A 576,716-nucleotide genomic window follows, 5' to 3' on the forward strand; every position below is an offset into this window, starting at 1 on the left:
AAATGATATTCAGGGCATATGTTAATCAAATGAAGCCTTACAGTATTAATGACAAATAGGATTTTTTTAAAAGTTAGTCAGGATGAAGAAAGGTGTTGCATCATGCTAAAAAATAATCCACAAGGTACAATAAGCATAATCTTTTATGCACTTAACATAAAACCCTGAACTACATAAAGTAAAAGCTCAAAGAATCAGAAAGTATCTAAAACACAGCGAGGAAGGTTTTTTAACACATCTGTATTAGAAAGGGCCAGGTCAAGTAAGCGATGATTAGATAATCTACAGAAGATTTGTTCAACATGATAAAAAAATTCTTTTTAATTTAAAAAACACAGATACAGAGGTCTGCTTGCAATAAAAATAGATAGCATGTATCCTTTAAAGAGGATCCCTGGCAGTCCAGTGGTAAAGAAACTGCCTGCAATGCAGGACACCTGGGTTCAGTCCCTGGGTCGGGCAGATCCTCTGAATGAGAGCATGGCAACCCACTCCAGCACTCTTGCCTGGAGAATTCCATGCACAGAGGAGCCTGGTGGGCTATAGTCCATGGGGTCGCAGAGAGTCAGACACGATTGAAGTGGCTACGCAGCAGCAGCAGCATCCTTTAAGGAACACATGAAGTTAAAAATAAATAAAAATTTAAAAAAAGGACACATGAACAATTAAGAAAAGGATCACATATAAAAACGTGATTTTCAAAAGCTTCTATTATTCAGTTCAGTTCAGTTGCTCAGTCGTATCCAACTCTTTGTGACCCCATGAACACCCCAGGGAGCACGCCAGGCCGCCCTGTCCATCACCAACTCCCGAAGTCCAACCAAGCCCATGTCCATTGAATCGGTGATGCCATCCAACCATCTTATCCTCTGTCGTCCCCTTCTCCTCCTGCCCTCAATCTTTCCCATCAGGTCTTTTCAAATGAGTCAGCTCTTTGCATCAGGTGGCCAAAGTATTGGAGTTTCAGCTTCAACATCAGTCCTTTCAATGAATATTCAGGACTGATTTCCTTTAGGATGGACTGGTTGGATCTCCTTGCAGTCCGAGGGACTCTCAAGAGTCGTTTCCAACACCGCAGTTCAAAAGCATCAGTTCTTCGGCTCTCAGCTTTCTTTATAGTCCAACTCTCACATCCATACGTGGCTACTGGAAAAACCATAGCCTTGACTAGACGAAACTTTGTTGACAAGGTAATGTCTCTGCTTTTGAATATGCTGTCTAGTTTGGTCATAACTTTCCTTCCAAGGAGTGTCTTTTAATTTCATGGCTGTAATCACCATCTGCAGTGATTTTGGAGCCCAGAAAAATAAAGTCAGCCACTGTTTCCTCATCTATGCTTCTATTATTAAAAGTAACTAAATGAAAAATCAGTTGAAAACTTTAACGTACTCGGGCATTAAAGCAGACACTCCTAAAGAACGCATGGGTTAAAGATAATACCACGATGGAAGTGACAGGATAGTTAGAATTAGATATAAATAATAGAACCACACATTGTGATACTTGGAAGTGAATCTATAGCCTTACAGTCACATTAAGAAAATAAAGACAGGACTTCCCTGGTGGTGCAGTGGATGGGAATCTCCTTGCTAATGCAGGAGGCTCGGGTTCGATCCCCGGTCTAGGAAGATTCCGCGTGTCTCGGAGCGACTGTGCCCGTGGGACGCAACTACTGAAGCCAGCAAGTTGAAACGACAGACTGCGAGCTGCAGCTACCAAAGTCCGTGCAAGAGGAGCCGCCGCAGTGAGAAGCCCGCGCAGCCCCGCGGAGACTAGAGAGAGCCAAAGCGGCCCGAGCAAACACAGGCGCGAGTAAGCACAGCGGTGCCAGAAATAAACACGCGCGCGAGTAAACGCAGCGCTGCGCAGCGGACAGGGTCAGCCGCTCGGTCGGGCCCGACTCTCTGCGACCCCATGGGCTGTAGCCCACCAGGCTCCTCTGTCCGTGAGATTCTCCAGGCAAGAGTGCTGGAGTGGGTTGATATGCCCTTTTCCAGGGGATTTTCCTGACCCAGGGATCAGACCCAGGTCTCCCATATTGCAAGCGGATTCTTTACCACGTGAGCCACTGAGGTAGCAGTGTGTACATGTCGATACATAAAATTTAAAAAAGGAATAAAGTTTTTTTAAAAAAGATGTAAAAAGAAATGAATTTTTAAATGTTGAGATTCTTAAAGGACAGCAGAGGAAACCAAAAAGAACGTCATAAACTCTGGAGAAAAATTAATAGAATAGAAAAAGAAACAGTAGAGAAGCTTTTTTAGAGATCTAAAGTAAACAAGACCCAGTGAAGAGTTCTTGAATCTGCCTGGTATATACATGGGGTATACATTATTCTGCGCTTTTCTATATGATTGAAAAAATAAATGAAAGTACAGGGGATGAGGTGGTTGGAATTCGCCTAGATCGCAATGTGCCAAGGTTAGCTTCCTCCAAATGCTCAGGGGCAGAGTCTGATTTTGGCCATCTTTAACCCGACTTGCCTGGGCTTTAGCTTTTCAGCAAAGACATCAAGGTTGCTATTCTTGCTACAGAAAAGGTGGCAGAAGAATTTCCTAAACGACTGCTCCTGAAGTAGAGCTGAGACAGTTTATTTGCTGAAGACTAATGTACACTGGAGTAGCTGTCATAAGCGTCTACGGGATCGCCTTCACACGCCTTATCTCTGCGTGAAAACATACACTGGGGAATTAAAGGAACATATGTTACAGCTCACAGCATTCTGGAGTGGAAAGGGAGCTCCAGTCCATTCTGTCTCCCACATCAGGGAGCTCTTTTTTAACATCATGGAGCAGTGTGTTCTGTGGAACAAGACCGAAATGGCTCACCTCCTATCGAACAGAAATCCCTGGGACTCTCACCCACTGCTCCTAGTTTTGCAAGCAACACATCAAAAGTTTGCCCACTTCCTCATGACAGCCCTCCAAATGTAGGAAAAGAACAGTCTAGTGCCTCTTCAGAATTCTCTCCTCTTTGTAACACATCCCCAGTGCCTTCAGAAAGGGAAGCACCCAGCGATTCTTGACTATCTATTCATATGCCAAGTGCTTTAGATAGAAGGCGGGATAATCTTCAGATTCCCTGTGATCATTCACATTGCAGACAGGGAAACTGAGGCTCAGGGAATTAAAGTAACTCAGCGTGAAACCCTAAGATTAATAAGTCAGCGAAGCTAGGCAAATTTGCCTAAGCCCACGGGACGCTTCTCCATGCTATCTGTGAGATGTGTGGTCCTCAGGGGACCCTGCAGCCCACCCTGCCTTCCACTCAAACATGCATCCTGGGATGTGCTACTGAGGACACGGTGTCATGACTTGTAATAGAGCCTTTAGGATATTTTAGCTTATCTGTGCTTCTCACCTACCCTTTGTATGTGCCAGGAAGGCATTCGAGCTCACGTACTACAGATCAGGAAGCAGAGGCTCAGTACAATGGATGGCACCCCAGAATCCAGCCTTTCAGTGAAGGAACTGGGATGCCAAGCCGGACCTTCACGTATGGTATCAGTCTTTCCCATCGCACCAAGATGCCTGTCCGCAACCCAGAATCTCTCCAGCATTAAAGATGCCTGTCCGCGACCCAGAAGTTCTCCAGCATTAAGAGCTGATCCAGGGACGTCCCTGGAGGTCCACTGGTTGAGAATCTGCCTTCTAGTGCAGAGGGCACAGGTTCAGTCCCTAGTGCGAAGAGATTCCATGCGCTGCAGGGCAACTAAGCCCGTGTGCCTTGACTACTGAGCCTGCCTGGCTAGAGCCCACGCTCTGCAACAGGAGCAGCCACTGCAGTGAGCAGCTGTGCACCCCAACTGGAGAAAGCCCGAGTGCGGCCGTGAAGACCCAGCCCAGCCAAAATAAATAAAATTAAAACAAAAAAAAGAACCGGTCCACCCAAGTTAGCCTGGACTTGTCTAGTCATTGTCACCACACGGCCTTGAACAGCCACAGGCACGATCGCCTTGCGGAGCTTCTGCTACGGAGTAGTCCCCTGCACCCACCCCAATCTCTTGTGCTTTCCAGAAACTGCTGGGACATCACAGCTTCTCTGTGCAGTTGAGTTTAGGTTGATCCTTGGTAAACTCCTCTTTCCTCCGTTGCACTGGACTCCATCCCGAACTCCAGCCCGCGAGAGTATTGTGGAGTCTCAGGGTGTCATCAAGGTGGCAGCGGCGGCGTGGTGAGAACTGGGTGACAGGCACCCGTGACAAGCCTCTGTTTGCTCTCACAGTGGGTTTGCTGAGGACACTGGGGAAAGCATGCCACTGAGAACTGAGCCTGAGGGCATGGGTTCCAGAGGCTCGGGGTCCTTGGGACGCATGATCGAATAGGAGGAAACCATGGTGGGCTCCGACGCTGCCACTGCATGGTGACTGGGATAAAGTGGGTGTGTGCTGTGGGGGGGAAGGGGCGCCCCCGGAGAAAGATGCTCTCTAGAGAGTGGGGGGAAGTCTATGGGTTTGGGGGGAACGAGACACATGTGGAGACATCCCCCCACATCCTCCCGATATAAAATCTTTCTCCTAATTTATTACAGACTGTGCTCAAGGTAACAGTGAAGATTATTCAACTCTAGTGCTTTGCCCCACTGATGCCTCATTGGTGGAATTTAAGTTGCTCAGAAAAATCCCATCACAGCTGCCTGCCTTTGGAGCTTGTTTGGACTGAAGTAGATACACAGAGTCAGACATGACTGAAGCGACTTAGCAGCCTCAGCAGCAGACTCCCTTCCCCACCCCCACAGCTGGTCTTTCTCTAACTGCTTAGCATTCTCTCCTTTCCCCATCATCGCACTCTCCCAGACAGATGGTGTTTATAGACAGGAGAGGGATGGAAGTTCTTCGGCTGCAAAGCTGGAATTGACAACCAGAAACTGACCTTCTGAAGATGCCAACCAGAAGAGGGTCCTCGCGGATGCAGCCACCACAATAGCTCAGAGCAGGGACTTCCCTGGCGGTCCAGCAGCTGAGACTCCACGCTCCCAATGCAAGGGGCCTGGGTTCGATCCCTGGTCCCAGAACCAGATCCCACATGCCATAGCTAAAGATTCTGCATGCCACAACCAAGACCCAGCACAGTCAAAGAAAGAAAGAAAGAAAGAATTTTTAAAAATAAAATCGCTCAGAGCAGAGACCGATGAGCCTGGTGTAGGCTGTGTCCCAGGGACAAGATGACAACCTTTTATGTTTGTAAGCCAGTTAAGTGGGATAAATATATATATTTCCTGCTGGCTTTCCCCTACTTCTCTTTGGATTTCAGGGCTGTGTGTGTTAAAGTGGCTTTTTTTTTTAAAAATTTAAATGTATTTATGTATTTATTTCTGGCTGCGTTGGGGCTTTGCGTAAGCTTTCTCTAGTTCCGGCGAGCAGGGGCTGCCCTTCAGGGCCGTGCGCAGGCTCCTCACTGCGGTGACTTCTTGCAGAGCACAGACTCCAGGCTTCAGGGGCTCTTGAGCACAGGCTCAGCAGGGGTGGCACAGCGGCTTAGCTGCTCAGAGGCATGTGGAATCCTCCCAGACTAGGGATCTAACCCACGTCTCCTGCCCCCACTGACAGGCGGATTCCCACCCACGGAGCCGCCCGCGAAGTCCGTGTGAAAGCTCTGTGTTCACGTAGCCCACAGCGGAGACGCGCCTCCCCTGAGCTGGTGGGCAGTCTCCTCGCTGGGAGGTGTTTGTCACGCTTCTGTCCTCTGCTGTTCACGTGGTGCTGTGGGGACCCAGGAAATGTCCTCAACTCTTTTTAGTCCTTGAGGAGGCTGTGCTGTCAGGGCGGCCGGCCCTCTGAGAACTGGGCAATGCGAGATGTCAGATGGGAGGCAGGGACGGGGTGCAGGCATGCTCAGTCGTGTCCGACTCTGTGTGACACCATGGACTGTAGCCCGCCAGGCTCCTCTGTCTATGGGATTCTCCCGGCAACCATACTGGAGTGGGGTGCCATTCCCTTCTCCAGGGGATCTTCCTGACCCTGGGATCGAACCCAGGTCTCTTGCGCCTCCTGCAATGCAGGCAGAGTTTTTACTGCTGAGCCATTAGGGAAGCCCGGGAAGGGGTGAGGCAGGCAGTGTGTTTGTGCTGATGGGCTGGGAACGAGAGAAGTGATCATTACTTGTAGAAATGCATGCGCACGCATGTACAAGTATACTTGACGCCCAGGACTCTTGAAAGTAAAGTGAAAGTCGCTCAGTTGTGTCTGTTTCTTTGCAACCCCATGTACTATACAGTCCATGGAATTCTCCAGGCCAGAATGCTGGAGTGGGTAGCCTTTCCCTTCTCCGGGGGATCTTCCCAACCCAGGGATCGAACCCAGGTCTTCTGCATCACAGGCGGATTCTTTACCAACTGAGCTATGGGGGCAGCCTCAAAGAAAGCCAAGGAGACCCAGGAATCTTGGGTGCAGATAAAAGGGATGTTTGGGTTTAAGATGAGTGAGGGGCCTGATTCCCAAACCAGCTGCTAGGAGCGTTGGAATGGAGGGCCCATGGTGGGTAGGGAGTGTGGGCTGGCGTGGGGTCTCAGGGGCTGGGAGAGACGATGGGAAAGGACACAGGTCCCCTGTAACCCTGGGGGTCTTCTAGTGGTTCAGGGGCCTGTGGGTAACATGCTATGGCAACACATGGGATCTCGAGGAAGCCTCCAAATCTTAGCCAATTACAATTTCAGGGTCCTCTCTGTTCCCCGCTCTCCTTCCCTCCAAAAAGATAATTTCTCTTTCAGTCAATGCCTAAAGTGTCTATAGCAGAAAAATGCTTTTATACCACAATTTGAGATAAGGCTTAAAACGCAGCATGGCCCACTAAGGGCGATGGCCCCCCCATGGAAGTTCAAGTGTAGGCTCTGGATTCCATGAGGCCTGGGGTCCAGCCCAGCTCTGCCATTTGCATCTCCGGTGATTTCCATTACTCTCTGAGCGTCGTCTTCTTAAAGTTGAAGACTACAACTTATACCAGCCTTTCAGGGTCTTTGTAGGGATTAAAGGAGCCGATGCATTTTTTTGTGCAGTCACATTTGCCAAGCATCAACAGATAGCAGCTTTATGAGTCCACTCATACAAATGAGTGTAAAAGATTCATTCAACACTTAAGTGGCAGGATTTTTATTCGTGTAAGAAAACAATCAAAGAGAGCTCAGAGGAAACTGAGGGGCTTAAAGACGGAGAAGGAGCAAGGGTGTGGGGGGAGAAAGGAAAGCAGCCAAGTCTGGGGGTCTTGCCAGTCCAGTGGTTAAGCCTTTGCCTTTCAAAGTGAGGGGTGAGGATACGATCCCTGGTTGGGGAAGCTAAGCTCTCTCATGCCTCCTGCTAAAAACCTGAAACATAAAACAGAAGTAGTATTGTAACAAATTCAATCAAGATGTAAAAAAACCCACAGCCAGGGTTGGCAAATGGACCCACAAGGTTGCATGGACTCAGGTTCAGGATGGTGACGAAGTTCAATACAGTCTGATCCTGCAGCCAATTACTGAAGCAGGTGACTCGTGGGTATTTGCCGTGGGTATTTGTCTTGGGTAAAGGAAGCTCATTTCCAGGCCAAATACTAATTAAATAGATTCCAGGTTGAGACTGGTCTCTGCCTGAAGAGACACACTGTCTGAACGGGGGATGGGGCACCAGCAAACAAGGAGAGGACAGTGACAGGTTCAGCTGGGAGGTGCTGGGGGCCACCGGCGACTTGCAGCTGGGGGCCCAGGGCCGGGGCAGGGAGGGACCCCTGCAGGAGTGGCACTTGAAGGGCAAGGTCTGCAGTACGAGGGCAAGCGGGGATGGCATTCCCGCCAGTAGGGCAGCAAGAGTAACACAGGACCCTCACTCTGGGGAGACCTGTTCCTTGGAAGTGAAGCGCTCGGGTCTGCCGGGGGAATGAGCCAGTCCCAGCCAAGCCCACACCTCGAGAAGGCTGTCGTGGGGCCAAGTTCAGAGTCAGGCTCCCAGGAAGCGGCGAGAGACCCGTTGATTTCCTGAGGACTTTGGAAGGAATCAAGGTCATGCGAGGGCAGGAAGGTCAAGGCAGTGTGTCCAGGCGGAGGCAGCCGCCTCAGAAAACACAGGGGCGGGGGGCCGGGCAGGACGAGCTCAGGCCGGGTCTTGTCAGGTCAATGCTCGCACTGAGTTCAGAAGGGTGAAGCTGGGGACGTGCCGGGTGGATAGGAGTGTTCCTGCTTGGCCATCCCTTACTTACAGAGCTAACAAATTCTACTGCCAATAAAAATATAACTTCACCTAGTTTTCCATAAAGATTACAGACTTTTGAGAAATCAGATAATAAATCCACATAGGGAAGGAAAAAAAAAACCAGCTGAGCTGGTGTGCTGCCTGGCTCCAGTTCCCAGCTGTTTCCCTTCACTGCATTAAGCACGCGAAGACCGTTCTGCCCTTCAGCGTTTGACCCTGGTGTGTTCAGATCTTATCAGCCCTGTCCTTTGGAAGTCACCACAGCCACCAGACTGAGAGCTGAATGATGACAAATTCATGGCAGTCCCCATTTTTCGTTTTTGTCTTTTACATACATGCTACTTTAATGGCTTGGAGAAGGAAATGGCAACCCACTCCAGGATTCTTGCCTGGAGAATTCCATGGACAGAGGAAACTGGTGGGCTGCAGTCCATAGAGTTGCAAAGAGTCAGACACAACTGAGTGATAAACACATACTTTAATGGCAAAGCAACCAGATTTAAAGCTATTAACATTTTCCTGTCCCCAAGCTCATTCTTGGATAATTTTGCTTGAGACTGGGTGGGGGGAAAAAATCCAAATGGTAGAGTATCTTCAAATTAGGAGGATATTCCTTGGTATTTATATTCTTAAAGTAAATTAAAATTGGTTTATCTGGCTTCTTTAGAATACATAGGAAAGTTAAGAGGTCATAGACTTTGGCCTCCAATTAAAAAATATTCTTGTGGCCAATTCTGCTGTTAGTTCAGCCTGCTTGCTTGGATATTTAAGCCTCAGATAAAGAATAAACCTCAGCACCAATGGACATTTAGAGTCTGAGTTGAGATGAAATTTATGCCTGTATTTAGAAATTATGGTAGATGATTGGGACCCTCTCTAGGCAGGCTTAAACCAGGTTTATAAACCACCGCCTCCTCCATTCAGAAGGATTAACAGTTAACTTTAATTCAAAGTCAATACAGCACTCCAGAGAGTCTTCCCAGGCACAGTGGGGCCGGCACACTAATTAACTGAAAGCAACACAGTGTTTCACCTGCAGAGTCTGTGGTGAAAGGCCAAATATTTCCAGCAAAAGCGAAATGAGTGAGGTATCGTTGGGTCTCAGCGACCCAGCACTATCTTGAAGGTGTCCTCCGGGAAATTTGAAAATGACACCGTATTTAAACACAGCAATTCCATTCTTAGGGCTAGACCTTAGAGATGCAAACTCATACAAAGATCATGCACAAGGATGTTTAACCCAACGTCATTTGCAATAACAAGAAGCGGGCAATGACTAAGCTAGCCAACGGGGACCGGTTAAATCAATGACCCTACCTTTACATAAAGGGACACTATTTCTTCAGAAGAAGGTAGATTTCTGTGTAGCAACAGGAAAACATTCTTGGTGTATTGTTTAGGGAATAAAGCAAGCTTCAGGCTAGAATGTGATTCCAATGGCAAAAAAAGAAAAGAATCAGCGCATGCGATTGTGGGGACTTTCCTGGTGGTCCAGTGGTTAAGAATTCACCTTGCAAAGCAGGGGACGTGGGTTCTATCCCTGGTCAGGGAATGAAATCCTGCGTGACTCGTGGTGTGACCAAAAACAAAAAACCACACGTTTTGGGTAAGAGTACACGCCCTGCAGGCAGACTGCCCGGCTCTAACACTTGCTCTACTGCTCACCACCTGGCCAGTGTGAGCATGTGGAGGAGGCCTTGGTTTCCTCATCTGTAAAATGGGAACAGTAAGAGTACCAGCCTCGTAGGTACATGATGGGCTTTCGGACAAAATATCAGACAAGCTCTTAATAACAATCCATGCTAGGGATCTAGACTTGGGGGAGAGGGAAATCTTTTTTTTTCGTACCTTGCATGCGTGCTAGGTTGCTTCAGTCATGTCTGACCCTTCACAACCCCATGAACCATAGCCTGCCAGGCTCCTCTGTCCATGGGATTCTCCAGGCAAGAGTACTGGAGAATCCCAAGGGTATTGCCGTGCCCTCCTCCAGGGGATCTTCCCGACCCAGGGATAGAACCCGCGTCTCTTATGTCTCCTGCTTTGGCAGGCGGGTTCTTTATCACTAGCGCCACCTGGGAAGCCCTATTCACTTCCAAACTATTTTATTTTTTTGCAAAAATGTTTGAATAGACTTAAAAAGTAATGTTCTCCCTGAACTAGAAATCATCTATCAACAGAAGAAGACTTTTGTCACACCCTTGGTTGACTAAGGATTAGTGAAAGGTGAAGACATTTATCATTTCAATCAGGACCGCAAGACGCCTGGAGACTCTCCTCCTAGGAGAGAAAGGCCTTGGTTAACAAGACTCAAAAGGCCCCTGAGAACCACAAAAATCTCCCAGAAATGACTCTGTCCAGCTCCCCAACTCAGTAACTTAACCAAACCCAAGCACAGGTGAAACGGAATCGGAATTCTTGCTCATGGAGCCAAAGAATGAACTCCACAAACACGCAAACACTCACAGTAGCAAGAGAATAGGATTTATTTTAGAGAGAAGCACAAAGCTCTCAGCACAGACACTGAGAGGGGTAGACTGTCCGCCAAAGGCAGGACTTACAGTGGTCTACATCCTCACCAGCACTGGTCGGCACATTTCGGTTGGCTCTTGTCCTTAAAATGTATCATTTCTAACCAATCAGTTTAAAGACCACAATGTTTAATTTAACATCTTCATGGCTTCTCTTGGTCCTCAGATTAAGTCGCTACCCTTTTTCATGCCCCCTGGCCGTTCTGCAATGGACCAGAGGTATGGGCTAAAGATTAATGGTCACCAGTTGTTTTCCCCTCAGGCGTTTGGAACAGAAGTTAATTACTGCCCTTTCCAGGATCTGAGTGCTGATAACTGATCAGACCAAGGACACATTCCAGGAACTTGGGACAAAGGGTATGGCTTTAGGTTAATGGAGCGAGATGTTTATGGAAAACAAGATTGAGGTTCCGGAATCTTACACTGACTGCCTGGCAATTTCAACCACAGTGAAAGATCCCGCATGCTGCAACTTAAGACTCAATGCAACCAAGTAAATAAATAAAGACATTTTTTAGAAAACCCGTTGTTTTAATTGCTAGCCACCTTTGTTTCTCTTTGGAGAAGGAAATGGCAACCCACTCCAGTATTCTTGCCTGGAAAATCCCATGGACAGAGGAGCCTGGGGGACTACAGTCCACGGGGCTGTGAAGAGTCTGAGCAGCTTCGCTTTTGTTTTGTTTCTCTTTGACACTCCTGGTGAGGAATGACTTCGCCCAAGGGAAAGCCATGGCCACGGGCAAGGGAGGCCTCCTGTGGTGTCCACCCTTGTGTTTCTCTCTACTGCTCAGTAAATGCCGGGGGGAGAACTGGGTAGCCGTGGTTCACTGCGCAAAAGCCAGCCAAAATGTGAGTGAGGCTTTCCCCTCCGTGTGAACAGCACAGTAAGTCCTTAACTGAGTGCTTTGCAAAGTGCCGAGAAACGTGCTAAATTCTCAGTTACAGCATCTCATTAAATCCTCACAGCAACTGTACAAGTGTCATTATTTCCTTAAAACCTAAGCCTCAGAAAGATTAAGAAACTTGCTCAAGGTCACATAGCTCATCAGTAGCAAACCCAGGTGTCAAATCCCAATGTCTATCTCCATTAAGATTTTGCATGACCTAGATAAAAAGCTTGAGTAGCTCTGCAGACAAAGTACTGCTTAGATTCGTGTTTAGGCTGGACAGTTTCTTCTCCATGGAAAACAGTTAAGTCTTAGTGCATGTAATAAAAAAAGTAGCCTTACTCAAACAATAGCAACAATACACATCGCCTTAGTCAAACACTTAGACCATTTTCCTCAAAACTTGATTTAAAAAAAAAGAATGTATATATGTATAAGTGAATCACTTCAATGTACAGCAGAAATTAACATAACATTGTAAATCAACTATGAAAGTGTAAAGTCAAAGTGTTAGTCGCTCAATCATGTCCAATTCTTGGAGACCCCATAGACTGTAGCCCTCCAGGCTCCTCTGTCCGTGGAATTCTCCAGGCAAGAATACTGGAGTGGAAAAAAATATTGGAGTGGGTAGACATTTCCTTCTCCAGGGGATCTTCTTGAACCAGGGATCGAATCTGGGTCTCCTGCAATACAGGCGGATTCTTTACCATCTGAGCCACCAAAAAGCTGAGTTTTCAGCCACTGATATCCGAGTGGTCATGGTACATATCTCAGAACTATGCCCTTTTTTCTTCATTTTCTTTCTTAATGGTCTTTGAAATGTTTTCTCTAAAGTATTTTCTCACTCACCAGCTGGAAAATCAGTTCCCATTGCGTAGGGATTTCATTTGTTTTGTTAACATCTGTACTAGATAAGTGCTTGGCCCATGGTTGGCACCCAATAAATACTTACTGAAGGAAGGAAAGTTATGACCAACCTAAGATAGTATATTGAAAAGCAGAGATATTACTTTGCCAACAAAGGTCCATCTAGTCAAGGCTATGGTTTTTCCAGTGGTCATGTATGGATGTGAGAGTTGGACTGTGAAGAAGGCTGAGCGCCAAAGAATTGATGCTTTTGAACTGTGGTGTTGGAGAAGACTCTTGAGAGTCCCTTGGACTGAAAGGAGATCCAACCAGTCCATTCTAAAGGAGATCAGTCCTGGCTGTTCTTTGGAAGGACTGATGCTAAAGCTGAAACTCCAAGACTTTGGCCACCTCATGTGAAGAGTTGACTCATTGGAAAAGACCCTGATGCTGGGAGGGATTGGGGGCAGGAGGAGAAGGGGACGACAGAGGATGAGATGGCTGGACGGCATCACCGACTCGATGGCCATGAGTCTGAGTGAACTCTGGGAGTTGGTGACGGACAGGGAGGCCTGGAGTGCTACGATACATGGGGTCGTAAAGAGGCGGACACGACTGAGAGACTGAGCTGAACTGAACTGAGCTGAAGGAAGGAAGAAAGGAGAACAGGAAGAAGGGAGGGAGGGAGAGAATTGAAGCAGATTTAGAAATGTACTATTTCTAAGGACTTTCCTGGTGGTCCATTGGCTAAGACCTTGTGCTCCTGATACCGGGGGCCTGGGTTTGATTTCTGGCTAGGGAAAGAGATCCCACAGGCAGCATCTGAGTTCTCATGCTGCAACTAAAGATCCAACACAGTCAAATAAGTAAGTATCAGTTCAGTTCAGTTCAGTCGCTCAGTCGTGTCTGACTCTTTGCGACCCCATCAATCGCAGCACGCCAGGCCTCCCTGTCCATCACCAACCCCCGGAGTTCACTCAGACTCACGCCCATCAAGTCAGTGATGCCATCCAGCCATCTCATCCTCTGTCGTCCCCTTCTCCTCCTGCCCCCAATCCCTCCCAGCATCAGAGTCTTTTCCAATGAGTCAACTCTTCGCATGAGGTAGCCAAAGTACTGGAGCTTCAGCTTTAGCATCATTCCTTCCAAAGAAATCCCAGGGCTGATCTCCTTCAGAATGGACTGGTTGGATCTCCTTGCAGTCCAAGGGACTCTCAACAGTCTTCTCCAACACCACGGTTCAAATGCACCAATTCTTTGGCGCTCAGCCTTCTTCACAGTCCAACTCTCACATCCATACATGACCACAGGAAAAACCATAGACTTAACTAGACAGACCTTTATTGGAAAAGTAGTGTCTCTGCTTTTGAATATGCTGTCTAGGTTGGTCATAACTTTTTTTCCAAGGAGTAAGCGTCTTTTAATTTCATGGCTGCAATCACCATCTGCAGTGATTTTGGATCCCAAAAATATACAGTCTGACACTGTTTCCACTGTTTCCCCATCTATTTCCCATGAAGTGATGGGACCGGATGCCATGATCTTTGTTTTCTGAATGTTGAGCTTTAAGCCAACTTTTTCACTCTCCTCTTTCACTTTCATCAAGAGGCTTTTTAGTTCCTCTTCACTTTCTGCCATAAGGGTGGTGTCATCTGCATATCTGAGGTTATTGATATTTCTCCCGGCAATCTTGATTCCAGCTTGTGTTTCTTTCAGTCCAGCGTTTCTCATGATGGACTCTGCACAGAAGTTAAATAAGCAGAGTGACAGTATACAGCCTTGACACACTCCTTTTCCTATTTGGAACCAGTCTGTTGTTCCATGTCCAGTTCTAACTGTTGCTTCCTGACCTGCATACAGATTTCTCAAGAGGCAAGTCAGGTGGTCTGGTATTCCTATCTCTTTCAGAATTTTCCACAGTTTATTGTGATCCACACAGTCAAAGGCTTTGGCATAGTTAATAAAGCAGAAGTAGATGTTTTTGTGGAACTCTCTTGCTTTGTCCATGATCCAGCGGATGTTGGCAATTTGATCTCTGGTTCCTCTGCCTTTTCAAAAACCAGCTTAAACATCTGGAAGTTCACGGTTCACGTATTGCTGAAGCCTGGCTTGGGGAATTCTGAGCATTACTTTACTAGCATGTGAGATGAGTGCAATTGTGTGGTAGTTTGAGCATTCTTTGGTATTGCCTTTCTTTGGGATTGGAATGAAAACTGACCTTTTCCAGTCCTGTGGCCACTGCTGAGTTTTCCAAATTTGCTGGCATATTGAGTGCAGCACTTTCACAGCATCATCTTCCAGGATTTGAAAATGCTCAAATGGAATTCCATCACCGCCACTAGCTTTGCTCGTAGTGATGCTTTCTAAGGCCAACTTGACTTCACATTCCAGGATGTCTGGCTCTAGGTGAGTGATCACACCATCCTGATTATCCAGGTCATGAAGATCTTTTTTGTACAGTTCTTCTGTGTATTCTTGCCACCTCTTCTTAATATCTTTTGCTTCTGTTAGGTCCATACCATTTCTGTCCTTTATCGAGCCCATCTTTGCATGAAATGTTCCCTTGGTATCTCTAATTTTCTTGAAGAGATCTCTAGTCTTCCCCATTCTGTTGTTTTCCTCTATTTCTTTGCATTGATCGCTGAAGAAGGCTTTCTTATCTCTTGTTGCTATTCTTTGGAACTCTGCATTCAGATGCTTATATCTTTCCTTTTCTCCTTTGCTTTTTACCTCTCTTCTTTTTACAGCTATTTGTAAGGCCTCCCCAGACAGCCATTTTGGTTTTTTGCATTTGTTTTCCATGGGGATGGTCTTGATCCCTGTCTCCTGTACAATGTCACGAACCTCATTCCATAGTTCATCAGGCACTCTATCTATCAGATCTAGGCCCTTAAATCTATTTGTCACTTCCACTGTATAATCATAAGGGATTTGATTTAGGTCATACCTGAATGGTCTAGCGGTTTTCCCTACTTTCTTCAATTTCAGTCTGAATTTAGTAATAAGGAGTTCATGATCTGAGCCACAGTCAGCTCCTGGTCTTGTTTTTGTTGACTGTATAGAGCTTCTCCATCTTTGGCTGCAAAGAATATAATCAATCTGATTTCAGTGTTGACCATCTGGTGATGTCCATGTGTAGAGTCTTCTCTTGTGTTGTTGGCAGAGGGTGTTTGCTATGACCAGTGCATTCTCTTGGCAAAACTCTATTAGTCTTTGCCCTGCTTCATTCTGCATACCAAGGCCAAATTTGCCTGTTACTCCAGGTGTTTCTTGACTTCCTACTTTTGCATTCCAGTCCCCTCTAATGAAAAGGACATCTTTTTTGGGTGTTAGTTCTAAAAGGTCTTGTAGGTCTTCATAGAACCGTTCAACTTCAGCTTCTTCAGGGTTACTGGTTGGGGCATAGACTTGGATTACTGTGATATTGAATGGTTTGCCTTGGAGATGGACAGAGATCATTCTGTCGTTTTTGAGATTGCATCCAAATACTGCATTTCGGACTCTTTTGTTGACCATGATGGCTACTCCATTTCTTCTGAGGGATTCCTGCCTGCAGTAGTAGATATAATGGTCATCTAAGTTAAATTCACCCATTCCAGTCCATTTTAGTTAGCTGATTCCTAGAATGTCGATGTTCACTCTTGCCATCTCTTGTTTGACCACTTCCAATTTGCCTTGATTCATGGACCTGACATTCCAGGTTCCAATGCAGTATTGCTCTTTACAGCATCAGACCTTGCTTCTGTCACCAGTCACATCCACAGCTGGGTATTGTTTTTGCTTTGGCTCTATCTCTTCATTCTTTCTGGCATTATTTCTCCACTGATCTCCAGTAGCATATTGGGCACCTACTGAGCTGGGGAGTCCCTCTTTCAGTATCCTAGTATTTTGCCTTTTCATACTGTTCATGGGGTTCCCAAGGCAAGAATACTGAAGTGGCTTGCTGTTCCCTTCTCCAGTGGACATGAACTATCTCTAATTCAATCCCCACTCCCACCCAACGTAATGCTGCCATCCAGAGAGCTAAGTGACCAGCCATGGGGGGGCCGGTGTCTTTACTCTTCAACTAGATTAACTCCTCCATTTTTCTGAGTGATGGTGATGGGGGAGGAGAGGGACAGGTTTGAGAAAAGCCTACATGTCATTAGGTTTCTCAGTCTCAGCACTACTGACGTTTAGGGCCAGAACCCCCGTGTGTGGGGACTGTTCAGCACCGGGCAGAATGATCAGCCACATTCCTGGTTCCTACCCCCTTGAAGTCAGTGCCTCTGCCCTCATCTGTCACCTCTGAGTTGTGACAACTGAAAACGTTTCTAGGCATTGCCAAGTGTCCTGGGACAAAGGGGTTGGGGATGGGGGTTGGCAGCAAACTGGCCAAGGTTGAGAACCACCGGATTAAAAGATAGTGCAGTTACAAGCTACTAACTTGGTAAAGAGTAGGTAAGCTCCAGTGTTTAAACACAAGCGGGAGATGCGCCAGGCTTTCAGGAGTCCTCAAAGTCATCGCGCCTGCTGTGGAGAGAAGCAGAGTCCTGGGGTCTGGGAAGGCTCCAAACGCCAAGGAAGATGCATCAGAATGACGACTCGGGAAATGAATATTCTCGGGGTCTGCTTTCCCTTCCAGGTAAGGCTTCAAGAAATTTAATAAGAAAATTGATCTGTCTGCGCATGGTGGACAAGAATCTAATGAGCACCGAGCCAGGCAGATTCAAAAGCCTCAAATTATTCCCCCTAATACCAGCACGGCCATTTCTGAACACAATTATGGACTTGAAACGCCCCTGGGGAATTCAGCGGAAATCATTTCAACATTTATTTGATATGAAATCTCTGACCCAAGAAATTCATAGAGCAATTAAAGAAGTGGGCTCTGGGAGATTTGACGGTAACATAGTTTGGGGTTCTGTTGACAAATGGTCAGTGCAAGTAACAATTAGTGGCATCTTAAATTAGATCTGAATGTGAATAAGAATCAAGGATCCCATAGGGTTCAGTACAGGACACTGTATTATCCAGTAGACAGTGCTCATTAACAACCGGGAGGGGAAAGGCAATTCGACGTAGATTAAATTTGTAGATAATACAAACTGAGTGACAAGTGAGAAATGAGAAGACAAATTAAAGTCAGAATCGCCAGAGCTGTTGGAGGATCCTGGTCAGAACTGGATAAGATGGAATTTAATGAGAACAGGGAAGCTATTACCCCGTCAGGTTCGATTACACTCGACGACCCACGGAATCAGGTAATACACACGAAGGAGGGGTCAGGATGGTGGTGGATAAACCAAAGGGAGACTTCGTATTCCTTCAACACACCTCCAAAGGTTGGCTCAATAACTTAGCATATCACGTCTGAGGGAGATTTTGCAGCGGAGGAAGTGGGACATGGCAGGCATGAACCAGCTGCCCCTGCAATCCTAAGTCAGGGGTATAGGGTTCACCTACAGCGAAACGGGATTCTGGCGGCACTCATACTCCAGTAAAGTGCAGGGTGATTCAGTGATTTACAAGCTATCGTTCTATCAGCACCATCATTCTCATCACCTATTGAGTTCCTATAGACAGTTAAAAGGACTTTATTTCATTAAAAAAATTTAGAACAAAGGTTGCTGAACATTACTCTGTCACTTAAACACATATATGTATATTGAACAGAAAACACCTAACAAAATACACAAGGGCAAGATAAAGATCAGCGTGATGGAAAGGGCTTCTTTCCCCTGATAACAGAATGATATAAAATTTTAAAACACTTTTTATTGGAGTATAGTTGATTTACGTTGCTGGGTTAATTTCGGATGTACAGTAAAGTGAATCGGCTACATACACATGTAACGACTCTTTTTAAGATTCCTTCCCCATATAGACCATTACAGAATCCTGAGTTGAGTTCCCCGAGCTGTATGGCAGGTCCTTATTTTGTCCATTTTTTAATATAGTAGTGTGTAGGTGTTAATCCCAACCTCCCAGTTTATCCCTCCCCCCTCCCCTTATTCCCAGCAACCTATGTTTTCTACTTGCTCTCACTCTGTTTCTGTTTGGTAGACAAGCTCCTTTGTAGAATAAACTGTTTTTTAGATTCCACATATAAACTACATCATATGATCGCTGTCCTCCTCTGACGTCACTCAGTCTGACAATCTCCAGGTCCATCCTTGTTGCTGTGAATGGCATTATTTCATTTTTTATGGCTGAGAAAGACTTCCTCAGCGATCAATGCAAAGAAATAGAGGAAAACAACAGAATGGGAAAGACTAGAGATCTCTTCAAGAAAATTAGAGATACCAAGGGAACATTTCATGCAAAGATGGGCTCGATAAAGGACAGAAATGGTATGGACCTAACAGAAGCAGAAGATATTAAGAAGAGGTGGCAAGAATACACGGAAGAACTGTGCAAAAAAAGATCTTCACGACCAAGATAATCACAATGGTGTGATCACTCACCTAGAGCCAGACATCCTGGAATGTGAAGTCAAGTGGGCCTTAGAAAGCATCACTACGAACAAAGCTAGTGGAGGTAATGGAATTCCATTTGAGCATTTTCAAATCCTGGAAGATGATGCTGTGAAAGTGCTGCACTCAATATGCCAGCAAATTTGGAAAACTCAGCAGTGGCCACAGGACTGGAAAAGGTCAGTTTTCATTCCAATCCCAAAGAAAGGCAATGCCAAAGAATGCTCAAACTACCACACAATTGCACTCATCTCACATGCTAGTAAAGTAATGCTCAGAATTCCCCAAGCCAGGCTTCAGCAATACATGAACCATGAACTTCCAGATGTTTAAGCTGGTTTTTGAAAAAGCAGAGAAACCAGAGATCAAATTGCCAACATCTGCTGGATGATGGAAAAAGCAAGAGAGTTCCACAAAAACATCTATTTCTGCTTTATTAACTATGCCAAAGCCTTTGACTGTGTGGATCACAATAAACTGTGGAAAATTCTGAAAGAGCTAGGAATACCAGACCACCTGACTTGCCTCTTGAGAAACCTATATGCAGGTAAGGAAGCAACAGTTAGAACTGGACATGGAACAACAGACTGGTTCCAAATAGAAAAAGGAGTACGTCAAGGCTGTATATTGTCACTCTGCTTATTTAACTTCTATGCAGAGTACATCATGAGAAACACTGGGCTGGAAGAAGCACAGGCTGGAATCAAGATTGCCTGGAGAAATATCAATCACCTCAGATACGCAGATGACACCACCCTTATGGCAGAAAGTGAAGAGGAGCTAAAAAGCCTCTTGATGAAAGTGAAAGAGGAGAGGGAAAAAGTTGGCTTAAAGCTCAACATTCAGAAAACTAAGATCATGGCATCTGGTCCCATCACTTCATGGGAAATAGATGGGGAAACAGTGGAAACGGTGTCAGACTTTATATTTTTGGGGCTCCAAAATCACTGCAGATGGTGATTGCAGCCATGCAATTGAGACGACCCAGAGGGATGGTAAGGGGAAGGAGGAGGGAGGGGGGTTCAGGATGGGGGACACGTGTATACCTGTGGCGGATTCATGTTGATGTATGGCAAAACCAATACAATATTGTAAATTAATTAACCTCCAATTAGATAAATTTATATTAAAAAAATAAAAGATGCTTACTCCTTGGAAGGAAAGTTATGACCAAACTAGACAGCATATTCAAAAGCAGAGACATTACTTTGCCAACAAAGGTCTGTCTAGTCAAGGCTATGGTTTTTCCAGTGGTCATGTATGGATGTGAGAGTTGGAATATAAAGAAAGCTGAGCACTGAAGAATTGATGCTTTTGAACTGTGGTGTTGGAGAAGACTGTTGAGAGTCCCTTGGACTGCAAGGAGATCCAACCAGTACATTGTAAAGGAGATCCATCCTGGGTGTTCATTGGAGGGACTGATGCTAAAGCTGAAACTCCAGTACTTTGGCCACCTCATGGAAAGAGTTGACTTATTGGAAAAGACTCTGATGCTGGGAGGGGTTGGGGGCAGTAGGAGAAGGGGACGACAGAGGATGAGATGGCTGGATGGCATCACCGACTCGACGGACATGAGCCTGAGTGAACTCTGGGAGTTGGTGATGGACAAGGAGGCCTGGCGTGCTATGATTCATGGGGTCACAAAGAGTCGGACACGACTGAGCGACTGAACTGAACTGAACTGAATATTCCATTATATACGTACCACATCTTCTTTATCCAGTCCTCTGCTGAGGGACACTTAGATTGCTTCCATGTCTTGGCTATTGTAAATAGTTCTGCAATGAACACTGAGGTGTATATATCTTCCAACTATGATTTTCTCTGGATATATGCCTAGGAGCATGCTTCAAGTTTTTTTCCCCTAGCTTAAAAAAATATCCTTACAATTTCTACGTTTCATAAGTGAGGAAACTGAGGCACAGATAGGTTTTTGCCCAAAGCCAGGCAGAAAGTAGCAGAGAAAGGATTATCAACCCATATTCCTTGGGGAACAACCTGCAGCAGGGAGAGGTTGTGAGAAGCCCTAAAGACTCCTGGCAAATCTGAAAAAAGTGGTGAACACTATTTGCAGACAAATTCTGTTTGTTGGCTCTAGTTAGAGAAATATGAAACATGACATTTGCTGTCAATATGTTCCCATCTCCTTTTCCAGAACCTCCTATATTGGTTAGGGGTTTATCTGGCTGTAAGAAAAGCCTTATTCACAGCGGCTTAAAACAAATGTGGTTTAAACAGGAGTTGACTGGTCACATGTAACAAAGGCAGACACTAATGATAATTTCCCATCTCTGCAATGTCAGGGCTGACATCTCTGTGTATTTCTTGCCTTTCTTTCACGGTTGCAAGATGGTGCCAGAGCTGGGTGGAGTGTGCGTTCAAGGCAGGAAGGAGGTGGGAAGGCGGCACCATCCACGTTTGCTCCTTTGCCCTGATGGCAGAAGCTCTCCCAGAAGCCATCACAAGCTGACTCTCACTAAGGTCCCTGGGCTGAAAGGGGTCACATGGGCATGCTGGCTGGGGAGAGACCGGGAAGATAAGAAACTGGATTGTTAGGACTGAATTGGAGCAGCCACTGGAAGCAACTATGTATCTATAATTGACACTATTCATCTCAGATTGGGGCTTGAATCCACAGGCCAGGACTCAAACCCGGAGAAACCCGTGGTCTTGCAGCTGAGATCACACGCCTGGTTTCAGGACCTACGGAAGCTCAGGTTCCTAATGTCTCATTGCAGAAAGAACTGCGTGACAGACTAAGTGATAGGTCAGCAGAGGATTTATCTAGAGAGAAACACTCTCCACAGACAGAGTCTGGAGCATCTCAGAAAGCAAGAGTAGCCTTGGGAGAGTCACACTCCACAGACAGTGTGGGCTGTTACAGAGGGCGAATGCAGCCTCGAAACGGAGTGTGGTTCGCCTTCATGGGCTGGGTAATTTCATAGACTAATGAACAGGACTATTCCAACTATTTTGAGAAAAGTTCCCATTTTCTAGGGATTGGGCCACCACCCACAGTTTGATCTTTGGTGGTCAGCCTTGGCACTGCCATGGGGCCTCTGGGTGTATCACTTAGCTTGCCGATGTGTTACAGTGAGTGTGTGCTGAGGATCGCGGTCTAGTGGCGTTGACTCGCCTGCCATCTTTGACCCGTTTGAGTCTCCTTGGTTTATGCCGCGCCCTTGATCTGCATCATTCGAAGGCTGTGTCCTGCCTGCTTCCTCCTGGTCCACGATGACGTCCTTCTCTCCTGCTTTCCGTCCACTCAAGCGGCCTGATTCCAGCAGCGCCTTGATCTGAGCAGATGACAACGTGTCTACACTTCTTTGAACCTTAAGAGAATCAACACTAATTTAAACTTGAATCCGATTTCCAATTTTGGTAGAAACGATTGTTTAATTTATCCAATTAAAACTGCTTTGTGTGTTGACGGAAAATAGTTCACTCCAGTGTGTATCTGTTAATTTGTCATCAAAAGAGCACTTTGCCTAACAGAAAGAACTGACAAGTGTGCAAAATGTTTACAATCTTCTGTGAAATTGCAGTTCATCATTGGTGTGTATCTGTCAGTTACTGTTACAAACATTACCTGTACTTTTTACTGTTAAATATCGTAGCAGAGCTACGATAAGTGGTTTAAGCAACTTCCAGACTGTTTGTTTGAGCTGATGCTGCCGTCATCGCCATTGTCCGTGGGCACTCATGCCGGCGTGAGGCTGCTCTCCCGTCTCCCCCGTGTCCCCACGGGGCTGTGCTGGGAGGCCCCCGGTGTGTTCTTGACCCACCAGACCCCCTCATTTCCACGGTAATGTAATATGCCTGTCTGAATACCTGGGTGCCTTATGCTAGGCGCCATCCAAAGGAGTAAAAGAGAGATAGACAGATGTATGTTGATTTGATAACTCAAATCAGATTAAGCTAATGGAATTTCAGAGATTTGCCTGAATAATGTTTTCCTTATGAACTTGCTACTAAACTCGGTTGCAGTTCGATCTGGCTAGACTTGAGAGGCTCCAGCCCAGAAAAGTCAATGGGAGAGGGGGACGGTGACTGGGAGATACCACACGGCGCATGGGTGCAGTCGGCTCTTCACCTGGAGTCTGCAGAGCGGTCTCACGTTCGTGGTCGCTTGTGTGCTGTCCTTACAAATATCCCAGGGGAGAGGCAAGCCGAGGTGCGCAGCCTCTGAGGGTAGGTCCCCGGAAGGAAGAACCAGAGCTGCTCCAGCTCGGAACGGCCCCAGCCTCTGCACCATCGCCGAAGGCGCTGGGCCTCCTTCCACCCTCGCGCCCAGCGCCCTGCTCTCTGAAGGGTCGGGGCAGCGTCTGAAGCCTCCCAGCCTTCCAGGCACATCTGACCTGCAGCCGGCAGCTGCTTGTGCTGTAGCTTTCATTTCCCCAGAAGGCCAAGTGACATAGGCATGTACCTGTGGAAATTTCTGGAAAACAGTGCCCCTTGCTCACCAGATCCTCTGATCAGTGCTCAGCACCTGTGTCTCTCCCTTTCTCAGGCTTAAAGGGAACACAAAAGGATACATGTACCCTTACATTCACAGCAGCACTGCCTACAGTGGACAAAACATGGAAGCAACCTCAAGGTCCACTTACGGATGAATAGATAAAGAAGATATACTATATACGTGTGTGTATATATATATGTGTATATACACACACATATATAGCGGAATACATACACATATATATATATAGCGGAATACATACATATATACATATATAGCGGAATACATACACATATATATATATAGCGGAATACATACATATATACATATATAGCGGAATACATACATATATATATATATAGCAGAATACATACATATATAGTGGAATACATACATGTATATATAGTGGAATACATACATATATAGCGGAATACATACATATATATATATAGTGGAATACATACATATATAGCGGAATACATACATATATATATATATAGTGGAATACATACATATATATATATATAGCGGAATACATACATATATAGTGGAATACATACATGTATATATATAGCGGAATACATACATATATAGTGGAATACATACATATATACATATATAGTGGAATACATACATATATAGCGGAATACATACATATATATATATATAGTGGAATACATACATATATAGCGGAATACATACATATATATATATATAGTGGAATACATACATATATAGTGGAATACATACATATATATATATATAGTGGAATACATACATATATAGTGGAATACATACATATATATATATATAGTGGAATACATACATATATAGTGGAATACATACATATATATATATAGTGGAATACATACATATATAGTGGAATACATACATATATATATATATAGTGGAATACATACATATGTAGTGGAATACATACATATATATATATATAGTGGAATACATACATATGTAGTGGAATACATACATATATATATATAGTGGAATACATACATATATAGTGGAATACATACATATATATATATAGTGGAATACATACATATATAGTGGAATACATACATATATATATATATAGTGGAATACATACATATATAGTGGAATACATACATATATATATATATAGTGGAATACATACATATATAGTGGAATACATACATATATATATATAGTGGAATACATACATATATAGTGGAATACATACATATATATATATATAGTGGAATACATACATATATAGTGGAATACATACATATATATATAGTGGAATACATACATATATAGTGGAATACATACATATATATATATATATAGTGGAATATTACTCCACCATAAAAGGAATTAATGCCATTTGTAGCAACTTGGATGGACCTAGAGATTATCATTCAAAGTGAAGTAAGGCGGACAGAGAGAGACAAATATATGATACCACATATATCTACAAATGAAATCTACAAAGAGAAAAAATGATACAGATGAACTTACTTACAAAACAGAAATAGACTCACAGACATAGAAAGCAAACATGTTTACCAAAGGGGAAAGGTGGGGATGGGGAGAGAGATAAATTTGGAATTTGGGACTAACAGATACACGTGACTATATACAGAATAGACAGCAACAAAGGCCTACTGTATACACAGGGAGCTATATTCAGTGTGTGTCTATCTGTTCAATATCTGTATCTATATACGTATATAACCGAATCACTTTGCTGTACACCCGAAACACTGTAAATCAACTATGCTTCAATGAAAAGTGAAACAACACAAATTAAAAAAATAAAAGGGACCCTGGAGGATGTTCAGATCAGTGAGGATGGGAGAGGAGGCGCAGTCCTGGCCTCTGAGGAGGCGCTGCCAATACTGAAGACACCAGTGAAGAGAAGGACGGGGCGGGCCCGATGGAGTCTGCCAACACGAGGACAGGGCAACAGAAGAGGCCCCCTCGGCCCACAGGGGCGGCAGGCTGGAGAAACGCGTGTGGGTTCACGCTAAGGATGAGTTTCCCGGCATCAGCCGTCTCCAGGGAGGAGGAGGGAGTTCTCCAGCACTGGAGATGTTCAGGTGCAAGGAGCACCAGGTGAGGCGGGCGCTAAGGAGGAGAAGCTGGGTTAGGGCAGACCCTCAGCTGGAACATTGCAACGTCTGCGGATCTTTTGGTTGTCACCCTGAGACACGTCACCAGCATCTAGTGAGTAGAGGCCAGGGGTGCTGCCAACTACCCCACAGGGCCCAGAACAGCTCCCCACAACAGAGAATCATTCACCCCAAATCCGAACAGCACTGAGGTTGAGAAACCCTGGAGTAGATAAGCTAGAAGGCTGGAGTCTAGGGTAACTGACCCTGCAATCTGTCCAGGAGCTCAGAAGACCACAGAAGGTAATCAGTGAAATGCCAGAAAGAACCGGAATTAAAGGAAGAGTTCAACGTCAGATGTTCAAGTAGACATCAGAAATATACTTGCAGTTTCAGACATTGTGGGCTACATTTTGGGACTCTGGCCATCCCAGCTATAGCCCAACCCAGGAGCCTGTTATCCTCCAAAAAAGCAAATTTATATGTCCCCAGCACCTCTGCCTTCTTCCACGTACAAGTTTGCAGGCCAGGTGCACAGATCTAGAGGTGGGGTGGGCAATAGCTGAAAATAAGTGGACAGAGGAGACTGCCCACAGTTTCACCAGAGGCCTGTAAAAATGATCCCTGATATCTCCTCTAAAATTATTTTAATATACATTTACACCTCCTGGGTGATGAAATTTATTGACCCACAAAAAACTATAACCTCAAAGAAACTCATCTTTGCCAGATCTATCGCACTCACAGCTTAAGAATCAGATGGCTCTGAGTTGACTCTTGACTTTGCCAATTACCATCGGATCATTGGCCAAATGTTTTGCTGGAAGATTCACTTCTTTTTTTCAACAATTTTATTATTTATTATTGGCTGTGCTGGGTCTTCCTTGCTGCTCGGGCTTTGTCTCTCTCTTGATTAGCGGGGGTCCACGCTCCAGCTAGGGTAAGCCTCCCCTTCGTGGAGCGCAGGCTCCAGGGAACAGGGGCCCCAGCAGTTACAGCATGTGGGCTCACCAGCTGTGGCTCCCGGGCTCCAGAGCGCAGCCATCCCACCGCATGTGGGATCCTCCCAGACCAGGGACCGACCCGTGTCTCCTGCACTGGCAGATGGACCTCACCACTGAGCCACCAGGCAAGCCCTTACTCTCACTTTAGGTTTAAGGTATTCATTAACAAAAGAAAGCATTCTTTACACACAAATGAGCAATTTCAACTTTTAACAGAAGATTATTTAACTTAATTTCAATATACGGTCATTAGGAAAAAAAGAAATGGAGACAGTAGAGGGAAGTAATTATATATATACACATCACCAAACGGGGCCGGCCTGCGTCCAGACTTGAACAGCCCTGCAAAGTCCCTCCTAAACAGCAATCTGGAGTCCCAACTGGGAAAGGGTCCTGGGTGGTGCATCCACCCCACAGGTGAGATTTCAAACAGCAGTTTGGGGGGCTGCTGCTTATGATCCCAGTCCTCAGACTGATTTCATCATCAGTTTGCGTGCAAAATCGCAGCTCTGGTTTTACTTTAACTTTACAATGCTGTTTAACCCCAAGATGTCTTAGACCCTGGAGGGCTGGCCAGAACTCCAGGGACTCACGAATTCCAAGACCCACTCCCTTTCTTATCTAAAGTGCCACCTGCTTTGCTGTGCTTGCAGGCAGGTACAGAATCCGGACGGTGTCCAGGCAGGTTGGAAGTGGGTCAGAGGTCTGCTCTCCTGCTTCTGAAGCCTGAACAAGATTTCCTCCATTTTAATTTCACTAAGAGCAAGTTATTTAACCCTACTGTGCGTCAGTTTCCTTGTCTATAGTGTGTTAGTCACTCAGTCGTGTCTGACTCTTTGTGACCCCATGGACTGTTAACCATGTCCCTGGGATTCTCTAGGCAAGAATACTGCTGGAATGGGTTGCCATTTCCTTCTCCAGGGGATCTTCCTGATCCATGGATCGAACCCAGGTCTCCCGAATTGCAGGCAGACTCTCCACCGAGTGAGCCACCAAGGGGGCCATTCGTCTCTAAAACAAGACAAATGGCATCCGTGTCACAGGACAGCTGTGCAGACTCCACACACACCCATGCACAACACCTGGGACACGCGAGATGCTCCCTGAGTGGCAGCTATCATTTATAGGGTCACCTCCTGTGGGGATCAACATAGCACATGGCATTGGGTTAGGCAATGAGCGAGGAAATTATGCCGTCTTGACACTCACATCTAAGATAAAAATTAGCTTGTCTTAATTATAGTTCTCCATTATTATTAATTAAACCAGTGAAGTAGCTGCCAGTTAATAGATACACATGACCTCACTTGATCCTCCTAACACCCTAGGGAGGGAGATGTTGCCAAATCAATGGAGAAACCGGGATGCAGATGCCAAGTCACTGGCCTGGGTCACACAGTAGGTCCTCAGTGGCAGAGGCAGAATCGGAACACATGTGTGTACAGGACACCAGTGCCTCCCTGCCAGCGCCTCCACCAACTGCTTTCGCAGGCTGCTTCCTCGGCTTCGGACCGGACCTGGGGCTTGTGAGGCATCCTACTGCAGCCAGACCTGCCCTCAGAGCCTTCCTAGACACCGAGGTATAAATGACCAGTGACAGCAAAACTAGCCCCTAAACCTTGAACAGAGACCCCCCCACCCTGAACCTAGACTCTCCTTAGGACAAAGTTAGAGATGCATGAGCTATCTTCCATATTTCAAAAAGCCATTCATTTACCTCGATGCAGCTGCAAAGATGAACTAAGAGGCAATGTTTCACTGATGTAAGCTAGAACGACATCGACTCTCTAAGGTAACACTGGTGACTTCAGCCTGATTAGAGACTGTGATGGACAGACAGTTCCTATGTCTTTGATGAGTGAAAATGAGACAGAAGCAATATGGCTTTTTTCACAGTAAAAACACACACACACACAAACATCAAAACCTGAACTCATGGAAGAGAATAATAATAATAATAAATGCCCTTAATGTAGTCTGGGGGTCACCGAGCTAAACAGAAACAGCAGAAGTCAGGAACTGTCAGGCAGAAGCCGGTGCCTGAGCATCCGGGGAGGAGGGCCACTGTGTGTGAGACGTCAGGGTGCCTGCCCCCACCTTCTGTTTAGGGAACACTCTCCTGAGCAGAGCCCTGGGGAGTGAGCACTGCCATGTCTCTCACCGTGTGTCCTGACCCCGATAACAGCGCGTCGGACAAGGTGTGTGTGCTTAGCCGCTCAGTCGTGTCCGACTCTGTGTAGCCCGCCAGACTCCTCAGTCCGTGGGATTCTCCAGGCAAGAACACGGGGTGGGTTGCCACGCCCTCCTGCAGGGACTGACCTGACCTGGGGTTGAACTGCATCTCCTATGTCTCCTGATTGCAGGGGGATTCTTTACCTGCCCAGCCATCGAGGAAGCCCCGGACATTGTAGACGCCCTCACCTTTAAGCTGTTAGGCGATCTAGAATCCATGTACTGTAGCTGGGTCAAAATAATGAGCTGGGTCCATCAAGTTTCTCTCTTGGAAATCAGGAGTTGGGAAACAGAGATGGAGGCAGTTTCCAGTAGAGTTGGAAGACGGGAGGCCAGGAACCCAGCCCACCCGCATACACGCAAAACAAATGCCACTGAGATATGATGGCTGTTGGGTGCATCGATCTTTTGTGGAAGCAGCTAAAGGGTTAAGATCCATTTAGAAAGATTAGATGAAATGTTCCCAAACGGGGAATTCAATGAAGGAGTACCCTAATTTGTGCCACAGTGATAAGAGGGTGCAATGCCCCACTGAGCCAAAGCAAGTGACGTATATAAGCCAGAGACTGGGTGCAGAAAGCCTGTAGACCAGGGGTCTAGAGCAAAAGCTGAAATGAACAGAGGAGCCCAGGTGCCTCTTGGCCTGTAACAGACCTAAGAAAGAGTGGCCTGCCTGAATTAGCTCTTTCTGTAGAACTGTTCCCACATTTTATTATATTTACAGTTGCTTTCCCTTGGTCTCATAGTGGAAAAAACTTTATTAAAAGATTCTAAAATAATCTTGATTAAACTAAGGGGAAAGGATACTTTTCTATCACTTAATCTGGAGAGAGAAAGGTTTAATGCCCCTCTGAAGGCACCGGTTGCAGAAGGCATTTAGATGCGAGCATTTCTCAGGTTAGCTGTTCATTCATCAAACAGCTGCTGTGTGCCACTGGGTCCAGGCGCTTTGCAGGCCCACAGGGGAATGAGACCCTGTCCCTGTGTTCAGGCGAGCTCCCCGCCAAGTGGGAGGCAGTGAGCCTACAAATGGTCACCTGATGGTGGAACATTTGCTGCCTAATAAGCAGAGCCTGGGAACCCAGAGGGATGGAGTCGAAGCCGATGTGGGCTTTCCCCCGTAATTTTCACTTGGGGGCATTCCCTCAGGATCCTATTACTCTGTTGCCTGGCTAATAATAGTGCTCTTGAAATTAGTGCTTGTTTTAACCTTCTAGCCAGACACATGCATGGAAATACTCTTCCAAGCTCAAGAACACTCAGTCATGGGACATGCACATGTCACCATCTGAGGCTGGCTCAGGTGCACTGGGCCACGAGATAGAGAAGAATATGGTTTCAACTTGATTGGTATCAACAGCCAGTATTGACACGGAACACCAGCAGGGACCCACCAGCGAGTGATTCACCAGCACTTGGTGAGGAACAGGCACGCAGGAGCGCGGCAACACACCCCCAGCTCTGGCAGCCGAATCGTGGGCAACAGCATCCGCCCCGCTTCCAGTCGCTGCGGCACGGCTATGGCGCCCACCCGCTTTGTATCCATGGCATTGAGAATCTCGGGAGTTGAGCCGGTGGCCCTTCCTCATCTCCGAGAACAGAAGGAGCAGAGCAAAGATGCCCAGCCCTAGAGGAGTGTGTAAACAGCAGCTGAGGGACAGTTTGCGCCGTCTGGTAGGAGCAGCCTAGGAAACCAGCATAAAAGCTTCTTCCATTAGGCGGACGCTGATGAAGGGAACAAGGAGCGTAGTAAAACTGTTGCTAGTTCCATCACATTACACGTCTTTCCCGCTCCAGCTTCCATTGCACCTCACGGGCAGGGACGGAAAACCCAGGTGGGGTGAGGGTATTTGCTGGAGGCGGTGAACCGGCGGGGGTTAGGGGCGCTCTGCAGGAGGCAGGCAAAGCTCTGGAGTTTCGCGGGCTAGGACGCGAGGAGGGAGGTGGTCCCCAGAGCGGAAAGGTCTGAGAATCAGAAGTGCTTTGCAATTCGGGCTCCAATCCCCTCCGGCAAAGCCCGGCCTAAAAACATCCATCCTCCGTGTTCATCCCTCTCTACAACCCGCGCTCCGCCGCGCCCCTCGCCCCTGGGGTCAGGCGGCCGCGTCCTTGCTCCCCCTTGCTGGATCCGAAGGCAGCTAGCCAGGAGGCGCCCTGGCCGAGCTGCGAAAGGAGGGCTTCACTACATTGTGCTGGAGCGACGGCGTCGAGGGTGGAAAGAAGTCCAGTGTGGGGTGGCGGGCGGGTCTACGCGGGAAAGAGAGAGGCGCGCGGGGTACACCCGGCCTTTTCACCCCTGGGCGGGAAGATGGATGGTTTTCGGAGGCCGTGGTCCCAGCGCCCCGGCTCTCGCCACAGGGAGACGTCAGAGCGCTCCGGGCCGCGGCGGAGGAGCCCCCCCCCACGCTCCACGCCCCCCTACCCCGCCCGCCCGGGCTTGCATATAAAGCCCCGGCGCGGCGGCGGCCGGAGCAGAGGCGGGCGGCGGCGGCGGCGGCGCTTCTCCGAGCTCCGGGTCCTGGGCTTGCCTCCGCGGGGAGAACGCGCTCTCCGCCCAGCCTAGCCGCGGCGCTCCGGACGCCTCCCACCGGTACCATGCGCGGCCGCGAGGTCTCGCTCGTCCTGCTGGCACTGGTCCTCTGCCCGGCGCCCCGGGGATCGGCCGCCCCGGTGACGGCTGGCAGAGCAGGCGCGCTGGCCAAGATGTACACGCGCGGCAACCACTGGGCGGTCGGTGAGTGTCCCGCGCGCTCGAGTCCCGGCGGGGCCAGCCCGCCGCCGGCGCGCGTCTCCGCATCTCCCGGCGTTCCTGCGGCTCGGCCTTGGGGGGCTGGGTTTGCTCCGACCTCTCCACGCAAACGCCCACCCTGCCCTTCAGCATCCAGGGAGGCCGTCGGGCCTTGCCGCTGTCTTCCCTCCTCCCCAGGACACCCACTCAGCACGCAGCGCTCCCAAATGCCAGCGATAACCCTCCGTGGGCATCTCCCTGCAGCACCCTTTATCCACTTAATCACAACCCTGTCTGGCACGGTTCTCTCCCCGAACAACTTCGGGGATCCGGGTCCCCAGGGCGTCCCGGAGCCCTGGTCCGGCCCGGCGGCTGCGCCTTTGCGCCTCACAAAGCCACAGGTGTGGGCCCGGGGCGCGGCGCCCACCCCGCCTTTCAGATCCTTTCAGCGCTTGAATCCCACCTCGCTTTGGGGCCCGCCTGAATTTCCTCAGTCTTTTTTTTTTGCCTTGAAGCGATTTTCTTTTCTCTGCCCTTTTCCCTCTTTCCATCTAGCAGGCTCCGCGCTCGGGGAATCGCCCGGTCTCCACGCGGACCCCGCGCCTCTGTCCCCAGAGTCCTGATTTCCCCCGCCTCTCTCGCCCTCTAACCTGGCTCCTTCCCCCTGCCGCTCCGCCTGTAAGTCCCGCTCTCCTGGCTTGGAGGTGCGCTGGTCCCTGCCCGGCGCCGCGGCGGGTTGGACGCCCGGCCGCGGAGCGCGCGCTCGCTGCCTTCCCGGGCCGCCCGGAGCGACCCCGCCGCTTCGACATCACCCCGGAGCCCTCTGCCGTGCGGAGCAGAGGCTCTGGCAAATAATGCAAAGCGTTCGGTTTCCTCCACCCCACAGCCAGCTACAATAACCCAGCCTTTCCCCGGAAGCCAGTCGATCCCTAGAGAGATGTCAGGCGGCGTGTGTGTTTCACGATTCCCTTAGTCATCTACTTAGGAGAGGTGGGAGGGTGTGTTGGAAAGATACCTGCTAATTCAACTCTCAGAGGCGTTACATGATCTCTGTGTGAAGACCGGGATGCGTTTATGGGGTGGGGGTGAGGTTAGAACTTCGGGCGCTCAGATCCCGTGCCTTGTCGGGGTTTCCCGCAGAGAAGCGGAGAGCTCTGGGTTGCAATAGCGCAGTTTTCATGACTACTTAAGGAATTATTTGCCAAGTCCTCAACCCCAGACAGGAAAGTATTTGTCATCTTTGAGGGACAGGGAAGCTTAGGAGCCGGGGTACAGAAAGGAAAGATTGGGATGAGTGAAAAGCCCTGCACACCCAGAGAGGACACTTGGAAGGTATTAAGAAGCCAAACCTAGAATTGATACTGAAACAGCTGGGTGTGTCTGGGGGGTTCTGAAGAGCTCTGGTTCCACAGGCCCTTTACGTCCTGAGACCTTACTGGGCTACGGTTTCATGATCAAAGGACAAACAGGGAGGGGGGAAGAGCTTCTTGGCTTTGAGTAGATGGTCATGCGTCCACCATCAGCCCCTCCTCCAGGTTGGGCAGGTGAGTTCTGCGGTCCCTATATGGTCAATCTAGGTCTACAAACTGTTGCTTTTCCTGTGTCCAGAGAGCATGTCCTAGGGACCATGAACTTACTGAGCTCACTGGCAGGATGTGGGTCTCATCCCACCATTGCTTTGTTGTTTGGGGACATGTCTCATTCTTCTGTTGCATGGTTTTGCTGTAAGCAAGCCTGCTTGGTTTTGTCATTAAGCAAACCTGCTCTCTTGAGTAATCGTGAACTTACAGGGGTCTCCCATATTTTTCCTACTTACAATCCTCTAGTGGGGTTAGCTACTTAATTACCTATTTTGTCCCTTTACTATGTCCCTATCAATACGTAAAAAGGGCTCCTGGGAGTTTAGATCAAGTGGCCGTTGCCTAGTCTGGCCAGCAGCCAATGGGCTGAGAAGGTGGAAACCTCCAGATTTCTAGCCTCTTTTTGCTCATAAAAGAGAGCTAGCAGGAAAGAGAGAGTTAAGTTGTTTCTTTTTAAAGATTAATTTTGGGGACTTCCCTAGGGGTCCAGTGGTGACAATTCCGTGCTCTCAAATTAGGGATCCTGGGTTTGATCCTTGGTCAGGGAGCTAGATCCCACATGTAGTAACTAAGACCCGGTACAGCCAAATAAATATAAATAAATAAATAAAAAATAACAGTGTCCTTCTAATTTATATTGGAGTATAGTTGCTTTACAAAGCTGTCTCAGTTTCTGCTGTACAACAAAGTGAGTCAGCGGTACATGTGCACTTACCCCCTTCCTTTTGGGTTTCCTTCTCATTCCCGTCACCACAGTGCCCTAAGTGCTTCACAGCATGTTCTCACTAGTTATCTATTTGGTACACAATGTCAACAGTGTTTACGTGTCCATCCCCACTCTCAGCTCCTCCCACCCTCTCTTTCCCTCTTGGTATCCATATATTTGTTCCCAGCTCCAAAGTGTGCCGACCACTGGCACCCCAAATTGTCTTATTCTCTTATGTGCTCGCAAACACACTCATTTTCCTTTTTCAGAGTTGTGCAGAGTTGATGAAGGAAAAGAGGGAGGTGATGCAGGGAATCACATTTGAGTTGAAAGTGACTCAACTTTTTCTGCAGTGCGAAGGAGTTTGCTTTGGGAGGATGTGCCTTCTATCAGCCTGTGAGCATTCACAAGCATGAACACCACGCTAGGCTTTCAACTGAGCTTTCCGCTCTAAGTGAATGCCTGTCCTCCTCAATCACTGAAGATATGCAGTTTGGTTTTAATTAAAGCAAACGAAAGCCACATATCGCTGGCCATGAAGAAGCTGTCAGCACAAATTTGCAGGTTTGTCGAATGATTTGCTTCTTCCAGCTGAGAGGAACGTGATGTGGCCGCAGAAAAGAAGTTAGCAGACTGAAAACTTAGCCAGTTCTTACCTGGCTTGATGTTCATGGAAATGTTCTGTGTGTGATGCAAATGCAGGTCAGCACTAATGCTGGGGCCTCCCCCCTGTGTGCCCTTGAAATGTTTCTGGTCGTGGTTCTGACTCTGGTGTGAAGCGTGCCGTGGAAGGTTCCATTCCGAATGCCAGTGCTCAGCCGCAGAACGGTTTACATAACCGCTGTACCAGCCACTGTAACGCAAGGCTGAAGTATCACCTCCCCCCAAAAGAAAGAAAGAAAGAAAGAAAAACCAGCTCTTACACTCAACACTTTCTGTCTTAATAGATATTGCCTGAAGTTAGGATAATCTTCAAGTTTGCAGTTTAAGAAAATTCTTTTCTCTTGCAAACCTGCCATTTTAGTGATATTTTTAAGTGATAAAAAAGGACAAAACCCACCCCCGCCCTAGCGAGGGTTAATTTTTTCTAGTGCCTGTCTTTTGTCTGTGCTGAGATCTCCATTAATGTGATATGGACACATAACAAATGATGATGGGAGAAGAGATGGAAGTGGGCATATCATCCATGTTGTCATGGAGACAATTATTTGGTTGATGGTCACTAGCTAAGTAGTGCATTAGGACCCAGGGGATGTGTGCTTCCCTGGGATGTTATAGGTGGTACACTTTCCTTAGAAAAGGAAAAAGGTCTGTGGTCTAGGGAAGGGAGTCTGAACACCCACCCACCAAAATGGCAAATACTGAAATTCAGTACAGGGTCCCCATAGCTGTGTGTAGCTATGTGCTAGGCTCCGTCATGTCTGACTCTTTGCAACCCCATGAACTGTAGCCTGCCAGGCGCCTCTGTCCAGGGGATTTCCCAGCCAAGAATATTGAAGTGGGTTGCCATTTCCTCCTCCCCTGGCCCAGGGATCGAACCTGAATTTCCTGTGTCTCCTGCATCAGCAGGCGGATTCTTTACCACTGAGCCACCCGGGAAGCCCCCAAAGTCCCAACAGTCTATGTTAAATCATCCGCAGAATGGAGGCCTACGTTAGCCTTCCATTGTAGAAAAGTCACAAAATTACTCAAGCATGACAAAAATGAAGTCCTTTTTGTAAAAAACATCTCCATCGTCCCTCCGCTTCAGTGCCAAGAAGGCCTTTCTCATTTCCAGCATCCTAACTAGATGACAGGCAATGACCAAGAGCAAGAGCGACTGAGGTCATTATTGGGAGCATCAGATTCTAATCCTGCTTTCCCATTATCATGATTCAATTTCCTCCATAGTAATAAAGCCAAGTGACTTGCTACTTCCTGGGAAGTTGTGCAACATAATCATTTTGATGGCTAAAGGCAAGGTTACTTAGTGCATGTCTGGACACCAAGTTCACCAAGCAGATAAGTAGGGAGCCAGCCTTTCAAGAGTCCAGTCCTTCAGTTGGGACAGTGTTCTCAATCGAGTGTTAAAATTGTGTGAAGTGTCAGGCCCTAAGCGACTTGGCAAAGCTCACACTGCAATGCGGGAAAACCTCATTTTCAGGCTTCCCAATGTGCACAGAATCAATTTTTCTGAGTCACATAATGAGTCATGACATAGTGATATATGATCGCCATTCCTTTTGATGATATTAGAAAGCCTTTCGTAAACCTTATCCTTATTTCCAAGCCCCAGAATGATTTCTAACTGCCTTATATTCTTAGGAAGTTCAAAGACACTTGAAAAGCAGTATAATACCGTAGAGTCTGGACTGCGAGCTGATTTGAATCCCAGAATCTTTACTTGCATGTGTGCAACCTTTGGCAAGTCTCATTTTCATCAAATTGATTGGGGTGTGGGTCAAATGAAACAGTCCGCATTTAAACATCCTGTGGACTGTAAGTCACACACACAAGCAATAAAGTCACGGTCTGGGCTTCTCTCTTGGTAGACAGAGCTGTTAGGAAGGAGCCTTGTTCCGTTTCAAGTGGTCTCGGGGTCTATCAATCCCCTTTTCACGGTCTTTGCCTTACGTACTTCTAATGCCAGTCAACCCTAAAGCCACAAAGAGCTCTTTCCTTGTGAACTTTAAATCAAATGCGCCATAGTTTTATTAATGTGAGAAAGTAAAAGTGTTCTAAAACTCAATTACGCAGACTTCCCTGGTGACTCAGTGGTAAAGAATCCACCTGCAATGCCGGAGACTCGAGTTTGATCCCTAGGTCAGAAAGGTACCCTGGAGAAGGAAATGGCAACCCAGTATCCTTGCCTGGGAAATCCTGTGGACAGAGGAGCCTGGCGGGCTATAGTCCATGGGTCGAAGAAGAGTTGGACACAGCTTAGCAATTAAACAACAACAAAATCCAATTACAGAGAAATGAGGAAAATCAACCAGAGAAAGTAAATAAGATAACGTGCGTATATTTAAGCCATGTTAGGAATGCAGTCGTTAAGTTTCATCGCCTTCTGACCCTATGGCTATCCCCATTTGAGTACATGAGTTTTTATGTTTTTAGTGGTTTGGCCTCCTGCATAGCAACTTTTATTTTTTTATGGCAAATGCTCGTCTCTGGAGCTACTGATAGACTTCTGTGACCATTTTAACCTCCAAGAGAAAAATCCTGCATCTCAGTGGCTGAAACGCATTGGCCAGAACTTGTCTTCAACTTATTTTTCATTACAAACGGTAATTTCTAGGCGCAATTTTAGCTTCAGTCTCAGCTAAAATTCTAAGAAAGTCTAAATGAAAAATTCATTTGGTACAGATAAGAGGGAAGTAACACCTTTTCAATCACACAGAGAAGAGCATGGAGACTTTTCAGGAGAAATTCAGAATTGACTGGGGAAGATGTTCAGATGCCATCCTTTAGCTGGGAATAGAATTCTATGCACACAAAGCTGAAGAATTTTAGATGTAGAAGCTTCCTTCCATGTCATGTGACCCAACACGTTCATTTTATGGTTGATAAAATTGAAGGCTGGGGGTGCAAAATGACTTGAGAGAGGTCACCTGGCTAGTGAGCTTCTGAGCCGTGGTTCTGAATTCTGTCCATTCATTAGGGATTTTGATCTGGGAGCAAAATCTGTCAGTTGTTTACAGACTAACTCCTCCTACTAATGAAGTGCAATTTATATCGCATTTAGGAGGAGGAAGCGCAAACACAGTTGGTGCCTTTTTTGATTTCTCGCTCATTCATTCCCCTGGGTTAAATTAGTGGCACGCTGTTGTTGTTTTTTTTACCCAGAGTATATGTTTATCTTATTTTTTATGAATGTGGCATTGAACATCCTTTTTTAAAACTGGGGTGTAATTGACATCCAGTGTTTTGTAAGTTACAGATGTACAAGGTAGTGATTCATAATTAAGGTTATACTTCATTTCTAGTTATTATAAAATATTGGCTGTGTATGGTTTCTGCTTTCGCTGCTGCTGCTGCTGCTAGGTCACTTCAGTCGTGTCCAACTCTGTGCGACCCCATAGACGGCAGCCCACCAGGCTCCCCTGTCCCTGGGATTCTCTAGGCAAGAACGCTGGAGTGGGGTGCCATTTCCTTCTCCATTCTGCTTTTGAACAGGACACTTAATGGGAAAAAAGAGTGTGGCAGAGTCCCCACAACTTCATGAGGAGGAGAGCCTGAAGGAACAGCTGAGGGAGTACGTTCAGTGGGAAGAAGCGACAAGGAACTTGCTAAGCCTCCTACAAGCAAAGGTGGCCCAAGGCCACCAGCCGCCTCGATGGGAGCCCCTGAGCATTCACCAGCCTGCCTGGGATTCCGAGGACGTCGGCAACTTCAAAGACGCAGGTTCGAGACTCAAGGGTACAGAGAACATACCAGGGAGGTGGAGGTCGGGAGAGGTGGGCTGGGGCGGGGGTGGAAGGTGCACGGGGAAGTTGGAAGGAGGGGAACTTTTTTTGCAGGGAAGAACAGAGCTGCTTTTCATGGCGGCTCATGCAGGGGGACGCTGTACACATTCAGAGGGCGCGTGGCCAGTCCCCACGCTAGCTTTTCTTTTCGACGTCATCAATTATCTTTCCTCCTAAGACACTGAACTCCAGTTTAGGAGTTTTGTTAGCCATTGTGCGTTGGTAGAGTTTTTAAATCTACCACATCCTTTCCCAATATTTTGATCGTGAGGCCATAGATTATTTGAATTGATCCCGTGGAACTATAGATATGTTGGTTCATGTGTATATATTTTAAAGATTCATTTATTTGGCTCTGCTGGTGCTGAGCCGCAGCACCCAGGACCTTCGATCTTCATTTCAGACCTCTTTAGTTGCAGTTTGCAGGGTCTCTAGGTGTGGCACGTGAATTTTTAGCCTCAGCATGTGGGATCTAGTTCCCTGACCAGGGATTGAACCCTCGTCCCATGCATTTGAAGACGGATTCTTAACCCCTGGGCCACTAAGGAAGTCCCAATATATGTTTATTCTTTGATGAACACTAGTGGAAGAGCCTTTTACAAGAGAGCATTCTTGTTTGCTACTTCTGATGCAAGTAGCATCAGAATTTGTTCCAAATTTACCTAGTTTGGGTCTCATCTGAATATTTTAAAACTTGGTGAAAATATAAAATTTGGTCAACTAATCCATTCTGTATGTGATTTTACAGAGGACAGGGGAAAATGTTTAAAATGGGCACTGTTAGATGCAAAGACAGTAAATAAGATGAAAGAGAAAATAAAATTTATAGGAAGAAAGCAGGGCAACTGAAAATGAGATGTCTTGTTAACTTTTAAGAAGTTTCCCTGAAATTTATGACAAAGGGCAAAAGTAATCATTGAAATCCTCCCAATAATAATAGCCAAACTAACACAACATTGTAAATAAACTCTACTCCAATAAAAAAGTAATTAAAACGAATAATAACCACTAGTGTTAGTAAGTATTTTCCGTAATCCAAGAGCTTACCTCTCCCCATGTCCTCGAGTGGATGCTCACAGCAGTCTTAGGAGGGAGACTCAGGAAGGTTGTCTTCCTCTCTCCATTTTAAAGGTGAGGAAACTCGGAGGCTGGTCATGCAGCCTTTCATGGGAAAAGCCAGTGGGATCTGCCGTGGACAGTCCGCCGCCGTTCGAGGGGGAAAATGGTCCCTGCTGATCCTAGAGATGAAGGGTGTGGGAGGCAGCGGCAGCCTTCCCTCTTGCTGCCTCTGGTGAAAATAACATTGTGCTTCCCTCGCAGACTGTGGGGAGCTCTCACGCGGTTACCTCTGGCTGATGGCCCCTTAACAGAGGCTCCAGGCTGGCGTGGCCAGGCCTTGGCTGGTCTCTCACGGCCTTTCTGTGTCAGTCTACCGTGGGCTCTCTGTGCTGAATGCAAACAAAAAAAAGGTTATCTGTTGCATTAAGCACCTAGAGAGAAAGTCTCTTCTAGCCTTTGTTCAGAAAGAAAATCTGGATTACATCAACCGATACAGAAATAAGTACCAACTTTGTGCAGAGCCCCAAGGGACTGATTCTCTGGTCCACACCGGTATTATATAAGCTCCCATGTCTGCTAATGAACCACGTGGCTCTGAGGGTTCTGGGATTTGTGATTGACTTCTTGGGCCTTGGCTGACCTGGGCTATTCTTGGTCAAGTGCTTTGCTGGACTTCCCGTGGGTGGATATCCAATAGCAGGGCCTTCTCCTTGGTCAGAAGACTAACCATGATCACCACCATGCTGTTGCTGCTGCTGCTGCTAAGTCGCTTCAGTTGTGTCCGACTCTGTGTGACCCCATAGACAGCAGCCCACCAGGCTCCCCCGTCCCTGGGATTCTCCAGGCAAGAACACTGGAGTGGGTTGCCATTTCCTTCTCCAATGCATGAAATTGGAAAGTGAAAGTGAAGTCACTCAGCCATGTCCAACTCTTAGCGACCTCATGGACTGCAGCCTACCAGGCTCCTTTGCCCATGGGATTTTCCAGGCAAGAGTACTGGAGTGGGGTGCCATTGCCTTCTCCGATCACCAGCATAAAACCCTCTAAAATAGCAAACATGGAAATGGACTTACCCTCACAGAGCATTCATAGAATACCACCTCTCTACACCCCGGCTGCCCAGGTGTCTTAGTGGTAAATAAACAGCCTGCAAATGCAGGAGACCCAGGAGACTCAGGTTCGATCCCTGGGTTGGGAAGACCCCCTGGAGAAGGAAATGGCAACCCGCTCCAGTATTCTTGCCTGGGAAATCCCATGGATGGAGGAGCCTGGCAGGCAGCAGTCCATGGGGTCGCACACAGTCAGACATGACCAAGCACACGTGCACACACACCACATCCGGCCGTGTTATTAATCCACAGTGCCTCACGGTGACTCAAGCAACGGCATCCACTTGGGCTGCTTTACTCCCCCAAACCCCGCTCCGCACAACTCTGGAATGTTTGGGAAAGTGCAACTCCTCCCTTGAGGATCAAAGTTCTTCTGCCATCTTCAGAAGGACATTCTGCAGACTTCAAAAGCAATTGCAAAAGATTAGCTCCAAAAAAGGCTTTGGGCGGCAGTACTATAGGATGGATTGGGTGGGCAGTTACAGAGAGTGGCTGTTTTAAGGGGACGATATTTATCAGTATGCAGTGTGAGCTGAGGAAGTCTTCTTTTTCTAATCAGGCCCTGCTTTCCATTACGTCTCTTTACACTCTGTTCCTCTTTTTACAGTTTCAGAAAGCCCATCTCATTTAATTCCACCTCAGACTGAATAGCTATTGTACACACTGGTCCCATTCTTTTGGACTTATTTCCCAGCAGCATGAAAGACAAATTCAACAGTTAGTCTTTGCAGAGACCAAAACAGTTATCACTTCTCTTACTTTAGAAACTCCACCTCAGTGAAAGTATGTTGATATGAAAATTGAAAACATCCTACAACTATCTTACACAGAGGAAGTACCAAGAGAATCTATTAGAAATCCTTATATCTCTCAGTGTTAGAAAGAAGTTTAATAATTCAGCCAAGCATTATCAGAATTAACAGCAGGACTTTTCTTAAAATTAAAAACTATCCCCATGTTCCCCTCTCCCATTTTAGTAATAAAGCATCAAGTCCCGTTGCCAAACCTCCCAGACCTGGAGTTACAACTGAGCATCTTCCTATGTTTCATGACAAAGATATTTACTTGATTCAGGAAAAGATTTGTATTAATGCACACTGAACCTAGACTAGTATATCATGACCAACAGGATCCAGAACTTTATTAGCAATGATGGCCAATAGTTTCTCAAGGTTAAACCTTTATCTTTTAACTCCACCCTTCTCACAAAAGGTAATGGAGTTTTCCCCCTGTGGTTTCCATAACATGAGACAGTGGTCAGCTCAGCTACAGAGTCTAATCCATAATCCTGGAGGTGGCTGTGGCTTGTCCTGAGTTTCAGCGAAGGTTGAAGCTGGTTTTAGCGGTTCTTCTTGTAATCTGGACCCAGCTCTTTTTATTTTTTCTCCTTCTTCTTCTTTTTCAGCCTCGCATTTTTCTCTTATTTGGTCGACATGGGGAAAGGGACCTGGAGAATGCATTGCAAGGGGTGTTATGGAAAGAAAGTAAATGTTCAAATTTGCCGTCACTTTAATTTTTTTTCCTTTTTAAGTTAGTACTATTTTAATTTCGTTTGGCCTCACCATGAAGTATGCAGGATCTTAGTTCCTGGACCAGGGATGGAACTTGCACCCCCTGCATTGCAAATGCGGAGTCCTAACCCCTGAACCACCAGGGAATTTCCTGCCCTCACCTTTAAGGGACTGCTCTGACTGTTCCGTCAGATCAGCAAAGGGAATAACTTTATTTATTAATATGTGAAATGCTCTAACGGTAGTTCCAAATATCATAAAAACAACATACAACTGAGAATACTAAAAAGCTTCTGATCACCCTGACCGTTGACATGAAGGAGCAGAGTAAAGCCGGCCCCCACCTCAAATACGGTTCCTTCCTACCCCTAACCATGGACCCTCTCCTGCCTCCAGGCCCCTGATTTTCTGAGGTTACACGATTTGTCTTTTTATTGTCACTTTACTTTCATTCTCTTGAGCCAAGCTCTCAGATTCAATATTCTGAGCCAACTCAGGGGACTTCCATGTGGCTTGACCTCGTCTGACCCCTTGTGTGAGCGGTGGCTCATATCACAAATGTATGGCAGCATCTTCAGGCAGGCTGGCAACCCTTAATAGTGCAACCTGGCCTCCTGGAGAAAAGCAAAGCTAATTGGCCTGTGTGGGAATTGAACCTGAGGCCCTGGCTTCATTATCACCTGGTCAAAACAGTCGAGCCACTGAGCAGGTTATCACTGACCTGAGAATCTCAGTAATTCCTTTATTAGGAACAAATGGCTGGTCTGGATGTTGGGGAACCTGAATTGCCGGAGAATCTTGGAAGGTATAATAAGCTCTCAACTGGATGAAAAGTGGATAAAGAGTGCTGTATGGAAACAAAACAAGTGGTCTAAAATCAAAGCTACTCATCCTTCCGTCTTAGTTAATTGTAACAGAAGCCACAACAAGCCAACCACAAGCAGTGTAGAATTGGCAGAAACCCACATTAGCTCCTGTTCCCAAGTTGCCCACACGACTGCCATTTACAGTTATGGGTTTATAATGTGTAATTGTGTAATTCATGAGCTAGCCTTGACTTGTGGAATGAGGCTTTGCCAGAGAAGCAAAGTAGCAATTAAGATTCCACCTTCCCTAGCAATTCCCCCACCCAGCTGCTACTTTAGTAGCAAATTCCTGGAAATAACACACTTACATTTCCAATGTCAGTCTAACTGTACCTGTAAATGCTCTTATCTGTGAAGCAGAAACAGAGTGACGAAAAGGTCGGACTCGTGGTTGCCGAGGGTGGAGGGGGGACGGATGAATCGGGAGGCTGGGATTAGCAGGGGCGAACTGTTCCGCACAGAGCAGGTGAGGCACAGGCTCCGCTGCGCAGCACAGGGAACTGCATCCAACATCCTGAGACAAACTGTAACGGAAAAGAGCAGGAAAGCAGAATGCATGTGTGTGTGCAATTGCTGGAGTGCAGAAATTAACACGTTATAAATCAACTACCTTTCAATAAGGTACATTTTTAAGAAAAGTTTTTTTAAAACTCTGTGAATATACAGAAAACTTTGTGAAAATATATGTGACTACATTTGTGTAGTCACATCAGGACGTAAAGTAAGCTAATATACCAAAAAGACCTGAAAATAAAGCGGCTCCCCAAAAAGAGGAAGTTAATTTCCCTCTAGGGGGACAGCTGTGGTCCTAAGTATTAACGTGCTCAGAGTCCCCTGGAGGTCTTGTGAGAGCACAGATCACTGGGTCCCATTCCCAGTACTTCCAGTTCAGTAGGCCTGGAGAAGGAAATGGCAACCCACTCCAGTGTTCTTGCCTGGAGAATCCCAGGGACGGGGGAGCCTGGAGGGCTGCCGTCTGTGGGGTCGCACAGAGTCGGACACGTCTGAAGCGACTTAGCAGCAGCAGCAGCAGGTCTGGGGCAGACCCACGAACCTGCCTTTCTACCAAGCTCCCAAGTGATGGTGTGTTGGGAACGGATTTACTTTGTAGTATTAGACTTCAGCATCGCTAACTACACCTGCTTAACTCTTCCTAATATTTTTTAACGTGGACTCTTCACTGCAGGTTCTCAGCATGAAGGAGGGAACCCCCAGCTGTACTGACAATGACAATAGCCGCCTCCCTCAAAGAAGCAAAACAAAACCCTTAAGGAACTGCGTTCTACGGGCATCCATTCTACTGGATCATCAACAGATTTCCTTTGTGCAAAATACTTAACTATTCTTGTACCTTTCAACTTTGACTAAAGTCATGATTTTCAAGCAGCATCTTCCGGTTTGAACTTGTTTGCTGTGAAAAATTGTCCATAAAGAGTCTTCTAATTAATGTTCTTTACATCTAGGCTATCTATTAGATTCCAGTCCCCAACCTGTTACCAGTCACAATAAAAGCTTAAACATATTGTCCAAAGGGCAGGTAGTTCTCTTATTTTAGTTCCAGATAAGAGGGAGTGATTAGCACTGAGATTAACAAACAGCTTGGGACTTCCCTGTGGTTAAGACTCCACCCTCCCATGCAGAGAGTTCAGGTTCAATCCCTGGTTGGGGAACTAAGACCCCACTTGCTGCAGGGCACAAACACACGCACGTGCCCCAGAAAACAACAGCAAAAAAGAAACAAGCAGCTTGATAATAAACTGGTATGCTTACAGATGAAGGTGGGCTGAATTTTTAGCTTTTCCTTCTGAAAGCCAATTTATTGATGAATATATATATATATACTGAATCCTTTATAGATGCCATTATTAGAAGCACAGACGTGCTTTATCGTTACCAGTGGATGGGCTAGGTTGAGCATAGAGGCTGGCCTTTTTTATCATGTAATAATTCCCATTTTTGCAGCCCTTACCATGACCAGGTATTTGGTCGATGTTACTGATATTCTCCTCCTAAAAGTTTCGTAAGCTGAGATTACTCTTCTCACTTAGCCAAGGAAACAGGGAGTCAGGTCAGCTGACTTGCCCAAGGTCACACAGTCAAGGGAACGGGGATTCAAACTTCTACAGTCATCGGATATTCTGTAGCATTTCACAGTGTTTCTATTACCTCATTTTGAGGCCCTCTGCCAGGATATTTAAGCCTAGCAAGTAGCACCATTTCTTCAATATTCCACCGCCCGTCTGGGAGAGGTAGTCCCCGCAGCCAGATTTACTCAGCTCCACGGCAGAGGAAGAAGACAGGCTCCCCAAGAGCCCCTTGATTCTCAGAGAACACGGCCTGGCAGTTCACAACGCCCCGTTCCATTTTCATCATGGCATTCACACATTAACAGATTTTAAAGCCTCTTGCCATATGTTTAGATTTCTTTCATTTGGGGAAATCACATTTGAAACGGTGAAGAGATTTATCTTACTTGGCTTTGATTATCAAAGAATCACGTAAGATGCGCCGTGTTGTGACCCTTTTAAAACTGCATTGGCTCCCAGCTTATCCAGAGCCAGGGGACCTCCTCCTCTTCTTTGGATCTCCTAGGCCCCTTTCCTCAAGAACTCAGTCCTGGGCTGAGCCCACTAAAGCCTGTCAGGCAGCTGGTGATAAGGGGAAGCACTGTCACCAGCATTTACCCTCCAGGGGGCCTCCCTGGTGGCTCAGCTCGTAAAGAATCCGCCTACAGTGCAGGAAACCTGGGTTCAGTCCCTGGTTGGGAAGATCCCCTGGAGGAGAGCACGGCAACCCACTCCAGTTTTCTTGCCTGGAGAATCCCATGGACAGAGGAGCCTGGCGCACTACAGTCCATAGGGTTGCAAAGTCGGACACGACTGAAGTGATTTAGCATGCACACACACAGGACACTCATAAGGATGGGAACAACCTTTCCAGACCCAGGGGACATTTCTCTAGGGGTGACATTTCAGGTCGGAGGAGGAAGGCAATGCTTCTGGAATAAGCCCATCTAGATGTCTCTTGTTTGGTTGTTTCATGAGAGCAGATATGATCCTTTGTTTCGGTTGCAATTATTTTTTCCTCCCATGTCCTGACCTAGACACAGGAATTGCTCACTCAAATCTCCTGACACTTGCAAGCTCCCCTGTATCAAGCCTTGGTTCATCCATCAGTGACTAGATAAAGACGATGTGGTACATAAATACAATGGAATATTACCTAACATAGAAAGAATGAAACAATGCCTCTTGGAGCAACATGGACGGCCCTAGAGATGGTCATATTAAGTGAAGTAAGAAAGAGAAAGCCACACGTCGCTTACATATGAAATCTGTAAGGATGATACAAATGAACTTGCTTATAAAACAGAAACAGGTTCACAGGCATAGAAAACAAAGTGATGGCTACCACAGGGGAAAGGTGGGGGAGAGATAAATTAGAAGCTTGGGATTAACATATATACACTATCATACGTCTGAGCCACTAGGGAAGCCCTTACGTAAAATAGAGAATCAACAAGGACCCACAGCACAGGGAAGCCGAGTCAATACTCTGTGATGGCCTACATGGAAAAAGAATCTGAAAAAGAACAGATAGATGTGCACGTGTAACTGAATCCCTTCGCTGTACACCTGAAACCAAGCAACACTGTAAATCAACTATAGTCCAACAACAACAACCACAAATTAAAACGGAAAGATCAGAATCCCTTCAGTGAAAAGATAATACCTTTCCCTGCACAGAGAGCTTTCTTGGACCCTTGTTTTCCAAGTGGACTCCTATCACCTATCTGTGAGCGCCTACTGGGCCTGGGAAATCTCAGCTGCAGGGAACAGCATGCACCTTGAGTTGCTTAAGGAGGAAAGGAAAGCTCTATGAGCAGACAGTGAGTGGGGAAGCCTGGAGATCACGGCTGAGCTTGCACGTCCAGGGCTCAAAGCCACGTCTCCGACAGGTCGATGGGACAGTTCCCCTGCGGCCTTCGACAGAACCACGGAGTCGGCGCTGTCTGCCACTCCCTGTGGCTTGCTTCTGAATCCAGGGTTTCGATGTCTGTGTCTGATTGGCAGAACCTAGATCACATGCCTGAGACTGGCATCGAGGGAAGCTGGGAAATGCAGTTACGAAGGTTCTGCTTCGGGAATATGGGACAAACGTTGTGGGACCTAAACATGGGTCCTTGCCACCTGCCTCTGCAAGGATGCGGTTCACCGGCCACTGTAGCTGTTGACCTTCAACACACCCTGACAGGAGTGAAGGGAGATCAGGAGGGAGGCACTCTGGGCTCTGGGAAGTCTGGCAGGACAGGCCTTAAGGTAGTTATTGACAGATATTTCCAGGAGACGATTTATGAGCTCGGTTTCTTGCTCATACCTAGAAAAGCATTAAAATCATTAACGGACGCATCTGCTCCTCGTGACCAGCGCCCATCTTCTTGTGACCAGCAGCCACCTTCTGCCAAAATGTGTGCTCCATTGTCCTTAACTCCCTTCCCCAAAACCACAAATACTCCAGGCTTCCTCCTACCCCTTCGGAGCAGCTCCTAGAGCTGTCTGAGTGCTGTTCTCCAGGCTAGAGTCCCCATTTTGCCCCAAATGAAGCTTAACTCACAACTCTCACGTTACCCTTCTTCCCCCCTCCTCCCCCCCGCCCCCGCCACAGTCAATAGACCCTATCAGAGAAGGCAGTGTGTTCAAAAGCTGTGGTCAGGCTTCCCTGGCGGTCCAGGGGGCAGGACTCTGCACTTCCCCTGCAGGGGGCACAGATTCAGGCCCTGGTTGCTAAGTTCCACATGCCACGGGGTGCAGTCCAAGGCGGGGGGAGAAAAGGAAAATACATAAATAATAAGAAATGAAAGATATGGTCAGCCCCAGGTTACAGATGTCCCCTGCCCCTTGTGGTTCTCAAAAAAGAATTTCCTCTTTGATTTCTGCCCGTTCCTATTTTAGAGAACAATTCAGCCCCAGCCTGGGACTCTGGGGGAAGGAAGAGGCTTCCGATTGTTCCCAGCACCACACAAGCTGGGTGTCTGTATGCCCACAGCGAGGAGAGAGGGTGGCTTTTAAAGGTGACAGTATTTAGGCCTCCTTGCAGCAAAGCGGGATAATTAAGAGGAAGAATCCAAAAGGGAAGGAAGTAATAATTGCCTTCAAATTTGTTCTCTTAAAAACCACAGTCATTTTTTTTCTATGTGCCATGGGGCAGGTTGCTGTGGGTAATTCAGCAGTCTTTGCTTACGATCAGAGGCTCAGCAACTCGCTAAGCAGGCACGTCAAGCCGTGCAGTACAATTTCTAGCCCCACAACACCCACCTTTCCATTCCTCTTGGGGTATTTGGTCACCACAGGGCATTCTAAACTAGCTTGGATGCGTAGGGAGTAATCTAAGCAAAAAGTGGGGTTTACATAATTCATTTCCTCAACCACAGGCTGCCTTAATCAGAGATTATGAGATAACCCTTCAAGGGAAACCCACAATGAAAAACTATTGCTATTCCCAAAGCAGAAAGACCATGTGTATAACGCTACAATGGATGTGAGAACACAGGCATCTCTTGGAGGTGTGGATTTCATTTCCTCCGGGTTCCCACAAGTGGGATTGCTGGCAGTCCTAACCATAGCCCTGCTTCTCTTTGCCCTGTGATCAGACTCATTGAACTAAGTAGTGAATAATGAATGAATGGGTCCACGTGACTCTAGATGGAAGAGAGACTGTGTCATAGACCTGCAGGGATGATCGCTGTGCCCATTAGGATACCTTTGGCTGTTAGTAACGGAAAACCCTCAACTCAAATTGGCATAAAAGATCCGATTTATTGTCTCATATACTAGAACTCCAGAGGGAGGTAGGATTCAAGGCTGTTGAGTTCAGTTTAATTCAGTGACTCAGCGATACCCTCAAGGAGAAGGGTCTCTCTGTCTTCCCACTCTGACACCAGGATTCAGATTTATCCTTGAGCTGACTACTGCCGTGGTCACAAGACGGCTGCTGGAGTTCCAGCTGTCACATCCAGACAAGACAACATTCAAAAGGAGAGGGGCCACCTCTTTTTTGGCTTCACCTTATTAACAGTGATAAGTCCTTTCCCAGAGGTCTCGAAATCCCTCGCACCTCAATGACCAGGTGGGTCACATGCTTGGCCTAATCCTACCACTAATGAACAGAACCAGACCACTGCAACTGACCTCACTGATTAGGATTTACCCATGAGTCATGTGGGAGGAGGGGCAGGAACCTAAGCAAAGTCAAGACTCCCTCAGTAAGGACGTGGGGGGAACTTCCAGCGGTGTTGGTGACGGGCATGAACTTCATTTCTTTTGACCTCACACAACTGTGGTTCCAGCCGGAGAGCAAGTTCAAAAATGAGGCACTGCTGGGTGTTATTCCGTGCTCGGATGCCCACAGAGTCCTTCTGATGGGCTCAGGGCCACGAATCCCTTAGAGCAACAGTCCCTTTCTCTTGTTGCAACACTAGGCTGTGATCGTAGCTGACAGGACGCTCCTCACTCCTGACCCAGCTTTTCTGGTCCTTACTCCTCCTTGCTTTGCAAGACGAGTGCCATCAACATAACAGCTCCCCTGACACGCAGAAAAGGAAAGGAAATCGACAGCTTCAACTGGTACTCCCCACGGCCTGGCAGTTTCCCAAGATGCCTCAGCTAGGGACGGCCTCAATGGAGAGGCTGGGGATTGAACTTGATTTTGGAACAAACAAAACCAAACAAATAAAAATGTGTAGACCAGAGAGATCTTCCCTGCTTCCCCACCCACCACCCCCACCCCCACTAAACTCCTGGGGATGGAAGGAGAAAAAAACGTGAATAATGTGAAAACAATTTATTAATAACTTAGCAGTCAGGAACTGGCTGCCTGCTGGTTTGGATGTTTGCCTGGGGAGTGTCTTAAAAATGAAAATTAGGGATTTCCCTGGTGGTTCAGTGGCTAAGACTCCACACTCGCAATGCAGGGGGCCCAGGTTCAATCCCTGGTCAGGGAGCTAATCCCACATCCTGAACCTAAAGGTCCCACACGCTGCAAAGAAGACTGAATATCTCAGTTGCCACAACCAGGACCCAGTGCAGCTAAATAAATGAATAAAAGAAAATAAGACAAAATGATGACAGTCGTTCACAGACATTTCAACATCAAGGGATTTCACCTACAAATCCAGATGGCAAGCCCTTTGCAAAATCAGAGGATCTGCCACTGGGCAGAAGACAGCCCGGAAGACAGCCAGTGGCTGCCGTGGCCCGTGGCGGGGAGGGGCTCACGTTGTCCACTGTGCCACAGTCCCCGCCGCGCCCTAGCGCACCCAGCCCGTTTCATTTGTTTCCATTGTCGGCCCGCCCGCCCATAGTGAGCTCTGAGAGGACGCACCACCCGTCAGTTTGATAAGTGACACGCAGCATGCTATCGGCATTTCAGAGTTCCCCGGTGAAAAAGCACCTCCTGGGGGCTCAGGCAGTCTGCCTGCAATGCAAGAGACCCGGGTTCGATCCCCGGTTCAGAACCCCCCTGGGGAAGGGCATGGCAACCCACCCCAGTATTCTAGCCTGGAGAATCCCATGGACAGAGGAGCCTGTTGGGCTACAGTTCACGGGGTCACAAAGAGTCGGATACGACTGAGCGACTAACACAATGCTACACTTCAGTGAAAAAGCAACCTGTCTAGGGAAAGGGAATTATTTGTCCCTAATGCGTTATCCACGCAGCCCAGGCCAAGAAGCCCTCCAAGGCAAAGAGGTCGCCGAGGGAAGCAGGCTGTCTTTGCCCCCTTCTCCTGCCCGACCCTCTCCTTTTCGGATGAGACCCCTCCTTCTCATCCCCACTCGGCCCCGAGAAGAAGCTGTCCCTGGACGAGCCTTCGTCTGCCTCTCCACCTCCTGGACACACCCCTGACTGCATAGGTCCCGTCCCTGGTTCTATTTCTGCCCCTCCCAGCACCAACCTTCCTGTATCACTTCCAGTATCATCACCAGGGTCACTGCGGCACCTTCTTCACCACTGGTGACACTTCTTCACTTTCCCATGAACTGCTTCCCTCTGGCCTTCCCACACTCGCGGGGAGGTTACGTCTTCGACATTTCCTCTCCCGGGGGGAGCAGATACCAACTTAGCATGTATAGAAGTCAGATTTGGAGCTACTTGCCTGGCGTTCCAGTGGTTAAGACGCCATGCTTCCAGCGCAAGGGGTGTGGGTTCAATCCCTGGTCTGAGAACTAAGATCCCATATGCCGTGCAGCATGGCCAAGACAATATAATAAATAAATAAAGAAGTCAAACTTGGAAGTTCCAAATAGGTTATAGATGATTTCATGCCAATTATATGCAGGTTAGTACAGGTCTTCTGCCCTGCAGGTGGATTTTTTACCAACTGAGCTGCAAGGGAAGCCCAAGAGCTAGCTCAAGGGCACCCAGTTTGTAAACTGGAAAAAAATAAACAAACAGAACAAAACCCATCCTTCAAAGTCTAAGGCAAGTTCTAGTTTTTATATCACATCTGCCTCCTGCAAATGCTCCAGAGTCAAAACGCTAATTCCCCTCCTGGGACAGTTACCGTCTGTTTCTCTAGGAAGGAAGTGAATAAATGGAACAAGTCTTAATCTGCTTTCCCTTCTCTGAACCTTAAGTATCATCAGCATCTCAGCCATTAGTGGGTGGCCGAAAAGGTCACTGAGCTTCAGAGTATTTCCTGACCAGTTGTCTTACACACCTAAATGCTACTGTTAATTCTTTGGGCTGGTCATTGTACCCTGGAAATTGACTCTTAGAATGTAAATATTTCTAGGTAGGTGAAAGTCATTAATACCTCGGCATTAAATACCAGGTATTAGAAACTAACTTGAGAGGAAATCCTATAGCATATAATGTCTAGTGGTAGCACTAAGCTTATTATCTATTTGTTGTGATTTGAAAGGACACCAGGAAGAAGATGGCTTGTAGCAAATGTTTTTTACTCCACAGGCATCTGAAGTTCTACCCTTAGGATAATTTTTAATTAAATTTGAATTAAGGATTGCTCTACTTCAGTATTGACAGCAATGTTGTGCTACAATCATCAAACTTACTAGGAGACTGAAACTTAGTTATCTCAACCACCAAAAAGAGAGGAGATTCTGTACTGTGGCAGAGGTGCTAAATTTCACTCACACTGCAATATGTAAACTGACACATTGTACATCTTCAGTGTGCTCGATGGTATATGCCAAATACATTCAACTCAAAGAATTTCCCTGCTTCAGGGCTCATTTCATGAAATCATGCAAATATTTCCTCATGACAGTGGTTAGAGGTTAAGGCATTCATGCTTTGAATAAATTGATTTACAACTGATTTCTTTCTAGTCTGAATGATGGAGGGGCATGAGAAACATGGAAGCATAACCTTTCTTGGCCTCCCAGAGGCTTTAACGACAGAAGATTTCCCTGGGTTGGGTTGACCTGCCTGGGAGGGAGTCTGAGTAGAAAAGCCAGGGTTTTCCATCACAAGGAGAGTGTGAAGCCCACGGACTTCGGAGGACCCAAAAAGGAAGGCCGCTGTTGGTTGAGGAAACGCCCTTCTCATTGCAGATGGCTCTGAGAAGGAAGGGTTCTACTGGAAAACTGTTGGTGCCCAACCAGAAGGTATGCAGATGACACCACCCTAATGGCAGAAAATGAAGAGGAACTAAAGAGCCTCTTGATGAAGGTGAAAGAGTGGAAAAGCTCACTGAAAACTCAACATTCAAAAAACTAAGATCACAGCATCTGGTCCCACCACTTCATGGCAAATGCATGAGATAAAATGGAAACAGTGACAGACTTTTTTTTTTTTGGCTCCCAAATTACTGCAGATGGTGACTGCAACCATGAAATTAACAGATTGCTCCTTGGAAGAAAAGCTATGACAAACCTAGACAGCGTATTAAAAAGCAGAGATATCACTTTTCCAAAAAGGTCCGTCTACTCAAGGCTATGGTTTTTCCAGTAGTCATGTACGGATGTGAGAGTTGGACTATAAGGAAAGCTGAGCGCTGAAGAATTGATGCTTTTGATTGTGGTGTTGGAGAAGACTCTTGAGAGTCCCTTGGACAGCAAGGAGATCCAACCAGTCCATTCTAAAAGAGATAAGTCCCGAATATTCATTGAAAGGACTGATGCTGGAGCTGAAACTCCAATACTTTGGCCACCTGATGTGAAGAACTGACTCACTGGAAAAGACCCTCATGCTGGGAAAGATTGAAGGCTGGAGAAGGGGACGACAGAGGATGAGATGGTTGGATGGCATCACAGACTCAATGGACATGAGTTTGAGTAAGCTCCGGGAGTTGGTGAAGGACAGGGAGGCCTGGCGTGCTGCAGTCCATGGGGTCGCAGAGTTAGAGGCGACTTGGCCGCCAATCAGAAGGCGAAGTTCTCAGCATGACCACCGGGTGTCGCCATCAGCCAAATTACTGACGCACTCTCTTCGCTGAGTCCGAACGTTGGAGCCGGGAAGATTTTCCAGTTCCTCTGGTATAATATTTTAAATTGTTTTGTTTCACTTCACTTCATTTCCTTTTAATTTTTGTTTTTAGGCCGTGGCTGTGAAAGCCGGGAATCTCAGTCAGAAGGCCACCAGGGAACTCCTTGTTCTAATAACCCTTTTATTTTACAGCGTTTTGGAAACGTGGTTTCCTGTTCAAGCTGTCAAGGTCAGGTGTTAGAGCTTCTGCTGCTGCTAAGTCACTTCAGTCGTGTCCGACTCTGTGCGACCCCAGAGACGGCAGCCCACCAGGCTCTCCCGTCCCTGGGATTCTCCAGGCAAGAACACTGGAGTGGGTTGGCACTTCCTTCTCCAATGCATGGAAGTGAAAAGTGAAAGTGCAGTCGCTCAGTCGTGTCGGACTCTTCGCGACGCCATGGACTGCAGCCCACCAGGCTCCTCCATCCGTGGGATTTTCCAGGCAAGAGGACTGGAGCGGGCTGCCGTCGCCTTCTCGGAGGTGTTAGAGCAGAGGGTCTCTATTACCCAGGAAGCCCATGGGGGAAGGAAACAGGTGAGTGCAACACGCAGGGGGAGCCTTGACGGCAGAAAAAGAAGTCGAGATGTGAAACTGCAGAGACTACCAGGGTGAAACTACCCTGCCCGAAGCCATATATCAAGTCTGTGGCTAAAAAAGAAAAGGCGGTGGCTGAACTGGGGTTCCTGAGACCTCCTGAGAAGGAATCCAGTCATCTCTCTGACAGTAATCTGAAGGAATACTCCTCACTCCACATGGAACAAAAGACAGAAAAGATAGAAGGAGCTGCTGTTAGAGTCTGAGGACAAAGTCTTGCCTAAGCAAGGTTTTGGGGGCAAGTGTCAGGCAGTCCCATTTACTGCAGGCTTGTTTGCTCTGAAAAAGAGCCTGGAGTTGCCAAGGGGAAGGAGTGAGATTTCAGAAACACAACAGGAGAGACCGATCCTAGGAAATAAGAGGACAGAGGGCAGGGGAGGCCGAGGAGAGACGCCTGGAGGAGAGGAGCCATGAACTAGGGACAGAGGGCTGCACAGAGCGGAGCAGAGGCGACTGAGACAGAGGACACTCGGTGAAAGAGCAGGACTGGGTCCACCCTGCAGCCTCCCTGGAGCCTGAGGTCGCGCTCCTGTCACACTTGCCCCTCCCCAGCCTCACCTCCCTGACTTACCACTGCAGAGAAATTTTTTCCAGCCAGGTGCTGACGTCACAGGGTGAATTTCAGCCATGGTTCTCTTTCCCAGCAGAGCTGGCATTTTAGGATGGCCTCTCCTTTTGAAGAAAAGGTGTGGTCCACGGGCTTCCTGAGGTGGTCCAGTGGTTAAGACTCCGCTTCCACTGAGGGGGCATGGGTTCGACCCCTGGTCGGGGAACTAGGATCACGCATGCAACATGGTATAGCCCCCCAAAAAGGTATTGTCTGCTTTGAGCAACAGTATAGAGGGGGGGTTGGGGAGAGTGAGAAGCTGGCAGGGTCAGTTGTTCATAGCAGAGGGTCTCTACCTCCCAGGAGTGAGACACGTGGGTGGAGCCTTGAAGGCAGAAGAAGTGGATGGCTGTATTGATCGCAATGCCTGGATCAGTGTACCTGAAATGGATGGAAGCTGCAAGAGCTTGATGGGAAGACTTTTATGAAAAAAAAAAGAAAAAAGCTTTTTTGAGATATAATTCACATACCATACAATTCACCCATTTAAAGTGCCCCATCCAACAGTTTTTAGTATGTTCAAAGATATATTCAATCATTTGTCACCACGGCTGAGTTTAGAACATTTTCATCTTCTCAGAAAGAAATCCGCCAGCCTTAATCACTCACCGTGTTCCCATCCTCCCTGCCCCCAACACAGACCAACCATGATTCCGTTTTCTGTCTCTATGGATCTCCCTATTCCGAATTTCCTCTGAATATCCATTCACATGGTATGCGGTCCTTTGAGTCTGGGTCTCTCACTTAACGTGTTCAAGGTCCACCCACGCTGGAGTATGTGTCGGTGCCCCATTCTTTCCATGGCTGAGTAATATTTCACTTTATGTACTCACATGTACCACATTGTGCGTTAATTCACTCTGTGATGGGCATTCACTTTCTAGCTGTTATGAAAAATGCACGTTATAAATATTCATGCACAGGTTTCTGTGTGGATATGCTTTCCTTTGTCTTGGCCAGAATTGATGGTTCCTATGGCAACTTTATATTTAATCATCTGAAGGGCCAGATGGTTTTCCAAAGTGACTGCACCATTTTACATTTCCCCCGGCCATGTATGCTGGGTTCTGATCTCTCTGCTTTGTCACCGACATTTCTTGCTGCTGACTTCCTGATGACAGTCACCCTAAGGTATGGGAAGTGGGATCTCATGCTCTACTTTTCACTCCCCTGATGATTCGTTATATGAAGTATTTTTTCTCTACTGTTTCCCATTTGAATCTTTACTGGTTCCTTCCTTTTGCTCACTTCACGTTTAGTTTGATCTTTTTTTCCGTGTGCCAAGATGGAAGGTTAGCTTATTGATCTGCGGTCTTCTTTTTCAATAGAGACAGCATCTACAGCTGTAAAATCTCCCCTAAGCACTGCCTTCGTTGGATCCCATAAGCTGTGATATGCTGCATTTTCACTCATCTGAAAGTATTTTCTGTGGGGGAAGATATTCCAGGTAGAGGGGAGAACTTGGATAAAGGCATAGAGGTAGGAAAGCTTGGGTCAAGTTTGCTGGACAGTTTGGCAACAGTAGAGGGTGTGTGCAGAAGAGTTTGAGTGACGGAGGAAGGTAAGTTGGAACCATCTTTAATGAAGGACCAAATCGTTCATACAGGATGGATTTCAGAGCCTCAGTTGCCATTTCTAGGACTGTTATTTCACTTTCTTCCTAGATGTGGAGTGAGTGTCTTTCTGAACGTGCAAAAAACAGGTGGGGAAAAGTTTAGAAGGAGGGACAGGCAGGGGTCAACACAAACAGAAAAGCAGTCAGTGTCGGAGCAGCCCTTCGCTGACCACCCAGTCCTGGAGAAGTGACCGCTCGGGGTCTGGCCGCCACAGCGACCGCTTCCCAGACAGCGGGAACCACTGACAACGCTTCCCGATAGCCGCACCCTGCCCCCGTAGGAAGCAAAACTGGATGTCCTTGCTTCAGCACTGGCTAAGTGTTAAGTTTTTAAAAATAATAACAGTCTGGTTGCTCATCCTTTGCCGTTTGAAACTCTTTCTTCAGCTTCCATGTCATGACACTTCCCTGAGTCTCCTTCCCCCACGCCCTGCCTCCTCCAACACTGCCCACAAAGCCGGGAGCCTCTCAAGGCGCTGACGCCAACCTCCTCTACTCACGCCACAGTCCCCCGGTCTCTGCAGCCTCATCTCATGTCTGCCCAGGGCTTCGACGATCATTTGTACGGTGATCTTGAGCTCAAATAGCAGCCAGCTCTTTGCTTTAAGCTCCGAGCCAGTACCAAGAGTTGCCCACCCAGTCTCTCCACTCCAACTCATTTGATGGAGACTAAACTCAGTCTCCTCATTCAACTCCAGGCCTGGCCTCCTTGCTACCAAAAGAGGCTCTCACGCTGTTTTCCCTTGATCACCGCAATAGCCTTCTAACTGGTCTTCTAGAACTCTCTCTTGCCTCCTTTCCAGTTCTTCATACTGCAGACAGGACAATTTACTTGAAATGATCTTGTCACCTATATGTCTGCCTATAGCAGACATTAGTTACTTTTTGGCCGTCCGGAGCAGCTGAACACACTTCCTGTGTTGGAAAACTCCCCTGCTTATGAATCTTGGTTGGACACAGACCCTGCCTCCTAAGACTGTTTTTAGTTGTAGAGACTTTCACTTCTCTTGTCCTTTGGCCTCTGCCCAACCAGCCTTGTTCCGTGAGCCTCACACTGGCTCTGGTCTCTCCTCCTCTGCACACACCCTGCCCTCCCCTCCCCTCTTGCCTGGCTGACTTGTTTTCCCTTCAGAGCTCTGGCTGAGTGTCTTTTCTTCAGAAAAATCTTCTGTGACTTTGTGGTCTGGGGCAGATTCTCTGCTGTAAGCCCTTAAGGGATGGGGAGCTTTCTCTGGGAATCACGTATCCTTGTGCTAGTTACTGGGCATCAGTTTGGGTGCCCCCGTCAGGTCGGGCACTGAATGTGCAGGCAAAAGTCAGCTGCCCTTTAAGGACCCCTCGGTCTCCCTGGGGGCCACAGACAGCACCACGGGATGAGTGCTGGCACAGCGCTCAAGGCCACACCAGCAAGGTGCCCTGGGGGCAGAGGAAAGAGGAACCGACAGCTGCAGGATCGCAGGCCAGCTGCACGGAGGCAGTGGCACCTGAGCCAGGTCCTGACAGAGTTGGGCAGGAAGGGGAGGGTGGGAAGTCCTTCCAGGCAGAAGGAATGTGCATACCCAGGGCCACAAAGTGAAAAAGCACGTGGCAGACCAGTGAAATGCAGAGCACGCCGGTGCCACTTGAGCAGAGGATGAGGAGGGAAGGGGAGTGAGGAGGAAGACTGGAGACAAGCCTGGAAAGGTGGGTTGGGTCAGACTCAGAGGCTCATCAGGTGCTCCCAAGAGCCACGAGGAACTGTTTAAGTACCTAATTCTGACCACAGTGTGAAGGACAGATCGAAAGGATTGAGGGACAGGGGGATAATACGGAAGATGTATCTTTGTCTTTATTACACTTGGACTGCAGGGAGCTCAGACCAGTTCATCCTAAAGGAAATCAATCCTGAACATTCATTGGAAGGACTTCATTGGAAGCTCCAATACTTTGGCCACCTGATGTGAAGAGCCGACTCACTGAAAAAGACCCTAATGTTGGGAAAGATTGAAGGTGGGAGGAGAAGGGGATGACAGAGGATGAGATGGTTGGATGGCATCACCAAGACTCAATGGACATGAGTTTGCGCAAGCTCTGGGGGATGGTGGAGGACAGGGAGGCCTGGCGTGCTGTCGTCCATAGCGTCGCAAAGAGTCAGACACGACTGAGGGACTGGCCAACAAAAAACAAACCTTTACAGCTCCAGAATTTAGCAAAAGGAGAGCCCAATAAAGATAATAAACAAATCAATGAAGAAATAACCCAGGAAGTGTCACGGGTAGGTGAATCAATGAGTAAATAATCATAAAGCGGGGCCATAGGTGGTAGGTGCCGAGAGAGGCACTGCACACCTCGGGAGGCCGTGCACCCTGGTGAGAGTCGAAGCCCTGAGCTAGAGAACTTGCGGAGGGAGACAGGGCTAGGAGAATTTAGGAGACATTCTGAAGTGAAATCCATGGGGTTGAGTAGTTAACCGCATACCGGCATCGAAGGAAAGGAATGAATGAATGAAGCTTAGGTTGGCTTCCCTTGTGACTCAGCTGGTAAAGAATCCGCCTGCAATGCGGGAGACCTGGGTTCAGTCCCTGGGTTGGGAAGATCCCCTGGAGAAGGGAAAGGCCACCCACTCCAGTATTCTGGCCTGGAGAATTCCAGGGACCGTATAGTCCTTGGGGTTGCAAAGAGCTGGACACAACTGAGCAGCTTTCACTTTTGCTAAAAAGGAGAGCGCCGGTGGCAGTCCAGAGCTGGCATGGTGTGCCAGCGGTCCCTTCCATCCTGTTAGTCAACATCCTCGCCACGTGCCTTCCTGACATGGTCCACGATGGGGGATCCAGCATCACAAGGGGGCCTGTCCAAGGTCACATGACCAGGCAATGTCACAGCCACGACTGGACCAGAGAGCTCAGACTTCCAGGTCAAGGGGAGACGCTGCACCCGCCCTTAAGAAGATGACCCACCAGACCAAAGGGACCATATGTCCCTAGAGACACATACAGCCACCTGAAAACAAGCATGCCAAGGGGAAGTCATGGCAGGCCTTCCTTGCCAGATGTCAGCCAGGAGAATCCCCCGCCAGACCCTTTCGTCTATATGGATGATTCTGGCACGAACTTCCAGGGTGACGCACAGATAGCAGCTGGTGCCATCAGTTAGCAATGTTGTGATACTTTCAGGTGAACAGCGAAGGGACTCAGCCAGATATATACATGAATCCATAGCAGTGTGTACGTGACGTTCCCGAAGCCCCCAACTAGTCCTTCCTCTGCCGGTAACCATGGGTTCGTTTTCTATGTTAGCGAGTCACTTTCTGTATTGTGGTAAGTTCATTTGTATCATTTCTTTTTAGATTCCACATATAAGGAATGTCATGATATTTCTCCTTAAAAAAAAAAAGGAAGATGGCCCTCCGAAGATAAGGGAGCCCAGCCCTCTCTGAGTCTTCCAGGGCTGTGAGAGACTGCGGCCAAGGACCTGGACGATTTAATCCAGTTTTTACCAAGTGTTTACAGTGAGCAATTAAGGCACAGTTAAGGAATTAATCACTAATGAGTCATTAACTCTGCCCACTATTGTAGAGTTAATGAGCTGAGGCCAGATTATTAGAGCCGGTTCCCAATTAAGGGGACGACTGGCCTCTTGAACAGTTGGGGGAGCCGGCCTGCGGCTGCCCGGCCTCCCCTTTCCCGGGCAGGTCAGAACGCAGGCCGAGCCCCCAGGGCTTGCGCTGGCTGGGCAGAGGAAAGGCCAGTTTTCCATTAATATCGCTGGTAAGTCACTTCAGTCGTGTCCGACTCTGTGCGACCCCATAGACGGCAGCCCACCAGGCTCCCCCGTCCCTGGGATTCTCCAGGCAAGAACACTGGAGTGGGTTGCCATTTCCTTCTCCAGTGCATGAAAGTGAAAAGTGAAAGTGAAGTCACTCAGTCGTATCTGACTCAGCAACCCCATGGACTGCAGCCTACCAGGCTCCTCTGTCCATAGGATTTTCCAGGCAAGAGTACTGGAGTGGGGTGCCATTGCCTTCTCTGTCCATTAATATTACCTTCCTCGAAAGTCTTCTTTTTTTTTGATGGCCTCCTAGAGGCTTCAGTTCCACTAGTAGTAATGGTCTGTGGGCCGAAAGGAGCATGTGGACCTGAGACAGAACTGCACGCGGCCAGGCTGGGGCTGGGGGTTCGAAACACTACATCTCACGCTAAACAACAGGGGGAGCAACCGAGGCCTGAGATCCAGTCGGTCCACCAGCTGCGCGAGGGGCGAGGGAGGAGCCTGGGGGTACACGGAGGGCTCTCTGCAAAAGCTTTCAAGTAACTGATGAACTCAGTGAGAAAGCTGGTGTAAAGCTCAACATTCAGAGAACTAAGATTATGGCATCCGGTCCCATCACTTAATGGGAAATAGATAGGGAAACAGTAGCAGACTTTACTTTTTGGGGCTCCAAAATCACTGCAGATGGTGACTGCAGCCATAAAATTAAAAGATGCTTGCTCCTTGGAAGAAAAGTTATGACCACCTAGACAGCATATTAAAAAGCAGAGATGTTACTTTGCTGACAAAGGCTCGTCTAGTCAAAGCTATGGTTTTTCCAGTAGTCATGTATGGATGTGAGAGTTGGAGTATAAGGAAAGCTGAGCACCGAAGAATTGATGCCTTTGAACTGTGGTGTTGGAGAAGACTCTTGAGAGTCCCTTGGACTGCAAGGAGATCCAACCAGTCCATTCTAAAGGAAATCAGTCCCGAATATTCATTGGAAGGACTGATGTTGAAGCTGAAACTCCAATACTTTGACCACCTGATGTGAAGAGCTGACTCACTGGAAAAGACCCTGATGCCGGGAAAGATTGAAGGCAGGAGGAGAAGGGGGACAGCACATGAGGTGGCTGGATGGCATCACCGACTTGATGGACATAAGTCTGAGTAAACTCTAGGAGTTGGTGATGGACAGGGAGGCCTGGTGCGCTGCAGTCCATGGGGTCACAAAGAGTCAGACACGACTGAGAGACTGAACTGAGCTGAAGTGATGAACTTGGCCGACAGAAACAAGCATGAGGTCTTCCCCGCAGTCCCTTGCGGGGGCAGGGATCATCTCCCTTCCTGTAACATTTCCCATCTCCCCAGAAATTAACTATACGTTTAAAGTAAGTGAATAAGGACTTCCCTGGTGGCTCAGCTGGTAAAGAATCCGCCTGCAATGCAAGAGACCCTGATTCCATCTCTGGGTTGGAAGATCCCCTGGAGGAGGGCATGACAGCCCACTCCACTATTCTTGCCTAGGAAATCCCATGGACAAAGTCTGAGCCTGGCGGGCTACAGTCCATGGGGTTTCAAACGACTTAGCAATTGAGCTGAGCAATCACATATAAGGTGGCACTAGTTGGTAAAGAAACCGTCTACCCATGCAGGAAACTTAAGAGACCTGGGTTCAGTCCCTGGGTTGTGAAGATTCCCCGGAGGAGAGGAAGGCAACCCACTCCAGTATTCTTGCCAGGAGAATCCCATGGACAGAGGACCCTGACGGGGTACAGTCCATGGGGTCGCAGAGAGTCGGACACGACTGAGCGACTGACACTTCACAGTAAGTGGATACAGCGGGGCCGCCCGAGTCCAGGGGCTGAACTCTGGCAGAAGCCAGCACCACCCCAAGGGCTCTCTCTCCCAGTCCTCCCACCGCATCTCACCTACACCTTCCCCTCCCCCTCCCGGCAGCAGGGATGAGAGCTCCGGCCAGCGGGAGACAGGACCGGGTTTCGAGAGCCGGAAGCCCACGGCGGTAGAACAGCTGGGACGGGCCTCGGGCCACAGCGCAGGCGAGGGCCGAGCGAGGAAGACCCCGCGCGGCTGCGGCCGCCTCTGGACGCCGGGGCTCCTGAGACTGGCGACCCGCAGAGGCGGAGCCCTCGGTGCCCCGCGTCCCCAAGGGAGAGAAAAATAGCCACCAGAGGTACGGAGCCATCCCGCCGGGCGCGGAGGCGCCACGCTCACCGGCGGGAAGAGACTCCTCCAAAAGGGAGAGAGGCGGAAACGGAAGTGCCCCAGCGCGGCAGGCGTGGCTGACGGGGGCCAGCAGGGCGGCAGACTCCGCGCGGGCCGGGCTCTGGGAATTAGCCGCGGTACAAGCGGAGCGCAAAGAACCTGCGGCCACCGCTTCCCGGGACGCGCCGGGCCCCGCCGGGCCCCGCCCTGCCCGCGGAGCCGTCCAATCAGAGGCGCCCCGCCCCCCTGCGGCCAGCAGCTCTTCCAATGAGAGGCGCGCTTCCCCGCCCCACCCCCGCATCCCGCCCAATCAGAGGTGCCCTTCCCCGCCCCGCCCCCGCGGCCCTGCAGCCCAGCCCTGGGCGGCTCGCGTCGGTGCTCCAGGGAGCCGAGGGCCGCGGTCCCGACTGTTCCACCCTCTCTCCCCGGCTCGGCTGCGGGTCAGATCCTCCTTCCTTCGAGGGAGTCCCCCAGGCCGCCCCTAGACTGCCTTGGTCCGAGCTGGCCTGCACCAAGGTTTGTTTATAGCCTCACACCGCCTTTTCTCCCCGATCCCCGCGAAACCAGTGCCAACAGGTTCCTGTCCCGCTGCGGTGCACACATGTAGCATCGTCTGGACCAAACACGCAGCCGCATCGTGGAAGAGTCAAGGGCCACTTCCCAAGGGATGCAGGTTTACTGGGGGCGGGGGGACTTTCCCCAGAGTCCTAGAAAGGCGGGTGCCCCCCCCCGCCCACACACACACACCAATCACAGCCGGGAGAGTCTAGTTTCGGAAGCTGGGGCTCTTCCTTGGCCGCCGCCTCCGCAAACTGCTTTTCGTAGCTGTGAGCTTGCGCGGCGGCCCCGGGTATTTCTCGGTCGTCTAGGGTTTTAACACTCTTTACCGCAAGCCATTCTCACGTCCAGCCTGAGTAAAGTACCGCCTGTCCGCCTCACCTGCACCCCTCCTCCTGGAGCTGGGAGCTTGACTCACTGAGGGCCCTTAAAGCCGCCCTGCCAGGCAGCCCGTAGAACTGCGTAGAGAGGGTCCTCGGCTCGTCCACATCTCCCCCCCGGAAGCCCAGGAAGGCACTCACAGCTAGCATCCATTCCTCGGCATCTCATTCCCAGCGTGGCCTAATTAGCTGTTCGTGGGAACTGGAATTAAGGAGTCCTTATTCAGCAAATATTTCCTGAACATGCGATATGATCGTGAATTGATAGAGGACTTCTAGTTATTCCAGCTCCAAGGCCTACGAGCAGAGTTGATTGGTGCAACCTCTCCAATACCTCAGTCTCCTCATTCATAAAATGGGGCTAGTTAAATCTTCCTGGCAAAGTCCTTGTGAGGCTTCACTGAGATGAAAACCACTTAGAAGAGAGCAGGCGCACAGTAAGCTTTCAATGGTGATTAGCTATTAGGATTTTGATCATCCTCCAGGGACTTGTTCCTGAATCCAGGTATGGTTCAGTCTGTTGGTGCCTAAAGAGATGGTTTAGAATATTCATTCTCAGAGTAAAAGAAGAGAGGAAAATGGTGGAAAGCTGCATCTGCAGAAAGGGAAAAAAAAAAAAAAAGAATAGGAAGGAAAATGGCAGAGAGGAGACAGAATGAGCAATGAAAATGACCTAAGGAAATCAAAGTAGATGCTAATGGTGAGAAAGGAAAGGTCAGAGGTGTCCAGGACTAAGGTGAAATGGTGGAATAAGTGTGGTACTCACCTGAAGCTTCAGGTACCACCGAAGTTCTCAGAATAAATTATTCCTAGTAAAATGAGGGCATTGAAGGATGAAAGAGAAGATAGGCCAAAGTGAAATTTACTTATTTATCCTGAGTTTACCTATTTTTTTTTTTCCCTGCCAAGAGCTGATATCACTTGGGCCACTCCATTCATTTCTCTTGTCAGAGAAAAGCATTAAATGTATTACTCCCTACCTTCCTGGAAAGGGGCTTCCCAGGTATCTCAGTGGTAAAGAATCCATCAGCCAATGCAGGAGACGCAGGTTTGATGCCCCAGGATTTGATCCTCCAGAGTCAGGAAGATCCTCTGGAGGAGGAAATGGCAACCCACTCCATTATACTTGCCTGGGAAATCCCATTGACAGAGGTGTTGGGGGTCTATAGGCCCTGGGGTCACAAAAGAGTCGGACATGACCTAAATAGCAACAACGGCTTAGGGAAAACAACCCACTCAATAAATTCTTACTAACCAGCTTACTATGTGTTAGGCTCCAGAGGAGGGCCTAGGGGTACACAGCCCTGGTTATGCCCAGACTCTAAGGACCCACAGGGCAAGGACTGGGTCCTGTGATGACGCTCTCTCCATTTCCAGCCCCGACAGTCCTCCTTTCCCCGGGTAGGTTTCAGGAACCCAAGGGCCGCACAGGGATACTCTGGATCAGAGGGGTGGGATCACAACGTGTATTGCCTTCTGCCAGGTCGCCAAGAGTTTACACCATGCGGTAAACTACCCATCTTTGCCATTTCCCAGGGAGGCCCGGCTCGTCGCAGGAGGAAAGGGGGCTGGGGTGGTTCACTAACGTCCTAACGACCCTCAGACAGTACTCTGCGAGAACCCCTCGAGATGCTGACGCCCGTAGAGACTTCTGAATTTCTCCCCCAGCCCTAGCGACGGCGCCAAAGAACTGCAATCCTGTCCATGACGCACCCGCGAGGAGTGCGCCCCGGGTCGCGGCGCACAGCGCTCCAGGACATCCTTCCGGAGTGCGGCTGCCAGCCCCACGCGCGCCACGCCGAACCGCTGGGCTGGGAGGAGCGGAGCGGTTCTGGGAGGCGACACTGAGACCCGGAGCTGACGAACATCGGCCTGCTCCAGCCTCCGGAGCACTAATGTCATCAACCATGGGTAGCAGGGGAGCTGGTGACCTGGACAAGGATCTTAGAGGCGTCTGGGGCCGTTGCGGGCTGGCAAAAGGGAGGCGGGGCCGCCAGGAGCTTCGAGAAGTTCAGCTCTTACCCTGGGAAGATGGTATGGGTGGATGCTTCCTATTGGAGTCAGTCCTTCCAAGTAGCGGCTGCAGCCGGGCTGTTAGGGTATCGAGGGGCTGGGAACGCGCAGGCAGCTGAGCCTTTGGCTCCAAGCACCCAGAACCCCGCACACTCGTAGGCGCCCGTCGCCGCAGGAGAGGGGAGCTCGGGTCTAGGGCGCCGCGGGGTCGTGGACGCGGGAGAGTCCGAGTAAGGATGTGCGGCCCGAGGCGGGGGGGGGCGGGGGGCGGCCCGGCTCCTCCGCAGCCAACTGCTTTTCCGGCAACACCCGATCCATCACCCGAGCGCCCCCAGAACCCGCATTCATACACACAGCTTCCTCCGTGACCCCGCAGTCCTGAGAGCGCTGAACCAGTCAAACCAAAACAGGTCAATCTTTAATTCTCCGCCCCACCTCAATTCTTTGAAGCTACTTATTACAAACAGTCCCTCACACTTTCTCCGTCTCCCCTTCCTCCCAGTCGTCCTTGTTCCGGGTTGCCACGCCGCCCTGGAGGGGCCGAGGTCAGAGGCTTCGAGTTCCTTGAACCTGGAGGCTCCGGGGCCCGCCGGGTGGGGGCAACGATGCCACCTGTCTCCGTCCAGCAGCGAGGCCAGGGGTCCGTGGGGACGTAGGGGTGGCCAGAGGGCCTCGACTGGCCTGGGAGTCAGCCCTCCGGGGCGAGCCAGGCGCAGATGCCCGACCTGGACCCGGCTGTTGCGGTGGCGCTGGGCAGGAGGGGCCGAGCCCGGGAGACCCAGGGAGAAGGGGTGCAGGCGCCTGCGGCTCAGGGTCGGCTCCCGGGACGGCGTCTGGCCCGATCGGGTCCCCGGGGCCCCTAGAGGGCCTGCCACGGCTTCCCGATGGCCTGGATGTGCTCCTTGGCCTTCAGGCGCAGCGCTGCGATGCTGCTGTTGCGCGGGTCCGCCTCGTCCAGCGGGAACTTGTCCCCGAAGCCGGGCCCGCACGGGTAGGCGGGCGGCGGCGGCGGCGGCGGCCCGAGGGGCTGCAGGCCGGGGCCGAGCGGCGGGGAGTTCAGGAAGGGCGGCGGCGGCGGCGTGTAGCTGGCGGGCAGGCTCTGCGCCGGCGGCCCGAAGCCCGGCAGGCTCTGCAGCGCCGTGGCGCCCCCGGCCGGCAGCGGCGGCCCGAGCCACGACTCGAGCGGCAGGGCGCCCCCCGCCGGCCCGCCGCCGCCGCCCCCGGGGCCCGCCCCGAGGGGCGCCAGGGCCGCGGCGGGCGGGGAGCGGCTGAAGGAGAGCAGGGGCGAGTCCTGGAGCTTCATGGACGACACCTCCAGCTTCTCCTGCCGCCGCCACTTGGCGCGTCGGTTCTGGAACCACACCTGCGGAAGGCAGCAGGGCGCTGTCGGGGTGCGGAGGGCGCAGGACTCCCCGTTCCCGAGGAAAACCTGGGCTCCCTGGCTCCCCCTGCGCCTCTCATCCCCCGACCCCTGCTGCACACCCGCGGTGCCCTTCTGTTCTGTCCCGTCTGCCCAAGGCTACCCTCTTCCCTCCTGCGCTCTGACTCTGTCCCACCCCGGTCCTCCGTGGTGGTTCCACCCTGTCCTTGTTTCACCTCACCCTTAGCTGTGGTTGTTTCCAACTCCTGGCATCAAACAGGCGGAGGAGAAAATGAAGTTAACCCTGGAACCGGACCGTGGGAAACCCGATCTCACTAAATTTCTGAGACTGCTGGCTGGCGCCCCATCCTGACATTTCGCTTTAGACCCGGCTCACAGTGGCCTATCTACTTCTGCCTCCGTTATAAACATAGATATAAACGAAGGCTCGAAGTACTCTAACTGACAACACTGGCTGTTAAAATGGACCTGTCTCCACATTAGTGGTTACAGTAACTGACAGGACAAACTAGGTTGATTTTATTATCCCGGGCATATTTAAATATGCATGTTGCCGCTCTCCTAAGATTTTCATTTTTATTTAATTGATATCTGACTCATATTTCTGATATTTCTTAAAAATGGCTTTCGAGGATTACAATAGTTCAAGTTTAATAGTCTACTTTTATTGTATGGAGTTAGTTTTGACATGACCCTAAGATGAATTCAATGAGTTCAAGTTTCGCTTTTTGTTTTAGAGAGTCCATGCCAAGAGTGAAGTCTCTCTTCTTTAAAGAGTGAAGTCTCTTAATGCTGAAACTTCCATTGCTAATTTGATAAAAAGCACAGGAGAGGGCATAATCAAGGCTTCACTACCAAGTTACCACCGGGGAAACAGAACACAGAGAATTGGTCTAGTTTAGTGCAGAATCTAGAAGGAGCTTTGGCCAAACTGGTGGCTTCAGCATTGAATTTATGAAGGAAAATGTGGGAAAGGTTGACACCTCCAAAGGGAGACAGCAGTTCTGAGTTAATAATAGGGAGAGGGACTCCCTAGGAAAACTGAGAAAAAAAAAAACAAACACCCAACACCCGAGCAGAGCAGGGCAACTGTCTGCAAGGCTGGGATTTGGTGGGTGGGAGAGAAAGAACAGAAAATGCAGATTCCCTGGGCCCCTTTCTATAAATGATTCATCTGTGTATCCCAGACCCTAATTTCCCCAGAAACATTAGATATATGAACACTGGCACATCCCACTGCCCCCCACCAAATCCCACTCCATCCCATGAAATATCAGCTATAGGCTTTAGGTCCCGTATCCAGAGTTCCAGGGCTAAGTCTGCTCTTCTCCTGCTTTACTGCTCTCTCAACACAGTGGGGACCCTGTGATCCCCCCCATCTGGTGACATCATAGCCGTGTGTTAAGCACACACCATATGCCGGGGCCACTGTGCTGGCCCTGTGATAGAGAAGTCAGACACTGTTCTCAAGAAGGACACATCTTAGACAAGAAGCAAACATCCCTGAACAAGTCAAGAGGGAAGGAACAAGAAAAGGAGAAGGAAGGTGGCACAGTGGTGTGGAGATAGCCCTTGAATGGGCTGGGCCTGTATCCCAGAGGGGCACTGGAGGGCTTTGCCCTTTCCTTTTCCTTCATTTTTCACTTGTTTTCTTCCCTTCTCCTTACCCCACCCTCCCTCCCTGTAAAGCAGGTGCTGAAATGTCCACCCCTTCAGTGAAACCCTTGCAGCTCCTCTGCCCAAAATTAGGAGAAATTGAACTGTCCTTGCTAGTTAGTGCTAAGTCACATTAGGGAACTATGTTTTAAAACCATGACATTAACTCATTAGTTTAACCCCTTTAACTAAGTAGAAAAGACAAAAAGCAAGAGTCTGTCCGCTTTTACTTTTTAAGACAAGGCTAAAAGCCCCAAAGTCTGACTGAGTTTCCTCCCTTCCTGGAAATCCAACTCATTACACACACACAGAAGTCCCATCTAAACCCCACGGCCTTACAGATGCCGCGAAATTTGTTCCCAATGTCTCCCCTTCAGGCCTCTCCCAATTTGGAAATCCTCCCAGATTTTTCACAGATGACTAGCAAATATTTAAGGCTTTCAAATATTTTAATGATCAGGGATTAAAGATAATTCAGCCTTAATTAAAGCGAAAACCCCTTTAAATAAAAAAGAAAAGGGCCTCTGCAGCAGCGGGAAGTTTGGCTGGAGGTGCACCAGAGAAGCAAAAGTCAGTTTCTTAAGCAAATCCTCCGAAAGTTTCAACTGTGAGGCGCCAGGCTCCCATAAGAAGACAGGGTTTTCGTTTGCAAGGAGGTGCACACGGTTATCAAACAGGGTGGCATTTGGGGCCTCAATCCGGTTACACTGGAGCCGCTGTCTACACTCTCTCTCCACTCCGAGTTTCCCGACCACCCCCCTCCCAGAGCCCCCTCCCCAGTCCAGGATGCTGTCGCCTCTCCATCTCGTCAGCCATTCCCAACTCCTTTAGTTTAGAAGCAGGGCACCCCAAAGGGGAGATGCTACTACGAACTGGAACAGATCGTCCAAGGGCCGGTGCGCGGGGCGCATGGAAAATCAGTGACGCTCCCAAAGGGCTCTGGGCGAGCCAAGTCGAGGAAGGCCCACGGGGAAAGTGCCGCCATAAGCGCGAGGCCGCCCGAGGAGTCTAGGGAGCACCGGCGAAGCCTGAGCCACCCGCTCTCCTCGGGCCCATCTGCGCTCTTTACCTGGACTCGGACCTCGGGTAAGTTGACTTTGCCTGCCAGCTCCTCGCGGCTGTACACGTCGGGGTAGTGCGACTTCTCGAACGCGCGCTCCAGCTCGTGCAGCTGGTACGTGGTGAAGGTCGTGCGGTTCCGTCGATGCTTCTTTTTGGGCTGCTCCTCCTCCGACAGCTTCGAGTCGCCGGGGGCGGACGGTCCTCCAGGAAGCCCAGGGCTCGGTCGAGGCTCCCCGGTCTCCTTGGGGCAGTAGGGGCGGGGGGCTGGGACGACGAGACCCCCGACGGTCAGAGACACTTGCTCGGCGTACACGGGGGCCGCCCTGCCTACCCACGTGGGCTCCGAGCTGGCCCAAGGAGGTGGGGGGTGAGGGCTGCGAGGGGTCCCTAAGCTTTCCCAGAGCACAGGTGGGAAGCCCTTGCTATGCACACAACCCCCGCCCCCCCCCCCCCAACCCAGCTCCGCGCCCAGATGCTTTAACAACAGTAAAGGCAGGGGCACTCTCCTCTTCTCGCAGAGTTCCTGAGTCTGGGAGCCCTAAGAGGGTCTCGGAGCAGCCCGGGTGTGCACTCACCTTCGTACTCCGGGGTTGGCGCCGGGGCGGGCGGCGGAGACGGTTCGGCGCCTCCGGCAGGCGCCTTGGGGCCGGAGGGCCGCGCGCCCGGCCTCCTATCCCGCTCCTTGGTGCCCCGGGCTGCCCGCTCCTCCGGGAAGGAGCCGAGGACCCCGTCGTCCTTGGTAAATCCCAGGATGGCTTCGATGCTGTGCAGCCGCGAGGTGCTCCCGCTGGGGCTGCGGAGCAGGTGCCCGGCGAGCGAGAAGCTGCCGTCGGCCATGGCTGGGGCGCAGCCCGGCAGGTGCATGGGGGGCGCCGGGGCCGGGAGGACGCGGCCCGCGCTCTCGGCTTCGCAGCCGGCCCAGAAGACCGAAAGCAGAGGCTCGAAGTCGGCTCCCCCGGGGGCGGCCGTCCAGCCCGAGGGGGACCAAACTGCGGCCAAGAGCCGCGAGCGCCGCCAGCCCCGCCTGCGCGCACTAGAGGCGGGCGAGCGCCGGGTCCGTGGGCCCCTGGGTCCCGGCTGAAGTTGGAGCTCCGCCCGCGGGTGGCCGAGACTCGGGGTGCTAAGGCTGGGAGCGCGCCCGCCCCGGCTCCTCCCCTCGCCCGCACCGTCGTCTGCCCTGGCCCCTCCCCGCAGCAGGGCGGGTCCTTCCCCGGGGTCCTTCGCCTTCCTCAGGGTCCTTGCCCACCCAGCCGGGCGGGGCGCGCGCTCGGAACCTTCCCCCTCCCCTCTCTCCATCCACCGTCCATAAGCTGGAGGCCCGTGGTGGCCTGTTAGACGGGCCTGGGCGCCTGGCTCCGAGGGCCCGCTTCGCTCAGGCCTGCCTCCGTGGGGCCGACGCCCTCCGTCCCACCTCGCCTGGGAGCTCTGCTCCGTTTCAGCCCCCTCCCCTACCCCAGACCCGCCTGCTGCCCCCCAGGCTCCGGTCCTCCGCTGGGCTGAGCGCCTGCGGCGACCCTTGAAAACAGCCGGAGAAGGCGATCCGGCCCTACGGCGTCGGAAGTCTGTCCACGCTCCTTAACAGTTTGAATTGTCTCCTCTCTCTCCCTATGTATGTCCCCCTGCCTGCGCTCCTTTCTCCGTAGTTTGAAGCCTCAGGTTTCAGGTTGATTGTGTTTGACTTAACCGCTTCTCCCTGTCCCCTCGGATCGCGCTCCCGCAGCTCCCTGAGGACGGCGCTCGCTCCAGGGGCGGTGGGGCCATCCGCGTCGCCAGGCCCGGCGACCTCCCGGGCCCACCGCCCAGCCCGAGGCTCGAGGGTACCGAGTCCGACGCGCGGCCGGCCTCAAGCCGGTGGGAGACCCGCTGGGCGTTTGTCCTGAGGGACCCTTCCCCACTGAACAATGTTCCAGGCCGAGATGACCCAACCTCAGGCTGAGGACGGAAGGACCTTCCCCCCGGGGCAAGGTCTCGCCTCTCTGCGGGCTCCGGGCGCCATCGGCCTGCATTTCTTTCCCCTTCGGGGACTCCACGAGGCTGCCATGGCCCGGAGTGGCTTCCATAGGCCAAATGGAAAGATGATTTGCACGGGTGAACACCTCCCCCCCCCCCGCCCCCACCCCCACCCCCCCCCGCCCCCACCCCCACCCCCACCCCCCACCTTCTCCCAGTGCTGTGAACAGCGCGGCTCACACCTGATGCTAGTTCCGGGGAAGCACCCCCGACCTTCACTGAAATGCTGCCAGGAAGTGTGAACCAAAATGCTTTCCAAATAAAAGCCTACGGACCTAGAGAGTTTCCTTTTGTTTCCTAGTTGTGTTGACTATGTAAGTTTAAGGTGCGCGGCATAACGACTTGACACACATACAAATGCATACACACGGAAATGATGACTGGTTTAGTTAACACCCACCATCTCATACAGACAGAAACCTCAGATTTAAAAATTCCTTGCCTTCTGATCTCTAGGTAGGCGCGTCTCCTCTGCCCCCACGGTGAGTGACTTGCATGACTGACTTCATCTTGCATTAAGATGGGCACTTACTCTGTCCCTACTGAGGGTGGGACACTGATGTGGGGCTCGTTGACATCACACAGGAAAGGAGAGGCTGGGGCCCAGGGGTTTATCCAGTGTGAGAGCAAGACAAAGGAAGTGCTGTGGTTCAATCGCTAAGTGTATCCCACTCTTTGCCACCCCATGGACTGCAGCATGCCAGGCTTCCCTGTTCCTCACTATCTCCTGGAGTTTTCTCAAATTCATGTCCATTGAGTTGGTGATGCTATCTAAGCATCTCATCCTCTGCCAACAACAAGAGAAAAACTCATATCTTAGGATCCTCCACCTTTAAATTAATGTTAGAAGGACATTTAAAAGGGCACAGGACAATGTTAAGGGTCTTTAAATGGAAATGGTTAATTCTCCACAAGGGGCACATGGGAGGGGTTCAGTCCACTGATCTCTCTGTTTTTAATAAAACTATAAAAAGGTAAATTAAAATAGCAAACACATGAGTTTGCCCTAGGTAAACCTGAGCTACTGATTCATGTGAGAAACTTTTTTTAAAAAAAGCTACATTAATGAAGATCAATACCCACTTCACAGTTTTGCATATCACTTTGTGGCTGGCAGCACATTCTTCATACCATCCTAGCCTCACAACCCTGTGAGGTGAGCCGGAAAAATATATTTATCCCCATTTTACAGAAGAGAAGACTGAGGCTGTAAGTGATACAGCCCTTAAGTGGAGCGGACAGGACCAGAACTCAGACTCTCTGACTCCTTATCCAGTGCTGTCTGGCTGTCCCTCATTGGTAATCCTTACGGCAGAGTGTGATATTTTTGAACAGATTCAAGACGCATCTTAGTCTGCAGTCTGTCTTTAATCCTCCCTGGACCCTGAATCCTGTGTACAAGACGCTGAGGCAGAGGTAGCTTAGTTCCTCGGAGAGATCCAGTTGAGACAGTGGCCTTTGGGCGCCAGGGTCCAGGGCGAAGGACAGACTCTCGGGAGGGCCCCGCCCCAGGGCAGGAGAAGCCTGCGGCCAGCCCCCTTCAGCTCTCCTAGGCTGTCAGAAGCGCTCTCCCTGAAAACGGGCTGGTGACACCTGACGAGGTCCCCCACCTGGTTACAAAGAGGGAGAGCTGATGACCCCTTAGTGACCTGAGGGTAGCTGCAGGGATAATCGGTTGCTATCTGTTGTTTCCCCTCTGAGTATGCTTTTTATGTCAACTCCCCCAATATTACAATGATCTCTGTAACCACCACTCAACAAAGATTGACAGCCTTTTCTTAAGCTCCTGCCCACATGCTAAGGGGCTTACGGCCTTGTTTTCCAAAGTTAATTCCCTCTGGAACTGCCCTGCACTCCCCAATAGGTGCAGGTGAGGTTAGCTTCTATTTACAGTTCATTTCAGAGTTTATTTCAGAGAAAAGCAGAAAGGACTTCAACAGCCACTGGCAAGGGACCACGCAGGAGACAGGGCAAGGCAGGACAAGGGGAGGCTGGGACTTCTTTTGTGTGTGGCATAAAGAGCTAGTCAGGACCATTGCGGGCACAGTGCAGGGTCCTCCAAGCAATCAGCCGGGGGCCATTGTTAGGGGCTAATCTACATGTGTATTTCCCAAGAACTCGATTAGGGAAGATGAATGGACTCGGCCATGTCCCTAATTCTTTTGGCCCAAAGCTGCATTTTTCCAGCAGTTATGCCTGCTCGTAATCAGCCCAGCTTCAGCAAAAGTAAGGAGCCTGGCTTCTGAACTCCACTTCTGTTTAATTCATTAATTCATTAGGTAGATGAAAGGAAACCGCCTTCCCCACCCCGTGTGGATTGAATTTTATGCTGCTGAGTCCCTTCAGACTTGGTGTGGTTTGGGGAAACCTTTCCGGAAGTAAGGAGAAAGAGGGTGGTTAGGACTTAGCGGGTGTCTGAGGGTCGGAGGCTGGGCTTGATGTGGGGTAGGTGATGTAGAACGGCAATCGGAGCTGGGAGGTTTTGAGGAGAAAGGGGCTAGGGACTGGCGAGCCTGAAGAAAACGAAGTCCAAACAAACAACGGCAGTTGCGGTTGCTCTTCACCTTTGATGTGTAAGGGGGTCTCCTTTCTGGGTGGACCGCTTTGCCCACAACACTCCTGAGGAGATGGGCATTTACGGAGTGACTTTTCTGTGCCCTGGGTGGCTCGGGCATACTCACTAAGTGAGCTCATGGCGTTGGAATCTCACCTGGAAGAGATGTTTCAGGTTCAGGCGGATAAAGTGCCTGTTGGAGGGCCTATGCGTTGTCACTCCGTAAAGTGTATAAAACCAGTGCGATGTCTTCATGGCGACTTGCCCCGTAGTAGATGCCTTTTAATTCGGGAATAAGTCCATCTGTCTCATGCCACACCGTCTCCTCCTGCAAGCTGATACATGTTCATCTGGGCAAAGCAACCTAACTTTAGTTATAGCCAAAGCAAAATTCAACGCGTATAATCACTGAACACACATGCACACACTGAAGTTCAACGAATTCAGTCATCAGAAGTTAAAATTTATGTATATACGACACATTATTTATTGAACACTAACTGTATGCCAGTGAACACTCTTCTGAGTCCTTTACGTGGATTACCTAATTACGATAACCCTGTTTATCAGTTCTCACGATAACCCTGTGAAGTGGACACTACTATTATCTCCACTTTCCAGACAAGGAACCTGAGACACAGCGAGGACACATCACTCGCCAGGTTTACAGCTGGTTTCAGGTGGAGCTAGGACTTGAACCCTGCTGCTTTTTCAGGAATATCCATCTAATCACTTCATGTACCACCTCCCAGTATGGTGTGTGTACACATACGTGCGTGCTAAGTCGCTTCAGGCATGTCTGACTCTTTGCAACCCCATGGACTGTAGCCCGCCAGGCTCCTCTGTCCATGGGATTCTCCACACAAGAATGCTGGAGTGTATTCTTTCAATGCCCTCCTCCAGAGGATCTTCCCGACCCAGGGATTGAACCCACATCTCTTACATTTCCTGTATTGGCAGGCAGGTTCTTTACTGCCTGGCAGGCTACAGTCCATAGGGTCACAAAGAATCAGACATGACTGAAGTAACTTAGCATGCACACACGCATTCTCCTCTATACTGTCTATTACGGTATATCATCAGTACAATATACAAGCTGCTGACGGTCATTGCCCAAAAAATCAAATGGAAAACTCACTCGTTAACACTGACATACTGAGCCCAGAGATAACATATACTATCTCTCACTATCAGATCTTCCCAACTGATGAAACTTTTCCCTACTCAAAGCATCACAGAAGGTATATCAGGAAAATGTTCTTGGAGTTCCTATCACAAATTCCATTTTTTTATAAGTAGACAGTCCCTCTGTCACTTCCTCAAAATTGGCATGAATGACCAACACACTTCCGAAATTCCAGTTTATTAGTCAATATGACCACCTAAATCTTCTCTACTGGTTTCAGGCTACATTGAAATACGTGTTTGGAATTCCCTGGTGGTCCGTTAGTTAGGACTGTGGGTTTCCACTTCAGGGGACATGGGTTCAACCCCAGGTTGGGGAACTGAGATCCCACAAGGTAAGCAGTGCAGCAGGAAAAAGAAGTGTTGATATAAGTGTATTGCAGTGAATAAAAATCCTATAACATAATCGTGGCTAAAATACATAAGTCAATGAAGAGATGGGCCTCACAGGCATCTCTGGCTGAACTGAGCGCCCTGTTAGAAGAGCAGATGAAAACGGACATCTCATCTACTAACAAAAATGAAACATAGCCCCGTTGGGGACAGCTGTGTTTTCCGGCAGAGGGCTCCATTTGAAAGACTTCCTTTGATGTAGGAACAGGGACCACAGCTTTCTGCAGACCATCCAGTAATTAGCAAGAAGCCTGTCCTCTTTGGCACTCCCCTTGGTTTCCAATTACATCATTTTGGGAACAACAATACTTAAAACTAACCTCCGGTTTAGTTTTCTGTTATTTCAGAGGACCACGAGCTTCCCAGATGGCTCAGTGGTAAAGAATGTGCCTACCATGTGGGAAATCTGGGTTTGATCCCTGGGTGGGGAAGATCCCCTGGAGGAGGGCATTGCAACCCACTCCAGTGTTCTTGCCTGGAGAATCCCATGGATGGAGGAGCCTGGTGGGCTACCATGAGGTCACAAAGAGTTGGATACGACTTAGTGACTGAGCACAGGCTTAGGAATTAGAAGAGGAAGCTTGGTGACAAAGCTTGGCATCTGCTCTTTTGCTTCTAGCTGCCGTTTTTCGCTAGTGAGTGTGGAAACATGGATCCAGGTCACCCTAATGAGACAGAGCATCTGCGTGGAGCTGGGCTGGAGGCTAGGCTCCAGACTCCCAGACTCCACCAGGCTGCTGTGGCTTTGCCATTGCCCCTCAGCTCGCAGGACCCGTCACTGGGTGCCCCATGCTTGTGCACAGACCTGGTCCGTGCTTGAATCCCAGAGGAATATGTTTGTTGTGCACACACAATGAAGCTGCTCCTCAGGATACTCCCCAGACACTTGTCGACAGTTACCTTGGCCCTGAGCTTGCTTTTGCAGCTGATGCAAATCCAGGCAGCCTTTGTGGAGGAGAAAAGTGCCCTTGGCAACAGCTTTGCAGGGCCTTTGGGCAAACAGTTGATATCCAGACCCATTGCTGCGTGAGAACCAGCTCTTCCTGGCTTGTGCACCGAAGGTTAGCACCTTTCGCCAGCTCTGAGTTCCTATCAGTAGCTTGAAATCAGCCATAGTGGGAGTATTTTTACAACCCAAATTAGCAAACACTGCAAAATCAGAGCATTCTTACTCTCAACATCCTTTAATGTTTTAAAAATATTGACTAGTGTATCAATGCTCCTACTTCATTCAAGAGTGAAGAAATCAGAAAGTGTCATTACTTCCAAAAAGTAAAATATGACCTCTTGGGCAAGAGATGTTCATCTTTTTTGCCAAAAGAGTGGGCCATTTACATCATTATCTCATAATAGGTAAATAAAGGGAAACTTGGATTTCTGCCAAAGAAATGTGCTTTTTTTTTTTCGAATCGTTAGAAGCAAAGCAAAGCTATATTCAGATAATTCCTCTTTACTTGTTTTCTAATTAAACTAATTGAATTCAGAGTGTCTAGGGGGAGCACAAGAGACATTTATCTCAAGGGGATGATGGTCTTGAAGCCCATCAATCCTCTTAGGGTGCTAAGAAGGCAAATCTGAGGATGCCCGCTTTGCAGCGGCCTTGACCCAACTGCCACCCAGAGTTTGGCCGTCTCCAGGCTTCTTCTCTTCAGCATGGCTGTTTACTTTATTTCTGGCTGTGCTGTGCCTTTGTTGCTGTGCCCAGGCTTTCGACTGTCTTGGCGAGCAGGGGCTGCTCTCCAGTTCCCGGGGTCAGGCGTCTCGCGGCAGCAGTGGCTTCTCTTGTTGCCGAGCAGGGGCTCTGCCGGCTCCGTAGTTGTGGCACACGGGCTTTGTTGCCCTCAGATGCGTAGAATCTTCCCAGTCCAGGGATCGAACCCACGCCCCCAACGTCGGCAGGCCGATTCTTAACCACTGGACCCCCGAGAAAGTCCTCCCCTCCCGTTTTTGAAAGGGCAGTGATCAGGGAGCCAGTCCTCATTTCATCTTCCTGGCACCCCGTAAGGGCAGGATTGTTATAAGCCTGTTTGTCTCTCCCCCAGTTTCCGGATGGCCTCCTGGAGTACTTCCAGCCACTGTCCCATCAGCTCCCACTTGCTCACTGAGCTCCAGCCTCATGGGCCTTTGCTCTTGAAAACGCCCAAGCCCCTTGCTGCCTCAGGGCCTTTGCACTGACTGTGCTCACTGCCTGCAATGCCCTCTCACATCTTTCCGTGATCCTTCTTCCTCATTTTTATTGGTTTCACAGCACCTTCCAGTCTCCAAAACTGCCTTCCTCTTATTGATTTCTTTGTTACCTATCTCCCCTCATTAGAACCTACGCTGCATGAGAAAGGGGACCTTGTTTTCAGATCCCTAGCATTTAGAACATGTGTGACACACAGTGGTGGCTGATTCAATGAGTAACTGTGAGGAAGACGAGGACACAGATTTAGTAAATTGTCTCACTTCACACAGCTATTAATGAGCATGGGTATACTTTTTTTTTCCCCTGCATTCTTTTACTCAGTCCTTTGGAGCTTTTCTAAAATATTAATTATTTCCCAGACGTTCGGAAACGTCAAACTGTTTCGCTTGTCCTTCCCAAATAGTCCACAGATATCATTTGATCGCTTTCAAAAGTCAGTTCAGTCCACTCCAGTCTTGTTAGCATCAGCGCTGGCTGGGGTTGCCTGCTCCGCCTTTGATGTGAATGTTCATCAAACCAGGAGCCGGGGCTCCAGCAACGCCACTGCCGTCTGCGGGAGCCCGCCCTTCACCACCGTTCTCTCTTGGCGGGGTGCACCGTCTTAGGGAATGCTGTTCTTTTCTCCAGAGGGGCTCCTCTGTCTCTAGGCAGACTGTTAGCTTTTACAGTTGACTGCAACTTTATGGACATTTGTTTGCCAATTTTTATTGTACTTTCTCCTTTGACCCCTTAAGCCCTAAAAATGCTGATCTTATGTCCTGACCAATCTAATTAGCCCCTTTTAACTGCAAGATGCTTTCAATGGGGTTTTCAAGATGCTCCCCAGAAGTCATCTTTATTCAACTGTCAGGAGCTTGCCGCATTAACTAAAGGGTAGATGTGTTGTAAGCTAAAGAAATGAGAGTTAAAGAAACACAACTTGGAAATCTTTTAAGATCTCTAAAATGACCTAAGAAAACAAGCAAGCATCACTGTGCTTTCTTATATTATCCTTCTATAGCTCAAGGGCTTAGACACCATCTAAGAATGATGTCTTCAGTTTGTAGATGGAATTTCAACAGTATAGAGTTTTCCAAGGGCAGTGGCACTGGGTAAGGTGCCACCCAAGTGCCAAACTTGGGTCCATGTGGATTTGTTATACTTGCATTTCTACTTTTGATTAGATTTGTAATTTTTCCATAATAAGAGTTTTTTAGGAGGCAAAAAATTTTCACAATTTCTGAATCTGAGTTTAATTTATATGACATCTTAACAATTAGTGAACTGAAATGGACAGGAATGGGCGAATTCCATTCAGATGACCATTATATCTACTACTGTGGGCAAGAATCCCTTCAAGAAATGGAGTAACCCTCACAGTCAACAAAAGAGTCTGAAATGCAGTACTTGGGTGCAATCTCAAAAACAACAGAATGATCTTGGTTTGTTTCCAAGGCAAACCATTCAACATCACAGTAATCCAGATCTGTGCCCCAGCCACTAACACTGAAGAAGCTGAAGTTGAATGGTCTGTGAAGGCCTACAAGACCTTCTAGAACTAACACCCCCAAAAAGATGTCCTTTTCACCATAGGGGACTGGAATGCAAAAGTAGGAAATCAAGAGATACCTAGAGTAACAGGCAAGTTTGGCCTTCACTACAAAATGAATCAGGGTAAAGGCTAACAGGATTTTACCAAGAGAACACATTGGTCGTAGCAAACACCCTCTTCTGACAACACAAGAGAAAACTCTACACATGGACATCACCAGATGGTCAATATTGACATCAGATTGACTGTATTTCATGTCTTGGCTATTGTAAATAGTGCTGCTATGAGCATTAGAATGCATTAATGTTTCTATTTTAATTGCATTAAGAGATGTGAAATTCTTGTTTCATCTTTTGTGGGAGGGATATTTACATATTGTTCAATGCTCTGAACTCTTAAATGAGAGTCCTACACATGAACACAAGAGTATGAAACAAATATCTGTTCTCTGTTTGAAGGCTTAGGCAGAGAAGAAAGTGAAAGATTAAAGTGTATGGAGAAAAATGTGTTTCACTTGGTTTTTCAGCCTTCCTTCCTGTCATTCTTTTTTCACTAGAGCTGCCAAAAGGAGAGAAGTTTGCACATTCTGCTCCAACATTTAATTATAAAATATATATTTGGATAAATTTAAAATATATAATAAAGTTGAAGTATTATAAACACCCGAGAAGACTCTTAAGGGTCCCTTGGACTGCAAGGAGATCCAACCAGTCCATTCTGAAGGAGATCAACCCTGGGATTTCTTTGGAAGGAATGATGCTAAAGCTGAAGCTCCAGTACTTTGGCCACCTCATGCGAAGAGTTGACTCATTGGAAAAGACTCTGATGCTGGGAGGGATTGGGGGCAGGAGGAGAAGGGGATGACAGAGGATGAGATGGCTGGATGGCATCACAGACTCGATGGACGTGAGTCTGAGTGAACTCCGGGAGCTGGTGATGGACAGGGAGGCCTGGCGTGCTGCGATTCATGGGGTTGCAGAGTCAGACACAACTGAGCGACTGAACTGAACTGAACTGAACCCACCACCTAGATTTTAAAATTAATACTTTGCTATATTGTTCTACTATATCTCTCCATCTACCCATCTCTTACCTATCAATCCATCTCTTGGTTTTGTTTGTTCCTTTTTGTATTTCTTAAAGTAAGCTGCACGTTTCAGTGCATTTTATCCCCCAAATACACAATTGCGAGTATATTGTTGGCTAGAGTTCAACAGTTTTTTAAGGATTCTCTTTTTCTTTTTCCGTAAAACATACATATGGTGAAATGTATACATCTAATGTACTATTTAATGAATTTGGCAAAGATGTATACCTTAATATGCTTTTTTGTAGCAAACCCCTATCAAGATAGGGTGCATTAAAATCACCCCAGAAAATTCCTGCCTGCCCCTTCCCGGTCAGTGCTCACCACCATTCCCATAGAGGCAAACACTTTTCTGGTATTTTTCCCCGTTGACTAGTTCACCTGTTCCAGAACTGGTCACAAAAGGAGTTGCATTAGCACGTCCTTTGCACAAGACGTCTTTCATTCATCTTCAGGCTTTTGCGATGGATCCATGTTGTTTTCTGTACCAGAGGGTCATTCATTTTTGCTGCTGAGCTGTGGGAATATTCCGTGGCTGTTTACCCACGCGCCCTTTAATGGGCCCTTGACTGTTTCTACTTCCTGGCTCTCATGGATAAAGCTGCTGCCAACATTCGTGGGCACATCTTTTTTGAGGACATGTACTTTCAAATCCTGAGAGCGGAACGCTAGGTCAGCGGCAGTTTAGCTTAGTGTGTTATTTTTATACGAAACTTCCAGAACGTTTCCCAGAGCGTTTCCCAGAAGTTGCTGTGTTAGTCAGTAGTCCCTGCAATAATATATGAACAGTCCAATTCCAACACATTCCGACCAGCACTTGTCAGTTTTTAAAATTTTAAACAGCTTACTGGTAAAATGTCATTTTGTTGAAAAAAGGGGAAAAAAAGGAGAAAGAGGGAATTCCCTGGCAGCCCGTGGTTAGGACTCTGCACATCATGGCAGGGGGTATGGGTTTGACCCCTGGTTGGGAAACTAAGACCCGACGAGCCATTCAGTGTGGCCAAAGAGAAAGAAAAAGAAAGAAAGTCATTTTGTGGTTGTTGGTTGTTTTTAATTTTCATTTTCCTGACTGTTGCAGTGAGCACCTTTTCACGTGCTCAACCATTGGTGTATCTTCCTTGCTCAATTATTTTGTCTTTCTTTTCTTGTTTTTTTAATTTTAATTGTTTAGTTGCAAGAGCTTAAATATATATTTCTACAAATTATATAATTTATACCCGACAAAAGACTGGAACCTAAGCTATGTATGTAATCTATATAAAATGCATTAAACTATATATTCATATGTAATTAGATCTGAAAAAGAAAGAAATATATTTCTGCCGGATTCCAGTCTTTCATCAGGTGCACATTTTGAAAATATTTCTCCCAGTCTCTCACTTAAATAAAGCTTGCTTATAAAGCTAGCTTGTTTATGATATATTATCCATTTTCTATATTGCCGAATTTGATTTGTTACTAGTTGCTGAGGATAATTTTTTATCTCTATTCAACAGGGAAATTGGTCTGCTTATTATGTTTTGATCAGAATTTAGAGTCAGGGTTGGAAGAAGCCCCTCCTCTCATTATTTTCTTTCTTCTCTGATGTCTCAACAGGGAAAGAATCTGCCTGCAACACAGGAGACACAGGAGACTTGGGTCTCATCCCTGGGTTGGGAAGATCCCCTGCAGAAGGGAATGGCAACTCACTCCAGTATTCTAGCCTCGAGAGTCCCATGGACAGAGGAGCCTGGCTGTATGTAGTCCATGCGACCGCAAGGAGTCAGACATGAGTGAGGATGAGCTTGGTCAGGGACCCACCTGCTAAATTTAGGGCCGAGGTTTAGACCCAAGTAGCTCGGCTCCCAGTTCAAGCCCTCCACTCCTGTTTCCTGAAAGGGTCTCTGTAAGCTGACATTGTTTCTTCCTTGAATATTTGGCGGAATTTACCAGTGAAGTTATGTGGGCCTGGGTTTTTCTTTGTGGATAGATTTCTGAGAATTATGTCTATTTCTTAAATAAACATGGAGTCATTCTATTTACCATGTGTCAGTATTAGTGAGGTGTGTTGTGTCAAAGACTTGTCAAGTTCACAGAGTTGTCAAATTTATTGGCACAAAATTCTCCATAATATTCCCTTATTAAACTTTTGTTTTGTTTTCTGCCTATTAAACTTCCTGAGAGCTCAGTTGGTAGAGAATCCACCTGCAGTGCAGGAGACCCCAGTTTGATTCCTAGGTCGGAATGATCTGCTGGAGAAGGAATAGACAACCCACTCCAGTACTCTTGGGTTCCCTTGTGGCTCAGCTGGTAAAGAATCTGCCTGCAATGCGCGAGGCCTGGGTTCAATCCCTGGGATGGGAAGATCCCCTGGAGAAGGGAAAAGCTACCTGCTCCAGTATTCTGGCCTGGAGAATTCCATGGACTGTATAGTCCATGGGGTCGCAAAGAGTCGGACACGACTGAGTGGCTTTCACTTTCAAGGGTTTCCCAAGTGGCGCTAGTGGTAAAGAACCCGGCTGCAAGGGATGCAGAGACTTGGGTTTGATCCCTGGGTTGGGAAGATCCCTTGGAGAAAGGCATGGCAACCCACTCCAGTATTCTTGTCTGGAGAATCCCATGGACAGTGGAGTCTGGTGGGCTACAGTCCATAGGGCCGCAGAGTCAGACACGACTGAAGCGACTTAGCACGCACTGGAACTCTTTATTAGTATTTGGAGGATCTATACCGTATCCCTTCTTTCATTTCTCGTGTTAATATTTGTGTTCACTTTTTTCCCCCTTAAGCAGTCTTTCTAGCATTTGTCAACTTTGTTGATCCTTAAAAAAACCCAAACTTCTGAGTTTATTTTTTTCCATTTTTTGTTTTTTATGTCACTGATTTGTGCTCAAATTTATTTCCTCCTTTCTACTTATTTGGTGAGTTATGTTTTTTAAAGGGTATTTTTGTTTGTTTTTTGGTTTGTTTAGCTGTTAGTGAACTTAGCTGGATACAAACTACAAACTGTTTCTCTTGGATGGGCAGCGACAGAATTCTTAGTTCAGTTAAGAAACAGTTAACAGGGCTGCTTGCAGTCAGCCTAACGTGTGCATAGGTCAGGGATTAGCCAGTATCTACATAGATTTCCTGGTGGCTCTGATGGTAAAGAATCTGCCTGCAGTGCAGGAGACCTGGGTTCGATCCCTAGGTCAGGAAGATCCCCTGCAAAACGGAATGGCAACCCACTCCAGTGTTATTGCCTGGAGAAGTCCATGGACAGAGGAGCCTGATGGGCTACAGTCCATGGGGTCAAAAGAGTCAGACACAACTGAGCAACTGACACTGATTAACTACACAGATTTCAGGACTGCCCTCTTAGGTCTGTCTCCCTTCCGGGAATCGCTGTTTTATCCCAGACTCTGCTGGTTCTTGGAGCCCATACGACTGCAGCCAATACGACTGCAGCCAGTACGACTGCACATTTCCTGAGTTCTAACTATCTTGGTTTGAGTGGGGCGAGCCGGCAGTAGTAACCTATAAACAAACAACTCACGAGTGCTTTTTTTTCCCTCTGAGTGTAGATCTGATTCCCCTCCAGTGCAGACCTGCTTTGGGCTGTTCTCTGGTGCCTTCAGGCTGTTTCTCTCTGTATTTTGTCCAGAGCTTGCAGTTCTTTTCAGAAGGAGGTTTAATTCCGTAGGAAATTATCCTGCTATCAGAAGCTGTGATCACTTTTAGACTCACTCCTCTCCCTGTCTCTGATGGTTCCGTTTGTAAGCGGTGATCTAGCAGGTAGACAAAGAGCGAAGACGAAGTGCTTATACACCTCACAACCTGGATTAGTTGGCCTCCGAATGGCTGAGCTCCCTGGGTCAATATTCCTTCATTACACTGGAAGGGTGCATATCTAAGTGAGGACTAAATGAACTCCTGGCAAATTGGAAAGTCCATTTAATTTGTTTTCTTGGACTCCACTCTACCACACCTCTCCCCAAATTCACTACAGTTCCTTCTGCCTGGCTAGGAATGCCCCCTGGACCCCTGAATTTTCTCTCCATGGGCAGCCCTCTGTGTTCTTGATCCCTTTCCTTTCTAGTACCTACAAAAACTCAGTCCCCTGTCCACCCAGGGGCCTGCTGTCCCTCTGCTCAGCTGGAGTTAGTAAAGAAACCCAGGTCTGCGACAGTGACCGTGGGCCAATCTGCCCTGTTTCACAAGATAAATCTGCATGGGATATCGACCGCCCTTGAAAGTGCTGCATGAAGCAGAGAATGTAAAGTCACCCAGCCCCTCCCTTTTCACTCTTGGGAAAATGAACTCCCAGAGACAATCAATGACTGGGTCAAGGTCACGTACTAGCAGAATTGGTGCTAGGATCCTAATTCCTGACTATCAGCTAGCTCAAACATCAAGGGAGGCCAGGTGTGGAGAGCGATAGCACCAGAGCCTTCTGCAAGGCCGGCTTCACCTGGGGACAGTGACGGTCAGAGCAGGATTGCCCGGTGGGATAATGGTGTCGATACTGTGCGGTGAGAATTGAGGAAAGAACTGAAGACATCTTCACTGGGAATGAGAATGCTGGGAAGAACTGGGAACGGGGGCATCATCAGGGGCTTGAGTGGGACCTGAGGTTCAGCTGCAGACTGTTATAAAAGAGAGCTGGGGCCAAGGGGTTGGAGGTGCCGCCGATATCAGCTTAAGACGAGGAAGGCTTTTTTATCAATTAAAGGTGTCCACAAACCCACAGTTGGAAGGGGTGGTGGCTGAATTCTCCTGCAGCAGCCAAAGGTGAATTTTGTACCACTGGGCTTCCCTGATAGCATAGTAGGTAAAGAATCTGCCTGCAATGCAGGAGACCCCAGTTCGATTCCTGGGTCAGGAAGATCCGCTGGAGAAGGGATAGGCTACACACTCCAGTATTCCTGGGCTTCCCCTGTGGCTCAGCTGGCGAAGAATCCACCTGCTAATGCAGGAGACCCTGGTTCGATTCCTGGGTTGGGAAGATCTCCTGGAGAAGGAAAAGGCTTCTGGCCTGGAGAATTCCATGGATTGTATAGTCCATGGGGTCGCAAAAAGTCGGACACGAGTGAGTCACTTTCACTACCTCAGGGAGCTTTCAGCTAAGGCTCCACTGGGCTATTGTAAAAGAGATCCCTTTACCATATGGGAGTCTGGAATAGATTCCTTTTGGCCCTTTATAGTTGTTGGAGTCTGTGTTTTCTGTCTGTCCCATGGTATAGACACTTCTTCCTTCTAGAAGGAAAATGCCTTCTGAGTGTCCTAATCCATGCCCTTCCCTGCCCACCCCAACCCCCGTCACACACGCACGTGACATGGTACTGATGGGGTGGTATTGTCTGGTGTGCTGCGGTGTGGTGTGATATGCCATGGTGTGGGGCTGGATGGAGAGTTGTCAAATGAGAGGAATCAGACGACCATGGCCAGAGTCCTCTACCATTACACAGCTCCAAATGGTACTGGAGGAGTTTGGGTTGTCAAGATGAACTGCCAATTTAGCACCTTTCTGAGCAGCCCTGGCTGCATCTTTGACAAGAAAGCAAGTCGTGTACATCATCCTGAAACTGGTCTGTGGAATAATTAGGAAGGCATGCTATTTTATGTCAGAACAAACTAGATGAAACAGGGTCCCATGCATCTCCCATTCATCTCATCCACTCCAATTATATGGCAGAGTCAGGCATTGGACTAAAAGGAAATTTTTTTGTGTGTGGCCGTGCTATGCAACATGTGGAATCGTTTTCTAAAATGGTATTTACATTTTATTTTAAAAATATTTATTTGGCTGTGCAGGATCTTACCTGTGGCACCTAGGATCTCTGCTGCAGGATTTGGGATCTAGTTCCTGGACCAGGGATCAAACTTGTGCCCCCTGCAGTGGAAGCTTGAAGTCTTAACCATTGGACGATCAGGGAAAGTCCCTGAAAATAAGTCTTATCCTTTATTTGTGGTTTTAAAAATTGTGAATATTTCAAAGTTTCTGGTATAAACAAATCAAAACTCACATGCTAGTTCTGATAAAAGACAAGCATGGTTTTAAAATATGTTCATGGTGCCTGGTGTTCATGGATGCTACAATCTGAATTTGTGTCCCTCCAGCCAAAATTCATATACTGAGTCCTAAACCCCAAGGAAGTGGTATTAAGATGTAGGACTTCATGCTTAGGTCATGAGGTTGGAGCCCTAGTGTATGAGATTTTGTGGTTCAGTTGCTCAGTCGTGTTCAACCCTTTGCGACCCCATGGACTGCAGCACACCAGGCCTCCCTGTCCATCACCAACTCCCGGAGTTTACTCAAACTCACGTCCATTGAGTCGGTGATGCCATCCAACCATCTCATCCTCTGTTATCCCCTTCTCCTGCCTTCAATCTTTCCCAGCATCAGGGTCTTTTCTAATGGGTCAGCTCTTCCCATCAGGTGGCCAAAGTATTGGAGCTTCAGCTTCCACATCAGTCCTTCCAATGAATATTCAGGGCACTGAATATATTAGTGTATTCTCGGTGTATGAGATTAGTGCTCTTATAAGAGAGACCCCACTCTTTGAGCTCCCTTGCCCCTTCCACTGTGTGAGGATAAAATGAGGATGCTATAAGCCACCCAGACGCTATTGGTGTTTTACTACAACAGCCTGAATGGACTAAATGGACTTGAAGGCTAATTACTCTCAAACATCGTATCAGTATTCTCCCAGGAACTTACCAGAGGGGCTACACTTTGCCAAGGACCATGGGTTCTTGACCCCTACTAATTCATTTTATTATCTCGTTTTCTTAACATGAAACTTTTTCTTATATATCACATTCAGGAACTCTGCACAGAGAACAGGTTAGCCCCTAGCTTTCGGGTCTTAGTTCCCTTTTCCTCTGATAGAGCAATTCTTCTTGATAAAACTGGTCTTTGGGAATTATTTTTTTCTGTACCATTCATTGAAAAACCAGTATTTGGGGGTTCACTGCCAGCCCAGTGGTTAGGATTTCCTGCTTTCGCTGCTGTGGGCTGGGGTTCCATCCCTGGTCGGGGAAGATGCTGCAAGACGTATGGCATGGCCAAAAAAAAAAAACACACACACACACACACAAAACTAGAATTTTGTTCTGAGTTTGGTTTGGTTAAACAGTTCTAAGTGCTTCAGAGGTAAATGTTCTAAATCTTCTGGGTCATTTCCTTTGAAAGAGAGCAAATGTTAGGCAAAAAAAAAAAAAAAATCCATGTATACAATCGTTCCTGGATGTCTGCCAGGGATTCTAGGACCGCCCCCCACCCCCCCACCCCCCACCTACATAGCATTCAAGGATGCTTAGGTCCCTCATATAACCCGGCATAGGACAGTCATCCCTCCCTATCCCTGGGTCCCGGGCCTGTGGATATGAAGGTTGACTGTAGCCTGGAGGACTGTGGCAGAGAAGGAAAGCATAGTTTGTTGGAAGCTAGTGTGAGGGAGTGGGGTGAGTATCTGAGGGACAGGAAAGAGAAAGCAGGGAAGGTGGGGAGAGGGGCCAGAGGGGAGAAGAGGATGAGAGAGACACGCACACGGGCGGGTTTAACGTCTCCGTGCTGTTTGCCCACCCTCACGGTCCCCGCGGTGTTACCAAGGTCAGCCAGGAGGAGCTGACGCCGAATACTGGACCAGGGCTAGCCATTCCAGTTGCTCCCCACGGCCCCCCACCCCGCCTCTAAGCCGCCCCTCTCCCCAACCTCCCACCTCCACCCAAATCCATTCTTCCCACCCTCCTGGAAGGGTGATCTGCGGTGCAAACACCGGCCAGGTCTCGTCCCCCATCCCTGCCCCTCGGCTTCGTGCGAGCATTGATGAGAAGCATCAGCGACGACAGCCTGGAGACAGGTGGTGCGATCTCTGACGGCCCTTGAGCCTGCAGTCTGGGCTCCGGGGGGCACCCTGGCCCTCCACGTCTTTCTCTGAAGAGACCCAGAGGCCTGCTAACAGCTGGGCAGAGTCGAGGCCTTGTCCTGTCTGCAGAAAGTCGGAGATGAGATGCCGTTTGCTTTGGTATCTTCCTGGCCGTCCTGCAGACCTTTAAGCAGACGTATGTTCTGCCTCATTCACAGCTGAAAAGCTCAGGCTTCATCACGTTTACAACTAAAAGGACAGTGTGGTTCCTGCTGCCAGGGGCGCTACCAGGAGCGTTTGGAGCAACCGAGGTGCCCTCTACGTGTTGGTTGCGAGTTTCCTCACGGTTTTCTTAACCGTTCACTACGTTAACACCGACGCTGCTGGAAGCGCCGCGCAGGGGAGCGGCCGCTTCTGCCTGGCCGGGCCTCCCCCGCGCCCGCCCGCCTCACATCACAGCGCACTTCTGCTCCGCCGTCTGCTTGATTTCCGAGAAGGTGGCCTGGGCTTTCTCTTTGATGGCGTCCAAGTCCATGTTCTGAAGGTTCTGTAGGTGCCCAAGGATAGAGTCCTTGTCTTCTTCCTCTTCTTGATCTTCATCTACCATTTTCCGGAGGTCTTCGGGCAAATCCACATCGTCTCCAGCCATCTGGATTTGGTTCTCATCCATCTCACTCTGTGCGGAAAAACAAACACGGAGATAGAGGAAAAACCCTTCTAAAACCAACCAACCAACCGACCCTGACCGCAGCAGGGAGCTCCAGGTCTGCTGACAAGGGATGCGGGGAACAACGCACTCGGCCGTCTGGCAGCAGAACCTGGGTCTGGTACCAGCTGCGGAGGCCGGACATCCCAGCTGAGATGCCCCATCGTCCCAGCTGAGATGCCCCATCTCTCTGCACTTGGCTCTCAGAAGCTTCTAGCACTGTGATTCCCAAAGTATGAGGAGCTCCCTTGGAGGTCCAGGGGTTAAGATTGGCCTGCCGATGCAGGGGACTCTGGTCTGGGAAGAGCCCCCGAGTGTGTCATGACTACCCAGCCCTTGCTCTAGAACCCACGCTCACAACGAGACACGGCACCGCAGTGAGAAGCCTTCACACCACAAGGAAGAGGAGCCCCACTCGCCACAACTAGAGAAAACCCACACACAGATGGGGAGGCCCAGCACAGCCAAAATTAGCTAATTAATTAAAAACATGAAACAGTAATTAAAAACATCATTTGGGAATGTGTTAGAAGCACAAATTCTCAAATTACCCCGGACCTACGGGATCAGAAACTTCAGGCTGGGGTCCAGCAATCTGCATCTTCAGACTCCCTGCCTGTCCTGCTGATACTCGAAAAGCTTGAGCAACTCTGCCTCAGGGCTGGTCTGCACGCTTTGTTTTCCATCAGCCCCAGACTATGACTCAGTGGCCCAAGCTGAGCCCACTCTGGGGTGTCGGGGGGTTATTGGGGTCACAGGGCCGGACCAGGCTTTCTCCATCCAGCCATCACTCTTTAGGGGCAACTTCCGGTTAACCATTACCCCTTCCCTCCCTTCTACCAGTACAGAAGCGGCTCAGACTCAGCTTTACATCCTCGACCCCTAGAAACAAGTCTGGCGCACACCACCTGCTTTTTGAGTGAATCGTTCACACTAGCACTCCATCTCAGCACCCCGCGACTAGCCTTGTTCGCTGCTGCTGCTGCTACTGCCTTAACATTTTTTCCTACGGTCCTAGGCGTGGCTGTTCTGCAGCCTCTTAGTTCCTGCTGCCTGGTCTCCGAGTATGTCTTTACCCTTAGACTGCAGAGCCCTTTGTTTTGTAACAAAGAAGAATCTACGGAACATGTTTCTCTGTGAAAGGCAAGGATCCTTTCTTACATGGCTGCTCTCAGATATAATTCTCTGAGATCAGGTTGTAACATGGGGCAAACTGGGCTTTGGGGAACACATAAGGTCAAACAGGGGCTTCCTCGGTGGCTCAGAGGATAAAGAATCCACCTGCCAATGCAGGAGACCCAGGTTTGATCGCCGGGTCAGGAAGATGCCCTGGAGAAGGAAATGGCAACCCTCTCCAGTATTCTTGTCTGGAGAATCCCATGGACAGAGGAGCCTGGTGGGCTACAGTCCATGGGGTCACAAAGAGACGGACACGACTGAAGCAACTGACACAGAGACACACACATGGTCGTGGAGCTTGGAGGCTCACCTTTCAACACGGAACTTCTAGATTACCTGCCCCGCCCTCCCCAGAGTTCCCTCTCCATGTTTACTTCTGTGCTTTCTCCCCCCTCCTTCGAATGCAGACTTCTGATGCCAAGGGGAAGGAGGCCTTTGTGGGGCGCATCCCTCGCCCTGACTCTCCCTGGACAGCCTGGGAGGACGGCTCTCAGTGTCGCCTTCCCAGGTGACAGAAGCTCCCAAGCACTCGGCCAGGCCTTGGCCCCTCAAGGTGCTTAACAGATCAGTTAGTTCCTCGTCAAACTAGTGTGGGGATTAATTAGTTAGTTAATCCCCAAGGGCTCCCAGCCAAGCCTCTGTTTCTATTTATTTCGTATTCACCTGCCCTCGAGGGTGCCTCCCTTATGGATGGTCCTTTGGGCATTTTTGCAGGAAGGTGGGGAAAAACAGGGGGCAGCCTGAATTCTCAGCTCACCTAAATGCCATGCCGGGCCTCTGCCCACTTGAAATAAAATGTATAGAATCTGTAAAGGCATTCCTGGGAATTCCAGCATCCACACCCCTCCAGGTGGTAAGAAGGTCTCTGCGCTTGTCACCAGGTTGGAACCTGGACAGGCTGGGGGAACAGGCAGCTGGAGGGGCCAGGGGGCCAGCCAGCCCATGGTGCCCTGAGCGGCCCGATGCCCTCAGAAGGGAGCTCCCCAGTCCCTGTTCTCCAGGCTGCTCAGAGTGAAGCTTCTGCAGCTGCAGACCTACTCGGGTTTATTTTCACCTCCTTCCCCGGGCCCTTGTGGCTCAGCTGGTAAAGAATCCGCCTGCAATGAGGGAGGCCTGGGTTCCATCCCTGGGTTGGGACGATCCCCTGGAGAAGGGAAAGGCTACCTACTCCAGTCTTCTGGGCTGGAGAATTCGGAAAGAGTCGGACACGACTGAGTGACTTTCACCTTCGCTTCCCCTGACCCAGGGAAGGAAGAGCTGTGAGGGCCCACTGTGCCCCCCGACTCACAGAGGGGATCTGGGTCGCCACAACGTCTATCCTAGCAGTTCTCAAAGGGGGCTCCGAAGGCCTGCCGCAGAGGCATCCCCGGAACCTTGTTAGAGACGAGGGTTCTTGGCCCTCTCCCTGACCTGCTGTTTCAGAAGCCGTGGGGCTGGGCTGAGCCGTCTGTGGTTTAGCCAGCCCTCCTGGTGATTCTGCTGCTTGTCAAAGTTTAAGAAGCCCCACCCCACCTCTCTTGAAGACAGGGGGCTGTAACTCATTGGTCTCTAAGTCTCAGAACCCAACGAGTGTCTGGCATGTCGTCACAGACAAGACTCCAGGAGCCTGTTGTCAGGGACGACGCTTGAAAGTGCAGGCCCTCTTGACTGGAAACAAGTTCTCATTTCATAGCTCCTGGCGTGTTTACCTTCCCACTCCCATGGGGGCTGCCTAGAGGTCAAGGGTTGGCTTGAAGATCAGACACCTGAGCGTGAAGGTTACCTCCACCATGTACAGGCTGTGTGACCTTGGGCACCTAACACCTCCTCTCTGAACTCATTTCCTTATTTATAAATTGGGTTTATGTTATTTGCCTCCTTGTCAGCACAGATGGTAAAGAATCTGCCTGCAGTGCAGGAGACCAGGGTTCGATCCCTGGGTCGGGAAAATGCCCTGGAGAAGAGAATGGCAACCTAGCTCCACTATTCTTGCCTGGAGAATCCCATGATGGGGGAGCCAGGCGGGCTACAATCCACTGGGTCGAAAAGAGCCTCTCACGACCGGGTGATGAACCTACATAACTTTCATAATTCTATAGAAGGTTAATTAAATGATGACTGAATAATTTGGAATGTATTAAGCAATTAAAGACGGCTATTCCTAAGTGTAATGACCCTCAGAGGTAAAGCCGGGGACGGGGGAGCGGAATTGCCCTGAAAGGCCTTGGCCCTGCACGCGGTGCTCATGCCATCAGAAGGAGGCCTCACTCTCCCGTCCCCTCACCTCTGGCCTGGGAGTGCCCCTACCTACCTTCACTCCAGAGCCTCAGCTTTCCTAGCAAACTGGGCCTGTTCATTTCCCTTTCAGCACTAGACACAATTCTGGGAGAAAATGACCCAGAGCGCCCAGCTCCCCTCACCCCTTGTCAGGCCCAACCTAATGCACATCGGGGACAGAGGGTGAAGACTGACCGAGGTGCCTGGCTCGTGACCTGCACCTCTGTCTGCCCCCAACCTCTGCTCCCACACGTCCACGGGAGCCTTGTGTATATGGTTCCCAGCCTGGGGCTTCCCAGATACTGGTAAAGAGCCCGCTTACCGATGCGAGAGACCTAAGAGACACGTTTCCATCCTTGGGTCGGGAAGATCCCCCCTAGAGGAGGAAGTGGCAACCCACTCTAGTATTCTTGCTGGGAAATCCCATGGACACAGGAGCCTGGTGGGCTACAGTCCATGGGGTCTCAAAGAGTCAGACATGACTTAGCAACTAAACCACCACCACCACCACCACTGGTATTCTTGCTTGGAAAAGTCCATGGACAGAGGAGCCTGGAGGGTTACACTGGGGCTGCAATCCATGGAGTCGCAAAGAGTCGGACCCAACTGAGAGACTGGGCGTGTACTCAGGCACATGGGACTCATACACGACCTTGGGGTTGCCTCCCCTTGCACAGCACACTGCCCTGCTGAGAGGGACTCCTCTGCAATCCAAGCAATGGGTGTCTTGTCCTGATTTTGCTGCTTCAGGTTGGGAACGCCAGGAATATTTTGACAGAATGCATGCATCGAGGAAAGGCGTCCATGCTTCACCACACGCCATGAGCCCAAGTGCAGGAACAGCTGACAAGAACCAGCCCCAGGGAAGGAGCGGAAGTCTGATGCTGAGAACCCCTGACAGGTGAATGAGCGAACAAATGAATGAGAAGGCGCCAAGTGAGAAAGCATATACAGAGGAACGCGCAGGCTACCTTCATTCCTCAGGGTCCTGTTTCAGAAGTCTTCTCATTTCTAGAAATCTCATCAATATGGGATATTGTTTAATGCAGTTAAGAACTAATTATTTTTAGGCTGGCTGACCAGAATCAGTCGTAATCTCTCGCCTTTTAACCAGATTTATAATCTTAATTGCCAGGGCTGAATGCCCCATTATTTAAATAGCACCGCCTCCTGCCCTTGTTACTCCTCTGACTGGTTCTGACCTTTCACTGAAAGGTAAGCATGATCCTGGATTCAGACTGCCTTTTTCCCCATCTTGGTGAATTGGTCCTCATCTGGTATCAAAATGGAAATACGGTGATCAACTATTTCACATGGTTATATCGCCAGAAAGTTGAGTGTTCCCACTTAGAGTCCAGCCAGTAAGCTTGATATGCAGACACACACCAGATATAGATATGAGTGTGAGCAAACTCCAGGAGATGGTGAAGGACAGGGAAGCCTGGTGTGCTGCAGTCTACGGGGTCACGAAGAGTCGGACACGGCTGAGCAATCCAACAACAACATCGACAACAAGATCTGATTTTGGACTTTGCAGGTGGCGCAGTGGTAAAGACTCTACCTGCCAAGCAACAGGCACAGCTTTGACCCCTGGGCCGAGAAGATCCCTGGAGGAGGAAATGGCAACACACTCCAGTATTCTTGCCTGGGAAAATCCCACGGACAGAGGAGCCTGGTGGGCTACAGCCCATGGGGTCGCAAAAGAGTTGGACATGGCTGAGCATGCACGCAGGCACAATCTGTGGCAGGGACCCAGGCAACAGAATTTTGAAAAAGCTTTCCTGGGACTTCCCTGGCAGTCCAGTGGTTAAGAGCTCACCTACCAATGCACGGAGTGCCAGTTCGACCCCTGGTTGGGGAATTAAGATTCTCCATGCCTCACTACGAAAACAGAAAACAGAAACAATATTGTAACAAATTCAATAAAGACTTTAAAAGATGGTCCAACTAAAAAAAAATGTGTGTGTTTTTAAAATTTTTTAAAAATTAGAAGCTTCCTGGGTGATTCTAACTCGTGAGAGGTGTTGAGACCCTGTCAGGGCTTGCTAGCGTCAGCTTCTGCTACACCACGGGCAGAGGCTGTGACCCTGAAAAGAGCCGCCAGTTTCCGACGCAGACTGAGCGAGTGCACACAGGGGCTTCGCGAGGTGCAAGACTGCCCCCACTGTCTGCATCTCACACCGCTCTCCTGCATGTGGACTTTCCAGGGGGACTTGAGCCGTTCCTAGAGGTCACTTGTCCAAGCCTCTCCTCTACAGATGCGGAAACCAAGGTCCTGGGAGGTGAAGAGGCTTGCGCGATGTCCTTCTGCTTGTTAGGGAAGGAGAGCTCAGCCCTGCTGCTGGGTCTGGTAGGAAAACCCGGCTGGTGAGTCAGATTGCCTTGGGGTGTTGCCATTTACCGGCTGTGTGACCTCGGGAATCCCGGCACCCTCTCTGAGCTGCTGTTTTTATACAGGCAGGGGAAATGAGGTCTCCCTCCCTTCCAGGGTGGCCGTGAGGGTCATGTGAGAAGATGGCATATCCCAGCCTGACGGCTGTTTCCCTCCTTCCCAGGTCCCCAGGGACCTTCAGCTCTTCCCAGGGCAGGAGCAGAAGCAGCAAACTGAACCGGGGCTGCAGGGGAGGAGCGGGAAGGGACGGCCCCTAGCGGGCCCCGCAGGGCCTCCGAGCTGCCGCCAGAAAGAGCTGCTGGAAGCGGGCGTGTTAGTGCCTGGGACCCTGCAGGGCAACCCCAAGAGCGCCTGGTCTGAAGAAGGCAGGCAGAGAGAGGGTCACAGAATCGTCTCTGCCTTTAAGAGGGGCTTTACATCTCAGCTCTAATGGCGCTCTCAGTGTAGAATGTTGAAAGAAGCCCTCCTGCTAGGTTTTCTTGTCTTCATCTTTGTTCAGAGCGAGCGATGCCCTTAATACTGCAGACAAACACCAGGTGTAACTAAAGCGCCGGCTCAGCGGGGGCCCGACATGATTTTTCAATGACTAACCTAGACTGACAATTCTGTTAATAGGATTAGCGCTCGTTGTGGAGCTGTTTTCTCTTATTAATTTGGCTTGACTTACATATACATTTTGAATTGGCTAGGAAAGGGGGGGGGGCGCCTTTGTTTTTAGGAAAGAAAAAACCTCATGGCTTTATTTATAAGTATGACTTCCTTTGCTTGAGAAAATATGACATCCTAATTATGAGCTAAAGTAATCTTTGTATTTGATAAGGAATCATAATGTCGAATCCAGACTTGTTCTTTTCATGAAAACTGACTGTAATTGAACTCTTGTGGCAGATGGATTCCTTCTGCTGATTTTGATACTTCGTTCTTTGGGTGTGCTTTTGTTTTCCTTTTTTCCCGACTAACATTGAACATTCAGCAAGAATTTTTTGTGTGGGGGTGTTTATGTGTGTGTCTATGTATATCTTGTATATCTGTGTGATAGGTGCGTGTGTGTGTGCATGTGTGTGCAGCAGGTACGTATGCATGTGTGTGTATGTGTGTCTCTGTGTGTAGTATATGCATGTGTATGTGTGTCTCTGTGTGTGCAGTAGGTGTGTATGTGTGTGTGTATGTGTGTCTCTCTGTGTGTAGTATGTGCACGTGTGTAGTATGTGCATGCGTGTATGTGTGTGCATGCGTGTCTCTGTGTGTATGTGCATGTGTGTGTGTGTGCATGTGTGTGTCTATGTGCAGCCTCTCCATGTCAGACACCATGCAAGGCCCCGATGAGAAAGACAGAAACCTCAGCCGCTTTGTTAAGAAGCACACAGTCCAGCAGCTGAGACGGTTCAGAGCGGAACGATGGCATGGAAGACATGCACTCAGGCGCTATGGGCGCACAGGGGAGTGGGAGAGGGGGGAGGTCATGGAAGGTTCTGGAAGAAGCAGCTCAAGAGCAACGTCTTCCAGGAAGGAAAGGGGTCACTGGGAGCAGGGTGTAGGGGACGTGAGGTGGGAGGAGGAGCTAGTCCAGGTGAGGGGCCCCAAGAGGTGAGGCTGGGCAGCTGGGAGCCACCTCAAGATGTGCAGGCCAGGAGGCTGGAGTCTACTCTAGAAAGTCATGGTAAGCCTTTTTTTTAAAAAAAAAAAGGGGGGGAAGAACAGAATCTGTTTGCATCTTGGAAACCTCACTCTGCAATTTTGAGGGAAGCAAGACACAATCAAAAAACTACTTAAGAGATATTGTAAATGGCAACCCACTCTAGTGTTCCTGCCTAGAGAATCCCATGGACAGAGGAACCTGGTGGGCTACAGTCCATGGGGTCGCAAAGAGTTGGACACAACTGAAGAGACTTAATGCACACATAAGAGGTACTGTAGTCAAGTTGCTGAGAAGTACTGAGCCCTGCACTTGGGGAGGAGTTGAGAATGACTAGGAGGTGGAATGCGGAGAAGGCAATGGCACCCCACTCCAGTACTCTTGCCTGGAAAATCCCATGGAAGGAGGAGCCCGGTGGGCTGCAGTCCATGGGGTCACACAGAGTCAGACATGACCGAAGCGACTTAGCAGCAGCAGCAGCAGCAGCAGGAGGTGGAATGACTGTCGCCTGCTGATTGCTCTGTGCGGGGCTGGAGGAGGAGGGACCAGGCAAGAGTGAGCCTGGGGGTGGCGTGGGTTGGGGGCCCCGGTGGAGGTGGAGCCTCCAGGAGCAGCGCTGGGAGGGGCCAGTGTCTTTCTGGGTCTGAGCTGGAGGTGCCCGAGGAGAAGTGGACACGATGGTGACCTTTAGGGCGAAGGTGTAGGAAGGAGGTAGAGGCTGGAGGGTCAGCAGCACACATCTAGGTAGCAGCTGAAGGCCACGGGAGATGCCGCCTTTCGGGGAGAGCGTGACAGTGTGAAGGACAAAGAGAAGACGGAGGGAGCACCCGGGGATATTCAGAAACCTGGGGGCAGAGCGGGGAGGTAACCCTGGAAAGAGAGGAGAGACAGGTTACGGAGAAGAATGAGGAGGGTGGCGCTGAGAGGCTGAGAGAGAGAGGGCTTCAGGGAGGAAGCGCTGAGCGAGACGGGGCGTGGAAGGCTTTGCTCGGGGAAGGACCATTCCAGGAAGAGGGCCCAGAGGAAACAGCAGGACCATCTACTGCAGCGAGACCGACCTTCCAGAGCATCTTCAGGAGGAAGGCTTCGGCAGAGCAGCGGGAGCCGCTCATTTAGGAAGATGCCCAGAAAGCCACGTTCACTCAAAGCGCTGTTTGCTTTAGTTGGAGAGACTTGACCTCCTTTACAATGGAGAGGCCAGTGGGGAGAAAGCACTGAAGACCCAGGACAGGATGCTGGGTAGAACGGGGCCAAAGTCTAACATGAGGTCGTGGGTCACTTCAGGCCGCTGAAGTCCCCTAACGACCTGGCATTTGCAAAGCAGAGGAAACTGCCGTAGGCGTGGACATGAACGTCCTGTGATGACCTGGAGTGGGGGGATGAGTGGGGGGGTGGGGTGGGGAGGCTTCCAAGGGTGGGGACACGGCAAATATACTCTTCTACATACATGTCCGGTTACTGCGATTTGAGGACCGCACTCATTTGACTCCCGCGATGACTGCGAAAGACAGGGGTCATCAGAAGACGAGGTACAACCAACGAGGCCGTGCTGACGGCGAGCAGAAAACCCGGAGGGGAGGCGTGTGTGGTTTGGCGGGTGTCAGGGCTCCACCGCTCCGCTCAGAGACCGAACTTCCCTTCCCCCGGTCGGCCGTCGACTAGAACTCTTTTTCGCAGCAAACACCGGCCAAATGATTTCTTTAGAAAATACAGTTCTAATTCCAGAATGTGACGGAGTTATCCTCATCAGACCCGACAGCTCCTGGGAAGACATTTCCCTCAAATCTGCTCTCGTTGGGCCTGGGCAAGGGTTTGGGCCCAGGACTGCCTTCTGCTGGTTATGTAACCTCCGGGAGTGACCCCGGGGAACCGTGAATGAGGCCCCCAGGGTTCCCCCCTCGTTATCGGGGAGAACCCGGTGAGCCCATCCAACCCCCTGCGGGCTGTTAATACTGTTAGTCCGGCTGTTTACCCAACATGGATTTTATGAGACTGCCCGGGACTGAGGATTCTGCAAACCCCGAGGGGAAGGAAGGTTGTGCTCAGGAGCCGGGTAAGGCCCTGGTGAGCCGCGCTCTCTGCCCAGCACTGTTTAGATGTGTTAGGCCGCTGTGTTCCGGTCTCAAGTTCTCATTAGTGCAGTAATCAGGATGGCAAGCCCTGTGAAGGGCTGTGGGCAACGACTCGAGAACCTGTTGTTCTGTCCCGCGCTGGCGCAGGCCTCCCTTAGCTGGTCTGGGCTGCTGTGAGGGCCCAGTCCTGACACGCCGGCCCCTCATCCCTTCCGCTCCAGTTCACCATACACAGCACCACGGCCTTGGCCTTTCCCCACTGCAGTGACGCCCACGGGCACTGCCTGGCTTTCCAGGGCTCCTTGTGGGGACGTTTAGGAGAGGAAAACCCACCACCTATATTCCCGTGGTGGTTCTCAGAAGGTTCTTTCTAAAGGGTCCACTATGCAGATCCTTCTGGATAATCAAAGGAAGCCCTGTGAGCTAACCGATGGATGGCTCCATACCAGCCTGCAGCCCCGTCAAGACTTTCAAGGCCTGGGAAGTGACTCCCCCATGGCCATCGTTTCCTCAAAGTCGTCTCCTCTCGCAGCTGAAAGTTCCAATTCCTTCAATGCTTCCTCGATGACAGCCAGGCGTTTCAAGATTTCTCGGGCAGCATCCCGGTGGCTGCGGAGACAGCGGCTCGGCTCCCTGCCATGGCCACCCACAGCCCTCGAGGGTGCGGCCGCTTCCTGCCTCCCTGCTGCTGCCCCAGCAGGGCCCAGCGGCCTCCCCACGCCTGCCAGCACAGCGGCCGCTGCAGAGCGACATGCGCTGTAAGATCCTTAATGTCAACAGAGTGCGCTGCAAAAAACAAGTCCCCCTCTGGAAGTCGCTCCTGGCCACCCGCACTGACCCTCCTAGAGCGCGCAGTCCCCGGGGAAGAACTGAGACCCTCTGAGGGGCGGTTCTGCTGGGGAGGCCTGGGGGCATCGCCCCGCGGCTGCGGCTGGGGACCCAGGGAGGCCGGAAGGAGCTGGGTTCCTGCCCCCGCGTGGGCGGCAGGAGCCTGTGACGGCCTCTCAAGGCGGCGGGGGCGCGGCGGGGGGCGCGGCGGGGGGCGCGGCGGGGGGCGCGGCGGGGGGCGCGGCGGGGGCGCGGCGGGGGCGCGGCGGGATGCCCTCCAAGCCCAAGGCCTGCGCCGAGGCAGGGGTGTCGCTCGCGGCTAGGGTGACCTGAACTGAACGGAATGAGACCTGGCCGATCTTTGATGGCGTTCTCCCTATCATTACTGTTTCTAAAATGTATTTATTTTGTTTGTTTATTTGGGGCTGTGTTAGGTCTTCGATGCTTTGCATGGACGTTCTCTGGCTGCGGCAAGCAGGAGCGACTCTTTGCTGCTGCGGGCGGGCTTCTCCTTGCTGTGCCTTCTCTTGTTGAGCCGACAGCGTGTGGGATCTCCCCCGACCAGGGATCGAACCTGGGTCCTGTGCGCCGGCAGGCAGATTCTTAGCCACTGCCCCACCAGGGAAGTCCTAATTACCATTTTTAAGAACAGAGCACCTGGGGTTAGATGGAATTTTCAGGTGCTGACAAAAAAAGCAGGCCGTTGTATTATTGGGGTTTTTCACGCCTTAGGCAAATTCTTGAAGCATCAGGTTAGAATCCATTTTGACACCATCCAGCCATGGGCTTCCCTAGTAGCTCGGAAGGAAAGCATCTGCCTGCAATGCAGGAGACCCAGGTTCCATCCCTGGGTCGGGAAGATCCCCTGGAGAAGGAAATGGCAACGCACTCCAGTGTTCTTGCCTGGAGAATCATGGACACAGGAGCCTGGCAGGCTATAGTCGGACATGACTGAGCGACTAACACACACACACACGAAGCCGTGACACACGGGCGCCCTTAGGGAGACCCCCCTCCCCCCGCCGAAAGCTCCAGGGTGCAGGATGACGTGGGGAGCGCTCTCAGGCGACGCTACCGCTGTTTACTCAGGTTGTACCTGAGTTGTGTCTGCGCTCACGGTCTTCCGTCAAGCCATCAGCTGACAGAGCAGAGGGGAAAGCGATGGGCCCCGGTCTCTGGAGGACAGATTCTGAGATGTTTCGCTAAAATAGGAGCAGGGCATGTTTTCCTGGAAGGGGCAGGGAAGTTTCAAACCCTGTGGAATTACAAACAGCTCTAAAACGTTCAGAATGCCTCAAATGTGAAGCGTGGAAAGAGCAGAGACCTTGGGGCCAGGCGGAGCTGTGTTCAAATCCCTTTGTGGGTAGGATGCTCTTTTTCAGGGCTGAGAGGCCCGAGGCCCGATCCTGGTTCTGTCACTGCACAGCTGTGGGGTTTTGCAAAGCCCCTGAGCCCCCACCCCGCCCCCATCTTGGCTGCAGGCTTCTCATGTCTGAAGTGAGGCCATGGCTTGGATTCTTAGACAAGCTCGAAGGTCTCTTTAGCGGTCTATGGAAAAGTCGGCGGGGGTCTCATATGTGTTGTGCATTTGAAGCAGCTATAGAAAAATGGGTTCATGGGCATTAGTAACCCATGCAACTAAGTTACTGGGCTCCGCTGTTCATAGTGTATCGACTGCTTGCGGTCCTGCCTCCTCTCGGTGGCTTTGGGGAGCAGTAGTTAGATGTGGTGCTAGTGTTAATGAACCTGTTTGCCAGTGGAGAAGACATAAGCTTCGTGGGTTCAATCCCTGGGTCAGGAAGATCCTCTGGAGGAGGACATGGCAACCCACTCCAGTACTCTTGCCTGGAGAATCTCACGGATGGAGGAGCCTGGAGGGCTACAGTCCACGGGGTGGCAAAGAGCTGGACCCAACTCAGGCAGGGAGCGTATGGTGAATAGCATCACTGTCACTCCAGGGTGGATGTGAATCTATATATTGCATGGCTCTAATTCTCCCCTCTTTCCGTAGATTCTGTTGGAAAGGCTCTTGTGCCAAAGAAACAAGCTAAGCTTAGAGATCTGGAAATTATTTATGTTTTTCTCTGAAGAGCATTAAACCCATTTTGCAAAGGAGGTTGTCCACCCCTGAGGATCTGGGTGAGCAAGACCACCAGCTCACCATTAAAAAAACAATCAAAGGGCAGATATTTTCAGTTTAAGTGAAAGAAAGTGAAGTTGCTCAGTCATGACTCTTTGTGACCCCACGGACTGTAGCCCTCCAGGCTCCTCCATCCATGGGATCAAAATTGGGTCTCCTGCACTGCAGGCAGGCTCTTTACTGTCTGAGCCCCCAGGAAGCCCTACTGTTTTCGGTTTAGAGACCTGCAGCTCTTGCGTTGTTGACTCACTTCAGGATGCCCCCTTGTTATTATCAAGAAATAAGACTTCTGTGCGTAGAGCTGATAACAGCAGTAAGAACAATCATCCACGGAGCTCTTTCCACTAGTCAGGCACTTGATTTATCTTATGATTTCAGACGACGACCTCGGGAAGTCCGTGTCGCTGCCCCCATGTCACAGGTGAGGAAAAGGAGGCTGAGCTGTATTAAGAAGCCATCTGACATTGCTGATGTCAGAGCCAGGATTCGAACCCAGTTCTCCTCACATTCTCACCCAACCACAGCACAGTTGCAAAAATAGATCCTCAATAACAACAAATATATATGTATGTATCCTTAAAATACCCCATCTTTCTGGAAGACACACAACCAGCTGATGGTGTGTATGTGTGTGTCTGTGTGTGTGTCCCTTAGCAGGAGGGTAGTCACTGTCTTTCTGCCTCCATTTCCTCTAAGAGCACACCTTATAAGACTGTGGTGAGGACTGAGTGAATTTATCTATGCAAAGAACTTAGGAGCAGTGCCTGGCACTTAGAAAGAGCTCAGTAACTGTCGGCTGTGATGACGGTTTTTCTAATTGAGCACATGCAGATATTCTATAGTCCCTAAATACATTTACATAAACAGGTATTACTCCATTTTGTTGAGAGGAAATGGAAGTTCATAGAGGTTAAGTGCCTGGAATCTAGTTTTTATGAACTAATTCAATGCTCTTCTCACTATATCAAATACCTCAATTACGATTCAGTGAAAGTCACTCAGTCGTGTCCGACTCTATGTGACCCCATGGACTATACAGTCCATGGAATTCTCCAGGCCAGAATACTGGAGTGGGCAGCCTTTCCCTTCTTCAGGGGATCTTCCCAACCCAGGGATTTAACCCAGGTCTCCCACATTGCAGGCGGATGCTTTACCAGCTGAGCCACCAGGGAAGCCCCAGTTATGATTAAGACATTTAAATATATTTATGTACATATTTATATGTTTATGTTACACATACATACACACAGACTTCTGAGTGTGACCCTTGCTGATAATCCAACACTCTGCATTTCTTATTATGTAAAAAATGACTGCATGTTTATTGTGTTAAGAGTCTCACCTTTGGGAGTCTGTACTTTTCTCTGAGGTGAACTCTGAGGCATGCTCTCTCTGCCTTTTTTTGTGTAAACGCAGCATCTCTTTCCATCCTGAAAGTGAAAGAACGCAATAAAGGATCAGAGGACATGAGACCACTGGCTACTCCAGCCCTGCTCAGAGGAGCCAGACACTGGGCCTCACCCTCTGAGTTCCCACTGATCAAGGCTGAGTACAGACCTGAATTCCCAGACATGTCGGTGCTGCGAACCTCTCTCTGACCTCTCTCTGATGCAGCTCAGGAGAGGCAGGGGACCATCCCTGGTGCAGAGCTGACCTCACCGTGCTCCTCTCACCCCACCTGGGAGCTCAGGCTTCAGAGTCACCGGGAGCACTTCCCAACGGGCAGCTTCCCAGCCCGTCCGCATCATGGAGAGAAGCTACGTTTTCAAAATCATTTTGTTTCTTATTTTATTATATTTTTTAGGGGCTAACACATTTAGTGCTTCTGAAAGGCTAGGTATATAAGCTAATAACAGAGGATGTTGAGAATTACTTTGGGGATGTAAGTTTTATTTATTTCTAGAATTTAAAACATTGAAATATAGTTGCTGTGCAATACTATATGTCACAGATATACAATATAGCAATTTATGACTTTTATTTTATTTTAAAAAGTTTTCTTGAGCTGTGTCACTCAGCACAGGAAATCTTAGTTCCCCAACCAGGGCTTGAACCTGGGCCCCTTGCAGGGGAAGTTCAGAGTCCTAAGTGCTGGACTGCCAGGGAATTCTTCCTCCCTCTTTTTTCCCCACAATTTTTAAAGGTTATTTTCCATTTATAATGATCATAATTAACATATTGGCTGTGTTCCCTATTTTGTACAATGTATCCTTCTAGCTTATTTTATACATAATAATTTGTACTTGGCACATAAGTTTTAAATTCTACAGAACACTTATTTTTATGGAACAAAAATCTTTGGAGCAAACCCTTAGCATCTCCTTCCATTTCCTTTCCTGACGTCCTTTAAGAAACCCTTACGTGGACTTTCCACATATCTATTTAAGGCCAGGTTCGGTCTCCACCCATGCTGCTTTGATTCTGCAAGATTCTCAAGGTGAAAGACGTAACTTTGTGCTTTAAAGGATGTTCTTCTCCAGATCTCTGTAGAGCTGTGTTTCTGCAAAACAGTTATACTCAGTGACTGATAGAATTTGAGATTCAGTCGTTATTCAATTCATTTAATTCCATCAATAAATGGGGATCAGAATTCTGAGCTACAATAATGTGGAATTAAAAAAAAAAGCACTTGAAATCCTTGACAGCTGAACAGGGACATGGAAAATATAAATGACAGGGGATCCAACTGTGAAAAGTTCTCTCTGTGACCCTGCCAAAGAGACGTGCTCTGGAAATGGCACCTCAGTCCAGGGAGAGACATCCGCTGCTCCTTTCCACTGTCAGCATCTATAAACCACGCTGTGCAGACTTCTTCCAGCGTCTCTCAGAACCACCCCTTCCATTCTGACCATAGCAGCCTTATGAACGTCCATCACTCCATGCGGTATCGCATGCGGTGATTCTTATCTTCATACCATATCTTATGCACTGATTTTAAAATAGGTTTCTAGTCCCTAATTAGCCTGCATGCATGCATTGGAGAAGGACATGGCAACCCACTCCAGTATTCTTGCCTGGAGAATCCCAGGGACAGAGGAGCCTGGTGGGCTGCCGTCTATGGGGTCGCACAGAGTTGGACACAACTGAAGCGACTTGGCAGCAGCAGTTCCTAATTATCAAAAACAGCTGGAAGTAGTGGTATGCTGGCTAATGTATCACAACCAGCTTTCTGGGGAAAGAAGCTCTGAGGCACCCGCCAGTTGCCATGGTGTCAATACTTCCACTGAGGCGGACTTCAAACTACTAATATCAACTTGATGTCGCCGATAATGGGGAGAAACTGGGGGAGGTGCGTGCGATTGACTTTGGTTGGTCGCTGCCGGATGCCGTGGGTCGGCTCGGCGCATCGCTGGCTGGAAGATCCGTTTTCCTCACGGCTGTTTAAATCTGGCTCCTCTCAGCTGCGGCGGTCTTCTTTACTGCGTACCATGGAAACGGCAAATATGCTCTGTCCACGTCTCTCTACCACTTGGGCCACTTGATTAGAGGCCGCACTGGCCATGTAAACGATCTCCCTGCTTCCATCATGGCCCTACCATTGAGAAGTGACGTTTTTAACAAACGGCCTGAGCGATTCTTACGCAAGCTAAACAGAGCTGCGGCATCCAGGACAGGGGGCTGTTTGGAGGCAGACAGGATTTGGGGATATAATATAAAGCTATATCCCTTCGTTGTCAACCTGCTAAGCCCCAGTTTAGGTACAGCTGTCCCTTCCCTGGGAGAAGGGATCACTCACACAAGATTGGGTGTGGATTTTCAGAACGCTTTGCCTAATTGTACTTGTGATTTGCTGTTGGAAGTGGGCTCCCTTGTTCTTGATGATCCAGAGAGAAGTAGACAGCTTTGAGGATGTCGGTGAAGCTCACTTGAATCACTTCCTCTCCTAGCTGCCCAAGGAAGCACATTATTAGAGGCTGCTTTTAGATAAAGGCTTCCCTGGTGGTAAAGAATACACCTGCCATTGCAAGAGACATGGGTTTGATCCCTGGGTTGAGAAGATCCCCTGGAGCAGGGAATGGCAACCTACCCCTGTACTCTTGCCTGGAGAATCCCACGGACAGAGGAGCCTGGTGGGCTGCAGTCCATGGGGTCACGAAGACTCAGATGGGACTGAGCAACTCAGTGACAACAGGAACCTGTATACATGTGGCCCTGTCCTCTAGCTGTACAGGACTGGACCAAGCTGGGTAAGTGGAATTTCTTCTCTGAGAATTTGGGTTTGGGACGGAGCAAGTCAGAGACTCGCAGTGTGGTTGAATCTGTTAACAGTGAGCTCAGAGGACATTGGCTGCCCATCCTCACCGGTGGTTCGGGTAGTAGAGGAGCAGAGGGCTGACTGCCCCGAAGGACAAAGTGGCTGCACGGAGGCGGACGGGCGGCCAGGGATCGAATGAGCGCCCATGACTCCCAGTGACGCTCTGGTCCTGGTTCAGCTCACGAAGCCTGGGGGCGTGTCTGCAACGGGTCTGGTGAAGCATCTTTGCAAGAAGCATGTTAGTTGCTCAGTCATTTCTGACTCTTTGTGATCCTGTGGTCTGTCCATGGGATTTTCCAGGCAAGAGCACTGGAGTGGGTTGCCATTCCCTTCTCCAGGGGATCTTCCCGACCCAGGGATTCAACCTGAGTCTCCTGCATTGCAGGTGGATTCTTTGCCACTGAACTACATGCTATGATATGCTAAGTCGCTCAGTCGTGTCCACCTCTTTGCGACCCCGTGGACTGTAGCCCACCAGGTTCCTCTGTCCATGGGATTCTCCAGGCAAGAATGCTAGAGTGGGTAGCCATGTCCTCCTCCCTGAACTACATAATTTGCCTTAAAATAAATATGCTGTTTTCAGGTGGCTCTGTTGGTTTCTATTTCTTAACTCCAAGTTCTGGAATCATTACACAGAAGCCTGGCTGAAGGAAGGGTTGGCTCTGAAGATGTCACATTAAACTGCTCCTCAATGGGGCCTGGCTTTGGACACTCTCTGAACTCATTTCCCTCTGCGAAAGGTCAGGCTTGGAGGAGGTATAAGAGAACCCTGGGCTCAGTCTTCTCATTTAGGGAAAGAGAGCTTGCTGAAGAGCTCAGAGACCCGGGGGCATGGGCAGAAGCTGATCTCCCCCAACATCAATACTTTACTATAAAAAGATTCAAGTGTACAGAAAAGTTGAAGCAGTTTTACAGTTGACACGCATATACTCACCATTTATATTCTACTACTGGCATCTGCCTATATGTTTTAGAAAATGTCACTTACCTAGCCCTGTCTCTCCGTTTCTCTCTCCATTCATTTATCCATCATATTTTCTGATGCATTTCAAAGTTGTTGACATCAGTACTCTCTTCCCCCAAACACTTCAATGTGCATACCATAACTCCAACTACGTATCTGTTTATTTGTTGTTGTTGTTCAGTAGCTAAGTCGTGTCCAACTCTTTGCAACCCCAGGGACCGTGGCATGCCAGGCTGTCCTTCACCATCTCCTGAAGTTTGCTCAGACTCATGTCCCTTGAGTTGGTGATGCCATCCAACCATCTCATCCTCTGTCATCCCCTTCTCCTTCTGCCCTCAGTCTCCCAGAATCAGGATCTTTTCCAGTGAGTCGGCTCTTCACGTCAGGGGGCCAAAGTACTGGGGCTCCTTTTCTTTTGAATTAAAATGTTGCATGCTATTAAATGCACAGACCTTAAATGGACTGTGATGGTTAACTTCATGTGTCAGCTCAACTGGGACACAGGGTGTCCGGATTAAACGTCATTTCTGAGTGTGTCTGGGAGCTGTTTCTAGATGAGATGAGCATTGGAGTCTGTGGGCGGTGGACGGAGTGAAACAGAAGGCCCTCCTCGGTGTGTGTGTGGGGGGTGGAGGGTCCTTGTGGAATCCACGGAGGCTTTGAATCAACAAAAAGGCTCCCTGCCTGCCTGCCTGCCTGCTGAGCTGAGACAGCAATCTCCTCTTGCTCCAAGAACCCTCCAGTTCTGAGAACCACACCACCGACTTCCCTGGGTTGCAGATGGCGGATGGTGGGACTTCCCGGCTTCCACAGCCACGTGAACATTGGCTCCTTGCGATAAATCTCACATTATCTGTGTGTACGTGCATGCATTTTTTCTCTTCTCTTGCTTCTGTTTTTACTGTGTAAACCAAACCTCTGCTGCTGCTACTGCTGCTGCTAAGTTGCTTCAGTCATGTCCGACTCTGTGTGACACCATAGACGGCAGCCCACCAGGCTCCCCCGTCCCTAGGATTCTCCAGGCAAGAACACGGGAGTGGGTTGCCATTTCCTTCTCCAATGCATGAAAGTGAAAATGAAAGTGGTCGCTCAGTCGTGTCCGACTCTTCGTGACCCAATGGACTGCAGCCCACCAGGCTCTGCCACCCATGGGATTTTCCAGGCAAGAGTACTGGAGTGGGGTGCCATTGCCTTCTCTCTATTGAGGTGTAAAAAACATTACTATCACCTGAGAAAATGCCCTCATCCTGCTCTCGATCGACGCCTGCTCCCAGTCCTAGAGGCCACCACTGTCTTCTTGCCACCATAGGTTGGGTTTGTCTGTTCTAGAACTTCATATACATGTAACCACACGCTATGCCTTCTTTTGTGTATTTCTCCTTTCACTCAGCATAAAAAAACTCTGGGGATTTATCCAGCCTGTTTTACTTATCAGGGGTTTGTTCCTTTTCATTACTGAGTGTATTCTACTGTATGAATAGATCTCATTTGTTTATTTAGTCTATTGATGAACACTTGGATTATTTCCTAGTTTGGGCTCTTGTGAACAAAGCTACTAGGAACTTTTTTGTATGAGTCTTTTTGTGGATGGATATATTTCTCTAGTTGCAGTGCATGTTTTTAACTTTGATAATGTCTAATTCCTAATTTCAAAATTTTATGCTCACTGATTTCAGGGTCATGTTTAAGAAATTTTGCCTACTTCCAAGATGCAAAGATATTCAGGTTTTTTCTCTAGATGCTTTATAATTTTAGTTTTTTTGCTTAAGTCTGTGATGCACATCAAAGTTAAAGTTACAAGTGATGCCCTGTCAGTTGCTGAATCATAACTAAGGGGACATTTTCATATAATGGAGAGAAGTGGAGGAATAAACAGGTTGTTTTATTTAGGACTTTCCAAATATTCTATTTAGGTATAGACCTCTTTCAGTACTAATGTTACCAACATGGCGGGAGGTGGGGAGGGGGTGGAATCTGAACACGGAAATAAAGTAAAGATGAATGTGCCATGGAGTGCATTGCTGAGTAGTATTTGATGTATCATTAGTGAAGTCAATCCCACAGCTTTCCTAAAATGATGAGGACAGGTTTAGGAGGCTTTTATTTGCTAATATTCACCCTAATTATTATATATATTATGACCTGTGTTGCTGTCTCTAGATGTAACTTGTGTGAACCATTTTTGATGCCTACTGATTTTTTCATTGTGATAGTTGCTCCAATTTATACCTTTCAAAATTTTTTCTATTGAAGTACAATTGATTTACAATGTGTTAGTTTTGGGTGCACAGCAAAATGATTCTGCTTTATATATACGTGTGTGTGTGTGATCAGTTGTGTCTGACCCTTTTGTGACCCCATGAATGATAGCCCACCAGGCTCCTCTGTCCATGGAATTTTCCAGGCAAGAATACTGGAGTGGGTTGCCTTTTCCTCCTCTAGGGGATCTTTCCAAGCCAGGGATCGAACCCAACTCTCTTGGGTTTCCTCCACTGGCAGATGGATTCTTTACCACTGTGCCATCTGGGGAGCCCTTTGTGTATCTATATATATTCTTTTTCAGAGTCTTTCCCCTTATAGGTTGTTACAAAACACGGAGCATAGCTCCCTGATGTCTGCCTCTTTGTATTGTGTTCTAGGCGACGAAGCTCTTGGAAACTCAAGCAGTGGACCGGAAGTCTGCCTCTCGCCGTGCAAGCAGGTTAGCCTCACTGCCCTGTTACTACTGCTTTAATTGGGTGATCAAACAAATGTCTAACACACACATACACACACACAGAGCTGAGTAGTTGGTGTATAACTGACTGATGATACCATTTGACTATTTTGGTTTCTGATCTGTCCAGATATAAAATTAAGTGAAACTATGACATTAGTTAGCCAAACAGATGTCATATCTGCGACCAGATTTATTACTGGGACACATTAAGTGCTATTTTAATATCAGATGTGTAGTCTATATTTCTGGCCATTTTCTTTTTATTGGCCCCCTTGAGCTGAGCACATCTGATGCTATTTTTTTGCTGCTCCTTTTTCTCACACGCCATGGGCAACTCTGGCCAGGATCTGGGGAACACGGCCTTCTTTGCAGATTAGTTTAGCACCCACATTATTTTTGCAGTTGCATTAAAAAAAAAACACAGACCTTAAATTTACTGCAAATCCAAGCACAATACATTCTAGGTAGTTTTATAAGCCACAATTGCTTTCAGGAAAAAATACAATAGACAAGGTTCCCACTAAATGGAAGATTTAAGCTTCCTTAGTTTCCTCCAGGTCATCAACCCTTTCTCCTTTAATCATTTTAGCAATAAGACCTAGGCAATTATCATGTAATTATTAGCAAAACAGCCACGGTGGCCAAAAAAAAAACCACAAAACTTTTGTAACATATGGTGAACTTTTAACGTCAAGACTGATGCTTCAATACTCAGTTTGATTTGATTATTAAAACTCTTAAATTCCACTTTAAACTTTAGAAGATTAAATGTAGACTACACTTATTTAAAGATCAGTCTTCAGTAGTTAAAAATTGGTAATATTCACATTCCATAATACCCAACTGAAATGTTACTATTTGTTTTATTACATTTTATATAGCCAGAACAATGTCCTGATTTTTTGGAGGTATATAGGCAAAGGATCCAGGGGTAAAGTATCAGGTTGTCTGTAATTTACTTTAAAATGGTTCTCTGTACCTATTTATCTATCAATCAATCATCTATCCTCCAACTATCTAATCATCGGTAAGCAAACGTGACAAAACGTCAACTGTCAGCTTTTTGCCAGACATATACGGCCATCCATTACCCTGTTCTACTCGTCTGCATCTTTTAAAGTTTTCATAATAGGCAGTCCACGTATCTATTCAGAATCTTTCGAGAAGCCAAGTCTTATGACATAATCGTCATGTTGTATTTTCCAGGCTTTTTTTTTTCCTGCACAAGTAAGTTCAAGAATATTGTACTCTGTGCTCTTTTAGGCCCCTTCCAGGTGCAAAGTCTCAATTCCTACAGTTTGAAAGCTTTCTACACTCACCTAACAGGGTGAATTTCCAAATGACTGTAAAAATATTCAGGTGCCCCATTTTACATTTGAACAACTGAGGTCAGTTAAAATGTGCCTGGATCGGAAAGTTTTAGCGGCTTTTAAGGATGACATGTAGATTTGTTTATAGCGTTTTCATTTCCATTCACACAAGTAAGACAGAGTGGCTGCTGATGCTAGGGCTGGTTCACTTTTTAGCAGAACAGACTTCCCTGAGTTTAGAGGCGGCGGCACAGGAATGGCCCCTGAAGGGCGGAGGGGGAGAGTGGGGCGCAGGACAGCATGGCCACGGGGAGCTGCCTTCTGCTCCAACAGGGAGCCCGAGCTGCGCGTACTCACTTTTCCTCGATGATCTGCTTCTGGTACTCCTCATACTCCTCTCGGCTCATCCCTTGAGCGGCTGCGGGGTCAGATGCTCCTCCTTCTTCTTTTTTTTCTTCAGACCCGCCACCGAGTCCTAAATTCTTCACCTGGTTACTTATCATAGTTTTCATAAGGAAAGCCATTGTGTCTGCCCCCAGAGAAAGAAAGCCAAACACTCCGAGAAAACTCAAAAGAAAACAAGCAAATCACAAAATCCCCAAGTATTTTCAGTGATAGCAACACGTTGAAAAGCAAAGGACTCCGAGCAGCCTCATCTATTCAAGGGCATAATGATAGCAAGAAGTGGTTCGTGGGCTCTAAGCTGGATTAAAGAGGTGAACTCCTTAGCAGAGAGGCAGATGGCTCTGATTACCGAGCCACGCAATCAGATGCAACCAACTACTTTCTGAATTATTACACTAAGCTAATTTCAGAGGGGGAAAAAGGAATCCTTCACATTATCCATCCCTCTCCCATTTCTAAGGTTTAAATTATAAGCGCAGCAGGGCTTCATCAAGGGTTGTTACGACTAAATGAATCGGAGGTGACTGATTATATGACTGTGGTGGCAGTTCCAAATTCCAGCCCATGAGGACAACATCCTGTTGAGAACTGAGTCCAGTGAGATGCAAAACCTAAAGCGCTTTATTTAGCAAAAATAATCCTTTGATCCATCATTTTATCTCACTGGACTCTCAGGACTATGTAAGGATTTGTTTTGGTTTGCTTGAATCCTATGCTGTTTCAGCGGTTATTGGGTCCTGGACATAAATACCCAACCAGGGCAAGTGCGAAGGGCAAGTCAGAGGGTCCTTCACTTGCATCTGGAAGATTAGCCTAGCTTGTTCTTGCACTGAGAGGTTACACTTCTGCATGGAAACGTGCTGGACACTTGCAAAGCTCTGACCCAGAAGGTAAGAGCATGGGTGAGTCAGGTCATCGGTGGGTATTGGGTATTTCCTTCTTCCCTGGTAGCTCACATGGTAAAGAATCTGCCTGCACTGCAGGACACCCAGGTTCCTTCTCTGGGTCAGGAAGATCACCTGGAGAAGGGAGTGACTACCCACTCCAGTATTCTTGCCTGAATCCCATGGGCAGAGGAAGCCGGTGGGCTGCAGTCCATGGGGTTGCAGAGTTGGATACCACTGAGTGACTATCACTTCCACACTTTTCCTCTTACATGCAGTCACTTGCTGGGTGCCCTGTTTAAACTCGCTGGTGTACTCGGAGAAAACTTTCGATAGTGTTTGGTAATAGCAGATTCTCAACGGCTGTGGTTTCCTCCAGGTCAAGGGAGGAATTTGAGCATGGCTAAGACTTTAATCTACCTTAGCATCTTTCTAATTAAAGCACTCCAAGAGCCGGTGGGGAGGAGGGGAGAGATACAGCCTATTTGTAAGCTATGCTTATTTTTCTATCCATAGGCATGAGCCCTTTAAGGAAATAGATGACTCTCCCTCAGACTGTACAAAACCATATACACCGGATCTTTGCCTAAAATGCTTGTTTTATGTATTTTAAGATCTGTTTTTCACTTTACTAACCTAAAATGTTGCTAAAATGGTCTCAGGTTTTTTTTGTTTTTGTCTCAGTTTTAAAAATTAACAAACATTAAGGGTGAAATAAGAAACTTTTCTTGGTGTTCTTCAATTTAGAATGGACTTTCATACTTAATTCCACTTGCACTTTTAAGATGTGTTGCCTGGGACTTAATACATTCAAGCCATAACCCCTAAATTATTATTTATAATAAACTGCTTTTCATCTCCATTGAGGAGACTTACTCGTAAGGTATTACAAAACTTTATATAAAGGAAAAGCCATAGTCTGTGTTTCTGTCTGTTGTCTCTCCTTACAGGCGTTTTATGTTAAAAGATACTTTTTTATTTCTGAAAGAAAAAGACACTCTCTAAAAGCAAAATAATAAAGATAAAAATCTGTAAGTTATTCTGTTAAATTATTAGATTTATTATAAAATGATTACAACTGCATTTTACTAGGAATTAGGAAATCTGAACAGTGAGGGTCTCAGTTCTGAACTCCAAAGCCAGTCTGTGAAGCCACTTCACCCTGAGCAGTCCTCTGTGTGTGTGTGTGATGGGGGGTAGGGGGTGGGGGGAGTTGCTGGGCATCACAGAAACTCCTGGGTGAGGACCACACCAGGGTGACAAGTGAACACTGCCTGGGACTGTTTATGAAATCAGACCTTTCACTGTCTTCCCATAAGTTAATTCCATTGAAAAGAGCACCATGTCTTTAAAACTTTTTATTCAGTTTATTCCAATGGCCTTTCCACTTGGCCATCCAGTGGAATCTTCCAGAAAGGGAAAATAAACACCCCAGGTGAAAAGGGAAAACTAGCTGTTAACCTTCCAAAGCCTCCTCATTGTTCTTGAATAAAATCCTAAATCTTTACAGTGGCCATGTCCCCAGTGCCCCAACAGTGTCAGCTCCCACCACCCCTCCCTAAGCAGGCTCAGTGACCGAGATTTTGGTTTCCTCTGATTTCTTTCAAAGCTACGTAATTTCATTTCTTTTTAATTAATTTTTTTAAATTGAAGGATAACTGCTTTACAAATTGTGTTGGTTTCTGCCAAACATCAACATGAATCAGTCATACTCAAACCCATCTAGTTTCTTTACCTTTACACTGAAAGTGAAAGCTGCTCAGACATCCGACTGTTTGCGACCCCGTGGACTCCCCATGGGCTTCTCCAGGCCAGAATACTGGAGTGGGTAACCTTTTCCTTCTCCAGGGGATATTCCCAACCCAGGGATCAAACCCAGGTCTCCCACATTGCAGGTGGATTCTCCACCAGCTGAGCTACCAGGAAGCCCTTTTCTGTGTGCTCACAGTAGGAGAAGGGCCCATTACCTTAGTTTCCATTTTCTGAAACCACTTATAAAAGACCACCTTTTACAAGCTGCCAACCCTGAGAGAGTACTATGAGGAAAACGAAGGCCATCTTTAGGAAGTGGCAAAGTCAAGATTTTAAGCCCAGATTTGTCTGACACTAAAGCTCTACTTTCTTTTTTCATAGCACACAGACTCTCAGAATTGGAATTACTTGGTTAAATGTTACTTACCAAAAAAAAGAAAAGATTTAAAAAAAACCTCCCATTAGTAATGACTAAAAGTTCTAGCTTAGCCACACTTTTACCAATGTTTGGTTACTGAAGATGAAAATATCAAATGTATTGTTTTAATTATTTTGTATTTTTCATTACCAGCAAGAATAAGCATTTATCCATAGCAGTTTTAAATTCTCTTTCTATGCCTGCGTGTACTGACTCTGCAGGTGGTGGGCCACCTAGGGCAGAACGCAAAGCACAGGACGCATGAGACACCATCACAGATCAGGGCCTTCTTGGGAAATAACCTACTTGGGCAATAACTTATTATCTGAGACCAATGAAGGAAAAAGTAAGTTTACTAAAATATTTCATAACATACTTGGGCAATAACTTATTATCTGAGACCAATGAAGGAAAAAGTAAGTTTACTAAAATATTTCATAACATACTTGGGAAATAACTTATTATCTGAGACCAATGAAGGAAAAGGTAAATTTACTAAAATATTTCTTTATTTGAATAGGTCAATGTCATCTTTTGAATTCCAGCTAGCATCAAATTAACAATCAGGAAAAAAAAAACACTCGACAAAATGTCACCTAATTGAAATTAACAATGGATAGAAAACCCTTTTAAACTTTAAAAGCATATATTAAACAGGCAACATACAGATCTAAAAAGTTGCAAGTGGTGATTTTACATTAGATCTTATAAATAAAAAAATCCCCAGTATAATCATTTGTTCACTATCTCCCTGCAATGAGCACATGGACAGGAAAAAGATAATCACATCTTAATATTCACAACTGTCATTTACGTTCTTTACAAAGACTGTGTCTCTGCAATGCAGCGGGTCAGGCAATCCCTTATTCAAGTAATTTTTGTTTTCCCCAAGTTATCAAAAAGTACAACTGTCTGAGATAAAATGTCACAAAAACCACAATCAGGAAAAGCAAACGCTTTAGCAGGCAGACTCGAAGATGGGGGTTTCCATGGCTTGACCATGATCTGAAGGTGATTTTCTAAGAGCCATCAACCAAAGTACTGAGAGCCCCAGGCAGCAACCTGGGTTTAGTTTGTAGTTGCTGATAAACCAAGAGTTTCGGTGAAAAGAACGTTGAGTAATACGTTCTAAGTATAAAGAATCAGTCACATTTGCTAATGTTGCTGACAATGAAAATGTTATGCTAGCTCTCAGCTCAGCTATAAAACTACACAAACCTGTGTTTCTTTCACCACCCCTCCCCTCAGTGGTTCTTAAACAGTAGTGCGCTCAGAGTCACCTGCCGAAAATGATTCTCTGCAGCTCCCACCGCTGAGTTTCGATGCAGGTGGTTGGGAATGGTGCTCTGGCATCTGCGTTCTTCACAAGCGCTCCAGGACTCAGAGGGCTCACAGTGTTTCTCACTCTGAGAAACACTGATGTCTCTTTACTACATGACAGAATACCATGCCCTCACAGTAAAGGTTCAGGCCGGATAAAACATTCAAACACTCAGAACACAAAAGGTACATTAAATAAGAGTATTAACCATTATACAATTGCATTTCTTTCTTAAAGTGGCAGAAGCACAAAGATTTACAGTAAAATTGTAAAATCAACTTTGTTTTAATCCAAGGCACCTGTAAAATACTTGCTGGTGTGAGAGAAGTTAAAATTCAATTCTATAAAACAGTACAGAAATCAGAGAATCCTGGCAGTGATTGATTTTCCCACATAGCAAACACTTAAAATGAACTACTTGAAGTCAGTGATTTTGAGGAAAACAAACCAAATTTCCAACAATAACAACTTGTATGAACCGTCTTACTGAGTGATTTTTTTTTAGCAAATTAAATTAGTAAGAAAGAAAGTAAGAAAGATTCACGCGTATGCTCTTTTGTCCTAGCTGTCTTCACTTGCATTAGAAATGACTGGAACAATTCCTCTTGAATTTTAGCCTGGAAAATGTACACTGCATAGATCTAATATTCCTTAAAGTTCAGGCACACGTGGCTCTGGATTTTTATAATACTGGATATTCTGCAGCTTTTCATCTCAAGAGGATTTCCAAGTCTCACAGTCTACAACTGAAACATTCTTCTGAAAGTATTAATTTTTTTTTCATGGAATAAGAGTAAATTCTGTCATGACGATGTCTCTGAAATATGAATTTCAACATGTTAACACTACAAGAAAAAAAAAAGCTGTGGAGCAGTTCTATGTTGAAGTGGTCGTAAGGGTGTGAGTGATCGATAAAATATTCTTGTTCAGCGTCTGGGATAAATGCTTCATAAAAAGCAATGCTAGCGCTGTCTGCATATGCAGTACTGGTGAGCTACTGCTCTAATGCAGACTTCTTCAGAGTCTCTGTATGGGTTTTAGGCAGTCAGTCCAATCAGCAAATAACTCAGAGCAAATTTCTGAAAGCTGTGAAGAATTAAACAGTACTATTTACAAACCAGCACTATTTTCAGTTCTATGGCAAATGAAAGGCATCATTTTAGCTAGCTAGACAAGGGAAAGTAAGAGAGTATTTTGAAGTCTACATCAGCTGTGAAAACTAAATTAAATGTCATTTACAGACATCTTCTATAATACCTAGACTATGTACAGACTACAGCAACTCCCAGCCTGACATTTCAAGGTTACGCTTACTAACACGTGCTTCACAATACCCCTAGTTCTGGCATTAAAACAAAGAAATCAGAAGTAATAACACTATTCTTCAGATTTTGCTTTCAGAAACTTTAACACTGCTTCTGGTCCTGCCTTCTGGATTTCGACTAATACGCAGCATCACAAACGCCAAGCTGCGTGGAGTGATGTCAACCTGAAAGCAGTGGTCGGTGCTGTGCCCTTAAAATGTCCTCAGAACGTGCCATCTGAGGTGAATTCAGAGATACAGACGCAGAGTGAGCTTCGTAATTCTGAGCCGACTCGACTGGAGCACAGACACTCAAGAATATGAGCAACCGTGAAATGAACACCTCTCCAGGCAAAAGACCCATAAAGACCATTATCAGAGGAATGTTCTCACCTAAATGGTTTTCAGGCAAAGAGCAGCTCTTAATTCTCCCCCCAAATTTCCTTTAAAAGTGAAATATATCACTGATGATCAGAAGGGGAAAAAAATGCTTTAATAAACATTCTGAATCCTATTACCCAGATCCTAACACTCAGACAAAATATTTCTTGATTTCAAAGGGAGCTGTATTAGATTTAAGGATTGCAGCACTGAGTCTTGGAGCAGGAAATTCTGACCTCTTAAAAAAAAGACTTTGGTTACAAAATAAACAGGATGGGTAGCTCTCAGACCTCATACTTTGGGGGCAGGAGGGCAAGGGCATTTATGCTAAAGACAGAAGCCTCCAACACTGGAGGCTTACGGGTTACTTTCATATATGCGGGCCCCCCTTTCTGTTTTTTAACCCTCTGAGTTATCAATATTCTGTGCAGTGGCTGTATTCTACTGGCCAGAAATTCACTGAAATGTAAATAGATTTATGTACTATGCACAAATTTACATGTGGTTGTCTTTAAGGTTTATTCTTAAGTCAATGTTTAAACAGTTATTTTATACAAAATAATTTAGACTAAAAAGCAATTTAAATACTTAAATTCCCTCAAAAAGACATTTTGTACATACATACATGATGTACACATGAAAATGGAGGTCAAAAGAATTTTTTGGCAGCTGCTTCTTGCTGAGTCCTAAGGAAAAAGAGAAAAAGCAACCACCTGTGAAGTTCTGTACACTTTACAGTGGAATGAAACAGGACGGCTTAAAATTAAAAATGCCTTTTCAAGTATGAAATACACGAAGATACACATGTCCTCCACATGCAGGCCCACGCGAACCGAAATATTCTGGACACAACGTCCGCTTCGTACGATCCTAATTTTATAGCTAGTCAGAGTTCCATTACAGATAATAGATACCTTTATTGAGTATTTCAAATTAAACAAATACAGAAAAATGTTGGATCAAATTTCAGACTTACCTATACATGATATAACCGATAAACAACACCGTCTGTACCACGACGAATATAACAAAGTGCACTGTAGATAAACATGATGGAAACGGTGGTAGTTCTGGGCATTTCGGCCTTTCATTTGATGGCTATGAGCAAAAAAAAATTCTGTTATAATCAGTCAAACCAGTATTTCGGAAAGGGAAATAAATGTGAAATCTTTATAAAACTCTTGGTATAAACTCAAATACTTTCATTTATTCACCCCATAAACATCTTCTTCATTTTCACAACCAAACTTTCTGAAAGAGCAGGTGATGGGGGAGGCCTCCCCTCTCTTGCCCCCGGTCACTGACCTCCCAGCGTCCGGCTCCTCCCCCATCACAGTGACAGTGAGGTCCCCGTCCCTGGGGGTCACGGAGCCCACCCCGGGACACCCCCGTCATCCCGGCTGCAGTGACTACCCACGGCAGCCCCGCCGCTGTCAGGTGGCTTCTGGTTCAGACAATTGAGCACAGCTGCCCTACACTCAACTGCCCACAGAGAACCATCCTTTCTCAGCGCTCATCCACCCCGACCTCCTAACGTTCAACATCACTGATCAGTTTTTTGGGAAAACTTTTCCCATTTACACGAGTATTCCTTCTATTATAAGCAAGTATCAAAAATTAAAATCCGGGGAAAGATTTCATCAAGGTATCCAGACAAAACAACTTCTAAGATTGGTTGTTCTCAATACGTTCACATCTGAAGGACAAGTGTTACCCACAGCATTAACCTGGCCATTGCAACAAAAGCTGAAGCTGGGGGGAAATAATCTCAGACACAACTTAGGGAGTAGATGACAATGCTTTGGGTGAAGGGAAAACGGTCAGTGAGAAGACTGCTGAACCATGTTTAAAAACTGGAAGGGAAGAGGCAGATGCTGTGAGCACTTGTGGATTTCACAAGGGTTTTCAAATCCAGTCAATAAGAAAAAACGTAAAAGTTCCCGAGGCCCGTTTCCTAATATTGTCTCTTACTCGTGTTAAACTTCGAAAATATGCTGCTGCTGCTGAGTCACTCAGTCGTGTCCAACTCTGTGTGACCCCACAGACGGCAGCCCACCAGGCTTCCCCGTCCCTGGGATTCTCCAGGCAAGAACACTGGAGTGTGTTCTTGCCATTTCCTTCTCCAATGCACGAAAGTGAAAAGTGAAAGTGAAGTCGCTCAGTCGTGTCCGACCCTCAGCGACCCCATGGACTGCAGCCTTCCAGGCTCCTCCATCCATGGGATTTTCCAGGCAAGAGTACTGGAGTGGGCTGCCATTGCCTTCTCCCTATCTTTAATATTTACTGCCTCTCTCCAAAAACATAAGTGGCACTTACGGTAAAAAAAAAAAAAAAGGAAAAACCCTAAAAAAGCAAAGAAAACAAAATAAAACAAAACTGAAAAAAATGAACCAAGTGAAACAAGAAAGTAGCTGGAAAAAGGAAAACTCTTGCCTAAAGAAAGCTGCTGTACGTCAGCCAGTTTCAGATCTGCGCTTCCTAAACAGCCTGGAGAGAAACACAAAATACTCAGTGTCTGTCTGTCTCACCAGCGGGCGTGTCAAGAAACATCTACCATTTTCAAAGCTGTTCAAGGGTATCGTTACTGAAAACCAGAGGCATGTTTTCTAAAAGAGAACCTGTAGAAAGAAAAAAGTCTGAGGTTGTGATGACCCCAGTAACTGGAAATGCAAATTTATCTTTTAAAGAGTTCTATTCAGTAGGCGATGGACGCGTGATGTGGAACACGCAGACATCTGGGTCATGATGGAGTCATTCTACCCCGAATATTAAAAGTGAGCGCTGCATCAGTTTAGAAGTTAAAATATTGTGAGTAGCATGTGTGTCTGTCCTTCCTAAAAGCAGACCGCGATAACTAATTGCAGACGAGCAGAAAGGAGAGCCGACCATGCTCCGCTGCGCTAAGCTGTCGATGTCCCGCCTCACGATGTGCAGGTGCTCCTTGATGTCGTTGAAGTGCTGGGTGGTCTCGTACACGCCCGCCGCCGGCCCAGGGTGCGCCACGCCACTGACCAGTCTGACAGTTTCACTCATGGAGTTCCTGAGACAGAAAGTCCCTTTAGACAGCAGAATCACTAGAAGGATGTCACAGATGTCAAAGGGGTAGATACATTTCTATGCTCAATGCAACAGGACATTAAAAAACAAACAAGTATTTAAAAAGATTGTCTTCAAAATTGGAACATAACTTCTAAAAACTACATTATTATGCCTTCATCTTTTACTAAAGGCTGTCTAAGCACAGAGAATATGAAATAATTTGTGTTAAAACCAATACTATAAATGGAAGTGAAGAGGAACTAAAAGAGCCTCTTGATGAGGGTGAAAGGGGAAAGTGAAAAAGCTCAACATTTAAAAAACGAGACAATGGCATCTGGTCCCACCACTTCATAGAAAGTGAAGGGGGAAAAGCAGAAACAATGACAGACCTTATTTTCTTGGGCTCCTAAATCACTGCAGATGGTGACTGCAAGCATGAAATTAAAAGACGCTTGCTCCTTGGAAGGAAAGCTATGACCAACCTAGGCAGTGTATTAAAAAGGAGAGACATTGCTTTGCCAACAAAGGTGAGCATAGTCAAAGCTACGATTTTTCCAACAGTCATGCACAAATGTTAAGAGTTGGACCAAAAAGAAGGCTGAGCACTGAAGAATTTGAACTGTGGTACTGGAGAAGACTTGAGAGTTTCTTGGACAGAAAGAAGATCAAACTCGTCAATCCTAAAGGAAATCAACCCTGAATAATCACTGGAAGGACTGATGCTGAAGCTGAAGCTCCAATACTTTGGCCACCTGATGTGAAGAGCTGACTCACTGGAAAAGACCCTGATGCTGGGAAAGATTGAAGGCGGGAGGAGAAGGGGACGACAGAGGATGAAATGGTTGGATGGCATCATTGATTCAATGGACATGAGTTTGAGCAAACTGTACATGAGTTTGAAATACTGTAAGACTAGAGGCAAAAGGAGCTTTATATAAACCCATCAGTAAATGTGTTTCTTACAGGGATATGGTTCAATAATTTGAAATCACTTTATATATACTTTGTGCACACACGAAAACTGAACCAATAAGTAAATACATTGTAGACAGTCAGAACCAGATTACTCCTTGTTGGAGAGAGAATGCTCAAGCAAGGAAAGGAGGAAGGCTAAAATCAACCCTGCAGTGTTTGGTTCAGACCAACCAAAATCCAAAGTATCTGGATAATCTCGTGGTTTCTTAATACAAAAGGGAGTGTAAGGGATACAAATATACTCAAAGTATTTTTCCCCAAATATGTATTTATTAACCACCAAGGGAAACTGGGAAGAAATTATAATATCCAAATGATCACAGCCAACATCACCAGTAGTAAGACATATCAACATCATGAACGTGAGGCACGGCTGGATTCTTGTTAAAAGTGCAGAACTTCCATCCGATCATGAGGAAGTGTCAGACAAACCCAAACTGAGGAACCAAACGGACCAATGAACTGAACAATGCTCCTGAAAACTGCCACGGCCATAAAAGACAAGGAGAGACGGACTGTTTCAGGCTGCAGGGGTCAAGAGAGAAATAACTAAATGCAATGTGCAGCCTGGACAGGATCTTCGAACGAAAAAGGCATCGGTAGAAAACTGGTGAAATCTGAGTAGGCGCCTTAGTTCAGTTAGTAGTACGGAACCAATGTCAACCTCTTTGTTCTGACCATTGTACTGCGGCTACACAACATGGTAACATCAGGAAGTTAAGTGATGGATACACGGGCTCTATATGATGGATGGATGTCCTTTATTTTCCACAATGTCTAAAATTAGATCAAAACATTTAAAAAAATGCTATACTGATCTGGTTTCTATTTCTAAAATAATTTATTCATTTAGCATCGTACATGTTTTAATCATGAGTTCAAAAAACTTGAAGATTTTTCAAAACTACCAAACAGTACAACTGAAAGAAATACACATTTGCAGTTGGCTTTAATCTCTCAGTGTTAAATGCTATCACCCTCTGCTTAACCTCATTCAGCTGAATTTTCCAGTCCCGAAGAGCTCGCCTTAACACTCTAGTTTGCCAAGGGTTGTACTACAGGTTGCGACAGTTCTCTAACGTGTTAGCTTACGACACGTGGCATGCTGGCTGTTTTTCCGCTTCAGGCATTGAGTGCTGTTAATCATCTGCTAAGTGAATCCTTTTAAAAACCCTATCACTCAGTGTTACCAGCACACAGTCTCTCTCACAGTTCAATACAGAATGAAAAAGAGGCACTCATACGTGACACACTTCCTTCAGAATGGCTTCATTCCGGCACAAAGAAGTCCCTGCCTCCGGTGCGCTTGTCTCACAGCCCTGACACTGCGCTTGCCTATTCCTCTAGTTATTTTCCACAGCGCTGTTATGCATTTACCTGTATTCTTTTTATATTTTGTTGTTTAGTTGCTAAATCCTGTCCGCCTCTTTTGTGACCCCCAAGGACTGTAGCCCGCTAGGCTCCTCCGCCTGTGGGATTCTCCAGGCAAGAACACTGGAGTGGGCTGCCATGCCCTCCTCCAGGGGATCTTCCCGACCCAGGGATCGAACCTGTGTCTCCTGCACTGGCAGGCAGATTCTTTACCACTGAGCCACCTGGGACGTGCTTCTGTATTTTACAAATGCTGTCAAACAACGGTGACTCACATTGTTTTCCCCCCTTAAAAACGCTAAAGCTTTCTCTTCTAGCTGGGAACAATAAAAAAACTTGGACTTGTTTGCTAAATATGAAAAGTCCCTATCCTACATTCCCCTATTTAGAAATAACCCAGAACATGATTCTTACCCATGGAGGAATCTCACAGCAGTGACATGCCTACATGTCTAGAGGAGCCATGAGCTTAGGATAAAGGTGTCACGTAGCACCCAGACGGGACTTTTGTGTACTTACTTCATTTCGTTTACTTGTCTCAAAATCTCATGCTGAGTGTTCACAACAGTATCCAGTTCTTGTTGAAAGGTCTGGAGGAAAAACAAAAGATGACCAGCCAGCCCGAGAGTCCCCACTCCGTAGAGCACATGCCTAACACCCAGACATCGCCCCTGCTTCCTTCCCTGCCGCTCTGCCACCCCACCTTCCCTGACTGAGGCACACCCACGGGCCTCGCAAGCTCACCTGCCCCTGCTGTCCTGGGGCTCCGGCTCCTCTCTTGGAGAGCTCCTCTGTCAGGGAGGAGACATATCTTCTCTGCTCATCGAGAATCATATCTAACTGTCGGTTCAGCTGCTTGATTTCAAGGTGAATACGATTCTGTCCTTCAAAGACCTGTCTCAGCTCACGGTCTCCCACGCTCTCAAATATCTCATCCGCTGAAAAGGTGACCACAGATCAAAAGGCATTATTAGACTCACCCACACATAAGTGGTTTTCAAATTACTGTAAGTGACCAAAGTACCACCCGCCACTAAACGAAGAACGTCACCAACACAGTGTTACGATCCTTCTTCCAGTTACAAACGTGCGTGCAACAGATTCGACCGTGATTCAATTACTAATCGTTTTCGTCATCTCTGACGGCTGAGTATTTATCACTTAGGTCTGAATTTTTTCATCTAAAAATTATTTTCTCTTTTAAATAGACCGTGTGATTCTATTTACAGAACGAATCTATTTTCAGGCTGGCAGAACGAATCTAATTCTTTAATAGGAATCAGCATAGTGGCTGTCTCTGTGGGAAGGGGCTGACTTGATCTGGGGCAATAAAAATATTCTACACATTCATCTGAGTGACAGTTAAAATTTGTCAAAATTTATCAAACTATTCTCTTAAAATCTGTGCATTTTACTCACATAAAAGACTAAGAAACAGAGCTGAAAGCAGGTTTAATTTTCCTCTTATTTATGACCACACTGAATTCAGAGAACTTCATTCAAACACTTACTACAGTACGCTTCAGGATATACTTACAAATCATATGTGATGTTTAAAACAAACCCAAGGAAAAAATAAAATTTATTTTTCATTTTCTCTTCATTAAATCTGAGTAACACTGTCAATCATTTAGATTAACACACCACTTAGTTCAAAAGCTGGCCCCAGGCTTCATCAAGTGTGCGTGCTTGGTCACTAAGCCATGTTCGACTCTTTCTGACCCCGTGAACTGCAGCCCACCAAGCTCCTTTGTCGATAGGATTTACCAGGCAAGAATACTGGAGTGGGTTGCCATTTCCTGCTCCAGGGGATCTGCCCCACCCAGGGATCACACTCCTGCACTGTGGGCAGATTCTTTACCGCTGAGCCCCCAGGGAAGCCCTTATTACATACAGCCTTGATCATCTCTGCTGATGGGGACCTGAGATCATAAAAGTTAGCAGATCATAGAGTCATTCTACTTGGCCTTATCTTGTTCGTGCCATGGGCCCAGGTAAGTGCTCAGTCACACTAGCTTAGACTAATATTTCAAAATTTTCAACCTTTAATGTCCCAGAATTCTGTCTGAGTAATAAGAGGAGATAATCACTTCATTACTCTGCCAAGTCTCGACAGTTTTCAAGTACTAGGTTTGTTATCAAATAAGGTAAGTGTGTGCCACTAGAAAGGAAAGAACCCAACCCTGGGCAATTCCATTCAACAAGCATGAATGAGTCTCAACTACAACGCCAGCGCGGCTGCCGCCTGCCCGCTTCTCTAAGCGACACTCTTCCGGGTAAAAGCACCGACCTCCAGCCCTTCAGAGACTGAAGACTGGTTTAAACATCATTTCCAGGAAGCACTTGGAGTGTGACAGATAAGTGAGCAAAGGTAAGACGAGCGACACACTGGGGACTCAGAAGGGCCGCGACCGTCGCTGCAGCGGAGGACGGCCCGGCTCCGACTTACTCGGGTGCCCTTGAAGGTCGGGGTGGTCCTTCTGGAATTCCTCTTTTTTTTTGTCCAGCTCTTGTTGAAAGTGCTCAAATTCCTCCTGGTACTTTTCTTTCTCTTTTTCAGAAATGTCTTTATCGACTGTAGGCTTGTTTGGAGTTTAAGAATAGATCATTAAAAAAAAAAAAATTAAAAAGTAAGAAAGTAATAAGCCTCGATATATGTTCCTTTTTTCATATTAACTATTCCACCACTAGCTGAAAGGTCAATTTACTCTTGCTATTAATATTATGACAAAAAAATAATACTAGCCACTACCATTTACTGAATGCTTGCCAGAAGTGCGCTGCCTTTAATGCTTACAACGTCAATGTGGCCAACCCAAGCGTCTCAGTTTTACTAGTGAAGGAACGGTGCGTATGGACGTTAAACAACTTATACAGGTCGTAACAGCAATCATTAGGAGACAAGATCTGAACCTGACTTAATCTTCTCAAGTTTTCAGCTATGAGGCAACACCAGTAAATTACAAATAAGCTTTCTGAGAAAAATAAGTATACTCACTGGCTCTTTCCCAGGCTCAGTCAATTGGAAAGTCAGAAAAGAAAGAACATCATGGTCGTCTACAAATTAAAGAAAAAAAAAAACTGAAAAAGTTCCATAGTTGATCATTTTTACGGTTGTGAATTTATAGCCATCTGACTTTAGAATAGCGAAAATTAGCTCTAATTTCATAAAGGCAATGGTGCTCTGTGAACTTTGCGACAAAAGTTCATCTGAAAGATTTATATTAGAACTAAGCAAGAATTTACTTTCTTAAATCCTAAACTAGAACATTTCGCTGTGTTTAATGTGTTATGGATGTTTAATAACTGATAGAGGGAAGACCAAACAAACGAAGTGTCAAAACAAGCGCAAACTCCTCCTCCCGGCACCGAGGTCCTCCTTTATTTTTCCACAAATCTCCTTCATGGACTGTGTCCCAGTCACATGAGACAGAAGCCTGTCCTTCAGGTATTTCCTGCTCCCATCTGTTTCTGAACCTTTCTTACACACTCACCACCCCTAGCCTTACTTTCCTGCTTTAAACACGACACCGCTCTGTCCTGGCTTACTGGGAGTCCCGATTTACCCATGTTGTCCTGGTGTTACTAACAGCATCTCCTTTCACTACCAAAGCTATCTATTATCTCAATTAGATAGTACAACTACTCTTCCGTACCTCTTTTGTGTTTGTTTCCTTCGTACAGCAGATACTAGCAATTTTATTTCACCTGAAATCGTCCATTTCTAGCTGGCTGAGCTGAAAACAGCCAAGAGATCAAACTTCTTAACGTGGAACTACCATACTCATCCTGGCTAGTATCACACCCACAAACGAGACATGAACCTCAACTGCGGGAATCTCTGCTTTCTGCTACTTTTACGGCGATCTAGATACACAGCCAAGGTACAGAGACCACTGAAGCACCACAGCGCGGGTCGGGCGACACGAGAAGTCACGCAGCGATAACAGAGCACTGGACCCAAGGGACAGACATCCAGACCAACTCCTGCCTGGTCTGATTTACTGGCCACGTGATCTTTAGAAAGCCCTTTAATCCAAGATTTGGCAAAGCCACCTAAAAATAGAGTAAATATGATCTATCCTCTCTGTCCCCCTCCCGGTGCTGTTGAAATGAAAAATTCACATACTTGGAAATAATAAGACTGTTATACAGTACAAACACAAGATGCTATTAACATCTAACAATAAGTTCATTTATCACCACATATGAAAAAGATATGGTAAGCACATCTTCAGAGTTCAGTCCCCAGTAATATTTCCTCAGGCTACCAAATTGATTTAAATGTGCTGTGACAACTCTCAGAGTCCTAAAACACTCGGCGATCTATCTTTTAAACACGTCTCCTTCACTATAAAATACCGCACCCAGACTGGTACTCTGATGGACATCATCGTGTGCAGCCCCCAGCCAACTGCAAGCCTACAGAATGAGCAGCCCCAAGAGAACAAAGGCCTGGCCCGACCGATCATGGGAAGGTTGTAACTTGTCTCAAAAGGTTAAAAGTAAACAAAGCTACCCATTTCCAAACTACAGGATTCCTAGTAAGAATCAGTTCACAACCTCTGAATGTTAGAAGACGGCGAGGTTTTACCTGCAAGACCTCCAGTGGCAGCAGATATTCCGAAATGCCCCTGGGCGGGGATTATCATATTTTCCACTTTGGCGCAAAATTCATAATCATTTTTATCTGGTGTGAAGCCGTTATTGATCATTACCTAGAAAGACACACTGCAGGTTAGAGCTTTTTACAAAGACCTTGCAAAATGAATTTCACGCAGTCGGTTTAGGACGATTTGATCTTTGTACCTGGTCTAATAACTGTCAAAGGGCCACCAGCTTCAAATCGTAATGTTGCACACCTTACACTTATACAGTGTTGCATGTAAATTACATTTCAATAAAATTGGAAGAAAAAATAAGCACTAGAGGATAAAAAAAACACTTAAAGAGTTTCAGAGAGACAGGTCCTTAGGGAGAGAAATCTTGAACGAGCAGAAGGAGCATGCCCCTGCCAGGTAGAGGACGGGGGCGTATCACAGCAAGCAACAGCAGACAAGGGCTGGGACCGCCGAGCCACAGCCGGCGTCCCGCCAAGGCTCTCTAAAATGGTTCCTTCAGAACGCGGGCTCTACAGACATTCACAGACGCTAGGTGGAAAGAGCACCCACGGTCCAGTAAGCCTAAAGAATGAGTGGCTTAACAGAGGCTTCTTTATTCCAGGACTTCCTAGAATCTTGACTCTGAATACAATCTGTGCTTGTATGCACAGTCCTACCAACCTTATCTGACTATGGAACTCTGTTGTGGGTACATGTTGCAGGATTATTATTGTTTCGGGAACTGCTGGCAGGGCTGACGGCCTCTCTGTGTGGGGCTGTACAGAGCGCCTCCCTGGGATCTGTGAATTCAAGTGTTGGGTCTGTACTTGCCTTGGCTGGTGTCTGGGCTCCACTACGTTGAGGGTACGCATGACCTAGTGATGTCCCCAGTGAAACTGTACAGTATGTACAATGTATAACAACTCCAGTGGAATGCCAAGTCTAACTTAGTCATAACAGACTGGACACTTGCCTCTATTCTGAGGTCTCCAAATCAGTTTGGAATTTAAGACTGAGCCAGTAAAGTTTCCCAAATGACTGTCTTTTTCTGAATTTACACAAAGGAGTACAAGGCTAGCTCATGATTCAGGGAAAAGAAAAATATAAGCAAGATATCCTTTCCTTATAAGTATTACGTGACCAGATGGATACTGACGGCATCTTTAAAAAAGCAAAGCTCGCAAGGTAGTAGTGACCTTAGTTATCCTAACTGCCTGCTGGGTATGAGTGAGCGAGTGAAGTCGCTCAGTCGTGTCCCACTCTTTTCGACCCCATCAACTCTAGCCTACCAGGCTCCCCCATCCATGGAATTTTCTAGCCAAGAGTACTGGAGTGGGTTGCCATTTCCTTCTCCAGGGGATGTTACCAACCCGGGGATCGAACCTGGGTCTCCCACATTGCAGGCAGATGCTTTACCGTCTGAGCCACCAGGGAATCTCCCGCCTGCTGGGTATTGTCCACCTAAATATTACCTCAAACTCAATTCGTCTACATGGCTCAGACAGTAAAGAATCTGCCTGCAATGCAGGAGACCTGGGGTTTGATCCCCGGGTCGGGAAGATCCCCTGGAGAAGGGAATGGCTACCCACTCCAGTACTCTTGCCCGGAGAATTCCAAGGACAGAGGAACCTGGCAGGCTACAGTCCATGGTGTTGCAAAGAGTCGGACACGACTGAACAAATGACTGACTAACACGTTCACTTTCCTCTTTCATGTTCACTGCAGCATTCTTTACCACAGACTAGATACACAAGCAACCGAAACACTCAACAGACGCATGGGTAAGGGTGTGGTACATATGAATCATGTGAGAATGCTGCTCAGCCACAGAACGAAGTCTTGCCATCTCCAACACCACGGACAGACCTAGAGGGTGCGATGCTAGGTAAACCAGACAAAGACAAGGAGTCTATGATTTCACAGAACAAAACAGAAACAGAATTACAGATACAGAGAACAAACAGGTGGTTGCCAGAGGGGCGGGAACTGGGGGAGGAGAGAAACAGGGCAGGAGATTAAGAGGAAGAACCTCTAGTTGCCAAACAGTCACAGGTGTGAGACACAGAGAGGGGAGACAGCCAGGGTCACGAGGCCCCTGCGTACGGCACCAGGCAACCAGCCCTCCCTCGGCCATCATCGTGAAATGTACAGAAATGGCGAACCATTGCGCTGTATACCAGGAGCTGACACAGTGTTTGTTATAGGTCAATTTTACTCGAAAAACAAACTCACTCATAGTGTTAGACTGATGGAAACCAGAGGCAGGGGGATGGGGCTGGAGAACTGGATGAAGACAGTAAAAAAAAGGATAAACTCCCAGTTACAAGATAAATAAGCACTAAGGATGCGCCGTACAACACGAAAGCACAGTGAGCCCGGCCAGGTGTCACACATCAAAGTGGCTGGAGGAGTGAATACTACCGAGCCTTAGTGTCAAAAACTCTTTTTTGACACTACTATTTTACTGTTTTTAAACACGTGTAGTTTTATCTCAGTTTGGAACTCATGCACGAAATAGGATCTAATACAAAAATTTTAACCTAACAAAAAAATGAACACTCTCAGGCTGAATCTTTTCAAGGAAGACATTTTTTCCTATTGTCTTTCATTTTCTATCTACATGAGATGATGGATGTTCATTGAACTTATTGCACTCATCACTTTGTGGTGTGTGTGAGTCAAATCATGCCGCACACGCCAAACTTCCACGGTGCTGTGTGTCAATCCCATCTCAACGAAACTGGGAGGAAAAAAAGGGAGAAACCGCATGTGAAGGACCAAGTCACACAGATGCGGCCCTCTAAGAGTCAGTCTCAACCTTCCTGCTTCTTGTTTCTCTCACAAACACTGTTAGAAGACCACCGCTGCCTCGGTCATCGTCCTGAACTGGAACCTGCTCACTCCACACTCCGGCTCCTCACAGAATACACTGCACCAGGCGGCTGAGGCTCACTGATGCCAAGCTTCCTGCCTCACCTTCCACAGCTCCTCTCTCCCCCAGCCAGACCAACTACTGGCCTTTCTCCAATCTTCCAACAGTTCTGATGCCCGTTTCCTCGGCCTGGAATCTGCATCCGCATCTGGGAGGCTTCTCCTCCTCCTTCAAGGCACAGCTCCACTCTGAGAAACTGCTGCTGACCTTCACCTCCCTCCTGGCAGGGTTTCAGGAATTCTGACCTCTGGGTCCCAAATGGTATCTGTGTTGTAGTGTTTATCACGCAGCATGGTGTTACATACGGTCGCCTCCATTAGACGCGCTCTTTGGAGACGATGGCCTGTCTCACTCCTGTTCGCACGGCGCACAGCAGCACGCCTAGAACATTCACGACTAAATGCACACCTACTGTCGAGTCTGACAGCACACCACGCGTGACCACACGCGACACGTGAACCGCGCTCTGAAGCCACGTCTGTTCTCACAGAGCAACGCGGATGAGGATGTGAACAGCACCCATTTAAAATGCACTGAGTTTCCATCAGAACGAGGAGCATACTGGAGTATGAAGTACAGAAGAAACACACTAGAGTGCTGTTCACTGGACTGTCTCTAAGAGCATGCTGCTGCTGCTGCTAAGTGACTTCAGTCGTGTCCGACTCTGTGCGACCCCATAGATGGCAGCCCACCAGGCTCCCCTGTCCCTGGGATTCTCCAGGCAAGAACACTGGAGTGGGTTGCCATTTCCTTCTCCAATGCATGAAAGTGAAAAGTGAAAGTGAAGTCACTCAGTCGTGTCCAACCCTCAGCGACCCCATGGACTGCAGCCTTCCAGGCTCCTCCGTCCATGGGATTTTCCAGGCAAGAGTACCGGAGTGGGGTTCCATTGCCCTCTACTTACCGTCAATGTTTTCTGGTAATACGTAATCTTTGCCCGGACAGGATAGGGTTTATTACGAAAGTCCCTCTGGCAACTTGATAAAGCTTGATTAGCACCATCACTATAGCGTGAGGGAAGGAAGACAAGAAATTTAGGAAAGTTTCTTGGTATTTTAAAAACTCACTATTTAAAACAATTAATTTCCAGAAAGATCAAAACCCATATCAAGTTATGACAAAGTTTGGGATATCTGAAACTATCTGTGCAGAAGACACCAAGCGGACACGTGAGTTTCCCTGTGACTCGGGTCAGGAGTCTGGACGAGGAGCCCATGTTAGCGTGGCTGCCGGCAAAGGGACAGTGGTCCTCTTCCTCTGCAGAGTCAGAGTCACATACGGAGCTTTAAAAAAACGCAGACTCTTCAACTCTGCCCTCAATCAGCTGAAGCAGAATCACCAGGGAGAGGCCTTGGACCTCTAGTTTAAATTGCTCAACAGGTGGTCATGATGAATTACCAGAGGTAAACATCACTAAGGCAGGAAAGTAATTTTTCTTGCATTTTATAGATTGGCTGAAAGGTAATTCCCCCACAACCATGTGAAAATTAAAAATGTACATGCCCAATTCACACACATCATAAATACACTAAACTCTCAGAAGCTTTGTAACCCACTGAAAATTCTTTCAATTCAGCAATACCAGGACTGAACAAGGAGGCATAATTTGCTTAGTCATTAGGTTGGTTAGGGCTCCAAACTTTATTTTTTAAAGATCCCTTTGAATAAAGATGAAAAAACATGGCTATTGCATCACTGAGAGCCAGGAATGTTTCATAAATCTTTGCAGGTATTCTACAGTTTCAGGTTAACAACAACACATCTTTATGTTTGAAATCGAGGTGGTCCACAGAAGGAAATTTACAACAAAACCAAAGTAAAAGACGACCTTCCCATTAAGTTACAAAACACACCTCAAGAAAAATAACCTTTTTCATTTAGAAAATGTTCAGATTTGAAACAAAATATTTTATAAGGTTTCCTAAAAGATACTAAAAAACGGAATACTGTAAAAAAAAATACACTTACTTTTGATGGTCATAATGGATTTGTCCATTGTTGCCTATAATCACTATTGCAGGATTATTTTTCTGAAAATAAGGAGAATAGATTTGTTTTAAAGCCTTAAATCAAAGACGTATCGACTGTTCTGGGTGTGCTGTAAGCTCTCTGACACCTCTAAAATCCTAGGATGCCGTGAGCACGGAACTAGTGTGGGATTTAAGGGAACTTAGTAACAGGAGAATTAACTCGGCCCCAGCACCGGAGGAGTTCATTGTTAAAGCTCTCCTTTAAATGGCTGATAATGACCTCTGATAATCAACAAACCAGCAGCAGAAACAATGATCACAGTCTTAGGGCTGCTAAAGCGCACGTTTATGTTTCCAGTTCATAAGTACATTTTGTCCTTAACTGTTTTAGAGAAATCAGGCTGATCAGAGAGACAGTGATTACCATGTATAAAAAGGTATCAGTAAGCGAGCTAACAGTTGCAATGCACACGTTTTCATGAAAAACACTAACAGTCTGAAACACTAGTGGTCTCACTGCCTACATCTAAACTACTCAAGCTGATCCTCAAAACTATTAAGCATAAATAGGGGCCTGGGGAGGTGGGTCCTGAAAAGTTCTCAGACTTAAGGTTCCATTGTTACCTCAAGCTGGAATAAGAAAAATCATGAACTACCATCTTTCCATTTATAAATTCCCAGCTACATAAAGACTCATCATCATCTTGCTTAAAATATAGTTTAGGGAGTCCTCTACTACAAAGCTGACCAAAGTGTCAAATAAATTATATTGCTCACAGACTAACTTTGTTAGCAAATACATGTAAAGCGGGTAACTGTCCTGAAAAAAACCATACCTTTCCATCATTGTCAAAAGAATCAAAAAATATTCCAACACCATTCCACATATCAGCTGATCCAAACACAGGCCCCTCCAAGCCTTGATTCTCCGTATACCAAACTGCCTGTAAATACATAACAGGGAACCTTTAGAGACTAGCGGTATATGCAACTATGTAAATTTTCCAAGGTAAAGAAATGACCATACCAGGCCATCAGCTCCAATGCGACCTCTTCCCGTCACTCGAAACGTCACCTCAAGCTCCCAGTTCTCAAAGGCCGCTTTTGTCTTTGTCCACACTGATCCTCTTTGGCTTTTTAAAGATGGTGCTATTCGGATTTGATCCGAACTTGGAATAGCATCTAGAAGAGCAATCAGGGAAGAAAAGCTTTAAGTTATAATTAGATAAAACTCAATGAATCATCAACAAACTTGTTATATATACCTAAAGAGATCTAACTTTAATTCAGTTGCCTGTATAGTAATTTTGTTAGGGAAAAATTCCATGCTAACAACTTCAACTTTTAAATTTTAGGGGTTTTTAATACGCCTCTATCTTTGAAAAGTGTGATTATCTCTGCAAAAAACAAACAAAACTTAAAGCTGCAACTAACCACTAAAAATTCAAGGGGTAGGAAGGAAGAAATTATAGCTAAAAGGCAAATCAACTATTTGACTCTTACGATAATCTTTTTCAAATAACTCAGAAATGTGTACATTTTCTTTTTTAAAACTTTGGTGTATTGTTTACCAGTGTACAAATGTTAGCAAGCTCAAACAGTGTGAAAAGAACATACCACCAGGAATCAAGAGACCTATTCCTGGTCTCACCTCAGCTGTGTGCCTTTGAGCAAATAATTCCCTTACTCTCTCGGGCTCACCATACATTCACTGTAAAATGAAGGGGCTGGGCTCAATCATTTATACACACCCCAAAAGTTACATGCAAAATTCTGAGCATGTATATTTTGTTCTGCAGAGAGGATCAACCAAATTTCCAGTCAACAGACAGTTCTTGAGCATCAGCAGATTCTCAGAGAGAACAGAGACCCCCAACATGATGGTCTGTACCTCTATCCACTTACTAGCTGTTTGCTCACAGGCAAGTTACTCCATTTCTCTAGCAACTTCTTGGCATGTAAATGCTTATACAAGTGCATATAAATATTTCAATAATGTTAGCTATTCCTATTATTGGACTGTGCTCATTCAGTTGTGTCTCTTGGCGACCCCACGGACTATAGCCCACCAGGCTCCTCTGTCCATGGAATTTTCCAGTCAAGAATACTGGAGTAGGTTGCCATGTTCTACTCCGGGGGATCTTCTCCATTCAGGGATCAATCACATGTCTTTTGCATCTCCTGCACTGGCAGGTGGATTCTTGACCAATGCGTCACCTTATTGGACTAGGTAATTATTAAAGCACCTATCAGTCTAACTCTGGACAACTGGAGTACACCTTCTCGGATATTAACCAGTTCTGACATTCTAACATCCACGCTGGGACATAACCGTACTGTCTCTTTACAGGTAGGAAAGCTGACAGGAAAGACAAGCTGAGACCCTTTAGAAAGTTTAGCCACCATCTGCCACCATCACCTGCAGAACATAAAGGTCTGGACAGTTCTCTCGGAAGCAGCACCGGACAGAGAACCAGAAGAGCCGGATCTGAGTCCTACCCTACCGACACTAGCTATGTAACCTATGCCAAGAATTTTTACACTTCTGAACATTAGGTTTTTCACCTATGAAACAGCCAGCACCTGCCTGACCTACTAGGGATCTAATCAGAGCAAGAAGGTGAAAGAGCTCTGGGAGCTCTAAAGGTTGATGACCTGCTGTTATCATTTTTGCCCTTATGGACTCGAGGATATGTACTGACGGTACAAAAGGACATTCGAGTTAAGAAAAAGAAACACCAGAGATTTGGTCTTAATTTGGGGATGATGTAAGGGGGATTTGTTAAGATAAAACAAATTAAATCTTAACTTTCTCTATTGAAAAAATGTTTCAAATAATGGATCTCAGGGCAAAATCAAAAGGGAAAAATGACCAATGGAGTTAAGGAAAACCGTCAGCTGGTAAAAATTACAGTGATGATGAAAGCAAGAGATACCACAGCGGTGATCCTCAGGGTCAACAGAAAAGCCACCGCTAAAGTTCTGAACTCCTCATTTCAGATTCAGTCTAGCCATACAATTTTCACTCGCCCAGATACGCCGTGTGACATTTCTGTAGCAGAAAAGCTTAGCTGGTTATAGGTTCTGAAAAGAAAGTCAATGTAACTAATTTAAGCAGTTGATTAGCATTCCTAACTGGCTGATGTATGTGGTCTGAGTGCAAGAAAAAGCCAGAAGAACAAGACAATGGAGAAATGCAGAAGTGAAAAACGTCAACACGTTTATCACCACTACTGAAAAACTCAGCATCATTTCAAGAAGAAGAACAAAAATCCGCCACACTTGTGTTTGGGACGCCTGTGCCAGCTCTGTGTTACTAAGACCAAGGCTACCTCAATAAGAAATGCCCAGCAATAGGCTTTTGAGGAGCGGGGATAGAGTAAACGTCTGCGGAGTAACAGAATAATTGCACTCTCCTCCATGTACTTAATGACTTGGTCATTAAGCCTAATTGAAATTTCTACCTTTTAATTACACATTAATTTCGAGGAAATAGCTCTTCCTAAAAGTGTGCTTTGTAAAGCAGCAATTACTTTCTAGAAATGAAACATCTTGTTTCAAGCCCTGGACAATCTAACAGAATGTGTACAAACCTTACATGAATGACTGCTCACTGACACTCAAAGATGGAATTCAAAGCACCAGTGCTTCTCACCCCACAGAAACGCATTTGCCACTTGTTTCAAAGGTTGCATCTGATGGTCGCTGAGCAGTTTACAGACGCAACTGCCACGTTTTAGGCAGCCGTGACACATCAGCACTCCTACAGATAGGTTTTCCCTCACGTATGTAAGCAGGGAGCAAGGCTCTCTTAGCACTGACGGGGCTTAACAGTGCCACATACACAAAATGAATAAAACATTCAGCACAGGTTATTTCAATCACACATTCAAAAAAAAAAGTAAAAATGAAACAGCTGTACACGGTGCTAGTTTTTAGACTCAAGTTCTCAATCAATACCTCGCATCCCCTCTTCTATTAAATGAAGCAACAAGCCTAGCTATAAATGACATCTGTGTTAATACGAAGACCACCGGACGTCCCCGAGAAAGGCAAATGTAAGAGAAGCATGTCCTCTGACACGAAGACTTCGAGATCGCTCTAAAGCCAACACGGGCCATCCCTGCAGCCGTCAGGGGACACCGGACACTCAAGTGGAGCATCAACCGCGGCCGACCCGGAGGGGAGCAGGGGAGGGCCGAGGGGCGGCGGGGGCGCAGGTCCAGGCTGGGGCCGATCAGGGCGGGGGGACAGGGGCGCGGGACGTCTCCCCGGAGCCGCGGCGCTGGGGTGAAACGCGACGCCTCGAAGCGAGCTCAAGTGAGCGCAGGAAGAAACGGAAGAGCCCGAGAGCGAACACAGCGGGCGGAGGGCATCGGAAGGGAGCGCGGGGGCAGGTGGGGAGGGGTGGGCAGGGATGGGAAGGGGCGGGGGACGGGGTGCGGACGAGGGCCCGCGGATCCCGGCTGACCCACGCGCGCGGGGCGCGGAGGGAGCGGAGGGGCCGCGGCCGCCCGCCGCCCTCCCGGCTCACTGCCCGCCGCGCTTACTGCCCGCGTGGGCCCAGAAGGGCACGCTCCCGTCGCTCTGCACCAGGTGCGGCCCCTTGAAGCTGTACTTGTACTCGAAGCGGCGGTGCGGCGGGGCGGACGGGTTGTCCGTGGCGCCCGCCGCCCCGGGGCCGCCTCCCGCGCCGTCGCCGCCCGCGGAACGGCAGACACACAGCAGCAGAGCGCAGAGCAGCGGCCGCACCGCGGCCCGGGGACCCCGCCGCCTGGACCCCGCCATCTTGGACTCTGGGAGACGGCGGCCCGCGCGGGCGGGCGGGGCGGGCGCCGCGGACGGCCAACAGGGCGCTCGCTGATTGGCGGAGCCCCGGGGGCAAGGGTGAGCCCCGCCCCGCCTCCGCGATCCGGGAGGCCGCCGGGCGCCGAGCATCGGTGGGCGGGGCCGCGGGGCGGGGGCGGGGCCACGGGGGGGGGGTGCAGGACCACAGGGAGGGGGCGGGCCCACAGGGAGGGGCGGAGCCGCGGGGAGGGGACAGGACCAGAGGTAAGGTGCAGGTTCGCGGGATGGGGTGGGGCCACGGGGAGGGGGCGGGACCACACCGAAGGGGCGGGACCACGGAAAGGGGCGGGGCCGGGCGGCGAGGTTCGCGCACACGCTTCTGGTCTTCTAGGGCGGGAAAGGGACTCCAGCAGTTTCTTACAGCGTGCCGTGCAGGGTTGGAGGTGCAGACTCGAGGCCTACCTGTGAGTCGCTGCCTTCTGCCGTTTAACATATCTTAGAATTCTGGAGCCCTGACACCTGTGGAACCCACCGCATCAATCCTCCCCTGGCCATACTAACAGCGTTAGTTAGGAGAAAGGCCTTCCTTTTGATGTGATACCAATTGTACAGTTCCTGGTGTTCAGCACGTGAACTTCGCAGAAACAAGTCTTTCCGGCAGCAAGGCATAATCGCGAGTATTACTGGTCCTAACCAACTGAGCTCCACCAGCCCGTGTTAGAGCATTTCAAACCGGCAACCAGCAATCCACGGGCCTGGAGAGACCTAGGATCTTTTGGTTGGTGTTGATTCAGGCTTCAATTTATCACTCATCCTTTACCTTTCTCAAAATCTAATTCCAACAGCTTTCCAAACTTTGAAACCGTAGCAATAATGCATTCAAATAAAACCGAGTGTATGATAGGAGGGATTACGAGCTGCGAAGGGAGGGAGCCATATAAACTGGACATTTGAGATAGTATTGGTCTTTATGAGTCAACAAATAAGTTCTGCATTTTAAAGGGGAACCTTGGGGCTTCCCTGGCGGCTCAGTGGTAACGAATCTGCGAGCAAATGCAGGACACACAGGTTCGATCCCTGCTCTGTGAAGACTGCACATGCTGCAGAAAAACCTAGCCCCTACTTCGGAACTACTGCGCCTGAGCCGGTGCCCGGCGGTCCAGGAGGAAGAGCAGCTGCGATCCAAGCCAGTGCACCACCAGAGAGGCGCCCCTGCTCACCGCAACTAGAGAGAAGCCCCTGCAGCGAGGAAGACCCAGCGCAGTCAAACATAAATACGTAAAAAATAAAGGGGAACCTTCTTTTTCTTATCTCGAAAAAATATTGTCAAAATACTGACGATCATCCAGAGTTTTGTTTTTCATAAATGTGTCTTAATGAATTTTTAAAAAATCTGTGAACAAGCAGTATGATTTTTTTTGTTTTTCTCCATCTAAACAACAGACATTTATTTCTCAGTTGTGGAGGCTGGAAATTCCAAGGTCAAGGTGTGGCTGAGTCTGGTCTGAGAGCACCTGCTTTCTGGTTCATGGAAGGTGAGAATAAGCTGCTGCTGCTGCTAAGTCACTTCAGTTGTGTCTGACTCTGTGTGACCCCATAGATGGCAGCCCACCAGGCTCCCCTGTCCCTGGGATTCTCCAGGCAAGAACACTGGAGTGGGTTTCCATTTTCTTCTCCAATGCATGAAAGTGAAAAGTGAAAGTGAAAGTGCAGTCGTGCCCGACCCTCAGCGACCCCATGGACTGCAGGCTACCAGGCTCCTCCGTGCATGGGATTTTCAGGCAAGAGTACTGGAGTGGGGTGCCATCGCCTTCTCCAGCATTGAGAGCTGCTGTGTATCAGAGACCATTCTGGGGGTAAGCATAGCTGTAGCTGTGTGCAGTGCTCAGTGGTGTCTGACTCTTCATGACCCCATGGACTGAAGCCCACCAGGCTCCTCTCTCCCTAGGATTTTCCAGGCAAGAATATTGGAGTGGGTTGCCGTTTTCTCCTTCAGGGATCTTCCCAACCCAGGGTTCAAACCCGTGTCTCCTATGTCTCCGGCACTGGCAGGCAGATTCTTTACCGTCTGAGCCACCTGGGAATTAACCCAATGTTTTCATTTACTCTGCTCTACCTGTTCCATGCCTAAAAACAGTTCTCTTTTTCAACTTCAATGACTATGTTCCCTGAAATAACATATTGGACATCTTAAAAGCTCTTCTCCTAATTTTCATCAATTATGAATCAGTGATGACAAAGGCTTTGGAGTCAACCAGCTGGGGATGACCACTGGCCTTCCCAGTGCATGGTCTTGGGCAAGATGGTTAGCCTCTCTGAAGCTTGGTTTCCTCATCTAGATAGGGAGATTAATAATAGTACCTCTGCCATTTTCGATTTTATATTTTAGAAAGAATTTAGTACCTTGAACCCGTAAGCTCTCAGTAAACATGACCTATTCTGGTAACACCTTTTCCCTCCTCCACTAACAGCAAAGAGAAGCCTAACTCAGCCCCATCAAATCAGTCTCATCACGGTTGCATTCATCAGGACACACTGTGCATCTCTTCTTCCCAGCTCTTATTTTCTCCTTAAGGTAAGAAAATGCACCCAAGTGCAGTCAGATTTGAACAGTGAACACTGAAGAACTGGTGACTTCATAGTATCATAAACTGCCTGACGTCTTTTAGGTACGTAGCAAGACAGTGTATGAATAGCCTCTGGATCATGCCACAGATTTGAAAAGAGCAGAGCCAATATGACTAATTTGGTTTATTTTAATTGCATTACAAATGCTATAGTAGTTAGTGCTAAAGAATTCGCCAATTCTTGATATAATCAAAATTGCAATTTAATTTCTTCATAGTTACCTTCACGCTAACGAATAAAATATAGGTAAGAACTGTTCCGGATGCAGTTTAGGTTAGGACAGTTAAGGGAGAATGATGCTGTGTTTGGCACAGGATATGTTGACATCAGTTGTCTGTGTATTACTATGTCAAGTTTGGTTCAGGTATCCATAACCTATCAAATATTATTTGTCTTAAGCAGTCAATATATGTGAAGATACTTTTCTTGGTCCTGTGACATTTGAATAAACTAACTGACCCCTTTCCAACTTCTAAAATATACTTTTAAATCTGGAATTTTACCCAAATGTGAGATTTTTAAAAATGTACATAACATCTTGGTAAGTATAAAATTAGGCCTGGCACCTGAAAGAAGATTTGTTGTTCACCATAAACCCGAAGTGTTTAACTCTTCTTTTTGTTTAAATTAACCTTTCTTCTTATATGACCCTTTATACTTCTGCTGAGACAAAACATTACCCTTCATTCCTTGACAAATTCCAGGTACCGTTAAGGGCGGTGGGGGGAAGGGGAAGAAAAAATAGGCAGGAGAACAGAAAGCAGAAGAAGAAAGAAATGGAGAGGGGAGGAAAATGTTCTTATCTGAACTGTGACATTCTGCACCACTTTTTTTCAAAATTTATTTGTTGTAGTTAGATTATACTTCAGTAAAATTAAATTTCTTTTTGCTATACAATAGGTTTTTGTTGGTTATGCATTTTAAATATAGCAGTGTGTACATGACCTTCCCAAAGTTGTTAACTATCCCTCCCCTCACCCCTCCCGGCAATCATGAGTTCATTTTCCAAGTCTGCGAGTCTCTTTATTCTGCACCATATTTGACCACAAAATAAATATTTGTAGATATTGATTTCCCAGTGCAGAATGACAAAGGCCAATCAAAGAAGGGTTAAGCAAAACATTTAAACTGGGAGTCAAAGTTCCATGCAAAGAAAGGGGGCTTGCACATAGATAGGGGATAACCGTGCCCCCCACTGTGTGTTAGAGAAGAACTGAGCCAGAGCTTTTAGGAGTTCTTTTTCTCCATGCTCTAGAGGTAAAGTCTTCTGCAGCCATTTGGAATGCTGGAGTGTATTCAACATGGAAACTGAAGGGAATCTCAGTGACATGTGAGGCATTAATAAAAATTTGTCAGCTATTGGCTAGCTCAATAGATAATGGATTCTCTATGTAATTCTTTAAACGTGTGGCACTTATGGCAAGATGACGCTGGAAAGAGAATACTTTCTCAACACTAAATCTCCAGCAATGCAAATCTCCCACCAGACCAAAAACTGCTTTAAGCAGTTGAGGTCAGAATGGGGAGCTTTTCCTCTCCCCTCTCCAAAACAGCAAGCATATAGTAAAACCGTATTCTTTCAAACTCTGCACTTTATACAAAATTAAATTGCAGGTGGATTAAAAATCTACCTGTGAGGGCTTCCCCGGTGGTCCAGTGGTTAAGAATCCGGCTGCTAATCCAGGGGACACAGGTTCGATCCCTGGTCCAGGAAGATCCCACAAGCCTTGGGGCCGTAAACTCACGCACCACAAGTACTGAGCTAGAGCTCCAGACCCGAGAGCCGCCACGACTGAGCCACGTGCCCAGAGGCAGCGCTCTGCAACAAGAGAAGCCTCCAGGATGAGAAGCCCTCGGACCACACCTGGAGAGCAGCCCCGGCTCGCTACAGCCAGAGAAAGCCTGCAGCAGCGAAGACCCAGCACAGTCAAAAATAAAGAAATCTTACAAAAAATCTGTGTGTGAAAAAGTAAAATCTTTTATTAGAAAATATATGTGAATATACTTACGACTTCAGTGTACAAAAATGCTTCTTTCAAACAAATACGAAAGCTTAACTCATAAAGAAGACTGATAAACTCACACACAAAAAATCTTTTATTCAACAAAAGATACGCTAAACAAAGTGGGGAAAAATATCACATACAGGAAGAATATAATTTCTATGCATAAATCTGGCAAAAGATCAATATCCAGAAAGGAAAAAGAGCTCCTTGAAATGAATAAAAAAGCATACAATGCAATTTAAAAAAAAAAACAAAGATTACAATAGACCATTTCCTCAAGAGGAAATCTGAAATGCCAAGACATAAATGTTAAGATGTTATTCCCAACTAATGTGAATTAAGTCAGAAAAGTTGAAATTAAAACAATGGGATATCATTTCCTAGTCATCAGACTAGTAAAAATTTACAAGTATGATAATATCAAATATTGGCTAGTATATAGAGAAATGGGAACTCTCAAATATTCCTCTCACAAAAGGCACATACTCTTTTTTTTGTCTGAGCCACGTGGCATGTGGGATCTTAGTTCCCTGACCAGGGAATCAAACCCGTGCCCTCTGCATCAGAAGGGCAGTGTCTTAACCACTGGACAGTCAGGGAGATCCCCAAAGGCACTGTTCTTGCTAGCAAACAGTCAGGGGTACAAGCTATGCTCTATGAGACACTTCAATCACTTTAGAATTCCATATGATAATCCTCATTCTTGCTTAAGCTAGCTGGAAAGGATTTCACTTGGTTGCAGCAAAAATGGTGTTAAGACTACGGTTACTTGCTAGTTCTTTGCTTGCATTAGTGGATTGACTATTGGTGGGACCTCATAATGACTTTGAATCCATTGTATTTGATAAGAGTAATGAAGATGCTATCGTCTGCTTGCTTCTTTTATGTGGTCATTCATTCACGCATGCTTGCACTGATTCATATCCATTCATCAAACATAACTGAGTGTTCCGCTACAGTGGAGGCAAAGTAGGGGGAATGCAGCTTCCTGGGATATTTCAGGTTAATCTCTAAAAAATTATTATGACATTTTCATAAATGGTATGTTTCCAGCTGCAGGAACAAAAAAAATTCAGTGTGAAGTAGCTGAAACAGTAGGGAAGCCTGTCACTGGGCAGAGCTGTAGTTAGAGGTAGGAAGTAGGGCTGGCTGCAGGAAGGCACAGGAAGACTCTGTTCTGCATCGCAAATGTCCCTGGTTTTACCTGGGGTTGACTTTCCTGTCCTCAGGCTTCTCTCGAAGTTCTAAGATGGCAGAAACTTCCTCATGTTCCATGAAAGGTAGAAAATCTCTCTTCCAACCTCGGAATAACACTTCTGCCCTTCATCTGATGAGGTCCAGTTACGTGTCCATCTCTGGACCATTAGTGGTAGCCAGGGAAAAACCATGCACTGACTCACTTATGGCAAAGAACATGGGATCACCAGGTTTGGTTAAGAACATGCGGGTGCACTAAGTCACTTCAGTCGTGCCCAACTCTTTGCGACCCCATGGTCTGTAGCCCGCCAGGCTCCTCTGTCCATGGAATTCTCCAGGCAAGAATATTGAAGGGGGTTGCCATTTCCTTCTCCAGGGGATCTTCCCGACCCAGGGATCAAACCCTCTTACGTCTCCTGTGTTGACTGGCGGGTTCTTTACCACTAGCACCACCTGGGAAACCCCCCTGGTTAAGAACAGTGGTTCTCAAACTTCAGTGGGGTTCAGAATCACCTGGGGAGCCTCACCCCAACATTTCTAGTTAACATAGTAGGTTGAGGTTGCTGCTGATGCTGCTAAGTCGCTTCAGTCATGTCCAACTCTGTGCAACCCCACAGACTCCGCTGTCCCTGGGATTCTCCAGGCAAGAACACTGGAGTGGGTTGCCATTTCCTTCTCCAATGCATGAAAGTGAAAAGTGAAAGTGAAGTCACTCAGTCATGTCCGACTCTTTGCGATCCTATGGACTGCAGCCCACCAGGCTCCTCTGTCCAAGGGATTTTCCAGGCAAGAGTACTGGAGTGGGGTGCCATCGCCTTCTCCAGGTTGAGGTTAGGATGCAAGAATTTGCATTGCTAACAAGTTCTAGGTGATGCTAATGCTGTTTGTCTACACATTGAGAATCACTGGCTTAGACAAATCATGATCTGTCCTAGGAGAAAAGATGGGGCTGGCCCCCCAGTCACATGAGCTGTGTGTATGTGAATATCTAGCCAAAGTGGGGGTGGGGGTAGAAAGTGGGGGTAGCTCAGTTCAGAAGGAAGAAGGTTGACATGAAAGATCAGAAGGCAACCAACAGTGTCTCCTACACATGTTTAAGCAAGAACATGATACTGTCTTATAGATTTTATTGATTATTAAAGAGGCAGAGGGGTCCCATCATTTCATAGGAAATAGATGGGGAAACAGTGGAAACAGTGTTAGGCTTTATTTTGGGGGGCTCCAAAATCACTGCAGATGGTGATTGCAGCCATGAAATTAAAAGACGCTTACTCCTTGGAAGAAAAGTTATGACCAACCTGGATAGCATATTCAAAAGCAGAAATATTACTTTGCCGACTAAGGTCCGTCTAGTCAAGGCTATGGTTTTTCCAGTAGTCATGTATGGATGTGAGAGTTGTGCTGTGAAGAATGCTGAGCACCAAAGAATTGATGCATTTGAACTGTGGTGTTGGAGAAGACTCTTGAGAGTCCCTTGGACTGCAAGGAGATCCAACCAGTCCATCCTAAAGGAGATCAGCCCTGGGTGTTCTCTGGAAGGAATGATGCTGAAGCTGAAACTCCAGTACTTTGGCCACCTCATGGGAAGAGTTGACTCATTGGAAAAGACTCTGATGCTGGGAGGGATTGGGGGCAGGAGGAGAAGGGGACAACAGAGGATGAGATGGCTGGATGGCATCACTGACTCGATGGACGTGAGTCTGAGTGAACTCCGGGAGTTGGTGATGGACAGGGAGGCCTGGCGTGCTGCGGTTCATGGGGTCGCAAAGAGTTGGACACGACTGAGCGACTGAGCTGAACTGAACTGAGCTGAAGGAGGCAGAGTGTAAGAGTGATCTAAGTTAGGAGGACGTGAAAATATAATGACAAGAACAAAGAGTTTTCAGTTCAAGATTAGACTGTAGTTGAAATAATCAGGTTTTGATCAACAGTGATACAAGATGTTAGGTTTCTAAGGAAGGTCGTCATGGAGCTGGATCAAGTCTTTATATACAACAGTTGCTCTCCTTTCTGGGTCCCCTCTCCCCTTGGCTTATGGAATTATTCTTTTCTCCCAGCAGATAGTGGATAACTGCTAGAGCAGGACTACAAAGAGATTTGTTTGAATTCTTCTCAGGATACTTTTAATGGGGGTACCTTTTTATAGGTGAGGATGTGATAATGGAATGCTTAATCCCCTGTTTTTTTTTTTAATTGGTTGTATCTGCACCTGTTACCCAAAGTGTGTAAAAAATATAAAAAGGTATTTTCCCAAAGTGTGCTTAAATATCACTAGTGTTAGGAGATGCTATTAGGTATAATGAGAATAAGAATTCTATTCAATATAAGCAAATCAGTTTAGGAGACTTGAATTTTTTAAAGTGCAAAAATCTCATAAAAGCTCTCTACTGGTGAAGCCCAATTAATTTTGATTTAAATAAACATTTCCAAAGGTGATTTGATTATAGAATCCTTTTTACACAGCACTTAGTAATATACTGCCAGAGAAGGCAATGGTACCCCGCTCCAGTACTCTTGCCTGGAATATCCCATGGATGGAGGAGCCTGGTAGGCTACAGTCCATGGGGTCGCTAAGAGTCAGACACGACTGAGCGACTTCACTTTCACTTTTCACTTTCATGCGTTGGAGAAGGAAATGGCAACCCACTCCAGTGTTCTTGCCTGGAGAATCCCAGGGATGGGGCAGCCTGGTGGGCTGCTGTCTCTGGGGTTGCACAGAGTCGAACACGACTGAAGTGACTTAGCAGCAGCAGCAGCAATAATATACTGCAGGCTTTCTGTCATCTGGAACAGACCTCAAGGAATGTTGAACAAGACTTACTTTTAAACAATGACTATTTTGAAGTATAATTGATTTACAATAGTGTGTTAATTTCTGCTGTGCAGCAAAGTGCTTCCGTTATGTGCTTATGTGCGTGCATGCTCGGCTGTGTCCGACTCTCTGCGAACCCATGGACTGAAATCCACCAGGCTCCTCTGTCCATGAAATCCTCCAGGCAAGAAGACTGGAGTGGGTCGCCATTTCCTCCTCCAAGGGATCTTCATGACCCAGGGATCAAACCCTGACCTAGGAATCGAACCCTGGTCTCCTGCATTGGCAGGAGGATTCCTTACCACCACGCCACCAATTCGGTTATATGTATATACACACATACACATATATGTATGTTCTTTTTAAAGTTCTTTTCTATTATGGTCTATCACAGGATATTTTATCTTATTTTTTTAAATTTTTTAATTGAAGGATAATTGCTTTACAGAATTTTGTGGTTTTCTGTCATATATCAACAAGAATCTTATCACAGGACATTGAATATAGTTCTCTGTGCTCTACAGGAAGACTTTGTTTATCCATTCTCTATATATTAGTTTGCATCTGCTAATCCCAAACTCCCAATTCATCCATATGCCACCCTCTTCTCCCTTGGCAACCACAAGTCTTGAGCAAAACTACTTAAAAACACTGTCAGAAAAAAAAAAAACCCAAAACAAAAAACTCAGTTTCCATGGGTAACCGCTCCAAGCTTCACCAGACCTCTCTAAAAGCAAATCATTTTGATGGCTATCTGAAGGGTACCATAGTCAGAGTCAATTTCCTTGTTTTTCAGACTTACCGTGATTAAGCTATAGGCAGATGTAATAAAGTGATTTTCATATGACCTTTATAATAATTCTTATTCTGATTACTACAGTTGAACAAAATGAGGGTGATATACACAATAGATGCTTAAATATGTTTAAAGGTGGTACACAGCTGAGGGATATAACCATGGGTACACAGAGCTTTATATGTAATCAGTCAAGCATTCTGGTTGAGTCGGGTTTTAGCAGTTTGCAGACACTCCTTCAGGAATCTGAATGAGTTACTTGGGGTGCCAAATCATCAATGAGGTTTATTTCTAACTCAATTCAGTTGAATTTCCTAAACACGTTTTGGATGGATGCCTGTGAGGTTCCAGACTACAGTATTTTGAGTTTGATACTTTAATGTTGAGGATTACTAATACTATTTAAGATTTTAAGACAGTTTTTTAATCTTCTGGAATGACACTCAATAATATTAACCAACTTCCCTTTTTCATTTTATTAGTTCAATTTACTGGAAGTATATTTATATCTCATGATGTATCTAATTTGTACAACACATAGGTCCAGTGTCTTGATGGAAGGACTGCCAAAAATGTGGATATCCTTAACTTGCCAGAGACAATGAGAAATAAAGCCTAAGGAATACTTTAATCATGTAACGGCATGAAAATATTTGTTTAATGAAGAAACAAAAACATAAATGTTTCAGACCTGAAAAAAATTTCGTTACAGCCTGAATGAATAAAAACCTAGCAATGCTAAATGTACGTTTTCATGACAAATCTCACTTAATACCTGTATTTGCTCATATTTTACTTGGGGAAAAGCCATGTGAAGGGGCATCTCATTAGGTACATCCTAAGAGTTCCTCCTTCCCCCTAATCCCCCTTTGAGGCCTGTCTAATGTTAGAGAAGATACTCTAGGGCCCCAATTTCCCCCCGCTAAAATGTTTACTTTCTTTTTTTAAAAAAATAGTTTCTTCCATTCCCTTGTTTGTCCATAATTGGTCCATGAAGCCTTGACCTTGTGTAAATGCATAGAGCAAAAACCTGCAATTATGATTAAAAAAAAAAGAACTTAAATTGAAAGCAGTTGGTTACGAAAGACAAATGGGTTCAGGCTCCAGGACCAGAATGAATCTGCTCAATATTGACATAGTGAATTGTCCCAAGGAGATTAAACCCCAGCTCTAAAAGCAGGCAGGGCAGCAGTGAGTGACAGGGCTTTATGGGGGGCAGCGCCTCCCCGGGGGAGAGTTCATCTTCTTCCTCAAAGAGACGCCTTCAGGGATCATGTCACTTGAATTCCCTGTGAATTCAGTGTCATCTTAGCTTGACCAGCTCTGGAAGAACGTATTAACCCCCGCTTGTGATTTTCAGAAAACCATTCTAATTTAGCAAGTAATTAAGGGTCACATTCAGGATAAAGAGCTAGATAATCTTGGATTACCCACAGGAAGCTTTGTCTCCAAGGCAACCCCCAATGGAGGGGCTGTTAATTCGAAGGCCAGTCGGTTAATGAACTGGGAATGGTGACTGGCTCTTAGACCCATCGCTCGAACCAGGGAAATGAAAATAACAATTATATTGCTATTGAATGATTCAGTGACGGAAAATAAACACTTCAAAGGCCAGCCCAGGCAAAGCATTTCGAGAAAGGATGTAATTGTCACCATCTTGCTGGAGCGAGCCCACGGATCTAAAATTAGCTTGTCTTGAATTTGAGCTGTGCCCATCTCTGTTTATGAATTTTAGCCTTGCCTCCAGCGGGACCCTTGGGTTTCAGTCCCTCTATGACCTAATTACCCCACAGCCTTGTTTTTCCAGAGGGGCAGCCTCAGTAACCAGACCAGGCTGGAAGAGTGGCCCCAGAGACCTTTGGGAGAAGAGACAAAAATGGCATTGTGCATCGGCCTTTGCTATCTCATGCTGGGCTAAAAAAATAAGATGAGGCTGTGCAGATAAGCACCCGAAGAGGATTTTCAGGCCAGGTTGGGAAAGGTGGACGCGGAACATGCAGCCGACCTAATGAGAGAGGCTGGGGTACGATGAGAAAGACAGGCAAAGGCTGCCCCACTCAGAAAGCTCGGAGGGCGCGGCGGAAAATGCAAGCACCTTCGCTGCTGCCTTAAGGGTTTCTCTCTCTTTTTTTCCCCAATGGCCAAGTTTAGGTCTCACACTCTCTCTGAAACTTTCTACAACTCTTGAGCCCTTATTTAATCCCTGTTCTGAAAGCTCACTGAGCCGAGCTTCACACTCAGCTCTATACTCTCTTTCAGGGCTTGTGAACTGTCTCACCAGCCCTGGGCCTCTTGGTTTGTAAGTCATGGCATTGGGTTGGCCAAAACATATGTTCGAGGTTTCCCCGTAACGTGTGGTGGAAAAACCCGAACGAATGTTTCGGCCATCCAGTGAATATATTCAATATTCTAAAAACCTTTATTGAGACTCTAGTGTGAGGTAGGCACTGTGCTAGAGGCCAGTGGTACAGAGATGAGTAAAATTTGGTTTCTGGCAGCAGGCACTCACAGAGGAGTGGAGGAGGCAGGTAAGTGAGCAGAAATGGGTCCCAGACTCCCAGAGAGATGTTGGCGCAGCTGGACACACATCTGGTGCCTCAGCCTTGGATGGTCAGTCACAAGAAGGAGAGCGAGAAACGCGGAAGGGGATTTGTCACCGAGGCCAGCGGTGTGGGCGGTAACCCCCCCGGATGAAAGGATTTGGGGACACATTGGAAGGGCAAGCTTTGCATTCACACTCACCAAGTCAAGAAAGAGATGAGAAGCCAAAAGCAGTGAACTTCTGGGCTAAGGCAGAAGAGGGTAAGGAGCAAGAAAGAGATTTTGGCAAAGATTTACTCCAACTTCCTTACTGGGAAAATAAGACCCGCATGGGCTGGAAGAAGCACAAGCTGGAATCAAGATCGCAGGGAGAAATATCGATAAGCTCAGATATGCAGATGAGACCACCCTTGTGGCAGAAAGTGAAGAGGAGCTAAAAAGCCTCTTGATGAAAGTGAAAGAGGAGAGTGAAAAAGTTGGCTTAAAGCTCAACATTCAGAAAACGAAGATCATGGCATCTGGTCCCATTACTTCATGGGAAATAGATGGGGAAACAGTGGAAACAGCGTCAGACTTTATTTTGGGGGGCTCCAAAATCACTGCAGATGGTGATTGCAGCCATGAAATTAAAAGATGCTTACTCCTTGAAAGAAAAGTTATGACCAACCTGGATAGCATATAGACATTACTTTGCCAACAAAGGTCCGTCTAGTCAAGGCTATGGTTTTTCCAGTGGTCATGTATGGATGTGAGAGTTGGACTGTGAAGAAAACTGAGTGCCAAAGAATTGATGCTTTTGAACTGTGGTGTTGGAGAAGACTCTTGAGAGTCCCTTGGACTGCAAGGAGATCCAACCAGTCCATCCTAAAGGAGATCAGCCCTGGGTGTTCTTTGGAAGGAATGATGCTAAAGCTGAAACTCCAGTACTTTGGCCACCTCACGCAAAGAGTTGACTCACTGGAAAAGACTCTGATGCTGGGGGGGATTGGGGGCAGGAGGAGAAGGGGACGACCGAGGATGAGATGGACGTGAGTCTGGGTGAACTCCGGGAGATGGTGATGGACAGGGAGGCCTGGCGTGCTGCGATTCATGGGGTCGCAAAGAGTCGGACACGACTGAGCGGCTGAACTGAACTGAACTGAGCTGATGTGTTTTGGGAGAGCTACATCGTTTGAAGCTAATCCTTCCATCAGGGCGGATCTGAGTGTGTGAGAAAGGAAAGGGAACCCATGCTGATCAGGTGTAGGTGACAGGAAATGGAGAGCGAGAATTCACTTTAAATGTGACACTAAATTGAAAGAGGACAGATTTCCTAATCATTGGGAGCTAGTCTTTGGATTCCATGTGCTAAGTTGCTTCAGTCACATCTGACTCCTTGGCGACCCCAGGGACTGTGGACCCCCAGGCTCCTCTGTCCATGGGATTTCTCAGGCAAGAATACTGGAGTGGGTTGCCACGCCCTACTCCAGGGAATTTTCCTGACCTAGGGATCAAACCCACGTCTCTTATGTCTCCTGCCTAGGCAGGTGGATTCTTTACCACTAGCGCCACCTGGGAATCCCTAGGATTCCCTGAAACAGATGTAAAAGCTGATGGGATTTATGAAGACTGGATGGTTTATTTAGGAAATTGTTTTAATAATGAAAGAATGAAGGACCAAGTTTGACAAAAAAAAAAAAAGAGAAAAACAAAAGGAAACCTATGAATATTCCCACGTGTATGGCTGGGTCCATTTGGTGTCTGGCTGAAGCTATCACAACACTGTTAATCAGCGGTTCAGTTCAGTTCAGTCGCTCAGTCGTGTCCGACTCTTTGCGACCCCATGAATCGCAGCACGCCAGGCCTCTCTGTCCATCACCAACTCCCGGAGTTCACTCAGACTCACGTCCATCCAGCCATCTCATCCTCTGTTGTCCCCTTCTCCTCCTGCCCCCAATCCCTCCCAGCATCAGAGTCTTTACCAATGAGTCAATTCTTCCCATGAGGTGGCCAAGGTACTGGAGTTTCAGCTTTAGCATCAGTCCTTCCAAAGAACACCCAGGGCTGATCTCCTTTAGGATGGACTGGTTGGATCTCCTTGCAGTCCAAGGGACTCTCAAGAGTCTTCTCCAACACCACAGTTCAAACGCATCAATTCTTCGGTGCTCAGCTTTCTTCACAGTGCAACTCTCACATCCATACACGACCAATGGAAAAACCATAGCCTTGACTAGACGGACCTTTGTTGGCAAAGTAATGTCTCTGCTTTTGAATATGCTATCCAGGTTGGTCATAACTTTCCTTCCAAGGAGTAAGCGTCTTTTAATTTCATGGCTACAGTCACCATCTGCAGTGATTTTGGAGCCCCCAAAACTGAAGTCTCTCACTGTTTCCTTTGCTTCCCCATCTATTTGCCATGAAGTGATGGGACTGGGTGCCATGATCTTCATTTTCTGAATGTTGGGCTTTAAGCCAACTTTTTCACTCTTCTCTTTCACTTTCATCAAGAGGCTTTTGAGTTCCTCTTCACTTTCTGCCATAAGGGTGGTGTCATCTGCATATCTGAGCTTATCAATATTTCTCCCGGCAATCTTGATTCCAGCTTGTGCTTCTTCCAGCCCAGTGCTTCTCATGATGTACTCTGAAAATAAATAAGCAGGGTGACACTATACAGCCTTGATGTACTCCTTTTCCTATTTGGAACCAGTCTGTTGTTCCAAGAAGAGAAGCGAAAAGCAAAGGAGAAAAGGAAAGATAGTAAGCTTCTGAATGCAGAGTTCCAAGAATAGCAAGGAGAGATAAGAAAGCCTTCCTTAGCTATCAATGTAAAGAAATAGAGGAAAACAACAGAATGGGAAAACTAGAGATTTCTTCAAGAAAATTAGAGGTACCAAGGGAATATTTCATGCAAAGATGGCCTCGATAAAGGACAGAAATGGTATGGACCTAACAGAAGCAGATGATATTAAAAAGAGGTGTACAGAAGAACTGTACAAAACAGAGCTTCGTGACCAAGATTATCATGATGGTGTGATCACTCACCTAGAGCCAGACATCCTGAAATGTGAAGTCAAGTGGGCCTTAGAAAGCATCACTACGAACAAAGCTAGTGGAGGTGATGGAATTCCAGTGGAGCTGTTTCAAATCCTGGAAGATGATGCTGTGAAAGTGCTTCACTCAGTATGCCAGCAAATGTGGAAAACTCAGCAGTGGCCACAGGACTGGAAAAGGTCAGTTTTCATTCCAATCCCAAAGAAAGGCAATGCCAAAGAATGCTCAAACTACTGCACAATTGCACTCATCTCACACGCTAGTAAAGTAATGCTCAAAATTCTCCATGCCAGGCTTCAGCAATACATGAACCATGAACTTCCAGATGTTCAGGCTGGTTTTAGAAAAGGCAGAGGAACCAGAGATCAAATTGCCAACATCCACTGGATCATGGAAAAAGCAAGAGAGTTCCAAAAAAACATCTATTTCTGCTTTATTGACTATGCCAAAGCCTTTGACTGTGTGGATCACAATAAACTGGAAAATTCTGAAAGAGATGGGAATACCAGACCACCTGACCTGCCTCTTGAGAAACCTATACACAGGTTAGGAAGCAACAGTTAGAACTGGACATGGAACAACAGACTGGTTAATCAGTTGTACTCCAATATAAAATAAAAGCTTTAGAAAGGGAATCTATGGGAATATCCCGGCAGTCCAAAGGTGGGGACTTGGTGCTTTCACTGCTGGGGCCCAGGCTCCATCCCTGGTCCAGGGGCTAAGACCCTGCAAGCCACGCGGTGTGTCCCCCACCTCAAAAAAGGAAACTATCTGAGAGAAAAACTCAGAGTGCTCTGCGGGAGGCGAAACTTGAGTAAGGTCGCCAAGAGACAAGCAGGGCCCCAGAGAAGTGTCAAAGAAACTTGGAGTCTTCAAGCCCAAAGCCATGAAGAGAAAACAAGATGTCAGCTCCACCGAGGGAAACGGAAAACACTTCATCACACAGTGAAGGCACTCGAGTGCGGAAAACGTGCCTCTTTATGCGAGCAGCCCAGGAAGCTCAGACTGGAAAGAGATGACTCAGCGGAGATGTTTGCACAGCCGAGCGTGTTTATAAAGGGAAGTGGAACGGGCAGAGGTAAGGGGGCATCTTGTTTTCCTTTCTCTGAGTATTTAAACAGACACAAAAGTACTGGGATGGGAAGGGAAGCAGACTTGAGAGCCGAGACCATGAACAGGCCAGGTGGGAGGTACAGTGGGCCTTCCGCATCCATGCGTTCCGCATCCTCCCATTCAACCAACTGCAGATCAAAGATGTTTGGGGAAAAAAATTCCAGAACATTCCAAGAAAGCAAAATATGATTTGCTGCTTGCTGGCAACTATCTACATAGCATTTGCATTGTATTAGATATTATAAGTAATCCAGAGATAATTTAAAGTATATAGGAGGGTGTGCATGCCGTTTGATACAAATGAGTTGGACATCCTTGGAGTTTGGTGTCTGTGGGTGTCCTGGAATCAATCCCCCTCAGATTCCTAGGGGTCGCTCTAGAGAAAAATTGAAGCTATTTGTTTGTTTAAATAATATGCAAGTCTGTAGCAAGATGCTCTATGCCTGTAATTGCTGTAATAATTTGTATTACCTGCTCTAAGTTAAATTTCCAACGTGCATAAGAAAAGAAAGAAAGAGAAGTCACTCAGTCGTGTCTGACTCTTTGCGACCCCATGGACTGTAGCCTATCAGGCTCCTCCATCCCTGGGATTTTCCAGGCAAGAGTACTGGAGTGGGTTGCCATTTCCTTCTCCAGGGGATCTTCCTGACCCAGGGATCAAACCCAGGTCTCCCGCCCTGCAGGCAGACGCTTTAGGCAGTCTGGGCCACCAGGGAAGCCAACGTGCATAGCCACATCTTAAAAACAGAGAGCCGTGCAAGAAAGGCCTAAAACGGTAACCAACCCATTCGTTCACGCAGTAAACATTTACTGTGCAGCTGTCTGCGTGAGCACAGCTCTAAGCATTAGGAGAGAGCAGTGAGGCAGACGGAGGAGACCCTGATCTTTCCGAGTTTTGCACACTAGTCCGGGGAGAGAGACAGTAAACCGATCAACAGTTTTTTAAAAAAGAAGATTTCACATCTTGATGCTGATAAATACTGCAAAACAAGCGACAACAAAAAACCAGAAGTGAGTTTGAGACGGTGACTGCGCGGCTGGTGGGCCAGGCGACCCGACGCTTTAGGCAGCGGCACTGTGAGGGCCTGTCTATGGGAGAGGCATCTGATCTGAGCCCCGAGGGACAGAGAGGCAACCCAGTGAGGACCGGGGAGGGGGCGTGTCCCAGGGAACAGAAAGCAAAAGTCCTGGGGGCGAGAAAGGAAGCCCAGAAAGACTGGGGCATGGTCCGAAGCTAGAGGGCGGTGGGGAGAGAGCTGGAAGGACTGGGGGGGCTTTCTGAACATGGGGAGTCCTTTGAACTTCATCCTGTTAATCATAGCAGGGAGGCCTGGTGTGCTGCAGTCCATGCGGTCACAAAGAGTCAGACATGACTAAGTGACTGAACTGAACTGATAATCACAGATGGGTGACTGGGGTTTCCAGCTGATGTCTACTGTACCTTTCTCTGTATTCTTTCCCCATAAACGAATCTCATGGACCAGAAGGCCCAGAGTTGTCTGGGAGTTTGTTAGAAATACAGGATCTCAGATCCCACCCCAGACCGACAGAATCAGAGTCTTATTTTATCGAGACCCAAGCGATGCATATGTATGTGAAACTTTGAGAAGCACTGCTGCAATCGTATTTGTGTTTTTTAAAGACTCTAACGGAAAGCCTACTGAGACGGTTATAATTTTCTTAAAAAAAAGGAAAGTGTCGGTAAGAATGTGGAGAAATTGGAACCCTTAGATATTGCTGGTGGGAGTGCAAAATGGTGCACCCACATTGGAAAACATTTTGACTATTCCTCGCTAACTTAAACATAAGTTACTGTATGACCCAGGAATTCCACTCCTGGTAAATCCCCCAAAGAGCTGAGAGTGGGAATTTGAAGAAAACTTGTACGTGAATCTTCACAGCAGCACTAGTCACAGGAGCCAAAAAGGGATACAACCCAAGTGTCCATTAACTGATGATGGATAAGCAGGACGTGGTCTATCCATACAACGGACTGTTAGCCGGCCATAACAGGAGCAAAGCGCGGATATGTGCTACAGCATGAATGCCCCGTGAAAACCTGCTAAGGGAAAGAAGTCAGACACTGTAGGTCAGCACTGGGTGATTCCATTGAGATGAAATTTCCAAAGTCGGCAGATCCATAGAGACAGAAGGCAGATGGGTGGTTGCCAGAGGGTGGGGGGGGGGGGGGTGGTGGTGGTGGAGGGGGTGGGGGGTGGGGGGGTGAGGGGGTGGGAGGGTGAATAGGGAGTAACTGGTTTGTGGGGACAGAGCTTCTTTTAGGGGTGATGAAAATGTCCAGGAACTGATAGTGGTGATGGCTGTGCTGGGATGAGTGCAAAACTGCTTCAGTCGTGCCTGACTCTCTGTGACCTCATGGCCTGTAGCCCGCCAGGCTCCTCTGTCCATGGGATTCTCCAGGCAAGAACACCGGAGTGGGTGCCTCCAGGGGATCTTCCTGACCCGGGGATGGAAAGCGCATCTCTTACGTCTCCTGTGTTGGCTGGCGGGCTCTTTACCACGCGTGCCACCTGGAAAAGCCTGGTGATGGCTGGACATCATTCTCAATGTACTGAATGTTGCTAACAGTGACTTTTATGTAATGTGTATTGTACCACAGTCTAAAAAAAGACTAAAATCCAGAGTGGATAACATAACACACCAAATGGTATTGCCTCAAGGGATGCTTCTGTGTTTAGCGGGTGGTCGCTAGTTGTATTTTAATTTTGTAATATTTTGTTAATGACCTGGATACTAACACTTTAAAATGCACGAACATCTCTGAGAAAATACCCAGCTAATAGACCTGTTGAAAGCTAAACGTAACATGAACTTGGCTAAATCAGGTCGGAGTCAAGTAGAATGCAGTGCAGTGAGAGCCAGCAGGGTAACTCGACTGTCACTAAAGGCAGGAGGGTGAGGAATGGTGCAAGAGGTGAATATTGAGGGGTCAGAGAGCACAGCCAGAGGGAGCTCCCTGGACAACACACCAATTTCAGTAACTGGACTCGGGCATCTGGGAACTGAAGATCTCAGAGTAACCACTGGGCTCCCTTGCCGTTCGGGTCAGCATCTCTGGGACACGTGCTCAGACTGTGCTTCCAACTCTGGGGTTTGCACCTGAACCTCCTTATCTACCTGAAAGCACTTGATTGTCATACATTCTCTCCCCTGAAGGAAAGCTAATCTCTTCTTGGAGAACAGAAGGCGCCACACCCAGACAAAAGTCACCACAAAACTATCACGCTCTGGTTCTGCTGCCTGCTTGCGTGCGGCTCTCCGCAGCCCCGTGGACTGCAGCGCGCCGGGCGTCCCTGTCCTTCACCATCTCCCAGAGTTTGCCCGAGCTCATGTCCGTTGAGTCCGTGATGCCATCCAACCAAAACTATCATTTTTCCTACCTGTTCTCCCAAGGGCCCATTTGTCTTTCTAAAGAGCCGTTTGCTTTTCTTACCTTCCCTTTCTCCCTCTCCCTCTTTCCTGTTTCTAAGCAGTCATTGGTTTTCCCTGAAGTTCCCTCCCACCCCTTACTAAAATGGGTATAAGCCCCATGGGTTTCCCTCCTAGCTCAGTCAGTAAAGAATCCACCTGCAATGCAGGAGACCTGGGTTCAATTCCTGGATCAGGAAGATCCCCTGGAGAAGGAAATGGAAACCCACTCCAGTCTTCTTGCCTGGAGAATCCCATGGACAGAGGAGCCTGGCGGGCTACAGTCCATGGAGTTAAAAAAGAGTTGAACACGGCTTGGTGACTAAACAACAGCAACAGTTCTTACAAGAGCAGGAGGAATGCTTGGTTCTTTCATTTTTTTTCAAACGAGTTTCAAACTAAATAGTTCCCAGGGGTCCTCGAAAAATGACCTATATCTTTGTGTTATTAGCTGTCACTATTTTTCTGTTTGTTCTCGATTTGAGCTCATGGCTTTTAACACAGTTGAAGCATTTCATTTTATCTTTAGCGCATTTGATGTGTTTTCATCACTTCAATTACTACCCTTAATCATGCTCTAATCACTCCAGTGGGAGCCTCTTCAAGTCGCCTCCTGAGTCCTATTGATCCAATCCCGGTAATTTTTGATAGTTTTTCTTTTTTTTTTTAATTAAAAACAATTAAACAACAACAACAATTCTGGGGCTGCACCGTGCAACATGCAGGATTCGAGTTCCTTGACCAGGGATCGAACTGTGCCCTCTGTGGTGGAAGCTCAGAGCCTTAGCCACTGGACCCCCAGGGGAGTCCCAGTTTTCTCACATTCTGATAAGACTTTTCCAATCATTGGGTCTTAATTAGCATTTCTTTGATTAGTAGTAATGGACAGGAACTTTTCATGTACTTCACTGGGTATATTTTAAGTTTGCAGTGGACCAGTGGATGGGCCAGCCAAGTGGTGGGGGTGTTCTTAAGAGCACACTGAATTGTAAACCAGGAGGCCTGTTCTCTCATTTTGCCACTGGCATGACCCGTAAGAAATTCACTTACCTTCTAGGGTCATTTCTTCCTTATCAAATTGGGGTGGTGGTGGTGCCTCTACAGTCTTTAAATTTTCTCCTCAATCTAAAATGCTGAGATCTTAATTCCTGGCTCTCACGTGCCCCAGAATTCACATAATGATGTTGATCCAATAAAATAAAGTCAGTAATTATGTAATGAAGTTCAGTTTGATTTCTGTGTCTGGGCAAGTTATTTTACCAAATTCGTTTGTCAAACAAACAAAAACACAAGGGTTAGATCAATGTTCTGATTTCTTAAAGTATCGTGAAAAAATATGGTCCCAGAGTTGGTAGAGGCTGCATTGAATGACCCTCTGCTCTCTCTTTCAGAAGCTGCAGCCAACTGGCAAATAGCTCGTCCCGCCTCCTGCTGCAGCATCTGGCGCGGCTCCTGATTTGCTGCGCCCGCCCCCCGCCCCCCCCGCCCCCCCCCCGCCCCCCCACCCAGCAGCCTGCAGGCTCCGGCTGCTCGTTAACTCATTAGAAGCTGCTCTGATGGCCGCTCTGGGGGAGGCTCTGCTGTCTGCAGCTCAGGGTTTCTTTCCCAGGCACCTGCCCCAGTGTCACCTGGAGACCCTGGTGAACAACTTGTCCTCAACACCCACCTACTTGCGCGTCACACGCAGTGCTTTCTCTTCCACCGTGTTTATCACAGCACCGGGAATCAAAGCATTCCTTTTGCAAAACTTTGTGTAATGCCGGCCTCCTGCACTGGACAGCAAGCTCCGTAGGGGCCCACGCTGGGTCAGACTTTGCTTCCCTTCCTATCCTCAGCTCTCAGCTCGGGGTAGGGCGCTTTGCAATCATCTCGGCATTTGCTGGATGCCAAATGCGTGGGTGATCAAATAAATCTTCTTTTTGTTTTAAAATCCTGGAATTCCCTTCCATGTTATTGTGGAAACAAAATCTGGGTACCTCAAAGGAATAAAAATTCAAGATAATATCTGATTAATGAGAACAAACACTAAATACTATTGGAATTTTAATAGTGGCAGAATTCTCTTCAGTTGGAGTAGTATTGTCCAGATTAAATAGTAACACTAGTTGGTCATTACTTAAAAAAAAAAAAAGACTGACATAGAGTGAATGCTCTTTTTATAAAAAGTATTCTCGGTGGATATAACTCTCAAATGTACTTGTTCAGAAAGAATTATACTGTAACTGTTTTTACCTGGTGATCTTTGATGTAAACTCAGAAAAGACTTCTGTCTGAAAGGCAGCAAATGTTCCAAATATTCTAAAGAAATACACACTTCACAAACCCAGACATTGATGTATATGGAACTCAGTTTCATGGAGACCCACCCAGACCCACAAATGTACAAACCGTCCATGGAAAATGAGAAAAGAATTTCCCCCCAAATTGGGGCTGATATGTGGGTCTTAGTGGTTGTTTAGTCACTAGGTTGTGTCTGACTCTTTTGCGACCCCACAGATTGTACCCCGCCAGGCTCCTCTGTCCATGGGATTCTCCAGGCAAGCATACTGGAGTGCGTAGCCGTTTCCTTCTCCAGGGGGTCTTCCTGACCCAGGGATCGAACGCGGGTCTCCTGCATTGGCAGATGGATTCTTTACCACTGAGCCACCAGGGCAGCGATATATAGGTCCAGGTGTCAGCATAGGCGTGTAAATACAAAGGAGGAGCTTCAGAGAAAGAGGCCGGCCGGCTTCTGGGCCCGTGGGCCGCATATTATCACGGGAAGAAAGAAGCGCTGATCTCAGAAGCACCGAGGTCTTAAGTCTGGAATTTAGTGCCACTCACGGCAACCTGGGAGACTGTGAGCACATCACGTCTTCACCCGCAGAACGGTGGTACGGGCGGATCTTTTGGTGCTGTGACCCTCAGATTCTCATGAGGGATGCCAGCAGACTGCCCTCTCAGCCCATGGATGGCACAGCTGACGTTTGTTTGAAGTATCCCCTCACCCCGAAACCAGACACGTCCTTAGCTTTCAAACCAAATGCGACATGCATCTCCTTCCTTGCACAGAGTTTCTGCCGTTGGAGACTTTGCTTGCCAGGTTTTCCTCTCACCCTCAGTCCTCTTGTGTCAGCTTAAATGTCTGACTCCTGACTGCAATGCCAGCCACTGTTTCAAGCCCGTGACATGTATCAGCTCATTTCCCAAAGATGCAGCGCAGCCCCACAAGGTTCTGCACGTGTGCTTACGGGTCGACTCGAGGTGCGTCAGCTTCGGGCTCTAAGTGTGGCTGGATGTTACATGAAGGCAGTGTGTTTTGAAACAAGAATACTTGGGAATGGAAGACATACTGCCCTAAAGTCAGTTACAATGCGTCAGGAAGTCACCCTTCGAGGTGTCTGACACCAGTGTGAGACTATATATAAAGTGCTCAATCCCTTGGCCTACTTTATGAGTCTTCCAAGGGATGGGGGAAGGGAGAGCTGAGTGGGAGCCTGTGAAAGCCACGCGCTGGATGTTTACCTCTGAGCCTCCACGGCCTCCTTCCTTTCCACGGGGTCCTGTGAGAACAGGAGCTGGCAAGCCAGGTGCGGGACCTCAAGAAGGGGTTTCTGGAAGAACACATGCTTCCTTGGCATCATCACATTTCACTGTGCCTGCGACGTGATTTAACCGAGATGAAGCGTCCTCTCTGCATTCAGAAGAAAGGACGAGTCTCAAACAAAGGGCTCAGGAACAGCTTGTGTTTTGAGAGGAGGGACCCAGGCCAGTGTGATGCAGGCCCGTCTCCCTGCAAGTCTCTCTCTACAGTTTCGAAAGGGAGTCAGAGCTGGAACATAAAGGGTTTAGCCTGAATTCAGGCTCATGATGATAATTGAAGACCAGGAAGAGCCATCCTACCCAGCTTATTCCTCTGCTACTAACCCGGGAAGACGCTTTGGAAAGAATTTTTACAGAAAGTATCTCTGTTGTCCCCGTTTCTTTCCCATCAAAACTGTGCCTTTCACCCTCCCAGATCCACACAGACGACAGCTTGAGTTTTTGTCAAGCTACACTTTATAAGTTTTCTTTCTTTTTTTTTGGTCTCATTAACTCCACTCCCCCAGTCTCCCCAGATTTTCCAATGATTAAAGTAGTGGGCTTTTAAAAAAGGCCTCCAATTAGCACCTCATCAGGTCCAATTAGAGGAGACAAAAGCCGTGTAAAGATAACTCAATGAGAGGGGCCTGCAGAGCTGCATGTAATCACTTAAGACAAGCATCAAGCGTTCTCTTTGCTAACTCTGCCGGGCCTATTCGCCTTTCTTTCTTCCCTTTGGATGCATTTAAGACTGTTTCGCTGGGAAGACAGGCCTCCCAGGAGTCTCATAATTCCTCATTCAGAGGCTACCTGTTTACAACTCACAGAGCCCAAGGACCTAAACAATCCTATATTGTCTGCCTGCTGCTCCCTCAAACCTCGCCATCCCTAATGGCCAGCTCTCTGTGGCCTGGCCGTCAGTTACAGGCTGGCTTTATACTCGCCAAGGGTGCGCCTTGTGCTGTCTCCTAATTATACGGGAGGGCAACAATGTATTTTTTTTTTCAATGAGAGTTCTTTGGAGCAGTTAATTTAGTGCCTGTACTAAATGCCCCCAAACATTAATTAGGGTGGAAGGAACCCTAATTTCCTCTGCAGCTTTCAGCTTTCCCCTCTACTTACTTCCCTTGTATTCACATAGGCCTGGATGAGTCTCCATAATGAAATTACCTCATTAATGCCTTTATTCTTCACAGTAACTCATTCAAAACCGACCATTTAGCTTTAATTTAATGCTGTCAAAAGGAAAAAGGTGCATTCATGGCTCTGATTAGCAAAAAATTCCCCCCCTAAGGGGCGGACAGATTTAAATTATGAAGATGGTAAGTAGTAAGTTATAATTGGGCACAAGCAGTACTTCAGGGAAGCTTAAATGCTTTCAAAGCCGGGCCCGGCCGGTCTGCAGACTATTAACTGTGTCCAGTGCCTTGTTCGGGCTATTTGAATTGATGGCAACTTAACTATAAAAAAGAAAATGGGGTTTAATTTTTGTTTAATACACAGTGGGGTTGTATTTACCCACACAGCAATAGCTTTTCGATGAGCTCAGCCTTTGTTCGCCTGATAATTTATTATCCGTGCTTTCTAACATGAGTTTTGAAGGCGCCGGGCATGTCCCTGTTTCTGGGCGAAAAATAAACGCTTAGGTGCACAGACTGAGCAAGCAGCTTGTTGACCTAACGCCTTGGCTGGGGCTGCAGCAGATCCGTGAGCTCTGATGATATGTTTCATAATCACTTTAAAAGTTATAGTGCTTTGGGGATTTGACCTTAAAAAAAAAACTCCTTCCTTGATGTTTTCTTCGTTGATGCAACGATCCTGTGAAGTAAGATTTAAATATTAGCTGCCTGCTGAAAAAGCAGAGGTTTGGGGAGTCTGAGGGATTTACTCAAAAATCATGGCTAGTGAGGAATGTAGGAGCAGAAGCTACTATACTGCAAGCTTGGGGTAACACGAGATACTTGCATTTTGAGCACAGAACTGCTTTTCTGTAATGTCCAGAGCATCACAGATGTTTCCATTGGCTCCATCTCAGTTTGCATATAAAGAAGATTGTTTAGCTAACCAGGCAATACTATCTTGGCTTGAAACTAATATATTTATGTTATAGCTATCATATAAACACATGGCTCCTTGGATGTCAGTGAATCATGAATGGATGGAGAGGGTCTTTCTGGTTGCAAAGTGGTGTTCAATCGTTAAGCACAAGCCCAGAGAGAGATGGGAGCTGGGGGCCTCAAGCAATCAGCCAATTCAGTCACTCAGTCGTGTCTGACTTTTTGCGACCCCATGGACTGCAGCATGCCAGGCCTCCCTGGCCCTCACCAATTCCCAGAGTTTACTCAAACTCATGTCCATTGAGTCTGTGATGCCATCCAACCACCCCATCCTCTGTTGTCCCCTTCTCCTCCTACCCTCAATCTTTCCCAGCATTAGGGTCTTTTCAAATGAGTCTGCTCTTCATCAGGTAGCCAAAGTCTTGGAGTTTCAGCTTCGACATCAGTCCTTCCAGTGAATATTCAGGACTGATCTCCTTTAGGATGGACTGGCTGGATCTCCTTGCAGTCCAAGGGACTCTCAAGAGTCTTCTCCAACACCACAGTTCAAAAGCATCAATTCTTCGGCACTAAGCTTTCTTTATAGTCCAACTCTCACATCCATACATGACTACTGGAAAAACCACAGCCTTGACTAGACAGACCTTTGTTGGTAAAGCAATGTCTCTGCTTTTTAATATGCTCTCTGCTGCTGCTGCTGCTAAGTCGCTTCAGCCGGGTCCAACTCTGTGTGACCCCATAGACGGCAGCCCACCAGGCTCCACCGTCCTTGAGATTCTCCAGGCAAGAACACTGGAGTGGGTTGCCATTTTCCTTTTCCACTGCATGAAAGTGAAAAGTGAAAGTGAAGTCGCTCAGTTGTGTCCGACTCTTCGTGACGCCTCTTTGTGACCCCAGCCTACCAGGCTCCTCCGTCCGTGGAATATTCCAGGCAAGAGTAGTGGAGTGGGTTGCCATTGCCATCTCCGAATATGCTATCCAGGTTGGTCATAACTTTTCTTCAAGGAGCAAGCGTCTTTTAATTTCATGGCTGCAATCACCTTCTGCAGTGATTTTGGAGCCCCAAAAAACTGAAGTCTCTCACTGTTTCTATTGTTTCCCCATCTATTTGCCATGAAGTGATGCGACCAGATACCATGATCTTAGTTTTCTGAATGTTGAACTTTAACCCAACTTTTTCACTCTTCTCTTTCACTTTCATCAAGAGGCTCTTAAGTTCTTCACTTTCTGCCATAAGGGTGGTATCATCTGCGTATCTAAGGTAATTGATATTTCTCCAGGAAATCTTGATTCCAGCTTGTGCTTCCTTCAGCCTGGCATTTCTCATGATGTACTCTGCATAGAAGTTAAATAAGCAGAGTGACAATATACAGCCTTGACGGACTCCTTTCCTGATTTGGAACCAGTCTGTTGTTCCATGTCCAGTTCTAACTGTTGCTTCCTGACATGCATGCAGATTTCTCAGGAGGCAGGTTAGGTGGTCTGGTATTCCCATCTCTTTTAGAATTTTCCACAGTTTATTGTGATCCACACAGTCAAAGGCTTTGGCATAGTCAATAAAGCAGAAACAGATGTTTTTCTGAAACTCTCTTGCTTTATCCATGATCCAGCAGATGTTCGCAATTTGATCTCTGGTTCCTCTGCCTTTTCTAAAACCAGCTTGAAATCAGGGAGTTCACAGTTCACATCCTATTGAAGCCTGGCTTGGAGAATTTTGAAAATTGCTTTGCTAGTGTGTGAGATGAGAGCAGATGTGCGGTAGTTTGAGCATTCTTTGGCATTGCCTTTCTTAGGGATTGGAATGAAAACTGACCTTTTCCAGTCCTGTGGCCACTGCTGAGTTTTCCAAATTTGCTGGCATATTGAGTGAAGCACTTTCACAGCATCATCTTTTAAGATTTGAAATAGCTCAACTGGAATTCCATCACCTCCACTAGCTTTGTTCATAGTGATGCTTTCTAAGGCCTACTTGACTTCACATTCCAGGATGTCTGGCTCTAGATGAGTGATCACACCATCGTGATTATCTGGGTCATGAAGCTCTTTTTTATACAGTTCTTCTGTGTATTCTTGCCACCTCTTCTTAATATCTTCTGCTTCTGTCAGGTCCATACCATTTCTGTCCTTTATTGAGCCCATCTTTGCATGAAATGTTCTTTTGGCATCTCTAATTTTCTTGAAGAGATCTCTAGTCTTTCCCATTCTATTGTTTTCCTCTATTTCTTTGCACTGATCACTGAGGAAGGCTTTCTTATCTCTCCTTGCTATTCTTTGGAACCCTGCATTCAGATGTTTATATGTTTCCTTTTCTCCTTTGCCTTTCACTTCTCTTCTTTTCATAGCTATTTGTCAGGCCTCCTAAGACAACCATTCTGTCTTTTTGCATTTCTTTTTCTTGGGGATGGTCTTGATCACTGCCTCCTATACAATGTCAAGAACCTCCGTCCATATTTCTTCAGGCACTCTGTTTATCAGATTGAATCCCTTGAATCTATTTCTCACTTCCACTGTATAACCATTAGGGATTTGATTTAGGTCATACCTGAATGGTCTAGTGATTTTCCCTACTGTCTTCAATTGAAGTCTGAATTTGGCAATAAGGAGTTCATGATCTGAGCCACAGTCAGCTCCCAGTCTTGTTTTTGCTGACTGTATAGAGCTTCTCCATCTTTGGCTGCAAAGAATATAATCAATTTGATTTTTGGTGTTGACCATCTGGTGATGTCCATGTGTAGAGTCTTCTCTTGTGTTGTTGGGAGAGAGTGTTTGCTATGACCAGTGCATTCTCTTGGCAAAATGCTGTTAGCCTTTGCCCTGCTTCATTCTGTATTCCAAGGCCAAATTTACCTGTTACTCCAGGTGTTTCTTGACTTCCTTACTTTTGCATTCCAGTCCCCTATAATGAAAAAGACATCTTTTTTGGGTGTTAGTTCTAGAAGGTCTGGGCTTCCCTGGTGGCTCAGAGGGTAAAGCGTCTGCCTACAATGCGGGAGACCTGGGTTTGATTCCTGGGTTGGGAAGATCCCCTGGAGAAGGAAATGGCAACCCACTCCAGTACTCTTGCCTGGAAAATCCCATGGACTGAGAAGCCTGATAGGCTACAGTCCATGGAGTTGCAAAGAGTCGGACACGGCTGAACAACTTCACTTCACTTCACTCTAGAAGGTCTTGTAGGTATTCACAGAACCATTCAACTTCAGCTTCTTCAGCATTACTGGTCGGGGCATAGACTTGGATCACTGTGACACTAAATGGTTTGCCTTGGAAATGAACAGAGATCATTCTGTGTGTTTTGAGATCGCATCCAGGTATTGCATTTCGGACTGTTTCGTTGACTGTGATGGCTACTCCATTTCTTCTAAGGAATTCTTGCCCACAGTATTAGATATAATGGTCATCTGAGTTAAATTCACCCACTCCAGTCCATTTTAGTTCACTGATTCCTAAAATGTTGATGTTCACTCTTGCCGTCCCCTGTTTGATCACTTCCAATTTGCCTTGATTCGTGGACCTGACATTCCAGGTTCCTATGCAATCTTGTTCTTTACAGCATCGGACTTCACTTCCATCACCAGTCACATCCACAACTGGGTGTTGTTTTTGCTTTTGCTCAAGCAAGACTATATATCTTATTCTTTCAAAACCTCAAATTATCCTCAAAACCTCAAATTTGATGGTGACACAACTATCAAAACAATATAGAGTGTCAATGGAAAGAGTGTGGGACTTGGCGTTTGCTTAAAAACTCCCACCTCTTCCATGAACAGGCTACTTCTATTTTTCTCAATCTGAGTTAACTCATTTGTTCAATGATGATAATGAAACTCATTTGTGGAGATAAGGGAACCCATGAAAGAGTAAACATTAATATACATGGCTTGCAAGTTTCAGAGAGTAACTGTTCACGTGGAAAATCTTTTTCTCTACCCTCCTAGATTCTGTGCTTGAGGCCTGCAAATAAAAGTGACGAATGCTGGATCAACAAGAGACAAGACAGATTTCTGTTCACAGGAAAAAGTGACTGGAGGAGGAACCTGGCCTTATGGTTGGTGGTAGTTTAGTCACTAAGTCGTGTCTGACTGTTGTGACACCGTGGACTGTAGCCCGCCAGGCTCCTCTGTCCATGGGATTCTCCAGGCAAGAAGACTGGAGTGGGTTGCCATTTCCTTCTCCAGGGGATCTTCCTGATCCAGGAATTGAACCCAGGTCTCCTGCATTGCAGGTGGATTCTTTAGTGACTGAGCTAGGAGGGAAACCCATGGGGCTCATATCCATTTTAGTAAGGGGTGGGAGGGAACTTCAGGGAAAACCAATGACTGCTTAGAATCAGGAAAGAGGGAGAGGGAGAAAGGGAAGGTAAGAAAAGCAAACGGCTCTTTAGAAAGACAAATGGGCCCTTGGGAGAATAGATAGGAAAAATGATAGTTTTGGTTGGATGGCATCGCGGGCTCAATGGACATGAGCTTGGGCAAACTCTGGGAGATGGTGAAGGACAGGGACGCCCGGCGCGCTGCAGTCCACGGGGCTGCGGAAAGCCACACGCAAGTAGGCAGCAGAACCATAGCGTGATAGTTTTGTGGTGATTTTTGTCTGGGTGTGGTGCCTTCTGTTCTCCAAGAAGAGATTAGCTTTCCTTCAGGGGAGAGAATGTATGACAATCAAGTGCTTTTAGGTAGATAAGGAGCTTCAGAAAGTTGAATGCTTTCAGTTCAAAATAATTTTTATGCCATAGTGGTTTATTCTGGACTCTTTAATAAGGAAAAGATGGTGGATTGATAATAACTGTTTACTGAACCAAGCTAAATGCCTTCCATACCTTGGAATAGCTCCAAGATGCATCAATGCATATATTTTTGCATTAATTCATATACTTAATATTTATGTTTTATAAGATATTTTAAGTGACAACTATTTTAAAACTTCTTGGTGGCTCAGACAGTAAAGAGGCAATGCAGGAGACCAGGGTTCAATCCCCGGGTTGGGAAGATCCCCTGGAACAGGAAGCGGCAACCCATTCCAGTATTCTTGCTGAAGAATTCCATGGACAGAGTAGCCTGGCCGGCGGCAGTCCATGGGGTTGCAGAGAGTTGGACACAACTGAGTGACTAACACTTTTCACTTTACTTTCATTTTAAAACCATCAAATATTAAGCATGCCATTTTAACACTTTGCACTTTTCTGAACTTTTCAGATTATACAGTTTGGGGACAACAAACATCAAATGCAAGTTGTTCTGATCTTGCAGAAAATAAATACCAAGGATGGGGAAAAATTTTATTTTCTACATCAAGTCTATGAAACCCTCTCAGAATAATTTGCACATAGTTAACCCCTTCTTTGCTGTCATAGCCAAGCATATTATTTGTAAAAAAAAAATTCTTTTCATCAGCAAAGTGAAATAAATATTTCTGGAATTAATATAATATTTGTTGTTTTAGTGGAATAATCCATCATAGCAATGTGAGAACCAATATTTTTCTGGCCTTCAGTTATAATTCACTGGGCTTGATCATTGTTGAAACAGCCTCTGTGTGTTCTTAATTAATACCCCATTTTCCTTATTTTGGCCATGCCATATGGCTTGAAGGATCTTAGTTTCCTGACCTGGGATTAAACCCAGGCCCTTAGCAGTGAGAGCATGGAGTCCTAACCACTGGTCAACCAGGGAATTCCTAAGACCCTATTGTCTTGATTCGCAAATATGAAGCACTCAGGTTTTGGAATAGCTAGGAAACAAACACCAGATCTTTTAGGCTAACTTCTCAGGGCAAGTTTCGTCCATGTTAACTGCTGAGTTTTTTTTTTTCTTTCACTTAAATTAGCCGAGTTGTGTATATAAAATAGACCACTAATAACCTACTGTGTAGCACAGGGGACTCTACTCAATACCCTGTAAGGGCCTATACGGGAAAACAATCTAAAGAAAGAGTGGACATATGTGTATGTAAGCTGGCTCACTTTGCTGTACACCTGGAACTGACATGACATTGTGGGCCAACTACATCCAATAAAAGTTAAGGGAAAAGTATCAGCAGGGTGGCTGGCTGTCCTCCTTCTCCTCTTTTATACAAGGGGGTATCGTGATCAGTATAATAGGAGCAGAAGTCAGGCAGCACCTCTATTCAGAATCAAAGAGCTGTGTTGTTGTTTAGTCGCTAAGTTGTGTCCAACTCTTGCGACTCCATAGACTATAGCCCACCAGGTTCCTCTGTCCATGGAATTTTCCAGGCAAGAATATTGGAATGAGTTGCCATTTCCTCCTCCAGGGGATCTTCCCAACCCAGGGATCGAAGGTGTGTCTCCTGCATCGGCAGGCAGATTCTTTACCACCGAGCCACCCAAAGAGCTATGTAGGAGGTGCTTACACGTTTTTGTAAATTCTTTAGACAGATTTAAATTACCGGTGGTGTGAGCTGTACCTCAGAGCCATGAATTCAAGCAAGACTTTTAAAAACATAGGTTAGACATCTCCAGTGCCTCCGGTTCTGAAATCCATGTCACCGTGTTGTCCCTTTAACCACAATCTGCTTGCTTACTGCTTGTTTATGTCTGTGAACAACCCCCTCTAACAGACTGTAAGCTCCCAGAGGGGAAGAGTCATTCCATTCACATTTTGTTTGGGGCTGTAACGACCTCAATTTGTATTGTGCCCCAAGTTCTCTCACGCCTACCTTTTCTACACTGTTTGTACGTCTAACTCCTCCATGAAGGGCAGGTGTAAACACACAGGTGCCTTTTTATTACTACATCCTGCTCTGCAGGTAGTCAGTTCAGTTGCTCAGTCGTGTCCCACTCTTTGTGACCCCACGGACTGCAGCACGCCAGGCCGCCCTGTCCATCACCAACTACCGAAACTTACTCAAACTCATGTCCATTGAGTTGGTGATGCCATCCAACCATCTCATCCTCTGTCGTCCCCTTCTCCTCCCGCCTTCAATCTTTCCCAGCATCAGGGTCTTTTTCAATGAGTCAGTTCTTTGCATCAGGTGGCCAAAGTATTGGAGTTTTGGCTTCAACATCAGTCCTTCCAATGAATAGTCAGGACTGATTTCCTTTAGGATGGACTGGTTGGATCTCCTTGCAGTCCAAGGGACTCTCAAGAGTCTTCTCCAACACCACAGTTCAGAAGCATCTGTTCTTTCTGCTCTGCGGCGCTGGCCAATTTTATGTCCATTTCAAAGCCACTCTTGTTTTTATTATTATTAGTGGAGTTGAATTTCCTTACAACATTGTGTTGGTTTCTGCTGTACCGCAGCCTGAATCAGCTGTAAGTATGCACACATTGCCTCTCTTTTGAGCCCCCCTCCCTGCCCCACACCTTGAGGTCATCACAGCGCACCCGGCTGAGCTCCCTGTGTTACACAGCAGCTCCCCACTAGACGCCTATTTTGCACATGGTCGTGTGTATAAGTCAATGCTACTCAAAGCCATTCTTGTTTTTGGCCATGTTTCCCTGGACCTGTGCTGACTTTCTCCCTTGGGTCAGGGCTGGGGCTGCTAACTCCATGATTTTATTGCACATGAAGTGTTTCCACAACATAACGCAGCACTGGGCATGGTTTAGACCAGTACGTGAGTGCATGAATTATGGTTTAGCATATTAGAGTTGTACGTTGTACAGTCCTGCAACATTTGATTTTCATAAAAGGCCAGTTTGTATAATGGAGAACAATGCCACAGTTGTAAGACCGTAGAGACTGAGAGGAATTGAGGGCAAGTGGTATATACGGCTTTATTGCATTTCTTCTATTCTCATCTAAATGCTGGAAATAAAAATGCTAGCCACCAGGGAAAATACTGTACTTATTTTACAGAGGATAATTTTTCAGGGAGTAAACAAAACTGTGAGCCTTCAGGGGTAGGCATCCATTTCCTCTGATTGAAACGGGCTTGTTTGCTTCATACTAGACCAAGAGTCTGTTTTGAAGAACACGGAGACAGCTTGTAATTATGCCCTGGAAAGCACACCGTCTCCTCCTCTGCACCGCGGCTGTCCTGGAAGGAGCAGTGACCACAGAGCCCTGCTCCGCTCCCCGCCCTGCCCGCCTTGTTGCATCTGGTCAGTTCTAACAAACATTCTTAATGGCCGGGCTATATCGGCATTACCTAGTCAAGTAGCCCATTCAGTTTGCTCAAAAGGGCACAGGCATAATCAAGCATTTGCTGAATACACAATTCACACTGAATAGGGCAAATATTTGGATTCAAGTATAGGTCAGCAGCAACCAATTGAAATATTGATAAAGGAGGCCTGTGGGAACTAAATGTACATAAAAGAGAGAAGAAAAGGAAAGAGAAAAAGGAGGTCCTTAAGGGGTGAGCCAGGGCAACAGGACCACAGGGGTGATTTCTCTCTGCAATTTGGTGGGTGTCTTGGCTCAGGGGGTTAGCAAAGCCAGCACCGACAGCCCGTTATTCTAGTTTCAGAAAGCGGTGTGTTCAAACTGTTTTGTTTGGTCCTAAAGTGGAATTCATAATTTTCTACGAAAGTACTATGAAGCTTTCTAATAGGAACCCCACTCTCGCTGCCCGAGTCCACAGAACTTTATTAAGAGAATTAGACTGGAGTCGCCTTGTGGGTTTTTTTTATATTGTCCTATTCAGCCATCAGATCGCACTTGGGTAGGTTTTCTTGACTTGAAAACCGTCCAGAGCACTGAGGCGCCCCTGGTCACCTCCTTGGCTCCAACCCTCGACGTCCACTCACCCGTGACGCTCGGCAATCCAGACCTCTGCGGCCCAAAGTAAATGTTTGCCACACTCACGGCCCACGTATAATGCCTTGCTTTATGGGTGGTTTAATTCTCAAACGTCCCCTCTGCATGTGGGCATTAATATGCCCCAGTGCCACACTCAGCCATACCCCCTTCCCCCTAAAAGGGTCAGAAGCCCCAGTCTCCAACTTCTCCAGAGTACTCAGCTTTCTTCGCATCTTCCTCCAGACTCCTCTGAAGTCCAGCCCGACACTCCCCAAGCTCGTCCTTGAAAACCTCCAGGGAGCGGTGATTAGGCACAGAGCCCTCTGCCATTCCCACTGGTTGGCTCACCTGCCCGTGAAACTGCAGGGGCCAGCGGGAAGATGGGGCAACAGCGTGTGCCCCCGGCACTCACAGCTTGACTGAACTGGGGCGGTGGAGAGACTCTGACGTCCAGGGTCCCCCTGCCTCCAGCCTGTACCCCTGCAGACGGCCCTGAGAAGAAGGGGGCGCCCTCCTGCAGGGACGAGAGGCTGCCTGGATCACACCCGCCTGCGGTGGCGGGAGAGGCGGAGCTTGGTGTGGCTGCGCTTTCCCACACCACCTGGGGGCGTGTTCAGGGCGATTACGGTACGCCGGCCATTCTGCGTGAAGCAGTGAGCCACGTGGAAGGGGTTGGGGGAGGCTGGGACAGATTCGATTTTAAAGCCAATGCTTCCTTCATTCAGCAGAGAGCTGGAATCGATATAGCTGGTAGCTGAATATTCCCTAGCCATGTCTTGGCCAGAGAATGATAGTAGAGAAACTCTTGGATGGATCTCTGTCTTTGGAGTCTAGAAGTTTATGCTTATATATACATATGTGCAGTGCTTAGTTGCTCAGTTGTGTCCAGCTCATTGCGACCCCATGGACTGCAGACCGCCAGGCTCCTCTGTCCATGGGATTCTCCAAGCAAGAAGACTGCAGTGGATTGCCATGCCCTCCTCAGCGGATCTTCCCAACCCAGGGATCAAACCCAGGTCTCCTGCATTGCAGGCGGATTCTTTACCATCTTTACTGGGGAAGCCTATATGTGTGTGTGCATATATATATATATATATATATGTATACACACACACACACACGCTGCTGCTGCTGCTAAGTCGCTTCAGTCGTGTCCGACTCTGTGTGACCCCATAGACGGCAGCCCACCAGGCTCCCCCGTCCCTGGGATTCTCCAGGCAAGAACACTGGAGTGGGTTGCCATTGTCTTCTCCACACACACACACACACACACACACACACACACACACAACTTTGGAAAATATAGATGTGAAATCAGTGTAGGCCATCTGTGATTTTGGCATAAACCAGAGCCTATTTTTGGAATGAAAAGACCTAACCTGACCCTAAATGGACCTTCACATCCTCTCTCCATCCCAGGAACATCTCTTTCCCGTTATCACCCCACATGTAAACATCCGTGGCAAGTGCGGTTGTACCGTATGGAACGAATGCAGAAGCCTTTCCCGGTCAGGAGCACTTGGTTGGTTCATTGAGAAAGTCCATCAAATCACAGACTCTTAAAAAAGCGAACGTTTTCATTTAGCTCAAAGCAGAGGCGCATATATTCACATTAATCTTACGATGTAAGCCTGTTGTCTTTTCTTTGCCAAGGCTCCATTGATTAGAGCTTTTCGTCACTTGTGTTGTATAAGTCACATCCTTAATGCATGGATGATAATGGCGAGCTTTGGTTTCTTTAAAATGCAGAGACATTGTGAACATAATAAAAGCATAGAATTATACTAAATATTAATAAATTTTCCCTAAACTTTCCTAGCAATCTTATCCATATCTGATTTGATTAAAAATGTCTTAGCAACTTCTTGCTTCTACCAGGTCTATTGAAGTTTTCACGTTTGTTGTCTTTTTCGCATATTCATTTGTTTGTAGGACGCTCCCTGGTGATGGAGTCCCATTAGGGTTTGGCACGCTCCTTTGTTCGTAGATTTAGTCAATATTTAATCAGCTGCATGGTTACACCAGCAGGTACTTGGGATCACCCTTGCTACCCCACCCGACCGCTCTCAGCTGGTCCCGGCTCCTGCCCCACTCCCCCTCACAGCCTTTTCTCTAATGGAAGCTGGGCCATTGAATTCCATCTTTGCACCTGCTTCTCAGCAGACCCCCAGCTGATGCAGTGCACACTGCATTTATTGTGGGAAAAAGAAATGACTGTAGTAGAGAAATGCGTAATAACTGAAAGAAAAAAAAAATCAATGACACCTTCAGGACATCTCTTTAAATTGAATCTACATTAAACACAGTCTACATGGGCACTTCCAGTGGTGAGAACTATTCCGAAAGAGACGCCTGAAACCTGCAGTGTTCTTCATTGTGACAAAGGTTCACTTCTCTAGTGGGCACTGTTTGTTAAGCCAGGAAACTAGGCTTGTGTGTTTACTAAATGCATTTCTATTCGTATAGACACATAACCTCACCATGGGAAATCAGAAAAGAGAGGAACGAAAAAAATCTTGTCTACTAACTACACCACCGTTGCTTTGGTGAAGAGTTAGCTCATGAATTTTAGAAAAGTTTTACAAGGATCGGAGCACATAGGATCGTTAATTAACAGTCTAGACACCAGACTGTTCAGTTAACTAGAACCCAAGCCAGGAGCTTCTTGAGTCCCAGATGGTCAGATAACGGCAGAGGCTAGTGCAGGGCGTGGCCAGCCCTGCTCTGTGGGGGTCACCTGTGGGCCAGGTGGTGCTAGTGGTAAAGAACCCGATGCCAGTGCAGGAGACGTAAGGGACTTGGGTGTGATCCCTGGGTCGGGAAGTTCCCCGACAAGAGGGCATGGCTCTCCGCTCCAGTATTCTTGCCTGGAGAATCCCACGGACAGAGGAGCCTGGCGGACTACAGTCCATGGGGTTGCAAAGACTGAACATTACTGAAGCCACTTAGCATACGCTGCGGGCCTGGTTTCCAGTCCTGTCCTCAGTAGCCTGGAAAGGGGGGTGGGGCGGAAGGTGGCCCAGGGGAATGAAGCGGGCGGCCTTTTTTGCCTGCATTTCTTGGCTGATTGCACGGGGCTGCAGGGCTGTTCCACCCAGGTCTAAGATCATAGCTTCGTCATCTCACAGGAATTTAGCCCAGAGCCACCCACGACAGGTCTATACGCTGTGCTACAGTTGAATCCGGAACTGGTGTGCAAAAGTCATGCATCTTGCAGTTTGGACAGGTGTTAAGTAATTACTCGGAGAACCTCCTGCTTCCTAGGAGTTCTGGAAGGCAGCTAAGGGCATTTCATGCTTTGGGGCACTCCTGGGCTTCCCTGGTGGCTCACTTGGTAAGAAACCACTTGCAATGCAGGAGATTCTGGTCCGATCCCTGGGTTGGGAAGATCCCCTGGAGAAGGGAACGGCTACCAACTCCAGTATTCTGGCCTGGAGAGTTCCATGGACTCTATAGTCTATGGGGTCACAAAGAGTCGGACATCACTGAGTGACTTTCACTTTTTGGGCTTCATAGTGGCAATACTGCCTCCTAGAGGTTGTTTAGGAACTTGTGAGTGGTGTGTGTGTGTGTGTGTGTGTGTGTGTGTTTGTGAGAGAGCGTGAGAGGGATTGTTGTCACAACTAATGAAGGGACGGGAACCTAACCCTGTTTTACATATGAACACAATTGGCTCTTATGACTTTACAATTCTGCGTAAATTCAGGAAAGATTCTACTTACATCTGGCTGGAATTTTACTGAGAGTTACTAACCAGCACAGCACAGTTCATGGTGTTTGGGTCACTGGCGCTTATTCTGTGGCTGTCGTATTTGGGTAAGTGTGTGTGTACAGGCACAAACATCGAACTACTTCCCTCTGTCTTCTAGCTGTGACTGTATCATTTACACATTTGATACATGTTAATTTATTTGAATGACTTTGCTTATATTTATTCTTCATGGAAGAGCTGATTCATTGGAAAAGACCCTGATGCTGGGAAAGATTGAGGGCAGGAGGAGAAGGGGATGACAGAGGATGAGATGGTTGGATGCCATCACCAACTCAATGGAACTCTGGGAGATGGTGAAGGACAGGGAAGCCTGGCGTGTGCAGTCCAGGGGGTCACAAAGAGTCAAGCACCACTGAGAGACGTTAGGACATTAGAGTGATTAAAATATTATCTGTGTAGGTAAGTTGTATCTGAACATCTGATTTTGTTTTGGGGGGATTTATACACTATTTGTTAGCAAAAGGAGACTTTAGGTCTGATCGAGTTGAGAAATGATGTTCAAACTGAACTTGCAGCCCCCGGCAATTCAGTTGTGGGGGAGTCACTTGGAACCGGCTTGTTCTCGGGCTCTCCCTACTGTGGGCTCTGCCCTGGCACCCTCTGGAGACTGCTCTGGGGCTGGCCCTCCACAGGTATAACACAGAGCCCCCACCGCAACCCACCGTTCTTTGTGTTGGTCCGGGGCTCACCCAGCCTCTTGAAGCAGGATACACCAGGTGATGCTTGTTGGATGCTGGAAAGGTAGTTTATGGATTCAAGCTCATACAGTTCTGAGGTCCGGCATTAGGGAAGGTGGTTCTATTTGGGAAGCTGCCTCTGAAGATCATATTCCAGTCTTGAATCCCACCTAGGATAGCAACGTCTCTTCACCCAAGCAGGTGGAAAAATGGAGAGCGAACATATTCTCCTTGATTCCAAAAGCAAAAAAGAAAAATCCATTAAGTTGAGGTCATTGGCAAAGTTTTCCTTACAGACAGAATGTTACTTGATAAGAAGTTGTCCCCTGAATAAGCACCTTTGAAGCATGCTCAAGAGCCTTCGGAAAAGCAATGGATACTTGGTTTAGGGACTTCCCTGGTGGTCCAGTGGTTAAGACTTTGCCTTCCAGTGCAGGGGATACGGGTTCGATTCCTGGTGCAGGGCTAGCATCCCACATGCCTAGTGGCCAAAAGACCAAAACATTAAGAAAAACCAGAAGCAATGTTGTAACAAATTCAATAAGGACATTAAAAATGGCCCACATCAAAAAATCTTAAAAAAAAAAAAGACACAAACAACGACTCTGTGGGGCCTCCAGGGGGCTTGGTGCTTAAGGGAAACGGCCTGTATCTCCAGCCTGCTTGTCGCTGCCCCCTGCCAGCGCCGCTGCCCCATCTGGCAAACGTTCAAGCAGGAATGTAGGTTTGTCCCCCGGAAAGCAGCACAGAGGCAGCAGCTCGGTGGGAAGTGACTGAGGCCAGCTGCCCAGAGGCTCCCTGTTCGGTTCAATTGCTCCATCTGCCGAGTCAACTAGGAAATGCAAAAAGCGCTCCAGGGAAGGGGGAGAAAGGAAGGAAGGGAAACACAGCTGGACGTGCTAACAGTGACGGTCCATACTGAGCTTTTCATCACATGTGTGAGACAGAGAACCCACACACGGAAGACACTGTCATACCCATTTTGCAGGTGAGGAAACTGTGACTCGGGGAGTTTGAATTCTTGGCTTAAAATCACACAGCTGTGGAGTGGTGCGCTTGACTTTTTGAGGTCTTCTACTGGCTAAAGTGGGGGGAGCAAATGTTGTTGGACCGGATGTGTGGTATTTTCTCCAGAGGCTTCTTTGCCTGAGATATCTTTGCTGCAAGCACTTTTGCCTCAGACAGTTTTGATGTGCAAGGAATTGACTGTAAGGCAATTTTGCCCTGAAAGATGGAGTAACTAGTTGACAGTTTGTTTTCAACTGATTGAAATGCATTAGCTTTTCTTCCAGTTATCGACGTTAAAAAAGAAAATCTACAGTATTGATGCCTGACAGATGATGATGGTTTGCTCCAAGAGTTGCTTTCTTATTTTGACACACTCTACATTGAAGGTGTAAGAGGCAGGGGGCCTTGAAGACACAGAGCTGAACCCACGTGTCCCACAGAACTTTGGAACATCTCTCAAGGGGCATGAGACAACGTGCCAAGAACAATCAACGATGTACAGGCTTTCCCAACGTAGGATAAAGCTCAGCTACCAACACCCATCCTAGTGTTTCAGAAGTACTTTATGGATGGATAGATTCACAGTTTACACAATTTTTTCCCTGTTGACGGATATTTGGTTTGCTTTCAGTTTTGTTTTTTTTTTTTTTTTTCTGTTATAAACAATGCTGCTCTGAAAATCCTTGTACACACCTCTTAGTGCACTCGTGTAGGGTCTTGAGGGTAGAAACTAGGACATCAGATTGCCAGGCGGTAGGGGGTGTATAGTAGACGTATTAATAGAGCCAAACTGCCCTTCCAAAATGGGTATACTTACCAGCAACATCTGCCTTTCCCATTATCTTTGCCAACTCTTGTTATAATCATTTTTAAACTTTGGCACGCTTTTGGGTGAGATTATCTCAGTTTTTAAAAACATTTGCATTTCTCGGGTTTTTAGTGAATCTGAGTGTCTCATGTTTATCAATCATCCTGCCCTGAATTGCCCATTATGACTTTTTTTCTATAAAAGCGTTTGTCTTCTTTTTTGTTGTTGTATAGAATCTTTTCATTTAAATAAAAGTATTACGTTTTGATGTTGTCAAATTTAAATTTTCTCCTTTATGCTTTAAAATTTTTTAGGGGTTGATTAAAAAGTTTTCACATATAGTAAGTGCATTTGTATAGGTTCTTATGTACATTAAAAAAAAATCCTATGAGGTTTTTGTATTTATATTTAATCTAATTGGATTTAACTTGTGCTTGTGATGTCTGTCTAGTCAAGGCTATGGTTTTTCCAGTGGTCATGTATGGATGTGAGAGCTGGACTGTGAAGAAAGCTGAGTGCTGAAGAATTGATGCTTTTGAACTGTGGTGCTGGAGAAGACTCTTGGGAGTCCCTTGGACTGCAAGGAGATCCAACCAGTCCATCCCAAAGGACATCAGTCCCGCGTGTTCATTGGAAGGACTGGTGCTGAGGCTGAAACTCCAATACTTTGGCCACCTCATGCGAAGAGCTGACTCATTGGAAAAGACCCTAATGCTGGGAGGGATCAGGGGCAGGAGGAAAAGGGGACAACAGAGGATGAGATGGCTGGATGGCGTCACTGACTCGATGCACATGAGTTTGGGTGAACTCCGGGAATTGGTGATGGACAGGAGGCCTGGCGTGCTGTGATTCTTGGGGTCACAAGGAGTCAGACATGACTGAGTGACGGAACTGAACTGAACTGAACTGAACTGTGATGTTGAAGGCCCAGGCTTAGTTTTCCAAATGGAAAGCTTACATTCTAACATGTATTGATGATCTGTTCAATGATTCGAAGTGCCAATTTTATTATGTAATAAATTTTGATATATATACGTTAAGTCCATCTCTGATACTTAGTTTATCCTTGATTTATTTTTCTATTTATTCACTTATTAATATAAAAATACTTGCCCTTTTAATTATGCTGGCTTTATAATATGTTTTAGTATGTTATTGGGCAAATCTTTCTCTTTTGTTTGGTTTTCAAAATTGGCATGGCTCATTTTGCGCTTTTACTTTTCTTTTAAAATTTTGGGATGAGCTTGTCAAATAAACTCCTGTTGGGATGTTGTTTTGGACTGTTCTGAATGTCTATATTAATTTTGGGGAAATAGAAAACCTTACAATCCTGGGTCCTTCTATCCAAGAGCATGGTATTTACCACCATTTGTCGAGTTTGTTTTTAAACATTTGTTAGCAAAAGTTTATAGTTTCTATGAAAAGATCACATACCTTTCTTGTTAGGTTTATTTCTGGATCCTTTACAGTGTTTGTTGCCACGGAGAACCGAACCTTTTAAAAATGATGTTCTAATTGTTTCTGGCTGGCACACAGCAAAGCCACTGATATCTGTATTTTGATCTTGTATCTGCTCACTTCACTGAAACCCCTAGTTAGTCTTGTTTGTTATGAACTCTTAAAAAATAGATTATATATTCTGCAAATAATGAGAGTTTTCTCTAGTCTTTCCTGTATCTCTGTCTTCGGATCTCCTGGTTTTCTTCAGTTTTACTGTGGTGTATATGTGGGTGGGTTTTCCATTAATTGCATTTTTTTTTTTTTTGACTTCCTGAATCTGAGAAATGCTGTCTTCAATAATTCAGGAAAACTTCTCAGCTGTTTTCTCTCTGGCTGTTGCCTTGTCATTTTCTTTCTAATACTTCCCTCTAGAATTCTGATCAGCTGCATTTCAGTCATGTTGCCCCATACGTCTTTTCCTTCACATTTTTCATTGTTTTTCTCTTTGTCTGTAGTCTGCATAATTTCTTCAGATCTCCCTTCTAGCTAATCAGTTCTCCTATATCTCACCTTTGGTTTAGAGCATCCATTTTATTTTTTAAAATAATGGTTATATTTTTCAATTATAGAACTTTTGTGGTTCTTCCCCAAACTTCCCTGATCAAATTTGATAATCTCATGTTCCTCTTCATGATTTCAATGCCTTTCTCCTAAAATCACACTCTGCATCTAAAGTTTCCACGTCTGTGTTCTCTGTGGCTCTCTTTCAGCACTTCACTCTTTCCATCAGCCCTCACTCTTGTCCCCTTATGTGTGTTTAATGATTTTTGACCAGGGTTTCATATTTCTTGGAAAGTTACCCGTGGGATTTTTCTTTGAGAACGGAGTTAAGAGGATGTTGAGTCTGGAGGGATCTCTGTTTGCCTGGGAACACCGTCCACCTGGGCTCTGTTTTGGCTACAACCAGTGGCGTGCAGGATCTGAGCTCCCCACCCGGGGATGGAACCCATACACCCTGTGTTGAGAACGCAGAGTCCTAACCACTGGGAGTCTGCACCTGGGGCCATTTAAAACGAAATTTCCATCTCAGAGTATTTCTCGTCACGGTGGCAGTCTGAAGTCAGGCTTGTGGTGCCTGCATTGTTCCTCTGTGGGTGTTTTCTCCCCCTTCATTTACCCTCTGAGCGAGTCACACCGTGTCCAGGCTTTGGGTGGGGGCCCCTTATCCAGTCACCCTCCCCACCCCCATTCCCTGGGATTGGCCTGCTCCAGCTGCTAGAACTAATACCACGGACCTGGAGTGGGTGGCCTTTCCCTCCTCCAGGGGGTCTTCCCAACCCAGGGATCGAACCCGGGTCTCCCGCATTGCAGGCGGATTCTTTACCAGCTGAGCCACCAGGGAAGCCCAGCACCACAGACTGGCTGGCTTAAACGGCAGCAGTTTGGTCTCTCGTAACTTTGGAGGCCAGAGGACTGAAATGAAGGCCCCCCAGGACTGACTCTTTCCAAAGGCTGCGATGGAGAAACTTCTCCACCCCCCTCCCCGAACTCCTGGGGACTTGCTGGCAGTCTTCGGCCTCCTCGGCTTGTTGGCGCGTCAGCCTGGCCTCTGCCTTCATTCATCCTACGGTGCTCTCCCTGTGGGCCTGTCTGTGTCCAGGTGCCATTCTCCTTTATCATGACACCAGTCACATCGGAGTAGGGCTCACCCAGGGGAGCCCATTTTAAAACTTAATGACACAACATTGTAGATTAATTATACTATAATAAAAAATAAATGATAAATATTCATTAAAAAAGAACAGAAATCTTCTCAGCATTAGCATTAAACACTTTATAAAATAAAAATAAAAAACAAACCAAAAAAAAACCTAATTACATCTGCAGTGACCCTATGTCTGAAAAGGTCACATTCTGGTATAGCAGGGGTTAGGACTGCAGTGCATGAGTTTTGAGGGGGACACAAAACGATAACCCCCCTCTTTTGCTCCAGACTTTCCTTCCAGTGCACATGTGCCTGGCCCATGAAAACGGACTTTCCAGGTGACTGGGGACTAGCAGATACCCTGGGTAAATGCCAACCCAAATCCCCACTTGCCTCTCTGGATTTGTCATTGTTGACTTCCAAATAATTCTCATAGTTTCCCACCAGGTCATGGCATTTAAAAACATGTTTTGTTTTGTTTTTTAACATTTTTATCCATCATCTTAAGGTTCACAAAAGGAGTATTTTGTCACAATATCTACTCCAAAATATTCCTGGGAGTAGGAATTCCTTTTGGTGTAAAATGAATTCAGAAGTTCTACATGACTTCCTCTTGGAAAGAAGTAAAATTTTCAAATGATTGGCTTAATGTAATCAACATTTTTGAATACATCTCCCAATAACTCCTCATCCTAAAATAGCACAAGATAGGAAAGACATGAAAACTAAACAAAATATAATTCTGGCAGGAATTCTATGTTTAGAAAAAAGAAAATATTTAGCGTGGGGTCTCTTCTGCCTGAACTGGTAGAATGCTGATATAAATTTGGAACTATTCAAGTTAGTTTTCTTTGCTCTGACACATTTTTTTGAAAGTTTGAAGTCATCCTTCACTAACTAAGTCATCCTTCATTTATCCCATTAGCAAACTTCACTGCTCCAGAATAAAGACCGTGCACCCACACTTCAGATCTGACTATAACCAGAAACTTTTAAGTAGTTTGGCACTTATAAAGTCTTGTTACATGTGCTAATTTTCCAAGTGTGTATATTCTAGAGAAGATTTGTGCTTGTTCCCGCCAGCACATAGTTTCGCAGTAACTCTGTTCTTTTTTAAAAAAATTGATTTCATTCCCACCCACCTCTTTCTCAATCGCATAGCTAAACCTTAGCTTCTTTCTACAAACCTTCCCTCCCAAGGTTAAGGCCTCGCCTTCACCAGGATTGCCTTGGTCCCTGGGGACATATCTCTGCACAGATTCCTTGAAAGGACCCCTTTCCTCCCACTCTCATCGCTTGTAAAAATGGGATGCATTCTGAAGGATTTTTTTTCGCTTGCCATTCAGCCCTCTCTTTTTCAGTTCTGCGTTGGTGAAGGGTACTTTGACACATGTTCATTATTTTTGCCTGGTTACACTTCCTTTGGTTAAAAAGAAGACCAATATGGAAATAAGACACCTATGCATTATTTCTATTCCTAGTCGACAGGACGGATTCTGAAAACATGGCTCATAGAACGTGTTAGAAATGCAAATTTTTTAGCCCTTCCCCAGACATACTGAATCACGAGCTCTGGGTGTGGGGTCAGTCTGCTGGTCTGGTTTAACAAGCCGTCCGGGTGACTCTGATCCCCACTCCAGTCTAACAGCCACAGGGCTACCATCGTCCTCTACCTGTTTTCTCCTCCTGGGTGGGTGTGCAGCCCCTCTCTGGGTGCTGACAAGTGTTGGAGCCTCTTACTTACACGGGGAGGGGAAGGCAGGTTCCCTAAGAGCAAGTGGGCAAACACATAAGTTGTGGCATCTAACCACTTCCCTTCTAAGATTACAGCCCATTTTTCTTAAAGACTTTTTCCTTTCTTTTTCTTTTTTCTATTTGACTGCACCACGCGGCATGTAATATTTTCATTCCCTGACCAGGGATCAAACCTGCGACTGCTGCATTGGAAGCTCCAAGTTGTAACCGCTGGACCATCAGGGAAGTCCCTCAGATTGGAACCTTGGAATAGGAAGAAAAGCAAGAATGAGAGCAAGCAGCCATTCAAAGCTGCCCAGTGCCACAGCCAGAGAAAGTCAGATAACTCCTGCCCTTTCAGAATCCATCTCACCTATCCTGGGGTGAGGTGCTGGAGGACTGTTGTCCATCCCTGACCCGAGCACAGTTTTGGAGGGTCTTCTAATTGGGTGTTTTCGCTAATGTTCACTGGCAGAGAATTTGTCTGTTCAGGGTTTTTAACTGTATCAGCCTGTTTGACCCGATTATTAAAAAAAAAACAAAAACTAACAAATGTCAGTAATTCCAGTGGTTCCAGGAGATGGCAGTTAATTTTTCCCTTGCATATGAGCCCAGAGTTGGGGTGCCAAGGTTTAGCCTAACGGCTCCATGATCACCAGGGACCCTGGCTCCATTTTCTTTCTACTTTACCCTCCTTTGTAGTACAATCTATGAACGAATGTGGGGGTTCACCATAAAGAAGGCTGAGCACCGAAGAACTGATGCTTTTGAACTGTGGTGTGGGAGAAGACTCTTGAGAGTCCCTTGGACTGCAAGGAGATGCAACCAGTCTATCCTAAAGGACGTCAGTCCTGACTATTCACTGGAAGGACTGATGCTGAAGCTCCAATACTTTGGCCAACTCATTGGAAAAGACTATGATGCAAGGAGGGATTGAGGACAGGAGGAGAAGAGGGTGACAGAGAATGGATGGTTGGATGGCATCACTGAATCAACGGACATGAGTTTGAGCAGACTCTGGCATGTAGTGAAGGGCAGGAAGCTTGGTGGGCTGCAGCCCATGGGATTGCAAAGAGCTGGACATGATTTAGCAATCGAAGAACAACAATAGTCCAATTCATGGTGAAAGAATGGCTGCTTAACTTCTCAACATTACAGCTAAATCCCAGCCAGCGAGAAAGAGGACAAGAGAATGTATTCTTCCTTTAAGGACACATTCTGGAAGTTAAACAGAAAACTTTGCTCACATTCTCTGACTGGTAGCTTGTCACACGACATCTCTAGTTGCCAGGGAGGCTGGGAAATGTAGTCTTGATTTTGTATGATCACAAGTCCCAGCTAAAAACCAGTTTTATTACTAAGGGAGAAGGTTAAGGACAGTTAGCGGTCTCTGCCTTACAGGTCTAATTTTAAGGGCTGTGGGTCACACCTACATCACTCCTGGCTTCCCGAATCTATCCCAGAGTCTCTTACCTGAGTTTTTTTGGCCAGTTCTGCCAACAGACCTACCCCTCTGTCTTTCTCACTGCTAATTAGATTCACCAACTGCAAGAAATCACATGGGTCTTTTCAGGTGGTGAAGTTGGGGTGCCAACATTATACCACGCAACTCACTTTGGAGGCTTCTCTGAGGCTGCAAGAGTCATTTTCTGATTCTCTGGGAGAGAGCATACTGTCACGGTCCTGTCAACATGGAAGCGAAGCAGCCTTTGCTGGGTCACAGATGTGGTCATGAATTTGGCATGGGTTCCAGCCACCACCAAGGGCATTCTAGGAAATCAGTCCTGAGCTGCTCTAAAGCTCCCACCTTTGGGCTTTTAAGTCCCCAAACAACTCTTGCTGTTGAGGCCTTGTGGATGTCCACATGCATTAGCAGCATCACTCCGTTCCCAAGCCTGTCCATCATTAAACACCATGAAGGTATATTCTAACCACTGTTAAAGCAGCTGCCCTGGACCATTGGGCTTCCTGGTGGCTCAGACAGTAAAGAGTCCACCTGCAATGTGGGAGACCTGGGTTCGATCCCTGGGTTGGGAAGATCCCCTGGGGAGGGCCTGGCACCCCACTCCAGTATTCTTGCCTGGAGAATCCTCATGGACAGAGGAGCCTGGTGGGCTGCAGTCCATGGGGTGGCCAAGAGTCAAACACGATTGAGCCACTAAGTACAGCACAGCACAGAGCTAGACCATTACGTCTCATACATATCACATATATCAGAAATCTCTCAAAATTTTTGATGGCAGTTAGCTCATATTAGAGGTTCTAGACACTGCTTAACTGTTGTTCAGTTGCTAAGTCCTGTCTAACTCTTTGAGACCTCATGGACTGCAGCCTGCCAGGCTTCCCTGTCCTTCACCATCTCCTAGAGTTTGCCCAAACTCATGTCCATTGGTCAGTGATGCCATCCAACCATTTCATTCTCTGTCGTCCCCTTCTCCTCCTGCCGTCAATCTTTCCCAGCATCAGGGTCTTTTCCAATGAGTCAGCTCTTCACATCAGGTGGTCAAAGTATTGGAGCTTCAGCTTCAACATCAGCCCTTCCAGTGAATATTCAGGACTGACTTTCTTTAGGATGGACTGGTTGGATCTCCTTGCAGTCCAAGGGACTCTCAAGAGTCTTCTCCAGCACCACAGTTTGAAAGCATCAGTTCTTTGTTGCTCAGCCTTCTTTAGGTCCAACTCCCCCTGGTGGCTCAGAACAGTAAAGAATCTGTACGTGACGACTGGAAAAGCAGGGATTATATACGCGTCCACCTCTGTGGTAACAGTGGGGTCTACCATACTCCAGCTACATCAAGTGGGTTCTCCAGAAGAAAGTCAGACATTAGTACCAGAAAGAGGAAGAGTGGCTGGGTTCTCATCAATAGCAGAGATGTTTCCACATGACAGGTGCTGTATTTATTTATTTTACAGAAACTCTAAGTTTCTATTTCATTTAGAATTAGAATTTGCTAAGTTGGCCAACGGGACTTGGGAAAAAAGAAAAATCCTTAGCCTCTTTCCCCATGAGACTCACAATCCTGCTCTACCCTTGTCTCTCGTTCGTTTGAGACCAAAGGGAGTAGAGAGAAGCTGAGACAGACCTGTGGGGCCTGGAGGTGTGGAAAGAGGCCTGGAGCAAATTCCCTGTAAAGACTCCTAGCTTGCTGGGGCTTGAAATTCTTTTCACTGGGGACTGAACCTAGTCCTGGCCTTTTTGCCTCTGGCCACGGGAATGAAATGGGTCAGGAAATGCTTGTGACAAATCCCCCAATAAACAGATGAGTCCACTGGAAGTTTTTAGAGGGAAAACCTTGCCCAGTAGTGTCTGCCTCTTCCACAGACCCTGAACCCATTATGCAAGGAAGAAAAAAGAAAAACAGAATAAACCCACAGAGATGGGGTTTCATTTCACCCAGAGCGTATGCCTCTGACTTCTCCAGGACAGACGCGACTCTGTAAAGTGAGGACCTTCTAGAAACGAGGCTCGGAGCGTCCCCTCAAACGACCTGCCTCCCAGGTGGCCACTGGACTGTGATCTCCACCTTAAGCCAGACAATGCGTCCATTCGTCGTTGTTATTCAGCCGCTCAGACACGTCTGACTCTGCGACCCCATGGACTGCAGCACACCAGGCTCCCTGTCCTCCACTCTACTTCCATTGGATAACCAGAAAATGATATTTTTAAGCCACTAAATCTTCATGCGGTTTTGAAAGACTTTTCATTATAGACAGTTTTAGTTTTAAACATACAAAAGTAGAGGGACTGTTACAATGAACACCAATGTACCCACCACTCAGCTTTCTCAATCGTCAACTCATGGACAGTCTTTTTTTTTTTTTTTAATATGTATTTATTTGTGCACTGGGTCTTAATAGCTACATGTGAGATCTTTAGTTAAAGCATGTGGGATCTAGTTCCCTGACCAGTGATTGAACCTGGGCCCCTCGCATTGGGAGGGCAGAGTTTTAGTCATTGGACCACGAGAGAAATCCCTGGACAATCTTCTTTAATCTATATTTTTTCTACCCCATGAGATTATTTACAGACATATAATAGACATTATAATATTTTAAAGTATTTTTTTAAAAAAGATTTAAAAAATCATGAAACACATATTAAATATTTTAACAGGGTTACTGACTGACCTCCACAAATTCACAAGTTAGAATTAGATAAACCTGGCCAGAAAATAATTGTTTTCCTTCCCATCCCATCATCGCCCTTCCCCCAGAGTCAGTCAATCTCAATAAGAATAATTACAGAGAGATGTGTGCGGACATCCTCACTGTCAACAGTGTAATCCCAACTATGGGCCTGAGATCCAAGAATCACGAATCTTTGCAGGCCAGTCCACACCAGCGTGAGTTTCTCCCGCCTGTGTTGAAATCAAATTACCTCAACGTTGGGTTTGCCATGCATATCTTCCATTTTTTGCTCCCCTTTGCATTCAAAATAGATCCCCGCCGTGTCTGGATTTCCTCACATGCTTCCCCCAGCAATGTGAGCTGTGAAATACCAGGATGGTTACAGCAAAGACTTCTGTCTTCTGCAAACAGAGCCCAGAGTTCTGATGGATGGTGCTGATGGCACTGGGATGCTGTATCTCATGAAGATGAAGGAACATGTCTATTTTTTTCAGATCCGCAGTTTCTTAGGCACTTGCTTTGGATGGTGGTTGAACCCATGCAGACTTAAAAAGCAGATGATTCCTGTGCATAACTATGATATCGGAACAGATCCCCAAGGAAGTAACTATAAAGTGAACTTGAAAGTACTAATTAAAAAATGCATCACATCTGTAACTGGTTTACTGAAAAGTCTAAGTTTATTACGGATACAAAATGTTTTTAAAACTTCTGCTTAATCTCCCCTGCCCCTTTTTTGGTTGTGGCTCTTTCCACAAAATCATGACCAAATTCGAACTCTCTAGTCACCTTTGGGATCTAAGATCAAAGTCTGTTCAGTTAAAACACTTTAAACTTGGGGTAAAGGACAGGGGGAAGGCATAATCAGTATTTGGACAGACGTTTAAACACTGCTGTATTTACAATGGATAATGAGCAAGGACCCAGCATAGAGCACAGGGAACTCTGCTCACTGTTACACGGCAGCCTGGATGGGAGGGGAGTTTGGGGGAGAATGGACACGTGTTTATGTACGGCTGAGTCCGTTTGGTGTGCACCTGAAATTATCACAACATTGTTAGCTATTCTCCAAAATAAAATAAAAAGTTAAAAAAAAATCAAGTCAACAACGTTTATTCCCGTAAGGTGATCTGATGACATAATTACAGGATTATGACCAATTTAAAAAAATCCCTTTAAACTTGAACTTGACCTCAATCTTGGCTCTTCCCTGCTCCCCACTGGCAGCAGAGGCCAGGGCTGTGGGCCTGTCCATTTGGAAGGGAGCAGGGGTCTATTCTGAGATGCCTCCACCCCATTCTTTGCTAATTCATGCTCCTGGAGGGTGGGAGCCAGGCAGGACGTGTGAGGTGGGCGCTGGTCACTGTTGGGGTCAGAGTGGGGAGGGGCTATGGGCTGGGCTCCCTCTGGTCTTCTCGCCTCCTCGCTCTTTCACATGTAAGCCGGGATCCCTTGCACACAGCCTGGGGAGGGGGGCACCCCTATCTTCTTCCCAGGGATGAGAAACCAGGTGCCTTCAGGCTCCGAGGGAGAGGCTACTGGTGCCAGGCCTCTGACTTCATCAAAGCAGGTGAGTCCGCCTGTGCGTAAGTGTTACTACATCTTCTCTCTTCAGGGCACCATGCCCAAGCACCTCTCTCTTTTTCCCCTTGGTGGTTGGAGGTATAGAAGAGAGAAGTGTGAGCTGTGACCATCCTGGTATTTCACAGCTGATGTTGTCTGGGGGAGACATGCTCAGGTCGCTTCAGCTGTGTCCGACTCTTTGCAACCCCATGGACTCTAGCCCGCCAGGCTCCTCTGCCCATGGGATTCTCCAGGGAAGAACACTGGCATGGGTTCCCATGCCCTCTTCCCGGGGATCTTCCCCACCCAGGGATTGAACCCATGTCTCCTGTGGCTCCTGCCTTGCAGGTGAATTCTTTACCACTGAGCCCCTGGGGAAGCCCCGATGTCTGGGGGATGCCTGTGAGGAAATCCAGAGATTTCTTCTGAATGCCAGGGGGAAGGAAGTGAAAATTGGAAGACATGTGTGGCAAACTCAGCGCTGAGGTCATTTGGTTTCGGAGCGGGAGGGAGAGACACACACAGGTGCGGATTTGCCTGCAACAATGCGCAGATCTCGGGCCTGTAACTGAGATAATGAAGAAGAAAAGCAAACCCCGTTCCTAGCCTCCAAGAGCATCTTCTCAGGGATACCTGCGCCGGGCTTTGCTTGAGTAGCAGGAGCCGCACAGGCTGGTGAGCTCAGCAGCTCAGCACTCGGCCAGCTGGAGAGCAAGCTGCCCTCGAACCTTCCCAGAGGCACCGCATTGCTTTGGGTCCTCCTCTCAGAGCGGCATCTCACTTGATGTTAGGGACGGGAAACGCCCAGCCCCGACCCCCGGGGGTAGGGACTAACCGTCTTCTTTCCCAGCAGGTCTCCATCTCCCTCTGCCAGCCCTCCTGTCCTGAGTGAGGGCTGGCGGGGAGCACCATCCTGCATAGGAGCTGCAAGTCCTGTGGGGAAGGTGGGTGCTCCTGTTTGAAGGTGCTCACTTTACATTGTGGGCGTTCCTAGTGCATTTTGACCTCAGCTCCGGCTTAAGGCACAATTTTGCTTCAATAGGAAAATTCTACGTCCTGAGCAGGCTTTTGCAGCTTGCTAAGCCCAAGTGTAGACACGCACTTAGTGCAGAAGAGGCAGCGGAAAGAGATGCAGGCTTTGTGACAGGCTCTGTCCTGCTGGCCAGTGTTGTCTGAGGGTGTTGCCTAGAATGAAGCATCTGTAAAATGAAAGATCCCTGGGAAAATTTTTGCACAAAAGTTTAAAAGGTGATGGGGCTTCAGTATGTGTCCTCATAGGCCTGTGATTCCATTCACAAGCCCATGACGACGGGGGCCAGAGCTGGCCTTGATATTTATCACACATCCAGCACTCACTCGGCGCGTGTCCCAGAGAGGTCAGCCAATGCACCCTTTGCTGAATAGTTGAGTGAATGGAAGTAACTGGGGGCCACTCGTGATTGTATCCTTAGCAACTGGCTGCTCCCTGCAAACATTTTCTGAACTGTTAATGTGTGTGCATCAAACTCTTCTAGGTTCCCCAGAAGTGATGAAGATGTTAATGCCTGTACTCAAGCAGTTTATAATGAAGGGTAGGAGGCAGATTGGGACAACTACCATCACCGGTTCCAGCTTCCATATGGGAGAAAGAAAGGAGGCGGTCTCTGAAGGCAGCAAGAGTGGGTGGTGGAGAAGCCCCTGGCACAACTCTGACCCAGACACAGCCCTGATCTGAACTGTTGCCAGTGAGGCTGAACTCATCCCTTCACGTTCCCCTAGTATGACATGGGCAGGGGCGGTGGCACCCAGCTAGCAATGGGAGCGTCTCAGAAGCCTCCCAGTTCACAATGATGGTGTTGGGAGAATATTCACTGAACTAGAGGAGAGGTGCTTTTGAGATGACAGAGCCCATGGGTCGCTGTCTTGGATTCTCTTATAATCTACCTTCGTTTCCTGAAACTAGCCCTGCCGGAGTTTAGCTTTGAAATTAGTTCTGTTTTTCCCTCCTGATTATAGATCACAAACTCCCTCCAAATTGCTTTCTCTTTGGGTCTCAATTACTTTGTCTACAAAGGTCTGTCTAGTTAAGACTATGGTTTTTCCAGTGGTCATGTATGGATGTGAAAGTTGGACTATAAAGAAAGCTGAGTGCAGAAGAATTGATGCTTTTGAACTGTGGTGTTGGAGAAGACTCTTGGGAGTCCCTTGGACTGCAAGGAGGTCAGTCCATTCTAAAGCAGATCCGTCCTGGGTGTTCATTGGAAGGACTGATGTTGAAACTGAAACTCCAATACTTTGGCCACCTGATGTGAAGAGCTGACTCATTTGAAAAGACCCTGATGCTGGGAAAGATTGACGGCAGGAGGAGAAGGGGACGATAGAGGATGAGATGGTTGGATGGCATCACCAACTCGATGGACATGGGTTTAGGTGGAGTCCGGGAGTTGGTGATGGACAGGGAGGCCTGGCCTGCTGTGGTTCATGGGGTCGCAAAGAGTCGGACACAACTGAGTGACTGAAGTGAACTGAATTGAACTTGGGTCTCAATATAGAGTCAGATGACTAAGTTTTCCATGTACCTGCTGGCTAGTGGATGAACCAGCTTTTGAGAGCAGTAACTGGAGCGGGTGGCCCCTAAGAGGGGAAGTTAGTGGTGAGGATTTCAGACCTGGGCAGACTCACGGCGAGGGGTGGGGGTGGGGGTGGGGAGGCCTGGTATTTTGGGATGTTGGTTGCAGATTCCCTACCCTTCAGAGGGCAGTCCTTCACTCCTCTGAGGCCCATCCATGCACCCAGGATCCCTACCAGCACCCCCTAGCCCCGAGGGACCCCAAGGCAACTCTCCTGTGAGAACAGATCCCTGGTCTCACTGGGGACCTCAGGAATCAAGCGAAAGGCGGGAGAGACTGACCTGCCCAAGGAACGGATGCCCATGTGGGTGCTGGAGGGGCACGCGGCCGTAGCCTTGCAGTCCTATCTGACCACGGACAGGCCGCCGAGTGGAACTTCAAGTCCAGTAATCAGGCCCCCAGAGAAAGACTCGGGGTGAGGGGTGCCAGACTGGCTCTGAGAGGGCGCTGCCCTGCGCCAGCCGTGGATTTGACTGTCGGTGGACGGATGCCCCGTGAGCTGCGGGGAGCCAGTCCCCGGGGCTGCTTTCACTTATTTGGAACACCCAGGCCACATCCTGTCGGTCTAAAGGCTCTCAGTCCATGCCGTGTGAATATTTATACGCTCAGTGTGTCAAGCTGGCTGGTGGCAAGGACCGCAGCAGCCAACAGCGCGAAGAATGAGCCTGGAATGAAACGCGTACTTGGCGGCTGCCTTTGGAAGGCGCCTCCGAGGGATCTCGGAAATGTTTTCCAGCTGTTACTTCCTTTCTGAACGATCTGAGCCTAATTCAATTTGTGGCACCTTTCTCCTCTCCAGATTTTTTTTCCAAAGGCAAATCCCGCGGATGTGGCTCTCTACAATCTGTATGGAAGGTCTTGGCTGAGATTTTTAACTGAATTGTAAATGAATGATCCCGTTGGTACAGAAGAGAAGTATTCTGCATGACACGCGCTTTCAATCACATGGCATGATGGCAGACTAGTGAGACGCCATGCTTTATCTCTAGGATTCTGGGGGAGGAAGGTCAACGGCCATCTCCGAGCCAACCCAGGGCTGATCCAGGATATTACTGTGTTTGTGGGGGGAGGGGGGAGGCAAAACAGAAAGCGCCCCAAACGCCCATGGGCTACAGCTAAAGAAAAAAAAGAAAAGACCCAACAAAACTTGACTTTGGAAACAGTTCCACTCTCACATATCATAAAAACTGTTTATACAACAGAACAGGACTCCATAGATACAACTTTCCTTCTGGCTTAATCATTTCTCCACCCAGCTTCCACTCCCAGTGTGGCTGGCAGGTCAGAGACAGAAGGGGATAAGAAGCCACAGAAGAGAGACTGGAGAAATTAGAATTCAAAACACAAGCTGTCATCCCGCCAGAGACCCGCCAGAGATGGCCAAGAATCCCGAGCCCCTGACTTGCCCGGGGTGGGGATGCTGGTGAAGACAGCGCACGGTGGGCGGCAGGAGGTGGCGCCAGCTGAGCCCATCGGCTGCCGGGACCTCCTCTCTGTCCCATCTCTGGGAGCCAGGCCTCCCCAATATTAGCAACCTGCACAAAGCTGGCGTTCGCCATCCTCCCAAGTCCCCAGCGGGGTCTCCATTCTCCCTCTAGACACTTCTTTCCCTTTTCGCTAGCTTTCAACTTGATTCCTCATCGAGTGCTAATGGTGAGATGTTTTATTTGAAGGTGTCTTCGGATGTGGCATTTCCCAAGGAAACCATATTTTCTTGAGCAAGAAGTAGGCACAAGGGATTGTGTAATTGGGATATAATAGCCATACGTTCATCCCTGACTCCTCTCAGAGTCCTAAATTAATCGCATCCTCTCCTGATCCTATCTGAAGCTCAGAGTAACACTCCTGCATGACAGATGGGTCCCTCCTACTCAGTGTGGTCACAGAGCAGCAGTGGTGACGTCACCTGGAGCTTGTTAGAATGCAAGTCTAAGGCCGCACCCTCCCCACAGCTGCGGAATCAGAATCCTCACCTGTAAAGCCCCGTCCCTGCTCTGTGACTCTGATTCAGGGACATGATAAAGTTTGAGAAGTAGGTGGCCTAAGCAAGTGCTTTTCAGACTATGGGCTGCCCCTCCTTCTAAGTCATAAAAGCAAGTTAGTGTTTGTGAGGATTTTTGTTTTTTAAATGTAATCATGCAGAGAACACATGACTGCATCATTACATAGTAAGGGTAAATCTTATGAAATCTCAGTTATTACAAGTGTTGGGTTAGTGTGTAGAATGTGTGTGTTTTTCCACTGAGTCAATGTCAGAAACGTTTGAAAGCTGCTGATCTTAATGATCTGGTTGGCTGTTTACTCAAAGCTTTATCCTTTCCTTAAGTTCACCCATCCGACACACACCCGAAGCTCAGGAAATCAACCCCTTACAGAGACGGTGAGTGAAAGCATGCTTTCTTCTGCTCCGTTTCTCCATGAGGCTTCCTAAGAAATGGCTTTGTATGGTGGTCAGTGACTAATAATCATCTGATATGTTCCTATTAGAAAAGAAAAAAAGCCTTCCCTGAAGAATAACATGTTTCCTTCTGTTAGAGAATGTGTTGCTTAACCTATTGTATTTCTCGGAGTCCTGATTCCCAGTTATCTTTGGGCCACACCCAATACCATGTAATGGTAAGAGTTCTGTATGTCTTTCATTTCCTTGAGAATATATGCTGATAGTCTGTGTACATTTGCTAGTCACCTTGTATCAGAAGGTCAGAACAGTTGTCAATTCCGTATACATTAAGAAATTACACTGTGGAAGCAAGGGGGTGATCTTGGCCTTCTGTATCACGGAGGCCCATCCTCTGCAGTCATGTTTGATTCCGATGTGTGGGAAGAATGTGGGCTGATTGGCTGAGCTGTCTGTATCCTATAGGATGAATATGATGGTAAATTAACATGCTTTGAAATATACCTGTTACAAATGTTTTAGCTGTGTGACCTTGGGCAAGCTATTTTAACTTTCAGTGTATGACTACATTAAAGATGATAAAAGTACCTGCCTTATAGGGTTTGGGGAAGACTAAATGTGTAATTCTATCAAATTCACTATAAAACATTGATCAGAATCCTGCTATGTCCTGGGCATGAGAGCAGATGCTGGGAATACAGCGGAGAAAAACAGAAAGTTCCTTCCCCCAAAGTCTCTAGTCTAATGAGGAAGCAGACGTCAGACAAGCAGCAAGTTCTCACGGAGGAAAACAGTCAGGAAACAAGGACCTTCCTTTGACAGTTCCCAGCAGGTTTCCCTGCTTCCGCCTTTGCCCCTTCAAGACCTTCCTCTGGGCCAAAAGGAAATGTGCAGTCCTAACAGAGGTCCCTGAGGCTCTCCGTGGGCCCCAGCTGCCTCCCCGGGCATCTCCTACGGGTTTACTCTGTCTCGGCCACACTGAGCCTGCGCCTCTGTTTGAGCATGCTGAGCGGGTCCTCCTCAAGGTGCATCTCCGCGGGTTGTTCCCGGCCAGCATCGCCGTGGCTCACTTCTCCATGAAAGCCTCTGCTCACAACCCCTTTGTTGGACGGTCTTCCCAGAAGGCCCCACCTAAGATACACACTCCCACCCTCCACTGCTATACTTCTCTACCCTACTTAATTTCCCCCCATAGCTCTTTCTAACACCTTATACATACTGTGATGGCCTATTTTATGTGTCAACATGGCTAGGCCTAGTATTTGGTACCAGCACCTAGATATGTGAGCAAACATGATTCTAGATGTTTCTGGGAAGGCACTTTTTAAAGATGAGATGAGCATTTAAATCAGTAGACTTTGTGTAAAGCTTCTGTAATGTGGATGGGCCTCATCGACTCAAAGACCTTAACAGAAAAACACTGACCCTGAAGAAGGAATTCTGCTAGGATCCATCTTTAGAAACTGCAATATCCACTCTTCCCTGGGTCTCCATGATGCCAGCCTACCCTACAGTTTTAAGACTTGCCAGCTTCTACAATCACTACAAGACAATTCATTAAATCTGTGTGTGTGTACATATATATATATATACACATCTATATTTACCTATCCATCCACCCACATATACCCCACTCCAGTACTCTTGCCTGGAAAATCCCATGGACAGAGGAGCCTGGTAGGCTGCAGTCCATGGAGTCGCTAAGAGTCAGACATGACTGAGCGACTTCACTTTCACTTTTCACTTTCATGCATTGGAGAAGGAAATGGCAACCCACTCCAGTGTTCTTGCCTGGAGAATCCCAGGGACGGGGGAGCCTGGTGGGCTGCCGTCTATGGGGTTGCACAGAGTCGGACACGACTGAAGTGACGCAGCAGCAGCAGCAGCCACCCACGTATATGTACCCTATTGGTTACGATTCTCTGCAGAACCTTAAAACATATCTCTGTTTGTCTTCCTAGCAAAAGGCAGACTCTGTGACACCCGGGTCTTTGTACCATCCCTGTTCTATCTTTGGCCCTCAGTAAACTTGTTTTGCATGAAGGGAGCCAGTTAAGAATTTCATATTGGAAAAAAAAAGAGCCGTTGAAGGAAATCAGCAGGGTGACAGGGGTCACTGGGTAGGGAGGAGTTTCTTCTTGTACCGGGTTGAACAGGGTCCCCCTCAAAATTCTCGTCCACCTAGACCCTCTTGATGGGACCTTATGTGGAAACAGGGTCTTTGCAGATACAATGGAGATGAGGTCATCATGGATTAGGGCAGGTCCTTACCCAATAAGCAGTGTCTTTAAAAGAAGGGAAGATAGACACACAGGACATGCAGGAAGAACGCTGCGTGAAGGCCTGGGACACACAGACACGGAGGAAGAACAACACGTGACGTCAGAGACACGCAGGGCCCAGGACTGCCGCAACCCCCAGAAACTGGCGAGACGCGTTCGACAGCCCCTCCCGCAGGGCCTCCAGAAGGTGCCCGCCCCGCTGACCCCCACTGGACTTCCAGCTCCCGGAACTGTAAGAAAACAGATTTCTGTTGTTTAATCCCCCGGTCATGGGACTTTGTTTCAGCAGCCCCAGGAAACAAACACACATCTCTATCAGTTCCCCTGAACCTTGCAGCTCACCAGCAACTGCCCCCTCTGCACTGGCCGAGTTGCCTGTTGTGTGTGGAGCCCCCAGCAATTGAGTGCAGGTTCCCACATGGCCCAGCTGGTAACTTCGTTATCCAGATGTGGGCAGGTGGTGAGAATCCGCACCCGAGCTGGGGAGTGGTCCAAAAGCACAGGCAGCCTTTTCACAGCTGTAGTGGTCTGGCTAGGAGGAAATGAAGCTCAGACTCTGCCAGGAACCAAGACGGGGGCACCTGAGGTTACCAGCCAACCACATGCATGGAATATCCACAGGCAATCACCCAGCTTTTCGTTCACTAAGCTGATTTTTCTGTTAGGAAGGCTGGAAACATCCTATAGGGAAGGGTTCTTGGAGATTCCCATTGGCTGCTGATCCATTCAGAGGGTTCATGAAGCTTTTCTCTGCGAGGGCTGGCGGTCTCGTGTGGCCCTGGCGTGGCTGTGTGTGTGAGACGTTCTGCATGCACGGAGACGGAGAGGAGGGCCTCGTGGGCACGAGGTTTTACCCAACGCTTTTCATTCATAGCACTTACCACAGCTTGTAACTGCATAGTTCTGTAATTGATTCATTTTGCCTGGAAGGATCTGTGTCTGTTTTGCCAAAAGTCTCTAGGAGGATGGGGATTATGGCCCTTTGCTCCTCCATGTCTGGTCGCACAGTGCAGTGTGGCAGACAACAAGCATTTGATAAATATTTGCTAAAGAAAAGTGAGATGTATAAACACAAACTAATTTGGGGGGTGTTTAAGGCACCTTGATAAAGAGTGCTACATATTGCTTAGAAATAGCCTTTCCTTTTATTATGTAACTCCACCTCCCATGTGGCCCAACTGATGAGAATTCCTTTCTTATCTTCACACAAGGGAATTTCAGCTACCACGGATGGGGCTTTTTCCCCAAACTCTATTTTCACTTCTTTTTTAGGTAGTCAGCTTTTTTCCCCCTCCAAAGGAAACTTTACATGGAATTCTAACCCCAAACCAATTGAAGGCTGACTTGGTCCGGTGCAGTGGGAGTTGCGGGGGCCGGGGTTGGGGTCGGGGGATGCCCTCACAAGTTTCCCCTAAAGCATCTCCAATGGTCTTCAGAGAGTTCCAGGTTGAAAAGCCCACCATGGGGGTCCCAGGGGATTACCCCAACTGGGGAGGTGAGCCTCTGAGACTCAGATTCAGTGGAAGCTGGGTCCTAAGACCTTGGCTCAGGCTCAAATGCTGGGACCACAGCCAGCCCCCCAGGGGTAGCCTACCCAGAATGCAGGTTCTGGCTCCTAAGAGAAACGTCTTTCTCCATCACCTTGTATACAGACTTCTTTAGGAATGGGTTTCAGGACAAAACACAGCACAACCACATAAGAAAAATAACTTTGTTATTAGGCGTATATCATCTTATCAAAAGCACTTCATAGAATCACATCCATAACTGAACACTAGCCCAATTGTTATAGGGACCTGTTATAAATAATGAACACAGCTACTGAAGTATATGGCTAGGCACTGGAAATAAAAATGGAGTCATGAAACACACGGAATTCCCCAGGGTGCTTGCTTTGAGGCTCTCACATAAAGAATGTGAGGTCCCTGGGGGAATGTGTAAAAGGGTCTTTCTTTTCTAGGATATCTCTAAGGTGGTATTTGTTGCAGGAGCATGTGAAGTCCAAGGTTTTATGCTTTAACAATTACAGTCATTTTTTCTTTCTCAAATGGAAAATTATTTTTTGATTTCTTGTGAAACATGCATGCTAACCGTGCCAGGAAAATTTTCATCTGTTTCCCTGAACTCATTAAAAACTTCAGATGGCTCTATTCTACTAGTTGTTTGGCCTGGATTCCTGTGGGTAAATTTCCTTTTCAGGGAAGGTTATCTGAAAGATGTTAAGGTTACATACTGACGCTGCTCTGTGACAGGCTGGAATGGGGGGAGAGGGGAAGTGAGGAGGGGTCTTCTGTCAACCCAGGGAGATGCCAGGCACCTGGTCACCAAGGACACCGTCCCCTGCGTGTCTGGGGGCACAAACCCCAGACAGGGAGCAGGGCCACGGTCGGGGGCCCGCCGCCTGGCACCTGGTGGAGAACATGCCCCCTGCCCACACCAAGCGCCAGCATGCACTTGTTCTTTCCCCGCTTGGCTGTGAAACACACTTGTCTGAGTTTATGCTAGAAATGACTTCAGTTGGCCAGTTCATTCCGTGGCAGGAGTTAGAAAATACAGAAGGAGAGACAAGTCAGCCTTCCTTTGGCACCGCCCCCAGGCCTTGGCATCGTGAAGCTTGTGATGTCCCCCTTTGCAACTGGACAGGGAGGAGGATTTTCTTAAACTAAAATGCATCCCCTTGTATTTTGGATAGGAGAAGTTTATGTCCATTGCTTTCTGAAACAGAGCCGGTCTACAAAGTCCTGTTCTGACTTCTAGTTATCAGAGTGCAAAAGGCTGAAATCAACATTTCTCAGAAAGACCTTTCCCTCCATGAAACACGAAGCAGATCACTCAGACCAGCACATTTTATGCCCCCTTCCCCCCCGAAGGCCTATTCTATTAGGTTCTAAGCAGAAGTCCTGTTTAGACAGTGAAGCTTTGGTTTTCCATCCATAGCTAAAAGATATGTTAGGAATAACAATGCATTATTTTATCTTATCTTTGAAAAATATAATTTGGGTTTACAGAGTATATATTTTATCCTATGGTAGTAGTCCAAGTTTTGGAAATATGAAGATAAATAATCATTTTACAAGTTGTCCAATCCAGCAGATTGAGATGATAACATACAGGTTATTGTATATCTTGCTAGAAAATACTATCCAGAACCATCTCATAAATCCCAGATATTACCACCTTCCATTCATTCTGTTATTCCATTCATTCCGTTAATATATTATCCTAGCTTCTGGCCAAACACACAGTTTAGTTCCATTTTATGAGTACTCAATAATATAGAAGAAAAACCCCCGATATTTCTACATACAATTCACTGTTTAAAAGGTAATAAAATTCCTCATTTAAAAAATCAAAGATGAAGCTCATTTCTCATAGTCTATGCATAATTTTTTTTTTAGCATTCATCCATCCACACACTTTAAATACTGCATTCCACAAGCAGGCAAACATTAAATACATTCCAGATGGGAATCAACATCTGCTGAGTTCATCTCTGGGAACCTGCGGTGGGGGAGGGCTCCTGCTGTGAAGGTTAGGTTCTGGAGAGACTGAAGGGGGCAGGAGGGATCCCAGGAAAGGAGCTCTGAGGCGGCGTCTGCGATCAGCTGTAGCGTTGGGGTGGACAGCAGCTAGGAACTTGGTGCAGGAAAGAAACAGTGGAGCCAAGTGTTGGTGAAAAACTCGGTCACTGGCTGGCTGATGGAGCCCTGTTTCTAACAGAATGGGGACGAGGGAAGAAAGGCTGGTGCCACTTCAGATTTGCACACGTGGCCCTTCCTGCCGTTCTGAAGGAAGACAGAAGTGGCCATAGGGCAGCCACCGTGATCGTCTTTAAACAAGCTCTCCAGGGAGAGTGAAATGATGGCGGCATCAAAGGAGATGGAGAGAGAGAATTAAACACGAACCACCGGGAAATTCAGGGGATGCTGCAGGGTAAGAGATTGGAACACGAGCAAAGAGAAGCTGTAACGGTGGTCTCGTGTGATGCTCAACACACAGGCAGAGGGCTCCTGAATGGGCCCATGAAACACCGTCCTGGGTGTCGAGTGACAAAGCATACAGGAAGGGCCAGTGAGCTGCCGTCAAGACCACGAGCACCCCCAACAACATTCCAAAGGAACAGGTGCTCCTGGGGATCCAGAGAAGCCTTTTTCTGGAATGTGGGTCCTAAAGGGACCCAGAGGTGTTAAGAGCAAACACGACTCCAGGGGAGGTTTGCGAATATAGTTTCCAACTGCGTCCTGTGTTTGCTGGGGAAGCGAAATCAAGAAGACCTACAAGAACTGGAACTTGGACTAAATTATGGAAAATTAAGGAAAAATGGGAAGGGTGGGAAGGACATTTTTGGCAAACGAGGAAGACTATTGTTTTTCCACTCCCCATTCAAGAGATCTTCCAATTATGTATTATTTTCCATATGCTGGCAAGCTTGGCTGGCCCCAGACAAGGGCTTCTAACGCCTGTGCTTCCTTGTCCAGTTGTGTCTGACTCTTTGTGACCCCATGGACTGTAGCCCGCCAGCCCCCTCTGTCCATGGGGATTCTCTAGGCAAGAATACTACAGCGGGTTGCCATGCCCTCCTCCAGGGGATCTTCCCAACCCAGGGGTCAAACCTGGGTCTCCTACATGCAGGCAGATTCTTTACCATCTGAGCCACCAGGGAAGCCCAGGAAAACTGGAGTGGGGAGCCTATCCCTTCTCCAGGGGCACTTCCTGACCCAGGAATTGAACTGGGGTCTCCTGCACCGCAGGCAGATCTTTTACCAGCTGAGCCACCCGGGAGGCCCTTAATTCACCTGCTTCTGTGATGCACAGGTGCCCCTGCCCGAGGTTCTCATTTACCCCTTACCATCTCCCCACTCCCCTGCCAACAACTGAAGCCAAGCAACCTCCTTCCAGCCCTGAGCTCCGCTGTCCATTGAGTCAACCTGGATCATAGCCTAAAGGCATCTGGTAGGCACCTGGTCACAGCCAGGAAACTCTGCACCTCTCCCCAAGGGTCAGGTACCTTTATTTAACAAATAATCTTGTGGTTTACTAAGCAAGCCCACTCATTCAATCAAATATCGGGTTGGCCAGAAATTTCTCCAACATTCGGGAACTTTTTGGCCAGCCTAACAGCTTTTAAATGTCCTGGCAAACCAGAAGCTCACTGTTCTTATGTGAGCCAGGGCACTGCACTCACTCAACTTTTTGTCTTAGAAACAGCATTTATTCCTACAGCGAGAGTAATTTTCTTCTTTGAATAGGATACTTATAGATAAGTGTGGCATGAACCCTTAACAATCACGTGTGTGCATGATAAACTGCTTCAGTTGTGTCTGACTCTGTGCGACCCCAAGGACAGTAGCCCACCAGGCTCCTCTGTCCATGGGATTCTCCAGGTGAGAATACTGGAGTGGGTTGCCTTGCTCATCTCCAAGGGATCTTCCCAACCCAGGGATCAAACCTGTGCCTCTTACATCTCCTGCACTGGCAGGCGGGTTCTTTACCACCAGCGCCAGCTGGGAAGCCCTTAACAGTCACATCTGAGCGTTCCTATGTGGCCACTTTCTGGGCAGTCTATATGGGACTGTAGTTTTTCTCCATCTATTCTCATCTCCACTCTTCTGTCTTTAATCAAAATTACTAAAGTATTAGTTGCTCAGTTATGTGCAACTCTTTGCAACCCCATGGACTGTAGCCTGCCAAGTTCCTCTGTCCATGGGATTCTCCAGGCAAGAATACTGGAGTGGGTTGCCATGCCCTTCTCCAGGGGATCTTCCTGACCCACGGATGGAACGCAGGTAAACAAGGTTGGGTAGGAGGATAGAATATTTTAAATCTGTCAGATTGACAAGGAAAAAGAATTACCCACTGAGGCAAATATAGATTGCCGTCTCCCTCTTTTCACTGAAAATGGGTAATTTTGATATGGAGGTGTAGCAGTCTATTTTGGGACACATATCTATATATTTTTTAAATAAGTAAACTAATTCTGGAGCGACTGTGAGGAGATACCCCATGTCCAAGGGCAAAGGAGAAGCCCCAGCAAGATGGTAGGAGGGTTGGATTTGCATTTAGAATCAAACCCCATTCCCGACAGAGACGCTCAGAGCACTCAAACAAGGGCACCAGGACCCAGGGACCCCAGAGAGGCTGAGCCAGAGCTGTGTGCGCGCGCCTCCTGAGGAGGCCCGGGTCGGCAGTGCACTCCCGCAGGGGCAGGGGCCCTGGGTGCCGCAGACCTGGGCATGGCAGGGGCCCTCTTGGAGGAGGCAGCCATTAACCCACCATAGAGCCACCAGAACTTACACGGGACTGGGAAACAGGCTCTTGGAGGGCACGGGCAGAACCCTGTGTGCCACCAGGACCTGGGAGAAAGGAGCAGTGACCCCACAGGAGACGGACCCAGACTTGCCCAGGAGTGTCCAGGAGTCTCCGGAGGAGGCGTGGGGTGGTGGTGGCCTGCTGCAGGGTCAGGGCTGCGGAGTGTAGCAGTGCATCATGGGACCTTTTGAAGGAGGTCACCATTATCTTCATTACCTCCACCTTAGTTTGGCCCCAGGGCAATTAACAGGGAGGGAACACAGCCCCGCCCATCAACAGAAAACAGGACTAAGGATTTACTGAGCATGCCCCCCCATCCCCCATCAGAGCAAGAGCCAGTTTCCCCCTCAGTTAGTCTCTCCCATCAAGAAGCTCCCATAAGCCTCTTATCCTCCTCCATCAGAGGGCAGACAGACTGAAAACCACAATCACAGAAAACTAGCCAATCTGATCACAGGCACCACAGCCTTGTCTAACTCAATCTATGAGCCATGCCATGTAGGGCCACCTGACAGACGGGTCATGGTGGAGAGGTCTGACAAAACGTGGTCCACTGGAGAAGGGAATTGCAAACCACTTCAGTATTCTTGCCTTGAGAACCCGATGAACAGGATGAAAAGGCAAAAAGATGGGACTCTGAAATAGGAATTCCCCAGGTCGGTAGGTGCCCAATATGCTACTGGAGATCAGTGGAGAAATAACTCTAGAAAGAATGAAGGGATGGAACCAAAGCAAAAACAACACCCAGTTGTGGATATGACTGGTGATGGAAGTAAAGTCTGATGCTGTAAAGAGCAATATTGCATAGGAAACTTGAATGTTAGGACCATGAATCAAGGCAAATTGGAAGTGGTCAAACAGGAGTCGGCAAGATATTTTTAGGAATCAGTGAACTAAAATGGACTGGAATGGGTGAATTTAACTCAGATGATCATTATATCTACTACTATGGGCAAGAATCCCTTAGAAGAAATGGAGTAGCCCTTATAGTCAACAAAAGAGTCTGAAATGCAGTACCTGAATGCAGTCTCAAAAATGACAGCATGATCTCTGTTCATTTCCAAGGAAAACCGTTCAATATCACAGTAATCCAAATCTATGCCCCAACCAGTAATGCTGAAGAAGCTGAAGTTGAACAGTTCTATAAAGACCTACCAGACCTTCTAGAACTAACACCCAAAAGAGATGTCCTTTTCATTATAGGGGACTGGAATACAAAAGTAGGAAGTTAAGAAACACCTGGAGTAACAGGTAAATTTGGCCTTGGAGTACAGAATGAAGCAGGGCAAAGGCTAACAGAGTTTTGCCAAGAGAGCGCACTGGTCATAGCAAACTCTCTCCCAACAACACAAGAGAGAAGACTCTACACATGGACATCACCAGATGGTCAACACCGAAATCAGATTGATTATATTCTTTGCAGCCAAAGATGGAGAAGCTCGATACAGTCAACAAAAACAAGACCGGGAGCTGACTGTGGCTCAGATCATGAACTCCTTATTGCCAAATTCAGACTTCAATTGAAGAAAGTAGGGAAAACCGCTAGACCATTCAGGTATGATCTAAATCAAATCCCTAATGATTATACAGTGGAAGTGAGAAATAGATTCAAGGGATTAGATCTGATAGATAGAGTGCCTGATGAACTATGCACAGAGGTTCGTGACATTGTACAGGAAGCAGGGATCAAGACCATCCCCAAGAAAAAGAAATGCAAAAAGGCAAAATGGCTGTCTGAGAAGGCCTTACAAATAGCTATGAAAAGAAGAGAAAGGCAAAGGAGAAAAGGAAAGATATACCCATTTGAATGCAGAGTTCCAAAGAATAGCAAGGAGAGATAAGAAAGCCTTCCTCAGTGATCAGTGCAAAGAAATAGAGGAAAACAATAGAATGGGAAAGACTAGAGATCTCTTCAAGAAAATTAGAGATACCAAGGGAACTTTTCATGCAAAGATGGGCTCAATAAAGTACAGAAATGGTATGGACCTAACAAAAGAAGAAGATATTATGAAGAGCTGGCAAAAATACACAGAACTATACAAAAAAGATCTTCACAACCCAGATAACCATGATGGTGTGATCACTCACCTAGAGTCAGACATCCTGGAATGTGAAGTCAAGTGGGCCTTAGGAAACATCACCACAAACAAAGCTAGTGGAGGTCATGAAACTCCAGTAGAGCTCTTTCAAATCCTGAAAGATGATGCTGTGAAAGTGCTGCACTCAACATGCCAGCAAATTTGGAAAACTCAGCAGTGGCCACAGGACTAGAAAAGGTCAGTTTTCATTCCAATCCCAAAGAAAGGCAATGCCAAAGGATGCTCAAACTACCGCACAATTGCACTCATCTCACATGCTAGTAAAGTAATGCTCAAAATTCTCCAGGCCAGGCTACAGCAGTACATGAACCATGAACTTCCAAATGTTCAAGCTGGACTTAGAAAAGGCAGAGGAACCAGAGGTCAAATTGCCAACATCTGCTGGATCATCGAAAAAGCAAGAGAGTTCCAGAAAAACATCTGCTTCTGCTTTATTGACTATGCAAAGCCTTTGACTGTGTGGATCACAACAAACTGTGGAAAATTCTTCATGAGATGGGAATACCAGACTACCTTCCTGAGAAATCTGTATGTGGGTCAAGAAGCAACAGTTAGAACTGGACATAGAACAACAGACTGGTTCCAATTTGGGAAAGGAGTACGTACGTCTAGGCTGTATATTGTCACCCTGCTTATTTAACTTATATGCAGAGTATATCATGAGAAATGCTGGGCTGGAGGAAGCACAAGCTGGAATCAAGATTGTCGGGAGAAATATCAATCACCTCAGATATGCAGATGACACCACCCTTATGGCAGAAAGTGAAGAGGAACTAAAGAGCCTGTTGATGAAAGTGAAAGAGGAGAGTGAAAAAGTTGGCTTAAAGCTCAACATTCAGAAAACTAAGATCATGGTACCTGGTCCCATCACTTCATGGGAAATAGATGGGGAAACAGTGACAGACTATTTTTTTGGACTCTAAAATCTCTGTAGATGGTGACTGCAGCCATGTAAATAAAAGATGCTTGCTCCTTGGAAAAAAAGTTATGACCAACCTAGACAGCATATTAAAAAGCAGAGACATTACTTTGCTGACTAAGGTCCATCTAGTCAAGGCTATGGTTTTTCCAGTGGTCGTGTATGGATGTGAGAGTTGGACTGTGAAGAAGGCTGAGCGCTGAAGAATTGATCCTTTTGAACTGTGGTGTTGGAGAAGACTCTTGAGAGTCCCTTGGACTGCAAGGAGATCCAACCAGTCCATCCTAAAGGAAATCAGTTCTGAATATTCATTAGAAGGACTGATGCTGAAGCTGAAACGCCAATACTTTGGCCACCTGATGGGAAAAAATGACTCATTTGAAAAGGCCGTGATTGAAAAGATTGAGGGCAGGAGGAGAAGGGGATGACACAGGATGAGATGGCTGGATGGCATCACCGACCCAATGGACATGAGTTTGAGTAAGCTCTGGGAGTTGATGATGGACAGGGAGGCCTGGCGTGCCGCAGTCCATGGGGTCACAAGGAGTTGGACACAGCTGAGTGACTGAACTGAACTGAAACTCACATTTTCTTAGAACTCTTTCCCCCTTTTTGACAGTCTGCCAATTTTTAAGATAATGTGAGTACCTAATTCAGAAATTAGAAGCCCCTGGAAAATAAGGAATTCAAAGAAAAGCTGCCCTGTGGATTCTCCGGGGGAAGCACTGAAATCAGTCATCTCGTTCCTGGCGTCTTTAGGATGTCTAGCAGGAGACGCTGTAAACAGTGTCTGGAAGAGGAGACGTAGGAAGAAGAAAGGGAAGAGCAAAGAAAATAAAATCCTATCTTTCTTTAGGTCTCCAGTGATGTTTTGTTTTTGTTCTTTGGAGGATTTTACTGCAGGGGAAAACACTCTTCCTTTGGCATGAAGATGTCGGATGCACTAAGGATAGAAGTCTCTGGGGGCTCCCGAGGCTGTTGTCTCAGTTCTTCCCGGGGAGTCATCTCCGGAGCCCACGTCCAGGGTCTCCGGATAGCTGGGAAATCCCTGCGGTGACGGGGACTCCTCTGCTGAAGAGTGAGTCCGGCGCCCGAACACCTGTTCCTGCAGTTCGGTGATGTCGTTACGGATTTCCGCCAGGACGATCAGCAGGAAATCGAAAGAACCGGGGGGTCCCTGCACAGGAGAGAAGAGTCAGACCAGACGGCCAGAGGCCCGCCCCTTGGCTGACCCAGGGCTCCCGGAGGCCCCACCGTCCGCTGGCGACCACCTTGCCAACTCTGCATCTAACAGGGAAACGTCAGGCCCATAAACAACAGCTGGCGGATGCCGCTCTGTGCCCCTTCACCTCCCGGATGCACTGTGGTGGCTCACGGACCTCTCCTAGCTCTCAGGCTCCGTCAAATCTGGTAGAATGACGGAATCTGAGAATGCCCCTCCTAGGTTACCTTCCAAAGAACCCTGGGAGGCGGAGAGCAGTGGTTAAGAGGCTGGGCTGCTCTTGGATTTGAACCTCAGCTCTGCCACTTCCGATGTTGTAAGACACACCTGGAAATGGACTTAGGACATGCTAGGGTTTGGAATCTTAAGAGAATCTTTATTCCAAATAAAGATTGTTGTCGTTGCTGTTTAGTCGCTAAGTCATGCCCAAGTCTTTGGCGACCCCATGGACTGTAGCCCGCTAGGTTCCGCTGTCCATGGAACTCTCCAGGCAAGAACACAGGAGCCATTCCCTTTTTCCAGGGGGTCTTCCAAACCAAGGGATCGAACCCATGTCTCCTGCATTGGCAGGTGGATTCTTCACCAATGAGCCACCAGGGAAGCTCAAATAAAGATTAGCCATAACAAAAACAAACAAAACCAGGAAGTGGATTTTTAAAACCCAACCAGGTGCAAAAGGCTCTTGTGACTCTTTCTGTAACCACGGAGCTCTCTGTGGCCGGGCTGAGCGCTGCCCTGGGGAAGCAAGACAGGTGGGGCTACTTACTGGAGACCCTCTGGGGCCCGGTGCGCCTCTTTCCCCCTGAAAACAGAAGGGTCAGGGTGAGCGTCTGGGCCACATGGGTGCCACCACCCCCGCCTCCATTCCACCACTACCATCTCCCCGCACAGCCAGCCAGTATCTCCTATGGGAAGCAAATGTCAGCTTCACGCTGCACCCTTGGGGCCGCTGCTCTGAACCAAAAGGCTTGAGTCAAGTGCCTCGCGTTTCCATTTCCCCCAAGGCCGTGTGTTTTCCAACCAGATCCGAAAGGAGGGAAGCCGGTGTTTCCAGGCAGCGTGTGGAATAGCTTAGAAGCTTCTAAAGTAACTCACACTGACTTTTTTATGAGGCCAGTGGGGCACACAGCCCCCCAGAGCGAAACCACCCACTTGCACGGACTGGAACTTCTCCTGTTCTTGACTTAAACACAGCAAAGAAATTAGGAACACACGTAAAACAGCCCCACAGAGAAGCCTGGCTAAATAGAAAAACACACTACCATGACAACCCGGAGGCTTAACGTTTATACGGTCGTTTTTTCTTCCAAGTGGTTTTTGCGGCTGTTTTTCTTATTACGGTTGTTCCATATCTTAAGAAAATGGCTTTTTAGATTTTCCTCCCAGCTTTAGGGAAAAAAGTGCACCTGTGTCTCAACTTGGCCACATGCAAAGCGGCTCAGCGAACCGTGCTTGAGCTCCAGGTGATGCCTGCAAGGAGGTAAGGACCCCTTGGAAGGCTTACCTTAGAGCCATCTCGTCCTGGGGCGCCTGGTGGACCCTACAAGGCAAAGGGACCTCGTTTAGCAGAAGGAACACGCGTTCCCCAACCATGGATGGGAGCGCTGATGAAATACTGACCACAGGGCCCCTCCGGCCTTGCTTAATGTGGGACAGGTCAGGAGATGGTCCCACGGGTCCCATTGAGCCCCGCGGGCCGGGCTGCCCGGGGGGGCCTGGGATCCCTGGGAAGCCGGGGCTCCCCTTCGGTCCTGGTGAGCCTGCAATCAAAGAGCATCTCATTAGTCTACAGCCTGGGAGGAGGACGAGGACTCTGGCTGACTGACAGTCCAGGCGCCCCTTGCAGCTGTTTCTCTTTGCACTCTGACCTTTGCTTTCTGACCTCTCCACTGAGATGTCCCACAGGCATTTTGATCATGACCAAAAATTGCCATCCATCCCCATTGTTTTTCTAAAACATTTCTTGTATTGAAATACTGTTGACTGACAATGTGTTAGTCTCAGGCGTTCAGCCAGCTGATTCAGACTTCACACTCCTTTCATGGACCTCCCATCCCCACCCACTCAAGCCAGAAACTTGGGAGTCTTCCTATAAATTCCTCCCTTTCTATAAGCTCCTCATCCAATCAGTGGCCATTTCACCTCTTCAGCATCTTTCACCTCCTTTAAGCTCTTTAATTTCACTAGTCCCGAGACCGTCTGCTCTCAGCACCCCCGTCACTGCGGGGCAGTGGTCAGTGCAGCTGGGGAGCGGCTGGGGTACAGGTTTCAGCAGCAGGGGGGCCTGCCTCTGAATCGTGGACAAGCTTCCTGACCTCTGTGAGCCTTCGCTCCTCACCTGTAAAGGAGGGCTGATAAGAATCTGCCTTACAGAGCCGTGTGGCTGTTGTTTAATCGCTAAGTCCTGTCTGAATCTTCTATGATCCCCTGGACTGCAGCCAGCAAGGCTCCTCTATCCGTGGGCTTTCCCAGGCGAGAATACTCGAGTGGGTTGCCATTTCCTTGTCCAGGGGCTCTTCCCACCCCAGGGACTGAACCTGCGTCTCTGGCATTGCAGGCAGATTCTTCACCGTCTGAGCCACCAGGGAAGCCCGTAAAACAACTATATACCCACTGCTCGCGCCCCCGCCCCAAACCAAAGTAACAGAATCCTCCCATCGAAGGAATCCGAAAGCTGGCGGCCACGGAACACTAGCGGCAGAGCCGGTGCCAACACACCCGAGCCCGGCTCGGTCGCTCACGAAACTGACCCGGTTCTTCTCGCGAGCAGCCTGTGCGCGCCCGCCTCCGGAAGCAGTTACTATGCGCCCGGTCTCCGCTGTTCCTCTGCAAACGGTATCCAGCATTCAAGTCAAAATTTTAAGGCACATTATAAAAAACTCAAACCAACACCCAGACGAAACTACTCCCCTCAAAATTCAAGAAATTCAGCAATCAACAGAAACAGACTCAGAGGCAACCCAGATGTTAGGGGATCATAAAGGGACTTAAAGGTAACAGCGCGTGTTGAAGGTGCTAGAGGGAGACCGTTTGCCGGAACAGATGGGAGGGTTTCAGCTCTAGTGTTGCTTTCATCATCTGTGCTTCTGGTTTCATAAGCAAGAGATCATTGCCGATGTCGTGGAAGCTCTCACCTATGTTTTCTCCTAGGAGTTTTATAGTCTCAGGTCTTACTTACATTTAGGTTTTTAATCCATTTTGTATATGATAGAAAGCAAGGGTTCAACTTCATTCCTTAGCATAGGGAAGGACGTGGTGTTTTAACCCTTTTTAGACCGTCAGCTTTATGTGGGCATGGTTGTATTTTAATTGTCAGCACGCTCTCAGAGAAGCCCCGGTACAGCAAAGGCTGTTCAGTAGATGTTTCACGTCAAATGACTTTAACGAAGAGGCTGGGCTGACTGCTGTGCTGTCCCTATTTCTCAGCCATGTGTCCTTAATACTAGACAGATTCCTTCCTCTCTTTCAAACGCACACAGGAGTTCCTTTTTGATGGTACACGGCTCCCACAATTGGCAGAATACAGTGATAGAATGGAATGACTTTCAGGCACTGGAAAACGAAACAAAAAAAAGCCCCAAAGACTTCAGACTTACCATATTTGGGGAAGTCTTTTCTAGCTCACAAAATAATTAAGCCAACATTGAAGGCTTAATTATTCCATCCAAGTATGTCTCAGCCTCCCCTCCTTCTCTAAATGCTGGTTCCAGGTACATCCTTGAAACAGTTTACCTGGGAAGGGGACCAGCTCCCTCTCATAACAAAAACACAAGGACCTCTAAAAACACAAGGACAGGCCGGAGATCATATCTTGCCTTCATTTAGGCAGTCAATGAGCTTTAGAGATCGTTTGTCAAGTGCCTTTAAACTGCGGGGCTTTGATGAGCAAATGCCAGCACCTTCGTCTGACAGTGAGGGGCAGAGAGCAGCCACCTCTCCACACCAGAGCTCCTGGCTCGCTGCCCCAGGCTGTGACTCACCAGCCTTCAGGACTGGAATGGGAGTTAAGAGGAAGAGAATCCAGTTCTCCCTCTCGCTGCCCTAACACATCTCAGTGGAGAGCAACACAGCACGATGCTAGAAGCCAGGAGGGGGCAGGAAACAGGACTGGAGGAGAAAGCAAGGGTGCTGCCAGAGCTCGCCCTCGGTGACTCTGCCCCAGTGAGGCCCTGGGCGGCTCACATTATGCTGGAGACCAGATGGCAAGACTGGCAGGGAAAGCCCGCAGGCCATCCATCAAGAGAGAGGCCAGTGGCTCCCCTGTTCCTCGAATGTCCTTGTTGGAGTGATACGCAGACTGGCCTGGGGATGAATTTTCTCCAGGGAAGTAGAGCAAGAACATTTTCTTAGAGAAGGACGGAGAACACTGTGCTAAGAATCAATGTATAGGAAGAGACCCAAGCTTACTCAGAAGCAGGAGAGGCTGCCTGTGTATGGCTTCTGCTGGAGGAAAGAAGTCAGGGGAATGAACGAGGGAAGAAACCAGAGTCTTGGACCAGCTTTTGGTCTTTCTACAGACTGAGACCCAGGAATCTGGGTTTTGAAGGAAACCTGGAGATGAAGATATTAGTGGAGAAGAAAACACATAGTTTAGAAAGCGTTTTGAGCCTTTGTTATGCTGACCTTCCATCCTAAAACCTGCCCATGTCCTTCCAGCTTGGACTGGTCCTACCTTTCATGTCTGTCCATGTCCAGCTTAAGCCCCAAGTCCCCTGATCACCACAGCCTACACTGATCTCTCCCTTCTTTAAGCTTCCACAGCAGACCAGTACTGTTTCATTCTACTTGCTTCACTCCGTGTGCTTTGCTGTCCCCATTAAAACGTCAGGAGGCCACTCACAACGCCCAGCTCACTGCTAGACAATGAGCAGTGGGGATAAGATGTCCACGTCTCAGAACATTTGCTAACCCTACTAATATTTCCTTCACTAGTATGGAAAAAAAAAATACTGATCTATCTATGGAGAGACTCATAATAAAAGGGAAAACGTCCTGTCACTGGTTTAAGTTCTCATTGCGTATTTCCCGATGCAAAGACAGGATGTTTGGGATTTTCTTCAGCGTACAGGGGAGAATCTCTAAAACGGTACGCTGAAGAAGCCAAACAGAAGAATAGATTCCTTTTCACGAAGTTCTGGAACAGACAAAACTGCAGCGACCGAGAGCAGGTTGGTGGTTACCTGGAGCTGAGGCTGTAGACTGCCAAGGGCACAAGGGCACTTCCTGGGGGTGATGGAGAGTTTCTGTGTCTGGGTGTAGACCAGATATAAGGTGGCGCTTAGTCAGGGCTCCCACACTGGCTCAGCAGTAAAGAATCGGCCTGAGACAAGGACGACGCAGGAGACGCGGGGTCGATCCCTGGGTCGGGAAGATCCTCTGGAGGAGGGCATGGCAAAGCACTCCAGTGTTCTTGCCTGGAGAACCCATGGACAGAGGAGTCTGGACAGCTACAGTCCATAGGATTGCAGAGGCGGACACGACTGAAGTGACTGGGCACGCGTGGAGCGCAGGCATATGTGAAAACTTGCCCAACTATAACTCGAGTGTGTACATTTTATTGTACACAATTGTATCTCAGTGATGGTGACTTAATAAAGTGAAACATAGAGACAGATAAAAAATAAATATCAGTGTAAGCGCATTGACAAATAACAGGAGGAGGAGGAGAGAGGATTGGGAAACAGTGGCACGAGGCTGGCCATGAATCGTGAGAGCAGCTGGTGAGCCCAGAGGTGTTCAGCACACCATCCGACGTTCACACGTGCTAGTGTTAAGAAGTTTTCATTTTGTTTCCCTGTAACCTAACAATGACCTTTAAGACTGCGGTCCAGTCCAGGACGATGACTTTTCCCCTGACGACTGTCGGTCATGAGGGTTTCTCAGGTTTGTCCATTTCTTGGCACACTGGCGTGGGGGGTTCCTTGGACCCTGGCTTCTGCTCCCAGCCATGGAAGCTAAAGAACTCCGTCCCATCCCCACTAAACGTGAGCTCCTGGAAGGCTCTGGCTGGTGAACCTACCACCCTTTCATGCTCCTCTTCACACTCACTTCCCTGGTGGCTCAGCTGGTAAAGAATCCGCCTGCGATGCGGGAGACCTGGCTTCGATCCCTGGGTTGGGAAGATCCCCCGGAGAAGGGAAAGGCTCCCCACTTCCATATTCTTGCCTGGAGAATCCCATGGACTATCCATGGACTTGCAAAGAGTCAGATACAGCTGAGTGACGCTCATGTTCACGTTCATACTCACCAGGGGGGCCCTGGCCCCCAGGCAGGCCAGGAGGACCTGGAAGGTAGGCATTTGAGGCCAGCGCCTTGTGGCCAGTGATGTACTTGCCCAGGTCGGCAGCGCTGTTGGGGAGCAGGGCAACCTGCAAAGAGAAGAGGGACCTGGGTCAGGAGATGGCGCCGGCCCCACTGCAGGCGGCACGCGGCAGAGCCTTCACAGCCTGTCCTGGCTCCTTTCCCCTTATCTGAACCCGTCAGGGCCAGAAGGGCTGGAGAGATCCTCCTCCTAAACCCAGAGGCCTTCCAGTCAACACAACTTGCCTGAGATGGCTCAGCTGCCTAGTGGGCGACCCTGGACCGGCTGCAGTCTGCCTGAATATCATTAGACTCATGAATGCCGTAATTAACACAGTCGATCTGCTTCAGGCTTTCAGTTAAGCTCTTTATGTATCAAATATTTGAGAAACTACTACATGCCAGGCACCGTGCTCGGTTCTAAGGTGATCACAGTGACCAAGATGTGGTCTCGGCTCTGAAAGATCTCAGCCTTGGGAGCCAGGGAAACATGGCTCACAGGTCACCTGTGCGCTCAGGTGGCTGGGAAACAGTGGCTGTGATGGCTTAAAGTATGTCTACAAATGTCAGGGCACTCCTCCCTTTCAAAGTCACTCAGTCATGTCCAACTCTTTGCGACCCCATGGACCACAGCACACCGGGCCTCCCTGTCCATCTCCAACTGCCAGAGTTTACTCAAACTCACGTCCACTGAGTCGGTGATGTCATCCAACCATCTTATCCTCTGTTGTTCCCTTCTCCCGCCTTCAGGCTTTCCCAGCATCAGGGTCTTTTCCAGTGAGTCAGTTCCTCACATCAGGTGGCCAAAGTATTAGAGCTTCAGCTTCAGCATCAGTCCTTCCAGTGAATATTCAGGACTGATCTCCTTGAGAATGGACCGGTGGGCTTTCCTGCTCCCTCCCTCTCTCAGATTTCAGGGGCTCATTCTATGAGAAGCCAGAGGAACCTCAGACCTGAATGAGTTTTGCATTCCTCAAGACCAGAAATCAGTGAGACCTTTGGTAAGAACTAAATGCCTTGAACGCCCGTTTCCTCACAGAAAATGTCCACCATTAGCACTGGGAGGATTACACCAGTGTGTATCAGGTGCCAGGAGAGAAGCTGGAACGTATAAGTGGGAGTGAAAGTGTCAGTCGTGTCTGATCCTCTGTGCGAGCCCACGGACGGCAGCCCACGGGCTCCTCTGTGCGACCCCACAGACTGCAGCCCACAGGCATCTCCAGGCAAGAATACTGGAGAGGACTGCCATTCCCTCCTCCAGGGGATCTTCTGCACCTGGGGACTGAACCCGGGTCTCTTGCACTGCAGGCAGATTCTTTACCGTCTGAGCCCCCAGGGAAGCCACACTGAATGGCAGCTCTTGTCTCTTCCTTCCAGAAAGCTGATTCAGGGGTGTAGACTCCGCAGGAGACTGTGTTTCTGAGGGTCAGAACCCCTGAGTGAAGGGGATTTATAAGCAAAAGTACTCTAGTCAGAGGACAGAGGGGGCAGCCCTGGCCCCTGAATGCTGCTGCTGCTGCTGCGAAGTCGCGTCAGTCATGTCTGACTCTGTGCGACCCCAGAGACGGCAGCCCACCAGGCTCCCCCGTCCCTGGGATTCTCCAGGCAAGAACACTGGAGTGGGTTGCCATTTCCTTCTCCAATGCATGAAAGAGAAAGTGAAAGTGAAGTTGCTCAGTCGCATCCGACTCCTAGGGACCCCATGGACTGCAGCCCACCAGGCTCCTCTGTCCATGGGATTTTCCAGGAGTGGGGTGCCATCGGGCTGGTCCAATGTTATTATCTGCTTCCAAGAGGAAAACTGAAATGTGAATCTCACGTATGGGCTTCAGCATCAGGCAGATCTATGTTTAAGTCAGTCCTGCCACATTAAAGACGCTTGCTCTCTGGAAGCAAAGCTATGTTAAATCTAGACAGTGTATTAAAAAGCAGAGCATCACTTTGCTGACAAAGGGCCATCTAGTCAAAGCTATGGTTTTTCCAATAGTCATGTATGGATGTGAAAGTTGGACTATAAAGAAAGCTGAGTACCAAAGAATCGATACTTTCGAGCTGTGGTGTTGGAGAAGACTCTTAAGGGTCCCTTGGACTGCAAGGAGATCAAACCAGTCAATCGAAAAGGAAATCAACTCTGAATATCCATTGGAAGGACTGATGCTGAAGCTCCAATACTCTGGCCACTTGATGTGCATTGGAAAAGACCCTGATGTTGGGAAAGATTGAAGGCGGGAGGAGGAGGGGCAGCAGCAGATGAGATGGTTAGAGAGCATCATGGACTCGGTGGACAGGCATTTGAGCAGACTGAGAAAGAGTGGAGGACAGGGGAGCCTGGCGTGCTGCAGTCCATGGGTTTGCAAAGAGTTGCAAACGACTGGGCGACTGAACAACAAATTGCTACGAACTACCTGTGGGATCCTGGCAAGCTACAGAACCCGATCTTCTCACCTATAAAACAAGGATCACAATATCCTCCTAAGAAGGGCTGCTGGGAGGAGGAAAGTGGCGAGAGCCTTAAATGTGCCTGGCTCAGCGCCCAGGCTAATAATCACCAGCAACTACAACCACAGGCACAGTGCTTACGCTCTGTGGGGTGGGCTGTTGGGGTGGGGTTTGCTCCTGGCTGTTTGTAGGTAGCTGTGTGACTCTGGGTAGGTCCCTTCGCCTTTCCAGGTTCTCATCTCCATGTCTATAAAACTAGAGATTTGGACCAGACGAGCAAGTCTTTGGATGAAAATGTTATAACCAAGCCCAGCCCACTCCATGCCCTGTCCAGCATTCTTTGCTTCTTTGTAGTTAGTGAGGGGACCCCATCGACATCGACCTCAGCTTCCTGGCTGGCCTCCTGCTGGGTAAGTACCTCCTGGCTCCCGCCAGTTAGACCTCTAAGTGTCCGCAGGACGAGCACAGAGTATACGTGCTGGGTCTGGGAGGCAGTCGGCCGGAAATCCTGGCCTGACGTTCTATACAAACACCGCAGACGGCGGGCTTGAGGGGGCGCAGGTGTTCGGGAAGAAGTTTGTAAGAAGAGTCTGCATTTCACACGGGTTCCAGTCAGTCAGTGGAATTATGGATTTCAGTATCTCATACTAGCCTTCATAGTAAAGCACCTACCTCGCAGGGCTATTGGGACAAGTGAGGTGCGGCCTGTAAAGCACTTTATCAGCACTTATAATTTACGTTTCTTATATTCTGGAGAACATTTACAGAGCTCTTTCTAGGTGGCAGGGACTATTCTAAGCCCTTTATAATTATTTACTCACTGGATGATTATGAAGTCCTATGTAGTTCGTGTTACTGTTATCTTCTTTTTCTAGAACTGTGACACAGAGAGGTTAAGTCACTTACCCAGGGTCACACAGCCAGAAAGTAGTGGGGCTAGGGCTTAAACCAAGCCCATCTATTTCTGGAATCTGTGGTCCTCACCACAACACCCAGCTGCCTCTCTTAATATTACTCATGATACTGGGCAAAGCAACCTGCAATCACTTTCATACGGATTAGTCTTTCCAGGCCTCCTGAGAAGACCCATTGTACAGAGCAGCTAGACTGAGGTCGCAGAGGAACGTACTGAGAAGCCACAGTCTGCTGGCAAGAAAGGCTGCGCTAGAGCAAAGGAACAGTCACCAGCTTGCAAAGCTGCTCACGCTTGGGAAACCTCGTTGTTCTCTTGCTAGTGAAGCTTCTGCTGCTGGCACCACCCCACTCGGCCATGTGGGCTGACTTCCGCGATGGGCTTGGTTTCTCAGCTAAGACAGGAAGCTTATTTAAGGCAAATCTTCATTCTGTGCCTTCTCGTCATTCATCATCTCCCAGCCCGTCACAGGCCACAGTTTCCTTATCCATTAGTCTGCTTAGGTTGCTCCCACTGGCTGTTGTAAATCATGCTGCTATGAACACTGGGTGGCATGTATCTTTTTGAATTAGCATTTTTGTTTTCTTTGAAAGTGTTAGTTGGTCAGTCATGTCTGCCTCTTTGCAACCCCATGGACTGTAGCCCACTAGGCTCCTCTGTCCATGGGATTTCTCAGGCAGGAATAGTGGAGTGGTAGCCATTCCCTTCTCCAGGGGATCTTCCCGACCCAGGGATGGAACCCGGGTCTCCTGCATTGCAGGAAGAGCTTTTTACCACCTAAGCCTTTGTTTCCTTTGGATATACAAAAAAGAATGAAAATTTCCCATCTGCAGCAACGTGGATGGACTAAGAGAGCACTGTACTAAGTAAAATAAGTTAGAGAAGGCCAAACGCTCTCTGTGATCACCTGCAGGTGGAATCAAAGCATAAAGAAAATGAATGAATGTAACAAAACGGAAAACTACCAGATACACTGAACACAGTGGCGGTCACCACGGGGAGAGGGAAGAGGCAGGGGATTAGGGAGCATAAGCCACGATGTATGAAGCAAACGAACTGCAACAGTACATTGTACAGCACAGGGGATACAGTCAATATTTCATAATAATTTAAAGTGGAATATGACCTATAAAAATACTGACGATGTGGGACACTTGAAACCAATATAACATCGTAAATCAACTATATTTCAATTAAAAAGTCAAATCTGAAAAAATAGTAATTTGTTCATCTCATTAAAAAACATAATAAATTGAAAACCTGGTCCCTTGGCTCAGATTTTTCTTCAGTGTTCTGATGGGACCGAGACCCCTCCCTGCAAGTTAAATGGTGGAGTCTTTACACCATTAAAAAAAAAAAATTCAATTGGAAAATAAAAGAATCTGGGGACTTCCCTGGTGGTCTGCCGCTTGGGACTCTGTGCTTGTAATGCAGCGGGCACGGCTTCAAGGTCTGGTTGGGAAACTAAGGTCCCATGTGTGCTGGTGAGGCCAAAAACAAGTAAATTTTTAGAATGTACCCAAACAAAGCAAAACAAACCCCCCACAAATCTTTATCTAAGTGAAATCATAACACAGACACCCTTTTAATGAACACCCCAGTCAAAAATCAGAACTTTGTCCACAGGCCCTGACCCAATCACTCCTCCTTCCCCCCAAAGTAACTACTATCCTGATTTTAATCACTTCCTGTGCTTTAAAAAATAATTTATGACCCAACTGGGCAGGCCTAGATGCTTCAGTTTAGTCTTGCCCACTTGAAGAAAAACAAGACATCTTTTAAGCTGCTTTAGCCTGCAGGGGCTGCCCCACTTTTCCTGCCTTAGCCTCACCCATCAGGGGCCCAGGGCATCGGCCCTGCAGAGCTTCCCACAGGCAGGAGTTCGCTGACTGCACCCTCACGGTGTCCTTCAACACGTCTATGCATGGTTTTACACGGTGGGGTTGGCCACGGTCTAGCAGACCCGGTAACCTACTCCTGAGCCGAAGTGTGTGTGGGCAGCTGTCCCACGCTCGTTCTCGAGCAGAACAGCTGGCATCAGCAGCAGTGAGAGGAGGCTGGCACGCAACCGACAAGCCCTGGGGCAGCGCAGGAGGAGGGGCAGGGGGCCCAGGCTGAGGGTCCACTCCGCCTCCCGGGCAGCGACTGCAGCTCTCTGACGATACGGGTACCACGGTGAGAATTAAACGGGATCCTGGCTGTGAAACTGCTTCATCAACTGCAGAATACGACACATTCTACTAGGCACCTTTAACGATGCGTTGCTCTGGAGGTTCCCCGGTGGTAGAGTGGGTAAGAATCCACCTGCCAATGCAAGGGACATGGGTTCGATCCCTGCTCAGGGAAGATCCCACAGTGGGCGGAGCAACGAAGTGCCTGTGCCGTAACTACTGAAGCCGGCGTTTCCTAGAGCCTGTGCTCCACAGCAAGAGAAGCCGCTGCAATGAGAGACCCACATGCCGCAGCCAAAGAAAGCCCTGCACAGCAACGAAGACCCAGCACGGCCAAAAATGAAGGAAATAGGTAAAAAATGTAAAAAAAAAAAAAAAAAAGGATTGTTCCTTGTGAGGCTCCTTTCATGTCAGCTTTAGCCCAGACTTGCCACAGGGGGCTTGCAAGAGAACCTGGCATGCATGGGCATGCTCAGTCGCTCAGGCATGTCCGACTCTGCGACCCCATGGACCGTAGTTCACCGGGCTCCTCTGTCCACGGGATTCTCCAGGCAAGGATACCGAAGTGGGTTGCCATTTCCACCTCCAGGAGATCATCCCAGCCCAGGGATCGAGCCCGGGTTCTCCTGCATTGGCAGGCGGAGTCTTCACCACCGAGCCGCCTTTAGGAGAGGAGAACTCGGTATAAGGCCGACCAATTCCAGGCCAAATCCTGTGCCCGAGAGTCACTGCAGGGCTACCAAGCATTGTCGCTGGATCTGTGAGCAGCTCACCTACAAGGGCCTTAGGGGAACATAACGTTCCAAGTTCTTCATAACATTTCTTCTCTTATGGATCATAAAACACTGCAGGGAGGTGAGGGGAAAGCCAGACGGTGAATTAGCAACTGAATCTCTGAACTAGAGAGACTTAGCAGCAGTGACTCTCAAAATCACTCAGGCTAGAAAGAGCTTCTCCATAGCCTTTGGATTATTAATTCTCCAGAGAAGGAAACAGAGACGAGCATTGGGCCTTGAGACATCCATCATTCATCAACTGCCTCCCTCAGGCCCGAAATCCTCTGGCCTATGAAATGCAAACTTCGTCCATGAACTCCTTTTCAGACTTAACTCGGTAAATACTGATACCAATCCAAGTTTCAACCTGAGGATATCTGTGTAGGGAGTATTATTTAGAACTCTGAATTTACACTCATGCACTTACAAGGTTTTCTGCCTGGTCGATCAGATTACAAGCTATTTGGGAACTGCAACATCACACACGTACATGCTTCTGTTACAGCTGAGAGATCTTCACCACCAGTGTACCACAAGCCGGCAAAGCTATTGATCTTCTCAGCCTGCTGATCTGCCTGTTTCACGGGAAGCTATGGATCTCACATGCCTGCATGTTTGTTGAACACAGAAAAGCAATACTGTCTAATCTTACCGTTTCGCCCTTTACAATAACTAGATGCCAAAGTTAAACAGATCACACACACCTCTTTGATGTACTAAGAGCCTTGAGGGGAAGCAATTGAATAAACAAACCAGCAAGTTTATGTTTTACCAGCAGAAGAGCAATTTCTGAGCTGTTGACAGACTGGTGAATTCACTGACCTCAGGTATAATAAACACCACTGACCTGGGCCTTCGACAGGATTTCAGCGTTCTAAATCCCCCCAGGGGCATTCCTCTCGGCACAACGAGGTTACTGGAAATCTAGTCTTCAGGCATGCGTGGGAGCCTCAGACAAAGGGAGTCAGTCCTCCCGCTTGGTGACACGACGCACCCAAGGCGTTGGAGCCCAACATACAGGCTGTAACTTTTAAACGTGAAAAATAAAGCTGCTACAGAAAGACGCCCCCCCCCGCCGCCCCGCCACACACACACACTCTAGGCTCAGCTGTGGAAGTCTATAAAGATGTTTGCTATTGATAAAACACAGGCAAATGATGACAGTACACTATCCTATTTAGAATCATGAAAGGGCCACGAGTCAGGATGTTCGTTTCACAAAAAGCTGCACGAATCACAGTTCATTCTCTCCAGTTCTCCTGTGCCCTTTACGTAGCAGTCTACTTTACTAGACACTGCTTTCGAAGTGTGATGTCGGAGAAGACTCTTGAGAGTCCCTTGCACAGCAAGGAGATCAAACCAGTCCATCCTAAAGGAAATCAACTCTGAATATTCACTGGAAGGACTGATGAAGCTGAAGCTCCAAAACTTTGGCCACATGATGCAAAGGGCTGACTCATTGGAAAAGACCCTGATGCTGGGAAAGGTTGCAGGCAGGAGGAGAAGGGGATGACAGAGGATGAGCTGGTTGGATGGCATCACTGACTCAGTGAGTTTGAGTCAGCTCCGGGAGTTGGTGAAGGACAGGGAAGCCTGGTGTGCTGCAGTCCGTGGGGTCGAAAGGAGTCAGACACGACAGAGCGACTGAACAGCCACCACCATCAACCCCCGCCTTCGTTGCTCTGTTGAACTATAATGAGCTCCGAGGGTGGTTGGGCAAAGCATTCCAGCCCAAACCTAGGTGGCACCAATCTCAGGGAATATCCAACCAAGCCGTGGGAGGACACTGTCTTCTTGCTTCCAGACGTCCCGCTACATCCCTTTATCTTATGCGATGGTTTCTTAAGCGCCCAGCACGTACCTTCTGCTTCAGCTGCAGCACCGTCTGCTTCACCTGGTGGAACTCCTTGCACGTGGCACAGCAGGTGGCGGCTTGGACTGCGTTCTCTGCCTTCTCGTCGTGCCCTGAGGGAAGAGACAGACTCGAGTCTGCCTGCAAGGCTGCGGGCATCCAGACCCCAGGAGACCACGTCAGGCAGGGTGGTCCCAGGTGGGCTGGTGGATGCTAAAATCCGCAAGGGATGGAGGCTGGGGATTTTATAGCTCTTGGGTCGCTGACGGCATGCCTGGGCCACGGGGGTCAGCAGAGGGGACTCCCCTACACTCTAGACTCAGCTGTTTCCACTTAGTCACCCTAGCACCTTCCTCTTCCACATGTGAAAAAGTGAGCCGTAGCCCTTTTACCACGAGTACAACCCAACATGGCTTACCCTCCGCTCTAAGAGCCAGTGTTCACAAGCTCTAAGTCATCCCCCAAACCCAGGCAGCGGGACTCGGGGCAGTGCTCACAAAGCTGGACGGGATCACCTCTGACGATCCAGCTGTTCCAAGGGAGCGCGGCCAGGCCAGGCAGGGTCCCAGACCAGGGCTGGGCGCTGAAACGTAACGTCAATGGAAGAAGCGCCAGGCGCCCTGGGCACAGCCCATCCAGGGCCAAACGGGACAGGCCCTGGGCAGGTCCCAGTGCTGTCTTGTAGAGCATCGGCAGCACTGTGAGCTTTCTGAAAAATCACATCTCTAAGGAAATGCTAAACGCTGACATGACCCAGTATATACACAGCCTTCGTGCTGTGTGGCTTAGCTGCTCAGTCGTGTCCGACTCTTTGTGACCCCATGAACTGTGGCCCGCCTGGCCCCTCTGTCCATGAGCTTCTCCAGGGATCAAACCCAGGTCTCCTGCACTACAGGCAGATGCTACCTTCTGAGCCACCAGGGAAGCCCAAGAATACTGGAGTGGGGAGCCTATCCCTTCGCCAGGGGAACTTCCCAGCCCAGGGATCGAATTCACGTCTCTTACATCTCCTGCTTTGGCAAGTGAGTTCCTTACCACGAGGGCCACCTGAGAAACCCAAACTACACTCCAATTAAAGAAGAAACAAAACTTGCTTGTCAAGCTATGGTTAGAGAGAAAAATAAAGCCCTTTCCTTCTGGGGAAAAATACCGCTGGCAACCCACCAGTAGCTGGAAGAGAGACCTGGAACATTCTCCATCAGAGCCCTCATAAGGGGGCAATCCCATGGACACCGTGATCCCAGACACGTAGCCTCCAGAGCCGAGACAGCTCGTCTGGGAGACACTCTCTGGGAGTGGAGGATGACCAAGGGCAACTTGGCAGCTGAGTTCTCAGACCCGCAGCAGCAGCACGGGGTGGGGGGCATGGAGCGTGTTCAGAGCTCACTGGCCAACCACCACCCCTGTGCCATGTGGGAGGCCTGAGGCTTGGAGGACACACGCTGGGAACCTGCTTCTCAAGGCAGCAGGATTCTTTACCAGCTGAGCCAGCAGGGAAGCCCAAGAATACTGGAGTGGGTAGCCTATCCCTTCTCCAGCAGATCTTCCCAACCCAGGGACTGAACCAGGGTCTCCTGCATTGCGGGCGGGTTCTTTACCAAGGCAGCCTCTCTCTAAATCCTCCGTGCACACGTCTTCTAGGCTCATCCCGTCCCACCAGGAGCTTCCCCCGCCCCAGCTCAGTTGATACCCATGGGAGACTGCTTCCATTCACATCACAGCTGTGTCATGACGAGCTGTGAGAAAGTCTTTGCTTGGAGGTGTGGAGCTGGTGAAATGCCGGTCAAGCGCACGACCTCCTCAGTCAGCATAGGGGTGTGCACCCCAGTGCCGTCACTAGCTCGGGGACCTCACGGAAGTGATCTCTCCACTATAAGCCCCGATTTCCTCAACCATGACACTGGAATTCCTATGACCCAGGCCTATTGTGAGGACGAACTGGGGTGACGCCTATTTAATCCTTGGCACAAGGCTGGGTTGTAGTAAACAGGAGAGGGTGTCTGGCAGAGGCTTCAGGCCCACCAAGCTCTTCTGAATTCCCTTTGCCTGATAAAACTGTCAAGGATTTTGGGATTAACACGAACAACAGAATGAGGGAAAACTGAGGTTTGGTGATGTCAGGCAAGTTATCCAGCAAGTCACTAACTGATGTGGGTTTAGAACTGAGATTTCCTGAATCTGAGCCCAATCAGGCAATTCCCCTCAGATTCTTTATTCCCTTTTAATATAACATTTACAAGTCCACCTGCCTATGGAGCTTGAACATGGAGAACTAGTTGAGATCCATCTCCAGCACAATAGGGATGTGATGGGATTTTCACGCAAGAAGACGCTTGGTGGTAAAGGACTGACGCCCTACCCACCTTTGGCTGTGCCGGCGGCAGAGGATGGTGGACTCTGCACAGGAAGATGACATGGCTCCAGGTTTTTAGGTTTAAAGACAGCCAGAGGACATCAACTCTCCCAAGTCAGCATTCATCCCTTTCAACCCGTCTACTGGTCAATATATGCCGTCCCATCTGATAACACGTCTATCAGTCTCATCCACCCCATCTCCCCGCTCACTTATCTCTCATCCATTTATCTGTGCATCCATCCATCCATCCCTCTCTCTCTCCCGCTTATCAGTTATGGAAAATCTGCTATTTACCAAGCCCCATATGAGGTGCGACAATGTAAAATAAATGAGGATACCTGTTCAACAATTTGAGACCAACCTTCCTTTTAAGGAACCAGCCCTGCTGGCAGAAGGGTTAAGAGCCCGTCTGTCCATTTCTGTTTTTATACACTCAGCTAAACTTCTCGAGTATCGGTGTGATTAAGGCCACTTGATATTTTCTCGGTAATAAACCTCTTTACCATGCTCTGGACGCTATTTCGTTCAGATCGTGGAATGGGACAAAGCTGCCCTTGTTAGAATCGATGCGTCTTTAGTTCAACCTCCTTTACAGATGAGGAAAGGAAGACGCACAGAAGGGCTGCCATCTGGGTTAGGTTTCCCAGAAAGCCGTGTGCAGAGGACGCGCACTTACAGGGTCTGTGGCGGGCGCTCCTGGGGGCGCAGTGGGCCTAATCCTGGGGGCTCTGCTCAGGACACCGAGGGCAGCCGCCAGGGGGGCTCACGTGTGGCCTCTAGGCCAGCGACAGCAGCAGCAGGCGGGTTCTGAGACAGCCCGGATCCTGGGAGCGTGGCCTGGTGGTGGAGACTTTCCGTCCAAGTCTCCAAGTGACTCTGAAGCACCTGTGAGTTCAGCATCACTGCTCCAGGGAAACAGCTCCACCGAACAACAGCTCACCTGAAAATCCCTGGCCTGTTCCCTGTCCCTTTGTGGAGTTATCAACACTCAGAGAACAAGGGCAACTTTGTCCCAAAGCCCCTGGAAGCTCCCACTGCCACAGAGGGGCATAGTAGGCAGTGGAGGCTTTGGCAGAGTCAGACAATCAGGGTTCGAGTCCTGCCACTGACTCTAAGTCACAGCTTCTGTGACCATCCTGGACCGGTAAAACAACCGTAACCGCCGTCACCGGTGGGTGCCACGAGGCACTGAGGAGACAGCTCCTGCAAGACACCAGAGCAGTGCCTGGTGAACGGCAAGCACCCGAGAAATGTTAATATCATTGTCATGGTTGGCTATCATCGTTTATTAATCCTGCAAAATTACAGGTCAAGGGAGGGCTCTTTGCATCATCCTTTGGAAAGAGCCTCCAGAGGGTCTGAAGATAATAATGGTGTGTGCAGACGCAGAACATTCCATCTATCCTGAATCGGAGCTCTTGTATCCCATTCTAATGCAGGATACAGTAAGATGCGGAGCTAAGAAAATCGCGCGCGGGCTACATTAGGAGTTCTTTTAGAAATGTGGGTAGACATCTCTGACTCTCCGTTAATGATGGGGTCCTGCGTCTGACCTCGAGCTCGTTAAGAGAGCCATCCCTTACCCTGCTCCAGCGCCTTCAGATTTCAAAGGTGCAGTATCACCGACAAGCCACGGGGGGGGCGTGTAGCTCTAATTTTTACTGAGGCTGTACATTGCAAGCATTATAAACAGAATTCCTGAGATACCATATTAGCAACATTTAACAAATTTTGAAAAACTAAAGGATGGTCTCAACATGTTTCATAGAGACAGAGTCACCAAATACATATGGTTTTAAAAGTTGACTGCAGATTTGTGCCTGGTGGGTAGTATTCAATTCTGGTGGCACATTGCAACCTTCTAGGGTGGTGGTGGGGGGCTGTTTAAAATTCCTGAAGATCATATTGCACCCCACCCATAAGGGGGTCACAGAAAGGGAATGGTATCAGCCTTTGAAAGCTCCTCAGGTTGAGAACGGCTGATCTATGGATTAGTGGAGCTGGAAAGTTATATGAAACACCTGGCTGTCCCTGTAATAAGTGATGTTGGGGGTCAAGGTCACTTTATCAGGAAAAAACACCCAGAAGTTGAGAGAGAGAGACCAGCAAGCTAATTATGATGGAGCCAGCACGTCCTTGTCTCTGCATCGGGACCACAGATGTCCTGGCGGTGATGTCACTGGCTTCAGATGCATATTGGAAAAGAGACAAAGATCAAAGTGGAGGAGGGAGCGGTTCCTGCCTACTGGCCAGATGCTTGCGTCCATACGCCCGCGGGCACATGACCACCCTGCTGTGGGCAGAGGCCGTTCGAAGGCCAGCCCTTCTGCTGTCTACGCACTTCCTGAAGAACGAGCTGAGGCTGTGGTCGATTTAAAATTCCTCTAATATTACAGATGGCAGACAACGCGAAGTTTAAAGAAAAAGGGGGGAGGGTGGATTTTGGAAGAGGGATTTAGATCACACGTGTTTACACTCTATCATTATCTCTTCTTCAGAAGAAAAATGACCGTGATGAAATATGGGGCTTAAGAATTAGTCCCAAACGGATGAAACTGTGTAGCAGCCTCTGGCGTCCCAGATGCGGGGCTGGCCTGGCTCCTAACTTTCCTTATCGCTGAGCTAAATATCTGGTGATAATTCTTCATCTTTCAGATACTGTAGGACAAAGTTCTGGGTTTAGAAGGTGCTGAGGCCAGGCATGCCTTCGAGTCTTGAACTCGCTTAGATAAAGGCACAAAGAAACAAAAGCCGCCCAGGGACTCATGGGGCTGGCAGGGCTTAAGTTAATTCTACTGACACTTTGCTGTTCAGTCGCTCAGTTGTATCCAACTCTTTGCGTCCCCATGGACTACAGCATGCCAGGCTTCCCTGTCCTTTACTAGTCCCGGAGTTTGCTTGAACTCATGTCCATTGGGTCAGTGATGCCATCCAACCATCTCATCCTCTGTTGTCCCCTTTTCCTCTTGCCCTCAATCTTTCCCAGCATCAGGGTCTTTTCCAGCAAGTCAGCTCTTCACATCAGGTGGCCAGGGTAGTGGAGCTTCAGCTTCAGCATCAGTCCTTCCAATGGATATTCAGGACTGATATCCTTTAGGATGGACTAGTTGGATCTCCTTGCAGTCCAAGGGGCTCTCAAGAGTCTTGTCTAGCACCACAGTTTGAAAGTATCAATTCTGTGGTGCTCAGCCTTCTTTACGGTCCCATGACTACTGGAAAAATCATAGCTTTGACTATATGGATCTTTGTCTAAATCACATCAAATTGTGAAAAAGATTTGTGATGGTAAAAGGGTCTTCAGTACTCGCCTAGCCCAACCGCCTTTTGTCTACAGAGGAGGAACAGAGGTCAGAAGAGCTGCCTGTGCAGTGACATCCAGCCAGTAGACACTGGAGATGCTCTGTCTACCAGCTCTCCTGACTCCCAGGCCAAGGAACTTGCCGCTGCACCACAGCCGCTGGAGAGGTGAATCCAGAGTGCTGCCTGAATCATCAAAGCCAGCTCCCCACCTCCTCAGGGGCCCAGCGGTTAAGTAATGATTCTAATGTTCAAGGCATAGAATGTGCCTGTCCTTTCCCATACTTTTAATTATGGGGATGAGTTACTCCCCTCAGCTCCTACCCCTGATGTCCTTGGTTACCGGCGTTGGAACGTTTTTCTCAGTAAAACATGAAAACCAACCGTGAGCCCTCTGTGACTACGTGGTGAATTCAGTAGAGACGAGTCACTGAAAATGAAATATGGAGAGATTCTTCCAGAATGCGGCTGCCGGGGGCAGGCAGTGGGACACCACAGGCAGTTTTAAAAAGTGGAATGGTCCTGCTCTTCGTAGCTGTGATGCTTGGAGGACGCAGAGGAAGGAGGACAGAGAGAATTCAAAGCCCAGGCTCAGCTGTGCAGTGAGTTGGGCTGCTCTACCACGAACCCGCTCTTCCTGACAAAACGGACAGGTCCCTGCTGAAGTCACCGTGAGCAGGAATGACTGCCTGTCTGCAGGGCGGGACGGACGAGCTTCAGCCTGCTCTCACCCCGGAGAGGCCCTGTGATCTGCAGCCCACAGCCCCCCGCCGCCCACCCTCGGACTGTGGCTGCTTCATCTGGCGATGACAGCGTCCTTGGCTGCAAGTCGACCAGATGATCTGGCAACTTCGGGCCCAGGGCTCAACTCTTTGACGCTAATATGTTAGAATTTTCCAAACTGTATCTTTCAGGACACTGCCATTTGTGAGAGGCTTATGAGTGTGTCTTCAGAAAACAATTTTGGGAAGTGCAAGTTTAACCAAAGTTAACATTTTTTAATGGCACGTGTGTGTGTTAGTCGCTCAGTCACGTTCGACTCTTTTCGACACTGTGGACATAGTCCACCAGGTCCCTCTGTCCCTGGGATTCTCCAGGCAAGGATACTGGAGTGGGCAGCTATTCCTTTCTCCAGGGGATCTTCCAACCCAGGGATCGAACCCAGGTCTCCTGCATTGCAGGCGGATTCTTCACTGTCTGACACACCAGGGAAGCCCTTTAATGGCAAGCTCGGAACATGTAATTCACTCATATCATGAATCCTGCAGAAGCAAGAGCAGTAAATACATTCTCCCTGAACATCTGAACACAGAACCTTTCAAACAAAGAGGCTTGTTGACATCTCCCAGGACCACAAAGCCCTGTGGAAGACAATGTGGGAAAATGCTGTAGTAAATGGTTGGTAAAATCGTCTTAAAATGAAAGTAACAGTAGAGAAGGTGCAAAATCAATCAATACTTAAGACCACTCTGATTTTTTTTAAAAATTGAATTCTCAGCTTTAGAAATCAGACTGGTCATCACTTAAATTCTTGATCTCTTGTACCGAAACTTCTTCTGTGTTTGCATATGTTTTAAAAAGTGCAATTCATCTTTCAGGAAAGGAAACAGGAGTGTGGTCACAGGACCAACTCAGCATAAGAGACTTAATTTCAAACCTGCAGTGAGACCTTCCCATCCCCTGGCTCCTGGGCTGGGCACCTCTCAGAGTCCACCATGCCCACAAGCAAGGCTGGAGGTGAGGGCCTCCCATCACAGTCCAGCCTGTCACCACCTCTGCCTCAGACCTATCCCTGGACAGGGTGGCTCTAGAGGGATGAGGACGAGGAAGCTGAGAATTAGTGCAAGAGGCGGAGGCCACCCGACACCAAAGAACAAGTTGATCCAGAGTCTGACATCTTCCCCCAGGCTCCGGAGACTCCATCCGACTCCTCTGGTCTCTGCTAGGTAAGGTCGGGTCTCTGGGCAGACCACGCTAGCCCTCCCACCCCCAGCTGGGCAGCGCTCACGGACGGCTCAGGTCCTGCTGTTTGGAGATCTGTAGCCTCTAATCCCACTCAGCAGTTGTCGCTGCCCCCTCTGCTGGTTCTCTCTAGACTGGGTTGCTCAATGCTGCCCTTACACCCAGGTAAACAGGACTTTACCTGAATAGAGACGGGAGACAAAGACACAACAGGGTTACCTGGTAGAGGACCCCTCAACCCTGAATACTCACTGGAAGGACTGAAGCTCCAATACTTTGGTCACCTGATGCAAAGAGCCAACTCACTGGAAAAGACCCTGACGCTGGGAAAGATTGAAGGTGGGAGGAGAAGGGGTGACAGAGGATGAGATGGCTGGATGACATCACCGACTCAATGGACATGAGTTTGAGCAGGCTCCAGGAGTTGATGATGGGCACGGAGGCCTGGCGTGCTGCGGTCCATGGGGTCACAAAGAGTTGGACATGACTTAGAGACTGAACAACCGCCCAAGCCCAGGGGCTCCCTGGCTCGGAGCACAGCTAGAATTCTAATTCCAAGACAAAAATTCAGAAAGCTGCTTTCTTCTTGCTGACTCTCAAGTCACCCTACACACTAAGGCACCAGTGGCAAAGTGTACCTCGTGTTTCGATTGTTCTTTTTCCAATGATGTCCTTCCTTTCAATGAAGGACATAACCTAAGAGGTAAGTGGATGATTCTCCTCCCCCAAACCTTCTCCACCATGGGACAAAAAGGATTTTAATTCCAAAAGCTAATTTTAAAAAAGTAAGTAAGTAAAGTTGCTCAGTCGTGTCCAACTCTTTGTGACCCCATGGATGGTAGCCTACCAGGCTCCTCTGTCCATGGGATTCTTCAGGCAAGAGTACTGGAGTGGGTTGCCATTTCCTTCTCGAGGGGATCTTCCTGACTCAGGGATCGAACTCGGGTCTCCAGCATTGCAGGCAGACGCTTTACCATCTGGGCCACCAGGGAAACCCCATAGAAAATCAATCCTGAGTAATCACTGGAAGTGAAGTGAAGTGAAAGTCGCTCAGTCGTGTCCGACTCCTTGCGACGCCATGGACTATACAGTCCATGGGATTCTCCAGGCCAGAATACTAGAGTGGGTAGCCGTTCCCTTCTCCAGGGGAATGTCCAAGCCCAGGGATTGAACCCAGGTCTCCTGCATTGCAGGCAGATTCTTTGGCGGGGGACGGCAAAATCTTTTCTCAATCACCCCTGATGCTCAAAAGACTGTGAGCCCCTGCTTTTCTGCACCTCTGGGCACCTTGGCCCCCCTGTGCTTCAGGCTTTAGAAAGCGTCGCACTGAGCCCTCTGATCGAGTCCAACGATCCCCATCGCCCACCCCTGTGCCGACTCCACGTAGACATTTCACGTCATTCCTGCTAGACGGCAGCCTGCTCACGACTCAGCCCGGCTGCTCTCAGGGCTGGCTTTGTAGTTTTCCTGTGCCCGGCAGCTGGCTCCCAGCTGTTGGCTGTCCCTGGCTGATGGCCACAGCGTCCACCCTTTTGAGAATATCAGGCTACACGGGAGAAGCGCTACCTGCTGAGCGCCCAGCAGCCCCGGTCCCTTCCTCTCCCTGCAGTTCTTGGATCAGATGATTTGCCCTGGGAGCCCTCTCCCCATCCGGAGACGGCCCAGGTCCAGCTGATCTCGCCAAAGAGAGGAGTGTTCCTGCCTCTTTCCCCTTCTGAGGGGGCAGAGCCGGGCCCTGAGCTCAGGGAGATGCCAGCAGCTTCCGAGCCCACCAGGGTTGGATACAGGGACGAAAGGCCCCATCTCTCCTCCCCACCACTTACAGAAGGCAGTGGCCAACACTCAGGCGGATCACATCCCTAAACCATCAGAGGTCTCAGCTGAATCCGGTCAAAAGAATACAAATGAGTTGCTCAAACTCTCTGAAGAAAGGCCAGCTCCTAAAAGGCCTCCACTGGGCATACTAAAGGCAATAAAAATGAATGACTAGAAAATGGTTCTCCACGCTCTCGATTTCTCTTTTTCCCCTGACTGTGAACCAAACAGCCGCTCATGCGCAGGCGCGGGGCCTCCGGCTCTGCTACGGACGGCGCCGAGGTGCACTGCCGCCTCACCCAGAAGCGTTTCCTGTTTTTATTCAGCCCGTTCGTTTTCCTTGGGGGAACCCCGTGCGTCTGGCCTCATCCCTGTCCCTCCTGGTTTGGTCTCAGCTGGTCCCTGAGTCTTGCCCATCTGTCCACGAGCATGCCCTTTCTGTGCTGGGTGCTGAGCTTCTCCCAGTACACGGGCAGCTTGCGAGCTTTGTGGCCAACAGGCACCTCGGTTCACTGGGTCTCCAGAAGTGTGACCTTCTGTCCTTTCTCTCACCCAGAGCCCACCTACCATTCACATACATGCCACCTCCTGCCTGTAGCTTCCGGAGGAAACCTGTGGGTTCCCAAGTGCCTGCCTGCCCATCCATCCATCCATCCATCCGTCTGTCCATCCGTCCATCCATCCATCCATCCATCCGTCTGTCCATCCGTCCATCCATCCATCCATCCATCCATCTGTCCATCCGTCCATCCATCCATCCATCCATCCGTCTGTCCGTCCGTCCATCCATCCGTTCGTCCGTCCATCCATCCATCCACCTGTCCATCCATCCATCCATCCATCTGTCCGTCCGTCCATCCATCCATCCGTCTGTCCGTCCGTCTGTCCGTCCATCCATCCATCCACCTGTCCATCCATCCGTCTATCCATCCATCTGTCCGTCCGTCCATCCATCCATCCATCCATCTGTCTGTCCGTCCGTCCATCCATCCATCCACCCATCCGTCCACCCATCTGTCCATCCATCCATCCACCAGTCCGTCTGTCCGTCCATCCACCCGTCCACCCGTCCACCCGTCCATCCTTAGCGGGATGCTCCTCTTGGCCTACTCACCAGTGTCGTTGGGGTATTTGTCTTCCTTGGTGCACGTCCTGCCGTCGTCCTCCTGGATGTAGCCCTCCCGGCACTCACAGCGGTAGCTCCCCAGGGTGTTGACGCAGACGTGTGCGCACAGCGTCTCGTTGCTCGTGGCGCACTCGTCGATATCTGGGTTTGAACCAAATGCAGAGAATACTCAGTCTCAAAGAGACCACTTCTGAAACAAGAGGACTGGCCCTTCTGCTAATGTCGGCAAAGGACATTCTGCCAGACCTCTGTCGCCAGAGCCTGGGAGAAAGCGGGAAGCTAGAGACGCGGGCCGACCAGACAAGAGCACTTCCGGCACGGTCACCATGGCAACAAATGGATGGTTGATGGGCTTCCTGGTTGGGGCTATGCCGCCACCAGGTCACGTGGGTCAGTGCAGGCGCCGCTAGACCCTAAATGTCTCCCTGGAGGACTCGGCAGTGAAGTCTGCCCTAAACATTCTGCAGGGCTCCTTGGAAGAGGAAATGAGATAACGGATGGCAACGTGTTTTGGAAAACCACTTTCGTAGAAATCACTTCCTACCAAGACCCTAGTGTACAGAGGGTTTTTACGATCCTTTTCTGACCACAGGCTCCTAACAGCATGGTGGTGACCTAAGGCCCCTGGCTCCTTCCCAGTTAGAGCCACTTCTGATAAAGGAAAATAGTCAGTGGGTCTAATGGACAGAGTTTTCCCAGAAAAGTTCGGCCCCATTGATGACCTAAACAGACCCCTACTGCGAGGTGGAAATGAGCCACGACACCATCAAACAAGGAGCCGGCGAGAGTCCACGTGAACCGTGTGTCTCAGACCTGCTCCCCTACTGAACCGGTGGAAACCACACCGTCTCCCCGCAGGAGGAGAGCGGGAGGCCCAGACTCCATTTCCTGCTCATTGGCTGTGGACACCGGGCCGGGGCCAGGACACAGCCCCAGACTGTGCACACACGTCCAGAGGAGAGGGCCCCACCCCGCACTCCAGAATGCCAGCAGCGACCCAGCCACTCCCGGACCAGCTGCCCGGGGCCCAGCTCTGGCAGACCCTGTGTGCACACGAGGGACACGTGGTCGCCTGGGTGCTCCCCACATGGCAGTTCATGGCGTATCACCTGAGGACTGACATGTCACAGCTGACGCCTCCTCTGCAGTTCCTCGGGCTGACCGCCTCTGTCCACATGCCCTGAGCCCAGGGACGAGGCTGCCTCTACTGTCCACAGCAGGGAGGACAAGGTTGCAAGCAGAGAGAAAGAGGTGGAACTCTCGGCCGCAGGCCAGTGCTGCTGGCCCCAGGTGAAAAGAACTGGGTACTGGGGCCACCGCAACTCGAATCAGTCAGGACACCTGGGACCCCAGGTGCTGACCGACGGGGGTACCTTGCCCTCCAGAGGAGAGCCCACGGGTCCCCCTTTCTTTGCTGGTGGTTTCAACTCCATTCCTGGTCAGTGGGAGGCGCCATCCCAGGTGCTGCAGGAGAGAAGCCAGGAGACCTACCATCTAGAATGTTTCTTAAAATGAGGCTCTCCGGAGCCCCGGGGGCAGAGAAGGGGGCGGCTTTATTTCCTACTCAGATCTCCCTTCCGTCTCCCCAGTCCATCTTCGAGCTGAAACTCAAGCTTCACTGTACATTTCTGCAGATGTAGGTTTCTGCATCTACTCTCGGGAGCCGAGGGGAGCCTAGGAAACATTTTTTTTTTAAAAGCAATAAGCCCAGGTGTTTCTGAGACAGTTTAGCCATGGAAGGGCCACACTAAGATACAAGCAGCTCCGGGGACCAAGGACCATGAACCTGCCTCAGACACCCAAGGAGAACAGGGCTGGGAAGGCCAGTGAGAGAGGCTGGCGGGAGCAAGCCGGTGGGGACGGACGCGCTGGCTTTGCCCAGTGGGCCTGGGCAGGCTTCAGCTCCCTCCGACCCACCTCCAGCCTGCCTGCCGCGCGGACCCCTCCCCTTCCCAGTCTCTCTAGCCGGTCGTCTTCTGAGAGAGGCTGCTTCTCGTCTCGCTCCTTCTGTGTTTTCCCGTCTCTGCTCACTAATGTTCTTGTTGTTAACCTTATTCTCGTTTTCATTTGATAATGTTCTCCTTCTCGTGTTCTTACATCTCACTGCCAGCAAGGATCTGAGTGGTACCCCGTCCCTCAAGGGTCCCTTCATTTTCATAAGCATGGTGGAGGCAGTGGCCTCTAGAACAGTACCACCCCAACTCCATCCAGCAAGTACCAGGATGTAAGTACCACCCCAACTCCATCCAACATGTACCAGGATGTAAGTACCACCCCAGCTTCATCCATACAAGTACCAGGATGTAAGTACCACCCCAAGTCCATCCATACAAGTACCAGGATGTAAGCACCACCCCAACTCCATCCAGCACGTACCAGGATGTAAGCACCACCCCAACTCCATCCAACACATACAAGGATGTAAGTACCACCCCAACTCCATCCAGCACGTACCAGGATGTAAGTACCACCCCAGCTCCATCCAGCACGTACCAGGATGTAAGTACCACCCCAGCTCCATCCAGCACGTACCAGGATGTAAGTACCACCCCAGCTCCATCCAGCACGTACCAGGATGTAAGTACCACCCCAGCTCCATCCAGCACGTACCAGGATGTAGGTACTACCCCAGCTCTATCGATACAACTACCAGGATGTAAGTACCACCCCAGCTCCATCCAGCACGTACCAGGATGTAAGTACCACCCCAGCTCCATCCAGCACGTACCAGGATGTAGGTACTACCCCAGCTCTATCCATACAACTACCAGGATGTAAGTACCACCCCAGCTCCATCCAGCATATACTAGGATGTAAGTACCACCCCAACTCCATCCAGCACGTACCAGGATATAAGTACCACCCCAGCTCCATCCAGCACAAACCAGGATGTAAGTACCACCCCAGCTCCATCCAACAAGTACCAGGATGTAAGTACCACCCCAGCTCCATCCAGCACATACCAGGATGTAAGTACCACCCCAGCTCCATCCAGCACGAACCAGGATGTAAGTACCACCCCAGCTCCATCCAGCACGAACCAGGATGTAAGTACCACCCCAGCTCCATCCAACACGTACCAGGATGTAAGTACCACCCCAGCTCCATCCATACAGTACCAGGATGTAAGTATCGACCCCAGCTCCATCCATACAGTACCAGGATGTAACAGGAGGGATCAAAGTGGCCCCTGGGGTCCCCACTAACGACGAATGTCCAGTAGGATCACCAGAAAAAGGCACACCCTCGAAGCTGGGAAGTAACACGCACCCAGGCAGTACGGCTTCTCCCGTCTCCGGTGCCTCTCCCGGTCATAGCGGTATCCTGGGTAACATGTACACAGCACTCGGCCAAAGTTATCTGTGCACTGCTGTTCGCAGGGAGCCTCGGCACACACATCATAATCTGAAAGAGAAGAGTGTGAGCTCACATCAACCACAGGCACTCGCTAGGCAGAGGCAGGGGCCACCCGCCCTGGCCAGGAACAGACTTTCCAGCAAACTCTCAGCTCAGGGTGAACAGTGATGCGGCCTGCTACGTGCAGAGGGAATGAATTCTTCAGGTTACAGGGAAACTTCCAGCAGCGCTGCAATGGGTAACCAAGTGTTCAGCATCTCAAAGGTTCAAGGAAAATATCACTTGCGATTTTCCCCTGCATCACCTAGCCATTATTTTTTTTTTCCCTATAAGAGCATCATTACAAACTGTAATAGCTTATTGATTGGCACAAACTATGTAGAATGTAAAAGTAACCTCACATTCATCTAGCTCAAAGATCTTCAAATCTAAATACACAGGTCCTGAGGTGAAAGGAGATTTTCCTTTGGGTACTTGGACAGATATAACTTTAAAAAGGTCAATATATAGATATTAAAGCTTCATGTTTATTTAAAAACTTTTTTTTCATGTTTATTCTTGCTAAAAATTGATCTGAGAATTTCCACTACAGTCAAGAATTGTTTTCTCTTTTGTTGCCTTCCCCTGTTCCTTTTCTAATAGAACAGCTTTCTTAAAATATAATTCCCGTAGCACAAAATCTGTCCTCTTAGAGTGTGCAGTTCAGAAGCTGACCATTTCTTTTTTTCCAATTGGCAAACAGTTCTCTACCACGTTGTGTTCCTTTCTGCTGTAGAAGTTGGTCTCTGTCACTCATCCAGAGAACAAAGATGCCTTAGACGGCCAGGTTCTGCTGAATTACCTGGGGCCTGTTTGCTCTTTGCCACCAGCTGCTGTAGAGAGGGGGATTCCTTCCCGCTGAACACTGAAGAACAGCCAGTCCTGATGATGGGCGTCGGCGTCACCATGTGAGGGGTGGAGGTGCTGAAAGTCAGGCAGGCTCCCAGGAGGAGTGTGAGGAGGCTGATGTCTGGGTGGCCTGGAGGCCGCGGCGGGCGGGCCGGGGAGTGGCGGGTCTGCATGCTGGGAGGCGGCTGGGTAAGGTCAAATGGCTGGGGATGTCCTTCCAGCCCTAACGTGCAAACTGGGGTGGATGCTCTGTTTCATCAAGAATCAAGGCATCTCCATCTTTCTCAGTCCTTACAAACAAACCGACGTTCAGTGAGCCTCTGAAGGGACTTGGCTCTAAGTCCGGAGCTCAGACTGCATCTATTTCGGACTGGACCCAGCATCTCATTAATCAGTGCGCTATCTTCCCCAGGTGCTGACAGACACACCAGCCCCAGACACGGAGGGAGCCTGGCCGTGCTCGGCCACATTCGGAGCTGGAGTCGGGGGGCTGTCAGGCCCCGACGCGGGCGGGGTCAGCGATACCAGAATCACGGCGAACTCCTGACGGCGTGGAAGGCGGCCCTTGCTCATTGCTCCTCTCCGCAGACGTGCTTCCAGGGTTGCTTTGCCTGTGTGTGTCCCTGATCAAACACGTTTTCTTCAACAAAGCATCACCTCGAGGCGATCCATGTTCTGTGCTCCTTTTGCTTAAGAACAACGGCTCAGCCGGGATTGGCGGTGGGCTGCCCAGGGGTAGCCAGTTAAGCTGCAGGTGGAGCAGAGGGAAGTCGGGGGTCCCGCGGTGACTATTATTATGCTCAAAGAAGACCGATTTTGACAAACAGCAGCCCCAATCTCTTCCTGCATTCCAGCTCCCCTGAGGCACCACTTGGCTGATTCTTTCACGACTTCCCTGTGTCTCTGATTGCCTCCTCTGCCTCCTCGTCCTCTGTGTCCTAAGTACTCTCTGTGCATTTCTAGCCTTGGATGAGATGCGTTCAGCTCTATCACTGGCTCCCCAACCACCTCCACACTTCCTACCACCTCCATCCTGCCCCTGTCCGCTACATGACATTTTTGTTTGATACGTCTTCAGTGTTGGCAACATAATAACAGTATAAAAACTATTTTTGGCTGAGTCTGGAAGAACACTCTAATTTCCTATCTTTTCTGGAAGGCCCTTTTGTTTTTCCTGGTATTAAAATAGTTATCTAGTACTACATGCGTATTAAAAAGCAGAGACATGGCTTTGCCAACAAAGGTCTGTCTAGTCAAGGCTATGGTTTTTCCAGTAGTCATGTATGCATGTGAGAGTTGGACTATAAAGAAAGCTGAGCACTGAAGAACTGATGCTTTTGAACTGTGGTGTTGGAGAAGACTCTTTGGAGTCCTTTGGACTGCAAGGAGATCCAACCAGTCCATCCTAAAGGAAATCAGCCCTGAATATTCATTGGAAGGACTCATGCTGAAGCTGAAGCTCCAATACCTTGGCCACCAGATGTGAAGAGCTGACTCACTGGAAAAGACCCTGATGCTGGGAAAGACTGAAGACAGGAGGAGAAGGGGATGACAGAGGATGAGATGGTTGGATGGCATCACTGACTCAGTGGACATGAGTTTGAGCTAACTCCTGGAGATAGTGCAGGACAGGGAAGCCTGCAGTCCATGGGGTCACAGTCGGACAACAACATGCACCTCAATGTTCATAGCACTATTTACAATAGCCAGGACATGGAAGCACTCTACATGTCCATCAACAGAGGAATGGGGCAAGAAGATGTGGTACGTATTTGCAGTGGAATATTAGCCACAAAAATGAACGAAATAATTCCATTTGCAGGAACATGGATGGACCCAGAGAACATCATACTAAGTGAAGTCAGACAGAGAAAGACAGATCACTTCTGTGTGGAATCTAAAAATTAAGACAAATAAATTTACAAAGTGGAAACAGACTTCCAGGCATAGAGAACAAACTTGTGGTTATCAAAGGGGAAAGAGGAGGAGGGGTGAATCAGGAGTGTGGGGTTAACAGCACCCACGACTACATACAAAGCAACCTCCCAGGAGGCACTGTGTGGCAAAGGGAGCTCTATGCAGAATCTTGTAACAATCTATAACCGAAAAGAATCTAAAATATGTGTAGACATTAGTAAGAACTGAGAACAGGGCTGGGGAGTGAGCTGGGTGGGAGGGAGACAGACTGAGGAGGGTCTTAAGTTTTGAAATCAGTTCAGTTCAGCTCAATTGCTCACTTGTGTCCACCTCTTTGCGACCCCATGAACTGTAGCACGCCAGGCCTCCATGTCCCTCACCAACTCCCGGAGTTCACCCAAACCCATGTCCATCGAGTCAGTGATGCCATCCAACCATCTCATCCTCTGTCATCCCCTTCTCCTCCTGCCCCCAATCCCTTCCAGCATCAGGGTCTTTTCCAATGAGTCAGCTCTTTGCATCAGGTGGCCAAAGTATTGGAGTTTCAGCTTCCACATCAGTCCTTCCTATGAATATTGAGAGCTGATTTCCTTTAGGATGGACTGGTTGGATCTCCTTGCAGTCCAAGGGACTCTCAAGAGTCTTCTCCAACACCACAGTTCAAAAGCATCAATTCTTTGGCACTCAGCCCTCTTCACAGTCCAACTATCACATCCATACATGACCACTGGAAAAACCATAGCCTTAACTAGACAGACCTTTGTTGGCAAAGTAATGTCTCTGCTTTTTAATATGCTGTCTAGGTTGGTCATAACTTTCCTTTCAAGGAGTAAGCATCTTTTAATTTCATGGCTGCAATCACCATCTGCAGTAATTTTGGAGCCCAGAAAAATAGTCAGCCACCATTTCCCCATCTATTTGCCATGAAGTGATGGGCCAGATGCCATGATCTTTGTTTTCTGAATGTTGAGCTTTAAGCCAACTTTTTCACTCTCCTCTTTCACTTCCATCAAGAGGCTCTTTAGTTCTTCCCTTTCTGCCATAAGGGTGGTGTCATCTGCATATCTGACGTTATATTTCTCCTGGCAATCTTGATTCCAGCTTGTGCTTCTTCCAGCCCGGCATTTCTCATGATGTTTTGAAATCATGTATGCCTAAAAATGCCTTTTTTCAACCCTTCTCGCTAGTCTGTATACAATTCTAGGCTTGGAAAACTACCTCAGAATTTTGAAGGAAATGCTCCCTTGTCGTCCAGCTTTCAGACTGGCTGTTACATCCTGTGAGATTCTAATTCTTGATCTTTTGAATGAATCTCATTTTTTTCTCCTTTAGTTAGTATTTTCTTTTTGCTCTGGGGTATTCATATCTCACAATGATGTCTTTATGTGGGACCACTTCAATTTTTGGCAGGTTCTTTTAATCCAGAAATTCCTGTCCTTCAATTCTAGAGAATTTTCTTGATTTACCCTTTAATGATTTCTCCCTTCTTCCTCTGCTCTATGTGGAACTCAATCATTTGGATGTTGCATGCCCTGAACTGGTCCTCTAATATTCTCACAGTTTTCCTTTTACTATTTTTTTATTTCCTCAATCTGTTTTTTCTTCAGGCTCTCAAAGGTTTTCTCAGTCTCATCTCCCAAGCCCTCCCCCATTCTCGTTTTATCAGGTTTTTAATCTCTGAGAATTCTCTATTTCTTCTTGCAATGTTCCTTTCTAATAATATCATGTCTTAGTCCCACGGATGCTATACCATTTTTGTATCTCACTGACGTATAAACTGTAGGTACTTTGAAGTCTTGTTCTTTCTGGGTGGTGTTTCCTCTAAGACTACCCCCCCACCCCACCCCCGCCACTGTATGTTTCTTATTGTAGATTTTCCTCTAATGAGTGGTGATCCTGTTTGGACATCTGCTGTAACTGATTCATGGTTAAATAGAATAACGGAAAAAAAAATATAGCTAAATGGAAAGGAAGCTACAAAACTAGTTAAATAGAAGGCTACAAAATTGGCTAAACAGAAGCTTTTTGCATGCAGCAGAGTTTGCAAACACTGGGCTTCATTTAAATGCTTTGGCTGGTACATTTCAACGTTAGTTTCTTTAGGACTTTCCCCTGTGATTTTCAGAATGTCCAGAGAGACATGTCCAAGTCCTTACCTGATAAGTAAATCCTGATCCTGGAACTCATGGGGAGAAGAAGGCTGAAACTTTTAACATTTAACGTGTAAGCAATCCTTTACTAATTAAACGCTTCCATTTTCAGCATCAGAGCCCTCCCTCCATCTCTGACTGGCACCCCGCAGTCCCAGGACCTTCTGGGTACCCTCTCAAAAGAATCAGCATCTCTGGCCTTTTGCTGGTCTTGGAAGGGGCAATATTTTGTCTCAGTGGAATGGAGGATAAGTTCTGGGAGTCTGACTTCTTCTTAAACAGATTTTCAGTCAATTCTCCTGCTGGGACATCTCTTTCCACTTTCTGGGACCTCTGTTTCAGGAAACCTTTAGGTTCTCTGACTGCTATTTGCTTGGGTGTAAGCTGGGTTGTTCTTTAGCTTGCCTGGATGCTGGTTAAGGGTTCAGCTTGGCCTGCACTACAGCCTCTGCTTTCCAGGTCCCAAACCTGCATTGCTGCTCTCTCCTCTCCCTTCGTCTTTGTGGGTTTAAGCGTCTTTTGTGAACCCCCTGGTCTCCACGATACACCTTTCCCCTGACCTATTTTGCAGGATTTCTGGAGGTGGCAAGATTAGTGAATTTATTTAACTTTCCCTTTTTAATGCTGGTTTTCCAGTGACTACCAGCTTTCTGCCATGTAGCTTCATTGCTACAATTTCTCTATTTTCACTGGTTCTGTTTCTCTTGTCACCCTTCTCTGATCTTCAGAACCTCCCTTGTAAATCCTCATCTCAAGATTCTTCCTCCTTAAATGCATTCTGTGTAACAGCACCAGGCCGGTACTATTCTGAAAGCATAGCTCTGTGTGTGTCAGCACCTTGCTCAAAAGCCTGCAAACCATGCTCACTAACGTTACATATAAACGGCTCACTCTTGCATTTGAAGTCTGGTATTCTATCCCCGAGACTAACACTTTCAACGTTAAGACTCATTTATGAATTCCTTATGCTTCAATAAGGAATACGCTCTCTTCCGCATCATCCCTTATCACACCCATGGCTTCTTCAGTTCAGTCGCTCAGTTGTGTCCAGCTCTTTGTGACCCCATGGACTGCAGCATGCCCAGCTTCCCTGTCCATCACCTACTCCCAGAGTTTACTCAAACTCATGTCCATCGAGTCCGTGATGCCATCCAACCATCTCATCCTCTGTTGTCCCCTTCTTCTCCTGCCCTCAATTTTTCCCAGCATCAGGGTCTTTTCCAGTGAGTCAGTTCTTCCCATCAGGTGGCCGAAGTACGGGAGCTTTGGCTTCAGCATCAGTCCTTCCAATGAACACCCAGGACTGGTCTCCTTTAGGATGGACTGGTTGGATCTCCTTGCAGTCCAGGGGACTCTCAAGTGTCTTCTCCAACACCACAGTTCAAAAGCATCACTTCTTTGGTGCTCAGCTTTCTTTATAGTCCAACTCTCACACCTGTACATGAATATTGGAAAAACCATGGCCTTGACTAGACAGACCTTTGTTGGCAAAGTAATGTCTCCGCTTTTTAATATGCTGTCTAGGTTGGTCGTAACTTTCCTTTCAAGGAGTAAGCATCTTTTAATTTCATGGCTGCAGTCACCATCTGCAGTGATTTTGGAGCCACAAAAAATAAAGTCTGTCACTGTTTCCATTGTTTCCCCATCTGTTTGCCATGAACTGATGGGACCGGATGCCATGATCTTAGTTTTCTGAATGTTGAGTTTTAACACAACTTTTTCCCTCTCCTCTTTTACTTTCGTCTTCTTACCCTGACACTTCTGTGTATTCTGTTTTCAACCTCTATAATGTCCAATCCACCCTCTGCTCTCACTCTCCGCATTTCATTACTGTGCCTACCCGGTCTCGAGTTCAAATGTCACCTCTTTAAAACTTCCCGAAGTCCTCCACAGAGTCTAGCGTCTGAGTCCCGCCGATCCCACAGGACGGGGGCTGCTCCGCCGTATCTGCCGAGGGCCCGCCGTGTGCCGGGCTCTATTTCAGGAGGCGCGATGCAGGGTGAGGAGAAGCACAAGGTCCAGAGCCAGCCCTCCCCGCCTGCCACCCTCTCTGTGATCCTGAGGCCTTTAAGCCTCAACTTCCTTACCTGCAAAACAGGGATTCCCGTAAGACCAGCCTCATGCTGCTTTAAGGAAGATTAAATTGGGTGATGTAGTGAGTAAAAGCTTTGCCTGTTCTTTAGCTTCTTTTACTACTATTGTGATTGACTGTCTTGATATCTGACAGGGACTGTTTTCCCTGGAGTAACCAGCACTATTGGCTTCCTACAGTTTGTGTTCAATTAGTAATTGTTGAACCAGAACAAGTCTGATTAGCCTATCATCTGGCCAATGTAGAGAACACTTACAGCAGGGGTTGGCAAACTTTTTCTGTAAAGGGGCCAGATAATACTTTTGGTTTTGCAGGCAGACCTTTGTTGCAACTACTCAACTCTGCTGTTGTAGGGCAAAGGTAGCCACAGACAATATTTAAGTGGATGGGTATGTCTGTGTTTCAATAAAGCTTTATTTACAAACACAAGTGGTGGGCCACATTTGGCCCACAGACACAAGCTGCCGAAACTAAAACAAATATGAGGCAACGACACTTTTAAAATTGCAGCTCCTCCTCCCTAGAATATTTGTTTAGAAATTCTAGTCTGATTCTACTATCTGTGATGGCTAATTTTAAGTGTTAATTTGGCTAGGCCACAGTGCCCAAATATCTGGTCATTTTTCTATAAGTTTCTATGGAGTTTTTTTTTTTTTTAAATGAGATTAACATTTAAATTAGTAGATGTTGAGTAAAGCAGACTGCCCCTACTGTGGGTGGGTCTCATCCAATCAATTGAAGGCCTAAATTTAAAAAAAAGATGGCCCTCCATTGATAGACAGGGACTTCTGCCAGCAGATGGCCTTCAGACTCAAACTGTAACTCTTCCCTAGATCTCCAGCCTGCTGGTCTAGTCTGCAGATTTTGGACTTGCATGCCTCTATAATCTCAAGAGCCAATTCCTTAAAATAAATCTCTCTGTTTCTTTGGAGAATTGTGACTAATATACCATCTTTTCTGAAATCCTACACTTTGCATTCTTTGGAAACAGAAACCTTTATGATTAAAGATTTCTTTAGTGATAAACAAACAAACACACACTGACTTATTCCCACAGAGGAAAACAAATGAACTTTAAAAAATGTTCCAGTGAAAAGCGATGGAACAGGGAGCCAGTTATGGCACAGCAACTTTCAGCACTTGGCCCACTTTTCCTGGAAATACTCAGTTCTAAATTAAATTAATCCTGGGTGCTGATAATGTCTTACTGTAGAGTGAGGGAGACTGGTTTTAGGCTTAGATGTTAGAAACCACGACACCTATTATTTAAAGAAACTCGAAGCGTGTGGTATCCATGTAATGTGTTTTTCATCAGGTTGGCAAGGTCTTTAACTGAGATCTCAAACTGATGGGCCAAGACTTAATTTTCTTTCCTTATCTACCAAATTGAAATATAAAGGACTCAGCTGGTGACGAAGAGAAGCTGCTTATAAAAGAACCCAATTATTTTGACTTTTGTGGTTTTTTCCCCCACCAAGCTCTAACAAAAGTAGCTGGCAGTTGAGAAATTCCTTCTTGGAGAGACCTACATAAATCAAAATACATGAAGAAATTTCCTAACCAACCTTTCCATAGCAGCTTTCTCAGAGTCAGCAGCTATGGTTTAATGGACTCTTCTGCGAAACAGGGCAATAAACAAGAAGGATTCATTTAACTCTAACTGATAAAGAAACTGCTCCCTATGCGATAAGGCAATGTAAATAGCTTGGCTGGGCTCCAAGTCCTCTAAAGCGACCTGGATTCCTGGCCACCAGTGAAGAAAACCATTTTACGTTACCTACTCACCTGTCTCCAGCCCAGCCCCGTGCTGGCAAACTAATCTCAGGCTCTCCCCACAGCTCTTAGTGTTTTCCGTGTCAGCGTTCTGCCTGGAATCCTTTGCAATTCTCTTTCTCCTACTGGTCTAAGTCCGGCCTTCCTCATAACCTAGCTCCAATCTCCTCTCCTTCTTGAGACCACTTGTGACCGGCCCCCACAATATGTATGTCTCTATTATGCACACTGCAGTTATCAGTGATAGCAGCAACCACAATTTATCAAGCACTGAGTCAGCCTCTGTTCCAAATAGTTTACATGTGGCAATACTCTTAAAACCACCACAAGTCAAGAATTAGCATTTCCTGCAAAAACTAAGTTTTAGAAAGTCATGTGCCTAAGGTCATGGCTAGCAGGATGTGTGTTATGGACTGAACGTTTGTGTCCTCTTGAAATCCATGTTGAAATCTTAATCCCACGATGTCATGGTATATTAGGAGGTACAGGCCTTTGGGAGATTATTATATCAGAAGAGTGATGCCCTCATAAGTGGGATTAGTGCCCTTAGAAGAGAGACTCGAGAGAGTTCCCTTGCCCCTTCCACCATGTGAAGACACACCAAGAAGATGGCTGTGTATGAACCAGGGGGGGCTCACCAGACCCTGGGCTTTTTTAATGCCTTGTCTTGGACTTCCTAGTCTCCGCATAGTCTGAGGTATTTTTGTTACAGCTGCCCAGATGGATATGGCAACGTGGAAGCATGATTAAACCCCAGGCATCTCTGTTTCCACATCATCCACAACCCAGCGTGAGGGTGTGCATCTTAAGAGCTGCAGGCCCATCTGACATCACGGTGTCTCTCCAGTGCTGGGCTGAGCAGTGTTTGCTGATGATCACGTGAAGGGGCTTCAAGTTTAGCTAATGAAAAGCAGGTAGCGAGGTTGGGAAGAATGGGTGTATTCTAATTGTGCGTGAAATGCCATGTAGAGAATTAGTCTCTACAACACAAAACCTGAAATATAAGAATTACTCAGTATGTGCGTATATTCTGGGTAATGATTTAGCTAGAGCCTGCCATGTACAATCAAACTGGCATTAGAAGAATTTAAAGCCAAAAAACAGAGAGAAATTACACACGCATGCACAGATAACACATAGACATCCCGTGTAGTGCGTCTGAGCTTTACAGACCTCTGGTGATTAGCCATAAACAAGGTGAGAAGATATAATGATTTTCATCACATACCTTCTGGGATGCATTGTCCAAGGACAAACTTATACCCCTTGCAGCACTTCTTCCTAAGAGGGAAACAAAAACACATTTTAAATGTGATCTGTTAGATTAAAAATATTCTTTTCAGTTACTGGTTTTGAATAAAATAACTTGTGCCTAAGATGAACTGAGGCATAAAGGAAAATCAGAGTAGACAGAATCTGAGATAAAAGGAAAAAATTTTATCAGTACCATATGACCACACCTCTTTTCCACCTAATACATGGCATTAATCCTTTCCATCCTATGAAGTGAATTTGGTGGATTCATGTCAATGTATGGCAAAACCAATACAGTATTGTAAAGTAAAATAAATAAAAATAAAAATAAAAAAAACTTATATTAGAGGATTATTGTGTTATAGGACATCATCCTACAGGACAAGGATTCACATGACTTGCTAATAATTAGCTGGTTATAATAGTAGAATAATCATAACACAATGATTGATAATTATTATAATTGGGCAGCTAGTTACTGTCAAGCCTGGGACTGGAGCCCAGGCATTCTGTTATGTGAGTGCTACCCTCCCTTTTTTAAAGACCTGGACCACATAAGGTATCCAAAGAATCCCCAACTATCTGAATTTTAAGAACAGCTAACAGGCATTTACTAACATAAACATCCGAGACTTGCATCTCTGCCCTAGAAGCGGTGCCATCAGTTCAAAACGCAAACCTCCAGTGGTGAGATCACATCTCCACTACGGAGCTGTGACCTCCTAACAGACCAACCGCCTCTGCAGATAACAACTGAAAACCACGGAGCAATCAGAAGCCAACAACTACTGGATGATTCTGGAAAGCAAATAAAAGCAGACAGATTTAGGGGGTGAGTTGAAATTTCCCACAAGGAACTGACAGAGGGTAATTTCCCTGCTTTTCAGGGCTTCATCCTGTATGCAGATCACAGGTGCCATGTGGAAGCTAAAAGTCTGAGAGAAGAAACTCCAAAACCTGCAGTATTTTTTGGCCTGATCAGACAGAGGACAAAGCCTTGGCATCCAGAGTCACAAGAATTCGAGAAGGGATCCTGGAGAGGAGAGCCCTGGATTCTGGGTATGAACTCTGTCCAAGTCTCTGGCAACTCCTCCGTCCATGTGCGTGAGGAGCAGGCCCGGAACATCTCAGCTGAAGACAGAAGGGGCTGAAGGAAGACTTGAGCTGCCGCTTCCACAGGCCAAATAGTGTTCACTGTTTCTAGTTAACTGTCTGCTAAAAGAAAAATATCAATACTCTTTGGATTAACATATCAGGATGCAGGGTCTCAATAAATAACATGTATAAATGTGACCCATTCTCAAGGAAAAAGACTGTCAATGGTGCCAGCTTTGAGACAACCCAGAGGGTGGAATTATTAGACACAAACATGCAACTATGGTCAATGACATAAAGGAAAATACACTTGCAATGAGTGAAAAAGTAGGAAATCTCAGCTCTCCATGTCTCCAGCCTCCGTCTTTTCCCTTCCCTTCTCTCCCAGCCGCTTTCTAAGTATGCTTCCCTTTACCACTTTCAACTCAACATATGCTAATTCAGAGTCCAAGGATCAATGAGAGTCTTATGAGTCCGCAAATCTCAAGAACGCACTAAGATATTCTGAGTTGACTATAATGGTTAAACTACCATGAAAAAACTCTTTGTAGCCATAAGGTAAATCAGATTCAAGGTTATTCTTATCACAATGTCATTCTCACTCATTTGCATCTGGATATGCCTTCCAGGTGGAACAGAAAGGGGAAACGTTATAGACGCTTCACCAGTTAGGAGTTGGATATCACCTGCAACTTATCATGGTGCCTGTGCTAACATGTCATCTGTATGTATGAACCAGGGGCACAAACCACTGATTCGGAAAATTAGGCATTACCTAGATTCCAAAGCAAGTTCTCATTTTCATCCAATGGTCAAAACCTTCAACCAGGTTAGACAAGGCCCTGTGTCTCTTTAGAAGAATGTGACAGACTCAGATATATTTTTTTCCATCCCATCTTAGTACAAAATAACTTAACAGCATTATTTTACTAGTCAGTGTAATCTTACTGGTAAAATCCATTTTTGTGAACTGGTCTTCTAGGGGAATGACCACTCATAGGAGATACTTAGGCAATCTCTTCCCCAAGCTTTAAAAGTTTACAAGATTTTTATTAACTATTTTATACAATTTATAAACATCACACCTGCTAAGAGAACATTCTGATGCCTAACTGGGTCACAATATCACCTCGTTCCTCCTTGCAACATCTCACATGCAGCCCAGATTCCACAGATAATCCTATTTCAAAAGCAAAATAAGTGGGCTTCCATTATAAAAGCAGTGATATCTGGGATGCTCCCAAAGCAGACTTGAGTGAAACAGCTAAGCCCAACCCCATCTCCCAACAAATGATACATTTGCCTGCCTGTACTGGTCCACTCAATAAAGATTATTCTGAATCTCTCATCAACATATTTTATGCTAAAAAGAAATACATATGTGTATGTCATTTACTGATACAGATGATCTGTGGCAATGTTCAGAGTCTTCTCATTAGACATAATTTCCCAATATCTCCAATGGAATTATAACTTTACTTGACAAGAGAAGCCCATGGGATATCAATTCATGGTTATTTGTAACAGAGGTATTAAGACCTACCTTTATAATCTATGAAATAAACTACCTAGTTTTCCATGGTTTAAAAAGTCCAAGATCCTAACAACCAAAAAGAACACTGGTTTAACAGAAAATCTCACATTTATTATTTACTGTACTCCTTGAGGCTGCCCTATAGAAACCCATCAGAGGAAGAGCAGTGTGCCAGATGATTCGAACCTTGAGCGATTCATGAGGAAGTCGGATGCAGGGGCAAAGCCTGTGTTTTTGATACGTCAAATACAACACCACATTTAAACACATGGTTCTGTTTGTCTGTTTCTACTTAAATGGCACATCTAAGGTATTGCCTCGGAGATGTTCTATAGCGTTTTAAACTTCATACAAATGAATGAAATCCTTATAATCTCTTCTTCTACACCTAAGACATTAAACTTGGGCCCTCTAACCTTTCTGAGCACTTCAAGGGCTTGGGATCATCCACACAGTGGAGCCCAAAGTCACCTGTCGTTTGCTTTTTTGTGAAATTAAATGATAACATAGGGATTTGATATGCTTTCCAAAGGTGACGGAGCTCTGTCAGAAAATCTGAGCTTTAGGATGGACTGCTTCATTTAAATACCTGCTCAGTGAAGAGCTAAGTTCCCCTTGGCTGCTTTTCTTAACTGCCTAACTAACACTCTCTTCCTGCTCGAGGGAAAGCGCCCTGAGACTCCACTGTACCCACCTGTTTTCCCAGAGCTCCTGGGAATACAGCATTATTTTGCATGTTAAACAGCCATCAATCATGAATCACCACTTAAACAATGAAAGAGTCCAAAGCATAACAAAATAAACACTGGCCACACATGTTATACCGTTTCAGAGATTACTTAAAACACAACTCACGCAATGATGAAGTTGTGCCGGCCAAACTGAAATCTCCTTGTTATGCAAGTGCGGACAGTTCTGAGATTTAACTCTAATGCATACATGGCTGTGCGGTTTTTATCTTTTAGAAAAACAAACCCAGACAGGAAAAGTGCACGTGGAGTCAGGGGAAACAGTCCTTCTTAATACGCTTCACGTGTCCTGGTGTGGTTTTCCAAATGCAAAAATGCTTTGCTCATTTCTTGGCAAGAGGAAGTGGCGATTAGATGGTTGTTACATAGAAAGGGCGACATCTGGTAATCAGGAAAGTCTGTGGAGGCTTCCCCTGGGTACCCCTGAGTATTAACACACATAAAAAAATTCATAAATAAAAATAGTGTAGTCAGAAATATATTCCACCAACCAAGTGTGTGTGAAAGCTTTTGGAAGGAAAAACTAAATCAGGAAAATGAAGATAACAGAGATCTCATCATCCAGCTGTCTGCTGTGTGTTACCAGAGTCTAGAAAAGAAATTTTTAAAAAGCCACTGCCTGCAGAATTACAGGGCTAGTAGGCAAGATGTATTTCAATACTTGCTCCAGTGAAACAGTAAATCTTTCCAAGATTTACTAGGGGAGGTTTCTTTGCAAAAGGGCTTAGACCAGATCTATCAGGATTTTTAAAACATAAAAGAGCTGTACTTTTTAGAGTATTTGGAGTCTGTGGTGCTGAGCTGGATGGAGCCATGGCTTTGGAATCAAGCAATTCTGGTTCTGACCTTGAAAGAGCAAGGGGTGTGACCTTAGGGCTCATTTCTTAAATTCGCTGAGCTTCAGATTCTTCACAGATAAAACAAGAACAATAAAATCTGCTTTATGGGGTTAATGCAAGGATTACAGATGAGAAAGGTGCCTACCACAGGGCCTGGTTTGGGGTCAGAAAGGTGTTCTAAGTCACAGCTTTATGAACACAGCAGGAAAACAGCAAAGGCAGCCCTTCCCAGATGCCTTCCTCTTTCAACTCATCACTTTCTTCCACTTCTTAATCACCGGCAGATGCTATTGCTTCCAAATCCAAGAGAGAAGGGGAAGGGAAGGGAGGGAGAGAAACTTCTGATTTCAAGATGATAGAAAAGTAACATTTTTGTCATCTTCTTTTACAAGTTAGCCCAAAATAACCCTGAGAACAAGAAATAAAATGCAAACGCATGTCCCATGGATTTAGGAGAACTGTCTAACTTCAGAACAGAATCTAGTTGTCGCTCGGTAACTGCAAGGGATTGGTTCCAGGAGCCTTCCCATACCAACGTCCCCAGATGCTCTGGTCCCTTACATAAAATGGCAGAGTACAATGAATACAGCTGGCACTCCATATCCACACATAGATATGGAGTGTCGACTGTATACTTACCGAAAAAAAAAAAATCTGTGTATTGAGTGGGTCTGTATAGCTCAGACTCATGTTGTTCAAGGGTCAACTGAATGTAAACAGGGCCCTTGGATGGAAGGATGGGAAGTAATTTTGCAGAGTGAAGTAACATGAAACCTAAGTGTCTCCAGAGGAGGTGATCATGGAGAGGCAGCCAACCCAGGCTGCAGAACCTCAAAACCTTCGATGGCTGCAGTAAGCCGTCAAAACTGGAGATCCCAGTTACTGGGGAAAGCGGAGACCAGAAGACAGCAAGACGACCTGAAAGTCTGGTGAGAAGTTAGACTTCCTGTTCCTACCCCGAACACAAGAAGTTAGCCTGATACCCTTGCCTACTGGACAAGAGGGAGAGGGTATATTCTTTTGGAAAACTATATCCAAGAAGTTCAAGACTAGGACACAGAATCAGAGAACCAAGCAGCATCTAACCCACTCATAGGTAGATACCCCTGCCGAGGCACACACAGGTCTTAAATGTTTTTCAAAGAGCCCTTTTGGAAACATGCAGTCCAGTGTTCACTGCAGCACTATTTATTTACAATAGCCAAGGCATGGAAGCAACTTAAATCTCTGCTGACAGATGAACAAAGAAGATATGGTGCATATATACAACGGAATGTTACTCAGCCACTAAAAAAGGATGAAATAATGCCATTTGCAACAACATGCATGGACCTGGAGGTTGTTATACTGAATGAAGTAAATCAAAGACAAATATCATATGATATCACTTATGTGCAGAATCTAAAAAAAAATTATACAAATGAACTTATTTACAAAACAGAAACAGACTCACAGACATAGACATAAACTTATGGTTACCAAAGGAGAAAGGTGGGATGGGGAGAGAGGGCTAGTGAGAGTCTGGGATTGACAGATACACACTACCATATTTAAAATAGATAACCAGTAAGGACCTACCGCACAGCACAGCAAACTCTGCTCAATATTCTGTGATAACTTAGGGGAAAGAATTTGTAAAAGAAGAGATAAATGTATAACTGAATCACTTTTCTGTGCACTTGAAACTAATACAACATTGTAGATCAATTACAAATTTTGAAAAATGGTGACTTTCAATTTAATATTTCATTCCAAGACAGTGAAGCTCTCTTGGTGATGTCGTCTAAAGGCAGATGGATGGTGGCTCCCTCACGTCTTCAGCTAGCCAGGCCTAAGTGAAGGCAGATGAGACAGAGACAGTGTAGAGCCAACGGGCACCATTTATTCTTACCAGCCCAACTGCGCTGTGGTATGCCTGAGCAGGGCGTTCACGAGAACCTTCTGCCAGGAAGAACACAGAACGTGAATCCCTTGGGACAGTATTAAAGGCCTGAGCATCTAAAACAATGGAAACAGTGACAGACTTTATTTTCTTGGGCTCCAAAATCACTGCAGATGGTGACTGCAGCCTTGAAATTAAAAGACACTTGCTCCTTGGAAGAAAAGTTATGAGCAACCTAGATAGCATATTAAAAAGCAGAGACATTACTTTGCCAACAAAGGTGCGTCTAGTCAAAGCTATGGTTTTCCCAGTAGTCATGTATAGATGTGAGTGTTGGACTATAAAGTAAGCTGAGCACCAAAGAATTGATGCTTTTGAACTGTGGTGTTGGAGAAGACTCTTGAGAGGTCCCTTGGACTGCAAGGAGATCAAACCAGTCAATCCTAAAGGAAATCAGTCCTGAATATTCATTGGAAGGACTGATGCTGAAGCTCCAGTACTTTGGCCACCTGATGGGAAGAACTGACTCACTGGAAAAGACCCTGATGCTGGGAAAGATTGAAGGCAGGAGGAGAAGGGGATGACAGAGGATGAGATGGTGGGATGGCATCACCAACTTGATGGACATGAGTTTGAGCAGGCTCCAGGAGTTGGTGATGGACAGGGAAGCCTGGCGTGCTGCAGTCCATGGGGTCAAAAAGAGTCAGACACAACTGACTGAACTGAACTGAGCATCTAAAAGTCGTCCTGGGGTTTTTAGTAACCCTTAGAGTGAGGAGGCATTCCTCTCTTCCTTTTAACCTTCTTCCTTTGTGGAAGCTTTTATTGAGCTTTGTACGACTTTGTGGGAGCCAGTAGAATTCCTTTCACACCAGATGACTTGAGAACGGAGTCCATAAAATGACTCACCTCCCAACTAGACATGCTTGATTTGAGCCTTTTAACCAGAAAGTGCTTCTCCCAGGCAAACAGAATAATATCACGGAAGTTTCAGAGACTTGTGGTTTTGAAAGATGGGTAAGGAGTCACGTTCAGGAGCGTGTTGGAGCAGATAGGCACCTGGTAGGACTTGCTTACCCACAAGCTGAGCAGTCATGTTTTGGACAAACTGAAACAATTAGGCTTCAACCCAAGTGCTTTTGATCAAGTCACCTGGAATCAATATACAGTATTTATTAAGAAATTGCTTCAGGAATCTAGTGTATTATTTAATAGGATGTTCACTCTTACTTTTTCCACCTCAAATAACTGGCTTAATAGGCTTGCCTCAGAGAGGATTTTAATGGACCGATTTTCTGGATTTGTAGGATGTGTTTAAACCAGTGCATCTCTGCTCACACTTTTTCCTAAGGTTGCTAATTTTCAGAGGCGCTGAAGGCTGTGAACTGTGTCCTACTGTGTGGGTCACTGTCCATGGACAAAGCATGCAAAGTGGAGATGATTCCTGACAGCAACATGGCTCATTGTATGCAGGGACACTGTAGGACCCAAAGCCCTAGTCATTGACTTCATCTTTATTCTATTCTTAACTCTCTAAGCATTCTAGGAACACCTACATGGTTATTAGTAATATTCTATGGTGGCATTCATCAAGAAAATCCTATCTTCAGGTACTGAAACATTCATGATAAATGGAGCAACTCAAGTCATCTGTTACCACGGCTCTCCTGAGGTTTCCTGACCACTGCTCTGCCTTCTCCTCCCACTCCGGGGTTCCCCTGTGGTTCAGACTTTGTTCCCTCACTGCTCGCGCTTTGCTTAATAACTTATTTATTAAAGTATAGTTGTTTTACCACGTCACATTAGTTTCAGATGCAGAACACAGTGATTCAATAGTTTTATAGATTATATACCATTTAAAGTTATTATAAAATATTGACCTCATTCCTGAATGACTATAACAAAACAGAAACACACTCCTCTTTTTCTTCAAAGGGTGACTTCAGCCTGAGGATCTCAATTCTCACCTCTCTGACACCTCAACTACAAACCTGCAGGCATCTTCCTTGCCTTCATTTTGCTTCCTTGTATTTTCTAAGTTGTCCATAATTATCAGGTGTTACTTTTCATAGCAGCAACAAGTTATATTTTCAAATGAGGAAAAAAAATTAACTTCTCACTGTTAATGTGGAATAGAACAGCAACCTGGATGGAGCCAGAGCTCAAAGGCAAATAACCCATAAGCTTGTTTCTAAATATTGCCTTTATTTTTTTCCCCTAGTAGAAGCACTGTATTACCCACAACCCCTGCATTTTCAGAAAGTCATTACTGAGGCAGAGACAGCTAGCTGTTCCTCCTTATCTATTTTCTCTCTTTTCCCCCCTGTTGTTACAAAAGGCTAAATTGTGGCTAGGCATATACCCACCCAGAAGGAAGGAGGCATTTCCCACATTTTCGTCCCCTAGGCATGGCCTTGTGAATAAGCCTGGCCAATGGGATGTGAGCAACCATGCTGTGTGCAGCTTTCAGGTGTCGCCCTTAGGTGGGAGGGGCACACACCCTCTTCTTTTGCTTTCTCACAAGTGGGAGCGTGACCAGTGGTGGTGTGGCATCTTGGACAATGAGATGCACATCTCAGCAATGAGAGGATCAATATAGAAGGAGGTGAGTACACGGTGCCATTCAGCCACCATGAGCTAAGGATGACTGAACAGTTTTGTGCAAGAGAAACACACTTCCATCTTGTTTAAGCTATTATTTTTTGTTTCACTATAGGAGTGAAAGGTTGTTGTTGAATTACGACGCCGGGATTCTTGGCCCCCGGAGGAGAAGAATTCAATCTGGGGCCAGAGACAAGGCTTGATCGCTCAGAGCTTTTGTGTAATACAGTTTTATTAAAGTATAAAGGAGATAGAGAAAGCTTCTGACGTAGGCATCAGAAGGGGGCAGAAAGAGTGCCCGCTTGTTAGTGTTAGCAAAGAAGTTATATACTCTCCAGTAAATCCAAAGCATGTCTGGAGGTTGTAAAGACCTCACCAGACCTACTCCCATAATTTACATTTTAAGATAACAGAATTAGCCAGAAGGTTTAATCCAGAGACTATCCTCAGGCAGAATGCATAATACATTGTTGTTATATAATCCTTGTAAAGAGCAGGTCTACTCCCATAATTTACAGAATTAGCCAGAAGGTTTAATCCAGAGACTGTCCTCAGGCAGAATACACTGTTGTTCTATAAGCCTAAGGAATGTAGAGAAGGAAAAAAGTTTGTCCTTTCTTCCTCCTTGAGAATTCCAGACCCCTCTCTCCTTAGGGACCCCTAGACTTCTTATCAACCTGCCTAGGAAATGATTCTCTCAGGAGCATAGGACACGCCTCCTTCCCTGAAAGCTAAAATAACTGAAGGAAATAAAGCCATGGGAGAAAGGCTACTAAAATGCAAGGCTAGTCAGCTAAGAGCTGCCTGGAGAAGATGCAGCCATTTATTCTGCTCCAGTAACAGCTGTGCATGGAGCCCTCGAGCCTTATGAAATGCAAATCTCTGAACCTTCCTTGCAAATTACGCAAAGCTAAAGAACTCTCTGCTTTGACAGAGCTACGATCCTAGTTTCAACACAGTGGGCACAGTTTCCTGGGTGCTCAGTCCCCTTTCCTGCACTTCACCATGTAAATGAGGCAATTCCAGACAGAGCTCAGTGCAGGAACATGTAAACACAATCCGCTGATTCAGATTTCTGCCTGGGGTCAGTCATTCGGGAATTAAATGAGGAAGTCTTAGAGACCTTACTTGTAATGACTTTGAAAGACAGAAGGGTCCTGATATGAGATCCTTTCTTAGGCTAATTAATCATGACATGATATATTCCATACCTCTCACATATAAACCTTTATGGAAAACAAAATACAACTGACATTACTCCAGGTCTGGGGAGGCCTTACAAATAGCTGTGAAAAGAAGAGAGGTGAAAAGCAAAGGAGAAAAGGAAAGATATAAGCATCTGAATGCAGAGTTCCAGAGAATACCAAGAAGAGATAAGAAAACCTTCTTCAGCGATCAGTGCAAAGAAATAGAGGAAAACAACAGAATGGGAAAGACTAGAGATCTCTTCAAGAAAATCAGAGATACCAAGGGAACATTTCATGCAAAGATGGGCTTGATAAAGGACAGAAATGGTATGGACCTCACAGAAGCAGAAGATATTAAGAAGAGGTGGCAAGAATACACGGAAGAACTGTACAAAAAAGATCTTCATGACCCAGATAATCATGATGATGTGATCACTCATCTAGAGCCAGACATCTTGGAATGTGGAGTCAAGTGGGCCTTAGAAAGCATCACTATGAACAAAGCTAGTGGAGGTGATGGAATTCCAGTGGAGCTATTTCAAATCCTGAAAGATGATGCTGTGAAAGTGCTGCACTCAATATACCAGCAAATTTGGAAAACTCAGCAGTGGCCACAGGACTGGAAAAGGTCAGTTTTCATTCCAATCCCAAAGAAAGGCAATGCCAAAGGATGCTCAAACTACCGCACAATTGCACTCATCTCACATGCTAGTAAAGTGATGCTCAAAATTTTCCAAGCCAGGCTTCAGCAATACGTGAACTGTGAACTCCCTCATGTTCAAGCTGGTTTTAGAAAAGGCAGAGGAACCAGAGATCAAATTGCCAACATCCGCTAGATCATGGAAAAAGCAAGAGAGTTCCAGAAAAACATCTATTTCTGCTTTATTGACTATGCCAAAGCCTTTGACTGTGTGGATCACAATAAACTGTGGAAAATTCTTCAAGAGATGGGAATACCAGACCACCTGACCTGCCTCTTGAGAAACCTGTATGCAGGTCAGGAAGCAACAGTTAGAACTGGACATGGAACAACAGACTGGTTCCAAATAGGAAAAGGAGTCGGTCAAGGCTGTATATTGTCACCCTGCTTATTTAACTTCTATGCAGAGTACATCATGAAAAACGCTGGACTGGAAGAAACACAAGCTGGAATCAAGATTGCCAGGAGAAATATCAATCACCTCAGATATGCAGATGACACCACCCTTATGGCAGAAAGTGAAGAGGAACTAAAAAGCCTCTTGATGAAAGTGAAAGAGGAGAGTGAAAAAGTTGGCTTAAAGCTCAACATTCAGAAAACAAAGATCATGGCATCCGGTCCCATCACTTCATGGGAAATAGATGGGGAAACAGTGGAAACAGTGTCAGACTTTATTTTTTGGGGCTCCAAAATCACTGCAGATGGTGACTGCAGCCATGAAATTAAAAGACACTTACTCCTTGGAAGAAAAGTTATGACCAACCTACAAAGCATATTCAAAAGCAGAGACATTACTTTGCTGACTAAGGTCCGTCCAGTCAAGGCTATGGTTTTTCCTGTGGTCATGTATGGATGTGAAAGTTGGACTGTGAAGAAGGCTGAGCGCTGAAGAATTGATGGTTTTGAACTGTGGTGTTGGAGAAGACTCTTGAGAGTCCCTTGGACTGCAAGGAGATCCAACCAGTCCATTCTGAAGGAGATCAGCCCTGGGATTTCTTTGGAAGGAATGATGCTAAAGCTGAAACTCCAGTACTTTGGCCACCTCATGCAAAGAGTTGACTCATTGGAAAAGACCCTGATGCTGGGAAGGATTGGGGGCAGGAGGTGAAGGGGACAACAGAGGATGAGATGGCTGGATGGCATCACGGACTCGATGGACATGAGTCTGAGTGAACTCCGGGAGAATGTGACGGACAGGGAGGCCTGGCGTGCTGCAATTCATGGGGTCACAAAGAGTCAGACACGACTGAGCGATTGAACTGAACTGAAGACCCTGGAGGGAGAAACTCACAACAGCAAAAGCGGGATTGCCGCCTCCAGGTCATTTACAGGTGAGAGCAGGGATCCTGTATTTGTTTAAGATACCAAACTGCATAAATAATGATCCAATGTCCCACCAGAAATTTCAGTTTAGTTCAGAACTGGAAGCACTAAGCTTGATTTCATTCAACTAACACTTAGTTGAGTGCTTATGATACACCAAGCCAAGCAATCGCCATAGATTATCTATTAGCTCCCACCTCATTGCAACTAGAGAAGGCCGACAGGCAGCAGTGAAGACCCAGTGCTGCCAAAGAATAAATACATAAAAATTCATAAATTAAAAAAAGAGAGATTGTGACAGAGTAGTTAAAAAGGCTACTGAAATAGTTGAGGCAAAAGATTAAAAGGGTTTAAAACAGGGCAATGGGAATTGAAAAATGAGAACAGATTTTAAAGAAATGTTGGAGGTAGAATCTATAGGATTTCCTAACACACTGGATGTGGAGGAATAAGCAAAACCAGGATGTCTGAGACTAGAGACTGACTGTAGTGTAGTTGCCCAGAAAATGAGATCATCATTAACTAAAGCAGGTTAAGTCAGAAAGGAGCTAGATACAGAACATTTTTATAGCATGAATTTTGGGAAGACTAGAAGGTATTAACGACATTCGGTTTAGATATAACTGTCCAAAATGTGAGGTCTAACAGCTCAAGGACGAGGCAAGAGTGGAAGTGTGCTGGCGACGGCCTTTACAGGGACAGGTGAAGCACAGCATTGCATAAAAACAAGTCGATGACAAGGCCATGATCTGGGGAGGTCTCCTGGAAGAACTGGGTTGAGTAAGCAAGCCAGAGAGGAAAAGAGAAGGACTAGTCAGAGAAATGATACCAGGGGAGCTGACGAGCTAGACAAATGAGCTCGAGTAAGCCGCTGTCCTGGCTCTGGGTCTCTGCCTCCCACTCCAGGAAATACAGGGCGTTGGGCTGGGGTGGTCTTTAACGTCCTCCCTAGCTCTCAGGGTGCTGACAATGCCTGTATCTTCACTGTGGTCACATGGGTGTCTACTCTGTCAAAACTCACTGAACTGTTCACTGAAAACTGCAGCCTTTTTATCAAGTGTAATTTATACTCCATTGAGGATGATTTAAAAAAAAAATCCCATCTCTAAGGAATAATCCATTTTAGGCAAAACTATGAATGACAATATGAAATAGTCCATTTCTGAGCACTTCTTCATCAGAGAACAATATGGGTCAAAAAACTGCATACCCTTAATCCCCACGGGACAAAGAAAACCACCATGAGTTAGGAGAACTTGTTTTAAGAAATCAGTCCCCAATCATTCCGGACATTGGTGTGAGTGAGCTGGCATCTTGAAATGTTTTGCAAACACAAGGGAAAGTAATGAGAACTTCCAGTGGCCTCTCAGACATGGCATGAGTGGTTGGTTTTACAGGGCCGTCCAGGAGCCTCAGGGAAGCAATGTGGCTCTCTTAGGACCTAGAGCTCAGTAAGGCCCTCTGGACAAATTCTCCAGTGGTGGTCCTCAGGAGTTTAACACATGTCGGCCAACACATGGCTCAACTCGATAAGGATTTCTAAGGTGCTGGGATGGACATTCCTGGCGCAAGGCACAGGACTTCCCTCAGAGCTCAGCTGGTAAAGAATCTGCCTGCAGTGCAGGAGACCGGGTTCGATTCCTGGGTCGGGAAGATCCTCTGGAGAAGGAAACCATTTTATTTATTTTGTCTTTTATCTTTTTTCTTGCCTTTTCACACTGTTTGACTTCAGAAATTTTTTTATTTTATTTTATATGGGAGCATAGCCGATTAACAATGCTATGATAGTTTCAGGTAGACAGCAAAGGGACTCAGCCATTCATGTATCCATTCTCCTCTAGGGTGTAGCCATTTTTAAAACACTTAAGCTCCTTGATACCTGAAGCATCATGTAACCAGAAGGGAGAGGCTGCCCGCCCACATCCCTATGTGGCGTCTATTATGGAGCCTGCCAATTATTATGCTTTCCTTTGTGTGTGTGTGTGCAAGTTTTAAGAGGTTGTGCCTCAGAAAAACAAGCACGATCCATGACAACAAGGTATCATTTGGGATTGTACAAGACAAGTCGCTCTGCAGAGACTGTCCTGGGAATCATGGGAGGATGCGTATCTCTCTATCAGCACACATACACAGCACAGTCTCCCTCCTCTGACTGTCCATGAACTCCTCCAGGGCAGAAATCAAGTCATATTTACCCTGAGCACTTAGTCCAGTGACTGAAAGATCAGATGGTCCACACATTTTGGCTGAACTGAACTTGGCCAGAACCCTTTCCTAGGGAAAAAAACTATCTAAGAGGCTATGTACAAGTTATGGGTTATGGTTTTATCTTCCCTTTTCTTTTTTAAAAAAATCTTTCCTGGCCTCCTGTGTGCTCTCATGCTTCCTTCCCTCCTCCCTTTCTGTATTACAAGGTGGAGAAGAAATTAGGGACTGGCAGGAGAAACCCCAGGCTTCTTGCCTGGAAAATCCCATGGACAGAGGAGCCTGGCAGGCTACAGTCCATGGGGTCACAAGAGTCAGACACGACTTAGCAACTAAAATACCACCAGGAGCAATGAGAAGAGACGAAGACGTGTTTGACCCCAGTAATGTTTCTTGCATGAAATACTGAAAAATCAATCGCCTCCGGAGGCCAAAGTTATTCAACTTTATTTGGAGTAAATAATACATGCTCTGCTGTTTGTGATGGACAGTGGGGAGACTCGGTCTAGGCAAGTTGTCTAAGACCGCTCAGTGGTGCTGCTGGAACCAGAATCCAGGAGATGCTCAGCAACTTGGCCCCCTGTCCAGACTAAACTGTCCCAGGACATTAATTTTGGATCCTGAGTGGAAGTATTGGCCTTGGCGTATGGGAGGCCTAAATGAATCAAAACTATTAGGAAACAGAAAAACATGGAGACACTGAATGGTATCACAGTTACGGACTAGTTTGAAGCCAGGCAGAACTGAGTTGGGAAACCTGATTCCACCACTTCCTCTTTCATGAATTGATACAAGTTTATATATAAATTTATACTTCAGTTTCTTCTGAAAAAATGCAGAACCTATACTTCGTTAGGGTTATTTTTAATATTGACTGAGATGGGCGAAGTACTTGGTATAGGAACTGTTACACAGGAAATGGCCAATAAAGGGACATGGGTAACGGCGGCAGTATAACAGTAAGAGCAGTGGTGGCTATTATCGCTGTGACTCGTCTGTGTTCCCGCAACGCTGGAGGTTAAAGTATACATTAAATGAACGTAAGTTATGGTGAAACACTGCGAAGCAATGGAAAGACTGGGAGATTAAACAGCATGTTAGTTTACAGTGAATCAACAAATAATTGAATATGACCCAGGGAAGTCACAGATGCACGTCCTTGGAAGTAGAAGGGATCCTAAGATAAAAAGAGCTTCCATAATCATTAGTGCAAAGACACAGAACATAAGAAATGTCCAACGACCATATGACCTCTGAAAACAATAAAATGCTCAGGATGTCAAAAGGCACTCAAGTCCATCCCAGATTATCAAAGGACAGGCCAGGTCCAGCCCAGTGTGGTCTGGGAATTTTTCGTGGACTGGGATTGGAATCTAACAGGATGATTAAGTTGTATCCCAACAGGGATGGGAATGGAAGGCCACTCAGGGCAGAGGCAGGGCACCCAGAGGTGCTGGTTATCTTGGCCTTAGGGACGAAGCACCGAGAGGTCTTTGTCACACGGTAGTAGAAGGCCATGCCTTACTGCGAGACTCCTGAATTACGCAATACCCTCAAGCCTGGTGGCTCAGACAGTAAAGTATCTGCCTGCAATGTGGGAGAACCGGGTTCGATCCTGGAGTCAGGAAGATCCCCTGGAGAAGGGAATGGCAACCCACTTCAGTATTCTTGCCTAAAGAATTCCATGGACAGAGGAGCCTGGGGGGTTACAGTCTACAGGGTTGCAAAGAGTTGGGCACGACTGAGCAAGTAATACACACACACCCTCAAGCCAGCGATGGCAGGCACTGCCTGGCTGTCCAGCCCCTTCTTAGGGAAAACCCCTTCATGTGCACTGGCTTCTGGACAGGTAGCCTGGATGGTTGGTCCTACTTTGCACCAAGAGGCAATGCTCTTGCCCCTCTAGGTGGAAAGGCTGGGAAGGGGCCCCCGAACCATGGGTGGTCAATCCAGCTGAGCCAGGCTGGGACCTGGGACCCTCTGCTGCAATGCTTGCGCCTGGGCACACCTCTTCTCGAGCTTCAAAATACAAAGAGACTGTCTGGGGCTAAAAATCACTGTGCGCATGTACCGTAGAGGCAGTTCTGGACCAGAAGATATAGAGAGACCAAAAAAACCCAGCGGCCACTTTTGAGGAGCCTGGAGTGAAAATGGGAGGTCAGGAGCAAAAGCAGGGTACTGCCCATGCCCTCTGCACACACCACCACCTGAGGGGTGAGCAAACCACCTAAGCCACCCTGCCGGCCAGAGTCCTGGACACACCCCTACCTTCACCCCATATAAGGAGCAAGCTCACCCCCAACCTTGGCGTATGAGCAAGCGAGGGAACCTGTTGCTTGTTCCTGCTGGCCCCAGCAGAGCCTTGCCTGAGTATCTTGTCTGGCCTCTAGTCAGTTTCTGTTGATGGGGAAGGCCAGGAGCCCTGGTTGGTAACACAGTCACCCCTCCCAGGACACAATGGCAAGCTGGACGGTTACACGCTCTGGTTCAGGGCTTTCCACCAGCAAACTCCAGTGACCAGGCTGGTTAGCCATGGCCGCACAGCTGAGCCTCTGGCTGTAGAGAGAGATGGAAAGACCCCTGAGAGCTGAAACCCGAGGGAGCGGAGGAAACTGGGTGCCAGGCAGACCCCTGAGAGCAGCGGAGACCTCAGGAGGGAGATGAGGGGGAGCCACCCCAGGTCCAGCCTGTTTTCTGACACCTCCTCCATCCTAAGGCCAGGTACCCCAAGCACAACGCCTTTGATTTCTGGATTCAAGTGGCATCTCTGTTCTTTGTCATCAAGATCTTCTTTCCCAGTTGTCCTGGAAACACAGCAAAGATCTCACTTTTGCAAGTCATAGTATAAAAGGTTTTTGATAGGAGGAAGCTTCAAGACAGGGGCTTCCCAGGTGGCGCTAGCAGTAAAGAACACACCTGCCAATTCAGGAGACGTAAGAGACACGGGTTTGATCCCTGGGTTGGGAAGATCCCCTGGAGGAGGGCATGGCAATCCACTCCAGTATTCCTGCCTGGAGAATCCCATGGACAGAGGAACCTGGCAGGCTATAGTGCATGGGTTGTAAAGAGTCAGACATGCCTGAAGCGACTTAGCACATACACACGCAGGTTCAAGAGGGAGGGGACATACGTATACCTACGGATTATTCTTGCTGATGTATGGCAGAAACTCAACACAATATTGTGAAGCAACTATCCTCCAGTTGAAAATAAGTATTTTTTTAAAAAGGAGAAAAAAGGGGGCTTTTGATTTTGGGGTTAATTCCAGGTAGGGTTTCCACCACTGCTGTGTGTTTTATCAAAAGAACACATTTCTGTTTCACAGACAGACGTCACCCCAGACAGCAGCAGACAAGAATGTGTCCATTACCCGTAGCCAGAGCCCTAATGGCTCATGAGAACTGGCTTCTGCCGGTAACAGTGGAACCTCCAGGTGTTCTGGGCATCAGTGAGTTATTTACTGGTAAACTTGAGGAGTTGTAGGTTGAGAAGTAGCTTAAAGAGAAATTAGCTGTACCAGGCAGAGCAAAGAGGAGTGAGAAAGTGTTTTTCAAAGGAGAGCTCTCTTTAAGTAACAGGGATGTTCAAGTGTCTCTGGGCATATGAGCGTGTAATTCACAGGTGATGCCCCAGGCTCTCTGTCTTCTGTTCACCTTTCCCTGGGTCTGGCTCCTTCCTCCACCAAAAGAAACCCTTCTGTGGGCTCCATTAGAAGAGATAAGACCAATACGCAGATACATCGAAGTTTCACACAGCGGACCGCTTCTTGCTGTCGTATTACTGACAGACCCCCCTCCTCCAGCTCTTTGAAATGCTTTCTAAGCAGCTCTCCTGATGTAACCTCAGGCTAAGGGGCTCTCAGAAGAAGCTGGAGAGTGTCGTGTTTCTTCCCGGTCCCATAGATGGCATTTAAGATGAAAAGCCAATAGCGCTCTGTGATTAAGGGATGTACATGGGTTTGCAAATATGCCACAGCAGCTTCAGTGCTGGCCCGCACTTTCTGGCCCACACCCGGCCAGAAAGTCTAGCGACAGAGGATTCTTTTCATGGAATCCTAGGGCAGAGGCAGGCAAGAGTCCATGAGGAGAACTCGGCACCCAGAGAAGATACTACTCCTTTAGGGCTTTGACTGTGAAAAGGGATGGCGTTCAACTCAGAGGAGTAACTCTTCAATGGAACGTCAGGCACTATGGAAAAGAATCCCAAATACTGGGCCAAGAGGGATGATTTTGTGAATAGAGAAGGTGGGGGGAGGGGCAGTGCTTTCCGATGTTTAATAAATGATACCAGAGAGGCACTTCTTTTCCACACCGGACCTGAGCTATCGCTTCAACACTGGGGAGATTTGCCAATCTCTCTGGGGACTGAAGTGTGTTTATGTGTGCTGGGAGTGCGGGGTAGACCAGAAGGCCTTCCTGAGGAGCCACCACGGCTGCCCTGGGCACTCCCCTCCTGGTCCAGCATCCTCCTGATGCTCTGGGAACTATGGACAGCCGTGCAGAAGGCTACCAGGAGGTGGACATTATGGGATTAGGATCCAGTTCTAGGCGCCCCAGTTCTACAAGTAGGGCCTGGCTTTCCAGCAGCTCCCTGGAGAATGGAGGAACACTGTCCTCTCCAAACCCTACCCCCAAGTCCACCGATGTCCACTCGGTGCCGCCTTCCTCCACAATCATACTGCTAGGCTCCGAGCTAACCAGCTAGACCCCCAGCACAACGCTTTCCTGCAGATCCTGGGAGCCCACCAAAGGGCCGGGTTCTCACCTCCTGACTCACCCCAAGAGAGGCCACTGCAACTCCTTCCCACCTTTCTGTACCTCAAGTCGCAGAGAAGACAGCTCCGACAGTGGCGGGGACCTTCCGGAGAAGGTCAGGCAGGTCCCGGGGCAGGGATTCCCCTCTGGTTCGTTGCCTTCCTTCTGCGGAAAGAGGCCCTGACTCTAGTGGGCCACAGTCTCCTGGGCGGAGCGTCCCTGCAGGTGGAAGACCAGGGACCACAGCTGGCTCCATCCACAGACTGCCAACGACACCCTTCTGAGACCCCATCCCATACTAAAAGGGGGCTCTGCCTGGGCCCACCGTCTAATAAATCCTGGGAGGCGGCAGCAGTGGAAACAGCGAGAGCAGAGCTAACACGCGGCCCGGCCCCAGTGCCCTCTGGCCAACAAGCCACAGTCCTGCCCGCCTCCTCCACTGGCCGCGCCCCCTCCACTGGCCGCGCCCCCTCCACTGGCCGCGCCCCCTCCACTGGCCGCGCCCCCTCCACTGGCCGCGCCCCCTCCACTGGCCGCGCCCCCTCCACTGGCCGCGCCCCCTCCACTGGCCGCGCCCCCTCCACTGGCCGCGCCCCCTCCACTGGCCGCGCCCCCTCCACTGGCCGCGCCCCCTCCACTGGCCGCGCCCCCTCCACTGGCCGCGCCCCCACTGCAGCCAGGGGCCCTTCCCCAAGACGGCAGAGGCAAGGCAGGGGCAGGGGAGGGTGCTGCTGTGATGTCCCCTGGGGTGAGTGATGGCCGAGAAACCGCCACCTCCTGTGGATGCTCACCAAACCCTCAGGAAGAGCCACAAGACAGTCTCTGATCACCCCCTTTCACAGGAAGAAACTGACTGCCAGGGCTTAAGAATCCTGCCCAAGGTCATCCTGCAAAGAAGGGCTGGAGCCAGCGCTTCAGTGCCCAAAGCAGGAGGCATAGTGCTGGGCTCAGAACAGCTGCTCATGAAAAAGATATGGATACCAAAAAAAAAAAAAATTCCAGACATGGATGTACTCTCGTCGCCATCAGCAGAGCTGAGTTCTGAGCCCAGGAGTGCCAGGGCTCCTCAGCCCGAACACCAGCCTGCCTCCATACCGGGGACTCTGTGCTGGGGCTGCCCTCCTTCCCTGGGCCAGCACTCTCCTCCCGCCCGCCAGCTCTGGGGTAGCTTTGGACCCACAGTCACTGCACTGGGACAAAAGTTCGGTTCAGTTGCTCAGTCGTGTCCGACTCTTTGCGACCCCATGGACTGCGTGCAGCGCGCCAGGCCTCCCTGTCCGTCACCAACTCCCAGAGTTCACTCAGACTCATGTCCATCACGTCAGTGATGCCATCCAACTGTCTCATCCTCTGTCGTCCCCTTCTCCTCCCACCTTCAATCTTTCCCAGCATCAGGGTCTTTTCAAATGAGTCTTTGCATCAGGTGGCCAAAGTATTGGAGTTTCAGCCTCAGCATCAGTCCTTCCAAAGGAATATTCAGGGTTGATTTCCTTTAAGATGGACTGGTTTGATCTCCTTGCAGTCCAAGGGACTCTCAACACCACAGTTCAAAAGCATCAATTCTTCAGTGCTCAGCTTTCTTTATGGTCCAACTCTCATATCCATACATGACTACTGGAAAAACCATAGCTTTGACTAGATGGACCTTTGTTGGCAAAGTAATGTCTCTGCTTTTTAATATGCTGTCTATGTTGCTCATAGCTTTTCTTCCAAGGAGCAACCATCCTTTAATTTCATGGCTGCAATCACCAACTGCAGTGATTTTGGAGCCCCCCAAAATAAAGTCTGTCACTGTTTTCACTGTTTCCCCATCTATTTGCCATGAAGTGATGGGACCAGATGCCATGATCTTAGTTTTCTGAATGTTGAGCTTTAAGCCAACTTTTTCACTTTCCTCTTTCACTTTCATCAAGAGGCTCTTTAGTTCTTCTTCGCTTTCTGCCATAAGGGACAAAAGTAGACAGAGTCAGTTTATCTTCAAAGACAGAGGCCGGGATGATGGGTGGTTAGCAACACGGAGTGAGAGCTGTGTTGAAAGTCAGAGAGCTGTGTTGCTAGAAAACCCACTGAGCATGCAGGAACCCCTGAAATCTTTCCTTGCTGAACTGAAGTTGACAAGCCCTCCCCTGCTTGACCCCTGATCATCTTACCCATGCCAACTCAACTTTCTCCTCCTCCTCTGAGAAGCCTTCTCTGAATTTCTACCCACCATGAAGGGATTTCCAGGTCCTCTGAAAACCCACATTCCCACCATCAAAAAGACCAAACCAAACCAACCCAACAGTGGCTCTCAGTCCCGGCTGCATGCTAGAATCCCCTAGAGAACTGTTTCTGAAAAACAAAACCAAAAAAAAGATGAAAAAATACTTATGCCCAGGCTCAATCTCTAAATAATTACATTTCTGGGGCTGGAATCAGGGAATCAGCATTTTGAAACATCAGCCAGGATTGAGAACCAGAGGTCTAAGGCCTTGAAATCTGAACGTGTCTTCCGTTTCCACCCAGATGGGAGCTCCTTGGGGCAAGGCCCTTAACACTGAGTCCAGGCCTTGCGTGTCAATGGCACTCATCGATTGCACTGCATCCTCACCTGAAAATTCAAACAAACCCTGGGCAGGACACGGGACAATTTTTGCCTTTTTTCTGCGAGGTGAGAGTCATGTGTGTGTCATCCTGATTTGGGCAACCGGAGAAAACAGATTCCAAAGAAAATAAGTTCTCCCCATGTTAACATCCCAAGGGAGGAACAGGCTGTGCTGTTGGTTATCTCCTGCTTTCAATTAAGGAGCCTTCAGCCAGATTCCTTTGTGTGCCTCTGAGGCCCGAGCCTTGTAAATGGCACACTTTCAATTATTTATCTAAACAAAGGTGAGCCAGAGGGCAGTTCTGAACACTTGCCTGATGAACTTGAGCCCAACTCTGGGCCCTTGGAATTCCCAAGCTTACATGACCTTGGTTTTGTGGATCCAATTTCCTTGGGAAAAAAAGAAAAGAAAAAAAGATAGGAGGCCATAAATTCCATTGCAGAAATGAGCCACAGGGACGCCAGGCTTTGTGGCGGTGATCCTGTTGCTAGGTTGCTGAAATCAAACAGTCATAACTCACTAGCGAGGAGGCGGACTGCTGAATCCCTTCCAGTCTTGCTCTGTCTGTCTCCCCCGACAAAGGAAGCATAACGTTCTATGTCACCAGTGGACAATAAACCAGCTCAGAAAGGAACCCAGAACCAACAGCGATCTGCAAATACAAGCAGAGAAAAAGCCACCCTCTTGTAAGGGAGGACAGGCTTCTGTTTTGCTGTCAGCAAGACAAGTGCTCTCCTTGGGGATGGGTCTGTGCCTCTTCCCTGTAAGGACCAGCCTGTGGTGGGCAGATGGCCCAGCCAGCTGTGCCATGCCACGGGTACAGCTGATACCCACGAGTGAGTAAAGGGAATGACTCCTATGGAAATCAAGTACCCTTCACTTACCGTTGGTGTCAGCTGCAGGGAAAGTGATTTGGTAACGATAAATCCACCAGACGTCAGGGCATCTGGGTCTTAAGAGCAGCAACAGCAACAGCAGCTATCGTAGGAGCACATATTATGAGCTGAATGCTCTGTCCTATCGTACCACCAAGAGGCATTATCATCACCATACAAGGGTCCAGAGAGATTGAGCAATTTACTGGGTCACGTGACCCATAAGTGACAGGGCTGGAATCTGTACCCAGATCTGCCCCACTCAAAAGCCAGAGTTCCTAATCTTACTGTTACACAACCTTCCTAGTCCCAGGACAGACACTTAAAAATATTTTGGGGCCCCACCTCTCTTTCTCTATACTTGATCCAGACTACCTTAGTTCAGACCTTAAACTCTCTTAGCCTTATCATCTTTATAGCCTTTTCAATTCATCTTCCTGCCTTCAATCTACCCCTAATTCCATCAAGTGCAAATATTGAAATACACACCTATTATCCTAAGAAATATGCTGAATCGCCAATACTTTGGCCACCTGATACAAAGAACTGACTCATTGGAAAAGACCTTGATGCTGGGAAAGATTGAAGGTGGGAGGAGAAGGGGAAAACAGAGGATGAGATGGTTGGATGGCATCACTGACTCAATGGACATGAGTCTGAGTAAACTCCAGGAGTTGGTGATGGACAGGGACTGCGTGCTGCAGTCCACGGGGTCTCAAAGAGTCGGATCCGACTGAGTGACTGAACTGAACTGAACCTATGTAATATTGTCTCTTGGCTCCCACCGTCTACAAGTCCAGTTCAGTCCTTTGCAAAGCACAGGTGGCCACACACCTTACTTACCTCTTCGATCATTCCCCACCATGACCCAGTCTCATCAAATGTCCATCTCAGAAGATCCCTTCCCTAAAACATCCTGTCTCCTCCTTCCTCTCTCACTTCCTTACACATTTGTCTTTCTACCCACACCATGAGCTCCTAGAAAGAAGCTTATTTTGTTCACTCTTGTGATTCTCCCCAGATCTGGCAGAAAGTAGTGCTAATGTATGTTGCCCAGAGGACTCACTGATTGAATGAACAGAATCTCAAGATCGGAACAAAATTAGCAAAAAGCACTGAGTTTTGATGACTCACTATACATGCAGACAGTCTCAGTACAATCATTGTTGACAATTCCTTGAATTTTACAGATTTTTACTTATCTCTGAAATAACCACAAGAAAGTTGTTTTTAAAAAATTAAATCTTAGCTTAAAACATGTTTCCTCGACATTTTAGTCTAGCTTTCTTCCACTCAGAAGTATTTTCATCACTAAAGGTTCACTATTAGCAGTGGTATCTGATTCTAGAATGTCTAACCTTTTCCTTTCTTAGCCCAAGTACAGTTTTTTGACTGAGGATTCTGGTTTAATTCCTGGTTTAAATAAAGAGCCGGTGCCTGAATTCAATTGACCAGCATACTACATTGGGTGTGCTTTAGATATATTAGACAGTTGCATTTTACATCTTGTGTTTCAGGGCTAGGCAGGCTCCGTGGCAAATACACTCAGATGGCAACTTGCTAGAACGGACACTGTCTTCCTGCCTTCCCCATGCGAGCTGCATCTTAGCTAACCTCTGTCCACACAGCAAGATTTACCTCCATTTCCTCCTCTTTGACACAGCGCTGGCTCTTCAAGCCAAACAGGAAGTGACACCCCCTCACCCCAGTCAAATTTCCACAGCACGTCCTCGCTGAGCTGCTGCGACCCTGTTCAAGGTCACGTGGAGCAAATCATGGTGGCGCGGACTCTGCTGTGGGAGCGCCATCCCTACTGTATCAGGAAGGCATCACAGCGCTCCAGGTGGCCGACTCCCCCTCCCTGGGCCTTCAATTTCTCATCACAAAATGAGGGAGCTAAGCTAAGCGGGTTACATGGCTTCGACGCGTCCTTCCGGGTCTAAAAGTTTATGAAAAATGCCAGCTATCTTAATTGTAGTTGAAAGCACCCTAGAGGAGTGGAAGGTGAAATGCAGAAGGACAGAACTTTGGGCCACGTTCAAACTGTTAAGAGTCGAAAACAGTGATTTGGATGTTATGGTCCTCTACATTTTCCAAAGGAGCGCACGATGACACCTCCAAACTAAACATGCAACCAAGAGGTGGCCCAGCAGGGCAGGAGTTACCGTCACTGGGACCCATGCTGTAGGCTGTGCTAACTATGCTTCGAAACACTCATCACGAGAAAGCTGGCTTCTCACAATTACATGCGAACTCAGAACGACACACACAGGAAAATCTACTTAACGTTCCTTTCGATGCTCAGTAAAGCATGAGCCACCAGTGTGCATTCAAAACATAAATGCTTTATTATTCTTTTCCTAAAAGGCTGTGTCTTTTAAAAAATTATTTATTTTTAATTGAAAGATAATTGCAAAAAAAAAAAAGAAAGATAATTGCTTTACAATATTGTGTTGGTTTCTGCCGTACTTCAACACGAATCAGCCAGAGGTATACATATGTCCTGACATAATGCTTTAGATTAGACAAATGTATATATCTCCAGAAATGTGAAAAATAGATGCTCAAATTTGATTCCTCTGAGGATGAGCTTTAAATTGTAAGCAATTTGGCAGGAGAAAGAGACTGAGAGAACCAGCATTCTTCTTCCTAAATTACACAATTTCTTATCTTGTCAAACAGTTTATAAAGATATGTTAAAATGAGAACAAAATAGCAGTTGTTCAAGACAAAAGATAGATGCAGCAGGATATAGGCTCAAGAGAGTTTCTATGGTTGAACGCTACGTTTTAGGGCTGATTTCCTGGCAGTTGAGCCCAAAGAGGGAGCTATGAGGAGTTAGTTCTGATACAGGTTTTTACCAGAGGTAAGAAATTTACAATGGAGACGTTCACTGAGTCCCAACTGGAAACAGAAGTCACACTGAAATTAGGGTAATCCAAGCAGAGACATTACTTTGCCAACAAAGGTCCATCTAGTCAAGGCTATGGTTTTTCCAGTGGTCATGTAGGGATGTGAAAGTCGGACTGTGAAGAAGGCTGAGTGCCGAAGAATTGACGCGTTTGAACTGTGGTGTTGGAGAAGACTCTTGAGAGTCCCTTGGACTGCAAGGAGATCCAACCAGTCCATTCTGAAGGAGATCAGCCCTGGGATTTCTTTGGAAGGAATGATGCTAAAGCTGAAACTCCAGTACTTTGGTCACCTCATGTGAAGAGTTGACTCATTGGAAAAGACTCTGATGCTGGGAGGGATTGGGGGCAGGAGGAGAAGGGGACGACAGAGGATGAGATGGCTGGATGGCATCACCAACTCGATAGACATAAGTCTGAGTGAACTCTGGGAGTTGGTGTTGGACAGGGAGGCCTGGCGTGCTGCAATTCATGGGGTCGCAAAGAGTCGGACACGACTGAGCGACTGAACTGAACTGAACTGAAGGAGGGATTGTTTACAAAGGAGCTAAAGGACAAATGTGTGAGCAGGGTGCAAGGGCCCACGGCCAGCGTGTTTTGCTCACCTGAACTTGACCACAGAGGAGCTGCTGCTGCCTGCGGTGGATCAGGTACCATCTCCCCTCCCCCGAAAACTCGTGTCTGTCTAGCATGTGATGTCATTTGGGAATCTGCAAAGGACCAAAATGAATTCATACTAGACTAGGTCAGGACCTCAATCCAACAGGACCATCCATGTCAGAGAGAGAAAAGCAGAAAAGTTCACATAAGAGACGCAGAGAAGACAAGCATTTAAGATGGAAGCAGAGATGGAGTGATGTGCTTTTAAAGCAAGGAGTACCAGGGACCGTTAGAAGCTATGAGAAAGCATGGGATATTCTCCTTCAGGACCTGCAGGAGGAACCAACCCTGATTTCAGACTTCTGAACTGAAGAGAATAAATGTCTGTTGCTATAAACCAGTTAGCGTGTGATGATTTGTTATGGCAGCCCCCCAAAACTAACACACCCCCTCATTCCCCGGAAGGTCGAAACGGGGGAGAGTGACTGAGCCCCAAGGGAGAAACCATGGAGCAGCTCAGGAGAAGCGGAGCAGAGGCCTGCAGCCAAGGGCGGAGCCAACCAGAGGCAACTGTGCAGGCAGAAGCCGGATAAACACACGCCCCAGCCTGGGGCTCTTCTTCCTCCCTTGAATCTGCACCTGGGGGTCCCTGCTGGTCACCCCCACCTGGAAGCCAGCAGACGTGGGGCCCCTGCTGACACAGTCCATACAGACCAGCTCCCCATGCAGAGAGCAGGAGCTCAAAGACAGAGAGCCCATCCTGAAGAGGCAGGTGAAAGCGGCCAGCATGAGCTGAAATCTCGTGGTGATCACTCACGGGATGACAAAGCTGGAAATGGTCAACCCAAATCCTTCCTTCCTGTAAAGTGACTGTTACTTTCCCCAGAAAAAGACTCCAGTCGCTCTCCTGTGGCTTCAAGGTGGCTCAGTGGTGAAGAATCCTCCTGCCAATCGAGGAGACGCAGGTTCGACCCTGGGTTGGGAAGGTCCCCTGGAGAAGGGAATGGCTCCCCACTCCAGTATGCTTGCCTGGGAAATCCCACAGACAGGGGAGCGTGCAGGGCTACAGTCCATGAGGGCGAAACGAGTCGGACACGACTAAGCGATTAAACAATAAAACTCCCGTGCTGGGTCCTCCTCTCTTTCACACCTCTTTAGCCAAGGTTTCTATAACTCAAGGCCTGTCTGGCCGCTTCGTGCTTTTCTTTCAGCTCCACACTCAGCCTTCCTCATGACCTTCAACGTAACTTACGACCCTGCCATCCACCCAACCTCTCCCTCCAGCTTGAGTCAGTTTCCAAAGACCCTGGGAAAACTTCACAAGATCTCTCATGACTGTCTGAAAAGAGTCAAGCATGCCATCTTCTTTCCAAAACCAACACCGTCTCTGAAATCTCCCACCTCACTTCTCTGAACCGTCTTGGCTTTCGCTCTCCTGTTCATTCCCCTTTCCCAGACATCAAGGTCCTATGGGTTTTCATAAGGACACTGGGCTCCCACTCACCCCATCTCCATTTCTACAGCTCCCGTCACTTGCATCTGAGTCACATCCACCTTCACCCAGATAATGGCAAAGAAGCTCTGAGCTGATGTTCCCAACTCCAGCTTCCCAGGTCTTCAGTCTCACCGTGGCCATGGCAATACTGCCGCCCTTCCCATGCCAAGCCTATGCCCGAATCCTCCAGTGATCCTTTCTGTCTCACGTCCTCCCCTGGTGGATCCATAAGCCTCTCCCTGGCTTCTGACAATCCTCACATTCCAACTTCGTTCTCCTTTTCCAGCCTCATCTCCCATCATCGGTCAAGGAGAACCTTGGTGGGGCCAGGCTGCTGCCTCTGGGGTCCTGCCCCAACTCTGTGCTCAGACCTGGCCCCTTTACCTCCCACAAGCCCAGTTAGCCACACTTTGTATGTTGGCATCTGCCGTAAACCCATTGGAACTGAAAGCATTTCTCAACAATCTCACAATGCACACAGCCAGCATTTCCTACGCCATCAGCAGTAAATACATACCTAATCACAGCCCTTTACATCTTTCCCTATCTCCTTATTTTTCAGATGAACCTACAAGCTATGTGTTATGGCAGTTTGCATTTCTCTGGACTAAGGAAGACAGCATAGCACAGATTAAGCATTTGGGGCCAGACCAGACTTAGAATTTCAGCCCATCCACAGGCTATCTGTGTGACCTTGCGAGTTACTGACTTGCTCTCCTCTCCAAGCTTCGGTTTTCTCTTTTGTGAAAAGGCAATCTGAAGCTTGCCTCAGTATTATTACGAAGGCAAGAATTGTTAACGTATGTAAAACAGCACAGGGCAGGCATAAAGTTAGGCTCTTAATAGTATAAATAATGAACAACAAAGTCACATAATGTATACGAAAGGCCAATAGGTGAACTCAATTTTTCATCAGATGCAGCTAGATACGGACACTGGCTGCTGGGTCCCGTCGTGAGGTCCCCATTCCCATGACCCTGTCTTCTCTAAACACCAGCGTTTCCGCTCGGTCACGCTGGCTCCGGGAACCAGCAGAAGTAAGCTTCTAGGTCATGGTTATTCCAAACAACCAAAGGTGGGAGTCAGTGCTTCTGTGGATCCCAGACTGTCCTGTATCCTCAATAAAACAGACTCTGAGAAACTGACCGCAGTGGGTGGTGACTGTCACGTTATGTCCATATTTATCAACGTTGATAGCTCCTTACTGGGCACTGCTTAGCAGTCAAAATCAAAGGCTAAGTGAAAGGTTATCAGTGTAAAGATGCAAACATGAATAAAATATTATATGCGTGTTTTCCTGGATAGTAAAAAAAAAGCCCTTTCAGGACACTTTCATAAATTATTGGCTACTGTTTAATACATAAAGGAAAATTCTGGCAATTTTATTCTGATGTGCATTCACTGATGCATGACAAATACTAAGAAAATGCTAACATTTTTATTCTGAATGTAATTAATGCAAGGGGATAGAAAAGGAAAAACAACAAAGAATTTGGTCCTTAATCAGAATCCCTCATGGACACACACTAAAAGCATGAGCGTTTTGGATACATTTGGAATCGAGCACGTTTCTTAAGTTTGCAGAACACACCACACCAAAGAGGAACTTCAGAGCCTCATGGAAACAGGCCAGAATCATACAGGAGGGAATTAGGAAACAATTATTCCATGTGTGCTTTCTAATGACCTTCCTGAAATCCAGATGGTTTATTTGTTCTGAAAGGATTTTAGATAGGGCTGATTTATGGAATGTCATCATTAATGAGCTGGGTGAGAAACGGAATAATTGTTTCAGTGACCCAGCGTGTTTTCAAAGCGATGGAACGGTTTCTCAGCTGCAAATTGCATTCCATTCCTGTTTGTGGTTGAGGACATGAATGTAAAAACTTTATTAACTGAACTTTGCCATGGTTTGCCTGTGGTGTAGTTAAGGCAGCTTCCAAAGCAATTTTGTCTTGTTTTGTTTTCTTACTATAAAGTTCATGACTAATATTTTAAAAATTACTTGCTATATTATGGCACAATATGTTTCCTGGTTAAACCTGGCTTTGGAATTAATTACAAACTTATCTTTAGGATAACAATTCTGAGGAAGCACAATTATGATGCATAACAAAAGCATCTTAGTTGGAAGCTTCACATCTCCAACCTAATGACACGCTTCCTCCATATGTCAACCCTCAAGGTTAACTTTTGACAATTGATAAAGAGAAATCAACCAGCCTCTCCCCCAACTTGGCCAAACTCTTTTAGGTACTACTTGGAAACAGCAAAAAGGATGTATCTCATAAAGCAAATCTGAGTCATCATAAAACAGAAACGAACAAAAAGTGATGGAATGGCGATAGTCTTAGGGGAAGGCTGGGGAAGAGAGTGACTGCTCAGATTTCCGTGCCAGGAGAACTGGAAGCCAACAGGGAAAACGTGTGAACCCAGACATCAGGCCACAGGGATGCTGGGGGTTCACGCTGTGATGGAAACACCCTCTTATCTGACCGCGAACAACAGGGGAACTTAGGGAGCAGCGGCTCTTGTCTCACAGAGCGATGACCACCGAGTCTTCCCGCCAGGGGAATAACAGCCAAGGCTGGGGCCGTTTGCCCTGCCTGGCTGTGTGCACGAGTTCTGATGGAGGCAATATGGTGACCTATTTATTAGGATTTAATTCTATTTCTTCATCTCTTCTTTAACCCTCCCCTTGTCTTTAGGTCCTGACTCTTATCAACCTCTCGTCTCTCTGCTTTCTTTCCTTACTCCACATATGAGATTGTTTTTCTAGTAAGATAATCTTTTAAAAAATGTCAGTGGCTCCTCTGCTCAGACTCCCACAGTGACATCCCACTGTACACAAAGCAACGTTCAAGGGACTTCCCTGGTGGTCCAGTGGCTAAGACTTCCGGCTCCCAGTGCAGGGGGCCCTGAGTTCGATCCCTATTCAGGGAACTAGATCCCACACGCCATGAATAAAAGATCCTGTGTGCCACAGTGAAGACAGCAGAGCCCACGTGCTGCGACTGAGAGCCGGTGCAGCCAAATAAATAAATTAAAAAACAACATTCAAGCTCCCTGCTAGGACCTATCGGGTCCTATGGGGTCAAGTCCCTGGGTTCCTCCCAAATGGGAGTCCTCCCTGGTGCCCAGCTCCATGGGCCTGTCTCTGACCCTCTCATCTCATAACCACGCCCATCACGCCTCGTATTCTTCCTCTGACACATGAATGGCTGAAGTCTCGGCATTCTTATGTCAAGTATGAGTTAATTCTTTAAAGGAATGTTGCTCTATCTACAGACCCGTCACAAACAATTTATAGACAGACATACTTACTGTGCAAATCTAGACAAGTGCCCATCATTCCACCCCACCAACCAGACCTCACCCTGAAGTGTCTGCTGTTTCAAATTCTGCACCCCTTACTGTCGATGCCTGCAACGCGTCCAGAGTCACTTCAGTCACGTCCGACTCTTTGCGACTCCATGGACTGTAGCCCGCCAGGCTCCTCTGTCTGTGAAATTCTCCGCGCAAGAACACTAGAGTGGGTAACCATTTCCTTCTCCAGAGGATCGTTTCAACCCAGGGATTGAACCTGGGTCTCCCGCATTGCAGGCAGATTCTTCACTGTCTGAGCCACCAGGGGATGATGCTGTTGTATTTCGTGGACTCTGCGACACTGTCAACTGTAAGATGCACCATTATTTTATGTAACAATTTTTAAGTTGTCAGTTGAACTCTGACTCAATGCTTTATCACTGAAATTCTTTTCCACCTACAAAAATACCTCTTTTAATCCTAATTAGACAGACTGTCATATAGTGATACATGGATACACATAACAGAAAACAAGTGATTGGTTAAAATGTTCTTAAAATGTCTTCACATATGGAAATCAGTCTTCTGAGAGTCAATTTCTGCACTTTACCACAAAACACTGTCCATTTTAAAATGCATTTTGGTTGAAGGTGTCCCACTTCCAACCTAATGACACTGAGCCTTTGGGAGCATGGGTGATGCAGCGTTTTAAAGAAGACTCCGTAAAAGTTAGAAATTCTTAGTACCAGCCCTGCAGCTGACTCTCTGAATATCTAGAGCCTGCTCTCAAAACTTCTGCTCTGGGAATAATTCCCTAAGACATCGGATTCACCACCACCCCACCACCTTTTGGTTCTTAGGAGTTTAAAGTCAACTGTGAATAATGCTTTACTGTGTTTTCAAGACTTTTCTCCAAGTAGCTGAAACTCTCGATGCCCATTTTGAGGCTGGCATGTTTGCCATTTATGCACCTGTAGGTACTGATAAGAGGCTTCCCTGATGGCTCAGATGGTAAAGAATCTGCCTGCAGTGTGGGAGACCTGGGTTCAATCCCTGGGTTGGGAAGATTCCATGGAGAAGGGAATGGCAACCCACTCCAGTATTCTTGCCTAGAGAATTCCAAGGACAGAGGAGCCTGGTGGGCTACAGTCCATGGGACTGCAAAAAGTTGGACACGACGGAGCAACTAATACCACCACCAGGTACTGATGAATATACCGTAACTGCTGCCTGGGTATAGTGAGCAAAAGACACATGCCAATTTCAGAGACGTTAAAAATACACACAAAAATAGGTATCTTAATCATGAACCAAATATTAAATATTATTGTATTCTAGTATTGTAGTCAAGAGAACTTGACCATCTCACAGCTCCTGAATGACTCTCCATAGTTCAAAACATGTTTCTCCCACCCTCAGTAGGCACTAGCCTTGAAGGGGCCCGCCCATAGCCAGGCTAAGCCAATCATATCTGCTCCAGAGTTTTAATGGACAGAGCCTGATGGCATCAGTTAGCTGTGGGAAACAGAGCACAGCTGAGCATCAATTGCCTTGAAAGCTGGGGGGGGGGGGGGGGGAGTGTGAGTGAGTATAGGAAGATGGTAAGTGGAAGAGGTGGAACGAGAAAACGCAAGAGAAGCTGTAACAAGAGTGAACAGGACACAACTGAGCAACTGAACAACACGTTCAGTTCAGTTCAGTCGCTCAGTCGTGTCCGACTCTCTGCGACCCCATGAACCGCAGCACGCCAGGCCTCCCTGTCCATCACCATCTCCCGGAGTTCACTCAGACTCACGTCCATCACGTCAGTGATGCCATCCAGCCATCTCATCCTCTGTCGTCCCCTTCTCCTTCTGTCCCCAATCCCTCCCAGCATCAGAGTCTTTTCCAATGAGTCAACTCTTTGCATGAGGTGGCCAAAGTACTGGAGCTTCAGCTTTAGCATCATTCCTTCCAAAGAAATCCCAGGGCTGATCTCCTTCAGAATGGACTGGTTGGATCTCCTTGCAGTCCAAGGGACTCTCAAGAGTCTTCTCCAACACTACAGTTCAAAAGCATCAATTCTTCAGCACTCAGCTTTGTTCACAGCTGAACTCTCACACCCATACATGACCACTGGAAAAACCATAGCCTTGACTAGATGGACCTTTGTTGGCAAAGTAATGTCTCTGCTTTTGAATATACTATCTAGGTTGGTCATAACTTTCCTTCCAAGGAGTAAGCGTCTTTTAATTTCATGGCTGCAGTCACCATCTGCAGTGATTTTGGAGCCCCAAAAAATAAAGTCTGACACTGTTTCCACTGTTTCCCCATATATTTCCCATGAAGTGATGGGACCAGATGCCATGATCTTTGTTTTCTGAATGTTGAGCTTTAAGCCAACTTTTTCACTCTCCTCTTTCACTTTCATCAAGAGGTTTTTTAGCTCCTCTTCACTTTCTGCCATAAGGGTGGCATCATCTGCATATCTGAGGTTATTGATATTTCTCCCAGCAATCTTGATTCCAGCTTGTGCTTCTTCCAGCCCAGCGTTTCTCATGATGTACTCTGCATAGAAGTTAAATAAGCAGGGTGACAATATACAGCCTTGACGTACTCCTTTTCCTATTTGGAACCAGTCTGTTGTTCCATGTCCAGTTCTGACTGTTGCTTCCTGACCTGCACAGAAGAACACGATAGCCTCACAAGTAGCCCCATTTTCACTGGAGGTAGATTTTGGCTTCCAGCAACTGGAAGGGCTGCGATGGAGGAGCTGGGAACTCTGCTCCCAGACCGAGCAGCCGTGAGCAGCCGGGCATCCTTGTGGGGTTGCGGCCGCCCCCCGGGCTCTGCAGCCCGCTGTGGAGACCCCCTGTCCCAAGGCGCCTTCCCAGAGTGCAGCTCATAGGAACTGCGTGCTTTCTGCTTCGCGAGGTTCAGCTGCGCTTCCAATGAAAGGGCAAAAAGTCAGTGTCACTGAGAGGTGTGTCGGGGAGCAGGCTCGGGGCTGGAACCAGAGCAGGCGCAACCCTCCCGCGGAGGGAAGGCGAGGGGCGGGGCTTCGCTGCCCACTGCCCGCTCCCGCCAGGCGGCTCGGGGCCCCACGCGGCTGTCCCGGGGCCTCTGTGACGCAGGACTCGGGGATTTACGAAGCAAAGAAATGAGGCTTCCGTTGTCAGAGAAGGGCTCCGTCCGCGGGACCGAAAGAGGCGGGTGTGAGGGAGAGTCTGAGCGGAGGCAGGTCGGTCAGGAGGGGGCGGCGACCTTCCCGTCCGACTCCGGGAAAGGCTGCATCTCTGCGGTCCTGTTTGCTCCCGGTGCGCTCGTTCGGAGACGGCCCGGCGGCCCTAACTGAAGCCACGACTTTCCGTCGCCGGGCAAGTGTGGAGCCGGCAGGACAAGCAGGCGGCTCGAGGCTCCACCCAGGACACGGCAGGGGCGGGCTCCGGGGGGACGAGCGTGGGGCTCCCCGGGGGGACGAGCGTGGGGCTGCGGGGGGACGAGCGTGGGGCTCCCCGGGGGGACGAGCGTGGGGCTCCCCGGGGGGACGAGCGTGGGGCTCCCCGGGGGACGAGCGTGGGGCTCCCCGGGGGGACGAGCGTGGGGCTCCCCGGGGGGACGAGCGTGGGGCTCCCCGGGGGACGAGCGTGGGGCTCCCCGGGGGGACGAGCGTGGGGCTCCCCGGGGGACGAGCGTGGGGCTCCGGGAGGACGAGCGTGGGGCTGCGGGGGGACGAGCGTGGGGCTCCCCGGGGGACGAGCGTGGGGCTCCAGGGGGACGAGCGTGGGGCTCCCGGGGCTGCGGGGGCGGAAGAAAGCCCGTGGCCCTGCAGGGGACACAGAAGATGCCCCCGGCTGCCCCGTAAACTGGCTGACGCTCGCCTTCGACGACAGGAGAGGCCGTGTGATGTTTAGGAGTCGGAGCTTCATCTCCAACTGAGCGCTGAACGAGAGATAAGAAAACAGATTCCGAGCAGAAACCCAGACGTGTTCTGACTGCGCCTTCTGAGGTCCATGCCGTTTCCTAGGAAGCAGGCGGAGGGCAGGCCCCTTCCCGCTCTGGGGCAGGCCACCAGGGGCTGGCTGCGGGGGGACGAGGGGCTTGAGCGGCCCAGCTGCCCTCCATCAGACAGCAGCCGCTTGCAGTTTCTCGTTCTTCAGTCGCTCAGTTGGGTCCGACCGTTTTGAGACCCCATGGACTGCAGCACACCAGGCTTCCCTGCCCTTCACTGTCCCCCAGAGTTTGCTCAAACTCATGTGCATTGAGTCGGTGATGCCATCCAACCATCTCATCCCCTGTCACCCCCTTCTCCTCCTGCCTTCAGTCTTTCCCAGCATCAGGGCCTTTTCCAGTAAATCAGTTCTTCCAATCAGGCGGCCCAAATATTGGAGCTTCAGCTTCAGCGTCGTCCTTCCAAGGAATACTCAGCATTGATTTCCTTTAGGATGGACTGGTTGGATCTCCTTGCAGTCCAAGCAACTCTCAAGAAGAGTCCTCTTCAGCACCACAGTTCAAAAGCATCAGTTCTTCGGTGCTCAGCCTTCTTCATGGCCCAGCTCTCACATCCGTACATGACTACTGGAAAAACCATAGCTTTGACTAGACGGACCTTTGTTGGCAAAGTGATGTTTCTGCTTTTTAAAATGCTGTGTAGTTTTGTCACAGCTTTTCTTCCAAGGAGCAAGCGTCTACCTTTTAATTTCACGGCTGCTATCACCCTAGTAATCCTAACAAAAACAGCAGTACGACCACCAGCTGGCAGGGGGGTCCTTGCTTCGTTATTCTTTTGAAAGAACTTCCACTTATACCACCCCGCTGGTCTCTCCCAAATTCGCAAGGTCAGTAAGCTCTGCAAGGGAGGGGACCACTTCTGAATCTTTTACAGCCCCATCAGTCTTCTGTGAAGCAGCGCGGTACACAGTGGCACTTAATAAGTGCTGATTACCTTGTCTGGACTCTTGGGAGCTCCCCTGACTTGACTCCTCCATCAACACACGGCCCTCCCAGCGAGTGGCCGAGGGGGCCCGTCCCTGCCGCTTTGATCTGTTGCTTTGTTTTCCCAGAGCTCAGCCCTTGGTGCAGCCAAGACCACAGCCTCTGGGCTCGTCTGACTTGGAAAAGCACGAATGACATTTGCAGCTGGCTCAGACCCTGAGACTGAAGCCTTGTGCGTGTAAGGGTAGCTTCTGGCAGGGGTTTTGTTTGCTATGGAATACAGACTTCCCTGGGGGAATTCAGGCATGTTTTCTTCTTTTTTTCTCCCTTTTCTTAAAAAAATAAAATAAAAGGGCTGCAGCCTTAATCTAAGTGGCATCTGCTGACTTTAAAGCACACACACACTTAATCCTTACCCCGGAGCACTCTTGAGCACGACACACAAAGCCTTTTGGTTTCAATCATCAGAACACAAGGGGAAAGTCATCCATTTTAGCAGATACACTTTAAGTCGTTTTGGCCACAGTTCCTTAGATTTTTCAGTGGCCATCGAAAAATCTCATTTCAATTTCTGACTCTCCTGATTCAAATTCAACTATCCTTATAGAGGAACCTGAAATTATAATAATCAGGGACCAGGTTCTAATCCATATGGTTTTACTTTTATGTTTGCAAAGTTGAGAAACAGGAAGTTCTGGTACCTACCTTTTAAATTCATGCACACTGTAGCTTTCTCCAAAGATGATACAAAGTGCTCTATGAACAAGGGTGAAAGTGAGAGTGCAAGAGAAAAGCATAGGAAGGTAAAGTGGAACTAGAACGAAGTCCCCAGTAGAGCACGGTCAGTCCTCCCAGCCCACCTTCTGGACAGGATGCGTCATGAAACAGGTTCTGAAGTTTTCTGCACTGGTGTTTTAGTTACAAAAATAACAGCTATGTTTAATTTAAAGACCAACTGTTCAAGAATCACTACAATACTGCTACTGCTAAGTCACTTCAGTCGTGTCCGACTCTGTGCGACCCCATAGATGGCAACCCACCAGGCTCCCCCGTCCCTGGGATTCTTCAGGCAAGAACACTGGAGTGGGCTGCCATCTCCTTCTCCAATGCAGGAAAATGAAAAGTGAAAGTGAAGTCGCTCAGTCATGTCCGACCCTCAGCGACCCCAGGGACTGCAGCCTTCCAGGCTACTCTGTCCATGGGATTTTCCAGGCAAGAGTCCTGGAGTGGGGAGCCATGGCCTTCTCCGAATCACTACAATACAGCTCAGTAATTAAAATCTGTGCTCAGTCACGTCCAGCTCTTTGTGACCCCCTGGACTGTAGCTCGCCAGGCTCCTCTCTCCATGGGATTCTCCAGGCAAGGATACTGGAGTAGGTTGCCATTTCCCTCTCCAGGGGAATCTTCCTAACCCAGGAAAGAACCCACAGCTCTTGCATCTCCTGCCCTGGCAGGCAGGTTCTTTTCACTACTGTGCCACCTGCCATTCCCTTCTTCAGGGGATCTTTCTGACCCAGGGATCAAACCCAAGTCTCCCAGATTTCAGGCAGATTCTTTACCATCTGAGCCACCAGGGAAGCCTGCAATTAAAATCGTAACTACTTATTAAGCATTGACTGCATGCCAGGGATGGTGCTAAACACTTTCTCTGCAAACAAGAGTGGCTGCTTCTCCCGAGAAGGGCCTTGGACTACAGTTTCCCATAAATGGTCTCATCTCCAAAATCGGGCGATTACGATTCTCCTTAGATCTTTTCTAAGCCACTCTGCTCCAAGTTTCTAAGATCAGCAACTCATGGGGTTCTGATTCTATCTCTGAACAGTTTGTCTACATCATCAATACAGACCCTCTTGCAAGCCTATCTAGGACACAATTTCAGATTAGAAGGCCAAAGTAATTTTTGAAAAATAATTCACCTTTGATGGAAATTTATAGTAAGAAAAATGATGCTTTGGGAAAACCACCGTCACCTTAAAAACTGAGCTAGCTCTAGGTTGCTTTCTCTCCAGTCCTTGTAAAATCACTCTGGAGGGAGGCAGAAGGAAAGTGACTGAGGTATCAGGCTGCCCAAATTCAAATCCTGTCTCTGCTGTGTCTTGGGCAAGCTAATCTCTCTGAGCCTCACTTTTCTCACCTGCAAAGTAGGCACAACAGGAAGATCGACTTTATGAGCTTTGACGGGAGGTTGAGGGGATAATGCAAGTCACATGTAAGTATGGCACTTGCCTTACCTTGGTGCTAAAGACACATTCGTGTTTTTATCTCCTAATTAACTTTGCAGAGCACAACTGCGCTTATACAAAGAAGCCATGTTGCCAAAGAAAGGAACCAAGGACAAAGATTTTCCTCTAGTTTCTCTGTCTGGCTAGGAATGCAAATATCTCCAACTCTTCATTAAGACTGAGGAGTAAGAAAGAGCCAGTGAAAATGAGAAGGGCCAGCATGCATGTCGAGTGGCTGGTAGCAGCAGTCAATGTTTGTTGTTGCAACGGTACCTCGTGGGTGCCTGCGAGTCATTAACATTCCACTGATAGGGGGTAAAAAGATCTGTGCTGAGAAAGGAAAGTTGCGGAGGGGGTCGCCAGGGTTCATCTTTGTTTATCCTCCTGTGATGACTCAGCTTCGGGTCTGTTTCTCCTCTTGGGAGATGATTTGGCTCCTTGCCAGACACCTTCCTGGCTGGGCTAACCAAATTTCTGTTTAATTGGCTTCCACGCTGTGACCTGGTCCCTTAGACTCCGGATGCTTGCTTCAGAGTCCAGCCTCAGTCCCCATGGGCAGGGTCACAGCGCAGTCAGTAAAAGTGGATGATAACATGCCAAGTGGCTGCCAGAACATCACAGCAAATGTTAAGAAAGCGCGGTAGCATCCATGACGGCTACCCACGCCGCTGTGTGCTGGGATAGAGTCTTTGTCCTCAACCACTTCCCTTGTGTTTTCCTTAGAAAACCATCTTTCCTAGCAATATCTCATATATGAGGCCACCTTGAAATAAACCAAATACTGATTAAACTTCCCATTTCCAGCCAGATCACTTGAATACCACATTTTTGCCTGGTATTTTTACTGATACCTAAAATTTAAACCTCATGAACAGAAATGTCTAAACCAAGAATTTCTCATTTTCCCCATGGCAGGTGGGACAAGTCGCTGGAGAAAATCTCACACTATACTAGTCATGCAACATTTAAGCTCTTATTTCTTCATTTTTGCAAGAAGGGGAATAGATGAGATGGCTAAAGCCCTTTTGAGCAGAGGATGCTGAGAGAACAGGGCAACCGTGTGAACTGTATCGCTGCGGATTAACTCACCGGTTCCCTTAAACAAGCTGTCCTTTCACACTGTTGCTGACTAAAGTCGGGGAATCCCGGACGTATGGCATTCTTGGAATATTCACTTTGGTTCCCTCAGGGGCAAGGTTGCTTTTGTTAGGGCGAGAGGAATTTTCCCCTTTTTAATGTGTTCTTCTAGTCAAGGCTATGGTTTCTCCAGAGGTCACGTATGGATGTCAGAGCTGGACTATAAAGAAGGCTGAGCACTGAAGAATTGATGCTTCTGAACTGTGGTTGGAGAAGACTCCTGAGAGTCCCTTGGACTGCAAGGCGAGACAACCAGTCCATCCCAAAGGAAATCAATCCTGAATATTCATTGGCAGGACTGATGCTGAAGCTGAAGCTCCAATATATTGGCCACCTGATGCAAATAACTGACTCATTAGAAAAGACCCCAATGCTGGGAAAGATTGAGGGTGGGAGGAGAAGGGGATGACAGAGGATGAGATGGTTGGATGACATCACCAACTCAACGGACATGAGTTTGAGTAAACTGTGGGAGTTGGTGATGGAAAGGGAGGCCTGGTGTGCTGCAGTCTATGGGGTCGCAAACAGTCAGACATGACTGAGTGACTGAACTGAACTGAACGTGTGTTCATAACAACTGGCTATTTTGACTATGCCCAGTGGCTTCCCTGGTGGCTCAGATGTTAAAGAATCTGCCTGAAAAGGAGACCTGGATTCGATCCCTGGGTTGGGAAGGTCCCCTGGAGAAGGGAATGGCTATCCTCTCCAGTATTCCTGCCTGGATAATTCCATGGACAGAGGAGCCTGGTGGGCTATAGTCCACGGGGCCGCTAACAGTTGGACACGACTGAGTGACTAACACTTTCAGGTAAAAAGTCACTTGTTCACTTACAAAGGATATCGTGCCACGAAGGAACTACACAGACCTACACAACCCCAAACCGAAGCTTACTGCTTACACTGTGTGTGCACCAGTATCTTAGTTTTGATCCATCAAGTATCATCAGACCCCAAAGCCCCGGGTCATGTGGAATCCTCATTTTAAGATGAGTGTGTGTGTACTGATTAAGTGAGACCATCTGATAAGTTCTATTCTCTCTTCCTAAAGTCCTTTATAAGTTGCACTTACAAATAGAGGCTCCTAACAGCAAGCAAACAAAGAAGTGAGCTCTCTGGGCGCTTAGTTTTTCTACCTCACCATGAGCCATTTAACTAGCAGGGGGTTAGAGCCATAGCCACACAGTTTCGAAAAGATAATAAACACCCTCTTGACCACACAACACATGTGATCAGAGAGATGAGGGCATTTCAAAGATTAAAATGGATGCAAGACCGCTCAGCACATCCAAGATTGTTGGGTGGCAGGGGACGGGCACCTCCACGACACTGTCCGTGGTTCTGAACCCAGCAGGGCGCTTCTCTGGGAAGCTGGGGTGGAGGACACTTGTACCCTTGTTGCCTGATCTGTGATCAGCCTCGTGAGAAAGGAGATGATGTTCTGTGGGTCTGGCCGTAAAACAGGAGGCTCAAAGGAGTGCTGGGACCCCGGAGGTGATTTCACATTTTTCTGAAGATACACTCGTGCGTGCCCAGTCACCCTTTGTGACCCCATGGACTGTGACCCACCAGGCTCCTCTGTCCATGGGATTTTCCAGGCAACACTGGAATGAGTTGCCATTTCCTCCTCCAGGGGATATTCCTGACCCAAGAATCAAACCAGCACCTCCTGCATGGGCAGGCAGATTCTTTATCACTGAGCCACCTGGGAAGCCCAGAAGACACACTCATGGTAGGTCTGAAACAAGAAACGAACAACAAACCAGTTCTTCAGGCCTCCCCTCGGGGGGTTTCTCAGATCTCAGCTGGCTGGGAGTCACTAATCAATAAAACAACAACATCCAAGCCATTCGGTGCTCACTGTGTTTCAGTCACTGCCCTAACCTCTCTCACTTGCAAATACGTATGTGTATATACACAGACAAGGGGGTGTATCTGTGCGTCTATGTACACAGAAACACAAATGTGTGAATGTGCTTATATATACACACACATACAGAAATACGTGCTTACATATGTGTGTAGACACACACACATCTGCGTTAAGAACTTAAGAGTTTTTAATGTCTGTTCCTTCCTTGACATGAGTAAGTTGCCTTCTTGGAGAATCAGATTTCAAAATAGAGAGAGATCTTTAGAAAGATTCTTTCTGCAGAACCGTCACCAGGTGTCTGGTGGGAAACTTCTGAAGCTTCTTCCTTTGTTTGGCTTTCGTATTTGAGAGAATATGTTCATATGTCACACCGGCCAGGAGGAAGACAAGAAATCCATGAATTATCAGCAGGTCAAAATCTGGAGGGGGCAGGCACACTAACGGCGCCTCAGTGGCCAGCTAGCCGAGTCCTGCAAATTCGCAGAGTAGGAAAATGAAACTCCACTCCGAGCTGCCGACAGGCTGGGATCTGAGAGCGGCTGCCCGGAGTCTCACTGGAAGTCCCTCCACCCTTCTGTGCGTTTAGCTTCTTCTTTAGTTTCCACCCAGTAGCAGGCACAGTATTCCGAGAGCGCTTATGCACATTTTGCTAAAAGGTCATGATTAAAAAAACAAACCATTCACAAAACAACTATAAACAATTCTCCATCACATGTTTGCTCATGGGTCTTCCCTGTTTGGCCCTCAAGCTCACTTAAAAAAAAAAAAAACTTTAAACGAAGGATAACTGCTTTATAACATTGGTTTCACTTCTGCCATACATCAACATGAATCAGTTACCTGGGTCCCCTCCCTCTGGAACCCCCTCCCCGCTCCCTCCCCACCCCACCCCTCTGGGTTGTTACAGAACTCCGGTTTGAGTTCCCTGAGTCACACAGCAAATTCCCGTTGGCTGTCTATTTCACACATGGTAACGTGTGTTTCCAAGCTTCTCTCTCCGTTCTTCTCACCCTCTCCTTTCTCCCCACCCTGGCTGTGTCCATAAGTCTGTTCTCTCTATCTGTGTCTCTCATTCAAGGCCTGTACATTAAACTCGCCTATTTGCTGATCATGTGTAGACTAGGAGGAGGTCACCTCCCCTCAAACAGCTCAGAAACAAAGGCACGCTGGGGGCACACGGAGGGTGTGGCTGCTCAGCTACAGGGAGAAGGGCTGAAGCACATACTCCTGGAGATATGTGTTCAGTCGCTCAGTCGTGTCTGACTCTTTGCAACCCCACGGACTGTAGCCCTCCAGGCTCCTCTATTCACAAAAATATTCCAGGCAGGAATACTGGAGTGGGTTGCCATTTCCTCCTCCAGGGCATCTTCCCCACTCCGGGATTGAACCCATGTCTCTTGTATCTCCTGCATGGGCAGGTGGGTTCTTTACGGCTAGTGCCACCTGAGAAGCTCAGAGATTGCTGTGCTTCCACCCCAAGTTTTCGATGCCAACCTGCAGCAGCCAGCATCTGCACCACTTTACTGAGGGCCTTCTCTGGCTGTGAGAGCCTGCCAGCCTGCTGGCCCAGCCACACGCAGTGGGGAAGTGCCAGGAAATTAACACTTCCCTGGGAGCAGCCCTCAACCAAGCTGGCAGCTCCTGGCCTGGCTCTAAACTGTAAACTGTTGCCACAGTTCCTGGCAGGGTGAGCTCCAGCCCCGCAGAGTGGTAACTTGCTTCAAGCACACCCCCATTAGCCACCTTCCCTACCCTGCCTCATTTCCTCCCGAGTGTTCCTTGGGATCATCTCCCAGAAATTCCACACATGATTAAAAACCTGGTCGCACGCTCAGCTTCCGAGTGCTCAGCCGTGCCCAACTCTGTGACCCCATGGACTATAGCCAGCCAGCATCCTCTGTCCACGGAACTTTCAAGCCAAGAATACTGGAGTGGGTTGCCATTTCCTACTCCAGGGGATCTTTCCAACTCAGGGATTGAACTCACATCTCTCGCACCTCCTGCACTGGCACGTGGATTCTTTACCAGTGTGTCACCTGGAACAGCTTCTGGAGAAACCCAAACTGAACCCATTAACAAGAATACCTCCTATGTTAGACGACACCTGTCAGAGCCAGACGGCAGTGAACACACAAACTTGGCTCAGGCAGGCTGCTCTGCCCCGGCGCTGAGAGAGGCTTCCCCGGGGTCTCAGACCCTGGCCAGCTCTACAGCCCCCACCAAGGGGCTCATCACAGAGCAATACCAGCTCCGAGTTCCTCAGACTTACTTGGAAGGGAACTCACTAAGAAGAATAAGAGATGGAGGAGAGAAAAAAAAAATAGAGATATCCTGAGGTTGCAGGCTGATCTTACACCAAGTATGAGGCTAGTCCTCTGGATGCAAGACCGTCTCTGCGAGCAGTTCCCCTTGAGCTAGAAAAGGCATGGCTTCCAGAGCCTCGGTTTGAAATTAAACAGTTCTCTTTCAGCTGTAGGGCTGTTAGAACGGTGTGGTAGGGAGGGGAGGGAGCAAAAGTAAACGGACTCAGTTCTTTGATCCAGGGATCGACCCTCGATTTCCTGCACTGCAGGCAGATTCTTACCGTCTGGGCCACCAGGGAAGCCCTCTTTATAACTAGATCTGGTTTTATCCCAGAGGATGCTGTGACAACAGTGACATGCCACCACCACTTAGGAGCAGGCAGGGTTTGTGAGTGAGATGGGATTACTTTTAGTTTATGGAGTCAGCACGCTCAAGTTTTTGGAGCTTATCAAGAACCTAACACAGAGTTTGAAGGCTCATTCAAATGCAAGTTCAAAGTGATACATACACACACATATATTTGTATATTTTCCAATCTGTCCATTCAAAGAACGATTTACGGACTGTGACAGGCATCGTGGGAGGTGCTGGCAGAAAAGATGTGAGCCCATCCTCAGAGTTTAGAGCCCAGTGTGGAAGTATGCCTTCAAATCTCACACACACACAACTGCAAGTGTGAAAGGCATTTTATTCAAGTGATAATAGCCACAGTGAGTGTGTGTCTGAAAAAGCAAGCTTTCTCATACGACACTGGCTGAAAAGAATCACCCATAAATCCACAGCCCAGGATATGAAGCTTCTGGCAGCTATCCACTTACTCTCTTGCAAGCATTCGATGGTTTTAAATAGTTGAGCTCAAACACTACCACGGAGGCGCGTCTTTCACCTCATTCACAGCATATGCACTGATTCTCACAATCTTTTGTTTAGGATGGCTGCACCAGGTTTTGCTATTTTTAGACCCAATTTTACTACGTTCCGTTTTCATAACCTTCGGCCTCATCTTTAAGATTTCCTTAAACTCAGTCACTTGGTCCAAGTTCTGGCATGTTTTGAAGGTGTTCAAATCATAGCAAATTGTTTAAAATCAGAAAAACAGCTTATTCTCCCATGCTTTAATTTAAAAGTAATACCTGAGTTTGGTCAACTTTTACCTAAAATGAATGACTTTTACTAAATATCTAGAAGCAGCAGCTTTTACGGGGAAGATCTCACCTCTTCCAAGGAAAACTCACCTGTTATGCAGGACTAAGTCATGCTGTCAGTGAAATTGAGGCGTTAAATATTAATATACGTTTTAGCCCATCGACAGGAGGAGTTTCGGATGAAGGGGAATTCAGCACAGGCTATGTTTACCTGCTTGCTTTGACAATGACTCAAAGTCAGTTTCGGAGTGAGAACACATGTCAGACTTTCCCCAAGGACACTATTCTCCCCTGGTGTGTGGACTTTCAGTTCCCTGACCCGGGATACAGCCCACACCACCTCTCGGGGAAGTGCGGGCCCTGACCACTGGACTGCCAGGGCATCCCTGGACTTTTCAGAGAATTTGTCAAAAAAAAAAAAAAAAAATCCACACAAGGAGGGGCAACATGTTGCAATTTTACACACACATATGTAACACACACACACAACTAAAATCCCACAGAAGGAACAAGGTTGACCCTAAGATTCAGAATACTCGAATTCCTGTTTCCTGTATGGAGAGTGCATGTTTGTGTGGTGTCTACAAAGCAATCAGTTAAAGTTTGAGTAATTTCTTGTGCTCTGTACTCTATTAAATGTTTGGTAAGTTGGTAATTAACATATGTAATTTGGTTTCTGATGCCAATTATTTTTCTTGCTGATGATATACATTCAGCTTTAAGATAACCATACCAATCTTAAAAGACACGGATTTATAAAAATTGGGCATGAGTAGGAATATGACAGAGAAGGCAATGGCAACCCACTCTTGCCTGGAAAATCCCATGGACGAAGGAGCCTGGTAGGCCTCAGTCCATGGGGTTACTAAGAGTCAGGCATGACTGAGCGACTTCACTTTCACTTTTCACTTTCATGCACTGGAGAAGGAAATGGCAACCCACTCCAGTGTTCTTGCCTGGAGAATCCCAGGGACAGGGGAGCCTGGTGGGCTGCCGTCTATGGGGTCGCACAGAGTCGGACACGACTGAAGCGACTTAGCAGCAGCAGCAATGTGGTTCTGGCAGACACTGCCCTACGGTTGCGATTTCTATACAGATTTTGAGTTGGACTGAATTTGGCTCATTGTCAAAACGAGCACCATGTTTACCACCCTGTTCTTCTCTGAAAACTGTTCATTTAAAGCCTTAAGACCCCGACAGAATCAACACAAATGTAAACTGACCCAATTTGCCACAAAGTCTCCTACAATTACAGCAGTGTACGCAGCTGGGTGCTTTGTTGAAACAGCGATTTTTAAAAAGTAATAGACTGTTGCTGGTTGTCAGTCACAAAAGGACCACAGAGCAGTTTTCCCCCGATATTCCCCTGATGCTGAACGTCTCCCGGTCCTCAATCCATCTGTCTCCATCCCTCACCACAGTGCAGAGTTTATAGCCCCAAAGTGGAATCTTTCACCTTCTCTGCCAACATCCCCTAACTCCACGCACTCTACTCACATTCGAATATTGCTCCGTAAGAGCGAACATGACTATTTTAAGCAAACAAGAATGTTTGCTGAGTTGAAAATTAAGAGCCAAATTCTAAAAAGCATTACGCATTTAAAAAAACCCCCAGTTCTGACATGCATCAGATTTTGGATCCCATTTCATGATTTCAACACAATATAGACTTCCCTGGTTCCTGGTTGTGGTGACAACATGGAAAAGTATGCATCAGTTACAGGGACCACAGATGAGCCTGGTGGGAGGCATCCTTCCCAGGGGAAAAGAAATCACTTGTTTCTTTCTTTCTTTCTTTTTTTTTTTTTGAGAAGCATTTCCCAAAAATCTGAGGGGTCAAGAGGGAATTTCAGGAGGATTTTGGGAACAGCGCATGGCCCTGATAACTAGCAGTGGACTCCAGGCTCCTCCAGAGAGTCTGTTCCCATTTTCCACCCCGTGTCCGAGAACTGCGGCCTTTCAAGGTTCTCCTCCTCCTGTGCTTGCTTCACTCCAGGCTCAGCTGATGTAAGGAGAGATCGGATACCACCACTGGCTTCTCACAAACCAAGCTGTTGTGCCACCTGACCAGGTTTTGTTTTTATTTTGTCTTTTAACGTGGAGTAAGTGCTGCTGGAAACCTGTAGGCTTCACAGAGAGAGGAATTTGGAGAAGTTTTACTTTTAAAAAGGCAAATTCATTGGACTTCAGGAACATTTTTTTGAGGAAAAAAAAATTTAAAGTCATGCTTACTTTTTCTTGATACTAAAACATTATCCAGTGGTTATATAAATTTGGAAAATGCAGACCATGAGTAAATGACAAATGTTTCATAATCCCACTTCTTATAAATACGGTTTACATTATATTGTAGAATGCATATACACATATCCTACAAACTCAGGACTGAACTCTTCATAGTATTTTATTTTTGGCTTTAATTTGAAAGTCTTGTATCTTTTGTAATTAAACATTGTGTGAACACATGACTGTGGCTACATTATTCTATCAGAGGATTAGACCACGTTTAACTTTTCTCCTTTTAGTGTGTATTGTACCATCTGAGGTTCTATGCTAAGACATACAACCCTTTAATAGACGTCTTTTACATGAGTCCTGGTTATTTCCTTATTATATGTTCCTAAACAAGACTGAAAGCCTCCTAATTAGCAAATCACTGACCGGGAAGTTCCAACACTCTTGTCACCAAGAGGTAAATACGTTCACCCTCCTTCACCACCACTGGCATTGAGTTCAGTTCAGTCGCTCAGTCATGTCCGACTCTTTGCAACCCCATGAACTGCAGCACGCCAGGCCTCCCCATCCACTGAGTTTAAAAACGTGTCTGCCAGTTGAAGACATATGTGTTCATCTTGTTTCCCAGGTGGCGCTAGTGGTAAAGGACCCACCTCCCAATGCAGGAGACCTGAGAGACCTGGGTTCGATCCCTGGACCCGGAAAATCCCCTAGAGGAGGGCATGGCAACCCACTCCTTGCCTGGGAAATCCATGGACAGAGGAGCCTGGCAGGCTCCTCCATAGGGTTCCAAAGAGTCAGATGCAACTTAGCACACATGCGCGCGTTCACCTTGGTGCAGGAACAGTAGTTGGAATTAAGACACATTCTATTCCCAGCTTAGAGACACTGCTCGGGCAGAGACTGCAGTGGGAGGTACTTCAGTAACAAGGTAGTGTGCGTACCAATAAAGTGCCCAGGTCTGGAAGTCAGACATTCTGGGTTTGTTATATACCAGCTGGGGGGTCTTAGAAGTGAAAGTGAAAGTGGCTCAGCCGTGTCCAACTGTTTGCAACCCGGTGGACTGTAGCCCGCCAGGCTCCTCTGTCCATGGGATCCTCTAGGCAAGAATACTGCAGTGTTGCCATGCCTTTTTCCAGGGGATCTTCCCCGCCCAGGGGCTGAACACAGGTCTCCCACATTGTGGGCAGATTCTTTCTCATCTAAGCTACCTGGGAAGTCCAGGAGAGGGTGGCCCAAGGCTACGTCCCTGAAGCCTGGCCAGGTCTGGAGTGTGTCCCCCACAGACCACTGTGTGCCTCCCATGATGTGTCCCCCGGAGGGCCTTGCGCTGTTGGCTCATGTCCACTAAATGCCCGCCTCAGGACTCGGCCTGTCTCCTTATCTAGGTGAGTCATTTACAGACGGAAATCTGTTAGGGGGGTGATCAAAGGCCAGCTTTAGCATCTGCTTTTGTGTGTTAGCCATAGGGGCAGAGAGGCCAAACCAAACCCAGCCCCTGGACTAAGAATGTGCCTTTCAGGTCTTAAACAGCAGCAGGGTCCTTAGAGTCAGTCTCCATCTTGACTATTTGAGTCAAGGAACCAAAAGTCAATTTTTCTCCTTCACATGTGGACGGCTATGCACTAAGTTGGTGGTAGGCTATTAAACCCTCCTTAAAATCATCTCTATTACCAAAAATACCTCCCTCCCCAACAAAAAGAACCCAAAGCAACCAAAAAACTCTGAACCCCAAAATGTCTATGTCCCTAACACTTGGTTACCGAACTAAGAAGATTCAATTAATTCAAGTCCATCATTTGCTTTCAGAGGTTTCAGGCTCCTGCTGTGTCCAAACTTACTAGGTCTGGGCTGAGGTTTCCAAGCCAGAGAGGGGCTCCTCTGATGTAATCTTCCCTTAGCAGAAAAAAATTACCAAGGCATCAATAGGTGTACACTGCAAGGACTATGGCTGTCAAACTGGTATACGTGGTCAGTCTAGCTGGGTACCAACAGACAGAACTTTCTGGAAAGAAAACAGGAGAATCTTAGGGGGACAAGACTGAAGTCAGAGGGACCAGGTAGGAGGAGAGGCCGTTATGGAGGTCCAGAGAGAAAAGATGGGGGGTAAACGTCATCGGGGGTGTATTCAAGGAGTAATTACTTAGAAACTTAACCCAGAGACACGCTGCTGGATCGGATGCAGGAGACGACAAAGAATCAAGGGTGACTTCTGTTTCTAGCTTCCCAGGTGGCTCTAGTGGTAAAGAACCTGCCTGTCAATGCCAGTGCAGGCGACGTAAGAGGCACGGATTCAAGCCCTGGGTCGGGACGATCCCGTGGAGAAGGAAGTGGCAACCCACTCCTGTATTCTTGCCTGGAGAATCCCATGGACAGAGGAGCCCCGGGAGACTATAGTCCATAGGTTCGCAGAGTCAGACACGACTGAAGCGACTTAGCAAGTGTGGGTGTGCGGTGCTGCTAACATGGGAAATCAAAGATGAGCAAGTGGTGCTTGGGGGCAAATCCCGAAGCTGAAGTTCTCCGGGAATATCAAGGAGATGAGTTCAGCCGTCAGTGAGTCTGAGTGGAGGGAAAATTTGGGAGTCGTCAGCCACAGAGGGAAAGAGAACAGTGCAGTCGTTAAGAGACGTGCCCCCCAGGGGGGCAAAGAGGCGGGCAGTGAGCTGAGGCTGGAAGCCCGGAGAAACATCAGTGAGCGTGCTGTGGGGAAAAAGTCAAAGAGATCAGAGCCGGAGAGAGGACATTCAGGGCAGCTGCAAGGGGAGACAGCTCGATGGGAAGCAAGGGCCTCATCACATCAGCGTTGAAAAGTGGACACTGCACACGGTAAGATGATCTTCCGCCGACCTCGAGAAGCACAATTTCAGAAGGGCACTGAGGCAAAAGCCGTATCACTGTGGCATTAGCGGGGAAAGCTGAGCGTGAAACCATGGAGACGGTAAGCTGGAGGATTCTTTTAAGAAATTTAGATGCTAAGTGGGGACAGAGAGATTGTTGAGAGCAAGCAGAAGCTGTGGAGTATTCTTTCGGTGAGCAGCAGTCAGGAAGTGGGCTTCCTGGGTGGCTCAGGCGGTAAAGAAGCCCCCTGCAATGCAGGAGACATGAGTTGGGTCCCTGGGTTGGGAAGATCCCCTGGGGAAGGGAAAGGCCACCCACCCCAGCGTTCTGGCCTGGAGAACGCCATAGACAGAGGAGCCTGGTGGGCTATAGTCGGAGGGGTCGCAAAAGAATCCAACGTGAGTTAGTGACTAAACAATAGTCAGAAAATAGCTGAGTGAAGATGACCAGTTTAGCAAAGTCTTTGAAGAAGCAGGAAGGAATGGGGTCAAGGTCAGAGTTCATCTTGAATAGAAGGGGGGCATCACATTGCTTGATGATCATTTTTAATTTCCTTCCTGTCTTTTTCATCAGCTGGCATGCATGGAAGTGACATGGCTTCTGGGAATTCTCCGGAAAGCCTGGCTTAAACTACGGAGTAGAGAATGAACAGAGTGATGAGCACACACGCGGAACAGGTTCCATAAAGCACCATTTTCCCATTGCTCTAAGACAGTTTTCTCCTCCAACTCCTTGCTCATCAATAGCACTAGGTATTCTTGCTGTTGCTATTCTAGATTCAGCTTTCCAAATTATGATGCAGCCAGTACCGGACCTAATTATTTCTTGAGTTATCTATAATATTTTTTCAATACAGTGTTTTATGCATTCATTACATAGATTACATATATGTAATAAATATATACTACATATATATACATATATTATATATATTTTATGTGTTTCATGCTTTATTACAACTTCCATTCTGTCTAAGTAAGGGCTGTAAATTGACGGGTTCAAAATTGCTAAAGCAAAATATCAAAATCCCACTGAGAACTTCCTCTAGAGAAGACTGTCTTGTTAAATACATCCGAGTACTCAATGTTCTTCCAGCAGAATAAAGGATCCCAGGGTGAGCTAAATGATTTGATATCCCTCAGATTAGTGAGCTGGCCACACAATTACTGAACAAAAAGAACTCCCAATGCTAAAAAAGAAATGACCCAGACACTGGAAATACTGTCTCATCATTGCCCCCACCGGAGTGAAAGACAAGAAGAGACACATTGAAGATAAAAATAAAAACCACATTGACTTTCAGCCACATGTGATCTTTCCCCCTCTTTTGTCCAAGAGTCTCATAAGTCAGTAAATCAGATCTTTTATTAGAGAGAATACAAGAAAAATAAGAGCAAAAAAATATTTTGTCTCCAGGAACAAAACAGTTATTAAGTACCTACTGTGTGTTTACAGTTTATTGTGATCCACACAGTCAAAGGCTTTGGCATAGTCAATAAAGCAGAAATAGATGTTTTTCTGGAACTCTCTTGCTTTGTGTTTACAGGACTGTGTAAGACAAGAAAGCGATGCCTTCCAACAGCAACTCATGCAGAGACTGAGACACATAAGCATGAAATAAAGAAGAGTCCTTCAAGGGACTGCCCAGTGGTGCAGGGGCGAAGACTCCGAGCTCCAATGCAGGGGCCCAGGTTGGATCCCTGGTCAGGGAAGCAGATTCCACAAGCCATAACTAAAGGACACTGCATTCCACAACTAAAGACCGAAGATTCCACGTGGCTCAGCTAAGACCCGGTGCAGCCAAATAAATAAACAGAGAGAATTTTCCTTTTAAAAAAGAAACCACTCAAGTTAGTAACTGGTTAGCCCAAATGAGTAGTAGAGACTTGAATGTTGCAGGCTTCCTGAGACTGTAATATAAGAGGGGGCGGGGCAGGGTGAGAACCAAGGAAGATCTCCCAGAAGACCTGGGAGTAGAATTAGGTCTTAAATACTTTCCCAGTCATCTCTATGACATTTCAGAAAAAAAGGGGGGAGGGGATGAGAGAAAAGGGAGAAATTGAAGACAGTGCATTTCTTCAGGCCTTGGCGAGAGCAGAAGGTGCGTATGGAAAGGTGATGGGGATCCATCTGCAGAGGAGAACGGGGCACGCGGCGGAAGGGCATCAGGTACTGCAGTTAGGAAATCCGATGTGGGGTGTGTGTGTGTATCTGTGTGTGTGTATATCTGTGTGTGTGTGTGCATCTGTGTATGTGTGTGTGTAGTAGTAGCAGTGCTATAGTCCTTGACACAAACACTCATTTTTTTCATCATTAAAATTCCATGTTGTCCTACCTGTGGTCCTGGAAATATATAAAAGTAAGTTAACTACAGAGAGGCAGAACCCAAATGATAATCTTCTGGACGGTGTAGTGTAATGGAAAGGCACTGGAATTTAAGTCAGGCTATCTGACCTCCAGCCCCAATTCCAGGGACAGCTCACTCTGGTCCCTTCCCCCAGATTCTTCATGAGGCAATGTGGAGTCAGATGATGCTTTGTCACCCACAGTTCTAACATCTAACAACACGGATGTGCCGGCTGTCTAAAGCAGATACAAAGGCTGAGGATGGTTGATGGGTCCTTGTGTCCTGAAAAACTGGAAAGCAAAGAACAAACACTTCAGTGAATGACTTGAGCAGAAGCTGAAGAAAGCAAGCAAGGGCGGTACAGCCACTACTGAAAACAGTATGGAGACTCCTTTAAACCCTAAAAACAGAGCTATCACATGGTCCAGCAGTCCCACTCGTGGGCATATATCTGAAGAAAACGCTAGTTCAAAAAGATGCACGCGTCCCAATGTTCATCGCAGCACTGTTTACAATAGGCAAGACACAGAAGCACCCTAAATGTCTACGAGCAGATGAACGGATAAAGACATGGTACGTATATAGGGTGGAGCAGTACACAGCCATTAAAGGAAAGAAAGGTTGCCGTTTACAGCAATCACGCTAAGTGAATTTAAGTCAGACAGAGAAAGACAAGTGTCATATGATAGCACTTAGATGGCAGATAATTTTTAAAAATCATTTAAAAAATGATACAAATGAACTTACAAAACAGAAATGTTATGTACGTTTCTCTACACAGACTTAGGGAATGAACTGTGGTTCCCAGGGGAAGGGTGGGAAGGAAGGATGACTGGGAGGTTGGGATTGACATGCACACACTTCTATACCTGAAATAATCAATAAGGACTGTAGAAAGAAATAAAAATAAAGCTTAAAAAATGTCCTAGGAACATACACGTGTATGTCGGGACAAACCTATATAGGTCATTTGCTCACTCAAATACAAGTGTTTCGTTCATCTAACTACCAGGCATGGTGCCCAACGCTGGGAATGCTGAGAATGAGCAAGTTGTGGACTCTAAGGATTGGGGGTGGGGGAAGGGCACCCAAGAAGGAAAAGCAGGCCCATCAGTAACCGAGCAAACAGCTCAGTGTTTCCTCTGAAGGGGACCCAGTGCCACTTCTCCCTTAGCCCCCAGTAGGAGCATGGGCCGCGTCAGCTGAGTGTGCTTTAAAAACCTATTTCTGTGTCACCTTCATCTACTGGACACAGAATAGATACACACACGACCGTCTGTACAGCTCCTCCTTTAATATTCTCAGGGCGCTGTCTTTTTACGTGGGGAATGTCTGGAAAGCAGGATGGCTGCCAAGAAACACGGTTTGGGGAACTCCTCAGGGGCTCAGTGGTTAGAACTCCACGCTTTCACTGCTGAGGGCCCAGGTTTGATCCCTGGTCAGGGAACTAAGATTCTGAAAGCCTTGAGATGCAGCCAAAAAAGGAAAAGAAAGGACGGAAGAAACACGGTTTGAGGCATATTAACTTCATATTAAATTCTTTTTAAGGATGAGGGCCAAGCAACGTGGACCTTGACCAAGAACGTGTGAAACCTACAAAGCTGCCTGGCCTGCTGCTGTGCTGACCAGATGGGGCAGGAAAAGACGGGAACTAACGTTGACTCCACGTCCGTAACCCACCCCGCTTCTCCTCACACATTGTCTCACGCCCTCCTCTAAACTCGGGGACGTGATGAGAGCCACTCCACAGCCTGAACCCTTCAGGGAAGCTGAGGAGTTAACTGGGGTTAATTATAACGTAGCCTGGAATAGGAGGGGATGGTATATATCTAACTCCAGAGTTCACTTTCTTTCTCCCCTATGAGGCTACTTTCAGGACTCCAAACACAGCGAGATCAGATTAAACCTTCTTCCTGCGAGAACAAGCATACAAAATAAAGAATTACTCTCGAGCATATCTAGGCCTTGTTCATTTTCACCAAATCGCATCAGTGGCTCACAGGACCGCTGCCTCTGCCTGGTAACTGCAACCTCCTGTCGGGCAAGTCCCCAGAGTCTGTGGGCTTCAGAACACTTCGGTGTGGGCGCAAAGTGGGGAGCCAGAGACAGCAGGTCAACATAAAAGGGAAGCATTGCATTGGATTATTTCCTTTTCATAATATTTTGAAACCTTGAGCCTGGTGCTTTTAAAATTTTTTTCCCTAAGCTATTCTTGGTTTTCATTCCATCATGTTTAATATATGTTCAAACAAAATCTTTAAAGACAAGAAAACAGAAAGCAGATTCCAACAAGAAATTACGTTTTATTCTCAGCACAGCTAGGTTCAAAAGAAAATGACTCATAGAATTGTTAGGTTAAAAGGAAATGATAGTGACATCGGACGGTCATGCATACAATTTCCCATTACTTCAGATTATGACTCTAGACCTGTATTTTGAAATGAAAAAGAAAAATGGAAACTTCAACCAAAGCAAACTTTGTAGGAAATTTTAAATAAATGCTCCCATACAAGCCCAGTTATTTGTAAAAACAGACTACAAAGAGAGTAGCATTATCATACTGCTTTTAGTCCATAAATTTTAATATTTACACATGCACGTATATAAATATACTAACCTTATTGAGTATGCATGACCCTCCCAAAGAAATGTAAGCAATGTGGAAGGAAAACAATTTAATTTGGTTCTCATTTTATTCACATTCAAAGCACTATATTGTGAAACATAAAACATATACCGAAACAAGCACAAAAGTTATATATTAAGTGCAAAGACTGCTTATCAAGAAAGACCTGTAAAAAATAGCATCCAGGTTAAAACACAGGTCTTTACCAGCACTCTAAAACTCATCCTACATACCCTGTGTCTACTCACAAATTTTTTTTTAAACAAAAGTATTTTGCTTTTCCATCACAGAAAGATTAGATCACATTGGTTATAATGTCCAAGTTACTCAAGAGGTCCATATATATGGGTTATGTATGTGTGTGTCCAGGTGTGCACACACAGCGAAGGGAGCTTTATCCATTTACCCCCGTCATAACTGCTCTTCGTAAAGGCAGTCACCAGACGTTCCTGCTGTCACACGTGCTGGGCATCCAGGAACCTCGGCCGATCCTGGTTTCACTGAGAGATCCCCAACAGCTGAAAAACTGCAGACTGTCAAAGCCACAGCCTTTTTAAAACTGTTTCACCGTCCATAACCTGTCACATGGAGATTATAAATGCTGGCTCATGACGAATAAGCACATGATTATAGCCACCTTAGACACAGTGTGCCCGGCCACACATTCCTAAAAGTCTACTGACCTAAAAATAACATACCTGTAACATTGGTATCATGGCTTGCCAGAATTTTAAAAATTCAAATTCAAAACAGGGATTCAATAAATAGCAGATGGTTCTTAATCTGCAAGACCCTGAGGCTTCACTTAGTCTTATTTTTAGTCTTGTCCTTAACATTTAAAAATGCATGCTTGCCGTAAAATAAGTGAGATATACCAAAAAACACAAAGAAGAAAGGAGAAATTATCCATACATCTACCAGCCACACCTCCGCACAGTAATATTACGTCATGACACTCCATCTGGATTTGACCCTCGATCTGAGAGCCCCCTCCCGGCCCAGGACCTCCTCTACTGGAGGGCAAGTTTCTCCCAAGTGGTCCAAGAGCGGTCTCCGTCATTAGCATCAACCAGAACCTTACCGCTGCTGCTGCTAAGTTGCTTTAGTCGTGTCCGACTCTGTGCGACCCCATAGACGGCAGCCCACCAGGCTCCCCCGTCCCTGGGATTCTCCAGGCAAGAGCACTGGAGTGGGTTGCCATTTCCTTCTGCATTAAAGTGAAAAGTGAAAGTAAAGTCGCCCAGTCATGCCCGACTCTTAGCAACCCAATGGACTGCAGCCTACCAGGCTCCTTCGTCCATGGGATTTTCCAGGCAAGAGTACTGGAGTGGGTTGCCATTGCCTTCTCCGCCAGAACCTTACTAGAAAAGTAAATTTTATGGCTTCACCCCAGGCCCACTGAACCATGATCTCTGGAGATGGGGGCCAGGCGATCCATGTTTTAACAAGCCCTCCAGGTGGAGAAGGGCACGGCTACCCACTCCAGTGTTCTGGCCTGGAGAACGCCAGGCACTGCATAGTCCATGGGGTCGCAAAGAGTTGGACACGACTGAGCGACTTTCCCTTTCCCTCTCCAGGTGGTTCTGATGTTCATCTACACCTGAGAACCACTGCTCTAAACAATGAGGCTCTACCCAGATTCAGTTCAGTTCCAGAAACCTCCCAGAACCCCCTTGGAAACGCCTCCCAGTAGAACTTCAGGTGCAGAATCCAGAGCTGTAGTTCAGTCTGCACGTCCTCTCTCAAGTCACCGAGTTAATCGTAAACGTGACCAACAGGCACTCGCTGGTGAGAAGCAGAAAAGCCTTCAGTAATCGCTAAGGTTTAGAAGATAGAAACTCCCCTTTTATCCATTGTTATTCCCAACTAAAAGATTAGTCCCAGTTTTGAGAGCTAAATGAAACGTTTTGTCATACTTTCTCCATAGCACAATTCCTACACTACAAGTTCTCCATATGATTTCTAAAATCCATGTAATAGCAAGACTATAGAAAAAACTAACGCCCTTCCTTTGATCTTACAGCATGCAATTCAGAATGCCTTAGTTTTGCCTTCAGTAGTATATGAAATCAGCAGCCTGATTGAATCTTGACGCTGGAAACGTAAGAAATGTTGAGAATGTCGAAGTTGATGAGTGGAGACTGTGCTGAGGTCTCACGAGACGATGGTACTCAATAAACATTAGCTCTCTTTCAAAAAAAATAACTTCTTCCCCTGAAGTAAGTAGAGAAACTCAGATTCATTCCACTAGACCTATCTGACTGACAGCAGCCTGAAGGCCTGACACAACAAAGTGCTGAGGAGCAGAGAGAGCAACAGGACTCTCCTACGCTACTACTCTAAGTGAAAATTAGCGTGACAGTTTGAGAGCAGCATGCAAAAAAACTGGAGAAGGAAATGGCAACCCACTCCAGTATTCTTGCCTGGGAAATCCCACGGACAGAGGGGCCTGCTGGCTCTCATGCGGTCACAAGAGTTGGATACGACTGAGTGATTAAACCACCACCCCCGTACCTGAAAACATGCGTATCACCCCAGCAGCTCCAATCCTAAGAACACTGAGGACTTCAGCACCGAGAAATTCAGATATATGGGTACAAGGGCACACACACAAGAGAGACAACGGTTGTTTCAGGGCTGTTCTTAACAGCTAAAAGCTTGGGAAATAACCCAAACACCCATCAACAAGAGACAGTAAAACGGTCACTCACTCACACAGAAAAATATCACATTTTGATAATGTAAGATATTAAAAGCAAGCTGTGAGAGTATAGGTACATTCATGATACCATTAGTGTCAACGTTTAAATACTTGAAAAATTATAGTATTTATGATAAGGAATGGACACATATATCAGTAAACGAACATTTCTGAGATATAATACAATTCAGATGTGAGACACTGTGTTTCTTCTGGGGGAAAAGGATACACAGAGACCTTCAACTGTGTTTGCAATTTTTTTTTTTTTTCAGGTAAATACAAAGTGTTTTGATGATATTCTAGAACACTTGCAAAAAGATTTAAAATATTTTTAAAAATGGGTTTTGAATCTCAAGAGATTAAGAATATCAACTCTAGCCCTTACTTAGTAGTGAGACCTTGGTCAAACTAAGCTCCATGAGCCTTGGCTGTCTCATCCGGTATCGAAGAATTCTGAGTACAAAGGAAGTGAAGGTTGCCTTGGACTGAGGACAACTTTTGAGAAAAGTGGAGGTAAGAATAACAAAGTAGGGAACCACAGCTTGATACCGAAACAAATGAGAATAATGGACACAAGCTCATGGAACAAACCTGTATCGGACGGGCAGCCTCATTTCTTGACACTAAATCAAGGAAATAAGAGGACGCTTTTGTCTTTTGCTAACTTGTAAACTGGAAAAAGCAAAATAATTCTTAGAGCACAGCTGCTGGGTGTATCTGGGAGACTTCTGACCTCAGGAGCTAAAACTTTAAAAGAACTACCTTTTGGGCTGAGGTTTTCACAGTTAATCTCATCCATCTGATATTACGAGCTCTGGTCCATTATCAAGGCTGCCGCTTTCTCATCTTGCCCCTAAACTTCAAGCTCAGACTCTTAGTGATCTATATTTATGTAATATAAATTGGTGATACAGTGCCAGCTAAACCATGGTGATGCAACGTTAGCTAATCCAAGATGACATATACTGAGAATGCAGCTGCCACACTTCTTCATTTAGCAAGCAAAATAAAGAATACAGCGTTCAGTAGGTTTACTCAAAAGGAACTTAGCTAATCCTTCTATTTTTAACACATTTTTCATCTCATCCATCAAACTCGAAGTTGAACTACATGAGGCACCTCAAAGAATCTGACTCAGCGCTCTCCACCCTTCCTAGCTGCGCCATTGGGCAAATCATTTAATCTCCTCTACCTCACTGCTCACATCTGTAAAACGGAGATACGAAGAGGGCTTAGTTCATGAAGGTATTATGGGGACTAAATGAGTTATTTTAAATACCTTGACAAATTCCTGGAACACGGTAAGTGTGGTAAGTGCTTCTAAACAAGTACAGCTATAAATAAGCTCCACTGGCAAGACGAGGCGATACTGGACATTTCGCTTGTCCTTCAACATGTCCAATAGATAATGCATCTAAAGATTCACAGTCTCTCATACTAAGGCTGTCAAGGGTACTACCTGCACATCGCAGTATATAAGACTAGCTAGTGTAAAAGCCATGAAATAGATGAGCTCATTCTCAAAAGTCCATACTAAATTTTAGATACTTCCCAGACTTCAAAGAACTTCGAAGACATGTCCACCTTCAGTTTTCAAAATCTACACGCACAGGTGTTTTCTCTCAATTTCCATTCCTAAAGGTCTCCAGTGAAACCATTATTCCACAGAACTTAGCTCCACTAAACATAATCATAAATACGTCTGTATCTATTGAGATACTTTCCAACGGAATAAAAACAAATACATCAGCAGACGTCTCAAAGCTGCCACTCCTGCCGTCTCTCTATAAATCACACATTTTTTCTTGGCTATCTTATAATACATAGGATACATATACAGACATATATCTTCTTACATGGCTTATAATACTAATATTTTCAAAAGGGCAAGTGTGCTGAAATACGGGAACTAGCAGACTCAGGGTGCTACACATGACCACTTGGGGAAAAAAAACCAGTGCTTCACGTAAAGAGAGACAAAACAGCCACGTGATTGAGAAAGTAAACTCTCACTCAGTTGAAATGTGAAAAGACCACAGTCCAGCCAACATTTGATTATAGGCTGTAAGAAACTCAAAAAAGGTCCCAGCCTGCATTACTCACCAACAAAAACAAATTTAATAAACATGCATTGTCTTAAGCTGCTAAGCTTAGGGGGATTTTGGTATGCAGCAACAGATAGCAAACACAAAGCTAATCAACTAATCACAACATCAGAACATCCTGGTCGTCCAACGGCTGGATGAATCTGACAGTATCTTCTGGTTCCTTAAAACCTCTAAATGTCCATTTATCATTTTTGAAACTAAAATGAAAAATTCTTATTGTCCTAAAGTTTATGTTGTCAAATATGCTTTAAAAACCACATAAATAGATAATCACGACTTTCAGCTTCTTTTAAATCATGTTATACCAGACTGAGATTTCTGTCAAGCTTTACTTTTATAGCGAATGTTTGCTGTTTTTGAAACACGAAACTATTTTATATTAAATACTGGTAAATAAACTTTTTCAAATTCTACATGTCCTTGTGCCCCTTACAGGCTTCCTCTTTAATACACCTGGTTGCTTTTAAAGATGACTACATAACCTCGAACCCATAAATTTTTTTTTTTTTTTTGGCCATGTGGTTTGTGGTATCCCAGTTCCCTGACCAGGGATTCAACTTACACCCTTGGCATTGAATGTGGAGCCCTAACCACTGGCCCATCAAGGAACTCTCAGAGCCCAAAAAATCTTCAGTTCTGAGATAAACTTATTTCGCATGATAAATAAAACCATAGGAGTCAGGAGGCATATTTAAATGATTAGGGTATATTTAATCCATTGTTACTACTTTTGAGAAGCTGATGAACTAACTATAAATGCCTTTTACTTTTATTTCCTCCATAAAGTAAGGCAGTTAAACATTAGAACCGGACATTTTTATTTATTTGTTCTGGGTTTTTGTGTTCTTCATATTGGTTCTAACACCCAAAGGAGTCAACAGCTCAGTTTTTATCTATTATCTGAGAGAATTATACACAGGGCCCGGAAAGGCAGTACACTTTAAGCCTCATACATAAATTGGAATAATTCAGGGTCAAATGTATCCTAATGAAGCTGAGCAGCAGTTTTGTCCATGTTAGCTAGACTGTGGTCAACCTTGGTATTAAGTGTGGGTAGTCATGGGGAGAAGGGAGCACTGTCATTTTTTTTTTTTTTTTGAGGGGGTGGAGGAAAAGGGGTCTTTTCTGGCTTCTTACAGTTTCAAACCATAGTGGTTTGGTTTAAAGTACCAAAGCAATCCTTTCCCCAGCATCGATTTTCTCAATATAACCTCTTCCACAAACAAACCCAACCTTTCTGTGTCATGAGGTTTTATTCATTTCTTAATGAACTCAAGTTCTAAAACACACATCAGCAAACTACAGCCCTCCACCTGTCTTTGCAAATAAAGTTTTATTGGAACACAGCAAGACTTTCATTTACATAATGTCTATGGTTACTTCCATGCTGTGAGGGCACAGTTCAGTAGCCCTGACAGAGACCATATGTGCCCACAAAGCCCAGAGTATTTAGTATCTGGCTCTTAATAGAAAAGGTTTAGGTATTTCTGTTCTAAAAAATGACAAACTCTAAGGAATTGTGTCTGCGCAGTCAGTACTTCATAGTAAAGCAGAACTGCTAGAAAAATAACAAATCAAAAATATAGTCCAGTTATTTCTTCTCTAGACGCAGGACTGAATTTGGAGTCCAAAGAATTACACTGGAATCTTCCCTTCATCCCTCTGACATGAGAACCTTGGGCAGTTAGTTCACTTCAGTTCTCGGAGACTGTTTCTCGTTACCAAATGACATTAATATCTGACCCATTTCTTGGGGGTGCTTAATGACAGGATGAATTTATATGCAGTAACTCTGTAAACCATCCATTTTTTTTCTCATTGTTTACTAGTCTGATGCCTGCTATTGAGAGAGTCAATCCCTAGGCAGGTTGATAAGAAGTCCAGGGTTCCCGAGGAGGAGAAAGGGGTCTGGGGCTCTCAAGGAGGAGGAAAGGACAAACTCTTTTTTTTTCCCTACATTCCTTAGTCTTAGTCACATAAAACGTTTTCACCTTTAAGCCCAGAACTGACGACTACACAACCCGTGACTCAGTTTAAGCTCTTACTAAGGATCCTACAACAACAGTGTACCCTGCCTGCGGACAGCGTCTCCTTCCTGAAAGCCTTCTGGCTAATCCTGCTATCTTAGAATGTATATTATGGGAAATGTATATTATGGGTCTGGTAAAATCTTTCTGTTGTTAAGTTCTAATCCTGTTACCTCAAAACGTAAATTGTGGGAGTGAGTCTGGCAAAATTTTTACAACTTTGAAACATTCTTTTATTATAATAACTAATTAAGAAAGTATACAACTCCCTTGCTTAGACTAGTGAGGGGGGTGCTCTTTCTGGCCCCTTAGGATGTCTATGTCAGAAGCTTTCTCTATCTCTTTCATACTTTAATAAAACTTTATCACACAAAAACTTTGAACTATCAAGCCTCATCACCGGCCCCAGATTGAATTTCTCTCCTCAGAGGCCAAGAATCCTGGCATCTTTCACGGCTCAGCAACAACCTTTCACTATTCAACTAGAGGAATCAAGGACGATTATCTTGAGAATTTGGTCACTTAAATTCAAAGTCAGAAAAAACCAAAGTCATGATAAATGCACTGATGATAGGAAACCAAATGGCAACAAAGAGGAGAAAGCTGAGGTCATGACTGTGTGTCAGGGAGCTTCACAACAACCAAACGCAAAATTCCAGGGAAGTACTTTTGAACGGAACTTTGTAATAAAGAGAGATGTAACAAGGAGAGATGTAGGGATCGCTGGGGATCAAACTGGGTCTACTGAGATGAGGCACTTCCAAATATCCCTGCTACTTTTTGGAGAACGTCACAAATCTAGTGGAAGTGGACACAGTCTGTTGCGAACATATCTGGGTTTCAACAAGATATGTAATAGTCTCATGATCTTCAGAACAAGCTGGGGAAATATATATTGTGTTTGGGAGGTACTGTTAAATCAGTCGCTCCAAAGGGCACTAGTGGATTAGTATCCCTCTCTGGCCCGAGATTGTTCCACATACTCATTAATGTCTTAGACAGGAACTTTGATGAAAGTTTGCCTAAATGTACAGATGACTTGAAAATGGGAAGTGGATAGCAAATTCACAGAATCTAAGATTTTCCAAAGCATTTCACTGCTAAAATACACTTTCATATCCATCTCATATGCTCTGCAGCTCAGGAACCACCTGCTAAGTGATGTGGTGATCATTTACAAAGCCTGGTTGCGTGGGTATCATGACCATCTTCATTTTACATGGGAGGAAACAGAATTCAGCTGACAAGTGAGAAAACTGGGATTTAACACTGTGTTCTGGTGATAAGTCCCAAATTCTCTCCACTGTGCATGAGCTGCGGTGGGACACACACCACCCCCCCGCCCCCCCCCCCCCCAAAGATCAACAGACTATAAAAATAAGCAAAATCTAACACAGCAACAAGTATACTGGATTCTGAAAACCAATTTCAGAAGGTTAAAGTGCTAGTTGCTTAGTCGTGTCTGACTCTTTGAGATCCCATAGACTGTAGTCCACCAGGCCCCTCTGTCTATGGGATTCTCCAGGCAAGAACACTGGAGTGCGTTGCCATTTCCTTCTCCAAAAGGAACTATAGAAAGAAAGAAAGTGAAGTCACTCAGTTGTGTCTGACTCTTTGCGACCCCATGGACTGTAGCCTACCAGGTTCTCCCATCCATGGAATTTCCCAGGCAAGAGTACTGGAATGGGTTGCCATTCCCTTCTCCATTCAGAAGATTATAATGGGCTTAATAATAGCTAGCTTGACAAAGAGGTTAAGGTGTTACTCAGCCCTAAGTGTGGGTTGCTCTTCAATACAACAGCTGTAAGGGATGAGTTAAGATAAGGTTGGTGCAAATATCATTCAGCTGTCAAAAACTAGGAGCTCTTTCCATTTGTAACCACATGGATGGATCCTGTGGGCATTTGCTAAGTGAAGCCAGATCTAGAAAGACAAAGCATACTGGATTCTAAAAACCAGCTTCCAAAGGTGAAGAGACAAACACTATATGATCTCACACGTGAAATCTAAAAAACACAAATTTGTAGAAACAGATCAGATTGGTGGCTGCCAGAGGCAGGGGATGAGGTGTGAGGGAACTGGGTGAAGCCGTCAAAAAGTACAGACTGCCAGTTATAAGTCATGGGGGTGTAATCCACAGCATGGTGACGGGAGTTAGCAAATTTCAATGTCTATTTGGAAGTGGCGGAGAGAGTAGACCTTCAAAGTTCTCATCACAAGAGGAAAATATCCGTAAAGAAATGTGATGTACATTAACCCACATATACATAATCGAATTATTACATTACACACTTTAAACTTTTACAATGATGTATGTCAGTGATATCTCAACAGAACTAGGGGGAAAAAAGGGTATTTCAGCAGCAATGCGGTATCCAGAAAGGGGTAAGAGTTCTGTTAAATGCTGCCATCCAGACTTCCTCAAGGAAGGCATTTAGCTCCAGGTGTCCACGTTTCAGGAGTCACTGATAACAAGCCGTCCAGAGACCAGCAGGAGTGAGGGGCCACGGGGGACATGTTGAAGGAAAAGAGCTCGGAGAAGGAAGATACAGGATGACGCCCTGCCGGTGGTCAAATGGGTGATGGGCTGGGATGGAGAAGACACCAGACTCCTCTCAGCTGCTTTCACCGACGTCAGCATTAGAGCCAGGATGCCAGCGGACACACAGCCGATTAATTAAGAAATCTTACTTCCAGTTAGAGTCGTTCGTTAAAGAACTTCCTATACATATGAATGCACTGTATTTGGCAATGCATTATTGCTGAATAATGTACTATATATGCCAATCTTGAAACTTTAAAGAATTTACGGGCTATCTGGTCAGCAGGAGCTGTAACCACCTTTACAAACATGAGATTCCAGAATTTCCACAGACAAGTTGCCGTAGAAACATTGCCACTTGGCATGATACATGATTAGTCCTCATACAAAGGCAGAACTCCATTCTCAGTGCAAACCTAAAGCACCACAGAGAGAAGTATTACACAGACTGGAAACCACTGTTTTTAAAAATTACACATATATTTTGCTGTTTAAAAGTATTATCATACAGATAAAGAAGAATGTGGTGCATGTATACAATGGGATATGACTCAGCCATAAAAAAGAATGAAACAGCCATCTGCAACGACATGGATGGACCAGCACTACCATACTACGTCCAAGAAACACATCCTATGATATCGCTTATATGTGAAATCTAACGTTAAAATGATAGAAACAAACTTATTTACAAAACAGAAACAGACTCACAGATTTTGAAAACAAACTTACGGATACCAAAGGGGAAACCCAGGGAGGAGGGAGAAATAAGGAGCTCAGGGCAGACAGACACACAGCCCTACATACAAAACAGATCCCCGACGAGGACCTGCTGTACAGCACCGGGAGCTCTGCTCAGTTTTCTGTTTAATAACCTATATGGGAAAAAAATGTGAAAAAGGATGAAAATCAACAATAAAAACAATACCACACTGGATCAGGAGAACAGCTCTATCCCTTCAGTGGGACTGATAAGAAAGCCATCTTCATGTCCCTGTGCTTTGCGCTCATCTGGAAAATGAAACGCTCTAGAAAAGGCAAATGCCGTTTCCATGAATGTCTGCCTTATTGCTGGGCAGCTAGCAGCCCTGCTAAAGCGTGTCTGGTCAAGAGAGTCCACAGCAGACCAGGCTGCAGCACTTGGAAATGGCGCAGCTCCCCCAGACCACCCTCAGCAGAAGTTCCGGCTCCCTCTCCTCCAGGCATCCCCAGGGCCCCCGGGGAAGCACCTCCCGGGGACTGACCCCCTCCAAGCGTGACCTGCAAACGTCCCTCTTCTCTCAGCCACGGCTGGCTTCCCCATTCCTGCGGACCTCTCAAACCCCACCAGGGAGAAAGACCAGTTCCTCCAAGATCCCGCCAAACCCAGGCCACCCAGAAGCGATCGATTCCCACTTCCTGAAAACCTCTTTAAAATTTTCTAAGGAACAAGCCAGGAAACATTAACTAGAATTATCCTCAGAATCTTGGCTTCCTTCAAGAAGTCCCAGACTTCCCCCCAATCCAACCCTAAATGTTTCATACTTGCTTAGACTCTAGGGGTGACCTGGGAATAGTTTAAAATGCAGAGTCCAGGGCCCCATCCTTGACTGGGGGGTGGGGGACTAGATCCTCCATGCGGGACACCCCCTACCCCAGATCCCACCTGGACAAGTCCTGGGCAAGAATCTAGAAGTCTGCGCCAGGCTTATGCAAACTCTCATTAAACATCACTTAGGGAAGAGTTTTAAATGAAAGATGCAATAGTAGGCAGCTTTATTTTTCTCTCCTTTCATCCAGAAGAAAACTTAAATTGCATTTTTCTATAGCTAATATTTTAGGTTGTAAGAAGGAAAGGGTTTCATCATGCATATATGTTTTTCAGGGAAGTTAGACAACTTATTTAAACAGGAAAAATGATGGCTGCTGAGGTTTTTTTTAAGACTGAGGATTACAAAGATTGTACGTATGAAACCAGTATGTGAGGCTCTGAAACAACAAATCCTCACAGTTTTGGGACTCTTGGTCCATATTATATGAGCAGCGCTTTCTCACAAAATAAGAAAGTTGTAACAGGTATTCTAGAAGAAGGATATCTTTGCTTTTAGTATATAAAAGTGCTTTACTTGGAAAATAAAACACTGAGTATTATTTAAATTTTACTTTTTATAAAGCACAAAGATTAAAACAATACATAAAATATCCAGGAGGATGAAGATAATACATGACCTGTACAGTCCACGGCATTCTCCAGGCCAGAACACCGGAGTGGGTAGCCTTCCCTTCTCCAGGGGATCGTCCCAACCCAGGTCTCCCGCACTGCAGGCAGATTCTTTACCAGCTGAGCCACAAGGGGAGCCCAAGAATACTGGGGTGGGTAGCCTGTCCCTTCTCCAGGGGATCCTTCCTGACCCAGGAAGCAAACTGGGGTCTCCTGCATTGCAGGCAGATTCTTTACCAACTGAGCTCTCAGGGAAGCCCAATGCATAAAATATCCAGGAGAATAACGATAACACATGAACAGCTGATTAAAAGGCATAACAGGAATTCCATCACTTTAATACATTAATAAAAACTTTTCCTAATGTTAAGTAAACAAACTTTCTCTGTGCTACTTTTGGTCATCCTTAAAGCTTACTTGATCCCTTCTCCATAACTATGAGGCAAGATGTAATAGTTCTAAGCATATGTTGTCTGTGAAAACCATTTTGCTTCAAGTTGCTTTTTACTAACAAAGAAATTTTAATGAAATTAACCCCTCCACTATGAAATAAAAACTATTGGTCTCTATTTCCACACCATTGCTTCTTCCTCAGAAACATGGCAAGATCTGATACCATCTTGCAAACTACCTTTTCAAATTAAATGGCACTCTTGCATCCCAAGCACACCTGACCTTGCAGAAGCTCTGAACTAGAAAAAACATTTCTTTCTTCCAGATCCTGTCCTTTTCCACTGATGTGGCTTAGGAAGCCTCAGAGCACAAAACAAGGTATTAATAGGGACTTTCCCTGTGGTCCAGTGACTAAGACTCCAAGCGCCCAGTACAGGGGGCCCTGGTTCAATCCCTGTTTGGGGAACTAGATCCCACATGCTGCAACTAAGACCTGGCAAAGCCTAATGAATAATTTTTTTAAAAAAGATGTTAATGACTTCGGAGTGAGTTTGGCTGTTAAAGGTCCATTTTCCCATTGCACCTTCTGAGGAGAAGTCCCTGCTTTGACGCGTACTCACTCCACGTTAGGTCAGAGGACACTGAGTAGGTTAGCCCACAGTGAACATCTAACTGAACAACGGGCAGCCTAGTGAGTCACACTGTCAAAGTCTTCATTCCTAACATGAATTTCAGACATGGGAAAAAGAGATCTTTGCAAAGCTTTATGTTAATAGAATCAATATGCAACTCTAAAAGCTCCAAATTAAATCATAAAAATATGCCTTTTATTACATGAATCCCAAGTGACTCACAGACCTTTAATTTTCCAGAACAACAGAGAATAAGCCTGGAGGCACTGAAGGGAGAGCAGGGGGTCAGGAGAGGTTCCGCAGGCGGAAGGTCTTCAGGACCCAAGGAAACCTCCCTTCTCTCTGTGCATGCATCTACACATGCATGTGATCTGCACATAAAACACTTACACACACGTATTTTAAAGTGGTCTCCACTTTCCCCCTTTTTTCTCCCATCATAAAAGCAATGCTTTTATAAATACTCATGATAAAAAATTACAAATAATCAAAAGCTCATTTAAAAAAAAAAAGTAAAAATACACTCCCAACCCAAGTCTACTTCTCATTCTAGAACATGCACTCACCCCACGTTTGCTTTCCTGAAAATGATGACACAGAATGGCTATATCACTCCACATTAGTACATACAGATTTTGTTGTTTAGTTGCCAAGTCCCATCTGACTCTATTCAACCCCCTAGACTGTAGCCCGCCAGGCTCCTCTCTCCGTGGGATTTCCCAGGCAACAATACTGGAGCGGGCTGCCACTTCCTTCTCCAGGGGATCTTCTGACCCGGGGACTGAACCCACGTCTGCATTGGCAGGCGGATTCTTTACCACTGGTTTAAATGTCTTAATAAGGCTGTTCAATACTCACTGCATAGATTTATCATATTTGCCCATTCTCTTGCTGATGGGCTTTAGTATTCTAGTTTTATGGCCACTACAAATAACGGTACATAAACATCCCTTTGTAGTACATTCTGGGGTACCTGTAGGAGGATTTTTATCTGAAGAAGTGGAATTTGCTGAGTCATCACATTTTATATTTTGAGCAGAGCTGCCAAAAAACCTTTTAAAAAGACCACACTAATATACACTCCCAGGGAAATGTATGCGATTCTCTCATAAGCTTGTCAACACTCTATGTGATTAATAACTAGATACTGCATGTTCATCAGTTTCCAAATGAAAGCAGTGTCATCGTTTTTATTGATATTTCCTGACCTCTAGGGAAAGGTGCATTTTTCATGTTTATCCATCATTCCTATTTGTTCAGTGACTTGCCTGCCCTATGCATAGGGGACTGTGGCGCTGGGGGCCTACAGCGGATCACGCCCCTTGCTCCTGCTCTTGCGTTTTCACCTCCTGCACTGGCTGGATTTGGCCACGTGACTCGCTCTGACCAATAGTGTACAGCAAGTGTGATGGAAACAGAGGCCTGATGAGCGCTTACACAGTGGGGCTGTTCCATTTGGAAAGCTCGCTCTTAGAACCCTAAGCCACCAGGTAAAGGTCTAGCTTCCTTGTAAGAAAGACCTCAGAGAAACTGAGAGGCCTGGCTGTTCTAGTCAGGCCAGCCGAGGCCTCAGGCACAGCAACGAGAAGCCACCTGGAATATTCCCATTCCAGTGGACCCCACTTGGGAAAAACAACTCATCTGAGTCCCAGACTACAGATTCATGAGCTTTAATATTCAACCATTCATTGAGGCCAGTACATTTTGGGCAGTTTGTTCAACAGCAATAGATAACAAAATCCCTGATCCAATTTTGTATTTCTTACTGAGTTGTAGAAACTTGTTATAACTGAGCAATGTTCATCTTTTGCCCCATTATATATGCTGTATACATTTTTCCCAGTCAGCACTTTAAATGTGTTAATCTTCTATATGGTAAAAGATTAATCAAATTTGTTAATCTTCCAGGTTTTACATGTATAGAAATTTTAAGTCAATATATTAATCTAAATCAACAGAATCTTGGGTTATCGTTTTACTCCCAAGTTAATCTTCATAAACTAGATCTCATTAGGCAATTCCCCACTAATTAAGTCCAAACACCTTCATTTGGCACTGGATGTGCCCTTGACCTTGGCCCACAGTGACCTTTCCAATGTTCAGAGTGCACACACGCCTGTGACACACACCCTCACCCAAGACCCATGTGCCCAGCAGAAGCAGTGTGCTGGGGTCTCTAGGAGGACGGGCCCCAGGTTGGGTTGCTGCTGCTGTTCTGTGTGTAGAAATCTGAGATGGTCCTGCTATGCCTGGAAAGATAACCTGCCTGAAAGATGACCACTGGGCATCTTGGCCAAGATTTTGAACTTCAACATAAAATTTTATTCACCATGGATAAAGAGACAGCCATTAAGAGGTTCAAGTGCTTTACACTAAATTGAACATGTCTTAACAGCTGTTTCATCACACGATGCCAACTATCTGATGACCAAATGTTTGGGAGTGCTGGAGAGTACTGGGGTTCACCCAAGGTGGTCCCCTCATCTTACGAAGAAGGCAGTTAGGGTCCGGACCACATGGTTGGGTAGTGCTCCATCCGGGCTGGGATGTTAAGCCTCCTCTTCACCCTCAGCTCATTGCTCTTTCTTCGGGAAGAAACATGTCCTTGTTATGAGAGCAAGCGGGAGCATCTGTGCTGATAAGAAACTACGGTCACGTGGGCACTTTCAGATTGCTCTGGCTTCCATTCTCCAAATAGAGTGAATCACTTAGTTCAAGCTGCTATGACAAGGTACCACAGACTGGATGGCTTCAACGATGAAGATTTCTCAATGGTTCTAGAGGCTAGGAAGTCCAAGATCAGGGTGCCGGCAGATTCAGAGTTTGGTGACAGCCCAACTCCTGGCTTGAGATGGATACTCACCTTCTACCTGTCCATCACAAGGAGGAGAGCAGAGGGGATGGGGGGAGAGAAAACCACCTCTTTCTTCTTCAGTTCAGTCGCTCAGTCGTGTCCAACTCTTTGCAACCCCATGGACTGCAGCACGCCAGGCCTCCCTGTCCATCACCAACTCCCAGAGTTTGCTCAAACTCATGTCCATTGAGTCGGTGATGCCATCCTACCATCTCATCCTCTGTCATCCCCTTCTCCTCTTGCCTTCAGTCTTTCCCAGGATCAGGGTCTTTTCCAATGAGTCAGTTCTTTGCATCAGGTGGCCAAAGTAACCCTATCCCTTTCTTCTTATAAAGACAGTGATCCCATTCATGAGTGCTCTATCTTCGCATTTAATTAGCACCCAAAGGCCCCACCTCCAAACCCCAGCACGTTGAAGGCTAGGATTGCAACACGTGAATTTTGAGGAGGACTCAAACACTCAGTCCACAACAACATCTAACAGAAACCCTAGGAAAGCAGCTCTGATTTTCCAGGCTATAAAAGAGGAGGGGTAGAGACTGCAGGGTATGGCTAGGTAATCACCACGATTCTTTTCAGATATCACAAGGAATAAAAATGAAGGAAGGAAAAATCCAGAAAGCTCTCCTGATAAATCCCAGGTAGGGCAAATCAGAAAATGAAATCACGGACCAACAAACTATTTGCAGAAAGCCCTTAAAACTAAGAGTAAAACTAAAAGGAAGATGCTGTGCACTGCAAGCCTCTTCATTTCACTTGGAAATATAGCTCAGATTGTTTTACATGTCCTTTCAAAATAAAAGATAATCCATACTTCAAAATGGCAACATCTGATTTAAATATGGCAGTATTCTAGAATCTAACATTGGTGAAAATAAAATCTACATGCACCATGATGGCTGAACTAACAAGCTCTTTTAATTCTTATTCCGCCATCTCCAAACACATTCCAGCAAAATTACTGAATTAAATCAAACACTCTGCAACTAGGAGGAGCAAACAATACCAATGGGCACTCCATGAAGGGAGAGAAGAGTCCCGAAAAGTAAACTGAATTAAGAGCATGTCATATATGATCTCACTGATGGAGGCTGATTTTACAAATAAACTCCATCTGCTGTGCCTGGCGGAGAAGGCAATGGCACCCTACTCCAGTACTCTCGCCTGGAAAATCCCATGGATGGAGGAGCCTGGTAGGCTACAGTCCATGGGGTCGCTAAGAGTCGGACACGACTAAGCAACTTCACTTTCACTTTTCACTTTCACTCATTGGAGAAGGAAATAGCAACCCACTCCAGTGTTCTTGCAGGGAGAATCCCAGGGACAGAGGAGCCTGGTGGGCTATCATCTATGGAGTCACACAGAGTCAGACACGACTGAAGCGACTTAACAGCAGCAGCAGCAGCAGCTGTGCCTGGGACCAGGGACAAGTAACCCTTCAGTCAGCTGCTTAAGCCCTTGGCAACAACAGGCACTGAGCCCCCAGTTGCCCCACTGCCTTCTGTCACCAGCTGAGTGAAGGCCATGGGGGAGAGGCCAAAACTCAGATGAGCAGATGAACAGCAAGGTCACGGTCAACAGCGCTGCAGTGACACAGGGCCAAACGTGAACAGCAAGGTCACGGTCAACAGCGCTGCAGTGACACAGGGCCCAGTTAGCCCAGCTGTGGGCAATAACCAGGTTAGTGACCCAGAGCTGCTCCCCACATTGGGCATCCCTTGGATAGCAAGGAGATCAAACCAATCAATCCTAAAGGAAGTCAACCCTGAATATTCGCTGGAAGGACTGACACTGACGCTGAAGCTGAAGCTCCAGTACACTGGCCATCTGATGCGAAGAGCTGACTCACTGGAAAACAGCCTGATGTTGGGAGAGTTTGAAGGCAGGGGGAGAGCGGGTGACTGAGGATGAGATGGTTGAATGGCATCACCGACTCAGTGGACGTGAGTTTGAGCAAATTCCGGGAGATAGTGAAGGACAGGGAAGCCTGGTGTGCTGCAGTCCATGGGGTCGCAAAGAGTCGGACACGACTGGGCAACTGAACAACACTGGGAGATAATGGCACTGAACTTGATTCCTCTCCACGAGCACGGGGTGAAGACCGCACCAGCATGGCATAGAGAGCCTGCCATTTTGCAGAGCCTGCTTCTCACTATTCTCCCCATTATACAGATAAGCATGCCGAGACTTAAAGAACTTTGCCCCAGGATGCAGCTGAGGAAGCGTCCCCTCCCCTGTGCCAGGTGGCTGGCTGCCATGCCCGAACGCCTGCCACCTGGCTTTCTCGGCAGTCCACTGGAACGATGGTGCTGCTGGAAGGGATGCTTCCATGAATCCTGAGAAAGCAGCGCTCGCCATCTGACCCTACAGGCCGTATTGACTCTTAGCTTTAGCCTGTCTACACAGCAGCTACCTAGGAGCTACGGGAGCAATTCAATGCTCAAACCAGCCACGGACGGCCTCCTAGTGGGCAGGCTTCCTCTGATTTAGGGGCTGGCAAACTATGACCCACAGGCAATATCTGGCCCACATTCGTTCCTATAAATAAAGTTTTACTGGAATACAGCTTGGTTACTTATTGCCTATGGCTGATTTCAAGCTACGAGGGCAGAACTGAGTAGTTTTAACAGAGACCATGTGGCCTGTAAATCCTAAAATACCACCTGGTCCTTCATGGGAAAAGTCTCCTGAGCCCTAACTGATGGTCTAGCTCTTCCAAAGGGCCCTCACCCAAAGTACAGTCAACCCCTGTACACTTGGGTTTGAACTCTGCAGGTCCACTCACACGCAGATTTTTTCAACAAATATTTTACTATCAGCTTCCCTCATGGCTCAGTGGTAGAAAATCCACCTGCAATGCAGGATAGGCAGGTTCCATCCCTGGGTTGGGAAGATCCTCTGGTGAAGGAAACAGCAACCCACTCTGTATTCTTGCCTGGGAAATCCCACGGACGGAGGAGCCTGACAGGCTACAGTCCAGGGGGTTGCAAAGAGCTGGACACAACCAAACAACAGCCCCAGTATTACAAGAGCGCTGACTGGCTGAATCTGCGGCTGGAGAGCTGCAGATACAGAGAGCCAACAGTGGGACTCGAGCATCCTTAGATCTTAGAACCAACCCTCTCAACACCCCAAGGGATGACTGCACTTCAAACTTCAGAATACCAGCTCCTACAGCAGCCACACTTCCCTGGTGAATATTTTCCTTCACTTGAGTGAACTGGACTAGGAAGTCCTTATAATTACAGTTTTGACCTCAGATGAGTTATGCTTGCCCAAGCCCCATGAGGTTAGAAAATTAGCAGCTGATAAATCCTGTAAGCTCAAGGATCCTGCTCCCAAAGAACAGGCTCTGAAAGTGTTTGGGGAAACACTTCCTAATGAAGAGAAACAGACCAAAACAAAATTATGCTTTTTGTTTCTGTGTGCCAGAAACTTATTTTTTTCTATTTATTTAAATTAAGAAAAAGTTTTTTTACAATGTTGCATTGGTTTCTACAAAATTATGTTCTAAAATCAGTCCTTATCATCTGTTTATAAGAGACTAGTCCTTTAAAAAAAAACAAAAAACTTTACCTTTCCAGCAATTCAGGACTTTTTCAGCGGAAGTGGGAGTTGGCTTTTAGCCAAGCCAAGGAGAATCTGGAGTCATAAAGATCTAGTTCAAATCATGATTCTGCCACTTATTGCCTCTACAACTCTTGGGCAAGTTACTGAACCTTCCTGATCCTGGGTTTCTTCATCTGGATTGTGGAACTATGTATCAGTTACCTGTTGCTGTGTAACAAACCTCCCCCAAAACTCAAGTGGCTGAAAGCCACCATTACTTGTTGGATCATCATTCTCTGTTTGAGCCCGGCAATTCTTGCCTTGGCTCAGTCACGGCTCCAGCCATCTGGGCGGCTGTTCTGGGGCTGGAGGGTGTGAGATGGACTCATTCACACGTTTGGTGCCAGGGTGCTGGCTGTCATCTGGGCCCCTCTCTCCACGGGCTTCTCGTTGTTGAGTTGTCTAGCCTGAGCTTCCTTCGCAGAGGCAGGAATATTCCAAGAGGGAGAAGGCAGAAGCTGCCAGGCCTCCTGTGGTCGAGGCACGTCAGCACGGGTGTCACATTCTATTGGCCAGAGGAAGCCATGAGGGTGGGGAAATGGACTCCAGCTGTTGATGAAAAGAGTTGCAAAATCCTGACCACGTTGTCCCCAGGGTATTTCTGCCTTTGTGTTTATTGTGATCACTGGGGTAACACGTGTAGAATGTTTCTTCAGAGGATCAGTTCACAGACTATATCTAGAGGGTCGAGAAAGAATTTTTCTCTTCTTTCTCCAGTTTTAGGCACGATCATATGTCTTAACAGAGACATTCCCCCTGTTCACATACAGCCTGATGCCAGTGATGTCTGGAAGCAATCTGCCAGCTCCTTATGCTTCAGCTACCCCAAGTATTTGTTTGTTCACTTAATGATTTTAAAGAAGAGTAAGTCAGAGTTGGCAATAGTTCCAGTATTGTTTTTTCTATCAGGTTTGCAAATATTACTCTGGGAAGTCGTCTAAATCAAAGAGGAAAATACCTTATCAAATCCATGTCATGTCAGGGGCTTCCCAGGTGGCCCCAGTGGTAAAGAATCTGCCTGCCCGTGCAGGAGACACAAGAGATGTGGGTTGGGAAGATCCCCTGGGGTAGGAAATGCCAACCTGCTCCATTATTCTTGCCTGGAGAATCCCATGGACAGAGGAGACCAGCAGGCTACAGTCCACGGGGTCACAAAGAGTCAAACACGTCTGAGCGACCCAGCACACACACACACACATTTCATATCACAACACATGCTACGTGGCAGCCTACGTTTTGGATGGAGTATTTCCACTTGCCTTTTTAATAAAAGAATCGTGTAATCAATCATCTCGGGGAAAAGAAACACTGTTTATCTGTGTCCTTGAAATGAATGCTCAGCCTTGGCTGAGGGCACAGATTTCCTTAGTGAAGTGAAGCTGGTCTTTCTCTGATCATGTGACTGTCCTGTGTCTAGCCATTCAAAGGTTGAACAGTGACCCTGGGGAGATAAGGGGGAGATGGAAAAAATGGACTCTACTGATCACACAGCCACACTCACAGAGCCTTTGGGAGCAATCATCTCCGCGTGCCAGGAGATATCCCCTACACGTAGGCTGCAGCCAACCATCCTCAGAGGGGTGAACATCCTAATCCTGGGATCAAGAAAAGACAGCAACACCCTGGTCAGGTCAATGAGATAATTTTTTAATGGTCCCTGTTCTACTCATCTGGAGTCAAACAGTTAAACTGAGGGAGAGTTTCTGTTTATTGAATCGCAGCCATTACTTTGAGAAGAGTCAAAGGTACACCTCAGCTCAGCTGATGTCACTCAACTGCCTTTGAGTACAGGCACACGTGATTACCGTCACGGACTTCAGAGATACAGGGACCCTTTCATTTGACAGATGAGGAAACGTACAGTCACACTCGACCGGAGAGACCGCAACACACAACCACAGCACCAGCCAGGCACACGAAACCCAGAGGCCGTGACAGCCCTGCCCGAGAAGTGGGCGTGGGGCCAGAGCTGCTGAAAGATGCCGAAGGTGCCCTGTCTGCAGCATCATAAACTCAAGCCATTAAAACCCTTCCTGCTCCAGGGATGAGGGAAAAGGGGAGAAAGTTTGGGGCAAAATCCAGACCAGCCCCAAGTACCACTTTCACTTGGGAAAACCATTCTTTCTGGTGAGTAGATACTGCCCTGTAGGCTGTCTTCTGCTACTGAGCCCCAAACAAGGGAGGCTAAAAGGCCACTGCTGTTTTCAGGAACCGTGGTTCGCCACGGAACCCCAAGCTGTGTCTCCAACATCGCAGGCGCTGTCAGCACTGCGGTGACTTGGAGGCCTGCGGAACAAAGTCCAGGAAGTGTAAATAAAACGTCTGTGGTGTTGTAAAGCTGGCCCATGATGGAGAAGCTTTCTATGTCCTTCCAGATGTTCGAGAAGCCACTGCTGGGGACCACTAGCATCTAGGGGAGAATTCTGGTTAGTGATCAATGCTCAATGAAATGAGAGAGTAGTTTCCAGACCAGAAGCTTGACCTGGAGTAAAGGAGGGAGGGAGCTGGTTCATCCTTTGCGCTCAGTTCATCACTGTGTGTCAATGTTATGTATTGAGTATGTTACCTACAGTCTGTTACACATTTTTTAAAAAAAATGACTGGCTGAAAACAATCCACGGGGTCGCAAAGAGTCAGACAAAGCATTTCTTGTCCTCACTGTGCATCAGAGGTCCTTTGAGCAACCAAAATAGCTATTTGTTATTGACAGTGTTTATATCATTCCCACTTTCTTTTGTGTCGCTGTTCCAAGAGGCCAAGAAGACCACAGGACTTCTGATAAAAGGTGAGCTCTGTGCAGAATGACAGGCTGAAACGGCCAGCTCTTGAGGGCTCAGCACACTTAGACCTGCCAGATGTCCACTCCTAGGATCTCTTCTGCCCCACTTACATCAGCTTTTATGTGACAAGGAGATGAGACGGTGTCCCGCAGTCCACCAGGGGCGATCGGACTCATCCACACCAGGGAGGACAGTCCTGTAGAGAAAGTTTCCTGGGGGTGCAGGCTAACTGCTATGTGGAAATGACTTCAAGAAAGAGTAGGGACCACCTGTCTCCAGCTGACTACCCCAATGGCTGGAGAGGATAAAGCAAGCGGCTTGGAGGTATAATGGACAGGAGGTGGGAATGACGGCTCGAGAGTGTCCAGTTCCAGATCTCTGCCAGTAAGTAGCACGGGCCTTCATTAATCCCGGAGCTGGTTTAAAGGCATTCGTAGAAGAAGACAGTTGGAGGATGTGATTTCTTTGATTCCTCTGGCTCAGACACTCATTTTACTCTCACCCAGCCAACTTCATAAACAGGCACGTGTGTTTTTCGTATTTTAAGGTATAAATGGCAGGTTTCATCCATTCTACTCTTATAATGAGAAAGTGAAAGTTGCTCAGTCTTGTCTGACTCTTCGCGACCCCTTGGACTATACAGTCCATGGAACTCTCCAGGCCAGAATACTGGAATGGGTAACCTTTCCCTTCTCCAGGGGATCTTCCCAACCCAGGGATCGAACCCAGGTCTCCTGCATTGTGGGTGGATTCCTTACCAGCTGAGCCACCAGGCAAGCCTTAATATAAAGAAAAATTTTGTGATAAAGCACTTCAGAATTTGAAACGTTTTCTTCTTGCAATGGCATAGTTTTAAAACTTGTCAACAAGAGTTTTGAAAGGTAAAACTTGCAAACCTTTCAAAAACTTTCACTGCCCTACACGGAAAGGTAAAAGCCTGGAAGTTTAAAAGGACACAGGGCTCCTCGGCGCCTCCCCTTGGGACAGGGAGCTGAACTTTGTGGCAAGCTTCAGCAGTTGCGTTACAGTCACTTACAGCTGCATGGGGACCCTGCGACCCACACCCTCACCCCTCGTTGTCTCTGTTACGTTTGCCAAAACATGATATGCAGTTTCTGCTCCAGAAGCCCAGGCCCAATGTCATACTGGAAGAATCTGGTTCTTGTGCCAGCTCTCTTTGGTACAATTTTTCAATTTCAGAAAGATTAAAACAGACAGCCACTAAAGCCAGTCACGTAGCTGCTTTAGAAAAACAGCTAGAGAGCTAATTTGCGGTAGAAATCTTCAGTTCCATTCAGAAGGTGCAAAAGATGAAAAAAAAAAAAAAATGCTGCTGCTGTATCACGTGTGAATGCCATTGACCTGGACTCATTCCTTACACTGTGTGAAGGGAAGTCAGTGTATGGTCTCAGCTGGGACAGCCTGAAGAAACAGACCGACTCCATCTGTTGTAAATGACGTCCTCTCTTGGCAGGAAATCCACAGCTCAGGAGCTCAGGGGTATCGCAAGCAATGCCAGAGGGAAGCTTTGCTGCCTGCAGCCTCAGTAATGGAAAGCGCTTTCTGAGCATCTCAGGGCATTCAGAATCTCTTTTCCAGGGTTCGCCCAGGACCACGGTCTCCAGATCCTCGCTCTGCACGCTCCCAGGTCAGCCACACCCGCCCCAGGGCCTCTGCTCCTCCCTCCTCTGATGCCCGACCTCCTGTCTGGCTCCTGCCTTGAAAGACATCTCAGCTGCTCTTGACCTGGGCTCCCCCTGGCAAACTCGCAAAATACAGACGAGGCTTTTTGTCCTCAGAGCACTCCGGGAATCTCAATGGAGTCAAATCCCAGCTGTGGACAAGTCCCCGGGGTGCTCAGGCCCAGCTGCGCTCTGTCTTCCAGGAGCAGTTAAAGTGGAAGACGTGATGGAGCCTGGAGCATAAAGAGGCCTCGGGTCCACGGGACAGGAGAAAGTGAGCCGCAGTAACACCGCCTCCCACCCTCCTTTCCCGGAGATGACTAATGCGAGCTCTGGGACTGACCTTCATCAGATGCGCTGTAAGGACTTACTGAATATGACCCAGCTGCGGAGGACAGAGGGCTTTAAGCAACATTAAAGACAGCTGGAGTCAAAGACCCAGTGGCAGGGAGCGAGCAGAGCGCAGGGCAACGACCTCATGTGTCAGAATTTAATTACGCTTCTGCGCGGCGAACCAGCCGTTTTTAGGATGCTCCGATCAGCTCTGAAATGAGTAATTATTTGGAGAATGAAAACATCATCATAGTCTGCAACTTCTCCAACCCACACTGGCGTTTTGGGGTTTTTTTGTTTGTTTCACTGAAGTGGGAGTATCCAAGGAAAGAGGTCCTTTCAAGCTTAAGTGCATTTTGTTAAGAGCTTAAGTCAAAACAAAGAGGAGAGCTGGTTGCATTGTTTATGGGGATCTTTACGTATCTGCAGACCCTGTTGCAATCAGGCTGCCCTGGCTCAGCAAGGATGGGACCGTGTTTCTTAGAATGGCCAGTTCCCCATGCGTGCGGGGCACACAGGCCAAGGCGGGCACGGTCTGGAGAAGGAGGCGCAGCAGCTGCCCTGCTCTGCTTGCCCTCCGGCTGGCGCTGGACCCAGGGCAGCAGCTGGGTACCGCTTCCTCCCTCTGCCACGGAGCTGCCTGTGCTGGCCGGGGATGCAGAGAGGTTGAAGGATGGACTCCAAGGGCACTGCGCCTCGAGAGGCCCCAGACCCACAGAGTGAGGCCCCTGCTGGAGGAAGCGAGCCAAGGCTAAGGGATGCTCAGAAGCTAGCTTCCCTGGGCTTCAATCCAGCCAGAGTCAGGTTGAATGCCTCCAGGTGTGAGGAATTCTCATGCTAAGGACGTGAAAGACGATGAGAACACAGATCTTTACAAAGGAGTTTAAAATTTAGGAGTAAGACATGTGCCAATTCCCCAAAAGGTACAAAGTTATTCGTCAAAACCTCTGAATCAGCAGTAAAACCTCAGGGCTTAGAGAAGAAATGGCCTCGTCTGGGGAGCCTGCAGCAGAGACTGGGACTAAGAGTGGGTTTGAAAAAGTGGAGGAATTGAGGTTCCTCTTCTCTGAAGAACCCACACTGGCTGACATGGAGAGTTCCAGAAGCCTGGGTAATACGCAGAGGTGTGCAAACAAATCCATCAGTTGAAAGAAACATAAGGGATAAAAAGAGACAGGAAGATGGGTTGTCAACACTTTCTTTTTTAGAACAGCACAGATGAAGAGCCTGTTAAATTCTCAAACACACCATCAAGGTTTCAAATTTTCTTCTCCCCCAAGAAACGTCAAATACAACATCCACCTAATGAGTAAAACAGTCTAAGGCAGGGCTTTTCAGGCCGATACTCAGGACTCTTGTCCCCTGTTGTCATCAGCTAGGACCCCTGAGTCACAACCTCTGACCCCAATTGTTGTTGTTGTTTTTAATGGCCACTTGCCTCTTGTGACCATTTGGAGAAGAAATTGCCAGGCGGAGCGGTGTAGTGTCAGTCGCTCAGTCGTGTCTGACTCTTTGCAACCCCAGAGACTGTAGCCCATCAGACTCCTCTGTCCATGGGATTCTCCAGGCAATTATACTGGAGTGGGTTGCCATTTCCTTCCACAGGGGATCTTCCTGACCCAGGGATCAAACCTCAGTCTCCAGCATTGCAGGCAGATTCCTTACCGTATGAGCTACAGGGGGAGAGGTGAGGCCACTTTAGTACTGAACAGGCCTGCTTAAGGCTCATATGCATCATTTTGTTGTTGTTCAGGCTCTAAGTCGTGTCTCTTTTCAGACCCATGAACTGCAGCACACCATGCTTCCCTGTCCTTCACTAAGTTCCAGAACTTGTTCAAAGTCATGTCCATTGAGTCAGTGATGCCATCCAACCATCTCATCCTCTGTCATCCCCTTCTCTTCCTGCCTTCAATCTTTCCCAGCATCAGGGTCTTTTCTAGTGAATCAGCTCTTCGCATCAGGTAGCCAAAGTATCGCAGCTTCAGCATCAGTCCTTCCAATGAATATTCAGAGTTGGTTTCTTTTAGGATCATTTACTAGTAACTTGATCACACTCTTTAGAAATCAGCAGCAGCAGCAACTAGTAACTTTATCACACTCTTCTTTAGAAATGCTGTGAAAGTTAGGAAATTTGAGCAAAGATATCAAAAAGTCACCTAAGAGGACAGAAGCTCTATGTCACTTAACAGCTTTAACCACATATAGGTATATCCAGTTAAATCCCTTAGTACAGCCTCTTCACACGTGTTTGGAAGAAGTCCCGATAACGGAGTACACAGGAAAAAAGCCCTTCACTGTCCCAAGACAGGAACAGAGCTCTCTGCTCTGTTGTCCGTAGCCAAGGATCCTGTTTGCGGATGCTGCTAACCTTATCTGAACGTATTAATAAAATCCCTCAATTTCCTTATAAGAAACATCTTCATGGACAGAGTGGCAGGCTAACACTTGCTTCTGTAAAAATATCACTCCCTCTGCCTTGCCCCCATCAAGAAAAATTATTGGCTGCTTCCTGAAATGTCTAGCTACCAAAAAATCTATAAAGCTTCATAAGACATTAAGAATACAGATGAAAGTCAGGGGGAAATGAGCAATTAAGATAAAAAGAAAAGAATCCCCTCAGTCTTAAGACAAGCTTCCTAAGGCCACCATGTTCATCATCACAAATCATTTGGCAGACTGTCTCCTTTCCGTCTGTAAAGTAAAGGGGCGAGAGGCATTGGTCACTTCCAAGGCGTCTGTCTTGGTTATGGAAAAGTACTACGCTTTCATTCACTATCTTATTTCATGAAATATTTCTTGCTTGCATGAATGGCGGAGGACACTAACTCTTCAATGAGCTAACAGGGAAACACACACAGGAGGAAGTGGTGGAGGGCCAAGGGATCGAGATCCTGTTTGATTCTCGCTGTTGTTTAGTTGCTAAGGCATTTATGCGACTCTTTTGCAACCCCATGGACTGTAGCTGATCCGGCTCTTCTGTCATCGGGATTTCCCAGGCAAGGACACTGGAGTGGGTTGCCAGTTCCTTCTCCAGGGGATCTTCCTGACCCAGGGATCGAACCCACGTCTCCTGCATTCGCAGGCGGATAATACCACTGGGGCACCAGGGAAGCCCATTCTATCCTTGACACCACCCTAATGTGCGTCCTCAGCTGCTACCATGTAGATTCAACGATAAAGTATTGATTCTTCTGGTGAGGCAATCAACTCCCTGCTGGTAACCGATGTCCCTTCACTCTGTCCTTTTCTAGGGCTGATGTTGGCCTAATGCTCTGCCTAGAATCATCTGAGTCCATAGCCAACCATGTTATTTTGCTCAACAACAACCAAACACTATTCTGCTTCCATCAGGAATAAAAGTCAGTATCAATAATGTAATAATAAGCAGACCTGGTTCACTCCCAGTTTATCAATGGACTCAGATTTCAGGCACCAGATCAGATCTGATCTAAGGCAGGGCTTTCCCAGTGGCACAGAGGTGATGAACCGGCCTGCCAATGCAGGAGACGTAAGAGATGCGAGTTCAGCACCTGGGCTGGGAAGATCCCCTGGAGAAGGAAATGGCAGCCCACTCCAGTGTTCTTGCCTGGAGAATCCCATGGACAGAGGGGCCTGGTGGGCTACAGTCCGTGGGGTCGCAAAGAGTCAGACACGACTGGGCCCACACAGCCCTTTCCTAATGTTAAACTGCACTATGGGATTTATAACTTGTTTTGAACTTTAAATTTGCCCACTTAGAAGGGCTTTTTAAAATTGCTGTTATGGCTATTATTTTTCTAACTTTTGAAATCTGAACTCACACAAAGAGCCACAGTGAAGAAAATTCCTCTGGGGCAAAAAAGGGGCCCCTGCTGGGGTCCTTCCAGCACTTTTCAAACCTGAACCCTCCTGTCTCAGCTTAGACAGGCTGCCTGGCTTAAACAACAGAGTTATTTTCTCTTAGTACAAAGTCCAGGATCAAGGCGTCAGCAGGTGCTTGTGTCTGCTGGGAGCTCTGAGCTGCAGACGGCCTCCTCCTCTGTCCTCACATGGCCTTCTCTCAGAGCTCCTGAGTGACAGCAAGCTCGTGGAGAGAAAAAGCTGCTTGTTTCTGCTTTTAAGGACACTAATCTCACTGGATTGGGGCACCACCCTTATGACCTCATTTAACCTTATCCCCATCAGGGGCTTCCCTGGTGATTCAGATGGTAAAAGAATCTGCCTGCAGTGCAGGAGACCGGGGTTTGATCCCTGGGTCAGGAAGATCCCCCTGGAGGAGGAAATGGCAACCCACTCCAGTATTCTTGCCTGGAGAATCCTATGGACAGAGGAGCCTGGCGGGCTACAGCCCATGGGGTCTCAAAGAGTTGGACACGACTGAGTGACTAACATTTTCACGTCACTTCATCCTCATCAAGGTCTTTTCTCTGAAGTCTGGGGCTTCAAAATATGAAGAGATACTGAACGGTAGAGCACAGTAACTTCCTTACTCTGGCTGAGGGGAGGGAGCTTCCTGGGAGAGCCTGAGAGAGGAATTGTTTGGGAAGCTGTGTGCTACTGGAGCTCCCCAGGTGGTGCTAGTGGTAAAGAGCCTGCCTGCCCATAAAGAGACGTGGGTTCGGTCCCTGGGTCAGGAGGTTCCCCTGGAGGAGTGCACGGCAGCCCACTCCAGCATTCTCGCCTGGAGAATGCCATGGACAGAGGAGCCTGGAGGGTTAGAGTCTATAGAGTTGCAGAGTCGGAAACGACTAAAGTGACTTAGCGCACACACACACAAGTGTGCGCCTGACTGCCCGGTGCCGCTCACAAGTGGAGGGACAGTGTGACAGGAGGTGGACATGAGCCTACACATGGGGAGGACTAAACAGTCAGTGAGGTTGAGCAGAGCCACCCTCGTAAACAGACTGTGTGTTTGCTGGGGAGGGGCTTTGCAAATCAGGCCTCGGAGCCACAACTGAAAACAGTCAAGAGCCAGGTCTGATCAGGGAGCGCAATGACTGGCCCGGCTGTAGCATCCCTGGCCTCCGCAGGATGCATATATTCTTTCGGATTCAACTTACACCCCAAACGGCTGTGAGTGAGTGTCCAGGGCAGGGCCCCCAAGACCACAGCCAGGGGAGCGGGGTCCAGGGCAGTGACCTCCCAGAAAATGAAAAGGAAGCTGCCCTCAGGGAGGCGTAGGGGGCCGGGACCTCCCAGGGGCCGGGGCAGCTCATCAGTGCAATGTGAAAAGTACTCTGGGTGTGCAGCTTCCAGAGAGGACAAAGGGTAGCACCGCAGCTGGGTAAAGGCACCAGGGCGGATCCCAGCCCAGGGCTCCCAGGGAGCCAGAGGCCTTCTCCGCCGCCCACCAACCAGCAGACAAGTTGGGACATCAGAGCCTCTGGTGTTCATGTGGTCTTAAGCAGTGCCCTGGGCCCAGATCCCACCAAGCTGGTCCTGCAGCTGGGGGGCCATCTTGCTTCAATTTCATGCTCCATCAGAGAAGTAAGTTGACTGCTGAGTTGAAATATATGAGCCTGAGCCAGAAAATCACCCCACCGCTTCTGATTAGGGTCATAGCCAACCCCCCAAAGTGAAATGTGCTTTTTCCTCTTTTAGGTCCACAGCGGAGCCAGGCCAAGACTAACTTACTTCCTTTCAGAGGTCGGCTTGCTGAAGTGCATCAGACAAAGCTGAAGCATTTGGCACAAAGTTCTGTATTCTTTGCACGATCACCTGACTTTCCCTTACACGTTTGTTTTTGCTCTTCTTAAAAAATATAGGTCATAATTCTTTGACAGTGATTTTTTTTTTTAATATACCTACCCATATAGTGGTTCTGTTAAATACTAAAGTAAATGAATAGGTGAAATGGACAATCAGTAGGAACACCAGCATCTTTGCACCAAGGCTGGTCTAACCTAATATTTTCTCTCTGACACACACAGAAGACTGATGCTCAAATGGTCCTGGCCTGGGATTTTGTTAGAAATGAAAATCCTCAGGTCCCACCTTGAGACTTACTTAATCAAAATCTGGGAGAGAGGCCCAGCTGTAAATGTTGTCTGGACCGCGGTCAGAGCTCACTACATTTATTTCTTAAATATCCACTCATTTATTTGGCTGTGTCAGGACTTTCTTGCCTCACGTGGGATCTTTCTTTGGAGCACACAGGCTCTCTAGCTGCCTTACACGGGCTTGGTTGCTCTGCGACATGTAGGATCTTAGCTCTCCGACCGGGGATGGAAGCCCATGTCCCGTGTACTGCAAGGCAGGTTCTCAACCACTGGACCATCAGGGAAGCCCCAGAGCTCACTGTCTTTAGACTCTGGAAGAGTCTAGTCTAGTCTAGACTTCAGCCACTGAGGACACCCAGTGATACCCCCCTCCATCTTTCAGAATGACCTAAAAATGGCACCAGGTGGGCCTCTGCAGCGGTTGTCTTGGCAGAGGTGGTATCCGGGGGAAAACGTAAATGAGCAGAACAGATTACGTGGCATCACTGTGCCATTCATTGGCACTTTGACAGTCACCGAGCATGAGAAGAAAGAGACCACGAAGCAAGCCCGTGACAGTGAGGGAATGCGTGTTTCTTTAAAAAATGTCTTAGGGCATCAGATCAGCTTTGCTATTGAATTTAAGCGAGCCGAGGTAATATTATTGTAGCTGTCACCAATCTTATGGTTTTTTTTTCCCCCTTGCCCTGGTGAAGCTGGAACCAATTGTTGTCATAGGAAGACTAAATAAAAGAGGTCCTGGATTTCCTGTTACTACAGATCAGTTCTCTGAGATGTTAGACTAATATCATATGTGCATTTGGGTTTTGGGGGGCAATGTAATTAAACCCATGTGAAATGGCATGCACAGACTTGGCCGCAGATTGTTTTGACAATGTTTCCAAGTGAATTACTTCAAGGAAAAAAAAATGACTATATAACAGTACCCCCAAACATCCTCTATCATGGTTTTATATCACACTGATTTTTCGGGGAGAAAAAGTCTGCCTTATATAAAGTGTCAAAATATGTAAATCAGTCAAGATAATTTATATTGTTTAGGCAAGCTTGGTTGGATTAACTTCATTCACTTCCAAACTTCACCCAATGTAGACAAGCAAGCAGGGTGACCCAGCCTTCAAACGGCAGGAAGCTGAAACCCAGGACAGTTTAGGAGCATGAACTCTGAGCTCTGAACATCCATGCTTCATTCATGAGGCAAAGTTTTGAGAAGACTCTAGAGGTTCATGAGTCCCTGAGATGGTTAATGTTTCAACTTGGCCAGACTATGGGGACCAGTCGCTCAGTCAAACACTAGTCAAGATGTTGCTATAAAGTCATTTTTTTATGTGATGAACATTTAACTCGACAGACTCTGGACAAAGCAGATTACCCTTCATAAATGTGGGAAAGATTGGGGGCAGGAGGAGAAGGGGCGACAGAGAATGAGATGGTTGGATGGCATCCCCGGCTCAACAGACCTGAGCTTGAGCAAACTCTGGAACATAGAGAAGGACAGGGAGGCCTGGCATGCTGCGGTCCATGGGGCCGCAAAGAGTCGACGCGACTGAGCAACTGAACAACAGTGTGGGCAGGCCTCATCCAATCATTTGAAGACCTTGAGAGCAAAGAGAGGGAGGAGGAGGAGGAACTCTGCTCCAGACTGAAACCCAGAACCCCTGCTTATTCCAGCCTTCACATGCAACACTGCGGCATCAGCTCTTCCTTAACCTCCTGCCTACTGGTCTGACCTGCAGCTGTCAGACCTTCCAGCTTCCACAACGGCGTGGGTCAATGTTTCACAATAAGTCTCTCCCTCTAGATATGTATTCTATTGATTCTGTTTATCAGGGGGCTCTAATATAGCCCCCAAACCCTATCCTTTGGCCTGTACTCTCCGTAACATTTACACTGCTCTCTCGTTCTCTGTTTAGTTGACATAATTTACCAGAGGAAAAAAAAGTTGAGAAACTTGCTAGAGTTACTGTAAATCTAAGTGCCACAACTTCCCAGGTAGAGAGTGAAGTTACTGGTGTATTATGGTGCCTCCAAATTGGAGTAACTGCCATAAAAATCTGAAATTCTACAGAGCTTTGTTTACATTCCCATTATTTATTATAGGATGCTATTCATATATTTTTGTTATTCAGTTCACTGTGAACATCTTGAGGACAGAGATTGTTTGAGTTTTTTAATCTTTATGCAATGACATTCAGTTCAGTTGCTCAGTCGTGTCCGACTCTTTGTGATCCCCATTAGATATATATTTTTGCTAAATGAATGGTCAAAATTGTTAAATCAGATGCCATTCTAACGCTCTTTTGTCTCTTCACAGCTCCCCCCTTCATGGTGGGACACTCTCTCTGTATTAGGCCCACTAGAGAAGGAAATGGCAACCCACTCCAGTGTTCTTGCCTGGAGAATCCCAGGGACGGGAGAGCCTGGTGGGCTGCTGTCTATGGGGTCACATAGAGTCGGCCATGACTGAAGCGACTTAGCAGGGGCAGCAGCAGAATAGCAGCTGGAGTTTAAAGACCACACAGGTGCCAGTAACTCTTGAAGTACCTCAGAGCTGAGTCATGGCTGGTTCACACCAGTGTCACCCACATGATGAGATTACAGTAACATCGGTGGGCATTTGCATCAGTAGGAATCTAATTAGACCACAACGATTCTGAGACTGACTTCAGGGGTGATACTCCCACATAATTTATAGTATGGTGACTTGGTCAGATTCTCTTTGCTTTCACACTTCTAGAACCTTAACTGGAAATAAACTAATGACCTAAAATTGAAGCTCAGAGTCCTACTATAAAATATTACCTTAATAAATCACTGACAAGACAGCAAATTGCTAATGCTGTGCATTGGAGAAAATGAGCTCTAGCTTTAAAACACTGTAATAGGAATTCTAGGGCTTCTCTGGTGGCTCAGATGGCAAGAAAAGCTGCCTGCAACACAGGAGATACTGGTTCAATTCCTGAGTCAGAAAGATCCCCTGGAGAAGGGAATGGCTACGTACTCCAGTACTCTTGCCTGGAGGATTCCACAGACACAGGAGCCTGGCAGAGTCACAGAGAGTCAGATGTGACTGAAGAACTAAGGCTTTCCCAGGAGGAATTCTACTGCCTAAAAAGAGCTTGGTAAAAACTGGGTCAACACCATTCACAGATTTCACCAACTCTCTTGCTCACGGTGTTTCAGTTCAGCTCCGCACGGATTGCAAGAAACGTACCTTTACTCTTCCGTGCTCCAGTTTTGACGAAGGATAAACCAACAGTCTGCTTTGATGTTGTGTTCACGAAAGACTGCACTGCAGCCTGGCGAGACATTTAGCTTTAGTACCATGGCTCCTGGGCACCCATGTGTTTGCCCAACCAGAAGTGAGGAGAGACCTTTCAGTCTGTACCTCCAGGTGGCTGACTCTTCCTCCAGTGAAAAAGCAGTAACGGATATACTGTTATAGGCTGAACTGTGTCCCCACCCAGAACCCTCTTTTGAAGCCCCAATCTCAGAATGTGACTCTACTAGTTAAGACGAGGTCATACTAAGACTCCTCGCGGCGCTCGTGGTAGACAGCCCATCTGCCAATGCAGGACATGTAGGAGACGCCAGGTTCGACCCCTGGGACAGGAAGGCCAGAGTGGACCCCTAACCCAATACACTGCGGTCCTTATAAAAGGGGACAGTCTGGATACAGACATCCCACCAGGAGAACATCACGTGAAGAGGAAGGCCGAGATCGGGGTGATGCCGCAGAAGCCAGGGGAGGTCTAAGGTGGGGAGAGAGGATGGGCCACGTTCTCCTCCATTAGCCCTCAGAGAGAACCCACCCCCCTGACACCTGGATCTCAGGCTTGGAGCTTTGAGAACGTGAGAAACAGTAAGCTTCTCCACAAGCCACCCAGTTTGCACTCCTTTGCAGCAGCAGCCCTAGCAAACCAATTCACACTCCTACCTGTAGTACACAAAATTCACGCAAAACACCACAGAAGGGCAGACGGCACACATCACAGGGCACAGGGTTCAAGAGCAGGGCAGGGTCAAGATAGATCACGCCCCTCCGCAGATTATCCAGAGAGCCAACAGCCTGGATCTCACGGAATCCACTTGGGATCACTTGAATCCACTCAGGACAACAAACCTCTAGGAATAGTGATGACACGTCCTTACAAAAGTGGCCTCAGAGGCTGAGCACATCCAACAAACTCTCATCCAGACCTTGATGCCAGGAATGAATGCCTAATATAAACTAGCGAAACACGACCAGGGTAGACTAAAGACAGCAGAACGTGGAAGTGAGAGGGGATGGAGGCCAGATGGCCCTTGTAGAGCCCCACTGCTCATGTCAAACCGAAGCTAACCGCACTGTCCTTATTTCACGCGTGCGCCCTCAGGCCCCATTAACCCGTGCCGTGGGAGTCATTCACAGAGTCCTAAGTCAAGGTGGTTGGAGAGGATCCAGGACACTGGACCCAGCCAGCTTCGGCAGCCACAGTGCTGCAGGTGGACAACGCCCACGCCCATGGGTGATGTCGTCTCCCATCCATCTTTTTTTTTTTTCTTTATATTCATTAACGCACAAATTACACCCAGTAAAATCTACCTTTTTCAGTGTTCAGTTCTCCAAGATCTGATAAGCGTAGAGTCAGTAACCACCATCGCCATCAAGAAAGAACAGTTCCGTGACCCACAAATCCTCCCCTCCCTGCCCCTTTAACTGACACCTTTCCATCAGTCCCAGGGCATTGTCTTTAATTTCCATTTCTGTTCCTTTAATTCTTCCTCTGCAAGAATAACACAGAAAGGAAATCACATAGGAGGTTGTAGCCTTTATGCATCTGACTTCTGCCACTTAGCATAATGCACCTGAGATCAGTCACGTTCTTCTGTGTAACAGTGGCTCATTCCTGCGGTTTGCTGAACAGTATCTCCACGGTATAGACGCAGCTTAGCCCTGTGCATCCCCCCAGATGAAAGATCTTTGGCCTGTTTCTAGTTGTTGGAGATTATCGACATAAGCTACTATAAACACTTGCATACGCATTTTTGTGTGGACATAGGTTTTCATTTCACTTGGCTAAATACTCAGGAGTGGAACTGCTGGGCATATGATGAGTGTATGTTTAACTTTGTAAGAAAATGTCAAACAATTTTCCCAGATGGCTGTACCATTCAGATCATTGTTTTTCAAATAGTTTTTACTTTTTTCTCCCCTACATGGGCTCCACAGTCATTTTTCCCTGAATGTCAAGTGTAAAATAAGTTAGCAAATATGCTTTTTGGTGAGTGGCTTCATTAGAAATGTCAACATTTAATGGGGCAGAAGTCTGAGGCTTGTCAGAAACCTTGACATTTATGACTAAGGCAGAAAAAACACCAAAGCTGTAAGGAGACAGAGGCATAAGACTAAACGCTACTTCTCACTCCCTTTACTTGGTTCTGATTCAGTGAGGGATTGTATCACTTTTGCCATCTCCCCTGCAGTGAGGAGCTGTGTGTGGAGCCAGGACGTGGCTGTCGCCCCCCTGAAATCGTTCCCCATCCACTCACCCCACCCACCCACCCTCCTCCCCGACCACGGGCCTTGTCAAGGCTTCTGCCTCTGAGCCAAACAAATGAACGATCCTTTCAAAGGGATGGAGGAGGCGAAATGCACCCATTTGTTAAGAGTTCCTGCATCTTATCCAGACTGCCATTTCCCCAGGGATCTGTCTGTCCTCTTTCAAAGGGAGGAAGCCAGCAAGTCTGCAAACTGGACGCTGCCTACCTGAAGAGGTCCTTTTGTTCTGACTCCTCCAGAATCCCTTTTATCCTCTGAACTTGACTCCTGTCTCGGATGTGGCTCTCTGCACAGGACCCGGAGAAATCCCGTAGTACATCTGAATAAAGGCCAGCTGGCTGGCATAAAGGAAACCCAACACTGTTGTTTCTTCCTCTGAAGGTTCCCTGGGCACAGCTGGGCTTGTGGGAAGCAGAAGTGTCTGTGACTAGTGTTTGAATATCCTGAATTCAGACGTAGATGGGAAGGGATGGCGGAGTTTGAGAGAGAAAGGCACCAGCGTTAATGACACACTCGTACCAGTGGGCTCTTAAGCGGGAGGAGAGGTTATGGGGCCCCAGGGCTGGCACATCTATCTGGGATGCTGCTTTAAGTCTCTAGGTAACAGAGATGAAGCCAGTCCTCTCTTCAGCCAAAGCCAAGTCTGGCAGTACAATAGGGGTCTGAAGATTAATTTAGTGAAAGGAAAGCTCCCTGGAAAAACACAATGGGCCAATGTAAGCTGCCCATGATTGATGGCACTTCTGCTATTCCGCCAGTTCTAAAGCTAATATCACAAAGTCTTCCCCAAAGATCGCAGATCATATTTGATGAATCTATACTCCAATTTTCTTGTCATGCAGATGGAAGCGTTAGTAAGATCTGCGGATTTTTAAGAATCAATTCTATCCATGAAAACATGAGTAGGTTATATAGACACATAACAAGCCTGTGACCCACACACCCCATGTATCTAACTGGGAAAACTCACAAAGACAGGAGTTGTAGTATTACTCTAACGAATTAATTTTGAATAGATGTCGAGAGAAAAAAAAATCAATGATGTGATCCAACTGAAGCACAATCCTACAGACAGCTGAGATAGTTTAAATAGAGGATACTTGCCTTTATTATCAAAAACATGAAGAAAGTCACAGTACAAATACAGATGTTTGTCATGTTGTCAGCTTAAAGACAGAGATTAATTTCAGCCTCACTGACATCTAATCACTAGATTCTCACAGATGGAATGCTATATAATTTCTTATTCAACATCTCTCAAAACACAAGAATCCCCTTGACAAAAGTTTGACAGGCGATTCATCTCTGTTGACAACTGCTATAACTGCGTGTTTGGCAAACGCACTTATTAGCTTCTCGGTTTGTTAAAATTAGCTAGGAAAGCAAGAGGAATTTTAGCACAGAGGTGAAATCAGCGACATCTGACAGTTCCATAAAGGCTCGAACAGGACCTGGATCATGAACCTTATCAACATCCCCCAAGAACAGCTTGCCCGGCTTCAGCTGCACGTGGGAATCTTGTGAGGATCCTTAAAAAAGGTGGGTTCCTGGATCCGCTTCTCCAAGATGCTAACGTCCATGCTTTTAAAGCACCTGTGTCTCCTGGGTACTTTAAAAGCTCCTCACTTCACACACAGTAGAAGCTGAAAACTACCTTTCTTGTGGTCACAAATGAGGACATCTTTCATTGAATCACCCTTCATAATACATCTGTCCAGATGGCAACCAAGTGACTCCCCTCCCAGAACACTGAATTCCAGAGGAGCTTCATTACTGCCTGCGTGCGGCACTACCCACCCGCCTGGAACAGGGCGACGGAAGGAAATGTTCAGGGCCCCGGTAGCCTCAGTGAGGTCCAGCTGGGACTATCCCCAAAGAGCGGTGTTCTCTGCCCTGTCCAGGGATTTCTATTTTACAGGACACACTAACCCGGCTCTCAATGTTGGAAGAGGACACGCCTTGCGTGTACGGAGCTACCACTATCCGCCTTCACTTTACTAGAATAACCAGTGATGCTGAGTGCACGCACGCACACACCCAAAGGAGAAAGGCACCTCTGGGCATCTGAAGACAGGAGAAGAACAGCCTAAGAAAATCATTCTGAAGCGCCTCTGTTTCCCATAACTGAAAGAGAGCCAATCACATCTGATATGAATAGAATTCATCTTCTACGAAGACTGTCTAAGAGGGTGAAGCCATTGTTGATTATTCAAAGTCTTAGGATTAGAAAACACTGGAAATAATTTAGGTCAACATCCTCACCCGTGATATTAGGCTGTCGAGGCCGGGAACCTAATGACTTGTAAGGGATTAGCTGCTGGCTGGGCCAGGATGGGGGTGGGGGCCCCCCGAGTCAGCCTGTCCTCCTCCCCTTGGACTATCCTACTCGCCTCCAGTTCTATGTCCTGCCGTGATCAGCTGGGCACTCAAGGGCCTGCCATATGCTGGCCAGGCCCTGGGCCTGACAGCGGTTTCCATCCGCTCTGCACCGTTCCATTCGAAGCTGCCAGCAGGGGATGAGAACTGGCACCAGCGCGCTGTGCTCTTTCCTTTGGTTCCTTTTGTTTATTTCCCTGAATTTGAGAAACAGCTGCCAGTGCACGTGAAGCTGAAGTGACAGCTTTTCATCTTGCTTAACACTGCAAGGCCGAAAAGCAGAATGTAAGCTGACAGGAGAATACCAACTTACCCGACAGAGTTTCTAGTTCTGGTGGGAAATGCTCAAGGCGTTCCCACTTGTGTCCCCTCAGCTTTCTCAAAAAGTCCCGAAGCCTCAGATACTGGGTGCCAGGAGTAAGTCATGGGCAAGGGGGGGCCAGCAGACCTCAGCTTGGAAACGCCCAGACTTACGGGGTAACAGAAGCTAATCCTGTCTTCCTCTGGCTTACAGACGTCCCCATGGTGGCTACCATTTTGGGTAACTTAAGGAAAAGAGGGATCGAAGGGGGTTTTCTGGTCCTTCCAAATACACCTATCACTAGGGCGTTCTCAACCCCAGAACTACTGGCATTTGGGGCTGGTTACTTCTTTGCTGAGGAGCAGGAAGGGAGGTGGTCTTGAACCTTGGAAGGCATGTAGCAGCATCCCTCGCCTCTGTCCTTAGAGGTGAGGGGCACGCACACTCCACTGCAATGACCCAAATACCTGATAAGAAAATGCGCCTGTAAGTGTGCTTTGTGGACTGCTCTGGTAGCTCGGATGGTAAAGAATCTTTATGCAAGGCAGGAGACCTGGGTTCGATCCCTGGGTCAGGAAGATCCCCTGGAGAAGGGAAACGCTCCCCACTCCAGTCTTCTGGCCTGGAGAATCCCATGGATGGAGAAACCTGGCGGGCTATGGTCTGCAGGGTCGTAGAGTCAGACATGACTGAGTGAGTAGCACTTTCACTTGGTGTAAAAAGACCTCGAAGATCTGTTTGGAGGCCTCAGCGGAGTACGAGGAAAGAGAGACTCCTGGCTTTGGGAGTCCGGCGCTTCCGCTCAGCTCCACACCCTTCTGGAGCCAGGGAGGAGGAAGGGGGTCCCCTGTGGAGCCACAGGGTCAGCCCCTGACGGCCGCAGGGGGGCCAGACGCACTTACACCCGGGCGCTGGGTCAGGAATGCCCTCAGCAATTCTTCTAAGACTTGGCAGGAAGAATGCCTCTGCTTGGTTCCTGTGTGCCCGACAGGGTACAGCGTGTGTGGGACCTTCAGTAGCGGGCACGGCCGTGGGTGCCCCAGGCGCGTGCCCCCGCTCCTGCAGTGATCTGCAGCCCAGCTCCAGCGCCCGAGTCGCCCAGGGCCCAGCAGTGCCCAGCCCGTCAGCCCCGCAGCCTCCCCGTCAGCCGCTGTGCCAGGAAAGGCCACCTGGGCTGTGCCCCGAGAGAGACTGCGGCAGACTTCAGGGTAGGACACCACCCACTTCCTCCCTGCACGAACCTGCAGTGGCTTTCCAGGCAGGGGGCTTCCCCGGCACTGTTCTGGCAGGTTCCACTGGCACAGGATCGCAGCAGCTTCTCCGCCAGCCGCTGAGCCCCAGCCATGCCGTCTGCAGCAATGTCTGGGTCTCACCCCGCGGGGGCTCCTGGAAACGGGCCTGGGCTTTCCTCCCTGAGAACTCAATCTCAGCCCTAAAGGGAATACGAAGCCTGTCCCTCATATTTTCAATTCGCAAACCTGTCTGAAACACCTTACTTCCTGGGAAAGTACAGTTCATCAGTATAGAGCATGTGAGGGAGAGAAAGCTCAAACAGGCCATCTTCACGTAAGAACAGAAACTTACCCCCATAAACCGGTTTTGCTGAGGTATTCTACCAAAGCTTTGAAGAGGAGATGAAAAAAGTAAAGTCACTCAGCAGTGCCTGACTCCTTGTGACCCTGTGGACTATACAGTCCACGGAATTCTCCAGGCCAGAATCCTGGAGTGGGTAACCATTGCCTTCTCCAGGGGGTCTCCCCAACCGAGGGACTGGACCCAGGTCTCCCACATTGCAGGCAGATTCTTCACCAGCTGAGCCTCCAGGGAAGCCCCCAAATGAGATAGATCCAATATTAAATAGCCTACTGCTGATAGCCCCCCCAAAGTATTGTAACCAGCATCACAATTAATATTGATATAAATTGCCGAAAGTCAAAGTGAAATCGCTCAGTCGCGTCCGACTCTTTGTGACCCCATGGACTGTAGCCTACCAGGCTCCTCCCTCCATGGGATTCTCCAGGCAAGAGTACTGGAGTGGGTCGCCATTTCCTTCTCCAGGGGATCTTTGCGACCCAGGGATCGAACCCAGGTCTCCTGCATTCCAGGCAGACGCTTTAACCTCTGAGCCAATTGCCAAAAGGAGAGAGCAAGTAAACTCTAGTATCTCAGTAAAATGCACCATGGCCAATGGTATTTAGGAAATCCCAACCGGGATGGACTCCAGAAATGCACGTTAGGTTCAATAGTAGGAAGTGTATCAATAAGGACAAGGTGTTAACTGATCTAGAAAGAACCGTATTTCCATAACGCCAAAAAAAAAAAAAAAAGCCTGCCAATTCAATATCCAGTTTTGACTGAAACACACACGCATGCTCAAGAATATAGGGAACAACACACACACACTTCAGTCCTAAAGTTAGCGTCTTATCTACTTTTTTACCTCCTGGCTGTGCCATGCGGCTTGTGGGATCTTAGTTCCCTGACCAGGGGTTGAACCCAGGCCCTCAGCAGTGAAAGCGCAGAGTCCTAACTGCTGGACTGTCAGAGAATTCCCCGTTATCTACCTTTCTCAATGAAGAAATTTATTAGAGACATTTCCACTATGGTCAGGAACAAAACATTGATGCTACCATTTAACATTAACATTGTAATTAGCCAGCTTGGGCAAACCAATTAGAGGCATAAGAGTGGAAAGGGAAACTATCTCTATGTACATAGGATACCTAGAAAAACTAAGCAAAGTAATGCAAAAATATCTCCATGGTAAAACAAGTTAGTATGAATAGCAACATACAAGACAAGTTACTTAGGAATACACTTAAATTTGCAAAATCTATGTGCAGACTATTTTAAAAAACCTTCCTGAAAGACCAAACAAAACAAAACAAAACTAGAATAGATATCTATTTTTCTTGGATTAGTATAACTTAACATCATAAAGGTCTCAGTTCTCTTTAAATGAACTTATGAATTCCAACAAAATTACCAACTCCAATAACTTTGCTTTTTACAGAATTAGAGAAGTGCACAAGGAAAACAAACGTGCAAGAAGAGCTAACAAAACACCAGTGATGCAAAGCTGGAGCAGGGGATGAGGAACGCAGTGCTGGGAGACATTAAACATGCAAAACAGGCTTTTCAGAATACTTGCATACCAAAAGGACAGACAGATCAGTGAAAGAGAAGAGAAAATCTAGAAACAGAACCAACCGTAGTCAAAGTTTAGTCTGTTAAATGTGGTATCAGATCACTGACATAAAAGATACAACTGGATAGTCATTTGCAAAAAAAAAAGAAAAAATCAGATCCAGACCTCATGTCATAAACAAGAATAAGCCAAGTAGATCTGAGACATAAATGCAAAAACTGAAACCACAAAAGTGCTAAAAGAAAACATGGGGGAATTCCTCTAAGCATGAGTGCAAAAAGCAACCTTCTAATTATAAGCAAATTCCACATGCAACCTTAAATTCATGAATTTGACCTCATAAAAATAAAAACCTTTGCATAGTGAAAAATATCAGAAGTAACATCAAAAGGCAAATGACAAACCTGGAGAAGATGTTTTCAACAACTTATCATAAATAAAAGGCTGATATTATATATACGGTATATCTATCGGGGCTTCCCAGGTGGCTTAGACAGTAAAGAATCTGCCTGCAATAAAGGAGACCCAGATTTGATCCCTGGGTTAGGAAGATCCCCTGGAGAAGGGAATGGGAACCCGCTCCAGTGTTCTTGCCTGGAGAATCCCAGGGACAGAGGAGCCTGGCGGGCTATAGTCCATGGGGTCGCAAAGAGTGAGACACACCTGAGTGACTAACACGTTCATAGATATATACTACCACGTGTAAAATAGAGAGCTGGTGGGAACCTGCTCTATAGCATTAGGAGCTCAGCTCAGTGCTCTGCAATGACGTAGAGCGGTAGGATGGGGGAGGTGGGAGCAGGCTCAGGAGGGAGGGGGTATATGCATATAGTTGATTTACACTGTTGTACAGCAGAAATACTTCATTAAAAGCAATTATACTTTGATTAAAAAATTAAAAATACTCTCATTTTAAAAAAGTGTCTTGGTAAGAATAAGCAAATCAGTGCAATTAGCAAAATGCAGAGTGTGGGAAACTCTACAGACCAAAGAGCCCAAGATCCTCAGACAGACTGTAAGGCAAAGGGATAGAGAGAAACCTAAGGATTTAAAAGATAGCCTGAACTAAAACATGGGCAACCCCCAAGATTCAGGGACGCACATGCAGATGATAAAACTATGAAGGCAACGTCAGGAAGTACTAGGAGAGCGGTTCCTTTCAGAAGGATGAACGGTTTACGTATTCACGGTAACATGGGGGACTTCTAGATGGCTGACAAAGATTCTTCTTGACTTGCGTGGTGGCTGGACGTATCTGCCTTACGTTAAGCTGCACAGCTGTTCTGAGTGTCTTCTAGATCTGTATCTCATTTCAAAATAAAAAGCTTCGAGAAAAGACTCAATTCCCGGCCATCTCAGTTGCTCAAGTGGTGCTTATCTGCGGGCACCCTTGAATCCTGAGCGAGCGCATTTCTGACACTCAGCGCAATTCCATGCCACCGTCCTTCCATTAGGAGCTGTGTGATTAGAAGACACATTCTAATTTTCAAATTAGCTTAAGAAAAACATGAAGAGGAGGCTTTGAGTTTTGCCAACAATAACTTCTGTAATGCATTCCAGCACCGAACTATCAATTCTGTGCTTGTTCTATCAGCTGTTTCAGATTATCTCCACTGCCATTATCCTTCAACAGCACATAAAATGAAAAAAAGAAAATGTAAAAGCCTTACTTTCCTAAGAAAAATCCCCCCAAAAGGTTTACAAAAAATCCCAAACCCTAATGCTATTACATAAGACAAGGCCTAAAATTTTCTGAACTCGCCGAACATATTTATAATCATTATAATCCTGGCTGCAGGCTGCGCTGACTTGAGTATTCCCAAGATTCTTGATTTGTGCTGACATTTGAATATTTACAACATTTGCTGGGATGGGGGGGTGGAGATATTAATCAGGGTTGTTCACATCATCCAACTTCTCTCAGTTGTACAACCTGTAACTGATTAAGTCTGGTACATGGGCTGTTATTAATAATTGATCACCAATGGTGGTAGCCTCTGGTCTAGAAACAAAAGCCATGTGACTTAGTGGGCACCTGCATGGGCACCATTTCCCTGCAGGGAAAGGCGGACTTTTGATTTCAATAGCAGCATCATTCATTCTCACCTGGCACATTCTAGAACCATAGTCCCTGATAAACCCAGGCAGTGTTCTGGGTTAGATTATTTCCCTCTGTTCTCCACCTCCTGCAAATCTAGATAAAGGTACAGGAAATGTTTGCTTCAGCAGAGTCCAACCAACAAGCCAAGGCAACCTCGTGAAAAGCATGTTCTCTCTCCCTTCACGGTTCCTGCCACACTGGGGCCCAAACAAAGGCAACCTTTCATCCCCTACCTTCCTCCTTAAGCATAAAACAGCTGTTTAAATAGTATCCCAATGTCTTCCTTCCTTCTATTTCTCTAAGTTAAGTCCCTCCAGGTTCTAGAAAATCTGACTGTTAAAAGGTAAAATAGTGTCCAACCGATAGGTATTTATCTAAAAGAACTGAAATCAAGGTTTTTAAAATCAGAGTCTAGTTTATTTGCACTGTATTAGCTTCAAGTGTACAACATCGAGGGGCTTCCCAGGGGGTGCTAGTAGTAAAGACCCCGCCCGCCAATGCAGGAGACACACGAGATGTGGGTTTGGTCCCTGCACGGGGATGACCCCCTGGAGGAGGGCATGGCAGCCCACTCCAGTGTTCTTGCCTGGAGAATCCTGTGGACAGAGGAGCCTGGCAGGCTACAGTCCTTGGGGTCACAAAGAGAAGGACATGACTGAGATGACTTAGCATGCATGTACAACACAGCGCTTCAATATTTTTATAGGTTATACTCCAAAGTCATTATAAAGTATTGGTTAGATTCCCTGTGCTATAGAATATATTCTTATAGCTTATTTATTTTATACTTGGTCGTTTATGCCTCTTCATCCCCTACCTCTTCCCACTGTTTTCTTATCTTTTATTATACTATATTTTTCTTAAATGGAAGGGATGATAGTATTCCTCTTTGTTTCTATATTTACTAAGTATAACACCCTCCAAGTCCATCCATGTTTCTGTAAATGGCAACACTTCTTTTATGGTTGAATAGTGTTCTGGGCTAAACATATGCTTCCTCAGTACAAGCCTTCCCATTAGATGATATGTAATAAATGTAATTATAAGAAAACAGAGCTAATTAAACAGGCTCCTGTTTAAAGCAGAACCCGGGGCCCTCTTTTCCCTCCTGTGAGAAATGGCTTTAGTCAGAGATGGTAAAGGACCATTACTATTTACACCCTCCTCCCTGCCACCCCTCAGCGAGCTTGAAATCACTTAAGGGATACCAACTCCGAGCCTTGGGGGTGAGGGGTGAGGATGCCAACTGGAGAAGCCGGGGAGGTCTACACTTGTGTGTGTAAGAAAAGGGAGCGAGCTGCTGGGAGGGGAGAATCTCCATGGGGGAGGATCTGGCCACAGCTGGGGCTGGGGGTCACGACTGAGGGCTGGGCTGAGGCTGGGGGTGGAGTAAGGGGAGGGGGCAGGGCAGATGCAGAGAGAAAGCTCTGGAGCCACCGCTTTTAAGAGACACACCTTCGGACACGGAGGGGGCTTTGTTGACCACATTTTTCCAAAAGGACATTTTCCACTTGGTACATCTTTAAATGATTAGCAAATTCAACATCTGATCAGCTTGGTTATATAGGAAAGTTAAAAATGTTTCAAATTTGTGGATATTTTAGACATCAGACAAGACTGGAATGAGAGAAAAGGGGTCCACCACAATTCACGCACGCTTTCCGTGGCTTGTATGACAGGTCCCATAAAGCCAGTGAAAACCTAAGCATAGTACCAGCTCTTGGCAGCAGGATGCTTTAGGGTGACAGGAGAGGCTGGGGAGAAAACAACGAGCTAAATTTTTTCATGACTTTCTTTCATCTGTCTGTTTCTGTTCTGCTTTTGCCTCTTGATAACCATGTCAAGAGAAAGACCCTGAGGTTACAAGCATTATCATCTTCGAGTGATTTCTTCCGTCTTCCATTAAGATTTACCAGCATTGCATTAAAGATTCAAAGCCCTGGCCTTCTTCCCTTACATTTCATTTGTACCCAAGTGCTTATGCTACAAATTCAGCATAAAACCACTGGATGGATAGATGAACAAACACATTTTCCATCTGCAATAGACCTTGGTTTTTCTTGTACTCATGTGCAGATGTGAGAGGTGGACCATAAAGAAGGCTGAGTGCCGAAGAACTGATGCTTTCAAATAGTGGTGTTGGAAAAGACTCCTGAGAATCCCTTGGACTGCAAGGAGATCAAACCAGTCAATCTGAAAGGAAATCAACCCTGAATATCCACTAGAAGGACTGATGCTGAAGCTCCAATATTTTGGCCACCTGATGCTAAGAGCTGACTCACTGGAAAAGACCCTGATGCTGGGAAAGACTGAGAGCAGGAGGAGACGGGGGCAGCGGAGGTTGAGCTGGTTAGAGAACATCACTGACTCAGTCGACCTGAATTTGAGCACCCTTATGATGGAAAGTGAGGAAGAATTAAAGAGCCTCTTGATGAAAGTGAAAGAGGAGAGTGAAAAAGTTGACTTAAAGCTCAACATTCAGAAATCTAAGATCATGGTATCCGGTCCCATCACTTCATGGCAAGTAGATGGGGAAACAGTGGCAACAGTGGCTGACTTTATTTTTCTGGGCTCCAAAATCACTGCGGATGGTGACTGCAGCCATGAAATTAAAAGACGCTTACTCCTTGGAGGGAAAGTTATGACCAACCTAGACAGCATATTCAAAAGCAGAGACATTACTTTGCCAACAAAGGTCCATCTAGTCAAGGCTATGGTTTTTCCAGTGGTCGTGTATGGATGTGAGAGTTGGACTGTGAACAAGGCTGAGCACTGAAGAATTGATGCTTTTGAACTGTGGTGTTGGAGAAGACTCTTGAGAGTTCCTTGGACTACAAGGAGATCCCACCAGTCCATCCTAAAGGAGATCAGTCCTGAATGTTCATTGGAAGGTCTGATGTTAAAGCTGAAACTCCAATACTTGGGCCACCTGATGCAAAGAACTGACTCATTTGAAAAGACCCTGATGCTGGGAAAGATTGAGGGCAGGAGGAGAAGGGGACGACAGAGGATGAGATGGTTGGATGGCATCACCGACTCAATGGACATGGGTTTGGGTGGACTCTGGGAGTTGGTGATGGACAGAGAGGCCTGGCTTGCTGAGGTTCATGGGGTCGCGGAGTCAGACGCGACTGAGCGGCTGAACTGAACTGAACTGAACTGAACTGGGAGACAGTGAAAGACAGAGAAGCCTGTTGTGCTGCGGTCCATGGGGACACAGAGAGTCAGGCACAGCTTAACAACTGACCGACAACCAGAGCCCTTGCTAGAAACCACACTGTGACAACAGAAAACACCCACAACAAAGACAGGGTGTGTGACAAGGCACTGTGCGAAGGGAAAATGCCGTGCTCCGAGTGGGGAGAAATGAAGAGAGGATCACAGTGAGCTGAAAGAACCAGGAAAGACTTAATGGGAAACCTTGAAGCAAGAGTAGGACTCAGGAAAGTAAGAACAGAATGGGGAAGAGGGATCCCACAGGAGGGAGCCAGGCGCTGAGCAAGGGGGCAATCCCACAGGGCACAGAAAGGTCAAAGCGCCCAAGAATCGGGGGACTTGCTACTGGCAAATTATCTTGCCCAGTAGTAGTGGGACCCCAAGACCACGGAGGGGAAGGTTGCAAGATGGCTAGTCTCCAAGCCCAAATGAGAGCACGGGGTCTGACAAAACCAAAGACTGTGCACCTTAACAGTAAAGAGCCCAGGGTTGAAGTGAGCCTTGAGGTTAAAACCTGGCCTCAAATTCATTCCCAGGCTCCCATCCCTTGGACACCTCGCTAAACCTCCGTGTCTCACTGTCTGAAACCATACATGAAGTGATAAAGCCGTCATGAAAACTCAAGGAGAAAATGCCTAAATTGCACTCACGTGCTCCCAGGAACACAGAACACTCAATTATTAGCTATCATTACACACCAAAGATTAGCAAAACAAAATATTGAGTTTAAGATCATCCTAGACAAAAATCCAGGGTGTGTGGGTACTATAATCAACGCTGACCACTCACTCAGGAGGTTCTGGAACGACCACTGGGAGAAAAATGGTCATGGCTCTGCAGCCTCAACTATCAAGGTGTAGAATTTAGTCCCTGGGGCTTGAAGCTCTGCTCTCGGAAGTTGAAGGAATGGGAGCAGCTCCGTGTTGCAAGGATGCATCAATCACACGTCAGCTAGGCCTTTCAGGTGCTTGGCTGAAAGGTTTCGATAAAGTTCTTATCATTTCTAAAACAATCTTTCTCCTCTACTATTGTGAAGAGGCAGAATCTGACAATGATACGGATAATGATGGCTCACCTCTCTGTAAAACATCTGAGTTAAATGTAGTCTTTGGCTTTCTCCAAGGAGCATAGCTCCCAGCTTCAAACCAAGGTTTTGCTCATCTTAAAGTAATTAGAGAATTATCTACTAAGTAATTCTATGTTCCTATGTTGTTGTGAAATTCAACAAGAACACAAAATGAAATTAACATCCAGCTCCTACTACAAAGTGGTTTTTTTTTTTTTCTTCCATCCCAGAAAATTCTCTTATCTTTTATAAAGAAACATACTAATTTTATTTTAGGAGAAAGACAACCTCCTATCCTTGCGAAAATACTGGAGACTGAGCAAACACATCATCAGATAAGAGAGAGAAAACACAGTTCAGACATCAGAAAGGGGATCTGAGGTAGCGCCTGCAGCCTAGAGGGACCTCAAAAGTTCTATCCAACTTCCCCAGGCTGAGAGGTTTTCATCCTCTGCAGGCCTCAGTTCCTACATCCAAAAAGGACGCACTGTGTAGGGTTGTGTGTGCACTCAGTTGTGTCCGACTCTTTGTGATCCCGTGGGCTGTAGCCCGCCAGGCTCCTCTGTCCCTAAGATTTCCCAGGTAAGAATACTGGAGTTGGTTGCCATTTCCTACTCCAGGGATCTTCCCAACCCAAAGATCGAACCCATGTCTCTTATGTCTCTTTGTAGGATTATAAACTGATGAAGCAGAAGGCCTGACACTCCATACCCATGACAGCTGATAATGTATGTTACCTGTTGAGAAGTCTGAGTAAGAAAAGGTCTCCCACGTTTCTCTCGGTACTTTATCCCATCTCGGGCAGGCCGATAAGGAAGAATCCTTGGGAGAAAAGAGGCAGAAGGAATTGGAAATTTTGTCTAAGTTGGGCCCCTCTTCACTCCAGGAAGGTGTTAAGCGTCCAGGGACGTATAAAGCCAAAAGTGTTACTGGACCGAGCCATGGTCCCAGCCATAAAGAAGACGTTCCCCTCTTTGTACACTTAGGGGTGAAAGAGATGCAAAATAGAAACTTATCCACTAAAAAGCAAAAGACGGTCTCAAACCGACCCTTTCCTCCACAGACCGCTTTACTAGAACATACGTAAAAATCAGCAATTTTACTACACCTTTGATCTAAACTAACATGCCTCCTAAGCACCTGGTTACAATCACCTGTATTTAGGAGTTAATTCCTCATCTACTTTTACAGCAAAAAATGGCAACTAAGTAATGTCGATTAAACGGTGATTTCATGCTGATAGATACAGGAGAGTTAGTAAACGAGCAGCTTCCACTGTGTATGATTCCTCCGGTGAGTATTTGCGTCCACGGTCAACCTGAACTACTGTTCACCATGACAGCCTTGATATGCACTTGACCAGGACCCCTGGTCCTTCAAAATCCAGCCATGAGTTGCCTGTTTTTGCCAGCTTAGCATTAAATGTATCTTGAGGACATATCCAAGTCTTTCAAAACTTATCACTCACTCGGGAGCAGGTATTGCTGAGTACCTGCCCAGGACACCTCTCCTACGGAGCAGGGGCTGGGGGGCCTGTCCCGCGGGAGGCAAAGTGAGCAGAAATAGAGAAAGGGGAGGTGAGGTCTGGCAGCAGGAGCAGCCTCGTTCTTTTTGATAGAATGTCTTCTGGAACATGCTGCAGCTAAACTGTTCTAAGGACAATAAAGCCTCTGTGTGGATATGTGCAAGCTTAACACAACAACAACAACAAAATAAGAAAAGCCTAATCTCCTAGATCCAGAGAAGAGACCTGGGGTGACCAGAGGCAGGTGAGGGAGGCAGGCAAAAGGAGTGAGGGGGGCCCAGGGCAGGAACAGGGCCCCAGCACAGACGGAGGGGAGCGCCTTGCTGCCCGGCAAAGATGGGGAGGGCTTTGCGTGGAGAAAGCACAGCTCAAACTGACCCCGAAGGACAAAAAAAGAGTGGTCCAGGTGGGTGCTGGCGGTGGGGGCGTGGCAGAGGAAACCACGCCCTGTGCTGGCCCGTCGGTCCGAGCGTCTCATGCACTGACCGCGGTGGGCAAGTTCCCGATCTTCTTTCACAGGCGAAGACCTCGCTGGGAAACCAGGCACCTAACGATGGTGGCAAGGAGCCCCTTCCACCTCCACGCAGGCCCTCCCTACCTCATGCTCTCACGGACCCCGCCCTCTGCCTCTCACCCCCGTAACACGTCCCTAGCTGGATGAGAGAGCAGGACGCTCCAAGCGGAGAGTTAAAAGGCGTCTAGGTTGTCATCAGAGATGAAACGCCCAAGGCAGCCTCGAATGCCCTAGAGCTAATGGGACCCCAGCCCAGCAAGGCAGCTTTGGGACGGCCTGCCCTCCTCCTGGCAGCTTCCATGGGAAAAGGTGAAGGTGGAAGCGACCTGCTCCCTGGAAAACCTCCTAGGCCAGGTCTCTGGAAACTGGGGTTGGAGATCGGCTGAGGCCAGGAACCAGAAAGCTTGAGTTTCCCAACTCTAGCTTCCTGCCCGAGGCAAGTTGCCCTCCCAAGCCACAGAGCTAATCTCAGCTCCTACTGTGCTTTGGGATAAACTCCAATTTACCCCAAAGTTAAAGTTGGACAAGCAGAGTTTTCTTCGTAATATAGCTTAATCCTTAACTGTTCAGCAACCACTTCAGGAAAATGCTTTGCAGAGCTCTCGGAAGGCAGTTCACGCCCGAGGGTCTCCTGTAGGCTTACGACTGAGCTTAAAAGCATCAGAACTCCCCAAACTTGGAGTTTCAGTTGCTCAGAAGGAAATTCCTCAGATGCAAAAGAAAGGGATACAGTGACCTTTCAGGGAAAGCAGAAAAGCATCTGTGATGAAGAAAGCAATCACACAGCCAAGCACAAACTGCACCCGTGAAATGCTGACTTCCTACGCACCTTTCCCCTATTTTTGTTTATAAATGAGACTTTTGTTTTAATGATCTACAAACCTAACAAGGCTGTTATGACATCCCATTACAAATCGTCTTCAGATACAGCAGTAAACACGACTTTCATCTTGGAAGATAACACCCATATATAAATCCCTACCACCTTTGGGCCCTGTCTTGGAGCCAGCTACACAGCTGTAAATCAAGCGTCTCCATGGACCACAGGGTGATGTAAACCTTGGAGGGGTGTCAAGAAACACATCAAGAATAATCCCTGGAGGCTATATTTTATTTTGGACCTTTTTGTCACCCTGGCTGTTTCATAATGCAAAGAAAACCGGGTTAAAGGTTTTCATCTGAGAATTCTGATTTTTGAGCCTAAGTTTCCTTAACCAAAATGGATTCACCTTATGTTTATAAACACAAATGCTGGTTCTCTTGCTCTACATTTTACCAGCTGCTCAGAAAAGCCTTTTACTGTGAACACCCACATTCTTAATGAAAACCCGTAAACACGCTCATCGCATCAGAATGATGAAGGGAAAGAACAGTATTTACTCTTAGACAAAAGTTAATCCACAAATCCTGTCCAGTATACCTGGAAACGTACAGCTGAGGATTTAGTCCTTTAATTTTACATAGTTTGGGCTGATCCTTATATAACTGTATTCCAGTGCTGTGGACCAAGCTCACGAGCTCGTGTAAGACACGAAGATCCTCCTCTTCACACTCAATGCCTGATCATCTTTGAACCAACTCAAAGATGGACTTCGGCACAGACGTAGCTGCACTGCAGTGGAGACCCACCACCGTTTCCAATACTGTTCAGTTTGCAGAACCATTCCAAACTTCCAATAGCTGAAATACAATGAACTGCGGGGCACAACACATTTACTACTTGGGAACGTGAACGTGGGCAAGACTGCTCCAATACTACAGACCAACCGAAGCAAAAAGGAAGACGGCGGAAGGTCGACGTTCACCTCCTCCTGTTTCCTTCCCTGCCCTCCTGCTGTGCCCTTCAGCTGCCGTTAAAGCATCAGATTTCACCCCAGAGCTGGAAGCCTGGGAACTCACGCAGCACTGTGGTTAAACTTCAGCATCTACCTTTGCTCAAATTCCACCCACTCACTATGGGACACAAATACTGTTATCAATCTCTTCAAGCCACAGGTTGTCAGCTTCAGTTCAGTTTAGTCGCTCAGTCATGTCCAACTCTTTGGGACCCCATGAATCGCAGCACGCCAGACCTCCCCGTCCAACACCAACTCCCCGAGTTCACTCAGACTCACGTCTATCGAGTCAGTGATGCCATCCAGCCATCTCATCCTCTGTCGTCCCCTTCTCCTAACTGTATACAAAATGGGGATAATAAAGGCATGTGTCTGAGGCACTGATACTAAAAACTAAAAAGAAATCTCTAACAAGCTACTCAGTATTTGACTCACAAGTACTGAATAAGTGTGAGCTGGTATTATTGTTGTGCTATTTACAAAGCTTTTTCCCCAGAATGTTTTTTAAAACTTCTTATAGGTCAACACTACAGTGAACTTTCTGTTCCAGGCCCCAGGGCCATACTCCTGGCTTGTTAAATAGACTATTTAGTAAACAGGCCAAGGTGCAAGATGGGAGACAAAATAACTTCACGTTGTTCCTACCAAGGACTACCAAGGCATTTCTAAAGAAAGGAGGTCCCATCGGCCTCCACTGCCTTAAGAGGCATGTCACAGGGAAAGTATAAGAAGAAGGCCTAACTTTAATTTTATATCAGCAATGGAATGATCTGAGGAAAGTTCTTTGTCTGAAGCTAAAAATCTGTCAACTACTCAAGAAAAGTAAAGATTTCTAAGGGAAAAATGGAATTGAACTGTGAACATTTCAAATTCTATTAACATAATTTATTATTATAAGGTGTTTACATTATGTAATGGGCTTCCCTGGTAGCTCAGATGGTAAAGAATCTGCCTGCAATGCTGGTGACCTGGGTTCGAGCCCTGGGTTGGGAAGATCCCCTGGAGAGGGAATTACCAGTATTCTGGCCTGGAGAATCCCATGGGCAGAGGAGCCTGGCAGGCTACAGTCCATGGGGTCACAGAGAGTTGGGCACAACTGAGCAAATAACACAAACACCTTATATAATAAAAATAAGGTGTTTACTGTGGATGGACGTACACTTATTTGATCCATACAGAACCCCAAGCTTCACCACCTTAAGGCCCAAAGACTCAGGCCAATGCACCCATTCACTCATTCATTCACTTTCCAGTTTGTTCATTCATTTGCGTTTTGAATGACCATTTATTCAGCATTTTCTGTGAACCAGACTGACTGATCTGGCTACTGGCATGTAAGGTTTATGTACTATTTTAAACTGCCTTTTAAGTAGTTGACACTGAGGTGAACGGCATCAAGTATCCTTAGAGAGGAAGATGAATGTCTGGTTCAAATGGAAGGCTGCAGTTTTAGTGGGGCAGTTTTCAGGGAGGTCTCTACCACAGGACTGGCTGACCACTTGCTATGATGTTGGTCATATTCCACAGCTCTGGTGTCCAATATGTGGCCATTACATGGGTACTGCACCCCCAAAACATGGTTAGAGCATTTAAGAACAGAAACTCTCGAAAAGTGAAAGTGTTGGTCACTGAGTCGTGTCCGACTCTTTGCAACCCCATGGACTGTAGCTTACCTGGCTCCTTTGTCCATGGGATTCTCCAGGCAAGAATACTGGAGTGGGAAGCCATTCCCTTCTGCAGAGGACCTTCTCGACTCGGGGACCGAAGCCGGGTCTTCTGCATTGCAGGCAGATTCTTTACCATCTGAACCACCAGGGAGCATTTAGGAACATAATTGCTTAAGTGTATGTAATTTTAATTAAATGTAAATAGCCACAAGTGGCCCATGGCTACTCTACTGGACAGTGCAGCTCTTGAGAAAGTGATGCTGAATGACTCGTAAGACAATTAGAAGTTTCTCCCAATCAGTGGTGGATAAACGAAAGGTGCCTGCAGAGGTCCAGTGGCAGCAACAGCCTCAGCCTCCTGGCTTCTCTGCCGATTTATCTATATCCTCACACGCATCTTCCGTCTGCTATTCCTCCTCAGTGGAAAGAAACAGTTTCTCTTCCCCAAAGATGACCCTTCCACTTTTGTTTTGGACGCCATTCCTTCCCATGGAGCAGTCTGATTACTTCCTCTCTTGTTCATCACCAAGTTTCCCTTTGACGCTGGATCTTCCCCCCTCTGGCACATAAACATCTCTGTGCTTCTCTTAGATTCAAAACAAACCTTCCCTTGAACCTACTGTTACCCTCCTGCTGCCATCTGTTTTGCTCAGGCCCAACCTAGCCTCTTGAAACTGGAGTCTGCCTCAGTTGCTCCCTTTCTCTCTTTACCCAGCCTGCGTTGACTCACACTGCAGCCTCTATCCCTCCCTTCCCCTGACATGGCTCTCCTGAAGGCCCCCACGTCCTCTTCAATGCCAGATCCAGTGGACGTGAGTCTCGCCTAAGCTGACTTTTGTCACTTCCGGCCTGTTGATCAATTCCTCCTTTCTGAAACCAGTCTCCCTATTTTCAGGACAGCACTCATCCCTGTGGGGCCCTAAATGGGAAACCTTGAAAAAGGGTTAGCTTTGCGGTTGGAAACTAAGATGGCGCCTGGCGGAAGAGATAGGGGCGTGGTCTATGTTACAGTTTTTGATTGGCTCTCTTGATTTCCGTGCACGTGGACAGCACGTGATCACCATAGACTCCTGTTACCATGAAGGCACATGACGATTTGACCTTTAACGAGATTGGTGCAACTATGGCACATGATGATTTGACCTTTAATGTGATTGGTGCAACTATAGGAAGTCCCTCGCAAAACCCCCCTGCTTGCCTATATAAACCAAGAGTTTGTGGCAATAAAGCAGAACTGCTTAGACGGAACCCCTGTTGCCTCTGATTATCTCTTGCTTGCCAAGGGGCTCGGATGGCGGACAGCAGGCTCACCTCTCCTTGGGACCCCTCGGCTTTGCTGAGGGAAGTTCCACTGCCTCTCTCTTTCTGCGGAGCGCCCCCCGCACATCTCCCTCTTTTATAGGCCTCGACCCTTCATACTGCTTCACAGGCTCCTCGGTGTTCTGATGGCTTTTGTCTCCAGCCATTTCCCCTGTCACTGCACATGCTCTTTTTAGGAGTCACGTCTACTTCCATGGTTTTATCTGACATTCACGTGCCAATGACCCTCAGAACTCTATTTCCAGCACCCATCTCTCCACTGTACCCCAGCCTCCCATACACAGTTGCTCACTGGACATCACAAGCATCTCAAATTCAACCAGCCTAAACCTTAATCCATGCTCATCGCCATTAAACGAGTTCCCTCCTAAGAATTTCATATGCTAGAGACTGGTCTATAATGAACAATGAGACCACAGCCAGACAGAAACCGGTGTTTCCTCCACATCTGGTCCACCAAGTCCTAGAGGTTCGATCCTCACCCTTTCTCACATCTTTACACTTCTCTCAATCCAGACGGCCACTGTTGAGCCAAGGACTTCATACTTTTTTGGCCTCAGTTCAGTTCAGTCGCTCAGTCGTGTCCAACTCTTTGCGACCCCATGAATCGCAGCATGCCAGGCCTCCCTGTCCATCACCAACTCCCGGAGTTCACTCAGACTTAGTGAATCTTAGCCATCTCATCCTCTGTCATCCCCTTCTCCTCCTGCCCCCAATCCCTCCCAGCATCAGTCTTTTCCAATGAGTCAACTCTTTGCGTGAGGTGGCCAAAGTACTGGAGTTTCAGCTTTAGCATCATTCCTTCCGAAGAACACCCAGGGCTGATCTTCTTTAGAATGGACTGGTTGGATCTCCTTGTCGTCCAAGGGACTCTCAAAAGTCTTCTCCAACACCACAGTTCAAAAGCATCAATTCTTTGGCACTCAGCTTTCTTCACAGTCCAACTCTCACATCCATACATGACCACTTGAAAAACCATAACCTTGACTAGTTGGACCTTTGTTGGCAAAGTAATGTCTCTGCTTTTCAATATGCTATGTAGGTTGGTCATAACTTTTCTTCCAAGGAGTAAGCGTCTTTTAATTTCATGGCTGCAGTCACCATCTGCAGTGATTTTGGAACTTCACTCTAAAAGTATCTTTACCTCATATCCACTTTACCCTCCTGCAATCCAGTCATCAGATTTCATTATTTGAGTCAACTTGCAAAATGGCATTTTCTGAGAGGGTATGGGCTCAGTCGCATCTGACTCTTTGCCACCCTTGGACTGTAGCCCACCAGGCTGCTCTCTCCATGGGATTTTCCAGGGAAGAATACCAGAGTGGGTTGCCACTTCCTCCTCCAGGGGATCTGCCCGATTCAGAAATCGAACCTGCGTCTCCTATGTCTCCTGCATTGGCGGGCAGATTCTTTACCGCTGTGCCACTGGGGAAGCCTCTCTGTGAGGGTTTATTTCTCTTCCAATAACAAACATCACCAAAGCGTGAGTTTCCCAAATGAAAAGCTCCACTAGAAAACAATCCAGTTATGGGAAACAGTTCTTTCAACATGATTGGACAGGAAAAAGACTCCATTCACTACTAAGACTGCATTGCTGCACCAGTCAATACTCTGGAATTTGGTATATTCATGCAATGGGATTTCATAGAAAAGTGAAGATGGATTACCCAAGCCTGCCTGGGTCCACAGGAATACATACAAACACCTAATAGTGAGCAAGGGAAAACTCATATAAGAATAAGGAAAACATTTCATTTATGTGAGGCTTAAAAACTTGAAAAACACATCACTTAGGGGACACACATGTAAAGCAACGAAAGTGAGAGGGAGTATGACGAAACTATGAACACCAGGTTTAAATAGTGGCTTAATCTGCCTGGCACAGAGGTTTAAATAGTGGCTTAGTCTGGTTGGCACAGAGGGGGCTGAAGTCAGGAAGAACAACCAAGGAGTGTTAACTGCACTGAAACGTCTGATAAAGGGCGTTGGATTCAGTGACACTTTCTGCATGCTTATATTTTTCAGACATATTAATACCAGTGAACAACTTGTTTACCAGTAATTCCCAAGGTAAGACGTTTGACGCAAAGACCATCTCATGTTGTTCCAAGTTCCCCCTCTCCCTACCCCTTCCTCCCCCAAAGCCACCCTGTCGTCATGTTACAGACCAACAAGCCGCCAGAACAGAAAGCACGGCTAGACTCCAGCCAAAGGAAATCTTACCCTCGAGCAGCATTTGATAAAACAAACCACAGGACAATAGAAGACTCTGGAATCCCACAGAGCTGGCCTAAAGGTGCTCTGAGGGGACTGTTGGAGCATTCCTTTTCAGAGGACGTTAGTGTGATGCTCCGCGCATAAGGGCACTGTCTGACCTGTCTTTGAAATAGGAAGGAAACACGGGCACCTGTAGCCATTTCCTGAGAGGGCTCCAAAGTGCCCCCGGACAACGATCTGGCACCCCCCGCCCCGCCAGGTGGACACCTGATCGGAGCAGAGCCCCAGACAGAGACCAGAGGCGACAGGTGCATCCCCCAAGCAGCCAGCAGGCAGAGCGCCCCTCGCACACAACGCCTCCCTTCCCTGCCAAAGCCCGGGGATCCATGTGCTGCCAACAGGGGGCTGGCAAGCACAGCCCCAAGGCCTCTCTATGAAAAGTTAATTTTACGAGGGCCCCTGCAAGCCAAAGCCCTTTGAGGCAGGCTCACGTGGCTCTCCAAATTGCTTTCACTGTGTAGGCCTCATGCCTTCACACTAAGAAAATGAATACAGAAACCATCTGCAGTACCGCGCTTTTCTAAGAACTGGGCAGTCAGTGTACCTGGCAGGTCTCCCAGCTGGCACGGGCACTCCCATCAGGAGAATAACGGGGCCTTGAGCCGGGTTCAGACGTCACAGGGCATCAGGGCGCGTCCTGTCATTTCTTAGGTCTCACCAAGTAGTGCGTCGTCTACACCTGCTTCCAGCTGAGGGTGTGCTAGTGTGTCAGCAGGATTAGAGGGTGATAACGAAAGGAAAGGACCCCTGTTCACATGTAGCCTTTCTTTCCGACCCTCTGAGCACAGCTCATAAAGGAAACACAGCAACTGAGATTTCTCAGAAAACAGAAAGATCACAATTGAAGACTCTTCTAGCAGAAGCCTACGCTTGGCAAGAGGGCTTCCCAGGTGGTGCAGGGGTAAGGAAACTGCCTGCCAATGTGAGGCAAGTTTGATTCCTGGGTCGGGAAGACCCCCTGGGGGAGGAAATGGCAACTCACTCCAGGATTCTTGCCTGGAAAATTCCATGGACAGAGGAGCCTGGTGGGCTATACAGTCCATGGGGTTGCAGGGTTAGACACAGTTGAACAAATGAGCATGTACAAACACTTGGGCAAGGCAGAGGGTTTGTCAAAAAGCATTTCTCTGCTTACTGAATGCAGAAAAAAGGGCATTATTTCTAATGGGTTTCTGTTGAAACCCTGAACTAAAGGTTTCAACACCGTGACTGAGGCTTAAATACCAAGTTCAGGTTGAAGTATCCACTGACTGAGGTTTATCACCACGGAGGAAACAGACGTCTAAACAGTCTTAGGAGCAGGATGAGGTCTGCCTGGTTTGCTAGCTGAAATCTATTCAGTCTGTGCACTCCAAAGCTCTGCTTGGATGCGAGACTGCAGGGATTTTACAAGATTATTCCCGCTCTGGAGTCAGCACACACCCCTGCTAAGAGGCCGTGGAATTCAGAGTGGAGCGGCAAGCCTACAGGGCAGGCTAGAAGGATGGTTTCTTATCAACAATCCTCGCTCCCCTCTGCATGGGTTAACAGCAAGTAGGAGAAATCCCAAGTGTCAAGTAAGATCTTCATCTTTTGGCAGAAGTACCGCTTTTCCACGTGGCCTAACCCTCTCTCTAGCCAGCAAGGCAATGGCAGCTCGGAAGGACGTGCTCCGCAGAGGACCCCAAGCCCCGACCGTCTCCGGGACAGCAGAAACCCGGGGCTGCCACAGAGGGCCCAGGTGCCTCCCCAGCTGCCCCATCCTCCTTGTGGGCTGCTCAGATGACAGGAGCGTCCTCAGCTGAAGCTGGTGCCACATCCCTTCTTCCCTGGAAGGTGGGAGCTTTCCAGGCAGCTGGCTTGCCAAAACAACGAGCATTCATGGGGCTTTATTAATGTGCCAGGCATTGGGCTAGAAAGCTGAGTAAACTGAGACTTGGACACCCTGAATATATCTGCCAAGTGCACATAGCTAAGAGAGAACGAAGCCGAGTTGGGACCCACGGCGTTCTGAAGCTAAATCTGTGCCGTGCCATGGCACTGCCTGACGGACGACTCTCACACAGGGCCAGCTTATCCTTTTCTCATTCTTTTCTTTAAGCACATCTGGGAGATGACTGGCTGGAATGAAGATGTGAGAAACAGAGAGATGATCTTCCTAACCAGAGCAGGAATTAAGACCTACATACAAAAAGAATGCGAGACCCTGATGAGAAAACATATAAATGGCTAATTTGCACGGTATGGACTTGAAACTCTAACCGAGTTGAGAGAAGACAGATCTTAAGGAAGCTCCGTGATCCAGGGCTTGAAGTGGGGGATGGAGCGGGGAAGGGCAAAGACCTGCACTTCAGGGGCCAGGACTACAGGGGAACCAGGAGGCGTGTGTGTGTGTGTGTGTGTGTGTGTGTGTGTGTGTGTGTGTACACATGCATGAGGGTAACTACTCAGCCACTCAGTGGCCGGCAAGGCACAAGGATTATTCATCACCATGTGAGCAGAGTCAGAATGCAAGCCGTAAACTAGATTTTATGTCAGTGGGCGTTTTGTCCCCTTGAGAGTGGTACAGAAACTCATTCAAGTTACTTTGAGTTTTCATTCATTTGAAAAACACTCAATGTATTAAAATTTATAAATCCACATGCCTTAAGGAAGCTCAACATACAAATCTATATGAGCACATTTCTGCAATTATTTTTCAGGGGGACTTCCAATTACACTCGATTTTTAAACTGCATGTGGACATTTTCAATGATCCATTCTTTTTAGAGTATGTGGGATCTAGTTCCCTGACCAGGGTTTGAACCTGGGCCCCCTGCATTGGAAGCATGGAGTCTTAGCCACTGGACCCCCAGGGAAGTCCCAGGATTTTAGTTTTAAAATAGCACTATGATTGGGTTTTAAAAAAACTGAAGGATAGCTGATTCTCAGCGTTCTTCGTTTCTGGTGTGCAGCAAAGTGAGTCAGCTATGCAGAGTATAAAGGACTCAGGCCCCACTGTGGTTTATTGCAGGAGACGGAGTACAAATCCCTGTGTTGTGCAGTAGATCCTTATTTATATGTAGCAGTTTTCATCTGCTAATCCCAAACTCTTCAGTTTGCTCCCCCTCAGCCTCATTTTCCTTTGGTAACCTTAAGTTTGTTTTCTATGTTTGAACCTGTTTCCGTTTTGTAAATAAGTTCATTTGTATCCTGTTTTAGATTCCACATGTAAGTGACCCCATATAGAACCTGTCCTTCCCTTTCTGCCTCATTTCACTTAGTAACAGAACCTCGAGGGCCGCCCGTGCTGCCGCAAATGACATTATTTCATCCTCTTTATGGCTGAGTAATATTCCGCTGTCTGTACATATGGACCACGTTTCCTGTGGCCAGTCCATCTCTCAGTGGGAACTTAGGTTGCTTCCATGTCTTGCTATTGTAAATGGTGCTGCTATGACCACGGGGGTGCAGATCTTTTGGAATTCGAGTTGTCTCCAAACATATGCCCAGGAGGGGGACTGCTGCACCGTGCCGCAGCTCTATTTGCAGTCTTTTGAGGACCTTCCATGCCATTTTGCACGGCGGCTGTGCCAGCTCACATTCGCACCAGAACTGTAGGAGGTTCTCTTTTCTCCACAGTCTCCAAAACTGTTATTTGTAGCTTTTCAATGACGGCCGTCTCACCAGCGTGGGGTGTAGTGTTGATTTGCATTTCTTTAATGATCAGCAGGGTTAAGCCTCTTTCCATGAGCCTGTTGGCCATTTTCATGTCTTCTGGGTTATGTCTACTTAGGTCTTCCGCCCATTTTTTGATTGAATTGTTTGGGGTTTTTTGTTACTGAGTTGCATGAGCTGTTTGCGTATTTTAGAAATTACCCCCTTGTCGGTTACATTGTTTGCAAATGTTTCCTCCCAGTCTGTAGGCTGCCTTTTCACTTTGTTTATGGTTTCTTTTCCTGAGTAAAAGCTTCCAAGGTTTGATTAGGTCCCATTTGTTTATTTTTGCTTTTATTGCTATTGCCTTGGGAGACTTCAGAAAATATTGCTATGATTTATATCAGAGAATGTTTTACCTTTCTCTTCTAGGAGTTTTATGGTGTCATCTTACATGTAAGTCTTTAAGTCATTTTGAGTTTATTTTTGTGTATGGTGTGAAGATGTGTTTTAACTCGATCTGCATGCGGCTGGCTGTCCAGCTTTCCCAGCACCACTTGTTGAAGAGACCGTCTTTTCTCCTTCGTATATTCTAGCTTTGTCGAAGGTGCACTGACGCCACATTAAGGTGCGTGGCTCTACATCTGGGCTCTGCATTTTGTCCCACTGATCCATACGTTTTGTGCCGATATCACTTTGTTTTGGTTACTGTAGCTTTGCAGTACTGTCGGAGGTCTGGGAGGGTTACAGCTTCAGTTTTGTTCTCTTTCCTCGGAACCACTTTGACAATTCTGGGTCTTTTATGGTTCTACATAAAATTTCAGGATTATTTGTTCTAGCTCTGTGAAAAATGTCATGGGTACTTAGATAGAGATTGCATTAAATCTGTAGCTTGTTTGGAGAGCATGGGCTATTTTTCTATTTCTTCGAATCACCTTCAATTTCTTTTACTCTGATTAAGTAGTAAAATTAATGTCTCTCATGTTCCTATACTTAAACAGAAGTCCAAACCTCTTACTCAATTATCATTTAAAATTTTTTTTGGCTGTAACATGTAGTAGGCAAGATCCTAATTCCCTGACCAGGGATCGAACCCATGTCCCCTGCATTGAAAGCGCAGGATCTCAACCCCTGGACCACCAGGGAAGTCCCTCAATCACCTATTTTAAGTTTATGCAAAAGGATGTTTTCTTTCATAGAGAACATTTTTATTAATTCTAAATATCACTAATATTTAAAATAACAGATGTACACAGATTGGTCTTTAATCATAAATATAAGTGCTTAATTTACTTTATCATTTTTCTTAACTCAGTTTTCACTTAAATTTAAAACACACTTAATCCACTAAAGAAACAATCAAGCTTTCCCAGATGACTGCCAAGTTGCCTTCCTAAACTAATTTTAGGGGATTTTTTCTGGGCTGGCTGCATTTGCACATTGACCAGATACAGAACAAAGACAACCAAGGGAACTTTTTCAGCACCCTGTTTTAAACTTGTTATATCCATACAATCCAGAAAGAAAACGGTCTCAGTCCCCATCCCTAAGACTTAAGTAGCAATCGAACCCAAGTCTCTGGTATCTCCAGCATTGGCAGGCAGATTCTTTACCACCGTGTCACCTGAGAAGCCCTAAGACTTAAGTACAGGTTACCAACTCCTCAATCCTGAGGAGTCTGAATACTGGGATTGTAGTTAACCTTGGAATGGGGCTGGAGATTATCCCATCTGCCTCCAGGCTCCACTGACCCCAGTGGTCGCAGCTCCAGCTGGTGATTCAGGTGTCCCGACTTCCATTCATTTGGTATTAAATGGGGTGTGGTTATCCCACCCCACGTGGGATATTTACGTCTCAAGATTGACCTCAGGACAAATGTTAAGATGCGAGAAAGAAATACGTCCCCATCACAAGCCATTAAGCCCCTGACAACCTCCTCCCCAAGCCCTGGTGTGTCCCCCATTCTCAGTTGGTGGCACCTCCAGATGCCCAAGCCAGAAACCTGGTCTCCTCTGACTCCTTGCTTGCCTCACACTTAGCACATCCAGGCACAAATGCTGAACAACCACCGGTTCAGACTCTTCTCTACTCTACGGACCTATGACGGAGACCAGAGCCATCACCACGGCTTGAAGGGAAGACACCCAGAGCTTGGAATCCTAACCAGTCTGCCCTGTACATTTCCCTTGCTCCACCGAGGTGAGCTCTGGAACACACCGTTCTGTGAAACCTGGAATAGTTTCCTCTTGTCTACAGGGCCATCCCTACAGGTTCATAAGGCTCTCCAAAGCTTTACCGCCGGCTTCGTTCCCTGGCGGATGCCCTCGCTCCTGGCCATACTCAGATACCACACTCATCACCCATGTTCTGCTCTCTGGCCTGCCCAGTTCCTCCCAAATAGAGCTGCCTTCCCTGTCTGCTCAGATGCCAAAGTCATTCTCAACACCCTCTGCATGGGTCGGCCCTTTCCTGATCTGTTACGGAAAAGAACAGGTGATCACATGTGGTTCCACTGCACATTGTACATCCTGAAGTACTAAACCACAGTTAATTCTCTGTTTATTTCCTAAATAGGCTGTGAACGGAGGGCCAGGAACTGTTTCACTCTTCTTATCAACACAGTACTTGGCATGTTATTTATTTGCCTTGCCGCCTCGCTCCGTAAAGTATGAGGTTATTCTTGGCACAAAGTAGGTGCTAAATAAATGTCCTCCCTTGCTCCACACCAACAGTGCCTAAGAAGGCAGGACCCATGAGGCTGCTTCATTCACTGACACAGATTACTGCACACAGCAGGTGCTCAATATTTGAAGAAAAGAAGAACAAGAAAGGGGAAAGCAGACAAGTCAAGCTCCTTTAGAGGAAAAAGTATGCTTTCCAAAGGGACTGTTGTAGGACAGAAAAGGGTTTTGTTTTTTACTGGAAACCAACATAACATTGCAAACCAAGCATATTCCAATAAAAATTAAAGAAAGAAAAACAGAAAATGTTATTAAAAAAAAAATCTACTACTATGGCTATAGTGAGGTCAAGAGAAATTCTGATGGAGTCACAGCAGGAGGGCAACCAGACCCTGCTATGTAACGAGGTCCAGAGCACACGAATGGGTGGGCTGGCTTCCTCACAGCCCAGGAACCCAGCGCCTGCCTCCTGACCCAGGCTCAGTGGGGTACAAGCTCCCGAGGACCCTCCAGAACTGTGGAGTGTGGGCAGCCTTGCCAAACCAGGCTGTGTTTGGGCGTCTGTGCTGGGAGGTGCAGGATCAGGCAGAGAGAATGGGGGGAGAGGGATCAAAAGATGGCAGATACGGGAACATTTGCTTTAAAAGAAAGGCTGGCCGACAAGGGAGAGGCAAACATGGAAGGTGAGCCAGAGGAGGCCCTGCACAATGATGGTGAAAAGATGGATGGGCGGCCCCAGGCGTGGCTGACACAGACTCTGCGGCACGGAATGCCAGGTTAAGCGGACGCTATCTCAAACATCTGGAAGGCTGGATCCGTTTCAAGTGTGTGTGTTGAGAACATAATGGACGAGGGAGCTGGCCCTCTCCCTGCTCCCCTGGGATGCCGACTTCCCAGAGAAGGCACGCACACCCTTGGCTTGGGGGGCAGTGCATCCTGGCTGGAGCCCACCCCCTGGGGCAGCCCTCAGAGACTTGGTGCCAAGCCCATCCCTTCAGTCCTGGCTCCTCTAAGGGCCCCATCACCTCCTGTCTCCCACCCCCACCAGAAGCTCGGTGCACGGGCGAGAGACGAGAAAGACTGGGGCAATTCCAGGGTCAAACCAAGTGCGTGAGGTTTCCCAGAAACTGATTCTTAATGCAACAACGAAGGAAGCTCACACGAAGCCCATGGTGTGATGGACAGATGGCCAAATTTAATGTCAAAGTCCACTCGGACGGAAGCCTTTGTTTTTCATCCTAACGCTGCCACTGACTAATTGGGTAATTTTGGGTAAGACGGTTCATCACTTATGCTAAGTGAGAATAAAGCTGTCTTCTCTGCTTCCCAGGGTAATGGGAGCCACTGATTCTCAACCTTGGCCGTGCAAACCCAGTAGTCCAGGCTTCTCCCATGACCAGTTATATCAGGGTCTTTGGGAGCAAAACCCAAGCATCGGATTCTAAAAGCTTCACAGGGACTCTAGTGAACAGCTGAAGTCGAGAACCCACTGCACCATAGGAATTTAATACAATGAAAGCAGACATGATGCTCAGCATGATCACTAGATTTTCTAGGCGTAATCACTAGATCGTGGCTACACGTGATGGGGCAGGGCGGGGGGCAGGGGGTGGGAGGGGGGAGGAGTTGTTGGAAAAATTACTCTGCAGTCTCCTTGGAAACAGGAACCAGATGTTTCTTTCGTGTTTCACATCTTTTGCTGCACACTTTTGGCACTCAGTTACTCTTTGAAAGTCTAAGGGAATTTCGAAATGCATACAGATTTGGGTCTGAGAGTCTTTGTTCAGGGAAACCAACTTTAAAGACAGCACGTGTGTTACCACAAGTCTAGATTACGGTCAAGGCCTCACCCGAAAGGATGCTCCTCAGCCCAAAGGTCAGCTGCCAAGAAAAGGAACAAGAGCCAGGAGAATAGGGATTTTATCTAAAATGGAAAGAAATGCGATTTTCCATCAGGGGGGTGACTGCCTATCTAGGCAAGAGCAGGTCACAGGACAAGATGTGGGGTGAAAAGAGGGGGCTAACACCCCTCAGGTACTTTTTAGACTTTTCCCAGTGGGTTGGAAGCAATGCCCCCATCGCTGTGGGTGGCTCTCAGACCCACAACTTTCCCCTGGAGAATCATGCCAGCGGGCTTTTCATTTTTAAGCCTGTAAGGCATCATGTTAACAGAGACATTTTTCAAGACCATACTTCTCTGCCTTGGGAATTACTAAGGTCGGACCTGAGCTGTGCTGACCTCGGGGTCTCCACGTCTCAAAAAGCTCCTAGTTGATCTATTGCCCCCTACCCCCACTGAAAAGAACAAGGCACAGTGCCTGATCTAATCAAGACAGCACGTTGTGCAGGATTAATCAGACACCGGCTAAATGAACTGATGGATCATACCACTCACCTCAAACGAAGTCACGTATCGGTAGACGTAAGGTCCATGATGGATGAAGTCTATCTTTAAGAGTTCAGTGAAAATCTGAGAAATATAAGATAGACAGCCCGTCTGAACTAATGGTACTTGTGTATTACAACCCACTCCAGTATTATTGCCTGGAGAATCTCCATGGACAGAGGAGCCTGGAGGGGTACAGTCCATCGGGTCCCAGAGAGTCAGACAGGACTGAAGTGACTTAGCACACACACACACAAGATTTAAACTTTTTCCCATATCTAATTTTTATATCAGTTTTGTTATGAAAAGGAGAATTTACCTACTCTAGGGAAGAAGACTGGAGTGGGTAGCCATTCCCTTCTCCAGGTCTCCAGGGGATCTTCCTGACCCAGGGATTGAACCCAGGTCTCCTGAATTACAGGTGGATTCTTTACTGTCTGAGCCACCAGGGAAGCCCTCAGTGTACATATAAAGATGCAAAATTTGGAAAAGCCAACTCTTATTCCATGAAGTTTAACTGTATGACCTTCAGAAATCTGTATCCAAGATATCTTCCTCAGAAAAGTTTTCCTTTGGAACTAAATCTTGAGAGCAGTTAAAAGGTATCTGTCTCTACTTAGAATGAAAGAAAGTGCTCAGATTTATGATGTGCTTGTAAACTACCTGGATTTTTATAACTGATACTGTAACTACTAGATTTGAGACCAAGAAACTTTACATAGCTATTTTATTCAATACTTCATGGAGAGGTTGATGGACAAATAGAATGAACATGTGCTACCTCAAGTCCTGGGTAAAATAGTTACTTGATTTCAGTGTTCTATGAAGATTGCTGAACATTCATAATTACATGGCAACCCACTCCAGGATTCTTGCCTGGAGAATCCCATGGACAGAGGAGTCTGGCAGGCTACGGTCCTTGGGGGCAAAGAGTTGGACAAGACTCAAGTGACTTAGCATACACATAATTACAGATTACAAGGATTTCATATTTTTAGCACTTAGAAATTCTCTAATAAATATATTAAGAGAAAACAGAAAATCTTGAGAAAACTGAAAAATCTTAATATGTATTACTCCCCAAGTACCTGTTTATATTAAAAGCATAAATGATTTAAGTAATCACATTGGAAATCATGACGCCATCATGCATTATGCATTTACTATTTGTCTGGATCCTAAAATGAAACTTCAAAATATTTTACTTTTTCCTCAATGTCTAGTTAGATTATCAAACGAGCGATCATACTAAGTTTTTTCCAAATTCCAAGCCTGTTGTCCTAAAACTGTATATTAATTCTTCCTTCTCATTTGTTTTTAGTACCTGCTTGATTATAAAGTCGCCGATGTTCTAGTTCTTTTTATGATTTATCCCAGTGAACATTTGGATGGATACGACACACACTTAAATGAGTTCGTCTTTATATTTATTATTATTTTGATCAGACTGACCACATCTCAAAATTCTCAATTGAAGTTTCCCATCATAATCTCACTGCTTTACTGCTCCAAACACATTTTATATATGTTTTTAAACCCACAGATATAAAAATAAAACCTCTCCTTATTTTGATGAAGGGGAGGAGTCAAACTACTTCAGCTACACTCATACCTAACTTCAGCTTTTTTTGTTTTTGGTTACATGGCATGCGGGATCTTAGTCCCCCACCAGGGGTCAAACCCGCAGTCCCTGAAGTGTGGGTCTTAACCACTGGACCACTGCAGCAGTGTCCACAAACTGCTAGGGGTCTACACACCACTGATGAAGAGAGACCGGATCCTCTGAACACCAGTCAGTCGCAGGCTGGAAGCTGATGGCAGAGAGGCAGACCAGAGAGGGTGTGGACTCACTGTCCCATTTATCGTTTCTACAGCTTCCGGCCTTCATCCGTTTAAGCCGAGCTGGGAGAGCAGGGAGACGGGTGCAGAGGTACCCGTGGAGGAGGACGCACAGGGGCAGCAGACAGACGCGCACACCCCCCCCCCCCTGCATCATGAGACCCCCGCCGGGCCTCCCCACAGCATGAAACCCCTGTGCCGATCCCCCCGTAGCCTCAGAGTCCGTGCCGGTCCCCCCCTGCACCATGAGACTCCTGTGCCCGGGATTCCCTGCATCATGAGACCCCCGCGCCCAGCCTCCTCGCAGCATCAGACCCCGCACCGATCCCCCTCACAGCATCAGACCCCCGCCCCCGGTCCCCCCACGCCGGTCGCCCTCGCAGCGTGAGAGCCCCGCCCCTGGTCCCGGTCCCCCCACGCCGGTCCCCCTCGCAGCGTGAGAGCCCCGCACCCGGCCTCCTCGCAGCATCAGACCCCGCACTGATCCCCTCGCAGCATCAGACCCCCGCCCCCGGTCCCCCCACGCCGGTCGCCCTCGCAGCATGAGAGCCCTGCGCCCAGCCTCCTCGCTGGCCTGCGCGTCTCCGTGTCACCTCGGGCCTCTGTGCTGCTTTCTTCTTTCTCCCAGGGACCTGGAGGGATTCCCTGGATGAGGAAAAGTCCACTTCTGCTCAGGCTTCCTGAGCATGTTCCGAGCTGGAAGGGACCACCTGCAGGGCTCCGTGTATCTCCCCCGGCTGTGCAGGGAGAGCATCGAGAGGAAAAGCCGAGCCCCTTGTGGCTTTCAAACGCATTTGTTTTTACCTGAGTCAGCACAAGTCCTCCCATTGTATTTGGCAGGATCTCAGCTTGGTTGCCAATGGAAAGGGTTTCCAGAATAACGTTCCTGCACTGGACAGGCCCGTCAGGGCAAGTGAACTTCGATGCATGGGGCCGGGAGGGGGCGACCACTGTGGGCAGAGCAGGTATTTGAAGGCAGTGATGCAGTCCAGTGCAGCACTACCCAGAAGCTGGGAATGTGCAATAAGACGGTCAGAACGATCCAGAAGGCCAGGGCTATCCTGGAAAGGCTTCCAGGACTCTGGAACAACACAGCAAGGGCTGGGAATCCAGGGGCTGCTGGGAAACAGCCCAGAACAAAGCCCACGCACACTCAGGTCAAGCAGATTTAAGAGGGAAAGGTCTGGAGTCTACTCTTGGTCTGAAGGTGCAAAGATGGACAGTCCATCAGGACGAGTCGAATCAGCCCCTCATTCCTGTTGGACTTGAACCTGGACTGGCACGTCTTCTGAGAACCTGGCCAGCTGTGCTGGAACCCTGGCGTCAGGGCTCCCACTGCCCACGATGGGCACTGCTGGGCCTCCCGCCCTCAAATACGGAGGGCTCAGATGTATGGATGCGTGTGAGCGAGCGTGCTAGGTCACTTCAGTCCTGTTCAACTCTGTGGTCCTATGGACGGTAGCCTGCTGGGCTCCTCTGTCCATGAGATTCTCCAGATGAGGGTACTAGAGTGGGTTGCCATGCCCTCCTCCAGGGGATCTTCCCAACCCAGGGATTGAACCCACATCTCTTATGTTCAGATACATCGATAAATAACCCTAAGTAACAAGTGCTACAATTTTAAGCAAATACTGCATGCCTCCCATTACCTAGGTTGTAACTAAATCCCAAACCGGTCTTCCAAAAAGATACGGGACCATTCCCATTTTACAGATGAGCAAAAAGAGGCTGAGAGGTGGGAAACCTGCTGGTCCTGCTGCCGGCTGGACTCAGATCTCCTGACTCCAAAGCCTATCTCCCTCCTGTCATCTGCGCAGCCCCAGCCCCCAGATGAGAGAAGGGGACAGCCTGTGTTGGGGGTGGGGAGAAACACGGCCACCGGCTCTTCATTCATTGCCTTAATATCAGACGCAGAAGCTTGACTCCACGTGGGGACCCTGCAGTAGTGCCCAGATGCCACCATGGTTAGAGTCGGGCCATGGATTCACGCTTACACTTCATCTACAGGAGACTCCAGCCTACGAGACACTCGCACAACCCCTACGCCGAGAAACCCGTCTGCAGGGGCCCTTCCGCACCCCAGCCCTGCCCCTGAATGAGTCAGCGCCTGCCTTCTCTCAGCGCCGCTCCACCTCGTCAGCAGGTGCCCACCTTGCCGCCAGGTCCGACGTCCCCTTGCTGTTCTCTTTCACGACACTCCCCAAGGGTGCTTCCCGCCATTACCTAAGTGCTCAGGAGAACCTTCAATGACGGGGCCACCTCAAGGCCACCCGTCTTAAGTCCTGCATGGATGAATCAACGGACACGGTCCTGCCCAAATCATCATTTGACCTCAGAGGGGCCATTCCACACAGACGCAGATGTCAACAATCCTGCTCAGAACTTTGTGGGACGTCACCTACTGAAGTGACCGGCACAGTCGGCAGTGCATTCTCTTCAGTGTTCTCACGAGCAGCAGCTCTTCCAGATTGCTTCAGGGTTTTGATACAAGTCAAGAGCTCTGCAGGGCCAGATGTGACGGAAACACGACAGAGAAACCTGACACTGTTTGGGATTTCAAAGGCAGCGCAGACGGCAGGATGCGAAGGGCCCGCTGACTGCACTGATTGCCGTGTCCACCGCCGCTTAACTGCTGCCATTTGTGAGTGCCCACGCTGAGTTCTGTGAAGCTCTGCCCACTCCCTCAGTCAGCTGGGAACCATCACTGTCTCCCACGACACAGAAGACCATGGTGCATGGGCAAGGCACACGTCCAAGACACGGAGCGCAGAGACGGCGGAGCCAGAAAGCAAGCCCAGCTGCCTCCTGTCCCCACCAGCCGGGCGGCACCCTGCCTCTTGCTGAGCACAGTCTGCTCGAGGACAGGGGTCCTCCTGGGTCCTGACTCTGCAGGACCACACCCTCGGAATATATCCACCCACGTGGAACTTGAGCGGCCGTGGGCTTGACCCTCTCCCGAGTCTTACTCCGTGCCTGCTGGGGCTCAGAGCAGCACTCCCGAGCCGGGAGGGGGCACTTTTTGTTTACGAATCTCGGATTCAGCCTCCTCTCCACTCAGAAGGATAAAGACATTCACCAGCGACCACAGAGAGGGATAGAGTCCGCGTTACCGAAAGCGTGGCTGGTTTGTTTTTAAGGACACACATGAATTCAAAGGAATGCCTGGTTGTGCAATCAAAAGCACAGGCTGAGAGCAGAAGAGAGCCAGTCACGAGCGGCCCCTCACTCTGGGGGAGGCGTCCAAGGCTGTCGGAATGAATCGTGTGGTTTTTATTAAACATGTTCCCCAGCGCATAAAGACCCAAACCACAAGGCCACTAGGAATAACTCGTTCCAAATGATGGAGGGGTGTGTGTGTGTGTGTGTGTATGTGTGTGTGTGATGAACTGAACGGAGTCACACGATCACCTTTCTGCATAAAAAAGAGGGTGGGCCACGGCGCAACCGAGGCCACAAGAAAGGCAATTTGAGCTGTGCAGCTGCCTGCTCGCTTCTCAGAGCTTCTGGTCGAGAAGTTCTTTGCAGCGCGAGCTGCCCTCATTCCTCACTGCCAGGCTGGCAGAGGACATTATTGATATTTCCTTTTCATTGGCCAGACCTTAACATCTCAGCCTCAAATTCCCGTTGGCCTGTGACAGAACCATTCCAAGGCCATGAGAGAACATTTGGGACCCAGCTGCAGAGACAAGAGCATCTTGAGTTGAAATGAGGGGACGCGCGAGGGTGGGAGGAGGAAGCAGGGGAGGAGGGATGCATCACTCCTGAAACACGCAGGCGATTTCAACTGCTTCCTCCGCTTTTAAAATTTGTGATTGTTGGCATGCCAACATCTAGCAAACATAACTTTCCAACCTCAGTATACTCTAGGGACTAAGAACAAAAAACAGAGTTAGGCTTCCTGCTGCTTAAACAGAAGGCACAGTTGAGCTTTTCAGTACTGTTAGAGGTGGTGGCCACGAAACAGGCTGAGCAAAGACCAAGAGGGCCTCGGCTTCCTCTTAGTACAAGCACAGAGCCACAGCTGTTGTAAGCCCGAGAGGCTTTTAGACACGGCAAAAAAAAAAAAAAGGAATGAGCCTCAGACAAGCTCAGAGTCAGACTTGCCACCAGCCCCTATTGGCCAGGTTGCTTCCCCAGGGTTTCATCTGGGTTCACCAGCCCTCAGTCATTCCTCGGGCTCTTATTAGTTAATAAATCACCGGGCTCTGATTGTGCTCAGCAGCTTAGTCATGTCCGACTCTTTGCAATCCCATGAGCTGCAGCTGGCCAGGCTCCTCTGTCCATGGGATTTTCCAGGCAAGACGACTGGAGTGAGTTGCCATCTTCTTCTCCAGGGGATCTTCCCAACCTAGGGGTTGAACCCAGGTTTCCTGCATTGCAGGCGGATTCTTTACCAACTAAGTCAACAGAGAAGCCCAAGGCTTTATTACTTAGCTTGTATTATTCGCTGACCTTAAGGCAACGTGCTCATGGATAAAGGAGACAGTGTAAAAGCGAAGAACAAATCTGGCCCCACACTGGATCTGTTTCTTCAAGGTTGTATTCTGTCCCTTTTGCTACAACAATTGGTGCCTATTGTCTAAAAGATACAGCAAGGCCTATTCTCAAGGCCTCGACCTTTAAAGGTATAAATTTTTCCTTTCATATGGAGATAAAACGTTGCGGACCAAGAACAGCATGCCATGTTGGAGATTTACCGGAACACCGTGAACTGACCTATGTGGACAGTTGATTAATTAACTAATAAGAGTGATTATTAATAAGTGTGATTGAGTGATGCAGGCTTCTTGGTGTCAGAAGCCTTTGTTCTTGCAACTGTCCACATAGGTCAGTTCCTTTAGTATAAAGGAAGCATGAACTCTAACCCAGGTTAAGATGGTTCTTTGGGACAATAGCCCACCATCTTCTGGGTCTGTTGACTTTTCAAAGAAAGTCTCTATTCCTTGCCCCAACAACTTGTGTTTTGATTTACTGGCCTGTTGTGTGGTGAGCAATACAAGTTTGAACTCAGCAGCAACAAGACCTCAGGATAACTGATGGTTCTCAACCACGGCTCTGCACCAGCTGCAGGGTTTAACGTATCACACACAGCCCAGTCTCCAGGAGGCCAAGGCATCCAGGGTTTTTAACCCCACCCCCACCTCCGTCCCAGGTTGGACACTAATGTCATAAATGGAATCTGAGGTGCCCTGCTTTAAGTAGAAGGTCAGACCCACATAAAAGCATCAAACCGTAGCCAGGTACTAATGTCTACAGGGAGCTTTGGAGACACGCAGCCTCCTCGTGTGCAAAGGAGACGGAGTAAGTTCTAGAAAGAGAGCCACCTTCTTACCATCTGAGGCAACATTCTTAAGTGCAGAACCAGCAGTGGGTGTGATTTAGGAATTTCTAAGGCGGTAAAGCATCTGCCTACAACACGGGAGACCCGGGTTCGATCCCTGGGTCGGGAAGATCCCCTGGAGAAGGAAATGGCAACCCACTCCAGTGTTCTTGCCCGGAGAATCCCATGGATGGAGGAGCCTGGTGGGCTACAGTCCATGGGGTCGCCAAGAGTCAGACACGACTGAGCGACTTCACTTTCACTTCAAGGCAACATTCAGTGCTGACATTCTGGAGTTCTTAAATCAGTCATGATCACTTAGGTGAAGTTAATAAGAAAATTATAAGAGCTAAACATTTTGAGTGGAAGTACCAAAGCACAGAAGTGGATACTGCCTCGGACGAACGTGCAATGGACAAAGGAACAGAATGTTTACCTAATCCACTTTATGCAATAAGTTCCTGAGAAAAAAAGCCTATTGAGAGAGCAAATAAAGTTCCATCTTCAAGCGGTTTAAGTGGTTTATTGAAAGAATCCCACAGTGTGTTCTGGGATAAGTTAGTCACTTTCAGTGCATCTGTTTAGAAAGTTCAAGCTTTTCACCATGTAAATGCCCCTAGGAAAAGCACTGTTTTCAGGGCCTGGCTGACTCATAGAAGGCTCAGACGTGACTTCTGAGGACAGGATGGGGAGAAGAATGTAACAACTATGATAGAACAGCCACCAGTTACTCACTGAGCTTCTACTGTGATCCTGGCACTCAAGCACCTTAACGTGGGAAATGAAGGGCATTTATTGCATCAGGCACTGTGCTAAGGATTTTACGCATATTTACTCCTTTAAATCTCACAGCAACAATGAGGTAGGTATTATTCTTATTTTACAGAGAGACAAACGAGAGCGCTGAGGACCTCATCCAAGGTCACTGCGGGAATAGTGGTGGGGAAGGGTGGGCCCCCGGGCCACCTCACTCCAGAATCCATGCTCTCAGCCCTGCACTGTGCCACTGCCACGCGATCAACTCACCACATCCTCAAAAGAGCCCTGCGAGATCAGTACTGCCAGTGTGCCCATTCTACAGACAGGAAAGTTAAGGCCTGGGGTCACTGAGGGCTGAGGTTTGCACTGGCTAGTCCTAAACCTGCCCTCTTCTGCCTCTCTCCAGGCTTCCCAACTTGGTCCGTGGTCTTAGAAATTCACGTACATCCATTCCCAGCTAGAAATCACTCTCATCACTTTTCTGATTCCTCTCCCTTTCAGAGAAGCACAAAGCTGATTTCGTCCTTCAGCAGTTCATGGGTGTGCTGGATGGAGACCCCCATTTCAGTCTGTTCCTTTTCATGGTGATTCTAGACGTTTCCTGGAATGACCCATGCTGCAAAACGCACCAGCCGGGCTCCAAGTACACTTGGCTGTGGCAAACCCCGATGTGAAATGTTATGAGTCGGGGGAGGGTGGTTAGAGCTTGTTTGCAGTAGTCCAGAGTTTTACAGAAGAAATATGATGCCAGTGACTAAGTCAGCTGTTCATTTTGATGACATGGCACTGCCTGAGCTGATGCTGTATTTTACAGCCCAGTCTTCTGTTTTCTGCCTTCAGCACCGTAGTGAGTAGAGCTGAGTTCCCCATAAGATATGCTCAAGGCTTCACACCTCTGGCACCTGGAGGAGTGAATTTATTTGGAAATAGGGTCTGTGCAGATACGTTCAAGTTAGGATGAGGTCATATTAGATTAGGGTGGGTGCTAATCCGATGGCTCGGCTTCCCAGGCGGCTCAGTGGTAAAGAACCCGCCTGCCAATGCAGATGTGGGTTTGATCCCTGCGTCGGGAAGACCCCCTGAAGGAGGAAATGGCAACCCACTCCAGTATTCTTGCCTGAGAAATCTCATGGACAGAGGAGTCTGGTGGACTTCAGTCCATGGGGCCATAAACAGTCAGACAGAACTTAGTGACTTAACATGAAGCAGATCGTGACAGCTGCGTCTGAGCCCTAATCTAACCCGAAACCAGGCAACCTTTCGGGAAGCGTGTCTCCGTTGAAGCCTGGTCTTCGCCCTGACTGCCAGCCCAGCATGCCCAAGTGCCCACTCATATCTCTCTCTGGATTCCAACAGCCCTCCCTCCCCAGTGCCACACTGCCAGGGGACTTCCCTCGTGGTCCAGTGGTTAAGAATTCACATTTCCAGCTCGGGGGCATGGGCTTGATCCCTGGTCAGGGAAGTAAGATCCCACATGCCACACAGCGTGTCAAAAACAAACAAAACTGCCCAAGTTGAACAGCTCATCTCCCCCAGACTCTTCTCAGCTGCCCCAGCCTCCTAGTTACAGACCTGCAACCCTGCCTCTGCTTCCACTCCAATCCTAACCCAGGAGCAAACCCTCTCAGTTCTACCTTCAGAACGCACTCCAAATCCCACTCCTACTCACCTCTCCCGTCGCTACCTCTGGGGGCTCTTTTCACCACCCACTCTCAACCACAGTTCTTGCAACAGCCTCCCACAGGGTCTCCGAGGACTCCCTGGTCCCTCACAGTCTATTTTTAAGTCAGCAGCCAGATCCTCCCAAGACACAGATCAGTTCCTATTATTTCTGTTCAAAACATTCCCCATCTCACAGAGCCTGCAGCCCCTTGCAATGGCCCGCGTGGCCCTCCGGGCTCATCAGCTCCTACCTAGTCTCAAACAAGGACTCCCGGCTCCTCCCCGCTACCAGCTGAAGGCCGTTCCACCAGGGGTCTCGTCCTCCCTGCATGCCCTTCCCCCAGATACCACATTACTCGTTCGTCTAATCTCTTTCTGGCGTTCGCTCAAATGCCATTTTCTGGATGAGATCGCCCCTGACCACGCTCTCCCCGCCCCAGCCATCCCCGATCCTGTTCTAATCCGTTCTCTTACTTCTAGCTTCTGAACACGTTTCATGTGCTTATTGCTTATTCTCCCTTTTCCTTGAGAGAGGCCACCCCACAAACACGGGATTTTTGTGCATTTTGTTCATGAATACCTTCCCAGAATCTAGAATGCTCTCTGGCGTGGGGTCTGGGCTTCCTGACTGTGGATTGACTGACTGAGCGGGGAGGAGGGCTATCCTGGCCCCTTCAGTTCAGTTCAGCTCAGATGCTCAGTCGTGTCTGACTCTGTGCAACCCCATGAACCACAGCACATCAGGCCTCCCTGTCCATCACCAACTCCCGGAGTCCATCCAAACTCATGTCCATTGAGTTTGGGATGCCGTCCAACCATCTCATCCTCTGTCGTCCCCTTCTCCTCCTGCCCCCAATCCCTCCCAGCATCAAAGTCTTTTCCAATGAGTCAACTCATCATCTGCAGTGATTTTTAAGCCCCCAAAAATAAAGTCAGCCACTGTTTCCCCATAGCTTATTTGCCATAGCTTCTGACAAAGAAGTCACCTGCTCTGTTAACTGAGCAGGTTACCAGTGCTGTGTCCTGGAGCAGACCCTGAGCTGAGAGTCCTTCCTAGTGAAACTGGGTTCTCAGGCACACACACAGCACACGTGCCCGGTGGGTCAGAGCAGCTTGGCAGGGGTGGGGGAGGTGCCGGTGGGTGGAGAGAGCGGGGAGACCAGGACAGCCCATAGCGCGGGCAGCAGGGCTCAGGCCCGAGGAAGACGCATGTGGGTCAAGTCCCTGGCCTTCCCAAACTTGACCCTGGCCACCCCCCTGCCCAGGCATAACAAGGCTCTGGGACAAAGGACAGGCTATACGTCTTGAGGGGGAAGAAAGGGGGGGGGGGGGGAAACAACCAAAATTCCAGAAAGGAAGCCTCCTTCCTATTTTGCAAGAGCACCAGTGGAATTCGCTCCCCGTGTCTGCCAAGATTCATGTGCAGGGAAAACAGGAGTCCTCCGGGCCCCCAGGGGCAACATGCGGCAAGGCTGCAACAGCCAGTGAGACGCACGCCTCTGCCTCTCTGTCCCGCCGCACGGCACTCCCCGGAACAGGAGGGGGCAGCCTGCCCGCGAGCTGCTGGCTGGAGGAAGACATGTAGTTATTCAAACGCATTATTTAAAAGCCTTTTGGGGAAAAAAAGTCATTTAATCTTTCTTCATAAACAGCTCTTTTTATAGCGCATGTCGGCTGAGATCACAGTCAGTGTAACGTGAAGCGTGTCTGGTCCTGACATGCTCGTTCAGGCTGAAGAGACGGCAGTATGTGCCCGTTCTGCATCACTGGGTAACGGGCCATCCCAACACGTGGGGGCTTTAAGCAACCGCCGTTTATCACTGGACACTTGGCTGCGTCAGGAGCTCAGGCAGGGCTCAGCTGGGCGGCTCTTCTGCTGCATGCAGCATCAGCGTCTGCAGTTCTCTCAGCCAGGGGGTGGGCTGTGCCACAGGCCAGTCTCACTCTCACGTTTGGTACTCGAGCCTGGACCACTCGAAGGCGGGGCTCGGCTGAGGCCTTTGACCAGAGCACCTACGCGTGGCCTCTCCAGCCAGGCGGCTCACTAGGAAGTTACGTGACGGATGCAGGATCCAGGATCCGGTGTCCCAGTGAACAAGGCTGGGCCTGATGTCACCTTGCCTTGGAAGCCTCACAGTGTGGCTTCTGCTCTGCACCACTGGGGGATACATCACTTCTCAGCTAAAAGAATTCTGAAGAATTTGAGGCTAAGTTTTGAAGCCAACACACGGCTGTTTCTTAATTTACACAACATGGCCTTGATTTTCTACCCTTTCCCTGGGGACCCTGTGGCCTTGTGGTGCTCACAGTCCCTCCCTGCCCTATTCCTCATTAGCCAGGAGTTGTGCAGCACGTCCCGGATATCCAGCAATGCCCACACGCTGGCAGCTGTCAACGCAAACGTGCTGCCTATAACGGGCTCGCGGGTGCTAGGACCGAGGTCATGGACATCTGCTCTCTGCGAGTCCAGCATCCGTCCTCTTCCCTTTTGGAAGTCACACTTCCATTTCCCCGTGGGGAATGATCTGCTCCCCCTTGCAGTTCATGCAACTGGGGTGGGCACAAGACCCAGCCACCCGGAATTCACGAAAGGCCACTGGGATAAGGGCCTCGGAGCGGTAGCGGCTAGATCAGCTACTTCCACACCGTGCAGACTGCAGGCTACTGAGCGTTGTGTCGGAGCGTCGTGGCTGTGGTCCCATTGCTGCGACTCACCCCAAAGCGCCTCCTTCTTGGCTTCCTAAACTAAAGGAGAAACGGTGAGGCGCCACGACAGCCTACAGTTGCCATCCTTCCCCGCTAGGTGGCGCCCCTACACCAGAGAGGCAGAAACCTGGGGTTTCCCGTGGAAGCAGCCGGTGCTGAGCTCAGTCACTCAGGGCAGTCTGACTCCTTGTGGCCCCACGGACTGCAGCCCGCCAGGCTCCTCTGTCCACGGGATTCTCCAGGCAAGAATACCGGAGCCGATTGCCATTTCCCCCTCCCAGGGATCTTCCCCACCCAGGGATCAAACGTGTGTCTCCTGCATTGGCAGGCGGGTTTCCCACTTGAGCCACCTGGAGGCTCCGATGGAGACAGACGAGACCCTAAAAATGAAGTACTGGTGGTTTGCATGGGAATCTTAGAGTGAGGGGATGGCAGCAACGTGTGGCAGCAAAAATCTGGGTCAGCTCACTACTTTAAAAATATATTTATTTATTTGGCTGCACAGGGTCTGGGTCTTGGTTGGAGTGCATCAGCTTAGCTGCCTTATGGAAGAGGCCTCTTGACTTCCTTGGTGGCTCAGACAGTAAAGAATCCACCTGCAATGCGGGAGACGTGGGTTTGACCCCTGGGTTGGGAAGATTCCCTGGAGAAGGGAAAGGCAACCCACTCCAGTATTCTTGGGGCTCCCTGGTGGCTCAGACAGTAAAGAATCCACCTGCAATGCAGGAGACCAGAATTCGATCCCAGGGTTGGAAAGATCCTCTGCAGAAGGGAATGGCAACCCACTGGCCTGGAGAATTCCATGGACAGAGGAGCCTGGGAGGCTACAGTCCAAGATGTCCAAAAGAGTCCGGCAAGACCGACTTTCAGGAGGCCTCTTAGTTCCCTGACCAGGGATCGCACCCACATCCCCTGCACTGCAAGGTGGCCCACTAGGCCACCAGGGAAGTCCCAGTCACCACTTACTCAGTACCTACCTCTGTAGTCAGCCTTGGATTGCCAGTTTTTGTCCTTTGGATTCAAACAGAAGTGAACATGGACATTCATAGACCTTAAAAATCTCTTCGTTGTTGTTGCCATCTAGTTGCTAAGTGGTGTCCAACTCTTTGTAATCCATGGACTGTAGCCTTCCAGGCTCCTGTGTCCATGGGATTTCCCAGGCAAGAATACTGGAGTGGGTTGCCGTCTCAGAAAGATCCAGGGGATCTTCCTGACCCAGGAATTGAACCCATATCTCCTGCATTGGCAAGCAAATTCTTTACCACTGAGCCACCTGGGAAACCCAAAAATCTCTTTAAGGTCCAGTTAAAGAGAAGGAATAACCACGCACTGAATTTTGTGCCACAGGATAGAGGAACAGCTGCTGCCAAGTTGCTTCAGTCGTGTCTGACTCTGTGCGACCCCATAGACGGCAGCCCACCAGACTCCCACGTCCCTGGGATTCTCCAGGCAAGAACGCTGGAGTGGGTTGCCATTTCCTTCTCCAATGCATGAAAGTGAAAAGTGAAAGTGAAGTCGCTCAGACGTATCCGACTCTTCGAGCCCATGGACTGCAGCCCACCAGGCTCCTCCGTCCATGGGATTTTCCAGGCAAGAGCACTGGAGTGGGGTGCCATCGCCTTCTCCGAGAGGAACAGCAGACTCTCCAAAGACCGTGTTAGAAAAGTCAATCCAAGCGCCTCGCTGCGAGCCAAAGAGGCCCCCAAAGACTGCAGGGGCGCCTCAAGGTCACAAGAGACATAACTCGGGGCTGGGAGTCAGGGAAGGGCCCCGGCGGGCAGAGGTTCCAGGCTGTGCCTTCACGACGGGGAGTGATTTTAACCAAGAAGGGAACGGCATGAACCAAGGAAGAGGACCGTAAGGTCAAAGTCGGACGCCCACTCTCGAGGCTGGGCTATTTTATTTTTGAAACTGGCCTTGAGCATTCTGTGCTCAAATAACTTAATCAGTAACAGGATGATTGAAAACAGCTTCCTTCTTCCCTAAGCGCACCTCTAATTCATGCTTGGGGAGCTCACAGGGACAATGCCTTGTAAACCCCAGTAAATGACAAATAACCCCCGGTGATGGATGTCAGCGGGTTCAGAGCAGTAAGGCCCTCTGCAGCAAGCATTTATGTTGTTATGCAAGAATGACAACAAATTTTTTGTTGTTAAAAAGGCTAAAACTTCCTCAGCCCCCTGTCACTGGGCTAATGACCAATTAGCTGGAAATAACTGCAGCGTAACTTCCCACCCTCCATCTCACATTTCTTCTCTGGATCCAATTTTCCCTCTGAGATCGTTGCTCGGAGGATCACTGCAGATCTTTTTTCCAAAGGTACATTAATTTTCCCTAGTTCGAGCGCAGGCGTATGCTCTTGTTCCATTATTTATTGCTTACAGTGATACTTATTCCTCCCGCTATTGAGCTCCTGTCCCCATTGAGAATGAAACGCTTCTCTCCCTCGGCATCGTCTGCACATTTCATTAAACTGGGTTTCCAGGCTCCTCTGGATCCACCACTGAGTTATTGAAGGACACTCAGCCAGCAAGAGCCCCCTGAGGCGGAACGTGGAGAGCACTGTCTGAATTGTTAAGGGGTTAAGCAGCCAGGAGGATGCAGGGCAGCCAACCTACCCAAAGACAAGCCGCTTCTTCCTGTGTTACACACACTCTTATGTAACTCAGAATTTTTTTTTAAGCAAAGAATACTTTAGCACAAATTTTATAGCAAAATGTTAATTTATTTTATGGTATCAACATTCCTTCCACTTGACATGGGGCCCAAACAGAAATGATAAATTTTTCAGTTGCACAAACACTAAAACTTGGGGTTATATCTTGACTTAAGCCATCGGAAAACATTAATCAAGCTGTGGATGAATATCTCTGACCTTAAGGGAGACACAGTCAATGTGGGAAATAAAACAGGCCAGGAAATGTGCCTACGAAATTGCAGGAGTTGTAGTCAACGCGCAACCAAGAAATGAAGGACTTCCTGGTACTTTGGGTTTCAACAGCCTGAAAATACTGTGATGTGAACCTAACACGGGAAGTAAAACCAGGAACTTTATAGGCTAAAGTTCAAACTGAAGTCAAAGAGAGTTGACCCATGAACAACAGGAGTTTGGACTGTGTGGGTCCACTTATACACAAATGGTTTTCAATAATAAATATCAGTTCAGTTCAGTCGCTCAGTCGTGTCCAACTCTTTGTGACCCCATGAATTGCGGCATGCCAGGCCTCCCTGTCCATCAGCAACTCCCGGAGTTCACTCAGACTCACGTCCATTGAGTGGGTGATGCCATCCAGCCATCTCATATTGTTTTTCCTTTGGCTCCATCCCTTCATTCTTTCTGGAGTTACTTCTCCACTGATCTCCAGTAGCATATAGGGCACCTACCGACCTGGGGAGTTCCTCTTTCAGTATCTTATTATTTTGCCTTTTCATACCCTGGAGAAGGAAATGGCAACCCACTCTAGTATTCTTGCCCAGAGAATCCCATGGACGGAGGAGCCTGGTGGGCTACAGTCCACGGGGTCGCAAAGAGTCGGACACGACTGAGTGACTTCACTTTCACTTTTCACTATACTGTTCATGGGGTTCTCGAGGCAAGAATACTGAAGTGGTTTGCCATTCCCTTCTCCAGTGGACCACATTCTGTCAGACCTCTCCACCATGACCCACCCGTCTTGGGTGGCCCCACACGGCATGGCTTAGTTTCACTGAGTTAGACCAGGCTGTGGTCCATGTGATAAGATTGCCTAGTTTTCTGTGATTATGGTTTCAGTGTGTCTGCCCTCTGATGCCCTCTCGCAACACCTACCCTCTTATTATAGTAAGTTACAAAAACCATCGGCCACGGCTGGTTGGATCCCTAGATGCAGAGGAACCCTGGATCTGGAGGGCTGGCTATAAGCTGTAAGTGCGTCAGAAACACATGCACACACCCTGATGTTCAAGGATCAGCTGTACTGTCACACTGCACGATGGTAACAGGACTCTCAACAATTCCACTCAGTGAAAGGATGTGCCAGGGAGAACCTGCTGACCGGGGAAAGCAACAAGGCAGCTCCTTCGCTTGGGCCTCAGCTCAGGTAGAAAAGAAAAGGCCTCCCCCGTGAGTCTGTAACCACAGGTCTGTGTTCGCACAGTTACCTGCATGACCCGGGATCCCTCAAGCTGAACATTAGCTGAAGTGGTCCCCATACCAAGGTATTTCAGGGTATTGGAGCAGAAGTCAACCCAAGTCTCACCGGAGGAGCAAGACTTCACAAAAGCCAGGCCTTTTAGGATGCCTGTGCAGCCTTCCCCCATGGCTCAGCACTAAAGAATCCAAATGCTGCGCCGGAGCCACAGGAGACGTGGGTTTGATCCCTGGGTCAGGAAGATCCCCTGGAGGAGGGCATGGCAACCCACTGCAGTATTCTTGGGCCTCCCTGGTGGCTCAGACAGTAAAGAATCTGCCTGCAGTGCAGGGGACCCGGGTTCAATCCCTGGGTCAGAAGATCCCCTGGAGAAGGGAACAGCTACCCACTCCAGTATTCTTGCCTGGAGAATCGCCATGGACAGAGGAGCCTGGTGGACCACAGTCCATAGGGTCGCAAAAGAGTCAGACACAACTTAGTGACTATGTACACAGGCATGCAGATAACGGCAGCTACATGTGAGTTCGCAACAAAAAATTACAAAACACTAAGGAAACAAAACTCCCTGAGCTGGAGTCAGAAAAGAAAAGAACCAAAGCCAAAAGAGAAATAAAAATACAGATTTAGAAAACCCAAAGATATCAATATGCCCCTTCAAATGAGAAAACCAATTTAAGAGAGGGCTTAAGTGACAGGAGGGCTATGAGAATGAGAAGGCCCAACATATGTCTAATGAGGAATCCAAAGAAAGAACAGAAAGACAGTCAGCATTCGGAGAGAGAAGGGTTTCCTAGAATCGATGAAAGACAAAATGCTCAGACTGCGGAAGCACAGCCCATTCTAATTAGCGAAGGGAGGAGGGAAGGAAGAAGAGAGGCAGGGAGCTAGACCCAAAGTGAACACACAGAAAGCAGAGGCAGCTTACAGGCAGACAGAAAAGACAGACTACTTCAAAGCAGTGACAACTTGAATCAGACTGTAACAGCTGGAGCTGGAGCCAGACGCCAGCGAAGGAACTCCGAAGTACGGTGAGGGGATAACTATCAATCTGGAACCATGGGTATAGCTATACTGCCACTCAAGAAACAAAGCAAAATAGGATTTTCAGCAAATCCAAAAGGAGAAAGTATGAATAGCACACCACCAAAGAAAATGCCGATGGATGTATTTCATTACAAACAACAATTATCTCCAAAGGGAGGTCTGAGATGTAGTAAGGAAAAGCAAGCAAAGAGATGGATGAACGTGGTGAAATCTAAAAGAAATCAGCAACTAAATATCTAACATATTGATAAAAACTTATAGAAGGTATGGTCAAAGTAATATAATTCGTTATGATTCAGAAGGAGAAAAAGGTATTGTCTAACAACAGACTTGAAAGTCAATGCACATATTAAAAATTTAAGAGTAACTCACTAAAGTGCAAAGTGCAACTTCCCAAAAAAGAGAGAGAGAATATGTTTAATTGAAAAACTCATAGGAAAACAGGAAAATAAAAAGGAAGCAGCATAGAAAAGAAAAAAAGCACAACTGACGAGGTAGGAACCATCTATCATAGCTTAAGTCCCAAAGGATCTTTTAAAAATGATCAGACTATATTGTAAAAACTAAACTCTTAACCTGCGCTGCTTAGAAAAGATATATTTAAAATATGAAGAGATAGAAAAGGAAGGCAGAGTGAAAGATGATGGAAAAAAAAGCAATATTAAAACCAGACAAAATAGATGCTAACCACTTAGGATAAGCAGATTCATTTTGATCTTGGCAGTATATGGAAAGAATGAAAACACGCTGTAAATTTAATCAGAACATGTCTATGTATGGTTGGGTCCCTTTGCTGTTCACCTCCAACTATCACAACATTGTTAATCTGTCATACAAAACAAAATAAAAAGTTAAAAAAAATTTTTTTAAATCAGAGACCTAAATCAGGTTTCCATGAAAAGCACATGGCAATACATATCTTATTAAGTGGTCTCAGGCCTAGGTATTTGGAGATAGGATGACAAATTTTCTCTGAAGGAAAACAACTTGATCCCAGACCTTGAGAAAGTCCCACAGATGAAGATCCAAGCAACAAGAGTTCACAGTTAAAGATCACAGAACACAAAAGGAACCCAGAGTAAGGCTTTTCGCACTCTGAAAATAAGAGCACTTATTTCCAAGAAATGAGAGACCTCTTTCAAATGTACAGTTAAACATCACCCTTATAGAGAAAGAAATAATATCCACCACAAACAGACCCTCACTAAATGAATTTCCAAAAAATGCACTTTATCATCCCACACAAAAGACCAGAGGCACAAGAAGGAGCAGTGAGCAGCCATCCTGGGTGCAGAGGGCCACACCGAAGCAAACACGGGCAGCAAAGTCAACAGTGATGTCCAGCTCATCCTGTCGGGGGCGAGCAAGGCAGGTTCCACCGGGAAGTGCTGATCTTCAGGTTCCTTGAAAGGAGGTGAAGACACCGATTTTGTACCTAGTGTCTTAACTGTGCAGATAAATATCAATAATCCTTGGTGTGAAGTCTCCTAAGGATCAAATGTTTTTGTGCATATTTCTCAGGGTAAAACTCTACAGTGCAGAATCTTTCGAAAAAACTTTCAATAAATGCTGGAACTATTGATTATGTGGAATGCTCTCAAATGATCAAGAATGGAGGTATGTAAAGAGAGCAATCTGCTATAAACTCAAAGTTAAATCCCAGCAGTTTATCTGGAACTTACACATGCAACTACAAGCCAAGTGTGTCTTACATGAACAATACGGATTAGTCCTACCTGCTCGTGTTTAGGATTGCTACTTTGGTGCTATGTTTTCTTTCACTGTTAATCTAACATCTTAATGTTCGATGACTGCATGTTTTTTTTAATCCCTCAAAATTAAAATTAGCAGATGTTTCACTAAAACAAACCACAGAACTCATAGAAGGAGGAGGAAAAAAGATCATTTATCAGTTACTGAGAGAAGTGTGTTAATCTCAGTCAATCCAAAAGAAAGTGAAAAAGAAAAACAAGAACCAGCAGGACAAGAAAAAAAAACACATAAAATTAAGCTTTGGATATTAAATCAAAGAAGTAAAAGGAAGAGAAAATGAAAATAATACAAAGAAATCAAAGCAAAAAGATTTAAGCAAAGTTTTTAGAAAGAAAGTAGGAGAGACCAATGAGCAAACAAATCAAGAAGATAAACACTGGAAATGAAAAACTGCATAAACTCAGATGCAGCAGTGATTTTAAAATAACATAATAAAGCTCATGCCTGTAAATTTTAAAAATGACAACCTCATGGACACAGATAAATTCCTAGACAAATACAACTTAATAAAAGTGATTCAAGACAAAACAGAATACACGAATACTTCTATAACCATTCCATAAATTAACTCCAATTTAAAATGCTTCAGAAAATAAAAACAAGGTCCAGATGGTTTTCCAGGCAACTTCTACTGAAAGTGCAAGGAACAGGTAATTCTAATCTACACAAACTCTTTCAGATAACAGGGAAAGATGCAACAATTTTCAGCTAACATTATAAGGTTAACATAACCTAGATAATGAAACCAAACAAGGACACTGAGAGAAAAGAAAATTGAAGGGAAATCTTACTCACGAGCATAATGAAAAAATATTAACCAACTAAATCCAGCAACGTACCACAAACATAAGGCATCATGAACAGGAAGGGTTTAAGCTAGGAATACAGAGATTTTAAGCAAAACGAGAAAGTTGATTATCTCACAACTGTGAATTATAGGAGGAAAAAATCTCAAAAAGATGAAGATGATGAAATTCGACATCAATTCATAATTTCAAAACACACTCTTAGCAAAGAAGAAACAGAATTATACTTCAACTGACAGAGAACACACACATTCCTTGCAAAGAACATACCTCATGGTGAAATGTCTAAAGCATTCCTCTAAACATCTAAACAAGGGTAAGGGATCAACTTCCAATTATACTGGCACTTTTGTGCTAGAGTAATTTTTTAAAAAACTATTAACTTACCGACTTTGATTGTGCTGGGTTTTCATTGCTGCACGCAGGCTTTCTCTAGTTGCAGCCATGGGGGCGCTATTTTTTGTCGCGGTGTACCAGCTTCTCACTGTGGGGGCTCCTCTCCCGGAGCGCAGGCTCTGGGCACACAAGCGTCAGTAGCTGCTGCCCAGGGCCTCACCGGTTGTGGCTCGAGGGCCTGAGAGGGTGTGGAGTCTTAAGCTTGGGCACGCTGGCTTTAACTGCCTACAGCATGTGTAATCCACCAAACCAGGGACCGAACCTGCGGCCTCTGCACAGGCAGGCGGATTCTCAGCCACCGTACCACCAGAGAGTCCAGAGCAACGGTTCCTGAAGAAGAGTCCTAGACCAGCATCAACCTCTCCAGAGTTCTTGTTAGAAAGAAACATTCTCTGGCCGCAGCCTAGACCCGCTGAATCTAACTCTTGACAGCGAGGCCCAGAAATATGTTTTAAGAAGTCCTCCAAGGAATTCTGATGCATGGTTAGATTTGAGAACCACTATACTAGAGATTTTAAGTAAACTAAAAAGGTAAAAAATGATATGAAAATTTATGATTATCACTGCTGTAGGACGCAAAAATGTAAACCTCAAATATTAAGAAACAGAAAATGTGATTTGAAAAGGATTCCACTTATAATACTGAAAAATTTTAGAACACATATAATAAAAGGCCCATAAGCTTTTATGAAAAAAATTAGACATTTTTATTAAAACGTATTGAGGAACTTATAAAGGAGTAGATAAATATGCTATGTTCATGGGTATGAAGACTCTTGGGGAATAATTTTTAAATTTTTGAGTTTTACATTTAATTATTTCTGATGAAACTTAAGCTGGTTCTAAAAAAAGAAATTGAAAGGAAATGCAGATAGTCAAGAAGAGCCAAAGTATTTCTGAGAAACAACGTAGGGATAATTTTCTACTAAATATCAAGATACATAAATCTACAGTAATCAAAATAGTTCACTATTGGTGAATACAATGACAGGTAAATGGAACAAAAATTGATACATGTACAATTCATGTACATGTCAAAACTCAGATACATGTACCTGTGGAAAACTGATTTATAACTGATGACATGGAAGGTTAGATGGAGTATTAAATAAGGGAGGCTTGCACAACTGAGTCTCCATTAGGGAAAAAACGAGTTGGATTTACCGCTTACACAGTGTGTGTGTACTAAGTCGTGTCTGACTCTTTGCAACCCTATGGACTGTAGCCCGCCAGGCTTCTCTGCCCATGGGGTCCTTCAGGCAAGAATACTGGACTGGGTTCCGTGTCCTCCTCCAGGGGACTTTCCTGACCCAGGGATGGAACCAGCATCTCTATGTGTCCTGTATAGGCAGGCGGGTTCTTTACCCCTAGCGCCACCTGGGAAGCCGATCTTACACGGTACACGAAATCAGTTCCAGGTAAGTTTGAGAAGGAAAGCTGTAAAACCTTAAGAGAAAATACGGGTGGATATTAAAACTAAAAGCACGTATCAAAAGATAAACTCAGTTATATTAAAGTTACAAGTATCTTCTCATCCACAGTTTCTGTAGCACATAAACGGACAAAGCAGTAATAATAATAAATCCACGAAGAATTAATTAGTGAAGGAAAAAGCTACCTGGTAGCAAACTGGGTCAAGGGCACTTCACTGAGCAAACACAGACGACCTAACAACTCATGGAGAGGTGCCCGAGCTCATTAGGAATCAGAAATGCTGATTAAACCACCCTAGGATAAAATCAGAAGCACTATTTCACACCCACATGATAAGAACTTCAAAGTCAGACAAAGCTTCTGTGTGTGAATCAATGAGAATGCTCATCCACCACTGCTGAAGAAAACAAGCGCTCTCTAGCCAAGCTCGACAGCCCTTCCCCAAGGCTCTGCAGGTCCATTCTCGGCGACAGCCTCGAGAAAAACTTACCATGTACACTGGAAGACACTCCCAAGAATGTCCATGGCATCAGAACTGTAAAAGCAAAAACCTCGGGACAAACCACCAGTATCAACAGTAGAGTCAACCGTGACGTTCTCATACAATGGGAGATGACGCTGCAGGCATAGTGAGCCAGCTACACAGGGGAAACTGAGGGTGTAAAACACAGTGTGGAAGGAATGAAGTAAGTCACGGGGGAACGCTTACATTTAGGAGAAAGACTATCCTGTTAAAGATTGATGAGTTCATGAACAGATGTTTGGGTGACACCTGATGATAATTTATCATCAATCACTTTCCTTTGTGTCCTCCCAGATGTCTCTCATTTGCTATTAAACTGCAATATACCTCTCAGAAAAGTCAGTTCCATTCAAACCAGCGACCAGCTATGGCTTTTGACGACTGCTGCTGCTGCTGCTAAGTCGCTTCAGTTGTGTCTGACTCTGTGCGACCCCATAGACAGCAGCCCACCAGGCTCCCCCATCCCTGGGATTCTCCAGGCAAGAACACTGGAGTGGGTTGGCACTTCCTTCTCCATGGCTTTTGACTGAGGTGTGTTAATTTAAAGCATCAGTTCAGTTGCTCAGTCATGTCCGACTCTTCACGACCCCATGAACCACAGCACGTCAGGCCTCCCTGTCCATCACCAACCCCCGGAGTTTACTCAAACTCATGTCCATTGAGTCGGTGATGCCATCCAACCATCTCATCCTCTGTCGTCTCCTTCTCCTCCCACCTTCAATCTTTCCTAGCATCAGGGTCTTTTCCAATAAGTCAGTTCTTTGCATCAAGTGGCCAAAGTATTGGAGTTTCAGCTTCAGCATCAGTCCTTCCAATGAAAATCCAGGACTGATTTTCTTTAGGATGGACTGGTTGGATGTTATAAAGTAACTGGAGTAACTTCTATTAAAGTAACTTGTATTAAAAATAGAAGATTTAGATTTTTAATTTTAATGGAGTCATTTATTTTCATGGGGTCATTAACAAAGCCCTCTTTAAGGAATGCATTCAAAGCCTGTGTGCACGTGTGTGCACAAATAATGCTGGTGTGCATTTCACATATCCAATCATTTCAAGTTGTCATCTGTTTATCTCTTCATCAGATCTCACCTTAAACATGTGATTCTCTCTAATTTAAAACTCACCCTTGAGGTAAAGAAAACAAAACACCAGAGGCCAACTGGAGCAAATTTTCTGTTGGTTTCAAAGCAATTTAACCAGAGCCTGAAAAGCATCCTGAGCCATAGCAGTCGCTCTGGAAGCTTAGAACATTCCCAAGAGGGGACACTCAGTATTCCCAGTGGGTGTTCCTTGGTCAAGTAACTTAGAGAACCACTTCTTTAATCCAGCTAAACAAGTTTCCAAACAGCAAGTCTTCTCAGAACCCTTAATATGCTAATACTTAGGCCACCTGATGCAAACAGCCGACTCATCGAAAAAAACTCTGATGCTGGGAAGGATTGAAGGCAGGAGGAGAAGGGGACAACAGAGGATGAGACGGTTGGATGGCATCACCAACTCAATGGACATGGGTTTGGGTGGACTCTGGGAGTTGGTGATGGACAGGGAAGCCTGGTGTGCTACAGTCCATGGAGTCGCAAAAAATCGGAAACGATTTAGCGACCAAACTACAAATACACTGAATGCCCGAGTGAGGGATACAAGGAATGCTTGGCAAACAGATTTGACCACAGACCCTTCCTCTCCCACTGTGAAACATCCCACGGGATTAGTCTCTGTTGAACATAACTGAGACACTGATCTGAATCACCCAAGGAGTCTATTGCCTGCATGCCTGAGTCGGCCGTTCCCGGCTCTAGAAAGGACCCCTCCCGATCATCCTAGGGAGCCATGTCAGTCTGTCCTCAAACGAAGAACGTAATATTCCCAGACCACTGTTTCTCCCAGTCATGCTATTCCTTTCAGAACCGCCCCACCGGGAAAAGAACGATCTGATTATGTAATCAAATGACCATGTGGTTAATGCTTTCAAGGACCATTTGCATTACAATAAGCTTACTAAATAAAAGTGAGTCTCTAATTGGTACAATGTGTGGGGAAGGGTTTGGACAGCTGCGTCCCTGGTGCCTCTTACTCCCCCCTGCATTGACTCCAAGCTGGGGGCGGGGTGGGTGGGAGAGACTTTCCACCCACTCCTCACGGCCAGTCACTAAGTCAGAATATCATTTACACATGGATTAAAGCCTAGAAAAGAGGCTTTTCCTGCTGCTTCTCCCACAAGGTATCAATGAAAAAACAGGTATTATTTCCAATTCTTGCTCTCAAGTCTGTTTTTTCTATAGATATAAAAAATAATGATAATCAACAGGAATATGTTATATAGCACAGGTTACCATAGCCATTATCTTGTAAGAACTTTTAATGGAATATAACCTGTAAAAATCCTGAACCTCTACGCTGTGTACCGAAGATTAATACAAGAGGGTAAATCGACTATACTTTAGTAGGAAAAAAATGAAATTCTATCAAAACACAACTTTTGTTTCCAGCGTCAGTCTGTTGGCTTAGAAATCCTTGGAACGTCACAGATTCACAAAGGACTTCTGAGAACCAGGATTTTACATCTGACTATTTGACACACGTGGTATATGGTTATGGAAAACACCACGCTGATGTTAGACCAAGTCCTCCAGCTTCTCAGCGAGCGACAAGCAAAGCAAGGGTTCACAGCTACTCACCTCCTTCTGGAGTCACCCCTCCGAAGCCCTCAGCATAACTACAGTGCTTCTTCCCAGTCCAAAGCCATCCCCTGCTCCTAGACCCCGTCCCACTAAGGTCCCCCTACGCTGAGCCACGGAAAGAGCAGTTTAGGTTAAGATGTTAGAATCAAACACTCTGTCTCAAGACTGCCCAAAAACTAGACAAAATAATCTGGGCAAAGACATTCCCATCCCTTATTCAAAGGAAGCTGTAGACACCGTAATCCAAGACCTAAGTGGTTTTGAAATCTTTTCCATTGGGCTTTGCCCATCACCTAAATTAAGGGCATCACAACACAGCAGGGAAGGGGGCTTCCCTGGTGGCTCAGTGGTAAAGAACTTGCCTGTTAACACAGGGGTCACGGACTCCATCCCTGGTCCAGGAGGATCCCGCGTGCTGCAGAGCAACTCGGCCCGTGCACCACAACCGCTGAAGCCACTGCTCCTGGGTGAGGGCTTAACACGTTCTCACCCCCGCCCCCTGCTGGGCTGGGAGCATCTCTTTGGGCAGGTGGTACTCCAGGGCAAGGTCCTTCTCAGGATGTCCCTGTGTACCCAGAAGCCTGTGCTCCACAGTGAGAAGCCCGAACACTGTAGAAAAAAGCCTGGCAGCAACAAAGACCCAGCACAGCCAAAAATAAATAAAACATTTTAAAGGACAGCAGAAGAGAGGTAGAGAATATTTCTTTGGAGAACAAGTGGAGAACACTTTCCCTCCTCTTGCCTCAAACCAAGGAAGAGGGCTTCCAGGGAACAACTTAAGGTGCAACCTGTATTCACTGGAGTCTGTAAGGCACAGTAACTTGTGATGGAATCGCAACATAAAAGCCTAAAAGGCTACCAAGATGGATGATTGTTCTTAGAATTTACTGGGGCCAAGGAAGTGTGAGTTTCCTGAGACAGAGCTCTGAACTGAGGGAAGGCTCAGGACTGGGACATCCTGAGAAGGACCTTGCCCTGAAGGGCCACCTGCCCGAAGAGATGGTCGCAGCCCAGCAGGTGGGTGAGAACGTGCTAAGCCCGTCGCGTAGGAGCAGCGGCCAGTGCTCAGAGGATGCTGACACGGGTGGGGGTGTAATGCAGGCAGAGAGCTTAGAGCATCTGAGCAAGACAGTGAGCTCAGGCTCTAGGGGACTGCATCCCTGGGAAATTAACACAGAACTGCAGGATACTGTGGCAGCGTATCCACCCTTAAATGGCTCTATGATCTAATGTGTTTAAGAATAGCTGCCCTAAAGACATAATCACCCCTTCTCAACGTCCTCAGCAGAGGTTTTTGATGGGTCTTGTGTAGCAATGATTTCAAAACTGCTTCCTGATGAGGTGCTGAACCGTCTCCTTTAACCATCAGCCAAACTGTGAAGGGAACCACCAGGCCGGCAAGAACACGGAGAACCCAAGACGACGGCCAGAGCCCCGCAGCGTTCCTCGAGAAAGTCGCTGAGCCCACGTTAACCCCCAAATGCACACTGGGGACCACCAGTCTTCACAGACCAACCGTGTGACACACTCTGATTGTCCTGTGGTCTACGGATGGGAACATAAGCTCTAAAGAAATTTGCTGAGTTGATTTTATCCAATAATAGAAATAGTGGCTAGAACAACAAGCTGATGCTGAGGCTAGACCCTTCAAAGAAAAAAAAAGGGGAAAAAAAATAACCCTGGTAACAGTTTCCCAGACTCTCTTCTTTAATCCCTATTTATTTGGTTTCATTTCTACCTAAAAATATCCACCATGTATTCAGTAACAAAAAACTACAGCCTTGAAATGTTTGCAATGAAGTCTATTAAGTCATCCCCCGATATAATTATTCCATATTATTTTAATGATTCTGTAATTAATGATGTGAGAATAGTCACCCTCTAGTGAAGTCGCTCAGTTGTGTCTGACTCTTTGTGACCCCATGGGCTGTAGACTGCCTGACTCCTCTGTCCATGGGATTTTCCAGGCAAGAATACTGGAATGGGCTGCCATTTCCTTCTCCAGGGGGGATCTTCCTGACCCAGGGATCGGACCCAGGGATTGAACCCAGGTCTCTGGCATTGCAAGGCAGACGCTTGACCGTCTGAGCCACCAGGGAAGCCCCCACACTTCTACGTTGACTTGATTAACTTGGGGTACAATTCAGCAGGCTTCCCAGGTGGCCCAGCGGTAAAGAATCCACCTGATAAGCAGGAGACACAGGAGGTGAGTTTGATCCCTGGGTCAGGAAGATCCTCTGGAGGAAGAAATGGCAACCCACTCCAGTATTCTTGCCTGAAGAATCCCATAGACAGAGAGGAGCCTGGCGGGCTACAGTCCATGGGGTCACAGAGAGTCAGATAAAACTGAGCACGTATGCATGCATGGAAAAATATGATTCAAAACATGTACACGTGAGAATAATGAGAAATGTACACTCACACATATACATTAAGATGGGAAGGCTAATCATTAAAACATTGAAAATGCAACTTGTGGTTGACTTGTTTTCATACTTTTGTAGGTTTCTGTATTTTCCAAGTTTTCTACCACGAACACATTCTTTTGCAATCAGATTTTGTCATGACCCAGCTTACTCTGTCAGCTTACTCCTAACAACTGAATTGGCAGCATATTCCCGTGTGTTCATTTCTTCTCTTTAGAAGGGTCTGGGCACTTTGCATAATTGAGTCCAGAGTCCAAAAAAAAAAAAAAAGAATGCACTCGTGTTACAGACCTGTCTCTCCACCTGTGAATGATGGCCTCCAATTGATTAAAACATGCAACTTTCAACTGTGTACTTATGAAGAAGGAACAGAATTTCCAGTGTTCTGTTCCTTGGTGTACATTTCCATTGTGTCCATGAAACAAACTGAAATTTGATTCTGAATAAAAAAGAAAACAAGGCATTTAAAACCTTAAGGAGTTCTTAGTAAGTAAAAATTTCTTTCAAGTGTGCATTCTGTGTGTGGGAGAGAGAGAGAGAGACAAACAGGGACAGGGGGAGAGAAATAATGAATGAAAATTAAAGAATCTACTGGCTTATTCCCAAAGGTTGAGACACAATTGAGATTTTTGCACACACTGTTACCTCCAGGCCATCTCAGAGCATCTATGTCTATGTGCAAGTCGCTCAGCTGTGTCCAGCTCTCTGCGACCCCATAGACTATACAGTCCATGGGATCCTCCAGGCCAGAATACTGGAGAGGGTAGCCATTCCATTCTCCAGGGCATCTTCCCAACCCAGGGATCGAACCCAGGTCTAAGCAAATGACTACATCAACACTAAACTGACAAATACGAGTGGATAGAGCAAAGGAAAATAAAGGCCAAATGGGAGGAACACAGACAGGACCGTGAAACCCCACGGTGCCCCACGTCCGGTGAGTATTTCTAAGCTTGGGCCGGAAGCAGCCTGTGACGCAGAACACACGATTACGGTTTAGTTACTAAAATACAAGAGAACTTCTCTCGCTGCCCTTACCTTCCAGAGGAGAATGGCTGCCAGGAGACCAGTGTGGGCCCCCCCCTTGACCCTGGTGGTCCTGCCTCTGGGCTCAGCCTCCTGATCCCCTACTAGGACTTCCTCAGCCAACACTATAAGCCCAGAAAATCCCCTCCATGTGTTCGGCAGCCCAAGGGGCGGTCAACATTCCACACTGAAAAGCGAGACAAATCCACACCCAGCTCTCCTCATTCATCAAATCGAAAAAGTCCTTTATCAGTTCAAGGCTTTATGCAAAAGGGTGGCTCCTCCTACTAGAGCACTTTAAACCAGCTTACTGAGAAATCCCTGGCATACGTCACTGTCAAAGTTTAAGGCGTTCAGCTCGACCGTTTGATTGATGCATTGTGACAAGATCACAACAGGCCTACCTGACATCCATCATCTCATACAGCTTCACTAAAACTTTCTCCCTGGGATGAGAATGTACGACCCACTCTCTTAACCGCTGTCTGATGTACCGCACAGCAGGGCTAACTTACAGTCACCACACTGTGCATGACATCGATAGCACTCACTTGTCTTCAGACTCAAGTCTGTAACTCTTGACCACCTGTTTCCAATGCTTCCTCCCAACAGAGCACTTGACTAACACGTGACAGGCGTGTGACATGCATGAGCTTATTTCGCCCCTGAGGAGTCACGTCACAGGTGGGGAAACTGGGCCTCTGAGGGGTCAAGGAAAGGGCCCCGCTGCCCCCGTGACTGCCGAGCAGCAGATCTGCATCTGGTCCACAGCTTGCCGAGTCTAAAGCACGTGCTCTTTCAAGCAGCTCCCAGCTCAGCTGCTGCGGGACTTTAAGGGGGCACACATCCTTCCACGTGGCCTGTGGGGAGGGGCCACGCAAGGTTGTGGGGGGCGCGGGGCGGGCAGCTCCAGTCCAGATGTGGGAGCTGCAAGAGTGACTGAGCGGAGGCCACTGTCCAGGAGCCCAGAGTCCCCAGCAGAAGGAAGGAACCAGGAGAGGGCTGCTTGGAGGGGCACCTGGGAAGGGGGGAGGGGGCCTGCCTGGCTTTGCCCACCTGTTTTGGTGCCAGTGTGGGAGGGGGTGAGAGCCAGGGTTGCCCAGCCGGGAGCTTCAGGGCCACAGAGGTGATGTGAAATATGGCGGGATCCAGGGGCTACTCAGCACGGCTTCTGCCACAGAACAACAACAGAATCCCATAATTAAGGAGACCTGCTTTTTTTAAAAAGCACACATACAGAACAGTAGAGGCTGCTCCCCCTGATCCACCTCGGCCTGGATAACATGTTAACTGGGATGGGGAGGGACCAAGCCTAGCTGCCCACAGAGCAGAAGCCATTTCACTTCTGCTCCAACCCTCTCCCAAGTGTCCCCCACGTCCCCAGGGGCCTGCATGCGAATGACAGGCAACCTCTGTTCCCATCAGCTGTTATCACTCCCTGGGAAACCTCCTAACGTGATTGAGTTCAGGAAGCCTCAGACGCGCAGAGGACAGACCTATGGCTGTCAAGGCGGAGGGCTGAGGGGAAGCTTGGAGCGGAGTTTGGGGCTACTAGATGGAAGCTATTATTAATCTATATGGAATGAATAAACAAGGTCCTAGTGTACAGCTCAGAGATCTATATTCAGTATCCTATGATAAACCATAATGGAAAAAGACTAAAAAAAGAATGTTATATACACATAACTGAATCACTTTGCTGCAGAGCAGAAATTAATATTGTAAATCAACTATACTTCAATTTAAAATTAATTACAAAATAAAAGTGGCTGAAATGGTCAAAACAAGCAAGCAAAAAAGGCCCCTAATCCTTTCAGTGTGAGAGATGATGGTTTCAGAGCACACGTCAGCACAGGCTTACTCCAAGTGCACCTTGCTCTCAAGGGTTTATCCCAGCTGGCATCTGGAAGTTCACACATTCTAACATCCCAGGGAAGCTCCCCAAACGTGCCAGGCCCACACTTCTCCCTGCAACCATTCTCTGCTTGATCTTATAGCCGCTTTCCCACTTTTAGCTGCTGAGCATCTTTATTTTTAGTTCCTCCACTCTGAGTGCCTTGCAGTCTCACCTGAAAACATACACCCATTTTCTGCATCCAAATCACACCTGGGAAGGCGACTCAAACTGGCAACAGGGTGAACCATGGTGCAGGGGGCGGGGGTGATCAAGCAACAGCAGGTAACAGATGAATTAGAAGGAAACAGATTCTCTTTTGTGCATGAGGAGCAGCCACAGAACCTGAGAAAGAAACTCGAGTGCAGCTTGAAAAACTATAGCACGAAGGGGTCAAAGTGAATGTTCCAAGAGTTTATTAAGAACGGATTGTTTCCAGGTCATGGCCAGCTAATGAACCTGCATATTGGGTGGGATTTCTTAACCTCCCCTCAGACAGTGAGGGCATCTCACCTGCTTCCCTTTCAGCAAAGGCGTGAACGGAAGCAGTGGAGGCCAGAAGGAAAAAGCCCCGGGGGATCCCACGAGCTCCAGTGTGTTCCAGGGAAGATATTCAGGCAGCTTAGATGGCTTTCCTCTAGACAATGAAGCGGACCTGGGGGAAGAGGGGCAGGCCCTGGGAGCTGCCGCCAGTCCCCGAAGGGAAGGACGCAGCCTGCCTTGCTAGGAAACAAAGCCAGCCATTGCTAAGGGAAAAACCACCACTTTTTCAGGATGGGCTCTGCCAAGAGTGCCTGCCAAACGCTGGTTCTTCCCTTTAGATTGAGTCTATCAGGTTTGTTAAGTGATTGGGCTGACAGTCATCCACAGAACTAAATCAAGATTTCTCTGTACTGCTGAATTTTTTTTCCTAAGAATCAAAGAATGTGTTTGCTGGGGTCAGTATACCCATAGGAAGGACCTTTTCTGAGATGGAAAGCAATCGACAGAACTGCGGAAGATTAATCCAGTCTCCAAGGAGGGCATTTTCAAACCAGGACGTCCAGGAAGAGGACGTCTTGGTAAGTGCACAATTTATAGGTTGTAGCCTGGTGACATCACCTTGCACCTTCAGGACTAGTGACCATGGCGTGTAAGTTTCAGCTGTGGGGACACAAGGTGAAGAGGGGTGCCATCATTTATATAAAACACCTTTCCCAGGGGCTTCAGCCTTGGAATCAAAGACACAGGAAAATTCAGCTCTCTTCCATCACGGAGGGCTTTCGAGGCGGCGCTAGTGGAGAAGGGGACGACAGAGGATGAGATGGCTGGATGGCATCACTGACTCAACGGACAGAAGTCTGAGTAAACTCCGGGAGATGGGAAGGACAGGGAGGCCTGGCGTGCTGCAGTTCCTGGGGTCACAAAGAGTTGGACATGACTGACTGAGTGAGCGACAGTGGTAAAGATCCCACCTGCCAACCCAGGAGACACAAGAGACGCAGGTCCAACCCCTGCATCAGGAAGATCCCCTGGAGTAGGAAATGGCCACCCACTCTGCTATTCTTGCCTGGAGAACTCCATGGACAGGGGAGCCTGGTGGGCTGCAGTCCATGGGGTCACAAAGAGTTGGACTGACGGAGCACTTCCATCACAGATGGGATGTTAGGTACAAGGGTCCCCGCTGAATCTCTTTGCCTTTCGTCATCAGCCATGACTCCTCTCCCATAGGCAGAGGTCAAGACTGAGCCCAGAAGATACTGGGACAATTGGGCTCTTTCTACACCCTTGGTTTCTATGGTCAGTAAAAGTAACACAACACACTGACTCCCACCTGACTCTCTCTAAAATGTGAAATCCATGCTATAGCCCTCTGATAAAGCCTGAGTCTACAAGAATAATATTTTGTGACAATAAGGTAAAGAGGGAGAAAAGCTTCCGCTGTCATCCCAACTGGACTCAGAACTGAGAAAAACATTTCTCCAGCTGGGCAAAAGGGAATTCCAGTTCTAGTGAAATCTGATGTCCACCCCACTGTGCTTTTATATAAAATTTTGCAAAGACAGCAGAATCAGACTGTTCTAACCATTTCACTTTCTGGAACCCCCTCTTGCCATGTTCCCCCCAAAAAAAAAAAAATCACACAGATGCAGCATCAGCCTGGATGAAACGACCCCTCTGACGTCACACCCTCCCCTCCAGCTCTTGCAAAGATTCATGCTCTTGTCCCAGCCACACAGAGCTGGCAAACATCCCTCCTGCTCCCCAGGGGCCTGGGGAGACCAGACTACACCTCTGATAGACACCCTGAACTCAGCTGAGGGTCACTCCTTCAAGGATGGTACAAGATCTCAAAACTCTTCACACCCAATTAAGGGCAAAGTTAACCTGGTCATTTCTTTTAAGTCCACCTGCTTAATAAAACCAATGTATTTGAGGGCTCATCACCTTCAGTAGGAAAGTGAAAGTGCTAATCAGTCATATCCGACTCTTTGCAACCCGACCAACTGAAGCCCTCCAGGCTCCTCTGTCCATGGGAGTCTTTAGGCAAGAATACTGGAGTGGGTTGCCATTCCCTTCTCCAGGGGATCTTCCTGACCTGAGAGTTGAACCTGGGTCTCCTACACTTCAGGTCGTTTCTTTATTGTCTGAGTCGCCAGGGAAGCCCATTTTAAGTAGAAAATCGTTTAACAAATCACACACACACTACTATATTCAGAATAGATAACTAGTTTTTTGGGCTCCAAAATCATTGCAGATGGTGACTGCAGCCATGAAATTAAAAGACGCTTACTCCTTGGAAGAAAAGTTATGACCAACCTAGATAGCATATTGAAAAGCAGAGACATTACTTTGCCAACAAAGGTCCATCTAGTCAAGGCTATTGTTTTTCCAGTGGTCATGTATGGATGTGAGAGTTGGACTGTGAAGAAGGCTGAGTGCTGAAGAATTGATGCTTTGGAACTGTGGTGTGGGAGAAGACTCTTGAGAGTCCCTTGGACTGCAAGGAGATCCACCCAGTCCATTCTGAAGGAGATCAACCCTGGGATTTCTTTGGAAGGAATGATGCTAAAGCTGAAGCTCCAGTACTTTGGCCACCTCATGCAAAGAGTTGACTCATTGGAAAAGACTCTGATGCTGGGAAGGATTGGGGGCAGGAGGAGAAGGGGACAAGAGAGGATGAGATGGCTGGATGGCATCAGACTTGATGGACGTGAGTCTGAGTGAACTCCGGGAGTTGGTGATGGACAGGGAGGCCTGGCGTGCTGCGATTCATGGGGTCGCAAAGAGTCGGACACGACTGAGCGCCTGAACTGAACTGAAGAACCTACTGAATTGCACGTGGAACTCTGTTCAGCACTCTGTAAAGACCTCTAAGGGAACAGAATCTAAAAAGAGTTGGCATGTGTATATATAACTGTACAGTAGAAACTGAAACACTGTAAATCAACCATACTCTAAAGAAATTTTTTAATTAATGAAGTAATAAAATATCACATAGCTTAGAGGCCTCTATCTGGAGACTTTACAGCATGCTAAACACAGAACTTCACACGCTTCTCACTCATTCTAACAGCTTTCTCCTTGCAATAATTTTATGAGATTAGCACCATTAGTTCTACTTTGTAGACAAGGAAACTAAAGGTCAGAGACATTAAAAATAATTCCTCAAGGTCACCCAATAAGCCCCCAGATTCACTCTCAACATGAAGCTGCTCTGTGTTCCCAACAGAGCAAGAAATCCCAGGAGACAATAAAGAGAGGGGAAAAAACAAAACTGGTGAGTAGGTATAGTACTGTTTCCACTTATAATCTTTTATTATAAGTCAAAATCAAATATTAATTACTATCCAATTTAACATCGAGCCCACTGAGGAGCAGGCAGTAGAAAGTCGTATCAGAAGCAGACTGCACTTGATGACCCCAGTGTTATTTTCAGGCTTCTGTGGTCGGCTCAGATGGTAAAGAATCCATGTACAGTACACAAGACCCAGGTTCAATCCCTGGGTCGGGAAGATCCCCTGGAGAAGGAAATGGCAACCCACTCCAGTCCTCTTGCCTGGAGAATCCCACGGACTGAGGAGCCTGGCAGGCTACAGTCCACACGACCACAATGAGTCGGACACGACTGAGCGACTCCCCTTTCTATTTTCTTGTGACCAATACTGATGAGCGTCATTCAACACAGAAATCCCAGGACAATGTCTGCAAACATGGGTCAGGAGCCTCAGTCCCCAAGCACAGCTCCCTGAGACTGGTCACCTTTTGGGAGCAACATCATGAAAATCAAGTGGATGAAGGCCAAGCCACTGAGCTGAAGGGCGACGGCCACGATGAGACAGGATTCAAAGCCGTGTTAACAAACTGGACGCAGTATCTCTCGGCCATTTTTCAGTAAAGGACCAGACTGTACATTTTTTTAGGCTTTATGGACCACGCAGTCTGCGACAACTACTCAATTGTGCCTCAGTAGCAGGAAACTTGCCGTGAACAACATGGAAGAAAATGGGGGTGGGGGTGGCGGTTGGGGGGTGGGGAGGTCACGTGCCAATCAAACGATCACGGAGCCGGAAGGCTCTACGCATGCGCCTTCTGCCCAGCCCGAGACAAAGGATTCCTCTGGGTCAAAACATCCCCCAAGAGGCTGGTGGAGCTTCAGAGAGCCAACAGATCACAGTTCAGTTCAGTTCAGTCACTCGGTCGTGTCCGACTCTTTGCGACCCCAGGAATCGCAGCACACCAGGACTCCCTGTCCATCACCAACTCCCAGAGTTCACTCAGGCTCACGTCCATCGAGTCCCTGATGCCATCCAGCCATCTCATCCTCTGTCGTCCCCTTCTCCTCCTGCCCCCAATCCTTCCCAGCATCAGAGTCTTCTCCAATGAGTCAACTCTTCACATGAGGTGGCCAGAGTACTGGAGCTTCAGCTTTAGCATCATTCCTTCCAAAGAAATCCCAGGGTTGATCTCCTTCAGAATGGACTGGTTGGATCTGCTTGCAGCCCAAGGGACTCTCAAGAGTCTTCTCCAACTGGTGGCCAAAACCTGTCCGTCTCCACGTGAGAACCCCATACCTGGCTCCTAAGGACTGCCACTCATCCATCAGACGTCAAAGCCCCATCTGAAATAAACACACCACTCAGAAAGCAAGAAGGACGACCACACTCACTTTTCTTATGAAGCCTGATAACAAGCCTGGGATGTTTTCCCAAACCTGTAAGCATTCCAGTCTGGCCGTTTAGCTTTAATGTTGACTCTGCCTTGAAAGTGGCAGCCACCATTACAGAATGTGTGGGGGCGGTGGGAGGGCAGGGCAGGGACAATGAGGTGCCCTAAAATATACTCTCTACTCTGGACTCTTTCCAAAAGACGGAGGACAGCTCCCAAGGAATGGAGTTTGCACACTGTAATTTTACAATTAGATTTTCAACATGCAGGTCCACTTCAAGGGAATCAGAAATAAGAGGGTTCAAGAGGGTGGAGTAGGTTTTGGGGGACGGGACACAACAGTGAACAGGAATTCTCATATCTAATGAAAAAACAGCCGGTTATTTTGCACTATTTTTAAACAGTAGAGAAAAAATTTGAAAACCCTACAAAGCAGTCATGGTTGTGGCACATGTGACTGCAGAGCATTTGAAGGAGCATTTTAAGCTACATTGAATCTTAGGAGAGCAACTAACTACTTGAACAGTAAGGCTTCTTAAATGTTCGCTAATTGCCAGTTTGCTATACAGGGAAGGAGGGTGGAGGTTAAGTTAATTTACCTTCCAGAGAGCCACTGCTTTAAATTGGTCTTCACAAGAGAAGAATTTTTAAGGACCCCCGCTCTGAGGACATGAATTCCAGGTCATTAGTTTTTCGTTCCTGATGGTCAGGAACAGCATCTGGGCCTAATCATTCACATGTGTATCTAGAGGGCAACTGTTTGGTTAACTAATATATTTTAAGAGGTCAGCATTTTTTTCTTTAAGTGATGGAGTTGTAAACACAAGGCTTATTATTTGCCTTAAGAACAAAGATTCTTACATATCAAATACCAATTTCACAGGCTTCCTCCTCTACTACAGAAACTTCTCTGGTTAGTATTACTTTCTACTCAAGTAATGGTAACTTTTGGTTAGAGGGAAGGGAGGCCCAAAAGTATCTATGTCTGGTTGCTGAAGCACCCAGAGGTCACCACTGTAATCTGCCAATAACTAAGCCCAGAGATCCTAAAAGGCAAGAAAGAAACTATTACAACCGGGAAAATGAACCTAAGGTCTCACGCAATATACTGGCTTCACAGATGGTTGTCTGGGAGGATGGAAGGGCAGGCCCGAGTTCCAGAATATTCCTATTCTTTGTCCCCCGTAGCCTGAGAGCCCACCTTGGGCTTTCCATGTCCATGGTCCCATGATTTCTAGCAGTCCGGTACAGAAACACAGTTCCTTTCCAGATCTACCAGTCACATACCTGTGCTGCAGCAGAGAGCAGTTCAGATCTAGCCGAGCTACCCAGAAAAGCACCCAGAGGACAAGACCTCAGCTGGGTCGTATGTGAACAGAAGGGCAAGAGTTGAAGCTTTGAGGCCAGTCTGTAGTGAGGGATGCTGGAGAGCCAGGGAACCCCAAGAAGGTGGCTGAACTGAGCAGCTCTGAAAGAGGGGATGGGAGAGGGGAGACTAGAGACCCCAAGACCAATGTCCCCTCCACGTGCCTCCTATCTGATCAAGCAGGGCACTCACGACACAGCCGGCCGCCGTCTACATTCCCAAAGCGCAACCAACTCTCAGAATGCTCCTTAACCAGGACTGCTTTCACTGATTCTTGGGGTTACCTGAGTACCAAGATTGTTGACACCACCAATATTTAGGCTTAAGAACACAGTCTCTTGTATGATTAGAAGTTCTTTTTGGCTCTGCAGCCTACAGGGTCCTAACTCCCTGACCCGGCGACAGACCTGTGCCCCTGCAGGGGAAGCACAGAGTCTTAAGCACTAGCTCAGTCGTGTCTGACTCTTTGTGACCTCATGGACTGTAGCCCACCAGGGTCCTCTGTCCACGGATTTCTCCAGGCAACACTGGAGTGGGTTGCCATTACCTTCTCCAAGACCACCAGGAGTCCCACAATTTAAAAAAAAAGTCTGATGAAGAAATAGTGGATACTTAAAGCCCCACACAACTTGGCTGTAAGGAGGGCAGGTTACAATGTCCTGTTCTCAGAGGCAGGATATCAGAAGAGAAGCCAGCCATGGGCCATGAAGGCAGACGGCCCAGTTTTGAAACGTTGTTCAGTAGCTAAGCTGTACGCAACTCCTCGAGACCCCATAGACTGTAGCCCGCCACGTTCCTCTGTCCATGGCATTTTGTAGGCAAGAATACTGGAGTGGGTTGCCATTGCCTTCTCCAGGGAACCTTCCCAGCCCTAAGGACTGAACCTGCGTCTCCTGCACCGCAGGCAGATTCTTCACTGCTGAGCCAAGCGTATGAGCTGTGTGACCCCGGCCAGGGTCCCTAACTTCTGTGTCGCGGTTTACTCATCCGTAAAATACAGACAGCAATGCTGCTTACCTCCTGTGGCTACTGTGGGATTCAATGAATTAAGACACACAGAGCGCATACAGGGGTACCTGGCACATAGTAATAAAGTACTCAATAAACGTCACTGGATCTCATTGACCCTTTATTGTAAGTGAGTGCGTTCCATGAAATGGGGTGCTCAGGGCTATATAATCATAAAGGCCCGACCAGTTTATATTTCCATCAGCACCATTTCAGTTCTTATAGCCCCCTGAGCAATAATGTTTAAAGCTGGAAATGGAAAGCAACTCAGGCCTGTTCTTGTCACATGTTTCTGTGCACGCCTTCCACACACATCTCAGAGCTGTCAGGGTCGAGAAATAATGACTGTAAGTACTCTGATCTCCTTGGAGAGAAATCGCATGTAAATATTGAGGACTGTGTTACAGAAACTTTATAAAGAAATGGAGCCTCCCACACATTCCATAAATGCTTGTTGATACGCTGAATTAAAAGAACTGACATGATCTTTTTTTCTTTTTAAACAGGAGCCAATTCTGAATAGGAGGAGCCAGCGCCGACACCATTCAATCCAACACAGACTGCTCGCGTGGCTTTGGACCGACCAAGTCAGTCATCAAAGGCCTGCTTTCGACTTTCTCCCGGGCACCAAAAAGTGGTGAGGTGAGCAGGCAGAAACTTACCCTCAGCAGCTCTGTCAAGAGTTCACAGAGACTTCCCTGGAGGTCCAGGGGTTAACAATCTGCCTGCCAGTGCAGGAAGCACGGGTTCGATCCCCGGTCCGGGAAGATTCCACCCGCAGCAGGGCAACCAAGCCCAGGTACCCCAGCTACCGAAGCCCGAGCACCGTAGAGCTGGTGCTGCACAGCAAGAGAAGCCTCTGCAGGGAGAGGCTCGGCAGGGAAGAGCAGACCCTGCTCTCCGCAACTGAGAGGGCCCGTGTGCAGCAGTGAAGAACCCGGCAGCCAAGAATAAAATTAAGAGAAGAAAACAAAGAGTTTACAAGTGATTTGGCTGCTCTTTTAGCAATTAGTATTCACTGCATGCCAAAATGAGAGGAAAAACATGACATGGAACAAAAACCCGTTGAGTCTCATCCAGAGTGTAGCCAGAAAGGTTAACCAGGCTCTGGATGTGCCCGACCACATCATCAGGGTTTCTAAAGAGCCAGGGGCCCAGGAAAAATGGCTGGGCTCGGCCACACTGTCCTGACGTGTACAGAGCAGAGAGCCTGTTCGGAGTGTGGAAAAAGTAGAAACTTTCCCCACTGTCAGCAGGAAGCTGTGCAATCAAACACACGGACCAGCGCTTCTTGGACCACAATCTGCTCATCCATGCAATGAGATGGGGCTTCCCCGGTGCCTCAGTGGTAAGAACCCTCCTGCCAATGCAGGAGACGCAGGCTTGATCCCAGAGTCAGAAGATCCCCTGGAGAAGGGCATGACAACCCACTTCAGTATTCTGTCCTGAAATCCCATGGACAGAGGAGCCTGGTGGGCTGAAATCCACGGGGTCGCAGAGAGTCGGACGTGACTGAGTGACTCAACAGCAGCAGCAAGATGGAGGTACAGACATAACAGGGCTCAGAGGTCCCTCTCAGTGTGTCTGTGACACAGAGTCCCTTTTCCCCTAGCACCTCCTTCAGAGCATTTTCCTCTTCTCTCTTTAGAAGTGTCCCTAAGCCAGATGATACGCAATGCCCGAGTTTACCGGATCCCATGCGTAAGTCTCCAGACGTCTACTTCAGTAGCCTCTCCAGGACTCAGGACTTCTCCACGGTTATCCAGGTTTGCCCTGAACATGGGCATCCAGTTGCAAGAGCCACTGGGGGCTGAAATCCAGCCTGCACTCCGCTGTGTATCAGCCCAGAGGGATGGACGCCTCATCTCAATTCCAACAGAAGCATCTTACCTCCTAGCTGCAGTCTTTCCTGGAGACATGAACCTTCTCACAAAAGCATAAAACTCAGTAGTAACTGACCACGGGCCTAACACATGTGGCAGCTCATCTCACCCTCACAGTCATTTCACTGATGGCACAACTGGGCCTCTGAGGGTCAAGGAGAGGGCCCCACTGCCTTGTGACTGCCTAGGGGCCGATCTGCACTCCATCACAGCTCGCTGAGCCTAAAGCACGTGTCCTTTCAACCACCTCAGCTACTGCTGGGTTTTAATGAAGCAAACACGGCTCTATTCCTTTCTCACAAAAGCAAAAAGCGTGCAGCCGGGTCCCGTGCATTAGAGACCTCCGGTCCAGGTGTGGGAGCTCCAAGAGTAACTAAGCCAAGGCCACTGTCAAGGAGCTCAGAGGACAGTCCCCAGAGAAGGAAGGAGCTGCGAAAAGGCTGCTTTGAGGGATATATGGGAAAGGAGGGAGGGGGCTTGGCCAGATTTTTCCACTTGTTTTGGTGCCAGTTTGGGAGGGGGTGAGAGCCAGGATTACTTGGTCGGGGAGCCATCTCCCAGCCAGAGCCCCCGCTTCCTCCTCTGCACGGTTAGCCCAGTTTCAGGGGTCACGGAGGTAATGTGAAATATGGCTGAAATACGCAGAATGGCTTCTGTCCACAGGACCAACAAACATTCCATGGAATTAAGATGAGTAAAGAAATGCAAATGTCCTTGAAAGAGAAACGGACTTCTTACAGAGAGCCCAGGTCCTTACATTTTACAGTCTTGTGTACTAAGGAAAATAGTTTAATATTTCATTCTCAGCAACTGTACTCTGATTCCTAAACATCAACCTCAGTTGCTCTTTTCAGAATATTCCTCTTGTGATATTCTGGGTATGTTTATGCAGAGGACAAAGCCTTTTTGAGCCTGCAATTAAGCATTTGGTGAATATAAACTATTTGAACCACACCATATAAATACTGCTCAAGCTCAGCTTGGACATGTCTGTGTTCTTCACCGCGTCCGTTGTAGGGAGTTTATAAATGTCCACCTAAGTCAAAGACGTGGTTCTGTCTCTACAATAAATGAAAACCCAGCCCAATTTGTTTTGCAAAGATATAAAGTAATCCCCAAATTACTCCTGAGAGGCTCAAAAAATTAGATTCACGGAAGTAATCAGCTGAAACTATTCTCTCATTGGAATAACTCCGTCATTCCATGGTCAAAATGTCAACCAACCACAGATTTACAAATGTCCTTTTTTTGCCCTGACATCCCAGTACCTGGCAGACTCTGGGACTGAAGGGAAATGTATAAATAAATACATCTTTGTAAACTATTTCCTCCTATGACTACTTGATCATGTACTGGTAATTTTTTTTTTAATGTGTATTTTCCCCCCCTGACCGAAGCTATTTTCCCTGGAGATGTTCCAACAATATACTGCTAACATACTCCCATTGTGGAATTCAGCTGGAAAATTTTGCAACTTAAAAAAACATCTCAGCCATCTAACCGGTGTCTCTATGGACCTACAGACTGGAGACCAAAAAAAAAACAAACCACAAAGTAAATATTTTTGGTCTAGCTCAAAAGGAGTTGGGTGATGTGTGTGATTGAGCTTATTGTTGTTCAGTTGCTAAGTCGTATCCAACTCTTTGCGACCCCATGGACTGCAGCACACCAGGCTTCCCTGTCCATCACCAACTCCCAGAGTTTGCTCAAACTCATGTCCATTGTGACTGACCTTGTTCACAATAATTTACTGAAGAAGTTAGGACTCTGCATTCACATCCATTTGGTTTGGAGGTTAAGGATATGAGGGTCAAATGTGCACAGGGTCTGACTCAGAGCAAGGGCTCAATAAATATTTGTTGAATGAATGAAAGCTTCGAGTGTCTTGCTCACTAGCTGTCTGCCTTGGCACAAGACACTGAAGTTCCTGGAGCTTTAGTCTCCACAGTGCAAGAAATGCATCCTCATTATTCACAATAATTATGTTTTACTATAGCTGTCACAACTGTAATTGCAACAAACATGAAATTCACAAATACTGAACCGTGGCTCCTAGAGGAGGTTGAGGTTCCTGCAAGCTTCTGGTGACAGCATGTTTATCAACTGACCAATACATAACCTTGTTTGTGTGTGTTTCTGTTCGAAGACATTTAATAAATATCAGTTTACTAACACTGATGTCACAACCAACAGCACTATAACTCACGCCTGAACGAGGTTTATCTAATGCACATATTGTCTCTGAAAGGCACATCCCAGCTTTTTTAAGCTTAGGGATACTAGATAGCACTTCTTCATGATGTTTAGGGGCATTTTAAACAGTAAAATCACCAAAAACAAACAAAAAAAACCCCACAAAACTTAAAAATTTGAGCCTACACACATCACTATGAAAGGACTCTTGCTTAGAGTCTGGGTGGTGCGGGGAGGGGCACCGCATCACCTCGGCTGGAAACCCACATCAGGACACAAACTTTTCACTGTTCTGCAGGCACATAAACGACCACGGAAATCCCACACGTGTGACTTTAGGTGCAGATAAATGCTACTGAGCAGGCAAAGTTGCAAATATGTGGTTGCAAACCATGAGAGTCAACTCTGCTGCTGCTGCTAAGTCGCTTCAGTCGTGTCTGACTCTGTGTGACCCCATAGACGGCAGCCCACCCGGCTCCCCCGTCCCTGGATTCTCCAGGCAAGAACACTGGAGTGGGTTGCCATTTCCTTCTCCAATGCATGAAAGTGCAAAGTGAAAGTGAAGTCGCTCAGTCGTGTCAGAGTCAACTCTCTTCGCTCCCTAAATACTGAGAGCTTCCTCAGTGCCAGCCACTACGGCAGAAGAATGGACAGGTTCCTCTCTCACTGTGTAACAGTCTAGTGGGTGGAGGTAATTAGTCCCCCAAATATGTAAGTTACAAAGCGTGATGCCTGCGTGATGTAGAAGATCTGGGAACGTATTGGGTGGGGGTGGGGGGAGGGTCATAACGCAATAGCAGGCCCAAGAGGAGGGTAACAGCTGCGCTCAGCACCAGAGCACAGCTTGGGGTCGGCCAGGCGAGGGGCGAAGAGCTGGCAGGCAGAATGCAAGAGCCCAAAGGCAAGCTGCTGCTGCTAAGTCGCTTCAGTCACGTCCGACTCTGTGTGACCCCACAGACGGCAGCCCACCAGGCTCCTCTGTCCCTGGAATTCTCCAGGCAAGAACACTGGAGTGGGTTGCCATTTCCTGTTGGGGTGTGATTAAATCAAGTCACATACGGTAAAAAGTACACAACAGAATAAGCTTAGAGAATGGCTCCAAGTTCAAGGTGCTTAAGTTTAGAAAATGAATGAATGACTTTAAAGATTTACTGAGCAGTTCCCATATGACTGGCACCACGCATGGTGTTAGGGACCCAAAAGAGGAGGATAAAACGTACTGACACGGAGCCCATGATTACTGGGGGGATGGTGGTAAGACCCTCTATGGAAGAGGGAGAACACAACTAACAAGCCAGGTAACCACAGGAGAGAAAGTAATCTACAGGTATTTTTATCCCCTTCCAAGTAAGTTCTGGCTAACTGTTGAGCTTATCAGATAAAGCAGTCTAATATGAACATTCAAAAATTAAGGTGATACTATATTGCTTTAAGCACTAATTTATGTGGAAATGCTCATATCCTATAGATCCAATAGCAAACGCCTCAATCTTATGGAAATATCTGGGTATCACTTCACTATGTAGACAACAGGAAAACACACGATTTTCTTCTGAAGGCGAAAATAAAAGCTAATCTCTGGATGTCAAGAAGCAGTACACTCAAGAGCAGCCTTGTTGCACGTACATGTCATATGAATGAAGTGAGTTCATGTCTATCCTCTGGGCCAGCTTCTTCCTAGTTAAATGTCTCTCACTGAAAAAGCACCTTGCTAACCAGGAGACAGGGCAAATGGGTCTCTGAACATCCATTTGCGGCGTGGCTATTACTGTCAGCTGAGGAACATGGCTTTAACTGAGCAGGAACACTGGGGGCTGAAGTTAATTCATCAAGTTCACCGACATGTGAAGGGTACGTAACATGTGAAACTGCAGTAAATAAAGGTGGTGGTAGCTCCCCAGGAGCGGGGAGCAAACGATGCGGACTGCCCCGAGAGATTGTCCTCTGGGGGCAGGGGCTAAGGGCCAGCGTTTCCTGATGACAATCTCTTTAGAGAGAAAAAGCATCAGCATTTTAAAGGCCTGCTGGGGAAGCTCCCTCTAGCTTTGCTGAAGCAGGGAGCACTCAGCAGCCGGAAAGGGGTCACTCAGGAGAAACCGGCAAGGTTTATAGAAACTGCCCACACGCGGGTAGGGTTTGCTGGAATCATAAAAGCTACAACAGATCTGCGAGGCGCTCTTTCCTACCTCCTGGGTACATCGACTGCAGGAATTAGAAACTATCGGTGTGGTCCTCTGGGGTCCGGGAGGGAAGTTCTGTGATGGAGTTATTTGCAAAGACATGCACGGGGTTCAGGGAGACGGACCCGGACGCGAAGCGAGGAGAGGGTAACAGCAGAGGGAAGCTGTCACCACCGCTGGCTTGACGGCAAAGAGAAGGCAGTGGCGGGAATCCAGAGAGATGGGGGCTGGAGCTGTAGGCGGGACCGTGGCCTTTCACGGATGCACTCAGCCAACAGCAGAGTCCACCGGAGCGGAAGGAGAGAGCGGGCAAGAAACAGGTCAACCTCTCTCTTCCCAGCCTCCGCCCTGCTGCCAGGGCGGTTATTGGCTAAACACTATAGAAAGCCAGAAGGTGTGTGATTAAATAAGAGTCAGGCTCGGGAACACAGGACACAGAGCAGGATGGAAAAGGGTAGACAGCACGGGCTGGGGGGACAGAGAATAAACCTGCCCCCAGCAACTGGGATGAAAAACAGCCCCACTCCCCAGCAGACTGGCCATTACCTACACAGTCACTTACATTTCTAAGACTGGATAAAAATTCAAGTCCGTCAGGCAGACTCGGATGGAACCCAGGCTTCAGGGCCACCTCCGGGGTGTGGGCCCACGGTCAAGCTTATTAACCACATCCAGCTTGCTTCCTTAGCTGAAAGATGTACCCACCTTGAGGGGTCACTGTAAAATGAGCCCACAGTGTGTGGCATGGAATGGGTGCTCAGCAACAGGGAGCCGTGATCGTCACCTTTACAGATGCTGCGTCAGCCCGCATGCCCAGCTGGCTGCCACAGAGTCCGCTAACTGGCTTCACAGGGCACGTGTTTCTTCCTCTTGCTTGTGTGATGTGCATGGACGGCCCAGGCTGAGGCGTTGATGAGCTGATGCTTCTTGCTGTCCCATCTCCAACGTGCGCTTCTATTTTAGTTCCTACACCACGTTTGCGCTCCAGGCAACAGGACACGGCTAAGAGGAGGGTATGCCTTATTTTTTTTAAAAGGGAAGACCCTTAAGTGTTATGTTTTTGATCATGGTTACAATTCATTCCTGTTGATTTTTTCATCCCACAGTTAAAGAAATGAACAATTTGATTAAAAAAAAAAACAAACTTTTTCTTAGTCTATTTGAACTCTAAAGTTCAATACTGGAGAAGGCAATGGCACCCCACTCCAGTACTCTTGCCTGGAAAATCCCATGGACGGAGGAGCCTGGTAGGCTGCAGGAGTCGGACACGACTGAGTGACTTCACTTTTACTTTTCACTTTCATGCATTGGAGAAGGCAATGGCAACCCACTCCAGTGTTCTTGCCTGGAGAATCCCAGGGACGAAGGAGCCTGGTGGGCTGCCGTCCATGGGGTTGCACAGAGTCGGACATGACTGAAGCGACTTAGCAGCAGCAGCAGCAGCAGCAGAGTTCAGTACCGTAGACTCCACAACACCATAGACTCCAGAGTGGCTTAAACCACACACACTTATTTCTCAAAGTTCTGGAGACTGGAAAGTCCACAATCAGGGTGACAGCCAATTCGGTGTCTGGTGAAAGATCTTCCTGGTTCACGGACGGCTGTCTTCTTGGTGTAGCAAAGAGCTCTCTGGCCTCTTTTATAGCAGCTGGAATCCCATTCATGAGGGTGCCACCCTCCTGACCTCATCACCTCCCCAAAGTCAAAACCTCCAAATACCATCACACTGCAGATTAGGTCTCAACATATGAATCTGGGGGAGATACAAGTATTCCATCCACTGCAATTTTCAATAAGTTTACAAATGGTAATATTCTTTCAAGTGGAGCAAAAAATAAGAGAAATATCAACCCACGTCTGAGATGATGAAACACGGGCTTAGGATGGAAAGGCTGACTCTAAGGGAAGATATATGAGGCTGGAGATGTTACCAGCCTCTTTCATAATTCAGACTTGCCTAAAATCACGCATGTGTGTTCACAGCTACGGGATGGCTTACAGTCTATATAATCCAACTATGTAACCACCGCCTTGGGGCCAGTATTCAAAGCAGATGAGCCCGTCTATTCCTTAGACAAACATACTATTCACTACCAGACATCCCACCACCCTACATCAGTCTTCCCAAGCAAGGCTGCATCTCATCACTCCTTTGAAGCAAGCATTTCAGAACCTTTCAAGATAAAATCTAAGCCCAAGACGGACACTCAAAGCTTTGCCACAATTTGGCATAGAGCAGAGCTCTGCAGAGAGTAGCCGAATGCCACCAGGGGAGAACTCTCACTTACACATGACTGAGCTCGGGAAGGCAAGCAGCTGACAGGTCCTGAACACTAAGAAAGCAGTTCAAGCACCCAGCAATAAGGACTGGGAGGAAGAGGAGGCAGGTGACAACGTGGTTTCATTAGTAGTATTTCTGAAGACTAGCAGCTGCAGGAAGAGGCATGGAGGAGGAGGAGATAGGGCAAGAAGGGTGATTACGCTGAACACTGTTCAGGGAGGGATGAGGGGATACAGGCCTGAACACGAATGCTAAAGGGGCGCGTTCCAAGGCTCTTATTAAGGGTTGGATTCGATAGAGGAAAGGACGGACGGACAGAAGGCAAGGAAGACCACCATTCACTCCAGGAAAGCAGGTTCAGTGAGCCAGGGAAATCTTGGCCCCACCAATAATAAGGAGAAGGTTGGCAGGATGGAGAGCTGCAGACACAATGAGGGGTTCCCCCGGTGGCTCAGGGGTAAAGAAGCCTACTGGGAAGCCCAAAGCAGCAAGAGATGACTAGAAGAAATAAGTTCTGATTGAGGAATGAATAAAGAATAGCCTAGCAAAACTGGACACACGATGCCACAGCTCCCCCACTGAACAAGCCACACGGTGCTGAGGAAGTTGCTTGACAAGGCTAAGCCTTAATTTATCTCATCTGTAAAACGAGGAATATAAACAGCTGACCCCTGAACAACATGGGTTTGAACTACATGTGTCCACTTATATGTGGATATCTTTTCAGTAGTAAATACAGGTGGGGGTGCAGAAGACCCCTACTGTAAGTTATCCGGGATTTTTGACTATGGAGGGCCAATGCCTCTAACCACACATTGTTCAAAGGTCAACTGAAGTTACTTGTAAGATTCCCCAGAGGGGTAAAGAAAATCATACTGCTTAGCACAGTGCTTGGGACACAGTTAGTGCTCAATACATATTACTCACAACTATTATTACAAGCGAAGTCCCTATTTCTGAACACAACCAAAATTTATGTTTCTAAGTGCCTATTTGGCACTGTCCAGAAAAACTTAATACAGTCTCTTCTGCCATTTCACAATATTTGCACTTCTAAGAAATCTTGTATAATCAACAACTGTATTATAAAAATAACTCCTCCCGGGGGGGAAACGGATTTAGGATCTCAAGTTTCAGGAATACAATAGAAGTTATTTTCTATAGTTATTCCTATAGAATAACTATATTCTATATATATAGAATATAGGAAAATAACTGCAGCTGTAAAACCTAAACATCCCTGAGCAAACACAGCATTTAATCACATCCAGGTTCTGCTCGAAAGGCCTTTCCTTTTCTATCTTCCAGATGATCATTTGTACTTCCTTCAACACCTCTTTATCACCAATGAATTCTCATAAAGCATCAAATGGGAACAGGAGGGTTAATAAAGCCTCCAAAGTTAAGATCAACCACAACTTAGATCCTTGAAGACCACTGAAGGAAAGACGTCTCTGCCAAAGCCCAAACCAACCCAGATGCCCAAGTCAAGTATCCCAACAACTGCTGTTGCCATCAGCAGCTCTAGTTCCTGGGAAGAAAGCTTTGTTCAGACAGTGATTGCTCGTGACACCAAGGGAGCTCTCTAATCTGCTGCACTGTATCTGGTTTGAAGCTGATCCTACAGAAGAAATTTCTGCTTTCTATACTACCCATGGCACTAAATAAAATCTTAATTCTGCTCATTCTATGATTGGTAAGTTCAGTGACTACTTTGGGCTCTTTATGGGGGTGGGAGGAATCAAGCAATCTTAACTAAAATCTATAGCCACATCACCTGCCACCCACACAGACATGCTTGTGTGCACACGCACGCACACACACACAGTTATGAAACTCATGAAGGTTTCTGTTCCTCACAGTACAGATTTGCTCTGCACAGACTCATGCTAAGTGGACAGCTCCCACAACCAAAGACAGACTTTACAAAGCTAAGGAAAATAACTTCCTCTGCCTTTTAATCTCCACTCTTTAGAATCCCACTGACTGTGAACATGTTTAAGCCCTTAAAGGCAAGCCCCACAGCATTCAGAAGATGGGAGGAGAAAGCCAAATTCATCCAGAGTGAAGAGACAGTTATCAAAGATGAAGATAAAAGGAGGTTTAGAACACTCTCAAAACGCAGTCTGGGAGATGAGCACTGTTGAAGCTAGAAGATACTGCTGGAGAAGTATGTACACAGACCTGCTGATGGGATAGAAGATCCCAGAAGAGTCTAGAAGAACAGGAGGGGATCTCTGAAGGTGTTTCAATAGGAGCAAGTGCAAAGAAAATGCAGTGGTAATGGCCAGCAGCATTTAGTTAGGACAAAGAAGTTAAATATAAAAGCAAAAAAAAAAAAAAAAAGGGTATCCGCCCTCCCACTCCAGCCCAACACCAGGTCATCTCCTGCAACGGCAGCATCATAAACCGAAGCAGCAAGAGCAATCACCGCACAGCCCATGTAGCTGTTTCCATCCGGCACACAGAGCCAGGACAGCCTCACAGGGGTCCCAGGCATGGGCCCTAAACAAGCTGCATTCGGCAGGACAGCAGCGGCCTATATTGGAGGGCCACAGCGAGAACTACTCCTGTGAAACTTGCTGTTTGGTTGCTAAGGCATATTCCACTCTTTGCAACCAACCTGGACTGTAGCCTGCCAGACTCCTCCCTCCATGGGATTTCCCAGGCAAAAATACTGGAGTGGGTTGCCATTTCCTCCTCCAGGGGATCTTCCCGACCCAGGGTTCGGACCCATATCTTTTGCATCTCCTGCACTGCAGGTGAAATCGTTACTACTGAGCCACCTGGGAAACCCACCCCCACCCCTGTGAAACTTACCATGTCCATTATAGGGACGATTTTCATGTTATCTATTCCTTTTATAGTGACCCCTGGATGAAACTTCTCTTTAGTCTAAATGTAAAGGACAGTTGTAGTTCCCAGCAATGCTCGGCTTTCACCGTGCGGACTTGTATAAACCATCTTTTCTCACTGGCTGCTAGAGGGCTCAGAGCCTGGTGGCCCATCCACAGCAAATCAGTGTCCTCACGGTGCACATTCTTGCCCTCGGTGCTGGCTCCACTCCTTAAGCTTCCAGCCCTTGCTGTCCTTTTAATTTAGGCTCCCTTCATATTGTATGTATTATAAACTGCCTTACATACCTGGACCAGATCCAAGGACAAACTTAAGTGCGCAAATGATACACATGGCTCTGTTTCAGAGGGCGACCTTACTAGACAGTAACCATACATACTCACGTTCCATATCACAGATGCGTGTCCTGCAGGGAAGACAGACCAAACTTCGCACTAGGCACAGGGCATACAAAAAATACATAAAACAGGCTCCGCCCCGTTCCTCCTCTAGGTCAGGAAAGACAACAAGCAACGAGTGGTTTAAAGTGTGAGAAAGAAACAAGGATCTGAACTGCAGAACCACAGGGACAGAGGGAGGTACTTGTAAGCAGAGGGTTTGGGGAACATCTCACAAAGGAGGTGGACTCAGTTCCCAAGGACTGGGAGCTGGGATCAGTAGCTTGTTTTTTTTTTGTTTGTTTGTTTTTAAAGCAGGGGAAGACCTTTAATCCAGGCAGAGGGAACAGAATGAGCAACAACTGGAGATAAGCATTTAAAGACACGGGGAGACTGAGCTGAACCGAGGAAGGAAAACATCCCAGTGTGGACAGATCAATCGGGATCTTACAGGCTAGGGTGAGGAGGAGAGATTCTGTCTTGCAGCTAATGAGAAAGCCCTGAAGGGTTTTAAACCTCGGTTGAGAGGGGAGGAGAGGGTGAGATGGATGGAGTCACATGGACACTTGCGTTACCATGTGTAAAAGAGACAGCCAGCGGGAATTTGCTGTATGGCTCAGGAAACTCAAACAGGGGCTCTGTATCAACCTCGAGGGGTGGGATTGGGGGGCAGATGGGAGGGAGGTTCAAAAGGGAGGGGATATGAGTATACCTACGGCTGGCTCATGCTGAGGTTTGACAGAAAACAGCAAAATTCTGTAAAGCAACTATCCTTCAGTAAAAAATAAACTAATTAAAAAAAGAATCCTGGGTTGGACACCATCTGTTACAAGGTTCAGGATCTCACTTGCTGCTGCACGGGAACCAACTGTAAGAGACGGGATAGGAAGAAAAGAGATGCTGCAATGGTCAGGCCAAAGGGGATGCTGGCAGGGGAGTCAGAGCCGAGACGCCATATACGTGAGGCAAGGCTGGCACACAGGACACGCAGAAGAGGGTGCTCTACAGCTGCTCCCGCATCTCTCTCAAGAGCGACTCGCGCGGCGTCAGCGCCACAAGCCAAGGCACCAGGCTGTGTGCTGGGAGTGAAGCGGAGCCAAAACGGTCTGTCTGGACGCGCGACCTCTGGAACGGAAAAGCAACCAGCGGAGATCTGGAGAGTGGGATGCGTGGACTGCCAAACTTCAAAACAACAGCAACACCCCTCCCCAGACACTCTCTCAGGGAAATACTAGACTATGGGAAAGTGTCAGTCAGCCGCCCTGCCTCGTCCAGCTCTTTGCAACCCCGTGGGCTGTAGCCCTCCAAGGCTCCTCTGTCCATGGGATTCTCCAGGACCGAATACTGGAGTGGGCTGCCGTTTCCTTCTCCAGGGGATCTTCCCCACCCTGGGCTCAAACCCTGGTCTCCCGCGTTAGCAGGTGGACTCTTTAGCACCTTGAGCCACCAGGGCAGCCTATGCACTCCACCAGAAGCAGCAAAATCAGAAAAGGGGGAACATGGGCTCCAAACACCTGGGATCCAGCACCAGACAGGTCTCCCCGGCTCACAGACAGCGAGAGAAACCCTAGGCCGCAAAGGACTTAGACACCAGTCTGGATCACGGCAGGCCTCGAGGTTCTGGGAGGAATTTCTTCAAGATGGTTGAAATGACAGGGCACCTAGTCAAGTCTGAATATATTGAGAGGAACTTTATACAAATGAGCGTAGCTTGGGTAGTGGATTCATTTTTCTGTTCTTAAAAAAAAAAAAGGTGAAAGATGGGGCAATAACGACTTACAAGGAAGGCAAAACACAGTAGAAAAAAAGGACTCGCCTCGTTCCAGCAGGGCTGGGACGCTAAAGCACCTCTGCAGTCACAGTGAAGACAGCGAAACTGATCAATCCAGAACTACCCTGGGATGAGCAAAGGGGGAGCAAGCGTGTGGACGGTGGTCGACAGCCAAACTCCCTTCTCCCCGAGAAGGAAGTCGAGAGACAGGACCAAACGCTGAAAATAAATTATGCTGTAATGTAAGTTATTTAGGGCCATGGACACAAAATGCAGAAGAATAAGGTTGAAAAATTGGAATAACTGCCATGGGACAGGAAGGGAAGGTCTGGGAGGGGTTGAGGGTCGGCTGTTTGTCTTACCAGCTGTGGTGTAATTTAAATGTTTGAAGCTAACGTGTATGTAAGACGTTAACTCCGCAGGGTAAATTATACCACTGATTTTAAATATGTAAAACATTGAAAGGGTACATAAACAGATGACATCAGAATATAAAGACAAAAGAACATGATGGCTTCCCTTCATTTCAGAAAATCTAAGTTGCTTTTTTGATTTTGCTATGAGTGAAGCAAATGTATTGAGTGTCAATGCATAGTTTTGCTGTCAGAAAGGCCTGTTCAAAAAAGGGTAACTAACAGAAATAGAGAAGAAACTGGTTGTAGTGGTTGTGTGTGTGTGTGCGCGCTTCAGTGGGGAAGTACAACTGTTGTTTCCATGTAGGGCAGGCTTGCAGATGTTATTATACAACATGGGGAATACAGACAACATTTTGTAGTAATGAAATGAAAAGTAAGCTTTAAAAATTGTGCAAAAAAAAAAAAAAAAAAGAAATTTTTAAAAGCCTGTTCATTTGGGTGTAAAAGGCCCTTAAATGTAAGTGAAATATAAATACCGATAAATACAAAAATGAAGTGTTAGCTTTCCTGTTGAAACTACATTTTCATCTGCTAAGAACATACCTCATTCATATGATGGTATCCTGAGGCTCAAACACACGGAACTACCTTTAAGGTAAAGTACTATTTTTACTTGCGAAAATAGTCTTTTTACTGGGCCATGGCCTCACACAGAGCTCCTCCCTGTTACAAAGGGTGCAACAATGTGGCATTCTGGGGGCCCTCGTGGCATTTCCATTCTAGAAACGCTCAGAGCCACACACACCTGTTCAAAAGCAAAATCACTCATTGGCGGCGACAGAAGTACCCCCTCACCCATACGACTTAGTTCAAGAGAAAGAACTCCACAAAACCCAAATTTTATTTGGGGAAGGGGGAGATGTTTAAAAATGTTTTGGTGTGATGACATTTTGGCAGTACAAAGATATGTTACATTTCTTAGGGGTGAATATTAAAATATATTGTGGTAAAATGGCATGTCTGGGGTTTGCTTTCACATACTTTAGAAATAAGAGATAAAGCAAATCGTGCAAAATCTTAATGATGGATCAGCATACAGAAATTGATTCCCCTACAGCATTATTTGAAATTTTCCTAATGAAAAAAACACATGGAAGGAAAATAGGGTCAGATTTTCATCTTCCAAAGAAGAGAAGTTTGTACATTTTTTCCTTAAGATTATGATGCAAGTAAATCACATTGAAAAGCAAAGGCTGCCGTGGAGATTTACTTCCATCCAAATTACAACCTCGCCCCAGTGAAAACTCCTTCAAAAGTATGCGGACAAGGCAAGCTAGGGTAAGTGAACAGAAAGAATCAAGCTTCAAGTTAACGAGGAGCCTCTTTGTGCTGTGCTTAGCTGCTCAGTCGTGTCTGCCTCCTTGTGACCCCATGGACTGTAGCCCACCAGGCTCCTCTGTCCACGGGATCCTCCAGGCAAGAATACTGGAGTGGGTTGCCATGTCCTCCTCCATGGGATCTTCCCAACCCAGGTCTCCCGCATTCCAGGCAGATTCTTTACCGTCTGAGCTACCAGGGAAGCCCGAGAAGCCTGTTGATTTAGCCCAAAACTCAAGTGTGATAGCATTTTGTTAAAACAGACCACCTAAACATGGAAAAGAGTATTAAACATCTGATAATTACCTGAGTAACTCATGAGAAGCCTCATCCTTTCCTAAGCATGAATCTAGTTGAAACACACAAACCCCAAAAAAGCCCTTCATCTACATTATGCACCTACGGCCTCGCTGCATCATCGCCCTTCCCCCCTTGGCCCGAAAGAGCCAAATACGGAGCCAGAACCAGGGCAGCAAGCTGACTGTCCCGGCAAGTCAGCGGCAGCGGGCCAGTAAGCACGCGCAGCTCTTTGCAAGGACCCTGGAGGAAACAAACTCAGAGGACATCCATGTGCTGAAACACACTTGCAATAGAATGCTTGTGTAACTGGAAGCCCAGGACGGTGGGTTAAAAGACGTGAAGGAGATTTTATGAGAAAGCTTTCTCATCTGACGTCACCCTCCCTTCCACCTTTATTACCATGTCTCCCCTGCTGCTATTCAGCCGCTCAGTCGTGTCTGACTCTCTGACCCCACGGATTGTAGCCCCACCAGGCTCCTCTGTCCATGGGATTCTCCAGGCAAGAATACTGGAGTGGGTTGCCACTTCCTTCTCCCCGAGTCAAACAATTTCTCCTCTCTAGAAGAGGGGAGGTTCACCACGGGAGCATGGCTCTTCCTTAAGAGAAGAAACGGGTCTTCAGCCTCATTCCCTATTCTGTGGGACAGCACAGCTGGAAAAACAAAAGCAAACAGGACGGGGCTGGGGAGAACTCAACACGGTGGTGGCCCCCGGGCTCACCCAGCACGCGCTCGCAGCAGAGAGAAGGGCGCTTCCAACAGTACATGCTTGGCGAGTAAGAGATTTCTTTTCCCTTCAAATAAATAACTAGAGCTTCCCAGGTGGCGCCAGTGGTCAAGAATCCACCTGCCAACGCAGGTGATACCAAAAGATGCGAGTTCCATCCTTGGATCTGGAAGATCCCCTGGGAGAAGGAAATAGCAACCCACTCCAGGATTCTGGCCTGGGAAATGCCATGGACAGAGGAGCCTGGTGGGCTATAGTCCATGGGGTCGCAATGCGTCAGACACGACTGAACGCACACACATACACAGTTCAGTTCAGTTGCTCAGTGGTGTCCGACTCTTTGCGACCCCATGAATCCCAGCACGCCAGGCCTCCGTGTCCATCTCCATCTCCCGGAGTTCACTCAGACTCACATCCATCGAGTCCATGATGCCATCCAGCCATCTCATCCTCGGTCGTCCCCTTCTCCTCCTGCCCCCAATCCCTCCCAGCATCAGAGTCTTTTCCAATGAGTCAACTCTTCGCATGAGGTGGACAAAGTACTGGAGTTTCAGCTTCAGCATCATTCCTTCCAAAGAAATCCCAGGGCTGATCTCCTTCAGAATGGACTGGTTGGATCTCCTTGCAGTCCAAGGGACTCTCAAGAGTCTTCTCCAACACCACAGTTCAAAAGCATCAATTCTTCAGCACTCAGCTTTCTTCACAGTCCAACTCTCACATCCATATGTGACCACAGGAAAAACCATAGCCTTGACTAGACGGACCTTAGTCGGCAAAGTAATGTCTCTGCTTTTGAATATGCTATCTAGGTTGGTCATAACTTTTCTTCCAAGGAGTAAGCGTCTTTTAATTTTATGGCTGCAGTCACCATCTGCAGTGATTTTGGAGCCCAAAAAAATAAAGTCTGACACTGTTTCCACTGTTTCCCCATCTACTTCCCATGAAGTGATGGGACTGGATGCCATGATCTGTTTTCTGAATGTTGAGCTTTAAGCCAACTTTTTCACTCTCCTCTTCCACTTTCATCAAGAGGCTTTTTAGCTCCTTTTCACTTTCTGCCATAAGGGTGGTGTCATCTGCATATTTGAGGTGACTTATATTTCTCTTGGCAATCTTGATTCCAGCTTGTGTTTCTTCCAGTCCAGCATTTCTCATGATGTACTCTGCATAGAAGTTAAATAAGCAGGGTGACAATATACAGCCTTGACATACTCCTTTTCCTATTTGGAACCAGTCTGTTGTTCCATGTCTAGTTCTAACTGTTGCTTCCTGACCTGCATACAGATTTCTCCAGAGGCAGGTCAGGTGGTCTGGTATTCTCATCTCTTTCAGAATTTTCCACAGTTTATTGTGATCCACACAGTCAAAGGCTTTGGCATAGTCTATAAAGCAGAAATAGATGTTTTTCTGGAACTCTCTTGCTTTTTCCATGATCCAGCGGATGTTGGCAATTTGATCTCTAGTTCCTCTGCCTTTTCTAAAACCAGCTTGAACATCAGGGAGTTCATGGTTCACGTATTGCTGAAGCCTGACTTGGAGAATTTTGAGCATTACTTTACTAGCATGTGAGATGAGTGCAATTGTGTGGTAGTTTGAGCATTCTTTGGCAGTGCCTTTCTTTGGAATTGGAATGAAAACTGACCTTTCCCAGTCCTGTGGCCACTGCTGAGTTTTCCAAATTTGCTGGCATATTGAGTGAAGCACTTTCACAGCATCATCTGTCAGGATTTGAAACAGCTCCACTGGAATTCCATCACCTCCACTAGCTTTGTTCGTAGTGATGCTTTCTAAGGCCTAAGGCTTTCTAAGAAAAACTACCCAAGGCATTTTAGAATCGAAAGCTCACAGATGGTTCTCCTGCTTCTCAGGCTGGTGGGAGATAAGAATCCAGACTGCCCCACAGTCTCTACACTTCACGATGGCCTTCCTTGTGTCAAGCAAATCCTCTGCGCTGTAAACGAAGCTGGCTTCTGTTTGCTCTGCTCTCTGTGGGGCAGGGAGTGATCGGTCACAGACCCCCAGAGCTGGAAGGAACCGGATCAGAGCCCACCCTCCCACAGTGAGGACCAGAGTCAGGGGGTTACGGGGACCCCTGGCCGCATGCCCCAGGGGGACAGTGCCAGGGCCACACGCTAGAGGCTACATCCTGCAGGTTCCAGACCAAAACTCTATCTGCTGACTCTAGATTCTTCCTTGCTGGTTCGTCTAGGTAAAACGTGACATATTTGACATCTGCATCTTAAATGGATCCACTGAAACCCTCAGCCTCTGCTAACTGCTTTATAAAGAGCTCTCCAGTGAAGAGATGAATTGTGATGTATCCATATAATGAAACATCACGCTGTAAAAATGAATCACCATCCCACGTCATGACAAGCGTTCTTTACCTATTGTTACTTGAAAAAAGCAATCACAGAACCAGCCCATTTCTATGAGTAACAACTATGCATATGTTTGTTAGTAAAGGCACAAAAAAGATCAGGAAAACACACTCCAGTCCCTTGGTTGTTGTTATACCGAAGCGGCAAGATTATTCAGGATCCCCCGTTCCAAGTCATTCATGATGTAAAACATGTCAAGAGCAAGTATTGCTATCATATCGAAAAGGTAAAGTTAAAAAGACGATTATCTCTTTCTTGTGCCCTTTTGCGGTAACCATTCTTCCTTTACATGCGTCTCTGAAAAGGTGTTTTCCGCTCATCATCATGACGTCAATTTCCGCTGGGAGTCAAGCCCCTCAGGTGGAAAGTCCTAAGGAGCACGGATGAAACCGTCATCTCTTCAGGCACAAGGAGTCCAATATGGTCCCCACAGCACCCTGCTGCTGCTGCTGCTAAGTCGCTTCAGTCATGTCTGACTCTGTGCGACTCCATAGACGGCAGCCCACCAGGCTCCTCCATCCCTGGGATTTTCCAGGCAAGAGCACTGGAGTGAGGTGCCACTGCCTTCTCCGCCACAGCACCCCAGGCTGCACCAAACAAAGACTTCCGTCACATTGACGGTACCCACATGAGCACATAGCCAAGTGTGTCAGGATGATCCAGAGTCAAGCTGTGTGGAAGCTAAGGGGTAAGTAAATATCCTCAGATGATGCAAGTCACTATTTTAAATGGCAGACAGCAGAAACTGCTGTTAAAGACAGCCAAGGCTCAAACAGGGGCTCTGAACCAACCTAGAGAGGTGGGATGGGGAGGGAGATTCCAGAGCGAGGGGTCATATGTATACCTATGGCTGAGTCCTGCTGAGGGTTGACAGAAAACAACAAAATTCTGTAAAGCAATTATCCTTCAATTTAAAAAATACATAAAATTTTAAAAGCCAAGGAAAGATTCACTGGAGAGGCAGGATTCGGAGGAACAGCTTTTGAACAAACAGAGCTTGATGGCCAAGAGCTGTAAGGAGAGTGGTCTACACTGGAGCATCCTCATACACGTACGTACACACAGACAGACAGACACACACACACCCTCACTGTCCAGAAAGGGCTCCAGGTGTGCCGAGACCTCAATCTCCCCCTGCCCCGGGGCAGCAAGGTGGGGGCAGCAGCAGGGCAGCCAGACTGCCAGGGCCATGAGCCCAGAGCATCCAGCCTTGAGCATCCGTGTCCCAGACCTCAAGATGCCCTTCACAGATGGCAACATTCGTGCGTGTGAACACCTGGAAATGTGTTTCCCAAACCCAGGGGCCTCTGGGAAAGGACCTGAAGACAGTGGGGACGGCAAGAGTGGCTCATAAATCATTAGGCTCCTTTCACACTTCCTCCTAAGGTTTTCAGTCTCCACCCCGATCGTATCCTTTCTAACAGAGTGCCACACTCATCACACTGTCAGACTCAGGACAGCGGTTAAGAACTCAGGTCATTTATGAACCACTTTACATCTCGCCAGCCTCCAATGCAAAGAAATCTATTATTAGGAACCTCAAGAGCACATCTACCCAGGAAATGCAATTACCTTTCCTTTCCTAAGTTATAATAACTTCTATTTCTATGATTTAACAGCAAGATTGCCATGCTACTCAAAAAAAGATGTGATTATATGTAACACTGTGTTCCACGTGGACCTGTTTGGGGACTGCCTGGTTTAAGGCCATAAGGTAAATACAGGGCTTAGGTGATGACTACACAGTCACACCACAAAGCTTATAGTTTTGTTTTGCTAGAGTTAGTGCAAAGCTGTAAAAAGCCTGTGTCGGCTGGGGGTTGAGAAGCTCCTTCAGTCTTCAGTGGGGAGGCCTGAGGAGTTGAAGAGCAACACAAAAACGGAACGGGAAAAGACCTGCCAGCACACAGACCCCCTATCACCCAACGTAGAAAAAAAACAGTGCTTCTTACAAGGAAAGAAAAGCACAGCTTGCCACGGGAAGTGTTCGTTTCTAATACGCTGAGCTGTGCTTGCATCTCGGGAGAAGGTTCATACAGAGCCACAGAGCACTTTTTTTTTTAACAAAATGCAACAAAGGTCACTAAGTAGCTCCAGACACCATTGCAAGAGGGAATGAGAAATGATGGCATTCATGGGATTTAGGACTGATGAGCTTAAGAAACACCAAGCTTACAAGGAAGGGGCCACCCTTCTTGATCCACCCCAGCCACTTCATCGCTCCCCTGAATGCCCCTGGAAACCACCGACTCAGAGGAGACAGGCAACGGCAGGAGGGGAAGGCAGGACGCACAGAAGAGATGGGGGGCACCAGGCACTGACAGCAGCTTTAGGGGCAAACGTCCCCGCTGAGGGGCTCGGGCCTGCCGTGACCGCACAGGATGCGAGGATCGGGCCTAGAGGCCACAGAAGGGGGACGGGGGCCGCTTCTCCCCGGGCAGAGAGCCGGCGGCCTGCACCCTTTGGCTCTCTGTCGCCCCAGGTTTTCAACCTTGGCTGCATGATGGAATCATACGAAGAGCTTCAGAAATGTCTGGGGCCATATACGCACTCTAGAAAGACGGTACAGATGAACCGGTTCTATGGGCTCTAGAAAGACGGTACAGATGAACCGATTTGCAGGGCAGCAGTGGAGAGCAGGCACAGAGAACGGACTTAGGACACAGGAGGGGCAGGGAGGCAAGGGGAGGGGTGGAGAGGGAAGGGGAGGGTGGGGGAAAAGGACAGGACGAATGGAAACAGCGGCCTGGAAACAGGTACCCGCCGTGGAACAGAGGCCAGTAGGAGTCTGCTGAATGACTCAGGGAGCTCAGACCGGGCCCTGTGAGAACCCAGGGGGTGGGATGGGGTGGAGGGCCTCGAGGGAGGGGACACATGTACACCTGCGGCTGATCCCTGTGCGGCAGAAACCAACATGATATTGCAAAGCAATTATCCTTCAACTAAAAGTAAATTAAAAAAAAACTCCCAGTGCCTGACACCCAGCTCTGGAGTTTGAAGGAACTGGTCTAGGGTGCTGTCTGGACAGCGGGATTGCTTTTTAAGCTCACTGGGTGATTTCCACGTGCAGTCTAGGCTGTTCAGCCACAGTAGGAAGCAAAGGACAGATGGTGAGAGGAAGGGGGCCCTGGAGCAGCATGCTGACCCTCAGGACGCACTTCTCAGTCTAACGTGCGTCAGAAACACCCTGTGATGGCTGCTTAGTCGCCAAGGCGTGCCCAACTCTAGTGCGACCCCAGGGACTGTACCCCGCCAGGCTCCTCTGTTCATGGGATTTCCCAGGCAAGCATACTGCAGTGGGTTGCCACGCCCTCCTCCTCCAGGAGATCTTCCCACCCAGGGATCAAACTGGAGGCTCTGGTGTCTTTTGCCTTAGCAGGCAGGTTCTTTACCACTGAGCCGCCCAGAAAGTCCAGGAAACACCAACGGACCAGTTAAAAGACAGATTTGGATTCAGTAGGCCTCGGGGTAGGGCCTCACCATTGTAATGATGATGTCTCGATGTGGGGAGTTAGAACGGTTCAGAGCCTCCAACATTTGGCTAGAGAAAGAGGGACCGCGAGAGGGGTCATCATTAACAGTGTTACAGTTTAGTCTTTCCCTTCTTCGATGGCATCGCTGAAGGCGCTTTACCTTCACCGGATAACTCAGGACCACCATGGTGGACAGTGACGCTCATGGAAGTCAGTGCGCATGAAAGGATCCCCTTCATTACCTGGCCCTGGGATGTGCTGGGCTTTACTGGCAGGGGATGTGAAGGGCTGAACTGGGTCCTTCCCAACTCAGACCTTGGAGTCCTAACTCCATACCAGAGAACATGACTGTTTAGAGACCAGAGCTTTAGCTTTAAACAGGCCACCAGGTTAAAACGAGACGTGAGAGCAGGCCATGATGCAGCGGGACCTGGTGTCCCTATAAGACGAAGACCAGGACAGACAAGATCAGGGGGAGCTGTGTGAACACACTGCAGAGCCATCTGCAAGCCAGGAGGGATCAGCCCGGCCACCACACCCGTCCCAGCCCTCCCGCCTCCAGAGCTCAAGAGAACCTCTTGTTGAAGCCTCCCCGTCTATGGCAGTTTGCCTAGGCGTTCCTGGCAAACTAACACGGTCAGGGGAGAGGGGAGATGGGTGCTGGTTCACGTGTCTACTTTTGACAACGTGTCCGACTTACGTTGTCACCAGGACTGACATTCTTACCTCTAGCTTCCTCCTTCCCTGGTCTACGCCTCTCTTAAATCGCGGCTGGCAGAAGGCAAGGTAACCGTAACTGTCAGGCCTTCCAGAAGCGTCCAGTGGAGTCAGACTGCCTGGTTTAGAACCCCAGCTCTGCCACAAACCTGCCCTGGGACTTGAGAGAGGATTCACAGGACAACAAGCTAGTTTCTGACAGTGAGCCTTTGGTGAGAAACGGGCTGTCATTTCTCTGATCTCTGGTTTTGTATCCAAAGCTCCCCCAGACCCACCTTCTGCTTCCTCTCCTCTCCTCTCAGCTGGATTCCAGGCAGATAGAAAAGGTCACCTGATTAAGTGACCCCCACGTAGATTTTATACACAGCTCCAAACATCTCTCTCCCTGTGTCCTCCCAGCCAATGGGCAAGGGTGATTTCCAGAAAACTGACAGAATAGTAACGTTGCTTTTTACAGGATTAAAATCTTTCAGCCAAACTTTCTCAGAGATAAAACCTCATGGATGTTACATTCTAGATTCCTCTGCTGCTGCTAAGTCGCTTCAGTCGTGTCTGACTCTGTGCGACACCATAGACGGCAGCCCACCAGGTTCCCCCATCCCTGGGATTCTCCTGGCAAGAACACTGGAGTGGGCTGCCATTTCCTTCTCCAATGCATGAAAGTTGAAAAGTGAAAGTGAAGTCACTCAGTCGGGTCCGACTCTTCACGACCCCATGGACTGCAGCCCACCAGGCTCCTCCATCCATGGTATTTTCCAGGCAAGAGTACTGGAGTGGGTCACCGTCGCCTTTTCTGCTAGATTCCTCTAAACTTTCAGAATCTTCCAGAAGTAAATTCCAGTGCATTTTTTTTTTTTTTGCAATGACCTTGCCTCCAATGGGCAGTCTTGTGGTCTTTCTGGCCTCCCAGGGAGCCAACCTCCTCTCTGCCTTGCAATTTTTCACCACAAAAGCTGTGAGCCATTTCACTAGAGGGAAATTCCAGAGTGAAGCATGGACATGTTACCATGAGCAATGCCAAGTGGAAGCAGAGAGAAGGCACAGCTGGAGGGGAGTCATGGCCTGGCCCCTGCGCCGCCTCCTAGACGGGCTCCAGCCTCGGGAGGAACAGGCTGAACACATGCAGGACGCTGTGGAAACTGCATTCGTCCGTCTGTCGACCCTCACAAGCTTAGCCTGCCTTTCATTTAACCTCTGTTCAGCTGAGTCAGTTAAAGTGGCCGGTTACCAAGGTCACAGGCTCCCACGTGACTTTGACAGAAACTTTTTCAGTGACTAAAAAATATAACTTATTTAGCTACTTGGTGTATACGAAAAAGCCAATGTCATGGAAACTAACCTTTCAAGTAAACACATAAAAATTCGTTTTGAGAAATGGTTGTTTAGTAGCCAAGTCGTGTCTGACTCTTTTCGCGACGCCATGAACTGGTGGTCCGCCCGGCTCCTCTGTCCATGGGATCCTCCAGGCAAGAACGCTGGAGTGGGCTGCCGTGCCCTCCTCCAGGGGATCTTGCCGACCCAGGGATGGAACCCAGGTCTCCTGCATTGCAGGTGGATTCATCACCACTGAGCCAGCTGGGAAGCCCTTATGGAGGAATAATTATATCAGATAAGATTCATCTATTTTAAGTGCAGATTTGAGGAGTTCTGACAAATGTAGGTGGCTATGTGACCACCAGCACAATCAGGACACAGACCGTTTTTATCACACTGGAAAGTGCCCTGAGCCCTCGGCACCACTGTGTGCTGCGTCTGAGAAACACCTTTTTCTCACCTGGCTTCATCTCCACAGGATGCTCCCCTTCTCGAGGGTTTGTGCCTGGATCTCTCTTCTCTCCTCCGCCCACAGCACTTCTTACTTTTCTAACATGTCAGGCGGCGCATGCCAACATTTCCTTCCTTCCCTTTCTCCAAAACACCACGAGGCCTGCTCCCCTCTCCTCAGAATGTTCCCGTTCAGTAGTTCTTTCCTTCTTCCCCCACACTCAGTGTCCAAAGGCATCACTCTCTAGGCGTCTCTGTGATCTTTATGGAATCGAAGACGTGGCACTGTTAAAAGGCAGTTCAGAGTTTAAGTTCAACAGTTCAACTACCGATGCTGTGCACAGCGTAACTGAGCCCTGCTATGATACTTTTCAGCCGTCAAAGGAAAAGTGGGATGTTGCAACTGTGACTGAGGGCACTCATCAGTGAAGAGGACTATTCCTCCAGGCTCCTCTAGATATATGTCCCTCACCCGAATGTATACACTAGCATTTGATTTTTGAATGTGCAATTTTCCACTGTAGAAATTCAAAGCTCACAAGTTTATGGAGAGTTGGCTCTGAGTCAGCACATGTGATGATGAATGTGCAAGCTGGGAATTAGCAAAGTATGGAATTAGGAGTGGTGGGCCATCGCCAAGGCAACCCTGGGATTACTCAGCTGGCAGAGGAAGGCCAGAATTGGGAACACGTAGACAAGCGGCAGTAAGTTAGCTTAACTACTTGCAGTAAAACCAGCTTCTGACAAGTCACATTCACTCGGAGAATCATTTAAGGGAAGATGACTGGAAATGAAATTCCAGCTCAACAACAACTATGATTGATTCCTCAAGATCAGGAAACCAAATCACAATCAAAACCGTTTGGGCCAGAGACCAGATACAGTAAAATATGGCCACACAAAAGTGCAGGCCCCAAAGATGAAGCTGACTCAACGTCCCCAACATGACCTCGTTGAGGACAGACCCGTGGACGAGGTCATATGTGAATGGAGAAACCGCTCCCACCTCCACATTAAGATGGCTCTTCAGAAGCTGGCAGACTTTTCCTGGAGAAGGGCCAGATGGTAAATATCTGAGATTTGGGGCTAAGTAAGGTCTGTTGCCTAGTTTAACCCTTTCAAAAACATACGGGACTTCCCGAGTGGTCCACTGGTTAAGAATCCTCCGCCTGCCAATGCAGGGGACATGGTTCAAACCCTGGTCCAGGAAGACTCCACCTGCCAGGAAGACACTAAGCCGGTGCCCGGCAACTACTGAGCCCGCACGGCAACTGACGAGCCCGGCGTGCCCAGAGCCCGTGCTCGGCAACAAGAGAAGCCACTGCGGGGGAAGCCGGCACGTCTCACCTGGAGAGGAGCCCCGCTCACCGCAGCAGAGAAAGCCCTCGCGGCAGACGGATCCAGCTCAGCCAGAATTTCTTCTTTAAAAAATATTCTTAGATCGTGGGTTGCATAAAGACCAACCCCTGCTTTATACCGAATTTCCAGAGCCAGATCCCAGTGCAGAGGGCCCTCCAGCTTCCCGCCAGTTCTCTGCAGCAGCAGCAGCCACTGGGCTAGCCGATGCCCCTGCCATTCCAAGAAGACTATGAATGAGGGCCTCACCCCAGCAGGGGCAAATGCCAGGGAAACTCCCAGGGTAGTGGGCAAGCGGTGCGAAGGCAGAGAACGGATAAGGCTAGAATGGGTGTGGTTCAAGTCTCCGAAATCACAAAGGGCACGGAAAGATGACCTAGTTCACATTCTAACACCCCGAACGAGCAGGCAACATATCTACCCTTCCAAACTCTGGCGCCTGCTTTTGACTCACACGGATCACACCTTGAAGCTGGAAAGATGTCCTCTGCTTAGTGGCGGTGGTTCAGTGGCTAAGTCGTGTCTGACTCTCTTCAACCCCATGGATTGCAGCCTGCCAGGCTCCTCTGTCCATCGGATTCTCCAGGCAAGAATACTCGGGTGAGTTGCCATCTCCTTCTCCAGGGTATCTTCCCCACCCAGGGATCGAACCGGCGACTCCTGCGTTGCAGGTAGATTATTTACCATGAGCCACCAGAGAAGCCTGTCCTTTGCTTGAAATTAAATATGTAGATGTAACGTGGCTCTGTCCTCCACAGGCTGAAAACAGACTGTCCAAAAGGCTTAGAAACATTCATGAACACAGACCTGGGCTGTATTATTAGGAGAGTCAGGGAAGCAGGAGGGGTTTGCCTTCTAGGGACACTCTGCTTAAAGTCACTGCTGGGAAGCATGGGGCGACCCTGCTGAGGTGAACTGGGTCCCTACGAGCTATCTGTTCCTAGGTGGTCAGTTCTGATGCTGCCTCGCAGGACATGGCCAGAGAATTCACTTTCTCTTCGTAACGCTTCACATTCCAGCAATTCTTAGAAGCAAGGGGCTTGCCACACGTGCTAGTTTCCCGCTAGCGGAAAAAAAAACACGTAAGTCACCACTATCCCCAGCTTCTCGAGTCCCTGGCCTGGAACGGCGGGACTTCTCTTGCTGAAAGGATACAGCTGGGCCACAGGAAATTAAGCTTTTAGCTCCCCAAATGTGACATCGGTTGTGTGCCAAAGATAATCGTCTTATAAACGTCCCCAAGGACATCTTCGGCTCGAAATCCCTTTACTGACAAATAAATGGAATTAAAATCCATGCATTCCATGAGAGCAGAGATTTCGGGTTTTGTTTTTTTTTTTTTCCTGCCTTATTCACGTATATTTTTTTCAGAGTAAAAACAACTCCTGTTTATATACCACATACATATTTGAAGCACGTAGTAAGCTCTGAGTAAGTGAACGAAATTGTTGGTAAAACTTTGAAACTGGTAAATGATTTTACAGAAAAGAACCTGGCTTGGCAGGAGAGAAGCTACAGATGGTACGGCTGATTACCTTTTCACCCTCCAAATGATAAGCAATAAACAAACAAGCAAAAAAAAAAAAAAAAGGCAAACAGACTGCACAGAGACCTTGGTTCTCCAGATAGTCAGCCATGGCCTGAATCCGCAGCTCCTTTAATGCACTGAAGTGGCGTGGGCCCCATCACGCAGGAGGATAGTTAAATTTGCAGAAGCTGTATGGCTGACACTTAAACTGCCAACTGAAAGGCAAAGTACCACTTGAGGAGACAGGGTGCTCTAGAAGAGAGAGCACTTGCTTTTTCCAGGTGCACCCGCCTCCCAGCTTCACTTAGAAAAGAGGAAGTGAAGTGAATATAGAAAGTCAGGCATCGGCAACTCTGGGGACAGTGAGTAGCACCTAGACCTGGTCCCAAAGGACACTGGTGACTGGAAGGCCTCTCGTGGTCAGTTCACTGGTCCGTTGTTTCCTATCGTTTTGTCCTGATCCATAGAGAATGAGTGAAAAGTGGGACAGAACCTTGCCTGGGCCAGCATCCTCCACGACGGCTCCTCCCTACCCCGGACACCTGCTCAAGCTACATAACAGGGTGTGGGAGGGAGGGAGATCCCCTTTAAAGCTGTGACCCAGCACCGCTTCCAAACCAGCGTCCACGGGGCATCACGCCAGGTGGAACTGCGCACATCCTCTTCAGCTATTAGTTAAAGTAACAAGCTCATGGAGTGAGCTAGGCCTGCCCAAGTCAGCTCCCGTAACACGTCTGCAACTGAAGTGAAGCAGGTCAGGGTGGGAACTCATGCAAACAATGGCAGCATCTCAGAGGGGCAAGCAATCCGGTTTCTAGAAGGCAAAAAAAAAAAAAAAAAAAGGCTAGAAAAGGAGACATACTCTGATAGCAACAGAGTTCTGGGAAGACCTAAAAGACAGATCACATTTCTTTGCTTACTGGTAACGTTAACATTCGTCCACTCGTGCGCATGCAGACAATTCACGTGGACTGTCCAGGCGGAGGATGAGCCTCTGAGGCTACAGTCGCGGATGAGAGGACAGACGATTCAGGGGCTTCACAAGCTAACCATCCAGCGGGAGCAAGAGGCTCTCTCCAACACATCTGCGGTTCTGGCGGCTTGGCACGAAGCCACGCCCACCTGTCCCCTGCTCTGCTCTTCGACACTGGGACCCTGTCCCCTGCTGTGTTCTTCGACACTGGGACCGCCTCCTCCTTATGATAAGAATACGGATGGTCGTCAGAAAGATACAATGCTCTTTCCAACAGTTACTCAGAGCCGCCCTGGGAGCGGGTCCTGAGTTATGCTGGCCACAGGATGGGAGGCAGAAGGCAGAGACCAGAACTGGGCTGAGGACCTGACTGCTGGTCTCGGCCAATAAGTCCCTTCATGACCCTGGACAGACAGCAGCCTTCTACGCGCCTCTAAAACGGAGGTAGCTATGCCTCCCGCCTGCTTTTATAGTTACATGAACTGAGAACATCGTGTAGTCAGGTAGGAGGGAGGAAGCAAAAGATACTCTTTTTGTAATTTTCCCAAGGCACTAGATTTCTGGGCTAGCCTACATTTGGAAAAGCATCTAAAAACAACTGACATGTGACTGCTGTATAAACACCCTCAGGGTTCTTGGCTACGGTCTGAATTTGCTCTTTCAAAAAATTTGACTGTCAAGTTCAAAACTCAGCAGGTGTCCACAGAGCACTCAGTACGTGCACTCAGGACGCAGGAGGAGGGGACACACAAGCAGCGGGCCTGAGGGGCGGCGTCCTTCGAGGGCTTCCTGCGTGCCCCGGTTCCTTCTGTCGCCCCTGTAACTCTGTCACTCCAGTTCTAACACAGTCCTCATGCATTCCAAGGAGAAAAGTGAAACAAAGACTGAGGAACGTTCAAGGTTATAGAACAAGCGGTAGAGCCTGAATTCAAACCGGGGCACGGGGTTTTTATCCTAGGCATGTTTGACACAAAGCCCTGTGTAGGATCAGGAACTTGGCAGAGAGGATATTCTCCAGCCTTGCCTCCAATGGAGCCTTAGCTACAGTCCTGGGCTCTCTGTCTGGTATTGCTGCTCTAATTAAGCGACCTCCTTGCTCTCCAATTTCCAAGTAAACACATTTGCAGAAATACCACGTTAACTTCCACAATCTAACAGGATTTGGCAATGCTACTGCACTATCTTGAAGTGGGAGTTTCTGCATCCCAGTGTCATTATTTCCCACGGGAACGTGACCCTAATGAGACACCACTGACGGGACAGAGAGCTGAGGCCCCCACTGGAGGTCTGTGAACCACAAAGCTGAGGATCAGAGCTAATGCAACTTAAACACAAACGCTTCTGTTTAAAAAAAAAATCACTTACAAACAACCAAGTCCATAAAGCCACTCCTAGCTGCTTCTAATCTCTTCCCCCATCACTGATAATCTAAACTACACAACTTTGAACTCAGTCATGTACACTGTATATTGGTTACAGTTACAGTCCTTGGTCAAAAAACCAATTCTGGAAAACCTGACCAGAGGCTGCTTACGTGTTTTCTAGGACTATTTTAAGCACATATTAGATGCTCAAATCCGTAATCGGCTCATGTATCCAAAGTGTTAACTAGCATGCTTATTGGATACAGACTCAAGTTCATGTCTTAATGTTTCCCACACTCAAATGTATTTTCTGGTTTTAAAAAAGCCTTTAACATGTCGTTTTGCTGATGAGACCCAATGGTTCAGCTGTAAAAATAATCCACCTGCCAATGCAGGAGACCCAGGTTTGAGCCCTGTGCCAGGAAGATCCCCTGGAGAAGGTAAAGGCAACCGACTCCGGTATTCTTGCCTGGGAAATCCTGTGGACAGAGAGCCTGGAGGGCTATGGAGCGAAGAGTCAGACATGACTTAGCAATTAAATAACAAAAAGTAAACCCAAACATTTTGTTTAAAAATTACATGGTTTGGGAGCAGGGAAAAAAACTAATAGCCACAAGAGGGTAAATACCATAACTTTATGTGCTTGGATAGAATAAATTTAGAGCCTAGATAAGTCACACAAACCGTGAAATCTTAACTGCTGGTAAAAGATATGCTCTGCCATATGTCAGATTATAACACCGAGCGAACGTGTCCTTTAAGCTGCCAAAGGCATTCATTCAGAATTTCATCAACTTCAGGGACTTGGCTCAAAGCACAATGGGGTAGAGTCTCTAGAGACAGAGAACGCGATTAAGATGAAAGAAATCCTACAAGGAAGGAAAGCTCTCCATGCATGAACCAATTCTGTGTATAATGATAATATAAAGTCAATTGTTTGAGACAGATCAAGGGCAATGGTAACTCAGAAAACCACTGTCGTCACGGTGGATGCTGGCATTACCAACTGCTTGCGTTTGTATCTATTTCAATTTCTAGTCTTCCTTACTTAGATCTCAGATCTGGAAGTTCAGGCTCATCTGTAGACACCTCCAGGATGATGAAAGGGCCCAGGCTTTGAAGTCAGACAAACCTGGGCTCTCACGTGTGTTAACTTTGTGACTCTGGGCAAGTGGACTAAAGCCCAGAGCTTCAGTTCCCTCTGTAAAACAGACACCCACACGCTACAGAGTGGCTTTGAACATTAGAGCTGTATGTACATAAAGTGCAGAGGGCTGTGCTGAACATGCAGTAAATCCTCCAGCTGTCATTTAATATAAGGTTACAGTGGAAAGATGCTGCTTAGGTGAAATCACGGAAAACAGCTGTACGCAGGTAGTGGCGGGGTCCGGGACAAATATTATTCCCACTCCATCATTCTCTTTCCCATATTATGATACTTAAGTCTCCATATACTTCCAGGAGTAATGGTAGATCAGATTTATAACTCACATGTACAATATTCGTTTACTTATTTAATATTAAACTCATCCTCCATGCCAATGATTTTTCAAAAGTCAGTGTTTAAAAAATAATCACTTTCTACAATTCAGGAGTGACTTCTGGGACTCATTCTCTTGTGCAAAAATCCATTCACAAGAGACTTCTGTTAAAATTGAGATTCTATGCAGTCAGACACTTCCCTCAGCTTAATTAAGGGTCATCCAACAGTTAATGAGTCCAGCTTCCCGGAAGGCTGGCTCTGTCTCTGGTTTTATGTCAGTGTGGTAGAAGGGCTAACTACCCGCTCAACTGTGGAGGCCTCTGAGCTCCTGAGGATCTATCCAAATGGGTCTGCACCATGACACTCGTTGAGACACTGGTTTCCATGGCAGCCCTTCAAGCCTTAATGCACATCTCATTAACATGCAAGTTCTGGATCAGGAGGGCTGGGCAGGGCCCCAAGACAATATGAGCTCCCAGATGACGCCAATTTCCAGACCACACCAGGAGGAGCAAGGGTCTCCAGGGCCAAGACGACAGGATTCACAAACCAGTCAGTACACAGCGTCCCTCCGTCCTTGGGGTTCAGGGACAGCAGCTTCCAGCTGACTGTCTCCAGGGAGTTACTGAACGATGGAAGTTGTGTGAAGTCAGTGAAGTCCACTTAGAACTCTGAGAGGAAAATCAGAGAGACAATATTCACAGGGACCATTTTCTCCAGCTGAAAACACCTCCCATCCCTCCAAGCTCTTTTCTCCTAGGAAGATATCCTTTTTGTTAGCTCTCACAGGTCCTTTGAGTAGCCGTTAATGAAAACACATCAAGACACTGCTCATGTCTCCTGTGAGAGTCTCAGTGTAGGAAAAAACACCGCACTGTTTTCCAAAGTTTGGGGGGTGGGGGAGGTGCTGTGGAAATGGCAGTAACAGCGTAACAAATGAAATCAGCTTAGAAGGCTAATCAGGCGCTCATGGTTTCTGAAAATTGGACATGCGTTCTGTAACTGTCATTGACTTATGGGCAGTCTGACTTTCAGGGACCAAATAATGAGCAAACCATCTCAGGGACACATTCCATGTTAAATCAAGGTTTTATGCTGTGGTGATAGGGGGAAATGCACCCTAAGAAACAGTGTGGATGAAATCCAGGGCTGGAGCCAGGCAGAATCCTGAAGCCGCCGCCACCACCAGCTCAGGTCCCCGGCTGGGTAGACCTTGCTTACCTGTTAACTTCTCCAAGACTTTACCTGCCAACTGAACCACACTCCAGTCTTCCCTACTAATTCACATTTCTGTTTAGTGTTTACCGCCCATGGCTCAGAGAATCCCTTCCCAAGGATTCACAGGACTGTTGCCTCCCTGAAGTGATCACTGTCATTCTGTTGCCAGCAGATTTCTAAAGTGTGGTCTGTGATGTAGCTGGCGGTGCGTTTTCACCAGCCCTGAAACCACCCACACCTGGGCCTTAAAGCGTGTGCAGCTTTTTGCAGCTGAGACCATAGGGAATCATCTGCTACCACATCATTAGGGCAACTTCCTTCTCTTTCAAACTCACTTTTGAGGATTACCCTGTTATCCTGTACTGCCCAGGATTGATTCTGGCACCTAGACAGTACAGGAATCGAGGAGATAGAATCTGCTGGGAGTGTGTCATCCCTGGACCTCGAACACTATACCTTTAAAACACAGGCAACTCACAAGTCTTTGTGGGTGCGTGCCTCCTTCTGGTGAAGGCACGGGACACTGCCCGTGGTCCCCTATGGTGACAACCAACCGCTCCTCACATTCAGAGAGCTGCACGCGCAGGGAACACTGATTTCCCTCAGAACCGCCTGGGGCAGTTTTCCAATCAGATGCCCTGGCTCTCATCACATTTGCTTTTAACAAGCACCCAGGTGATCTGCGGACCGAATTTTCAGGAAGATGGATCCTCTTCTGTGACTCAACCACCTTGAGGCTTTTGGTTTTTACGGAACAACCTTATCCACCGCCCGCCCAGAGGCCGTGACAAAGTTACACTCTGTCCCGGCAGAAGGTCGACAGAGAGCCGAGGACTAAGGATTTCCTTGTTGACTTTATGTTCAAAACAAAACGCAATCGGAACCACTCATCTTGGCTATGCCTCGCTATGCCGCACCGCTTGACCCACAGTCCCATCCCCTTTCTTCATGAAACTGGCAACCTTTCCTCCAACCACCACGCCAGCATCCCGGGGAGCGGAAAACCACCGCCTTCGGGCTCTGAGAGCAGAAACTCCAGGTGCGGACACTCAATTGCCCGTGGTTGCTCCGGCTCAGAAACCACACACACAAGAAAAAAACAAAAACAAAAAAGTTTGCACCAGAGAGGACAGAGCACCCCGCCGGTGGCCGCGGTCCCCGAGCGCGTCTCCAGGCCCCTCCTGCGGGCGCCGCCTCCCCGACCAGCCCGGGCGCGCGCCAGCCTGGTTAGCCGAGCCCCGGGGCTTACCTGAAGCACGTAGTGAGCTCCCCCGAAGGCTTCAGACACGGATACTTGGTCGTGGCGATGTTGTTTTCCGAGCAGATTTCTCTGAAAAAGTTAGGGGAACTTGGTTGGCCGCTCCGCGCGAGAGTGGCCGGCAATGCGCGCCGGTCATCCGCGTTCCGCGCGCCGAGGCGGCGCCGGTCCCCGAGCGCGGACGCGGGGAGGACCCCGAGGTCCGGGCCCGGCGAGGGTCCCACGCAGCGAACCGGCCCCCAAGAGAAAGAAGAAGTACAGAAGCGGGACACTGACGGCGGCAGGAGGGCGGCGCGCGGTGTCACCGAGCCCCGAGCCCCGGATGCGGGAGCCCGGGGTGTGCGCGCGGAGGAGGCGCCCACCCCGGAGTCTACGAAGCTCTTTCCTTAACCCAGGATGGGTGAGCGCCCGGGGAAACTGAGAGCGCGCGGGGCACCGGCGGGATGGGACGGGGAGAGGGTACCGCCCGCGCCCGCGAGCCGGGAGCGCACGCAGCAGGGACCCGCAGCGCGAACCTGTCGCCGTCGCCCGGCTCCTCGCGGTAGCTCCACGCGTGTCCTAGCGCCAGGAGCAGCAGCAGCGGACCCAGGCTCCTGCCCAGCCGGCCCCTCGCCGCCCCTGCCCGGCTCGGAGGCGGCGGCACCATCGGGGACGCTCGCGGCTTCTTGGCGGCGCTGCCCGCCTCTCCAGCCCTGCGCCCGGCTCCTCCGCGCGCGCCGCCGCCTGCCTGTCCCCGGCGGGGGGCGCCCGAGGCCCGGGGCTGCGGGGCCACCTGCGCGCCGCGCAGGGCTGCGGGGCTCGCGGCGGCTGGGGGGTCTGGCTCGGGGCTGGGGTGCAGGGGCGCCAGCCGGGCAGCGGGGCTGGGACGCGGGGCCCGCGGGGTCCGGGCGGTGTCGCTTCCGAGGCTCACGCCGGACAAACGGACGCGCTCCGCTCGGCTGTGGGCGGCGCCCTCCCCGCCGGCCCCTTCCTCCGCTGGGCGCCGCGCGCGGCGTGCGGAGCGCGGGCGGCCGCTGGCATTTTACCCCGGGGTCGCAGAGCCGGGGCGGGGGAGGAGGCGGGGGGCAGAGGGCTTAACACGCCTCCTTCCCGTGGTGGGCTGGCTTCCAAGGACGCGGGTCAGGCCCGCGTTTTCCTCCCGCCCATCGAGCGTCTACACTGCCCGCCGCCCCGCCCCCGCGCCCCATCTCCTTCGTAGAAGGGAGGACGCAGGAGGTGAAGGCGGCCCCAGCCTGAAACCAGAGTGTCTGTTTCCAGTCCCTTAGCCCTCCGGTCAAACAAGTAGCGAGCTCTGGTCAGCCCTTTCCGAGGACTGTGAAACAGATTACCCGCCCAAGTTCGATGCATAAAGCAGGGCACTCAAAGCCGGTGCTCTGGGACAACCTAGGGGGATGGGGTGTGGTGGGAGGGGGCTCAGGATGGGGGACACGTGTACACCGTGGCTGGTTCGCGTCGATGTATGGCAAAACCACCACAACACTGTAAGTAATTAGCCTCCAATTAAATAAATTAATTTTAAAAAACCCTCTTGCTTTAATGCTGTTTCACACCATGCACACAGGCGAAAGCTGGAAACTCCTGGAAGATCAGGTGAGACACTGAAGGGGCCGGTTCATCACGGGCCTGCGGCCAGCTGGTTAACGCAAGGCTAAGAGGTCTCCTGAAACCCTGGGGCTGCGGGGCCTTTAATCAGGTCAGCTGGTGTTCCCACGTGTAACTCGTAGGCCTTTGCATCTTCACACTTGGTTGCCCATTCGGCGTTTCAGTGCCTGCCTGTTAAAGAGTAACTCCTGACATAAACGTGCCCCGCTGAGCGAGCCACAGTGGTCGCTGCCCAGAAACGAGGTTGTAATGTCCAGCCTCTAACAAACCCGTGGTTTCTGCAGCTTTCCCGTGGAGGAGAAAAGACAGCTTGATCACAGGTTACTAAGGTTCTCATGGGTTAGGTGCAGGCGTTTTGATTCAAAATATTCTGGGCCACTGAGAATCACCCTATGTGTCTGACATCTTTTAAAGCAGTGGTATCCTCATTGTCCTGTAGAATGTTTTTATATTTTCCAAAGGTTTCTCACATTTATGACTTTATTTGATCCCATATCCCTTGAAACTAGGAGTCCGACTTCAGCGAGGTGGGGTTTTTTTTTTTTTTTTTTCCCCCGTAAAACTTACACAGGCATGGCAGGGTACAAATCAGACTTGATTTGAATCAAACAAAAGAAGTGAATTTTCACACGGTCAGGAGACACTTCAGGAACTTTTAAAACCTGACGGTGACCATCAAAAGTCAGAAAGAAAGAAAGAAAGTGGATTCAAACCCAGGATGCCTGGCTCCCAAGGTCAGTGACTTTGGCAAGTGACCTTTCTGAAACTTAGTTTTCTCATCTGTAAAATGGAGAAAACTCCCTATAAGCATTTAAGAGTAATGAAGAAAGTGATGCGCATGACACATTTTCCCAGTGGCTGGTGTATATATTGAGCGCTCAGTAGACATTAACTTATCATTTTGAACCTAAATGATTATATTACACAGGATTTTCAGTTTTAACTTTTTAACTTTCTGCTTTTAGATAAATAGGAGTTTATTTCACAACAGCTGTTTGAGTTCCTAAAGAGATACCCCTCTAAGCACGTGAAAAAGAAACACCTTAGAGGCTGTAAAATTTGTGTCACTTTAGAGGCCATTCTTAGGAGGGTCTGTTTTTATTTTCTTACCTGTTACTCTATTTTTACATCTGGCTGTCTCTTTTCTCCTCTGTACTCATTTTACTTTTCTACTGTTGAAATTGTGGATGTTAGTTCTACAAGTCATCAGTTATCTCATTAAATAGTTAATAAGCCATATATGGGGACAGGGAGCTTTCCTGAGACAGAAATTCAAGCTGTAGATGATAAAAGCAAAATCAAATCTGTTGATTTGGGAGTCGAGGAGCTGACTTTGAGGCCTCCTTATTTTCAGCCCCGCCACCAAGCCCAGATGAGAACGAGGTTTCTGAAGATGTGCTGGGGTCAGGTTTGCCTGGGGAGGAAACCCTGAGGCTGCGTGGCCAGAGGGCGTGTCTGGCAGAGTGGAGCTGGGGCAGAGACCTTCTGAAAACCTTTGCCTCGAGACCTGGTATTTAAACCCACTGGCAGCTACGGACCGCACAAGACATTTCTTGGGGGGCTGGGCTGGAAAGCGCAGCAGAGTGGAAAGCGATGTGGATGTCCTGGACGCATGCCGGTCCCCTGAGAAGCAAACACGCCTGTTAAAGACAAAACCTGCGTTAGCTCAGGCTGCAGCCTGCATGGGAGACGTCAGGCTGCAGCTGAGTGTGGCAGGGACCTCCCGGCGCTTGGGCTTTTCTCTCCTGATACCCTGACTCATCTCCCCCACTGATGTGCCCCATTCCCTCACTTCTGAAACACGGGCTGAGAGGACGCACCTCCTGCCTCTGTCATGGGAGTGTTATAAAGATTAATGATGCGGACCTCTGTGCTCCTGGAGGGAGGCTCTGTACAATTGTTAACTTTTCAGCATACCGCTGTCCGTGATGGTTTCCATATAGACCTGTCAGCTTCCCTGAAACACAGCAGAGAGTGGATAGTTATACAAGTTACCGTGTCCTAGGGATGCGGGGCTATGCCAAGGGAAGTTCCACTCCCGGGTGGACCAGCTATTGTTAAGGGCTTCTGAGCGTTGTCCGGGGGAGAGGCTGACTGGCTGGAGAAATCAGGGGCCAGCATACACAAGCAACGTGAAGCAAGAAAGGAAAAAAACTAGGCCACTGGGCAGAGAGTATCCTTTGAAATAAGAACCATGGCTTCTTCCACTCATTTTTAAACATTTTTAACTTTTATTTTTTCACCTGAGGCAAGTGGACATATAATACATTAGTTTCAGGTGTACAGCACAATTCAATATGTTATCTATAGCAAAATGATAACTGCAAAAAGTCTGGTTAACATCCATCACCACACAGTTACCATTTTTTTTTTCTTGTGATGAGAACTTTTAAGATCTTCTGTGTTTAATCTAGCTGTCAAATGGGCGTGGTAACCCACTCCAGTCTTCTTGCCTGGGAAACCCCATGGACAGAGGAGCTTGGCGGACTCCAGTCCACAGAGTTGCAAAAGAGTCGGACATAACTTACTGACTAAGCAACAACAGATGGTGTGGAGCAGATCAGATAAAGCAACTGGGGCAAAGTGGAAGATCCGGGGAGCGAAATAAAATGAAGCTGAAGGGACGTTAGTTTGCAGGATTGTGTAATTTCTACGCTGTGTTTAAAGCAGGACTTCGGTGATGATCCAGTGGTTAATAATCCTCCTTGCGACGCCAGACATAATTTCCATTCCTGATTGGGGATCTGAGAGCCTGCAAGCCTCAACTAGAGAGAGCATGCCGCAGTCTACAGGGACCACAACCAAAAGAAGCCCATGGGCCAAAACTAAGACCCGATGTAGCCAAAAGTAAACAAATACTAAAAAAAAAAAAAAAAAAAAAAAAAGAGCAATTGACAAATCGGTTCTCTAGAGTCTCAAATTTCAATTCAGGATAATTACCTGATCAGTTACAAGATTCAAGGTAGCCATCATGGAAAAACCTAAAAGTGGCCTAAACAAAGATTCACAGACTTTTCCTGTTGGTCTCCCTGGAACATAGCGATAGTCACCTAAAGGAATTTTCAAAGAAGCAAGACCCAGCAAGCACTGGGTAGGGTGCATTCAGAACTTCGAGTGACACACGCAGAACTGCACCCCCAGAATAGACAGGTTGCCTGGACCCCTCCTTCCGTTTCCGTTTTGACTGACATACGGCCAGGTCTGCTTAGGGAATTCGGGTTACCCCCTGAAGAGTATTAAAGCGGCCCAGTCTCCGAGCCATTGTGAGGACATGCTCGAGGCAAGAAGCCTCAAACATGTTTACACAGTCAAAGGGCTTTCAAGCCCTGGTTTTGGGGTGTGTACACCATCTTTGTACCTAGTCTGCCTTCGTTTTAACTTGTCCAAATTCTGAAAGTATTATTAAAGCCGTGGGTCTCTGGAATTTCCTCCCAAGACAGGAAGAAACATCTGATTCCTACGTCTGTGAGAGAATCACACAATTTTTACCAAACTCTGAAATAAAGATAATGTTAAAAGATTGCTGCTGCTAAGTCACTTCAGTCGTGTCCGACTCTGTGCGACCCCATAGACGGCAGCCCACCAGGCTCCCCCGTCCCTGGGATTCTCCAGGCAAGAACACTGGAGTGGGTTGCCATTTCCTTCTCCAATGCATGAAAGTGAAAAGTGAAAGTGAAGTCACTCAGTCATGTCTGACCCTCAGCAACCCCATGGACTGCAGCCTTCCAGGCTCCTCCGTTCATGGGATTTTCCAGGCAAGAGTACTGGAGTGGGGTGCCATTGCCTTCTCCTTTAAAAGATTGGGTAGCCTTATATGCCTATGGGTGGCTAAAAGAGAAACAGGCAAAATCTTTTTAAAGGGAGAGAAACTCCTTGTTACTTGGTCAAATGTCTCAAAAAGATCCAGAAGAATTGTTTATGTGATTTGGATGTCATGTTCATGAAAGTTCTAATACATACTTACACACTCACTCTCCCTTTGAGTCTCTGTCTGGGGTTTCTTCCAAAGAAGTGCATCTAGAATATAGAAATTGGCCATCTCCTTGGCCAGTCACAGCTGCAGGATCACACCTGGGGTTTCTAGGAGGAGAAGAATGTTCTAGCTGTGTTCAATTCTGCAGCTCCTTGTGGGAAAAATGGGGAAGGCGGGACGTGCGGCTAGGAGGGCCCCATCTCTTGTGGTCCCACAGGCATGAAGATGGAGGAAGGGTCCAGGGTTAGAGGAGCAGCCAGAGCCCCTCACTACGAGGTCTCTGCTGGAGAACATGGCATTAGAATAGACCTGGGATTTGTGAACGGACTCCTTGGAGTATCAACCATCCCTACAGACTTCTCTGCTTAATTTTCATAGTGGTAACTCTCTTTATATTCTCCTTATATCCCGTACCACTATAGGAGTAAGGGTACTTATTTAGTATTTATTAAGAACTGGAAGATAGCTCAGTAATATGATATCAATTCAATTTGACAGGTAATAACCATGTTGGCTTTAATAGAAGTTCTCTGATTTGAGCCAAGGTTATCTTTTATGTTGGAATAAATATAACTGCATTACCCACGCTAGCAAAACATGGTAGTTACTATAATTAAAGATATTTTTTTCCTCCAGGTATGAGGTTGACTTTACCTCCCTCCTTTTAAAAAATGGACTTAGAGGAAATTCCCTGACAGTCCAGTGGTTAAGGCTTCCCAGATGGTTCAGTGGTTAAGAATCTGCCTATCAACCCAGGAGATGCAAGGGCCTCAGGTTCAACCCCTGGGTTGGGAAGATCCCCTGGATAAGGAAATGCCAACCCACGCCAGTATTCTTGCCTGGGAAATCTTATGGACAGAGGAGGCTGGCAGGCTACAGTCAGGGGATCACAAAGTGTTAGACACGACTGACATGCACACCAGTGGTTCAGACTCTGCTTCCACTGCCAGGGCTCAGGTTCGATTCCTGGTCAGGGAACTAAGATCCTTCACGCCTTGCAACACCCCCCTACCCACCGCCGCCAAAAAAAAAAAAAAATACCCTTAGAGAAATAACACTGGAAGGAGAAAGGAATTGGACTTAAAAATCAGATTTACCTAGATCTGAAATCCAGCTCTGAAACCAACACCTTCATGATTCCGAACAGTTTTCTGGGATTCAGTTTATCCATAAATAATTAGAAACAGTCTCCAAGTCATAGGATCACTGAAAAGAGTAAATGAGATCTATAGCATGCCTGCTGCACTGGAGATAAGAAAGCAAACATTACTTTAATTATCTTTGAAAATTTGAGTGCAGCTATGATGGGTCATCCGCCCAGTCACATTTAACTTACTTTCCATAAAAGACACTTTGGGAAATGGATGGATGGCTAACAGGAGAGACATCCTTTCACAGCGCAGACTAAACTAAGCGGTAGGATCCATACTGCTGTCACTACCGTTGGGCTTTAAGTAAACCTTAGGAGGTGAGTAAGGCCCTGGGTAGGTAAGCCCATTAACAGTTGCTAGAAATTAGAATGTACATACTTCCCCTTAGAAAATACTTGTGTTTCTGAATACTGCGCCTGTCTGATGTTTATATATTTTAAAGCAAATCATGGTGTGAATGTATACCAGGAACTGGCTAGTTAAAGCCCAGCTGTGGTCGGTTCTAGAGTGATGTGAAGAGCCTCTCAGCTCTGTGCATTGGTGCGACCGCTTTGATTTCTGGTGAGCTTTTCTAAACTGGGTCAGGCTGGGAGCCTTTGCAACAGAGTAAAGGGCCCCTGCCTAAGGAGACGGCAGTCTTCTGGGTGGGCAGTTTTGTTTAAAGAAAATGAGGCGGTAAAAATATGGTGCCTAAAATCTTAGCATTCTAGTTAGAGGAGGAGAAGGGGATGACAGAGGATGAGATGGCTGGATGGCTTCACTGACTCGATGGACATGAGTCTGAGTGAACTCTGGGACTTGGTAATGGACAGGGAGGCCTGGCGTGCTACAATTCATGGGGTCGCCAAGAGTCGGGCACGACTGAGTGACTGAACTGAACTCAACTATTTAGAGGTTGTTAGATTCTAATAGAACATGGGATACATCTGTTAACCAAGATGGAGGCCTCTCCATGATATAATACCAAGGAAGACACATTCCTGCACGCTTTTAATGGACAATGATCATTTTCCAATAATTTGGCACAAAGAATAACAACAAATACTTACTGAGCACTTGGTACCTGCAGATATTTTTAAAAGCACTTTACAAGTATCATCCAGTGGTTAGGACTCCAGGCTTCCATTGCAGGGGGCACAGGTTTGACCCCTGGTGGGAAACTGAGACCCTGCATGGGGCACAGCATGGCCAGAAAAAAAGAAATAAAAAAGTCTGCAAGTAATATCTCATCTAATCCTAATTGTGATGCTCCATCACTGATTCTGTTATCATCTGTTTTTTACGAGTGAGAAACTGAGATCCTTTTTTTGTTAATATTTATTTATTTATCTGGCTGTGCTGGGTCTTGGTTGTGGCATGTGGGATCTTTAGCTGCAGCATGTGGGATCCAGTTCCCCGACCAGGGATCGAACCCAGGCCGCCTGCACTGGGGGCATGGCGTCTTAGCCACTGAATCCCCAGGGAAGTCCCTGAGAGAGAGATTTTCATTCGCTGGCCTAAAGGACCGAGTTATGAGCAATGAGCTGGGTTTGAATTGGGGCACTTTTAGCCCGAGGCTCCATGCTCTTTACACTACACCAAACTGCCCTTTGGAAAAGCAAGGATCTGGGCAGTTTTCTCCTAAGAGGCAGACTACATCTGGGATGTTTGCTCAGGGATGTCAGTAAAGCCACAGAAGGCCCAGAATCCTCCGTGATAATCGGTGACCCTGAGACTACCGTGTCTTGTGTTCCGGCACGATCCTTCCTCCACAGCGCTGTGCCGGCCAGCTGACCCCGGGCGTCCTCGCTGGGGAGTGCTGGCTGACCTCTCTCCTTGCGGCAACTCGGGGCTTTATCCACTGGACCTACCCATCCCTGGGGAGCCGACAGTCCACTGATTCCCGTGGGGATGGGAATGCTGACCTGAGACGACTAATATCCGGTTTCAAAACCCTCAGAGCTCTGGCTCGTTTGCAAACCGTCATTCCCATTCTAGCCCTGGACGCGAGACAGATCTTTATCAAACCTAGAACTCTCAGGGCACTTGGCTATAAGGAAAACATGCAGGGGGCTGGGCGAAGCTTATTTTTGTAGTCACCACAGAGAAATACCTAGCCAAGATGTCTTGCAGACCTCCGAGTCCGGCATAGTCCCATGGGAACACCTTCCACCTGGAAACTGACTCTTTGAGATTCAGAAAGAATAGTGGAAGGTAAACAGTGGCAACCAAGGTTTGCTCATGAAAGTTGGAAGAATTTTGGATCTTTCAGCCTCTCTCCCTCTCCCACCCCTTACCCTCCCCACCCCCTCCGCCCCCCTCGCCCCCCCCAGACACACACAGTCCTCAGAGGTTGTTGGCTTGTAGATATCTCAGATTAGCACAGGCTTGCATTCTTCCACCCTAATCTTTACCAACAACGTGGAATCCTGAAGGAATGTCAGATAAAACGAGCTGCTTTGGTTTCAGTTCATGAAACCCGCATACATCCCTCTGGGTCTGGGGTATAGCAGGGCAATTGTTTGTCTTCCTTTTGCCTGATGGGTGATGTTTGGGCCTGAGTGGACGTTTAGTGTCGTTTCTTTGGTGTGATCGCTGATGACCACCCTGATAATTCATCAGGAAGGGAGTTGAGAGCTTTCAGAGCGTCTTTCAGCTCCAGCGTTTACCTGCAGGATACTTATAATGAGCCTGAAAGTTATGTGTCTGCAGCCAGCCATGTATCTGGCTCTCGAGTCCTCTTGTCCTGATACGAGACTCATGGGCCTGACCCCGCACGCCGGTAGGTAACCCGCCGGTAAAGCCCCTCGAGACCCGCTTGAAGCCGATTGCCTCCCTGGCTGCGTTCTTCCTCCTCGGCCGGTCGCCCCTGGTCTCCTTGGGGTCCTTTTCTCTCTGTCTCTGCTTTCTGCCTTCTACTCCAGTTTTCTCTTCCATCAATCATGTTACTGAAATTCCTCTCTTGGTCAGACTCCATCCTCTCACCCACCAACCTTCTCTTTCTGTCCCCCGCTTGATTCTCTCTGTTGTTCTCCTTCTGCTCCTCTGCTCATCCATGGGGTTTTTTTTTTTAAGATTTTTTTTTTTTATGTGGACCATTCTAAAGTCTTTTTATTGAGTTCATTACAATATTGCTTCTAGTCTACATTTTGGGTTTTTGGCCACGAGGCGTGTGGAATCTTAGTTCCCAACCAGAGATCAAACCCACACGCCCTACATTGGAAGGCAAATGTACCATCCGATGAACCACTGCTGCTGCTGCTGCTGCTAAGTCGCTTCAGTCGTGTCCGATTCTATGTGACCCCATAGATGGCAGCCCACCAGGCTCCCCCATCCTTGGGATTCTCCAGGCAAGAACACTGGAGTGGGTTGCCATTTCCTTCTCCAATGCATGAAAGTGAAAAGTGAAGGTGAAGTCGCTCAGTCGTATCCGACTCTTAGCGACCCCATGGACTGCAGCCCACCAGGCTCCTCTATCCATGGGATTTTCCAGGCAAGAGTACTGGAGTGGGTTGCCATTGCCTTCTCCGATGAACCACTGAACCACCAGGGAAATCTCTCTGCTTCAAGTGCGTCCTCCCCCAAGTATACACGTTTTAAATATCTTCCCTCCGCAGTCCTATTTCTTCCACAAAGTCATTGTTTCTCAACTGGGGTGGGGGTGGGGGTCAGTTTTGTCAGCGAGCAAAAATCTGACGTTTTAGGGGACACTTTAGGCGTCTCAGCTGGGGGCCCGGGTGCTCTGGCATCTGGTGGGCAGACACCAGGATGCTGTTCCAGCTCCTACAATGCACAGCGCAGCCCCGTCCTCCCGCCACACAGCAAATAATTGTCTGGCTCAAGATGTCAGCGCTGTCAAGGCTGGGAAATCCTGCTCTACACAGACCTGCACCCACCTCCCACTCTCATGCGCTTTATCTCCCGTCTCTAAGCCCAGGTGCTGCCCCCTCTCCTGCCCCCAGCCCGCCCCGAGTCCAGCTCCCACCCGCTCATCGCTTCTTCCCTGCGGCTGAGCCGTCCCCGTGGCTGCGTCTCCTTCACGCCTTAGATGTGGTCGGGCCTCGCCGCTTAGATGCCCTGTCTCCACCTTGTGTTCCTATCTTAACGTGGCAGTTGCCTTATCTCTGAGCTGTCCTGCGGTGACGAGAGGAACTGTAAAAACATTTTTCTTAGAAATCTGTTTGTCTTCCCAGTTTTCCCAAACCCTGCAGCCCTGAAGGTTCTGGTTTTGAGTCTCTGGAATGTATCAGACGGCCTCTCTGACTCTCCCCCTCCTGCCTGCCTCCCTCAGCTCACCTGCTGTGGCTGCAGATGCTGTTCTGGGCCTTTCTTTCCCAAAGTGATTTGGGTTTATGTGGTGCTTACATTGGCATGGCGTGGCCTGATTGTACCTGCTCTTCTCCTGCTGTAAGGAGAAGAGTAGGTGCAATACCTTCTTGCATGAAAAAAAAAATTATTTTTTTTTTCTTTTCTGTATTTGCGTTTGACAGGGGCTTCCCTGGTGGCTCAGACAGTAAAGAATCTGCCTGCAATGCAGGAGACCCAGGTTCAATCCCTGGGTCAGGAAGATCCCCTAGAGAAGGAAATGGCAACCCACTCCAGTGTTCTTACCTGGCAAATGCCATGGACAGAGGAGCCTGGTGGGCTGCAGTCCAGGGGGTCACAAAGGACACGACTTAGTGACTAACCCACCAAGGCAATACATACAATTACAACGCCGGGTGTGTTAGCTACCAAAACAAGACAACCACTGTTCCCAGGGAGCTCCAGCTCCGCCCAGGAGGGGAGCGAGACGGCCGACCACAGCTCAGGTGGGCGCTGCACTCGGAGCCGAGGGGCAACCAGGGCAGAGAGAGGGAGCAGCTCGTAGGAGTTTCCTGTGGGTGTGATGAGAATTGATCCCAGCTTAGTGGCTTAAAACCACAGAAAGGTATTCTCCTGTAGCCCTAGACATCAGAAGCCCCACACCAGTCTCACTGCACTGAAATCACAGTGTCGGCAGAGCTTCATTTCTTCTGCAGGTCCTGGGAGCACGATTGCTAGTGTTTCACTTTCTTCAAAGACTCCAGCACAGAGTGTGTTGATTAAACACTTGCTGGAACCAACACTGGATAAAGGAATGGAGGGCCTGGTGGGACTTCCCTGGTGGTCCACTGGTGAAGAATCTGCCTTCCAGTGGAGGGGGCGGAGGTTCAACCCCTGGTCAGGGAACTAAGATCCCACATGCCAGGGGGCAAAGAAGCTGGTGCCCCACAACTTGAGAAGGCCAGCGAAGACCCAAGCGAAGACCCAAGACAGCCAGAAGAGACAGGACTGATAAGCCTCTCGGATAGAACGCAGCAAAGCCGGGACTGCGGAACCAGAGGCCATTGATTTCCAGCTTGTTGCCAGCGATCCTGAAACCTAAGATCCCTCCTTCATGGACGAGCAATCCATGAAGTGGCTGGGGTCCAGCCTCGTGGACCCCAATGTATTAATAGTTCAGTGGAATCACCACAGAAAGGCAGGGAAGCCACCTAGCACCCCCTCCCTACTCCCAGCACCAGAGCCCAAGGCTCTGGAGAAGACCACCATTAACCAGAAACTCAGACGTTTGACCCCAACGCACAAAACGCCTGTGACTCTTTCAGGAGCTCCCATAGCGTGGGGTGAAAACACCGTGCCTCTGTATTTATGTATTTCTCATTTATTGCAAAAACACCATCCACATTCAATCCTGTCTCAAAGGGAAGGGTCAGGAGGCAAGTGGTTTCAACTGCCTTCGCTTGATAGCCCCTTTCTGCAAAACTGGTTTCTTTCTCATCAGGCCAAACTGTTCTCCACACAATGAATGAACTGGAGCAGACTGAGCTGTGTCCTCGACTAGGAAGCTTTTTACCCTTCAGAAGGTATTAGGCCTCGTCTCTGGAAATCAGGACATTTTTCAAAAGTTGGGAAGGGGCCACAGCTCAACAATAGGTGGCCTCCACAACATGAGGCAATTTGCAGCCTGTGGTAATGATTTTTGAGGCTGGCTTTATTTTTCTTCTGCCCTGAATTCCCTGAAATCTAAGGTCAAGGTTAAGAAAACAGAGCAGCAGTTTGGGGGACTGAAGGAAAGCAGTCAGACTGAGCATAAGCCTTCAAAATGCTCTCCTTCCTGGGCGAGCAGGACTTTGGTATAGAAAACTTGGGTGTCAAGGAAGTTTGTTTGTTTTTTTTTCCCTTGAGATTAAACTGAGACCAAAGCAATTCAAACCCCTTTCCCTGAGAAGGGTCACCTTATATTTTCCCACGAGATGGGCCTTTTCCCCTTGGCTGGAGCTGGGGGTGGGGTGGGGATGTCCCTGAAAGGGCCATAATCCTGTTTGTGTGATATCACTGTCTGTTGCCAGGCTGGGGTGCCTGTGCCAGACTAGGGATTATATGCACAGTCTTCACAACTCTGTGAAATTCATGTGCTCCTGGTGAGAACACGGGCCTCCGGGCGTCCCTCTAGAGGTGAAGCTTGTGCCCCATCCTGTTTCAGTAACAGTCCTGACCACCTTTATTGGCTGTTCCTTCTATCCCAAGCACTGTTCTAAGTGATTTTCTGAGGTGATGTCATCCAGTCCCCCAGCAAGCCTGCAAGGTAAACATGATTATCCCCATTTTACAGATGAGGAAAACTGAGGCGTGGACAGGCCGATCGTGCAACCAAGGTCCCTGGATAGTACGTCTTGGGGCGTGGAATCTGACGCAGGCTGTCTGGTCTGGGGGACCACACACTTAGCCACGAGGGGCTGGCTCAGCTCTTATTTACAAAGGCTGTTTTGCACAGGGAGTCACTACCCAGGCCATCCTCCCTACAGAAAGCTCATTTGGGTCCGTCACTATTGGTTCACTGACTGGGCTGGTCTCCCCTCATGGCCTGAGTCACCCAGCCAGAGAGCTTGGGCTTTGCCTGCAGGCAAGGCCTGTGGTTCCCTTAAAAAAAAGAGGAAGTGACTCTAAAGTTCACTCCATGCTGTCCTGCAATAAGTTCTTGCCATGTCTGATTAGTTGGCCAAGTGGGTGATTTATGGAAGCACATTTCCAAGAGCGGTCCCCGCGTGAGCCAAAAGTTCTGCGGAGCTCTGGGGCCGCAGATCGTGCGTAATTCCCGGCAGCCACCTGCAAATTCATGAGTCAACGGGGACCTTAGCGGGCAAATGCTTAGCACCATCAGAGAAACCTCAGGCACCCCGGGGAGGCAGGGATAGGAGCAAACTGACGTGCAAACAAAGGACATTTTACTACATTATTTGCAGGAAAAGAACTCAGGTCCACTTAGGATTTGGCTAGGGCCTCGAGCCCAGGTTTTGGGACTGAAGACAAGGAAACTTGTAAATCTCTGAATATTTCACTTCGGCCTCATACATAATACGTTCCTAACAAATGCTTGTTGAATAAGAAAAGATTTATCATTGCATTCTTCACAAAGAATGAACTTCTCCTATTTCTTAAAGAATTCTGCCGTACTGAAGGAAGGGATTTGAGTATCTTCATTTCACATGTCCCTATGGTGCCATTTGCAAAGTTTTATCATCAGCACCATAGTAGTGAGGAAGGTCAGGGCTCTCGGTTCAAAACCTGAGAGCTGGGGTCCAGCGTCCAGATCAGCCTGCCCACCCCGACCACATTCGCTGCCCCCTCCGCTGGGCTGGAGGCTACCGGGTAGATCAGAAGCCTTGCGGGGCCCACCATTATTTGACTTTCTGGTTCTTTTCTATCAGGCGGCGCTAGTGGTGAAGAACCTGCCTGCCCATGAGGGAGACGCAAGAGACAGAGGTTCAATCCCTCTGGAGGAGGGCATGGTAACCCACTCCAGTATTCTTGCCTGGAGAATCCCATGGACAGAGGAGCCCGGCGGGGTGCTATCCATGGGGTCACAAAGAGTCAGACACAACTGAGCGACCAACACCTCTTTTCTGTCAACCCAGCTTCTGAGGATTTCCAGCCGTTGCTGGCTTTCCTGAGCAGAAGCACAAACAGCAGAGGAATGCCTGAATGTGGCGGAGCCCTAAGACAAAGGCCTTAGCAGAGCCCCAGAGAGAGAGCTAGGCTGGAGATGGAAAGCTGGCCCCCACCCCAGCAGGGCTGAGTGCGGTGGGCCGAGGGCTGGAGCCCAGGCCTCTGTTGGCGGGTGATGTGGGCTTCTAGACCCATTAGATGATGGTTCTGGGCCTCCCCGGGTGGTGTCCAGGGGCTGAGACTCCTCACTCCCAAGGCAGGGGGCCTGGGCTCCCTTCCTGGTCAGGGAACTGGACCCCACACGCTGCTAGTTTGAGTTCGCATGTCACAGCTGAAAGGTTCTGCATGCTGCCGCAAAGCCCTGGCACAGCGCAATGGATAAGCTGATTGAAGAAACTGGGAAATCAGATCCCAGTTCCCCCTGAAGTTCTCCTCTGCCTAGGCACTGCCCCACACTGTCACCACCTGGAGGCGGGGCAGGAAACAGAAGGAACATTCCATCAGAACCCTTCCCGATGGACGCCAGGGGCTGGGAAGCAGAGGAGGAGAGGAGGTCAGAAGTTCTTGTTTAAAGAGATGTTGTGATTGTTGGAGGTGGCCTGGCCCCTGCTGAGAGGTTACTATAACCACAGGGAGGTCTGCCAGAGGCGATGGTGAGCCGCTGGAGGGCTGGGGCAGGACGGGACCCTGCGGCCTTGCATGAAGTCCTCCCTGTGCAGGCATGAGGGGGGCGGGGGCCTCACGTCTCAGGATGAAAGCAACAAACGTTTTACGAGTCTCAAAAAGGAACAGCGACTTCCCCATCCTCCAGGGCCAACAAACCAGGGAAACTGAGTGGAAACGGCTTTCTCATTTCCCACCATGAAACATTAGCAAAAAGCCTTGTAAAAAAAAATTTAAGGGCGAGGGGAGTTAGGAAGCCATGCTTCCCCATCCCTTCCGTTCCCCATCGGGGAATGCCATCCAAATGGTTTTCTGACACCTCATATAATTCAGTCGCGGGAAGCAGCTGTTTGGTTGTATTTTGTTTGGGTTTGTTTTGCTCTGGGGGGAAGTGTCCTTTAGGAGCAAGTCAGGGGAGTGGCGGTGGTCCTCGCAGCTAACACGGCTGCGGGGTGAGGTCACTGTGCTCTAAACTCAGAAGGCATGTGTTGGACACACTCGCAGCTGGCCAAGGTTGTTCCTACTTACTCATCTTCCTCTAGGCTTCCAAAATGTTTTCCTGGAATATGCTCCCGGGGGTGGGGGTGGGGGGAGTGTTATTTATAATCTCACATAATCCTCCTTCTCATACAAAAGCATCCAGTGGTGCTTTCCATGGGAAGAATAACAGCTCATGTGAGTTGGAAGGGATGCGAGGGAGGCACTTGGAACTCTTGACACCTCCAACCTGCGTCCAATTTAGAAGAGTCTTGGCCTCCTGGGGCTGAGAAACCACCGCCCCTGACTCAGACTTGTCTGGGCCTTGAGCGGGGACATCACGGGCAGTCTGCCCAAGACGATGACAAGGATGAGGTTCTGACCAGATGTGCTCCTGTTTGTTCCACCTTGGATCCCTGACTTTACTGCTCCTGGGACTGAAGTGGACATTGAAAGCATTAGTTGCTCAGTCATGTCTGACTCTTTATGACACTATGGACTGTAGCCCACCGGGCTCCCCTGTCCGTGGGATTCTCCAGGCAAGAATACTGGACTGGGTTGCCATGCCCTCCTCCAGGGAATCTTCTCAACTCAGGGATCAAACCTGGGTCTCCCGCACTGCAGGCAGATTCTTAACCCTCTGAGCTACCCCTTGAATCAATGATATATTCTGGAATAGGCATCAACTGGAAACACAGCCGCAGGATGTCTTCAAAAAAGGCAGAGGAGACAACTTAAGGATGTTATTTAAAAGAATCGGAATAAACCAAACTTAGGAAGAGGACAGGTTTTGGAAGCACCCCCTGGGTTCCTAGCCACACTGTACCTTATGAAGTGGGATCAGAGTCAAGTTACTTAACCTTTCTCGTCCTCAGCTTCCTTATCTTTAAAATAGAGACGATGGCAATGTTCATTACAAAGTGTAGCGTGAGGTTAAAAGTGAAAGTGTTAGTCGCTCAGTTGTATCCGACTCTGCGACCCCATGGACAGGGAGGGGCTCTCCAGGCTCCTCTGCCCTCGGGTTTCTTCAGGCAAGAATACTGGAGTGGGTGGCCATTCCCTTCTCCAGGAGATCTTCCCAACCCAGGGATCAAACCCGGGTCTCCTGCACTGCAGGCAGATTCTTCAATGCCTGAGCCACCAGGGAAGCCAGTACATGAAGGTCCTACGCAAGACGGACTACTGGGCCCAACAAACATACTGTGTACATGACCCTGTGAGTATGCACTTAATGACTGCAGAAATCATAAATAAACATTCTCATTTCATCTGACTCTCAGGATCAGAAGAAAGCACTCAGTTATCTGTCTCAGATTTCCCTCCTGTAAAACGATGTGCCTACGCCAAGGACAGGAGCAATGAGTAACATTTAGATAGTGCTTTAAATTCTACTGAGGGGCGTATTACTGATGCAAAATGTCATTCTGCCATCCCTCATCAGTCCTAATGTAAAGAGAAGAGATCTCAGCCTGTTTAAGTGTCTTGGTTGGTGTTGCTCTAGGAGTGTTCCATCAATCATCCCACCAGTGGGTTCGTTTCACATGTTACAATTTCCTCATACCGCTGCGGATACTGTATCAGCGCAGTTGGTTGAAGAAAGCATGTTGGTTACAGACAACGTCTGTGTGTAATTGATATATTACACGACAACCAATAAATCAGTGAGCTCTGGGGTTTACATAAGTGCTTTCTGAAAGATCCTAGTGGCCAATGCTGACTTACCAAGAGTGACGAGGAGAGCAAATATGAAGGAGACCACGTGGCGCTGCTCTCCTTGGTGAGTCAAGTCATTGCCGGTCGGCCTCCAGCTGGAACACGCTGGGCAGACTTTTCTAATCAAGGCACCTTCTGGGAACTGGCTTCTGCTTTGTCTCCTCTGCAGCTGAGATGCACTCGGTTAGCCAAGCTGCGGACCATGTGTGGAATTAGAAAAATGTGTCCTTTCCAGCCATGTTGTCCTATATCACACTCTACTGTTACTGGGTCATATCACTCGTGTTGAAATCCAGAGAAATCTGGGAAATTCCCAGAAAACAGTAGTTAACTCAGGAGGTGTCCTTGCTAAAGTTATGAGCGCTATACGTAGACATGCTGTGCCTTGAGAATGCTCACATGGTACTCTTTAAAGTCTGGAATCTAAACAGAATATATGTTGGGATGTGATCAAAGGGGCAGTTCCCATTATTCTATTCACTAATGCCATCCCACAAGTGCAGAAAGATGTTTTTATTATGTATTCACTGTTTCCAGCTAAGCAATGGGAACAAATACTCATGTGGGGTATTTCAATTACTCAGGGTTTAACTTTCCATTCTCTGGTGGTATGGGTTGAATTGTATCCTCAAAAAAATTTGCTGAGGGGAATTCCCTGGCGGTCCAGGGGTTAAGACTCCGATATTCCACTGCAGGGGGCTCGAGTTCCATCTGTGGTCACAGAACTAAGATCCCACATGCCATGCGGTACATTAAAAAAAATGTATTGAAATTCTAACCCCAACCCCTCAGATGTGACATTCCTTGAAAACAGGGTCATTGCAGATATAATTAACTAAGATGTAGTCATACCAGAGTAACGGAGAAGGAAATGGCAGTCCACTCCAGCACTCTTGCCTGGAAAATCCCATGGACAGAGGAGCCTGGTAGGCTGCAGCCTCTGGGGTCGCAGAGAGTCGGACATGACTGAGTGACCTCCCTTCACTTCCCTTCCCTTCATACCAGAGTACCATGGGCCCTTAATCCAGTATGACCGCTATCCTTGTAAGCAGGAGAAAAGTGAAATGAAATTGTTAGTGTCTCAGCGGTCTGACTCTTTGTGACCCCCACCCCCACCCCCACCCCCACCCCCAGTAGCCCACCAGGGTCCTCTGTCCAAGGAATTCTCCAGGCAAGAACACTGGAGCGGGTAGCCTTTCCCTCCTCCAGGGGATCTTCCCGACCCAGGGATCGAACGCGGGTCTCCCGCACTGCAGGCAGATTCTTTACCCTCTGAGCCACCAGGGAAGCCGTAAGGCATACAAGAAAACACGGCTGTGTGACACGTGACGGAGGCAGTAACCGTGGCGATTCATCCACAGGCCAAGGAATGCCAAGGAATGCTGGGAAACGCCAGAAGCCAGAGAGGCAAGGATCCTCTCCTTCCGGTTTCACAGGGAACGTGGCCCTGCCAACAATCTGATTTTGGACTTTCGGCCCCTAGAACTACAACACAATAAATTTCTGTCGTTTGAAGACACCTAGTTGGTAGTACTTTCTTCGGGCAGCCCTAGAAAGTGAAGACACCTGGTCTGTATGTCTCCTTTAACAACACTTTGTGTCAGCTTGTAGTATTTGATGTCAACATTTTTGATATCAATGATATTTGATGTCAATCTTTATATACCACAAATTGATCCCTTTATATACTGCAAATTGGATCTTCCCCACCCAGGGATCAAACTCGAGTTTCCTATATTTCCTGCATCCCAGACAGGTTCTTTACCCACTGAGCCATCGGGAAAGCCCTATATAAAGGGATAGTTAGGTTAAACATTTGGAACTTAATCCTTAAGCGTTTATATCGGCTAATACTTCAAGCCTCATCCATATGCTAGTATTGCCACACACACCCTAAGAAAGCTGAGCGGAGAAGGCAATGGCACCCCACTCCAGTACTCTTGCCTGGAAAATCCCATGGATGGAGGAGCCTGGTAGGCTGCAGTCCATGGGGTCGCTAAGAGTCAGATACGACTGAGCGACTTCACCTTCACTTTTCACTTTCATGCATTGGAGAAGGAAATGGCAATCCACTCCAGTGTTCTTGCGTAGAGAATCCCAGGGATGGGGGAGCCTGGTGGGCTGCCGTCTATGGGGTCGCACAGAGTCAGACATGACTGAAGCAACTTAGCAGCAAGAAAGCTGAGAGCCGAAGAATTGATGCTTTTGAACTGTGGTGTTGGAGAAGACTCTTGAGAGTCCCTTGGACAGCAAGGAGATCCAACCAGTCCATCCTAAAGGAGACCAGTCCTGGGTGTTCATTGGAAGGACTGATGTTGAAGCTGAAACTCCAATACTCTGGCTACGTGATGTGAAGAGCTGACTCATTTGAAAAGACCCCGATGTTGGGAAAGATTGAGGGCAGAAGGAGAAGGGGACGACAGAGAATGAGATGGTTGGATGGCATTACCGACTCGATGGACATGGGTTTGGGTGAACTCCAGGAGTTGGTGATGGACAGGGAGGCCTGGAGTGCTGCAGTCCATGGGGTCACAAAGAGTCGGACACAACTGAGTGACTGAACTGACCTGAAGTAGTCGACATGGCTCCTCAGAACTCCTTCTGTGATTTAAAGCCTCAATACGCCTCTTGGCCAGGTACACAGTCACCAAATGAAATATATATCCTACCACCAGTCGTTAGAAGAAAATCACTAAACAGTATCAGCAGGAAAGCATATGTTAATATTAGTTCCAGGATAATAAATAAGCCAGGTATGAACTTCCAAGGAATTATTTTGAAAGTTGTTGGTGCACGTGAAGTTTGGCTCCTGCCATTAGCCTTGCTAGAAACAGCTGAGTTGTCTCAATCACTGTGTCGACCAGTGAAAGGTGTTTAAAACCAGAATTTGACCAGAATCAGGGATACACTCCTTTTGTGTCTGGTTTTCAAAGACGTGCATTATAACTAGTGCAGAAGACACCCTCTGAAGAGGATTGAGGGATGAAGATAAAAATAGTTTGAATAAGTGATTGGATAGAGAATTGCTATGTGCTAGAATGTTTGACTGCTATCAACGGTTTGTTTGCAAAACATACTTAACAACACGGGAAATACTTAACATATATTTTGGTGAAAAAAGTCAGGATGAGAAATTCAGATACAGCTTGATACCAATTATGTAAATTCTGTGCATAGAAAAGTGTTAACAGAGACAATTGTGGGGTGGGATTTCAAGTGATTTTTATTCTTTTTACTACTTTCCAAATTCTCAACATAGGCAAAAATTACTTCTCTTATCCCAGTGCAATTTAATGCTTAAAAATGCACCAAAACATTATATTCTGTGGATTATAATATTGTGGATGATGTTTTCTTTCTTCTCATCTTTTGTACTTTTCATATATTCTCAAATATTTCTTATTAATTTCACAATAAAAAAACAAAAATTATATGTTTATTGATGATCTAGCCAGGGCGTCCACAAGGTGTCAGAGCTACTTTAAAATGACCCACGAAACTACTGAGCCACTGAGATGGTGTCATAGGGAGCTCCCAGAATACTTGTTGTGGATTAAATTATGGTTCCCAAGTTCCACACTATTTGTCACTGGACTTGGCAGTTCCTCCCACTGAGGACAGAGAACGTACTTCCACTCCACTGTCACCAGCCCAAGCCTTGTGACTCGCTTTGGCCAGTGGGATGCAGGCCGAAGTTATAGTCTCGAGCCAGTTTTGAGCCCCGATCCTAAGGGGCATCACGTGTCTGCTCCCTGTCTTGCTCATCTGTCATCACTGTGAGAAGATCCTCCCCAAAGGAGCTGCTGCTCCTTCAGCCCAAGTGAAAAAACGCACGTGGAGCAAATCCAAGTCCGAAGCACAGCTAAGTTAAGCAAGACCCACCACCCCAAGAAGAACCACCCAGCTGGGCCAAACTTAAATCAGCAAGTCTATCAACCTGTAGACTCAAGTGAAAGTGTTAGTCACTCAGTATGTCCAACTCTTTGCAACCCCATGGATTGTGGTCTGCCAGGCTCCTCTGTCCGTGGAATTCTCCAGACAAGAATACTGGAGTGGGTTGCCATGCCCTCCTCTGGGGGAATCTTCCTGACCCAGGGACTGAATTCAGGTCTCCTGCATTGCAGACAGACTCTTTATAATCTGAACCACCGCAGAAGCCCATAGAGTCAAGAGTACGAAGGCAAAACGCCTAGTGGATTTTGGAATGACGTATGCAGCAAAGACTAACCGATAAAACCTCATGGACGAAAATACCAGAAAGCTCCTGGATGAACATATGGTCTTCACTTGAATGAACAATGCCTCAGTATGAGGACTGACAAAGTGTCAACCCAGTACGTTAGAAGTCCCTTTCATTGTAGTTTAAAAACAGAAATGGCCCTGAATCTCGTTAAGGTAGATTCTGTGTGTATGTATATAGGTTTCTAATGTATGTCTATATGTACGTGTACATATATATAGTGAAATTACTGACGGCAACAATATACCAGCTCTGGGAGCTGGTGATGGACAGGGAGGCCTGGCGTGCTGCAGGGTGTGGGGTCGCAAAGAGCTGGACACGACTGAGTGACTGCACTGATGATACACCACTGTGTTCATGTTCAGTTGTCTTCTCTAGTTTTTAGTTAAACCCATTAAATATACATTTTTCACTCTGACATATTCTGGTTTCCACTGAAAAATGGTAGTTGGAGTTATAATCCTCAATGTTTACTTACCAACTTTAAAAATCCTAAGACTATTAATCATACTGCACTTGTCTTTGGTAGGCAGATTGGAATTATTCTTCTTTTTGGAGCCAGTTTTCTCAACCTTGACACTATTTGCTTTTTAAGAAAAAAGAGGTGGGGGTGGGATTTGAATCCACCTGCCAATGCCGGGGACATAGGTTCAGTCCCTGGTCCAGGAAGATCCACAGGCTATGGGCCAACTAAGCTGATCACCACGACTACAGAGCCCGAGCTCTGGGGGCCCCATGCTGCAACTACCGAGGCCTCCAAGCCCCCGGGGCCCCTGAGCTCCACAACAGGAGAAGCCAGCGCAGTGAGAAGCCCCCACAGTCAGAAGACCCTGCTCACCACAAGTGCCTGAGTGTAGCCATGAGGACCCAGCACAGTCCAAAATAAGTAAGGAAATATTGTTTTTATAAAAAGGGTCAGGCCAAAACAATTTTTTTTTTTATTGAAGTATAGTTGATTTAGGATGCTGTGTTATCCTGCTGTATAGCAAAGCGATCCAGTCACACACACACACACACACACACACTCTTTTCCATTGTGGCTAGTCCTAGGCTGGTGGATATAGCTCGCTGGGCTGTAGAGTAGCACCCTGTTACTCAGCCGTTCTGTAGACAACAGTTTGCATCTACCGACCCCAAACCCCAGTCCATCCGCCCTCTGTCTCCTCCCACTTGACAACTGCTCACGTGTTCTCTGTGTCTGCGGCACTGTTGGCTTTCTGAGCCAGATAATTCTTTGTTTCGGGGTGTCGTCCGGCGCATTGTGAGACGTTCAGCAGCATCCCTGGGGTCTACCCACTGAATGGCAGTAGAATGCACACTGCGCCCCCGCCGCCCTCCGTGTTGGGACAGCCAGAAATATCCCAGGCTTCCTGAATGTCCCGAAGGGGTGGGAAAGTCACCCTTAATGAGAACCGCTGTTTTAAAGAAGGGAGAAGGCGATGGCACCCCACTCCAGTACTCTTGCCTGGAAAATCCCATGGATGGAGGAGCCCGGTAGGCTGCGGTCCATGGGGTCCCTAAGAGTCGGATACGACTGAGCGACTTCACTTTCACTTTTCACTTTCATGCATTGGAGAAGGAAATGGCAACCCACTCCAGTTTTCTTGCCTGGAGAATCCCAGGGACAGGGGAGCCTGGTGGGCTGCCGTCTATGGGGTTGCACGGAGTCGGACACGACTGAAGCGACTTAGCAGCAGCAGCAGCAGTTTTAAAGAAAATTAGGATTCAGTTTGGCTAAGTCAAATGGCAGAAACCACTGGCCATTTTTAACTAAGTTAATAATAATTCACACAGTGATAAAAATAAAACAAGGTCTTAAAAACAATCCAAAGCTCTGGAACTTCTGATTCTTATGGTCATAAGTATGCTGTTACTGATGAGTGGGAGGAAAACCGAAGATGTGTTAATGGCCTGACAGGTAGATTTTCTGAAAGTGAAAGAAAGTGAAGTCACTCAGTCGAGTCCGACTCTTTGCGACCCCATGGACTATAGCCTACCAAGCTCCTCCCTCCATAGGATTCTCCAGGCAAGAGTACTGGAGTGGGTTGCCATTTCCTTCTCCAGGGGATCTTCCCAACCCAGGGATTGAAGCCGGGTTTCCCGCACTGGAGGCAGATGCTTTAACCTCTGAGCCACCAGATTTTCTGAACCCTTCTCCAAAGTCAGGCTAAAATTTCCCCATCGCACACACTAGCAGGCAGCTCGATGGGACCAGCAATACCCCAGGCATCGTACTATAGGCCATGGCACCCTGACCAGCTTAACACTTCATAAAAATGAACAGGGAAGAGTGGAATTCTAACTATAAATGAGGAATTTCGAACACCACCTTACTCAAAGATTCCATTTCTATCAGACAAAAGATGAAGCAAAATTTAATTTCCTGGCAGTTTATATGCTTTAGCAGGAATGTGGGCAAGAGCCAGTTAAGTGCTGAACCTGACTCTGGGACATGTGGTTAAAATTAAGATCAAAACAGAGCTCGTATTCACGATTATACTCTTTTCAGGGGAACTCAGACGGGATTGAACTCTCCTTTAACGCTGGGATCTTTTAACATTTAACATTGGGTACCAGATCTTCAAACTCTCCATGCAATTTCCCTTTGGGCTCATTCATTAAAACTGACTAAATCTCAGTTTCCTTGCCTGCAGAATGAGAAGGTTGGACTCAACAGGGTCTGTGACCCCTTTCTGCTACAACATTCTTTAAGCTTTGTAATGGTTCGTGTGTCACAACAAAGGAATTGGGCTGTATTGGGGAGTTTCTTATAATAAGACTTGACTCATGCTTCAAGAAATCTGTCCACAAAGGTTTCTTTACACAAGGCAACAAACCATGCTGAGAACCAATGGACTGAACCCTCCCGTTCTCCTTGGAGGCCGATCGAGAGCTTGGTTTCGATCAACAAGGGAGTAGGGAGAATGGGATTCGTGGGTTTGTTCCTGGAAACTCAACAGATTTAAGAAAATCATGCCACAAGAAGACTGGTCCTTTTACTTCACATAGTAATCTCACTACGTCACTAAATAAAGTGAGAAAGAGACCCTGGGGAACTGTGATGAGTGATCAGGACCAAATTCTAAAACCACCAACCCATCGATCGAACATACTGGATGTGAAAGTCTGGGATCAGGCTAAAGGAAGAATTCCCACAACATGGAAAAATACTGGGAAAAAAACCTGTTTCTACTCACAGACATTCCTTATTGGTTCTAGGATATGCTGGAAGGAGAGCCTCCTGGGAGAAAGGAAAAGAGAGAAAGGGAAAATTAAAAAATAGATGAAAAGAAAAATTCCTTCCTCTGTGACTGTTCACCAGCTAAGAGCGAGGGAGCCTCAGTGGAGCCTTTAAAACATGGTTCTCTCGACAGAAGAGGACAAGATGCGCCCTGCAATCGGATGAGAAAAAGACCTACGTCATGGCCTCGACGGGGCTCACCCCATCCTGAGTGTCAGCAGCTGGCTCTCTGCCGCAGCCCTCTACCCTCAAAGCAGCCCCTACACACAGTACCCCCACCCCAGCCAAGCCTCGTGCTCCCGGCGGGGGATCCAGGCTCACTGTAAGCTCTTTGCTCAGAGACACGAAGCTCCGCTTGTTTGCTTTAAAATGAAGATGCAGTCAAGGAATGTCAATTCCTAATTGATTTTTTTAAAGTATCTTCCAGTTCTGAATTAGAGTTTGTATCCAATTTGCGTTTGCAAAGATTTCAAAAGAGAGCAAAATGCAAATAGTCTGATCACGGAAAAATGACCCGAGGGAGGCATTGCAAATCCTTTCTAAGGCGTGCTCTGCAGTTCTACATTCTTGCTTCTTATGGGCACACCAGAAATATATTTTGTTGTTGTTGTTTAAATGAATGGAAAGATCCAGCATTTGGAAAGAAAGAATTGTTACTTGCCCTGTTTGTTCCAATAAACAATGAAACTGCTTGTTGCCCAATAAGAATAAAAACTGACAGTTTGTTAAAAAAAAAACAACAAAAAACCGGAAAACATAAAATCCTGGACTGTGTTTAGGGTGCTGACTGATATTTCCAGACTTACTATGATCCTAAGGGAGAAGTTTGTTTAGGTTTCCACAGTATCAGTGAAAAAATACTTCTCTGGAAAAGCTGCTACACATTGGCCCAAAGTTTTTCCAGTTCCAACTCCAATTATTATCTATTGAAAGCTTTTGGGCTTACGGAACAGCAGTGGATGAGATGGAAGCTGACATCATGGTAAGCTCAGAGACTCACGCTGCATAATTCTGTAATTAGTGACGAGATTAGGCAAAACTGCAAGAATGTGCCGTGTGATTGCGATTTCAGTTCTCTTAACACTGGGTCTGGGACGTATTTTAAAGATTCACTTGGGTTATAGAGACTTTTGCTATGTGTGTGCAGGCCAAATAAAGAAGGGGGTTCAGCTGAGCAATTGTCTGAGCAACGCCAGCAAGGAGAATTTAGAAGGGACCTCTCTGTAAAAGATGCTGGGAGACACAAAAGCGCGGAGGGGAGACGTGAATAAGATACGAGGATGACGCTGAGGGCCCGTGGGAGACAGAGTTACAGACTGGGCCCCCGACCCCTGGAACTGCGGGGATGATGCCACAGCCACCCAGGGGAAGCCCTGAGTGAGTGCAACAGTAATAGTACTGGGCTGGCCAAAAAGTTCGTTCGGATTTATCTGTGCGCTGGCACGGAAGCACCTGGGCAAACTTTTTGGCCAACCCCATGTTAACCTTCCTTCTCTTGGCCTTCCAGCCAACTCTGTTTATCTCTTTCAATTAGACACAACAGATGACAATCTGTGCAGGCCCGGAGTCAGATTTCAATTTCCAATTAATTTCTGTTACAATAAACTAACCTGCTAAACTGAATATCTGATTTTTCTGGCTATTGTGACTAACTGTAATTGGATACAGCATCATTTGTGCTGAAAAAATACTGTTCTTCAAATTGTACCAGCGTTTTCGCTGCTGTGACCTGAACAAGTAGCTAGGGTTTTACGTAACAGACAGAGATATTTGTTGTTTTGTTATAGAGAAACCCAACACCCACTGAACTTTTACAAGTAAATGACTGGATTTATTTGAACATGATAATGTTGCCATACATAATTCCTTTGGATAATCCTCTTCTTACCTGTAATGCCATCAACGAGGCATCAGGTTCTTGGTGTTTCCTGTGTTTGCTTTTCCCATGACCCGAGGTGGAAGTGCTCCTGAGGAGGAAATTCTGCCTAAATAAAGCTGGCAGTGAGGCTGGAGAAATTTGGCACTCTTCACGATGACCTTAGGGGTGTGCTCCCTGGGGTTACTTTGCTCCTTCATGACTTCTGTCCATTTACTCGTTTACTTACTCAGAACCATGCACAGGCAGTGTTAGAAAACAATGACTGGTAAGACAGATAGTCCCTAAAGTGAAGTGAAGCCGCTCAGTCGTGCCCGACTCTTTGCAACCCCATGGATAGTAGCCTGCACCAAGCTCCTCTGTCCATGGGATTTTCAAGGCAAGAAGTACTGGAGTGGGTTGCCATTTCCTTCTCCAGGGAATCTTCCCGACCCAGGGATCGAACCCAGGTCTCTCACACTGTAGACAGACACTTTACCGTCTGAGCCACCAGGGAAGTCCAAAACCATAGAAGAGCTGGTGTTTGACCACGTGTATAATAGAGAGCTCTAGGAAGCAGTTTCACAGCACAGGGGGCTCGGCCCGGTGCTCTGTGATGACCTAGAGGGACCAGGGGGTAGTGGGAGGGAGGCCCCGGAGGGAGGGGATGTGTGTAGACTCGCAGCTGGTTCCCTTTGCTGTGCAGCAGAAACGAGCCCAACACTGTAAAGGAACCACAGTCAAATTTTAAAGAAATCGAGTGTCTGTTGCAAGCTTCCAAGTCCGGCTGTGGAGTTGCCTCCTTTAACCCTCACAGCCTGATGGAGCACCCAGCTCCATCTTACAGAGGACACTGAGATGCTGAGGTCAACTGGCTTCTTCAAGGTCACACGGCTACAAGGAAGCCGGGCAGGGATTCGGGTCTGACTTCGACACCATGCCCTTACTCCTGTGGTCCCCACCTCTTTCTCATCACTCCTCACCACCTGATCTCCTGTTCTTGTTGGGGGGGGGGGGGTCTCTCTACGCTCCACACCAAAGATTCTCTGCCTTTGCCCTTGACAGACCCCCAGACCCCAAATGCCGCCCGACCTTGCGTGTCTAACCTCAGCCCTTCTCCTCATGGCAGGCTCCCTAACCCATCTTACTCCATCAGCCCCTGACAGTGGCACGTGCCGCCCTAGTCCCCTTCATCTAGCTGTCCATCTGATGTTCCAAACTTGATCATCAGTTCCAAATTAGATCATAAATTTCCCCCCAAAGACCTGCATTTTCTCTCATCCTAGCCATGGAACTTAGGCAGAGTTAGGTGATAAATTACAACTGTGTTTTCCATCGCTAAATTGGTGCTATGGTCCCGAAGACATGAATAGATTCATAGAAAGAAAATGTAGATGACCCATTTAAGAAACAGTAAACAGAATGTGCTCGCTTGGCTGAATCCCTTCCCCTTCAATTAGTCACTGTCTTTGCCGGAACGCTGCCTCCCTCCGCTAGCTGCAGCCCTTGTGTGACTGGTTCTTCAGTGAGCGCACAGGTTTGGCTTCCATAACAGAGGCTGACCAGGCTTGTATCTCTACCTGAGGCCTTTGGGACAAGGCCAAAGCCGGAGGCCACTGAAGCACCCACTTAGGCTGCTGTGGAAGGACGCTTGTCTCCCACCCTGAAAACTCACAGACCTCCGTGCCAACCTTTTTCCCTAATACTTACCGTCTCGAGAGGCCGTTTGTCACAGACGTGTATTTCTGCACCGCCTCCCTCAGCAGCTTGGAGCGAGCACTCTGAATAACCGGTGACTCGCCCTGGATTCACTGAGATTAGTGCCAGGATGTCTGGGATGGAAGCTGCCCAGCTTCCCAAGGTGCTGCTCCCCACCGGCTCCTCAGCACGGCCCAGGGCATCCGGGGAGTCTTCTCACTTTGGGGTGTTCTGGCTGAACCCTCGGTTTCCACGCCCCCGCCTAGCCCTTTGCGTCGCTTCTGGAGTATCAGATGCTGGGTGTTGGTGGTCCTGACATCACAGCTCACTGGAGAAGTCTTGAGACAGAGAAAACTTCTACGAGATTTCACTCATTCGCAGCCCATCTCTTTATTACTCGCCGTGTCTTAACTTCAGCTTGGAGAGCTGGCATTTCTTTTCTTCCTGGGGAAGGGGGGTGGGGTGAGTTACAGAGCAAGCTGCTCCTCCGGGGGGGGGGGTTAGAGTGGTGGCCTGCAGCTTAGGGCAGTTTCCAGAGCGTCCTCCTTAGGTGGCCTCTGGGAGCTGTTGCCATTGGGAGACCAAATGGGAGCTAAAGGCTTCCAAGGCCGACCCATGGCACAGGCAGACTGTTTGGGGGCTGATGTCAAATCTGTACCCCCATGCCTCACGTAATCCTTCCCCCTCTCACATGCTAAGTCGCTTCATGACCGACTCTTTGTGACCCCATGGACTGTAGCTCACCAGGCTCCTCTGTCCTTGGGATTCTCCAGGCAAGAATCCTGGAGTGGGTTGCCATCCTCCAGGGGATTTTCCGGACCCAGGGATCAAATCCGCATCTCTTACGTCTCCTGCGTTGGCAGGTGGGTTCTTTACCACTAGCTCCCCCTGGGAAGCCCCCACCCTCACACAAGTAGATGATAAAGAATACCTCCACATCCCTGGAAAGCCCCTCACAGCACCTTTTCTTTCCTCATCTGCTCCCCCTTCCCTCAGACCCTCTGTCAGATAATGTAGTATTTCTGTCCACTGGCAGAGGGAGGATTCCATGTGGTCACAGAGGAGAGGGGCTGGAATTCTCTTTTCACGATTTACTTTCTTTTAGATGACTGTTCCCTATTTCCTCACTCTGGTTTTTCATAATTTGGCTTCTTAAACAGCCTTAAACCACTTCCTACCCACATATTTCCTCATTTGGAAAATACTAATGAAGGCTATGTGACCCTTTGCCTTATTATCAGCTCTTTTTGTTCATCTCGGGTTCGATCCGGAGGGTTTTCCTTGAATTTCTGCAGCTGGTGGTCGTTCTTTTCTGAGCAGAACAGAGTTTGTAATAAGTCTCTGAGGCCCCTTCCCTTCCTGCTCTCTTTAAAGCTGTTGCCTCTAAGGAGTCCTCGGAAATCATATGTAACAGTCAAGTGGTCAGACAGGACACTAGGGCACACTCTTAGTCATCATGAGGATAAAAATCCGTTGAAGAATTAATGGAGGCCACCACCAACCCTGGGCGCCTTGCCAAGAAAGCTACAGTCTTCCAGGGAAACCAGGTAAGTGCAAGTACCCAGTGGACCATTGAGGAGAGACAGTCTCAACTATGAAGTTAGAAGAAAAATTAGACTTACTATAAGTGAGATGTCAGTTTCCTCAAGAATGTCCCGAGTTGAGTCAATCAGTGTACTCACCATTCTTGGTAAATGGGAACTGTTAGCAGGATGAGGTTGGTGACACATAGGTTACTTAAGGCTGAATAATCTGATTTAAAAAAAAACAAATGCTTCCAGGAAGTTCCCTGGTGGTCTGGAGGCTAAGACTCTGAACTCTCGATTGCAGGAGGCCTGAGTTGAAACCTTGGTGGGGGAGCTGGTTCCCATATGCTGCAACTAAGACTTGGTGCTGTCAATGAAGAAACTTGAAATAAAAAAATAAAAATGCTTCCAGCACAAAAGTATGTGCTAATATTCTATACTCTATGTATAAAATGCGTGATATTTATCTGAAAACTCACATGCGCACGGCTGTATCAAGAGGTAGTGTAGTCCAAGAACCGCATGCACTGAGCTTTCTGTAGGATGCCTTCTTGGTCACCGTTTCGTTGACACTGAGCAGGAAACTCTACGTGTGAGTTGCTTGGACATGGGGGGTCTGCAGCTTTCTGCCCCATCATGCAGACACCCTTCGCTGTCACCCTCTGTGGAACATATCGGTGAGTCCCAGGACTGCTCACCATGGGGCAAGAGGACAAAGAGCCACGGGTCCCCTCTCTATGTGTGCTAAGTCACTTCAGTCGTGTCCAACTCTTTGCAACCGTGTGGACTACAGCCCACTGGGCTCCTCTGTCCATGGGGCTTCTCCAGGCAAGAACACTGGAATGGCTTGCCATGCTCTCCCCCAGGATCTTCCCAACTCAGGGATCGAAACTTTTCCTAATCCCATCTTAATCCTTTTTTTTTCCTCCAAACAATCCATCAGATACAGATGGGTAGAAGGGCAAGAAAGAGTTGAAACTGTTTCCTTCTTGTGGTTAAAAGCTTTCGCTCTCCTCCCGCCGCCTGGAGTGTGCGTCCAGCCACTCGCCTCTGGCTGCGCTGCACAGGAGCATGGGGGTTGAGAGGCTCTCCTGCGGCTCCTTTGCCATCACTGTGTCTGTGGCGTCCCTGACATCCACAAATATAAGTCTTTTCGACCTTTTCTCTCGTATGTCAGTTCATTTTCAAAAAATAAAATAGTCGGGAGAGCTGTAAAGTTTCCACCTTATTGTGTTTCAATGGCTTCTCCTCTTTGAAGTCCAAATGCACTTATAAGTGGGCATTTATCCCCTATTAAGCTTCATCTAGTAAAAGGAATTTCACCATCACACAAGCAGAGCATACCACTTAAAAAAATACCTCTGACTATCAGAAAATTTTTCCTTGATATGAATCTTGTCGTTTATACCCCTTGGACCAAGTGTTAGAACTTATTATCTTTTCCACATAAGGGTTTTTGGAATAAAGACAATTATCTTGCCTCCAAATTGTTGTTTGGAGAAAAGAAATAAGCCTGTTTATCCAGGTCGCCTGTGCCCATTTTCCTCACATACGTACAGATTTCCAGCCCTGTCATCATCCTGGCCATGGTCTTCCGGTGTCTCTGAAGGTGTCATGCAAAGAGGTGGATATGCTAAGATCGCCATCTCCTGGTTGCTTCCATTTTACAGATGAGAAAACTGAGGCCACTCTCTAGAGGACTCAGTTCCAGTTCAGTCACTCATTCGTGTCAGACTCTTTGCAGCCCCATGGACTGCCGCACACCAGGCCTCCCTGTCCATTGCCAACTCCTGGAGTTTACTCAAACCCATGTCCATCGTGTCGGTGATGCCATTCAGCCATCTTATCCTCTGTCATCCCCTTCTCCTCTCGCCTTCAATCTTTCCCAGGATCAGGGTCTTTTCAAATGAGTCAGCTCTTCACATCAGGTGGCCAAAGTATTGGAGCTTCAGCACCAGTCCTTCCAATGAATATTCAGGACTGATTTGCCTCACTAGAGGACTCAGCCAAGGTCATAAACAAGACCTTGAGCTTGAATCTCTACTTTCTGTAACAGAGAAAAGACGCCCCAGTGATTTAATCCTGATCTATATTTCCTGATGTAACGCGCACATCTGCCCAGAGACCCGTTTAACACTGAAGTAGGACAGCCTGGGATCCTGCTGGTTTCCAGGTCCAGGAAAATGGTAGCAAAGGGGCTGAGCCTAAAAGACTTCCTGGAAATGTCAGCTGGTTAGTCAACCTGAGGCAATAATCTTCAAGTCCCCTGCTTGAACCCCATTTTTGTGGGAACCGGTGCCTGGTGTGTTTGTTAGTCTTCTGTTTGTGAGGCAACTTGTCTGTGACTCAGCTCCCTCCAGAATGGCCTGATCAGATACCTGCTATTGCCATCAGAAGGGCTTCCCAGCTGGTGGTAGTGGTAAAGAATCTGCCTACCAACGCAGGAAACGCAAGAGACGAGGGTTTGATCCATGGGTCAGGAAGATCTCCTGGAATAGGAAATGGCAACCGGCTCCAGTATTCTTGCCTGGAAAATTCCATGGTCAGAGGAGCCCAGCCAGGTACAGTCCACAGGGACACGGAGAGTCGGACACAACTGAGTGAGAAAGCAGCAGCAGCATTGCCATAAGAAGGCAACAGAGGCTGGAATTAGAAAGATGCTCACATTCATTTAAATCTTCACCTATGACCCATTCAAATGTTTCATTGTAAGCTCTCAGAGATGTGATAAGGAGATCATTCTTTCTGGAGTATACAAACACATAAAATTTCTAGAAAGGGATTCTAAACGTTAGAATTCCAAATTATCTCAATGGTTCCAAACTGCTCGAAGCAAAATAACTATGAATTCACTTTAAGAAATGCATTCTACCTGGCACTTTTAAGTGACCCAGAAAGTCAAGTAACCTGTGTGTTTCAACTCCAGTAAGACTGGAGTTAGGGCAACAGAGCAACTGCAGTGGCTGGAAATCTGATAGATGAGTGACTCCGAGTCTAGGAGACCCAGCCCGAGAGAGGGCTGTGCATAATTCGGGAGGTAACTGCTATCACAGATAGGGCTTCCCAGGCGGCGCAGCGGTAAAGAATCTGCCTGCCAACACCGGAGACGCAAGAGATGCACGTTCGATCCCCGAGCCGGGATGATCTCCTGGAGAAGGAAATGCCAACCCACTGCAGTATCCTTGCCTGGGAAATCCCATGGACAGAGGAGTCTGGTGGGCTATAGTCCATGGGGTCACAGAGTCAGACACGGCGGAGCCACGGAGCACTGTCTCAGGTGCCCAAGGAGGTTGGTTTATTAACAAAGGAAATGAAAACAGGATATGAAAGAGCTATCTTCACTCCCGTGGAAACTGCAGCAGTATTCACAACGGTCAAGGTGCGGGAACAATCTAAGGGCCCACCAACACAGAGGATGGACCGAGAAAAGGTAGCATGCACACCAGTTGCTAACGAAGGGAAACTGTCTCTCCAGCTCTACCCAGAGGAGCCACACGTACTCCATATCATTAAAGTAGCATCTGGGGCTCAACTGTTCTCCAGAAAGGAGCCCATCCTTTGCTGTTGCAAATAACCCATTACACCTACTTATCTTCCACACGTCTTCTTCAGGTGCAATAGGGTGCCAATTCAATCCAGGGACGTATTAAAATTTCTATCAATTGTTTGTTTATATCAGGGGTTAACAGGCTTTTCTGTAAAAGGTCAAATGGTAAATATTTTAGGCCTTGGGGCCATATGATCTTTGTTGCCATGATTCAACTTGGACAGTAGAGTGCAAAACAGCCATGGACGATTCCTAAATGCAGGGGTGTGTGTGTGTGTGTGTGTGCGCGTGTGTGTGTGTGTGCGCGCGCGCGCGCGTGTGTGTGTGTGTGTGTGTGTGTGTGTGTGTGTGTGTCTGCAGGCTGTTTTTTGTAGGATGACAGCACAATTATTCTTTTTTTTTTTTAACAATGACTCTCAATACAAAAATTTTTACTTCAGTTATTGATGACATTGTTCCTTGAGGCCTTTTATTGCGGTTTAAGACAATTTCTTCTGTCTTAAATCTTTGCACAAGTTCTATGTAACAACGCAGCTTTATTACACTCTTAAGAAAACTCGCAGTGGCTATGCATCTGTCTGACAAATGCAGAGGCTCATTCTTTACTTCATTACTAATCACAGACAGTACTGCCAGCTCTCTGCTGCAGTATGCTGTCATCTACTGTGTTTTGAAAACCAACACATTCTTTAATATACCCGATTTAAATACGTTACACTCGTCAATTTACTCAAGCCCACTGATGTTCAACGAATTACATTATATGCCTTTGTTGCTTCTTTTCTTCTTAGCCTAATTTTGATTTTCTTAAAGTGTGTTCTGTGACACCTTGCTTATAGGCTGGCCCCCCCAAAAGGAATTCTACAGAAAAATCAGTTTGGGAAACATTACAGGCTACATGCCCTGAAGATTTATACCACACTCAGGATATTAAATGTTTGAGAAATAATGTAGCAAAGAAACCTGTTTAAATCAGTTTAATCCAATGTTTCCCAAATGCATTTGGCCGCAGAAAATCTCTTTTTTTCCCCTGCAACGTCTATTGGAGCGTGTTTTGGAAAATCTAGTCTCATGCTGTGACTTACTATCCTCATTAGGGGTCATGAAAAGGCTAAAAAGAATATTGCCTTAAGCAAAGAATAAAGAAAAGCCCAAATTACTTTATGAAATCTACCAAACAGTCAAGGTACTAATGATCCCTGACAGAGATAACAGAGTCAATTAAACAAACTCTCCTTTATTGTAAACAATTTGTTTGTATTTAATGTAATGCCTCATCTTTAAACCATTACCAGGGCTGGCTAGGATAACAGTCACTTCCTCTGTAAAGCTAAGCAGTCTTATATTTGATTCCAAGTCTATAAAAAGGGAATGTGACATTTCTTCCTTTTGCCTGCTTTAGAAAGGTCTAACATCGATCAATGTAATCGGGCTTCCGGAATGAGAAGGGAGGAGTCTGTATCTTCTGAGAGAGAGGAAACAAAGGTCAGTTGCTTGGTTTGGGTCTTCAACTTCTCTTTTCTTTCCCTAGATTTACTGAAATATAATTGACATATAACATCGTATAACTTGGCTTAAAGCCCAACATTCAGAAAACGAAGATCATGGCATCTGGTCCCATCACTTCATGGCAAATAGATGGAGAAACAGTGGAAATAGTGGCTGACTTTATTTCTGGGGGCTCCAAAATCACTGCAGATGGTGACTGCAGCCATGAAATTAAAAGACGCTTACTCCTTGGAGGGAAAGTTATGACCAACCTAGACAGCATATTCAAAAGCAGAGACATTAGTTTGCCAACAAATGTCCGTCTAGTCAAGGCTATGGTTTTTCCAGTGGTCATGAATGGATGTGAGAGTTGGACTGTGAAGAAAGCTGATGGCCAAAGAATTAATGCTTTTGAACTGTGGTGTTGGAGAATACTCTTGAGAGTCCCTTGGACTGCAAGGAGATCCAACCAGTCCATTCTAAAGGAGATCAGCCCTGGGTGTTCTTTGGAAGGAATGATGCTGGAGCTGAAGCTCCAGTACTTTGGCCACCTCATGAGAAGAGTTGACTCATTGGAAAAGACCCTGATGCTGGGAGGGATTGGGGGCAGGAGGAGAAGGGGATGACAGAGGATGAGATGGTTGGATGGCATCACCGACTCGATGGACATGAGTTTGAGTGAATTCCGGGAGTTGGTAATGGACAGGGAGGTCTGGCGTGCTGTGATTCATGGGGTCACAATGAGTCAGACACGACTGAGCGACTGAACTGAACTGAACTTTAAGGTGTGCAATGTGGTGATTTGATGCACATTTCTATTGTGAAATGGTTATCACAATAAGATTAACATAACCATCACCTCACATAATTGCCATCATGTTGCATGGTGGTAAGAATATTTAAAATCTGTTATCTTAGCAATTTCAAGAATACAATTTAATGTTCATTGAATTCAGTTCCGGTCCATTGCTCAGTCATGTCCGACTCTTTGCAACCCCATGGACTGCAGCACACCAGACTTCCCTGCCCATCACCAACCCAGAGCTTGCTCAAACTCATGTCTATCGAGTCGGTGATGTCATTCAACCATCTCACCCTCTGTTCATTATTTACTGTTAATTCTAGTCACCATGCTGCACATTGGGTTCTCAGCATGTCTTCCAGATTTATAACTGGAGGTTTGTACCCTTTGACCAACATCTCCGGTTCCCCAATCTGTGTGTCTGTGATGCTCTCAGAGGCGGGTAAAGCACCAAAATGGTCAGGCTACAGAAAGAGGGACATTCAGTCAAAACAGCAAAATGAATCAAGAACACATTAAAAGACCTGTACCAGGCAAATTTCTTGAGTCGAAAAGTAGAAGAATGGTTACCAGGGTCAACAGACAGGGAGAGATAGGAGTTTTTTTTCATGGGCACAGAGCTCGCATTTGGGATGAGGAAAAAGTACGGGAAATGGGTAGTCGTGATGGTTTTACAGCACTGTGAATGTACTTAGCGCCACTGAATTGTAGAATTAATGATAGAATTAACTGTTAGCTTATATTTTACCACAATAAAGTCACCCCCAAATATTATGAAAGTAGCAGAAGAGAGAAGGACTACCACTCACTGCACGCTGGAACAGGGGCGTCTTTCTGATTCTGACGTTGTTCTATAGTTACATACACTGTAACCACCTGAAGAAACTGGGTGAAAGGAATTTGGGACCACTCTGTACTATCTTTGCAACTTCCCATGACTCTGTAATTATTTCAAAATGAAAAGTTAAAACAAGAAGATTGAAAGAGTACGCCACCGCGACCAGAAAGTGTTTAACTGGAAACACAAAGAAGGGTGATGTTTGGACGTCTGTTACTATTTCACACTTATTGCTGAAATAGAGAAATCACGTGACCTTTGCGGCTACTAATAAAATGCCCTGGTTAACTCTAATGGACTTGCCTCTAACAGAGTTTTTTATTCACATCACCAAAAAGATCCATTTAGACAACAATGAGGCTCAACCATAAAGAATCGCCTGAAATGCAGGAGACGCAGGAGACCCAGTTTCGATCCCTGGAGATTCCCCTGGAGAAGGAAATGGCTATCCGCTCCAGTACTCTTGCTGGGAAAATCACACGGACAGAGGAGCCTCGTGGGGTATGGTTCATGGGGTCACAGAGAGTTGGACAGGACTGAATCGACTGAGCGCACACACACTCAGACAACAGTGAGGCCTCACACTCAAATGCTGCGTTTTTTAAATAAAATCAGCAATAATGTCGGTATCATCATTACTTGGTGTCATTCTGGAGGTTTCGATCATTTCATGGTTCACGGTTATAACTGTGAAAATATGTATACAGAGTGAGAGGCTACTCTTGACTGGGCCATCATCTGTTGAGGTTTGGAAACGTCTTAACTTCTTGGCCTTCTTTTCTCTGATGTAACACTAGAGGATTAATTGGACTCCATTGTTACTTTCAATGTTACTTTTCTGCTTCTTAGTATTGGACACTTGCCTTTACAATTTTTTTCTTTGGAGACCGAAATATACTATGAGCTTCTCTGAGGGCAACAGGGACAGGGCCTGCAATCCTGCTCCGTTCTGCCCCTCCCTCCACCTGTCTCCCACTCGTCACCTCTGCATGAAACGAGCCCGGAAGACACAGTCAGGAAACCAGAAGAGGCCCCTCTCAGGGCTAACACGCTAGGGCTTTTTGAAACACACCAGGTGAGCCGATTTGTGGAACAGAACGCAGCATGACAAAGAAGCAAAAGAATGAAGCCTGATCCCTGGAGGAGAACTTGATTCTCGAGCTGGTTCGGTTCTGGCGTCATGACCCTGAGCAAGGGCCCTCGCCTCCCTCAGCATTGGTCCCTTATCTGTGATGTGAGCACGCTCGCTTTACACTCTGCCTTGCTGTTTACTGCGCCCAGGGTGGGCGAGGCACAGCACGGAAGACGGAGGAAGATGCGAGGAGCCACAGGAACTGCGAGCACGCTTTCTCTCCCTTGACTGGCACAGCAGCAAGGCCGCAGGCATGGGGCACTCTCTAACGGCTGACACGGCAGCGACCACAACGCAGCTCAGCTCTGTGCAGCTCGAGTGTAAAAGCTTTCCTGGCGGCGCTTCATGTAGGGCATCGCATACGCGCAGTGTTTAAATGATCGCCGCTGTTAGATGACCATGTATTCACAAAACGCAGGGCGACAGCAAGCAGCTATGGGGCGAGAGCACCTGGCCACCACCACCTTGGCTCTACACATTCAACAGAAAGCGTGTTACTATGGGCTTATTACTTACTGGGTCCCTGCGACCAGGGAAGACTGACATCTGAGAATGGGTTTCCTTAAGTTCTTGGGGGCACAGGCAAAGCTAACTCATACACGAGGTCTCAACGCAGTGAGCATGTAGATTCCCCAAGAACAACCTCTCTTTGGGGGAATAGACAGACAGATGCCCAGATAGGCAGATAGACAGATGACCTGCCCCGACCTTTCCATTTAAAACAGAACTTCACCCATGACACCTGGGAATGGTAGGCATTCCCCAAGTGACTCTAATGAGCAGCCAAGATGGCAAGCCATTGTCCTAGCAGAACCAAAAGATACATCAGGTGTAATTTCACTCAAAATCAGTCTACAAGGCCCCACCGTGATCTCTTCATCATCTCGGTGAATGATCCTTAACACTTGCCCCTAAACGTTTTCAGGCCAAGCTTGTCTCTGTCTTGTTTCACGGCACAGAACGCTGAGCTCTTAACCAAATACCTGCCTGCACACCTGAGCAGATGCAAAGCTCTTTCTTGAGGGTTGTTTCAACCCAATCTAGGGCTTCCCAGGTGGCAGTAGCGTCTTATGTCTCCCTGCCAAGGTGGGAGACGTAAAAGATGCGAGTTCGATCCCTGGGTCGGGAAGATCCCCTGGAAGAGAGCACGGCAACCCACTCCAGTATTCTTGCCTGGAGAATCCCATGGACAGAGGAACCTCATGGGCTACAGTCCACAGGATTGCAAAGAGTCAGACACAACTACAGTTACTTCGCACAGCACACAGGAAAATGCCCATGATCAGCTGAGAGTTGTATTCTTCTTATTCCTTTCAAAGGGGCCATGCCGTGGCAATGGTTTGTGTGAACATTGTTGTGACAATTAAAAGCAAATCCTTCCCCTTTAAGTGATTAGCTTTTATTCTTTCCCCTTGAAGGATGTTCCATAGACTACCTTTGAAGGTAGTATGTGTAGGTGTATTTGCCTGGTAACTGATGAGCTGATGTAGTCAAGTGCATTCGGCTTCCTGTCAGCCTTTACTGGATCACGAGCTAGGAAGACCCATTTCTATGGTGGGGGGCTGGTTCTGGCCTGTCTGCAGCCTGTGGGTGTTTAAGGAGGAAAACAGCTCTTAGTGAAGGGCTATAAATCATTCAGGCCTTTTAAGATAATGCACAGTTTGGGGAGCAACCCTCCATCTCTTTTGGCCTTTTTTTATCCTTCTTATCTCACTGTTCCAGTCTCATGGAGGCTAAGACTCAGAAAACAGTGCTGGAGTCCAGGGTAAGTTGCATAACTCCATAAAAAGAATGGAACCCAGAGGAATTTCAGGGCAGTGAAGCTATTCTGTTTGATACTATAATGGCAGGTACACGTCATAATATATTTGTCAAGACCCATAGCGTGTACACAGAATGTACAACACCAAGAGTGAATGCTAAATAAAACCAACAATGGGACTTTGGTTGAATGAATGATATTGATGAGTCAGTGAAGTCCACTGGTTCTAATAAACGTTGCTCTCCAGGAGGGGATGTTGACGTGGCAAGGTTGGGTGTGGTGGGGGGCAGGGGATTATGGGAAGAACTCTGTGTACTTTTTTGCTCAGTTTTGCTGTGAACCCAAAATTGCTCCCAAAAAATAAAGTCTATTTGAAAAATGAGGAGAGTTTGAAACTCTGCTTTAAAATATATGTTTTTAATCCCAGAAACTGGAAAGTAGCAAAACAAAATCCTGGGTAATTACCTAGTCTTTACAAAATGCTCTCTTTTATCGGCTATTTTACTGATTCTCTGCCCTCCATTCTTTGCTCTCTTCACACTCTGCCCTGTCTTCTCTCTACTGACAGCTTACAAATATCCTTATCTAAGCCAGACTTATCTCCTAAGCTCCAGGCTCTTCTATCCAAAGGTCTCCAAGAAATCACTATTTCAGTGTCCTTGAGGCACTTCAACATCAACTTGTCCCAAATGGGAAGCCCTGAGTCCCCTCCCCAATTTCTCTTTCTATATTCCAACTTTTCTGTAAAAGAAGTATAACCTTCTCAAGCTCTAGTTGTCCTTCTAAAGCCTCATACTAAAATAACAAGCTCTCACTTCTGATCAAACGTGGTGGGCTGAATCTTGTGGGCATCTGTGTTCCTGCTAAAACCCCAACAGAACTCCATTACAATGGATGGACTTAAAAAGCAGCATAGCCTCACAAGAGCAAGGAGACTGTGAAGAGAAGACTACACAATCTCAGAAGGTGGGAAAGCCCAGGGAACTGTGCTAGAACTAAATAGGAACTGACTTGGGAAACCAAAGACCATTAGGACCTGATCTGGCAGAGGGGAAAACCTAGAAACAAGCTGATTAATACAGATGAACCTGGAAGAGGTCAGGAAGAAGAGGCTCCAGGCACCTCAAAGAAGCAGTCAAATAAAACTGCAGACATGGGAGGCCTCACAAACTCAGCCTTCTGGCTCATGTTTACTTTCTCGAAGAGCGTCTGGAGGATGTATTCTACCCAAATAAAAGAGTAAGCCAAGACCCAAGATGACATGGGCTTTAGCACAAGAGGGAGGCAAAGGGTGTCCTGGCTTGTAAACGACGGACCACCCCAGGACCACAGCTATGCTCGCAACATTTCAGTTCTTTTAATCCTTAACATGGAGGGTTAGAAAAGTTAAATAACTTGTTCAAGATCACATAGCTAGTCTAGTGAGTTTTTGAGTTGGAAATCAAACCCAGGTATAAATGCTGCAAAGACAAGATGGAACATTTCTGTAATTATAGAATTCTAAGTCAATGAATGACTAATGCAGAGAAGAACAGTTTCAAAACATAAGCATACAATAAGAAGTAAGTGAGACAATCACTCGAAGCATTAATTAACCCAGTGTCTGGCAAAAGGGAACCTAAATATTTTGTAACTACTACTTCTAACTAAAAATGTAATCCATTATATTATCATTATTGCCTCTATCAAATGTTTCAGGAGAAACAAGAGGGATTTTTTGGAGGTTGGAGAAAAAGAGAACGTTCCAAGTTGAAGAGACAATATTAACAAAAGAGACGATGGGGAGGACTCACCGTTTCAGGCCTTTGTTGAGGAGTCCCGTCACTACCCAGTTACAGTTCAATGCTTGCCAAGTTTGCCTTGCACATCTGGGATTAGAAGGGAATCTGTTCATTCTCTGTTTCTCTACAATGTGTAAGTCCTATTCCCAAAGCAAATTAGATCATCAGAAAGCAACAACTTTCCTGTCGACTTGATTATCTCCACTTCTCACTGATTAACTCTCATAGAATTAAAATTAATGTTATGTCCTTGGACTTCGCAGAAGAGGAGTCCAGCATTGATTTGAAGAATGTTTTCTTATCTTTTGTAAAATCACACTCACTGTAGATACTGTGGACCATGTTGCTCATCCCTAAAGAGTCTGAAAAAGACTTCTTCCCTAGAAAAGTGTGTAACTGGTTGTTATCAAGCAACAGTGACTGCATGACCCATGCCAGGAGGTTCAATAGCAGTAATCTAATTCACACCAAATACTTCAGCACAGCTCTCCTTTTCCTATTAAAAAAAAAGTCTTCTCTCATATGTTAAAAATATCGCATACTATCTTAGGATAGGTGAGTTTTAAACAAAATTGGATATATTGTTGAATACTGGTATAGTACAAGTGTCCAGAAGGTAAGAAAAAGATGCTACCAGACTGAGAGCATGAGGCATCTATGGTATCCTGAAGGAGGCGATTGCTGGGCGTACGACAGGCGCCGGGATATAGTGCACAGCGTGGAGGAGACAGTCGACGTTTTGTAAGAACTGTACACGGAGAGTAACCTTTAAAATTATATTAAAGAAAAAAGGAGTAAAATCTACATTCCAGTTTATTGCAGGTCCAGTGTCCTTGCCACCCACCTCCTGGCCCTTACATCATTTGTTTTACATCTTTGCTATAGTAGCAGCCCACTTCATGTACCAATTTTTGTGTTTCATTGGCCACTCAGATAGCTAACCCTAACTTCAAGTGGCCAGAGAAGTGAAATCTCCGCATGTCCCCAGAAAGATTGGTAAATAGCCTGAGTGACTCTCTCCAGATCCATCTAGTAGATATATGTGTGCATATCCTCTCCTCTCAACACACATATATTCAGTTCAGTTCAGTCACTCAGTCGTGTCCAACTCTTTGTGACCCCATGAATCGCAGTACGCCAGGCCGCCCTGTCCATCACCAACTCCCGGAATTCACTCAAACTCATGTCCATCGAGTCACTGATGCTGTCTCATTCTCTGTCATCCCCTTTTCCTCTTGCCCCCAATTCCTCCCAGCATCAGGGTCTTTTCCAATGAGTCAACTCTTCGCATGAGGTGGCCAAAGTACTGGAGTTTCAGCTTTAGCATCATTCCTTCCAAAGAAATCCCAGGGTTGATCTCCTTCAGAATGGACTGGTTGGATCTCCTTGCAGTCCAAGGGACTCTCAAGAGTCTTCTCCAACACCACAGTTCAAAAGCATCAATTCTTTGGCGCTCAGCTTTCTTCACAGTCCAACTCTCACATCCATACATGACTACTGGAAAAATCATAGCCTTGACCAAATGGACCTTTGTTGGCAAAGTAATGTCTCTGCTTTTCAATATGCTATCTAGGTTGGTCATAACTTTCCTTCCAAGGAGTAAGCGTCTTTTAATTTCATGGCTGCAATCACCATCTTCAGTGATTTTGGAGCCCAGAAAAATAATGTCTGACACTGTTTCCACTGTTTCCCCATCTATTTGAGTTTTGCCAAGAGAATGCACTGGTCATAGCAAACAACCTCTTCCAACAACACAAGAGAAGACTCTACAGATGAACATCACCAGATGGTCAACACTGAAATCAGATTGATTATATTCTTTGCAGCCAAAGATGGAGAAGCTCTATACAGTCAGCAAAAACAAGACTGGGAGCTGACTGTGGCTCAGATCATGAACTCCTTATTGCCAAATTCAGACTGAAATTGAAGAAAGTAGGGAAAACCACTAGACCATTCAGGTATGACCTAAATCAAATCCCTTATGATTATACAGTGGAAGTGAGAAATAGATTTAAGGGACTAGATCTGATAGATAGAGTGCCTGATGAACTATGGAATGAGGTTCGTGACATTGTACAGGAGACAGGGATCAAGACCATCCCCATGGAAAAGAAATGCAAAAAAGCAAAATGGCTGTCTGGGTAGGGCTTACAAATAGCTGTGAAAAGAAGAGAAGTGGAAAGCAAAGGAGAAAAGGAAAGATATAAGCATCTGAATGCAGAGTTCCAAAGAATAGCAAGAAGAGATAAGAAAACCTTCCTCAGCAATCAATGTAAAGAAATAGAGGAAAACAACAGAATGGGAAAGACTAGAGATCTCTTCAAGAAAATCAGAGATACCAAGGCAACATTTCATGCAAAGATGGGCTCGATAAAGGACAGAAATGGTATGGACCTCACAGAAGCAGAAGATATTAAGAAGAGGTGGCAAGAATACACAGAAGAACTGTACAAAAAAGATCTTCATGACCCAGATAATCACGATGGTGTGATCACTCACCTAGAGCCAGACATCCTGGAATGTGAAGTCAACTGGGCCTTAGAAAGCATCACTACGAGCAAAGCTAGTGGAGGTGATGGAATTCCAGTTGAGCTATTTCAAATCCTGGAAGATGATGCTGTGAAAGTGCTGCACTCAATATGCCAGCAAATTTGGAAAACTCAGCAGTGGCCACAGAACTGGAAAAGGTCAATTTTCATTCCAATCCCAAAGAAAGGCAATGCCAAAGAATGCTCAACTGCTGCTAAGTCACTTCAGTTGTGTCCGACTCTGTGCAACCCCATAGATGGCAGCCCACCAGGCTCCCCGATCCCTGGAATTCTCTAGGCAAGAATACTGGAGTGGGTTGCCATTTCCTTCTCCAATGCATGAAAGTGAAAAGTCAAAGTGAAGTCGCTCAGTCGTGTCCGACTCTTCGCGATCCCATGGACTGCAGCCTACCAGGCTCCTTCATCCATGGGATTTTCCAGGCAAGAGTACTGGAGTGGGGTGCCATTCAAACTACCACACAATTGCACTCATCTCACACGCTGGTAAAGTAATGCTCAAAATTCTCCAAGCCAGGCTTCAGCAATACGTGAACCATGAACTTCCAGATGTTCAAGCTGGTTTTAGAAAAGGCAGAGGAACTAGAGATCAAATTGCCAACATCCACTGGATCATGGAAAAAGCAAGAGAGTTCCAGAAGAACATCTGCTTTATTGACTATGCCAAAGCCTTTGACTGTGTGGATCACAATAAACTGTTGAAAATTCTGAAAGAAATGGGAATACCAGACCACTTGACCTGCCTCTTGAGAAACCGATATGCAGGTCAGGAAGCAACAGTTAGAACTGGACATGGAACCACAGACTGGTTCCAAATAGGAAAAGGAGTACGTCAAGGCTATATATTGTCACCCTGCTTATTTAACTTATATGCAGAGTACATCATGAGAAACACTGGGTTAGAAGAAGTACAAGCTGGAATCAAGATTGCTGGGAGAAATATCAATCACCTCAGATATGCAGATGACACCACCCTTATGGCAGAAAGTGAAGAGGAACTAAAAAGCCTCTTGATGAAAGTGAAAGAGGAGAGCGAAAAAGTTGGCTTAAAGTTCAACACATATATTATTATTTATATATAGATGTGAGAGTTGGACTATAAAGAAAGCTGAGTGCCAAAGAATTGATGCTTTTGAACTGTGGTGTTGGAGAAAACTCTTGAGAGAGTCCCTTGGACTGCAAGGATATCAAACCAGTCAATCCTAAAGGAAATCAGTCCTGAGTATTCATTGGAAGGGCTGATGCTGAAGCTCCAATACTTTGGTCACATGATGCAAAGAACTGACTCATTGGAAAAGACCTTGATGCTGGGAAAGATTGAAGGCGGGAGGAGAAGGGGACAACCGAGGATGAGATGGTTGGATGGCATCGCCAACTAGATGGACAAGAGTTTGAGCAAGTTCCAGGAGTTGGTGATGGACAGGAAAGCCTGGCATGCTGCAGTCCATGGGATCAGAAAGAGTCGGACAGGACTGAGTGACTGAACTGACTGAATAGTCTCTAGGTACCTGCTCCTGTGGTAAATTGAGGAGACCAAAATTTAATACCCAGTTTCAAGTGGATGTCATTGGCACGGTTAACATAGCACAGAGAAAACAGCTAAAATGGAAAGAAACATTCATAAACAGATACAGGAACAGGGCAACTGAATGTGTGGCTATTTTATTTGCCAAATGTCACAGGAGTGTATTTCCTTCTGTGTATATGTGTCCCTCCTTTTTTGACCAAGTGACTCTTTTCTAAGCCCCAGAAGACCAGCATTGGCGACCTCAGTTGCCTTAAGACTTGGAAGTAGCTAGTAGGAAGCACAATACGGTCCAAGTCTCCCAGTGGTTGTCTAGTTACTCAATAAATACTTGATTGACTGAGTAATCCCATGGCCTAGACAAATAGTGTGGCCCTGGAAAGGAACAACAACAAGCCAGATGACAAAAAAAAAAGTTTCCACTCCAAATCCATTTGACCACAGGCTCACAAACTCAGTTACAAGGCTGGAAGTGCTTTTCCCAGGTTAAAGCTGGATCTGATAGCTGGGTGCTATTTATAAACTTTGGGAAGATTTTTTTTTTTTCTAAGATAAAATGTTTGAACATGCTTTTGTTCAGTTTGTTGTCCAAGCTCTTTGATCCACTAATTTCTTTCTTCCTTTGATTTTTCTCAAACCTTCAAAAGAGAAAGTCCACGTTTCATCTGGTGAGCAGCAAATCGTGGTGGAGGGACCCCCTGGGCAGGGAAGCCTGGTGTTTTCCTTAGCCCGAGGCCTAGTGTTCCTCAGAACAAAGCCATGGCCAAAGCATGTGCTCTGGCAGAAGACAAAGGTTTCCTAGTCACGGCAGAGCCTTAGGATTTTGACGGAGAGAGGATGTTTCCAGGAAACATCTTCTTTCAGTCTTTCCCGGCTCTCCATGGTGAAACCTTCTGCTGAGGCAGGGCTCCAGTGGGCAGGACTCGTCAGGGCAAGGCAGGGGCCTCTCCCTGCTGAGCTGAAGTGGTTTTAGCTGTGTCCGTCTCTTCTCGATTAATATTGAGAAAAGAAGTGCAGGAATTCCCTGGCAGTCCAGTGGTTAGCACTCCACGCTCTCACTGTCAAATGCCCTGGGAAGGACTTCGGGGAGGAGGCCTAAACCCCCACAAGCTGCGCTGGGTGCGGCCCCCAAAATGAAAAACAAGTGGGTGCGTGGGTCGGGGGTCCGGAGGTCCTGCGGGCTCCGGAGGTCCTGCGGGCTCCGCTGAGTGGGTAATCAGCAAGCGTTTATCTAGGAAGGCAGGGGTCAAGCCAGAAGAGAGTCAATGGGAGGCAAGTACAGGGTGTGGGAATAGCCCAGGAGTACAGGTGGGGTCTCCTGGGGACAGTCGGACAGGCAGACGCTCAAGCAGACCCCACAAGCCTTGCTCCGAACAAGCCCAGCTGAGTGGGATCCACACTGGGAGCAGTTCACGGATGGAGACCCTTGCCAACGTTTCTTCCGTGAGGCCAAGTACGCAGTATGGGACTTAGCAGGGAGGGACTTACCAGCGACTGTCGGGGGCTCCCTGGGAAGCCCGGTTGGGGGTGGGGGGCAGTATTTCTCTTATCTGAACGGGGCACGGATATTTTGGGGCCCTGGTATGAGAATGAAGCTGAGGAAACGGCACTGTGCCGTTTGGTCCAAGGTTCCTAAGTGACTTGAGAAACAGCAGTCTAGGGAGGCCTTGAGGAGAGAGGAGCCGGCAGCTCCTGGGAGCCACGTTTCTCAACAGGTGGTCCCTGTGTTCCTGGAGGCACCTGGGATGACTTTAGGTGACGTGGAGGAGGACGGTGACCGGAGGAGTCTGGGCGGCTGGGGAAGGGCCGGAGGGAGGACGGGACGCCGAAGGAGCGAGGCGCCATGACAGCTTTTCTGGGGCCTTGGCTTTGAGGAGGCTCCCCTCCGATCCCTGGAGCCCACCGCGTCTATCCTTCTGGCCAAGACTCGGGGTCAGCCTAGGGCCACGCCAAGGCTTTCTAGAACAAAGCAAGGCGACATGGGCAGGGAAAGAGTAGGGCCCCACAGTCAGCGTGTCAGGAGCGCCCAGCCTTGCTCCTCTGTCCCTCACCCCGCTGCCCGGATTCCTGCAGGGACCCTGGACCCCGGTTCTCTGGGATGACTAAGGAGGGAAGGTGGCCATCGGTTTCTCTTCAGCCCCCGCAGAGGTGGTGAGCTCTGTGATCAAAGCGTGACTGTGAGCCACAGGAGAGGCAGAATGTTCTAGGGTAAAAAAGTAGGGGAAGACTGAAAGTGTCAATGCTGTAAAAGACAAAGAAATAGTCTAGGTTAGACAATAAATTCTAGGTTACAACAAGTAAATTCAGTGCCTGGCCTCAGGCCGGACCCTATCCTTGACATATGGGTGAGGGTTACAGCGGTGTGGGTGAGAAGACAGGAATGCTAGATGGGAAATTATTAGGTCAACAGACAAAACTGCAACAGGGACAGTAGATGAGATAAAAGTACTGCTTCTGGGGAAGTTTATGAAATTAATCACTGAGCTGTGGCCTCATGAGACACTCTTCCTGCCCTTAGGAAAGACAGAGAAAGCACAGATAACACAGGCCATGAGGGAAAGTGTTAACCACGGGTGAATCAGGGCAGAGTGGACCATATTAGTTGTTACCAGTAGGAAGATGATAATTTATCACTCAAACCAGAACACTTTTGAGAATGAAAGGGAACCCAATTCATAATCACTAAGCCAGGTCAACAGGTAAGAACCCGGACAATCCTGGACAAACCAGAACCCACATCATTGGTGACCTTGACTAGGAGAGTTCTGGTGACCTGTTGGGTGCAAAGGCCTGACTGATGGGGCTCAGGGGGAAATGGAATGAGAGAAAATGAAAACGGGGCACACATCAAGAGGGGGTTTTATTTTTTTTAAAAAAAGAGTAGTCAGTAGGAATGGAAAGTGGGGCCGTAGTCACCACATCTTAGAGAAAGGAAACAAAACAGCTTTTAAAATCTTCCCATCTCTATATATCAACATGGATGGATAACAAAAATACGCTGTTACTCAAAAACACAAAGGAATTTGGCATATAGTAAAAGTGGTATTTTAAATCACTGGGGGAAAAGTACATTACTGAATGAATGACATTGGGACAATTAAGCAGCTGGAAAGAATGAAGGTGAGAACACTTCATTCACAAATAGTGAATCATTACCACCGCTTGGTGACAGAGTACACTAGGTTCACGTTTATATTTACACCTTTTGTTCTGCTTCTCCCAGGATCTCTGGGGTTAATCAAGAACTTTTAGCTCAAAGACTGTCATCACTGGCCCACTAGATGTCACCCTCACCTAAATGAATAGTGGTCTAAATACAAGCTTCACCTACAAAATTGACACTGAAGAGACCCCAGGTGTCCTTTCCAAGAGCAAATTAGGAATCAGTATTGTATACACATGTATTGATACATCCGGGGGAGGAGACAGGGAGAGGCAGGCTTTCAAGAAGTCTGGCCGGAAGGGAGGCTCCAAACAATGAAAGAAGGCTGTGGATTGGAATCTGAGATTACCACTCAGTTTGCGGCTAAATGTACCTGAATGATGTGAAGGAGCAAGACAGGCAAAGATCAAGATGGTATGAGGAGGTGGTATCAGCAAGTGCAACACCACTTGGTATCAGCAAATGGTATCTTGCTGACAGGCAAAGCAAGACAGGCAAAGATCTGGGGGAGGATGGTACGAGGGGGTGGTATCAGCAAGTGGTATCTCTGGCCAGAGGCAGACAGAGTGCCAGGGCCAGTGGTGAGGACTTGGGGCATGGAGGGTTTGGTAAGTATATCAATTTCATTCTGGATTAGAATTCACAGTAATCCTAATCTATGCCCCAACGAGTAATGCTGAAGCGGCTGAAGTTGAATGGTTCTATGAAAACTACAAGACCTTCTACAACTAACACCCAAAAGAGATGTCCTTTTCATTATAGGGGACTGGAATGCAAAAGTAGGAAGTCAAGAAACCCCTGGAGTAACAGGCAAATTTGGCCTTGGAGCACAGAATGAAGCAGGGGAAAGGCTAATAGAGTTCTGTCAAGAAAACGCACTGGTCATAGCAAACACCCTCTTCCAACAACACAAGAGAAGACGCTACACGTGGACCTCACCAGATGGTCAACACCAAAATCAGATTGATTATATTCTTTGCAGCCAAAGATGGAGAAGCTCTCTACAGTCAGCAAAAACAAGACTGGGAGCTGACTGTGGCTCAGATCATGAACTGCTTATTGTCACGTTCAGACTTAAATTGAAGAGAGTAGGGAAACCACTAGACCATTCAGGTATGACCTAAATCAAATCCCTTATGATTATACAGTGAAAGTAACAAACAGATTCAAGGATTACATCTGATAGACAGAGTGCCTGAAGAATCATGGGTGGAAGTCTGTGACATTGTACAGAAGGCAGTGATCAAGACCATCCCCAAGAAAAAGAAACACAAAAAGGCAAAATGGTTGTCTGAGGAGGCCTTACCAAGCTGAGAAAAGAGAGAAGCTAAAGGCAAAGGAGAAAAGAAAGCTATAGCCATTTGAATGCAGAATTCCAAAGAATAGCAAGGAGAGATAAGAAAGCCTTCCTCGGTGATCAATGCAAAGAAATAGAGGAAAATAATAGAATGGGAAAGACTAGAGATCTCTTCAAGAAAATTAGAGATACCAAGGAAACATTTCATGCAATGATGGGCACAATTAAGGACAGAAATGGTATGTATCTAACAGAAGCAGAAGATATTAAGAAGAGGTGGCAACAATAAACAGAATAATCATACAAAAAAAATCTTCATGACCCAGATAATCACGATGGTGTGATCACTCACCTAGAGCCAGACATCCTGGAATGCGAATTCAAGTGGGCCTTAGGAAACATCACTATGAACAAAGCTAATGGAGGTGGTGGAATTCCAGTTGAGTTCTTTCAGATCCTACAAGATGATGCTGTGAAAGGGCTGCACTCAATATGCCAGCAAATTTGGAAAACTCAGCAGTGGCCACAGGACTGGAAAAGGTCAGTTTTCATTCCAATCCCAAAGAAAGGCAATGCCAAAGAATGTTCAAACTACCACAAAATTGCACTCATCTCACATACTAGTAAAGTAATGCTCAAAATTGTCCAAGTCAGGCCTCAACAGGATGTGAACCATGAACTTCTAGATGTTCAAGCTGATTTAGAAAAGGAGAGGAACCAGAGATCAAATTTCCAACATCTACTGGATCATCGAAAAAGCAAGAGAGTTCCAGAAAAACATCTATTTCTGCTTTATTGACTACGCCAAAGCCAAAGCCTTTGACTGTGTGGATCAAAACTAACTGGAAAATTCTTCAAGAGGTGGGAATACCAGACCACCTGACCTGCCTCCTGAGATATCTGTATGAAGGTCAAGGAGCAATAGTTAGAAGTGGACATGGAACAATAGACTGGTTCCAAATCAGGAAAGGAGTACATCAAGGCTGTATATTGTCACCCTGCTTATTTAACTTATATGCAGAGTACATCATGCAAAATGCTGGGCTAGATGAAGCACAAACTGGAATCAAGACTGCTGGGAAAAATGACAATAACCTCAGATATGCAGATGACACCGCCCTTATGGCAGAAAGCAAAGAACTAAAGAGCTTCTTGATGAAAGTGAGAGGAGAGTGAAAAAGTTGGCTTAAAGCTCAACATTCACAAAACTAACATCATGGCATCCAGTCCCATCACTTCATGGCAAATAGATGGGGAAACTGGAAATAGTGTCAGACTTTATTTTTTTAGGCTCCAAAATCACTGCAGATGGTGACTACAGCCATGAGATTAAAAGATGCTTGCTCCTTGGAAGAAAAGCTATGACCAACATAGACAACATATTAAAAAGTAGAGACATTACTTTGCCAACAAGGTCTATCTAGTCAAAGTCATGGTTTTTCCAGTGGTCATATATGGATGTGAGAGTTGGACTATAAAGAAAGCTGATGGCTGAAGAATTGATGCTTTTGAACTGTGGTGTTGGAGAAGACTCTTGAGAGTTCCTTGGATTTCAAGGAGATCCAACCAGTCCATCCTAAAGGAAATCAGTCCTGAATATTCATTAGAAGGACTGATGCTGAAGCTGAAACTCCAATACTTTGGCCACTTGAAGAAAAGAACTGACTTGTTTGAAAAGACCCTGATGCTGGGAAAGATTCAAGGTGAGAGGAGAAGGGGATGACAGAGGATGAGATGGTTGGATGGCATCACCAACTCAATGGACATGAGTTTGAGCAAGCTCCGGGAGTTGGTGATGGACAGAGAGGCCTGGCGTGCTGCAGTCCATGGACATGAGTTGAACATGTCAGACATGACTGAGCGACTGAGCTGAACTGAAATGAGATTGGAGAAGCCATTGGAAGAGTCTGTGATTTCTGACTTTTCATGGAAGAGTCCTCAGAATCTACCTGAATATAATTCTCAGGAAGCACCCAACATAGCCAACTGGAGAAAATGTCTATAAAATAAGTGACCTACATTCTTAAAAATGTCAATGTCCTGAACAACAAAGAGAGGTTGGGAAAACGTTCCAGAATAAGAGACTCAGTGACAACAAAACACATGCTGTGATCCTGGTCTGCACGCTCTGAGACATTATTGGGGGTATGGACAATGCTAGAAGATGGATTAGAAACTGGATAACATTGTGGCATTAGTAGTCAGTTTCCTGAAGCTGGCTACTCTGTTGTGGCTATGGTTGGGAATATCTTACTTTCAGAGTAAACACAATGGAGTATCAAAAAGTAAAGGAATAAGGCTTAGGGGTTATAAATACTGTTAGAGAGTGGAAGAGAGCCCCTCAGAAGTGAGTCTGTATGTAAATATGCAATAATTTGACCCCTGAATCACCCCTCAGAGGGAGTTACCAGGAGGCTGAAGTTCTAAAACCATGATCCTGAAAACCATCATATTAATGACACAACAGTGTTATATTTCTGTTAATTTTTCACCTCCTGCCCAAAGCAGTTTCTGTGGTTTCTGTATCTCAAGAGAACCTTCAAAAGAAGCCACCACTCCACTCTTGGGAGGACTTAGCTATCTGCTTTTCATCTGAGTAGATGACAGCCACCCTTTGATGAAGTGATAAAAGCTTTGCTCAAGAAGATAAAAGTCTCAAATTTCTCTGAAACTGACATCCTGAAGAGCACTGGCTTTCGCCCAAGAAAATCATCCCTAACGTGTAATCTCTGGTCTTTCAAAAGCTAACCCAAAAATGTGACAACGAATTAAGCTCTGAGTAAAGAGCGGGCATAAATTGCGTTTGCTTAGAGTCACATTTTGTCTGCTGGGTGAAGGTGAATGTTGGAAAATGGGCAATATTCCAAGGGAGAAGGATGGTTTGAGCTGAAATAGCCACTCTTCAGCACCAAGCATCTTTATGAGCATCCATTACCATCAAGATAGCCTGTTAAGTACTATGTACAAAATAAAGGACAATTTAAACCTCTGACTGTGTGGATAATGACAAACTGTGGAAAATTCTGAAAGAGATGGGAATACCAGACCACCTGACCTGCCTCTTGAGAAACCTGTATGCAGGTAAGGAAGCAACAGTTAGAACTGGACATGGAGCAACAGACTGGTTCCAAATAGGAAAAGGAGTACGTCAAGGCTGTATATTGTCACCCTGCTTATTTAACTTCTATGCAGAGTACATCATGAGAAACGCTGGGCTGGAGGAAGCACAAGCTGGAATCGAGACTGCCAAGAGAAATATCAATAACCTCAGATATGCAGATGACACCACCCTTATGGCAGAAAGTGAAGAACTAAAAAGCCTCTTGATGAAAGTGAAAGAGGAGATTGAGAAATTTGGCTTAAAGCTCAACATTCAGAAAATGAAGATCATGGCATCCAGTCCCATCACTTCATGGGAAATAGATGGGGAAACAGTGGAAACAGAGGCTGACTTTATTTTTGGGGACTCAAAAATCATTGCAGATGGTGATTGCAGCCATGAAATTAAAAGACGCTTATTCCTTGGAAGGAAAGTTATGACCAACCTAGATAGCATATTCAAAAGCAGAGACATTACTTTGCCAACAAAGGTCCATCTAGTCAAGGCTGTGGTTTTTCCAGTGGTCAAGTATGGATGTGAGAGTTGATGTAGAAGAACTGATGCTTTTGAGCTGTGGTGTTGGAGAAGAGTCTTGAGAGGCCCTTGGACTGCAAGGAGATCCAACCAGTCCATCCTAAAGGAAACCAGTCCTGGGTGTTCACTGGAAGGACTGATGTTGATGCCAAAACTCCAATATTTTGGCCATCTGATGTGAAGAGCTGACTCATTTGAAAAGACCCTGATTTGGGGAAAGACTGAAGGCAGGAGGAGAAGGGGATAACAGAGGATGAGATGGTTGGATGGCATCACTGACTCAATGGACATGAGTTTGGGTAAATTGGGAGTTGGTGATGGGCAGGGAGGCCTGGCGTGCTGTGGTTCATGGGGTCACAAAGAGTCGAACATGACTGAGCGACTGAACTGAACTGAACTGAACTGAACAAGACATCTATCTTCCTCTGCTTTCGTGTCTTCATACTAGAGGAGTTTGGTGAGGTTCAAAAAAAAAAAAAAAAAAGACCAAGAGATTGTTTTATTTTCTTTTGAGGAGGTGACTGACAGTGCCACAGGGAAACGGCAGCTTTGCAGACCAGTCGTGGGCGGGCTGACTGTTGGTTTTCCCAGTGAAACAGCAAATAAGCACAAACCCTTGTACTGAGAAACTGGCAGGAGAGCAGAGCGAATCCAGTGAAAGGTTATGTCACTGCTAAAGGCAGGATGAAACAGGGTCTCGTTAAGAGAGGTCTAGAGCGACTTCACTTTCCCTTTTCACTTTCATACATTGGAGAAGGAAATGGCAACCCGCTCCGGTGTTCTTGCCTGGAGAATCCCAGGGACGGCGGAGCCTGGTGTGCTGCCGTCTATGGGGTCACACAGAGTCGGACACGACTAAAGTGACTTAGCAGCAGCAAGGCATTTAAGGTCACAATTAAAACGTAGATGTGCTCTGCAGGGGTTTGATGTCTCCCTAGGATCAGCCATTAACACCTCTTCTCACGGAGTTATCAAGGAAGTGAATCATCTATCAGGATGTTGGGGAAATGCTGAGACTTAGGAAAATAAGGCTAGAACAAGGAAGTTTGGATGGTGGAAAAGGCACCGAGGAAACCTTAGGGCTTTCCTAGGGAGGACAAATCCAAGTGGATCAGCACCGTCTGCCGGCATGAGGGTTCACAGGAGACACTACTGGCTGGGGTCTGGCCCCTCCAATCTACTTCACTCTCTTCTCGTCTTCCCTCCCTAGTCTCTCCTTTCCTTTCTCTCGAAGTTACTTCTGCAAATATCGCAGGCTCTAGATGCTGGATGCACCGTCCTAGGCTCTGAGCACACCTTCAACATATTTTGCTGCTGTTGTTTGGTCGCTCAGTAGTGTCCGACTCTTTTCACAACCCCACGGACTGCAGGCCATTAGGCTCCTCTGTCCATGGGATTCTCCAGGCAAGAATACTGCCGTGAGTTACCATTTCCTTCTCCAGGGGATCTTCCCAACCCAGGGATCAAACCCTTGTGTCCTGCATTGGCAGGCAGATTCTTTACCACTGAGCCAGCGGGGAAGACCTGAACACATTTTAGTGCCATTTAATTTCCCAAAGCAGGATGCTGTCCTTCCTGTACAGCACAGATTTAACCCCATCTTGTTCACTAGGACTCTCAATACGGAGCCAAGAGCACACGGCAGGAAAAGCGTTCACCCCTAAGATGCACACACCAGTGGCTGCACTGACTTGTGACACCCCAGGGCCCTGGGCCTTGAAAACACAGCACATGTGACTCTTGCCACATGGGCGCTTGCGTACAAGCAATGATTATCTACTCCGTTTCATTCACCCTGTCTTGGTCCATTGTCTTTTTTTTTTTAATCTAGAGAGCCCATTGTTTGTTCTGTCGATTTGATTATGGGATTTAAGAATCTCCATGTTTTCTAAATACTTGGTGTGCCATTAGTGTGCTAGGTCAGAGACTGACTGTTACAGCCTTCTCTGTAGCCTATTAAAAAAAAAAAAAAGACAGTGCCCCTGCCCCCTCCTTCCCTGTTGGTGAGAATGTAAAGAATGTAAATTGGTGCAGTTACTGTAGAACAGGATGGAGGTTCCTCAAAAAACTAAAAAGAGAGTTACTGTATGATCCAGAAACCCCACTCCTGGGTATATATCTGGAGAAAGCTCTAATTGAAAAAGATACACGCACCTCCATATTCACAGCAACACTGTTTACAATAGCCAAGACAAAGAAGCAACCTAAATGTTCATCGACAGGTGAATGGATAAAGAAGACATGGTACATATACAAAGGAATACTATTCAGCCACTCAAAAGAATGAAACAAGGCCATTTGCAGTAATACAGATAGACCTTGAGATTACCATACTAAGTGAAAAAAGCCAGGTGGAAAAGACAAATACCACATGATATCACGTACATGTGGCATCTAAAATATGATGCAAATGAACTTACCTACAAAACAGAAACAGACTCACGGAGAACAGACTTGTGGTTGCCAACTGGAAAGGGGTGTGGGAATTGGGAGCTTGGGGTTAGCAGATAAAAATTATTATATGTACGATGGATAAACAACAAGACTACTGTATAGCTCAGGAATATAGTCAATATCCCATAATAAACCATAATGGAAAAGAATATTAAAAAAAAAAATTCCCTGTAGGTGTGTTTAACTCAGAAAGTGCAACTCGCTTCAGTTCAGTTCAGTTCAGTCACTCAGTGGTGTCCAACTCTTTGCGACCCCATGAATCACAGCACACCAGGCCTCCCTGTCCATCACCAACTCCCAGACTTCACTCAAACTCACATCCATCGAGTCGGTGATGCCATCCAGCCATCTCATCCTCTGTCGTCCCCTTGTCCTCCTGCCCCCAACCCCTCCCAGCATCAGAGTCTTTTCCAATGAGTCAACTCTTTGCATAAGGTGGTCAAAGTACTGTAGTTTCAGCTTTAGCATCATTCCTTCCAAAGAACACTCAGGACTGATCTCTTTTAGAATGGACTGGTTGCATCTCCTTGCTGTCCAAGGCACTCTCAAGAGTCTTCTCCAACACCACAGTTCAAAAGCATCAATTCTCCAGCACTCAGCTTTCTTCACAGTCCAACTCTCACATCCATACACGACCACTGGAAAAATCATAGCCTTGACTAGATGGACCTTTGATGGCAAAGTAATGTCTCGGCTTTTGAATATGCTGTCTAGGTTGGTCATAACTTTCCTTCCAAGGAGTAAGCATCTTTTAATTTCATGGCTGCAATCACCATCTGCAGTAATTTTGGAGCCCAAAAAAATAAAGTCAGCCACTGTTTCCACTGTTTCCCCATCTATTTGCCATGAAGTGATGGGACCAGATGCCATGATCTTAGTTTTCTAAATGCTGAGCTTTAAGCCAAATTTTTCACACTCCTCTTTCACTTTCATCAAGAGGCTCTTTGGTTCTTCTTCACTTTTTGCCATAAGGGTGGTGTCACCTGCATATCTGAGGTTATTGATATTTCTCCTGGCAATAAGATACAAGATGATTAATATAATTAATATAATTGCATGTTATATATGAAAGTAAGTAGTTGAGATCATAAATTCTAAGAGCTCTCATCACAAGGAAATTTTTTCTTCTTTTGTATCTACTAATATATGAGGTGGTGAATGTTCACTAGGCTTATTGTAATCATTTCATGAAGTATGTAAGTCAAATGATTATGCTGAACCCCTTAAACTTCTACAGTGCTGTGTGTCAATTATATTTCAGTAGAACTGGAAGAGATGATATATAATTAAAAAGAAGTAAAGAAAAATACATTTTTTAATTGAAGGGACTTATATGGCATCACTGACTCGATGGACGTGAGTCTGAGTGAACTCCAGGAGTCGGTGATGGACAGGGAGGCCTGGTGTGCTGCGATTCATGGGGTTGCAAAGAGTCAGACAAGACTGAGAGACTGAACTGAACTGATATGGCATCTGGTCCCATCACTTCATGGAAAGTAGATGGAGAAACAGTGGAAACAGTGGCTGACTTTATTTTTGGGGGCTCCAAAATCACTGCAGATGGTGATTGCAGCCATGAAATTAAAAGACGCTTACTCCTTGGAAAGAAAGCTATTACCAACCTAGACAGCATATTCAAAAGCAGAGACATTACTTTGCCAACAAAAGTCCGCCTAGTCAAAGCTATGGTTTTTCCATTGGTCATGTATGGATGTGAGAGTTGGACTGCGAAGAAAGCTGAGCGCCAAAGAATTGATGCTTTTGAACTGTTGTGTTGGAGAAGACTCTTGAGAGTCCCTTGGACTGCAAGGAGATGCAACCAGTCCTTTTAAAGGATATCAGTCCTGGGTGTTCTTTGGAAGGACTGATGCTAAAGCTGAAACTACAGTACTTTGGCCACCTCATGCAAAGAGTTGACTCATTGGAAAAGACTCTGATGCTGGGAGGGGTTGGGGGCAGGAGGACAAGGGGATGACAGAGGATGAGATGGTTGGATGGCATCACTGACTCGATGGACATGAGTTTGAGTGAACTCCGGGAGTTGGTGATGGACAGGGAGGTCTGACGTGCTGCGATTCATGGGGTTGCAAAGAGTCGGACACAACTGAGTGACTGAAGTGAACTGATATGGTAAAGAATCTCTCTGCAATAAGGGAGACCAGGGTTCGCTCCCTGGGTTGGGAAGATCCCCTGGAGAAGGGAAAGGCTACCCACTGCAGTATTTTCCCCTGGGAAATCCCATGGACAGAGGAGCCTGGGGGCTACAGTCCACAGATGGCAAAGGACACAACTGAGTGACTAACACTTTCACTTTCATATAAGAAACAAATTGATTTTCCACAAACATTAGAGCACCATTCTAAATAGTGTTAAGTAATCAAAAATCTTCCTAAAATTCAAATTCCAATGTCAGCAGGCATTGTTCAGCATTTCTTTCACCTTTCAACTAGAGTGTTATGCATACTGAATCTGCATATTCCTTGCTATTTTGCTTCACTACTACAGTATTCAGTATCACTTATCCGTGTATTAATCATATAAAGTACATAAAATTTTGCATCATTTTAATGCATTGTATGCATTTATTTAGAATATAATTTTTCCTGGAATGGGTCCTTCTCTTTGTGCTAAAGAAACAGTCTTGGATCTAGAAATTCAAAATGAATAGTAGGAAGCTTGCATTAAGTATGATTATTGTGCATAAGAACACATATATCAAGGCCGGACTAAATTTTGTAATAAAATGTATTGATGCAATACCTTAAGTAACTATTATTTTATAAATGTCTTTAACATGTAGCCCTTTCTCTTTTTGGCAATATTAAATTCAGATGACGATTCATTCACGCTTTAGTAATCAGCAATACCTGTTCATACTTTGATAAGTTCAGGAAGAATTTCTGGTTTAGAAAAATAAGCTTTGGTGCAATACCTGCACATGGCTAGACAGATAGACCCTGCAGGTGGAAGTGATTAGGAAACTGGAACAGAGAAAATGAGCAAAGTGCTGTTTTTTCTGCTGCCCTGAAATATCATAAAAATAAAGTAGTTGGTATAGAGGCAATAAGAAGATCACTGTGGGAATTCCCTGGCGACCCAGTGGTTAGGACTCCACGCTTTCACTGCCAAGGGCGCAGGTTCAATCCCTAGTCAGGGAACTAAGATCCCGCAAGCCATATGACAGCCAAAATAAAATGATAAAATATCACTGTAACAATAGAAACTGTTGCATATGTATCTGCATACCCCCGAGGTGCTTGACAGCCATTCACTGGCTAATTGAGGGGACTTGATCTTCTTTGTTAGAATATCAAGTCAAATAAAAGTAAAGAAACTCAAGGATTACAGAGAAATGATTTGAAGGCAGAAAACCCCCTTCCGGTTTTTTAAAGCATCATGTAGTCATCTGCCTACACTAACCACACCAGCGACCAGCCTATGTCTAAGGCACTTACGGGACATCTAGGAGCACCTGGCCTAGGGGAGGGCCACTCCTACCTGCAGTGAACCACTATTACTTGTAGGGGTTCCCAGGTGGCACAGTGGTGAAGAATCCGCGTGCCAGTTCAGGAGACACGGCTTTGATCCCCTATCTCAGGGTCAGGAAGATTCCCCTGGAGGAGGAAATGGCAGCTCACTCCAGTATTCTTGCCAGGGAAACCCTGTGGACAGAGGAGCGTGGCGGGCTACAGTCCACGGAGTCCCAAAGAGTCGGACACAACTCAGCACACAGGCACGTGTATAATATGTGTCTGTAAAGCTGTATATAATCTTTACATACTTCCACATTTTCCGAGTTTTCTACTACAAGCAAGTTATTTTTATCAGAAAGTATCCTTCTTATAAAGAAATCGGAGGAAGAGGTGTGGGAAAGCAGTTTTTCTCTAAGGATCTGAAGCCACAGTGACGAGTGAACGCATCATGTGTTTTCATCACTCAGAGGGTGATAAAGGACCAAATGGGCAGACCCTGAAGCACCAGAGGTTTCAGTTAGAGAGGGAGATGGCATCCTGGAAGGGGGAGATGGGTGCCTGGTCTGATGAAGGCCTTCCTCCCTTCTAACGGAGACAGCTTGTCCTCCAAACTTCAGCCATTGCATCTTACTCTGACTGCAGCAAAGATGAAAAACCACTGGCCCATCTTTTTATCTACCCTTTAAAATGGACTGACAGTTCTGTTTGAGAGAGCATGGCATGGTTCTTCCAGAAGTGTAAGCGCTCTTGCCATTTTACAGACTCTAAGGTGAAGGGTGCTCCTGGGTAGATAGATCAGACAATATGATGAGATCAGAAACTTGTGTTCCTGAAAAGTTTGCTGGGGAATTGTGCCCTTCCTGCAAAATCAGCTTAAAAAATAGTGTTTAGTCTGAAGGTGGCATCACCGACTCAATGAACATGAGTTTGAGCAAACTCTGGGAGACGGTGAAGACAGGGAAGCCTGGTGTGCTGCAGTCCGTGAGGTCGCAAAGAGTCAGACACAACAGAGGGGCTGAACAACAAGTCTGCAGAGTAATTCTGTGTTAAATACTATTGATAAGGCGCTCCCAGGGAAGTCCGATGGAAGCCAATTTTCAACTGAGTTCACTCTTAAAGGGCTGGAAACCCTGAAAGGATCCCACTTCAAAGCATGGCTTCCTGTGTGAGTTTTCACTCCTTCCTTGGATGGCTTCCTAAGGATTCCAGGCAGCTACACAGCAGAGCATGGGGCCTTTTGTGTGTGTGTGAAAGGACAGACCTGTTCTAGAGTATACTCTGGTTGCTTGAGCCTAACAATAGACAACCTTGCCTTGGGCTGTTCCGGTAACTCCATAAGACCAAGCTTGGAATCTCCGGAGCTCAACACTGCTAGCATTTGTTCCCGTGAGAAAGAGAACTTGCGTGGAGGAGGGTCAGCCAGGTTCCCTCAAACCTTAAAAAGAAACAGCTGTTGCATTCCAGGTGCTGAATTCAGCAGAGAGAAGCCAACTCCTGACCAGGTCCAGCTCTACTGGTGACTTTATGCTAGATTGAAAATTACCCGTAAGTTATTGCATACGTACGTGCTAAGTTGTTTCAGTCATGTCTGACTCTGTTTGACCCATGGAGCCCGCCAGGTTCCTCTGTCCATGGGATTCTGCAGACAAGAATACTGGAATGGGTTGCCATGCCCTCCTCCAGGGGATCTTCCCAGCCCAGATATCAAACCCACGTCTCTTGTGTCTCCTGCGTTGGCAGGTGGGTACTTTGCCACTAGAGCCACCTGGGAAGCCCCATAAGGTATTGAGGGACACGTAAAAATCACTACAGCCAACATTATCTTAATAATTTCTTTCCTTTTGGATTTGATGGAAAATATTCATTGTTGACCTAGACTGAGTCCAAGTGACTACTGTAAATTCCATCAAAAAACCCTTAAAAAGGAATGAAAGGACACTGCAACCACTGCTGGGGATTGTACCCGTCGGACGAACACTGGCAGGGCCAGAGGATCACTGGGCTAAACAGCGCTGGAGCAGCCCCTGACCAGTGGCTTTCATCCTGGCTGTATGCACTTGCTTTTATAGAGAAACAGCTTTAATATACGCATGCCTCGTCTGTTTTAATTTCCGTATAGATGAAAAGCTGCCAACTACTGACTGGAAGAAGCACTAGACTAAAAGGCAAGGCCGCTCTCTCTGTCCCAGCGAGCTTAACGAGTCACAGCTCCACCAGGTCTCACCTTTTCTACCTGCAAAATGAGAGTAACATTATCTACCCCCTCTGACTTGCCTGTTTTTTTTTTTTTAAGCTGCATAATACTTTAACCAGTTTATTTAGTGAACAGTTACATCGGGCTTACTGTTGCTGCTGCTTAGTCACTAAGTTGTGTTTGACTCTTGTGACCCCATGAACTGTAGCTGGCCAGGCTCCTCTGTCCATGGGATTCTCCAGGCAAGAATACTGGAGTGGGCTGCCATTTCCTTCTCGAGGGGATCTTCCCAACCCAGGGATTGAACGTGTGTCTCCTGGATTGGCAGGCAGACTCCTTACCACTGAGCCACCAGGGAAGCCCCACGCAGGACTTCCTACTTCTGTCTTCTCCGGCCTTCATTCTCAAACCCAAACTAGGACTTAACCCACTGGCTCTCCTGTTCGGAGACCTTCAGACTCTGACAGATGTGATAGCGTTGGCTCTCCTGTGTCTCCAGCTGATTGACCACAGATCTTGAGACTTCCTACCCAAAACAATTCATTCAGTGAAGCGTCTTTAATGAAAGGGGAAGAATCAAGCATTCATCATGAATCTTCTGTAAGAACTGGACCCTTGGGAAACTAAATACTAGATGTGAAGTTACTCTTCTTAGACGTGTTACAGATAACCCATCAGCATAGAGGATAAAATCAGAATTGCACCGTTTGGGCCCTAGGCTTCCTGTGCCTGTGCTTTCCTGGGGCCCAGTGGTGCTCCTGTCCTCGGAATCTGGGAGACAGCCACGTCCTTATCTCCTGTTCTTTTCTTTCGTCAGGAGCCAGCTTGAATGGATTCTATGAGACCAAAGGAAATGAGAATTTTGCACACATTCTTTTGATTTGCCTTTGTTTATGGTGCTTGAATCCTGAATTAAAACACACACAAACTTTTTAACTTGAATAAAGTCAACTCTAGGTTTCATTTCCTTTATAAGCTTTGCCTTTAGTTTTAGTCTTCAAATAGCCATTTGCACCTCAAGATTATACAAATATCCATTCATATCTTTTGTTGCTTCATTTTTGTTTCTTTTTCCTTTCTTCATTACCTTCCCTGCATTTCCCTTTGGTTCTTATGTGGTTTTATTTTTTTCCATTAAAATTTCAAATCAGTCTGGATTGTTTTTTCTTTTTTAACACGTATAAAACGTGTGGTACAAGACAGGGGTCAATCTTTATTTTTTTCCAGGGCTAAAGGAAAAGAAGCACACAGACATTTGAGAAAAGCCCTGGAGGGCTGCTTCATATCTACACTAGTCCCAGTTCCTCCATAACTGAGCGTTTGGTTTCAAAAGCCTTGAATCGATCACAGTTCTTCTGAAGCTGGTCCTTTGCTCTTGGCTTGTTCTGTCTTGATGAATTCCTGGGCATGGAAAAAAGAGTGATCGAGAGTTTGTTCTTAAATACTGGTACCGTGGGAGTGGAGCCTATAGTCTTTATACTCCTAATCTATCCATCGCTCTGTATAAATGTCTCCCAGTCTTTCATGCCTGAAATAAATTCAGCATAATCAGTGTTTACCCCTCTTTATTATTATGTTCCTGGCATATAGCACAATAGAGTCTCCTTCTCTAGAGAACAACAAATCCAAGGACATTGTGTTCCATTTTTATGACGAGATGCGTATTTCCCAACAAGAGGCAGAGCCCTCATGTCAAAGGATTGCGTGGATGGTACTTATAAAACATTCCAGCTGGTTAAACGCAGGGCACTGACTGACTAAAGCTGGCTCAGACTCTGAGTTGGCTCTGAACCCAAAACATATTCATCTGATTGTGAACTGGATTAACTTTCGCTCCTTTGAAGCTTTTGCCTCTCACCGTTTTGCTCTGAAGGAGGAAAACGTGTTAGCCATCATGTTGGCCCGCAGTTCACTCTGCTGAACATGGGTGTGTGCTCCCATGGAAAGTAGCCCCGTTCTCATAGGCATGTTTTCAACAGTCTGGTGTGCAAAAAAATGGGGCTGTGTCTATGCCCCTTTGCCTCTTAACCTACAGGTCTGGCTCCCATGGTCTCAACTTTCTGTGAATATTTTTGTTTCAGAATGTTGTTTAGCTCTTACTCCATCTCTGTGTGAACAGTGTCTGACTCCTTCCACTGCCTCTTGAACTGACCACAATACAGAATGAAAGTTCATTTCACATTTCCCTTTAGCCTGCGTGGACAATTACTAAATAGTACCCCTTTTACCATAAGAAAGCGAAGAATTGATGCTTTTGAACTGTGGTGTTGGAGAAGGCTCTTGAGAGTCCCTTGGACAGCAAAGAGATCCAACCAGTCCATCCTAAAGGAAATCAGTCCTGAATATTGATTGGAAGGACTGATGCTGAAGCTGCAGCTCCAATACTTTGGCCATCTCATGGGAAGAACTGACTCACTGGAAAAGACCCTGATGCTGGGAAAGACTGAAGGTGGGACAGGAAGGGGACGACAGAGGATGAGATGGCTTGATGGCATTGCCAACTCAACGGACATGAGTTTGAGCAAGCTCCAGGAGTTGAGGATGGACAGGGAGGCCTGGCGTGCTGCAGTCCATGGGGTTGTAAAAGTCAGCACGACTGACCGACTGAACTGAACTATCTTTTTAAAATTTGAAATGTAGACACAAAAAACACTTTTGGATTCTTGATTAAAAGATAAATCAGGGAATTCCCTGGAGGTCCGGTGGTTAGGACTCTGCCTTCTCACTGCAAAGGGCCCAGGTTCCATCCCTTGTTGGGGAACTAAGATTCTGCAAACTGTGTGGGTGCAGCCAAAAAAAAAGAAAAAGAAGAGATACAACTGACTGTTTAAACTGATACGACCCAAACTGATAGCAGGCATACCTGTTCTTTTTTCTTAAAATTTTATTTATAATTATTGTTTTACTCTGAAAGCTGGGGATCATGGTGGGGTCCTAGATAAAGAAAGTAAATGATTTTTATCCTATTCCTTCTCTTTGCATTGAAGGCGAGGGTGATCCTCCTCTTGCCACTCTCCCCCATCAGTCCACAGCCCCCTGAGCTACTGGCAGCGCCCACCTTTCCTCTCATTCACCACCAACTGCCCGTCTTTTTTCCTGTAGCATCAGGTTGCCCGTCACAGCCAGCTCTCGTTTACACTTTGCAGCCTCCCCCGACTAGATGGCGCTCAGTCCGCCCCACTCAATTCCTCCCTCTTCCTCACAGGGTTCAGACTCAAATCGGGCGCTGCACAGAGACTACAGTCTTCCAGATAGGGCGCCCCTCGCCGATTGTCGAATCTAATCGGTGCTGTCAACCCCTTCCTTCCCTGCACTCATTCCAGCAAATCGCCAGGCAAGACCCAAGTACTCACAGCCAAGATGGTGACTCTACTCGCAATGCTGGGCCTGTAGTTGTGTAAATACACTGAACTAACCCTATGACTGGAGTTCCCCTGGTGGCACAGATGGTAAAGCGTCTGCCTGCAATGCGGGAGACCCAGGTTTGATCCCTGGGTCGGGAAGATCCTCTGCAGAAGGAAATGGCAACCCACTCCAATACTCTCGCCTGCTAGATCCCTCAAAGATGGAATCTATACACAACCAAGCAAAGCACCAACAGCATGCCTGCACGCATGCTAAGTCACTTCAGTCGTGTCCGACTCGTCGTGACTCTATGGACTATAGCCCGCCAGGCAGTACTCTGTCCAGAGGATTCTCCAGGCAAGAATCTAGAGTGGATTGCTATGTCCTCCCCTAGGGACCCAGGGATTGAACCCAAGTCTTGCATCTCCTGGACTGGCAGGTGGGTTCTTTACCGCGAGCGCCACCTGGGAAGCCCTCTACACTGGTAGAGCAGATGTTAAAAATGGTGATGATGGGGGAACCTCCCTGTAGTCCAGTGGTTAGGACTCTGAGCTTCCAATGCAGGGTAAGGGTTCAATCCCTTGTCCGGGAACTAAGATCCTGCATGGCCTGCTGCCCAAACATTTGAAAAAAGGAACTGGGAATAAAGGGAGATTGGTCTGACTGTGACGTATAAAATGGATTGAGAGGGGAGACTGCAAAAACACGCAGACCGTGTGGGAATGTGTATGACCCCAACATGGGATAAGGAGGTGTACTGGAATTAGGAATATACAGATCGGTTTAAGACCCAATGGGATATTAACAGGATTTGGTAGCGACTCCACAAACAGAGAGAAGCAGAAAGTGATTCGATGGCATTTCCCAGGTATGGAGGTAAGGCCATGTGGAGAAGCAGTTAGGAACTCGGTCTTCAAATCCAAACAAACCAAAGTTTAAAGCCCGCATCTACTGATTACCAGCTGTATGACCCTGGTAAAGAGGCTTAATCTTTCCTAGCCCAGATTTTTCTTTTATAAAATGGCAGAGTTATGAGAAATAAGTGAAATGTAAGGTACTTTTAATGGTGCTGGCAAGAAAATACACATTCAAGGAAAGTTAACCATCATCGTGTTCCCTCTGTTCCATCTATCCATCAGAGATTTTCTGAAAGGAAGATGGTACTCTATTTTCCCACAGAAAACTGACCGTTCGTTCCCCAAATGGTTTAAGCCAAAAAGAATATAACAGTTTGTTTCAGTGTTTACCACGGTCACAGCGGCTCATCACGAAACTTCGCTGACAGATAAATCAGGCACCCAGCTGACATATAATAATCACCATTGACAAGAAGGAAACCAGGTTCATGTCACAGCATGATTTGTTTGCCCTTAGTGAGAAACTCTCCCTGCCAAATTGCTTTCTTTTTTGGAAACCACAAATGGAAACCTTAAATTCACCCCCTCCTATTCAGTGAAAAACAAAACAAGTTCAATACTAAAGCAGTTGTTTGGGGTTGAAGTTGATCAACTTTGTTATTGTTATCAACAATCCTGGCATATGTGTATTGTATCATATTATATTTTCAAGAGTATAAGTTGATATCTACATTGGCATCCTTTTAAAAGTCCTTAACTTGCATACCACTGACCAAAGTCCAAACGTTTCAATACCACCTCTGATCACACAAAGTCACTACTCTTGATGTGAGAAACACAGTTCAGTCTTTTCCTGAAATTTTACCTCCTGGTTTTGATTAACTGAAAAGAGTCAAGACAACGTTTTGATAAATGGCAGGAGGCAGATTGTGCTAAGACATTCTCTTCTGGCCCAGGAATGGCCTCGATCTGAGAACATAAGATAAGAAACAGGAAATGAAAAATGAAAATAAAAATCCCCCCCAACTGTAGAGCATATTAATAGTAAATAACCTTCTGGAGATTGTTTCTCTTTAAACATCTGAAAATAGGCTTTTGGTGGCTTCCTGGCTAGATGAGCATAGCTTTTTATGAGAGACAGGACCAGGATCCACATAAATTTAGAACAAAGCTAGATAAGTCACATTTTCTCAGTGAGCATTCTCTTTCTCTCTTCCTTTCATTTGTTATTTCCCTTCAGTTAATAGAGACTCTATCTCCACAGAAAAGAATTTTGTCAAGTACATTTAAAAATTTTATTTGCATATTTATTCACTCAACAAACATTTATTTTAAAATGCCTATTATAGTTGAAATGACTGGAACACATTTTACTTTTTCTCTCTTTCTGTCCTCCTTATGAGATGACTAAGGAATATATAGAGGAAAAGGCCACAGAAGTGTGACTATCCATGGAATTTCCTGGTGATCCAGTGGTTAGGATTCTGGGTTTCCCCTGCGGGAGATACTGGTCAATCCCTGGGCCGGGAACTAAGATCCTGTGAGCCATGCAGCTTTCCAAGGAGAGGGTCAGGGGAAGAGTGACTATCCATTAGCAACTACTTGAGAAAATGGAAGAATGTGAGTCCAGAGAGATGAGATCCCCTGAGAATCCCCACATTCACTCTAAGTGCAGCGACGTTTCCTCCCGGTTGCCCTGGGTGATTCTAGTTTATGCTATGTGCATGCTCAGTCACTTCAGTCGTGTCCGACTCTTTGCGACCTCATGGACCATAGCCCTCCAGGCTCCTCTGTCCATGGGATTTCCCAGGCAAGAATATTGGAGTGGGTGGCCACGCCCTCCTGCAGGGGATCTTCCCCACCCAGGGATGGAAACCACACCTCCTGTGTCTGCTACATTTCAGGTGGATTCTTTACCACTGAGCTGCTGGGGAAGCCCAGTTTATGCTCATATTCCTGGAATAATTATTGATAGGGGTCCCAATCAATCACCAGACATGTCCCAGTTTGGAGATTAAATTATATGGTTTCCATATGTAATGTCATTTGGGAAAATCCAAGATTTCTGTTCAGAGTAAATACTTATTCCTTACTCCTCACGTCTCTCACAGGTAAGAGTATTTCCATACTACACCCCAGACGGAAAGTATGGGAGAATACTTCCCTCTTCTCCCTCTGGTATTCTGGGAGTACCACACCACTTTATTTGTCTCCTGAGAAATCTGTATGCAAGTCAAGAAGCAACAATTAGAACCAGACATAGAATAACAGACTGGTTTAAACTTGGGAAAGGAGTATGACAAGGCTGTATATTGCCACCTTGCTTATTTTCCCTTTATGCAGAGTTCAGTTCAGTTCAGTCACTCAGTCGTGTCTGACTCTTTGTGACCCCTAAATCGCAGCATGCCGGGCCTCCCTGTTCATCACCATCTCCCGGAGTTCACTCAGACTCATGTCCATAGAGTGCATGATGCCATCCAGCCATCTCATCCTCTGTCGTCCCCTTTTCCTCCTGCCCCCAATCCCTCCCAGCATCAGAGTTTTTTCCAATGAGCCAACTCTTCTCATGAGGTGGCCAAAGTACTGGAGCTTCAGCTTTAACATCATTCCTTCCAAAGAAATCCCAGGGTTGATCTCCTTCAGAATGGACTGGTTGGATCTCCTTGCAGTCCAAGGGACTCTCAAGAGTCTTCTCCAACACCACAGTTCAAAAGCATCAATTCTTCAGTGCTCAGCCTTCTTCACAGTCCAACTCTCACATCCATACATGACCACAGGAAAAACCATAGCCTTGACTAGACGGACCTTAGTTGGCAAAGTAATGTCTCTGCTTTTGAATATACTATCTAGGTTGGTCATAACTTTCCTTCCAAGGAGTAAGCATCTTTTAATTTCATGGCTGCAGTCACCATCTGCAGTGATTTTGGAGCCCAGAAAAAGAAAGTCTGACACTGTTTCCACTGTTTCCCCATCTATTTCCCATGAAGTGATGGGACCGGATGCCATGATCTTAGTCTTCTGAATGTTGAGCTTTAAGCCAACTTTTTCGCTCTCCTCTTTCCTTTCATCAAGAGGCTTTTTAGCTCCTCTTCACTTTCTGCCGTAAGGGTGGTGTCATCTGCATATCTGAGGTGATTGATATTTCTCCCGGCAATCTTGATTCCAGCTTGTGTTTCTTCCAGCCCAGCGTTTCTCATGATGTACTCTGCATAGAAGTTAAATAAGCAGGGTGACAATATACAGCCTTGACGTACTCCTTTTCCTATTTGGAACCAGTCTGTTGTTCCATGTCCAGTTCTAACTGTTGCTTCCTGACCTGCATACAGGTTTCTCAAGAGGCAGGTCAGGTGGTCTGGTATTCCCATCTCTTTCAGAATTTTCCACAGTTTATTGTGATCCACACAGTCAAAGGCTTTGGCATAGTCAATAAAGCAGAGGTAGATGTTTTTCTGGAAAACTCTTGCTTTTTCCATGATCCAGTGGATGTTGGCAATTTGATCTCTGGTTCCTCTGCCTTTTCTAAAACCAGCTTGAACACCAGGGAGTTCACGGTTCACGTATTGCTGAAGCCTGGCTTGGAGAATTTTGAGCATTACTTTACTAGCATGTGAGATGAGTGCAATTGTGCGGTAGTTTGAGCATTCTTTGGCAGTGCCTTTCTTTGGAATTGGAATGAAAACTGACCTTTTCCAGTCCTGTGGCCACTGCTGAGTTTTCCAAATTTGCTGGCATATTGAGTGAAGCACTTTCACAGCATCATCTTTCAGGATTTGAAATAGCTCAGCTGAATTCCATCACCTCCACTAGCTTTGTTCGTAGTGATGCTTTCTAAGGCCCACTTGACTTCACTTTCCAAGATGTCTGGCTCTAGATGAGTGATCACATCATCATGATTATCTGGGTCATGAAGATCTTTTTTGTACAGTTCTTCTGTGTATTCTTGCCACCTCTTCTTAATATCTTTTGCTTCTGTGAGGTCCATACCATTTCTGTCCTTTATCGAGCCCATCTTTGCATGAAATGTTCCCTTGGTATCTCTAACTTTCTTGAAGAGATCTCTAGTCTTTCCCATTCTGTTGTTTTCCTCTATTTCTTTGCACTGATTGCTGAAGAAGGCTTTCTTATCTCTTCTTGCTATTCTTTGGAACTCTGCATTCAGATGCTTATATCTTTCCTTTTCTCCTTTGCTTTTCACCTCTCTTCTTTTCCCAGCTGTTTGTAAGGCCTCCCCAGACAGCCATTTTGCTTTTTTGCATTTGTTTTCCATGGGGATGGTCTTGATCCCTGTCTCCTATACAATGTCACGAACCTCATTCCATAGTTCATCAGGCACTCTATCAGATCTAGTCCCTTAAATCTATTTCTCACTTCCACTGTATAATCATAAGGGATTTGATTTAGGTCATACCTGAATGGGACATCATGCAAAATGCCAGGCTGGATGAACCACAAGATGGAATAAAGATTTCCAGGAGAAATATCAACAACCTCAGATAGGCAGGTGATACCATTCGAATGCCAAGAACTAAAGAGCCTCTCGATGCAGGTGAAAGAGGAGAGTGAAAAGGTTGGCTTGAAACTCAACATTAAAAAAATTAAGATAATGGCCTCCAATCCCTCATTTCATGGCAAATAGATAGGAAAGAAGTGGAAACGTGACCGATTTTATTTTCTTGGGCTCTAAAATCACTATGGATGGTGACTGTAGCTATGAAATTAAAAGACACTTGCTCTTTGGTAGGAAAGTTACGACAAACCTCAGTTCAGATCAGTCACTCAGTCACGTCCAACTCTTTGCAACTCCATGGACTGCAGCACGCCAGGCTTCTGTGTTCACCAACTCCCGGAGCTTACTCAAACTCATGTCCATTGAGTTGGTGATGCCATTCAACCATCTCATCCTCTGTCGTCCTCTTCTTCTCTTGCCTTTAATCTTTCCCAGAATCAGGGTCTTTTCCAATAAGTCAGTCATCAGGTGGCCAAAGTACTGGAGCTTCAGCTTCAGCATCAGTCCTTCCAGTGAATATTCAGGATTGATCTCCTTTAAGATTGACTGGTTGGATCTCCTTGCAGTCCAAGGGACTCTGAAGAGTCTTCTCCAACACCACAGTTCAAAAGCATCAGTTCTTCAGCGCTCAGCTTTCTTTATGGTCCAACTCTCACATCCACACATGACTACTGGAAAAACCATACTTTGACTAGATGGACCTTTGTTGGCAAAGTAATGTCTCTGCTTTTTAATATACAGTCTAGGTTGGTCATAGCTTTTCTTCTAAGGAGCAAGTGTCTTTTAATTTCATGGCTGCAGTCACCATCTGCAGTGATTTTGGAGCCCAAGAAAATAAAGTCTGTCACTGTTTCCACTGTTTCCCCATCTATTTGCCATGAAGTGATGGACCCGATGCCATGATCTTAGTTTTTTGAATGTTGAGTTTTTTATGACAAACCTACACAGTGTATTAAAAAGCAGAAACACCACTTTGCTGACAAAGGCCCATATAATCAAAGCTATCATTTTTCCAGCAGTCATGTACAGATGTGACAACTGGACCATAAAGAATGCTGAGCACCAAAGAACTGATGCTTTCAAACTGTGCTGCTGGAGAAGACCCTGAGAGTCCCTTGGACTGCAAGAAGATCCAACCAGTCAATCCTAAAGGTAATCAACCCTGAACATTCATTGCTGAAGCTTAAATTCCAATACTTTAGCCACCTGATGTGAAGAACTGACTCACTGGAAAAGACCCTGATGCTGGGAAAGATTGAAGGCAGGAGGAGAAGGGGACCACAGAGGATGAGATGGTTGGATGGCATCACGGACTCAATGGCATGAATTTGAGCAAACTGCAGGAGATGGTGAAGGACAGAGAATCCTGGTGTGCTCCGCCTATGAGGCTGCAAAGAGTCAGACAGGACTTAGAGACTGAACAACCACTTCTGGCTTCTCTCTGCTCTCTTGAGTTCTCCTCCAAATGGGAGATGGCTGAGCTAACTGCTGAGGCTAAGAGAAGGGGCTGGGTGTGCTCGGCCCTGCTTTGGGCAGCAGGGGTTCCTGGCAGATCTCACTGCTCACACAGAGGGCACACTCATCTGCTGGTCACTATGTGGAGCCTGTGGCCGCCCTTCTGTTTCAGTGCCAGCTTGAATAAATTTGATTAATTTGCCCGGGGAATGATGCCAGTTAAGCCAAGGGCCCTCAGATCCACATTCTTCAATCAACTTAATCAGTAAAATATTGACATTTTAATCTTCATTTTTTGTTTTTGTCTCCTATGTCTTATTTGTTATTTGGCTCCAAATTTGGGTAGGGAGGTTTATTGAACTCCAAAACTCTAATGTCTTTGTACTTTAGCTAAGAACACTGAGGCACGGGCACAAGGGATGACCTTGTGGATTGAAATAAAATATGGAGATTGACGCTTCTGTTCTGAAAAGGGTGGGAAGCTCAAATTTTAGCCTTGGGATGGGGATTGGGGACTGTATCCTGTCTTAAACTACAGAAGCACAGCTTCACGTAATATTCCAAGGAGATTAAAGCAAGGATTAATTCACCAAAATAAGTTTTTGAGCCCCAGAAGGACTGAATGGAAACAAGCAGAGCATCAGCATACAGATCTTTCAGACATTCTTCTGAGCAAGTACAGTAAGATTTACTCTCCACTGTGTGGTGAAATGTACAGGCATGCTCTGCCTGTTCAGAGGAGACCTGGATTTCCTGTGTTAGTTAGAAGGGGTGTGAACTGTTCTCACTAGGGGATGTGTCGAAAGCCACTTCTCTGATCACATTATCAGCAATAAAGCTCTCATTCTGTTCCCCGTTTGCATGCCTCAGTTGGTTTCAAGCTCAGAAGGGGAATAAAAGGATATTATTATCTGTTTCCCTCTCTCCATTACCAACAACTCCAGTGTCCAACAGATACGCCAGGAGTCTATCATTTGTAGAGTTAAAAAATATTAACTGTAGGTTGAAAACTCTCTCCCACCACACAGAGTTTGCAGTCATCCTCTGAGAGCCTTACTAATTATGAAAGAACAGGTGAGGGTCGGTGGATAGGTAAGGAAAGCACGAAACATGGAAGAACAGGGGACAAACCAAGCAGATAAAGTACCCTTAGAGGAAGAGAGACAATGAAGGAAAGAGACAAATTTCTTTAAAAGTCATTAGGACTTCCCTGGTGGTGCAGTGGGTAGGAATCCAGCTGCCAGTGCAGGGGACACAGGTTTGATCCCTGGTCCAGAAAGATCCCACACACCATGGGGCAACTGAGTCCACAGCCCACAGCTACTGAGCCCTTGAGCTGCAACTACTGAAGCCTGGGTGCTTCAAACCCATGCTCTGCAGCAAAGGTGCCCCGTTAGTGAGAAGCCCCACCTTGCAAGGAGAGAGTGGCCCGAACGCAGCAGTGAAGACCCAGGGCAGCAAGAGCAAGCAACACGTTATTTTTAAAAAATCATTGAAGTGCACAAAAACAAAACAGAAGGTGTTGCATTCATGATTAAGAACAGGAAGCAACAGAAAAAGAACTTTTGAAATCAAAAGAAAACAAATTAAAGCTATTGTAACAAAACCCAAAAATTCAATAGAAGTTTTGGGAGAGAGGCTGAGAAAATGTACCAGAAAAAAAGGAATGTGAAGCTAAAGAAGTAGAAAATAGGAGAGAAAAGAAGAAAAGTTTAGATCGGTCTGGAAGGTCCAACATCTTAATCATAAGACATCCAGAAAGAGAGAAAAGAAATAAACATAGACGAGGAAAAGACAGAGAACTAATTCAAGGGAATTCCCCAGAACTGAAGGATGTGAGTTTACAGATTCAACAAATCTCCTGAGGGACCTGGCCAATGAATTTATTTTAAAATTCCAAGGAGAGATCACTGTGAAATTCCAGAACACTGAGTACAAAAATGAGATTCTGAGACCATTCAGAGAGGGGAAAACACACACACACACGTCTCACAGAAAGACAGGTTTCACAAAACAAGTCAATAAGCTAACAGAAAATGAAGAAATTCCCTTGAAATTATGAAAGAGAATGATTTCCAACTAAGAATTTTATATCCTGTTCACATGTCAATCAAGTAGGAAGCTAGACTAAAGACCTTTTCATATATGCAAGGTCCCATCTTCTTTACCTCCCACTTATTTCTCTGGAAGCTGTGGGAGTATAAATTTCATCAGAATGAGTGAGGCGATCAAGAAAGATGACATGGAATCCAGGAAGTGGGACGAACCAAAGAGGAAGAGGAAGAATAACGGGAAAGGGAGATCCTGGGATAACAGCTTTACAGCCGGTCGTGAGAGCAGTCTCAGCTGCAGGAGCTCAGTGAAGCGCTCCAGAAGGGCTGTCTTCGAAACAAAAACAGAAAGAAACTGAGATGCACTTGAAAGTACGGAAAGGAGATGTATTCTGCTGGTGGAGAGTTTGGAGATAGATTAATGATACAAAGAAAACTAAGTGAATGAAAAAAAAAAAGGCAGTTATCATCTCCAAGGAAAATAAAAAGCTGTACAAAAGTATATTACATGACTCACCTGTGCATATAAATGTTGATTTAACCAAAACTTATCACATGCTTATAGTAGTGAGAATAGAGGTGTAAAGAAAAGAAATACTGAGGAAACAGTTTAAGAGAAACAAATGTTAATCTTCTAAATAAGGAAGTCACTAGACAATATCCAAAAATATTAAATATGAATTAGTAATATAAGAATAAATAAATTCATTAAACTATGAGGAGAAATACTAAGGAATTGCTAAAATAGGTAAAAATGATCTTATCTAAAGACTGGAAAATCAATATTGAAAAGAGTTAGGCAAGGGGTATGGTGGTTTTCAATTTTAGTGATCTGACTATTTCACTTTTAAACTGTGCTCATATATCAGTTTGTTTTTCAGTATAAACTAAATCAACAGCTTGTTTTCTCAGACTAAAGTATAACTTGCCTGTACAAGAGATTTGGTTTTCATCCACTTTTTCAAGTATTCCCTCAACACTTCTCTCTGTAAAACTGATCAAAACTGCTTAATAAGAAGTGAAAACAAAGAAAACAAAAATGGGCAACATTCATTCATTTATGGAATTCAAATATCTATGAAGAGTTTACTATAGTTGCAGTTGCCTGGTGTACAATCCATGAATAAAACTGAAGAAGGCCTTGTCTTAGCACAGCTTACTATTCTTTACAGGACAATACCAGCTGATAACTAGAAACAGAAATAAAATTAGAGGAAAATCACGATTTTGCAGCTTCCCTGTATTGATTCAGGCAGAGATCATCAATGGACAGTAAAAACATGTGTAAGATTATTGGAGAACTTGTGATCCACATAGACTCAAAGGAAATTATGAAATTATGAAAGAGAATGATTTCCAACTAAGAATTTTATATCCTGTTCACATGTCAATCAAGTAGGAAGCTAGACTAAAGACCTTTTCACTGCTCACTCTTCACAAAGGGAAAATACATTCTTGCCTTGAAGCGATTTGGTAAATATCACCTGAGGAAAGTGACCAAACTAAATGTCAGTGTGATAAGCCCCTGATGAGACGAGGAGGAAGCATGCAATATCACCAATGTGCATCCTCGGCAAGAGTATTTAGCTCAGATTTAATCATAAGAAAACAATCAGTCAGTTTCAGAATAGAGGACATTCTCCAAAACCAGTTGGCCTGGATGCTTCAAAATGTCAACATCATGAAAAAAAAAAAGAAATGAGAGGCCTGTTTTTGATTAGAAGAGACTCCAGAGGATGAAGACAGCAGTACAGCCATGAGCCTAGGCTGAATCCTGGATCAGAAAATAGAATCGCTGTGGAGAGACATTCGGGGACAATGGGGGAAATCTTAATATGGATTGTATATTAGATAGCTAAAGAACTAATGCTAGTTTCCTCAGGAACAACATTCATGTGATGTTTACGTAGGAGGCTGTGTTACTCGCAGGAAGCACAGGCTGAATAGTTTGGGGGTAAAGTGTTATGATGCCAGCAACTCATTTTCAAATGTTACAGCTGAAATAAAAAAGTGTGGCAAAGAATCCACCTGTCACTGCAGGAGACACAGGAGGCGTGGATTTGATCCCTGGGTCAGGAAGATCCCCTGGAGAAAGAAATGGCATCCCATTCCGGTGTTCTTGCCTGGAGAATCCCATGGACAGAGGAGCCTGGCGGCCTACAGTCCATGGGGTCACAAAGAGTCAGACACAACTGAACACAGAAGAGCTAATGTGTGTGTGTCAGGGGGTGGGGTGGGGGGGTGTCAGTGAAGGTGGGTGGAGCAAGAAAGCAAATGTTCAGTTCAGTTCAGTCGCTCGGTGGTGTCCGACTCTTTGCGACCCCATGCTGAATTTGTGTTCAACTTTTCAGTAGGTTTAAATTTTTTCCAAATAATAGTTGGGTGAAAAGAAAAAAAAAAAAAGCACCAACCATGGCAGGCTTAATGAAAGTACCCTGAATATGAGAAAGTTGGAAAGGGCAGAGGACCAGGGTCATCTGAATGCCAAATGCTCTCTGTTTTTTGAAAGCAGTGATTGCTACATTGTTTTCCATTTCTAAAAATTTCCTAAATTCCAGCACAACAATTAATTCTACAAGAGTTCCAAAAATGCCTGACTGTTTCAGTATTCAAGGCAAATTTTTTCTTTGTACCAAAAAAAAAGCAACAACCCACCACACGCGCACACACACACACAGACACACAGACACAGACACAGATACACACACACACACACAGACACACAGACACAGACACACGCGCGCGCGCGCGCTCCCTGCGCCCACTGAAGGAGAACAGGAGCTTCTGATGGTCGAGAGAGAGTGACGACCCTGCTCCAAGAAGTGAACAGGCCCCCGGCTCCCGGTTTCCCCGCGGTGAACTCAGACCGTGGCTCCCCCCATCAGGGCTGCCCCAGGAAGGAACTGCGCGGCCTGGCCTGCAAGCAGAGGAAGACACCATCTCCTCGTCTAAAAGCTCTGCCCTTAGAGCTCAGAACTCACCAGCGGATGAACCTGCAGCAACATCCACGCGGTCTGCGTGTGCACGACTCAGAGAAAGAAGGCTCCCATTCCACAAACATGATTTCAGGATTACAGGACTAGTTTTCTGAGGACAGGCTGAGAGAATCGGCCCCTCTGCCAGGAACTGAACAACTAGTGGCGATTTCATGACGGCTCTCCAGGGGCCCAAAGAAAAAGGCGACCGGAGGCGCCCCGCCGCCGCGAGAGGCGGGGAAGGAGGAAGCGGCCGCCGGGAGGCCACCTCTTCTGGGACCGTGGCTCAGAGGGTCTGGGCATGCCCGGAACCTGATGCCCCCTCAAGGCGATTCGAGGCTTGGGCACAGTGAGTTTAAAAGAACATTTATTTATCTAGTTAGCCAATTGGAGCTTTGAACATTTTAGTTGATACAGAAAATTCCTAAGTTTTGTTTAATGTAACCACTCGATCCTTTATTTTTCTATTTCCTTTTCTTTGTGTTTTTTTAAACCCACCCACCAGAGAAAGGGGATGCCAAGATCTTCTTTCTGTAGAGAATGCAAACGTTCCCTCATCACGACTGTCTCTGCCACAAGTGACGTGGCAGAAGTTCATCCTGAAGCAGTGGGTCAACCACGGTGGATCCACATTCGACTTGGGAGGGAAACACGGGGTGGGGCTGAGCTAAACGGGGACCTGGGACCCTTTACTTCAGTGGACAGAGGTCTTCTCAAGGAGCGGAACGCAAAGGAGTGATGAGGGACAAAAAACAGCTGCAGGCTTGGGCAGTCAGGGCCGTTATAAGCAATAAGAGGCTGAAAGCTCCTCCGGAGGCGCCAGTGGCAGAGAACCCGCTGACAGTGCAGTAGGCTTAAGAGACACGGGTTCGATTCCTGAGTCGGGAAGCTCCCTCGGAGGAGGGCGTGGCAGCCCACTCCAGTGTTCTTGCCTGGAGAATTCTATGAACAGAGGAGCCTGGCGGGCTACAGTCCATGGGGTCGTGGAGGGTCGTGCATGACTGAAGCGACTTAGCATGCACCCACGTGAGATACACAAGGACCCCAAAGGAACTCCCACTTCTGAGGTGCTCAGAGAGGAAGCAGGGCCCCAAGCCTCATCCCTGCACGCAGCGTCCCCATGGGGCGGGCAGCCCACCTCAGCCACCCTTCTGCCAGAGCCCCTATCTGCCTATACGCTCACCCCTTTAAGGAACCCGCCCGACCCCCTCAGAGAGCAAGCAGTGTCTGCTGCTTCTGGCTTTCACTCCCCTGTGCTGTAGCACGAGCCCCAGCAAAGCCTTGCTTGAATTTCTCTTCTGGCCTCTTACCAGCTCCTATTGATCGAAGAGTCCAGGGACCCGGGTCAGCAGCAGAGCCATCAAGGGAACCTTGTTCTAAGGCCCATCGCCTTGGCCTGGCTTCCACTGATTAACTGCAGCTTCAGCAAGTCTCCTCACCCCTCTGGTCCTCAGTGTCCTACCTGTCAAATGGTCCAGCGGACAGGAGACTTTAGCCAGCCCTCAGCCTGTTTTTGTAAAGTTTTATGGAAACATGGCCATGCCTGTTCATTTACATACTGGCTACCTTCTCAGTATGACAGGGTAGCTGTAATGAAGATTTTGTGGTCCACAAAGCCTCAGATATCTGTCTCTAGCACTTTGCTGGCAGTTAATAACTCTTGAACTAAGACAATTTATTGGGTCCTGTTTCCTATGCTGCTGCTTTAAAAAATAATAATAATAATTGAAGTACGGGGGCTTCCTTAGTGGCTCAGATGGTAAAGAATCTGCCTGCAATGCAGGAGACCCAGGTTTGATCCCTGGGTCAGGAAGATTCCCCTGGAGTAAGGGAATGGCAACCCACTCCAGTATTCTTGCCTGGAGAATTCCATGGACAGAGGAGCCTGACAGGCTACAGTCCATGGGGTTGCAAAGAGTCAGACACGACTGGGCAACTAACACTACTACTTACTATGCTACTATTACTACACTTGATGTGTACTATATGTTACAGGGTTATGGCATAGTGATTTACAGTTGCCAAACGTTACACTCCATTTGCTATTTCAAAACCTGAAAGATGATGCTGTGAAAGTGCTGCACTCAATATGCCAGCAAATTTGGAAAACTCAGCAGTGGCCACAGGACTGGAAAAGGTCAGTTTTCATTCCATTCCCAAAGAAAGGCAATGTTCAAACTACCGCACAATTGCACTCATCTCAGACGCTAGTAAAGTAATGCTCAAAATTCTCCAAGCCAGGCTTCAGCAATACATGAACCGTGAACTTCCAGATGTTCAAACTGGTTTTAGAAAAAGTAGAGGAACTAGAGATCAAATTGCCAACAGCCACTGGATCATCAAAAAAGCAACAGAGTTCCAGAAAAACATCTATTTCTGCTTTATTGACTACGCCAAAGCCTTTGACTGTGTGGATCACAATAAACTGTGGAAAATTCTGAAAGAGATGGGAATACCAGACCACCTGACCGGCCCCTTGAGAACCTATATACAGGTCAGGAAGCAACAGTTAGAATTGGACATGGAATAACAGACTGGTTCCAAATAGGAAAAGGAGTACGTCAAGGCTATATATTGTCACCCTGCTTATTTAACATCTATGCAGAGTACATCATGAGAGATGCTGGGCTGGAAGAAGCACAAGCTGGAATCAAGATTGCTGGGAGAAATATCAATAACCTCAGATATGCAGATGACACCACCCTTATGGCAGAAAGTGAAGAGGAACTAAAAAGCCTCTTGATGAAAGTGAAAGAGGAGAGTGAAAAAGTTGGCTTAAAGCTCAACATTCAGAAAACTAAGATGATGGCATCTAGTCCCATCGCTTCATGGGAAATAGATGAGGAAACAATGGAAAGAGTGTCTGACTTTATTTTGGGGCTCCAAAATCACTGCAGATGGTGATTGCTGCCATGAAATTAAAAGACGTTTACTCCTTGGAAGCAAAGTTATGACCAACCTGCTGCTGCTGCTAAGTCGCTTCAGTTGCGTCCGACTCTGTGCAGCCCCATAGATGGCAGCCCACCAGGCTCCACCATCCCTGGGATTCTCTAGGCAAGAACACTGGAGTGGGTTGCCATTTCCTTCTCCAATGTATGAAAGTTAAAAGTGAAAGTGAAAGTGAAGTGTCCGACTCTTAGCAACCCCGTGGACTACAGCCCACCAGGCTCCTCCATTCATGGGATTTTCCAGGCAAGAGTACTGGAGTGGGGTGCCATTGCCTTCTCTGATGACCAATCTAGGTAGCATATTGAAAAGCAGAGACATTGCTTTGCCAACAGAGGTCCGTCTAGTCAAAGCTATGGTTTTTCCAGTAGTAGTCCAGTATGGTTGTGAGAGTTGGACTGTGAAGAAAGTTGAGTGCCGAAGAATCGATGCTTTTGAACTGTGGTGTTGGAGAAAACTCTTGAGAGTCCCTTGGACAGCAAGGAGATGCAACCAGTCCATCCAAAAGGAGATCAGTCCTGGGTGTCCATTGCAAGGACTGATGTTGAAGCTGAAACTCCAATACTTTGGCCACCTCATGTGAAGAGCTGACTCATTGGAAAAGAGTCTGATGCTGGGAGGGATTGGGGGCAGGAGGAGAAGGGGACGACAGAGAATGAGATGGCTGGATGGCATCACTGACACGATGGACGTGAATCTGAGTGAACTCCAGGAGTTGGTGATGGACAGGGAGGCCTGGCATGCTGCGATTCATGGGGTCGCAAAGAGTCGGACACGACTGAACGACTGAACTGAACTGAACACTCCATTTAGTTACTGACCAACTAAATGAAAGACCCTGATTCTGGGAAAGATTGAGGGCAGGAGGAGAAGGGGCAACAGAGGATGAAATGGTTGGATGGCCTCACCAACTCAGTGGACCTGAATTTGAGCAAACTCCCATAGACAGTGAAGGACTGGGAAGTCTGGCGTGCCGCAGTTCATGGGGTTGCAAAGAGCCAGACACGGCTTAGGGACTAAACAACCATTTCATTATTATAAAATATTGAATATATTCCCTGTGCTGTACAATATATGCTGTAGCTAATTTTATACATATTAATGACAGTTTGTACCTCTTAATCCCCTCCCCCCACTTGCCCCTCCCCCTCCCCTGTTCCCACTGGTAACTACTAGAATAGTTTGTTCTCTGTCTCTGAGTCTGCTTCTTGATGATAAGAATCACTTGGGGGACTTAAAGTGCAGATTACAGGCCCTGACTCTGGAAATTCTGACCTGGTAGATCTGATCCTGGGTCCAGCCCGCTCTATTTTTAATCAGCCTTCTGTTACCTTCAGGCAAAGGCATGCTAAAAGTGTCCTTCAACCTCTCAGTGTGTTTTTGAATGTGTTTTCCCCTGTGGCTGTATGTTTCTAATCAAGTGATTCTTGATAAGCACGGCTGATTGGCCAGGGTGGGAGGGTGAAGGTGGAAATCAGGATGACACTGAAAACAGGCCTGGGAAAGAGGGGCAATCTCTTGTGAGTAAACAGCCTCCACACCTAACTCACGAGGTATGAGACGTGCGTGGAGCCGATCGAGAGCGGACGCCCTCTCTGGGCTGGAGCGAGCTGCATTCCTCTGTAACTGTGCTCTCTATAACCGACCTCAGGAAAGCAAGGGCGCACAGGGCATCCTAACACGGGTTACAGGTGAGAAAGAAACCGTGATGGAGACAGCGTGATCAAAAGATTGAGGCGATCCCACCCTCAAAGCGATCGGACTTTCTCGGGACAAAGTGGGATAAAACGCGTTCATGGCACAAGGGAAGAAGTTTAGAGGCTCCCTGGAGCTCCTCCAGGATTTTCGCCGCCACTAACCTGTTTGCTGTTTGCCTTGGATTCATCTGTTTTTTTCTTGTTCGCCCACACCCGACTTCGTCATTTATGCCAGCCTATCTCTTGTGACAGTCAGTGTTCCAGAAAGCCTTCCTAAGTCACCTCCTCCTCCCAACCCCTGCAGATTCCCTTTTCAGCAAAACGAAACTCACGGGCCGGTTCAGCCTTCCCCGGGCGGTTTTATACCACGTGTGTCTGGGGGCCGAGCCCCCAGAGGTTGAGGAAGGCAAGGATTCTTACACACTCTGGCACAGACATTCCTTTGGGGTGTGAGGAAGCCACGGAGGCCACGAGGAAGCCAGTCTGAAAAACCCCCGGGCCGTGCATTTGCGTGGCCCTTTATCATCCGGGCTTCCCTGGCGGCTCAGATGGTAAAGCAGATTCTCCTACAGTGCAGGAGACCCAGGTTCAGTCCTTGGGTTGGGACGATCCCCTGAAGGAGGGCATGGCAACCCACTCCAGTGTTTTTGCCTGGAGAATCCCACGGACAGAGGAGCCTGGGAGGCCATAGTCCATGGAGTCGCAGAGTCGAACACGACTGAGCGACTAACGCTTGAGCGCGGTTATCAGCGCAGAGGTGGGTCTTTCTGTTGGGCTCACAGCGCCATCTCCTGGCCTCCAGCTAACAATGGCCTCGCCTCTGGAACTGCAGGGATTCCCCAGAGCAACGTATCGTCAGCTAGTGCCGCCTGTAAAAGATCCCCGAGAGCAAATCTTTCCTGAGCAGACCTCCCCACCTGAGGCTGACGTTTGGGTCTCGACACCAGCGGGAGCCGCTGAGCTGAGGGTCTTCATCCTTACGCCACCTGATCCGCCTCCCTTCAGTTCATTAATGACTCTCCACCTGCTTCAGAATACAAGGGCTCCTCCAAAATCACTTTGAAATACTCATTTTGGTCTCTGGCACACACAGATAACTTTGAAGCACTGTCTAGTCATCTTTTGGGTACACTACACATAACAACAATCTAAATACACAAAAATTGATTTCTAGCAGGGAATTGCAAACCTGGGCAACCAAATTCTGCCAAGACATTTGTTCTGAGACCAAAGAAACAGACAGGCTGGAAAAGGCAAAGTGAGTAGCAGAGAAATAGAAAGGAAAATAAGTAATGCTACTCACAGAAATGCAGTTCCCATTTTTTGGAAGCATATTTTGGTTGATGCTTCTTTAAGATTGGGAATAAATAATGCTCTAGAGAAAAAATAAAATAAAGACAAGGGGAACCAGGCCATAAAGCAACCATTTTATTTCATAAAAAGGAAAGTAAAAGTTAGCTTGAGCTGTTTGGGGGCTCTGTGTCCTGTTTTCCAAGTCAACGATACATCTTTAAGAATAGATAAATGAGTACAATTCTTGTATTATAAATAGGTTTTTTGTTTTTTATTGTTCAGTCACTCAGTCATGCTCGACTCTGCAACCTCATGGACCACAGCATGCCAGGCTTCCCTGTCCTTCACTGTCTCCCAGAGTTTGCTCAAACACAAGTCCATCGAGCCCATGCTATCCAACTGCCTCATCCTCTGTTGTGCCCTTCTCCTCCCGCCTCCAGTCTTTCCCAGCATTAGGGTCTCCTCCAGTGAGTCAGCTCTCTGTCTCAGGTGGCCAAAGTACTGGAGCTTCAGCTTCAGCATTAGTCCTTCCAATAAATATTCAGGGTTGATTTCCTTTGGATTGACTGGTTGGATCTCCTTGCTGTCCAAGGGACTCTCAAGAGTCTTCTCCAGCACCAAAAGTTGAAAGCATCAGTTCTTCCGCGCTCAGCTTGCTTTAGAGTCTAACTCTCACATCCACACATGACTCCTGGGAAAACCATAGCCTAGACTCTACAGACCTTTGTCAGCAAAGTGATGTGTCTGCTTTTTAATACACTGTCTAGGTGACCCTCCCCAATCAATTACTCCCAACACACGCACACACACACACACACACACTTGCATTTAGAATCAGAAAAGGACTGAGAATTAATTGGATATGTTAAGTAGTGTGAACCAGCTGGGAAAACAGTGGTCTGGTTTCTCCTGAGGTTTTAATTCTGCAGTAGATAGAGCCTTGCTTTGGAGAAGAGGGTAACTGGCCACACTGGTGTGCCTGTCTCTGAATCCATGACCTTCACCCCATAGCATTCTTATTAAAAATGCAGACTGTGAAGCAGACATAGGCTGTATGAGCTTGTTATAACAGGGGTGATAACAGAACCCACTCCAGTATGCTGTTAAGAAGCTAGATAATAGAAGGGACTTCCCCGGTGGCCCAGTGGTTAAGGTGCGTGCTTCCACTGCAAGGGGCACAGGTTCGATCCCTGGTCAAGGAACTAAGATCTTGCATAGCGTGGCCACATTCATAAAATGGAAAAAAAATCATTAAAAAATAACTAAACAAAAGCTAGGTTATATAGGTAATAAATGTCGAACAGTGTGAACGTCACATAAAGCTCACTCCGCAGACCAGACATTCCATTTCTTGTCTTGGTGGCCAGTTTGACGTTTCATCACCCTGGTGTCTGGACTGTTTGCCCTCATACATGAGATGACCCCTTGCCAACCCAGGTTGAGCTTTACCTTCACAGCAACAACCGGCTCCTTCTCTACTTTTCTCGGAGCACTCAGACACGGTGACAAGGATCTGAGAGGGAAAGTGGGCTTGTAAGGGAGTCTGCACTTAAGAGCCTCCGTCCTGGAAGACATCACAGAGCTGCCAGTTAACCCATCTTGGACTCAGGGACCCACGGGGTTCTTAGCCCGTCAGATAACAACGTCCACCAGGTGGCGCTACTGGTAAAGAAACCCGCCTGCCAACGCAGGAGACTTAAGAGACCTGGGTTCCATCCCTGGGTCGGGGAGATGCTCTGGAGGAGGGCATGGCAACCCACTCCAGTCTTCTTTCCTAAAGGATCCCAAGGACAGAGGAGCCTGGCAGGCTGTAGTCCATGGGTCACACACAGTCGGACACGACTGAAGTGACTTAACAAGCACACTAAGTGAATCATTTTCAGGTGGGTGTTCTGAGGCTTACTATCAAGTCACTCTGATACAAAAGCATTTTGCAAACGCCCCTGCAAGAGCCAGGTAACACTGTTTCTTCTTCATCTTGATTTCCACTGATCACTCAGGATGAACTACTTCTAGGCATCTTGCTAAATTTAAATCAGAGACCTAGGTCATCTAGACAGGCAGGCCTTCCCCCTGCCAAAGGCATCCATGTGCGTCAGCCTCGAGAGACAACAGAGTGTGAAAAAACAATGTTTTAGCTAGCTATCTTAACACACCCCAGACCTTCACACATCCCCAGATGAGAGATCAAAGTAGCCTTTTCACAAAAGCCAAAGAGAATTGTGTTTAGTGTTACCAAGGACCCTGACTGTTGGCAGTATTCAGAAATAAACGATCTTTAAAGAGATGAAAATTCCAGGAGAATTTGCGTCCTCACTTACGTGTCTGTAGGTGGCGATGTAACTCCAGGTGACAGTATTTGTGAAAGTACATTTGTATCCTGCGTTTGTTTCGGAGAAGGCGATGGCACCCCACTCCAGTACTCTTGCCTGGAAAATCCCATGGATGGAGGAGCCTGGTGAGCTGCAGTCCATGGGGTCACTGAGGGTAGGACACGACTGAGCGACTGCACTTTCACGCATCGGAGAAGGAAATGGCAACCCACTCCAGTGTTCTTGCCTGGAGAATCCCAGGGACGGGGGAGCCTGGTGGGCTGCCATCTATGGGGTCTCACAGAGTCAGACACGACTGAAGCAACTTAGCAGCAGCAGCAGCATTTGTTTGCTCCAGTATGATTTTGTTCCTGGAGAGTTTCTGTGGCCGTAATGGTGAGAATTCCTGGAAGGGCAGCGGGCACCCAAGAGGGTGATCTGCCCCTCCCCCTCCCTCAACCTGGCAACAGTCACCCCACCTGCCTCCTCACACAAGAATTAAGTAAATTCTAGCAGCTGGTCTGCGCTTCCCTGGTGGTTTAGTGATAAAGACTCTGCCTACCAATGCAGAAGACCCAGGAGATGAGGGATCACTCCCTGGGTTGGGAAGATCACCTGGGGTAGGAAATAGCAACTTGCTCTAGCATTCTTCCCTGAAATTTCTTATGGGGAGCGGAGCCTGGTGGGCTACAGTCCGTGGCCTCCCAAAGAGTCCGATGCTACTGAGCACAGTCACAAACCCTCTGTCTACCACTAGGTACCCACCCATTTCTTTTTTCCTTCTTAGTCAACAATGTTTTGTTGTTTTAGAATTTAGGCTCTGAGTTAAGTGAGTGCTTTTTCGTCCCATTGTAATTCAATCTAATTCTCATTTAAATCTAAAGTAAATTTGCAAAGCAAAAAATCCAGTCCTCCCAGCTAAAATCACTTATGCCAACAGACTACTTGGGAAGAACAGCAGAGATAACAGGAAGAAACAACAACAAAAACAAGCGATAAAAACAAGCTAGCTCCTTGGTGCACAGCTGATTTCTGCAAACAGCCTCCTCCTAGGCGAAAAGAATATCTGGCTTCCCAACTGAGACACTTCGAGTGGAATTTTGGTTCACCTCCAAAATGTTGTATCTTGTGACTTCAAAGGGGCATTAGGAAACTTTTGGGGGGTAGTGGAAATATTTGCCATCTTGATTCTGGTGGTGTCTCTATGACTGTATTCATTTGTCAGAATCTACAGAACCGTACAAGCTGGAATCAAGATTGCCGGGAGAAATATCAGTAACCTCAGATATGCAGATGGCACCACGCTTATGGCAGAAAGCAAAGAACTAAAGAGCCTCTTGATGAACGTGAAAGAGGAGAATGAAAAAGTTGCCTTAAAGCTTAACATTCAGAAAACTAAGATCATGGCATCCGGTCCCATCACTTCATGGGAAATAGATGGGGAAACAGTGACTTTATTTTTTGGGGCTCCAAAATCACTGCAGATAGTGACTGCAGCCATGAAATTAAGAGACGCTTGCTCCTTGGAAGAAAAGTTATGACCAACCTAGACAGCATATGAAAAAGCAGAGATGTGTTACTTTGCCAACAAAGGTCCGTCTAGTCAAGGCTATGGTTTTTCCAGTAGTCATGTATGGATGTGAGAGTTGGAGTATAAAGAAAGCTGAGGGCTGAAGAATTGATGCTTTTGAACTGTGGTGTTGGAGAAGACTCTTGAGAGTCCCTTGGACTGCAAGGAGATCCAACCAGTCCATCCTAAAGGAGATCAGTCCTGAATGTTCATTGGAAGGTCTGATGCTGAAGCTGAAACTCCAACACTTTGGCCACCTGATGCGAAGAACTGACTCATCTGAAAAGACCCTGATGCTGGGAAAGATTGAAGGCAGGAGAAAAAAGGACGACAGAGGATGAGATGGTTGGATGGCATCACTGATTCAATGGACATGAGTTTGAGTAAACTCTGGGAGTTGGTGATGGACAGAGAAGCCTGGCGTGCTGCAGTTCACGGGGTTGCAGAGAGTCGGACACAACTGAGCGAATGAACTGAACACATAAAAAGGGCAAACTTTATTGAATGTAAGCTATTGAGTGTAAATTTTAAACCTGATTTTTTAAAAAAAGAAAATTTAGTACTTATAATTTAACAGACCCAAACCCAGTCAATTAGAGTGAAGTCATCTTGCTCTCTTTTATAAAAAGAGATTTTTAAAAATGCCTTTTTACCTCTATTCTGTTCTGTCTCCCAGTTTCTTTCTGGAAATAACATTTCAGATGTTACAAATGTGAGTTCACTATGAAGTACTTGTGAAATGAACATTTATTCTTTCTCTTAAAAATCTAACTTGGGTCCGAAACAAGGGGATAAGGGGGGTCATGAAATGAATCTCGTTGCACAGACAACTGTCTGAAAACAGGACCTCCTCCCCCGACGGCCGTCCATTGCTCTGGCATACCTCTGAACAAAGTCTTTCGCATCATTGAGCTTTCAAACAACAGGAAAACCGCCTATGTTTTCTATTTCCAGTCCTCGGCTGTAGAGTCTCCGGCTGACTCTAGCCGTCCTCCTTGTGCCTGCCCCACGGGCGCTGGTGCTGCGCGGAGCCCAGTGGCGAGAACCATCCAGTGATCCTGCCGCCCACGGCTTCCGGGGCAGTGGTCCCTCATGCAGACTCCCGACAAGTTCCCATCTTGGAATCTCCTACGTGACTGTCAGCTCCCTGTGGGTGGCATCCGTTGCGTTCTCTTCTGTCTTCAGCACGTGGCCCAGGGGAGCCCAGAAGGCTTTCAGTAACTGGGCTTCCAAACCCATGAATAAATACACAGGATTTGTAAGACCCCTTGCGGCTCTAAGGGCTTCCCTGGCGGCTCAGGTGGTAAAGCATCCGCCTGCCAAGGGGGAGACCTGGGTTTGATCCCTGGGTTGGGAAGATCTCCTGGAGCAGGAAATGGGAACCCACTCCAGTATTCTGGCCTGGAGAATTCCTTGGACAGAGGAGGCTGGAGTGCAGTCCATGGGGTCACAAAGAGTCGGACACGACTGAGTGACTAACACAGACACTGCAGCTCTGAAGATCGAAGGACAAGGTAATGGACTTTAAGCCAAGCACACGGTCCCCATAGAGGGCTACCCTGCAGGGTCTTCCAGAGACCCTCGCGACACGGGCGCTCCGCTCCGCCGTCACTCACGGGGCTTCCTTTCTCCAGCCTCAGATTTAGATTGTGATCCTGATAGAAGCACTCTCAGGGAGTATAAACCGTTAGACTGGTTATAATCATGTCCACATTTCTCTGCATGAAAGCTCCAGGGCTGTTGTTTTTTTTTTGGAAGGTGAAAACTAGTATTGTCTAAGGTCATGGATGGAATGAGGTGAAGACTGAATTGGTTTCCAGGGAGGTAGAAGTGCAAATACTCCTGATTTCACAAGTGTGCCCAGGGCCTGCCTTGCCCAACACACCCATCTTGAGTTTAGGGACTCCAGGTCAATGTCACTGTCTCCGTAACTCACAGACTTCCACGTATGTGTGAGCATCTTTGCTTCAGCGTGTTCAGTGGATCCATCTACAGTGCATGAGTCCATGATTTTAAAAATATGTTCGCCTGTTAGCCACCTGTCAATTAAGATATAGAATGTTTCAGTCACTCCAAAACATTTTTCATGTGTCTCTTTGAAGTTAATCCCAGACCCAGGGCCCAGGTGACCCTTGATCTGTTTACTATCCATATAGATTTGTTTCTTCCTTTATAATGTCACATAAATGGACAAGCTTATTTCACACGGCATGATGTTTCTGAAACTCAAGGTTTTGTTCATTCCTTTTTATTGATGGGTAATATTTCAGCATCGCTTTTGATTAAGAAAAATATATTCTTTTATTTACAGTTTAAGTAACCAATTTTACTTATTCTGCTCGATTTTAAATATAGCGTTACTTTTTTTTATAAAAAGGATACTTGTTCATTTATCTATTCAAAAAAATACAAAGAAGAGAGTTCTCTGGTGGCCTCATGGTTAGGGTTCTGGGCTATCACAACTGTGGCCAAGGTTCCATCCCTGGTTTGGGAAATGAGATCCTCCAACGGGGCCAAAAAACGAGAACAAAAAGCAAAGATGATAAAAGCAACCGGCAATTCAAATGTTTAGAGATAGGCACTGTAAATGTTCTAGCATTCATTCTTGCAGGCATCTTCCTCTATACACATACAAATATTTTTTAATGAATGGAGTTACACAGTATTTATTGCCTTACAATCTTCTGTTTTCACTTGACAATTTATGGATTGTCAAATACAGATCTATAATATTCTGTCAAGTATGGGTCTATAAGATTCATACATACCCTATGTTCGAACCATATGTATAATCAGCTGTTTATTTTGGAACAGGGATCATTTTCAAATTTTCCTTTTAATCTATGAATATTCTCCTATATACATCTTTTGGCTTTTGTGTGAGTTGATCCTTCATAAACTCCCAGTGATGGGATTCCTAGGTCAAACAAGATTAACATGCTGCATGTTGAAACCTATTGCCAAAGCATCTTCTCTTCTTTCCTATTTTCATTCATTCATTTCTGGCTGTGCCGGGTCTTCCTGTTTGCTGTGCGGGCTCTTTCATCTCCAGCTGCTGAGCGCAGGGATGACGCCGTGTGCAGGGTTCTCCTGCTGTGGCCTCTCCTCAGCAGAGCACAGGCTCTGGGGCGCGCCGGCCTCAGTAGCTGGGCACGTGGGCTCCGTCTTTGTGGTTCTGAAGAGGAAAAGTTAGAATTTTGCATAACCTCCTGCTCCTTCTGCCTCTGTAACCCAGCTTGCTCCTTTCAAAGTCTGGATCACATAGGTCTCAGAAAGTGGGGACTCACAATACGAGGAACTGGAGCTTATCTTGCTCCCCCTTGTCCTGCTCTTTGCAATCGCCCAGCCCCTGCAAACCCTCAAACCCGCTTAATCATGCCTGTCCATGTATAAAAACCCTGTAGCCACTCTGTTCCAGGCTCAGAGCTTGGAGTGTTGACTCCTCTGGGCCCGCCGGCGTAATAAACCTGAGTCCTCCAACTCTCCAAGTGTGGGGCTTGGCTTTTCAAGGTCTGGTTTCTGCAATAGTTCCTGGGCCCCAGAACGCAGGCTCCATAGCTGTGGCGCTCGGGCTTGGTTGTTCCGCGGCGCACGGGATCTTCCCGGTCCAGGGATCAAACCTGTGTTGCCTGCATGGGATCTTTCCGGTCCAGGGATCAAACCTGTGTTTCCCGCACTGGCAGGCTGAGTTCTTTACCACTGAGCCACCAGGGAAGACCCCAGAGCATTTTTATGAAAGGTTATACCCCTTCCACTTCCAGAACAGTGCTTGCTTGTTCATTTTTCATCTGCCTTTCCTGGGCTTGGGCAATATTATAAATTTTGCCAATAAGGAAGAATTAAAAACAAACACGCAAAGCTTCCTATAATGTTTGAGTGGGGGTCCCATCTAATTTTGTGTCTTTTTTAATAATCTTCTAATTATTTGTATGAGATGACTTGAAGGCTAGATATCTTTTTTGCAGCTCTGGATTTGCACCCTGAAGTGGGCACCGATCTATTCCAGGTGTTTCCCAGAAGACACATCTTCTCCTCTTGGCCCACTGACTCTGTTGGGCCACTAGAGGGCAGAGATGCAGCAGAAACATAAACTGGGACCTTCCAGAGAGGGATGGGAGACACAGTCATTAGACAAGCCTAACCCAGCTATTCGCCATGAGTGATGGGACCCATGCCATGATCTTAGTTTTCTGAGTGTTGAGTTTTAAGCCAGCTTTTTCACTCTCCTCTTTCACTTTCATCAAGAGGCTCTTTAGTTCTTTGCTTTCTGCCATGGGAGACTTTATTTTGGGGGGCTTCAAAATCACTGCAGATGGTAACTGCAGCCATGAAATTAAAAGACGTTTGCTCCTTGAAAGAAAAGCTATGACCGACTCAGATAGCATATTAAAAAACAGAGACATTACTTTGCCAACAAAGGTCCGTCTAGTCAAGGCTATGGTTTTTCCAGGAGACATGTATGGATGTAAGAGTTAGACTACAAAGAAAGCTGAGCACTGAAGAATTGATGCTTTTGAACTGCGGTGTTGGAGAAGACTCTTGAGAGTCCCTAGGACTGCAAAGGAATCCAACCAGTCCATCCTAAAGGAGATCAGTCCTGAATATTCATTGGAAGGACTGATGTTAAAGCTGAAATTTTAGTACCTTGGCCACCTCATGTGAAGAGTTGACTCATTGGTAAAGACTCTGATGCTGGGAGGGATTGGGGGCAGGAGGAGAAGGGGATGACAGAGGATGAGATGGTTGGATGGCATCACCAACTTGATGGATATGAGTTTGAGTAAACTCCAGGAGTTGGCGATGGACAGGGAGGCCTGGCATGCTGCAGTCCATGGGGTCGCAAAGAGTCAGACATGACTGAGGGACTGAACTGAAGTGAACTGAAGATTAAGTATATTACATCTAACATATAACCCTTACATCAAATTTAGACTAAAATCTTAGTTCCTCCAGATTTTCTACCTAAGAAACAGAAATTCAGTATAAAAGAAAATGTTAGGATAAGCGAATGTAGACTTGGGGCTTTTAAACCAGTGGCTGGGTCCTTAATTCCTATGTTCCTCAGAAGACTGAGGCTATTTTATAGATATGATGAGCTCCATTCACTGAAAGGGCTGAAAAGTAATAAAAAAAAACTTGGCAGCCACTTGCAAACTAGGCACCCCGATCTTATTTTCTAAATATAGTGACTTCTCTATTATGAGGCATTAGAGATCCTTGAAAATATGACTGATTCATGCCAGAGACAAAGCACAGGTGAGTCTGGAATATCTTCTAGTGCCAAAAGCAATGAGATGCTCAAAGATCAAAGGGGCCATGAAAGAGGACACAGAAAAGGTTTCCACTGGCTGATTTGAGACATTTAGAACATCAGAAGGAATAATGGCAGTAATGGGGAGTCCATCCTAAAGGAAATCAATGCTGAGTATTCATTAGAAGGACTGATAATGAAGCTCAAGCTCCAATACTTAGACCACCTGATGCAAAGAGCTGACTCACTGAAAAAGACCCTGATGCTGGGAAAGAGTGAAGGCAGGGGGAGAAGGGGGCGACAGAGGATGAGATGGTTGGATGGCATCACCGACTTATGGATTTGAGTTTGAGCAGGCTCCAGGAGACAGTGAAGAACAGGGGAGGCTGGCGTGCTGCAGTCCATGGAGCTGCGGAGTCAGAGACACGACTGATCAACTGAACAAAACAATGGCAGTAAGGGATACTCACATTTCAAATGTTTTTTTAAAACTCAGTGAACAATTGAGTAAGTAGATGGAAAGCAGCGGGAGTTAGATTTCTCACTGCTGGAATGAGAGGTTACAGATAGACAAGGGGAGGAGGCCGGAATGATCCGTGTGGTAATGGATTAGAGTTGGGGACATCAACATTAACTTATGTTCAGTGTAATGTAGACACAGATGGTTAGAAATAGAAATGTCTATACATATGTGTATAGGCACAGATCAGTGTGCGTATGTGTGTGCTAAGGTGGTTCAATCGTGTCCAGCTCTTTGTGACCCCATGGAATGCAGCCTACCAGGCTCCTCTGTCCATGGAATTCTCTTGGCAAGAATACTGGAGTGGGTTGCCTTGCTCTCCTCCAGGGGAACCTCTCAACCCAGGGATTGAACCCTCATCTTCTGTGGCTCCTTCCTTGCAGGCAGATTCTTTAGAAGCCCCCAGGTTAGTGCACACACATGTGTTTCCTTGCTCTGTCAGCTTAGAGGGCCTAGAAGGGATGACACCCCGCTAACAGCAAGCATACTTAGCTCCCAAATCTTGGTTTCTAATTTCATTCTCCAGTTTAAGGGAACAAGGCTCCTTGGAGAAATGGCTGGCTCTAGGACTCAGGCAGAAAATACACCAGATGAACCAAGAGCATCTTATTGTGTCAGAAAGTAATGTAAGGTGAAGTCACTCAGTCGTGTCCGACTCTTTGTGACCCCATGGACTGTAACCTCCTAGGCTTCTCCGTCCATGGGATTCTCCAGGCAAGAATACTGGAGTGGATTGCCATTTCCTTCTCCAAGGGGATCTTCCCGACCCAGGGATCGAACCTGGGTCTCCCGCATTGGAGGCAGATGCTTTAACCTCTGAGCCACCAGTAAGAAGGAGTCCAAAACAAAATTGTTAAAATCTGCCTAAAAAAATCCTAAGGATGGGAGTGTATCAAAAGTCACAAGAAGCATCTGAAAGAGGTCCTGGTGACCAATGGTAGCAACAAAGAAAACAAAGCAGTACTGGATTATAACCCAAAGTATTAAATGAATATCCATGACTCCATATGGATACAATAAATAAATGATTAAGAACTGTTAAATGATCACCTGAGACATATTAAAACTTTTAGGTTTATGGAACTAAAATTGATTTGAAGGGGGCACCACCAAACTGGAAGTGGTTAGGAGGCCTTTTCTAGAGAAAAGGTAGAAACAGAGAAAGGAAAATACTGATTGGCTATAACTTAAAACCTGGTTGGCTGTTGATGATTGGTCATCCTTATCAATTTCATAATTGTCAAGCATTGACAGGCTTAGGTTTTCGTTTGCTGACATAGGCTCCGTGGCTTTGGGAGCCACCTAGGTTTAATGGGCTCCTGCTGAATTAATTTAACACCACATCAATAAATAGCAGAGAAAGAGAAATCTTAACAGAAGAATTTCAAATAATTTCAGTAGATACTCTACCTTCAAGGGAGGTAACACCCCTTTTGCTGACAGTATGTATCTTTGCTATGATGTGGTAATTTGTTGTAATAATATCGATAGCATTGTTATTATTGTGAAAAAGCCCTTATTAGCTGAAGATATATACTGAAGTACTTAGAGATGAAGCAACTTAATTTATGATTTAACAGGAAAAATAATATTTGAGTATATGTATTTTTCTATACACGTGTATATATATACACATGTATATGGAAATATGGACAGAGATAAAGAAAATTACCAAAAGACTAACAATTGGTGAATTTGGTGATGGATACGTTCATTGCATTGTCTTTCTACCCTTCTAGAAATTATAATTTCCAATTTAAAAGTTTGGGAAAATAATTCCCAAAACATGAAGTATTTTAAAGGTAGGCACATTTAATAAATGAATGCTTTTAAAACAAAAATACAATATTATAAGATAATTACTTGAAAACAGAATTTCTGAATCAAGCAGTAATTACAGAATCTATAAAAATGGTGGGTCAGTGGTACCCACATAGGCTGTGTGGTCTGCGGACAGGCTCAGGTTTGAAGCTGTATGAGGAACGTGCTTTGTTACTGTGAGGTTATCTTAGGGACGGTTCTTTGAAGACGACATCAAGGCCCCAAATTTGAGGCCTTTCAGGAGGGTGAAGGCCAAGCCACATTCCCTCTCGTTGACCTAGAGCCTGAGGCACTGTTTACACACAAAGATCTCTGCCACCACACCCTTCTACCCTGGAGCTATTCTCCTGACCTGGAAAATTCCCTCAGTTAAGTCATTCCCCACAAGGTAAGGAAAGTGAAGTTGCTCGGTCGCGTTCTACTCTTTGCGACCCCATGGACTGTAGCCTACCAGGCTTCTCTGTCCATGGAATTTTCCAGGCAAGAATACTGGAGTGGGTTGCCATTTCCTTCTCCAGGACATCCCGACCCAGGGATTGAACCCGGGTCTCCCTCATTGTAGGCAGACGCTTTACCGTCTGAGCCACCAGGGAAGTCCTTTCAAACAGCCCTTACATGGAGTCTCCTAATCCTTTTTCTTCACTGCAGCTTGGTTTACAGAATCATCAGTTTGAAAGATCAGGGGGAAGGAGGCTGGGCAGGTCAGGTCGAGAGGAGGCAGAAAACGGCAAGCCAGAGCCCGCAGGCTCCTGGGAGGGGTCCGCTTCCGCTGCAGACCGGAAGGGATGGGCCGCAGAGATCCTCGGGTCCGCCATGCTGGCCCCGAGACAGAGCACGTCACCCAGCAGGAGGGGGAACCCTGAGGCAAGGGAACCAGGCAGAAAAGGAAGCCAGAAGGCGCCCCCACACTCCACCTCCCTGACTCCATCCCAAAGCCACTGGACAAGAAACGAAACTGTGTGACGGGGCTGGCGGAGGGAGATCCCAGGTCAGTTTGTTGCCTGAAAAAGTAGTCATAACCTGAGTGGGAAGTTTTAGGACTTTGAACCCGGGAAGCAGCGTCTCAGGTAGTCCTGAGAGAACTGCTCTGGGGAGGCGGGGGAGGAAGTCAGGTTATACAGAAGTGTGTGACGAAGGGGCTTCCCTGGTGGCTCAGGAAAGACTCTGCCTGCAGTGTGGGAGACCCAGGATTGATACCTGGGTCGGGAAGATCTCCTGAAGGAGGTCCTGGCAACACACTCCAATATTCTTGCCTGGAGAATTCCTTGGATAGAGAAGCCTGGTGGGCTACAGTCCATGGGTTCACAGAGTCGGACACGCAACGAACACTTGGCTTGCAACAAAGGAGGCAGATAACCTGAACATTAAAGATTATTGCTAATTAAGGAAAACCAGGTGTCTCAAGGAATTTAGTGCTCTATGTATGGCAAATGTTGGGCTCACTGAACTCATTTCTTTCATGTGCATCTCAGTGATCTGGGCTTCCCTGGTGGCTCAAACGGTAAAGGAACTGCCTGCAATGCAGGAGACCTGGGTTCAGTCAGTCCTTCAGCTGGGAAGATCCCCTGGGGAAGGGAATGGCAACGCATGCCAGTGTTCTTGCCTGGAGAATTCCATGGACGGAGGAGCCGGGCGGGCTGCGGTCCAAGTGGTCACAGCGAGTCAGACAGGGCTGAGTGACCAACACAGCTACCTGGGGCCAGCCTCCCACAGTTCCCCATGCCCCTGCCCATAGGGAGTAGCAGCAGCCGCATCGCGGGCATTATTCTTCCTTGGGGGCCCTCTGGGCTCAGAGAGTCACATCTGGAGGGCCGGGACGTCCCTGTTTACCGATAGGGCAAGATACTCGACTTCACAAGTGCTTGGGGAGGCCAAACGCCCTTCTTCCTTCTTTTCTCTGCTCCCTTACCTGATCAGCTCTGAGGCGGACGACCTCACCTCCCAGCGCTGGTGAGGTTCACCTCAAGCCTCAGCTCACTCTGCACCCACCTCCAGACCCAACTAGGTCACCAGGAGGCAAGGGAGTCCCGGGCAAAGTGTCAGAAAAGGCGCAGGACACTCTAAGATCCATTCTACCAAGGCCCAAGCAAACTGTCTTCCAGTAGAAAGTACACCTCAAATGTCCACCTCAGCCAGCAAAGTGGCCACGCCAGGGAGGCAGAGGGATGAGGTTTGGAAGAGGTGAAGGGAGGCTCCAGTTCTAGCTTAAGCAGTTTAACTGTGAAGCGGGATGGTATGTTACAGATATCCATCATGCCAATATCTATATTTTTGGTTTGCCTAAAACATTATTAATTTTTTAAAAATAGATTGTTGCAGCCACCATATATGGAGGTTCTCAAAAAGAAAAAAGAAAACAAAAACAAAAAGTAGAACTAACATATGATCCAGCAATTCCACTCCTGGGCACCTATCCAAAACACCAAACACACTGATACCAAAAGATACATGCACCCCAGCACTCACAGCAGCATTGTTTACAGTTGCCAAGATATGGAAGCAATCAAGGTGTCCACCAACAGATGAATGGGGAAAAGAATATGTGGTATATGTGGATATTGGAATATTGCTTCATGTGCTCAGTCGTGTCCGACTCTTTGCAACCCCATGGACTGTATAGCCTGCCAGGCTCCTCTGTCCACGGGATTCTCTAGGCAAGAATACTGGGGGGCGGGGGGGGGGGGGGGGGTGCCATTTCCTCCTCCAGGAGATCTTCCTGACCCAGGGACTGAACCCAGGTCTCCTACATTGGCAGGCAGATTCTTAACCATTACCAACACCTCGGAAGCCCCAGTGAAATCTTACTCAGTGATAAAAAAGAATGAAATGTTGCCATTTGTAACAACATAGATGGACTTGAAAGGCATTATGCTAAACAATAATGTCCGGCAGAGAAAGACAAATACTTATATCACATATATGGAATATAGAAAATATAACTGGTGAACACAGCAGAAAAGAAGCAGGCCAAAATAGGGGTGGGAGCGTGAGAGATACCAGGAGTGTAAGGTAGGGATGTCTTGTACACCACAGGGAGGAGAGCCATCATTTTATAAAATCTATGCTTGCATGCTCGAGTCGCTGCGGTCATGTCCAACTCTTTGCGACCCCATGGACTGTAGCCTTCCAGGCTCCCCTGTCCATGGGATTCTCCAGGCAAGGAAACTGGAGTGGGTTGCCATACCCTCCTCCATAACCTTTTAAATTATGTAAGAATAATATTTTTAAAATAAAGATCTTTAAAAATTGTGTTTTAAATAGATCTCATACTTGACTTCAGAGAAGGCAATGGCAACTGGTTAGACTTGCAGTCTGAAATCCATGTCGATTGCCAAGTAACTCTGTGCCAAGCACTATACCTTCTGTGCTTCAGTATTTCTAGCTATAAAAGAGGCAGGGGCTTCCCTGGTGGCTCAGTGGTAAAGAACCGACCTGCCAACGAATAAGACTTGGGTTTGATCCCTGGGCCGGGAAGACCGCACGTGCTATGGAGCAACTAAGCCCGTGAACCACAACTATTGAGTCATGCTCTAGAGCCCGGGAACTGCAGCCACTGAGACCGTGAGCCTCAGCTCCTGCAGGCCTCCCTAGAGCCTGTGCTTGGCAACAAGAGGACCCAGCACAGCGGGAAGCCTGCCGCAGTGAGAAGCCTGCGCGCCGCAATTCCAGAGTGGCCTCACTCGTTGCCACTGGAGAAGAGCCCGTGCAGCAACGAAGACCCAGCACAGCCAAAAATAAAGAAACAAATAAAAATTATTTTAAAAATAAAGGCAGGGGGCTACCTATGTTTCTTGCCTCTCAGGGGGTTCATGCAAGAAAGTCCTGTGAAAACCCAAGCAGCATATAAAAGCAAGCCGTCACAGGGGTATTTGGGGTGGGAACTACCATGATGTTAAACTCACAATTGCTGGAATTTTAGGGCTTATTAGCACATGTACATGGTAGGCATAAATGACGGAGAAGCGGGGGCATTGTTCCAGCTGCATAAACTGGGTTAGCAGGCTCCCCTGTCACCCTAAGGCCTGTGTAATTCTTCCTGTTCCCCACTCTCCAGGAGTCCCTCTGCAAAATAGCGGCATTGGAGGCCATGAAGTAACTCTCCTCTCTCACTCGTGTGTGTGTGTGTGTGTGGTGGGTAAGACAGTCACATGATTTTCTAAGCATGTGATTCAAAAGCAAAACATTTTAAAGTTTTCTTTATGTTTCCCTAAAGCAGTTCAGCTTCAGCATTGTGTGTGTTTCAACCATGGCTATAAATTCGCACTGATTTCGCTTTTACATGCCCTGTGACTTCTAGCCAGATTAATGTCACTTTAAAACAGCCACTTTGGGAAGCTGTACTTCCTGCCTATGATCTTTACTTTGCTTAAGACACGTCAAAAACTCTTCTGGGGTTGCTTTGAGAATTGATTTACAAGCCACACAAGGAGATCCATCCTCCAAGTCTAAACTGAGCTTTAAAGCTAGTATTACTCAGGTGGACCACCCACAGTACTCAAAGAATAAACTTTAACTTGTTTCTGGAAAGCAAAGCTCCAAACAAAAAAGATTTGACACCCCTGAGGACATTTAGAGAATATACCCTGGGTTCTGAAAAGTTTCCAGAACTTTCTCAGCAGTGATACCATTGAGTGAACCCTGAGGACAACCCTGAAGATGACCACTCTGATCTGGGCATAAGGGTTTTAGTCTTTCTTTTGAAATTGAGTTTTACACTCGATAATCTTTAAAATATATCTTGAAGCAAAATCTCACGAGAGCATTGGTGTTTTTTATGGTTCGTGGATTGAGCCAGTGACAAAATGATTCTAGAATTTGTTTGGGGGCAGGCAAATTCTGGTATGTTTTAATGGTACATTTTTAAGCTAAGAAAGGAATTCTGACTTGGACTTTTGATGAACATATCGTGATGGTTTGTGGACCTGCTCTCTCACTGAGGGATGGGTGACTAATTTGTTTTTTTTTTTTTCTTTTTCTTAGAATCACTTGTTGTCATTTTCCACCATCCACTCTAGATTCCTGTGGACACTTCTGAGTGGTTGAAATGCCATAGCACAAGTTAAAAATCATTCTTTCACTAACCAAATTTTAACTGGGAAAATGATTGTTACCATGACTGAAATACTGCTCAACCACAGTCCTATTTACTCCTAGAAAGAACATTAAATATTTCTTTTGAATTCTTATTACAGCCAAATTATTAATTATTTTCTAGGGCTTTTTAGTAGACACCCTAAAAAATTTCTATTTATTTTTAAAACAATTTGGCTGTATTTAAATGGCATTTCTATGGAAAAGCAAATAAAGTGAAGATAAGTTGAATAGAAATAACTGGCAATGTTTTCAACCTACTGGATAGCACAGGGGGCTCTACTCAGTATTCTGTAATGAGCTGTAAAGGAAAAGTATCTGAAAAACTGGCTACATGTACATGTAGAACTGAATCACTTTATTGTACACCTGAAACTATTGCAGTTTTGTAAATCAACTATACTGCGACATAAAGTAAAAAATTAAAAATGTTTTCGGAGGAATGAGACAATGATATTTTCAAATTGCCTACCCTAAGGTGAAATTTTAAACAGTTTAAAAAAAAAAGCAACAATAACAGACTGAGCAACCAGAAACTCTTTGTAGTTATACCTCTCACAAAAAGGCTAAGTGTACATTAAGATGAGATTTCACTGTATCAAATGCGAACTCTATTCAGATCCGACCATCTAACCTCAGCCCGCCGACTGGCGGCAGCAATGCAAGGCTGGGTGATCGAGTCTGACCTCGGTGGTGGCAGGGGAAAGATTTCATCCGGGACAAAGCCTGGCTCTGAAGATCAGCCTGGTGAAGTGCATCATAAAACTTTACTGCTCCTTTTGGAGACTGGCTAAGCCAACCAGATAATAAAAGACTGATTTATAAGCCTCGTGCCTGTTGGCACCTTAGCAATTTGGAGTTAAGTAGCTTGGATCAGCTCCAAGATGCTTTATTGGTCTGAGGTAGTCTTAGTGGGCCGATCAAAAATGATGAGGGGCAGGTGGGAGGGCTCTTGTCCCACGCCCTGACCACCTGGGATCGTCGGCTCTCAGCTCTGGCTACAGTGCTCAGCGTCACCAGGCTACATTTCGAAGTCACATTTGTTCCCTGCGCCCTCCAGGAGTTCTCTTTGCAGCTCCACAGAACTTGACTTTATTCTAGATTTAGCGAAAAAGCAATAGATGGACAGCACAGAGTTTGTTTCCCTTCTGGTTAAAGGATGGACAGGGAAGCCTGGTGTGTTGCAGCCCATGAGATCGCAGAGTTGGACACGACTGAGCGACTGAGCGGAACTGAAAGCCAGACTGCAGTGTTTGGTTCAGTTCTTACAGAGAGGCGGGAATTCAGGCTGTCATGCCCTTGAAGGATCCTCTCCTCCCTCCCTCTCTCTCTTCTTCCTTCCTTTTTCCTTCCTTCCTTCCTTTGTCACTGGGGCACCAGGTTTGGCTCTGAAGACTCATTGTGAGGAATTCCCTGGCAGTCCCGTGGTTAGGGCTAGACGCTTTCACTGCCACGGGCCCTAGTTCAGTCCCTGCTGGGGGAACGAATATCCCGCAGCCAAAAAGAGAAAAGCTCTTCGTGCTAAGGTTCCAAGCTGAGTTTCTGTCTGATTCCTAAGAGGTGGCTCCCTCTTTTTTCTGCAGCCTTGGCAGTTGAGCCTCCATCTTTCTTTCTGTCCTGGACGATGGACACATGATTGGCCTCTGGAATTCCCTAGCTTTGCTGGTGCCAGTGCCCATTCTGGATGCAGAAGTCCTGCTCCTGACACCCGAACGTGGCCCTGCAGCCCAGGTGACGGGCTGGCCCCCTGGCACACGCTCCAGACGTGGCCCACCTGCCCTCTCAGCCTTCTGAGTCCCGACTCCTTCGGGCATCACTCAGCTGTGATACCCCCGGTGTGGAACCAGAGTGGCACTTGAGAACTGGACAGGGGGCAGACAGTGCTCTGTGTGACTGAAGGCCCTGGGCACGTTCAACCTGGAGCAGGAATGACCAAGTGGAGAGGAGATAGTGATCTTCCAAAATCTGAACACTGGGACTTCCCTGGTGGCTAGAATATCCATTGGCAGTGGATAAGAATCCACCTGCCAGTGCAGCAGACACAGGTGTGATCCCTGGTCCAGGAATATCCCACATCTGGGGCAACTAAGCCCGAGCATGACAACTACTGAGCCCGCACTCTAGAGCCACACAGGCCGCAGCTAGTGAAGCCCTAGCACCCTAAAGCCCGTGCTCAGCAACAAAAGACGCCACTGCAGTGAGACGCCTGTGCACCAGGAGGAAGAGGAGCTCTCCTGTGCAGTAACTAAGACCCAGAACCACCGAAAATAAATACCTGAACGCTGTCCCCGTGAGTTGTGGCCCACAGAACAGAGAGGAGCCTTCTCACTGGTCCCCTCCTCTGGCCGGCCAGCCAGCTCCCCCAAAGCTGTTCCACGATGTTCTGTGACCTACTTTCTCCCAGATTGAAAACTTTCCTGCTCCCAGGAAGAATCAGGGCCCTTCAAGATTTGGGTCCGGTTTCCTATCTCCCTTCATTCTTTCCAGCCCAGTAGGGCTACAAAACCAGTGATGCGTGATTCCCCAGGCACGCCCACCAGCCCTCCTGCCTCTACCCCTGGCTCACTCCTCTCCAGTTACGGTTTCATGGCTGGTTACTGGTTTCATGGCTGGTTACTGCTATGGGTTGAATTGTGTCCCCTTCAGGAAATATACAGGCTTCCCAGGTGGTTCAGTGGTAAAGAATCCACCTGCCAATCCAGGAGACCCGGGTTTGATCCCTGGGTTGGGAAGATGCCCTGGAGAAGGAAATGGCACCCCACTCCAATATTCCTGCCTGGAGAATCCCACAGAGGAGCCTGGAGGGCTACAGTCCATGGGGTCACAAAAGAGTCAGACACACCTGAGTGACTAAGCAACAGCGACATACACTGGAGCCCTAACCCCGGTGCCTCAGAGTGTGGCCTTATTTGGAAATAGGGTCTTGACAGAAGTAACCAAGTGAAAATGAAATCTTTAGAGAGGATTCTAACCCAATATGACTGTGTCCTTATAAAGAGGGGAAATTTGGACAGAAAAAAGGACACTCACACAGGGGAACACCACGTGAAGATGAAGGCCAGAGGTGGAGTGATGCTTCTAGAAGCTGGCTGTTACCAGTAAACCACCAGAGGTTTACTGGCAGAGGCACGGAACAGTTTTTCCCTCACTAGCCTTCCGAAGAAGCCAACCCTGTGGCCATTCGATCTTGGACTTCTTGCTTCCAGAACTGTGAGACAATAAATTTCTGTTATTTCAAGCCACCCAGTTTCTGGTGCTTTCTTATGCCAGCCCTAGCGAACGAATAGAGCATAGCCCCAACTGTAAGCTCCTAGCAGATTCTCCTCCTTTATAACGTGCCACCATCATTATCCCATATGTAGCCTGAGACAGCTGTGAAAATAAAAACAAATATTGACTGGGACTTCCTGGGTGGCCCAGTGGCTAAGACTCTGTGCTCCCAACGCAGGGGTTCTGGGTTCAATCCCTGGCCGGGGAACTAGAGCCTCACCACCACAAACAAAGATCCTACTGCCTACCATAATGAAGACCTAGCTCAGCCAAACAAATAAGCAAAATAAATAAACTATTAAAGAAATATTGATTGAGCACAGAAGGTGCTGGGATAATGGATATGAAAGTATTTGCCTAAGTGTAACATTACAGAGCATGAGATATTATGAGATCTTTACCGCAACTGAGCCAAAGCAAAGAGGTAGATGGAAGATGCGGATGGATCAAGAGTTAGGTGCAAATTCTAGTGTATTCTTTACAGGATAAGAATTTTCACAGTACTACTTGGGATAGTAATAGCCAGGAGCTACTGAGCAGATAATACGCTTTATGTCTATAGCCTTTAATATACAGCTTCCCAAGGAGTAGGAACTACTGTTATCCCAACTTTGGAGGCAAAGGGAATTAAGATTAAGGAACCATGTGAGGTCGCAGGGCAATGTCATGGCTGAGCCACAGTTTGAAGCCTTGCCTCTGAGGATACCCTGCTAACTGCTATCGCACCTGCTTGGCTGTGAGGAGAGTCAAGTGGCCTGGTCACCATCTGTCCTTGTCCCTCAGTTGCTGTGTGTCCCACAGCTTTGCTTCTCTCGCAGCTAAGCAGCTGGAGGTGAGAGCAGGCAACAGTAGCTAACATTGAGAATTTTTAAAGGAATCAGTGCACGTGCTCATCAGCTCCTATTACTCATCCAGTCTCTGCAACTTCACAGGGTAAGGGGAGAGAACCCCTCTTCCTAGAAGGAGAGGCTTTTCTTAGGTTAAATGCCTCGAAGTATATTCTCTGGTGCAGAAGTATATCCTCTGGGGCTTTGAGGATGAAGACAGGCATGCAGGCACCTCTGCACTCTGGCAGAGAAGGGCAAGAACAACAGACCAACCACCATTCTAGGAGCCAAGCAAGGAGACCACCACCCCACCCACAGTTTCACCGAGCGAGGACCCCAGCCAGTTCTGGGGGACTGACCACACCCTCCTGATCGTCCTGCAGGCCTCAGACAGAAGGTGAGGCTGAAGCAGAATGAGGGGAGCAAACCCTAGGCCTCGCGCGATTTCCATGTGTGTTTTCCTGTCTCAGAGGACTGACTTTGAATTTCAATGAGGACAGGCGTGTTGGCTTTCTTTCCACTTTTTTCCCACTGAACACCAATTCTTGGTGGTTCTGACTCTTTCTAGAGCTCTCAGGTGGGCAACCTGGGCATCCCTCGCCCCTGCGGCATCGTGCCAAGGCTCTGATGTGTTGTTATCGTGGCTGCCTGGGTGTGGGAGGGCAGCCAGCCAAGGCCGACGCTCCTCCCGAACAGGACAACATTCGAGGCAGCAGCGTTGAGTGCAAGGAGGCCCCGCTGTCCAGCCCTGCCCAGCCCCGCCTGCTTCGCTAGACCAGGCTTTGGCTTGAGGAGTCAGAACGCCAATCTCCCTTTGTCCATCTCTAGCAACTTCGAGGAAGTGGCTCGATAGAACGGATGTTCCCAACGGCCTTGGACACAAATGAGCCACCTGGCTCTGCCATTCGCGGCTTCTGACTGTAGGCAAGTTGCCTGACTCCTCTGAGTGACTGTCTTTCTTTGTGTGAAAGAGGATTTTATGTCTTTCGTGCCAGGTGGTCGCACTGACTGGCGAGATCATATGTCCGCTGAGACACTTCGGAGATCACTACGCTGCTGCTGTCGTGTAGTCGCTAAGTCGTGTCTGACTCTTTTCCAACCGCAGAGATGGTAGCCTGCCAGGCTCCTCTATCCATGGGAATTTTCTAGGCAAGAATACTGATGTGGGTTCCCATTTCCTTCTCTAGGGACCTTCCTGAACCAGGGATTGAACCCATGTCTGCTGCATAGACAGGCATCTCCTGCACTGGCAAACAGATTCTTATCACTGAGCCACCTGGAGATCAATAAGTGATCACAATGATTATTCAATAATTGGAGAGACCGTGTCAGCTCACTGCAATCACATTTCACTCTATCCAGTCAAGAACTATCAATATTTTCTCTGTTCCAGCCACAGGGCTAAGCCTGGAGGCTCTTAAAGACATGCACAGGGGTTCTTCCTGCAGGAAATTTCAGTCTCTAGCAGAGAATCTATACCTTGTGTTTACTGGGCTATAAATCAAGATAGAAAGAGGTGGCTGTCTGTTCTAGGAAGATAAAGTTGGTTGGTAAACAGCACTTTCAGGTCTGGCTCATGCAGAGACAACGTCAGAAAGAGCCCGTAATTAGTGACCCAGAGCCCAGGACCTGAGCTGGTTATCTCTGGGGTGCCGGCAGACATCTGGCCTAAGTAGTAAAGATGAACTCAGACCTCTGGTCCCGGGGGCACGTTCAGGCTGAGCTGGACCCATGTAATTAGCGCTGGGACCAGGCCTCTCTGGCTATAACCACAGCGGTTACTAGAGATTCTGTTTATGTCTCCCCAGCTGGGGGACTGTCCCTCCTGCTCCCTCCCAAAATACTATTAAAAGCCTCCTCCTATCATTGCAAGTAGTGACAGCCTTTATTTTCTTGAGCTCCAAAACCATTGCAGATGGTGACTGCAGCCATGAAATTAAAACATGCTTACTCCTTGGAAGAAAAGCTGTGACAAACCTAGATAGCACATTAAAAAGCAGAGACATCACTTTGCCAACAAAGGTCTGTATAGTCAAAGTTATGATTTTTCCAGGAGTCATGTATGGATGTGAGAGCTGAACCATAAAGAAAGCTGAGCGCTGAAGAATTGATGGTTTTGAACTATGATGTTGGAGAAGTCTCTTGAGAGTCCCTTGGACAGCAGGGAGAGCAAACCAGTCAATCCTAAAGGAAATCAACCCTGAATATTCATTAGAAGGGCTGATGCTGAAGCTCCAATACTTTGGCTACTGATGCGAAGAGCCGACTCATTGGAAAAGACCCTGATGCTGGGAAAGATTGAAGGCTGGAAGAGAATGGGATGACAGAGGGTAAGAGGGTTGGGTGACATCACCGACTCAATGGACATGAGTTTGAGCAAGCTCCGGGAGATAGTAAAGGACAAGGAAACCTGGCGTGCTGCAGTCCATGGAGTTGCAAAGAGCCGGATACGACTGAGTGACTGAACAAGAAGACTACCTCTCGTTGCAAAAGGAGGCACCACCCAGTTGAGCACCCTCTTCTCAGTACCAAAAGGAGAGGAATCCTTTTGGCATTCCTTTTCAGAAAGTTGCAGACCCCCTGGAAGAGAGGGGAAAACTCTGAGATGGAGGTCTGGTTCTGTCCACAGTGGCTGAATGGATGCTCTTGGTGGAAAGTCCCAGCCTGCTGGAAGCAATGTGCGTAAAACCAGCAGCCATTCTGCACATTCCAAAGCCTCCTGCACCTGCAGAGACCCCTCACACAAGCCATCTCCATCACAATGAACCATGGCCCGCAGACGCTGGGCACAGTTATCTCCTGTATTCACCTTCAGTTGTATGCAAAGTGTTCTTCCAGAGGGCTGACCCTCTGGTAAACAAAGTTTGCATCACAGATAGGATTACTCCCTCAGCCTGAGTTTTTCATAAGCAGCCCTGCAAAGGTGTGTGTATCCAGCCTGGACTTATCGACTTTATGACACATATCTGTTCAAAGGCCAAAGCAAGAGTTAAAAATGAATATGTCGGTAAGTGGAAGACATTCCAAACTGAAGGCTTGATTGCCAAGAAGTTCTAGAGAAAACACTCCATTTACAAACCATAGACGTGAGATAAGGTGGATTAAAGAGCTTGGTCAGGGGTTACTAATAAAGGGATTATGTGGCTGCAGAGTTGATGAATAAGAGGAACTTGGGAAACTATTAGTAAACAAAGTTCTGATGACCTAACACTGTGGCTAGAAAAGAAAAGGGGAATTTGGGGTAGGTGTGCATGCTTAAATATAGAATTAAACACCACTCAGAGATTCCAGAAAGACAGAAAATAGCCTGAAATGGTTCAATTACACAGAAGTTCCCCAGCTGAAAGTTGTAAGGGGTGGATAGCAAGTTGCTACTTTTGACATTAGAAAAGCCTACACGGAGAGAGTCCAAGCTTAGCACACATCAGCTCTCGTGAGTATACACCGAGAGTCCAAAACAGAGTTCTCTCAGCCCTCACAGTGCAGATATTCACAACCAGCTCCCTTCCTTCTCACTTCTGGGGTCCCAATTTCTTATGCCAATAGCCCCCTACCAAGTTACCCCGCTGTTGAGTAATTAATCCAGAATCAGGCAAGTCCTTAGAGGGCTAGTTTTGTCTACATGCACAGGCTTAGCTCCTCCAGAGCTTACAACTTTCTCAGAGTGCGTTATCACACAAATGACGCCATGATATGGGGCTTCCCTGGTGGCTCAGTGGTAAAAAAAACTCGCCTGCCAATGCAAGCAAGAACCTCGGGTTCGATCCCTGGGTCAGAAAGATCTCCTGGAGAAGGAAATGGCAACCCACTCCAGTATTCTTGCCTGGGAAATCCCATGGCAGAGGAGCCTGGCAGGCTACAGTCCATGGGGTCACAAAAGAGTCAGACATGACTTATGACTAAACAACAAAAATGCTATGATATTGTTCTATCATACTCATAGCATAAAGGAAAGATGATGCTGTTCACTGAAGTGGCTTTAGGTCAAAGTAGAGCTTTGCAGAGCGTTTCTAGCAGCTTACACCCTGTCACTGCCATGCAGCAGGTTAATGTGCTTTCCGGCCAGACCACTCCTGCCTGTTTTTCCCTCCCACCCCTCTGCACTTATCTTTCTTCCCCCTGACTTAACTTCATCTTTAGATAAGACTGATCACAGTTCAGTGCCACAGAAAAAAAAACGGTAGGTGAAATAGTGTCAACAAAGGGAAGGTGTGTACATGCTCCCTTTACAAGGGCAGTTTCGACCACAGTTTCTAATGATACCTGATTTGATGAAGTCATGTTTCCCTTGCAAGGCAGTGATCATGAGCTTTCTCAGGAAGGTGACAAGTGGCAGAGTATGTTGGTTACTCAATTCAGTTTGTGTGTGTTAAGTCGCTCAGTCGTGTCCGACTCTTTGCGACCCTGTGGGCTATAGCCCGCCAGGCTCCTCTGTCCATGGGATTCTCCAGGCAAGAATACTAGAGTGGGTTGCCATTGCCTTCTTCAGGGGATCTTCCCAACCCAGGGATCAAACCCTGGTCTCGTGCATGGCAGGCAGACGCTTTATCCTCTGAGCCACCAGGGAAGCCATCAGTTCAGTTTAGTGTATATTATATAGGCTCAGATGGTAAAGAATCCGCCTGCAATGCAGGAGATTCAGGTTTAATCCCTGGGTGGTTAAGATCTCCAGAGAAGGAATGGCAACCCCCTCCAGTATTCTTGCTTGGAGAATCCCATGGACTGGACAGAGGAGCCTGGTGGGCTACAGTCCATGGGGTCATAAAGAGTTGGTCTAGTGACTAATGGACATAGTAGTGTTTTCCAGGTTCAGTCCTTACCCACGACCACTGCGCTCCAGTCCGTTTGTGGATGCTGGTTGCAGTGGTGTTTGACTTTGTTTGAAAGCAGAGATGAGTCGAAACTCAGTAACCTTGAAGGTGAACGGACACGTGGTGACTGCCAGCCTGAACGTTTCCAATCACCCTCCTGCAGTAATCAGGAAACAGTAAACGAAAGTGTTATGAGCAGGCTCGTGACAAACAGAAGTGGAGCAAATAGTGACAAAGGTCGAATAGGGAAACTATCTGACAGCCATGTCTTGAGACTCTGTACTTGCAGCAAGTGTAAAGAGCAATTATTTCCTGGTGTGGCTGCCGAACACCCAGATAATATGCAGATATCCATGGAAATCTCCACAGCAAGATGGGAAACGTCATGCTCTTAGTACCTAAGTGCCAAGACTTAATGAAGCCTAGATGTAGAAATGGTGATGTCACACATAACTTGGCGTGGCTGTGGGGAGCGCCAGGATTCTGAATCCAGAGCTTTGAAGTTGGCCAGCATTGAACACTATAGACAAGGGGAAAAGTCATTTGTTTTCTGCGTTGGTAAGTGAAACGCAATGGTGTATGGTTGCTGGGGTAGCTGTGGGGAGAGGTGGGTGTCTTTTGGAGCCCAAACACCTGTGACTCCAGAGCTGTGGCTTAAGGGAGAAAAAAACACATTTATATGGCGTAGTATTTTTGTGTACTAAATTCTCTGTCCTCAGCGATAGATCACATGGATAAGCCAAAGCAGAGACGAAATGCATATTTTTTTTGTTTACGGCCACCTCCAGGTGTTCCCCCTGAGCACCTCGGGGTGCCTTAGGAGCTCAGTGAGCCGCTAGGGCCCTGCCATCTCCTCCCTGTCTTCTAGCCTCCTGTCTCCTCCAGCAGTCTCTCTCCAGACCCTTGGTGGGCGAGCCCCAGACTCAGCTCTTGAAAGGCTATCCATACCGAGTTACTGGAGACCGGTTTGCTTGGTCCTGGCCTTTACCATAAACTGTTTGAAAAGTTTTCTTTAGCCTTGCTCTCCAGGCCCCGCCCCACTATGGTGTTTACCTCCGGTCAACAACTCTGTTTGCACAAGTGAAGGCTTCTGTCCCTATCACACACAGTTTAAAGTACAATCCAAAGCATTTGCCACATACGTTATGAAAAGAAAGGCATACCTTTCACATTCTTTTTCTGAATTGTGTTGTAAATGTATAAGAAAATAAAAATTTTTGCAAAAAATATAAATTCTTGCAAATTGATTAAATAAAAGCAAAGCTCAGGAGAAAAATATAGCAAGAACATAACCAGTTTTAGGAGGAAAAAATACAAAATTGGTAAATGAACGTATCATAAAAGATGGTTTCATGAAAAATACAGAGAATGTGAAGCAAAATAAATGGGCAATATTTTTTTTTCTTTACAAATTGACAAATATTAAAATAAAAGGCAATATGCAATGTGGTCAAAGACTGTAAAAGCATATATTTCTTCACTGCTGGTGGGAACGTAAATCTTATTACCTTTCAGGATGGACAGGGAGGCCTGGAGTGTTGCAGTCCATGAGGCCGCAGAGTCGGACACAACTGAGCCACTGATACGATCACCTTTCCAGGGGGCAGTTTATGTCAAACTGTTTTCCTCTGGAAAGAAAAAGGAAGAAGTAACTGCATGGATGACCACAATGAGGTAAAAGAAAGTACCAGTAGAAAACAGTGGAAAATATTTTTATACGTGATGGGGTGGGGCCTGCTTAGAATAGAGCCAGTGCTAAAGTCTGTAAAGGGAGCGACGGTCAGCTCCAAGTGCCAGAAAGATGGAGACTCTGCATGCAAAGCTGTATCATAACGCGAAGCACAAACGTCAAGTTGGATAAAGTAATTTCTACAGTGTGCATGAGTGACAAACGCTTGGTGAAACTGCAGGGGTGGCAGCTTGCGGACCTTAGTCCCTCAACCAAGGATCCAGCCCAGGCTCTTGGCAGTGAGAGCGCAGAGTCCCAACCACTGGACCACCAGGGAATTCCCAGTAGGCTGGTTAATAATGGCGTGTACTGTTATTTATGCCACGTGCCTCGTGGGAGAGCTACATGAAAAGCTGTTAAGATGTATCACTGTGTGAAAAGACTGTGGAATAGGAAATGCCTTATGATTTATTCTAAATATATATGTGTATATAGGCTCATGTAATCATATAAACAAGTCTGAAAAGTTACACACTAAAAATAATTATCTCTGGTTGAATGAGATAACAGAGGGTTTTGCTTTTCAATTCTAATATTTCTAGGCTTTTGAAATTTTTTAAATATGCAGATTACTTATATAAGACAAAATATACTTATATTTAACAGAAAAAGAGAAGATAAAGGGATTATGTCTTTCTCCCATTCTTTCCACTGTTTTTTATTTTTAATTAAAAAAATGGTAAATTATGAATACAGCAAATGGTTTTACCCAGATTTCATTTAAAAAAACAGAAATACTGTAACTAAAGATTACCAAATGGAAGAGAAAATTAATGACACCGTCACCTGCTGGGATTGTATGTGAATGACAGGTTTTTATTTGTATGTTATTCAACTTTTATTATATATTTTCATTTAAAAAATGCATTTTCAAGTAAAAGAGTATATTGAAACAAAAAGGAATTTACTACTATAGAAATAGGTGGGAAAAGTTCCAGTTTTACTGAGCTGCTTTGTGATGTGGAAGTGGGTGAGAAAATGATTATGTAAACTAAGAGAAGGTTGAAGACTTTTGCTGCCTTGAAAACTGTCTTTGTTATGACCTGGAGACTGTTTCTTTCAAAACTTCCTTGACTATGCAGATGAGAAATCTGATCCCTAGAGAGCGTAAACGAGAGCCAGGCCTTACTTAGGATTATTTCCCCTGAAGTTCAGAAACAGGAGGTGACCTGCCCAGGATCATACAGAGTTGAGACAGAGACAGGACTAGAACCCTAGGCTCCCGATGCTAAACTTCTCTTCACTGCTTTATGGCTTGACTTTAATCCTGAATCCTACTCTCTTCACAGTTCAGGGCCCTTAGGTATCACCACCCGCTCACTACTTCTTGTTTCTCCCTAAAATCTAATGAGGTAAATACGTGTTAGCAACTAATTCTAAAACGTGTAAAGAATATAAGCTTTGTTTTCCTTAAAGTGTCTTTGCGACCTTCTTTTTGATGTTTCTGCACCATTGAAACAATCGAGACTTAGTCATTTGACTTAAATGATTACGCTCTTTCTTGCTATTTCTTTCACTGCTGCTGTTAGCATTAAAATAGCGTTCAAGACAAATAAATAGGTAACATCCAGCCGGGAGAGCCTAGGAGTCAGCCTGATGACACTGGGCCTTCACAATAAAAATTTTGGCCTTTACCATTAGTTCTCTTTTTTTGCCTTTACTTTTTTTAAAACAAAATTTAATTGGAGGACAAATGCTTTATAGTGTTGTGTTGATGCCATACATCAACCTGAGTCAGCCATAGATACACACATGTCTCCTCCCTCCTCAACTTACTGTCTTTTTAAAAAAAGGTTTTTTTAAATTAAATTGAAGTATAGTTGATTAACAATATTGTGTTGGTTTCAGGTGTAGGACAAAGTGATTCAATTTTATATGTATGTGTGTGTGTATATATATATATATATTCTTTTTCAGATTCTTTTCCAGTATACATTCCATTATAATGTGCAAATATTCCATTCCATTATACTATATATTGTATATATTATGTTCTTTTCCATTATTACACGATATTGGCTATAGTTCCCTATGCTATGTACTAGGTTCTTGTTGTTTACCTATTTTATGTATAGTATGTGTATCTATTAATCCCAAACTTCTAATTTATCCTCCCCTGCTATCCCCACTGGTGACCATAAATTTGTTTTCTATGTCTGTGAGTCTGTTTCTGTTTTGTAAATAAGTTCATTTATATCATTTTTTTAGATTCCACATATAACTGATATCATATGTTTGTCTTTGTCTGACTTACTTCACTTAGTATAATAATTTCTAGATCTATCCATGTTACTGCAAATTTCATCATTTTCTTCTTTTTATGGCTGAGTGGTATTCCGTTGTATATATACACACGCACGTATGTGTGTATATCACATTTTCTTTATCCATTCATCAACTGATGTTTAGATTACTTCTGTGTCTTGACTACTGTAAACAGTGCTGCTATGAACATTGGGGTTGAATGCATCTTTTTGAATCAGAGATTTCCTCTCTTCCAGATATATGCCGAGGAGTGGGATTGCTGGATTATATGGTAACTCTTTTTTTATTTTTTAAAGGAACCTCCATACTGTTCTCTGTAGTTCCCCATTAATTCTTAAAAAAAAAAAAAAAAGAATTCCTGGTGGCTCAGGGGTTAAGAACCTGCCTTCCAATGCAGGGAACATGAATTTGGGGTTCGATCCCTGGTCAGGAAACTAAAATCCCACAGGCCGTGCAGGGGCAGCTAAGCCTGCGAGCGATAATGAAGACCTGTGCGTGCTCAGTCACTCAGCTGAGCCTGACTCTTTGCGACCCCATGGACTGTAGTCTGTCAGGCTCCTCTGTCCATGGGACTTCTCAGGCAAGAATACTGGAGTGGGTTGCCATTTCCTCCTCCAGGGGATCTTCCCAACCCAGATATCCAAGGACATCTCCTGAGTTGGGAGGTGGATTCTTTACCACTGAGCCACCTGGGAAGCCTTAACAAAGACCCAGCGCTGCCAGAGGAAAAGAAAAAGATGGGCACGAATTTCCAAACTTCTTCTTAACATCTCAGTGGGACAGGAAACAGCTCTGAAAACAACCAGGCCCTTTCCACATATTTACACAGACATTTAGACATGAGTATTTCCCGGCATTACATTAATAGGACCTTCAATCTCCCACAATGAGAGCCCAGATTTTGTTCCAAAATTCTGTCCTCCATAAAGAAACCTGGAAAACAAGGAGAAAAAGCCTAGAAAACTTTCAAACTAAAGAAGACAGAGGAGGCCACAGGAAAGCTTCCTATCCCAATAACTTCACTGTTCTCTGAGATAAATCCTTTTAGGGCAAACTTCTAAAAGGATAAGATTCCATTAGAAACTATGACAGCCTGTGAGAATTCCCTGTGGTTCAGTGGTTGGGACTCCCAAGTTTCTACTGCAGTGGGCCCAGGTTCATCGTTTTTGGCCAAAAATAATAAAAGAAAAGAAAAAAAATTTAAAAGAGAAAGTCTGACAGCCTATTTATTACAAAGTCTACCTGAAAGGGCACTTTTCCAGAATAGCTCCGATTGAAGACTGAATAAACCACAAGCAACAAATAAACCAGAACAAAAGTACAATGTGCTCGTGTACGGCTCTGTGCGACCCCGCGAACCATAGCCCGCCGAGGCGCCTCGCTCCTTGGGATTCTCCAGGCAAGAATACTGGAGTGGGTTGCCATGCCCTCCTCCAGGGGCTCTTCCCCACCCAGGGGTCAAGCCGACGTCTCTTATGCCTCCTGCATTGTGGGTAGATTCCTTATCACTGAGCCACCAAGGAAACCCATAAGTACAACAGATCCTCTTATAAAGTTATTTTAGGGTTTATGAGCGCTCACTCGCACGAGAGTCAGTCATGCATGACTCTGTGACCCCATGGGCCGCAGCCCACCAGGTTCTTCTGTCCTTGGGATTCTCCAGGCAAGAATACTGGAGTGGGTTGAGACTTCATGCGTGTACATATCTCGTCCTTTGAGTAATCAAAGGAGAAGTTACATTATGATGATATATTTGATGTTTGTAATAATTTCAAACCACGTGAACTTAACCTTCCTCAGTGGAATTCGTAAGATGCTGATGTGAACCCCCAAGGACTTTCACCTGGCCTGAATTTGAAGCTGAAAGACTCTTGGTTTGAATCCCAGCTCTGTCCCACTTTACTAGCTGCGTGCCTAAGGTCAGTTGTCAAATCTTGTAAAATTGAAACAACATTTATTTTATATGGTGGCAATAGCAATTAAATAATACACTATATGAGACTGACACACATTTACCCTTACCTAATCCACTTACATTCTTCTAGTTATCTAGGAGCCTGTGAGTATTAAAAAAAAAAAAAACAGGAGACTTATTTGCTGAGTAACATTACAGAACTGGAAACCTGTGACTTAAAAACAAAAACAGACCTCAGCTAAAAATAGCATCCCAGAAAGAGTCCCCTCCCACTGTAAAGTGACATCAGAGACCACAGCCACACAGACTTTTCTCAATATATGGGAACTGATGGAGGGCATGGGTTACTCTAGAAGTCTCAAGGACTGTCTTAAGCAAGCCCTCCCTTTTCAGTCCCAACTGGCCACAGTTTTGTGCTCTAGTCCCCAAAGTTCTTATCAGGAAGTAGAAAGTCCTTCCGTCTTGTCAGAAACACTTAGCATATTTATATATACAAGTTATGACATTGCAGTGGAGAAATCATAGAGACAGCACATCTAATTTTCCTGATTTGTTCTAAAGTAAAATCACAATTTTTGCTGGGGGGAGGGGGTTACTTTCTCTTCCTCTTTTATGTAGATGGATATCCAAGGAACCAAGAATAGATGATTTCCCCCTTTTTACGTAAGAGATCTTACTCAAGTAAGAAACCATTCGATTACACAAATATTCCTAGTCCTTCCAGATGTCACTTTTCTCTTTATATTATTTTAAAATATATTGTTATATACTGTGTCTGGTTAGAAATATATTGATTTCCTTAAAATTGTACTAAGCTGTTGAAAGAGCAGGACAATTTGTATATTTCCCCTTCTCATGTAAAAGATATTCCTTTACTCTGAAATTGGACATCATTACCCTTCATAATTATTTCTATATTCCTTGACTGTTGTGCCTCTGTGTATACGTGTGTGTGTGTGTGTGTGTGTGTGTGTGTGTTGGAGTTTGTCAATAGAATGGATTTGGGCATTGTAACCAGATTGTCTTGTAAGGCCATGGGCTTTGTCCAGAATCTAATTAGAGCCCTTTAATACTGTGTGGTCCTTTCAGTTATAAGATTATGTTCGGGGGATCTAATGTGCAGATGGCGATTGCGGTTAACAACACTGTGTTATATTTTGAAAAGTTGCAGAGAGAATAGATTTGGAAACGTTCTCAGCATATGTGACGGGATGGACGGTGTCAGCTACACTGTGGGGAAGTCACTTTGGTACATTTGTAAGTGTATCAGATCAGAACATTTCTGTGCCTTAAACTTACCCTATATTATATTTCGACTCTATCTCAATAAATCTGAGGAGAGGTGGGAAGAGAATTGTGTGCTCCTGAGGGTGGAAGTTTAAGAAGAGAATCCTGGGAAGATAGGAAACACATTTCTTAAAGATCCAAAGAGATACAAAATCAGTTAAGAGACCAACAAGACGGGTTATAGACTGGCAGGGACTGAAATAATGTTATAATAGCCACGGGAGCTGAAGGTCCAAGTCCCTGTCCTAGACTATAAATGAGACTCAGCATGTTCCTTCAGAGAGTCTGCTGAGAACCCAATGAATATTCCAGTACCCCAGATTACATGGGAAGACGACTCCCCCCCTTTTTTTTTGGCCCCAGGCAGCTCTTTATTCATGGTCAGCAGTGGCCTGGGCGCAGGGGATTGCACTCAGGGACCCCAGCCAGGCACGCTGAGCCTTGCCGCCTCCACGGCCGGAGTTTGGGCCTGGCCGCCCAACCCCCAGGTTGGGGCTCCTGGCAGGCTCAGCGACAGCTCTGTCCTCCAAGGCCTTGCAGCACCTGGGAAACCCTTGGCTGGCCAGGGCTGAGCTCCATGCAGCCCCTGGGCCCAGGACCCTCATATCCGGCCCCACAGAACACAAAGCGCCTCCATCATCCAGACCATTGGAGGTGGGTTAGAGTTGGCGCTGGAGTATACCAAACCACAAGAATCCCACCAGCACGGTGTCTTCCCCTTACCCCAGCAGGGATAAGCTGCTGGGACCTCATCCATCCTGACCTCCACCCACAGCCAGGCAGAGACAGGACAATGCAGGGGAGGGAGCGGAGGGGCTGCTCCAGACCTCTGGGCATCAGATGTTCACAGTCAAGGTTAATTTACAAAGGGCAAGGGACCACGGGGTGGGGTCAGGGCTAGGCTCCAGGGTCCCATCTCTGAAGGTGGATGGGCCAGACCAGGAGACTGCACAGAGCCAGGGTGGTGGCCACGCCCACACCACCTGTCAGGCCCACCATCACCCAGTGGTCCAAAGCCACACAGGCTTTGCAGCAGAGCTCCAGGGAGCAGGGTTTTGGGTAGCTCGAAAGAATAGTTTCTTTTTTTTAAAATACTATCTTTCAACCTGGAGAAGAATTTGAATTAGGTATAGAAATGTTTAAGACAATCAGATCTTTAGGATTAACATTTGGGGAGGAGATGGTACATATTTAATATTCTGTGTACTCTAGTGTTTAAGAAATTATGATGTGGAAAAAATTTGACCTATATGTTATTCTATGTAGTTAATATCTAAGAAAATTAGGCACAAGTTTAAATGGGAGTTACTAGGCCAGTCCCTCCCCACTGAACTTCTGATTCTACAAAGCTCCTTTCCCCATCTCTGCCCTCCTCCTCAAGTACAAAAGTTATAAAGAATTATAAACAGTCATAATAACTTGTTTAAGATCTAGTCTAAGGGGAGCCCCTCGCATTCCCACTAGAAGACAATACAATAGTGGTTATTTTAAAGGTGTGTCCATTGACGACTAGAAGTCAACAAAAAGCCAGCTCGGAGCATCTCTTGCTGCCTCCCACAAACACCTAGTTAAAGAGGACAGCTCCTTCACAGAGATAACTAACATTATCTAACATTATCTAGAGATAACTAACATTAAACATCCCATTGGTTTACTTATTTTACAAAAGCTCTTAAAGCATTTAAAATTTGTCTACCATGTCTGTTAGGCCTGAGAGCAAAGTATGCTTTCTTTGTCTTTCAAAAATACGAAAAACAAAAAACACAAACAAACAACTCCCAATCTGCTTTTTACCAATAAGCCCAAACAAGTCAAACAAGAAAAGGATGAGGAAACTTCCCTGGTGGTCCTGTGGCTAAGATTCCGAGCTCCCAATGCAGGGGGCTTGGCTTCCATCCCTGGTCAGGGAGTTAGAGCCTGCGCGCCACAGCTAAGAACTGTTGCAGCCTGATCAAATAAACATTAAAAAAAAAAAAAGGATGGAAAATTTTTACACATCCCAGCAGGTGTCAGAGGTTTTTTCTTCTCTTTTGTCACCACTAAGTACATGGAAATCAATGCACTTTCTTGTTTCCAGTTTCCCTGTAAATGGCTGACCTCAGTCTATTGTGGGCACAGAGTGAGTGAGTGAAGTTGCTCAGTCGAGTCTGACTCTTTGCGACCCTGTGGACTGTAGCCTACCAAGCTTCTCCAGGCAAGAATACTGGAGTGGGTTACCATTCCCTTCTCCAAGGGATCTTCCCTGGAGTGGGTTACCATTCCCTTCTCCAGGGGATCTTCCCGACCCAGGGATGGAACCTGAGTCTCCCGCATTGGAGGCGGATGCTTAACCTCTGAGCCACGAGGGAAGCCCTCTAAATGCTTTCAGATTACATGGAGCCAGCAGGGAAGCCCTCTAAATGCCCTCAGATTACATAGTTTAAAAAAAGTTAACAGTGAGTGAGGATCACAGTGTCTCTTGGCCTTTAAGGAGCATATGAATCCCCTGGAGAAGGTCTTAAAAGGCAGATTCTGACGCAGTAGGTCTGGAATGGGGCCAAGAGTCTGCATTTCAGGTTCTCAGGAGATGCGGGTGGTTTTGGTCCCCTGATCTCATGTAGACGCGTGGGGATGGTAGCCGTAAGCTACATTTCTAGTTAGAACCGGAAAGTTTTACTCTGGAGGCAAAAAACGTTTAAGGCAGACTCTACCAAGAAAGATGTTTGTTCTGTATGTGAAGTGAAGTCGCTCAGTCGTGTCCGACTCTTTGCGACCCCATGGACTGCAGCCTACCAGGCTTCTCTGTCCATAGGATTTTCCAGGCAAGGATACTGGAGTGGGTTGCCATGTAGCCTTTTCCTTTTTTAGAAAACAGTAGGGGAGGGGTACATTTTTCACAAGTCATACTGATGGGGCTTCCCAGGTGGCGCTAGTGGTAAAGAACGCTCTTGCCAGTGCAGGAGACGTAAGAGACCCGGGTTCAGTCCCCGTGTTGGGAAGATCCCCTGGAGAAGGGCACGGCAACCCACCTCAGCATTCTTGCCTGGAGAGTCCCATGGACAGAGGAGCCTGGTGGCCCAGGCTCCACGGGGTCGCAAAGAGTCGGAAGCGACTGGCAAGTGACTTACACACACACGCTGATACTGACGGTCCCTCTTACATTTGCAATTTCCCCTCTTCTTGGGTCTCTGTCATTCAGGGTGTTAGTGATGATGGCCCTGGAAACTGCCCAGATCTCTTGAAATCTGGGAATCATGAAAAAAAGAAAATGGTTCTACAACTGAGATGGGAGCCAGCACATTTTGATGGCGCGGCTGTTTCTTTAAATCAACCCCTCTGGCAATAAACCTTGAGGGCAGAGGGGCTGGATTTTGAGGCTGAGATGAAAGCAGACACTGGGAGGAGAAACAATGACTGAAGCCACTTCCCTGCTGGCGGGGGAGGCGGGGGCAGGCGCCCAGCACTGGCCAGACAGCCCATCCCTGAGGGTAGGTTAAGACCCAGCCGTCACAGAAGGCCACCTCGAAGCCCAGCTCCCAGGAGGAAAATGATAGCCAAAGGAGAAAACAAGGGCGGGGGCCTGTGAATGGACAAAATGTACCCTCCCTCTCATCAGGAGCTAGGATCAGCTGGGCAGATCACAGAGCCCTTGCTTAGGGCTCTGCAGGCTCCGACTAGAGAGAGACAGGGCACGTGTGTGTGTGTGTGTGTGTGTGTGTGGACAGTGGTGGGAAGCGGAGCCCCCACCGCTGCAGGTTCTTACAACAACTGAACCAAAACAGCTCAAGAGAAGACGACTCCGGACGGAGCCCTCCTGGGCCAGTGCTGTGTTCTGTCTCGAAACCAATATTGTTATTACCGCACAGCGCTTCCTCTCTTTGTTTTACTGTCTGAGCCAACACTGGGCCCGGCTGCCCAGACGTTCATTTTCCTGCTTAGGACACTTAGTTCCAGAAGAATAACACAATCAGTAACTAGAGGCTTGGCAAGAGATGATACCATCCTGCGTGAAAAAAAAAAAAACCAACAAAAACTACAGTGCGTGCCTGCCAGATAGAACCCACACTAGGAAACGGAAAGTAGAAATCTGGGGTTGCTAGAGACCCACCCCTGGAGGGAAGGAAGACTTCGGAGGGGCCCGCTGCCGTTCCTAGGCAGGAATGAATTTAAAAATTCCAGCCCCTGTGAAATCAGAAGAGAGGAGGGAAGAAGCTGAAGCCCAGAAGAGCAGGAACTCTGCGGACAGCTGACTCATAAAGGTAGGCTTTTAGGTTAGGCTGCCCTCGGGCAAAATTATCTCTCCGATCAGTTCCACTGTTTTCCGATTATCCTGCTGCCTGATAGCCTAAAAACAGAGATTAACGTGGAGCGTTATCTATTTAAAATGCAGCCCTCCCTGGGAATGGTAATAAGCCATCAGGCACTGACAGGTTGTTGTGAACTGGTTTCATTCAGGGAGTGGGAATTAGAATGGAGAAAATGGAGACAGTGTAATCAGTCAAGCCTCTCTTTTATGCACACAAGGAAATCCGTGGTCATCCGTGGTCGAGAGAGGAAGCGTCAGGTTCAAGAGCACAGAAGGTCAACGGCAGAGTGAGGTTACAGCTACTGCTCTTGGTCTGCGGGATCGCACAACTCCTATTCCCTGGCACAATGAAGGCTTGCTTTATTTTTAATAGTCACACGTGCATGCATGCTAAGTCACTTCAGTTGCGTCCGACTCTTTGTGACACCATGGACTGTAGCCCGCCAGGCTCTCCTGTCCATGGGATTCTCCAGGCAAGGTTGCCATACCCTTCTCCAGGAGATCTTCCCGATCGAGTAATCGAACCTCCGTCTCCTCCATTGGCAGGTGGGTTCTATACTGCTGAGCCACATAGGAGGCCCTTAGATAGTCATAAAGGTTGAGCATCTCCTCTGGGCCAGGGCAGGAAGAACTGAAGACACAGCAGGCGTGGCCTTCACTGCATGGAGCTTATAGTCTAGTTTGGGAGACTGATAAATAAAAAAACCGCCACCTGGGAAATCAGGCCAACTGCAGCTGTAAAGGAGGACAACAAGGAATGTAATGAAGAGGGAAGACTGTTTCATATTAGGTGGCAGAGAAGGTCTCGGGGGCACTCAAGGAGGGCTCTGGAGGGTACAAGAGACCAGCCTCCAGAGTGTAGGCCAAGTACAAACAAGGGCTAAATCAATCCTCGAGCAAAGAAAAAACTGCACGTCATCTGGAAACAAAGAGGGCCCAGTTGCCTGAGTGCTGGGCTTCAAAGATCTGAGTTCACACCATGAGCCCGCTACCTACCAACTCTGCCTACACTGCTCGGGCCCAGAATTGAGGTTGTAAGATACAGTGGTTACACCTGTTGTCTTCATCTTGATGGCCACTAAGATGAGGACTGACCAGCCTCACAGTTCACTTGCCTTCTACTTTGGGCACTTCACCACTACATTCTATGGCTACATTTTCCATTTCTAAGGAATATAAAGTTGTCTTTTACACTCACTTCTTGGCTCTAATATTTTAATATTGTCTCCCCTGTGGTTTCCTTTCAAACTCCTGACAAGTCTTCCAATCCTATATCAGATCTTTAGTTCACTGTTCTGTTATTTGGTTGGACTGAAAAGCATACTGATTCGTCTGCACTCGGATTTGAATAACGTTTTGGCTCTGCATTTTCATTTCTGCTGCCACTAACTAATGCCAGCCTCTGTGAATTTCTTAAACTGCCACTTGAAGATTAAAAAACAAGGATACCATCTGGTGAATCCTGAAAAAGTTTAAATAAATATTCCTTTCACTGTTGTATCATTTCTTTGTGAGTCCAATTAGCATGGCTCCTACCCACCCCCATTCAGTATTTCTTTCTTTATACTTTGAGTGGATATATAACGTACAGTCAAAAAAAGTGTGATATATTTTCTCAAATTGAACACACTCACACAAAGAGCATCAGATTAAGAAATGGAAGACTATAAACTCCTCAGGAATTCTTCCATGACTTTTTAAAAAAGCAAGTTCTTTTTATGCTATTTATTTGGCCGTTGCAGATCTTCAGTTGCAGCCCACGGGACCTAGTTCCTGTGCTGCGTGCTTAGTCACTCAGTCGTGTCCCACTCTTTGTGACTCACGGACCATAGCCCACCAGGCTCCTCTGTCCATGGGGATTCTCGAGGCAACAGTGCTGGAGGATGTTGCCATGTCCTTCTCCAGGGGATCTTCCCCACCTAGGGGCTGAACCCAAATCTCCTGCATTGCAGGCAGATTCTTTACCAGCTGAGCTCTGGTTCCCTTACCAGGGGTCAAACCCAGTTCCCCTGCATTGGGAGAGGGGAGTCTTAACCACTGGACCACCGGGCAAATCCCCCTTCCATGAAGTCACTAAGTCCTCCCGTGTGATCACTATCACAACTTCTATTAGCCCAGACAAGCTGTGCCTCCTTTGGAGTTTTCACAGATGAGAACATCCACTGCACAGTGTTGTGCCTGCGTGCTTCACTCCGTATTGTCATACCGATCCAGGATTCATCGCCTGGACGGGTTTACATCATTTGTTCTGAGTACTGTATAGGATTCCATGGTGGGAACAGACTGCAATGTACTTATCCTTTCTACAATTATCTTTGCATAATCTTTGAGCAGTTAATACAAATCCACATCCCTCAAACCCTTTCCACCAACCACTCATTCATTCTCCTTCTAGGAAACACACAGTTACTGATTTTTTTGTGAGATCACTGTTGTTTTGCTTTGTTTTTTTTTTTTTTTTGGAACTGCCATGTCATATCAGTGTTACAATTACAGCTTCATAACCACATTCTAATTGATGAACTGTTGTCCTAACAATACTAATCAATCATATATGTCCATTACAGTTTACACAATATATTTTTAAAATCTAGTGTCTCACTTATTTAATTGTCTCCAAAACTTACAAAGTAGGCACAGGGTTGTTGTTGTTGCTGTTTAGTCGTGTCTGACGCCTTGTGACCCCATGGACTGATCCCAGGTTCCTCCGCCCATGGGGTTTCCCAGGCAAGAATACAGGAGTAGGTAGCCATGCCCTTCTCCAGGGCACAGGGATTTAGGACTGGCATTTAACAGATGGACTATCTGGAACCCAGGAAAGTCCTCTGCCTAAGAAGACGTTAGGTTTTAAGTGGCAGAGTGGATTTCTGACTCTCAAACCTGGAACTCTTTCTACACTCAGGAGCCAAAGCCGATGCCTGAGCGACGATGGGAAAACCGACAGAATCTGCGCGGGGGCTGCTGAGGCTCCCAGGCCCCCCGCGGGACCCGCTCCGGCAGGGTCAGACGCTGAGCCCGGGGCTCCCTCCGCGTCCCCTCCTAGAGTCCTGGAGGCCTGCAAAGGAGCCGGCGAGACTCTTGGTTTCCGATCCCACGCTCCTTTCCCGCCAGAATTTTATTTAGTCACAGAAATTTGGATATTTGCTCTTGCATGTTTCCCAAGAGACAGATTAAAAAAAAGTCACCTGCCCACGAACTGACCGCTTCCCCCACCTTCCGCCCTCATTCACCAGCCCGATCTGTGTTTGTTGAGGTCTGAAGCTCAGAAAGTGATTCATTTCCTCTTTTTCTTTTGGTTTCCTTTCTCTGCCTGTTACCATTTTCCTTTCTCTGAAGAGCTCAGCAGAACGGTCCTATTTCTAACCGCCTGATGCTGGGTGGGGTTTTGGCCTGTTATCAACTTAGCCAGCAGCAGCTGTGAGTGTTTCCAGGCGGGCTTCTGTGTTTGGGGTGAGGCACGTGCCCACGTGAACCGGGACCTTCAGGGTGGAGGAGCTGGCACTTTCCTGCCCTGCCCGTCTCTTTCTGGGAATGCTGGTCGGGGGAGACGGATGGAGAAGACTCAGTTTTCCTGAGTCTTTCGGATGTGACATCCACTGAGGTAGCTGTTTGCCTGTATTATTCAATTCTGTGGGCTTCCCAGGTGGCTCAGTGGTAAAGAATCCACGGAACAGTGCAAGAGCCTTGCGTTTCATCCCCGGGTCGGGAAGATCCCCTGAAGAAGGAAATGGCAACCCATTCCAGTATTCTTGCCTGGGAAATTCCATGGTTGGAGGAGCCTGGTGGGCTACAGTCCATGGGATGGAAAAAGAATCAATCATGACTTAGTGACTAAACAACGATTCAACTTTATACTAAAAAAAAAAAAGCCCTGTAGGGTACCTAGCAGTATTATTCTCTCTTCCCCAAATAAGAAACCTCAGCTTAGAGAAGTGAAGGAGCTTGTTTAAATATACATTTAAGTAAATAGGGAAGGTGGTAGACAAAAAAAGAAAAAAGGCGTAAGAGAATTTTATACAAAACTCCTCCGCTAACCCGACTGTGCATACAGGGTAATTCTTTTAGACTTAGATCATTGCGTCAGGACTCTTGCTATTGTTCAAGAAGATGCAGCTAATTATTCTAGCATTTCAATGACCGCCCTAAATTTGACAGATTTAAAACTATCCCCTGGGGGTTTTGATGAAGATGAGGACGAAGATCGGCTCTGGGTAATGCAAGCAGCTAGTCTGGGGGAAAGGTCGCAATGAGGGGTGGGGGTCATGCCCCAGATGTGTGCACGGTTCTGTTGGAGGGGATCCGTAGGACAATCAGCGACCTGTTATACCAGTGAGCCAAAAAATGTGGGGTACAGACCTGTTTGCATGGACAGTGGAGAGATATCGACAAATTCTTCGGCAAAGGAATGAATGAATGTCAAGGAACTGGCGTTTTACAGGCAGACCAAAAGCAAGCGGCAGCTCCACTGGGAGACTTTTACGATACAGTTAGACTGAAATCACATGCTCTGTTGGCAACCCAAAGGTCACCTGGAAGAAAGATGGGCTAGGACTGATGACAGCTTGAATAGGGGGGATAAAGGACAGGCGAGAAATCAACTGCGGATGGTGGTTTGGAGCACTCTAGTTTGGGAGGATGGAATAATTAGCACTTGGGCTTCAGCAAAGGTGAGCTTGAAAGGTTGGATATGTGACTTCCAGGGGAGCCATAAACTTTCTCTCCAGGTTTTTCCTCCAGTCTTTCCTGGGCCTTGCATCATACCTAGCAGATGGCAGGGTTTAGGGGAAGAGGTATGCTGGAATCAGATACGTCCCTCCACACACTCAAAAACAAGAGGGTACTGCGCTGATGGTCCAGTGGTTAAGAATCCTTCGAACGCATGGGATGTGGGTTCGATCCTGGTCAGGGAAGTAACATTCCACGTGCCGCAGGGCAAAAGAACCCTCGGGCCTCAAGTAGAGAGAATCAAGCTTGCCACAAGAAGAGCCTGAGAGCCAAAACTAAGATTCGATGCAGCCAAATAAATAAAGTGAATGTTTCTGACAGAAGAATCTATACTTATTAGAAAAGAGAGAGGGATCTGACGAAAGGCCGTGGGGCTTCTGCCACTGCCGCTGCACACCTTGGATCAGACCTTGTTCTGAATTCAGCCTTTGTTCTTCAGAAGCTGAGGTCTCCTGACATTGCTGACAGTGTCATTGTGCACTATCTGCCCCTGGCATGTAGGAGCTTAGTTAGTTCCCCAACCAGGGATCGAACCCGTGTCCCTTGCATTGAATTCTTAACCAGTGGACCAGGAGGGAAGTCTCTTAAAACTCCTTATAGAGTTATCTACCTTGTTTCCACTGAATTGAAATACCACTTCCAACATATAGTTTATTCTCACCTGTTTTGAGGCCTGTATCATTAACTCTTTGCTCTGTTCAACCATTTCTCTTTATGATAAATGGAAGGGCTAGTTCTTAATTTGTTGCTTTCCTCATGGGAATCTCCCTGGTACTTTAACTGGAATTGTATCACATTCATGGAAACATTGGGCAGACTTCTCAGCTAGGAGTAATTCTTCCTTCACATCCTTCAGGACACAAGCAGGATTCTTCATCTGGGTTTTGTATATGCCTTGGGGAGTGCATTTATAATAATTTCTTTGCATTATACATGGGTGCTATTTTGGAAACATATTTCCTCTGTGGTGAGTGTTGGGCTATTGGAAGGCATTGCAATTTTAGAACACTGATGTCCTATCTCACCTGAGAGCTCTAATAAAATTTCTGGTGGCCCTTCTTTCCCCCTTTTGGTCCTGCTAAGAACGTCAGGGTGGTGGGGGCTCCTGGTTTCACTCTGGCCGCGTCTCCATCTCCTTCTCCCTCCCTCCACCCCCGCCCCCCACCCGGCGCGCGCGCACACGCACACACGCACACACTCCCATCTGTCCTCTTCCCCACGTGGACAGCTCCGGGTGGCATCTCCTCCTGGGCACTGTTCCCCCACACACCCCTCTCCTATCTGGGAATAAGAACAAATGGGCAGGGGCTTCCCTGGCAGTCTAGTGGCGAAGAATCCACCTGCCCATGCAGGGGACCTGGGTTCTCTCCCTGGTGGGGAAATATCCCACATGCCCTGGGGCAACCAAGCCTATGCCCTGCAGCTACTGATCCGGCGCTCTGGAGGCCGAGCTTCACGCACCGCAAGGAAGTGTAGCCCCGCTTACTGCAACTAGAGGACGCCCGCCCTGCAGCAGTGGAGATCCGGTGCAGCCCAAACAAACAGGTAAATCTTGAAGGAAAGAAAAAGAACAAATGCACAAATGCTCACTCGATTTTTTTCCTTTGGCTCTGGCAGGTGTTTTTTCAGATTTTATTTGACTCTAGGGGCAACTGGAGACCCCCAAAAGCCTTTAGAGCAGAGCAGGAATTCTATCTTTGAACAATAAAAATCTGAGCACTCTGGTGGCAGTGTGGGCAATGGATAGAAAGGTTTCTAAGAAGAGACGAGCAAAAATTAGCATCAAAAACAGTCAGACTGGCTGCAGTGTGAACAGATGAAAGAGGAGCGGGTTGTGGAGGGGAGGTGGGGAGGAGCCCTGCGGCCCTGGCGAGGGGCTGGCCCGGAAGCAGAGATAACAGAGCATCCCGCGTTCAGGCGGACTTCCTGCAGATTGGCTGCGAAGGAGGGCTGGAGGGTGGGGTCTCCTGGGGGGCGTCTTGGGGTGGGGATGGTGCTCCGTGTGGACGTTCCAAACCTGGAGGTTGAGTGGGTGTTCTAAGAGTTCACTTAAAAAAAAATCATTTGTTATTCTCCTTTATTTATTTTTTAAACCGTATTTATTTATTTTTGGCCAAGCTGCCTGGCATGTGGGGTCCTAATCCCCCACCACGGATTGAACCCAGGCCCCTTACAGTGGAAACCGGGGGCTGAGCCTCGGGACCACAGCCTCGGGACCACCAGGGAAGTCCCAAGACCTCACTTCTGAACCGTACAAATTTCAAGTGTGAGAACGTGCTGGTGGATGTGGGGAAGTTTCACACTGAAGTTTGCACTGTGGGTGGTGTGGGGGGAAATCTCAGAGAATGGTCTGCGGGAATGCTGGAGACCGAGCTGGGGGACAGGAGGGAGTCAGGGGGCTTGCATGGCCTCTTCCAAGAAACGGAGCAGCGCAGGGAACCTGGGAAGGCCGAGAGAAAGACCGGCACCCGCAGGATGCTTGGGGCAGCGCTAATTCCCAAGGGTGCTCCCTCCAGCGTCCCCCTCTGTGCTTCCAAACTTTTCAATATGGAGGTTTATCATTTGGGGTTTTTTTTGGCCATTCTGTGTGGCTTGCAGGGTCTTAGTTCCCCGACCAGGTATCAAACCCATGCCCCCTGCAGTGGAAATGCAGAGTCCTAATCACTGGACCGCCAGGTTTGTTGTTAAAGATAAATATTTCTATAGAAAAAAAATGAGAGAGAGGCAGAATTTAAAAGCCTAGTATGTGTGATCTCTTCTAATTATGGTCTAACTTTTAAAAAAATTATTACTATCAAACAATGACTGTGATGAATGAGGTGTAGAGTAAGAAGGTTTGGATTGCAGAGGCTACTTGCTTACTTCTTAGTGCTGGGAATTTAGGCAACCACCTTCCCTTCCTTCAGCTTTGGTGTCCTCAACTGCTCTGCCCCAGGGGTCCAGGGACTGGTGGACAGTGGAGAACAAGCCTGTAAGGTCTGAGCTCAGGTGGAGTTTGACTGCAAAGGGGGAAGTGAAAGTGAAAGTTGCTCCGTCATGTCCGACTCTTTGCAACCCCATGGACTGTATAGTCCATGGAACTCTCCAGGCCAGAATACTGGAGTGGGTAGCCTTTCCCTTCTCCAGGGGATCTTCCCAACCCAGGGATCGATCCCAGGTCTCCGGCATTGCGGGCGGATTCTATACCAGCTGAGCCACCAGGGAAGCAAAACCGGGAAGTAGACGATGTAACAAGCCAGTCAAGTAGACACAACTGATTTCCTGCTAGCTGGTCCCCTGGAGGATAGGGATGTGCGATTTTAGACAGGACGATGAGGAGTGCTTCCTGAGAATAAAGCCTCTGTTCTGAGACTTGAATAGCCAGAAGGCTCTAGACAGGACAGATAGGGAGAAAGCATTCTAGGCTCGGTAAAGGGCACGGGCAAAGGCTCAGAAGCAGGAAGCAAACTGGGAGAGCTTGAGGAGGAAGGCCAGGAGAGCCCCACTCAGGGGAATCCAAGGCTGGCAGCTCTGTAAGTGCCACTGATCGTGGGTGCTTTAGTTTAGGTTAGGCACAAATGAGGGCAATTGAGAGCTCAGCCTCCCTCCATTTCCAAGTCTCTGTGGTGTGAAAATGTATTCCCTACTAGAGGAAGCAACTGCTGATTAGCCACACAGCTGGATAACAATTCCGCTTGCACCAGTAATGCTCAGAGCTTCCGGATGCTCAGTACACCTTCTAGTTCCCTATTGCCCTCCTGTTATCAATTGTGTCTCTATTTTTAAAAATTTTGACCACACCCTGTGGCATGTGGGACCTTAGATCCCAATCAGAGATCAAACCCTGCCGCCTGCATTAGAAGGCAGAGTCTCAGCTCCTGGACGTCCGGGAAGTCCCGCCAACGTCTTTGTTTTGCCTCTTCTGGATCCTAATCACTGTGCATTTCAGCTCTGCCTCCGCCCCATTCACAAGGTATGAGCTCTGGGTCAGTTGTCTATGTATTATTGTTTTTATTTTATTTTATTTTTTTTTCTGGAGTAAATACATTTATTGATACCCATTTTATATAGTTCAATGAAATAACCTATAAATATAAAAGCATTTTTCTTTTGGATTGTATTATTGTTTTTAATCCTTTTTTGCTAAACCTACTGATTCTGGATATCCAGGTTTCTTTTGCCTTCTGATGGCAATTAAGAGGTCTGTTTTTTTTCCCTTTCCCTACCTAGATTGTTTAAATTGTGAACTGTAACACTCAAACAGAAAAGTATACAAAACACAAATAATTTTTACTTAGCTGTTACTATACGGTAAAAATATTTTCATGTGTCACATAATTGCACAATAAGTTATAATCCACTTTCAGTTACTCACTGCTAATTCATATTTATTTTATTTTCACTAGAGTGTAAGCTGTTTGATGTCAAGCATCATTGCTCAGGGCTTCCCTGGTGGCTCAGTGGTAAAGAATCCACCTGCCAATGCAGGAGACCCGGGCTTGATCCCTGGAGTCGGGAAGACCCTCTGGAGAAGGAAATGACAACCCACACCAGTATTCTTGTCTGGGAAATCCCATGAACAGAGGAGCCTGGCAAGCTGCAATCCAAGGGGTTGCAAAAGAGTCGGACACTTAGCGACTAAACAAGAACAACAGCAAATCATTTCTCAAGTGCCTTTTCATCCTCTCCATCAGTGTACAAACATTATCTGAGAGGTTTGCTAAAACGTGTATTTCCAGGCTAGGGTCCTAAAGACTGTGATTCACTAGCCTGAAGTCAGGCAGGTCTGCATTTTAAATAAGGTCATCAGTTGATTCTGTGGTTGTATTTGCACAGATTACACTCAGACAATCACTGCTTTTTAACTCTTACACAAGACTGAATTACCTTCCTACTAGCTACTCAGTGACAACCGAAAGATCATTTTTGTTTATCATAAGATATTATGGGTTCTAATGAACTTAGACAGCATTTAGTAATAGCTTCTTCAATGAAATGCTCCAAGCTAGTTGGATTTATTTAGTTGTTGAAAATCAGTAATTCAGTTAGAGAATACACAGGTCATCCTGACTTATTTCCGTCATTCTCCTGAGACTTGTTGGACTGTCCCACTGCCATTTTTACAGGTTAAAAAAAGCTTGATGATCATTATCTGTGATCATGGAGGGGGGGTGCATCAGAAAAGAATTAATAAACAAAGGAGAATAAAATGAAGAAAATGGGAAATTAAAAAAAGCATTTGCTTTTGGCATTTTATAATGTGCTTATAAGTTGCACTAATAGGGATCATATTAACTTTCAAATTCCATCAAAGCCTTCCTTGAAATGGTGTTTGGCTTTGTGAGTGGGGAGCCCAGAGGTGGGGGGTGGATGGGGGGTGGGCTGTCACACCACCATTTTCAACTAAGACTGCATGCTCCGGTACACGTGCTTTCTGTAGCTGACAGATGTTTTAAACTTATTCCCTCTGAAGTCTTTTTATTTATCTATACTGCTTTTGACCTTTATTTCAAGCTGCTTCAAATTCATTGCCACGATTACTAAGCTCCTTTTGGTTTGTCAACGTGCAAATTGGATGAAAGAAATGTATATGCAGAATTTTTTTTTTAAGGCAGTTGATAAAAGGAGGTGTCAGGGCTTAAGCTGTGTCTCTCAAACAGACATGCTGAAGTCCTCATCCCCCGTTTCCCCCTCCCCCTCCAACCTCTGAATGTGGCTTCCTTTGGAAATAGGGACTTTGCCAATGTAAAATGAAGTCCTGCTAGATTTAGGGTGAGCCGTAATCCAGTGACTGATGTTTGTATAAGGAGAGGGGAATTTGGACACAGAGACACAGGCGAGAAGTTCGTGTAAAGAGAGAAGCAGAGATGGGGGTGATACGCCTGCAGGTAAGTATCCCCGAGGACGCTTGCAATCAGTTAGAAGAGGTGAGGAAGGAGAGCTCCCATAGAGGCTTCAGAGAGCTTCACTCTGCCGACACCAAATTGGACTTCAGACTTCCAGCCTCCAGAACTGCAAGGAAATACATTTCGATTGTTTTAAGCAGCTCAGTTGGGGGTGCACCACTATGGCAGCTCTAGGAACATAGAACATAGGTGAAAACATCAATTGCATTTATGCTGACAAATTCCAAGCCTTGCTCTAATAGCCCTCGGTCCTATCCTAGTCAGGATATGTGGGAATTTCAGTAAAGACAGGGTGGAAAGAAGGGACTGTCTTTACTGACATTACCATCTTGTATAAGAATTACCATAATGTCTATCTTGATTGGCGGCTTCCCTGGTGGCTCAGACGGTAAAGAATCTGCCTGCAATGCAGGAAACCTGGGTTCGATCCTTGGGTCGGGAAGATCCCCTGGAGAAGGGAATGATAGCCCACTCCAGTTTTCTTGCCTGGAGAATCCCATGGACAGAGGAGCCTAGAGGAGGCTACAGTCCATGGGGTCGTCTGAGTGACTAAGCACCCATCTTGACCAGTCACACTGTCTCTGGTGTTACCTGGATTAATAGAGTCACGCTGCAGCCAGAGTGAACTTTCTAGAATTGGATCACATATCTCACGTGCTTAAAACCTTCCATGGTGCCCCCATTGTCCCTGCAAAGATGTGCAAACTCCTCAGGTGGCTTCTCCCCCCACCCCCACCCCCTCCACTGCTCTCAGTCTCTGCATGGAGCATATTTCTTCCCTTTGGTCTCCTTGCTTGGCCAACTCCTATTTGTGTCTTGGTCTCTATGGAGATGCCCTTTCTGCTTAATTGCACCGCCCCCCAGGAGGCCCACAATCTGCCATAATTTCCCTGGCCTATCCCTGATGCACCTCTTTGGCACCTGCCCATGTATTTTCCTGCATCATCCTCCAGACTTGCTGATGATATCCAAATACCTGGAGGATCTGCATGACCAGAGTTTAAGATGCAGAATCTCCACAGTCAGGTATGCATTTGAACAAGATAGGTGATTCATATGCACACTGAATTTGTGTGGCACTTGTCTCTCTCAGAGGTAGGTTCCATGGGGGTAGGAGGCACTGTCTCCCCAGAAGGAGCACAGTGTCTGCCTTAAAATAGAGATGGAAATCAATCTCTATTGATTAAGAGGAAAGGCGTCAATTACTCGGGAAAGGCATCTCCGATGATCATCAGGCTGATTTCTTGCTAACAAACACGCTATACAGGGGGGAAAAAAGTCCCCTTTTATCAGAATAAACAGGCTCAAGCCTACAATCCATTTTGTCCCAGGCTTCCTTTAAATTCCCCCTCATTCATCTCTCATATCTTCGTTGCCCGTCTAGTCTTATTTTCTGCATGACACAGATGAATGACTATTTTATTAGTAATCATGTTCGCTATTTTGGGGTGTTGTGTTTTTTTTTTTTAGAAAAAAAAATTAACACTCTAAGTGGCAACACAGTCACGGCCAGGTTTTCACTGTCATTTTGGAAACTTGTCCATGAAAACTAAAACAGGGTAATAGTTTTAAAAATTGTCTTTACCAGTCCTTTTTAAGAAAACATAATAGGGGATTCTAATGCTTCATGATAAATTATTATTTTGTCATTCTCTGGGTCAAAATAGTTAAGAAAGCCCTTTCACACTCAGCTTTTGCTTCTCTTAATAGAACGTTAAATCTGAAAAAGTTTATGGACCATTAATTCCCTGATGGCTTAGATGGTAAAGCAGCTGCCTGCAATCCCAGAGAGTGATCCCTAGGTCGGGAAGATCCCCTGGAGAAAGGAATGGCAACCCACTCCAGTACTCTTCCCTGGAAAATTCTATGGATGGAGGAGCCTGGTAGGCTACTGTCCATGGGATCGCAAAGAGTCAGACACGACTGAGCAACTTCACTGGTTCAAAAACAAAATCTTAACAAGTCCTCCATAAATGGCTGACTTGACCCATCTCTGAATCCCACCTCCCCCTCTTCCCTTTTCCTTCCCGGGAGTTAAATTTGCAATTCCCTAAAAGCCACAATTTGCCTAAAGTTTGTATCTAGCATGGGTCACGTGGTCAACGATCTTTTATGATGATAATCTCAGAGGTCAAGAGGACACACTGTTTGCAGGTAAACAAGGTATGATTTGTTTTTCTTTTGTGGAAATGTACAGATTGCATTTCACGGTGCTTAGTTTGATGCGAAGTTTACTCATTTATCCAAGCAGGAAGCTAATGGTATTCCTGAAGTAGTAAGTCAATCAAAATGAGCCTTGAGAGTGGTTTTGGGACATGCGTTCAAGACTTTCCAGGCAGAATCTCTGCTGGGCTTGCTGGGTTTCCTGTATCCTGTGGTGCAAACTCTTGAATTTTGCCCACTCTTAGCCCTGTGTGTTTAGCACAGGCAAAACTAAGCTGCTGAAAATCGAGTAAGTTTTGTTCCATGCTTCCACGGCATTGTCTATATTTCAGCAGGACCCAGTGACAAATAAATACCTGCAGGTTTTTGTTGATTGAGTGACTCAAGGTAAATAAACAAGCTCACATGCCTACTGGGGCCAGATAATGTAAATGAGAAAAACAAACAGCAAGGGGGTGTGCCCAGCGTGAGAACTCCCACCTGCCGTCTCTCTGAGGGCTGTCACTGCACCCTCTCCTAGCCCGCTCCTGCACTTTCGCACAAAGAATCCTGGGTTGTCAAGAGTTAATGATTTCCCAAAGGCTGCCAGAAATCTGAGCTTTTAATGCAATCTCTCAATTTTTAAATGCTGGTAACTAATTTGAATTTTCACAAGACCAGTACTGTGAACCAAACCGAAAACTTCTAGGGAGTCACGCAGCTCTAAGCAACCAATTTGCAACCTCTGCATTATATAGATAATAAAAGATATATATATATATAGAAGGGCTTCCCCGGTGGCTCAGCCGTAAAGAATCTGCCTGCAATGCGGAGCTACAGGAGACACAGGTTGGATCCCTGGGGCAGGAAGATCCTCTGGAGGAGGGCATGGCAACCCACTCCAGTTTTCTTGCCTGGAGAATTCCATGGACTGGACAGAGGATCTTGGTGGGCTACAGTCCATGGGGTCGCAGAGTCGGACACGACTGAAGCGACTTGCACGCACGCACATACATAAAGAACACTTATTTTCTAAGAAACTGTGATTCCTGGGAAGGCCGCAGATGCGGGTAAGACGTCCTGCTCGGGATGGTGCTGCCTGGGTTCAGACCCCCTCCCTCCTCTGCTCGCGGCCTGTGTGAGCTCAGCTCACTTCATCTTTATAAACCTTCAGTTTTCGCACCCGGAAAGTAGCCACAATGGTGAGAATGTCCGCTTGGTCGGGTTGTTCCGAGGACAGGATGAGAAAGTGTCTTCGGAAGCCCTCAGAGCCAAATTCTCAGGATCTGTTCTCTAGTACGAGTGACTGCTTCTCTTTATAATAATGGAATTATTCCCGGGCCAGCCAAACATCGGGCAAATACGCATTCCCAAATGCCTCATTTCTCCCCCCCCCGGGGGAGCTTTTGAAAGCTGTCTACAGGATGACCTACTATTTTTTGGTGTTGTTTTATTAAAGCGTCTGGAAGGAGGTATGAGGCCGACCCGGAGGGAATACACTCTGCTTTTAAAACCACTGTCCTCACCCGGCGGCAGAGAACAGCTACTTCCCTTCACCCGCTTTCCTTCCCCCCACCCCCTCAACGCATTTTCCAAACCCAAACAGGCTTTCCTCTCTTGCTCCAGGCTTTTAGTTGGCAGTGAGCTTCCCAACCAGTTTCAGTTTCATTTAAGCTTCCGGCAGCTTCTCTACTGTAATTAAGTGTTCTCATTTTCCCCTGAAAACGTCCCGTACTCCTCGAGTTTGAATACTGTCCTTTCCCGAACCCTTCAGGGGTTTGTTTACGAGAGTCTCCGACTGCCCGTTTATGATAGGGATGACGCTCCAGGCCTCCCCATCTCCAGCCGTTCGCGAGGACAACCCTTCCCGGCTCGCAGCTCAGAGACCCAGCCACGCCTGCGGCCAAGTCCTCGGTCCAGGAAGTAGTTGCGGGGCCGGGTCAGGCCGCCCTCCCGCGCGGAGCCCGGCTCGCCCCACGCCGCCTGGGTCCCCGCCCCGGCGGCGCCGGGCCCGAGCCGGGGGCGGGGCCGGGGGCGGGGCCGGGGGCGGCGCCGGGCCCGAGCCGGGGGCGGGGCCGGGGGCGGGGCCGGGGCGTTGCGGGCCCAGGGCGGGGCGGGGCCGGGGCGGGGCCGGGGCGGGGCCCGCTGTGGGTTTCGCTACGTCACCGGGAAGTCCCCATACGACCCGAGCGCGCGCTGCAGAGATCGCAGAGCTGCGAGCTTCTTGCAGGCGCCGGTTCAGTTTTTTCCTGCTCTGTGCGGACCGTCGTCTCCGGCCATTTCTCCCCGCTCGCAGCCCGCGTCCTGCAGACCCGAGGTGCTCGGGTTGCATCGCTGAGTTGCCCCGGTCTGCCGACGGCCGTCTGCAGAGATGCCTGGAAGGAGGGCTCGTAGGAGCGCCCAGCCGAGCCCCACGCGGGTCCCGGCAGGTAGGGAGAGCTGGGGACCGCGGAGATCCTGGCCGGGAAGGGGGTCTGGGTCGCGGTCTCGGTCTGGGCAGGGGCAGCCCGTCGCCCCGGGGCCTAAGAGCCCGGCGGGACCCGCGCCCTGGCACGTGCTTTAGGGGCGCCTCCCGGGACGCTATTCGCGGATTTAACCCGGGGCGGTGGGGATGGCGACGGAAGGGGTGAGCCTTGCGATGGGGATGCTGCTGCGTTTGAGCGGCGGCCGAAAGCCTCCTCTCCTTCGCCTGCCTTCCGTCCGCGCTCGCCCTCCCCGGGGCCACGCGGAGAAAGTCATTGTCACGGCCCGGGGGCGCCGCTGGCGCTCAGCGCTTCCGGAGACAGGCCCTTTTCCTCCGGGGTCCAGCACCTTTTGAGGACCCTTCTGTGTGTCTGACCGCTGTCCCCAGCCCCAGCACCAACAATAACGCTTGATGCCATCACAGTTCTGCAAAGGACGGATGGAGGGCTAAGGAAGCCCCGAAAGGACCAACGACGTCAGAAGCCTGGAAGGCCTGGCTTCTTCGTTAAAAGCATAACATTTTAACAGTCGGTATCAGTCACAGAAATGCCATAGAGAAAAACAGGAGATGGTCCAGTGTTGTTTAATCCATCCCTTACTCCGCCCTTCCCCATCCATGTAGCCCCATTAAGTAACTTCAGGTCAGCTCTCCTCCTCCCCGCTTTTGTAAATCTTATCAAATAAGGCAGACATCTGCTAAGGAGCAGTAGCAAAGAAGTAAGACCGTGGGCTGGAAATCCGTGTGGGTCACACTGCTGTTGCATCAGACGGTATTGGGCCCCTTTTACACTTAATTTTATGGAGCCTCTGGGGCGTGCAAAGGAAGTGGTGCATAGCCAGTGTGGCCGTGGCTAAGTTGGCACAAGGCTGCTCTCTGGCTCCTGCTTCGGAGGGAAGAAGCTTTGTCCATCTTTTGTGATGTCCAAGAGTTCTGGCTGTGTTGCAAGAATTGCATAAACTTCACCATCCAACTTGGCCCCCCTTAATAAGGGACAGTGAAAAGGTCCCTCTTAAACTTGATTAGATGGTAAGACAAAAAAATTGAGATGTAAGTGAGGTATAACACTGTCTTAGTTTTAGGTGAACAGCATAATGATTTGATATATGTATCAATTGTGACATTACTGTAATAACTTTAGTTAACATCCATCACCACACAGTTATGTTTTTAATTGATACATTTATAGATGTAATAAAAAGATTAAGGAAACAACTAGGTGCCCTTTTTTTTTGATGAAAGAGATAATTTTTTGTTACAATTCAGGTCTTTCAAAACGATAGGCTGAATGATAATTGTTTTTTTAGCATTGTGTTAGTATTTCTAACTAAATACCCAGCTCTTGTAAAAAGAGAATTTGGTTATTTTGAGCCTAAATAGGGAATTTGCAGGGACTGTTTACAAAGTAAATCAGTTTTTAATTTGTAGTCATAATGGTTTTTAGTGATCATGAGCATGATATTGAAATGTACCAAAAAGAAGCTGAATTGCTTTTTGAACTATCCAAGAAAATCGTAATTATGGTCCGTATTGGTTTGGTGTTGATTTCACTTACTTTAAAAGTTTACTTAGAAATTAGATTATAAATATTACTTTCACCTTATATTCAGTTTATTACAGTATCTTAATCTTAAACAATAGTAAACATGTGAACTAAACATTATTTGTTTTTTGCTTCACTCATTTCCATAGAGGCAGTGGATTGGTACAGAGTGGGAAGAACTTGTTTTAAAATGTTAAGTTATTTTAGAAAATATGGACTTAATTTTAGAATAAGCTGTTATGAGTCTTTCATGAGAAAACTTGAAAGAGTTGTTTAAATAATTATATGAGGGCACAATCTGAACTATGAATTATTGCCATTTACAAAATGAGTTGTACTTGAAAATAGCATAAAAGAATTTAACTTTTCTTTCCCTAGCCAATCTTAAGTGAGAAAGAAAAGGATGAGATCACCTAAGGCTGTGAAACTCACTCACTCTTTGTGGTGTATGACATAAATGTCTATATTTGAAAGTAAGATAACATTACTTCATCCAGGATGCTCAAAAAAAAAAAAAATCACAAGTTAAATGTCTTTATTTTTGTTTAATTATTTCTGTTGTTTATGAGTCACTATATGTTAGTGTATGTCGTGTGTGTATAAGTTGCTTTTCTTTCTTTACATTCAGAAAACAAGTGTATATGAAGTTAAGATAATGCTTTATGGCATAAATACTCAACTTGTCCTTGGAATGGGCATATTAACTCTTGCTGGTTGCAGTTTGCAATATCAGTGTAACTTTGATATTTTGCTTTCCTTTTCAGATCCTGAAGTTGAGTGTGCCATTCAGTTGAGGAGAATTGGAGACAAACTGAATTTCCGGCAGAAACTTGTGAATCTGATATCCAAACTTCTCCGCTCAGGAACTTGACTTAAGAAGCTTTTGAATGAGGAGACTCCTTTCAAAGGAAGATTTCCCATTAGGTGCAAATTTCATCAATTAGAGGAGAGACTGCCTTGTAATGGAGAAGAATGTGAAGGAACTCTCAGTTGCTTTTGAATGCTCTTGGAAATGAAGATGGATACATGAATTTTTGTCGGAGGTTTGCCAGAAGTTGTTGTTTGGGATTCGAGAACATTAAAAATCCACTTTTTATTTTAAAACAAGAATGGAGGAGCTTTGAACATGGGGAATCAATTCTTTATACATTTTGGTTTTTTTTAGAGACTTGTTCTAGTATTTTTGCTGAAGGTTGCTGCCCAGTGTAAGAGGAGCTGACAAATGATTATGGACTATGGTGAGGGGCTGAGAAACAGAATACACTCCACATTTGTTTCTACTTTGGGGGACAATGACGGAACAGTGTGTGATCTTTGGTTTATGTATATTATTTTGTTAAGAGTAAAACTTTTTTTTGAGAACACTGAATGTGATAGTGAATGTTAATTTCATAGGTCACTACAAAATATAAACTAATTTGAAAGTTTCTTTTGAGTTAAGATGTATTGTTTTTGTTCAGAAGACCTTTTACTAAGTGTGTTCCAATGAGCCTTAACCTGGGAAGTGATATACTTTGAAAAAATTTGAAGTGTTACTTGGTGCCAGTGAAATTCTTGCAGTAAAGAAAAAGAAGCATGGGGATTTTGCATAACTCAGAATAATTTAAAAAGCGATAGATTTTTTTAACTGCTGTAATTAAAACTTGGTAAGATGAATATTCTAATATAACTGTTGATAAGAAAATGAATATTTTTAAAGAAGTTTCTAAAATCTGTAAAATGTCCTTTCTTATACTCAGTGTATATTGTATAAGAGTGATCTTTTAAGAGAGATTAAGCATGTTTTCATAATTGAGATACATACATGTATTTTTCAAAAGGAACAGATTGCTCATCCAAAATGAAAATCCCATTTACATACATATGCATAACTTCATCTGCTATATAGATATTATCTATCTATATATATATAGTGTTAGAGTAATAGGTATATTCTGAGACGGGCTTCATGAATTATGTTGTTTTCAATTATTAAAAGGCCAGGCTATCAACAAAACTCCACAAATACGTAAAAAAGAAATAATACTGTCATGATTGAATTTCAGCAGGAATAATCTTATTTATTTTACTTATTTATCATTAAACTATTTTTTGTTTCATTTGATAATAAAGTTGCATTTTGGAATTTTGAGGCAAGGGTTTCATAACTACTTGAACTCTTACTAGAAGAATGTTTTAATATAGGCTATAGTCACTTTAGATGAAAAATTACCTCAGCATGTTTTTTTCTTCAGTATTACTTAAAGCTGTTAGTTTATTTAGTTGCAAAGACTTTTTTGGGGGAGGGGGGCAGCATCTGCCTAGAGGAGAATGTTTTGACTTGGATATTTATGGTCTATAACTATATTTATACATATATACAATTAAAATTTGATACTGTAGCTGTAACCTATTAAATAATTTAAAAATTACCTATTAAATAGCCTGTTAAAGATTACTTTTCTGTGTGTTTATTTTTCATCATGTAAGCTACTGAGTGTTCATTGTGAAACCAAAATATTTTAAGTAACCTCCATCAGCAGTTACCTTTTGACCAAACCACCTCTGTTCCAGTACTGGGGTGGGAGTGGGCACCCATGGGGCATGACTTCTGCTCTCTAGAGACATACTCGTTAATTGGGAAAGGAAGCAGTGGAAAATAGGAAATGAACGCCAGGCATAGGTCTCGGGTGCTGCCGTGTGCCGCAGATGGATGCCTGGAGGCGGCGGAGGCTCGAGGTCTGACTTGGAGGTTTGGTGAGGCCGGGTCCCTGGCTGCTCCTGGTCTGCCTGCTGAGGGGCTCAGGCGCTGTTTTTGCTGCTTCCCGCCGCCCAGCCCCATGCAGCAGGTATTGCATCATCTGCAGCTAGTCATGTGCTAAAGGAGGTGTGACCCAAGTGGCCTTCCTGTTTGAGTGGGAGAGCTCAAAAGATCCTCCTCATTTCTTGCCTTTTGTCTCAGAGCCACCTCTCTGACCCACCCCTGCCCACTTGAGTCTGCTGAGGTCCTGCGATGTGAATCACCTCCTTCAGATGGGGAGAGAGGAATGGCTGTGGGGGAAGGTGGCTGGTGGAGCTGATGGCTACAGAACTGGGGTGGTGGGGGGCCTGGCTCCATAAAAGGCAGGGCCCGTGTTTGATGGTATGAGCATTATTCCCTGAGAACTCCCATTCTTTAAAAACTTTATTTTAGAGTATAGCCAATTAATGTGACAGTTTTAAGTGCATAGCAGAGAGACTCAGTCATATGTATAAGTGTATCCTTTCTCCCCCAAACTCCCCTCCCACCCAGGCTGCCACATGACACTGAGCAGAGTTCCCTGTGCTCTACAGCAGGCCCTTTCTGGTGACCCATTTTAAATACAGCAGTGTGTGCGTGTGAATCCCAAATTCCTTAACTATCCCTTCCCTCTGGCAACCATAAGTTCATTCTCTGTGAGTCTATTTGAGAACTCTATTTAAATGTCAAAAAGTTCCCATGATGTTCACATAATTGTATCTATTGACCAACAAATAGCTACTATGAATTAAAAAAATACTCTTTGATTTGCACTTAGATTTAAAAGAAAACCTCAGTAGTCTATATTTGGAAAGTGTCTATGTACCTGTCATCTATCCTGTATCTGTGAATGAGACGAGTTCTTCAGTCTAAAGATTCTGGGCCCTGTGATTATGGGTTTCAATCCCTTGCAATAACTGCCCACATATGTAGCCCACACTGGGCAGGAACAGCATAAATGGTGAGAATTCTGTCAAACTCCTCACACCTTTGTCAGAGGGGAAGATGCCCCAGAAGATACACCTTGAAAAGAGAATAGTGACCTAGAGTGAGGCTGCACAAAGGGTACCCCACTTTGGAATGCTGGAGCCGGACGCTTCGAGGCAAGAGTCTGAGAGTCTGCTGAGCTGTGTAACTGAGGCAGCCTGTCTGAGGCAGCCTTGCTCCTCTGAAGTCAGAGACCCTGATTGTCAAGGTCCCTTGTGGTGTGAAACAGAACATGGGGTGACAAAGACGCCTAAAGAAGGCCTTGCTCACACTTCCTACTCGCCCCCTTATTTCAGACAGGATTCAGAGAGAACTGAAGGGTTTCTGAGAAGAAGTAAAAGCGTGGATGTAAAACGCCAAACCATCCCAAAGCAAAACGAAAAGAGCCGACTACCAGGCAGACTCTTCTCCCCAACATTGATGGTAAGCCCTGGAGGAAGTCGTGCAGGGACTTCTTGGACACGTAAATGATTTCTGGGAAATGAGAGTGGCCCGGGCATCCTGGCTTCCCTGACGGTGACCTCACTCCGTCAGGCCTGCTTCTTATATGAGGCTGGAAATAGCTGAGGGTCACCTGACAGGACACACCTGGCCGTGGAGTCACCTGAGTCTTCTTATGTAATAGGTCATGGTTCAAGAGCAAAACGGTTGTCAGTGCAATGCAGGCGCTAGCAGGAGCTTCTCTTTTGAGGACTTTCAGAAACTGCTTACTTCCCTGGCGGCTGGGATTCTGCCTTCCAGCGTGGGGATCGGGGAGGTGGGGTGTATGGGCTGGCTCTCTGACTGGGGGTGCCGGTGAGGGGCTGGGATTCCAAATGCACTGCAGCTAAGAGGTCAAGGCATGGAACACAAGCAGTTCTGTTCATGGGTTCAATAAAGGCTTTAAAAAATTGTCCACATCCCCCCCAAAAAAATCTTAAAAAAGAAATTGCTGTAACAAATTCCTAGTGTGATGGTCACACCTACCTAGTGTCTTCTGCCAAACTGGCCACTTTTTAGAAAACCAGAATGTCGGAAAAGTAATGAGGGTTGTCGATGGAGATTTGGAATTCCTTTTCTTTTCTTTGGGATTCCTTTTCTTAGAAGTCTGGGGCTCACACTGCCTCCTAGTCTTGTCTACTCTGAGATTGCACGTCACACAGAGCCTGGGCTGCGGTTTGGGTTGAAATAGAATAAACAAGCAAAAAAAAAAAACAACACCTTGATACTTCTAGTGTTTTAGAAAAAAGGCTTTTCTCCTTTTTGTCACACTCTCTCACTAATGGTCTCTGATGGAGCTTCTGAGATTTGTTTGTTTCCAACTTCTCATCTTTACTCAGCTATTTCAAAACCAGAAAGTTCCTTTGCCCACAAGTGGCACTGGCTTCTGACATTGGAGTCAGTCAGTTGTTTCACCACTTACTCTTTGGGGAACTCTGGATAAATGACTTCACCTCTGTTTTCCTCTAAAATGGTGTAAAATGCACCCATCTCAAACCATCTTGAAAATCAGATGAGGTGAGAAAGTGCCTGACTTCTGTCTCACTCACGCTCTAAGCGTCCTTAACTGCACTGTCAAGACGGAGGGTTAGATATTAGCTTCTTTACCAAGCTGTGGAAGGTCTTGTGCAATTAAGGTTATTAGACTAAAATAAAA

General features: G+C 47.0%; 6 protein-coding genes across 7 annotated transcripts; 2 read left to right on the forward strand and 4 right to left on the reverse strand.

Moving 5' to 3' along the window:
* Nucleotides 1-31,155: 31,155 nt before the first annotated feature.
* Nucleotides 31,156-43,971, forward strand: GRP (gastrin releasing peptide). The gene is made up of 3 exons (XM_052660584.1): nt 31,156-31,402; nt 37,838-38,065; nt 43,859-43,971. The coding sequence occupies exons 1-3, from the start codon at nt 31,264-31,266 to the stop codon at nt 43,894-43,896; spliced, it is 405 nt and encodes a 134-aa protein (XP_052516544.1). The 5' UTR covers nt 31,156-31,263; the 3' UTR covers nt 43,897-43,971.
* A 21,765-nt stretch (nt 43,972-65,736) lies between these two features.
* RAX (retina and anterior neural fold homeobox) lies at nt 65,737-69,840 on the reverse strand. Its single transcript, XM_052660614.1, has 3 exons — nt 69,552-69,840; nt 68,984-69,240; nt 65,737-66,240 (listed from the first exon to the last, which is right to left on the reverse strand). The coding sequence occupies exons 1-3, from the start codon at nt 69,838-69,840 to the stop codon at nt 65,737-65,739; spliced, it is 1,050 nt and encodes a 349-aa protein (XP_052516574.1).
* An 18,359-nt stretch (nt 69,841-88,199) lies between these two features.
* Nucleotides 88,200-110,732, reverse strand: CPLX4 (complexin 4). The gene is made up of 3 exons (XM_052660588.1): nt 110,566-110,732; nt 102,303-102,390; nt 88,200-88,427 (listed from the first exon to the last, which is right to left on the reverse strand). The coding sequence occupies exons 1-3, from the start codon at nt 110,730-110,732 to the stop codon at nt 88,200-88,202; spliced, it is 483 nt and encodes a 160-aa protein (XP_052516548.1).
* A 3,496-nt stretch (nt 110,733-114,228) lies between these two features.
* LMAN1 (lectin, mannose binding 1) lies at nt 114,229-136,348 on the reverse strand. 2 transcript variants are annotated; one of them, XM_052660334.1, is made up of 14 exons: nt 136,111-136,348; nt 132,588-132,742; nt 132,397-132,504; nt 131,559-131,620; nt 130,495-130,594; nt 126,652-126,775; nt 125,056-125,114; nt 124,507-124,639; nt 122,802-122,995; nt 122,577-122,647; nt 119,559-119,712; nt 117,649-117,770; nt 117,298-117,358; nt 114,229-116,074 (listed from the first exon to the last, which is right to left on the reverse strand). In XM_052660334.1, exons 1-13 carry the CDS (start codon nt 136,346-136,348, stop codon nt 117,322-117,324), a joined length of 1,557 nt encoding a protein of 518 aa, XP_052516294.1. In that variant the 3' UTR covers nt 114,229-116,074; nt 117,298-117,321. The 2 variants fall into 2 exon arrangements, with proteins under 2 accessions (XP_052516294.1, XP_052516295.1); XM_052660335.1 differs by having other exon boundaries at nt 117,294-117,358.
* A 68,264-nt stretch (nt 136,349-204,612) lies between these two features.
* CCBE1 (collagen and calcium binding EGF domains 1) lies at nt 204,613-435,420 on the reverse strand. The gene is made up of 11 exons (XM_052660540.1): nt 435,290-435,420; nt 434,766-434,846; nt 243,304-243,356; nt 233,169-233,303; nt 229,887-230,039; nt 219,352-219,455; nt 211,139-211,259; nt 206,512-206,651; nt 206,396-206,431; nt 205,658-205,693; nt 204,613-204,846 (listed from the first exon to the last, which is right to left on the reverse strand). Exons 1-11 carry the CDS (start codon nt 435,418-435,420, stop codon nt 204,613-204,615), a joined length of 1,224 nt encoding a protein of 407 aa, XP_052516500.1.
* A 134,282-nt stretch (nt 435,421-569,702) lies between these two features.
* PMAIP1 (phorbol-12-myristate-13-acetate-induced protein 1) lies at nt 569,703-572,206 on the forward strand. The gene is made up of 2 exons (XM_052660585.1): nt 569,703-569,760; nt 572,100-572,206. The coding sequence occupies exons 1-2, from the start codon at nt 569,703-569,705 to the stop codon at nt 572,204-572,206; spliced, it is 165 nt and encodes a 54-aa protein (XP_052516545.1).
* Nucleotides 572,207-576,716: the final 4,510 nt, after the last annotated feature.

The sequence above is a fragment of the Budorcas taxicolor genome, chromosome 22 (assembly GCF_023091745.1).
Source record: "Budorcas taxicolor isolate Tak-1 chromosome 22, Takin1.1, whole genome shotgun sequence".
Classification (NCBI taxonomy): domain Eukaryota; kingdom Metazoa; phylum Chordata; class Mammalia; order Artiodactyla; family Bovidae; genus Budorcas; species Budorcas taxicolor.

Excerpts from the sequence above, each read along its gene's own strand:
- GRP (XM_052660584.1), top strand. The coding sequence starts at position 31,264 with ATGCGCGGCCGCGAGGTCTCGCTCGTCCTGCTGGCACTGGTCCTCTGC. Across the intron at positions 31,403-37,837 it reads CGGCAACCACTGGGCGGTCG|GACACTTAATGGGAAAAAAG; the intron begins GTGAGTGTCCCG and ends GCTTTTGAACAG. Across the intron at positions 38,066-43,858 it reads CGGCAACTTCAAAGACGCAG|GTTCTCAGCATGAAGGAGGG; the intron begins GTTCGAGACTCA and ends TCTTCACTGCAG.
- RAX (XM_052660614.1), bottom strand. The coding sequence starts at position 69,840 with ATGCACCTGCCGGGCTGCGCCCCAGCCATGGCCGACGGCAGCTTCTCG. Across the intron at positions 69,241-69,551 it reads GCCAACCCCGGAGTACGAAG|CCCCCCGCCCCTACTGCCCC; the intron begins GTGAGTGCACAC and ends TCGTCGTCCCAG. Across the intron at positions 66,241-68,983 it reads TACCCGAGGTCCGAGTCCAG|GTGTGGTTCCAGAACCGACG; the intron begins GTAAAGAGCGCA and ends TGCCTTCCGCAG.
- CPLX4 (XM_052660588.1), bottom strand. The coding sequence starts at position 110,732 with ATGGCTTTCCTTATGAAAACTATGATAAGTAACCAGGTGAAGAATTTA. Across the intron at positions 102,391-110,565 it reads AAGCAGATCATCGAGGAAAA|GATGGAAAGAGATGCTGCGT; the intron begins GTGAGTACGCGC and ends TTTCACTTTCAG. Across the intron at positions 88,428-102,302 it reads AAAAGTACAGACTCCCAAAG|AGTGAGATGGATGAGAACCA; the intron begins GTGAGACTCTTA and ends TTTTCCGCACAG.
- LMAN1 (XM_052660334.1), bottom strand. The coding sequence starts at position 136,348 with ATGGCGGGGTCCAGGCGGCGGGGTCCCCGGGCCGCGGTGCGGCCGCTG. Across the intron at positions 131,621-132,396 it reads CTTTTGACAATGATGGAAAG|AAAAATAATCCTGCAATAGT; the intron begins GTATGGTTTTTT and ends CCTTATTTTCAG. Across the intron at positions 122,996-124,506 it reads CGACCTTCAAGGGCACCCGA|CGGATGAGATATTTGAGAGC; the intron begins GTAAGTCGGAGC and ends TCACCTTTTCAG.
- CCBE1 (XM_052660540.1), bottom strand. The coding sequence starts at position 435,420 with ATGGTGCCGCCGCCTCCGAGCCGGGCAGGGGCGGCGAGGGGCCGGCTG. Across the intron at positions 434,847-435,289 it reads GAGCCGGGCGACGGCGACAG|AGAAATCTGCTCGGAAAACA; the intron begins GTTCGCGCTGCG and ends TAACTTTTTCAG. Across the intron at positions 206,432-206,511 it reads AAGGCCGGAGGGGCCCTGTG|GGTCCACCAGGCGCCCCAGG; the intron begins GTCAGTATTTCA and ends TTTGCCTTGTAG.
- PMAIP1 (XM_052660585.1), top strand. The coding sequence starts at position 569,703 with ATGCCTGGAAGGAGGGCTCGTAGGAGCGCCCAGCCGAGCCCCACGCGG. Across the intron at positions 569,761-572,099 it reads CCCCACGCGGGTCCCGGCAG|ATCCTGAAGTTGAGTGTGCC; the intron begins GTAGGGAGAGCT and ends TTTCCTTTTCAG.